At 39.8% G+C, this 529,717-nt stretch overlaps 46 protein-coding genes, 4 long non-coding RNA genes and 2 pseudogenes across 99 annotated transcripts; 30 read left to right on the forward strand and 22 right to left on the reverse strand.

The window, feature by feature from the left end:
• Window positions 1–12,703: 12,703 nt before the first annotated feature.
• On the forward strand, window positions 12,704–13,998 carry LOC136347802 (cuticle protein 65-like). Its single transcript, XM_066298106.1, has 4 exons — window positions 12,704–12,855; window positions 12,916–13,186; window positions 13,301–13,468; window positions 13,525–13,998. The coding sequence occupies exons 1-4, from the start codon at window positions 12,799–12,801 to the stop codon at window positions 13,698–13,700; spliced, it is 672 nt and encodes a 223-aa protein (XP_066154203.1). The 5' UTR covers window positions 12,704–12,798; the 3' UTR covers window positions 13,701–13,998.
• Window positions 13,999–15,016: 1,018 nt separating this feature from the next.
• Window positions 15,017–30,150, forward strand: Ptp10D (Protein tyrosine phosphatase 10D). Of its 12 annotated transcripts, none has more exons than XM_066298291.1 (32): window positions 15,017–15,317; window positions 20,334–20,577; window positions 20,629–20,760; window positions 20,933–20,968; window positions 21,244–21,390; window positions 21,444–21,650; window positions 21,702–21,870; window positions 21,929–22,116; window positions 22,175–22,485; window positions 22,543–22,765; window positions 22,816–22,954; window positions 23,013–23,144; window positions 23,202–23,300; window positions 23,570–23,751; window positions 23,807–24,011; window positions 24,059–24,132; window positions 24,183–24,423; window positions 24,478–24,646; window positions 24,702–24,812; window positions 25,730–25,885; window positions 25,941–26,128; window positions 26,185–26,303; window positions 26,368–26,391; window positions 26,462–26,699; window positions 26,829–26,852; window positions 26,937–27,123; window positions 27,181–27,296; window positions 27,427–27,568; window positions 27,625–27,773; window positions 27,831–28,066; window positions 28,463–28,632; window positions 28,948–30,150. In XM_066298291.1, the coding sequence occupies exons 1-31, from the start codon at window positions 15,261–15,263 to the stop codon at window positions 28,564–28,566; spliced, it is 4,749 nt and encodes a 1,582-aa protein (XP_066154388.1). In that variant the 5' UTR covers window positions 15,017–15,260; the 3' UTR covers window positions 28,567–28,632; window positions 28,948–30,150. The 12 variants fall into 12 exon arrangements, with proteins under 12 accessions (XP_066154388.1, XP_066154389.1, XP_066154396.1 ...); XM_066298292.1 differs by having other exon boundaries at window positions 26,371–26,391; XM_066298298.1 differs by lacking the exon at window positions 15,017–15,317 and adding an exon at window positions 18,862–18,882.
• Window positions 30,151–30,401: 251 nt separating this feature from the next.
• Window positions 30,402–35,008, forward strand: l(1)G0020 (RNA cytidine acetyltransferase l(1)G0020). Of its 2 annotated transcripts, none has more exons than XM_066298306.1 (14): window positions 30,402–30,550; window positions 30,721–31,107; window positions 31,224–31,382; window positions 31,440–31,627; window positions 31,688–31,819; window positions 31,870–32,103; window positions 32,151–32,304; window positions 32,364–32,486; window positions 32,637–32,844; window positions 32,900–33,610; window positions 33,679–34,180; window positions 34,243–34,404; window positions 34,458–34,721; window positions 34,772–35,008. In XM_066298306.1, exons 2-14 carry the CDS (start codon window positions 31,000–31,002, stop codon window positions 34,827–34,829), a joined length of 3,003 nt encoding a protein of 1,000 aa, XP_066154403.1. In that variant the 5' UTR covers window positions 30,402–30,550; window positions 30,721–30,999; the 3' UTR covers window positions 34,830–35,008. The 2 variants fall into 2 exon arrangements, with proteins under 2 accessions (XP_066154403.1, XP_066154401.1); XM_066298304.1 differs by having other exon boundaries at window positions 30,403–30,550; window positions 34,842–35,008.
• A 1,108-nt stretch (window positions 35,009–36,116) lies between these two features.
• crp (cropped) lies at window positions 36,117–63,101 on the reverse strand. 2 transcript variants are annotated; one of them, XM_066298326.1, is made up of 6 exons: window positions 62,656–63,101; window positions 58,175–58,343; window positions 41,026–41,212; window positions 40,387–40,971; window positions 39,964–40,145; window positions 36,117–39,732 (listed from the first exon to the last, which is right to left on the reverse strand). In XM_066298326.1, exons 1-6 carry the CDS (start codon window positions 62,736–62,738, stop codon window positions 39,724–39,726), a joined length of 1,215 nt encoding a protein of 404 aa, XP_066154423.1. In that variant the 5' UTR covers window positions 62,739–63,101; the 3' UTR covers window positions 36,117–39,723. The 2 variants fall into 2 exon arrangements, with proteins under 2 accessions (XP_066154423.1, XP_066154424.1); XM_066298327.1 differs by lacking the exon at window positions 62,656–63,101 and adding an exon at window positions 62,168–62,564.
• LOC136347921 (uncharacterized) lies at window positions 44,996–48,187 on the reverse strand. The gene is made up of 2 exons (XR_010733550.1): window positions 45,999–48,187; window positions 44,996–45,688 (listed from the first exon to the last, which is right to left on the reverse strand). It is a non-coding gene; the product is annotated as an uncharacterized lncRNA (long non-coding RNA).
• Window positions 63,102–63,245: 144 nt separating the features above from the next.
• On the reverse strand, window positions 63,246–73,199 carry Sfmbt (Scm-related gene containing four mbt domains). Its single transcript, XM_066298310.1, has 16 exons — window positions 73,010–73,199; window positions 71,868–72,073; window positions 71,566–71,809; window positions 71,291–71,510; window positions 70,885–71,080; window positions 70,502–70,833; window positions 70,257–70,443; window positions 70,045–70,174; window positions 69,854–69,988; window positions 69,699–69,802; window positions 69,296–69,641; window positions 68,985–69,085; window positions 68,789–68,918; window positions 68,599–68,735; window positions 68,380–68,547; window positions 63,246–65,621 (listed from the first exon to the last, which is right to left on the reverse strand). Exons 1-16 carry the CDS (start codon window positions 73,014–73,016, stop codon window positions 65,445–65,447), a joined length of 2,820 nt encoding a protein of 939 aa, XP_066154407.1. The 5' UTR covers window positions 73,017–73,199; the 3' UTR covers window positions 63,246–65,444.
• Window positions 66,515–68,005, forward strand: LOC136347913 (uncharacterized). The gene is made up of 3 exons (XM_066298332.1): window positions 66,515–66,619; window positions 66,705–67,002; window positions 67,092–68,005. Exons 1-3 carry the CDS (start codon window positions 66,569–66,571, stop codon window positions 67,544–67,546), a joined length of 804 nt encoding a protein of 267 aa, XP_066154429.1. The 5' UTR covers window positions 66,515–66,568; the 3' UTR covers window positions 67,547–68,005.
• A 609-nt stretch (window positions 73,200–73,808) lies between the features above and the next one.
• Window positions 73,809–77,981, reverse strand: put (activin A receptor type 2 punt). Its single transcript, XM_066298325.1, has 12 exons — window positions 77,730–77,981; window positions 77,612–77,675; window positions 77,193–77,395; window positions 76,983–77,142; window positions 76,783–76,925; window positions 76,141–76,299; window positions 75,817–76,039; window positions 75,560–75,761; window positions 75,392–75,506; window positions 75,194–75,340; window positions 74,904–75,091; window positions 73,809–74,515 (listed from the first exon to the last, which is right to left on the reverse strand). The coding sequence occupies exons 2-11, from the start codon at window positions 77,652–77,654 to the stop codon at window positions 74,912–74,914; spliced, it is 1,575 nt and encodes a 524-aa protein (XP_066154422.1). The 5' UTR covers window positions 77,655–77,675; window positions 77,730–77,981; the 3' UTR covers window positions 73,809–74,515; window positions 74,904–74,911.
• Window positions 77,982–78,112: 131 nt separating this feature from the next.
• SrpRalpha (signal recognition particle receptor alpha) lies at window positions 78,113–81,086 on the forward strand. The gene is made up of 12 exons (XM_066298315.1): window positions 78,113–78,307; window positions 78,365–78,764; window positions 78,905–79,028; window positions 79,081–79,237; window positions 79,290–79,434; window positions 79,495–79,635; window positions 79,689–79,837; window positions 79,896–79,993; window positions 80,040–80,143; window positions 80,194–80,294; window positions 80,345–80,554; window positions 80,607–81,086. The coding sequence occupies exons 1-12, from the start codon at window positions 78,191–78,193 to the stop codon at window positions 80,730–80,732; spliced, it is 1,872 nt and encodes a 623-aa protein (XP_066154412.1). The 5' UTR covers window positions 78,113–78,190; the 3' UTR covers window positions 80,733–81,086.
• A 346-nt stretch (window positions 81,087–81,432) lies between these two features.
• lva (lava lamp) lies at window positions 81,433–92,291 on the reverse strand. 2 transcript variants are annotated; one of them, XM_066298278.1, is made up of 15 exons: window positions 92,186–92,291; window positions 91,949–92,119; window positions 91,738–91,901; window positions 90,751–91,679; window positions 90,432–90,692; window positions 90,118–90,222; window positions 89,819–90,066; window positions 89,625–89,766; window positions 89,388–89,575; window positions 89,192–89,329; window positions 83,467–89,130; window positions 83,080–83,405; window positions 82,781–83,024; window positions 82,379–82,731; window positions 81,433–82,313 (listed from the first exon to the last, which is right to left on the reverse strand). In XM_066298278.1, exons 2-15 carry the CDS (start codon window positions 92,111–92,113, stop codon window positions 82,067–82,069), a joined length of 9,174 nt encoding a protein of 3,057 aa, XP_066154375.1. In that variant the 5' UTR covers window positions 92,114–92,119; window positions 92,186–92,291; the 3' UTR covers window positions 81,433–82,066. The 2 variants fall into 2 exon arrangements, with proteins under 2 accessions (XP_066154375.1, XP_066154374.1); XM_066298277.1 differs by having other exon boundaries at window positions 90,432–90,698.
• Window positions 92,292–92,661: 370 nt separating this feature from the next.
• On the forward strand, window positions 92,662–94,756 carry LOC136347832 (mitochondrial ornithine transporter 1). Its single transcript, XM_066298164.1, has 4 exons — window positions 92,662–93,240; window positions 93,370–93,606; window positions 93,901–94,200; window positions 94,250–94,756. Exons 1-4 carry the CDS (start codon window positions 93,150–93,152, stop codon window positions 94,561–94,563), a joined length of 942 nt encoding a protein of 313 aa, XP_066154261.1. The 5' UTR covers window positions 92,662–93,149; the 3' UTR covers window positions 94,564–94,756.
• A 259-nt stretch (window positions 94,757–95,015) lies between these two features.
• Window positions 95,016–101,992, forward strand: LOC136347771 (monocarboxylate transporter 12-like). Of its 4 annotated transcripts, XM_066298056.1 has the most exons (9): window positions 95,288–95,438; window positions 97,355–97,589; window positions 97,652–97,771; window positions 98,409–98,685; window positions 99,986–100,212; window positions 100,265–100,457; window positions 100,519–100,845; window positions 101,372–101,563; window positions 101,616–101,992. In XM_066298056.1, exons 2-9 carry the CDS (start codon window positions 97,554–97,556, stop codon window positions 101,774–101,776), a joined length of 1,533 nt encoding a protein of 510 aa, XP_066154153.1. In that variant the 5' UTR covers window positions 95,288–95,438; window positions 97,355–97,553; the 3' UTR covers window positions 101,777–101,992. The 4 variants fall into 4 exon arrangements, with proteins under 4 accessions (XP_066154155.1, XP_066154154.1, XP_066154153.1 ...); XM_066298058.1 differs by lacking the exons at window positions 95,288–95,438; window positions 97,355–97,589 and adding an exon at window positions 95,016–95,162; XM_066298057.1 differs by lacking the exon at window positions 97,355–97,589 and having other exon boundaries at window positions 95,278–95,438.
• Window positions 101,993–104,953: 2,961 nt separating this feature from the next.
• On the reverse strand, window positions 104,954–153,412 carry LOC136347948 (lachesin-like). Of its 4 annotated transcripts, XR_010733552.1 has the most exons (10): window positions 153,276–153,412; window positions 142,775–142,855; window positions 124,091–124,200; window positions 120,679–120,864; window positions 118,564–118,753; window positions 114,234–114,362; window positions 113,725–113,844; window positions 107,009–107,179; window positions 106,193–106,954; window positions 105,823–106,126 (listed from the first exon to the last, which is right to left on the reverse strand). XR_010733552.1 is itself a non-coding variant. In XM_066298388.1 (9 exons), exons 2-9 carry the CDS (start codon window positions 142,851–142,853, stop codon window positions 105,661–105,663), a joined length of 1,263 nt encoding a protein of 420 aa, XP_066154485.1. In that variant the 5' UTR covers window positions 142,854–142,855; window positions 153,276–153,412; the 3' UTR covers window positions 104,954–105,660. The 4 variants fall into 4 exon arrangements, 3 of the variants coding, with proteins under 3 accessions (XP_066154485.1, XP_066154486.1, XP_066154487.1); XM_066298388.1 differs by lacking the exon at window positions 106,193–106,954 and having other exon boundaries at window positions 104,954–105,938; XM_066298390.1 differs by having other exon boundaries at window positions 105,823–106,954.
• A 5,348-nt stretch (window positions 153,413–158,760) lies between these two features.
• Window positions 158,761–163,274, reverse strand: LOC136347759 (uncharacterized). The gene is made up of 5 exons (XM_066298032.1): window positions 163,083–163,274; window positions 161,022–161,162; window positions 160,229–160,395; window positions 159,919–160,125; window positions 158,761–159,344 (listed from the first exon to the last, which is right to left on the reverse strand). The coding sequence occupies exons 1-5, from the start codon at window positions 163,144–163,146 to the stop codon at window positions 158,994–158,996; spliced, it is 930 nt and encodes a 309-aa protein (XP_066154129.1). The 5' UTR covers window positions 163,147–163,274; the 3' UTR covers window positions 158,761–158,993.
• Window positions 163,275–164,875: 1,601 nt separating this feature from the next.
• Window positions 164,876–189,895, forward strand: LOC136347923 (signal-induced proliferation-associated 1-like protein 1). Of its 7 annotated transcripts, XM_066298345.1 has the most exons (24): window positions 178,357–178,420; window positions 178,481–178,558; window positions 180,382–180,494; window positions 180,553–180,791; window positions 181,340–181,555; window positions 181,618–181,878; window positions 182,399–182,596; window positions 182,650–182,757; window positions 183,081–183,201; window positions 183,491–183,719; window positions 183,770–183,926; window positions 184,198–184,352; window positions 184,403–184,615; window positions 184,667–184,802; window positions 184,849–184,992; window positions 185,050–185,293; window positions 185,348–185,628; window positions 185,680–185,882; window positions 185,935–186,105; window positions 186,160–186,396; window positions 186,499–186,637; window positions 186,693–186,963; window positions 187,022–187,381; window positions 187,434–189,895. In XM_066298345.1, exons 1-24 carry the CDS (start codon window positions 178,388–178,390, stop codon window positions 187,609–187,611), a joined length of 4,485 nt encoding a protein of 1,494 aa, XP_066154442.1. In that variant the 5' UTR covers window positions 178,357–178,387; the 3' UTR covers window positions 187,612–189,895. The 7 variants fall into 7 exon arrangements, with proteins under 7 accessions (XP_066154445.1, XP_066154441.1, XP_066154443.1 ...); XM_066298348.1 differs by lacking the exons at window positions 178,357–178,420; window positions 178,481–178,558 and adding an exon at window positions 164,876–165,222; XM_066298344.1 differs by lacking the exons at window positions 178,357–178,420; window positions 178,481–178,558 and adding an exon at window positions 174,937–175,185 and having other exon boundaries at window positions 187,037–187,381.
• Window positions 165,917–169,745, reverse strand: LOC136347991 (probable cytochrome P450 6a20). Its single transcript, XM_066298480.1, has 7 exons — window positions 169,268–169,745; window positions 168,610–168,898; window positions 168,440–168,557; window positions 168,161–168,387; window positions 167,543–167,813; window positions 167,235–167,485; window positions 165,917–167,097 (listed from the first exon to the last, which is right to left on the reverse strand). Exons 2-7 carry the CDS (start codon window positions 168,739–168,741, stop codon window positions 167,059–167,061), a joined length of 1,038 nt encoding a protein of 345 aa, XP_066154577.1. The 5' UTR covers window positions 168,742–168,898; window positions 169,268–169,745; the 3' UTR covers window positions 165,917–167,058.
• On the reverse strand, window positions 169,885–172,041 carry LOC136347943 (cytochrome P450 6a2-like). Its single transcript, XM_066298372.1, has 8 exons — window positions 171,770–172,041; window positions 171,511–171,708; window positions 171,324–171,458; window positions 171,087–171,270; window positions 170,890–171,035; window positions 170,617–170,841; window positions 170,313–170,564; window positions 169,885–170,123 (listed from the first exon to the last, which is right to left on the reverse strand). Exons 1-8 carry the CDS (start codon window positions 171,993–171,995, stop codon window positions 169,957–169,959), a joined length of 1,533 nt encoding a protein of 510 aa, XP_066154469.1. The 5' UTR covers window positions 171,996–172,041; the 3' UTR covers window positions 169,885–169,956.
• Window positions 189,896–190,277: 382 nt separating the features above from the next.
• LOC136347947 (galectin-8-like) lies at window positions 190,278–200,731 on the forward strand. Of its 9 annotated transcripts, none has more exons than XM_066298379.1 (8): window positions 190,278–190,554; window positions 197,042–197,145; window positions 198,681–198,758; window positions 198,810–199,012; window positions 199,072–199,131; window positions 199,222–199,361; window positions 199,904–200,069; window positions 200,126–200,731. In XM_066298379.1, the coding sequence occupies exons 1-8, from the start codon at window positions 190,441–190,443 to the stop codon at window positions 200,440–200,442; spliced, it is 1,182 nt and encodes a 393-aa protein (XP_066154476.1). In that variant the 5' UTR covers window positions 190,278–190,440; the 3' UTR covers window positions 200,443–200,731. The 9 variants fall into 9 exon arrangements, with proteins under 9 accessions (XP_066154476.1, XP_066154478.1, XP_066154479.1 ...); XM_066298381.1 differs by lacking the exon at window positions 190,278–190,554 and adding an exon at window positions 190,861–191,000; XM_066298382.1 differs by lacking the exon at window positions 190,278–190,554 and adding an exon at window positions 191,376–191,536.
• A 961-nt stretch (window positions 200,732–201,692) lies between these two features.
• On the forward strand, window positions 201,693–202,402 carry LOC136347992 (uncharacterized; annotated as a pseudogene).
• A 9,326-nt stretch (window positions 202,403–211,728) lies between these two features.
• On the reverse strand, window positions 211,729–218,037 carry LOC136347954 (uncharacterized). Of its 8 annotated transcripts, none has more exons than XR_010733558.1 (4): window positions 215,136–218,037; window positions 214,686–215,078; window positions 212,363–214,619; window positions 211,729–212,293 (listed from the first exon to the last, which is right to left on the reverse strand). It is a non-coding gene; the product is annotated as an uncharacterized lncRNA (long non-coding RNA). The 8 variants fall into 8 exon arrangements; XR_010733557.1 differs by having other exon boundaries at window positions 211,729–212,129; window positions 212,193–214,619; XR_010733554.1 differs by having other exon boundaries at window positions 211,729–214,373; window positions 214,423–214,619; window positions 215,136–218,036.
• Window positions 218,038–218,288: 251 nt separating this feature from the next.
• Window positions 218,289–220,952, forward strand: LOC136347941 (cytochrome P450 6a2-like). Its single transcript, XM_066298371.1, has 9 exons — window positions 218,289–218,527; window positions 218,588–219,012; window positions 219,237–219,429; window positions 219,487–219,614; window positions 219,667–219,801; window positions 219,854–220,087; window positions 220,146–220,397; window positions 220,451–220,646; window positions 220,695–220,952. Exons 2-8 carry the CDS (start codon window positions 218,589–218,591, stop codon window positions 220,627–220,629), a joined length of 1,545 nt encoding a protein of 514 aa, XP_066154468.1. The 5' UTR covers window positions 218,289–218,527; window position 218,588; the 3' UTR covers window positions 220,630–220,646; window positions 220,695–220,952.
• Window positions 220,953–230,175: 9,223 nt separating this feature from the next.
• LOC136347935 (UDP-glycosyltransferase UGT5-like) lies at window positions 230,176–232,869 on the reverse strand. Its single transcript, XM_066298361.1, has 7 exons — window positions 231,968–232,869; window positions 231,527–231,799; window positions 231,334–231,477; window positions 231,073–231,284; window positions 230,801–231,023; window positions 230,530–230,746; window positions 230,176–230,475 (listed from the first exon to the last, which is right to left on the reverse strand). The coding sequence occupies exons 1-7, from the start codon at window positions 232,281–232,283 to the stop codon at window positions 230,199–230,201; spliced, it is 1,662 nt and encodes a 553-aa protein (XP_066154458.1). The 5' UTR covers window positions 232,284–232,869; the 3' UTR covers window positions 230,176–230,198.
• A 1,844-nt stretch (window positions 232,870–234,713) lies between these two features.
• LOC136347940 (UDP-glycosyltransferase UGT5-like) lies at window positions 234,714–237,133 on the forward strand. Its single transcript, XM_066298370.1, has 7 exons — window positions 234,714–235,314; window positions 235,363–235,621; window positions 235,672–235,828; window positions 235,971–236,172; window positions 236,234–236,456; window positions 236,514–236,730; window positions 236,786–237,133. Exons 1-7 carry the CDS (start codon window positions 235,102–235,104, stop codon window positions 237,060–237,062), a joined length of 1,548 nt encoding a protein of 515 aa, XP_066154467.1. The 5' UTR covers window positions 234,714–235,101; the 3' UTR covers window positions 237,063–237,133.
• Window positions 237,134–263,548: 26,415 nt separating this feature from the next.
• LOC136347946 (probable cytochrome P450 313a2) lies at window positions 263,549–266,473 on the forward strand. Its single transcript, XM_066298376.1, has 8 exons — window positions 263,549–263,738; window positions 264,388–264,588; window positions 264,651–264,830; window positions 265,210–265,282; window positions 265,339–265,502; window positions 265,561–265,676; window positions 265,728–266,139; window positions 266,194–266,473. The coding sequence occupies exons 1-8, from the start codon at window positions 263,564–263,566 to the stop codon at window positions 266,367–266,369; spliced, it is 1,497 nt and encodes a 498-aa protein (XP_066154473.1). The 5' UTR covers window positions 263,549–263,563; the 3' UTR covers window positions 266,370–266,473.
• Window positions 266,474–272,079: 5,606 nt separating this feature from the next.
• LOC136347945 (cytochrome P450 4C1-like) lies at window positions 272,080–274,959 on the forward strand. The gene is made up of 8 exons (XM_066298374.1): window positions 272,080–272,319; window positions 272,914–273,114; window positions 273,177–273,356; window positions 273,693–273,765; window positions 273,826–273,989; window positions 274,039–274,154; window positions 274,210–274,621; window positions 274,676–274,959. Exons 1-8 carry the CDS (start codon window positions 272,136–272,138, stop codon window positions 274,849–274,851), a joined length of 1,506 nt encoding a protein of 501 aa, XP_066154471.1. The 5' UTR covers window positions 272,080–272,135; the 3' UTR covers window positions 274,852–274,959.
• A 4,839-nt stretch (window positions 274,960–279,798) lies between these two features.
• On the reverse strand, window positions 279,799–362,081 carry LOC136347927 (protein O-mannosyl-transferase Tmtc2-like). Its single transcript, XM_066298353.1, has 12 exons — window positions 361,642–362,081; window positions 354,661–354,998; window positions 354,178–354,602; window positions 343,527–343,896; window positions 342,321–342,758; window positions 341,057–341,171; window positions 313,058–313,143; window positions 300,520–300,764; window positions 293,259–293,399; window positions 288,404–288,488; window positions 282,557–282,735; window positions 279,799–282,488 (listed from the first exon to the last, which is right to left on the reverse strand). The coding sequence occupies exons 1-12, from the start codon at window positions 361,764–361,766 to the stop codon at window positions 282,336–282,338; spliced, it is 2,700 nt and encodes an 899-aa protein (XP_066154450.1). The 5' UTR covers window positions 361,767–362,081; the 3' UTR covers window positions 279,799–282,335.
• Window positions 362,082–367,846: 5,765 nt separating this feature from the next.
• On the reverse strand, window positions 367,847–375,296 carry LOC136347933 (glutaredoxin domain-containing cysteine-rich protein CG31559-like). Of its 2 annotated transcripts, none has more exons than XM_066298360.1 (8): window positions 374,954–375,296; window positions 372,106–372,522; window positions 370,096–370,323; window positions 369,637–369,843; window positions 369,159–369,490; window positions 368,872–369,105; window positions 368,187–368,252; window positions 367,847–368,130 (listed from the first exon to the last, which is right to left on the reverse strand). In XM_066298360.1, the coding sequence occupies exons 2-8, from the start codon at window positions 372,518–372,520 to the stop codon at window positions 367,951–367,953; spliced, it is 1,662 nt and encodes a 553-aa protein (XP_066154457.1). In that variant the 5' UTR covers window positions 372,521–372,522; window positions 374,954–375,296; the 3' UTR covers window positions 367,847–367,950. The 2 variants fall into 2 exon arrangements, with proteins under 2 accessions (XP_066154457.1, XP_066154456.1); XM_066298359.1 differs by having other exon boundaries at window positions 374,884–375,296.
• An 803-nt stretch (window positions 375,297–376,099) lies between these two features.
• Gycbeta100B (guanylate cyclase soluble subunit beta-1-like) lies at window positions 376,100–380,492 on the reverse strand. The gene is made up of 14 exons (XM_066298357.1): window positions 380,408–380,492; window positions 379,262–379,335; window positions 379,108–379,208; window positions 378,931–379,049; window positions 378,726–378,881; window positions 378,518–378,671; window positions 378,314–378,468; window positions 378,051–378,262; window positions 377,834–378,004; window positions 377,668–377,786; window positions 377,367–377,485; window positions 377,079–377,216; window positions 376,864–377,021; window positions 376,100–376,796 (listed from the first exon to the last, which is right to left on the reverse strand). The coding sequence occupies exons 1-14, from the start codon at window positions 380,408–380,410 to the stop codon at window positions 376,670–376,672; spliced, it is 1,806 nt and encodes a 601-aa protein (XP_066154454.1). The 5' UTR covers window positions 380,411–380,492; the 3' UTR covers window positions 376,100–376,669.
• A 339-nt stretch (window positions 380,493–380,831) lies between these two features.
• Window positions 380,832–389,750, forward strand: Gycalpha99B (guanylate cyclase 1 soluble subunit alpha 2). The gene is made up of 14 exons (XM_066298354.1): window positions 380,832–381,034; window positions 381,101–381,330; window positions 385,501–385,562; window positions 385,847–385,929; window positions 385,989–386,162; window positions 386,360–386,555; window positions 386,608–386,750; window positions 386,834–387,045; window positions 387,837–388,016; window positions 388,115–388,253; window positions 388,362–388,528; window positions 388,586–388,729; window positions 388,782–388,936; window positions 388,986–389,750. Exons 2-14 carry the CDS (start codon window positions 381,151–381,153, stop codon window positions 389,185–389,187), a joined length of 2,037 nt encoding a protein of 678 aa, XP_066154451.1. The 5' UTR covers window positions 380,832–381,034; window positions 381,101–381,150; the 3' UTR covers window positions 389,188–389,750.
• Window positions 389,751–389,896: 146 nt separating this feature from the next.
• Window positions 389,897–391,491, forward strand: LOC136347949 (RIB43A-like with coiled-coils protein 2). Its single transcript, XM_066298391.1, has 8 exons — window positions 389,897–390,078; window positions 390,131–390,271; window positions 390,326–390,489; window positions 390,548–390,684; window positions 390,737–390,840; window positions 390,891–391,118; window positions 391,168–391,274; window positions 391,324–391,491. The coding sequence occupies exons 1-8, from the start codon at window positions 389,956–389,958 to the stop codon at window positions 391,463–391,465; spliced, it is 1,146 nt and encodes a 381-aa protein (XP_066154488.1). The 5' UTR covers window positions 389,897–389,955; the 3' UTR covers window positions 391,466–391,491.
• Window positions 391,492–392,084: 593 nt separating this feature from the next.
• LOC136347953 (serine/threonine-protein phosphatase PP1-beta-like) lies at window positions 392,085–394,025 on the forward strand. Its single transcript, XM_066298396.1, has 6 exons — window positions 392,085–392,250; window positions 392,793–392,924; window positions 392,979–393,386; window positions 393,442–393,590; window positions 393,650–393,784; window positions 393,838–394,025. Exons 1-6 carry the CDS (start codon window positions 392,193–392,195, stop codon window positions 393,862–393,864), a joined length of 909 nt encoding a protein of 302 aa, XP_066154493.1. The 5' UTR covers window positions 392,085–392,192; the 3' UTR covers window positions 393,865–394,025.
• Window positions 394,026–394,123: 98 nt separating this feature from the next.
• Window positions 394,124–397,220, forward strand: HDAC11 (Histone deacetylase 11). 3 transcript variants are annotated; one of them, XM_066298393.1, is made up of 8 exons: window positions 394,124–394,270; window positions 394,998–395,143; window positions 395,193–395,303; window positions 395,362–395,453; window positions 395,509–395,680; window positions 395,733–395,938; window positions 395,990–396,098; window positions 396,155–397,220. In XM_066298393.1, the coding sequence occupies exons 2-8, from the start codon at window positions 395,012–395,014 to the stop codon at window positions 396,326–396,328; spliced, it is 996 nt and encodes a 331-aa protein (XP_066154490.1). In that variant the 5' UTR covers window positions 394,124–394,270; window positions 394,998–395,011; the 3' UTR covers window positions 396,329–397,220. The 3 variants fall into 3 exon arrangements, with proteins under 3 accessions (XP_066154490.1, XP_066154489.1, XP_066154491.1); XM_066298392.1 differs by having other exon boundaries at window positions 395,733–396,098; XM_066298394.1 differs by lacking the exon at window positions 394,124–394,270 and having other exon boundaries at window positions 394,999–395,143; window positions 395,236–395,303; window positions 395,733–396,098.
• A 677-nt stretch (window positions 397,221–397,897) lies between these two features.
• Window positions 397,898–403,684, reverse strand: LOC136347925 (polyamine-transporting ATPase 13A3-like). Its single transcript, XM_066298349.1, has 19 exons — window positions 403,546–403,684; window positions 402,258–402,497; window positions 401,965–402,199; window positions 401,710–401,914; window positions 401,330–401,655; window positions 401,074–401,275; window positions 400,744–400,932; window positions 400,443–400,652; window positions 400,261–400,389; window positions 400,092–400,203; window positions 399,871–400,040; window positions 399,694–399,811; window positions 399,454–399,638; window positions 399,203–399,397; window positions 398,943–399,149; window positions 398,803–398,887; window positions 398,483–398,750; window positions 398,216–398,423; window positions 397,898–398,158 (listed from the first exon to the last, which is right to left on the reverse strand). Exons 1-19 carry the CDS (start codon window positions 403,610–403,612, stop codon window positions 398,006–398,008), a joined length of 3,504 nt encoding a protein of 1,167 aa, XP_066154446.1. The 5' UTR covers window positions 403,613–403,684; the 3' UTR covers window positions 397,898–398,005.
• On the forward strand, window positions 403,573–408,604 carry LOC136347926 (transportin-3-like). Of its 2 annotated transcripts, none has more exons than XM_066298351.1 (16): window positions 403,573–403,700; window positions 404,026–404,408; window positions 404,949–405,126; window positions 405,178–405,358; window positions 405,411–405,672; window positions 405,722–406,181; window positions 406,232–406,427; window positions 406,478–406,665; window positions 406,720–406,863; window positions 407,036–407,239; window positions 407,294–407,436; window positions 407,490–407,639; window positions 407,692–407,774; window positions 407,832–408,126; window positions 408,179–408,333; window positions 408,385–408,604. In XM_066298351.1, exons 2-16 carry the CDS (start codon window positions 404,292–404,294, stop codon window positions 408,443–408,445), a joined length of 2,817 nt encoding a protein of 938 aa, XP_066154448.1. In that variant the 5' UTR covers window positions 403,573–403,700; window positions 404,026–404,291; the 3' UTR covers window positions 408,446–408,604. The 2 variants fall into 2 exon arrangements, with proteins under 2 accessions (XP_066154448.1, XP_066154447.1); XM_066298350.1 differs by lacking the exon at window positions 403,573–403,700 and having other exon boundaries at window positions 403,909–404,038; window positions 404,111–404,408.
• A 1,486-nt stretch (window positions 408,605–410,090) lies between these two features.
• Window positions 410,091–416,289, reverse strand: LOC136347929 (arylsulfatase B-like). The gene is made up of 6 exons (XM_066298355.1): window positions 415,993–416,289; window positions 414,736–414,895; window positions 412,074–412,300; window positions 411,606–412,019; window positions 411,415–411,550; window positions 410,091–411,363 (listed from the first exon to the last, which is right to left on the reverse strand). The coding sequence occupies exons 1-6, from the start codon at window positions 416,098–416,100 to the stop codon at window positions 410,468–410,470; spliced, it is 1,941 nt and encodes a 646-aa protein (XP_066154452.1). The 5' UTR covers window positions 416,101–416,289; the 3' UTR covers window positions 410,091–410,467.
• A 1,228-nt stretch (window positions 416,290–417,517) lies between these two features.
• Window positions 417,518–421,490, reverse strand: LOC136347932 (arylsulfatase B-like). Its single transcript, XM_066298358.1, has 10 exons — window positions 420,953–421,490; window positions 420,460–420,584; window positions 419,969–420,128; window positions 419,201–419,277; window positions 419,001–419,147; window positions 418,681–418,942; window positions 418,510–418,626; window positions 418,128–418,463; window positions 417,851–418,072; window positions 417,518–417,782 (listed from the first exon to the last, which is right to left on the reverse strand). Exons 2-10 carry the CDS (start codon window positions 420,568–420,570, stop codon window positions 417,550–417,552), a joined length of 1,665 nt encoding a protein of 554 aa, XP_066154455.1. The 5' UTR covers window positions 420,571–420,584; window positions 420,953–421,490; the 3' UTR covers window positions 417,518–417,549.
• Window positions 421,491–421,641: 151 nt separating this feature from the next.
• Window positions 421,642–422,767, forward strand: LOC136347989 (cytochrome P450 3A19-like). Its single transcript, XM_066298477.1, is given in 5 exon segments — window positions 421,642–421,823; window positions 421,958–422,073; window positions 422,131–422,309; window positions 422,364–422,574; window positions 422,577–422,767. Coding segments are annotated over 5 exon segments (879 nt in total).
• A 964-nt stretch (window positions 422,768–423,731) lies between these two features.
• On the forward strand, window positions 423,732–432,984 carry LOC136347937 (cytochrome P450 9e2-like). Of its 3 annotated transcripts, none has more exons than XM_066298366.1 (7): window positions 423,732–423,932; window positions 431,032–431,243; window positions 431,292–431,455; window positions 431,504–431,669; window positions 431,721–431,886; window positions 431,932–432,391; window positions 432,441–432,984. In XM_066298366.1, the coding sequence occupies exons 2-7, from the start codon at window positions 431,044–431,046 to the stop codon at window positions 432,884–432,886; spliced, it is 1,602 nt and encodes a 533-aa protein (XP_066154463.1). In that variant the 5' UTR covers window positions 423,732–423,932; window positions 431,032–431,043; the 3' UTR covers window positions 432,887–432,984. The 3 variants fall into 3 exon arrangements, with proteins under 3 accessions (XP_066154463.1, XP_066154462.1, XP_066154461.1); XM_066298365.1 differs by lacking the exon at window positions 423,732–423,932 and adding an exon at window positions 430,693–430,821; XM_066298364.1 differs by lacking the exon at window positions 423,732–423,932 and adding an exon at window positions 430,712–430,858.
• LOC136347993 (uncharacterized) lies at window positions 429,098–430,534 on the forward strand (annotated as a pseudogene).
• Window positions 432,985–434,289: 1,305 nt separating the features above from the next.
• LOC136347994 (uncharacterized) lies at window positions 434,290–435,183 on the forward strand. The gene is made up of 4 exons (XM_066298481.1): window positions 434,290–434,404; window positions 434,462–434,735; window positions 434,786–435,014; window positions 435,063–435,183. The coding sequence occupies exons 1-4, from the start codon at window positions 434,369–434,371 to the stop codon at window positions 435,181–435,183; spliced, it is 660 nt and encodes a 219-aa protein (XP_066154578.1). The 5' UTR covers window positions 434,290–434,368.
• Window positions 435,184–435,222: 39 nt separating this feature from the next.
• LOC136347955 (uncharacterized) lies at window positions 435,223–436,036 on the forward strand. The gene is made up of 3 exons (XR_010733562.1): window positions 435,223–435,466; window positions 435,517–435,648; window positions 435,703–436,036. It is a non-coding gene; the product is annotated as an uncharacterized lncRNA (long non-coding RNA).
• Window positions 436,037–442,864: 6,828 nt separating this feature from the next.
• On the reverse strand, window positions 442,865–445,716 carry LOC136347938 (cytochrome P450 9e2-like). 2 transcript variants are annotated; one of them, XM_066298368.1, is made up of 8 exons: window positions 445,578–445,716; window positions 444,834–445,045; window positions 444,621–444,784; window positions 444,243–444,408; window positions 444,024–444,189; window positions 443,771–443,975; window positions 443,460–443,708; window positions 442,865–443,407 (listed from the first exon to the last, which is right to left on the reverse strand). In XM_066298368.1, exons 2-8 carry the CDS (start codon window positions 445,031–445,033, stop codon window positions 442,971–442,973), a joined length of 1,587 nt encoding a protein of 528 aa, XP_066154465.1. In that variant the 5' UTR covers window positions 445,034–445,045; window positions 445,578–445,716; the 3' UTR covers window positions 442,865–442,970. The 2 variants fall into 2 exon arrangements, with proteins under 2 accessions (XP_066154465.1, XP_066154464.1); XM_066298367.1 differs by lacking the exon at window positions 445,578–445,716 and adding an exon at window positions 445,314–445,463.
• Window positions 445,717–449,047: 3,331 nt separating this feature from the next.
• Window positions 449,048–451,177, forward strand: LOC136347930 (heat shock 70 kDa protein cognate 4-like). Its single transcript, XM_066298356.1, has 2 exons — window positions 449,048–449,358; window positions 449,415–451,177. The coding sequence occupies exons 1-2, from the start codon at window positions 449,133–449,135 to the stop codon at window positions 451,061–451,063; spliced, it is 1,875 nt and encodes a 624-aa protein (XP_066154453.1). The 5' UTR covers window positions 449,048–449,132; the 3' UTR covers window positions 451,064–451,177.
• Window positions 451,178–452,242: 1,065 nt separating this feature from the next.
• Grd (Glycine receptor) lies at window positions 452,243–466,073 on the forward strand. The gene is made up of 11 exons (XM_066298369.1): window positions 452,243–452,358; window positions 460,462–460,649; window positions 460,699–460,766; window positions 461,453–461,676; window positions 463,179–463,261; window positions 463,842–464,021; window positions 464,388–464,540; window positions 464,597–464,730; window positions 464,783–464,905; window positions 465,207–465,447; window positions 465,624–466,073. Exons 2-11 carry the CDS (start codon window positions 460,472–460,474, stop codon window positions 465,791–465,793), a joined length of 1,554 nt encoding a protein of 517 aa, XP_066154466.1. The 5' UTR covers window positions 452,243–452,358; window positions 460,462–460,471; the 3' UTR covers window positions 465,794–466,073.
• A 255-nt stretch (window positions 466,074–466,328) lies between these two features.
• On the forward strand, window positions 466,329–468,701 carry Tfb1 (transcription factor B1). Its single transcript, XM_066298362.1, has 8 exons — window positions 466,329–466,658; window positions 466,706–467,044; window positions 467,096–467,297; window positions 467,349–467,580; window positions 467,783–467,977; window positions 468,033–468,261; window positions 468,309–468,484; window positions 468,544–468,701. Exons 1-8 carry the CDS (start codon window positions 466,505–466,507, stop codon window positions 468,658–468,660), a joined length of 1,644 nt encoding a protein of 547 aa, XP_066154459.1. The 5' UTR covers window positions 466,329–466,504; the 3' UTR covers window positions 468,661–468,701.
• A 654-nt stretch (window positions 468,702–469,355) lies between these two features.
• LOC136347952 (uncharacterized) lies at window positions 469,356–470,788 on the reverse strand. Its single transcript, XM_066298395.1, has 4 exons — window positions 470,379–470,788; window positions 470,075–470,316; window positions 469,777–470,017; window positions 469,356–469,726 (listed from the first exon to the last, which is right to left on the reverse strand). The coding sequence occupies exons 1-4, from the start codon at window positions 470,606–470,608 to the stop codon at window positions 469,492–469,494; spliced, it is 948 nt and encodes a 315-aa protein (XP_066154492.1). The 5' UTR covers window positions 470,609–470,788; the 3' UTR covers window positions 469,356–469,491.
• A 4,701-nt stretch (window positions 470,789–475,489) lies between these two features.
• Window positions 475,490–477,319, forward strand: LOC136347944 (probable cytochrome P450 6a13). Its single transcript, XM_066298373.1, has 5 exons — window positions 475,490–475,693; window positions 475,745–476,148; window positions 476,208–476,589; window positions 476,639–476,809; window positions 476,864–477,319. The coding sequence occupies exons 1-5, from the start codon at window positions 475,543–475,545 to the stop codon at window positions 477,277–477,279; spliced, it is 1,524 nt and encodes a 507-aa protein (XP_066154470.1). The 5' UTR covers window positions 475,490–475,542; the 3' UTR covers window positions 477,280–477,319.
• Window positions 477,320–485,092: 7,773 nt separating this feature from the next.
• On the forward strand, window positions 485,093–486,071 carry LOC136347754 (uncharacterized). The gene is made up of 2 exons (XR_010733535.1): window positions 485,093–485,251; window positions 485,351–486,071. It is a non-coding gene; the product is annotated as an uncharacterized lncRNA (long non-coding RNA).
• Window positions 486,072–495,473: 9,402 nt separating this feature from the next.
• On the forward strand, window positions 495,474–496,777 carry LOC136347831 (polygalacturonase-like). The gene is given in 3 exon segments (XM_066298163.1): window positions 495,474–495,880; window positions 495,937–496,127; window positions 496,181–496,777. Coding segments are annotated over 3 exon segments (1,158 nt in total). The 5' UTR covers window positions 495,474–495,489; the 3' UTR covers window positions 496,757–496,777.
• Window positions 496,778–501,750: 4,973 nt separating this feature from the next.
• LOC136347995 (odorant receptor Or2-like) lies at window positions 501,751–502,589 on the reverse strand. Its single transcript, XM_066298483.1, has 5 exons — window positions 502,450–502,589; window positions 502,298–502,397; window positions 502,146–502,244; window positions 501,940–502,095; window positions 501,751–501,874 (listed from the first exon to the last, which is right to left on the reverse strand). The coding sequence occupies exons 1-5, from the start codon at window positions 502,587–502,589 to the stop codon at window positions 501,830–501,832; spliced, it is 540 nt and encodes a 179-aa protein (XP_066154580.1). The 3' UTR covers window positions 501,751–501,829.
• An 8,912-nt stretch (window positions 502,590–511,501) lies between these two features.
• On the reverse strand, window positions 511,502–512,861 carry LOC136347753 (uncharacterized). The gene is made up of 2 exons (XM_066298025.1): window positions 512,034–512,861; window positions 511,502–511,981 (listed from the first exon to the last, which is right to left on the reverse strand). Exons 1-2 carry the CDS (start codon window positions 512,817–512,819, stop codon window positions 511,553–511,555), a joined length of 1,215 nt encoding a protein of 404 aa, XP_066154122.1. The 5' UTR covers window positions 512,820–512,861; the 3' UTR covers window positions 511,502–511,552.
• Window positions 512,862–513,740: 879 nt separating this feature from the next.
• On the reverse strand, window positions 513,741–515,545 carry LOC136347830 (uncharacterized). 2 transcript variants are annotated; one of them, XM_066298162.1, is made up of 3 exons: window positions 514,917–515,124; window positions 514,402–514,824; window positions 513,741–514,352 (listed from the first exon to the last, which is right to left on the reverse strand). In XM_066298162.1, the coding sequence occupies exons 1-3, from the start codon at window positions 514,989–514,991 to the stop codon at window positions 513,918–513,920; spliced, it is 933 nt and encodes a 310-aa protein (XP_066154259.1). In that variant the 5' UTR covers window positions 514,992–515,124; the 3' UTR covers window positions 513,741–513,917. The 2 variants fall into 2 exon arrangements, with proteins under 2 accessions (XP_066154259.1, XP_066154258.1); XM_066298161.1 differs by having other exon boundaries at window positions 514,402–515,545.
• Between the last annotated feature and the right edge of the window lie 14,172 nt (window positions 515,546–529,717).

The raw sequence follows: 529,717 nt of genomic DNA on the forward strand, positions 1-529,717 counted from the left end.
CACAGTAAAAGAACTATTAGGGAAATTTAGCATATATTTTGACTTCCTAAAAGAGAGGCGGTTAAAGTTTAATTGTTTTACAATACAGTGAGTCAAAGCCAAACTCGCTCACCAATGGAAAATACATTTTTTAAATGGACAAAGCGTATCAAATGATTTCGACCAAAACGAAAAGCAGCGGTTTTAAAAGCACAAGGATTGTGTTTTACAAGAACAAAACACCGGAAAACATTTATTTACCTAAATCATACAAACGAAAAACTAATAACTACTCAAATTTTGGGGCAAAAGCCGAACTCGCCCAGATAAAATATTTTTCAAACTTTCAATGGCTGTTATCTTTTTTTTTTTCAAACTTGTTTATGGCCATTCGTTGAATACAATTTGAAAATTTTTTATGGTGAAATAAGTCGAAATGGGCAAACATCAATTGATGAGAGAAAATTAATCATTAAACATTTTCAACGCGGAAAATCCCTACGAAAAATATCAGAAAGTGTGTTAAGAAGTTATTCCGCTCTTAGAGGTGTAATGCAAAGGTTCAAAACGGGATACTGAAATAGGAAACGAGTGCGAAAAGGCCGATAACAAAGCGTTTTCCACAGCTGAAGAACGTTATATCGTGCGAGAATAATAAAAAAAAAAAAACGTTTCTAAGTGCTTCCAAACTCGCGGAAAGGGTTCGAGAATATTTGAAAAAAACCGTGACGCACGAACTATCCCGTATGTCCTGCATGCAGCAAAGCTTAACGGTGGAAGAGCCAGAAACAAACCGCTTATTGGTAAGCAAAATCAGAAAAAGCGTTTGAAATTTGCACAGGAATGCCGACATAGAGATTTCGAATTTTGAAAAAATGTTTTATTTACGGACGAAAACGAGTATAACGCCTTTGACTCCGATGCCAAGGTTTCTGCATGAAGAGGAACCAATAGAGAGTTACAACTAAAAAATCTACGGCTGACAGCAACACACGGCGGAGGATCGATTGCGGTTTGGGCTAATTTTTCAGCAGCAGGATCAGGCAACTTTCGTTTTACAAAAGGCAAAATGAATCAAAACGTTTATTCCGACCTTACAAAAAAACTACTCACAAAAATTTCCAAAAATTGTGATTAACAGATAGGTGGCAATTTTATCAAGACAATTCCCCGAAGCATACCGCTTAAGGTACCCATACACGTACAGTTCGCCGGAGGATCGTTGCCGGAGAGACCAGAGCCGGCCCGCCGCCATCGACTGCACACGATCAGTCAGACGGCAGGTCAAGCCCTGCCGTCCGGCGATACGTGATGGAAACTGAACGTGTGTAGTCCCGTGTTTCAGGTCTTGGACTGCCGCTTAGTCCGTACCGAAATTTTTACCATAAATAAATACAAAAGGTACATTTTGCCACACCGTGGCAAATCAGCCGGACTTTATTAAAGAGTTTGTAAATATTTGTCAGAAGCATCAATGCTTATGGAAAGTTAAGGACGCGGTGTGCTCTAATGAAGTGCCTAAGACAAAAGCGTATGATGAATTATCGGAGATTTACAAAACTGCAGATCAACGAGCTACAATTGATTGTGTAAAAAACAAAATAAATAATATAAGAAGCGCCCTTGGAAAAGAACTATAACTTTTTAAGTCAGCGGTACTTGAGCAGCGAAGCTCCCGCGTCAATTCCATATGTGACAGGGTACTACGTTTTTCTAGCCGGTCCTTAACCCAAATTTTCTTCCTTTTTCTCTTTTGCCTTTTTTGCAATAGAACGATTATTGCAGCTGCACATCCTTCTTGCGACATTTTTTAGAATGAAAACTGTCCTCCTAAATCGATCGCGTGTAGCAAATTCTATAATGGTGAAGGTACACGTACAGTCGGCCGGCCGTCCATGATCGGATTGGTAGGTGCGGCCGGCCGTCCATGATCGGATTGATAGATGCGGCCGGCCACCATCGTCGGTTGATACACACGAGCAGTTTTACCAAGGATTATGGCCTTCAGTTTTGTACCGTTCACGGTACAGAACTGTCGCTATTAGTGCAGAAGAGAGACCGTTAGTAACTCTAAAGTACTTAGCGACAGGAGGAATTTGGAGCCAGAACCCCGTGATATTTTCAGATAATTCATTAATAGTCCTAGCATAGACGAGGAATGCTCACATGTACCTATGTATTCATTTATGGTAAAAATTTTGTTACGGACTAAAATTTGTGCCGGCAGTCCAGGAACTGGGACACGGGACTACACGCGCTGTTAGGGACTTTAAGTTATCGATTTTTTGTTGTTGTTAATTTTGTTAGTTATTTGTATTTTATCCCTTAAGCTACGCCCATGTGCTGCGATACTTGTTCTAAGAACACCATCCGGGTGCCAGACCACATGGCCCATCAGGCCAAAACCAAGGGTGCCTTTTGGCTGGGGAATACGCTACCAGTCAAAGGAAGCTTTCTCGGTTGGGACTATTGCCACGATGGGCAATTCGTCGGGCCTGCAATATTCCCAGAAGGGCGACTAGTATAGATATTCCCCAGATGGCCGCGATTTATGACACTGGTCTTAGCCATAGCTCGTGAGGGCTCTTGGTGGTGGTGCGCCCCTGGTTGGAATTCCTCGGATTTAGTACTTAAGGGATAATCGAAGTGATTTTTGTCTCTTTTTTCTTCTCTTCGTGTTGAAGCTGCGTCAGTGTCGGGTACGTGATCAAAATCACAGTGCGTAACCCGCCCAATTAAGCATTCTCACTCTTCATACTTGGACCAATAAACTCTGCGACTATTTAAAATAAGTGCAATTAAACACGGTCAATTTCTTGCAAACCAAATTGTCGTTTTCGTGGTTTCGTTTATCGAAGGAACCCCTTAACACACGTTCAGTTTCCTTCACGTATCGGACAGGGCCTGACTGATCGTCTGTAGTCGATGGCGGCGGGCCGGCTCTGGTCTCTCCGGCAACAATCGTCCGGCGAACTGCACGTGTGTGGGTACCTTTAAGCGAAACCGTTCGTGTGTATCGACCGACGTTGGCGGCCGGCCGTACCTATCGATCCGATCCTGGACGGCTGGCCGACTGTACGTGTTTACACGGTTAGGTCCCGGTTGTCGTACAATTGCCCTCACGTTGTAAATCCTCTATCGCAGAGTCCCGATATTAGCCCCATTGAAAACTAATGGGTGTACACGAACTGAAAAGTGCGACAACACAACACTTCAAATAAAACGGAACTAAAACGTGTGCTTGCAGATGAATGGAACAAAATTGATCCGGCATATTGGGAAAAATTGATCAAGTCAATGCATACCAAATATTAACTTGCCGCAAATTTGTATAAAAATGTGAATTTCACGTTGCGAGCGCATTTGGCTTTTACCACAAAATTTGAGTAGTTATTAGTTTTCCGTTTCTATGTTTTAGGCAAATGTATGTTTTCTGGTGTTTTGTCCTTTTTGCAAAGCACAATCCTTGTGCTCTTAAAGCCGCTGCTTTTCGTTTTGGTCGAAATCATTTGATACGCTTTGTCCCTTTAAAAAATGTATTTTTGCTTGGTGAGCGAGTTTGGCTTTGACTCACCGTATCGACCAATAGAAGCCCCGAACGTATCAGTCAGTTGGGGCTTTTCGAAACCCCTTTGGAAAACGAAGTAAACGCGAATCCCACAGAGGCTAGTAGGAATTTTGAAAGCCAAGACCGTTAAAGAAAGAAAGCTAGCATAATTCAGTCGAGAGCATTGCACCAAGGATAAGCGACATGCCTAAATTACCATTATCGACGATTTGCCGGGTTTGTGCAATGTACCGACCAACCCTATTTGTAGGTCCCATAAAGATTTGTTCATACCCTATACTAAGTTAACCTTCAGCCCAATGACCAAGCAATTAGCTAAGTCCGGAGTTCAACCGATTATGTAGCAGTTAATCGCCCTTCTTCCGATGAGATACGTACCAGGTGATCCACGGTCGATGGTAGGTTAGACGTTTCTGGAAGACTGAAATCGCGATCTTTCTGAAAATTTGCATAAGTAGATAAATGAACTTGCAACAAGTCATTGGTATGCAATGTAGAACCCAAAAATGAAGAAATATACAGGGTGTTCCATTTAAAATATCGGAGATGCTAGTACTTTCTGATAGAGCCGGCAACGCTGCACCACTGAAAATATTGTACGTCGATAGAGCAAGTTCATTTATCTACTTATGCAAATTTTCAGAAAGATCGCGATTTCAGTCTTCCAGAAACGTCTAACCTACCATCGACCGTGGATCACCCGGTATAAATACGGACTTAACTTAGAGAATGGGAGCGGTTATTATGAGGGAGCAGTCATTATAACAGAAGAACAGTAGAATACATCAGACCCAGTAGAACCTACGTGTTTCTTATAAAATAAGCGTTGTCTGTTATCCTGCATCGGGTTACGTTACATTAGTAAGGAAGAAAATGTTATAGACCGCGGCTTTGAAGGGAAAATGCGAAAGAACCGACGATGGCGACGGAGATCTTGTTATTCGAAATATTGCCCATAATTTCTTTTTCCAGAAAATACTAGAGATGATTCGAGAAACGCTTAAAGGTTGCTCACATTGTTATAATAATTGCTTGGCAACGTTGCGGGCCATTACGACGCTCCGCATCTTTAAATATAAAAAATTTGATAATGGAAAGGTGGTGATGGAGGCGCGACGAAGAGGTGGTTTAGCGCGAAAATATTTATTTAAACGTTTATCGACGGCCAGGAACGCGAATAGTTCATCCGGATGACGCGACGCTCATGACGTGATTAAATGCGGTTGTCGGCACCACCCCGAGCTTCCACCAAAACGACTTACGTCACACTTGAACGTTGCCGGACTTCGTCTAAATTCGGTACCTCCCTCGTGCGACCTCTTGGACGTACTGTAGGCCTCTCGCTCCGCCCTCGCGAGAAACTGAACTCGAATAACGTTTCTTATTGACTTTTGAACGTAAATTTTGAAGTTTCAAGGGGCAATACAAACGACGATGAGATACGTCCATTATCAGATCATACCGGAAATTTGATGGGTAGCAGGCCTTCCTTATCGGCTTGAAATTTGATTAAATGGATAGACGACTGGTTTATAAGAAACGAAGGGGTGTGCTCCTTCCGATGTAGGTCATCAATTTCTCACTAAACTGATGTTGATATTGAGTAAGGTTTATCAATCGAGAAGCAAATTGCGAAGCGAAAGCCTTTCTGAACGTGAAAGATTGTCCTTTTCGGCCCTAAATTATGCAACTGCTGAAATAATAAAAACGTTTGTCTTTGACGGTTCCAAGCTGGATTTCCATTGTCGGGAGAGCACTGTAGGAATGTAAAGAAAACGAATAAAAATTGAGGGAAAATATTCAATTCAGCAATTGGCTGCAGGCGAAAGACAAACGCTTTCGGAACATTTATTTCACGTGTCGCCGATGTCATCCACTCTCCGAAGGGCCCGATAATTTATATCTGGACCAGCGGAGGGCAGTCGGGGGCTTTCCGGATCTTATTTACACACACCGGAAAATGTTTTATTGCTTTCAGTCCTTTTATAACTTTTCCCATAAAAAAAAGCACGAAAGCCTTGTAGACGTGTTTGCTTCTGTGCACGACCCAAAGACCTTTTATGTCTTTAAATATGCATATTGAAAAATTGGTTGCTATATACCTACTCCCCTTTGTTTCATTTCGAAAAAAATGTCCTTTTTATTACCTTCAGCGCAGAAAGGCTCATCGGTTTTAACTTCGCTTCAAAAGGGATATTCATCCCTTATTAAAAAATCTGTCTTCGAGCCCTGCAATAAAATTCGCAAATCCCAACTCGGTCATCACTTCAGCCCGGAGGCTTTTGCAAGTCAAATTCTCATTAGCGCATCTCGCAAAATGGGAAAGTTTCCTTTTGATTTTCTCAAATTCTAGAGTCTTAAATTTCGTCAAAAGAAATCAGGTCGTTTAGACGGGGACTTATGCAAATATGCCCCCGAAGAGAAAGTCACCTGATACATTAAACATTTTAAATTGCACGTATACGCGTGTCTGTCTGCGCCTTTGATCTCGCATTTTTTCTAGAAAATAATGCGAGACACTTCGGAATCCGGGGGGCTACAAACAATGTACCTGACGGTAATTTGCTGAACGAGACCGGCTAAACTTTACGAGCTCCTAAGTAGCCCCCCAAATTTGTCGATTATCTCCCACTGTTAAACCCGCGTCTGTCTAAAGCACCCACGAAGAATAATAAAAATCCTTCTCAAATGTAAATAAAACTTAAATAGAGCCGAGAAGAAAGAGAAAAATAGCGCGTAAACTCCCGGAAAGCCTTAACGTACACGTTAAGTGAGTCGAAAGAGGCGAGGCGGGTCTTAAAAAGTCGATTTAAACTTCCGAACTCTAAAATATCTAATCTGGAAATCTTCGGAGAGTCGTTTAGTGGCTAGGGGCTCCTTTTTTTTTCGTTGGTGTATTACCCTGATCACATATTTTCACGCAAGCTGACCCGGTCCCCGTACAGAGCCGGCTTTTGTTAATAAAAAAAACCGGGCAACATTGCGGTTTGCCATCTTCATATGATAAAAAAAAAGTCGTTTCGGTGCTGGCGGTTTCAAAGATTTCAATATTTATGATGAAGTTTGGCAACACTGCGCTAATTTTACAAATGTCAGCATTTTCAATTAAGTGACACAGAGACAGGAGCAGGAAAATGAATATTCGGCTGCGTCGACAGCGTTGCCAATGTCGTTCGCCTAAGATTCCGCTGCGTTAGATAAAACGTGACAACGTGGGGCAAGTTTGACAGCTGCAACACATGCCATCTGACGGTCAAAGAATGTCGCAGGGTTGCCCACTTTTTTCGTTACAAAGTCATTACTCATCTGCACCTTCATCCGTGCAGTTTTGCTGATACAAGGGGCATTTAAACACTACACGGACGGAGATTCCATTATGCCCGACGATGGTCGATGGCCAGTCAGAGCAAATCAAAAACTTCCCGGAACTTTGATTAAATGTGAACCGAGAGAAAAGTCAATTTCCTATATATCACATCCGTCCTTATCAAATTTGCTAGAAGAACTGCCAAGCCACATATTAGTCAATTAAAGTTTTAGTGAATATGACACCCCCTGCTTCCGGGGAACTGGCTCTTACAAAAATTGAGTTCAGGATAAGTGGGTTTAGAAAAATCGAATTAGATCTTTATACAGAGTGAAGGTTTTTCCACATTGTGGGAGAGCACGGGGATCCCGATAAGTAGCAGAGTTGGAAAGTCATTGGAATTATACGCTCAGTATAATTTTAACGAAACGTCTTAGGAAATTCACCCTGGTGGGGTTATGCAAGAAAAACGTTCTATAGGTTCCTGACTTTAATATGCAAATTCAAAAATTTTCTACCTGCAAAGTATAGTCGACTTTCAAAGGTAAAACTGTGACTTGCCTTCTAATGAACCTTCTTATTAGCGAGTTTTTGCCATGATACAAAAAGTCTCTGAATCCAGCCATACGTCTCTCTCCCCACTCTAATCCGTTGGGAACTGTGGAGCTGTAAAGCTGGAAACTTTTTTCAGGTTTTCCTTGATACTTCCTTTGGTTTGCATATTATTTATAAAATTTTCATGACGATTTAGTATAAAAAGCGAACGTCTACGTTAAAAAACTCTCTTTCAGCCGAGTGTTCGAATAAAAGGAGGGAAACGAGCCGCTATTCGCTTTGATTTGCATACATTTGATCAAAGGTACGAGTTTCATGTTAAATCTTACATTAATATTTCAACTCTTTATGCCTTCACATTATCTAATTTGCATAATACGGGCCTGACTTTTTCACGTTGTTTTGGCGGAGGTGCGAGATACTTTTTTTTAATTGTCGCAAATTGTCGGCGGCAAGAAGTGAATTCAGTTCGAAGACCTTTCCAATTTTCCGAAATCTCGTCCGTGAATGTCCGCGATCATGGCAGGGTCCGCATAGCTTCAGCAAGCTGAGGAACTGCCAAATTTTTATGAAAATTTCCAAAATGTGAACGTATCCCCAATCCCTCAGTTTTCGGCAATCCCCGCGGCAATTACCATCTTCAAACAAATCGACCGCAACTAATCTGAACAACCAGAGTCGTAACGTCTAAATTTCGGAATTAGCGGGTCACGCCAGTGGTTTTTCGCGTCTCTTAACGAACTGTAAAATGAAGGTCCCAAAAACTGCTCCAGGACCTCCCGAGGAGGTGAGTTTCCGGCCTAAGGAGGGATGCCGTTACGGCTTTTTTTTATTTTAACGAGAAAAAAGAGGTGATGGGAATTTATTGACGGCATAAAAAAATGATAGTAATGCAATTTAAGGAATTCGGGTTAACACTCGAGACGAGGAGAGCTTTTAATTGAGCGTCTTTGTTAAATCTGGGAGGTAACAACTTGCAAAGAAGATACAATTAAAGAGCCAAGAGAGCTCTCGTAGGCGAAAAAATAAAAACAAACCTGGTTTTCGAACATAAAAAAATAAAAGGGAAACTTAAGAGATGTAGGCCCCTTTAATGGGGAATTAGGTTGAAGCTCAAGTTCGTCAAAGAGTTTAAAAATAAAACTTCACCATAAGCTCAGTAGATCGAAATCGATAGCGGAACAGTGAACGGCTGATCGGTCGTTTCGAAATGCGTACTGAACTCGCTCCGAGTTCACACCAAACTCACTCATCACAGCGATGTCTCTCGCCGCAGGCTTCATAGCCAAATTGGAAATGCACGTGGAAAATGCAAATAACCACCGATTGAGAAAATACCAAAATGTAAAAAAAAATACTTCGTTTATGCGCAGTATTGGCCTTACGGGGGAAGAGATTGGGGGCGGCGAACTTGCCGAGTCCGGCCCTGCTTATGCACTCAGCACTATTTCGGTAATTTTCTTACTTAGCCAAGAGACGACAAATCTAATCGCGCAGCTTAGGGGTTGTTTATATGCAAACAAACAAGCAAGCACAAAAGTGAGAAGGAATTCTATTAGACTCGCCCATTGCAACGAAATCCAGAGGCGTACTCCTTCTAAGCCTCTTTCAAGATCAAAACTGGAAACACTTCACTGTTGTAGTGGGACGTAATCGTTGAAGTCGAGCGGGCATCTTCAGGAGCTTCCGATTTCAGTTCGGTTCTAGAATTAAGAGGGGTCCGGCATTAGATTTTGAGGGTATCAGGAAGGTTTCGTCGTGGTGGGTGGCGTTGACCGCGCGAGGAAATGGAATTGCACATCAAGGACGGAGTTGCGTCCCCTAGGTATGCCACCCTCGGTGGATGGTGTCTGGATGGCAAAGTTGTGGCGCATCGAAGTTTCATGAAACTTAACTCGACCGAACTTTACGCCGTTGAGCGCACGATTAGTAGATACTTACGACAAAAGAAAAATTGGAGCTATTTATATCGTTGTCGAAGATGAACGAAGTGTAGGACGAGATTATGTGAAAATTTAGCAGAAATCTGCTCGCAAAGAGATTAAATTCAACTGTGCCTTGGGAAAGCACCCAGATGTCTGGCTTTGCGGCTTTAATAGGTATAAATTTACATTAGTTCGAGGGCCCACTATGCTTTTGCCAAAAGTCTGAAAAAATTTAACCAGCGAGGGAAATCACGTCCGCGGCAATTACGTGATTAATGAGGTACACGAATTAGAAGGAAAATGAAGTTTAGTTTTTCCAAGTTGGGGATATTGATAGTTACAATTTTTAACCGAGAGCGAAGGAACACATTTGTCTCTCCGACTAAAATCGAATTAGATGTACGGAAAAACGATTCGCAGGCATCTCGAGAGGCGGGAATTAAGGAGGATATAAATTTTAATTTCCTTTTTCTTAAAGGCAATTATGATGAGAGGCTATCCGCCGGTATCTGGTTAGACTTTTAAATGTGTAATTAGACTCGACATCTGACAGCTGGCGCCCAAGGAAAAGCATTAAACTTTTGAAATTATTATTCGTATTTCACTTTGCACTCGACGATGAAATACCGCCATAATATCTTCAAATCCAAATTTCTGGGCGGTAATTAATAAACACGTTTTACATCCCCGTTTAAAATGGTTTTCTTGTGGCACGTCAGTTATTGGCACGCACCCTCCCTTTTTATCATTTTTTTCCGGTATTTTTCCGGAGCGTCTTCGCATTAGGATAAAAAATGACAGAATTATTCAATTTCCGAGTTTCGCGCGTACCGCACCATACGAAACCGGACGGGCCCGGTTTCCCTTCTCCTTAAATATACTAATGGGTTATCCATGTAGCGGAAAACAGCCTCATTCAGGATTACGTATGGAGTTTTTTCGATTTCGAATTTATCGTGCAGCTTGTCTGTATCCCTCTTGAACGAGTAAATCGGGAACACGGTGGTTCCCCCGGGATCTGACCAAGCACTTTGCGCGGCCGTTTCGGTTCGAACAAAATTCGCCCACGGCCGCAGGCTACTTTTTCTTATTCGGAATCAAATATTTAATTTGTTTTATGGAAACCGAGAAGACCGGGAATGGTTTTTATCGGACGGTTATCGGTGAGAGGCCCCGCAAAAAGTCCGCTTCCGGATCACGCTCAACGTCCAAGAAAAATAGCCGAGATCCCTTGTGCGTTCGCTTTTTTTGCCTCTTTGTTTCCTTGTCGGAGGTAAATCTGCATTACTAATTAACGGAGGCATTAGTCGTGCTCTCTGCCACCATTCATCCGACCTCTGGCATAAACAGCCAGAAAACAAGGTTAAACGACACTAACGAGGTTCTCGAGCAAAGAGATACGACGGTGTAAGAGACAGATAGTGCCGAGCGAGTCGTTAGGGAAATTGAATGTCGCACGCACAGCTCCCGTGAACTGAGCCTCATTTTCGACTCAATTTTCCCATTCGCAATTTGTTTTCTCCGCTGATTCTCACTTAAGGCTCCTTGCGGAAATCAGCAGGCGCAGGTATATCGCGCGAAATTGGGAAAACTCGCCCGGGTTAAATGTCTTATTCACGACAAGATGGCGAATTAGAGTCTGGAACTGTGTAGAGATTCTGTTCAATATGTCTTTGAATATGAGAAATACGGGATGGAGGGCTAGCCTCTCCTAATCCGACCTCGGTGAGGCTCATCGAACCTCTGACGATAGATTTGTTTTTGATGTTCCAAATTTGTTTTTCTTTTAGTCTAATTGAGAATAATGCACCACACCCAAGCGAGGGTGGAATTGCACAATACTGTCAGTCGAAACCGAGAAAAACGTTCGCCCCTTGGCAAGGGTTTGGGCGAAAGCTTCTCATGACATTTTCGTGACGAAACACACCTTGGCAAAATTAGTGGTAGAAAAACGAACAATTACCTAAAATGGATGGACGGCGACTTCACTAATGTTCAGATGAAAAATCTAAGTTAAGCGAATACGGGTCCTCAACTTTTCATTTAGTCCGTAATGATAAACAGAGAATTTATTTACGTCTGATGGCGAACTTCCAACTTTGTTCCTAAACCCTCCAAAACCACTTCATTCCCATAAAACAAACGCACAATTAAAAGACCGTTATCCGTCTTCAATATGCTCCGAGTGCCTCTTACACAACTACAAATGCATCTCATTAAAAGCCGATTGTTCTGAGTGGCGCTGAGGATATTTGACAAACGACATAAAATTGCCTTCGTAAAGCTGAGGGCTAGCCCGGCACTGGCGTCCCTAGAGCCTGCTTCGGCTAAATTAAGCTAATGTCGATAGTGGCTTGTGATTGTTGAATAATAATAATATTAAACGTTAACGCCAATGGGAGGGTTGTCCAATTTGGCCCATTGGCAAATTATTGCTCTGTACGAGTCGCCGCGACACATGTTCCCAAACAATTATGCACGAGTTATATCATTTTTCACGGGCGAAAATCAACACTTCAACATACAGGGTGTCGAAAGTTCGACGTAGTTTCTTTACAATTTTGCCTATAGCTCCGGCGATTTTTCCGGTATTTTACTAATTCGAGATCGAGTAACGAGGCAACAGCATTAGATTATCATAAACGGGGATCAATTAACTCAGTAACGGAATAATCATTTAAATAATGTAAATATCACATGAAGAAAGTTGCGGGAAAAAATCTAGAAATATTTATAACATGTAGGTATTAGAGGTGCGGTTTCAGGAAATTGTGTTAAATGATCGAGAAACTGTGTATTCCGCCCAAGCTCAGACAGGCACCAAACAAAAAAAAAACTCCTAACTGCTCACTGTGGCGATTCTCATATGAACCTGAAAGTCGGTAAAGATATCTGAAACCGCACATGTTACGGTAAAAAAATATCACCATGCAATACCACACAGACGTATATGTATCAACCTTCAACTGCATTGATAAATATTCTTATAAACAGGCAGTCAAAGAAACAAAAAATCTATTGTAATGTGGAAACATGTGTGTGATACAGGCTAATGCAAGAGCGCCCGCTGTTAAATCATATCCGACGAGAATCAAGCAGTATGAAGATTTTCGTGAATTATTTCGCATCATATTTGCATATATGTCCATATAGCGATATATAGTGATAATATCGAGAATCCCAAACTCCTCAACAATTACGGCATTGTGGTCTTGAGAATCAAGGGTGGGAAAGCAAGAGACAGATTATTTCTTCTTTAGCTTTTTCCCAAAAAAATTGTTCCTATTTTTCCTCAAAAAAGAGTAAGAAAGAGAAAAATATTGGCCGACTTTGCCTCATCTGAACTTTTTTACTCCTACTGCACATTTCTTCAACCAATCTCCAGTTAACCGTATTATGATACACCTTGCAATAAAAAAATCCGAAGGTCGGTAAGAAATAAACCGATATATAAAGCGGGGTGGATGGTGATAAAAGTGCATTGTTCAGTGATCACAGCACTAGACGACATGAACGGATTGGTAAATATCCATGATAGTTATTTCCCTATTTGGATCTAGCAACGTTATTTTTAATTTTAGATCTTCCTTACTCTTTGCACTATCGCAGTGACCGTTGCCAGCCCCAGTGGCATTGGTCTGGGCGGTTTAGGCCTCGGCGGAGTAGGCTTGGGTGGAGTAGGCTTGGGTGGAGTAGGCTTGGGCGGAGTAGGCTTGGGTGGAGTAGGCCTAGGTTTGGGTGGGGCAGTGGTAGCTCAACACGCCGCCATTGCCGCCCCCGCAGTGGCCACTGGCGCAGTTCTAGCTCCAGCTGTCGCCACTGGTGCTGTTGTAGGACCAGCTGTTGCTACTGGTATGTATAATGAAATTTTGCAAAATGACATTTAAACTTCTTTGAAACATCACAAAATGTGCTTATTAAAGGAGCTGGCAAATCAATTTGTTTATGAATTTGGCTTGGTTGCAGGTGCTGTGGTAGCCGGCCCAACTGCTACTGGATCTATAGTAGAAGGTCCCAAAACTGCTGGATCCATTTTAACCGGAGCCACCACAACCGGAGTGGTTGCTGCCGCCCCGGCTGTCGTTTCCTCAGGAATCGCTACTGCTGGCGTTGTTGCCGCCCCTGCTGCTGCTGGTAGATATTTATTGACAAATGCTAATGGACGTTATTTCTTTATTTGTAATTTTTAGGCGTGATCACTAACGGAGGTGGTGTTATTGGCGTAAGCGGACACGGGGCTTCCGTTGTGGGCCCACCAACTGCCCCTGCAACTATCGTAGGACCTTCTGGAGCAGTCACTGCTAACGGTCTATGGGGTCCCACTCTTGCCAGTGGACATCTCACTCTTGGAGGTCTCCACCATTAATTGCTATATGCCTTTTTCCAAACGGACGTTACAGGAAACACACACCGAACTCAATAGATATGCAATGATAGCTCTTATCCTTCTCCGAAGTTATTTCAACTACTTGCTCACCTATTCTATATACTTTTTCTATATGTGCCAACCACAATACCTATTTTAGACTTCTTTTTGAGTGTGTTTTCAGGCTGATTCATAATAATTGCACTTTCTGCGCACTGCCTCATGAATATTATGCATGTAACCTGATTAGTTATAGTTGTATTTATGTGTATATGTTCAATAAAACAATTTATATATGTCTTGGCTATTTTAATTATTGACCTTCTGTAATAGTATGTTCCCCAATCATATTGGTATAAAAGAAGAAAAATCTTTAGACCCCGAATAACAAATGTCGATTTAAATAATATGCCGTCAGAAACGATATAGAGAATTGTAAAATATTAAAAATTTTGATTGGGCAGACCACTGAAATATCTTAATGTACATGCCTCAAAAGTTTCCAAAGTATTTTGGGATAACCTCAAGTATTTCCTAAGAACTTTGGGCTACAAAAATTCATCAGCCTACTACCCATACTCCCCAACAAATTTATTAATTTGTTTTTTGTAATTCAATTAGAAGGTAACTTTTCGTGTCATTTTAAGTTCCTCTTTAATTATGCGACAGTTGTACTGGAAGAATATTTAAAATGATGTAAAAGTAGTCCATTATTTACGTACGTCTTAAGGATTACACAGTGCGGTTTGGAAGAAAGAAAAATTAGTTTTTTGTGATAAATTTTAACACAAAATGAAAAGCACAGCAAGATAACCAATAAGTATTATTCTCATATTTAGTTTTTAAGATTTATTGGGTTTTACTTATTTTCTTTTCCCTGGAACGTCGATTAGAACGAATCTAACCAAATCGAGATGAAGATTGAGGTTAAATCTTTACAGGTGAAGCTCATAGACTTAGACACGACAATATATATGGCAACATAAGACATTACAATTAGGGAGCATTTTATCTTATATTTTCATTAAACTCTAATGGTCTCCTATATACATTTTTTATTTAAAAATTAATATCTTTAAGAAGTAACTTTGGTGATTACATTCGTGGCAAAAACTTTAACTAAATTGTTATTTAAAAGATTTTTTATTTCGCAAAATTTGGTCTCTAGGTTGCCGGATTTCGCGTTTACAATGGTATATCGCATTCTGTGTGATTAGAGGAGACTACAAATAAGAGCCTACAGATGTCGCCACATACTCGTTTTCTAAATAAACCACAATAAAAACCGATCGTAATCGTCATCATCTGTTTTTCTGTCACTGTCACGTTAGTTATTTTGTTAGCGCGATGGTGGTCGTGTGGGGTCTTGTCCGTAAAAAATAAAACAAAAATGAAAATAAATCGTTGCCAAAATCGAATAAAACCTAGTTTTGTAATTCAGCAAATTTCCCAGTAATGTGCTTTTTGTGTTAGGTCAAGCCTTGTACGTACCAGAATAGCTGGGTTTCTGTTTATTGTTGTGTCCGTCTTTACGTGTTGTTACCCGGAGTTTCCCCTACAATGACCGAATTTACCTGTATTTTATGTGTTGCAATAATTATTCCTGCTTTGGTGAAGGTATGTACAGCTTACGGTCAAACAATGGGGTTATAAGATGTATAGCTGTAGTCTCAAGATTGGCCACAGCAGTCTTTTTGAGTTGCACAAAAATTAGAGAATTTGTCCTTCTATGTCACCTTTCACCATTAATTTCTATTGTATATCGTGTATCTATAAAGAAGTGATAAAAAAACATTTGTTATTTATAAATATCCACAATTTTTCAATATTTTGGTGTACTAGAAGAGTAGATTACTGAGGTGTTTTGGTTCAAATGCTTGAAGTATTGCAAGATATTTCCAAACTTGATGTTCTGTGAAGTTTGTGAGGTATTTCCAAGTACTCATTTTATTTCTGAAAGGTTTCAAAGTATTTTGGTGTATGAAAAGTTTTTCATCAATCTACCCTCAGCAGAGTGTCATTTCAAAATCATCTCACTCTTTTTTGACATTTTAGTTCAATATATACAGAAAAGTATTGAACAACCGATAATGTAGAATGAGGCAGGTAAACATTTTGAAGAATCCTAGCATCGTAAGATATGCAGGTCCAATGTTTACTAAGAAAAGATTCAAAACTGCAAAACACATGCATTAGATTCTCTTTTGAGGTGTGCAATCTCAGAGTGGAAATGCAATTTATATTCATTAATATAGATCTTATATCACAGGGGATATCAAGGAAGGTCCCTACTCCAATACAAATATTTACCAATTTTAAGAGAAGAAAGATGATTGTATCACCAATAAGACATAGAACCTTTATGGACATTTCAATATTATCTCTATTGAAGGTGTTTTTCAAATTTGTGATGCTGAGATACATCAGCAGCAAATAGTGAGTAACCATTTGGTGGGTGCACTGAATTGCTGATCTGTAATTGGTACTGTGCATTGGGGATCCACCAAATGATTAAATTTGTTCTATAGGTTTGAGACGGATTCTCTTATATTTTAATTTTTGGTAGTAACGTGTCACACACAAGTAAGGGGTGGGATTGCACACTATTTATAGTTAAAACTTACTGAGAATAACATTCACCTTTTACTAAAGGTAGGAACTGGAAAGGTAGAGAATCGTCACCTCTGTTGAGGAAAAACCTGGTAAAGGTATTTTCGCTTCAGCCGGACTCTTAATCAAAGGCCCTTATTAATCCAGCTACCTTTAAATAATGTAAAATTGACTTGTAACATAAGACAAAAAAAATTAATTTGGCAATTATGTTGTTTTTGTATGAGAAAATCTTTAACTGAGGACGCAATATATAGTTAAAACGTCGGAGTTTTGAAATAATATGAAGTTTCATTTCTTGTCCCAAATTCACTGCTATGAATCTATAAATTTAGTGTAAGCCATTGGTCCTTGTTAATCAACATCAGTCCTAAATACGCGAGAAATGTACTTGGAAATATCATATTTATCGTAAACGTGTAGTAAAGATAGGGTCAGTTTATATCGTGATGAACATAACATTTCTCTCCCCTGTAGCAAGAAGATTTTTATAAAGTAATATCTTTAACGATTCAATAAAGTCAAAATCCCAAATCCACGGCCAATATTAAATTACATTAAATTAAATTCCAATGATGTCATTTTCGAAATTATCTCTACCTTGATACATTATTTCCCTCATCTTTTCTAACGCAACAATGATTTATTACAACTAATGTGAAAGCAGAGATTCTCCTATTAAGTGTTGGATTGGTGCCAATACAATACAGAGAGTAAATATTGCTTGTTTGCTATCATGCCTAACATTGTCTGCATGTTCAGAGTTTCGTTTTCACCTCTTGAATACAAATTAGCCGTAAGTGGGTGCCTGATGCTTCCTCTTTATTCTCACAAGATACCGAGCGTGAGTCTACAGATTTATTTCGGATATTTTTAGAAATCAAAATGTCCTCTGAATTTATAAACTAATTTTGGAAAGCAGATATATCAGTAATTCTCCCGAAAAACCTGGTAAATTCAAATGCATTGAAAATAAACTAATTAATTCGCTGTTAGTTAAAGTTTCGTCCGGCTTTACCTAAATGGAGAAGAGGGGATTTTATTTTTAGAGTTCGTTTTATGAATTCGTGTGTCATGAAATATAAACAGGAAAACATGTTAATAGAATTGTGCTACTAAAGATAGTCGAAAATTTGGGCCAGAATATCGGCGATTCCTATCTTCCAGAAGTAGCAAATACATTCGGAAAGACATTAATGAGGGGTGCGCCTCTCCCTGATTTTCCAGGAACGCATTAGCAGGCAGAGACACATATTAATAAAGTCTAGACAGAGAAGATCGATATGAAGGGAGGAGAAGTAATTACCTGGCAGGATTTAAGAGAGCGAAAGGCAAGGGTGAAGTGATTATTTAACTTTAATGGTTTCACCGAGATTTAGTGGGAATCGAGGAAATTTGCGCAAAACTTAATTTTTTGATTAATAATATATTAGTTTTCAATTGTGATTTCGACTTTCTCCTCTTGGAAGTAAAATTAATTCCTATGCAGGTAATTAAAATAGGTATACGCATAAGTCTACTTTTTATGCGAAATATTGAGAATAACGTTTTAGCTTGGTAATTGGAAATCACCTTATATGAATAATCATTATTTTATAATGAAGCAAACGTGATATTGCCTTGGTAATTAGACCACCTAGATCTGAACAAATGAGACCAGTCGGAGCTTACTGTATGGTCTTTTCTTCTATTTGCATAATGGTCGGCATAATTTGTATAATTCAGACTTACGAAATTTTATGTAAATAATAATACAGGCACTATGCTGTGTATGTAGGTATGTAACAATGGCTAGCTCCGTATTAACTGCCTCGGAAATAAAGGCGAAATTCGAGAATTAATTAATTAATTTTGTGTCCTGTTTATTAAACAATTTGACAGTAATTAGGGCTTACAACAATGCAATTAAATGAAAACCTTTTTTTACACTTTCACTCTTGCTAATATCGAAACAGACGTAATTACATCATCCGCAGCTACCTAATACCTTCATTGGTAATTGTATAGCGTTAGTTTTAGATGAAAAGAAATGGATGTGTGTGGGGGTTGGCAACTTTTTTAAATAACGAAATCTGAAGATGCCAAGGAATTTCTTGGATAATGGTATCCATGTTCAACTGAAAAGGGCTTAAATTCTGTTGAACTTTGAAAAATGGCATCGTCGCGTTCGGCTTTTGTTTCCATAACTTCTAGCAGGCTTTGGAAAAAGCTCAGGCACGTTTCTGCTGTGACGGATGGGCAGTGTTGCCGCATTAGTGAAGACAATATTCAAGGACCACCACGAACCCCCCAAATTCGATATGCAGTTTCAAAACTTAAACGCATTTCCGGATTGCTTTTCTACTCCTAACAGCATGTCGTAGTCTGTGCACGTGTGAAGAGCCACCACATGCCTCTTAGGAGCCCGGAAACGAAGGGACTTAGTCAGGACTTTTTCATTGATGCACCGCATAACACCAAGCAAAAAAAGCTGCCTGTGACTGGTAATTGACGTCAGAGCCCTCGTCTTGGGGTACCAACGAGATCTATATTTCTTGTTGCTTAAGTGGTGCTTCTGGCGTTAGAGATGCAGGTACACAGGAAAATTTAAATTTGTTTCCTCTCTTCACTCGGTCTATTGTTAATTAAATTTACAAATTGCAATAATCCCGGTGTTACGTAAGAGCTATTGTAGGTGCCTAGAGGCGGCGACCGTGTCGACTGCAAAATAACAGACGTTTAAACAACATGTAAACGGCGTTTACAGCACATCGTAATAGCAAAGTTTATGGCGTTAGTTTCGTTAAACGTTAGTTAACGATTAATGAAAAGTAACTATTGGTTGATTGGGCCATGTAGACTTTATGGGAAAAACCGGTTGTGTTCGCTCGTGGTCGATCACCCCTTGGCAAATGACCAAAAGATAACATTGTTGAAACCTCCGAATAATGACTAATTTTTGTATTTTGTATTGAATTGGGTTATCGCGTTTCAAGAAAACTTCAGAATTGTTTTGAACGAACAATCGACAGTTTTAGAATATTTTTAACGTTATAAAATACATATATTAAGCCTTAAGGAAAAACAATTTTTAATTAATTTGGCCGTGTGGTGTTACCAGGTCATTATCGAGGTTTTTATGATACTTTCTGTATCGTCACTCATGGAACGTATTGAAATTACCGTTACGCGACACGTTTCACGTTCTCAGCAAGTGTGGGCGACTCATGTCTTAATTCATCCTCAACACAAACTTAGACGATGCAGATGAATCATTGATAATTATAACGAGAAACATGAAGGCTTAAATAAATCTATGCTCGCCTTGCATTAAATGAAGACTTTTCAATGTGCCCCGCATAATGATTCATTTCCATTCAAGCAAAGAGGAGATGAGCCTTGGGGCTTAAATAACATATTTTTCTTTTGATTTGTTTTAAAATGTCCCTATCGATACACCAGAGGTTGTGTCAGTAATGGAATTACTCTAAATTAAGTAAAAACCCCACAGAAATGTTAAAGAGACGAATTTATTTCGAGATGACCTTAAAAAACGATAGTTGAACGACACCAAAATTACAGTTAAAATAGAAAATTTTATAGATCGAATATATGATGAGGGTCACCAAAACGTCAACAAAGAATTTGCGTTGAGCCCTTAGGATATCATTCATAATCAATTTTTAATGAGGATAGACCGCAATTGCACCCCAACTTATATATAGGGATATATTCTAAAATAGAACAAAAAAACAACAAGCAATCCGCCTCAAGGATATAGAAGATATTTGAATAATGTCTGAAAGTTCTTTGAACGTTTAGCAAAAGACCAATTTGTGTGCTCGCAGACCTTGAGGTAATCATTTTTGCATATTTGCTGATAGATTAACTTCAAACATGTAACCTTGTTTACGTCCTGTATCCTAAGTTTATTTAATAAATAAACAACATACAGGTTCTATGGTATAGAGGTTACAATTAAATATGCTTTTATTGTCAATCATTGCTTCGAATTACTCCCTTATCTCCGCTCTTATTTTACAGTTCGCTTCAGCTGCTGAACTAGTTATCCATATTCCTGGCAGTCTGGGCCAAGAAGGAGTGGTCTATCGCCTGGATTACTACCCTCCTTTTGGGTACCCTGCACCAAACACCACCATCGCTTCAAAAGACATCCGAGATGTCATTAAGTTCTCTCAAGCTCTACCAGGGACCAAATACGACTTTTGGCTGTACTACTCAAACGCAACTCACAATACTCTCACATGGACTGCGAATTTCACCACCGGTAGGCATTCGAATTGACCTCGCGAAAGGGATGTTTAGACCTTTCTTTTAGTGCCTGATCCACCTTCGGGCCTTTCAGTCTATGTGAAAGGGGGCAAACACGCCGTAGTATCCTGGTCGCCCCCGGCCCAAGGCAGCTATACAAGTTTCAAATTGAAAATTAATCCTTTAGTACATATTCCGGGTGAGTGCACAGCATTTTATTCCTCATTAAAATGAAGTGCGATATTAATGAGTAGACGAAAAAGGATTTCCTTACAGACCCAATCAGCGCCTAATTATCGTATGTTATTGATGAAACGTCGTCATAGATTTGCGTGAGCATAGAAAGCGTGTAATAAATGTTTTCTCTCTAGAATTAAAACCATATCAACGGTTCCGATTAAGGTGGGGTAAGTCAAAGGAGTTGAGGAGTGAGTTTTTGTGAGAGCGCTTTCCATGCCTTCGCCAGGTACGCACTGAGTGTGGCTAATTGTTTGTCTCGTAAGGCCAATGTTCACAGTCTGCAATTTCTCTTGAAAATCTGCTTAGTACACTGAGAAGAAAAATCCAGCTAAAATTGAGAAAATAATTTTTTCCGGCGCCTTTCTGTCATTTTTTTTAAGCTGTTTTATTTATTTAACGATTTCGATTGCATAAGTAAACTGTACGCAAAATTATTTTCCAGAAATCAAATCAATCACCATAGACAACATCGACAATACTCAATACGCCTTAAAAGATTTAGTCGCTGGCGCTACATATCAAGTGCAGGCGTTTACTGTTTTCGAAAATAAGGAAAGTGCGGCCTACACTTCGAGAAATTTCACAACCAGTAAGAAGCTTATTGATCGTAACGGAATTTTGCTCTGATAAACCACAATTTAGAGCCGAATACTCCGGGCAAATTCATAGTATGGTTCCGAAACGAGACGACTCTTCTAGTACTGTGGCAGCCCCCTTACCCTCCAGGCGTCTATAGCCATTATAAAGTCTCTATAGATCCTCCGGACGCCAATGATTCGACTTTGTACGTGGAGAAGGAAGGAGAACCTCCGGGTCCTGCTCAGGCAGCTTTTAAGGGTCTCATTCCAGGTATAAAGCGACTATAATTTATTTCTTAAATTAAATTTGCCTGGGGTTTAGGCCGCGCCTACAACATTTCCGTCCAGACCATGTCCGAAGACGAAATTTCCGCCCCTACTAGTGCCCTTTATCGCACTGTGCCTCTCAAACCTGGAAAAATCAGTTTCGACAAAGACAAGATCACTACGAATTCGTTTATGGTTCATTGGGAACCGCCAACAGGAAAAAGGTAAAAATTACGTCGCTTTTGGTAAACTTCTTACGTATTCGTAAATATTCGAATTCAGCGAGTTTGATAAATATCAAATATCTCTGGGAACCCTACGGAAGCCTCCACCAGTGCCAAGATCGAAAGATGAGCCCACTAATTGGGAGTTCCGGGACAATCTCGAACCGGGAAAAACTTATTCGGTTGTAGTAAAGACAGTTTCGGGAAAAGTCACTTCGTGGCCGGTAACAGGAGAAGTCACTCTTGGTAAGAAGGTCCTATTAAAAAGTTGCTGTAAGTTATTTAGAAATATCATCTTTTCCAGAGCCTCTCCCCGTGAGCCAACTTCATTCCACCTTAGACGACAAGTCTGGAATATTAACAATTTCTTGGAAACCTCATCCTGACAGTACTCAAGATAGTTTTCTGGTTTCTTACCACGAAGTGGAGAGCACTATAGGTGATAGCAACACAGTAACAACAAATCAAACTAAAATCGAGCTGGAAACCCTGTTGCCTGGAAGAAACTATTCGGTAACAGTTCAGGCAGTTTCAAAGGATATTCAATCGAAAGAAGAGGCTATTTACTTAGCCACTAAGCCTAGTGCTCCTATTATCGAGGACTTGAAGCCAATGGTTTGCATTATTGATTTATTAGGGTTTCAGTAGTATTGGGAGTAATGATGGTTTTAGGTGGATGGGTTGAACATTAGCTGGAAATCCGACGTAAATTCGAAACAGGACAAATACGAGATTTTGTGGATTAGGAACGACACGAATGAAATGGAAAGGAGGTCTTCGTATGATTCTAAAATTATTCTTAGCAATTTGTATCCGGGGGCCGGGTATTTGGTGAAGATTTATGCTATTTCTCATGGGTTAAAAAGCGAGCCACACGAATATTTCCAGCCAGTTTGTAAGTAAAAAGTCTAAGAAATTTAGCCATGTCTAAATAATTTATTTCAGTTCCGAAACCACCAAAAAACATGTCAATCGAGAAAACCACCACCAATTCAGTAATAGTTCAATGGCAATCTCCAGTTGATTCTTTGATAACCGAGTATTCCATCCGATATAAGACTGGATCAGACAATCAATGGGTCAGGTATATAGGATATTGCAACAAAGTTAATCTTATTTGGACCTTAATAGAATACTTTTAGATTGCCAGCGGTGCAAAATACCGAGGCCGAAGTAACCGATATGACCCCGGGGGAAAAATACACTATACAAGTAAACACGGTGAGCTACGGTTTAGAGAGTAATGAACCGCAACAACTCAATCATACAGTGAGGTAATGTAAGAGAGAAAATATATCATGTATGTAAATTGATGGGTTATTTTATTGTAGGCCCAATCCAGTATCCAATATTGCTCCTTTGGTTGATTCCAACAACGTAACTTTAGAGTGGCCGCGTCCTGAAGGGAGAGTCGAAACTTATATCGTCAGGTGAGGCCTAAATGACAAGGTTCCCAAAAACAAGTTTTAAACCTTAGATAGAAGAATATTAAACACGGTCCTAGATCTTAAAAACAGTGAAAACTGTGAAAAACGAGGCTATGTCCGCTTCTCCTAGATCGTGATTTCTGTTCATTGAAGTTTTCGTATCCCTGAACATCGGTATCTCTGGAAGGATTTAAGGCCTTTGTCTTTCGTGTTATAATTAGTTTAAATTAATTATCGATATTTCTTCCACTTTTCGCATATAATAATTTTAGATGGTGGTTAGCAACCAATCCCTCTGAGGTGAACAAAAGCATTGTCAGTCAAAGCCAAAATGGAACCGGTCCTGTTAGGCTGCTAGTAGGAGACCTAATGCCTGGAGAAGAGTATGTTTTCGACATCCAGGCCATATCCAACGATCTGGAAAGTGACATTACTATACTGAGAACTCGGACCAGTAAGGAACTATAATTCTGTTGATGCAATAACGAGACAAATTTGATCTTTCGCAGTGCCTCTTATCCAATCCGAAGTGGTTGTGGTCAACAATCAAGTTTCCACCGACTCAATTGGCTTGCGTTACACTCCTACTCCACAAACTTCTTCAAAATTTGATTTGTACAGATTCTCGTTGTCCGAACCGAACATCCCCGACCAAGAAAAAGCCGCAAACGACTCTGATAGATTAGTTACTTTTACCGATTTAATTCCTGGAAGGTGCGTATTTTTCAACTCATCCGCAATGTTTCTAATACATTTTTTAGGTTGTACAATATAACTGTGTGGACGGTATCCCAGACAGTCACCAGCCAACCATTGCAAAGGCAGGACAGATTATGTAGGTTTTTCCGGTTTTGTTACGATGAAATTGTAGTTGTGTTTATCTAGTTCCAGAACCAATAACTGGCATTAACGCCACCTATATCTCGGACACGGAGATAACCTTAACTTGGGCATTTCCCCGAGGCGAGTATAATGCGTTTGAAGTGCAATACATTAACGCCGAGGGGGGATTTATGCAGAATTTAACTCTACACAATTCCATCGTTATCAGCGATTTGAAGCCTCACAGAAACTACACCTTCACTGTAATTGTAAGGAGTGGTACTGAGTCGAGTATTTTAAGACGGTAAATTAAGTTTTATAAGCCAGATTTCTAGGGTTTGTTTTAATCAATTTTCAGGTCTTTACCGGTATCAGAAAGTTTTACCACGAAGGAGTCGGTGCCGGGCAAAGTTGAAAAATTTGAGCCTATAGACATTCAGCCCAGTGATGTCGTTTTTGAGTGGTCACTGCCGACTTCAGAGCAAAACGGCGTTATCAGAAAATTTACCATAACATATGGATTAGAGGTAAGGTCACACAGTTTTCTTTTTAATAATTGTAAATTATTTTTTTGCGATCTAGGGCTCTTCTCATGTGCTTTTTAAGGACTTCGCAGCGTACGAGTTCGGGGGAACCATTAAACAGCTGCAGCCAGGAAAGACTTACGTTTTCAAAATACAAGCGGAAACAAAGGTATTTACACAAATTTGTTTGCATATTATTGTTCCGGTTTCGCCGACACAATTGTGCAGACGTGGAAAATAGATGTTTAGGTATTTTTTTAAAAAGTTGTTGTTTTCAAATGAGTAACTGCGAACGGATTTTTCGATTTTGCATATTCGAATACGCAAAAACTTAGTTCATTTTACGTGTTTTCGTCTCCAAACTTGATTGTAGCGAATTCAATCGTAAACCTCTTCGTGTATTGTTGGTTGCCTAACAATTATTGAAGGCCGAATATAATCATCCTTGGATAGTAGATCGTCCTTGAGTTTCGAGATCAATTTCCTGATTGAGTGAACAAAATGTTAATCTGACGGAATCATCTGTGAATCCTTAATTGTTTACAAAGCAAATTGTGGTTAATATAAAAGTTATATATCTGATATTTTGCTAGTGTCAAGCGCAAGCTTAACATGCTTTAAAGTCGATATTTTAAGATTATTATTCCCAATTTTTAATCCTAATTTATAACTAAGATCAGCTAAGTCCCAAACCTGAGGAAAATTCAATTTAAGCCCTGAAAATTGATAAGTTGGCTTAATTTCGCGCAGTATTTGGCAATTTTTTCGAAAATTAATAGAGCATCAAATTGCGTGCATTTTCAATAATTGCACCACCTGGTGGCTGTTTTTTGTACCTTAACTATAAAATTAAGGTTCGGTAAATCTGCATGAATGTTTTCGAGGGTACAGACTGATTGCACTATTCGTTACTATAAATTGGAAAACTGAACCCAAAAATAAGAAATCATCAAAATTGTGTTGAGTTAGTGCAAGCTGGCTCCTGTAGGAGGAAATTACACCAAAAAAGTATTTTGAATTTGTTTCGCTTGTTCAGTTTGCATTAGATCGCTTTTGCCATATTTAAACATATCAAACACCATTTAGGTGGGTTTCGGTCCGGCATCAATATGGAAACAGCGCATGCCCATCCTGGCGCCTCCCAAACCGAGCATGCAAGTAGTTCCCACTGAGGTGTGCAAAAGCTCGACCACTATTCAAATCCGATTCAGAAAGAACTATTTCAGCGAAGCCAATGGACCGGTAAATTATTGTCTGTCCAACTACAACTGTTCCCTTACAATATTTTCTAAATCAGATTGTATTCTACGCAATTATCGTGGCGGAAGACGATTCGAAAAACGCTTCCGGTTTAGAAATGCCCAGTTGGCGTGATGTCCAGGCGTACTCTGTATGGCCCCCGTATCAAGTCATGGAGCCTTATTATCCGTTTTTCAATAATTCTGTGGAAGATTTTACCATCGGAAGTGAAACTTGCGATATACGGTATTTGATTCTGTTGATTTATCGTGAACAAGCTGTTAGTTTTTATTGTGTTTTAGACACGTGGGCTATTGCAATGGACCCTTGAAATCAGGCTCGACTTACAAGGTTAAGATCAGAGCCTTTACAGCCCCAGATAAGTTTACTGATACTAGCTACAGCTTCCCAATACAGACAGGTAAAAATTGTATTACAAGGTTATCGTTTATTGCACTGAGAATATTTATTATTAATGCACCCAGTAGTAGGACTACTCAGGGTTGAAGGTAAATCAAATAGTTTTAATAATGACCCATAAATATTGATGGGTTTTGTACTTATATTTTCACGTTAAAGATCAAGACAACACTCCTATCATACTGGGCGTAGTGATCCCGATAATCCTCATCTGTCTGCTGTTTGTGATGATAATTTTCATAAGAAGGAGACGATCGGCGGGACGAAAGGGGATGGTGGAGGCTCGGAACAATGACAACACGTCACTGAATGATTCTGTAGTTGAAACTAGTCGACCGGTCAGAATCGATAATTTCGCTAATCACTACAGAATCATGTCAGCCGATTCAGACTTCAGGTAATACTAGTGATGAAAAATTCATAAATATTAAGTCTTTAACATACAATTTTTCTTAACAATTTTCCTTGAAATATATTCATTTCAAAAGATTTTCTAATGATATTCCATTATTTCCATGCTTGTCAGGAAAGAATGGACAATGCTTACAAAGTAAGTTTTCTATGGAAAACTTCGGTTTTTAAATAATCGTCTTGTTTATATACTTAATAATCATGCCTTCCAACGTAAATGCAGGTTTAGTGAAGAATTCGAAGAGTTGAAGCACATAGGACGGGACCAACCTTGCACTGCAGCAGATTTACCTTGTAATCGTCCTAAAAATCGATTCACAAATATCTTGCCCTATGACCATTCAAGGTTTAAGTTGCAACCAGTAGACGATGAAGAAGGCTCGGATTATATCAATGCCAATTACGTGCCAGTAAGAACGTTTTAAGGAGGATAAAAATTGCAATGAAATGTTAAAAAAAAATTGTAGGGATTCAATTCGCCAAGAGAATTCTTAGTTACTCAGGGACCCTTACATTCCACAAGAGACGACTTTTGGAGAATGGTTTGGGAGTCGAATTCACGGGCCATTATAATGTTAACAAGGTAAGCGATATTTACTGTCACGAAACACCGCGTTGTCAACTTACCAAATTAACAAAAATCTTGATGATCAAATGATTCTCATTCTATTTGAAAACTCTATTTCAATCATTCAGCACACATTATTTTTCAGGTGTGTGGAAAAAGGAAGAGAAAAGTGCGACCATTACTGGCCTTATGACACCCTTCCCGTTTATTACGGCGATATTTCTGTCCAAATTTTGAACGAAACGCGCTATCCTGATTGGAATATCTCCGAATTTATGGTTTGCCGGGTGTGTTACCCCTGATAATTCAAATAAACCTTAACTAACGCATTAAATGTATTTAGGGCGAGCAACAAAGGGTAGTAAGACACTTCCACTTCAGCACATGGCCCGATTTTGGTGTCCCCAATCCACCCCACACGTTAGTTAGATTCGTGAGGGCGTTCAGGGAAAGAGTCCCTCCAGATCAACGACCTGTAGTCGTTCACTGCAGGTAAAGACTCCCGAGTTTCTATCAGAGTTCATAAGATTAATGTTAAATTATTTGCAGTGCGGGAGTTGGTAGATCCGGAACGTTAATCTGCCTGGACCGTATTTTGCAACAAATCCAAACTTCGGATTACGTTGACATCTTTGGAATCGTTTATCTCATGAGGAAGGAGCGAGTTTGGATGGTACAAACCGAGCAACAGTACATTTGCATTCATCAGTGCTTGCTTACGGTATTGGAAGGCAAGGAGCTGACAACTTCCCCTAGAGAAATACACGAGAATCAAGGATTCGAAGGTAAGGTGTTTAGGTGTGATTTACAGGTGTTAATGGGCTTTGTAGTTTATTTTACGTCACTTGGCAACTAAACAGTGTTTTATCTTCCCTGGAGCTCTGAAAGTAAGAAAAACACAGTTTTTATGAGAACCAAAAATCATAATAGTAAATTTTAAATTAGGAGATCAGTAAGACCATCACGTTGAAAACGTCTTAATTTATTGTTTTTCGAAAATGTTTAAATGTAAAAGGAAAGGCGGCCAGTGGATGCTAAGTCCAGAATATGAGAAGCCTTCTCTTTGACAACGTTAGATTGAACATTTAAACAAGATTTCGTGTTCCATTCAGATTCAAAAACAAAGTGTATACATACAAAGTTCCAAATCAACTAAGAGTTTCTGAAACCCTTTTCCGCAGACATGGTGTGGCACTTGTTTAGCCAATGTAAAAAGCTGGTAATCTGTGGTTCTGGCAAGGGTACCGCCGGTGTTGCACCTATTCCCGATGGGAAAGGCAGATAGCTTTGGAAACCGGATTCGACTAATCACCTTTTTCAACCCACGGGACGCTATTAGTTTGGTTTTTGGGTAATGGATATTATTCAGTGCTTGCTGTCCTGGCTAACCACTTCTCAGATAAAAACTGCTTATATTTATTTCAAGCAGTCCAGTTATGTTTTTATCTAAGATGTCGAAAGGTGCACGTTGTATTGCAAAAATAAGATTGAGAACCTTTTTATCGCGGTTGCAAATGCTTTGGATTAAAATAGGGTTACATTGGTAACTTATGTAGCTAATCAAAAGTAAAAAAACGCATGGCTTTTTATTTGTATGTTACCGATAAACTTGTACAAGAAAAAAATCGTCTAATAACAAAAGAAATTGCATTTTTCTCTTTTTTAGATGACGAAGGAATAGCGGAGTCAGGTATGTGACCAGTCCATTTGCCATAGGCAGGTAAACATAATTTATTTTATTAACGTGAGATTATATTTGGCGCATCGTAAATCATGAGACAGCTGAATAAGTGAAGAAATACTCGGAATTAACCAAATCTGTTTAATGTTATTTATTTTAAAAATGGCAAGCAAATTTCGCGTTTCTGTTGCTCTACGTATTTAAATTTGACCAAGAACAAACGTTGTATTATATTAGAATTAGTATTTTTTGTATAGTATTATATGCACTTCTATACACCCATTATTTAATATGGCAGCCGTAAGTGTTTAGTTTCTTCGCTCGATTATAAATAACGTTTCTGGGGAAGCAGCGATAGTGATATGTAATGAGATTTTTGTATTGGAAATTTTGGGTTTTTTAAGACCCAATGAAATGTCGAAAAGTACTCAAACGATTTTTCCCATTATAACAAACCTGAGTGCCAATAATATAGGTGAAAAATAGAATTTTATAGTTTAATGTAGCGTATTCTATGGTTTAATATTTAATAGACCTCACTTCACGTTCTTCTTTAATTGTTTCGAACATCGTCAATATGCTAAGGACGCTAGTCCATTTGACTGTTTCTCCATTATGTGCAATTTTTCTATTACTCGTTCAATGTTAATTATTGTTGTTATACTCAATATATTGAAATACCTGTCCCATTTTACACGGTTAGATTTTATACCATTTTTTAGACGTTGATGCTTTACATGTTATATAACTTTACTAAATTCGTTATAGGTACCATTTTTGTAAATTCACTGTGATAATTTAAGTTAGTTTGGTTGACAATTTACGGGAATATTTTCACCTTGTGCTATTGGTCTTATTTCAATTACAATGAAGGTGAGGCGTGCGAATTTGGAATTATTACGATTTCAGTATAAAATTTCAGACTGCAAAATTAGCGGTGTCAATTAAATCTAAAGATAACCCATTTATTTTCGAAAGTGAAGGAATAACGTTTAAGGGACTTGCTTTACTATGAAATAAGATCAACAAAAAATTATGTGAACTATTAAATTTTTAAGTTTTAGTTCAAGTATGCAAACTCAACTAACACCTTAAAATATAACCATCATTGTAACTAGCATAATGTACTTAAATATTTTTTATATACTATATCTACATATCTCAATTAAAATCATTTTAATCTAAAAATGTATGGTTATTTTGCATATTTAACGTGGCTCTGCGTTAAAATTCTGCGTTGCGCTAAAATTTGCAAAAGTTGCGACATCTATTGAATAGTAGCAATCCTCTAAAAAGTGCGTACCATTGATTACAGTTTTTTTCCTTCAAAGTTGCAGATTTCTTTTCCTGCCGTTTTTCATATGTGGTTACTTTAACCCTTCGCGAGTAGATGGCATCAGTAGGTATCATGTTGTAAGTTTTATAATATCAATAAAATTGAGAACAAATGTGTAAATCATCTATTATTTCTGTTTATTTCATGTTTTCTATGAAACGTGCGATTTCCCCGCGTCCAACAGTAAGACAGAGTAAATAAACATAAGGCACATATATGATGCAAGCGTGAATAACTAATGATTACTGAAAGGTGAATGAAAAAAACATATTATTTATTTCTTTTATTTTATATTATCGTTTACATGTATGAATCGTATTTTTTTGTAACACATTAACATATTATACCTATAATATTATATTAACTACTCATATCTTAATTTTTGGTGAGTTAAAATGATACGTTACCCTGTTTATTTTTAGCGAATTTCTTCACCGTGATTGTCAGTTCTCTATCCCCCGAATCTACCGTGAGTGATATCCTGTCCAACTTCAAATTTTTGTAAACATAACCTCAAATATGCACGTGTATTTTCTGCGTGTGTTTATACTTCCTCGTCATGCTTCCTCTTCAGTAACGTCCTAAAAGTTTATTTTAAAACTCAAATTCAATCTTACAAAGCATCTGTAAAGCTCCGTTTTGAATATATTACTTCCCAACTAAATTTGAGTCGAGCGAAACTGCTTTAAAGTGTTTCAAAAATGGTGCGAAAAAAGATCGACAATAGAATACGAGTTCTAATCGAAAACGGTGTTAAATTGGGCCACAGGACCCTTTTCGTTGTTGTGGGAGACAAGGGCAAAGACCAGGTAAGTGCAGTTTGCATTTCTTATTTAAAATCTGAGTGCCATAGAAGTCAATAGGTGTTTGTTAGAAAGTTAACTTGATCACCATATAAATTATAGGATTTTTCCTTTTTTTCTAGGTTGTAATTTTACATCACATGCTAACAAAAGCGGAAGTAAAAGCACGACCTTCAGTGTTGTGGTGCTACAAAAAAGAACTTGGCTTTAGCAGCAATCAAAAAAAGCGCATGAAGCACTTGCAGCACAAAATTAAAGCTGGGAAGTTAAGCATTAACGAGGTTCATAGTGCATAATTTTCTTATGTATTTTTCAATATTCTGAAAATTTTACTTTAGGATGACCCCTTTGAGCTGTTTTTATCTTCAACTAAAGTTCGATATTGTTACTATTCCGAGACACATAAAATATTAGGTAATACATATGGAATGTGTATTTTGCAAGATTTTGAAGCGTTAACACCAAATTTACTGGCAAGAACGGTTGAGACTGTGGAGGGTGGTGGATTGATTGTTTTATTGTTGAGGTATATAGGATGTATTATTTGAGACTTTTGTACTGTGTGTGATCTTGATTATTAAATTAGATCTATGACCTCCTTGAAGCAGCTCTACACCATAAGCATGGATGTTCATCAAAGATTTAGGACTGAGGCCCATCAGGACATTGTTCCTAGATTTAATGAGAGATTTCTGCTTTCTTTGTCTTCATGCAAAAGGTGGTAGAAGTGTTTTTATAGTAAATTTTTATTTATCCCATTTTTAATAGATGTTTGATAGTAGATGATCAACTTGCAGTCCTCCCTCTTTCTTCACACAATATCCATGTAAGCCCTGTAGATCCTTCACAGGAGCCTTCAGAAAATGAGACAGAACTCAAAGAGCTAAAAGAACAGTTACAGGACACACAGCCAGTTGGAAACTTAGTGAATTGCTGTAAAACTTTAGACCAGGCTAAAGCTGTTTTAAAGTTCATTGAAGCAATTTCAGAAAAAACTTTGAGGTAGTAATTTTGAGGGTAATTGTTGCGGGTGTTAAATTTTTTTATAGGTCTACAGTTTCTTTAACAGCGTCGAGGGGGCGCGGTAAATCTGCCGCACTAGGTTTGGCTGTATCAGCAGCTGTAGCTTTTGGGTACTCTAATATATTTGTCACCAGCCCCAGTCCAGAGAATTTAAACACGTTTTTTGAATTTGTTTTTAAGGTATTTTTAATAAATTATATTGTCAGGTTAGAATAACTATTTTCTTTTATGTATAACAGGGTTTTGATGCCCTAGAGTATCAGGAACACATTGATTATGGTCTGGTACAGAGCACCAACCCTGAATTCAATAAGGCAATAGTAAGGGTTAATATCTTTCTGAATCATCGGCAAACAATTCAAGTAAGTTAGATTGTTCTTTTTATTTAATTTGGGAAATTTCCCACATTTTTTCACAATATACATACTTTTCTTCACAATTTCTTGATAACCTTTAGAACAGCAAAAAATGGTCTACGATTTGTTGACTACGTTTTCGGTCTAATATTTTAGTACATACACCCGACAGATGCTAATAAGCTTTCCCAAGCGGAACTTCTCGTCATAGACGAGGCTGCCGCTATACCCATGCCATATGTAAAAGCAATGTTAGGGCCCTATTTAGTTTTCCTTGCCTCCACTATTAACGGTTATGAAGGAACTGGTAGGTCTTTTTCCCTGAAATTGTTGCAACAGCTCAGGATCCAAGCTGTACCTGTCGGTAAGTTTTGAACTTGTCAATTGAGCCCCATTTCCAATTTTAAACTCTGAGCTAGGCGCAAACACCAATGCGGCAACTAAGAAACAGTTTACGGCAGCTACTGGGAGGATTTTACATGAGGTGACTTTAAACGAGTCGATTCGTTATAAACCTGGAGATGATGTGGAAATTTGGTTAACTAAACTCTTGTGTTTGGATTCCACTTCAGTTTCCCCGATTCTATCGGGATGTCCAGCTCCAGATAGCTGTGACTTGTATTACATAAACAGAGACACCTTGTTCTGCTACCATAAAGCATCTGAAGAGTTTCTGCAAAGACTGGTGGCCTTATATGTAGCCTCCCATTACAAAAATAGTCCAAATGACTTGCAAATGATGTCAGATGCGCCAGCCCATCATTTGTTTTGCCTACTAGGGCCGGTGGATCCCAACAGAAAAACTTTACCAGAGGTTTTGGTATTTATTCAAGTGTGTCTAGAAGGAGAAATTTCAAAAGCTACAGTGAAAGATGGGTTTTCGAGGGGAAAGCGGGCATCGGGGGATTTGATTCCGTGGACTGTGGGACAGCAGTATCAAGACACGAATTTTCCTAAATTAGCCGGAGTTAGGATTGTAAGAATTGCTACTCATCCAGACTATCAAGGAATGGGATACGGGGCTAGGGCTCTTGATATACTGAAGCAGTATTATGAAATGAAAATTCCCAGCTTAGAAGAGGATAGCGAAGTGTGTCAGGAAATTAACAGTGTGGATGACGAGACAATTGGTAGGTATTATTTTTATTGCCATAAACATTAATTGAGACGTCATTTAGGATCATATACTCAATTTCAGGTCTTCTAGAGGAAACTGTTGAACCCAGAAAATCTTTGCCTCCTCTCTTATTAAAACTAAGCGAGAGACCTCCAGAGAAACTCGATTATATCGGCGTCTCTTTCGGTCTAACCGAGCAACTTTTAAAGTTTTGGAAACGCGCTTCTTTCGTACCGGTGTATCTACGTCAGACCACCAACGATTTAACCGGGGAGCATTCCTGCATAATGCTGCACGTCTTGAATTCAGAGGAAAATCCTGAAAACTCGCGCTGGTTGAATGCGTATTGGGCAGACTTTCGCAAGAGATTCATCAATCTATTAGGTTATCAATTTAGCAAGTTCACTCCGAGTTTAGCTTTAGGAGTTTTGACCAATAAAGGGGCAGATGTTTTGTGTAAGGAGTTGACGAGACTAGAGTTAGATATGCATGTGACCAATTACGATATAAAAAGATTAGAGATGTACAGCAAGAATTTGGTTGATTATCATTTGATAGTGGATCTTCTTCCTCCTTTAGCTAGGTAAAAGTCTCAATTCTTGAACGTTTTTTCTAGGTTATTTAATGATAATCTCTCTGTTTCAGGTTATTTTTTTTAAATCACATGGGAGACCTTCAAATATCCGCAGTCCAGTCAGTTATAATGTTAGGTCTAGGTTTACAACACAAAACAGTGGATCAACTGGCACAAGACCTAGATTTGCCTTCGTCACAGCTTTTGGGATTGTTCAATAGAACAATGAGAAAGTACTGAGTCGTTTCTTGCCTCAAATGGAATCAAAAAAGTGGTTATTTTGTAGGTTTGAGCAGTACTTGAATTCAATATTACAAAAAGACGTTGAGAGATTCCTGCAGCCACAAAAGGACATGGACTTGCAGCCTCTAGCAAAGGGCTTACATGAGGAATTGGAGGAGGCCGCCAAAGTGCTGCAGAAGAAACAGAAAAAGGAGTTGAATAAGTTGAAGAATGAAAATTTTGAGCAATTCGCGATTAAAGGTTCGGAGGATGAGTGGAGCAAGGCGTTGTCAAGCAAATGTAAAAAGAGCATCATATCGATCAAAAGGTAATTTCCTAAGGTACTTTTTATTCATTTTGTTACATGTTTTTTGCTAGGGAGGATGTCGGGGATTGCGCATCGTCCTTAGTTGGATTGGCAATCATTGATACTTAATGTCTTTTGCAGCGGAGAAAAGCGTATAAACAGTGCTTCCAATGCGGAAATCGATGGCCTATGTGAGAATCCCGCCAAAAAAAAGAAGACCAAATCTAAGAAGAAGGATTTGAACGACTAGATAAGGGACTTCTGTATATACGACATTGCACTATTTTATATTAAAATATTTTGTTTTACGTTTAGTGGTTTTTATGCCCCGTTCGAAATCGCCCCCCTTTCAACTATGTACCCAGAAAAATAACACTGGATTACCAAGAGAATAATGGTTTCTTCGTATTTCTGATACGAAACGTTTTCGAAGGCCTGTTCAAGTTAGCATTTAACAGAAAATTTGACCTTTTCTATCAGGAGAGCAGAAGTGCGAGGAGGTATATCTAGCTCCTGATTCGTTCTTGGACAAATCAATTTGCCGGCATCCGGGCATAACCTCAAAACTGATTCTATTCGACATTTCCGTGCTTTGCATGTGTGGGCGATCTCGTTCGAAACCTTCAGTCCAAATTTATTTATTTATAGCTAATAGAGCGGCCTTTTAACAATTTGTTGCCCTTTGTGTGTTTTTGAAATGGCTAAGTGATTATCTAACAAGAGCAAGGAACTAGCGACTACTGCAGTGACAGTTCACGAGATAATCATCGAGCTTTGGGTAGCACTTCCTCGGTCTCTAATTGCGAACGGGGTAAACCTGTCTCAAAAATGTAGAAAAATGTAAAAGTTAAAAAGAACCAACTAGTCGTACTTTAAAACTACACGGTCATAACACGTACGACGACCGTAATTAGAAAAACACCGTTTCATTTTTAAATGACTAATTAATTGAGTTCTGAAGCCAGCCTGTGTTACCATAAATAAGTAGTCTGAAACGATTTGTTTTAAATTTACTGAAAATCATCAGAAGTGTGACAACATCGCGCGACTGTGATTTTCTACAAGCCGTGTGACGTGCAACCAAAAGTAAACGAATAAACTATGGTATCGGCTGTTTCGTATTAATACTCCCCCTACAACAAATTAATTCACGACATGCCCAACTTGCCGCCTTTATACCCAGTTCAGTCCACATTTAAACGACACAGAATTATCCGTCCGTCTTTGTCTGACAAAGCAAAGGGGTGGAAGCAGCAACAGATAAATGTTTTATTTCAGCAGGACGTTTGACCAGCGGCTTTGGAATTCTCGAATGAACTACTACGCAATTAGCAAAGTTTTTTTGAAAATTTATCGGCGTCTGGAAGTAAGGATTGAAATAAAACATTGAAGCACATTGAAATAAAAGCCCTCATAGACATCATTAAGAATGTGTTATTATAATGCTTCGAATAATACAAGCAAACAAATATTATGTTTGAAACCGCACATTATAAAACACCTAATCTAATGTGCAATACGTAAAAAACATTTCCCTTTTTGACCAGAGTTGCTCATTTCTATCAGCGACATTCGGGAACGCAGCCATCATTTGCTTGATCAAAAAGGGTTTTAAAAGACACTTGTATAATAAAAAAAATAGCTAAGAACTAAAATAGAAAAAATGAGGTCCGAAATGCGCAATTTTCACAAAATTATTTCGAAATTTTCTTAAATTTAACGTTTACATCTTCCATAGTCTCCCTGGTTTCCCTACCTATACTCATAACGGAATTGCCTCGCTAGGGTGTTGACTTTTTAAAGTTTTCCCGTCTCGCATCTATAATAATAATAATATAGGAACATTTTTGTCGACACTAAAACTGAAAACCTTATTCGGGTAAACATTAATACTCTGCGCGGAAAACGTTTAAAAAATCCCCTCGGAGCACATTATGTACTACTAAAAACGAGTTTATTTTAATATAGTGGCAGCACACTGACTAAACTGTATTCATTATAGAAAAATAAGTAGTATTTGAAAAACTGAGACGATCGATTCTCGTAATATAATCATTAATTGTAACAATATAATTGCTTATATTAACCGGCAACATCCCCGCTCTGTCGTTTTTGTACTTTGCTTAGTCGAGCAGGGAAACGTTCGGAAAAAATCGCTAAAGATGGAGCTTAAAACACACAGATATACAAAAATCCAGTTAACGCTAACTATATGAATTTTGCCAACAACGAATCCTAAGACGCAGGTCAAGAGTATGGATGGTAATTAGGCTACGTGTCCAAAGAGCCGAACTACAACTACTAGATACTTTTTAGTAAAATATTAACTTTTCCCTAAATTTCTGCAGCGATTCTGGGGCGTCCAACAAGCCGCGACATTCTGAAAACTTCGAAAACAACCTTTCCTAATACCAGCTCAAACCGCGGCCCCAAACGCCGCCTGTGGAGTAAGATATTTCCTAATTTTATCATGCTAAACACCAAATGAAAAAATACGATGACCGCGTCTCTATCCAACTCTTCAAACCTTTCCTAAACCTTAGCTACTTATTACGACATATCGCAGAGATTTTTCGAAAAACATCAGACTTTCCAATCGAACTGACCGACTCCTCTCAAGAAGATGAATTATGCTGCAAATTTGTGTCGGTCAGCTGTAGATTCAGTTAAAAATAACGCGCGCGCTTCTCAATGATCCACAAAACTATAGTCCGAACCACAATAATAATTAATACCACACACGTATTATTCAATCGATTTTTTTGTGATCGTGGAGCTAAAGCTACAGTATTAATAATCCAAAATCCGTTGGGCACTACACTACACATATAACGAAAAACAACTTCTATATTTTCAAAACTTCATAGTTGACGTATACCAATTTTTGCTTTAAAGTTATGTACAAAAGATGTCTTGCAGGATAACCTTTCAGGCATTTATAAATGAAAGGGCCGGGGGTCTTTTATTTATCCAACAAATACCCCCAAGAAGATATTATAGGTGAATCGCAGCAGCTGAATAGTTGAAGTTTTTGTTTTTTTTTTTTCAATTGCCGACGTTTCGAACTTGTACTGTCATCCTCAAGGCTGTCAAAAAATAAAAGAGCATTAATAATGCAATCACCCGGTAATTGCTTTTCCGGCAATTTCGTTTCGGTAACATACACAGCTCTTTTATTTTTTCATAGAACCTGAAAGATCACACTGAGCAATACTACCGTCTTTTCTTTAATTTAAAGTTGGCAATCAGATTTCTACCAAGGTTGTGCGCAAGAACTCAGCAAATCTGTTTATCGAACACATCTTACCTCGCCAAAAACTTTAGCGTGACTAATTAAATGACCCTTCAAAAATTCGCTTTCCGCGCCACTGCCTTCAGTAGATGAAGACGTGACTTCTTTTTTTTTATGTTAAATTGCTGCAGTGGCGTACCAATAAAAAAATTTGCAGTTTCCTTTTACGGCCTCGATTATGTACTACCTGGAAGGTCACCGTCAGCATCGAAACATCAACATCGCAATATAATACAGACAAATATTAAAAAAAAAACAACAAATAAACAATAACTTGTACTGTGCCCCGGGGCAAATTTCGAATTTGGGAATACGTAATTCTCTCAACTGAAAACCGAAGGCGGAACGCTTAATGGAACGCAAAAGTTATCGGAAACCGTTAAAAAATCACAGGTTACATATTGTATGAAAAATTAACGAATTTGTGCTGGCTGTTCAGCTTCGCTTTTTGTCTCTCTCGACTGAAATAAAAATGTCGAAGAATATTTTCATTAAATCCCCCACGTTTCTTCCCGGTTTTCGGCCGAGATTCATCATGAAACAAATGGTAAACACATACAAACATGGAATGTGAGTGTTGGTATATCGCCAAAAAGGAGACAGTACAAGCCGCAATACCAAAATCAAACAATAATCAAACAATACACAAAGCTAGCACTAACTCTAACTAGGGAGATTCGTATGAGGTACGAGGATCTCCTAGACTAACCCTAGAAAAAATTACAAAGTAATGATTATATACAAAAGGAACAAAACAACTCACGAAAAACTCCTTACAGCGACGTTATGAAATATTATTAATATTAATTATGATAAACATATGTTTTTGGCGTTTCGTAAAAAAGAAACTTTCAATCGTTTTTCATTTTAAGTAACAAAAATAATAAAATAAAAAATCGTCATGTATTTTTTTTGTAACATGGGTTCACGTTACAGTGTTTTATGCTCGCGCGTACTAACAATTTTACACAATTTCCATTTTTACATAAAAAGAAAATATCTTTTTTGGTCCTCCAGTCTTTGGCTCGTGTCACTCAGCCTCACCGCCCGCAGTTGCTCTCAACAAGCATTAAAATACTATTTCGGTGGAATGTTTTCTTGACTTTTAGGAAGATATTTACACAATCAATTTCTTAAGGCGCGGGGATTACTGGTGTTGTTGTCTCACGACCCCTGATTTAACCTATTGGAGTGAGCGTTTCAAATCATTCGACTTACTTTCTAAATCGTAATAATTAATAATAATAATAGTTTGGTATGAATTTGATGGCACTATACGGCGGAAAAGACGCGTTTTCAACTAGCCAATTCCACCTGAAAGAAATTTCGCTTCTAAAATTTATTGTTCATTGGAATTAACTTAAACTTATTGCTGCACCACTCAATTGAGCGACGCCTCAAATGAATCATACACTCAACTTCTCCGCAATCTCATTCATGCTCAGACGGGAGATATCTCCATTGTTCGTCACGCCTTATCATCATCAGTCTTTTTCCTAGGCTCACTCTGTAGGTTAAATCGGAGGCCGCGGACGCGTGACACGGACAAAAATCCGGGATCTGAACTGAGACAACTTCAACGGGTGTTGGTGATGTGTCTCTTACGGAACTTGATGGGAACGACAATCAAAATAACGCACATTAATTTTTTACGAGTCCCCCTGACCCCACCGCCGACGGTTTTCTGCCGTGGCCGCAGTGGCGCATCTTAGCGAAGCGGATGATGTTCGATCACGAGGCCTGAAATGAGAGAAAAATAATCAAACGAAGTCCATATGGTACTTACGGCACTTAAACGCACAAAAATGCAAAATAGAGAGAGATAGAAAAAATCAATGAGAAGGAAATTTTAAGAAATAATTTTGATTGCTGCTTTGATTTGATTGGGGGTGATTCTTCACGCAATTTCAGTGGTGTAGGATAATTTCTCTGATTTGTAGGCGTGATGAAATTTTAAATTGCATAATGTACCTGTTTAACCACTATAACACCCGGCCGCGACTGTTGGTGCTGCTGAAGCGTGGCAGCTGTATATTCGATGTAGGAATCGGTGCGGGTGGTTAGCGCCAGAGGTATGTCTTGGGGATCGGGCGGTGACGTTGTTACCGTCACTGACGCACCCACGGTGGAGTCATCATTGAACATGTGATCACCTATTCAAACAAAGAAACGTTACATTCAGAGTCTTAATCCTTCGACTAAATGCGTTAATTCGACAATTGCACAATAAAACTGATAAAAATCACGCCAAAACAATTAACGATTAGACGTGTACACATATTACAAGGAAATTAACCACGTGTGCATTAATATCTAAAGTAATTGTTGACATTACAAAATTATTTTTACCATGACTTTTTTTCCCTTGTCCATTTAACCAACCACTGTTCTTACCTTCAAGATGCCGAATAGCCTCCACAATAGTTTCCAGATTCTGTCGCGATGTCTGGCTCACCGTGTAAATGGTGCCGGAATGAACGTCTTCCTGCGTATTATTTGGTGATGGTGCTGGCAACAGCTCCACCTCTACCTTGGGTTCGGCCTTGATGGCTGCCTTCAAAACACTAGGTATTCGCTCCTCCTCGACGACGTTTATGGTACCTACGATGGGTTCCGGGGTGGAACATCGCGATGCAGGAGCCGAACACACGACAGTCTGAGTATGCCCGACTGGCGGCAGGTTATCAGCCGTCACCAGCTGTAGATCGCTGATCTCCTCTGGTTCCTCGGTGACGAACTGAATCTGTGTTTGTTGCGGAACAGTCGGACACCTCTTGATCTTTTTAAGAGTAGCAGTTTCCTGTTGAGGAAGGTACTGCTGCTGCTGTTCCAACTGACGTACTTGGTCTTCAAGGAGCAACCGAAGGTTTTTCTCTCGTTCCAAGGCCAGCTTCAACTCGTTGGTGGAGGTCGTGGTGGAGTTGTTGCTGACGGTCACCGCGATTAGCTTCACAGGTTCCGGAGACATTGAACCAAGACCTAGAAAATCTCCAGTGGCGGGCGCTGCAAAACGTACAGATTCAAAAAACTTACCTTCGTCGGCGGACTCCGTGGAAACTGTGGGAAGAATCAATTCTGACTTCATTCGCTTTTTGGGCGGCAATTCACCCCCTTCATGCTGCCCCAACAGACGTTTCAGCTGACAATTCTGGCTGAGAAGCCTCGTTTTTTCCTGTTCTAAAGAGTAGATGTATTCCGCCGTCTGTTGAAGAATGGCCGCCTGCAACAAATCGATGAAACGTCTTAATATCATGTTCTTTACAAGAGAATGAGTACTCTTTACAGTACTTTAATTTAGCCGTTTAAATGGCCATGGCAGCGTGAGCAACATACGATGTAGGAATTTATTGCCGTAAAGTAACGATCCGCCGGTGCACTCCTGCTATTCACGATAATCGACATTCTTAGCATTCCTAACACCAGATGACTGTTGGATTTACTGTATTTTACGTAACTTTATTTTTATACACGATTTAAAAGTCATTCCGTTAACGTTTTGTAAACGTCTTCATGATCAAACTGCCGTTGTGAACGTCAAAGTTTGACAGCAAAAATCATGAAACACAACGTTGCCGTTTCTTTGTATTAACGAAGTAGTAACAGGAGAATCAAATTACGGGATTGACATTTTTTATCTATTGGGACGTAGATAATTACGGGCCGTGTTCTGATTATGGGAACCGAAACAGGTGTTCAAAATGTAAAGTAATACATTCTTGTTCTCTACTTAACAACGAATAGTTCCGGATTTTAAATGCATAAAAGAAAGATTTCTTAAAAAATATTACCCATCCAAATAGAAATTCTATATTACAGAATTTAGAAGGAAATTATCACCTTTATATGCAAATATAATGAAATTTCGACCATAAAAATACCATGTTAAATAAGGAAATACGGGGCTGTGAAAATAAACGATATCGCTTATTTTCCTACCTCAGAAATAAGGTCGACCTTATTCTGAGCGGAATTCTAACCATTTTAAAGCCCAGCGTAGGCTTCAAAATGATTCGGTTAATCGAACTCAGTTTTAATCAGGTTAATCCTGGTTTTATCATATATTTCGCTTTTGGTGGAGCTCAAAATATTTTTGCTAATAATACATGAGTTTTGCTCGAACGAAATCCACGAGGGAAAAAATGATGTTTTAAAATATAAGTTAGTAAAACCCCAACGGATTACGATTTCCAATTTTATAAATCACACCGGAAACTACAAAATTTAAATGCCCATCCAAGTGTGTCGCGAGACGGAAAAAAATCAAAAGCAGATACGGTCCTGCCGTTAGTTAAAAAAAGTTCTAAAAATAGAACGTAGTAACCTAGGCAACACAAGCCATCTTGTCTGGTGCTGCCACCCCACGCTGACAGTGGCGGAATCCGGAACTTCCGTCGGCGCGCGCTCGATTCTGAGAAAAACACAGGCTCTAGAGAGGGGAACGGGGTCCGCGGGACTTTTGTCACGTTGCCACGTCCTCGTCTTAAACCCTGAAAATGGGGACTTTCGCACATACGAGGGGGAGCCGCTACTACAATAAGGTCAGTAATAAGTCATAGAATTTCTCGATTGTTCGCTTGTTTTTTACATATTTCCGTAGGGTACAAAGAAACGTAGTTGCGTGCCATTGCATTTACGAACTATTACTGGTACTCGATGTAGAACATAATTTAATAACCTCTAGCAGCGGCAAAATGACTGACCTTGGCCTCTCAGCGAAATGGCGTCGCTCGGCGCCAAGTTGACGCGGTTTTCGCCAAATCAGCTGTTATAAATTTGTAATGTTATTACATATGTGGGTATATATAACCGAATTCGTGGAATCCACGCCCGGCCGCTTTATTTGGCTACGCGAAAAATACGTCTATAAACTGCGCGAAATCTGAACTGGACTTGGAAATATTGGATGCCACATATTACACCTATGCCCTTGAAAGGTACCATCGACCTGCCGCGCAGCTTTCACACCACGACTCCTTAACTTGAGCACCTGCTCAATTCCCGTGACAACAACGTCTTTACTGCCGTTTAATTCATTTGATTAAGTTCAAGGCCTCGCTAATTCCATATGTCTGGCAAGCAAATTAATATAATATGGAAACTCTCGAGCGAAGGAAACCATCATAGATCGAACAATGGAGCATTAAAATGCTGCAGGTGTAACGTAAATGAGCCGATTTTGGTATAGACAGGCCTCTTCCTGCTGACGAGTTCCCACAGCTTTAAAGACCTGCCTGGGACATTTAAAATTTAAAGGTCACGCGGATTCTTGGTTCTCTCGTCTACTTATGTAACTACGCAAACGCCAAGGTTAGTAACCACATTAATACCATTGACTTAATATGGGGAATTGGCGACACTGACAAAATTGCTATTCAAATGTCTGCTGGGTGAAACGTCACTCTATTCTCAGCGGTAATTTTTTCATTTTGACGCCATCTCGGTCGCTCAACGCAAATTCCATAACAAATTCTTTAAGCTCTTGCATTCTGTCTGTTGTTCTCAGACATCCGTCGGAAGTAACAACCTTTCTTCCCACCGTTAAAAACGGATGGTTGAACAACGTAATGACGTACTTAATATTCCAAATATTTTCACACATAATCGCCAGTCTAAATAATGCATCATTTCTCTTATTATAATAATACGCTTTCCGTTGCGAGCTCGCATCTAGACCAGTCAACCGGAAGCACTCGTCCGGTATCACGTCACTCGGTTACGAGTCCGGCTATCCTACAGGCCACATGACCAAGTTCAAAATCGCTTTTTTCAGCTATGACACAACAGATGGCTTAAGAAGCCGAACAAAGCCATTGTATCGATTGGAAGATAAAACTCTCCGTGTACCTGGGGCAAAAAGAACGAAGGAAGTGAACATCTGCCTGTTTTAAGCAGATGTTCTCAAACTTTAGGGTATATTTTTACCAATTGCTTCCTACAAAAACCCAACGAGGCAAATCTTACCTCACACCGATCACCTGATCGACGTTTCTCCTTTCATTTCGGCCGGTTCAAAGGCCCTGAATCGAGCTTAATAATAATAATTTTGTTTTGTTTATTCGACCCACTTTTTCTGGACAGACAACGCAACATCATACATGCTCGTTTGCTACTAATGAGCGATCGAATTCTGTACTCTCTCACACGCCAGGTCAAGAAACTTTAAAGGTTACAATTTACCAATCTCAATCCTGGGATTGGGCTCACTTAATTCAATTTTCATTTTTAAAATATATTAATAGTAATAACTTGAGTTGTGAACGCATCATGAAAGAAATCAACAGATGCGAGAAAATTTTTTTTGAAAGAAAATGAAAACATTAAAATTGTGGAAGGACGTCTAAATAGGATGAGCAGACTATTAAGCTACTGACAGATTTGAGATCTTAGAGTTATGTTACAGTCTTTTATTTCTTATCCTACTGCTCAATTCTGAGGAGTTCCTTCCTTCCCTCCAATACCCACGGTCATGACGCAATACATCACCAACCTAACATCGCGGTAGAACCGCGGATAAGTCATTCACTCGTGCTGTTATTAAAATAGTTGGCATTCCAAAGTCTAACATTCAGTAGTAGTGCCCCCAGCGTTCTATTAATAGAACTTGAACCGATGGAGAAAGGCGCTTTAAAATGGAAATTACTCCCATCTATACAGAACAACGTTGGTTTGATTACTGTTGAGCAAACACGCCGCTAAGTAGTAAGAATTTTCCTATCACCACGTGGAAATTTTTTGTTCCCCCTTCGAAGGATTTACGGCCTAAGTGCGCCACTAATCATCACCTCTTTCACTTTGTTTAACATATTATTCAAACACCTGCGTGTCAATGGGTTTACAGTGGATTTGTACCATTCCGACCGATTGAATAAACAACCAGGTCGTTGACACTACCATTTCCTTCAATAGGACATCGAAAGAATTTTGCATCTGTAAACGGTACCAGCGGTACTGTCTTATCTACTGCCGCTGTGTGCGCAATTGAGTTATTTAACATTATGAGACATTGTTTACATTGTACTGTATATTTAATATGTGCAGAGATTTCCATCACTTACAGCCTTGAGACAAATTCAAATTTAGAATCATATTTCCTTGATCTAAATGTACCAAAACAACAAGCGAACGTGCCGAAAATCAGGTGATTTTCGCTGATGTCCTGTTTCTATACTATCACCTTTATCTATTATTACACAAGATTATTTATAATTCAGTTGCAAAGTCCTCATCGTACCATCTTGCAAGTGGATTAGTTCGGCTTTTTATCAATCTATAATTAGAGCTATACATATGATGCAGACTTGTTTAGTTGCTCAGCTGATTTTTAGGTGATTTGCCTCTGTTTATCGAGCATTCGTCATGGTGTTTCCCAAGGTTTTTTTTGTAGTACCATGCCACCCAGGTCTGTTGGTACCAATCGGCTCATGTTTTCCACCATCTTCGAGATTCTTTGTTACAGCTGGTCGGCATGCGTCGTAGCCGGTAGATAGTGACTGTTTTGACCTTGATTCGTCTCCCGGGATGCCATTGACCCAGCTACTCCAGCTGAAATTCCAAGGCGTTCCGGTCGTACGGCGTCGGTCTCCTGACTCCATCTCGAGAACAATTTTTTGTTATTAGCGTCCGTTGTTAATCGGCGACGCTGAGAACTGGTCCTTCGTATTTTTGCAAAAGTTTCAGAAATTACTGTATTTTCGTCCTACGTAAAATGATGTCAATAGAAATCTCACAATCTGGCAACGTAAGTCGCGCTTTGACAGCAAGCGTCACGCATCAGCTGCGGCAAACGTTTTGAGACAAAAGAAAGACGTCTTGTTGCCATTTGTTGGAGTGTGCACTTTTACCTTGAAATCGTTTTGAACTTAGCTAAAACAACCGTTTAGAAATGAACAATGCCATGTTGCACCCCAAATCTTGCATGAAGAAGTATGACATTCAACACATCTTTGTGTTTTTCTCAAATGAGCTGTTTAACAAAATAATCGAAATTGTACGTTTTTCAGTCATACCTGTGAGTTCGTATTTTGTAAAAAATATATCAAATGAGTTATATTGATACTTGGGAACGCCCGACCCGGCACTGTACTGCCCGATCAGACGGCCGCCACTGACTTTTTGTCGTCTCACTACATACTTTTACTGAAAATCAATTTGAGCTCTACCCAGGGTGGCTGTTCGGTCGACATGCGACTTAGACCACCCGACCGTAAACGACACGATATTTTCAGTACTGTCAAACCAAATCGAATCATAGAAGTGCGACTTTTACTTGCTTTCAGATGGACACAATCTCATACGAACACTTATTACGTTTCTATTGAATTAACTTTCAACCTCGTACAATCTTCCAAGTTCTATCCACATTTTCACTCTAAAATTGATATTTTTTGCGAACGAAACGGGAGGAAACTCGAGGCTGCCATTAATACTGGGAATTGAAACGTTATTGTTTTGTTTACAAAGCCTCCTCGAGAAAAAGCGTCGCTTCCACGTGACGAATTATTGTAAAACCACGTGTCAATTTTTGTACTCAATTGAGAATTGTGTCTAGTTCTTTATAAATTTTCATATAGTAATCTGAACGGTTTCTCGAAACGCTTTGAAAATACCAAAAATCCCTGAGTGCCTTTTGCCTAACAATGTCATTTTACAAGCAGTTGTTAATTGAACTTTGTGAAAATTAAGGATTAAAATTTCCAACGTTCCAGCATAATACGCTTAAGTCAGCTTCCGAGAGAAATGCAGCCGTGCCAATAAAGACTACTGTTCCCTGAACGCGCCCAATTACGTGTTCCGAGGAAATTGTATATTTGGTTGTCTAGATATAGGAGTCAAGTTTATTAGATTTGGCTGCGTTTATTTGGCTACACTCATGATGTGTGAGTAACTTTCCAAGTAAAAGTCTTTTACATCATAACTTTTTGAGTGAATGGTAAAAATGTGACGTCTATTGCTACTGGTGTTTTCAATATAACTCGAACTGTAGGTAACTTTTTCGTCGGTGCTTTTGAATTAAACTTAATGGCCATGAAGTACTTGGAGCTATGAAGTAGACGTACAGAATGACTCACAGTCATCTGACTTTTTTACTCTATAAGCAAGTAATTACAATCCCATTCTTGAAGCAGGTAGTGAAGATGTCCAACCCTCATTAATTGTTACTATTACTCTACTCATTACTCGATGATGTGTAATCCTTGGCGCCGGCTCTTAACGTCCAATTTCCCGGGCTTGCGCCACGCCCAGCTGATGCTGCAGTGACGTCGGGTGTCGCGACGCCAGCCGTGGGGCGCCGCTGACGTCAGACGACGCCGGGGTCGACGGACCTGATCGACGGAGCCGCCTTTCGTGCTGAGGACGCCCCAATGCCCTGCCCTGGTTCGGTTTGATTGGTGCCCCCATCGGTTTCGGTCGAGGGTAGACAAGGTTTCTAGGTTCGGAAAACTGCGCCAGATCCGGTCCTGATCGATGCCGTTTCTATGCAATGCCCTCATAAATCAATGCAATGCCATTATAACTAATCCCGTCGCTTTATCGCGGGGATACCCAACCAGAATTGCACCAAGCACAAGTTTCTAATATACGCGCAAATGTACTGCTACGCAGTCACCAACGATCCAACATTTTTTGCAGGACTCAGGCCCCTTTTCGGCAGATGCGGCACTAATTTTTGGAGGCGAAATCTGTCGATAAAATACGTCATAGGAGTACTAATAGATGACAAGCATTCGGTTAAAAAATACCGCGTATCTAGAGGCTACAATTGGACTGGTACACCTAGTTCTCCTAGATTGTTGGTAGATTTGTAGAAATGTCACCTTTTAACCACCCACGTTGATTGCCACCTCTCAGAGGATCGCGGAATGCGATTTTTTTATTGGCGGATGTCGGCGACGGTTGTTCACCGCCACGGAGGCCCCACGTTGGGTAACTGGAATGTCGGCGGGTTCCCACGTCCGATTTCAATTCAAAGGCCATTTAATCGCGCATATAAGTGAGAGAAAATGCCACCAGTCCTTGTTTTTTCATGATCGAATTTAACACCTTTCATCAAGGATTCGCCATCAATCTAGCTACAGTAAGAAATGGGGCGTTGTCACTGTTCCTAGCTTGGATTGTTATTTTCGGCCAATCGCAACCTCAAGAGGTTCTTCGGCCTCGTGAGTAATTACATGACATACTTGCAAGATGACAAACAGTACCGTTAATGAGTTACATGATGTTTACTCGGGAAAGATGATGCACAACTTGAGAAAATTCCGTCACATTTACAAAAGATATAGAAGCCGAACAGGTCCTTAATTGGCGCAGTCAATGGGATAATAGTCATTATGCACCTTTTGCACATATACAGAATTTCGTAGAATTTACATTCCACCGCTTCATAATCCGCCCAATATGGTTTATTCTTTTCTAAGGTATTTTGCAATGAAGAACCCTCTTACACCACGAGGTATATGGAGCATAATTACCGAAGTCATTAGGACATAGGTTGAACCGTGTACGTGTCCAATGGATTTCACACTTCGCTCAATTTTCCAGAACCCAATAGGTTTTTTAATACCATCGGAATGCCCCCCTTGCAACGTGTTTCACCGTGTTAAACTTAACTCACAGAATTGCACAGTCAATCGAGGCAACTGCTGAGCTAAAGAAAATTTGTTTTTCCGGTTCATAATTCGAGAAAATTGTCCTGTCTAGGTTTCTTTCGGTTACTTCAGAATTTCTGTCCTACGAAAGCAATAGGAGTTTCTAAGATCCCAACGAGGGTAAATAACCCCATATTATTTTTCTGCATCAAATCTTCAAATCAGGATCGCAAATTTCGTTAATTCCAACTGCGTTGGCGTTTGCTGAACGCTGCACATAACCCAATTTCAATAGTGGGCAGTAGGGTCTCTCTCATTGACTAACAGTAAAACAATGGACCAATTAGAAAGTAAAATTGCGCAGCGCCCACGTGTTGAAAGTAGCCACGCCGGCACTGGCGAATGCAATAAAAGGCGAAATGTACAGTTAAGGTCGTCTAGATTTTGCTTGAAAATTATGCTGTTTTTTTCATAGAATTTATTATACTGCAAATAAAAGAGGTTACGCAATCCAGGCCGACATAACAACTCGTGCTGCATTGGGGAAATCGGTTGTAATTTCCGTTTTCCCAGCAGTCATTCATAAAACAGAATGAAACGGTTTGCATTGTTGTTTACAGACTGACGACTACTATAATGTCATTCATGGGATTCAACATTATTTTTATGCATTTTTGGGATCAGTCAGGCACAAAACCGAGGTTCCTTCCTTGGTTAAGCCGTCCAAAGACCAACCTAAGCCTTTGACGTAATCAGTGACGGACGATTCGTCTTAGTGCTTGTTATTGTGTTTGTTCCGAGGGAAAGTCTCCGTCTTAGGCTGTGCCAGCCGCAGCAGATATGGGCCCAAAAAGGAAGTAAATAATCTTGTCACTCTATAACCTTATTGTCGGTTCATTGTCTCTAAAATTGCTTGTTTGTGTTCGGCTTAACCATGCCACGCCGAAGCCGGGATTTCATTCAAATAATGGAAATTTGAGATTTACTCCAGACACTTTGTCCACATGGCAAGATTCTCCACGTGTAAAACATTCTGTACATGACAATCTGTTTTTCTCTAGATGGAGTCGGAAAAAAGTTTCTTCATCATCATTGACGAACATCTGAGACCCAACAAACTTCATTTCATTTAACATGATGCGTAGATATTTGTCTTCTATGTTATTCAGTTCCATTCCGTTTCTCAAGAAATTCGATCTCCTAGCAGCGATGTCGCCTGCTTCGCCTCTTTCCGCCGACTTGGCAACGTCGCTCATTTAAACATTGGTGTAAACAGTCTTCCAAGAAATTGAATCTCATAGCGGCAACACCGCCGGCGTCATTTCTATTTCTCCTAACTTGACAACGTCGCTCATTTAAACCTTGATGTAAACAGTATTTCGAGAAATTGGATCTTTCAGTAGCAACACCGCCTGCGTGTTCTATTGACTTGGCAACCCCGCTCTTTTAAACATTGATGTAAAAGTTTGTAATAATAAAACGGCAAAGCAGCAGGCCGATCGCAAGGATTTCTATTTATAGCCGACAATAGTATACAGTATATAGCAGGCCCGACAAATGAATGAAAATACACGGACTGGTAGGTTGCTGGTTACACGCTCAGCTGATGCGCCTAATATGATAAATAACACCAATCATTATTTTTACATTGCTGGGATAACGAGGAAAGTTCAAGTTCGCTCGATAAACATCAACAATCGCCTTGGATTTTTTCGATTCTTCACCGATACTAGAAAAAGCATCAGCTGGAAAAGTAGTATTTTTCAGAGCAATATCCAACGTAGGCGCCTCTTTCATTTCTTTCATTAATGACGGCTCATGCCTCAATGTGAGATTTCAAGTGTACGACAAAAAAGAGCTGCAGGAAAATACGAGAAATTGTACACCGGATAAGTGTGGAGGTCGCCGAGTGATCCACTTTCCAGCTTTTGATTAAACAAAAAAAAAACGAGTTTCCATCCATCAGGACCGGATTTAATCCTCTACCATTGAAATACTCCAAAGCTGCAACTGGGAAAGGTCAAAGTGCACTGGGTCATCCAGACTGCGCTTTATTGGACTAAAAATGTCGGTTTTGGCAGAAATTACTAACCTACAAACTAAATCGACAATATTGAATTTTATGGCAAAAGCATCAATCTGGTGACTAATTTATACGAAAAATTGGACCCATTTGGCAACACTGGATAGACGTCTTTATGGGGCGTCGCGACGAGGTGAAGAGACCCGAATGTTACGACGCCCCATTTCACCGAACATCTCGAATTTCCAGTTTCGGTTCCATCAAGTTTCGAATATATTTGAAGGAAATGGATCTGTTTTTTTTTTACATTATTCCTTCTATATGTGTACAAAATCATTCCAGGTACTTTGCATGTACGTGAACTTGTAACCAGGTAACCCAAATACCCTTTTGATCCTATTATTCACTTGGGTTTACTGCGTAATAACACGCTTATGAACAGGTAAGGGGGCACACTGGCAACGCCGCTTCCCGGGGGAAAGTAATGGAAAAACAACACAGGGAAGGATTGAAGTTTTTTCTCCAAATTAATTAATTTTCTTTTCTACTTTTCTGGTAACGAACATCAGCGCAAAAACTAAATTTATCCAACTTTCAGAAAAAATTCCGAACTATGTAAACTAAAAAAAAAAAGGTTTACGGTTTTTTTTATTATACTTCCAATCAATATATCAAATGCATGGAGCTCCAAAATAGATTTGAATTTATTGTATCCATTTTTACTCGTCTATAAGATGGAAATGTTCGTCTAAATTTCGATTCTTCCTGCGATCGTAAGACAAATTATAACGAAATATCCTTTTATGAGGTTTTGCTAATACAATCGACCTTTTGCTTATAGAGTAAGGTGACTTCAATGTAACGCACGGTAGCTACTCACTGACAACCGAAAATATTACGGCTTAATAAAAAAATTTAAGAAATAGGATTAAAAGAATTATATCAGGTTAATAAATATAAATTTTCATATTTCTTTGAATTGTGTGGAGTCTTATCTATAATAATACATACCCGTGGAGTGGCTCATAATCGGAATCTTACTAGTTCATAAATATTTTTGGTATTTGATAATTACATATTTCTAATGGCTCTAATGGCTTTTTTCTTTTTTTTACACACCAAGCCGCTCCTGTCTTCAACCCTCATCTCTCAAAACCCGCCAACGTCGCATAAAACTCCCTCCTCCCTCACACCCCCTTCCGCGGCGATGGTTTTGTTTTTCTAGCCAATTGTGCGTACTCCGCTCATGTTATTTCGCCATTGATCTCGTGACGTCAGCGGGACTTCGACGGTTGCCAAGACGACGGCAGCTAGATCGATCTGGCACTGCTGCCAAGGCGTCGGCGCGTTTCCCTTTTACCATGGGGAAGGGGGGCTTAATGCGATTTTTTCACGGCGCGTTCACGTTTTCGAATGGAGGACTTTCGTGGTCGAAACTGATGATTTCGTGGGTGCAAGATTAGTACCCACGTGGTGCACTTAATCATAAATGTTGACAAAAGCGTAGGTGATAGGAAGGATAACGTTACAGCTCGATGCGTGTGTGGGTGATGACTCTAATGCGAAACGCCCCACGCAATATAGATTGAGAAAATTTGAACGCAACGGTGACTAAATCGGGCATTTGATCATCCCTTGAATCTTCAATGAACTCGCCCTAGATTTACAGATTCCGCATATGTCTGGCTGCCAATCAGGGCTAGGGCAGGCTTACTACCGATCACGTTACTACGGCCCTGCGTGACATGTCACCTGTGTCCTCCACTGAAGGGTGGAGACCTCGCCCTGTCCTCCGCGCACTGTTGCCGCCTGTCTCTGACCTTATTCCTATATTATGAATAAATTACCAGGCCTTTTTTACATTTTACAATTTTCCGTTTTTGATGATTAATAAATGCAAGTTCAGGTGTTCGATAATTTTCCCTCACATAAAATCAACAGCCTGCCCAACCCTCCACCGATTGGAATCATGGACAAATTCGTCTAATAATAATAGGACTAATCAAGATACACTGCTTGCGTATTGCATTAATATGTGATCAGAACCGCAGCTCTGATATTGAAGACTAATCATTGTCAGTTTTATGCAAAAATGTCGCAGATTCCTACGCTATGATTCAAATAAGGAAATTAACTTCAAGACGAATTGGGCAACGTCCAGGGGAAAATTCTTCCTTTCCGGGCACCCCGAAGTCTGGCGTAAGGGCTGTGTCGGTTTCCATGACGATGCCACCACGGAAATCCCCCTGCTCCCCATGTCTGTCTCAGCCACCATCTCCCATATATACACACGAAGTTATTAAGCGAAAAAATGGAACGCATTCTATTATGAGTAGGTGCTTCAGGATATAGAAATACAGATTTGTCCACTGAAACCTGAACCAACTTATAGAACATATGTACGGTAATCATTATGACTCACGAAGGTTCATAGGCCGTAAAAGAACTTGCGCAGTCACCGTCCTGCGATCGAACCCAGACGTTGCCTGTACTACGTCGGGTACCGGCATGGCTTTAAAATTTAAAAGGCCGCGATCAGCACAACATAGATGGCCATCACGGAACCAACAGACCGAACAAGGTCTTCTCGTACGTTAAACCTGGCTGCCTTAATAATGGCACCGAGTGTCGGCTGAAGGAAGAAAGTACTCTTGGAAAATTTCCATGCGGAAACATGTTCCATTGACCCCGAGATGACATAAAAGTGCGTCAGCACATTGACGTAACCATCGATTTCGACCTAACTCCGGTTTCGTAATGGAACGTTCCACTTCGCAGTGGGGCTTTATTGGGGCCCAGGCCTCGAACAACCGTTCCTTTCTTGTTAGAAGGGCTTTAACCCCGAAACAGACAAAGATAGAGAGACTTGATTTATGCGACAGCCCCACGTCCGATTAGAGGGACTTAGATATACTACCGTCATTTCACTTTGCTTCATGGACAACCGTATTTTTTTTACCATAAACATTGCTGAAGAACTTAAAAGACAATGGGAAACAAAAACAGATGCAACGTGCTTATGAAACGCTATTACGTTGCTTTATTACAAGAATGTAAACACTACTTCAAGCTATTTCTAAACTTCTGACGAATTCGGTCTAGAAAGTTCTAGAACCCCAGCACGCCCTCTGAGATTCGAGAACGTGGCGTCTTTGTCAGAACGACCTCGCAAGCATAATGCAAACCTTCACAATATAATATTTACTTCGTCAAGCCTCAATTACATTTACAAGTTTCCGAAACCTCAAATTTTGTAGTGGCAAGAAATAGTGGCAACTGAAGTGATTCTCGGGCGCAGTTGGACAAAACAATTGGCCGATTGTGTATGCGGACAATAGAAAAATATGATCTGATACGTTCCAAAATGCGTTTATAACTCTACGTTTGACAAAATATGTATGATTTAGATCAAAGAAATTCGAGATCTTTAACTCGAAATTCTATGGATTTTCGTCAATGTGTGCCGTATTTTTATATTTTAACGGTATTTTTGTTTCGTATATTGCCAGACAACTGAAAATGCAACGGGAAATGAACACAGGTGCATCATGTGTATAAAATACTATTACGTTGCTCTATTACTGAAATTTATGTAAGAATAAGTAAGCGTAGGGACGCTAACAGAACCTCATCGCGAATTCTAGATTGTTCTAGAACGTCTTTGACAACTTTTCGATCTCCGCGATTTCTTTTCACGCTAATGCCAACTTTTCCCGTTTTATTGGCTGACTAATGACAGGAAAACGTTCTCATATTGAAACCTGTCAGCCCTTCACATTACAATATTATTTATTTTCATATTTCCTCCACAATCGCCCCCCGGAGCCTCGCTTTCTGATGCCGTATAAATGGCTGTCCCCCATTCCATTTTCACGCTAATGGATGCCATGACTAGGTAAATTTTTTGAATAGACCCATAATAATCCATAATGGAGGGAGGATAATCCGGGCCCAGGGTATACATTATGGGCTTCCGGATTTCGGTAAAAAAACATTCGGGATCGTAAACCAGGCAATTTTCTGGAAACTCGCAGCAAAGGGAATTACTGTCGGTACGGCTCTGGATTCTTGGATGGAAATTAGAACCATGTTTCCCCCTCTATGTTACGATAACGGTTTTAATAATCGATGTTAATTTTTTTTATTGCGGATGATTGATTGAGCGTGCGGAAATAACGCATGATATGGAAAAAGCTGATTAATCGCTTCACCGGATATTTATCATTTAATTTTTTTGGGACAGGGCGGGAGGGGAAAGGAGAAAGAAAATTCTCTAGTTCTACTACTAAATTTCAACTCCTGAGTTGCATTTACAAGTCTGCAAACCCTCAATTGAAGTACCCAACTTCAATATAGCATGCATATGAATCGAATAGAGTGAAACACAACATTTTCTGAAAGTTCTCAATACGTTCGTGAGAAACGAATGGTACGTCTCGAATTTGAAATACTCTGTAAAAATGAGTCATTTGTCGTCAAATAAATTAAAGCATATATTTAATACCTATGTACCTACCATATATAATAATATACATACATGTTTATTGCTGAAAAGGTGAAAAGACAATGGGAAAAGAACTAGATGCAACGTGCCTATAGCGCATTATTACGTTGCTCTAGTTCAAAAATCTCTGCACGGAAACAGAAGACTCCTACTTCTTTCTTAAACGTCTAATGAATTTTATCTAGAATGTTCTGAACACCATCGGGCGCGCACTCTAGAATCTTCGAGAAAATCGCGCCTTTGTCAGAAAATAGACCCTCGTAATCTTTCCCAATTCGCACCTTTTTTACTAAGTCAGCCCTTCACAATACAATCAGAACCAACTTTCATCATGTAGATTCTTCTCTACATAGATTGGACACGCTCAATTGGAAATATCAAATATTCGCATTTGACCAATTGAGGGGTTGTTGTAATTTGCACCACATTTATTGCTGAAATCCGGACAAGACAATGGAAAATGAAAATAGATGCAACGTGCTTATAAAACCATATTACGTTGCTCTAGTATAAAAATGCATGCAAAACTATGCTATGTATAATTCAATCACTTAATTCTTAAACTTCTGACAAATTCGGTCTGGAAACTTCTGTACTTCTGGAAACTCACAGCGCGCGCATTTTAGATTATTCGAGAACATCGCGCCGTCGCAACGAGGTGCTCGTGAAGTTCTTTCGATTCTCACCAATTTCAATGAGTCAGCTCTTCACAATGCGATATTTACTCCGATATTTAATCGAGCAGGTTACCGAACAGCTGAAAAGATAATGGAAAACGAAGATAGATGCAACGTGCCTGGAAAATGCTATTACGTTGCTCTAGTATAAAAAAAATGTACGCATGCAATACTGAAAGTACTACGTCCACAAACGTAATTTTACTTATTTCTAAACTTCGGGCATTATCGAACAATGGCTAGGCTACTTTAATTTATGAAATCTTCGGTTTTCTGCTCATTTTAAAGCGACGAATTCCCCTCAAAAAATTATTGCAAAACCCACTTCCTTGGGCAAAGTGAACACGTAAACGGCCAGACCGAAAGTCTGCCGATGCAATCAGCATATGAATGAACTCTATCTGGGTCACAAAAGTCACACAGTCGGCAGTCAGAGGTGCATTTTTTGTAGTATTTGCCACACGTGCGTGACGCTATAGAGCCATTAATTCTACCAGGGTCTATCTGCTTCCAAATATTAAACCACTTACCAAAGCACTCAATCAATAATTGATAACTATTCCTAGGAATTGGGTCAGGGCTATTTTTACACGGGGTTTAAAAAGGATTTATTTATACATCGACCCACGAACGGAAATCCTAAATTCCTGCGACTGGCCGATGGTTTGTCTGGCCGCTAATTGTCTCCGCCATGACCTAGTTTAGGCTCAATGTGACGTGTGAACACGTACACATTCATCCAAGGCTGTTTCCCATTGGAACAAACAATAACATACGGAGGAGATAAGGGAGCCTTTGAACTTCCCTTTATTCTATAAAGGAATCAAACAGCTGTTTTTGCCCGCACTCACGCTCGATTGCGTGGCTTTTTCATTTCCGAAGCCATTGAATAATTGAACCGAGCAATTGCGTCGTAGAAAATTGCGTTTCACCCTTTAAACGTAATTACAAGAGTAGTGTAAAGGAACTACCAAGGTCGGCTACTTTAAACTGAGGAAGCCTTGAAACTTCACCATCCAAAAACAAAGAATTCTACCTGACTGCGCGCGGATTAATTTTGATCACAGGAGATTTGCAAAATTCAATGAATCGATCCCAAGGTTCATTTAACAAGTTTTCGGCCCGATTGCCTTGCGCTTCAGATAAAAAACAAAGGCCCATAATTAGTAATCGCTAAGTAGTCTGGTGGTTCGTCCTCGAGATCAAACCTGCGATGTCTGGTTTAACTAGGGTTGTAAAACGACGTTGGTTCGATTTTACACGTTGACCGGCATCCTCTCGCAATATACATATGTCAAAAGTGTCGACAGTCATTGTCATATGAATCACTCATTCTCTCATTCATGAAATTGACGGTCAAATTCAAAAATATCCGAACAAATTCAATAAGACATGGTGACATGCGAGATTATGCATTTTAAGTGTTTATTTTAAACAAAACTAAACCTATAACAACAATATACCGTTTGTTATTAAATATCTGAATCGCTGCAAAAATCTACACTTTGCCCGTAAAAGTATTAAAAATTAATTAATCTAAAACGGTACGTCAAATGGGAATTCGAACGCAGCTAACGAAAACAATTGACAGAACTCCTATGGCGGCCGTGGAAAATTTCTGCCAACTACGTTCCAACATCCGCAAATTAATTTTGTGGTGTGTAAATTTTGAGTGCAACTTTCCCCCAACAGCCAAATTGTGTAGGATTAAACGGATTCATTGATCGGTCACGTTTATGAATGGCTTGACAAGGCTGCTTATCGCGGCTTCCTTTGTGTATTGTATTTCATCGGCGTTTATAGCAAAAATAAACTACGGCACCGCACCAAACCGGATCATGTCCGCTATCAACAACATGACATAATATTTGCACAGAGTTCGAAATATGTATTGTCCAGACAAGGTAATAATGGGTAAAGTAAAGCGAATGGGAATTTCCCTATAGACACCCGCTTTTCGTGATGTTTACAAGACTCATTTGAAGGAAAATTTTCGGAATTAAATGGGTTAAGGAAGGGGGAATAGATGCCGGGCATCCATTACTCACGTAAATAATTCCATAAAATGGTGCTTGTCAAGTATCTAGACTAAACAAAACTCATGTGGCGTGATCAAGAATATTTGATGTAGGCTGAATATTTATAACCGCGTTAATGTATGTAAATCCTGGATTCGGTAGAAAATCATATGATCCAAAGTGAGGCCAACGTCCCACTCGCGCATCAGCTGATTTTTCCACGTTATTTGAAGCAGCTGACTATAGGATGCGCAGACTGGCAAGTAAATGTTTGCATGATTGGCGCTAATTATCATTTCGTGTTAGGACTCGCGTTTTATAAACCAATCGCCACTTGTTTCAGTTTTTAAGTTTTCCAATTCGAATATTCCTACCTTGCTGAGTTTCTCGCCTTCGTGATGCGGCAACAGACTGCGCAGCGACTGGAACCCGTTGTTGATCGACTGCATGCGTCTGCGCTCGTTGCTGTTAGCGATTTCGCGACGCATTCTCTTTTCCTGGTCCATGGTGATCGTCGGGGGTTCGCCGCCCTTATTGATGCGGCTGCAAATGCAAAATGCAACCAGTTAATCATTTGAACAATAAGGCAGGTCAGCAATGCACGTAGCCTCTGCACCAAACAGATACAAACGAATTTGTTTTTACATGATGGCACGGTTTCACACGAACTACGAATTTAAACTAATTGTGAAGAGCGTCCACTTCCCATTTGGAAATTAAAAAAATAAAAATACCTTTCCAAAGGCACCACAGAAATTATTCAAACTACATTACAGTACCAAAACTCACAATCGAGGAAAAATATTAAATAAACGGTATGTCGTCATACTATATTTCCAGTCAATTATGAGCACCTAAATAGTATAATCTAATAACGATTAGGTGCGTTCTTGACATATTTTTTCATCTGCATCATCGAGTATATATTGCACTATGAGCACAGTTAAAATAACGTGTGTAAAGCATATATCATTGATTGGGAAAATCCACACACCCATAAAAATTGGCAACATGGCACCTTTCATTTTTCTCGCTAGTAACGTGACGCAAGTTGAACGATACCAGCTCTCAAAGGATGAGCAGCATTGTCAGTTCCTCCCGATTGTTGGCAGGGTTGAGAATTTTTCCACAAGCTTATCGTCACTACATGTCCTTGGTGGATTCATTCCACAACGAAAAGTTAACACAAGTGGAATGAGCATGCCCTATTAGCAAACACGAACATGAAGGTTATTTTCTTTCTTCTTTCATCTTTTGTGACCAACACCTGCGCACGTGTGTTAAAACCCAATCGGGCTTTCAAGGTGAATTCGACCCTTATTCATAGGAAGTCGGTTTGAAATGCGATACCCGAGCGACAGCTGGTTGAGGCGAATTCTGATGAATTTGGCAATTACTTGCGCAACGTGGAAAAAGTGCGTCCGCCTTAGCTGCGCGTTATTTATGTTTTCGTTCCATCCTTCTCTAATCTATGACACAATACTGCGCCGACCTTGTCGGCGGTATCTAATTATTGGTGCGGTGCGGCTTATACCTTCGTAATAGCAGGTAGTTCGTAACCAAATGCCTAGTCTATTTATGGGATATACAACCCACAGACTATAGATGGCAATCGATAATTTTCCCATTACGTTTCTAGTCCACGCACTAATTTTATTTTTTAAGATATGATCGCAGGAGCAAATCTTGCCTGCAGACATATACAAAAACAAATCCAATTACCCAATTACCCACTTGAATGGTAAATTCCAATCTCGTAATTTTCCCCCAGTGGCTAGACTGCTCCACACCCGTGGCGCCGTTGATGTTCTCCGTACGCAACCCCTTCAACCCCTTGGGGAAGCCCGTTCCATGGTCAGCTCAATCGATATATCGATGCGAGGGCGTCGTGTTAAAGCTGCACCCCGACGTTCATTTTGTAATTTTACTGACCATAGGGAGAATTTAATTCGTTCGCAAAAAAGACAGTTTTTACGGGAAACTGAAGGGTTCTTCTACTAAACACGCAAATGGAGCAAGGCCGAGACGGTTATAAAGGACGTCGCGACGCCAAGAAACCCCGCGTGTGCCGATGATGTATAGACGTCTAGACGCCGCTTATTGCAGTGCGAGGGCAATTTCTCTCTTGAAACGAAAAATCTTAAGACTGAAGATGATTAAATCCGGGGAAATATTACCGGGAATTGCGCATTAAAACGCTACTTTCAACTTTCCCTATTTGAGGGAACACCGGTGGATAATTGCTTCCATAACCGAAGCCCTAAAACGGCAGCGATCTTCCCTCGCAAAACCTATATATCAGCGGGAATTGGCCGCATTATGAAACTCATCCCGTTTTCCCGACTAAAAATTACCGCCATTTTCCGACCGCCATGTGGCTCTTAAAACGGCAAGTTATAACGCGCCGTCTGCGAACATCACGTATTTCCACTTTAAGTCTTAGTGTTTCTTTCCAATAATATCAAGTTTGATCTTTGTACTTCAATACATCGCCCTCAAATCTTGGCCAGAAAAATCACGAGGTATCAAAACGAACACCCCCATAGGACCCGCATTGAAATGAATTATTTTAAAACGAACTAAATATACGATTAATCAATACCACTAAATGCCCTTATAAAGCTACTTCCATAATCCTCCCACCTTATTAATTTTTCCTGACTGATTCTCATGGCAACTTCCTAAGAACGGCACGCAACATAATTATTTATTTATGCGCATTTATAAAATATCTTCTATAAATAACCGGCACTTGTTTATTATTAAATTATTCACTGTAAAATCAGTTAATATGTAAGAATGCGTTAATCATGGGGATGAAACTTAGGAGAACAACAGACAGATGCCGCTTGAATCTAGACGCGCTTGCGCATCTCTCGTTACGCACTCCCATCCCGTGGCAGTTGGCATATGCATGTAAATTTCAAAGTCCTGGTAATTTTAATTTGATACCGGTTTCGAATTCCGCGGAATGGCACAAGAAAAATATTGATGGCGGTACCTATGCACAGCCAACGTCCGCTGCTAAATTCCTCCGACCACATGAACCTAAACCGGTTCCGCTTTAGAATAAAATCCATCTTTGCGAGATATTTATTTACTTACGGTGCAGAATTCGCTTGAATGCACATTCCTTTGCGTTACGCGATCGTCCAATCGACTGCCAAGCTATGCGGCTGTATCCGATGTTGAAATTATCTGTAGAAACTCCAAAGCTCTTTTCTACACCAAATTTCTGCTTTGTTCGATCAAGCACGACAGAGTTTGGGTATCGTCAAGTCTCCGGTGAAAAGTTAGCGCTATCTTCACTACTACATCGAATACAAATTCAATGGAACCAGCCCATACGACACATTATAAAACAACATGTGAAGGATGAATCATCAACATCAAAATAGCAATTAGTTCGAACCAAAATAGCATGGTGTATTGCGCCGTAGGATTGAACGGAGAACCGATCACCTTTACGGTGGCCTTCAAAGGTTACATGTAACTCCACATGAATTGTAGTAAATAACGAGTTACACAAGAAGGATTTTAGTTTGAATTGCACATTTCACAACCTGCCTGTATTTGCTGGAAATGGTGAAAGTGCTCCTTTCCTTTAAAATAAGAAGGTAATGAAAGTCCTTTCAATACAAAAGTACATAGCGAAATTTCAAATATCAACGTTGGGACTACTAGAAAGACCCATCATTACGATATTTGTCTTTTTTAATAGGAAACGGCATGAGTTTTAAAGCCCCAGTTAAGAAAATGAATCAGACACTAAACAGACGTGAAAGTAGGGTTCAGTAGCCGGCCACCACGCCTTAAATAGAGCCCATTTCCTAAACATTTATTCCAATGTCGCCTACGGTTGCAGAATTGGAAAATATGAGCAAAAATTTATTCTTACTTGACGTGTAACAGCTGTGCTATAACAAAAAGCCAGTTGAGAATGTAACCCTCCATGCAACCATTAACAGCTGTCAGATCAGCAGTTACAGGATTTGATAGAAGGTACATTAATGGTCAGATGTAAACAAATATTCATGAGTCTTCACACTTGGGGCCACTCAATTAATAGATCATTTCGAAAGAAACCAAGAAACTGATTATTCTCTCTTGGATTTTGTGATGAAAAACAATTATTAAAGTGGACACTACATACCTATAGCCCTCTGTTTTAGGGCGGATGTGGAGTGTTACAAACTGGAGGCCTCCATAACAATAAAAATACTTCTAAAGTCAAACAGTGACATTGAGTAGTAGAATAAGAAAAAGGATTATGGGAAAAAATGAAGGTATTGCTTATTTTTATTATTAGTCGGTTGAAGCAAGATGACAACAAATATTCCTTCTGTTCTGATGACTCTGCAACTTACACTAGTAACATTTTTCAGGAACTTCCCTATATGTCAGCAACATAACTGCCTTTCTCTCTAATTACAAAACAGAAAACAAGACACGACCCTTTTTTTGTTAAATGACGTACAGGATTATTTTCACAAATTGCACATACCGTTAAGACCTTTTTCAACAAACAGTAATTAATTATTTAAACTATTTAATTACGAAATATTTTACAGCACTATCACCAGGTAAAAAACGTTGAACAACTCCTTGAAATGCTGCCAAGAAATGCATCATGCACCGAGTGCTTACTACACAACCACGGCGCGGGTTTATTACGGGCATGCACTTGGATTTCGCGAAGCAAAAAAAAAAACGATTTGCTGGAAATAACGCGCCGACATGCTGGTTCGAGATAAGTCTACAACTACAACAGTTTGTACTAAAACGGTGACGTATTTTGGATTGTCAAAATCATGTGGACGTCAAAAAAGCGGGTAAAATCATGTGGTGTACATACCTCGCAACGTTATCGATGATTTCCTGCTTTTCGTCGCCGGCCTCCTCGAAAATCACCCCTTCGGTATCGATGTACATTGCCATTGAAAATTCTGAATTTGCGAGCACACAGTTACCGGTAATTAAAAGAAAAAACCGCCTAAAACTGAATTACAGTACGGAGCGCGGGATAACGAAACACTAGGTAAGCCTCACAGAGGTTTTCTGAGAGCGCGGGAAACAGCTGAGAAACCGGTGGACGCCAACGTACGATTCATACGCACAAGCGGCGTCGTTTTCCAATATTGACGAAATTATCCGAATTTTTTGATTGCACGAGATGGAGACTGCGTCAAATTGACGTAAATGAGAAAAACTAACCAGTTTCGATAATTACCAACGAAATAATTAGCGAATAATTCTGGTACTATTTTCGACGCGGAGCAATCTATCGTCGAACGTAGCGTATTTCCAACGTATCGTCTACCAGCTGTAGCGGAAGCCCCGCCTACCGCTGCTCCGTCAGAATGCGACGTTGCCACGTTTTTAACCATTATTCTTGAACGGACCTCATATACCGGTGGGGACAAAAAGTTGAAAATCAAATGAAACTTCTTTAGATATAACTTTATTCTTATTCTTATTTGATTAACTTTAGTAATCTTCTCACTGCAAATTAACCAAACTCTCGAGTAAAAAACGTGGCAAAAATTATATAACTTCGTATTTCGCACACTTAGGTGGCTAGAAAAATATAATAAATTAATGGCTTTGTTATTGAAAAACTAAAATTATCAGAAATTTAGCTATTAATATATACTTTAATAAGGGGATACATAAGCTCATGCCTTCAATTCCTTATTATCGACTTTTTATACCTCACATCTGCTTTGCGTTAATCTTTTGGAGACGTTTTAAGTTACGATCAAGATCGCTATAAGGTTTAATTAAGATGTTTTAACGTCTCGAGAAACCTGCAAAAGGCCAAGACATGTTCTCCCTGTAACTGAAAATACAATATCATCTAAACTACAAGTAGGTATCAATAAAGTAGCAAAAATTCTCGAATCGAAATAATATTATATAAAACGCTTTACCTTGCAATACACGCTCGTATAAATCTAATATGTACAAAGGTACTTATATACAAATACCTAATTGTGACTATTCCGTTCATCCAACTGGACCTTTTAAAAAAAGTGTTAAAGCAAACTGAAACTTGAAATGGCTAAGAAAAGAAACCCGCCATTTCTGAAGACGAGTTTTATTTATGGGATTTAGTATAAATTTAACACTAAAGGCTAGCTGCAATTCTATTGCTTTAAAATCTATGTGTCCGAAAAGTTGCGGCTTCTTTATACGTGGACAATATAGTTTCAATCCTAATGAGAGGAAGAAAATATTTTGCTGCTGTAAAAATTCCTGCTCGAATTAGTTAAGCACAAAATTTGAATGATGTAAAAGTCGTAATAGACCACAATTTTCTCCGTGTTTTCCCATGAATACTCGAATTCATCTCCATCGTTCTTGTCTATAAGTCGTGTGGATTAAGCCTTGCTGCTCACACTCGAAAGTTTACTTGAGATGCAGTAAAAAAAGGCACAGCAGATGGCGCTGGTAGAATATGCTACTGCAAGCCCAACATATTTGTTGTTTACATTTCGAATTTCCGATTGCGTTTGATCCGATAGAAACAGACAGATCAAATAAAATTGGAAAAAGAAACTGGCTCATGGGGAGCTAGAGCCAAGCAAATGTAAAGTTGGAATGACGCATAAACCCGTAGTAGGCTTTAATGTATCAGGTCGATTACTTATTTTATACTCATTATACCCTCTTCCGACTACATGTAAAACATTCAAAAACTTCCCAAATTTTCTTGTTTCCACTTATACACTTAGAGAAGATTACTTTTAGAGGAGAAAATCAAAAGATTCCACTCAAAATTTGGTAATTTACAGGAACACAACTTTGCGATGTTGCCGCAAACATGTACATGCAGGGTTAGGTAAAAGCATGTATAAAATCAACCGACGCGCTAATTGGGTAGCTATTACCACTGGTGCTTGGGAATCAGGTTCGAACCCTGGTAAAGGCTGAGTAAATTGAACTTCCGAGATCATCAACGGTGCCTTTCCTATTTGACATTCATTTCCATGGCAACCGTAAATAAAACAATAAAATGATGATGACAACGTGGGCGATTAGCTCGGTAGGTAAATAATACTATATACGTGTATACGTGGTTATATACATATCATTATTAACTGTTATCAAAATGTTTTATAAAAAAGGCGAGAAAATGTGCATCACTATCATTCAACACACCCAATAATGGTGGCATTAAATCCTAGTAGGAAAAAATGATATTTAATACATAGGCGTTATTATATTTCTCCTCCCTATGTCTGTCTTCATCAAAATGGCACCCAACACCCAAAAGTGAATGCACACTTCTTATTGACAAAATCACGAACATTAAATACCTATCAGACTGACGCCGATATAGTCAGACGGGTCACTTTGTCACGCAAATTTTTATACTCAAAATAAAAAAAGGCACTGTGTTATCAGTAATGACCAATTCTGGTCTGTTTGCGTCTCCATTTCCAACATGTTGTCTTCAATACAAACTCTACAAAACCGAATACCACCCCTCTATCTGAATCGATTCCTCGGTTAAATTTATTACTAAATCCCTTCACTCAAACCTGCAATAAGTGCACTATACTCAAGGCCAGTTTTCATAAACTTTCATCCAAACAAAGCCCCGCATTGCCAGGACTTCAAATTACTCTATAATTTGAGGCACTATAACGCTTTTTTGATATTGGCTTTTATGCTTCGGTGGCGCAGATGGGCGGGTTTCACCTTCATCTTCAGCTGCTGAATCAAGTCGAAGATTTTCAGGCTGGGACCCACTTTCCCACCTGTGTACTCTAGAATGTCTTCTTTGTTGAGGTTCAGCAGAGTTTTGCCGGTAATTTTCTACAAAAAAGAAATGCAGGTAAATTCCTGGCAAATAGCACAACTGCATGGCAGGATGAAGCAGCGAGATAAAGGCCGACTGCAGTGATAACCATGTATCTACTCTCTTGCATGTCTAGCCAATATTTCATTGGAATATGCCGGTCTACATTTGTCCTATTTCAGTGACGCCGTACTGGCGAATCGGAGCACGGCGATTTAAAATCTCGTAAAAAAGAATAATAAAATGGTGGAAAATAAGTTTTAAGAGTTGTGTTTTCTAGAACTACGTGCATTTTTAAAGTTAATAAATATGATATGTTTTTAATGCACTTTACGATCCAATAATAACCTTATTGTCTTATGTTTACCAATAGATAACACTCAAAAGCAACAAGTACAAATGCACTTAAATTCGCATTATTACAAAATATTTCATATGTAACTTTTAATCTTCAGATAAGTTTTGCCGCTTTGAGTACTGCCGGCGCAAAAATTCTCATAGGTCATAAATGCCTTAGCTCAGTTACATTACCGTTACATATTATTAAGTATTCCCTTAGGGTGGGCTTAAATGGTCCCTTTTTTTACTTGAAATAAAGAGACTGGTAAAGTTACCAGAAACTGGTAGTTTGAAAAATTCGTTAAATGCGACTGATCATCATTCAATGTGATTGCAAATGCATCATAAATAAACTTTCAAACCCTCTCAGACGTTTTCTATTTGCAATAGGCATCACATTGTACTTTGGCGTAAAAATTCTGCTACGACATACACTTCACCATCTCGTCACGAATTAAAGTGGGCACTTAATATATCAGCTTTGTGCAAAAATACCTCTTCAGTCTTAAAAAAAAAATGAAAGACAAACAGCCGGTACTTTTTGAGTACACAAGTTCTTAGGCCTATAATAATGAGAACATTTTAGAAGCACCCACATTCATCGACACACCGCGATTGATATAAAATGTGTATCAAAACGTTTTTTCTATTGTGTGCAGTAGTTTATGCCACGAAGGTAAGCGCTGATTACAACTTTGACACAATTTATTAACCATAATTTCTAGAAAGAACTCATAACTGACAAATATAATATTTTTCAGGCTTTCCCAAATTACATCCTCGGAATGGACAATGCTTCAGCAAATGTCCTCACCCGCCTAGGATTGTCTTTTAGGGATGATATCGACTATAATGCATATATTCTTAATTTGGAAGATGTGATTGAGGACGTGCAGCAAGTAGTTTTGAAAGTTATTCAGAATGCCGTGGCACTTGGAACGGAGTTCGTCAACGCAGCAGCCATATACTTGTCGCAGCAAAGTGTGTGGAAAATTACAAATTTGCAGAGCAGCATGTTTAAGGACTTCGAGAGTGAACGTCATAATGCATTCACACAAGGTAAATATATATAAAGTTAATTTGTACAGAATAAGCATAAAAAAACTATCAAAAAACTATAAAAATTTTACAGTTTTCTCTAATTGCAGATATTGATATCAGCTCCTGCGTCTCGGAAGCGATCACTCTTGTCTATAACGCATCCCAAGATTCCATCGCCAAATTACAGGAGAAATTGGATAATATTACCACAAATTTCAATGATTTTACCTCGGAGACGTACACCGCACCAGCTGATACCACGCTGACAAAAAGCTACACTATTCGAGATAGAATTTACAAGTGCCCTTTTAATTCCACCGATTTCGTCCCCTTCTACCTTTGTCTCACCGTCCAAGCGGTATTGGAGGACATTGTGAGCCTTAACGAATTCGCTGAAAAATTCAACGACACATCAGCTCAAATTACTGAACTAGTGGCAGAGTTCAAAGAATCCGCTTCACTTTATGGTGACTTGTATGTAGACAACTTCAACGTTACGTCGCAGAAGATTTTCGAAGATGTTTTTTTGCCTTGTGCGAAAGACATAGGGTACACTCCCTAGAGCTGGGAGGGAAAGAGGGGAAGATGAATAAAGAGAGAGAGAGAAAGAGAGAGACTTTGTTAATTTTAATTAGATTATACCAAATATTGTTGCTTCGTTTTAGAAGAGGTAATTATTTTGATACTAAATAAAGTTATGCGTAGCGTTTCCTGATGTTCCACTTCAAATCAAAACAATTTAATGCAAATTAGATAGCATCGGTTATTTAGAGATAGCACGAACAATGCGAAAACACTTAGACATTGGAAAAACCAAAACTTTCTAATATTTTGCTTGGTGACAATAAACGCACTAATAAACATAAATACCGCTCTAGTTAAAGATGAATCACACAATGTGAAGTGAAAATAAATTTTTGCAGATTGGTTTAGGATAGTTCAGAAGGCTTGCTTATTGATTTTAGAAACCGAGATAAAATATGAAGTTATAATCGACTGAAATAATAATTCTTACAATACACGTGTTTTATTTTTGTTTTAATTTTGAAGTTGGATTGCTACTGTTGATTCATTAAATTGACTGTTCCGTCAAGCGGCAAAAAAAATCCACCGATTCCAGAACCATATTTCTCAATGTTTTTCCCTAAAAGTGCTTAAATTTTTACGAATTTCCAGAAACAAGAACTTAATTTTCCAAAGTTTTTCGGAAAAATCGCTGAGCGATTTACGATTTTTCAAGGTAAGTTTTTCTGTAAAAAATTTCGAATAAAGTAACTAGACTTCTCAAACCTAAAACAACTTGCCACGATTTGGTAACACACAGAACTTATAAAACCTGATTTAAAAATCAACAACCCTTCAAATTATCCATACCAACACATCCTTAGAGCTCACCTGTTTACTGAACGCATCACAATAATTGGCGCAATCGTTAACTCTCAAAAACTGGGCCACATCAAACACGTTCCACTCTTCCGGACACAATTCTCCCGCTGATTCCAGGACGAAATTGGCATTATCTATTAACCTAGGTATTAATTTCGGATTGGAGTTGCTTGACACCTAAAATTCTTTCTTAGGATCACACTAACATATTCAGTTAGTAGTACTGACATGCATGGGAGGTTTACGCTCAGGAGGCGGCTCTGGAGGCTCTACTGTTGGCTTTAAGTCCACGTTATTGACTACCATTAATGAAGATTCATTGCTGGCAATTGGGAGGCTTTGATCAGGCCCTGCTGGTTCTTCACCTAAAAACCAAACTATAAAAAAAACAAATTTTTAATATATTTGGACAGCTGACCAGTTTCAGGTCCGTGATTTTCCTCGCTGATTTCGCTCTTTATATCAGCGCTCATGGACTGATCGTCTTCTTCATGACCCAAATCGTCAGTTTCCTGCTGCTCTACCTCTGATATTTCCTGAGATTCAGTCTAAATATTTGCATTAAGAACATTTAATGATTATTAATACTGTTTTGTAAGAGGATTCGGACCGACCTTAAGTGCTTTGCTAGATAAAGAAGCCAAAGAGTTATTGCTCCCGAAAGAACTCGTTTTGGAGCTCTCTTTGTTTTTCTTTTTGCGGCTCTTCTTCTTTACTGAAATAAAAATTTCAGGTTTTCCAAAAGATTAATCCATTGAACACACACAGAACGAATAACAGTAATAACCAAATATGTCAAAGAAATACAAAAATACCTCAATGAATATCTACAGTAATATCACATCCCATGTCGTTTCTATATTTGTGGATTTTCACTATTCAGTTCAACTGTCATTTTACAAAGATATTTCAAATGGAAATTCACCTTTAGGACTTTTGGCCACAGGCGCAGTTGATTTGTGTTGAGGGGGTGGTGGCCCCTCCAGTTTATGTCCCACACTTTGACACCACCCTACTGGGTAAATATCTGAGCATTCGCAGTCTAGCCATTGGTCGTATTCTTCCTCCCATCCATCGAAATGGACCTTAAGTAAGCGGCCCACAACTTTTCCTACTGTGGCAATACAAACCAGCCGTGGATCCATTAAATCCGCAGCTTCAATCTTCATCCCTGGGACAAACCCGTGTAGGGGCACGTATGTGTTAAACAGCGACGGATCGGCAGGGATGTTTCCTGTCTCTATGAGGTAGTTGTTCCAATCAAATGCCGCCTACATTTTAAACTTAGTAATAAAATAGACAATTTTAAATATAAGAATGTTTATCACCTGATCGTAGCCTTTGGGTGGGGTTAGGGGGATGTTATGTTTGTGGCAAAAACCCACTGGAAATATACAGGGAGATTTCACGTGGTAACAGAACCAGTCACCCCCTAAAAGTCGAAAATAAGGTTGTTTTCATAGGAAAATAACAGTGGATTTACCAGTGAAATCTGTATCATAAGTATCTATCCTAATCATAACGTAACCATAGTTCAAAACGTCCATCACGGTAGCCACACATATGGAGGATAAATTGAGTGGATCTATGGCTTCCAGTTTCACGCCAATCGAAAACCCTTTAAAAATACAATTATTTGTCGTTTTTTTCACTAGGATAAAAATAATTAATTACCGCTACTGGTGTGATCTAAAGAACCGACTTGAATGGGATTAAAAAGTTCTTCAGTAGCGTCCTCTTCTTCAAATATCCCTTGGTTTACTCTTTCAATGTAGTTAATTGGCGCCACCAAATGATGACCCACCTTAAAGTTTTATTACTTACGCTCAAACACGTGACGATGATAACTGATTTCCTCCACTCAATAGGGAGAATTTACAACATACCTTTTTGGCCCACCCGACAGGATGCAATAGCGGTGAATCTTCGTGACACCAAAAACCCCCATCATCAGAAACCATGTCAAAATATTTCACATTAAGCCTTTTACCTACTATTTTGTTAACAAAGGCCACTTTTACTTGACTTATGTGGTTCTTATCGACGACTTCCAAACAAAGACCCACTTCGAATCTAAAAACCATCTCCATTCATTTTCCTTCTACAAAAATTATCAAGGTTTAAAACCCACCTAGATTTAAGGCTTTCGATCGCTTTATTGCTATAGTTTGAAGGCAGTGTTCTAGCACCTGTTAAGCGTTTACGTAAAAAATCCTTCCAATCACTATATTTGTTTTCAATGGTTTTGGGAGGTATTAGCGGTTTACCCCTCGTCGCGCACCACCCCACTGGATGCACTTGATTTGAACATAAACTAACCCAGAAATCTTTAGTATCATTCGCTCCGAATCCCTCGTATCTTAACTGCGCCTTGTACCCCACAATACGCATCACCGTAGCTACCCAAAAGGAGTCGGGAAATGCGTCAGAAACATTATCGCAATCGGTATTTTCAACCTCCACCTTAAGAAGCCTCACTTTATAAAATGTCCTAGTTAGAAGGTTAAAAACTACCTTCATTCCAACCATAATATTTTCCCAAATATCGGCCATTGGTGCGTGTTTGAAACAAGTGACCGGAGCAGCTACAAAATATCTATCATTCAGCTGCGAATCCCAATTGAATGAATGGGCCAATTCTGAGGGTTTTCTTCTTACTAGAGGCACTGAATCGTCTGCTGCAGGAGGCAATTTTTCTATTTGTGGTAATCTATATTGAAAAAATGTATTTTATATGGAATTTATGACATTAAATCATTAAAATCACACTAATAGAACATTTTCTAAATGGTTATACGTTTTGTAAAAATAAATAACTAAATTCAAAGATTCTATAATCAAGACCAGCAAAGCTTACAAATCCTACTCATCTTCTTAAAAACAATAAACAATATTCAACCATCAGTTATTATACCCTCACCTAGGATCAATGTAACAATCATTAAAATCATCATTATATTTCATGGCGAACTTATACTTGGCATAGTGATGTTTCGAGTCGGGTATATCCGGATTGGCCTGGGGCAGCGGTTCTGGAATAAGCCCGCTATATCCTCTCGCACATGCCATAGAGCAAAATCTTCTCTCTCTTGTATAAAATGCATGTTTAACTCCAATAGCGCCGCATTTCTCACATACAGCTGCACAAAATATTTTCATATAGCCTTTAAGGAATCTTCTTACCTAATACCTTACCTATTCCATCCTTCTGGATTGGAATTACTGAAGGATCTGTGTTTCCTTGATAAGCTATTGGTGTCTTTAAAACTAAGCCTGGGTGTTTAATAGGTTTAATTTTCCTGGTGGGGCATGGTATTGTTTGGGTAGAGGTGGTTATCATATAAACTGGAGATGAGGTCCCATCATCTAAATAACTAGAGTCATTGCTCTCATTTTTCAAGTCAATAAAATGCATCATATCATAGCTTTCACCAGTGTCCTATAAACCATTCAATTATTAATAATTTATTATTAATAATATTGTTTGATTGACATACCATATGGGAGCCTTGCATGGCCATATCATCCATAGACTGACTGGACATGCTGTGATGTGAGGGGGTGTAATACATATTTTCATGATGATCCAGGAGCATATCATTGGGATCTGGAGGAATGAGTCCTAAGGGCACATCACCAGCACTTGGTTGGGACCCCATCCATACCATTTCCATTTCTGCCATTCCAGGCATAGGATTATACACTGTAATATAAAGTATAATGTTGGTATTTATCAGGATAATGGTGAAATTATGAAAATAGCAGCAGAGTATGAAAGAAACTACCAAGATGAAGAATATTACCAGTAAAAATGCATAAATAATGAAAGAAGTTAAAGACATTTGCCAGTTTGGCTTGGTTTATTCTGCAGTTGGATAGGGTTAAATGTCATATTTGGAATTCATGATATGATCTTTCAGGACTCATAATTTTTGTATTTAATATTTTGATAGTAAGCAGTTAGTTCAAATTATATATTTAGGGTGAACAATTTGACACATTTAAAATAAACTTGCACCATACTCTGAATTTTACATGAACAGTTACTTGAAATAAATTAACACTTTGCCAGTTGGTGCTAACAAAACTGCATGCCAGTAAAGGTGTGAATTTTGAATGAGCATGGGCGATAGTCTGAATATGCCAATGGAGGATAATCTTAGCAACAACTTTAATTGTTGGCTCATTTAAATTCACTTCGATTATTAAATAATGTTTATAAGTCCTGATGGATAAAGATGTGTTTGGAAATAGATTAAGTCGAGTTGAGTGTGAGTGAATGCATAAGACTGTTTCTCATATCTAACCTTAACTTATTAAATATAAGGATGTGCAAAAACTATTACAGCAAGCAATGCTTGAGTTATTAATTACAAGCAGTATTTCGTATAAATTTTACGGCATTACTGGTAATCTATATGTAGTGTAATAATTGGTCTTGTAGATATTCACGAGGGCATTGTTAAGAGAAATTGAAAGTGTTAAAGAATAACAATAAAAAAATATACTCCTCGGCAGCCCAGCATATTACAAATAATATTTAGTTCCAAATAAAATGGTACAAAACAAGAGAAACGGCAAAACCTAAACTGCAAACAAAAGCCCCGTTTCCCTTTGACTTTACAATGTGATTACTTACCGTTCATATCGTCTATTTGTCAGCAATTAAGCGATTAAAATTAAAGCGACTTTTAATACATGTTTTTAGTCATTTTAAGCTATTGAAAACTTTAAAAACAATCTGTTTTGAACAATAACAAATTTGTTGAAAATTTTGCATTACCTCACGAAGCTCGCGGTTTTCGATCGAAGAGCTTTTTAGACAGATGCTTGTCAATGTCACGTCATTCTAACTATCAGTGTAACGACCAAAGTGGAGTGACTACTAGAGTTGTGAAGGTGGCGGGATGCATTATATGTAAACAATCATCATAAAATATTATTTCTAAAAAAAATTCACACTGGGAGTAAATAAAACAAAATAAACATCTGTAGAACTCTTTTATACACATATTTGATATGCCGAACCTGAACATAAAAAAAGCCTTACTTAACTTTTGTCTATAAATGTAGGAATACGAAATATTGTTAAGAAGAAAAACGTTTCACACCCTATATATATATACAGAGTGCCGATTTTATTGTTCTTCATTTGAGTCAGATTGTATGGAAATGTATCAACCCAAAGTAAAACAAACTGGTACCTATGGAAAACACGTAAATTTGACTACATTTTAGATAAAAGGGCAATAGACTATATTGAATATATTTAACAAAATATATACTATATTTCAATCTAAGAGAATTATTACTGTTAAATTGGCAAGAATATATACGTATGTAAATATATTGCGGCAGAAAGAGGTTACTCTTTTCTCGTATTTTTGATAACTAGATTACACGTTTTTAACGTGAAATGGGTGAACAAAAAAAAAAAGAAAAATTCATAGGAATTTTATTGACTAAATTCGCGTAATTAGGGAATTCGAAATTAATTTCAACTGAAAAAATTAGAAATTTAAAAGAAATAAAAATAATGTTTTCTTGAAAATGGGCGAATGAGCCGATTCGTCCACGAACCTCTCTGGAAAAAATTTAATTACCTTAGTAGATAACACTTGAAGGTGCTTCACGTTTCAACATCGTTTCTAAAATGTCTACAGTAATAATTATCCCTATTATAATATGATACACATACAATTCTCTATGTACAAAGTACCTGAATAAATAACAAAAATACTCTTGTCTTAATACAGTAACATTACTCTTCTGTCAAAAACGTTTGAAAAAATCCCCTAAAATACACGTTAAAATCTTAAACCTACGGAAATTCGTCGTCACAAAACTCAAAAGAGATATGTGTCATGTAAAATCGTCGAGTCAATTGATATTTGCATGTCTGAAACACACAATTCAGACTACTGGCACATCGATCTACTAAAAATGGTAATTCGGTAATAAATTGGTTTCCTGTTGTGTAGTTGTTGTGTGTTCGAGTGTGGAAGCATATAGGGTTTGTTTGTACAGAACCTTGTCGTATAGGAATGACGCGAAATAGGCCCGCGTTGAGAAGAGAAGAGAATTAACAGCCAGGTACTATTGTGGTGATGCAGGTACGGAGTTGCCGCAATCATAGGGTTTGTTCCTGAAATTATACACAGTGCCCTCAAGTTGCATATTATTGCATTGGACTGGCTATGAAGGCTAGTTTATTTCAAGGTAAGAATAATGACTGATTAGTTGCATGTATGTATAACTAAAATATTTATTAACCATTAGAGGCATTCCCTAAATGACAACGTCGCGCACTACTATTACTGTAGTCTTACAGCCACAATGGGCAGAGTAGCACATCATATGATCAACTGCGCAACACACGCAGTTGCCACTGTTAACACTTTTTTCTCAATTTAAAGTATAAATGCAAAAATTTAGCCAGCAAAAAGACATGAACGTACATAAATAATTCCTAATGGATATATACAGAATATTGAACGATCTTGAAGCTTAAATCACAAAATTTTAGTACTTACATACTTATCTAAGCTTTGCCGATCATCGGCTGCTCCGCATCAGAATTGTCTATCCTTCCGATGTTAATAGACGTATGTTGAAACCTGCTTTGTACTGAAATGCGTTCCACGACACAGGAAGCAGATAATCTTGCTTCTGGATCGTGATCCCAACACTCCTCCATTGTGTCACATAACACAGCGAGACCCTATTATTTATGAAGAAATTGCACTCATATCTTAAGCATGTCATAGAAACCTCTTATACGATATACGATAAGAGACTGTTATTGGCCATTTTGCCAGCTTACCGGGTGTGTTCGCCAATGTGGCTGAATCGTGGGTCTGACTTTTTTCTGTACAACTTGCTCCTGCATATCTTCGAGAGAGGGATGCAAACCCACTTCTTTCTCTTCCTCAAATGGCAGACGATACTCCGGAATTGGCCCGTCTTGAGCCTAAAAAATTAACTTTTACCACAAAAAACACGCGTAGAAGCCTTTAATTACGTTGCATCTGGAGACCAGTTCCCACAACACAAGACCACAGGCGTACATGTCTATTCTCAAAAAAGAATCTGAGGTGAAGTTGATGGCTCCTTCCAATACCTCCGGAGCCATGTATCTGAATAAAAATATTTTTGGGCCCCATTCCCCTTTCCGACAGAAAATCATTACCGTCTAGTTCCCACTTGGCCATGTGTATCTCCACACGACTTTCCTGATTCGAAAGTGATGGCGAGACCAAAATCCGCGATGCAAGCAGTCAAATCGCTCTTCAGTAGAACGTTCTTGCTCTTGAAATCTCGATGGGCAATACACGGTTTTGCCGTTTCCCCGGGAGTCTTGCCAGAAATAGGTTCATGTAGATGGGCCAAACCTAAAAAGTCCCCCTTCTTCGTTTCAAGTTGATTTGATATTAAAATAATTTTTACCTCTTCCCATAGACTCGGCAATTTTGCACAGATCTTGCCAAGTTAAAGTGTAGGCTTTCAAATAGTCGCACAAAGATCCTTTTTCATGGTACGCGGTAATCAACCAGAACTCAGAAGTAAGATTATCTCCCCGTTTTTCTGCGCCAATGTACTCTAGTACATTGGGATGGACCATGAAAGGAAGCATGAAAATGTCTTTTTCCGTTTGCCAAGACTGCTTATCCTAAAAGAATGTCAAGTATTACAAGCCATTGTTAGACTCCAAACACCAATCTTTTTGTCTCAATTTAGCTGACTATGAAACCTAATAACATGAGAACTTACCTGAATAGGAAATATCTTAACTGCCACTTCCTCAGTTTTGAACTGAGCTCTCCAAACAGCACCGAACCGTCCTCGAGCTTTGATTTCAAGTAGTTGAATGGGTCGGCACTCCAGTTGTGGCGACGGTGGCGGGATTGGGTGGGGATCTGATGTGGGTAACTTGAAAAGTATCACACAGTATGTTATAACATGTTTCAATGATTATTAGGTGGAATGGTTGATTTGTCACGTTTTTTTAAATTGAAACTAGATCTGACTTCAATAAAAATCTTGTCGATTAACGACAATTAATACTGTTGGTTAAGACAATGATGATTGTAACAATAACTTCTTATAGTTTGACTCACTGAATAAGCAATAGGAAATAAATGTTACAATGTTTGACCTGACTGATAACATGCAACATCCTTTAGCTGGCAAAAAGTTTTATTTTCACATAATTAAGCGTTCTGAAATAAATTGTCTTTTGTTGTCAAAAAGCAATAGTTTAATGGCATAGTTCTTAATACCTTGAAAAGATTGTAGTCACCCCACTGTTTGCATGAAACAAATAAGTTTTTATATTTCACATAAAAAAATTAAAAGTAATAACATGAATTTCAGAAGGAAGTTTGTTGATTCTTGTGAACATTTGCTACTTACCCCCCTGAAATAAGGCTTGTGCCTTCGGGTCCACAGAAGCATACCAGTGATCAACACTATGATCATAAGACCCAATATGCCAATTAGTGTTAAAAATATGGGCAAACTCTGATCATCTTCATCCATTACAGTAGGAATGGCAGCTGAAAGATACCTCCAACTTTTAGTAATTCAATTCCCCTAAAATCTATTTTACTCACTGCTGGGGGACGAAGGCTCAGGAGGAGCAGGTTCCCATACGAAATCTTGATTACACATATCTCCTTCACAGCAACAAAACAGGACATTGTTTTTGGGGGTGTGAGCTCGTTCCACACATAAAGCTTGATCGTGGCAAACTTCATTATTCAATAAACAACCCTTAAAAAAATGTTTATAAAGCACCCTTAAATCCAGATTTAATATTCTACCTTTAAGGATATATTTTTAGACCCATCAGGCAGGGTTGACCATACAACAAAGCAATGACTTCTTTTATATTCCCCTGGTGGTTCACAGATTTCAACCGAGCAAGAACTATTTGACTGATCAGAACATGTGGTGTTATTTCCAAAATATTCACACTTTGCTGTTACTGGTGAAGTGAGCACTGCGGGTTCGCTTTGGGTCACTGCTGGTTTATAAAGAGATTTTTTAGGTGTTAAGAATAGTAAAATAATATAAAGTAACGATGGATGTTTAAGGGATTTATTTTATGATTATACAGCTAGATTAGTGTACTTTCAGGATTAATTCAAATAGCAAAAAGCCCTTAAATACCACTTGTGACTAATAGGTCCCATTGAAGGGCATGTGTTACTAAATATTACTTTGTAAGAATAGCACTCACCTTTTAATAGTAATATTAATGCAAGTGTGATAAAGGCCTTCATTTTCTCAGAATTGCTTACGTCCTAAAATTGAAGTAATAACTAGTAAATTAGATGAGGCACACATTATTTTTTTACTTATAACTTGTTCCTAGGTCGGGGTGGTTAAAATCCAAATAAACAAGCTCATAATTTGTTGCTGGCTCCTTTTCTGAGTAGTAAGGGATCTACTTTTTATTAAACGGTCAATTTTTTTATTTTTTCTGGCCTCTTTAAAGCACAATATCTGCAAAATCACGCCAAATTTCGGCACAAATTGAAGAGGAACGAAAATGCGTCTATTCGACAAAAAGGACCGTATCCGCCATTTAGGATTTTACCTAGCAAGAGACAGTGACAGTGACACGAGGGGAATAGAACGTCACGATAACATGATTTTCTTTCTATCTTATAAAAATTAGAGAGTAATAGCAGTTCTCTGCTTACTCTCAACGCTCAAGACTTCTGACATGATGCACCATGCTAATAAGTGACGTGTACTAGTGGAGTTTTCGCATTCTTCAGCAGACTTTTAGTGCTAGTTGTATAAATTTAAAAACATGTTAGATTTATTTACCATCTTCACCAAAGGGGGCATAGTACTGTGGTACTTCCAAAGTACCAGCCAGCTGTTTACCTCCTCGGTAAACACACTAATCCAGAGTGTCATTTTGCAGGTAAATCCATTCAATATGCTCATATCCTCTTTTGCAAATAGCCCCCTTTCTTGCTAGGAGAGGCCTACAAGCACCTTCGAGGCTAATGGCCTTCTCCTCCAATACAAACTGGACAACGAATTTGATTTGGTGTTTGTAGTGGCTTATCAAAAAATTCTCCAATTAAGTTATGTGGACAAATTCTTAAATGATGTCCATTTGGAGTTTCGGGACAAATACAAGAACGAGCTTTCGAACAAGAGGTTTTTCCAGGAGTTTCAGTTTTCAGACAGCTTCAATGCCGCCCTTCAGAAAGCAGTGGAATGGGGAAAGATACAGTCAAAAATTCCCAAACAGATGCGAACCTTCGATGAGTCTGGGAAATCTAAAAAGACTATAAGTTCAATGATTGAGAGGAAAGGTGAAGAGAAATCTGCCAAGAGAGATAAGAAGAAAGAAGTTAATTTTGCTAAAGAGAGTAAGTCATTATGAGATCCAATTTTAAATGAAATTGAGTCAAAAGAGAAGGGAAAACTTAAAAAGTTAGTTTGACTGTGTTTTTCTATCCATCTTTTGTTTTGACTCCATAAATTGCTTCTTAAACCAATTTTTCTTTAGATACAACTGTTGAATCTCTGCCCTCTTTAATCCCACAAAATGGTACTTCTGGTGAAGACACTTTGGCAATGAATAGGGCTAAATTCGCGCAAAAAATGGCCAATAAAAAGAAAACTGACAGCAAGTAAAAACATCTTTATTGTGCTTTTCATCTTATACATTCTCTTCTCCTGTAGGAAAAGCCCTAAAGTGACTAAGAGTCCTACCCAAGAAAAAGCAGGTAAGAAACCAAGGGTCTGGGATTTGGGTGGCACCAACAAAGATTTAGGCAATCTTGAGAGGACTTCTGACCGTCCTGAAGATGCTAAAAGCCATTTTACCCCTGATACTGAAGTAAGATGCTTTTTATTGGGTAGTTCTTCCATTTATCTTAATCTGCATGCAGATCGTTGGTCAAATGCAAGGCCGCATAAAAGACCTTGAAGTAGAATCTTCTGATGATGAATATGATTCTGATCAAGAAGTACAAAAAGACAAATCAAAGAAGTCTTTTAAGGGGGGGATGTTTTCCATATTCAAGGGACTTGTAGGTAGGATCTTTTAATTATCTCTATAAGAAGAATTTTAGTTAATATATTTCAAATCATTAGGCTCAAAAAGTCTTACCACTTCCGACATGCAACCGGCCCTCGAAAAAATGCGCGATCACCTTATTGCCAAAAACGTAGCTTCCGATATATCAATTAAATTGTGCGATTCTGTGGCTACGAAACTAGAGGGGAAAGTTTTAGGTAAATTTAGGTGATGGGTTTTTATAACTAAACAAAAATGTTGAAATTTGTAGGAACTTTCGATTCAGTCGCCACTATTGTCAAGAATACTCTTACCGATTCTTTGATACAAATCCTAAGTCCGAATAGGAGAGTTGATATTTTAAGAGACTGCTTAGAAGCGAAGAGAAATGGAAGACCCTTTGTTATGAGTTTTTGTGGCGTACGTAGTAATGAACACATTTTAGGGAGATTCTTCAATTTCCTGTGATGTTTAATAGGTTAACGGCGTTGGAAAGTCTACTAATTTATCAAAAATTTGTTTTTGGTTGATTGAAAATGATCTACAAGTACTTATAGCGGCCTGCGATACTTTTAGGTAATTAGATAAGAATGTTTAAACTGAAATTAAAAATAATTTTTAGAGCTGGGGCTGTAGAGCAACTCAGAACTCATATGCGTCACTTAAACGCTTTGCATCCACCAGAGAGACATGGGGGGAAACAAATGGTGCAGTTGTATGAGAAAGGTTTGTTTAAAAATACGTCTTACGAGCCTAAGTAAATGTGTTGGTTCAAGGGTATGGCAAAGATGCAGCTGGAATTGCAATGGAGGCAATTAAATTCGCTAGAGATTCAAAATTCGACGTAGTTCTCATTGATACCGCTGGTAGAATGCAAGTTAGTGTGGCGTCATTGCCTGTGACTTTGCCTCATTTCTATTGCTTTAGGATAATGAGCCTCTAATGAGAGCTTTGACTAAATTAATCAAAGTAAACGAACCTGATTTGGTGCTTTTTGTGGGGGAAGCTTTAGTCGGGAACGAAGCCGTGGACCAATTAGTTAAATTTAATCAGGCCTTGGCCGACTACTCTTCTACATCTACTCCACATTTGATCGATGGAATTGTCTTGACCAAATTCGACACCATCGACGATAAGGTAAACGAATCTATTTTCTGATATAAAAAGATGTTCTTATATATTCTTTCAGGTTGGAGCGGCGATTTCCATGACTTATATCACAGGCCAACCGATTGTCTTTGTGGGCACTGGTCAAACGTACACAGACCTTAAAGCTTTAAACGTAAGAGCAGTCGTGCATTCTTTGATGAAATAATTTGGACTAAAATTTCTCGTTTTTCTACGCAATAAAAATAATTCGATTCTGTGCCTCAGAAATTTTAATTTAATTTCTACTAGAACAATATACAGGGTGGCCTTAGAATAACTGTACAAGTACCATTTTTTGGTTAAGCATTGTACAGTCATTTCAGGGGTATCCTGTATGTTGTGACAATGGTTTTTATTTGGTGTGGATATAATATTTCAATTGATCAGTTCAACTCAACAAGGTAAATATGTATAGTTATTTTTACAAGGTGATTGTTTTGGTTTATAGTAATTTTATATTTTTCATTCCTTTGTAATTTTGTTAAGTATCAATATTGTTAATATACAGTTATTATAAGTTTCTGGTTTCTCTTATTTGAGGTGTGCCAAAGGTTCAAATTCAGAGCATTTTAATGCTGAAATGGAAAAATAGAGTGAGTTTTTTGGATACCTAAAGGGTACACCGTAGTTTTCATATTACTTCACGATTTTTCTTTGTATTTTAAAAATTGTAAATAACAATAAACGTAGACTAATTACTTTCAGTAGCTTTATTGAACATTTAGCGAAAGTAATGTTGTTAAAGTTCTACATTACTTAATTAAAATTTCTCATAAATTTCACAGATAACATTAAATTAATTCGATTTATCGAAATTTGGCCTAAAATAGTTCCTGCATTGCAGTCGACAATAAAAATCCATTAACTGTGGTTAAAATTTCAGAATATATTTGAAACATATTACAACAGAAATTTTTTTTTTTCTTATATTCTATTTGACAGTCTTACTTCGTACATAAGAACGGAGTGTAACGATGGAATTGTACACTTTTCTTAGATAAAACGAACTGAGAATTACAGTCCTTATTTACATAGGACTTGGAAAACTGTAAAATAGCAAATGTTAACGATAAACTAAAAATATATGGACGGTGAATGCCCAAATGTGTGCAATACTCTGAAATTCCTACCCCTAATTCAGGTGTGAGAGCCCGTTCCTAAATACAATATAAGAAAAAAGGAACAATCTGTCTCAAACATATAGAACACATTTTGAAAAGTTTAAATAAAAATATACAAGGAACAACAATTATAATTTTCGCACCTAACTGTACCATAAAAAATTGTTAAGACCCTAATTATCACACCATTTAAACGCTCAACAACAAACTCAAAAAGTTTGGCTTTAACGTGAAGCATTTCCCACTTTAGTATCCTTTTGTGGCCAAACCTGGTTTTAGTCCATTACGAGAGGAATGTGGAGGATTGGCGCAATTTTTTTATTTTTCGTACCGACTTTTTCATCTTTAAACTTATAACTCTGGGAGTGGCGAATTTGTGCTATGAATCGTTAGCCTTTGGGGGGTTTTTGCCCCACAGCCAGTTGAGGAGCACTTTGGAAGGACTCTGAACGTCACGAGAAAGAGTGTAAGTCGCATCTACCAGCTTTGCAGCTGCTTCGGGAGGTAACTTTGACGCCTCATTTATGTGTTGTTGCATTATCGCCAATTGCTGCAATCGCCTTGTTTCCTGTTCGTCCACAAAAGTCTTATCTTTTTTATAGCCGATATTCCTCAATTCCGACAATCTGCAAATAAAACAAAATTCATTCTCAATCACTGCTTTTGTCTCCTCACAGAATTTGGTACATACTTTGTGGCTAAGTTTTTCTCACTTTCTATTGAATCTTTGGCTGCTTCTGTTGTATTGGTTGATAAATGCGTCGAGGTAGATTGGATTTGGCTGCTATCTCTTGGCTGCAAACCAAATGTATTATCATTGCTACCCGCAAGTCTCCTCAATTCCTCTTTCTCTCTTATGGCATTAGAGAGTCTTAACTGCAGAGTATCTCTCTCCTCCAATAACTGAGTCAATTCCACAGTCAGTTCTTCACATCTTACGTCCCTTTGATGCAACATATACAAGGCGAGATCCAACTCTGCTCTGCTCACAAGTTCAGTAAGATCATCGTCCGTATAAGGTCGTGTATTCGGAGTGATATCCTGCTTCAGAAAATTTAAAAAATAAATTCAGAATTAACGTTAAAACACTCACATTGGGAGAAGCTGGAGTAGGTTGTCTAACGACCGGAATTCTTCCGACATCCATTTCCGCTATTAAGCCATCATACTGTAAACTTTTATCGAACAAATCTTTCTTCAATTGCTCAATCTTGACAACTTGATCCTCGATCAGCAATTTAAGCTCTTCCAGCTGTTTGGTGTCTTCATCTACCAATTGAGTGCGTTCCTTCAGTTCCAGCACAACCTGCTCTTTTGCTGCAATCTCTTGATTCAACCTATAACACTCAACTTTTCCTAAAACCTACATATACTTCTTTCTTCATCACAAACCTTTCTGCATAGCTCTGATTCGTAATGGCAAGCTCTTGAATCTGACCCCTTAAAGTGGCCACATCGATGTCCTTGTTTGACAAGAGCTCCTCATAATGCCTTTGAAGCTCAGAGAGTTGATTATTTTGTAGCCTTTCCACGGAACTATGGTACTCGCTCTCCCTTTGATCGATCAGATCCTTTAATCTGGAGTTTTCTTGCTCGTAATAGGCACGAGCTTGTTGGTGTTGCAAAATGGTTTCGTTGGCTGATTGGAGAGTCTGAGATTGCTGCGATAAGTCATCTTTCGTCTTTGCAAGGTCGGTTTGGGTCTGAGACAAGGAGGTCTAGAACCAGAAACTCTATTATGGGATTTATAACAAAAAATAATAACTGTAAGCGACTTACCTCTATTTTAAAGTATTCTTCCTTTAGTCTGGCAAATGCATCACTAATTTCCTTCACCATTTTATCATGATTTTCACCTTGCAAACGTGAAATTTCCTTTTTCACGCTCTCAATTTCTTCATCTTTCTGGTAAAGACTCTGCTGTAGTGATTGTTGCAAATTTTCAAATTCCTGTACCATTCGATTACTATCTTCTATGGTGATCACACAATTTGAATGTTCCTGCCTCAGTTTCTCTAGCTCTAACTGGGTGGTTTCAACCGTCTTTTGCAGGTTCATTAATTCTGAGTTTAAATGCACTATTTCCGCCTCCTTTTCATGAACAACACTCAATTCTTTCTCTAAATCCTCAATTACTTGATTGAGCCCTGTAATTTCCCTGCTTTTTTCTCCTGCCAGGCGGTTTAGTTTCTCCTCCCACTCTTGAATGTTATGAGTTAATGTTAGAATTTCTCTTTCTAATTCTTTATTCAATCCCAATTGACGTTGGAACTCTTGAAGAATATCTAGCTTTTCATAGGAAATCGGAGATGACGTATTCTTCTCTAAAATCGAGACTATTTCTTCAACTACTTCTCGTTTCTCATCGAATTGTTTTTGAGTAGTCTCAATAACTACGTTAATGGCAGAGAGTTTCTTTTCCTTCTCTGCATTGTCAAGTCTCAGCGCGTCCAGCTCCTGATCCAAGGATGAATAGTGGGAGAGATTGTTTTGAACTTCCTCAATTTGCCTATTTTTCTCTTCTAAGGATTGATTTAGAGCAATAATAGTATGTTGTAAGCTACCGATTTGCTGTTGCAGCGCCGACATTTTGTCCACTTCATTCTTGATTTCCTGGTCGACATTCTTCCTCAACGCGTTGTTCTCATTCACTAGGACGTTGCACTTTTCTTCCAATTCTTGCATGTCTTGCCTCAGCTTTTCTTGGGCAGAGACGTAGTCCTTTTCTACGGCTTCCAAATGCATTTTCCAACTTTCTGCTACATCAAATCCACGTTGATCTACTTGAACTTGCCAATTTTCATTTAGCTCATTCATAAGAGCATTAACTCTGTCTTGGAATTCTTGTTCCTTGTTCTGGCTCTCCATTAAAAATCTCTGGATTTCCACATCTTTGCTTAGCTTCTCCTTTTTTAATTGCTCAATTTCCTGAGTAATTAATGCTAATGATTCCTTGTTTAATTCCAGTTCTCCTGCAATTACATTCTTTTCCTCAATTCTCTGCTGCAGTTGGGCATGTAGTATCTGTTTTTCTTGCTCCAGAGCGTTCTTTTGTACAGCAAACCCTTCCAACTCTTTGATTCTTTCTTGAAGTTCGTTAATTATCTCTTGACTTTGTTGTATTTGCTCTATTTTAACCTGCAATGCTGCTTCAAAGTCATTATTCTTCTCTGAGGCAATAGAATGAAGCTGATTTTGCAGTACTTCCAACTCACCATTTTGTCTAGAAATAATCTCATCTTTCTCGTGTAGCAACATATTTAAATGATCAATTTGCGACCTCAATTCGGAGGTCTCAAACCGACTGCCGAAAGCTTGATTTAATTGTGAATTCATTATTTGGTTTTCTTCAATTTTCAAGGTGAGTTCATCATGAGTCTGAGCTAGTAACTTTTGTAAGTCTGATTTCTCCTTTATAGACATGTCCAGTTTACTTTGCAACTCAATGATTTGTTTTTGTTGAATTTCTAAGTCAAATGTCTGTTTTTCTTCCAGATCTGTTTGGGATTTCGCCATGTGTCTCTCTAGTTCAAACACCGCAGCTTGAGTGTTTCGAAGAGTCTTCTCCATTTGCGCTTTCTCTTCTACTAAAATTCTCTTTTCTCCTTGAAGCTCTTTGATTTTTTGTTTAACCTCCTCAAGCTCCTTGTGTAAGTTTTGATTCATATTTCTAAGTTCTTTCAACTCTTCCTCGTTTCCACTGGACTTGTTTTTCTCAGATTCAAGCCTTTTGGCAGTTTGCTCCTCCAGCAACGTCTGCAGTTCCTCGTTGTCCAGACTCAAGTCCTTTATCGTCTCCTCTAGTTCCTTAATTCTGCCTGCTTGATCGAGATTCGACGTTGTCGGTTCTTGTGGATTTACAGAACTTTCATGCGTCCATTCGAACTCTTTCAACTTCTCAGTCGTATCTTCGCATTTCCTTTGCAATCTGTGCACCTCTGCGTCTTGGATTTCCTTCATTTCTGTTAATCTATCATTAGCGGTTGTTAATACATCAACCCTCTTTAGTAAACTGCTTTTCTCGGTTTTCTCCTTTTCGTTTTCAGAACTAAGCTCCTTGACTCGCTTTTCCAGCTGGTGTACTTGTCCTTTAAGCTCTTCCTGAATGGTTTCGTTTAGGTCAAAAAAGCCCCCATCATCAGGTTTCTTCGCCTTCAGTTCCTTGCACTTCTTGATCAATTTTCCCGATTTTACTTGCAACTGCTTGATTTCCTCTAAATGATTTTCTCTCTCAATTTGCAGTATTTTAATGCTTTCTTTTAACTGCTGCACTTCCAATAGCAGGTTCTTTACCTGAGGAATGTTTTCCTGGGAGCTCAAATGCTCTGCTTCAAGACGGGCCTCCTCAGGTCCCCAGGCCCAACCGTCATCATTCTCTTCAAAAGCTTCGAGACTTTGTGGTTTATCTTCTTTGTTGTAGCAGAGATATGCGTGTTTGGACTGCACTTGGGGCTCTACTGCCAGCCCTTTCTGTTCGTTGATCCCTTGATCTGTAGCTTCAAACTCCAATTTTTGCATTTCACGTTTATTCATTTTTTGCTCGGCAACTACTACTTCAGACATTATTTGAGACTCAACTTCCTTGGAAGATGAGGGTTTGGGATCCTTATCATCAAAGCAGATATACGCCTTTTTGGCCTGCACAATTTCCTCTATAGGAGCTGAATGAGTACCAAATGATTCGTAAGTAGGAGTGAATTCCAAGGCTTGCAGAGCTTGTTTATCAGGTTCTAAAGACTCTGGAGCTAATATTTGAGACTCCAAATCCGACTTAGGACGATCGTAAATCATTTCTGTTAAAGTATTAACCATCTCCGTGCACTGATCCAATGCAATCTCCTTCTCTTTATCCACGCTATATAACAGAAATTCTAGGGCTTTAATTTTCTGCAATAGTGCTTCGCGCCCCTCTTCGATGACTGGGGTCGTTCGGGCAGCTCTGGAAATTTCAATATTCGGAGGGCGATTCACTGCTTGACTAGATTGTTGCTCAAACCAATTTTCTGCTGCCTCCAGCGGTTGTTGTCCGAATTCACTGAAAACCGGTATTTCCTGCTGCGATTCTGCAACCACGTTCCGAGCCTCCAAATTCACATTCACGGGCTTTTGCGTGGACTCATACGAAGCTTCCAACGAGGAGTTTGCGAAGAGTAGAGCGTGATTTTCTTGTTGCAGCCTCGTAAGTTCCGCTCTCAATAATTTAATTTCAGTTAAATTATGATCTTCTTCAACATTCGTCACCACAGTTAATTTAAGTCCTTCCGTAGAAGTGAGTGCCTCAGGAGCTTGGAAATACTCAAGTTTTTGAGAGGACTTACACGAAGCTTCTAGAGTATCTTTGGCGAATTCTAAGGCTTGAATTTCAAATCTTAGATCGCCAGATTCTTGCTGAGACCCCTGCAATTCTCTTCGCTGTTCCTCTAGCTTTTTCTGCGATTCCTCTAGAGATTTTTGAAGACTTACTTTTTCCGCAACTACCTCTTCTAGTTGCGTTTCCAGTGTTGCAAAACTTTGTCTTGCAAGCTCAACTTCCTGGGAGAGCTCCTCGATTTTCCTATAACATTCTTGGAGATTCAAATTTAACTCATTATTGCGTTCTTTTGCAGTTTGTAGATCTTCTAAGAGAGCCCGCACTTCTTCCATTTTAACTTCTTCAGTTTCCTCCATTTTTTTTCTAACATCAGCAATTTCAAGCCCAAGCTCCTGTTCTCTTTCTTCCAACTCCTTAACCCTTTCTTGCAGTTTCTCGTTATCTACTGTAAGATCGTTTTTAGCCTTAATCAATGCTTCCAGCTGTACCTGATAATCATACTCAAATTTCTCATAATCAGACACATTTCTGCGTTGTAAGGCCTCGTTTTCGCTTTGAATGTGTCTTTGATTTTCTTCAAGAGAAGTTACATGGTTTTTCAACGCTTCATTGACAGATTCCAGCTCCTGTAAACTTTCCTGAGCTCCTTTTAATTCGCTGACGCGATCATGGGACTTCTTGAGTTTATATTTCAACTTTTTAACGAGCTCCTCTTGCTCGTTGTTCTTTTTTCTAATCTCCGATAACTCTTCTAGTGTTTTTTGCCATTTTTTCTGCAAAGCTTCGTTGTACGAAGTAATTTCAGACAAACGCATTTCCAACTCATCTTGAAGTAGAGTTTTCTCTTTAAAATCATTCGAGGTTAGGTCCAGTTTCTCGTTTAACTGAGAATTGACCGCTTCAAGCTCGACTTTGACCTCCTGGATCTTCCTCACGTCTTTCTCAAGCCGAGAAACTCTCTCCTTGTAATGCATAATTTCTCCTTCATTGGTTTCAACCAGAAGCTCCAATTCTCGGATTTTGTCGTCAGGATTGCTCTGCAAAAACCCGGGGGGATTTTCATGGAGACTCGCGGACATTTCCTGCTGCAAGTTGGTCTCTAGTAATTTCTCTTCTTTGTGCTTTAGTTCTTGAATGTATTGCTGTTGTTCTGCGTTGATTTGTTGTAAAGTCTCTATTTCTTCTCGTAAAACTCTTAGCTCGTCGCTAAGGCTTGCGCGTTCCTCAGTTTTCCATTCAATAATTTGCATCTTTTTCCTATCCTCACTTTCCCACCTTTCTTTTTCGGCTTTAAAAGCTTCTTCCAATTCCTGATAAGCCTGAGTCTTTTTCTTTAAGTTTGCTGCAATTTTCTTCATTTTCTCCAGCTGCTCTTTATTCCTGTTACTCAATTCCAACGCCAGCTTCTTATCGTCATTGTCGAGTTTCTGCTGCAACTGCAAATACTTTTCTTTCATGTCCTCGCTGACGGTTTTAAACGAACGATCCTTCTCCTCAATATCACCCTGAAGGCCTTTGATTGTAGCATCCTTATTATTGATTTCTTTAGCCAGTTTTTCCAGTTCCCCTTCCTTCAATTCCAGCTGATTATCCAGCTCAAATATTCGTCTATTTACTGCCAAAATTTCCTCATTTAACCTTTGGATTGTTTGGTTATTATTAGCGAGTTCCTCTTCGTATTCATTTGTCCGTTCAATTTGGGTTTTTAGTATTAATTTCAATTCGTCAAGTTCTGACCCGATAGTTTCAAATTTGCCCTCTTTATTCTGCAGCTCATCAATCACACTATTCAGCTCACTAATGTTAATATGGAGCTCTTGAATGTCTCGTTCGCGCTCCTCTAACCGAGTCTGGAGTCGGTTAATTTCATCTGCCGATTTAATCAGTTCAGTCTTGTTTTCTTCGATTATTAGTTGGTAGTTATTGATCTCGTCTAAGTCTGAGTTTAATTTAGAGTCCAAATTCGTATTGTTTTCCACTACTTCTCCGAGTTTTGTTTCCAGATCGTATTTCTCTTGAATAACTGAGTTGAAGTCTTTAAGTGTTTGCTTAAGTCGATCATTTTCCTGGATTAAGATTTGAAATTTGGCCTGCAGCTCTTTTAGCTCTAGAGTTAAATGGGCAGACTCTCCCTGAGACCACATAAAAAAATTAATATCAATAAAAAACACTCAAATTATAACAATTTCGCACCTCTTCAAGTTTATTCTTTTCCAACGCCGTTAATTTCGCAGACAACTCTTCCTTCTCATGTTCAAGTTGCTCTTTCTCGTTCTGCAATTGTTCATAAGTCTCTTCTAATATATCCCTGTTGTTCTCAATTTCCTGCAGCTGTTTAACGAAAATATTTAACGCCCTGAATCTGAACTAACACTTTCTAAAAATGTACCTTAACATTTAAGGTACAATTCTCCTCTTTCAAAGCCTCCATTTTCTGCATCACCTCTTTTCTCTCCTGTGTAAACATATCGATCTTTTGCAGCAATTCCGCGGTGTCCTCATTGAGTTGCAGCACCGTTTCGTTGAGTTCTGCTGGTGGGTCGTCCTCAGGAGACTTCAGATGAGGTTCTGATATATCTAAAACAGGTTTTGAGTACAAAATTAAGAGTTTAATTTAAAATTTTACCTTCGGGGTTTAAGTGCTTTTGATACGCTGCAAGTTCCAGTTTCTCTTGCTGCGTTAAGCCTTCCACGATTTCAATACTTTCGGCGGAAGAAACTTTCTCTGCACTTAATTTCTCCAGTTTGTCGATTAGGTCCATGTTTTCCTAATTAATACATTATTTTATAATTTTGTATTCCTTATCAAGAAATAACAACCTGAATGTAAATTTCCAATTTGGAATTCAATTCCTGCTTTTCTTTTTTAGCGTTTTCCAGTTCCTGCAAAATCCCTTCTTTCTCTACTTTCAAGAGATTTATTTGTTCATTTAGTTTACTCTCTTCATGCTCCAGCTCTTCTATTTGTTCCTCATAATAAATGGAAGACATTTCTGAGGACACCTGACTGCTTACTTTCACTTCTTCTTCAGCTTTCAACTTCAAATCATCCTTCAACGATAAAACTTCTGCAAATTTCAATTAATAAGACATTTTGCAATCATTTTAATACTGCCTACCTTTCTCAAGAATTTGAATTACTTTGTCCTTTTCATCCAATTGCTGCTCAGCAATATCTAGTTTGTCCTTGAGGTGTTTCAGTTCTGTTTCAGTGTCTGATTGGTCTGAATAATGTATATGAATTTAGTAAGTTTAATTTAATACTAAATGATAAATAATATACCAATTTTAAAGGTAATATTTAAATGTTTGACAACACAGCTTGGGCCATGAAGTCACAACTTAGAACATACTTGCACTGCTTCATTTAAAACAAAAAACTGGCGCGACGTTGCCATTTATGGAAAAGTTAGGGAATTTCAATATAACTTACCTTCTTTGGAGCTAGTGGTAGAATCAACCATTTTTAGTTGCAAATTACCCTTTTCATCCTCGAGTTCGGCCACTTTCTCATTTAATTTACTAATCTCATTCTGTAGCTGTGTTATTAAAGCATTAGAATCATTCATTTTCTTAAATTGATCTAGTTTTTTGTTTAGTTCTTTAACCTTTCCCTTTTGAACTGCCCTCATTTTAATCATACTCTTGTTGCTTTCATCCAATTGTTTTTTTAATTTAGAAATCTCTTCATTTTCTATAACTAATGAACAATAAATCAAATGTGAATTAAATGGAAGCAGCTTTACACTTACCATCTTTCAAAGTCACAGTAGAACTATTTTCCTTGAAAATAGCACTGACTTTTGCAGCTTCCTCTAATAGTCCAATCTTTACTAAATGTTCAGAGTTCTCCTCAATTAATTTCTTGTTTGCAGTTAAGATTTGCTCATTTTCTTCAGTTTTAGTCTTTAAATTTAACTTTGTTTCTTCTAGTTTTAGTTTCAAGGCATTCAATTCATCATGAAATTTAGAGCTTTGACAAACAGGGTCATTTTCTAATTGTGACATTTTTAGAAGTTCTTTGGAATTTTCATTGATAACTTCCTCTAATTTTATTGCCAGATGTTGTTTTTCTAACTGAATATTTTCAATTTCTTTGTGTAAGGCCTCAGTAATATCTGACCCTTCTTCTGAAGAAATTTTTACCATATTTTCAACTCTCTCTAGTTCCAGCTTTTTATTTGTATCTTGCAGTTCAGTAATTTCAAAATTCTTCACCTTCAAATCGTTAAGTAAACTTAACTGTCTAGCTTTCATTTCAGCCTCTAAAGTGACAAAATTCTCTTGCATCTGCCTCATTTGTTCTTTTGTTTCTTCCAAAGCATCCAAAGTTCTTTTTCCTTTTTTACTCAAACTGTCCGACATTAGAGTTATAGCTTTTGTTCGGGCATCAATAACTGAGTCTTTTTCTTTCAAATTATCCTGTAAATCAATCACTATTCCTTCAAGTTTTTGACTTTTACTCAAAAGCTCTGCAATTTTCCTTTCTTTTATTAGCAAAATATTATATACTTCTTTCTGTGGAGTGTTCTCATTGTATTCTAAATTTTTCACATCAAAAAATGAGCTGTTATGGGAACTAGAACCAGCTAAAACTTGAGAATCTTTTAATTGAGCTTGCATCTGAGAAACCATTTCTTCAATGCCTTTCTGACTTTTTCCCCTTTCAGCTAATTTGGCCCTGAAAACAATTAAATTATTATTATAAGTACATGAGCTTTTAAGTAATAAATACTAACTTGTTTTCTTCTAGTTGCTGCCTCAGCAAATTCATTCTTTCTTTCTTATTTGCATCAATATTGGCGCTACTTGTAGATATGTTGGGACTAGAACTAGCTTCGCCCTTTTTCTGTTTAAACCTCTTGGCTCTGGCCTTATTTAGGGTATTAACATATTCTTCCACCTGTAAGGAAAACTGAAGATTTCCAGGAATAATGGCAACAAACAGACCTTATCATGGGAAACACTACTCTGTTCCTTTCTCAGCATTTCCTTTAACTGCGCTATAAGCACCAGTTGCTGCTCGTTCTGATCCTTGAGCTCAGTAAGGGCTTGTTCCTGAGAGGGCTCTTTAAATTCAGTCCCCCCAGGATCAGGATTCTGATCCCCCCACATTGTGAGCTAAATTTTAAGTTTATTAATGAATCTTGTTTATATTGTGTTAAGGATTTAGGGCGGTGTGCTCACCTAATTTTAAGTGGTATTTTAGGGCTTGTAACAGGAATTTAGAGCTCTTTTAGGCGGAAAAACAAACTTTAAGGAAACTAGAAAAACCTCCACGTACACACAAGATATAAACATATGTTTTTGACGTTGTCAATACGCCGTTAAACATATGTTCGTATTATTTACTGGAAGATTTATCACAAGTTGGCAACGATGTAATGTCGCCTTTCTGTTAAAACTTCATAATTTCCTATTACTAATTTCTATCGGATATTGAAATTTGTACTACTTCGGAGTTTCCATATATTAAAATTGAAATGATTAGTGCTCACACTATGGCACATATTCCTTTAATATCGCAAGAATGTACAAAATCTTTTCGATTAAGAGTTAGGTTAACATGTAATGCAGCATTGCCAAATCATCGATCGTAGATAGGTATTTCTGTATTTTAAATTATCTTGACATTTTACATAACCTTCAGAAAAATTTGAATTCAAAGGAAATTCTGTTTGATGTGTGAAAATGCATTATTAAAATTTTATATTAATTATTGTTAAAAAGACACTAAAATTATAAATGTGTGATACCTGGGATATTAATTAAACAAATTTTGCAAGTTCCAACATGCTAAACCCACTATTTTAAATGTTAACATGAATACAAAGTTAAAAAGATACAAAATATAAACATTTAAAACGTATAAACTTCCACAAAAAAGACATTTAAATATATAAAAATAACACGTATCATTGGTTTTATTCAATTTCAGCCATACTTCAATATTTCCCGTTATAAATAACAAACCTTCGTGTTCAGAAACTAAGATGTCACAATTACACATTCTTATCTCCCAAGTGCTTTCCTGATAAGCCAACAATTGAAAACGCATCTGTTATAACCTCATAGCAATTCACTACTTATGAATCTTATGAATGAACTATGAGTTCATGTGGTGCTATGTTTTGTTAGTAAAGTAAGTAAAATGATCCTTGAAGAATTTGAAAACTGTCCTTCCAGCAAGAACCAGAATCATGTTAAGGAAGGAATAATAGATTTTACTGCAGGATGTTTAGGTAGGATTTCAGTTGGTATACCATATTGAAACATTTATCAATTTTAACTTTCTTCACTATTAATTCATTGGCCCTGGAGCTTTAAAATTCCAACTTCCCTTTGATGCCCAACTATTCATACGTCTTTAGGTGGTATAGCTTTGGTATACGTAGGACAACCCCTTGACACTGTCAAAGTGAAAATGCAGACTTTTCCTTTATTATATACAAACATGGTTGAATGCTTTCGAAAAACATATGTGCAGGATGGTATCATAAGAGGGCTGTATGCAGGAACAGTACCTGCACTGGCAACTAATATAGTCGAAAATTCAGTGCTCTTTCTGTGCTATGGGTTTTGCCAGAAACTCATTATGAGAGCTACAGGTGAGAAAAATTAGAATTTAATGTAATTGTGGCAAAGAATTAAAAGTAACTTTGATGAAAACTGGCAACCATGTCTTCTTCATTTGTCACATTTTTACTGTAGAGTTATATGGAAGTAACCCCAATTGGAAACCCATTTGCAGGAAGATGCAATGTTGCCAAGATGTCAAATAATTCCCAGTTGTATTTTATATTTATACGAAAGTTTTTTTTTATTCGAAGGTTGATTGATGCGCTTTCTTAATAACAAACAAAAATTTCAGCATTTAAACTAATTTTTGGGTGCTTTCGCAGGTGCCACAAACGCAGAAGACCTTTCTGTATTCTCAAACGCATCTGCCGGTTTTCTTGCATCGTTTTTCTCGTCAGTCGCAATTACCCCAACGGAATTAATCAAGTGCAAGCTGCAAGCAATGCATGAGGTTAACAGCCAGTTGCTGGCCAATGGAGCTGCCCATGTAAAATATATCGGGCCCTTGGCGTTAACGCAGGAAATTTGCAGGGCTGAAGGGCTAAAGGGGATGTTCCGGGGATTAGTGCCGACTTTAGCTAGGGAAATGCCAGGGTATTTCTTCTTTTTTGGAGGATATGAAGGTTTGATTTTCATTTCTTGGATAGACATATTTTTAAACAATTTTTACAGGTACGCGGGAGTTTTTGAGGAAATCGAATGAAAGAAAAGAGGATATAGGGCTTTGGCGAACGATGCTCGCAGGCGGGGTCGGCGGGGGGGTTTTCTGGACCACAACATTCCCGTTTGACGTCGCTAAATCACGCATTCAAGTGAACAATCTAAACGAAAATTTAGTCACTACAATTTCGAAAATTGCCCGAAATGAAGGAATTGGCGCTTTGTACAAGGGCTTGACGCCCACGTTATTGCGCGCCATCCCCGCTACGGCCACCCTCTTCGTCACCGTGGAATATTGCAAGAAGTTTTTGAATTATTTATTCTAGTGTTAATAAAACATTGAGAGGGTTACTTTTACTTTTCTAGTCCTACTTTAAGCCATAGTTTTGCTCTCTAATCGTCATAAGAGAATTGATACATGGAGAATTTTTTTATAAAAAATGTAAAGATTTTTCTTTTATATAGGCGAATTTATATACATGTATAGATTAAATAGCTAATATTTGCACATAAATTTTATGATCTCTTTATTTATCCATAAACTATCCCCAAGAATCCATTTTGATTTGGCAGTGCGGTGATTGATAACTCGTGAAAGAAAATCAGATAGGTTCACTTGCGGATTCGCATCTTGCGGAAAACTCCCATGATTTCAGCTTTAAATTGAAAGTATTCTAGCATTTAAACACCCGATGAGAGAGTTCACGAGCTGATTAATTCCTTGATAGCTTATACAATTTAGTTGTTCCACTGCAGTAATTAAAATACTGCCGCCAATTAATGCATTTGTAGACAGACATTTGTAGAGTGACCATCACGTGTAAACGTTTTTTAACGGAACTTTCAGACAAGTTTTGATATAACAGCGCTTTAATCAACGTTTGTGTACCCATGAGCTGAAATCCGCTTATCTGCCGTGATTTCGGTAAGTGTTTTTTAACGTTTACGATTGCCCCCGGTGCAATTACATAGACTCGCATGGTACGCCACTGCTAAGACTTTACATTTATGTAGATAGTCGCTTATCTGTAGAAGATTTAATTGTTCACATCAATATTAATTCCCTCGAGTTTACAATTCTAAATCTTTTGTTTGTTGGTCTTGGTGCGGCTGCGGTCGAAGAGCTTGAATCCTTTTTTGGAATTTCGAATTCAGTGCTTTTTCCTTGTGGTTAGAATTCAAGTGAAGCTTTCACTAGAAGGTGAGAGAATTATTGTAGTTTTAATGAGCCTTAGATGTAATTTTAGTCTATTTGAGCGTTCAATTGAAGTAAATGAGTTGAGCTCTCATAGGCAAGTTCGCCATAGGCGGAGGAGCCGAGCAAGCTGAGGCTCTTTGTCGCAGTCGAAAAATTATTTTTAGATTCAACTTCATTATTTTTGCCTCCCGTGCCGCTTGTGCTATTCCATCATCACGAATGTGTTTGTTCTAGCTGAAGTCACAAGGCGGGCAAATAAACCATTATTTGGCGCGAGAATTTCTAGTGATTCATTTAAATGTAATAAATTAAGCTGTAACTAAACGTTCAAATGAGGCCGCTTTAGAGTTTTCATAGTATCAAGTCACGAAACGGCTCGTTTAATTAGACCCATATTAGTAAATAGATGTATGTTAGTGTCCTCAATACGATCACGTTTTACAATATTCCTCCATTCTTAAGCCATTTGAATTTCCTAGAAGTGCTCGTGGAGTTGTTGAAATTTGACATTTCTTATTTGCGTTCTCCGTGCTTCTACGCCTTCGAGATATCTGTAGGTTGAGTAATCTTGTGCAGTCCTAAGGGTATTACGGTTGGAAAGTGATTGCGAAGATTCGAAGGGCGCTATTTTTGCTCGTCTAAGACTATAAAATTGTTATCGTCTCAGATGGCCAAATTGAGATATTTCCTCGTGTTTTTATCCGTTCTCCGATGGTTTTGGAGATCGACTTCGAGCGACCTTAGCCCTACGGGTACATTGTACCGTTCAAACGAACGCGCACAAGCTCCTCTGCAATGGGAAAAATGTTTTTCTTTTTTAGGTGCCTTTTAGAGTTTCTGGAAAGCCCTTGAATTTCTGGCCATCTTTGTGAAATTATTATTGATTAGATATTCATTTTTCATGTCCCTTGAGCGCATTTATACACTTTAAGTTCAGCTTTGACAATGGTTAAAGTTTTGTTTTCTATCGGTAAGGTTTAGAGCCTCTAAATGCTTGTTGAGTTGTTACTTTAGTTTGAGCAAAGGATTTTGATGCATTTCAGCGCGGTTAGGCGCCTCGAACTATCCTTCAAAAATTGTAAAATATTTTCGTTCTTAGGCATCATTTGGAGCTTCACAGAGGCCCTCGATACCACACGCAGAGATACTGAAAAACCACACATTTCTTGCATTGTTTAACAAATCTCTTATCTCTCAATTATTGAGGCAGAGATAACGAACATAACGTGTAAAACAGAGAGGGATATACTGATTGATTTATCGGCATTTGTGTTAGGTCAACGTTTGTTTCAAACAAATCCAAAACGATTTGAGATATGGAAAAAAGCGAGAGACAAAAAAAACTTGATGTTCAATTTTATGACTCCAAACTAGATTTGGCACGCGTCTGAAATCAATTTAAGGTGGTAAAATAGGGCCTAAATCCAGAAATAATAGAATTTACCATCTCAAGCTGCGGTGTGGCGGTGGTGGGAGGAGGGGAGTAAAGAGGGGCCTAAGAGTGGGATTAATATTTTTGAGAAAATAAATTATATACAAAGAGGGTTAAAAAACACATGAGGATTCCACATATACAGGAAGCCTTCAAATATACAAAATGGATTAAAATATACAGAGTGATTAAAAAAACATTTGCTCATATTGGTTGCTAAACCTTCCTGATCTTGACTGAACACTTGAAGCAATTATTATAAAGATATCTTCGTTTCAACAGCCAGTAATGCCTTGATCGCTAACATATCTCCTTGGCGAGTTTTACCTCACATTGTGAGTCATATTGAAAGTGTAATCCACGTAACACATGAGTGTTGCATTAACGCAAAGCCATGGAGATAGTCACTTCTTGACGCAATTAAAGCAATTGTTGACCTTCTCCAACCGAGCACGAGCTCATCGTGTGACTTTTCCTATTATTATAGTCTGACTGGCAATATACCTTCAATTGCCTGGATACCAGGACTGAAAACGACGCACTATGGCAGGGAATTAATAAGCTCTTAATTTAGACACTACTTGACGATTCTTGTGAGGGATGGATGATCGATATTTGCATTCGCAATTAGCACTAACTGATTAGACCGACAAGTTTCAGGAGCACTTATTAATAAGTTATACTTCATGAAATCAGGGGGGAAACACCTTGAGTACATTACGGTAGATTTATATTGAGTTTGGGTCTTATAGGGTTTTTTACTCGGCAAACTGGCTTGTTCCAGACTGACAGGATCATGACGAGCAGAGCGCCTCAGAAAGCCTCGGAGCTCAGCAAAACCCCCGAGGAGCCTCCAGATGGGGGCTGGGGATGGATGGTGGTTCTGGGAGCTGCTATAATCAATGTAAGTTTTTTTTTTAATTCTTGGAATCCGTATAAGATCGCGACTGGCGCAAACTAGGTCGTACGAAACCGCACTTCAAGTGCATGTGTATAAACCATCATTCTCGTCAATCAATAATAGTTGTAAGGCTACCGAACAATGTCAACGATAATTTGAGTGCAAACACACGATTTTGTCCTTTATGTTTACGGTTTAAGCATTGGGACGAGTTAATTAGTTAACATACTATCCCTTCCTTGTTCTAAAATTAGATTTGTTTTCATCTAAGATCTTGCGACTTTGTTGTTTCTAATAAAGTGGGGCTTTTGCTTGAATTTTTGAACACATTATCAACAACGAATGGATCAATATATTTTCAAAAACATCTGTCTTAAATAAACCAATAAATCGTCGCATTTCTGATAGGAAGTCATGTGCTCTGCGGAGCTCCCCGCCAGATAAAACCGCTGAGTCTCGTGATTATGAATTCAATAAGAGTAATTAATCATGTCAAATGTTGCACACTATCACTAGAATATTTATGTTTACTTGCATATTTTTAGTTCAAATTTATATACAAAACAGGAGTTTTTTCCGACCCCTTCACCCATTCAAAAACGATTTCGATCAGGAGTTCAATCAAGATTTACTCTTTTAGACCGTAAATCAAGCCCTTTTCTCGGTCTTCGGACTGATTTTCGGGGAAACCCTCAAAGATATGGCTGGTGGACACGCCACAGGTATTACCCTGGTGATGGCGGTTAGTGTGTGCGTCACTAACTTCTCAGGGTTGCTTGTCGGGCCTCTGATGAAGCGGGGCATTAGTGTCAGGACTATCACCATATTCGGGGTGGTTTGCGTAGGAGTTGGTATGATTCTATCCAGCTTTGCCACTGAGATATGGCACATTATTATCAGTTATGGATTTTTCACTGGTGAGTATGAGGAAAGCTGGAAAGTTATTAAAACTCTCTTCAAGGGCTTCAAAAGTCATGATAAATAATAGATAAAAAGAGAAATTTAATTTTGGAACGCAGTTGCGCGATATTTTTTATTGCGGTTAGATGCGAGCTGTCAATTGCTGTTGCCGGTCTCGTTCGAAAATTCACATTTAGGTCGCTTTTTGAGTTACTCGACAATAACGTGGAAAATTCCTTTTGATGCCAGGTATCACACTGAGCAATTTTGGATGCTCCGAATGTACGAAAGCTATTATTTTTCAAGTTCCTGTGAACTAGTAAAAACTAATGATATCAGCAAAACATGTTTTATTATACATAAAAGTTGCTTATGCATCCAAACTACTTTTCGACATAGTCACCGAGAACATTAAGAACATTGTGGTATGGGGGAACAAGTTTTTCTATACCAAGTTGCTGGCTGTGCACTAAGCCAACATTGTACACGTCACTTCAATTTCTCGTTTGTGTCCAATGGCTATTTTCTCAATTTCACAGTTTCGTCGTAGCGACGATGTGAAAGTCATTTGGTGTCAGATCAGGCCTATACGGCGAATTGTCAAACACTCCTCATACGACGCTTGATATGATCTGGCAGAGATGAATAATTGATACTAAGCGAAAACCGCATCTTTGTGGCAACTGAGTATCCACAGCCGATTGAACGAAACTTGAAAAAACAGCCCTCGTATATAGGAGGTAACCTACCATCATGGAGATAGTTCAAGGGGCGGTAGTATTCTGTAGAATAATGAAAAAGTGCTGGTAGACCCATGGCTAAAAATGTATCATTTTCGATGGTTCATTTATCGATTCACGACCACGGGTCTATCACCGTTTTATTATTTTCCAGAGGATTATCGCCCCCTGAAACGTAGCCATGGTGATATGATATATTCCGGACAAAAGTCAGTGGTGCATCATCATCTTTCATGGAACTTTGAAAAATTGTTCCTTTTTTCTCCTACGCTCTCCTATTCTCCTCATCTGTAAATACATAATAAAATTAATGGATTGGTAAGTTTCGCAATTTCGTAGTAGAAAATAACCTATTTCAGTAACATTATTAACTTGTTTACAAGTCGTTAACTCATCCAATAAAATAATAGATATGAATTTAAGAATAATCAACTATCTTCACGTGATACCGCTATGTGCACACTCGTGAGACTGATAATGACTTTTTTAATAGTGCTCTAGAACATTTTTACTAATTTATCTGCAACATTTAGATAGAATTTGAATACAACAATTTTTTTCTCTCCACTTTCCCTAGGCCTTGGCTTAGGAGTAATTGCCTCATCCACATTCCTGGCAATCAGCGAATACTTCACCAAGAGGAAGAGCACTGCTGTGGGTCTGTCCATGGCAGGAACCAGTACTGGTCAAATGATAATGCCCATTTTTGTTGGGTTGCTCCTCAAAAATTACGAATTTCATGGAACCTCGTTCATATTGGGGTGCATCAGTTTAACTGGAGTCGTCGGGGCCTTCCTATTCAAGGTACCGAGGACCGTAACCTTAATTTTTAAGTATTTAAGAAAGTCCATTGCAGCCCGTGCTCTGCTGTAAAAAACCCGAAGAACTGAACGTTGAGGAAGGAAAGTACGACTTAAACAGCAATTCTGAGTGTGAAGAGACGAAGACCGACTTAAATAAGAGCGAATCTCAGTCTCTTCTGCAAAAAGAGGTGAAGTCGGTAATTCAAGACCCCAAGAAAAAAGATCCAATTGGAATAGTCTCCAAAGGTTCCAAAGTCTCCACGGAAGCTTCAGTTACATACCGTCTTCATTATAAAAATAATTTCAGAAAGCATGTTTCAAAAGCGCACCTCTTGCTTGAAGCAGGTGATCAATACCTGGGACCTTCACCTCATGAAGGATTTTAGATTCGTGCACATGTCGTTGGGATTGGGGCTCTGCTACGTGAGTTCCATCAGCTTCAGCACCTTTTTCCCCATGTTCCTGCAAGACGAAGTCAAGTTCGATATGTGGCAAACCACCACGTGCATGACTGCTTTATCTGCGGCAGACATCGCGGGAAGGATGACCATGCCGGAAATATTCAGGAAACTGGACATGGGAAATAGGTCGCAGTTTATGGTGGGGGCGGTACTTTTGGGGATCTCGAGATCAGGTAGTTAGTTTTGTTAATGATTTTGAACGAAGCGGGAAATCAGTCGACACAACTTATGTCGGACACGTTGTGTGTGAGGAAGATAGATGAATTTATTTGTATTTTTTTGAAAAACCATTTTTCTCCTCGATATTCGAATTCTCGATTGCGTAGTGTCGAAACGTTTCTGCAAATTGCTGCAAACCAGAACAAAACCAGTTTGTTCAAATTTATTTTTTTCCAAACTTAATCGTCGATATCTCAGGAACTTGAGGATAAATGGCTCTCAAAATTCCTAAATCGTTTCTTTTTCGGTTTCATATTCATGATATTCAATTTTCAACAGTTCCCCCAGTGAGACTTGAAGTAAATCAAATACTTATAATTCATTTATGCTATTAAGCAGCTGGTTTTCCATTCATATTATTCACGCAGCATTATCTGAGCATTAATGCTACCTCGCATGTGCTTCCTGAATGCATAATGACTCAAATTAAAATTCTTCTTATGGCTTTTAGTGAGGTCTTGACGGTACGTTTCTTTCTAGTGCTGGTTTACCTGACATCCTACCAAGGCGTCTTGGTGGTCTCGGTGATCGTGGGTTATATAAGGAGCATAACCATCATCAATCAAAACTTGGTCATATCAGAGTACATTCCGAAGAACGAACTGCCCTCCGCAGTAGGTCTTAACATGGTGGTTAAAGGGTTTTTCGTTATGTCAGTAGGGGAACCTTTAGGTGGGGACTATGACTGAAAAAGGTTTTTTTTACGGGTTTTTTGCGCTTTTAGGTATGCTGAAGGACGCTTTTGACTACGACACGTGCATTCATCTCCTGGACATTATAATCCTTTCTGTGGTTATTTTCTGGCTTACTGAAATTGTGCTTTATAAGAGGTGCTGCAAAGCAGGAAACGCCCAGGACTCCGTGGTGACCACTCCAGCTGCTTGAGCCCAGGGAGTTCTGGTTGTTAAGACATAAAATATTTACTTAATAGATTAACGAAGTATGAAAGTTTCCCATAGGATTTGAACGAATGTGCCTTTTTAGGGCGTTTTTGAGCAGACTTTGCGATTTTTTACTTAAGTACGTACCTAAAATGTATTGTGATATTTAGTTTTTTAGCCAGATTTATGAAGGAAAAATAAACGATTTTAGTTTTGTAAATTTCCGGACACTGTGTGTCTTTTAATATTAAAATGCATAAGACTCTTTCATAAAATTATGCCCTCTGCTTTGCTAATTTAATAGGAAATACTTTTCCCTTTTTGCCTTTCAGTTCGAAATATTACTTTAACAAAGTTATTCAGTTAATAATTTACAATATTGTCGCGCAAAGGTAAAACTGAAAGCAAACTTTTAGGGTTATTGAGAGCTCAGGGTAGGTAACCATACAAAGCCGTTTAGCTTTTACTTTGAATATTATTTTATTAATTTAAAACGTTAATTTTCCTAGTTTAAATTCAGGTCCATGGCTCAGAGAGGTTTTCTTACGAGGAGCTACAGGGAACCACCTTGAAGTTGAATCAAGTGGGGACCGGTGAAAACGCAATTGCTGCATAATAGATCTTTTGATCACCGACAAGATCAAACTGGCTAAATGCCGCTTCAGGAGGAGCGCGGAGTTTGGAGGCGAGCTCAGCTACTGCGTTTCTTTTTTGTTCGCAAATCAGCGGCGCCCTTGAATTTTTTTCAGTGGTTTAAGTGCGCTCTCTGAATTATTATCAGAAACCAGTAATTTTGTGGTTTCATCGAGTACTATGGCCGCTTAATTACCAAAACAAAGAACACCCCTGTTATATGTAAAAAAAAAAATGCCACCCCGCACAACCGCTACGTGGAGAGTGCAAAGCTGGATTCAACGTCATCATCAAGTTTATTAACGAGCCCTTGTGTGGTGTCCCTTATGTTCCTCTATCAATGAAGATTGATTGATCATCCTCGCCATATTAATTTGTCATGGATGCAAAAAATTGTATTACAATACGCCTTCTATTTTTGGCGGCTTATACCTGCTGCCACTGCTGCTGCGACGAGGGTCATAATGGGGTCACCTCCGATTTGAGTACATGCATAAGGCGGAGAGAATTGTTAAGTTAGTGTGGATCATAAAATTTCAAATCCGGATCTGATATGTATTTGGAAATATTGTGGCAATTAAAAGGGATGTAAAGTGGTGCCCAACAACGTCGCGTTTTGCTGAAGGGAATTTTGATTTATTCGAATGCTTTTTGATGCTCTTTAATTGTTTCACTCCTTCCTGATTTATTCAAAAGATCCATGAATTTTAAGCAGAACTGACGATAAAACGTGTGATATTAGTATAAAAACTGTGTAATTTTTGGAGAGTTAAGAGCTTGCTCCAGAGCCGTTACCCTAACTGGCTGCCATTTAGCAAATTAGCCGCAGTAAGTCTTTTTAAATACATAGTCTGAACTGAAACGGGTCAACATTCCTGTGCTGACAAAAACGTGCAAATGGCAACCACTTATTAAGGCCATTTTAACCAGAGAAGATTCAGCTGGGAAATTTGTCAAATTTGCCCACATTTTCGGCAGGATCGCGCCACTTCGGGCTTCAGGAAATTTACTCAGTATCAGTATCGCTCTGAATCTAAACGACGTTTGGTAAATAATGAATCCCGTGGCTTTTTAAAACATTAATCGTTAATCGGAAGCGGCGTCGGATCCGGAAAAGAGCAGGAGGACAATAGCTCGATGATCTATTAAGATGGGTCATTCTTCACCGATTTCTCAGCTACATTTACCCCGAAAATGTGTGCTGAATAGGCGGCATGGAAGCGAGTTTATCCAGCCGCAAGAAGCCAATGCCGTCGCTCTTTTACAACATGAAGCTCTTGGCTGGTATCCAGATTTGACACCATTGTTTGATAACACCTGGATCACGCAAAAACTCAACATTTAATTTTCAGGAGAATCAGATTAACCGGATGACAAAAACTCTACGTCTTTTTCACTTAAACGACCTTTTAATGTCACTTAGCAGTCTATTAATACTCTCGATGCGAAAACAAAAGACAGATAATATTTCAGGAAAACCTGAGGAAACTTTTTGCATTCTGTAACACAGTTGAGCGATGTTTCTCGTTGCCCGCATAGGGGATCTGTCAATTGTTCTCGCCGCCTGCGTTCGGAAACTCCACATTTGAGCCACCTGACGCCGTCACTGGGCTGCCTACAGGTTTGTTAAAACTGGTGTAGCGTTTACGTTTCTCCCGAGTAAGTCACGATTTGCTCCATATCTGGTTACTAACTGAAGAACCCCTTCACTATACCATGATTTTGGTATAAAATTTAAGATGGCCTCGGCGAGCAAGAGTTCATCATACTGAAAGAAACTGGTGCAGGTTCGTGAGAGCTCTGAAAGTTGCTCACTAAATAAAACAACTCCTAGACGAGTTTTGGTGTCATCGAGGAACCTCCTCGCCAAATCACGATTTCGACATATAATTTAAGGTAGTCTTGGCGGCCAAGAATTCACAAATTGAAAGTAAATGGCGGAGTTTCGCGGGAGGGTTGGAACGTCCTCACTATATCAAAATTTTCCTGATTAGTTGACTGATGACTGACTAGTTTTGATGTCATCGAGAAGGTGATTTTCAAGTAAAACCGGTGAATTAATGAGTAACTTTCAGCCTCTGTTGCGAAGTTTTTATGTGAGATTTTGTGGTGTGCATACCGAGTGCCACGACAAGTCCATCCACGAACGGTCTTCCCTTTCCGCTCACTTAGCGCCAGTTGTTCTTAACTGAATTTTCTTTCCATCCCCAAGATAAAACCGCTACATAACTCTTAATGGCCCGTGGAATAATTTGACTAATTCCCGTAATGCCTCGATCCTGTTGTAACAAAACCCTTTTTCAAATTTCATAAAGGTTTTAATTGCCCGAAGAGAATGGGCCCGCTTTTAAATGCATTCGCGGAGACGAATGGCTAACTCAGCCATCTGGCGAGTTTAGTAATGGATATAGTAAATTCCGGCAAAAAATGGCCCAGATTTTAAAGGGTTCCTTAATCCCCTTTTTCTAAGATGGCGTTTAATATAGGGAAAACTATGGCTAATTACTTCCGGGGTAATTACGGGCAGAGGAATTAAAACCCTGGCGTGTACTTGTAATAGTTTTATATAAACAAATATGCTGCGAAATAACTGATGTCAGGAGTAGCCTTATAAGTCTACGAATAAATCAATAACGTCTATATAAAATCTACAATTTCATCATATTTACATATTAAGCCAGTCTGTGAGCCTTCGGGGTGTGGAAAACTTTAATTAATTCCGAATTTCTGATAATTCCGAATTTTGTTTGCAGGAATCAATATAAAATGCACACATGTTTATTGTAATTTGGGAGAGCCTCACGCCAAGTTGATCACCAGTATTATATCCGAACTATAATTTCCGCATCATTCTACAGCGTTATTCAAAACCGCTAATAAATTTCAGCTAAAGGACCATGCTTCGGTAAATCTATTTTGATTAATCAAAGGGAAACAAACATTATATTATTCATTTAAAACGTTCGCAACTGGAATGTTTTTTAATAGGAAAAAATGCATTGTTATACGGACTCAAATTAATCACGCGAAAGTCTGGAAAACAAACAAACCGTCAACTAAAAACAAAATCCCTTCTCCATGAATTTTATAATGGGCCTTCAAATCTATATGAAACAGAACATTTACTCATTACACTTAACTCATCTCTAGTACGTGCTTAACAAGTATAGGGAACACAGCTCTTAAGAACATTAAACGCTGCCGATATTACTCTTTAAATATCTCTTATTGTCAAACTATCATAAAAAAATTAGATCACATCTGCTGCTTGATCCACCACGCCCAAGCTACAAGGAACAGTCTTACGTATGCTCTCTGGCAGATAGCCCCGGAATCCGCCACGTGATTGCTTCTTTCCAGGGAGTTCAGCTTCCCCAGGGACTCCTGGGTGGACAGGCCCGAGGGCTTGTCCTTATCCAGAACGTTGTTTCCGAAGTCGTCTTCTTGGTCGCGTTCTGCAGAACCGAGTTGGTCGTTGTAGTCTTCTTCGTCCATCGGGACGGTGTAGGTGGTTTTGGTCGGGCCGGGGATTTCTGGAAGGAAGGCGGCATGAGATTAAGAGGAGAGAGATGTCGCAAGGATCCTTTGAGGGGCTTCAAAGAGGGGTAGATGAGTGATGCGCGAGACGTCTGCTAACTCTAGGCAAAATTCGAAAAGATGTTCCTTGGCCCAATACAATCTCCTTTCATCCGTTTCTGAGATACAGAGCGTCAAAATTGATCTGTAATTTTCCGATTCGTACTTTATAGTTTCTGAACTATAATCAGTGTGAAAAACGAAAATTTACTTATTTTTTCGCCTGGGTAAAATCGCTAGACCTTTTCGGTAGGTACCTTTCCTGCCTTCATTGCATCAGCCTGGTTCCTGCAGACGCAGCGTCAACCCCCGGCGGCATATTATCAAAAGAATTTCTGACTTTCAAATCGGTCGCTTTGACACGAAGTCCCAGAATATAACATCGAATCATTGGAGTTCCCTCACTTTTGGCAAACCAAATTTTGGAACATTCAGGGAAATTTCGCCACAATTTTCCTGTGGAAACTAGTTGGCGTTCAGAGACCTTTCAAATTTTATCCATGAAGGAGAGCCTAAAAACTTCTTCTCCCTAAGTGCGATTCGCACATAGAGAAAATTTGATATTTTTCATTCGGAAACTCCATCATGGAAAATTATTTTCATCGTTGATTTGCGCGCTAATCCAGTAGTTGATCCTCGCAACACAAATGTATTTCTTGACTGACTTAACATCAAGGAAATACCTCAATTTCCTTTGGGTAATGTGGAATTTAGTCCGGAATCAGCCAACCTAAATCCTGACCCATCAGGCGCCTCTTCCAAAAACAAAATCATCGAATTCGCATCCATAAGTTTCCCCCAGTCTCGACATTACGTATAAGTGATATCAATGGAAGGGTTATAACGCTATTTTATTCAGGAACTAGGACGGTTCTGCTAATGCCATCTTTGCAGTTTACCGCCTTTTTATTACGTGTTTAGATCCAGATTGGATGGGTACCTTGAGGGATCAAACTCCTATAAAATGCCAAAACTTCGAGGGGAATTTAGGGCATATTGGTGAGTGAGTAAAGTGAATTAGGCTTACTATACAAGCGGATACTGCTTTCCACCTCGCCCAGGGAGTTCTTCGCTATGCAGCGATAGGTCCCCGCATCATCTTGTTGCAGGTTTTTAATTGCCACCGACATTTTCACCTCGAAAGGGGATCTGCTGTCGGATTGAACGTCGTATTTGTTGCTGGAGATCACCATTTCGCCTGGAAGGAAATGACAGTTAGTTCAGACGAGTTCAGGTTAGTTGAGATGAGGAACCAGCTGGAGAGAGTTGATAGAAGGCTGGCTTTGTCAATCAGTGCTGTGTACAAAACGGCGACAATAACGGCATTAGCAGGAATGTCTCCAATAGACGTATTGGTGGAAGAAAAAAGGGAGGTATGGTTCATGTTGCGTAACTTGTTATGCACCTCACAGGTTTTGTATCAGCGGTGATGCCACATCTTTTCAACATTAATGTGTAGCAAGAACGGTACAAGCTCCATACACACTGTTTGAGAAGTTGGGCACTACGTTAACAGCAATAATAACGCTGATAATAAATAATAATCAGGAGCACTATTTTAATTCTTGAAATAACCAATTTTTACCGCCAAAAATTAAATCAAAACGCCAAAAAATTAAGCGGCAACCGTGCGAAACAATAGGATGATGTTTAGACATTCGAATACACATATCTTTATCCTTTTTTAGCATATTAAATTTATATGACTTGTCATTTTACGTAATGCGACGTTCAATTGTTAGATTCTGTGACGTGAATAAAAAGTTACGTGATTTGAACCATATATAAAAAAGGACCGCAGTTCGTAAGGGAGCCAATCGAGCACATATACAGGAGTTGCTAGGAGAAGTGGAACAAGGACTTTTTTAATTAGTTAAACGGTGGTCCGAGAGGAGGTTTGCAAGTTATTTAAAGAGATTATGAAAGATGGAGTAAGATACCTGTTGAATTTGTGCTGACAAGTCTACAATGGAACATACCTTATTCCCCTGTATAGAATTTCTGCGTAGAAATTTTTGAGAATAGAGAAGAAATAGAAAAGGGGTGTGAAGGTTGTGACTGGGAACATAGACCGGATCATGATTACAAGTAGAGAACACTGGAGTGTAGTGGCGGGAATATCGAGGTAAAAAAAGGAGTGAAAGGAGGAGTGGCGAAGAGAGGAGGGAAAGCAGGATATGCGGGGGGGGGGGGGGCATCATCGAGGGATACTGGATGGTAAGGATGTAGCCTTGAAGAAATACTCGAAATGGTTGATGGGAGTGGTTCCAGGAAGAGGAAAAAGGGAAAGTTTAAGTCAAGTACCACACTACCTGGTTGGCCAAACATCATAGCCGGGTGTGCGTAAATATGTTTTTCTTCGCCAACAAAAAAAAAGGTTAGTTCGGGTTAGTTTAGGTCGGACTGAACGTCGTGTTCGTTGCCGGAGATCTCCATTTCGCCTGGAATGAAGGGAGAGTTAGTCGATTAGGAGCGTCAGAAAATTGTTGTTTGCTCTGGAAAGGCAGCCAAATCCAGAAAAACAAAAAAGTACTCGTTGAAAAATCCCAGTTGAGGTTCCACGCAACTCCTCATTGTCATCAATACCAATTATGGTAATTTATAACTTGTTGGTGCGTGAAAGAAAGCGTGCATTTTGATATTTGACTGATGGTGATGGATCATCAGAATCTGACTTTTTATCGGAGTTAAAATCCTCCCCACTCGTAATCTCTGGGGTTATCGAATGTAGGCTTCAAGCACCCATTTATATAATTGATACTCCATTTGTAATTTGCATGGAAGATTTATAAATTTCTCTTAAGCAGTCATTTATCAAAACGTTAAACGAACTGATATTGAGACGTGTATTGATAGTCTTGCGGGGCGCGATGAATTTTTCAGATCGCTGATAAAAGTCAAATAAAAAATTATCAATTATTATACGGACCTCGTCGGCCCTAATTTCGGTGCTGACTGCTGTCAGCCACATCCGTAGCTGACTTAGCGACAGCAATTTGTTTGTAGCTATAACTGGGCAAACAAAAAGGGACAAGCAAAAAACACATGACATTAAAAATGGAGTTGCATGTCGAGACATTTAACTTTTGATAAATGGATCAGGGCAAGAAATTTGTAATTTTCGTGAGTTTGCTGCAAGAGAGGCTTTTCCATCTCGATATGAAAAGTTTCGACTTCTGTTAAGAGTTTTTAACCGCCCCTGATTAAATAACCACCAGCAGCAGTTACTTCTGCGAGTCTTCATTCTTCATTACGAGTTTACACAATGAACATTCAACGTTCACTTCGTTTCCGAAAAAGCTCGGTTTTGGCAAATACGAAGTTAAGCCCCATTTAATACAGCACGGAAATTTTAGATACTGCTACAATTCTGCGCAGACTGCAGAAAGAACTATAGACTACAACGTATTAGCTGCTATTGGGGTAATTCCCATTCCGATCCCTTTGTGGGGGAATCCATTATGTTCGTGTAATGCCTTCATATTAAATTTCTCCAAGTTCGTTAAAGCGGTCAGTGTTTAAGGCTGATTTTGTAGGTTTGCAAAGAATTCCCAGAGATGTTAATGCCAATTTTTGGCGCAGCCAAACTGCCCCAATAAGCTCAAAGAAAATGCGTGGATCGTCCACAAAACTAAAAAAAAATTATTCTGATTTGAAGCACTATCAGCAGTACCACTGGAGGATGGGGCTCGGATTGACTGAAGCTCGAAGAGTTGAGCGCAGTGAGCATTTTCAATAGAGAAGAAATTACGATGGAACTTCTTCAATCGCTATGATCAGTTTGGACTTTTTAGGCAAAAGTCAGTTTTGTTACACTGACGCATCCAGACCGATAAATCATCATCCGGAGCCGGAAAATACTAGTTTTCGGATTTTTAACCCGCGATATTTCGGAAACTCCGAGAGTGATTGCCACTTGTATTTTTTTTTCATCAATATGTCAAGAATTGGCCAATTTAAAAAATTTATTCATTAAACTGCTTTGGTTCAAGTCCAGAAAGGGGGACGCTCAAAATTCATTCAAATTTGTTTATTGTTCTCTGTTTAGGATCTAGAAATGACCGCGGGAGGGTCACAATCACATATCCTTAAGAGGGTGATATAAATGAAGATTGTCATTAGCAACCAATAACTATCGCGCCATTATTCATTTCCCAAGTGTTCAATTTGCAATAAAAACCATCCTCCATTCAATCAAGGAAAGCATAATATTTTTATTGACTATAGGAAACAATTTCTATGCGGAAATAATATCCTTTATGTCCATCGTATATCGCCCTTTCTTTTATATTATTTAGAAACAAGCATGTTATGATTTTCAATGCATTCGTTTCCATATTTCGCCATAAAAGCAAATTTCCTAAGCATTTCTTTTTTTGGGCAAAGCCGCAATCGTTAAATCTTAATCTAGTTATAATGGAAAAACACGGTATTACACTTTATCTTCTTTAGTTTGCCAGAACTTAAACGTGCCCTCGAACAAGGTATCCAACTTTAATCACACTTATTGTTTGAGGAAATTCCCATATCTTTACGATTATGAAGTGCAGGTAGGCATCACATAAGTTTTAGGCAAACTTGGGCCAACTCCTCTTTGTTTGAAACTAAGTTAATTACCCGAATATGTCAGTTATACTGAGTGGATGAATTTACCATTCCATCATACCTTTATGTAATTAGTAATTTTCATTCAGCAAAAATCGAGTTTGGTTCCAAGGCGGAGTTTTGTCCTTAATGCAGCAACTATGGAAATTAATCAGCTCTCAAGAGCATAGCTGAGGTTAACTTCAATACAAAGTATCTCCAGAGCTTACACTGCCAGGCTTTTGATTCATTATATTCGGATTTTAGCTAGAATAATGAAGGAATCTTCCCAGTGCTTTGTGGTATTGCAAATATCACAATCGTTTGCAAATGCGTGCTTTTCAAAGTTTTATCTTTATCTGTCTTCGTTGACGATCATGCCGTACTTTAAATGTTCCCCAGTGTCGAGTTCAGCAAGAACTTCCAAGCAAATGTCTTGCTTAACCCAATTTCGGTCAGAATTAGATTTAATTTTCCTATTTGCTGAATGCACTGATAATGCGTCGAGATTAAAACACAAACTGAATAGCTAAATTTGCAGTAGAACTTTAAAGTTAAGTAGATGGTAAACTTCTCGGTAATAAAAGACCTTTATCGGGAACCAGTAACTGACAATATAGTGGGAATACCATAGTTATTTCCAGAACGGTCTATAACCAGTCGATATAGCAATTTATGATCGACCCTTTGCAGCCAAGCAGAAGTTCTAATGGCTCGACTTCGGCCACATGCAGGCCAAGACATGATTCGTGATCGTTGGTTTGTATATTGGGCGCGCCTTTGGACATAGACAGGTATGGAACTTGCTTGGAGAACTTTAATATATCCAGAATTAGCCCGAACTTCATGGATGTTTGTTCGATTTTGGTCCCTTTTCACTCTGATATAACCTTGACTTTTGACCCATCAACAGACTCCAAAACAGACGATAAACCTGCGGATAAAATATGCAACCCGAGAAAGATCGAAGATGTTCCCGTTAGACAGTTTGGGAACGTAGATTCAAGCTTAAATGGGTTCCTTTCCCTACATAAATTGAAAGCCTGGATTTTTGACAAAACATCGTCATTGTTGCTGTATTAAGTGCAACGATGAAGATCAGGAATTCTGGACTAATATGGGAACAAAATATCTGCAGATTCTAGAGCCCGCTTGCGCGACTTTAGTTGAGTTGTCTAGGAGACAGTTGGAATGGAATAAACTGATTAAACTTTCAATTTTCTGCAAATGTGAAAGATATCGTGATGATTATGATGATAAATCATCGGACCCAGGACAGATCAAGTGCGTTAAGAAATAAACGATTTCGGACAAGATATGATTGAGAAAATCGGGAACGTGGGAGATAAACTGGCAAGGGAAATGAAAGATATTGTCATCAGACAGTCAGGTTACGCTGATACAAACTACAAGGATTGGGTGGGGTCTCATCGATAAGTAAACAAAGTAATCATCGCTTCATTAAGTACGGCGATGAAGGCTGGGAATTCTGAAATAATACGAAAGCAACAAATCTGTTGATCTTAGAGCTTGCTTATGCGACTTTAGTTAAGTTATCTGAGAGCTAGTTGGCGTGGAATAAACTAATTAAACTTGAGGACTTCCAATTTTCAGAAGATATGAGCGGTGAATGGAATAATTTTCCTATTTGCTGAATGCGCTGATAATGCATCGGAAGCAAAACAGAAACGGAGTAGCTAAATTGGTAGTAGAACTATAAAGTTAAGTAGACGGTAAATTTACCGGTAATAAACAACTCCAATGGAAAACCAGTAACTGATGATACCCCGGGAATACTATACTTAATTACAGAGCGGTCTGGTATGTATTGTGTGAATGTGCACCCAACCACTCAATATAGCTGGCATATATTTGAATAATTAGCTTAGTTTTCGAACTGAGAGCTGTTAGGTAAAGTTTGCTTAAAAGATATCCCCCGTACATTACTCCAAAGTCGCAGGAAGTCCTTGATATATACAAAACGAGGGTGAAATTAAGTTTGAACCCCTCATACAATTTGGGATTTTGTAAGAAAGTGCTTAATCGAATTTGCCTAATAGAAAGGGCATTTCATGACCTTTCGATAATGTAAAGAGGCGCAGCCAGTGTCAGACATCAACCTTCATCTATTCCCAATATTAACCGCATAGGCCTTTAATTTGCTTTTATCTTTCAATTCTATATTTAATGGTATTAGTTGGAGGAAGTGACGCGTTAGGAATTAAAAGGACGAAATCGGAATAAAGTGCTGGCGCCATTAATCATGTACAGGAACTCCTAAAATATAAAGTTTTGATTATCCGCCATTATCAGTTTAGTTCCAGCCACTCCTTTTCTGGCCGGCGGAATCTATTACGCCCGTATATTCCCTTCTTTATTTTAGATTAGATCTTACGGTTACCACGAACCCTATACCTACCTACATCCTGTACGTAACACTGCAGCTTTACTGAGCTTCAGGTTTTTAAATAATGAAAATTTAGTGCTGAACGTTCAAATCCCCCGAATGAAGCCGACTAATAGGGTGGTTGGACCGGAAAATAAAGTTCGAGCTTTGATGGGAGGGATATAGTTTTCGAAACCAAGGATAGCGAAGCAACTCAAATCAAAGAAAAATTTGAAGGAAGAAAGAGAGTAATGTAAAATTGAACCAGAAACCGGCAATGAAAGCTGAGAATTAGGAGACGTCTACGAAGAGGGAACTCGCTATCATTCTGTTGTTAAAGCTTCGGGACTACTTTCGAGGTAACGCTCCTGGAGCTACATCCAAAATTTCATATAGAATTCACTGGTATAAAAATATACCGCGCTTAATGTGAAAAGATTCAGATGTGAGGAATTTGAAACTGTAACATAATACCGGGATCGGAGGAAGCTTCAGCTCTTTTTTGGAAGTAGAAAGTGTTTGTAGCTTATGAATGATGCTTTGTATATAGAATATTCAGAATTACACGCAGAATTTCATTTATGAAATTGCCCCAGATTTTGATTCAAAATTATACAGTTTTACGGTTTCTGCATGCGTAATTTTCTAGAAATTCACTAAACGTAATTTAAAAAAATAGAATTTTGAAGCTTCAGGGGTGAGTATCGGGACTAGGAAAAACTTTGGGAAATCGCTGCCTGCTCAGAAGCACTTAAAGACATCATTGCAGTTACCTGTATCTCGCACCCAATAATTGATAGACTTAGGAAAGGCCTCCACGTAGCACTCCAACGTAACGTCAGTCCCCAAGGGCGCCCCAACTAGTTGATTTGGCACGCTAATTACGGGATGAACTGGAAGGAAGTGCAATTTTGCAAACAAAATTTTGCTTAAAAGTAGATAAAATTCGCCAGGTTTGCCTCCTAGATGTACCGGAGGAGGTTCCAGTGCTACCAAGGGGGTTTAAAAATTTAGTTTTTGACCTCAGACGTTCGTTTGAATATCAAAAACGGTCTGGCAATCATGGTTCGCATTAAACCCAATTCTATCACGCTTTAATGTTGTTGAAATGTACATCTTGGAACCAGATGGCTGAAGCTGCATGCGCATATCGTAAAGTTCAAGCATGTGCTAGCTTTAATTGTGGAAGCAAAGAACCGTAAAACGTCTTGTAAAACAAAGGCCGCATTTTGTTATTACGGCCCTTGAGTGGCACATGAATAAATAAAAATGAAAATCTTACAGTGAACGTTAACCATGACCCTTTTACTGACTGTCGGGGGAACGCCATTGGATGCGATGCACATATAAGCGCCCATTTCCGTCCTGGATATCTTCCACAGTTGCAGCGTCTCACCTTGATACGACGTTACTGGAAAGATAAAAATACGGTTTACGAACCTTTCTGTTATTAGCTAGAAGGAGAGGAAATGCAGCGTTTTCCAACAGAGATTTCCCCTGTAAATAAATTCTGAATTAATTAGATACACGTTTATAAATAATAAATTAGGCAAACTCGAGCTACTGCAAATCCACGAACTCCAAAATGCACTATTGTTTAAGTTATGCACCAGCAAGCTGAAATATGATGTGGTAAGTGAGATAAAGGAGGGACGGTTATGTTGGACCTTAATGCCTATCTTTGGTCGACCCTTTGCAGCTAAGTTTTCAAGCAGATGATATAATGGTTTGACCCCTGCCAAACTTAGTTTAATTCGCAACTGTTTGTATTAGATAGGATTCGCGATCTTTCATTTGTCTATTGGCTGCTCTTTTGGAGGTGGACAGGCACGGAATTTGCCTGAACAACTTTGATGAATCCAGAAACTTTAGCAGGACAGAAACTGGCAGGGAGTCAGGAAGAGACACTAGGAGAGAGGTATCTTGAGAACGTCAGATGGACCTAATTGATGGTGATTTCCACACACGATGCAGTACCTGTTTCGCTGCACATGCAGCTTCAGTGAGTGCAACCAGGAGGCAATTAGGCGGTTGACAAGTGCGAGAGAGACAGGCAGTCGTTTCTCCTTTCGCTGTCAATGATCGGCTAGCGTCGTTGACTCGCGGGCAGTACGCCTTAATCTGGGGACGGGTGTAGTTCTACGTCATTTCGGAGGACGCAAATTACGCACATGCATGCGAAGTTGAATGCGTTCTTCGATAACAAATTCCATGATATATTTTAATATCGACTTGTCTCTACAAACATCATAGCAAAAATGCTATTTTTAAAACGGATCAATTGAAAAACAAGCCCTTTTTGTGCCTGTCCCTCTCGCACTTATCAATCGTCTAATTGCCCTTTGCCCGCGCTCACTAAAACTCCATGTGCACAGCAGCGAAAGAGGTACTGTATATTTCGCGGTCGAAAGAGACTTTAAAATTTTGAAACAGACCTGTATCCATTTCCCCTCTCAAAGCGACCATTCGGCTAGTTCCGGTTAGCGTGGATGCAGCTTAGTTCACGACTATCCCTGCATTGTTAAGATGCAGTTTGATACATTGCGGATTGATGGATAACCGGAATTAACCTGATGCCAGTCAACGCTTTTCATTTGCCGTCAAGCGTTTCTCATATTCCATTTTCTGCCACATTGGTCACGTAACACACACAAAATAATCTGATATAAATAATGCAATGCACTTTATTGCCCTCGGCACCGAGAACCTACATAAGTATATTGGGTAAAATTTGAATGGAAAGATAGCTCCTCCGCCCTTATCTGGAACTCGAAGAGCGAGGTTGACGAGTTTCTTTCAACGCTTACGACGGTCATCCCTATTTACATGTTTCAGGGATGTGTTATCAGTCCCTTCAACGTGTATTTTATCACCGAAAAGTAGCATTTTATTGATTTTTCGGTTTTATGTCTCATCCTGTTCACGCCTCTTATCGAGCTGAATTATTGCGTTTTTTAAAGGACATCTGCATGGTTTTCGGGGCAAATTGTTAGAAACTCAATAATCCTTCTGATAAATTCGAGGAAAGTCACATAAGCATCTTAAAGTGTTATTATAGCCAGGGAGAACTGCTCCTCAGGGACTATTCTAGGTCGTTTCCAACTTCTACAATATATTTCTCACTTTCTTTACATCGTGTATTGGCGGATATCAATGGCCTGAACAGTCGTTATCTAAATAGGTTTCGAAAGGTGATGTTAGTTCGCCTTTTGTTCAGCTTAGTGCGAACAGGCTTATCGCATCGTTATGAAACGCAATTAATGCATAGGTAACCCTCCTAACCATGCGTTCTTCCAGGTTTCGAACACGTATTTATTGCTGGAAAATTTAAACGCGAACAGCCCGTTATTTGAATAAATGGGGAAAATATGTCTTCAACTCTTTTCATAAATTATGCTTTTTAAGTATCGCCAGATCAAATGCGACCTAAATATCCGGACCAGTTCGATATAATTCTCATCACTACCCGAATGCAATATTGTTTTAATGGAAAAATAAATGCCCGCAGAGGAGAGGAGCAAAAAAATCCTTGTTTTTAGAGGGGAATTTATCCTCAACTGCATGATCTGTTAATGGTCAGTTGGCTTAATTAATAACGCAACAAGTTTTTTTATCCGAAACATCGTTTTTAGCGAAGATACAAGCCATTGTTAGAAATAAAAGAATTTTCCTGATTTAATACCTCCATAAAATCCCCAAGCAACCTTCCACTTCCATGGAATGGTAATTCTTTTTATGACCTTCCACTCACATATAATTTGAGACAGACATAAAATCGGTGCCAAATGCAACATTATACCTTTGAAGTATCTCATTCGTTTTTTTTGGCGAATGTTTGGAATATGTGTTCGTTGCGAAACAAGAATTGAATGGCGCCATGGAAACTACAGTTATTTTAATTAAAACCTCGTCGAGTTTCTCATTTGTCGAAACTGCATTAGCCGAGGGAATCATTCCGTTCAACTTGGAAAACGTGGTCTTTTTATTTCGCCTCATTAAACTATGTAATTGATCCTTCAGAGTTTGAAGCTCGTTTATGTTCCTTAAATCTAGTTATTACTGTAATTGCTGATAATTCAGGTGTAAAGACCTATTGAAAACAAGCAGCAAATTCCCCTTTTTCTGGGAACACAGTATCAACTTGCAATAGCGGCAACGTCGCCGCAGGCGTTTGTCATCGGTACTTGAAGCTAATAGGCCAGCGGGTGCTGTCAACCAAGGCACAGTGTTGCCGTTTACTTTATAGCCTACTTCAAGTTTCTCACAGGTTTCACCTCATTGAAGTTGCATTAAAGTTTTTCCAGCTTCGGGGATTATTCGAAGGTATTGGAATCTCGTCACAATTTCCCAGGAGGATAATTGAAGGCAAATCTGATTTTCCAGGAACCTAAACTTAACATTAAATTTGATTTTCAGCACTCTAAATTATCTCAAGTTTGGTCGTGTTTTTCCTGTCACCTGAATTGTTTTGGATTGGATTTTTTAGGTTTCAATTTTGTCAGAATTGACCCCAAATGAGTCGAATTGCGTATGGGTTTTCCCCGCAACCAGAAGAGCCTGAATTGACCTGAGTTTCGACGTAATTTGCTTGCAACCCTTAACTTTTCCTTAAAGATCACATGCAAATATTTATTTAATTAATATTTATTTATATATTCATCATCTCTCCAGTTAATGAAGCAATGAATAACGATTTTTCAGATCCGTTCTACAAGCATGCCTTAAACCGAAACTCTCCATAATCTGTCTCTAATTAAGAAAATTTTGTAGTATCACCGATTTCATAAATATTCAAACTCCTCCCTTAATAACCCTCTAAAAAAGTATTTGCCAAAGGCAAACACGACTCGGCTACGCCACAACGATCTTCCAAAAGAACTACTAAATATATGCCATACACATTTCTCATGAAACCCTTAGCTTTCGGCGTATCGTATATTTCTATTGAGTGTTAAATCAATATGATCTTGTTTGATCTGGGACGATAATAAAAATATTGGGAGATGAAAGGTTTATCATCGCTGAGGGATGAGATTTGAAGGGGAAGAGTGAAAAAGAGATCTTGATTTTTCGGTATAATTAAGGTGGTTTTAAGGTCATAGCTCCTTCCAATAATATGTTTTATTGTAGCACGCGAGAACAGCTCCTGAGGGAATCTGCGAGATCGGTTTTGAATCTTTCGAAGCCCTTTATTGCTTTTCTGTATGTCGAAAGCTAAGTATATTGGTTGCGAGATCAGTGGAAAAACGACTGAAAGCCATTCAGGCCTTAACGGCCACGTAAAAAGATTGAACCTGAAGATGGACTAAAAGTCTAGAATTTCTAGAGCAGCGGTAATTAAAACTGTAATAATATACTCCAGCCACAAATTAGGGCAATCTAAAAACGGAGGAAGGGCCCCAATTTATAGAATTACCAACTACAACACCCAGACGAGCTGTATAAGAGTTGTTATTGCTGGGGAGAGCGAGGCTCTAGTAAAATGCTATGGCCAATATGACGCCTCTAATTAAATTTATTCCTCTCCGAATAGTTTTGATTAAAATTGCGAAAGCTACATCCTAATTCACACATTTATCACCCCCCAAAGCAAAAACCAACCAGATTTATACCTTTAGTTTTAGTCCCTGCAGGTTCCCTTATAATAATGTCTTTTCCGTCCTCCCTTCTCCACTGCACGTAGGGCACTGGATGTCCTTTGGCCCTACAAGTCAGCTTAACGGTACCCCCCTCAGGAACTCCCAGATCACCTGAGGTTTCTTCAGTGAAGTCCGGTGGAACCGAAACGTCCAAAGATCCCACCTGAAAAATAAATTCGGCTTTTAACCCATCGAACATTTGGTTCATAACAGACGCCGGTGTCTGCTAGGTAGGTGAAGCCGCAATGACTCGTGTTGGAAATGAAGCTCGCGGTGTCCGCCTGAAATCTTTTCACGCTCGTCAATTTTTCTCCATAAATTCTAGCTGATCTGGCCCTCTGATTGAAAATTCTGCTATGTGACCACGGCAGACACTGGTGTCTGATAGCCACTCTTTAAGGTGGTCCTTTAGAACTCCCAATTTTGGGTCCGACGCTTAATGCGTTAAGCCGGGAATTGGAGGGAGCAATTTGCCAAATAAAATCGGTTTTCCAAAACTAAAGCACCTGGCAAATGACAGTCCCTTCAATGTGTTTCCTTAATAATGGATGTCGGTAGTAAGCTAATTTATAGTCGGGCGTAGTTTATCGAAGTTTAGTGGTCAACGTTGACCCGTTTAATCTGGACTGTGTTGAGTTTCCATCTGATCTGGCCCTTTATTAGCGCGAGACTCGAAGGAGCTAAAGGACGTAGTATTTAATTTCAAAAAGGTTTCGTTGCGGCGTTCGTTGTTTCAGTTCGACGAGGAAATTCGAAAGAAACTACCGAAGAACTTTCTCCGAAAAAAATTGGATGAGCGATAGAACGTAGGAGACGCTGCTGGTGCGTTTCTCTACAGAATGGCGAATGCAGTATTCCAGTTCCTTATTATCGATATTTTTTTTTTGTTTGGAATCATCTCTGTACATTCGCTTCAAATTGTAATTTTTTTCTTGACACAATGAAGCGTAAAAGTTTCTTTAGCTTCTTGAAGATGAAAAAACCTGTTACATGCAAATATTCTAGAGCCCTACAAAATGATCTTTCGAGGTAACAAATAGGTTTGAAAACTTAAACTATTTCTACTTTTTCTATTTTTTAACCATAAAATTTACCGTTGCATTCAAGTTTTTCCATTCAATTACTGTAGGCACATTTGGATAGCAAACACCGAATAAAAATAGCGAATATGACTGTTATTATATCGAGCTCGTCGATATTTTCCATTCCATTCAACGCGCAATAGGTGGAACGAATTCAAAGCACCAGCTAATTCACCAAATTAGCCTGGCCAGGACGGTTTTTGATTCGATATATTGTTTAAAACTTAAAAAAAAATGAAAAAGGTGTGTTTTTTTATTGATTTGCTGCCCTAAGCATGGTGTTATTCAAAAAAAGAACTAAGGCCTGAGAAATTTCACCTGCAAACCCTGATTTAATTTACAGTTATTTTAGCGTTTCCCACTCGATCGTGCGGACAAAAATCGAGGGTTGGTATTCAGGAATTTTTGTTTCATGCTTAAGAAAATAAGGACGCATGGGAAAATATTCGGGGCAGCAGGAACCAAAATCAATAAAATCACTGCAATAATAATACATCATAGAAGCTCGGAATTTAAAATAAACTGCGAGAAAGGAAGGTTCATTTTCAGACTCAATAAGTGGCAACACCGTAAGAGATTTCAGCCAGTCAGCTTTTGAGTTACAGAGACAAAAGACTATTGCAGCGTTGTCACGTTTAGAAATGCATTACTAAATTCAACTACCATGTTTTTGATTTTCTAATAAGACCGAAATTAGAACAATACGTATTTTTACTTTATTCCGAAAAAACAAGCAGAAAGAATGCTAAAGCAAGCAACGTTTCCCAAATAAGATTTTTAATATTTTATGTAAATGCAATTTCGTGAAAACTTATGTTCACGGAAAGGTAATTTGTATTTTAAATTAAAAATTGTGTGCCTAATTTACGTTCCATTTAAAACTCGGTTGTTCGATTTGTCTTTTTAAAATTGTTATTCCAAAGTTTAGAGAAAACGTCGAAATTAGAGAAATTTATCAAGGCTCCCGGCTGGGAACTCATAGATTTGATGTTTAAATGACACTTACTTGGCTCTTCATGGGATCGGTGTTGATTTGGCACATGTACTGCCCCCTGTCCTCTTCTTGGACGCTTTTGATATGTAAGTTCCAAGTTGAATGGTCGTTATGAGATACGGATATGCGAGGATTGTGGGTGATCACGTGGTCGTGGATCGCTTGTATTGCTTTAGTGTCGGCTTTTACCCATCCAACCTAGAAGAGAAAAGGTAAAAAGTCACTTTAGATGGTTAAAATAGTGATTTAAAAGCACAGGGTCGTTTCTCGACAGAATGGCGAACGTGACCTTTTGGGCCCATTCTTATCGATCATACTTTCGGCGCCATCTCTGAGTATTCACTTGAGCTAGAAATTTTTCCTTAACACAAAGGCGCATAACCATCTTAAAAGCGGCTTTTGCGGTTTTAAAAACTTGTGATGCGGCCAAAAATGAGTGTAAATTTACATGGTTTATCATTTGAAGCAATCAACTTTACGAAAACAATACATATGTACAGGGCAACCCTTCCTCAACGAAATATCAGTTCGAATAAAATCAATATAGTGTACCCCCCTGCACGCGATGGCATCAAATATTATAACCAGAAAAAGATGTTAGCACCATATGATTTACGGCAGGTATTTTATCAACATAAAGTAAGTAACATCGAGAAGAACATGAAATATAGGGTCTTTTGAGAACTTTCAATATGCTACAGTGCCGCTGATGGCTTCACCTAAATAATGGCAAAAGCATAACCCGGTTTATGGAAAAAGAAGATTGATGTGTCGTTCCATACTCGAAATGCATATTCCTTGTATCCTTTTGTTTCAAATTTTCACCCATTATTCGTAATTTTACCGCCATGATTTACCGATACGAATGGGCTCATCCTTCAAGAATTCCCCAGAAGGTGGTAATTACTCTTTCAAGGCCGTTTTTATCGCTTAATTCAATAATAATTCCCTTGTGTCCATGTAAGTGGCAGTAAATGCAATTAGGATTAGGAACAGGTGGGTGAAATCGTTGGTTGTTGTCTGGAAAATTGGACGTTACAGGAATTAATGCCGCAAAAGTGACAGGAAATGGGTAGTACACATAATATAAAATTCATCTCGATTCCATACTTTAGATGTATGGGAGCCAGGACTTCAAATAATCCCATATTGAGCTAAAATTCTCTCTGGTGTATTAGTGATATATCTCCTCTCTTCGGAAGACAAATTGGGGCTACTGTGTAGTTGATAAAGCTGTGAGAATTACAAAGCTGCAATATAAACTCCATCATAAGTTTCTGAAACAGGGCCAAGTAAAACACATCTGGGCTTTCCGCAGCTCATACACACATCGGGAAAAACAAGCAGAAACAGGACAAAAAGGCGTCTTAACACGAATATATAATATTTCTTATTTCTTTCGTATTATACTTAGTTCGCTTGCTAATACAAAAGTGACAGATGCACAAACATGTTTCAGTAGACGCTTCCCGAATAACAAATTCGTTCGTGGAAATGTTCTTAAAAAGTGCTTTGTATGACGTCCCTTGAATCTCGGATTATTCGAATTTGAATTTTAGCTTCGGATAAGTTTAACGAGAGAATGTTACCGTGAAACGACAAATGCAAGAATTTCGGCCGCATTTGGTTTGAATTATCATTGAGCCCCTCTGGTAGAGCATACTAAAAAGAGTACTGATGGTACAACTAGCAGGGATTTAATATTTCTATAGGGCCAAAAAAGGCACGGAATTAAATAACTTTTATCGAGTTTCTAATCTACTTTCCAACTTTTTAATTAACTTTAATATTTTACTTCCATCGTATACCTCGATTGATTTAAATTATGTATCTGAGTTCGGGATTTTCTTGTTTTCAAAACCTTTATTAAGAACTAATACAAACTCATCAGAATAATATTACTATTTCATTATTGCAACGCAGATATTTGAAGTTTTAGGTCTCTTGGCAAGTGCTTTGGGACATTCATTTTCAATAACATCAAAAAGCCAGAAACCTGAAGATTTGTGTAATTTGCTCCTTAAAAAAATTTAAAACGTTTTAATCTCGTTTCACGGTTTCATTTTTTAACATTAGATCTACAATGAAACATGCCCATTCCCATTTGCCCCCAACCTAAACATAAATTTCGTCAAGCAGCAACACTGCAACAGTCTTTTGTCTTCATAATTCTAAGCTCATAAGTTAGGATTTGCTGTCAAGTCGTCGGCAGTGTTGCCATTTATTGACTATATTCTAAATATTTATAGCTTTTTAGTGAACTTCCTGTGTTCTCATTCACTACGGAATTTTCTTCAAATTCGCCTCATAAGCATACATTGTGTGACGATTTGGTCGAAAATTCAAATTTCTGATCCTATTCGGAATTTTTGATAGAAGCACCAACGTGTTTTTCAACAGTTTATAGGAACCTGACTTGAAGAATCTCTTTAGAACTTTTCAACATTTTTTTCGTCAATCTTGCAGGTAGTTCCGTTGATCTCCGTGTGATAAAAATTTTTCAGAAAACTACCAGAATTTCCTTTGATGCTGCAAATTGAACGTTTCTAGGTCTTCCAGACGTTCTCCGAGATTCTTCGCGGTTCTTACAGAAAAACGCGTGATTCAACCATATCGATTTCGTTTTAATCAAAAATAATCCTGTTTATCTGCTCATTGTCTGCACATCGCAAATATCTATTTCTGAATCCCCAAATATCATATCTTGCTTAGAGAACATATTCAATGCGAGTACCAATGTGATAATATTTGCGTGTTGTCGGCTAAATTAAACAGTGTTAAGGGAATCTGACTTACTAATGTAATATTGTCTGTAAGCAAGGTGGGCAAAATGGGAATTCGTTGGTGAAATTATAGTTTCGGACATGTCGAGGCACATTATGATTAAATTTCGTATTGTAAATATGGAAAAGCTGCATGTGCAGGTCGGTGGCCGGAAAATTATAATTGAAAGTGCAGTTTGAATTGTTCAAATTAATATAGGAAGAAGAGGGCAGGTTCCAGGGTAAAATCTGGATAAATTTTGGACCTTTCCAGAGCTTTAATAGACTGAACAGAAATAGCAAAGGTCTCCAAAGGCAGTCACGATCTGCTCCCGATTATAACTCGAGCAGCTGCGTGTTATAAATGATCTGGAGTTTGCGGCGCCTTTCAGCGATTTGTCATATCTCCACCGTTATTACAACACCGCGCCTGTTTAGTATCTTGACCAGCTTTTGGATGCTTTAAAATTTGTTTTCGGAAAGGTTATTTGTAACCCTTACAACAGAAGAGCACGTGTGTGATTTCAGATTTGTCAACGGCGTTGCTCCATCAGCAAAAGCTCCACGCTTGGCTGACGGGTCCAAAAATGGATTTCTCTCCTGGTCTAACTTCAGTGCATTCTTTAGCATTTTTTTTTAAACGGAATTAAAGATCTACTTACCCTGTATCCTCCCAAGTGATGGACTACGCATTGGAATGTTGCATCCCTCCCTATAGGAATCGACATATTCTTAATAGGTTCAGCGAACTCCGGCTGAAATGCAGTGTAACCTAAAACAATAGAAACTTATTAGAGGCAGTTTCAGATTAGAATGGGGGAATGGTGGTGATTACAGTTTTGTGAAAGGTCCTTTAGGATAAATTGCTTGAAATATGGACCTTTCGAATTAATAAATTCTGCATGAGTAATATTTTGCTTCAAGGGAGCAGTTAGAAACTATCTTAGGGTCATCCGAGGTAATATATATTCATAAATAAAGAGATATTATGCAAATTTTCACTATTAGCTTCACTTTTTTACGTTTCTCCAGCTTCGTACTCAGGACATTCCAGCAATCTATTCAAGTCATCTAACTTGTTGGGAATTTATTTTAAGATTTGCTAAGGATTCGTATTCCACACAGTATTTTGTAATCTGTTTTACATTGAGGTGATAACAGAAATGATGACGAAGATTGCAAAAGAGAAAGAAGAAGATAAAAGCCTCGCACTCAGAGGTCTTCCAACACCTTTAACATGAAGGGTCATATCCTGTCCGCGCGTAAACAGCATTAATCTAATCTACGTTAGTGGAAAACAAAGAGAGGTCTCTTGAATTCCATTTCTAATTCCATAGTGAAACCGTCAAAACCCCGACCAACTAGCTGATTAAGGGGAAGAGTTTCTAGAATTGATATTTTCTATGCTGAGGAGACGGGGTCGTCAAGAGACATTTGGGTCATTTGAATCAACATTTTTACACGTGATTTGTTTCCTCGATTCGGGAAAAAAAACATGAAAAATGTGCTTCTGCACTAGATACGCGCGAAACTCCAAGTAACAGACCGATCGAGGGGAAGAGTTTTGAAATTCTGTCGATTTTTCTAATTCGGGTGTTTGAAGGGTTAAAACTGGAGTTCTAATTCCTATGCATTTTGGTGTTCGATTCAATCAGGAAGTTTTAAAATTTTATTCTATAGAAAATTCCAGAACTCTCCAAGTAAACTTCAAAAATTGAAAAATATGCGGGTTTCCTTTAGGGGTACTTACACTGCGTATTTATTATTCAACAACATAGTTTTTCATATACATTTTCTTGTTCTACTGAGTTAAAAGTCCATTATGTCGGTCATCCGCATTAATTATGAATTTTTGTGACCTCCCGTCTCTTGCTGTTGTACAAGTTCCATATGCATATATGTATAATATAAAATGCGGAAACAAAAACAGATGATAAATTATTCAAAAGTTAATTAGGGATGGAGTTTTCCTTTTGAAACCTGTTGCAAAAATGCTCCCTTCTAATTTTTATTCAAGTAATAGCAAGAGGTAATATATATAACACTGTCGTATGTTTTTGCCCCTGTCCCGTTGTATATTTGGGAACAAAAACCTCGTTTCCAGGCGTAGTTTTTGTCGTCTGTTGCTCCCTTCATTCCGAGCCATTTTTCGGGTGTAAATGCGAAAATGTACACTGGAATTGTGTTTTGCGACTTAATGAAATATGATATAATGCCTTTATTATAAGGTCAGAAATGAAGACGGTCACAAAAGGGTCCGTGGCTCGAAGCTAAATTAGAAATACCATAGAGTGCTCTTAATGACTTAATTTTTTTAGCGATTTCCACATCTAAATTAAGAATCGAATTAAGAAGAACTTAAATTGCACTTTCAAAAATTCGATCCGACCACCGAATTTAAACGATCCAGTGATAATAGAACTTACCACCGGATTAAGGCGGGGGCAATATAAATTGGGGGATAATTAATTTTTAACTTGAACCGCAGCCCCTGGAGAAAGAGGCGAATCAAAATTATAATATGGCCGGCAATAATTCAGCCGAGAAGGTTTTGTGGATTTAATTACATTATTGAAGTGTCATGGGCTCGGTTTTTGATAAATGCAGACGGTCGGAATCTCTGGAACGGGGTGAGAGGCGAATAATTATTTCTAAGGCATCTTGAATTTACCGCATAGATCATTCTTTTAGTTGGGGGTGATGTGGAAGATGTCTGAAAGCTCGGAAAAGCCGGTTTTTATCTCTTGAAGCCACAATGAAGTGAGTTAAATTACCATGACTTCACAGAATTTTTTCTCGCATTCAATTATCAATTGGCGGATCTCAACTCTACAAACTCGGACATTATCTGGATATCCCGGATGCCACTAGACTTAACTGATTCCTCATGCGCGTCAGATAACTACCAACTGAGTCCGTTATTGCTTGCATACTGCGGAAATTACACCGTCCATACTATTTCAGTCCTTGTGTTAAACCCTCATGTTATAGCGATCTAGTTTAAAACTGCCTAAAACTTTTTCTTTCGCTACCTCATTTGTATTTTTTCTCCTTCTCATTAGTTCTTCTCTCTTTTCCACTAAAACTTATACTAGATAATCTATTGGTGGTGAACCATCTATCACCAATACTAATTCTATAGAAACTGTCTCCTATGCTGTAAAATACAATGACAGCCAAACGCTATTTCAGAATCAAGTAAGGTCCATGTCTTCAAGCATCCAGATAATTCTATCGAGTGCCCTGCTCGCAATATTCATCACTGGCTCCCTGGTCTTAGCCCTCACCGCTACTGAGAGACCATCAGCATATACAACGAGAATTGGTGCCATGAATGCCCAAATAAATCTCCGACTAAAATCCAGCTCTAAAACTCCATCTTCTTAATTTATATATAAAGTTTGAAAACTCTCTGCCTTGATCGGTTTGTTAGTAAAGGCATAGTAACTCTTATTATACAGTGAAGTTTTGAAGATTTTTGCCTGAATACTGAGCGAAAATGTATAGTAATTGTGTGACACAAGACACATAAATCCTTAAAGACCCCATCGTCTCGATATGCAAAACAGGAAGTTTAAAAACTTTTCCCCTTGATCAGTCTGTTAATTTAGTTTGACGCAACCTCTTATTGTACAATTGGATTTTGGAATGTTTCGTCCAAATTACGGACAACAAAGATGTCTAAAGGTTATAAGTCCAAAGGGTTTGATCCAACTTGACGACTCCATCCCCTCAATAAAAAATCTCCAAGTTTGAAAACTCCTCTCCCTAATTAATCTGGTAGTTCGGGCGATGGTATAAATGTAGCAGTGGAACTTCACTACCATGGAAGGGGGCGACTGTTCCATCTCCATTACCTTTCATTTATGTAAATAAAACTTAATTTGAAATTTAAAAATCCATTCACGAGGTGATAACACTGTTTCATAATGATCTCACATGATTCCCTGTATTAGAAAATCAAGATTCAATACGGCCGATTTCAAAAAATATTACGCCTAAATAAACAGGCCGTTTCGAGATTTTAATTAAAGTAAATTTCGGGGAATTGTAGAAAAGAACGAAATTCTTTAAAACTTTTGTTTAACTTTTAATAAGCTGTCCCTGTACTTGTTGAAGATGTAGGAGGAAAGAATAGCATTCCTCTAAAAGAATGTTTTCTTTCGTTTTTCATAATTAAATTGTATTTTGAGTTCTCTATGTAAGTCGCCTTAATTATCTCCATGCTAAAATGAAAACATTTTTCCGGAAGCGAATCTAGAGATTCCTCAAATTACGAGATTCCTCAGGCTACGAACTTACGGTTCTCCCAATTTGTAGTTTCGTTTTTTCCAGCGAAAATGAATGCCATGCATTTTAACAAACGTTGCAATGCTATCTAATAACGACATCTCAGAAGTTTTGAGCTAAACTCAGATGGAGACTTGGAAATTCCCTTAAACATTCAAGAGCCATTACAACGTCCTGCGATGTTTCATTATAGCTGACGTTAGCACTTTGGGCAATTATCCAATCAAATCAATTATAAATCTGGTAATCTTGGATAAGAAGCTCCATCCAGGAGTGAGTTTCCATGCACAATGCAGCTCGACTGATCATTATAACCAAGCGGCAGCCTGATCGATACACAATATAAGGTTAATCCAGTCAAGCTGACTGATTAAACCTAGTAGTTATGAAAGGGTCAATTGGCATTGCCGAAACTAAAGTGAATTAGTCAGGTACAGAATTAATTTTCTGTAATAGTGAGGTTTAAATGTGATCCGAATTGGTAATGGAGTTAGTTGACAAACATGATGGGTTTATTAGTTCATTCACCTCCTCCCGGATTTCGTCTTTTAATCGTGACTTTTTTTCTCAAAAGTCTCTAAAGTAATCGGCTTTTTTCACAGGGAACATAATTATTATAAATTAGGTTTGAGACGAATATGCATGCCCCTGGGAGATAAAGACATAATGTTGAAACTTGAAAGCCCGCAACAAGACCTCGAAAAGGAAAAAAGACGCTCTAGCTGAAAATTGAATTATCAGTGAAACTTTATGAAAAGTACTCCGGGGGCGATATATTTTAAAAAGGAATGATCCAATCTCCTGCAATTCGTGGGAAATATTATATTTTGTCTTTTGAAGATAAAGGAGTGGGTTTCGTAATATAATTTGTATTTTCTTGTTACGTTATTGGATTCTGAGTGTGGTGATGATTGATGACGCTGCCTGTATTATTCCGAGGGGCCAGGAGTAATTTTCAAAGGAATTTAAATCTCAATTTTCAGCAACAACGATGTAGGTAGAAGCACAAGCACTCGTACATATCGGCGCGATCAAGGGTGGGAGTTTTGAAATTTCAATTATTCCGATTCGAATAATTCGACGATATTTCCCACATATAGGTGTGACAAACGATGAAAAAAAGGTGTAAAAATGTAGCATAAATTGAAGATGTTGGTGGTAGCACCTGGTATGCGGCACAGCAGTGCCGTAGCAACATCATTACCGCATCCGGCACTGTACGTGTTTCGCGTTCCGCATGGAAATATTCCATTAAGCAACCGACTGGCCGACACCAGCCAGTTTCCCTATTTACAGCGTCACCTTATGGCTGCCTGTCTGTTCTGAACAATAAATAATCTCATATTTCCGGGATACACGCCAAACTGAGCCCAAAATGAGACGACCGCAAAGAAGACGTTCTGTTCCCTGTTCTCTTTATTCGTTACGGATTATTAATGTGTACCTCGGTTAATTGTATTTTTAAACTATCTACTAATAATTCATTTTTTCCAAGACATGAAAATACGGAGGGCGCTCCATGAATCTGGGAACTATAACGATCAGTTTCCATTAGCGCGATTTTCGGAAACTTGCAACTAATTCTAATATGCTTCGACCGCCTGAAGACCTTTGAAAAGCTCCACAAGGCGAAGCTTCAATATGTGGTTTACAGGAGCTACAGCGATGGAAAATGTAAAATTCTGCAAGTGGAGGCCAAATAAATCCGAAAAATCGCGGTTTTTGGACTGTTCTGCTGCGTCTCTAAGTAACTCGGTATATGTAACCATTTAAGCATTTTAATCCAATTACACACGACCATGCGGGAAAGTAGCATTTACCCCACTGATGAGTGTGAAGTGAAGTGAATAGTGAGAGTGATAAAGAACTGGAATCATGTTTGCAAAAAGGAACGTGATTTCCAATAGAGATAAAATCAGTTTCGCTGAGTCTCATATGCGGCACTCTTGCAACAACCCTTAACGACTCCACCTTCAGCATTTATTCTGTACTTTCGCTACCTGAAAATTACCTCGAAAACACTGAAAGTGGAACTAAATCCTCTAATTTGTAATGAGATGATATTCAAAACCCTGCAAATGGAGAAAAAATCAATTCTTCTAAGCTCCGTATTTAGAAAATTTTATAATTATCCTACGAGCTTCTATATTTCGCTTAATATTCTGTGTTTTAAGTGCCTGAGAATTGCTTCAAGATACTTGAAAACCGAACATGATTCGGTGAACTACATCTGACGTAGGAGAAAGAGAATCGCAGAGGTAAAATCAGCTTTCCTGGCTCCATATTTGGCAATTTGTATAAACCCTAAGAGGATCTATATTCCGGATATAATCCTGTGTTTTAAGTGCCTGGAAAATTTGCACGTTTGACGAGTCAACGAAAAGTTCACAATTTTTAATAAATTCGTTGCATATCTTGCGGAATAAACGTAGTCAACAGCCACGCAGCACTATTTTCATATCGCCTAAGCTAAGAGGCCGAGGGGTTAAACGTTTACGCTGACGATGATTTTCCTTCGTCAAACCCGACAACTTCTTATTTTCTTGAAGTAAAAAGGAATCAAATAAGCATTCCCACAAACAAAAACAACTCGTCTAAATCGCATCTGCCACACAGAAAGCCCTTAAAGTGACATAATTAAGTTTTAAGATTGAAGTGAGCTCAACTTTCCAGCCGAAGATTTACTGTGTTCGAGCTAAGAAGTTTTCATTGAATTTTAATAAAAATTTGCATGATTTGTTAATCCTTGAAAGAGGGAGAAGTCTGGAGAGATAAAAATATGGAGAATGGGTAACGGCTTGCCTGGCGGAGCGGCCAACTTATAATGAGGAATTTGCGGGGTATTGAGCACATTCTGCCTTTCGAAAAGTCTTATAGCTAGTTAAAGTAACAAACTCAAAGTAGGACTCGCTCTATGCCTGCGGCAAATTAACACACTTCATTTAGCGTAATTTATAAATTTTGTTCAGTAACCTCCGCCTGCTAGGGGAAAATTTAACGTTTTCATATATCTTCGGAACACAGCGAAGCAACCTTATTTGGAAATACAAATTGCGCGCATATTATGTGCACATAAAGCTAAAATTTATTCTTTCTTCTAGGGAGATGCCTAGATACTTAGTTTCATGTGGATGACATGGAGGTGCATTCCTTGAGACGACGGCAATTTATTCTTGAATTATGCGATATTGTTTCATTGTGAGAAATGGGAGGAATCTAAAGAAGTCGATTTTCTTTTTTAGAAAAAAACTCCACGTGCGGTTATGGAAATCGGAACAAAATTTATTCCACGGCAAAAATGTACACAGTTTTTACTTTTCAGATATTCGAAAATCGCTTCATTACACCTCATGTAATTCGCAGAATCAGCTTCTACTTCCGGGATTTGCAGAGTCGTTTTAATGTAGTTGAAACACCGAACAGTTGACGGAGCACAGAGCCTCTCAGGCAAACTACAAGTTTGCCAAAAATCGACCTTACAGGAACTGAACGGAGCTGCGGAAATCGCTTCATTGCATCTCTTCTAATAGGCAGATCCAGGCTCAATGTTTGGCATTTGTAAAGTCATTATCAGGCCATTAAAACACAAACGACAATTAGTAGACTATGAAGCGGTTAATGCGGGCTGCCAAATTGCCAAAAATCGAGTTTTCTAAACTAATTTTGTCTCATAAAAACTTAGAGGGTCCGACTCAGGCCAGCGGGCACTGGACACCGGCCATTAGCATAATCCTTCCCGAAGATCACACCGAGGAAAAGTCACGTCTCTACACATTTGCCTGCTTGAAATGTCGTTCAATTAATCTCTTAACTAAACACACGTAATGTGTTACACAATCCTGGCAACATCCCCCGTTTCTCCATGTAATGCAGACTGAGCACTGTCGATGGTAGCAGCAGGTGTTATTATTGTCATTCGTGAGTTATAGCTGAAACTTTACCTGAACATAAAGTGCTATAGGTGCTTAGAAATTGGGAGAAGACTAACTGCCGGCAAAGATGTAGGCGCCTAATTAGGTCCAAGGTGTTTCGCAGTAAGATCCAGTGATATATGGCGAAATTGCGTGAGCAATATTGGCCAATTATTTCCATTTAATTAATTAATTAAGTGGATCTTGAATGGAAGTGAATTCTCTAGAATTTTTACAGAAATTTAGAGTGTTTGCTTCTCTATAATGACCTTAGCAGAATCATTAAAAAACTTCACGCCATGCTCTCCATTAATTTTTCGCAAGGATTTATCTGGGAGAAATAAAACAGCATGGTGCTATGAAATTACAGCTATTTCCCGGGTATAACTGTATTTATTTTTCCCATCCCGAGCTGACTTTAAATTCTTAAGGGAATTTATTAACTGCCCACAAAACACAAGAATTAATAAGACGCTGTGTAGGTTTTACGGTACTACTTCCATGTGGAGCGTAAATATTCTATCAAAGGGGGGTATTTACTACATTCCCACCACTACCTCGCTGCGCTATACTCTTTTAAATTCCGGAACGTATTCGCACCCGAAAATGCATAAAGAATAAATTTAAATTTACCGTGCCTCGGGTTGCAAACACCCTTTCGCAAAAACTTTGTCGGAATGTACGAATAATTAATGTTTACGATGAATAAGGAAAGGTAGCGCCAACATAAATATTTATTCAGGAATGCTATTTTGATTGATGCTCCTCTTAAGGCTTTACAACAATGTCGCAGGTTGATGTTACAAAGGATCAAACATCTGCCGCGAATCGCCATGGAAGTTAAGAGTATTATATGGGGTTTTAGTTACGGAAACGGGTTCCTTTGCAAACGGGAATGTGAGTCAGCGGGAAGAAATGTTCAGTTACATGCAGTCTCGAGCGTAAAGTACGCGCCATGTGTGGAATTTTTTGCTTATGCATAAAAAATGTATTTCTGCATTAGCCGGGATATTCCAAACGGCTACGACCTGCGATAATTCTATTATGTGAAAGCGATTTTTTCGATCAATATTTATTGGTTAATCCTCTAATAAATAAATCTTCTTAAGGAAAATGCGGGGCGCATTAAAGAGGCCACGCACGCCTTAAAGCAAAATTGATCTAGATTATAGAGCAGCCACTCAGATTGGCCCATTGCGATATTTTTCTAAAGCTAATTGACACAGGAATAAATTTATGCACAAATATCTGCGCAAAATGGCTATATCATGTATTAAATAGCTATTATGAATCCAAGCAGATACTAATTGCACGTCATAACATTAATAAAGCTGGGAGGGAAAGCATTATAATTATTGTTGCAATAGGAAGGTCCAAAAAAACGAACACCTATTTCTAGAACATGTATTTCTATGGAAATTTAATACGTAATACCGTTTTGCCTCAAAAACCTCCATAAAAAATTCCAGCGAGGTGAAATCAGGTGCGTCAGGAGGGCGGAGTTGCCCCATGCTACGACCAATCATGAATAGAAATTTTATCAATATGAACCGAATTATTGTTACAGGATTTCTGACAAATTCGAATTTCTCCGATGTACAAAAATAGTTTAACAGTTGAAATTGCCACGCGAAATTTTAAACTTGGCATGTGCCGTTTTTGTCTGGGTGTCATTTCTTACGATTTCTGAAGTAGAATTGCGAGGCAAAGCCAAGATTTACATACATCGGGGGGGGGGGGGGGGGGGGGGTTATTTGCCACACGGTACGTACTTTATGTGTGGCACTCGATAACCATAAATATTAGTTGAGAGAAAATTTGATTATACGTATTTTCGTGCCGAAATAAATCAGAATTTTTTGCCCACTGGCGTGAACAAGCATTTTAGTCGATTGCGCGCTTTCACTTTCCGTTCTATAAAACATAACAGAATAACACTGAAGTCAATATTTCTGCCAAAACTTAATTCAATTGAGTTGGCAACACCGCAAGGCACAGTCAAGTCCGTTCATATGTACGTTTGAGAGTTGCGGAGACTTTAAAAATGTCCCAAAAAACGCAGTTGCCGGAGTAGAATCACGAGCGTTGATAAACAGTTTGCTCAGTTTGATTTTATCATTTTATTTAGTATTTTTTATTATAGATATTGAAGCCTGCACGGGGACATGAACGTGCAAAAGAAACTGGACCAAATTTTTAAAGCAGTCAGCCGATACCGCAAAATCGTCACGTGATTATGTGAAAATGTGTCGTCATCCGAGATCGACGGTTTTTTCGAGAAAGCTTTGGAAAGGAAACAACGACGCTTCGGTTGTCAGTATTAATGGCGTCTTCAAGGTTTATGTCGTTTCGCTTGTGAAAAGTAACCCATTCAAGTGAAACTATGGAAATAATTTCGAATATTTTGTGTGGAGACGAGGGTCAATTCCACGGAAACGCAACGAGTGCTCGTGCAACGGTCGTGCCCAGCTGAAAACAGGTAAAAATCGCACTTTTAAAATTCGATTTGGCTTAACGGTACGGCGGATATCGTGTCGTTTGCGCTCGGGTTCCCGAGGCCGCACGATCACTCGGCGGCAAACCTCGATGCAGCTCAAATTGAATTTAAGGAAAAGTTTCGCCCGTTGAGCGGGAAAAGTCATAGGTGGACACGAGACCGGACAGTTACCTGTCGAGCGCTGACAAATACCCATTATTAGTTAAACGTTATTTTTACGTTAATGCTGACATCACTTAGTAATACATGATAACGCCTTATAACATAAATAATTTGGCTTTCGTCTCCGGTATCTCCATTTAGTTCTATTACTTTATTCATAACACTGCATATTTTATGCCGCTGTCTAGTGAGCATAAATTAAAATATGATTTTTTAATATGCTTTCCTTATTACTATTTTACTAACTTTTTTTTTTAAATCGACAAAATCCTTTTTTTCCAAACATCGAGTCAGTCATTAACATTTCACAGTACGGATTGGGTCGAATTGACTCCTGAAAAGTGCAAATTTCTGCCCAATTAATCGATACCCCGCATAAATACTTCGCGGCATGACACGAAAGATAACACATTGACGTACGGCCTAAATTCTAAGATAAGAAAACATTTTATTGAATATAAGATTTGCTTTCTTTGGGGACTAGTTGAAATTTGAAATATTTAGCGCTTACGAAGAAGTAAGTGCAATCAATTTGATATGTGTAACATTTGATATACGAATAAACCTTCCATTTTCCGATATTATATTCGCCTCGTATCCATTATTTGTTATTATTCATTATTATGCCCAAACGCTAAAAATTGCAAACTTAAAAGATAAATTGGTTGACGATTAAATTTGTTAAAATCACTGCTCAATGACAAAAAACATTAGTTTTTCCCATAAAAGATCCGTTTCACATTTATCCATGAAAATACTTAACAACTTCAATTATTTTTTATTAAGTTAGTTAAGTCATAAGTAAATTTTATTTATCCGAAAAAAAACTTTATTACTATTAAAAAATTCCAATAAACAGAACCTCATCCTCCCGCATTCCTCTACAGTTTCCCTCGATCTTCCTCTCATCTTTCGTCCAGCGCAAAAAAACTAACAGGCAAATTTACAAGGATGCAAAGGACACAAACACATTTATTAGATTTAGTTTTTCAGCGTCCCAGGTGGTTTGTTGCATTTTTCAAACTTCACTGTGTGAGTTGACCTGAATTCGAGCGGACCTGAATAACCTAATTGCTGCTCCACTAGAAGAAGAACTGACGTTCTCCCTTCTGATTGGAGGAAAAACAACGATATTAATCAAGATATTCATTAAAGCACAACGAAACTGTCAGTTTATTCCACAGACATTTCCTGGCTGTACAGATTGGCCAAATATAATACAATAATTTAATTAGGACCCAATGATAATTCATTCCTCATTTAAATACAAAATACAATTTAAGGGAAAACGAAACAAAGAAATTCCGTCTCTCGGTTTGTTTACGTAATGAAGTCTTATTTACGGTCCTTTGTTTGATATAAATCAATTTGTTTGTAGGACTTTATCGCTGAAATAAGATATTTTTCGCAGCAAAATTTGCTGAAAAAAATTTAATATTCGAGACGCATAACATTATCTCTTTAAAATTCCTCAGAATTAAAGTTTCTCTAGCGAAATACGATAAGACTTCACAACGACCTCCATACAATTGTGACAAAAAGCCACTTTTAGTTAAATTTGATAGCAAATTTGTATTCCCGGCCACACACAGTATACTATAGTACATGCTTAAAATATGCAATGCGATAAAAGGACATTTTCTTAATGTGGGCCCCAAAAGCGAGTGCTAAAGACGCAAATTTCGAAATAGAAAAAGTGATATGGTTCCTTTGTTCTTGGATGTGACCGAAATAATAGAGTCGTTCCAAATATCCATATATCACTGGCGAGGAACATAATATAAAATTCAGACACAATTTTCCAGGCAAAACATTGTTAGGTGTCTTTTAAGTTTCGATACGAGGCGCTGAAGAGGCACACCGGAAATAAGGCATCCGCCTCTGTATGGCAATTTACTATTTACATTTTGGAAAGTCATTCTCTTTTTGTGGAACGTTCACTTTGTGCAAAAGATTTCGGTATAATATGGAATCAAGGGACGTACAAAAAGCCTCAAACCCAAGAAGATGGATGTGGAAGAAAGCATAATGTAGAATTTGTAGTAGAAGCAAATTGCTCTATAACGTGACAAACGCAGCCAATTTTGTTGTCTAAGTTTCGTTGACAACTCAGTACCTTTCTTCAGCTACAATAAAGCTATTTTTAGTCCTTTTTGCTTACCAAAAATAATAAACTCGATTTCGCCCAACGAGGCAGAAACAACTCCCATCCATGTCTTTCTTTACTCCCTTGTGTTCAACTTCGAAAAACTTAACAAAGTAAAACATTTTCTTTTTCATGTCAAAGGACTCGATGAGAGGACATGTTTCACCTTGAAATTTCCCCAAATGTAGCTTTCAATTAAACGTATTTATTAAGTTTTTAAGTGCACATATCCTCGGACTTGCAAATTGCCAATTTAAGCAAATAATGCCCTTAAAGAGCTCCGATATTCCGAACATGAGCAATACTTGAATTTAAAGTTATTTCGAATACACAGCTTGTTGACTGACTCCACCAAGTTATAAGTACGAGAGAGGATTGTTGCGTTCGTGTTCCTGAATTCATTATATTAAAAGTTATATCAGATCGACCTTAACATCCGCCATGTCAGGAGCTTTCAAGTTTAGTTGGGATTATAAATTTCGCGTAACAATTACTTATTGAACTATGTCTGAGAGGTTTCTCTTTCTGCGAATAAAAGTGCATCAGCAGGATTGAACATTTTACTCCCTGCACGAGTTGTTGCGGTCCAAATCTTCGAAAACTAGAATCGTTTAATTTAATTTGCTACGCAAATGGCGGAATCTCCTAATTTCGAAAGTTTAAAAGGGGAAGTGTATCCGAGTTCCAATCAAGATGTTCAAATTAGCTTTTAACGACTTGTGTCGTAGATATCAACCCCGAGTGAAAAAATGTCTGGCCTGAGTCCATGGCGTTTCGCAGCGCAATCTGCTCGGATAAGTACTCAGATCGGTGGTACGTTGGCTGGTCAGAACGATCGGGCCAGGAGGCTTCCGACGGGTACCCCGAAAAGACGCTATGCAGAGATAGATAAAAATAAACGTAAATAAATTTCTGAAATTCTATTATAACGCCCAGAAAAAGACAAATGAAAAGCAAAGAAAAAGAGTTACCCCTTTAGAGATGCTTCAAGCCTTAAAACACCCCTCGACAAAATTGAGCCGAACTGATGTCTAATTAAAAAAATATTGAAATCCCCCGAGTCAGGCAATAATAGTTTTCAATTAGTGAGGATTTTATAATTCCGGAAATGGAGCTTTTTCCTTCGGCGAAACATTCTTCGTCAGCATGTCAGCCGGCGCTATAATCAGTTGTCGGCTTTGCTATAATGAACGCTGATTCAAGCACTTTACCAAATATCTCCAGGATAATCATTTGTGACTGATGACTGAATTGATTTAAGCTATTCGCCATTCTCATGACTGCAGTTCGCTCGCGAAATAATTGAACGAGACTAGCTGATGTTGGCCCAGCAAACAAAATAATGTCAAGACGCGATTTCGGTTTAGGGGACTCTATGAAAAATTCACAATGTCAGAATCGGTTTAGAGAACTAGGAATTAGAGCGAAAAAAAGCTACGATAAAGAACAAATATTGGGCGTTGAGAGGTTGATATTGCCGAAAGAGAACCAGGTTAATGTCGCAATAATTCTCTTGAACTGATATATTTTACATAAAAATGGCATCAGCTCGGGATATAATGTACTGTATAAAAAATATTTCCCTAGAGTTCTTTTCATTTCGGATACCTGTGAAACGGCAAAAAGTCATCCCTGCTTTGCATTTTACCCGCGTTATTATCCCTTTACCTTTTTCAAAAGTACTTCTATATGATCTCATTTTTTACGCTCGGCTTTGGCCTAACTTTAATATATTTTCTTTCCTCACTCATTTGGGGTGGTGTAAAGCTGTCTGGAGACAGTTAAAAAATGCGAATATCTCGCTGCTGTGCAACCTTTTAACATACCCATCTTCATTACGGGATTTCTGCGAGGAAATCATGAGGAAGGAATCGCGAGATATATGGAAGATTTTGGAGATATCTGGAAGATTTTGGAGAAATCTGGAAGATTTTGGAGAAATCTTCGAGTGGTCCTGACGAAACTGGGGCGAACCGGGCAACGAGGAATCGAGGAGATCTGGCGCCTCTTGACAAAATCACGGCGAATTTTGAGAAACTTCGTTTTCTGCGGTCCAACTCGATATGAAAACCTCGAGAAAGTCGCAAGGAAACTGACATCAACTCTAAGGTATTTTCTCGGGTTTTCTCGTTATCCGGAGTTCCAGGGGGCTTCACCGACTAAAAAATTTTATAATTTTTTACGACTTGATAATCTAACCTGAACTAACCTGTACCAAGTTTGGGTTACTTTCTCAAGTTTCTTTTCTCCGCGGCCCGTTTTTGTGAAGCGAAAACTGTAGGAAATCTCGTGGAAGGAGTTTCCTAGAAGGATCTCTCAATTTGGTCAAGATAGCCGTCGCTTCGGACAGGTCGTTAAAATATTTCTAACCGTCGCGTTGGCTAAAAATGAGAAAAACTGCCGTTATGGAATGCCGGAAATTTACGAAACAACCGGAGAATCTCCAAAATTGTTCTATATAGATAATAATAGATTCTGTTGTCGTTAAGGTTAGTTCGGACGAGTTCAGGTTAATTCAGGTTCAAGTTCGCCGCTCCTCGGCCGCATCAAAGCCCATATGGGCCCGATTCAATTTAAATACTCGCTCTAATTGAAAACTAATTAAACCAGCCGGGTTCTATTATTTTATCAACATCAATTACAATCATGCACGTTGCAATACAAGCAGAAAATTTAATTGCCTCCATTCCAAACGGACCTACAAATTTACTCAAATGGCTGCAGCCCTAGGGCTAATGACTCACTACAACCCGATGGTTTCGTTTAAATATTTCAGAACGAGAGGAAACATGATCGTTGTGAAACTAAATGTTTTCCTTCGCGATCCGAATCTGCTTAATTTCAAGCTAAATCCTCTTTGCGAATAAAAATCTTGTTGATCGGCAGTTTCGTTTTTCGATATGTTTGCATCAACCTTGCAGCCTAATAGGACGCTTATAAGAATAAATATGCTCACTTATCCTTGGAACGGTAGGAGAAATAGAGGATTACAAAATACACTGCGAAAGGGCTTACCTCCGTAAGCGCCCTTTTGTCAAGATTGTAACTAATACTTCGCTTTGATATTCGAAACTGCTTTATGGCCTCTATTGACGTAAAATGATAAAGGCCATTTTCAGTAAAAAGAGAATCTATATTTGCCTAAAAAAATACTTATTCGTCAAGTTCCGTTCGAATAGTTCTATTTAAAGTTTTATCTCATTGCCCAGAAAACAACGAAAGCAAATTCGGAACTGAGAATCCATTTAATTCGGGAACATCCCTGGGCAATTCATTGACCAGAATGTAAAAACTTTTGCTCTTAGGCCAGAACTAACTGGGAAAGAGTAGTAAACCTGTTAGACCCAAAATTACCTTAGGCTATGTGCCAGTATAGAATTTCTTTCCTGGCTAATGATTTACACAAATTATCTATATTAAATTGAGTACAAGCCCTAACAAATGGCATTAGAGCCGGAACTGTAGAACGTCGTTTGCTCGGTTTAAGCACCCTCCAGACTGTGCACTCATAACTGAAGAAATTACCTTCTTGCCATCTATAAAATTGGAGACAGATGTTAAGCTCTCCTTACTCTACATAAGATCCAAACTGGGCCGAGTAACGACCGATAAGGGGAAATGTCTGTTGCATCTTTAAGATTATCCCCGAAGCCAGTAAAAAGGGGAGGATTTTGAGTTTCAAATTCCACTCATTGTTTCAGAATCGTCTCAAGTGTTACTCAAGTTGTAATTAAAGATTTGCGCCCTCCCCTGCCGCCCCCGAAAGAATTTCTCAGATCATTCAAATTCAGTGGAAAAGATTGTTGAAAGTTTTATATTTATAAAGCATTTTAATATTGTATTTTATACAGAAGAAACTTTTGCATTACAAAGTTTATGTCTTAGCTCAGTCCTTCGGTGAAAAGTTCGGATCAAAATTTTAGCATAAGCTTTCATTTCGGGAAGGAAAAATTATATGAATTTCGAAGGGATTTTGTTTTAAATTTCCTAGATTTGTCACAGCGTTCAAAGGCCGAAAAGAAAGCGGGAAAAAATAGGGAAAAGGGCTGATTAATTCGGCAAATTGAGTTCCTGAAGATCTGACGAATCCATGACAGCGATATTCTTTCTTTTCTCTAAAATTCCCAACGTTTTGTTGTCTCGATGTTTTTTTATTTTTGGGACAACCTTAAGCTTTCCAAGAGTATTTCCATAATTGGAGCTCTGAGGATAATCTGGAACGCGACTGAGACAACTGTCCATTTTCCCTCTTCTTAGTGAATCAGCCTTTCCTCGAGCCGCTGGTTGGATTTATAAGTGTTTCAAAAACTCAGGTACTTCCGCATTTTCCAGAGTTTCCTTTTCCACGTATTGCAACCTCCTCAGACGTTTTTAATTAAAAACTTGGGCACGGACCGATAAAATTTCATTATTGTGGAGCGATCCACAATCAGATGAATCCCAACCTGACCACATTGAAAAGCCCTTGAGGTGGCGTGTTCCAGGGCCGTTCAAAGTTAAAATTTCAACGCTCCCCACTCTATGACAAATACTATGAAAAAATCTATAATAAACTAGAACCCACGAAGAGATCCAATACCCATCTGGACGGCCCGCAACGCAATTTATCTCATTGCAAGGACCCCAATGACCCTAGAAATTGAGATAAATGTTAGAGAAGCTCTAATGTTTTGCTTATCACTTATAACACTCCCTCAAGATTTGACAGTGCAAGCCGAAATTGTATCTTAGAGCTCGCAATAGCGGTCGTTTGCGGGCTATTGGATCTGCGAAACTGCTTCACTTATTTTGTTCCGATGAACTTTTCCAGGTTTAGTAAGCATCGAAAATGAAGACATGCTCAACATAACCGAAGAACATTAGGGTACGTGTTTTAGGAATCTCCTTGGAAGGCGACAGGGAAAAACTATCATCACTCTCTCACGGCTTGTACAGACGTGACTTCGCAACTTTAGCAATCACCCCATCACATTAATCTTGCGCCGCCTAAGGGTTGTGGAGCTTTATTCTCGAGTCGCTTCATTAAAAATGCCCTTTATGGATTTATAGAGTTAATGTGTACATGCATTTTCCGAGCCTCGTTTAGGCGAAATTAAGGAACATTGGGAATTCGATGCAGTAATTACTACATCAGAATTAATAATAGAAATTTATATCTATTCTTGGAGGAACCTGGATTCAACGCAGAGAAATCACAGGAGATAGAGTCGTCTTGCCTGTTGTGGTCCGGCTTATTTCCTGACTTCCGACAATGGCAATATGCCGTGAAGGAAAAAGTTCTTAGTAGGAAGCTAAAAGTGATCTGGAACAGGATTTACGTAATTTGCGGAAAATTCAGAGAGTGAAGTAAATTATTTTGTTCGCGCTTGAGTGAGTTTAATTCACCTGGAGGAATTCATTAAAATTGTTCTTTGAGAGTCATGACCCTGAAAGTAAGAGAAAAGAAAAATGGAACTTCCACGTTCGGTCGTACTTGCATAAGTCTCTGCGCCCGTCGGAACCCACCTTCACGTTCTCTTCGGTACACCCTAGGCCAGGCAAGGCAATCTTAAAACTCAGTGGCGTACCGTGTCGGTTAAAAATACGTAAAATGGTCGTCCTTCCGGTTGGTCTCGCTACCACTTTAACACCTCAACTGTGGAATTTCGTCGCAACACAGTCAACATGAATACGTAAAAATTTCACTCCCTCCAATGCTAATATCCCAGAAATAACACCGTTCCATTATCAATAATTGTCGTTCCCAATCACAAAGTTTAAAACAAACAGCGGAATATTGCATTTAAATATTTCATGTTTGAGTCAAGTTAAATTCGACTTCGTATAAATATTTTGGCAGGAAATTTGGTGTATTTGGTTTCGTTGTTTATTTGGAAATAGCGAGAAGACGTTAATATGAAGTAAAATGAAAATGTCATAGATGTTATTCCCCTCGAACCAAAGTTGAAAACGCCGTGTCAGATAAAGCTCACCCGAGAGAAAAAACTGAAAAGGGAAATGGAAAAAATGTAATAACAGCCTGTTTGCTTAGTTGACGTTTGCTATTTTTCTATAAAGCTTTCAGTGTTTCACATAAAGGAGAAAGGTTTACCCATTAACCTATTGTCTCATACGAAAATCAATAATTTAAAATCCTCTTTTCGACTGAATATTTCACATGATCCTATAAGAGGTATTTGTATCGGGCATTCAATAGAAACTGTCCACATTTTATTGCCCAACCTGAGTATTGCATTCTTTGTCAGATTTATCGGACAAATTGGCAATATCTGAGGCACAAGGGACGTTTTTTGAAGAAGCTCATAGGCGTTCTAATTGCGACTTGAAAAGTATTGCTCACCACTAAAATAACAGCTCATCAACATCAATTGCAGAATGCTCCAGGGACACGCTCTGTGCGTCTGGAAACGGGCACCCATTCCTGGAAAATAAATACCCTGGTTAGGTCAGGATTTCTGGCAGTATTGACCTTAATGTGAGGGTTAATATATTATAAACATCAGCCCGAGAGCCCCAAATATATTATCCCTGCATCTCCACTACTATGGCTAAAGAGGCATAGGCTTTAGGAACTGTCATTACGAGGAACCCACATTCCCTTGCCCTAACGAGACCCACAGACTGCCATCAAATTACACCCTAAAAGGGCATAAAACGAACAAGTCCGTGCCTGGTGGATGTGCCCAAAGAATGAACAGCGAATTCCCATATTGTTCTGTTCCGTTAGAGTCGCCATTTAAATATTGAAGCTTTCTTTGGAGCGATGGCGGAAAGGAGTTTTTAAATATTCATAAATTATCTTTTCCGTTTAAATATTGACGCTGTCTTGAGACAGATGTAGGGAAGGAGTTCTCAAATAATATGGACAAATGATCTCCCTCATAGTCTTATCTGCTTTGTCACAGCTCCAAATATTTCTTTAAAGGATTAAACCCCGAAAGTCATATATCCCGCGGGATTTACGGGATTTACCATACAAATGAATTTCGTTTTTGCGAACTCATTGTAGGTATTTTATTCGTCAGCAGCAGTAATCTACGGTCGTTTATGTGTGTCCGGATAACCGCACCCATTGCGCTCCTCACTCCCCAAATTGCTGCTTGTTCGAACTTACTAACTACCTGAACTAATAATGGCATAATTCTTACTTGTCGAAGCCTTAATTAATGCTAGATAATTTGGCAAATTGATGGTTTCGGGTGAATCGTGTGTGCATACGTAGGCGTTATGTTAGGGTGTTAATTGGTGGGCTTCTTGAGAAATTGCAGGATTTAACAGGAATTTCTAATTTCGAAGAAAACATTTCGAACACATGGGAATTACACGAGCGTGGGCAAACCAGTTTCAGGAGGAAGTTCACAAGTACACATTTTTCTCCGCGTACTATGAGCTCAAGGGTCAAATGTACATAGCACTGAATAACGGATGATTAGAGAATTGTGGAATTTGATGGAAATTTAACGGAACTCTTATTCCCGCATCGATCAAAAACTGACAAAATTCCCTTTTCCAGGTATTCTGCCGATTCAAACTAGCCAAGACGAAGAGGTATGAGGGTCACGGAGCAGAGAAAAATTTAATATGCCCAAACCTTGATACTTGGGTTAAGTCGTTCCCAATTTATGAAGTGCTGGCCTCAAGACGATGTCAATGGGGATAAGTAGATTGAGAAGATCTGCTGCGGGACGCGGGAGGATGTAGCGACAAATTAGCTGGCATCACTAGGGATAGCGCCTTGTCCTTTGCACTATTTATTATTGTACTTTTATATTAACCCATACAAGTAACGGCGAGCTGTACGAACTGCGAAGACTACGAAATATCACGAGTAAATTGGTGGGAGGACGAAAGGACGTTAACGACGCTAACGATGAAGACCACCGACGACGACCCCTAAAACCTCTCTATGCTATTACTCTCATCTTGCTGTTTCTTTGAGTTAATCTCTAAGTTCAGTTAGTAATTTTGCAGTTTTATAAAGGTTCGCATCAATAGAGACATGTATCATGTGCGTTTATGCCGATTTGCGGATCGGCTCAAAGTAAAATTCGCAGTATAAGGCTATTTGGAGGGGACATTTAGGGGGGCAGGGAGTCATGAAGGAAGAAACGTTTAAAGAGCAATTTACGAAAAAGTGCCTTAAATTGCCCGCACCAAAATTCGATTCAAATCGAGGGTGTCCAACGAGAGCCGTCTCACAACCTGCAAAGCTTTCGTCAGAGTCGAGGCTCTTTCCCAAAATTCGTCCTCCCCATATTTCCACTTACGAATAGTCCCCGTTTCCCAGTTGAAAGTAGAGGACAATTATAAACTAAAATGATGACGTTTTCGCCGAAATTGATGATATCGTCATTTTACGATGCGATCCGTGGATCGTGCCCAATAGCGCACCTTCAATTTTAAAATTTACACGTTCGCTACGAGCCCAGATTTCTGCTGGGTATTCGCTGACTTGGGCACACACAGATCATGCCATTGGACCATTTCACCAGCAACCAAACGTTAATTACGTCTTGTTTAAGGTTTGACCTTTTCAGCATATTCCACAATTAAACTGCAGCTTAGCATAAATAAACAAACTTCAATCCTGCGGTGGTTTTGAAACAAATTATGCATCCAAACTTAATCGTAACGTCCGTTTTCGTTTCACATTTTCAAATAAAATTAATTATAACTGGAACAGTCCGTGCAGAGTTAACAGAAAATAAATTTTGTTTTGCTTATCCGTTTGTTTATGTTTCGGTTGCAAATAAGCGAAGATATATACTTGAAATAGAAATTATTTAGGGCGATTGTAAAGGAAAAATATCCCTGCTAACAAGCAAAAACATGTGCGAAAAAGATTAGCCAAACCCATACATCTTCCCCGACTCGGGGTTTACGAACAGCAAGGAAATCCATACAAAACCTAAAAGATCTTGAGTGATATCTGAGAGTAAAGGTGTAAATAGGCATTAAACTGACAAATATCCCCGGCAAAAGCGAATTGAGGGATTCAGGGTAAATAATATATATGCTTTTTGATGTCGTTTTCCTCCATACATTTGTCACGGAATACTGACATACAGTCCATTACAAATCTGCAACGACAAATCTCCTTTTACGAGGGATTTCTTCCACCCTTATGACCCCGAATAAAAGTTTAATGTGTTGCATGGTTTGCGATGAAAGAAATATGCACCCTTCAAGGGCTCTAAGTGATTTAATTAGGGGTTGAATTGGACTTAACGACAATAGCCCTTTTCGATGCCATTAGAGCTAAACCCTGAAAGTTTGGGTGTTCGCTCACACCGTGCGCCCACAAGAATACTCGTTTTAACGGGTTAAATTTATTCGCCAGCTAAAAACCCCTATGAAAATAACTCTTACATAGTTCTATATGGTGATGAGGTCGATACCTTTTATAGGGGAACTTTTTAGAGTTCTGTGCTATATATCATAATAAAAGAAGCTCTTAAGGCAGTCTTCCCGATATCTGCTCAATACCATCCGGCGGTCTTCGAACTTTTTAATTCTTTCACCTGTCAAGCCGCGTTTTCCTGATTCCTCCTTTCTATTTGCTTCCGGATAACCCTCTATTTAGTTTAACAAATGGAATTATGATGAATAGTGACAGACCCCGATAATAATTCGATCTCATTACTTCGGGAGAAACGTAGCAACCATCGCATAATGGGGCAAATAAATAATGAATTACATTCTCAAATTCACCTATCCAGCAAGATTTTCGCCAAGATGCTAAACCTAAGTAATTAGGAAGCGAAACTGCAAACCGCAGTTCCCTTCATTTACATTTCGCCAGTGCGGATCACGATGCTTTGTGCCTCACAGGGAGGAGTGCAAAATATTGCTTGAACATTTTGCAAACGCTTTGGAAGTTTTTCAATCGTCCATCTAGAAAATTTGAGGTTAAATGGCAAGAGAGTCAGGTCCTGAAAAGGATTTTTTTTTAATTACTTTTTTCTCCGAGAATTTTTGAATAAAATAGAAACCGCAGCGCTTAAGAGATCAGTCCAAATCAACGATCTACAAGAGCCGGCTCAGCGTCGCCCCTCTTTTTGGCAAATCAGACACTAAGCCGTGGCGGCACAATCGCAGGAAGTAGTGCTACCAATTTCGATTTGAAGAAACCTTTTTGGAAAGAGTTGCTTCACGATGGCCGAAGTCCCAACATGTTTCCTTGCCTTCGAGCTCATCTATGCCCCCCCGAGAGTCTTGACGGGCCTTGGAGAAGCTCCCTTTCAGTGACTTGTAAAAGCAGAAACTTGGTTCAAATCCCTGAGAGTATTGCAGGATGTGATCGATATCGTGGTGTCATACTCCGATGTTCCTAAGATGGGTCGATAATAATCGCTTTCTCCGACTGCTCGTCTCAGCCTGATCCAGGCACTTTTATCCCTAAAGGAAAATATAATATAAAAGTTTTCATATTCCCTCAATGGCATGACCACCACTCGGTAATCGATCTTAATATTAAAGAACTTCCCATCACTTGAATTCTCAATTTCGGTATCTGTTCAGCGCCAAGCGGCGGTCTCCCAACTTTTTAATTCCTTAACCTGTCAACTTCCGACCCCTCCCTTATTCCTTTCTTTCTATTTGTCTTTCAGCGACAAGACCCTCTATTTAGTTTGATAATTGGAATTATGATGAATAGTGACAGACCCTGATAATTTTTCCTTATTGTTTTATGGGCCATTCACTTCTTTAAATATTCCTGCTTTGTGCTTACTCCGAAAACTTCCTCTAGGCATAATCCGAGGAGAAGTGGGAGAAGTGATTTGGATTTAGTTGGATTAACGACGTTTTCTGTCCACCAAGTCAAAATTCCGATGTCTGTGTCAGTTTCTCCTGAGAGCTTACTGTTACGCCATAATATCCTAGATAAATGTATTCGCATACAACAAGGAATCCGATCTAAAATGCCAATATGTTATTCCCCTTGAATCTCTCAATTTGCATCTGCGGGTGATATTTCTTCGCCTAATGCCAATTTACACCTTTGCTCACAGAGCTGGTACTCAGCATCTTTTATGCTTTGTATGGATTTGCCATGAATGTCGCGAAAATTGACTTCATCGGGAAAATATTGCTATTTGTCCTCAAGTTTTATTCGAATACAATTTTCAATATGCAGTAAATCTTGTTTTAGAGGCTTTCTCACGTAGAGTCTCGTAAAAACGGCCTATTTTAATAATTTCCAATAAGTAGCTGATTCATCACGACAAGGTGCGAGTTGTAGACCACTATGCCCTTTACTAGGTCCCACGATTCGTCATATTAAACACCAGATTTTTTCGAGCTTAGACTAGTTTAATGAACGCTTATGCAGTACGTTTTTCGCTGTTGTACACATGAGAGTTTTAGTGAGTGCGAGCAAAAAGCAATTAGGCGATTGGTAAGTACGCGGGAGACAGGCACAAAAAGGGTTTATTTTTCAACTTATGAGTTCTAAAAACAGCATTTTTACTGTGATGCTTCTAGTGGTAAGACTACATTAAAATTTATCAAGGAATTTGTGCTCGAAGAACGCATTCAAATTTGCATCTTCCATTTTGGCGGTAATTCCTTAGCGGGTGCTCAACGGGAATTTGCTTTAAAATTTCCTGATCAGCCCGTCCCTTCGGCGAACGCTATGCCAAGTTTTCAAAAATATGAATGTGTCAATTATTCTCATCTGATTAAAATGAATTCGCACAACCATAATCCAGAAGCTCTCAAGCTACAGTTTTTGATTTTAAAAATTAAAATTTATTATATAACCGAACGTACGCGCGTAATTTGTGTCATCCAAAATGACGTAGAACTACACCCACCCATGGATTAAGGCGTACTGCTTGCGAGTCAACGGTGCTAGCCGAAAGTTAACGAAAGAAGGGGAAACTGCAGCCCGTCTCTCTCACCCTTGTCAGTCGCCTAATTGCCTCCTGCTTGCACTCACTAAATCTCCACGTGCGCAGCAGAGCAAAAGGTACGGTACATCGCAAGTTATCATCTTGTCAATTGCCCAAATTTCATTAAAATATTAATGACATTGATTGCTTAATTTTTGACTGGAACCCTAGAAAAACCAAAATGATCTTGAAGTTATCTCTCTTTCCGGACTAACGAGGCCAATGGACCCTCAAAACTCACATATCCACCTTTTTATGTAAAAACTTCTATGTAGCTCAAAATAAGTTAAAGGCATACCTTTGAGACTCCTGGATCGTGCAGCGTTGCGGGCTGTCTTATTAGACCCAAGTCAACATGGCAACTGCGCCATTCGCCGTGAAGCGTTGGTTTGGTTTATGTACGACGCGAAGCATCCTTTCTTAGGTGCTCAGCTGGTATTTGTATCGTGTATTGACTCATTACCTGCCTTAACAGATTTTTGCCACCCCCATTTGTAGATACAGCTTAGCACGTAAACTTGTAGTTTTATACCAATAAACCTTACTCGAAGTTCGGAAGATTATTTTTGCGCGAATCAGTGTGTGCCTCCGAGACTGCGAACGGGGGCGGTTATGTTGTGGTTATCCAGTCCATAACTACCTTGGCCTTTAACATACATTTTTAACCCTTTACACCGGATCAATTCTGCTAAAGCCACGCAGAATTAATGAAATTTTCATTGCGATTTTTGAACTTTTATGTAAATTTAACAAGTAGCTCGAGGAAAAGTCAATTATACAGGTGAAACGTAAATGCAGAGTTGTGCCATATGTGCTCCCGATCATCCTCAGAATTCCGGAATCACTCCTGGATAGGCAGGAGCTGAGACGAAAATGAAAATTTTTTGAAAAATGATATATTGTTGTTTTGAAAATCGGCATACAGTGAAACATTTGGGAAAATAAACAATGAAAAAGAAATAAGCAATCTTAATAGACCTAAAGAAGGTTCTAAAACCTTGAGAAATTTTCTCCATTCGTAAAATTTTGTTCTCTTCAGTTTCTGCTGAACACAGAGTCTTTTCATAGAACTTTTAGTACGCTCAATACAAAATCCCTCCCTGGCGTTTTAACTTTCATGAAAATCAGTGGCGTATCCGGCTTTGCGGAGCATCCGCAAATTTAGAAATTTAAGAGTGTCAAATAAAGCTCGCATTTAAAGGGATAGTAAAATTTCAAATAAGCGGTTTAAACAGCGCATAATCTTGCCGAAAAAAAAACAGTAGTAAAATGTAACAACGGCGGAATATGCATGAAAAGGGCACAAAAAGGTCCCGTGTAGTCGACAAACATGAAACAAGCACGCGTGAAAATGAATGATTTTTTTCTCTCGGCAAATTCATGGAGTCGGTATTTCTTGTGGTTGTAACCCTGCCGCTCGTCAGCCAAACCATTTTTGAAGTCTTAGACCTCGGAAAAAATAAAAACTAAATGAGAAAATAATGGTTTTTCACAACCGCACGAATAGGGGCGGATCTAGGGGTGAGTGGGGCGGCAAACACGGCACCGATCCGCCCGTTTATGTGTCCGCCACAGCATTTCCCCGGAGTTCTCTTATCGAAAGTTGTGATTTGAGCGAAGAGCGGCAAATTCGAGCCTCGAAAGATAAATAATCAGCCTCAACAGCGTGAAGTGTTGGTCGTATATTGCTTTTTGAAAGAACAACATTTCTATCTCGCTCAGGTTTCGATTGCGTGTATAAACGTGTCTATACACGTTCACTCGAGCAAATGAAGCTCAATTGACCTGGCACGAAACTGATGTGACATTTTGCATTTTACGATCGCTCTGTCAGACAATTATTGTACCCTGGATAGTTGCCGGATAAAAGTTTAATGTTCCTGCTCCCCTGCTGAGCGCTGCATTGGCTTTAATGCGGTATGACATATTTCTTCTTCTAGTTTTATGTCCTGCTAATGCAACTCCCCAAACATTTGTGTGAATTTCGCTGGAATTTAATGAGTGTACTAAAGCTATTGTCTCACGATTCTCTTCAGAAACCTTCGATTTCGTTTGCAGTAAATTTATATGTTGGCTCGAATTCCCCGCTCGTACAGACCAGAAAAATTGTTCTAGATTGGGCATTACGGTTCTAATAGAAAACAAATGCCTTCCTGCTATGTTTTCTCTTATTTCGTTCGATCTAATTCGAGATGGTATTTTTGTGTCTGGCGTTTTAAGCGGCGATGGGGATGTGTGAGGGCAGCTACCAGTGGAGGTGGTGTGATGAATGGTTTCCTCGAATAATGGAGGTTTCAAAGAAAATTTCCCGTTTATCCCCAAAACGTAATTAAGAATTCATTTCGGGGTTGTTAATTTTACAGCAGAGCAAGTCGAAAACACCGCACACAGCGCTCCACGTCATTTGTCATGGAAATTGTGGGCTTTTTTCAAAGAGAAACTGTGAGACTGTATAAAAGTTGCTTAAATATTCCGTTTTGGATGCATATATTCACTGCTGCATTATAATACAGATGATTTAATAGCATTTTCCAGGGTTTTGTTCAGCTTTCCCTGAGAGAACTATTTTCTCTCTTAGCCCGGCAATAACGAAAAACGAACTGATGGGGATACTGTGTATAGGCGAAATAACGAGATAAACTAGAGGCCCGGTATCATATTTCATGCTTACTGGCAAAATGTACATCTAACAATGCCCGAAAACACAATGGACTAATAACAATCTGCCCTTGAATGAGTAATCTGATGATGCTCAAAATATTTTATGTGCTGCTACCGGTGTCAACTAATAATGAAGATCCTATCATCATCGTTATAAAGTGCTCGGGATGTATGACCAATTATTGCTAATGCCTGGATGAGATAACAGCATAACTCAGGTACTCCTTTTTAAGGCTGTCAAACAACTTTCTAAATTAATTAACGAACTCAAGACAGATTTCCTCCCCTCGCCCATATTTTTACCCTACAAAAGGGACGAATCCGTATAACCAAGCGCAGAGTTCCTTTAAATAAATCCATATAAAAGGTAATATTATCCAAAAAGGGAATGATCCCGTGTGGTGTTTTCATGAGGTATGGGTATCCTAAAATAAAATCCAGTTAGACAAAAGATAACACGAGTATGCTTTTATAAACCCCCATGTTTAAAGGGAACTTCATTCTCAGCTCACTGATGGATTCCATATTTTATAGTTTCCGGATTATGTGGAGTTTTAATAATGCTGGTCTAGAAAGGTATATAAGAGGAGCACTTTTCTTGCATGCTGAAAGCTTGAGACGGAAAGCTGTGGACTTACTAAATAGGGAAGTTAACTACTTGAGACGGTTTTCGAGGGAAACTCCGTTTCGCCGGGAAAAACCATCTTCAGGCGCGCGATTTATGTCTGCTCTCTGGGAATTCCAGGAGTGCGTTTTGCACTAAAGCTACCAATATTCACTAGTTTCCAATTTCAAAGCTAAATAATCCCTTTGATCGGAATTTCCAATAGTTTTTGCGGTCTCTAACTGATATCCAGCGGCCTCTCCACAAATCAAGCACTATCCAAGCGCACCTCCAAGCGATTATGCCTGCCCCGTTTTCCTGAACGAATTAGAAAGACTTGTCTCTAAGAGAAAATCTCCAAATGATTGATTTTCATCTGATTCTTCAAAGGCAATAAAAATTTGAGGGAACAATGGGCTATTTAGCAGAATTGGAATAGAGCTTAGATCTGATTTGATGGAGCAAAACGAGTTTCGATGAAACCTGCACGTGAGGACCATCAAATCGAAATATCACAATGTAGTAATACGAAGATTGATGAACTCTCCGAAAAGAGTTGTCCTCACTGGAGACCGCGGTGGATGCAAGTCCCCTGGATGGCAACAATGATTCTTCCCGTAGGGGAAATGATTGAAGTCGAAGTTGATGATGGTGTTGGTTTGGTGAAGAAAAGAATACGCTGGATCAGATAATGGTCTCCTACCGCATGATTAACTGAGATGATTTTCATTCCTCAGGACATCTAAAGACGCAGAACCTCAAAAAAGTCTATGAAAATGGCCAATGCTACTGGAGATATCGATCTACTCCTTTTCGATGCCTCTACTTCAAACAATATAAACGTGCCCAAAAGCAGCATTATTTTAACCGTAGCTTAGGCAACCAGCAATAATGAACCATTTGTCTTGCTGCCATATTGGCAATTGAGTGGATTTACCACGGCGATGGTTCGTCGTTTTTTATTGACAAATGATTATGCGATAGTTGTTTTGAGTGTATTTTCGAGTCGCCTTTAATCAAAAAATTGCCATTGATTTTTGGGAAGTTTTATTTATGGAATTTTTCAGAGAAGGTACTTATATGATTCTTTGGCGTCTTCGAGTATGAAATCTGCCTCAACGTATCGACGGACCTTCTTAATGGAAATGAGAACCTCAAAGTTTTATCTTTTAATGTAGTGTCTATTTTCATGATGATTCAACATTTCACTACACAAGTGGCATGAAGTAAATGTAGAGAAGACCTCTGAGAAATCTAGAGATTTGGAGGTGCCTTCAGAAGCACAGCAGGAGGCTCAAAATTTTAAGAACTTCATTAATGCTTGATGAGAGAAAAATATTTAAGATTTTTAATTAAGAGTCTAAAGAACTCTTAAAAAACTTAATTATTCAAGGGTCCATTCTGCTTTCTTTATTTGTAATTGTTTCGGGGGCTTCGCGGGGCGTTAAAATAATTAGAAATTGCGCTAGTGGAATATAACTTCTCTGAGCAATTGCAGTGCATTTCACCGGTTCAACAAACACCAACTCACTCATCTCACTCTCAACAAGCTTTCAATTAAATTCACTACAACTCAGTAACAAAATCAACCAGTTGCTACAGGAACAATCCCAACCCAGCATCCAATTAGCTAACTTATTCCAATTTACCCTTGGCCATTCTTCGATTCGTAATTAACTAACCTGAAGTCAAAATTGAGAAACCACATGAAAATTTGATCAAAGTTCAGTCACGCGAATCATACGGATATTTCGTGGAACGCACGTGAGCGTACACGTGAGCGTCGGTGCGGCGTCGAGACGGTCCGAGGAGGCGTCGCGTTTCGCGGCAACTGGATGCTGGAAGACCTCCCTTGGTATGTTGCCGAAGAAGTTGGATGCGCATGATTCGCAAAGTTTTCTGTTGTCTCGAATAGTGATATTTTCAAGATTTGATTGGTGTCAGATTACACTAGAGTTTGCCGGAATTTCACTGGATTTCATGCACTATTTACAGGCAAAAACCAGATTTAGGAATGGAGGGAATTAATGTACTTGGGCTCCGCGTAATTTCCGGAACTATCAATCTTCCGCAGCCAAGATACACCAGGCCAAGAAATTAAGAAAATTAATGTTGAAATAATTATAATTTAGTCAGCGTGTTAATTACGGAGTCCGCTAATTGCAACCCTGAAAGGAAAAATAATTAATATCGACTAGGAAATTGCTCTCTGATTTCGTAGCTGGAGTGTCGTGGTAAAAAATCCCAACGTTGTTCTTCCTTGCCGAACGCCATATTCGACCATAAAAGTGGGGATAAGCATGGAAACTCCATTATCAGAGGCTGCGCTCGTAAACTGGGCACAAAACAAGGGCAAAAAAACCTGTATTTCTTCCCTCTATCTAACCACCTTTTAACCCTGGGATTTCTTTACGCGCCGCAAAAACACGCTCAAAGAAGCAGGTAGTGTGTAATGTAGTAATTTCGAATATTAAAACCGAAAAATGGAAAATCGATTCGTCCGTGTAATTGCCCTGGATACTGTTGTTGCAGCATGTCCGGTACACTTCCAATTAAAGTGGTCCTTTGGGAAATTATCCAAAGTCCCATTGGTCCAATCTGCTTCAGATTCCTATTACGTAACACCGGAAATTCTAATTATTGCTTTGGTTTGAATAGGCTTCGATACAGGGCTGCAGCATTTCTGGATGATGGAGAAAATGAATCAATCATAATGGACGCCGTCATATCAAATATCGAATTTCCGACGTGAATGTGAGATCGTAGGGGAATTGAAATACGTTTTAATCGTGGAAAAATATGCCATCATTCGACTTTTGAGGAATTTGCAAATGAAGCTGAAATCGCTTCACGGAATACCTGCGGGGTTATCTTCAATGCCTCAACGCGGCAGAATTACACAGTACCTTTTCCGTTGCCATTCACACACGGAGTTCAGTGAGTACCAGCAAAAGGCAGTTCGGCGATTGATAAGTGTAACGGAGACAAACTACCGTCGCTGACTTGCGAGCAGTATGCCTTAATCCCAGAATGGATCACAAAAGGGGCTCGTTTTTCAATTGATGCGCCCTAAAGACGTCATTTCTCTCGTGGTGTTCGTAGGGGTAAAGCTGTATTAAAATTTTGTCATGGAATTTGTTCTCGAAGAACGCATTCAAATTTGCATCTTGTATTTTGGGGGTAATTTCTTAGCGGGTGCTCAACGTTAATTTGCTTTAAAATTTCCCGATCGTCCCGGCCCTTCGGTGGGCACTAATAGGAACATTATGCCAAGTTTTAAAACGTATGAATATGTCAATTATTCCTGCTGGATGAAAATAAATCAACACGACCATAATCCAGAAGCTCTCAAGCTGCGGTTTTTAATCACAATAATTTTAATTTATTACAAAACTGAATGTATGTACGAAACTTGCGCCCTCCAAAATCACGTAGAACTACACCCCTCCTTGGATTAAGACGTACTGTTTACGAGTCAGCGGTGCTAGCCAAATGTTGACGAAGGAAGGGGAAACAATAGTCTCTCTCCCTCGCACCTATCAATCGCCTAATTGCCTCTTGCTTGCACTCGCTAAAACTTCATGTGCATAGCTGCGAAAAAGGTACCGTAAATTCATCCACAGGGCTAACCCGTATGACCCAACCATCCATCTACGACTTTGCCAAGACCACTTGAAGAACGGGCGTGGCTGAAGAACTAAACTCAACAGGGAACACTCGCTGTGCTCTTGGTTGAATTTGCTCTCCGGCAACCACTAAATCCTCGCAATCGCTGCCAGATCAGCACTACGAGTAAAAATTCTGGTTATGTCCAAAATTTGGTAATTTTGCTACTTCGAACCCACGAGAATCCTTCGAAATTTTCTTCGGAATAGAACCAAATCTGATTGAAATCACAGGCGTACTGGCATTGATTCCATGTTAAAAATATAACCAAAGAAAATTGATTCTCAGAACTTATTATTAAAACATTTTCTCAGTGCAATAAAATTCGTCCTCCGCCTTACAGTTTTAGCACGACGTGGCCCCTGACTCTCGTGAATAATTTACAAAATTACCAAGTTAATCTGCTTAAGTTCAGTGGCGTACGCGTCTTGTAGAAAATAAGAAGGGAATTCATGTGATTTTCAAAATTACCGATTTAGAAATTTTTGAGATAAAAAGCAAAACGTCCCATGTCACTAAGGTTTTTCGCGAAACGCCTCTTGATTATTCAAAACATATAAAACAATTATCCATTTATTTGGGTTAAAACCAGAGGCGACCTGGCCTTGACTGCATGTTGGTAAATTGCAAGAGAAAAAGGACTGTCCAAGTAAGCCAATAACGTGAAGTTGAAAAGAAACTCGGTCTACGCCACTGAGTGTTTTCAAGCCACACTTCCTAATCGTTCCGGATAGTGCCATTATTAATAATGTTATATGGATAAAGCCAGGGGCGTGCCGTCCAACTGCTAGTCGTAAAGTGAAATTGGCTTTTATTGAATGTTATTAAACCTTGCGGAATCCAGTGTTTTGACCCAGGAATTCTCAGATATGGTTCGTCTGAGTCTCAAAAACTCTCAAGCGAGTTATGCGGTTTTCTTTATGCGATAGTATTGCTGCTACTGACACTACAATCTACTAACGCTGTTTCTGAGGTGTTCACTACTTCTATGTGAGGAACAGGAACAACAGCTCGCAATGTGAGTAGCCAAGTGGACCCGTTGTGATGCTCAACCCCTTTACAAGGTTCAACCAAATCTCTCACGAGTCCAGGAAATTCTCTTTTTTGAATTAGTTCATCTGCTCTGAAAAACGGGCAAGCACTCCGGCACACTCTGAGTATTTCCTTGGAAACAAGTGGGACATATCGATTCTCACCTTTAGCTAGAACATTTTCTGATTGGTAAACGAATGTGAATAATTAGTAAATTGATCTGCAAAATCCGAATAGGAATAAGTCCAGGATAAGCTGAACTGGGTGTAGCAATCTGCCTGCAAAAGAACTTTCATTGCTTCTCAATTATAACGATTTTGTTATCATTATAGTGTTTATCATCTTTTGCAGTCTGAATTGCACTCTGAATCGCACCAAAATATTTTATATTCGAAAAATTAAGTTCGTGTGGCGTATTCACTGAGACGCACCCTGCATGCAGGATTCGCTTATTGTGTTTATAAATTATTCATTTTGAGGCGTATCTGGAAGTCTCCATGTGGCGACTTCCATCCGGAGGACGTCCAGACACCGCCGGCCTGCGGTCTTTACATAAATCTGCCAAATGCATTCGCGATATGGTTCAGTGCCATCTCCAACATCCGGGGCAGGCTTATATTGAGAGAAAATTTAGCAGGAAGAGGAATTTGCCTTTATCTTGGCAAATAAATATATTAATTTCAAGTTCAAGACGTGATTGCGCACATTTTCTCTGCCTGACAAAACCACGTTTCGGCAATAATTTGACTAGAAAATGAGGTCCTGCACGATGGCCGATCGGGCATATGATTTAAAGGCGGAATGCAGATGTTTAAAGGGAAACGTATAGTACTCGCCAATGTGTTCTACTCCTGACCCTTTCCATAACAATAACAATAATCCTCCACCTGTGTGATAACCCTTAATCCACTAAAACATCTTTATCGGGAACGAAAAGGGACGGTAGATTAAATAGTCGTAAACTATCGATAGTAAATCAAGTGTGTGTTGGGCAAAGGGCCCGATAAAAATGGGGCGATCGTGTGTGCTGTACTTTGGCCGCTTCACTTCTTCACATGTGTCGAAGCTGCGCCTTCTGTTCTCTAAAACCCGGAATTCGACATTACAGCAGCTAATCGAATCGATGCTTGGGGTCTTTCGGGAATGTATTTTTGGACCATCCAAGAAGTCATCAGCATAACAACGTTCCTCAATCCAAATATAACTTTAAATGAAATTTGATGTCCTCGCGAGGAAAAAAGCATCCCCCAAAGAAGCATTACGAGGGGCATGTCACATCCACTTGTCTGCAGATGTTCTAGCACTTCAGGGGGCCCGAATCCATTTCTCAAATCTTGACTCTATAAAAGTGGCAGTAAAATGTGAATTTTAAAGCTCATATTTTATAATTTAGGCAGAGTGGTGTCCCTTTACCTTACGCAGACCGAAAAAATAATTTAGTTAACTGGTATAAACGACACGACCGAGCAACGGAAATGAGGAAAATAAGCATTAAAAAATGGAACATTCGGGCTTTTATACTTAATTCCTCGGTGGCTTTTCATAACATTTTTATTCAAATTATTTGCTATTAGAATTCAGTACAAGACTCCTAAACTTTGCCATTGTTAGTCCCTCACTTACGACGTCTTTGTGCTGAGAGCTCAGATTTGCAGCAATTCCGATTATTATATGATTTACTGTAAATCTGATTACCTCTCTTTTCTCTCCAGAGTTTATTCAGACTAGAATTGTCTGATTTTTTTATTCAGCTGTACGAGACAAAGTTTGCAAAAAGCGGAATGAACATTTTGGTCCGAAAAAGCCGCGAGTACGAAATTTAAGAATTGAAAGAGAATTTTAGATTTAAATCTCAGATTCGGACGGAAAGAACCCCAGCCGATAGGGACTGGCAAAACTTCTTTATCCAAAAACTCAAGCTTACCGCGTCCAGTTACGAGGGACATCTTTTCTCGTTTTTACCTACTAGGAGCTTCCAATTTTCAATAAAAGACTCTGTAACATTTTGATAAGACCAAAAAGGAGCAGGTATCGGTCCATTAGAATTTTTAAGAATTAATCCAGGCTTAAAAGCTGAATAATAAACGAAAATTCCATAAAAAATAAGATAATATTAAGGGAAGTAGTGAAGGTATCACTAATAGGCAACCAGACTTGCGCTGAGCTTATATTTTTCAAATAAATGCGTTAGCTAACGCCATCTAGAAATAGGAAGGTAAACCTTTTATCGATCCAGCAGGAAATCTGGACAATATGGCGAAGAACTTTTGCTTAGAACTCAAACTTCTAATAATGGCCCTAAATCATCCTGAAGTGAACCAGAAAATTGAAAAATCTCACTTCGTGATGCTTGAAACGAGAGCTCCTGCTTCTGCAGGAAAAATTCAAATTAAACGAAGTAAAATCACATCTTAGAAGTGTTTCAGAAACTTTCAGTGCTAAAGTGGGATAAAAGTGAACAGAGTAAAATTAACATGTACATCGTTTTATTGAAAAAAAATCTCCAAAATATATATATTATATATATATATATGTATATATATAATAGTGGCAAATACATGGCGAGAATTGCAAGAAATACAGACCTCTTTGGCACATTGACAATAATTTTACACACAAAACTTCGTTGCTCGTTCGTAATAAATAAATAAATAAAAATCAGTCTAGATCAACGAAAAGCACAATTTTCCCTCACAAACAAATTACCTGGAAGGATTCGGGTTCTGGATATTTTCCACTACAAAAACCTCAGCATCCGGGTTAGTTGGTGCACTCTCCTTGGCCAAAATTTCATTCACATAAGTATCCCTGTTCAAATCAAAGGTACTCTGCTCCTCTTTTTCAATGTCGTTGGAGTCCACAGTGTCCATACCTTCAACAAAACTCCATTCTGGAGTGTCTTCATTAGGAGTTGCGGAAGATCGATTTTCGTACTCGAAACTCGAAGGATTATTGGACGGTTCGAACGAAGTTACTTCGTCGAAGGTTTCAAGATTGGCAAATTGGTCGTTTGAGGAGTTTTGAAAGACGTTGGCGGTTTCCTCAGCCTCAGCCTAATTAGAAAAAAGTGCATAGATGAAGAGTGCGGAGACATATATAAGAGTAGATCAGTGCAATGTGAGGTAGAACAGAAGCTTGGAGGAGGCATTATGTGAAGTGAAGAGCGGTTAGTGGAGTTTTAATTAGGCAATGAGAATGTATTGTTTTAATTACGAATTGTTAGTAAAAGCTCACTTTCGCTTAGGAAAAATAAAAAGATCTGTATTTACAGTCAATCTTTATTTAAAGAAGACTCAGTATAAAATATATAACTTACGTAAAACTGTTCCTATTTAAAACGGTTATTAAAATTTTAAAAATATAATAACTATAATATCTTACATTTGCCACACCTTAAGCCACTGCGGGTTAAAATTATAGGGGTAGTTATATAGGGTGTTTGTTACCTGTAATTTACCAGCAACCCTAAATTAGATCATGGCTTAGTGAATGTTGTCATTAGACTTGAAGCTCCCTAACAACTAATCATCACTTAGTAGCTAAAATCTCATGCGAAGCATTAATATTTAAAAAAATTATTTAAGCTGCAGTTTTTAGTTTTTGCGGGAAATTATCCGAGGTACGCACCTCTTTGGATTTCACAATCTCGTTCTCCATGCTGTTGGCCACTTCTTCTCTGTCCTTCACTGTAGCTGATTCAGCTTCCTTCTCAGTCGTAGTTTCACTGGAACCCGGCTTTACGTCAATGATTCGCACTTTAAAGAAGGTTCCCCCAAAGTCATCCTCGTTTTTATACTCGGTTTCGTTGATGACCACGGTGCGACCGTCGATGACCTAAGATTGACGATAATGAGTGATTCACATATTTATTTGCTTCGAGGAATTAATATTTTATTATTCTACTTGTGTGATTAATGAATGAAAAGGTTTGCCGCACCTTGGTCACGGAAGAGCTGTTGCCTTTGGAAAGGTCAATTCCGGCTATTCCTGAGAACACTGGGTTCTCCAGTCCTGCGGGGAAAAGGGAGATGTCCTCTGTAGAGTTATTTGCGGGGAATAAGTTCAGAAGTGAAGCTATTTGCTGCCTCATTCGATCCAGGACACCTTGAAGATAACACAGGGAGTATGTGAAGTGAAATAAAGTGAATTATGAGAGATTTTGTTCTTAACCTGCGCAAAATTGGCACTCATCGTCTCTGTTCATGATTTTTTTGCACTAATATATTAGTAATAAACTCAAACTATAGGCTAGAACTAAGAGTTTTGTAGAATTACGAGAGATATGTAGAGACAAGACACCCACTAAAATGCACATAAGTCTTGCCTACGTGAATAATATACATAATGACCATTATCCAAATGCCTATGCAAAGTACCTAAAGAGCGATTAAATTACCCAAATTAACATTTTTTTTCAGCCGTTCTCCATGTAATTGTCTTTTTTTCTCCACAACTGGCCAACTCGGGCGTAATACGGCAGTGCCCTTTTTCATATTATAGCATTAGCTGAGTCTGCTCTGCTATTTATCTAATTCACTCACCGATAAATCACGAATCTTTCAAGAACCGTAAACTTATATGAATATATGAAAACCAAATTTGCCAATAACATATCACCTATATCACCCGAACGGAATGTCAATCATCACATGCCTACCAGACTTCGTTAGTTATAACCGAACTGAGTGTCGGTCCAGTTTGACTCATGAATCAAACCGCAGGCATTTTACCTTCCAAATTGCTGGAGAGGCTCCCAAAGGGGTTATCTCCGAAGGGATTTTCCCATCCCCCAAAAAATCCGGTGTCGACGATGGGCTTATCCCCATAAACACTCGTCGTGGTCACCGTCTCTACGTCCTCTTTAACGTTTGCTGAAACAAGAAAAAACGTTAATCTAATAATATTCATCATATAATACAACGTATATATGCCAATAAAACATGGCATGTGTGCAGGGCCGGCTTTAGCATCCCTAGCGCGCTGTGCGAAATTTTTAATCACCGCCCCGAAGTCAAACCGCGGACTAGAAAAGTTCGCCGCCCCTATTGGTCAGCCGCCCTGGACTTTCGCCCAACCTTGCTCCCTCATAAGGCCGGTACTGCATATATGCTAATGGAAGCGAAAGGATGAGTAAGCAAATCGATCTCGGCAACATCAATGTAAACAATTATTCGGTTTAAAATTCAAGGTGAACGAGACAAAATCATTATTGTTTAATCAAGTCCTTCCTGTGATCGGGATTTTGATCACGAACTATTTGAATGTAAATTTTTCCAAATCAGATGGGGGTAATGTGAGCTACATAAATGATTAAAGCGAATTGAGGTGGTCGATATGAGAGGTTTACTGAGGGCGGAGACCTTTGAAAAGCGAAGAGTGAGGTGTTGGATGTTAACTTCAATATTAGTGGATCAACATATGGGAATGCCAAAGTCGAATTGGTATTGTTGGATCGTGCTTCCAGTTGGAGGAAATTGTTTGAAATTCTCCTAAATTAATTGGAACGAAACTGGAAGAATAGTTTTTCTAAATGTTAATTACTGCGCGTTACCTTCAAATCTTTGAACAATGTAAATTTCAGCTTAATGGAGAAGCATGGCGCATTATGGGTCAGTGCGACCAATTTCCTTTGATGTTGAAATATGCGCATGGATGGGTAAATTGTCCGACCTTTGGCCTAAATAATTCAAATGCAGCGATGTTTGTTTGGTGCGTGTTAATTGTTGATAATAATTATAAGTAGACTGAGACATTGTTTTCTTTATTGTACGTATGCAAGAAAATAAAACCTGTACATAAAAATAAGCTTGTTTAATTGTTGCATTGTGAGTTTGGAACACAGCTCAAGGATGTTTTCCGTTGCGGCTATAGCAAGCCGTCAATTGTTTTGATAGGTGTGTTCGAAAATTACCTTTTTAAATCGCTTTTTGCGTCACAAAAATGAGCTGTTAAATTTTTCGTTTCACAATGCAATTTACAGATTTTTTTTTTACTGTTGCTATGGGACGCTGTTATGTATTGCTGAAAGCTCTATTCAAAAAATATACTTGTGAGTCACTTTTGCGCCACAAAAAGTGACCCGATAAATTTAAATTTATATGTATAACGTGTATAATAGATCAAATAAAGTACCGTGAAACATTTTTATTATTGTAAACACTTAAACTGTCAAGGTTGGTTAGTTTTTCCCATATATATTGATAATTAGACAGTTTCGAAGACAACCGCACAAATTTATGCAATTTTTAGCTAGTTTTGCAATGACTAATAACACATCGCAATTAAAATGAGTTTTACCTACATCAGCATATAACAACTATTTGCTTGCAGAAAATTATCCACAACCGGATATATAACATTGGAACATATATTTACAGCCCAAACTAATAAATCGTGTTTGCCGAACACACTCAATGTTATTAACAACATATTGTTTGCGAGTTAATGATTGACCATTATGATGAGGAAGGTTTCACTTGGAAAGTACGTTGAAAAAACTGCTTGAATTGCTGGAAATTTAAGGGATTCAGACACCTAAAAAGTGTTGAAATTTCAGGTAAAAAAACGGTGATTGGTGGGGATGGCGGGACGAAAAGTTGGAACGAAGGAGTTGGAACGTACTGGATAAAATTTATTAAAAAATTACGAACCCAACAAATTATTAGCGTAAATCTGCATTTTCTAGAGAAATCCTGAAAATTCTGAGGATTGAGGCAACTTTTCTTCTCAGACCAACTTCTTATCATTAACGAAGATACACATTTCCAAGTCTACAAAGTGGTCCCACTTACCCGGTAGTCCTGCACAAACCGCCACCATAAATCCAATCAAAACTATCACAGATTTGTACCACATTTTTCTGTTTCTTCAGTTTAAAATTCTAAATGAATTTTAAAGTTTGCGGTAATGGTAAACAAATTCTCTGGTGGCTCGTTCGTATTCTCTGCTTTGCAGTCGATTTCAATGTTCTGCTCGTCCTCCTGCTAAAAATATATAGCTAAACCTGCTTCTACTATGCGATTCTCGTGATCGTGCGCACCTTGGATCCCGATTTGATATTGAACTTACAACAGCAGCCTGTTTGGTCCTTGTTGGGAAAGGATGATTATTGTGGTTGGTCTGGATTCTGGAATTTTAACAGATTTTCCAAGAATAACGTGTTTCAAAAGCACCGTCAAATTGTAGATTCTAAATTCTGTCAATACTGACTGAAATTGGAAATCTCTGAATTTCGAACTGCACATTCTGTCAAGGAACATTTGACACGGATTGTCTTTGTTGGGACATTGACAAATGTTCGTTACGTAGTGGTTACTGGAGAATTCAAGTTCTCAGAAGTGTGACCCTAAATTAAATCTTCGAGAGCTCAAAAAAATCCCTTTGGATTTGGAGAAGTCACTCCAGACACAGCACAAACTTCCCTTCACGTCTTTTTTCTCGAGATAGAAATTCCCTCGATGGTTCTGAACAAAATCATGTAGGATTGAATTATTGCGATGGTTGGAAAATTCTGAACAGAATGGTGAAGGAAGAGGTTTTTGTGATAAGTTTCTGAACAAAATGGTGAAAGGAAACAATTCATTTTTTTTTCTGAGAAATTTCTCGTTTATCTGTATAAAATTTAGGACCAATTCCTTCTACTTTTTGTTCGGCTTCAAGAAATATATTTGCCCAGAAATAAGAGAGCTTTGTGCTCTTGAAAAAGCTCCGAATTGCGAGCTACCACCTTTAAAAAATTTAATACTCTAATTTAGCATTTTTTGGCAATGAAAGTGAATCAAACTCAGTACGATTTTTCTTTCACTGCCAAATTTCTCATTCATACTTCAGTAGAAGAAACTGCCATTAATACCCACTTCTCTGGTCGCCCAAAAAAAAACTTTTTAGGGTTTTTTCCGTGGATACCCAGTATTCTCCTTTCATCTAAAAAATAACGTATGTTTCTATCCCATCAACCAGCAACCTTTATTCTAACAAAAGGGCCCCAAACTTGACAAGTAACAAAGCATCCTTGGCTTTTAAAACAAGCGTGGTTTACTAAAAGGTATTACTAAAACCGGCCTTATAGCACATAGAACTTAGGCCTAAAATCGCAGGTGATGGAATGTACAGTACTGAGTTAAAACTCTTAGTTTATGGAGGGGACTCTTAGCTCACGGTTGTTATTAAAAGTACAATTGTACTAAGTTTAGTACACATTTGTACGCTCAGTTATTTTTTCTTGAAAATTAGATATCTATTACACTGTCTTGAATTGCGTAATTTTTTCTGGGAACGACGTTAAAGTGACATTGCACTACAGTCTAGCAATATGCAGTGCCAACAATAATAACCGTGAAATCAGCATGATTCTCCATGTTGAAAACTTCTAAAGTGTGACGTCAATGTGACGTGCACCTATTCTAATATTGCTCGACTATATTGAGACGCGATTTAGACTGAAATTTTCGAGAGGACTCTGAAATTCAGAAATCAGCGCCTAAAGTTCATCGCGCTGCGTAACGAGTTTAGTACAACTCGTAGTACAACTTTTGCCCGTCCCTGGAGTCTCTCCATTATGAAGCGTAACATGCCGACACAAGAGCGAACTGAAACGAACCGACTCCAGTTCACTATAGGATTTCCTACTACGTCGCGTTAAATTTGTTTTTTCTCACACCAAAATCTCATATTTTTGTACTATTTTTAAGTACATTATCCCTTTTCGTCCTAACCCGAGGTTATCGCAACGCCATCGGTAACCGCGGCGAACGTTCCGTTGGACGCCGTACATTTAGTGCCTTATTAAACTATTGTGATTGTGTACTGTGAAGATACAGTACATTTGTACTCAGTGCCTTATTGGATTTGTTGCTCATTGGATATAGAAAAGGCCGTACAGTGACGCTGTTTTGCGTGCCTCGACAGAAAAAGTCTTCGAAGACCGAAAGCGTAAGTGGGATAATTGTACCTAAACAGGATAAGGATTGCATATTTTGTACTACTTCCTCGGAAGTCGATTGTACAGATTTAGTAAATGCCTGTCCAGCAGTACAACCCTAATTGGGGAGAATTTTCTTTTCTCTGATCTACAGGGGTGCGAGTTACACACACTTGCTTTCAAAATTGGACTCGCACCAATCTTAGGAGTCGCTTCGTCGAGGATTAAACCTCTTTACAGTTCTTTTCGCATATTTTGTACCACTTCTGTAGAGTCAATTCTACAAATTTAATAGAAATCCGTGCAGTAGCACAACCCTAAGTAGGACAAATTTTCTTTTTTTTATCAACAGGGTCCGTAAGTTACAGATATTCACATTCTAATTTGAGCTCGCACTAATCTAAGGGGTCCATTTATCCCCTTACACTTATTCACAGTTTACCTAATTTGGAATTTATTGTCTCCAAATCACTATTTCATGTTTATGGCCATGTCATAAACGGTCGCCTATAGGTACCATAATGAGGCTTACTGAGGGCGAACCACCCTCGGGCACGGTTGCCAGTTCTTTATTTCAGAGTTATGAAACCCTACGAAGGCTTTTTTGGTGGTTTTGTGGTTGTAGCTGGCAACATTGGGTCTTGTCGTTGATTCGGCAAGGCGCGAGAAAAGGAAAAATGGAAGAAAACCACAAACATCTTCGGAAGTCTCTTTATTACAGCATTTAGACGTTCTGTTGTTCCAGGCCTAGTCTACAATTTCACTTTACTATCATCGATAAACCTGTTTATTCTTAACCCCTTTTCCAGGGTCGCGCAGAATCCGAAAATATTGTACTATTTGAGGTATTTCCTATCCAGCTAGCCAAATTTCCCCCTCCGCGCTCAAAATTGCGACCCCGGGGGATGAATTTTGGGGGATAGCTACACTTCGCGTTTAACGTAAGGTGGAATATGTTGATTAGGGTGACCAGTCCAGCTTTGGTTTGCATGACGTGAAACCGCAAGCCCATTGAAAGTGACTTTACGCAGTAAACCAAATCGAAAAATCCAGATTTTGATTCATCATTCACTTCATCACGGCATCGAACAACGACATGTCGGAGTTAAAATTAATTATATTAAATTTTAACGAATAATTAAATTACTTCGTCGAATTTAAACCACAAATTTAACAAACCACTAGATACTTAGATTTAATTAAACGAAAGACAAATTTATTAAACTGCATCGTTGAATTTAATACGATTTACTCAGAGATACGAGATAAACTGAAGGCGACCAGTAGTACTAATTTCATCAAGATTATTCACAATTATACCATTAATTAAGTCCGCGATGCTCTAAACCCTAAAGCCAATTTGAGCAAATCTTAATGAAGAGGCAAATTTAAGAGGATTTCCCTATATGAAGTGGATATATACTTATTTTACACCAGTACAGATACAGCTAGCGAGACATAGGCTAATTTAAGCCGATTTATTACTGATTTAAACTTGATTTAATGAATTGAATCTGAGGTTAAATCACGATTTAAAATTACAACTGAATAAGTCACTGCTATAAGGTATAGATTAGGGTGATTTAATGCTGCTTCCATTTGATTTACTGAGTTTAATCTTGATTTAAGGTCATGACTAAAGGAATAAAGAATTGAAGCATCCAAGTCTTTTGAATTTACGATTCGGGAAGTGAAAATATTAATTAATTAATTTATTAAACACTGCGCAAATTTATTAAATTTATCCAGTGGCGGGTTTATAGCTAAGGGCGCTTCGGCGCAAAGTAAATCCATGCGAACGCGGACCTGCCTGCAGCTACAGTTCGTAATTAAATTAAGTAATAAAATTAAGTAATTAAATCCTCGACGAAAGCGGCATTCGAGTTCTAAAAGGGAAGGCAATAATATTAATACCGTTTAGTTAAGTTACTTTTAAGTTAGTCATGTTAGTTTAGTTATCTGATATTACTGACTTCAAGTCAGTTTGGATGATTAAAAGTTAATTTGAATTACTTATGCTTACATGAATTATCTCACTTAAACTTTGCCGGGGCCCTTCCCTGAAGGGCATGTACGTGTATTCCACAATCTTGCTCTTAGTTTCATTGTCAAATTTCTCTGGATTGAACGGGTCTGGATTAGAGACATATCCTGGATCGTTCTGCAGGATCCGAATTGGAATATTCACTATAGTCCCTTTTTTAATGGTAGCGTCACTCTCAGGAATTTTATAATCTTTGGTTCGCACCCTGGGATGGTACTTTCTGAGCGTTTCTAAAAAGATTTAGTCTATGACATTTTACACGATAATGAGCGAAAGTTTTGGGGTACCCTGCACGACATTCTCACAACAGCTCATTTCCTGTAATGCGCCGTGAGGTAAGACTCCATCGTGTTTCTTCAGAACTTCTCTGAGCTTTGCCTCGATGTCCTGGTTTTGGGCTAATTCCAAAACGGCAAAAGACATGGTAGTTGAGGATTTTTTAAAAAGCTGCAGTGAAGAAGAGGCGGCATTAGCTTGCATCTTCTTCCATGGAAAGTCCCCCCTCGAAAACTCGATTGTACTTGAAAGTCGTTTTGATTCTAGAAGGTGCCTGTTTGGCCATTATCCTGAAAAACATCCTTTTCATTCTTGATGTCGCTGATAGTCCCCTTTATTTTTAGATGGATCATCATATATGGAAATTCCCTCCTAACAATCTTATTCTTTTCTTTATAGTCCACAGTTTGTTTAACTGAGTGCCTGCGGCAATAGGAATGTGGATATTCAATTAATGAGCCATCAAGGCTGTTGTAAACCTAAAGTGGTTTTCTACATGAGTCAGTTGAAAAGTGAGCTTTTTCCCAGGCCGAAAGCGTTCAGGAACGTTCTAAGCAAACTTGGGGATGTAACCACCCTTTTAACTAAATCCTGGCCCTTGTGGAAAAATTCAAATTTTTTCTGGTTTAAAGAGTCATGCTCGATATTAAAACCAGAAATAACTGGTGAAATGAGAATGAGAATTCCTCCTCTGAGAACTTCCGAAGTTCGCTTGTGTAGTTTTTACCTGGAACGTCACTAGCAAATCTAACCAAAACCGCTTTCATCTCGTGATTTTCCCCATTCTTGGTGGCATTTCCGGTCAACTCGCTGAGGCCCTGGGTTTTCACTAGAAGCAAAATCATCTGCATTTTTCCTGAATAATAATGCGATATTAAGAGGTTGACTTAAGTATAAGGGGAGGGCACCCGAGGTGAAAGTAGGGGAAGGCTTCCTGCGAATGTTTTTCCAGGGTTCTCCATCCGGGGGAAATATATTGTTGAACGGGAGACTGTCTGAGATTTTGGGGTGGTGAGTTGAGAAGGGCTGGAAATCTTTGGTTATCATCAGTCGTATCGTGAATGGACTTACTCGCAACCATTGTGGGCGGATATTCGTGTAACGTCCTGATTAATGAAGTCGAGAATGTGGCTAAGCTATTATGGATAAATGCTCTACTTATCTCCATGTTTAACCCCCCTTTTCTTAAACTCGTAATAAAACTTTTCATGAATCTCTCCACTGGCCTTCAGGCCAGTACGGATTTCCTTTATGTCTTCGTAAAGCAAGTGCGGATCGTCCAAATGGAGCGCCCCTCGCTCTTTCCAGTAGTTGAAGTTTTTCCTCCTGATCTTGATTTCATAGTAAACAGTTGCACCGAATGTTAGCTAGAAAACAACGAAAATTGTGTTTTCACTATCACTTGCATTTCTGATGTGCACTATATTCTTGCAAAAATCGCTTATTTGTCTCATTATCATGACCTGATAACTTTTAGTTATGTTGTGCGTTACGCTATGAATTGGGAAAATGTAACACAGGAAATTGTTGATTTAGTTAGCCGGTCTAATGCAATTTTAGCATTTAGAGACCGGTTTGCACTGAGCACCACTATAATTTGACGGTGGGTACTCAAAGTAATTTATTCATCGAGACATATGGTTACGTTGAATTTTGATAAGAACAAGGTTTTTACAAGTGTTAACAAATTATCTTTTTTTTTTTCATTGATATTGCAAGTTATGAGAAGTTTTTACCTAACGAGTGTGGAAAGCGACGCCTTAGTGCACGCTCAAGGCAGCTGAACTTGCAGGTCAGCAATGAGACCTTGGGAGGTGTTGCGACCGCGTTTCGTCCGCACGAAAATCGAAGGAGTTGGGCATTTCTTGTTTCGAGATCCAGAGCGAAAAACTCACTGACGTCAAAGACTGCAAGAAGAGCGGAGAAGAAGAAAAATCGAATATTCGATTAGAAAAAATGTATTTCAAGCTTTCTGGAAATTTCGAATACGGGCTCGTATCCTCAGAACCTAAAGAGATATTACAACCCCACTCGCATAGGTTCGTAAAACTGATCGAAACGGCTAATTTCCCATGTTTCCGAAATGGACTGCTCCACAGGTTCCCGAGATAAAGACGATCGATTTTAGGTCATCTATATCTCCAGAACTTGCAGAGGTATCTGTCCCAAAAATATGTCAAGTTAATTTTCTCGTCCAGCTCTATCAGCCTGTTTGTCTAGTGATGAGGTACCGACAATTCGGAACACGGCAAAACTCCCTGAGATCCAGCTGTTTTCGAGGTTTCGGAACGATTCCGAAATCTAGACGTGCAAGAGGGCAATTTCCAAAATCTTTTTGGAATAATTTGTGGCATATTTTTCCCGTGTTTTATTTAATTTTAATGCAAATAAATGATACAACGCTACTAACAGCATTTTATTTCCATTACGGCACTTCTTTAGTGTCCAGCCAGATGCCCCCGTCAACGCTCAAAATGGGGGAAGAGGGGTCGAATTTCGGCGGATATGGACACTTTCCGTTCAATGTAAAGTTGAATCGGTTGATGAGAGTGGCAAGTCCAGCTTTAGTTTGCATAACACCAAATCGCAATCCTACGAAGGGGTGACAGTTAATAAAACACAAAAGTTCATCCTTTCGGCGCTAAAATATCTGGATACTGGCAAATCCAAATTTCCATTCCCTTGAGGGAGTTATCTAGAGAATCGAGGCTTCGCCAGGACGAAATCACCTCCCAGATAAAGTTGACAGATTTTTTCTCCATAAATCCTATAATTATTTACCTAAACACTGCCTGGGTCCCTCTCCAAATGGCATGTACGTATACTCAGTAATCTGACTTTTATTCTGAGCGTTAAACCTTTCAGGCATAAATTTCTGTGGATTTGGGAAATACTCTGGATCATTCTGGAGGGCTAGAATAGGTATGGTAACGTTCGTCCCTTTATCAATTACAATGTCCGTGTCGGGGATTCTGTAGTCCTTTGTACAGAGCCTTGTAAGATTTGTTAAGGGTGGGTATTTTCTGAGAGTCTCTGAAACATTTCTTGCAGAAAATTCTGTTGTTTACTAAGGTCTTTTAGTTACCTTGCATTACATTCTCGCAATAAGTCATCTCCTGTAGAGCTTCATACGTTAAATTCCCATTGTGTCTTTTGAGAACCTCGCGAGTTTCCTCTCTGAGCTTCGCTTGAACGTCTTGGTTCTGAGCTAGCTCCAAAAGAGCGAAAGACATCGTGGTCGATGAAGTTTCAAAGCCTGCAGTGAAGAATAGGAGGCATTGGCCTGCCACTTCCTCCATGGACATTCCTCCTAGGGTTCGTGATGAGAACGCGAGAATTTTCTATGTGATTTTAATACCTTCACCACTGGTTTGAAAAACGTCCTTCTCATTGATGATATCAGTGATAGATCCTTTGTTCTTCAGCTGAATCATCAGGTGAAGGAAATCCTTCTTGACAACTTTATTTTTTTCCCTGTAGTCCACAGTTTTGTTCACTATCTGCCTGTAAGGGTCAAGATCAGTTTGAGGGAGTTGTGGTGCAAATAGGGCTTACCTGAAGAAATCTTCAATATCGGAAACATCGAACCTGAACGGGCTCACCAGTCCAAGCACCATTAAAATGCCCGTAAAGAATTTGGGACGTTTCATGAAGCGTTTGAACAATTCCTGGCCCTGTTGGAAGAACTGCGAGCTCTCGTTGTTCAAGGAATCACATTCAATCCCAAAACCGCAGGTGCCTGCAACAAATCTCCCCTTTACCTCCTCAGGAGCACGAAAATCTTCAGTTTACCAATAACGTCTGTGGTGAACCGGGCTAAAAGTGCCTTTATTTCGGAAGTTTTTCCATCTTTAGTGGCGTTTGCCATTAAGTCAGACAAGCCGTGGGTTTTTTCCAGCAACATATCAAACATCATCTTCATTTTTCCTGTAACACATTTCGCATTGGTGTGAAAAGTTACGGGGTGTTCGAAGCCCACCTGAGGTGAAAGTAGGGGAGAGCTTCCTGCGAATGTCCTTCCATGGTTCTCCATCCATGTGGAAAATGTTGTTGAATAGGAGGGAGTCGGATAATTTGGGGTTGTGGGCGGAGAAGTGTTGGAAGTCTTTAGTCATGATTAGTCTGATGATTGAAGGATGGATGAGCAACCACTGAGGACGTGACATCATGTAGTAACCTGCGGAAAATTGGTGTTGAGAAATGCTAGTAATTCTCTTGACGCTTCGAGAGACATTTACCTCCATACTGAACTCCCATTTTCTTAAATTTATAGTAAATCTCTTCAGCTAGTTCTCCAGGTTGCTTCTTACGCGTAAATAACCCCTTCAAGTCCCCGTAGAATAGGTGCTGACCATCCTGTTGGACGATTCCCTTCCTCCTCCAATAACTGAACTTCTTCTTTCTGGAACTGAAGCCATAGTAAACAATACCGGTTAAAACCAGAAGTAATGCTAGCAAAAACATGTCACTTGTTCACAGTCACTACCTATTTCATCGCATCAGTCGTAATGCTCGGATATTTATTTTTATCACTATCTCATGTTGTTTTGTTACGCTATGAATTAGGAGAAATTGTAGCAATTATTGATGTTGTTGATTAATCGTCGACTACTCGGCTTTTTTCACAATGACTATGAAATTTGCTGGCCATAATACACTGAGTACCACTGGTTTCAGGTGCCCTCTAATCATACTTAGAATGAAGTCGATGAGGATCTGACGATGACTGGAATGTTTTTCAAGGTATTTGTGAATCAGTTGCGCTTTTAAAACGATGTAAATATTGTATAAGATAATTTTTGGATTCTGTACCACGAACACTTTTATGAGTCATCACTGGTTCCAGACAGCAACTCCCTGAAAACTCCCAAAAGGAACGTATTCTCTCTGCATGTCTAATGCCCCCCTCCAAGGGCACTCAAATTCTCAGCTGGTCGCCTCCAATACTCTTCAAGTCGAGCATTGCACCAGTGAATTTCCTGACGGGCGAGGAGCATTTCAGGAGGAGTTTTCTCTAGCAAGTCACAATCTGAATGGATTCTTGTGATCGCTGAAGGAGTTTGCGCATTCTTTCGATGAATGGGTTTCAGAGGACTGTGGCGGGGGTTCACGTGCAGATGGAGAAGATTCACTTAGAATCTAGCAGATGATCATCGAGGATGACTGAGCTCGGGTTCGGTTGGTTCATCGAAGGTTTTTCCGTAGTTTGAAATATTGACCAGTGATTTGGTTAAAATAACAAAAGTTGCGTGCGCCTCTAGGAGGGACAACTCCTGCCAGTCTTGCGCCTGGGCCTTTGTTGCAATTCAGGCTGCAAAAACTGGCAAATTCGGGCTTTTCCATTTCAGCGTAAATACCGCAAGGTACTCCCCTTGAGGAGGTGTGGTTTGGTCAAACATCGACGATCTTATCCGAGAGTTTCTTGGTAGGCCTCCGCGATCGTCTGGTCTAACATCTCTTGATTTTTTTCTTTGGAGTTGTTTTTGCGTACGTTTTTGCCAACCAACCGAAGACTACCTAAGGGTTAGAGGTCGAAATCGGACGCCGTATCAAAGGGCACATTTATACAAACCAGTGGGTCAAAATTTGGTCAGAAGAGTGCGTTTGTCTCGTCGAAGCCGCGGCGACCGTTCGTCGTATGGGTCATTTCATTTTTAATTCTCAAATGTCGATATTCTAAATCAATGAAGGTTTCAGTATTTTCCTACGGTAAACCGTGTTTTAATTGAATCCTACAATTTCCGCTAACACTCCGCAGCTTTGCTCGAGGGCGAGGCATGATAGGGGGATTGTTCGAGCACGAGGCTGCGTTTGGCACCTCGCAATGAGCAACTGCGGCTAATCGAGATCAAAATTCCTATAGGAAGGATGTCCCGATCCTTGGTACCGCCTAATGAAAGATCCTCTGATATTTCCGCCCATTGTTCCCCCATCTACGAAATTCTATTGTTAAGGTATTTTTCTTGCTTGCATAACCTTTACTCCATTTGCAGCCAATTTACTTACCTTTACTTCACATTATTGTATCATATCGTTGGAAAAAAAACGCATTTTGTGGTTTAATAACCCGAATATGACCAACATTGCTACGGCTAATTAAAGATATTTTATGCAACCTGAGGGCAGTCGTAACTAGGTGAGATTTTGGTGGAAACCTCCATGTCGATACTGCGTAAAATCACGCTTTGTGTGGGTACCATGGTGAGCCATCATTAGACGAATTTGCCAGGCACAACGGAACCGATCACAGAATAAACTGTTGATTCGGTTGGTAGTTTACTTAATGATCACAATTTTATAGTTTTAATGCTGATTATGCTATGGGTATGCCGGCTCTGGTCGTTCAGCCTCGTTCTATCGCTGCTCGGCCCGCTGTCAAGGCTGGATCGAAGTGAAACTTCTGAATTACCCACTCTGCAAATTTCAACGAAAACCCCCAAGAATGCCAATTAATATTCTAATTATGACTTTTATGTCCAACTAGGTCACCTCATCGTAGCATAAAATTTAACGCATTTCCACGAGCACCGTTAAATAGGTTTTTTTAATAAGACGGTAACCTCTCCACGAGGACAGCTATTGGAGTTAATGGCAATAATAACTAAATTGGCCGCAGTAACTGACCACTGCTCACTTCAGTTAGGACTTAATTGGCTCTAATGAGCCTAAATAGAGCTGAAATGAATTTATGGCTGGAGCGCAACATTGTCGACTAAATTCGAGCAATTTTTAATCGCTCTTGCGGTTTTTGAGATGTCGCACTCAGCAGATCGCCAATCGAGAAATGCGCCAAGCTCTCGTTTCCCGTGTCTGAGAACAAGGAAATTTAATACAGTGTGTGTTACGCGAGCCGGTTAATAAAATACAGTTAAACAACCAATATCGAGGACTATTTTTGCCAGGCAAACACAAATGTGAAATAAGGCAGATGGTGGTAAACCTGATCCGCAAACACGACTTGGTATCTTGTGGCAGATGGTCCACGTATGTTGCATGCAGTTTTACAATTCACAAGTGTCTCATTTTCTATCAGCGCCGCGATTGAATCAAAGAGTTGGTTTTTCGACGATGTGACTGTGCCGCAGCTATGGATTTGCAAAATTGTCGTTAATTTTGTTTATTGATTTATTTTCGCTTCGGACAAATAAACGAGCGCGTCAATTACGGTTTTTCTGTGCGCTGCCGAGCATCCCATTACAAAGCCATGTGTGCGCGTTCGAAAGCCGCAATGAACACGAGGTTAACAATAAATGTAAACATTGATATACTGCGCGATTTCATAAGTAACACAACTACGTTCTGTGCGTTTCAGACGGATTCGGCATTATTTCCTTTATTTTTCGGCGAATGATCGCCACCAGGAACCTCCCTCCGCCGCCGCCGCCGCCGCCGCCACGCGACCGACCAGTTTACCGCTTGCGGTTTTCGGGGCTCCGTGCGCCCTTCCCAGCGATCAAGTTGAGAATCCTACTGTTTATTCTCAGTTTGTTCAACAATAAAACCATTGGCGTGCCTAACGACAATGCCAACAGATTGCTGCAGTGTTTTTCATGTTGCGGTGCCACGACTTCGGATCACTGCACGCCGCTGGCACACGACCGATCAAGTCATCAAATGCGGCACTTATTCAGAACCATTAGGGCATCATTTCCAGGTAAACTCATTGGCGTGGGAGGTCTATCTTGCGCGTCAAAAGTTCTTGTTTTTTTCTCATGTCGCGACGTAAGGAGATGTAAGGAGGGACAAAGCGCATTCGCGAATTTCCCTGGTTTGCCAAAACGATCTCACTCTTGTTCTCGACGAACAAAACTAAACAAATGTCTCTGATAACTGTTAATTGAACGAATCTAGAACGAGCAGAATTCAGAACTGCGATACCAATATGGGTCAGCATGGTCGTGTGGGCGCTGCGTCTGATATGAACCAAGCAGTACGGACATGGTACCGTTCCAACAACGGTTACTAATTGCTGGCGATATTCTTAATTATTGTTTTTGTCAAAAACGGGTTCTTCATTGGCTAATATGAGAGAGAATCAATATTGGCGGCCTCAGATTATCTTATCAACCACTTATCTCGCATAGATTATGCGCACCCATCGTCGGCTTATTTCCACCCGAAAGCTGCAACACCTTTCAGTGGAAACTATTGTTGGAACTTCCGTAATAAAATTCCTTTGATGATCATAAACTGATGCCAAATTTTCAGTTATTTTTATCCTCACGTATAAACATCCTCCATTCATTAACCCTGGTTCGGATTAGACATATTTCGTTTGATTTAACGAGGATTCTAAGAACCGGTATCACCATTATTGAATTGCGCATTACTTCGGCAAGAGAGATTACTGACCCAAAACCAGTTTTTGATCGGAAGAAGAGATGACTCACCCCATGAGGCCCGAAGAACAATAATTCCTTGTGTCGCGTACTCACATTCCTCCGCTTCATTCTTGGGGCTCTTCGGTGCTTATTCACCAAGGAATTCGGTTGCAGGTAAACGGTCCCATAATGCCCATAACTCGACGTGGGCTCGGGCAGACATATGGGTTTTAACGGGCGAGATAACGGGGCGAGCTTCCTGGAAAAAAGGGCTGATAAGCCTTCGGCCGAGCTGAAACAGGAGCCGAGATAATAAACCAGAAGAGGTATTTTGAATATGACTTTAGCAATGGAATAATCAGGCCTCGAAACGGCATTTTGCAATCAATCGCTTTTCGTCAAAACTTTCAAAATCACTGTCGAAACCAAAAGTTTTCAATACTCTCGAGCCCACGCAAAGCGATAATTTTATTTTCTGTAGACGCTGGTTCTTATTGACGATGGTCTTTGATGGTGCATTGACTCCACGACAAAGAAACCTCGTAATACCATGGCACAAATAACCCATGAGTGCGCCATGGTCGTATTTGCGCTGCTCCCGACTGGGGTCACCTTTGTTGCATGGCTCACACTCGTAGATTGAATTGGTCCTTTTTAATGGTTAAGAATAATTGGGTTTCTAGGCTAAGTTGCATTGAAGAGAAGGGAAATTGCGGCATATGGCACAGTCTGAGAGGCAGCCATTTTCTGATCGGTAAACACAAGGAAACTTGAGGAAGTTTGAGAAGTTGAGAATTGTAAAGTGATCGACGTTGCCCGAATTCATCGCAGGGAACTTTCTTTATATCTATTTTACTTCATTGTTCGCATCCTCTTGGGCCTTTTTTGAGTCTCGTTGGAAAGAACATTCTATCCACTCAACCCAATTTTTGATAGTTTTCCTTCGAAGATCGTCAAAGGACCTTCCAGACCTTGAAAGAGACATATGGAGATGGTATACAGGCTATAACGCTTTAGGGAGCGATGGTACTCTCGAAAATAATAAAAAAACGCCGACAGACTCCTTGCCAAAAACGCCCTACTTTCGACGTACAGGGTGACAAAATTTTGAGCAGGCACCAATTCTTTGCAGAACCCGGATGCGGTTCGTGCACGATGGCGCAACAGGCCACGTCAGTACGGAGCTGAGGGAGTTGCTGAAGCAACGTTTGAACAACCGTTGGATAGGTCAAGGGGTCCTCCTCAGTCGTGACCCCCAAAGTCTCCCGGTATGGATTCTTTTCAAGGGGAGGAGGGTACACTTGAAATCGTTGGTGCGTCAGACCCCAGTTGAAACAGAAGAGGATTGGCAAACTAGAATAGCGGATCTATGAGACATCGTCCGCAATGTTCCTGGAATATTCGAGAATCCATTGGTTAATGAGGCAAAGAGTGGCGCCTCAGCAGGCGGATATTTTCCACAGTTTCGTAATTCGATTAGATAGTCTAGATGAGATGTAGGCTCCCTCCCGTTAGATCCTCCCTAAGGTCTCCCTCGTCCCGCGAACAACTGAACCCACAGCCCTTCGTCTATAGGACTTATTCGTCTCAATTAAGTCCGTTAACGTCGGTTCTTACTCAAACCCGGTCCGTTGCCCTCACCGGAGCAATTTCGGTGCACTCTCACTTCGGACTCATTTAAATAATAACGACGGATCTTGCTTTGATGAAAGTAAAACAGTAAACAAAGGAATTCATTAAAATGAAAATTTCTTTTGCTCGCCCCGCATTTAACATCGTTTAAGTGTGGGTCAACAGCATACATAATGTAGTGGTTACTGTGAGGAAAGTCGCATTATTGCGTGCTAGAAACGAGTTAGAACCGCGTTTATTGCAGTTTTTAATTGATTGAATTAAAAGAAAATATGATGGAGCACGAATGCGAAAAGTAATAACGGAAATCCTGAGATTACGGGCAATTAGCGTATACCTTGAAAAGAGTCGTTTTCGAGATATTTCGCATCAGCGACTAAGGCATCGGTAACAATGAAATTGTCTCGATTCGTTGAACCGATTTAAATCAAGTGCATCCTGCAATTGCTGGAACTTAAGTCAGAACTTGAATCAAGGTAGAATTTGAGCGAAGTTGCAGGGGATCGCCAGTGGGTTAACGACTGTGACCAACAAACGGATAGTTTTTCCTACGCGTTATCGGTAGGGTTTCCACGTGAACATTGGGTCAAACCAATTAAATTCTGGGATGGTTTTGATATAGCATTATTACCAACGAACAAGGTTCGAGCATTAATTAATTAAAAATGACACATATTCCTGTGGATTATGTAGGCATACACGTTTGTCTCTCCTTGACACTCCTAGATAAAGCTTATTAACCTTTCAGCTAATGCGTTTTAATTTCCATTCATATACAGTTAGAGTTCTAATCTTCAAAAGACACTTATCAGATATCAATACGTATTGAACGGTATCTGCTTCCAGTATTGTTTGATTGGCGGAATTATTAACGCGAATACGAGGACTCGTGTGAAAGCTTGGATGAAGATGGTTTTGTGTCTCTCGACGCATCCGGTAAGTGCCGGTATACCGGGCGAGTGTCGAAGAGGTTTCACTAAAAAAAATTGCTCATAGGCAGACACACCTAACGTCGGTTATTCAAATGGAGCCATGATTGTGCATATGAATGAGTTAATCTGGAATTCCCCTCATGTAAGCATTGCGACCAAGGTTATGTGCATTCGATCGTCTTGACGAACGCTTTTATTTGACTAAAATGTTTCGGATGTTCCCATGGGGAATCGGGAGGAACGTCTTTGGAACTCATTTATTTTATTCATTAATTTAAAATTTTGTACGGTTCGAGCGGTTTCACGGGCAATTTCAACGCAATAAGCGTAGTCACACACGGGGTGTTATTTAAGTACGTGGCCGAGCTGCAAGGGGTGGCTCCTTGAGCGATTCTAAGGCGAGCAGCCTTAGGTCCGGCAGCGCTTCGTTCGCAAGGTACACGGGGTAAAATTATTTCAATCGTTTTTTCGTATAGATCTTAATGGTCATTTAGGCGATTTTGTATGAATTCGACAGCGTTGTTTATGGTCAATGCGGTTGTTTATGCGCCGGCGACTTTTTAAAAACTTAATATTTTTTTCGCATTAAGCCCAGTCATAGCCACCCACGTTACCGGATTTAAGTCCGTTAGATTTTTTCCCGTGGAGGCACGCAAAGTCCTTCGTTTATAGAACTGCGGTCAATATTGGAGAGGAATGAATCCAACGAATGCGAGATTCATATAATCAGATAAGATATACGACCGAGATATTTCAACGTGTTTGGCAATCGACGTTTAGACGAGCTAATGCTCCCATTGAAGTTGAAGGAGAACTTTTCATCAGCTATTGCAATTTCGCCTTACTTATTGTTAAACGTTTTTCTACTAAAATAAATTGCGGGCCGTTCGTTTACGTGTTGTTTTAATAAACCGTTTTTTTTTTGTTTGATTTTTCTCAAATTTCCGGCGTTACCTTTGTGCAGGCCTCTTCTAGCAAGAGGAGACAAACAATTTCGAGCTTGAAAGATTCCTTTGTACCACGTTAAAAACGGTCACCAAGTTTCGACATCATATTAATTTCCGTCTTTTCGTTATTTAAGAATGTTTTTAATGTGTCGCGATAAAAAAAAGTTTGACGCCCTGTATGTTGGAAACGGGGCCTCACAGGACCTATGTTGGTATAAGATCTTCATAGAATCACTCAAAGAATCACCCCTCGAGGGTTGGTTACATATTTATGTAACCCATTGTACAATGCAAAATGGACGTAAATTTGGACAGCTCTTAATACACCTCTTTTCTGAGCTTCGGTAGTTATTTTCATCCACCGGGAAACACCGCAGCTGGGCCGAGCCCCACCGGCTTTAAGGTTTTTTCTTAAATTTCCACAAATTTTCCCCATTTGCAGCTTCTTCAGTTGACGCATGCGATCGACACACACCACTTTATTATAAAGTTCTTTCCCCAATAACTCCCGTCGATGCACTCCTTTACGCCACTAATGGATCTAATCTAAATCTACTTGGATATCGCGACATGACATAACGGATACACGTCCAAATCCCAATAAGGAAGAATGTTTGGTCAATGTCCTCAGTGTGTCATCGTATCGGACATCGCAATGCATTTATAGATTAGATTGCTTTGTGTTTGTTTTAATAGAGCGAAAATAAACCGGAAGCCGAAGCCACAGGATATAATACAACCGAGCATATCTCCACCTACATTATGGGCCTGTGTAAATTTGCCTTAAGGAAATGCCTTCCACACCCTTATAAAATTAAAATCTTTTGTTCGCTACAGTGAGACAAATGAGTCATTATTCACGGATAACCTAAAAGCAAAAATATGTCACAGATAGGGGGAATCTCATAATTCAGTCATTGACGGGGATAACAAGGTACATTACTCCTCTTCACTCGTGTGTAATGACTCATTTCACTTACGGGAGATATAATTTACTCTCACGTTTCATTTGTTTTAGCGTGATGGGATGATCGGATTGCAAGAGTGCGGACCTGCGCCGCCGAGGGCGCCTGTTACCACCCGAGAAAGAACTGCCCAAGCTGTGGAGTATTACAACACCCATGTGCACAGGTACCTCCGCTCACCCTTTATTTTGTCCCTTATGCGAGCCTCAAAATGTTTCTTCAAGGGCTTGGGCAAACGCAGGTCTCTCAGCCTCCAGATCCTCCTTCAACGACAGGCACCACCACTATTCAGCTCCAAGGAGAGCGCACCAGCCCTCTTCGGACGCCCTTTGTCGCAGCAATTCGAGTTTAGAGTTGCTGGATCAGAACGGAAGACCCTTCAAGTCCAGCAGTCCTCCCCTCAGAAGGGAGTACGGCAGTCACGGGTCTATTGATGTCATTGACAGGCCTACAGGTGTTCAAGGTAGGCTAATATGGTGGAAATTGTAGTGTGAAGTAAAATTTCAGTGGCGTAGAATGTTTTTTAGTAATATATTTTTTCTTGAAAGTGTTCTTTATGTCAGTCGTTTGTTAATCTTGTACGCCACACTTTTCTATTAAATGAGGTTGAAAATTTTTCTTGAAGTGAAAATGCAGTGGCGTGGAATATTCTTTCGAATATACGTTTTTTTGAAGGGGCTTTGAGTACCTCTTTTTCTGTGTACATAAATACTTTTAAAACATAACAATTTGCCCTGCTCTTACTACCAATAATCCCCACACGTTCTGTGGCAAATTCGCCATAAACAAACACTGTGTGGTAACAACTATTTATTAGAACTGAGTCATCAATTAAGCGCTCACCAATCATTGTTACTGAGTAAAACCCACAAAAGTTGACTAAACCCGCCAATGAAAAGAGTTTAAGGTCACAGCTCGAATTAGCTAGTACAACAATGTTATAATCACTTTTGTTATTTTTTAAATCCTAATTGTTGTGGTTTAGTCACCAATTTACGTGATCTATTGCAGTCAAAAATGAATTTTTCGAAATGCTACAAGACTACCGACCTGCAGTGTTAGCAGGAACAGACCAGAGAAGTCCTGGGCCCTTTGAATATTTGGCAGGAAAAGTCGATTCTGAGGAACAACAGGACGGCAATGCTCATGGGGGGAGCTATCCCCAAAGCCCGAAACTGAGGTCCAAATTGGGAAGGTTTTGGAATAATAATGGGAATATTTCTGGGGGTACGAGCAACATAATATTTTCCTTCCTCTACCTTCACTTCTAGGCCCATCTTTTCCCTTAGGTGCTAATAGCAGTATGGTGAAATCCCAACGTCAAACCATGGATGACAGTATTGTCAGCACCTCCTCAAGCAGTGTCATCTTCTCCCAGGAGGCGGAGGAAATCTCCAGGAGGAGGGCTTTCGCCCATTACGACTGTCAGTCCTTGACCACCACACTGAACTATGCAGTTAGGTTAAGGAGGAATCATTTGGCAAAGAGAAGAAATACCACCACCGGTGCTTCTGCTGCTTCTATGATTATTAGATCATCAACACCGGATGGTAAGAACAGGCTTTGTGTCTTAAGAGTTGCATACATTAAAATCAGGGTTAAGTGCACAAAGGATCGTTATAACGTTGGCTGATTTGAATTTGCATCATGTGTCTGGTTGTCCTGTAGACCAGGAAATTTCCACGAAATGGCGCGGTTTGAAAAAATGGGCCCGCCACTGGCTATTAATTCAAGTAATTGGACACTTTTTGAATTCCTAAAAACGCACTTTTTGCGGAAAATTATAATTTTAGCATCAGGGAAATTCGCATGAAATTAAGGACGCGTCGCGCTTGGTCAACAGGCGTCGGACAGGAATGAGAGAGAAAACTACATTTGAACAGATTGATCCATCACTGATTATTGTCGGATTTGGGTGCTCAGCGGTTTCAAAATATCGAAATGTCGTTTTTGGAAAATTTTGAAAATTCATAAATTTTACGTCTTTCAGCCCGATCAGGCGTCTGTGGTGGACTTTTGCACTTTCCTCCTTAAGAAAAATCTAACTAATGCTCATTTTTTACCTTGAAGATGATGGTGGAGATGACAATGGCGACGGCCAATCGAACGACCTGGTGAAAAATTGCCGGTACTTCAGGAACGAAGTAGGAGGCGAAGAGGAGAGGATAGTGAGCCTATCCAGGCTTCAAAACGGCCACAAAAGCCATGGGAGGCCGCTGCATAAACCTCAATTAGCATACGGAGTTGCAATTCTGGAGTTTCCTCCAGGTGAGCTCGCCTATTTAATTACCCCAGATTCCTCATAGATTCTCATTCATCAGGTGAAACCCACTGGAGGCACTCCACATGCCCCTATCAAAGATTCCCTAGACCCATAGAAAACGTGGACCAGGGGGCTTTGTATTACAGAAAGTACTTTGCCGGTCAAGGTAAGTAGCCATTCATTCAAAAACCAGTTTAATCGATTTACCATTACCGCAATAAGAGATAAACAAATCCGAAGAGATGCTGTAACGAGTTTGTGTAATGAAGACATTGACATTGATACTTGAACTTGCTATTTTCGTAAAACGAAAGTTGCTTGTAAACGCCTGCGATGACACCTTGGAGATGAAACACTTTGAACTTGGAACACCCACTGAAAGCTTTAAATAGTTTATTGGCAAACGACTTAAGTCGCGATTTTCTCTACTTCGTGCATCTGAATGAACGCTCTTCCTGTATTTTTTCAACCCAATAGTTTCCTTTGCAGATCACCAGAACTGGTTTGGAACGGATGAGCAACTGGGGCCTGTGGCTATTTCGATTAAGCGCGAAAAAGTGATACATCCTGAGAACCAATTGACGACCACTTTGACGCAGTACCAGTACAGGTAATGAACTCTTCATTTCTTAGAACCACCTCATTCGACTAGGGAAATTTCTAAGTCAACCTACTCCTATTCGCTTAATTCGCGAACAGGTGGACGCACGTTTCTACTTTAGCTTTCCTGGTGCTTACGCCACCGCTCCTGCCCACAGGTCAGTTAATCGGCAGCGATTTATGCTGCTGTTTTGTCTGTTGAATTAACAATGGCAGGAAGCAGACCCGACGTAGTATTGTTTCCTCGAAACCAGAAATTATTTATAAGACAGTAAAATTAGTTCTAAAATTAATTATAGATTGGTGATTCGCACCTCTGAGCTGCAAACTCTCCGTGGAGCAGTGTTGGAAGATGCCATTCCTAATATTAAAGCCTCCAACCACCCCAAAACCCTGAATACCAAAGAAGTGCTCGAATATGTAGCCCCGGAAATTCAGCTCACGTCCCTCCGATTAGGGGTGCAAAGCCAGACTATTGTCGATCAGTTACTTAAGTTGGATGAGCAGGGGTTAACTAACCACTACAAGGTTCGAACTCCCTTCACTACCATGATTTTTTTACTTGAATTGGCTCGTAGGTTGGGATAATGTACTGCAAGGCGGGGCAAAGTACTGAGGAGGAAATGTATAACAATCAGGAGGCAGGACCGGCTTTTACAGAGTTTCTAGAGACGATTGGGAAGAAGGTCAAGCTGCAAGGTTTCGAGAAATATAAGGCAGGACTGGATACCAAAGGTGAGAAATTAACGATTTTGAACCAAAACTGGCCAAAATCCGTGATTATAATTCAGAGGGGCAGCGGGCGACATTTCAGTATGTTATTTAGAGCGCATTTCAATGCACGCCCCACCTCTGTATCACTTTCAATTTACAAAAAAAGGTTTTTAATAACTCCTTGACCTGAAAGTCTAAAGTAGCAGAGGCGTGTCACGAGGGTTTTCGAGCTGAAGCTGAAAGGAGTGCAAAATCAGAAGTTTAATTAATAAAGTCTCCTTCTATGTTTCAGCTGACTCCACAGGTTTTTACTCGGTGTACGCCCAGTATCAGGACTGCGAAATCATGTTCCATGTCTCCACAATGCTCCCATTCACCCCCAACAACCGGCAACAACTTTTGAGGAAAAGGCACATTGGGAACGACATTGTCACCATAGTCTTTCAGGTACTTATATTAGTCAAACTTTCCGCTCGAGACTAAACCAAACTCTTCAGGAACCTGGGGCGCAGCCTTTCACCCCTCAAGGCATTAGGTCGCAGTTCCAGCACGTATTTGTGGTGGTCAATGCGATCAATCCTTGCACAGAAAATACCCATTATAAGGTGGCAGTGTCCAGGTCCAAAGATGTGGAGGTCTTTGGGCCCCCAATCAAAGAGGGGGCAGTTTTTCCTAAGGGAAAAGCATTTGCCGAGTTTCTTCTGGCTAAAGTACGTAGAATTTTTTTTTTTATCTGGCAATTGATGGAGTTGATGTTGCAGGTGGTTAATGGGGAGAATGCTGCTCACAGGTCGGAGAAATTTGTCACCATGGCCACCAGGACAAGGCAGGAGTATCTGAAGGATTTGGTCGCGCATTATTCCACCAACACTCCGGTCGATACGGGGCAGAAATTTTGTAGGGGTTTTAGTAGGGGTTCTGGAGAAAACAAAATTCAAATCAGGTTCTGTTTCAGCCATATTCAGTAGTAAGAAAAAGGAGAAAGGACGTCCTAGATTCATACCAGACTTATGCCAAAGAGGAGCCATTTTATGGCAAGTATTGCTGGACGATAGTGGACAAGGGCAGCAGATCGAATGTTTTTTGGGTAAACGAAATTACAGTATTCAAGAAAAAGTCCTCTACGAAATTCGTTTTTCTCCAGGCATCTCATCAGACTCGTTCGTTTTAATAGAGGAACAAACGAGACAAATAGTTTTTGTAACCCCCTGTAAGAGCATATTGGGGTGGTCACCCCAAACTAACAGTCTTAGGATTTACCACCACCAAGGGGAATGCATGACGATTCACATGAGGGACACTCATGGTGATACTGATGAGCTGGTGGAGGTAACGAAGAGATTGGAAGCTGTTACAATTGGACTTAAAGCCAAAGAATTTTCTATTAGGTATCAATTGATTAATTGACTAATCATTTAGAAAATACAAATTGATTATTTTAGTCGTAATATTATGGGTCAGTTGGGCTTCCACGTGCAGCCTGATGGCATTGTTACTTTAGTTGAAAATCAAGGGCAGGCCTGGCAGGCTGGTTTAAGGCAAAATTCTAGATTGGTAGAAATTTGCAAGGTTGCTGTGGCCACTTTGACCTACGACCAAATGGTCGACCTTCTCAAAACCTCGTTGACTGTAACTTTAACTGTGATACCTCCCCTTCCCGATGGGTCCCCAAGGAAGGGCTGCACTCTACAGAATTGTAAATATAATGAAAGTCACTTTGAAGGTAAAGAATCTCAAAAAATCCTAAAGCAATTGCAATCACCCTGCTGGATAGGTGATTACGACAGTGTCACCAATGAAGAGGGAAAAGCTAGAAGAGCTCCGCAAATGCAACAGGCAGTTTCAGGGCATCATCGCAGGGTTTATGAGAGGAGCTTTTCACCTCCTAGGAGCAGCAACAGTTCTGGATATGGGACTGGAAGCAGCAGCAAATCCTTTCACGGCCAAGAGAATCGATATCATAACAATGCCGTAGAGGTAGGAATTCACGGTTCAAATTTGTTTTCTGTGATTATTTCGAGAATTTCAGGGGACAATGACTAGTTCTTCTAGCGGGCATTCCAATGACGATAAATGGTACGAAATTATACAGGACTTGGAGCCTCCTCCAGTACCCACGAAATCTAGCAGTTCTCGCAGCACTCCTCAGCACACAAACAACACTTTTCCATGCTCACCAAAGAGGATCAACCATCACCAGGTTTGTTGTTTTATGTGTTACAAGAACTATTACTAGAGATATCACTGTTTTTAGAATATTCAAGTGGCCCCTACTTCACATAATCATTACACCGTGCAGCACAACAAAATTCACTTCAGTAACAGTTTACCTATTCAGCATGTGAATTACCAGCAACCTTTGAGTGCTGCCCTGCACGGCAACACTAGTGATCTGGATCTGACCCGTGACGTGTATCACTCTGAGAAGAATAATATAGTGAAACAGCATAATGAGAGGATGAGGCAACAGGACAATCATGACTATTTACAGGTACTAAATTAGTGAACAAAGTGGACAGAGTTCATGGCTCCCCATTGGAATCTCAGAAATTAAAAGAGGTAAAATTTTGGTTTTATTTTGGGAAAATTTAAGGTGACGAGGCCTCCGAAAGTGGCGGAATTCCCAGTTCCAGGAGACTACAACAGGCTTAACTTGAACGATAACATCTCGAATGATAGCTCTATTAGTGATCGAATTAACCTAATTGGGAGCGAAGATGAACTTTCAACTGGTACGAGTAATTCGAGAGAGTTTGCCCTTTACAAATATCTCTTAACATACTGTAGGAAGCGGAAATTCACCCAGAACTCATCGATCTGGCAAGCAGGTGAACATGGCTAACTCCACGAACTGTCATCAAAGAAACCAAAGTCCCAGATCACTGAACGGCGAGGCTAAATTGAGGCCTGGCGTGACCTCGCGCTCTGCAAACAGAAATAGCGCTAATTTGTCCTCGAGTACTCTACAAGAGGAGCTTCTGAGGCTCATAAACCCTGACAATATTGAGCCTTCAGAACCCGCAAAGGTTCTTAAAGACACTTCCAAATCTCACTCAAGGTACTTGAATCATCGTTTCAAGCGTACAGCATTTTTACCAAAGTTCTTTTTGCTACAGAGAAAACCTCAACAGTTCTCTCTCCATCCATAAACCGAGCCAACAAGAAGTGATCCTAACAACAGCCAGACCTGCCACGGTTATTTCAAACGCCAGCACCACCTCAAGCCCTTTGCCCAGTGAATTTAGGGTGACCAAAGATGAAACTTTACCATCTCCCAGCAAAAACAAGGTGGGCCTGCCCTTCCCCGATTCATTCCCTTTAAGTGAGGACTCCGACTGGCCCAGTTTGATGGACACAGCCACCAAAGTAATGATGCAAGTAGGAAACTTGCCTGAAGAGGACAAGAATCCCAGGCATTGGGACGAGGACATGATTGGTATTAGCAGGATCGATCAGCAGCTTTCCAGCTCATTTTCGTGAGTTTCGCGTGCTATTTTTTTAATTAAATTTTTGACGCCGTTGCTCCAGGAGTATTCCAGATCAGACGAAGCACGTGGCAGAATTGAGCCGCAAGGTCCAGACTCTGGAACGGGAGAATCGTCGTTTGAGGGATGAGAACAGGAAGGTTAAAGAGCAGGCTCAGGCTGCAGTTCAGCAGTTGAGGAAGTTCACTGAATGGTTTTTTAAAAACGTGAAACGGCAGTGAGGGGTCATGTGCCAATGATTATGGGAAAGATATTTTCACAGTCTTCCTTATTTGTATAATACATCACAGAACAAAAACACCAACGATCACGTATTTTTATAATGTATATTGCTTCTATTAGCTTTAACACATTTTACAACGTTTTAAAGTTTATACTGTAGGTTTAAAACTAAGGTATTTTGAACTATTTACCTCGATTTAGCTGGAAAATTATCTAGAGTAGTACAAAATCGATTTATTTATATTTTTAATTTATAAAGAAACGTTCTCATAAGTATTACGCAACACGTTACCAAATACCTTTATTTTTATCGTAGCAGTGCCAGTATTTATGATTATGGAACGTGGCAGTTCTGTGCCGCAATGAAAAGAAAAGTGTGGATGAGAGACTCCGTTTAATTTAAATATTCAGAATTCAGCAGTAATTTCAACCTTGACAAAATCCTTTTAGAGAAATCTAGCCAAACTCCTGTCGACGTGCATGACTGGTTATCTTTGCTCAGGACTAGTTTAATGCAGCAGCGAGCTATATACAAGTGTCGCCAGGTTAAGGAGAAACATAGGGATTTTGCAAGTGGGAGAAGGATCGTATAAGGTTTAACGTGTCTCTAACAAAGACCAACGAAGTGGGTTGCGAGGCTAGCGATGACGTGAACTGAGTCAGTGCCTCCGACGTGCCCATTCGGTGTTTAGATTAGAAGGTATCTACTTTAAGGTGGTAGGAGTCAAACCACCAACAACCTTCGTTACGTGTTCCTATAGTTGTGTTGAAGAATAAATCAGTTCCACTGAACCATATAATTCCACAACTGAGTATTAAATAGACCTTATTCAATTAAGACAAATAATTTATAGTAATTATTAGAAGTATAAGTCAATCACAAAAATATGACGAACAATGTTAATTAATGATAAAGAGGAAGTGCTCGGTATTTTAAATTTATAATTAATTTATAGCAATGAGCAAAAAGCAGTAATGTAAATAAATGACAAAAAACCCATTAATGCATCAGTGGAGCTTATATTACTAAAAATTCTGAGACGGTGAGAGATCTGGCAACACTTGACTGACTCCGCCCACATCTAGCCCGCTAACCTCGTAACTCACTTCGTTGCTCCTTGTCAGAGGCGTGTTAGACCTCGTGAGGTCCTTTTCTCACTTGCACAATCCTTCATGTTCCCATTCGCACTCCTGGTACTTGTAAGCACACGCTATAACGCGCACGATTCTCTAAGATGTGCAGAAAACGAAACGACCTATTTCAGTGTAATGAAAACTTTTGACTACGTCTACTCCGCAAATTTTGAGTAAAAATTTTGCTGGATCTAACCAAATTCAAATATTTTAGCGAACCTAAAATCAAACGTGTTAAAAATAAGAAGGCTATTAACGAATCCAAGATTGAGAAAGTCGTCTGGGGTAAACGTACCTGGCCAAATTGCGATATTAGGGCTCTTACCCTCTTATCGCTGTGTGTGTGTGTGTAGTGGCTACCTGCATAAAATCAGGAGTCTCGCATCCGCATTATGTGCTTCTGCCTGTTAATCTTACTTTACAGGGTGTCCCCAAAATCGACTTCAAGCACCCCATGGATATGCACATTTTTTGCGTGTATACATATAATGTGTTCTATACTCGATGGGAACTTGAAGGAAATCTGAAGATACAACAGTATACGGGGTGTGTCATTTAAAATTTTAAAGTCAGCGCCGCTTTGTCGCAGAAGTGGTATCGTTGGAAAATTTTAGAAATGTGGATCACTTTGACTTTCCGGTTCGGATAACCAGATTCCGCTGCGACTCCCTCAATCGCACTCGAAAAACCCTTTACGGACCGTGGGACGCCCTGTTTCTATTTAGGTTTTCGGGCACTTTTTCCCCTTTTGGGGTTTTCCTGCCAAGAGAAAAACTTCTTCCAATACGAAAGGCGTTGTTATCTTAAATACTTCCACAGTTATCTCCCTCAAATCTATACCTCTTGTATGTAATATCATGTATTACGTTATATGTTATATTTAAGTTATATACATATTACGGTTTCGGCTTTAATAAGGTTCTTTGTCCTAGGGGACAAACACACGTAACTGTTTAGCACTGATTTAGCTGTAGCTTATTCGATTAATAAAACTTAACATTTGATTGTTATCGGTTTTCAATGTTATTAGAGTTATTTGTCTGTGACCTGTTTAAATTGCCTTTAAAGCGATTATATTTTATGAAGTATTATATAACGTACTTTTTTATAAAAATATATTTGTTGTAAATAAAATAAAATGACACATTACACGGAAGATTTTCATTGAGGACTCAAAAGAGGAAAACTCGCGTGGAATAGTTCGAATGTTGCCGCATGGGGGAGGGCGGCGGCCTCTAAGGCCGGGTCTGGCTTCTACCTCTATAGTTTGGGCTCCTCAATCGTTCCCAAATCTCCAGAGTTTGTTCTAGGAAAATGTCCCATATAAACGCGCGTTATTTTGCCATTTGCATAAACAATCAAATTATATTTACGTTGCAAGGTCAATAATTATAGCCGTGTCACTCCATAAGTTCAAGCACTAGCAAGCAATTGCCAATTAAAATTCATTAACTTTACTATGAGTCAATGAGGCGTGTTATCTGAATGTTTACAAGACCACAATACGCTGCAAACATCGATTTTTGCGAGAGCTTGTAACCTCTATAAATAAGTTTTCATCCAACAAGTTGCATGTAGTGTTTTCCTTGGATGATATTTTTAAAGTGACCAGTGAATCTGGCCAAGTCGACTAATTCTATAATAGTTGGTTTTAGCGTTGTGGACTGAAAAGGTGGTTTTCGAGGAAAGTGATAATGCCCGAACCAGTGGAGACCAAGAAAAAGAGGAGTAAGTGCTGTTGCTGCGACTGCTGCTTCCCTAAAGTGAAGAGATTCTCTCGTGAGGAAATGAAGACTGATTTGCCGCAGGTAAAATCAAAGCCCCATTAGAATAATTTTCAGGAGACCTCAAGGTTTGCTTCAATTACCAGATCAATAATATACATATTCTGTGTTTTGCCCTGGTAACCACGGCGATCCTTTTGAAAACGCATGCTTATATTTATTATCTCATATACTCCGTGCACCAAAGAAGCATTAAAAACAATTGGGGAAGCAAAAGAGGGCGCGGGAGCCCCCCTCCTCATAATGGGAGGTTCCGCTCGCGTCATAGCTTTGCTGCTGGTTGATTCCTGTCCATGTGACAGACACGAAGGTAGGGTTAAGAGAGTTATTTCCTCGATGAGGCGCGGAAAGTGGACTCCTCCTTGGAGGGTGTATCTATAACTACCATGGAGGCCCTAATCTCGCATTTAATGTTGAAGTGTTGTGGTATTCTCCTGGACTGGATTAGACGACGACTGTCTTGGCCTCAGGTAAGGGCGATTGAACTGGGGCTGTTTTTCAGGTATGGAGTAAATGGGCCGTTCGGCTGGCGCAATTGTTGGGGGATTCACCAAAACGCGAGAAAAATGCGGTTTTTCTTGTTAGATTTAAAATATCGGTCCAACGACTTCGAAAGAACTCTCTAGTGAGTCTCTCTTCGGGAAAAATAATTGTGTTTGTTCAGATCTGGTCCCCCTTTCAAGACTTTCAACCTTTTCTTTCACACGCAATTTACATGTGCAAACGATCACGTTTACTTCATGCCAAAGGCTTCCTTGTGCATTTAATAGTGCCGAACCTGAATTTACAGTTGATAGATCTGATCCGGTGCTATCAAGTTCAGCTTCGGTCCTGATTGGAAGGCTCAATAGTGAACAGATTCGAGTTACTGTGAGATTATGTGTTGATAAAATGTTGTTTTTATCATTAAATTTTCTAATTTTAAACGGCGAATTTTGCCAGTATGCAGAGATTAAGCGTGTCGTCCGTATGCTCTAGAATTGGGATTTCGGGAAAAATTGGCTGGGTAAGATGTTTTTTCTTTATGTCTGAGCATTCGTAGAGACACGAGAACCTCTAAACTCGCAATCTGTTGGTTTATTGTTGCCCGAAATAACATCAAAATTTGACCATTTTTATCTGCACTTTTTTTTTCCCGAGACCAAGGCCTTGTGCGAACCCAGACCAGCAAGCTGCCACGAAAGAACCTCATTGCTTGACGAGGTTTCATTCGAGTGCGTGATTTTCAAATTTTCGAAAATGGTGCGAGAAGAAGACAGGGCCATAATTGCTCTATTTTGTTTATGCCTGTTCGTGGGGTGGTCCGTGATCGTCGTTATATTTTTCAGGTGCAGACATCAACCTTCTCAACTTGGTGATGTTTTCTTCCTGTACACGTCGCTCGGGGTGTATTTCTTTGTTGTGTTTCATTTATTTTCGTATTTAACGGGGGTGTGCTAAGCAACATAAATGGTAAGAAATTGCGGAAGGAGGCGTGCCAGTGTTTCGGGTCGTGTCCCCAAATATTCTCGTTTAGATGTTTGGAGACGGTGAAATGGCCTCGATCGCGCTCAAGCTTTCGGGATTTGCGGCTTTTAATATTAATAAATTGAGAAAAAAAATGAAAAATTACTCGCGCAAGATCCTCCGCTGTAAGACGGGATCCTCCTTGGAAAAAGAGGGTCTTCACAACTTTTTTTTTTCGAATATTCAGGTTTTGCTCAAAACACATCATGTTTGGACAATTTTACCTTAAACTATATATATATTTTTTTAATCAAAAACCTTTTGCATTCCGACAGCAGACTATTCGCCGCGGAGGGAGTTTACTCCTCGGCGACAGGTCTGGTTGAAGCACCCGAAATTTGCAAAAATGTTGAACGTAGTGAAGGAAATTCCTACCTTGAGGAGTCTAATTTTTGATTTCATATATTCAGCAATTCCTGGGCGCATAGTAATAGTGTTTATAAAATGCCGAATCCAACGCCGCCGTGCAGTAATTGAGGCCGTCTATGCGCTAAGCATGAGCCTGCTATTCTGCTCTTTTATTGCATTCTCGCCTTTGAAGGGTGCAAATTTTAGCCGATTGGCACTTTACAGTGCATGACAAAAATGTGCTTCATCCAGTGTTTAAATGGTAGGAAAATCCGAAAATTTCCTGTGTACCTGGAAGCGCCAGTAAACGCCACCTTCAGGTTTGCTCGGTCGTGAGTTTCCTCAAAAATTCCCAATTTCAGGTCATTTTGAAAAAAATCGTAAATTGTGTTCGATGTGTCTTTGCCACCTCAAATTTAGAAGCTCTGCAACTTCCGAATTAATCGCACTAAATTTTCAGTAATAAAGTGGCTTCAATGAGGGTGAATGTCTCGGGATACACTTCTCTTGAACCCGTCGCTAAGTTTACTTCGCAGTTTTCAGGATTTGAGCATTCTTTGAAACCGGAAATAAGCAAAGAGACAGTCGCAAACGGTAATTTTACGTAAGAACGTTTTATGGAGAAACCGACGTTTTACCACCTAAATTTTTACGGTAATTTTTGCATCTGTCCACAGCACATCTCATTTTGCCAATTTTTTTCTTTCCGTTCTTTTTTATCTCACATTCCTAACACAATCAAATTGGCCACTCAGGAAATTTACTTGTTGACGAGATTTTATCGAAGCGCGTGATATCGAAATTTTGCGAAAATGATTAGAATGAAAGAAGAAAAATTCTATATATTGAGAGAATTTTTCTATCTCCTATTTTCAGGATGGACATTCTTAATTTTGCTAAATTGCCGAGTCCAGAACGGCCAACTAGTGGTTCCTAATCGCGGTAAACTGGTCGTTGGCCTGGTATTTCATACCATATTTAGTGTTGTCGTTCTTATAGAGCGCGTCAGCCCATTGCGAAGATAGGCAGTCTGCACTTTAGTGCAAACCGAACTGTGCTTCACCGACATTTCAAATGGTAAGGAAAGTTTTATAAAACCCGCAAAATGCCTGTAATTACCACGAAACTTTGTCACTTCTAAAATCCCTGGAATTTCTCCAGAATGGCTGGTTCCTGGTCATCTTGAAAATGCCAATCTCTTACATCTAGATTGAACATTGAGGCACCCTGTATACCTCATTCTTTTAAAAGAAATCACCTATTTTTTACGCATCCCATTTGAAAATCGAAAGTTACGGTCAAGTGCGGTCAAACTAGGAGCTTAAGAACGTTCGATTAGATTGCACTGCGATTATTCCTTTGACGTGAGGCCGGAAAGTTTCGAAATACCGGGCGTCCCAAAAACATTATCTGATGGCAGCAAATGCCACTTGTTTTTCGCGAACTGCCACGAAACGACCATTTACCAATCACGCGATTTGCCGCACTTGCCTGCGGCGCCTGCGCAAATGTCATGTTCCTGGTCGCAATGAGTAGCATTCCGTGCTCGTACGATACAGGGACTATTCTCGACGAGGCTCCATTTGAATGCGTGATAACCCGGATTTCAAAAAATGGTGCCATTAAAAAAGGAGACAAAGCCAAAACTGGTTCTCGGATTCTTCCTTATCGGGTGTTTTGGAATCGTGCAGAGCCACTGCAGATTGCAAAATGGACGGTTAATTATCGTGGATAAATTTGTAATGATCGTTAAGCTTTTGATGCACTTTTTGATTTACGTCTCCATTTTCGGGTGGGCTGGCATATTCTAAAAAACATACCCGTATGTGACTGCTCTTCATCGGAGATTTAATTGGTAAGAAAATTTATCCGCAATGTAGTTTTTCTGAGGTTTTCCTTGGAAAAATGTTATAAACTCGTTTTAAAATGGCGATTTCAGGTAGAATTAGTGTCCTCCATGTTTACTCTCTAAAGATCCGCACTACCCAAAACAGACATTCCGGCACTCTTATCATACATTTTTTTGCCAATTTTCAAGGTTTTTTGAATTTCTTCAGCAACATGTTTTTCACAAAGAGGTGATTTGGTATCGCTCAGAAAGAAGTTAGTTCTTGACGACAAAAGAAGTGATTTTTGACGAAGTTTGCCTAAAGTGCTCAAAAACTGATAATAATTTCGAACAATGTTCGAAGACCCGCTGCAAAATCGGGGGATCCAGTTCATGGTAGGCTTAATTGGAGGATGGATCGCCATTGCGATTCTCCTCAGCAGATGGCACCGAGGGCGGTTCGATGGTATAGATGGTCTGCGACTAATCATGGCCGCTTGTATGTATTTATTCTGCGTCATCATCCTTTTCGGGTGGTGGCTAGCCTAAAGCCTGACCTGGCCCAATTGCACATTTAAGTGCATCATCAAATGCGCTTCATCCGTAATGTAAGAGGTAAGGAAAGTCCGTCATTTTACATGCGCGCAGGTGTAGTTCAACCACCTCTAGAAAGCGGGGAAAAGTCGTTAGAACCTGAGAAAAAAATGCAACTTTTTGCCTAAATTTAGGGCTCACCTGCAGAGAAAAGTGGCTTAAAAAAAGTTACATTTTTAATAAAGTTTTGCCTTCTTTTGAGTTCAACAGATTGAAACATTTACGATTTTTGCCTTGAAACAACTCCGACTTCCCATGGACAACTTTTATCTCGCCCAAATTTCCAGGATTTGAGCCTATACATTCTCTTTCTATATATTCTCTATAAAATGAGGAGAAAAGCCCCCTTTTACGGTTCAAGTCAAAGCTTTTCGAGCTTGGCAATGTAACTTGCAGTATCATAACATATCTGCTTAAAAGTTTTCAGTTTTGGAAGCGCTGTATCTCCCTTCCAACAATTTTAACGCAACTTTCTAGCTTTAAATTGAAATTTTTAGTTTATTAGCGAAAATAGTTTCCAGAAATGCAAAATTCCAACGAAATTATTGAAATATATCGCCGTAATGCCCTCCTGGCGTCCTCAATGGCACTCAAATTTTCACAATCTGTATCTTGAAATATGGTTCGTAGATTGAAAGAAAAAGCAAAAGTTCTTGCTGCCCAGAAACCCAAATTTTTAAGTGCAATTTTTTTCATTTTTGTATTCCTATATCAAATAATTCCACTCATTTCTCGGTGAAGTCTCGCTCAAGTGGGTGATAACTCGAATTTTAAAAAATGACATTAAAACATGAAATTATAAGATTAATCATATTTCTTGCATTCCTCCTGATCGGTTGGGCTATAATCCTGTATAATCATTGCCAACGGAATCAATACGGAAGACTCGTTATTGTGGAGAGATATCATATGTTTGCAAGATATGTGTTGCACTTCTGGCTTTGCATGTATCTTTATATTTTAATGTAAAAAACATGCCCCTGTGGTCGTGCACCTTCATAGATAATTCAAATGGTAAGAAAATTGATCCGCAATGTAATATTTCCGGGTCCCTCTTCAGATAAAATAATTACCTTCCATACTTGATATCAGATGTTTACCAAAACCGAAGATTCGCACTGCCCAGAAAACACATTCCATCGATCTTATCTTGATTTTTTGGCAGTTTTCAAGGCATTTTTTTGCCACTCCTTCAATAACATATCTCTCACAAAGGAACTAGTTCTCGACGACCTTTTATTCAAATACGTGATAGCCGATAATTATTTCTAAAAATGGTTGGAAATCCAGAAAATGCCTTAGTGAACGAGTTCCTGGTAGTCCTGCTTGCAGGATGGATAATCATAGCAGGATTTTCTTGCCAGTGGGACCGGGGGCGCATCATAGCCGTAGATGGCAACGCAATGATCCTCTGTCTCACCATGTACTTCTTTTGCTGCGCTATCGTTTACGGGTGGCGCACTTAAGGCGAAATTCCAATTGAACACGCACCCCTGACTGTATTTCAACGATTATTTCAACGGTAAGAAAACCTGTACATTCTTTGAAAATTGGGCCAATTGACTGGGGTCCTTCCGGCAATACTGCCGCTCCATTGGCCAAGGTAGCGGTTTGACACAGGGGGGATGGGAAGTTTATGAACTCGCCTGGTAATTTTTTTAAATTAAATTTTTTCAGGTAAAAACAATCAGTTCGAAACCTGATTAGTGAAATTTTTTTCAACTTATTGACAAGAAACTCATATCCCCCCGACGCTTGCTTTTTCTCTGGCTTATTTACCCGCGTATGAGCGAAAGTGCCTTTGAACTGCGCATTCCCGACAAGAAACGAATCCAATCAATAAAACTTAACATGATCAGCTATATTACCTCCAAGTGGCACAACTCGTTATTCCTGATTTTAAAAATAAATTACCATCATATTTTCAACAGTGTAATCCAATGTGACGAACTGTCCATTCTAATTATTGTCCTATTATTAAACAGTTGCATTCTACGCAAGCTCACACACTCCCAGGTAGGCAATTCACAATGAGTCAGACAGAGATACCTTTAGTGAAGTGTTTCCCATGTAAAACATAAAACCCAGCTGGTAGATATTGTTTTACTTGCAATGCTGTTAGCTGATTATCAACTATTATTATTTGTTTAATAATGTACCAAAGTGTTTATTGTGACTGCTATGGAGCTCGCAGCCGATGCCTTGGAGTTTGATTTTGTTGTTTTTGATCCTCAGGTTAACAAGGCAGCTGATGCAGTTTACGTTAAGGACATAAATGAACCGTTGAAGCCGGGATCTTGTATTGTTATAAGAGGAACCGTCAAACCACACTGCAAAAGGTAAGCAGAATACGCTCTTTAGTCGTTCATGGTGGACGTGCAATGGCACATACATAAATATTTATTTAGAGGTTTAATTTGGTCTGAAATAAATGATATATGGTGTTTGTCGACTTATTATCGCATTTTGTTTTGAACCACGCTTGATAACCATTTTAGAAGTTTAAATATATTTAAAATTTTTTTAAACGTAATTTATATGAAAAATTTCAATATTCGCAACTTGAGTTACACATTTTCACACACAACTTATTATCGTGTAGCAGTTCATTAATAACCAAACCACCGAAAAGTGCTTTGCAAGCGCCATGTCTACGGTAAACAATAATATCGTCAGCTTGTGATTTAGCAAATCGTCATGGAAATTCCACAAATCTACAGCTGTGACGAGTAGGTGGCGACATGGTGTGATTGGTTTAACCAATAATCCACATATTTTATTACCTCTTTTCTATTTGTTTTTCACATTTTTCCACACGCTTATGTTTCGCATTAATTAGGTCTTCCACGATTTCGGAACAATTCGGAAAAAATTGTGACGTTCCAACATGTGCTCTTATCTGAAAGCCAATGCTTGTCCAGTTACGATCTCGAATTCCACGTGTTTCCATGCTCTTTAAAGCGGCCTGGGGCTTAAAGGAAACCAGCAGAATCCTGCAGGAAGAATATACAGGGCCTTGAAGAAATCAATAATCATAGCTTTAAGCGTCACCGCCTGAGGGCGTCGATTCTTACTTTTGTAATTCTGTAGCTCAGAACATTTTTGTGCGAGAGCGCTTTTGAAAGACGTTTTTGCACATTTTGCAGAATTAAAATGTTTATTTCGAGGCTCAGAAATTGTTATTCGAACACAGGAAATTTCGATTTTCTGAGGTTGGCGTTCCAATCGCCGTTTTGCCCATAGAACATCGTTGATATTTGGGAGACGTCAACAAGCGATTAGAAGCGGACCTCCGTGAAAAAAGTTGGTTTCATTGAAAATATGGAAATAATCGGTTGGGAATTGATTAGAGCTGTAGTACAAACTACATTGAGAAAGAGGCATTATCGTCTGCTCTTCTCTTCGATTTGTTCTCGGGATCATAATTTCTCCTTAATTTCCTTGAAATTTTCCCTTTTTAATACCTTCATGCCTGCAACAATTCGCCGGCAAGGCTCGTTAAATTTAATTTTTATGCTTACACACAACCAAGAAGGTGGTTTTACTGTTATTAACTTTAGTATTAAATTCGGATGTAAAAAGTTACATGGGGCTGGATATAATATTCCCACTGAGCTTTTAGCCGAGACCATCTCCTTTTAATGAAATCATAAAGTAAATGCATTCCTCCTCGTGCTTTTAATACTCTATTTACTTTTTCCCGGAGAATGTTCTTTATGTCCCGGGAAGATATAGGAGTTTACGAACGCCATAATACGTTTTTGTCTCCCTAAATACGTTATTTGTTGCGAAGCTCCGGAGAAAAGCTTTTAACCGAATTATAATCGATCTTGGGTGGATTTTTCCTAATGGAAGTTTCTGCTAATTATTGCAGGTTCGCAATAAACCTACTCCATGTGCGAGGACCTAAACTTGACATAGTCTTCCATTTTAATCCTAGGCTAGCATTAAGGTAACTACAGGACTGTTATTACCAGCGTAAGTCTAAACGGTTATTTCACAGATGGATAGTAAGGAACTCGCTGTTGAACAGCTCGTGGGGGGAGGAAGAAATAACCACAGTTGAAAAATTTCATTTGGATCGCAACAAAACCTTTGAACTGCAGATTGTAGCTTCAGAACATGAGTTTTTGGTAGCTTTGGACGGACGTCATATTTGTGCCTACACTTACAGGACATCTTTAGAAAAAGTCAATAAGATCGAAGGTAAGCTTCCAGGGCAGCCACCCTTAATTAACAAGTTAAAGTCAATTTCTGTCTTCTAGTGGATGGTTTTGAGGTAGAAGGGGTAGAGATAATGAGGCAAATAAAAACATATCCGTCAGGTTAGAGTGTGGTTTGATTGCTGTTTGTCTTTTGATCGTTCTCTTTCTGAGAAATAATATCTGATAATAAATCTGATAAAAATGTTTCAGTGGAAGGAGCCATTGATGTAGAGAGCCTAAACACCACCTCGGTGGATGTCTATCCATCAGCAACATCGGCGGCGAATGTTCCATTCACAATTCCATTGGGAAATGTGTCAAATGGAGACGATTCACCTGAACAGAATCTGGTAAGATGAAGCTTTTTCCATTATTTCACGGCGTTATCCATAAAGCTTAAAAAGTTGAGAAGTCTGGGAATATAGTACACTCTCGCGTTTGCTCCAAGATATAGGTAATGCCATCCAGGTTTATATCAGTAATAAAATCGGTTCGGAAAAGTTTAAAAGCGTAAGTAGCTATAACCAACCGATGATGTTACACAGTCTATTTTCGACTGTTCCCTCAGGAACTATATAAAGAGGATTAAAATTTCTCTCCAGTCTATAACTTTGCGTTGAAATACTTTTCACGTACCAAGAACGGCAGTTTCAAGCTATTTCTTGCAAAAATGTAAAAATTGCAAGCTCTCATCAACGTCTTCGATCCGCCTTTCAGGGGCTTTAAAAATTTCCGTTATGCACTGGGGACAACGATTTTCATGCGAAAAGCAATCCTTTAGTCTTAGCACGCCACTGTACTACTCGGCCTTGAGGTTAAAAATGATTAGTTTTTTTTTTTTAACTAAATAACTCCTTGACGCAACTAAAATTGCAAAGTGTGCTTTTTCCAGGTTGTTCCCGTTACAGCTAAATTTCCCTGTAACTTCAAAGTTGGCTGGCAACTTGAGGTCGTCGGCAAAGTAAAAATCCTTCCGTCCGCCTTTTACATCAACTTACAACAAGGCGATAAATTGTGGCCTCATCCTGTGATACCACTACACCTCAATCCAAGATTCTGTAAGTGAAAATGAAATTTTCGAACGTTTCAATTTCCCGTTTTCCTCCCTGTTCAGACACGGCCTATGGCAACCATCTCTTCGTGCGAAACTCCTGGATAAACGGTCAATGGGATACAGAAGAACGCACCCCTGGTTTCCAATTTACACCTGGAAAGCTCTTCCATTTGGCTGTAAGGATGAATCCAGATAACTTCGGAGTATGGATTGATGGCACCTTAGCTGGTGAATTTCGATTCAGAACTCCTGTGGACAATATCGACACCGTTTACATACACGGAGACCTTCACGTGAAGAGTGTTCACCTCAAAGACTATATTGACGACAAATATTTTAGTCAAAGCAGAGAGAAGTTAAGCAATTATAGTCTGTAAAACTTTGTAATAAATGTATTGTTGTTGTTTGTTGCCTGTTTATTGCAGGTTTTGTGATGCTATTCCTATTTAATTATCTACTTCTTCAGACTGCATTTTACTTAATAATAATGGCAATTTTAATCTGTTTTCATTTCCTTTGTTTGACGTATTTGATAGTTCCCATTTAATTTTATTTAATTGCATGTTTTTATTATTGTCTATCTTTTTTTGTATTTTAACTCACGCGTTTGTTACGAATTCAGCTGTCTTTTAACCAATTATAATGATGAAGCCATTGAATCAACAAGAGCTCGTTTTATTCGTCCCGATTTCCTAGATCATTCTTTACGTCAAATTTTTAAGTTGGGGTGTTAACCAAACACAATTTAACCCCTTCTGGCAACTTTGAAAAGGGACAGGTCGGTGAGGATTTGCTTAGACGTAATAGGGGCGAAATCTCAGGTAATTCTGTCAGATTTTGATTCATCGAAACAGGGGTTTAATGGCTGAAAAATGTTGTAATTTGATGTATTTAGGGGGTGATTTAGGAATGCGTAATATCCAGATTATTTTGGAGTTGCTAATTGCATGCCACGGGAATTGATCTGATTATCGAGGGGTATTTTCTAGCTCAGAGAGCACAGATTCCTCTATGAGTACTCTATAGGTATATATCGCGTTACTCCTGCCCAACCCCCCTTTTCGCCCCCACTCTCCTTTTTTTACATACAAATTTTCTTCTTGAAGATGCTCAAGATGTACTGAGCCCCTCCAGCCTTACTTTATTTTTTCCCCTATTTCCCACTTCAAAATTTTCTTCTAATAATGTTCAAAGCATTCCTCATCACTTATGACTCTATCGACCCAACAGCTTAACCATGATCACCATAAATTTTCCTGTAAAACTCTATAGAAACAAAATTGGCCCAAACGTGGCAATACGTCACGTTAACGAATAGCCCCTTTGTTTTACAGCTTTTAGCCAAATTAGAAATTATTGGATTGTAGTTTATCATACATGTTTATCGCACTCGATTATAAATTAAAATTACTCGCCAGGAAAAATGTGTTTCATGGGTGTTTTATGCTTTGAGTGCTGGGCTTACCGGTTGAGTAAAGATATTGAGTTTCATCAGAAAAACTTTCATTTCACTGCAACTTTTGTGTAGCACTAAAGCCCCCAACAATTCAAGGTCATTATTGAAATTGGGGTTTTTCGGAAAATTGGGTTTTAGTGCTAACTGCACCTTTTTCTTTCGTCACTTTTGATGTCACCGATAATCGGCAATTTGGCTCTGATTTTGAACAACAATTTGCCAGATATAAACGAAATCCTGGAGACATACGAGGGAACGATTAAAACTAGAGCTGAAGGCATTGACCTCAAAACTGACCCTGCATTAAAAAATTTCGTATCTAAGACGGGCGGGCATCTACATTGATCCTGCACAGAGGCGAGTGGATACATTCAACGACCTCCGTGGTCTTCAGTCCTTTTGCTCCCGTCAAATTTTGCAATGGAACGTAGCTCTACCCTACTGTTTGCTCGGAAGTAATGCTTAGCAACCTAGCAATTATTCTGGGCTAGCTGTCGGGATCGCTCATATGGCGCTTAAGCTGGTATGCGGACACTGAAAGGAATTCCAGGTTTAGGTAATCATCTGTTTTTAGGTTTGGTTGGGGGTCGTCGTGATCTGCTGCGCCATGGCGGCAGTAGAATCTGCGGAAGTAATCGGCATTTGCTACAGGATCCAGTTGAACGACCCGGCGATTCATCAAGGCCCGAAGAATTCGCTTCGACAACTCAAGGATGGCCTTCACTGCCATGGATTCCTACGAGATTAACCGATCCACAATGTTCGACGTAATAGGGACTACCGCTACATATTTTGTAGTCCTCGTTCAGTTTTACGATACATGCAAAGGCGCTCCCGAAGGAACTATCATCGCGAATGCTTCAGATGTTCCTTCGAAATAAACTCTTTTATACGAAGATGCGTTATTATATCCATCTGTATGCAAAATAAGCAGTTTACCAATCCGCATTTTGCTTCTTGGAGATGAGATGGAAACCAATCAAGGCCACGCCAAGGCTCCCAATCGAAAAAGCACAAAGTAAAATATACGGGCTTACCAGGGGATATATTTTAGTCTTCCACGAGAAAATCGAAATAGAGGTCGGAATCTTTCCTGGGAAATTTATTTACCATACATTCAGAAGTAATTGAAATCGATATCCATTATTCCTGGATATATATGGAAGTGCACTGATTTTAATACATCAGGATCGGAAAACTCTGGCATTTGGTCCTCGTTTTTATATCTCGAAAACTTTCCAAATTGCTCGATATTTGGCGAGCACATCGATGATAATTTCCAGAACGACCACATTGTTGTTACAGATTGCGTTACTATTTATTATTATTACACTAAACCCATATTGGTCTGTTCGATTTCCGGCCAAACGTCGCTGTTCTAATGAAATATTGTAAATAAATGCGAGTGGTCTACCAACAATGGATATTGTCAAATAATGTTTTCGGCCAGAAGAGGAACATTGAATTGAATCCCGACGAAACAATTCGATTAGGAGTAAATGCAAAATTTAATTTCGTTACCTCATGATAAGATTTTTTTTAGCAACGAACTGAAATTCATATCACACAACGCAGAAGCAACTGCTCATTGCCGTAGGCAGTTAATTTGATTATTCTGCTTCGGCACGCCGCTGTTTCTCGCCCGAACCAGTTGCGGATTTGACGGTTTTTCACCAACGCCCACGTATTGTTGTTAGATTATTAATAAATTATTATTGTTACTCACGTATCGTTCAAATCGCGTATATTTTTATTTGCAACACAGAATGCCACGATTGAGGGTCGCGCCACGTAAAATGGCGAATGACGTCACGCGCTACGAAAACATTTCTACCGAGGAGGCTTCGAAACGATTTGACACCGGACCCGTATGTCGTTGACGCGTTCGTCTGCGCAATCTCGAGTTGGAGCAAACGAACCTAACCTCACTTAAATACGCTTCTGTTTAGCTTCGCTATTACATGAATTTTACAAAAATAATTCTTTTCAAGACTCCATGGACTCGTGCGTTTGCCAGTTAAAGGTTTCTGAGTGCTAAAAAAGGTGTTTACATTCGGGCAGAAGGGCTCTATGATCGAGTCTTGCTGGAATCGCATTTTCGCGACACTACCAGTTACGTCGTGAAATTGATTTTGAAAAGTGGGGCGTTCAAAGGAATATTGGGAAGTGGTAGGCTAACCGAACGCACCTTAGAACTTGTTGAAAATGTGAGGCGAGTAGTCGATGAAAATCCCAGTACACGTTTAAGAAAACTTCCTCAACAAGTGGGCCTATCGGCACTCATTTACCACTCGTTTAATTATTTTAAGACAATCTGGGATTAGATTGCTACAAGGTGCAAGAGCACCAGGAACTGCAGCCGCCGGGCTACGGGAAGGGACTGAGATATTGCCATTGGTTGAAAGTTTAAGTCTCGAAAAAGACCATTTCTGAAACAAAATCAAACCACAATAAAGGCGAACGGAGTCGTATTTAAGTGGGGTTAGGTCCATTTCTTATGCTCGAGATTATGTTGGAGAACCTATCAAAGACATACGGGCTCGGCGTCAAATAATTCCAAAGCCTACTTCGAAGTTCCTTTTAAAACGCACGGTATAAATTGAATATGCTAAAAAAGGATAAAGATATATTTCGACGTCTAGACATAACCCTACTTTTTGCGCGGTTGCCGCTTAATTCGTTGATGTTTCGATTTAATTTTTGGCGGCAAAAATTTATTCTTGACTAGAACTGAAACGGCGCTTCTGCTCATTATCGGTGTTGTTATTGTTGTTTACGTAATGCCCGAATCCTTAAACGGTCGGCGTAAGCGGCTTATAGTGTTCCTTATTAACTATTTTGAAAGACAGTTGGAAAATAATCCTCGTTGGTAGCGTCTTTCGAATGCATTGAATTTGAATTTGCCCATCATAAGTGAAATATCAGAGGCAATTTTCCCCCAAGAAGAATCGAAGGAGAAAGGAACCAGTGACTGACGTACCATTATTAGGTTTTAGCGCTACCCGTAACGGAACTTTTAATATGTATAAAAATCGTAAACGTTTAATGGACGTTTTTGTTCGTTGGCATGATAATTTGCTCTGGATCCGACAACACTGCTGAATACCAACAGTGCTGCTCCAACACCTGACAAATTCCCGCTCCACATTCATTTTGAGAAGATGTGGCATCGGTGCTGGTGTGAAGCCTGTGACGTGCCTAAAAAGTTGCGTCGTTCGAACCATGGGTGATTATTCACTGTGAAATGTGGTGACGTAGGAGGTTGCGTTTGCACCTGGAATCAAAATTTTTCCTGCTGTTCACGAAGGGCCCCCTCGCTGCGCCACTGCTTCTCAACAAATCGAGTTGCAAATTTGACGGTTGATTCAAATCGTTTCGGGCGATTATTTATTGTGAAGTTCATCGCCGAGACGGTTAATTTAAGTGTTTTTTTATCGCACATCTCGTCAGAGATGGGGTAGAAAAACGATCTTCTTACCGGTCGAGAGCTTTGAGCTTCCTCCATAATTGTCAGCTAAAACATGATAATGCGACGTGGAGAGGCATGAAACCGAATCGGGTGAAAACGTGACTTCAGACACAGAAAAAAAACACAATTCTCGTTAGCGATGGGGTATTGCAGCGATTTTCCTGGGTAGATGTGTCTGGATCCTCTGGAAAATCACAGATTTCACGTGGAATTTATGGAGCAACATGGAGAGAGCTTAGACAACGAAACTTGAGCTGGTGCAGGTTTGAAAGTAGAACGCGGAGATATGTTAAAGCGACGAAGTGTTGATGGCTCGATAGCCCTCAGTCTTTCCAGCAAATCGCAATATTTTTCATCCTAATTTACAGAGCGGTGCAGAGGAGCACAGACAGAGAATCCGCCGAAGAACGTTGGGTTCATTGCTTTTTATTAAGGGACAAAAATAGGTACTTGCTTTAAGGGGGGTCCTTTTCGCACCGAAACCGGGCAAATTTGGCCCAGCCAAGCTCCTCATCCCGATCACTTCCAGGACGTTTAAAAAATAATTACCGCCAATTTCCTAATTAACGTTTTTTGGACGTTTTTCTGGAATAGCCAAACTTTATTAATCAAACTTAACTAACAAGTAGCAGCTTTTACAAGTTTCCTCGTAACTTACAAAACCAAATTAGAAAATTTACCCTTCCCTTGCCATTGGATTTACTAGAGCGATAAAAATAACAAATGAGCACGTAAATAAAGACTTTATCTAATTTACCAGTAACCATCTTCGAATTTAGTTAGCTTAGAAATTTATTGTGATCAAGATTGAGCCAGTTCCAGCAAGAAAGTTTCCTGTGGTGCCCTCAGGATAAGTATTACGATGATGTAGTGTTTCGATAATGTGGACCATTGTCTTCGATTGCGCCCTTAAAGAGCCTTATCAAGGGGTCATTTTGCTAATTGGTCTATAATGCTTTACGAACTTTTCCAGTACCTCGGATATCAAACTTTTGAAGCCTCTTAAACAAGTTTCGCGTGCAAAGTTTATGCTGATATTATCAGGAAAGAACTCTGGATTAAAACGTCACTTGGTATTCCGCAACTGTTTCTTATACGTTATTAAATTGTCAACTTTTGGCTGTAATCCCTTGACGCCGGAACTTTTTAATCTCGAGAGCGGTGTTTTCATGAACTCGTCCCAAATCCTAAATTAAATCTGGAGAGCCGTGACATCTTGCTCAAACTTATTACATTGCCAGATTGGATATACCACGAAGGAGGAAAATTATATTGAGATCACCAGAGCCTCCGTCTGAGGCTGCTCTCCGAAAAAATCTCAGAGATCAGACTAATGCCGGCTCAAAATTCAATTTAACCCCTAAAAGCTTAACAAAGGGGCCGCTCCTAACATTGTTATGATTAATATTGCGAGCACGTCTGTGCCAAAAATAACGATGAAAAAGTATGATTAAAATGTGTTTCCCTCTAATCGTTAAAAGTTGACGGCATAATAAGAAACAAGGAGCAAGTGCTGAATACGAAGAGCCGGGAAATGCGTAAAACGGGGCTAACAGAAAATTAAATTTCGCCACAGATTACAAAGCAAGTCCAAAGCCCTGGGGAGCGAAATCTTTCGAGGATGGAATACGTATTAGAAATCTCGAGATGTAAATGTAATTTGTCGGGTTACATGTTACCTCAGCCCTCGCTTCTTCTGCTCGACTCAGGAAAAAATCCTGGAAACTCCGATTTACTTGGTTTTAAGAAACTCCCCTTAGATCCGATTACATCAATAAATAAATTCACTTCAAAACTCATCATTTTACGGTAAATTCCGTATATATTCCTATTCCGGAAACCAAATCTCATTTCTGAGCTACATGTGACTGAAACTCAATTTTCGCTCAATTATTGTGTGCTCTTGAAGTTCCCTAATTTCTTACCTGGAGTCGGAAAATTACGTTCAAAATAAATAGAGAAGAGTTTGGTTAGAGCGGCGGCAAAAAACCGGCAGTTCAGCTCAAGTGCAGCAGGAATTGTGATTTTTAGTAGTTTGCGCTCGCCGCGTATACTCAGATTCGCACTCAATGTTCTATCTTGCCTTAGGCGCCACTGCTGCGGAGGCGCTTAAGGGTCAGTGCTAAACACGTGGAAGATCTCCGAGAGAAGTTGTCATTTTGCAGAAAACTCAAAAATACGAAGGTGATGCTCCCACGAGGACCCGACCAACCGTACAGAGCGCCGTCGCAGAATGTGTGGTTGGTGCCGAAGGAGATCCAGCAATGTTGGCAAACGTTGCGCTGGAAAGATCTTAGCAGCTTTGCTTGGTAGTTTTTCGCTTCTTCTTAAAGGAAGAAGTCAAGAGGTGTTAGGTCGGGAGGTTCGGCGGGCCACTTGATCGGGAAAAGTTTCCAACCTTGCGCTAGTGGGGCCCCATATTTTAACGTTAACAGTAGCGTTGGGTCTCGCAGGCCCTGAAATGAAATTAATGGCCATGTGAACTTCCGACTTTTTTTTTATGACTTTAGGCGTTAACTGCAACTTTACTAAGACGCATATAGTTTATAAAAAATATTTTAGTTTAATTATCTTTCATACTTGCAGGTCTACTATGATTTCACCTTATCCGCTGTATTGCATTACAAACAACAATTAAACTCAAAAGTTCGTAGCGGCACACAAACGGAATCAAGCACCAAAGCTAAAAACATGAAGTTAAATAACAAAATATATTATTTAAGTCGCTTCTGGAATGTTTCCAAACAGTTTTGGCAGATAATTTAGGCGTGAGTTGGACACAAGAATTTTGTACTTGTCCTATGATAGTATTTCGTCTTGCTGTCCTTCTGACATTTTCAACATCTTTTTCTGGTCCCAGAAGGAATCTTTTGTTATTTTGTATGAACGGCAGAAGTCCCGGCTGCTTCTTGACGTCTTTCCTGAACTTCGGTCGGAATATTTTTTAGCAAAGATCGACGCTTATTGTGATCATTCGCTAACGATAACGCTAAGCCCCTCGAGAACTTTCGTCTGGGTAGTTTCGAATCTTGATTATTTGCTGTATGTATTACGTGGGCATTAATCCCAGCCACTTTCATCAGTCTGTAAAATATTACCCTGGGCCAACGTCTTGTCTTACGTGCAACATCACAGTTAGATGATAAAAGGTCTACTGCATCAACTCCACCTTTTGTTGAGATATAAAAAGTAACAATTTCCGGCTTATTTTTATCTCCTGAAGTAGAGTTTATGCAGTCGTCGTGATGGGGGCTAGAGGCAAGGAGGACGATTTTGTTTTTATTTTTAGAATATAAGAAACCTGAGTGACCCTTTCTTGATAGCCGAACACGCTAAGGGCGACCGGTCTGTTTTTCCCATTTAAAAGCCCTATCGGAATTTCCCTCTTTTTCTTCCGAATCGCGCCTACGTTCGTTAATTTGCAATTTTGCAATAAAAATTCAATCAAATTGAAACTGGGAAACTAGTCGCGACTCGTTCCTGATATGGGTGCTGCCAATCATCGAACTACACTTGCGGAATCGTTTTTGACACGAAATGGTCCTGCTGGTTGCTGTCCAAGGTATATTTCTAGATGTATGATAATTTTTGCGTCCTCCAAAGCGGACATTTTAAGGCCATGTTTAATTGGTTTGCTAGGCGTACAGGGTGTAACTTAAGCGATGTCACTAATTTTAAGGGGTGATGCCTTGTCATATTTTGTGAAAAGATGTTCCTATAAACATGTGTCGTAACTTGCATCATTTTCGAGATACAGGGTGTCAAAGTTTTATTAAAAAACTCGAGTTTTTATTAATTATTCAAACTTGTCTTCATCTTAAATCTTAAAAATATTAAAAATTAAGCGAGTTACAAATAAAAGGACAAGGAAGTTGCATTTTTAATTGTATAGTCTGATACAAATATTAAATTTAGAAAAAAACGGTGGCGTACAATAGTCACCCCATAAACATCAATCAGGTAACTATTTGCGACGCCACTGGAATTATTATTGAAAATGCAATAACAACAAAAGTAGGCCCGTATCAGTGCTAACGAACGTGCCAAGTTTCATCAAAATCAGCGCAAAGCTTTTCGAATATTTAATAAAAACTCGTTTTTTTTTAAATAAAACTTTGACAGTATCTTGAAAACGATGCAAGTTACGACACATGTTTATAGGAATATCTGTTCATAAAATATGATGAGGGATCACCCCTTAAAATTAATGACATCACGTAAGTTGTACCCTGTATATTGCCTAAATCCACAATTACCTCTAAAACCCAACAGCATCTCATCAATCGTTGTAAACTCACTTAGACTATTAGATTTTTGGCAATTATTCACGAAATTTTCAAAAAGAGGCCTTATCGGAGCTAATTTGTCAGTGGCTTTCCGAAAATCTCCAGATTCAAGATCATAATATCGAATAGATTTCATCAAGAACATGAGCCTTTGTTTTGACATTGTGAGCCAAAATATTTCCACCCTACATCCCTTCCGATCCCATAAGTCTTCCAAACTGGGGCGACTGCTTTTCCAACACCCGGCCATAGGCAAAAGTCCAAGAAGAGCTATAATTTCCGTTTTGTCCGTAGAACACGCTGATTTTTCCGTTGAAAATTTGCCGATATACAGTGGTGGAAAAAAGTATGAAATACTTTTCAAATTGTTATTATACTGGGTGTTTCAGAATAGCATGTCATAAATTTAAGGGGTGATTCTATGAGCGATTTTGAGAAAAAACGTTTATATGAACATAGGTCCGTTTTCGCTTCCTGTCTCAAATACAGGGTGTTAAAATTAGCTATATTTTTTGTTTTTTAATAAGTCCGGACCTGCATTAAACATTTTTAGCAAACTTGGTGGGAGTAAGTTAGGTGGAGAAACATATCTTCTAAGAGAAAAACGAATTTTTTAATGCAAGCAGTGGCGCCCCCGAGGCTATGACCATGATTATTTTTTGTGAGAAATATGTTACGCCGCTGCTTCTTCAAAAAATAAAAATGATTTTCTTAACGGAGGACATTTTCAGCAACTTATTTAATTTTTGTTCGTCTAAACGGTCGTTATAAATTGCTACAAATTAAGTATTTTATAACTAATTTTGTCTTTATTGTAACATGGAACGTTAACTAATTAGTTTACTGTTTGAAAACTTTTGATTTTACGAAAAAAATTTAAGAGACTATTTGTTTAACAGAAACAACAACTAGAATTAAGAAAACGATTTTGATTTTTTGAAAAAGCAGCGGCGTAACATATTTTTCACCAAAAATAATCAGGGTCATGGCCTTGGGGGCGCCACTGCTTGCATTTAAATATTCGTTTCTCTCTTCAAAGGTGTGTATCGACGCCTAACTTACGCCCATCCAGTTTGATAAAAATATTTCCCCGGTCCGGACCTATAAAAAAAAGCCAAAAAAATATAGCAAATTTCAACACCCTGTATTTCAGACAGAAAGCGAAAACGGACCTAAGTTCATTTAAACTTTTCTTTTCAAAATCACCCATAGAATCACCCCTTAAATTTATGACTTACTATTCTAAAACACCCTGTATATCTATATTAATGTTTAATTTTCTTGATATATTGTAGTTTTTTGCTATAATTTAAGTGCATCTAGAATACAATTATGGCTAACCACTTTATTTTTCAATTCACTTTAGAGAAAAGGTTGTTGAGCTTTATCACAGTGGTCGAACTCAATGCGATTTGGTGGAAAATATAAATATTACCAGTAGTGACGTGTCTAAGATTTTAAGTACATTTCGCAGTCACGGTGGCGCTCGAAACTGCAGTAAGTCAGGACGTCCCAGAATAATCGCAATCAAAATAGACAAAGCTATTAGACGAATCTCTCTCAAAGATCCCCGAAAGACATCAAGACAAATCCGAAATGAAATCACCACACAATTTAATTTTGAACTTACTAGTACAAATGTAAGAAATCGTCTAATGGCTGCAGAACTTTACGGTAGAATTGCTGTTAAAAAACCACTGTTCTCGAAGAAAAATGAGATGGTCCGTTTCAAATTTGCAGTCTCACTCGTCATGGAGTACGGCAACGTGGAATAACGTCCTTTGGAGTGACGAAAGCAAGTTTAACTTGCCCGGTTCTGATGGTAGAGTTTACGTGAGACGCCCACTGGGGGAAAAGTTCAATATCAAATACCAAATTCCTACCACGAAACACGATGGCGGAACTATAATGGTCTGGGGATGTTTGTCTCGATGCCAGACCGGACCGTTGGTTCTGGTAGAAGGAAAAATGGATCGTTATCAATACCGGCACACCTTTAAGAATAATACGTTACCATTTGCTGAAGAAGAGACGTTGCTTCGCTGGATCTTTCAACAGCACAAAGACCCGAAGCACACGTTAAAATTGACAAAGGACGGTTTTTTGACAAAAAGTATGACTGTAGTTGAGCGGACCTCCCGCCCGCCCGATTTTAATCCTATTGAGCATTTGTGGGAAGTACTGGGTCGACGAATTGGATTAAAACCAAAACGGGACTTCTTCAAACCATCCAGAAAGAGTGACAGAAAATTCTCGTGGATACTTTACAAACGCTTGTCGGTTCTATGCCGGGGAGATGTCAAGACGTCATAGAGGCCGAAGGCTTTGTCACAAAATATTGAATTTCCGTAAGTATTTAATATTTTTTTATAAATTAAATGAAATAGTATTCCATACTTTTTACCGGGAAAATTCGTTTTTGTCATTGAAAAATTTATAATGGTTATCCATCTAGGAAATAACTTGTTTTTAATTGATTACCTAATCATAAAATAAATATTTTTCATATTTTGTTTAAATTACGCACTCATTTAACATTAATTATTTATAAGAGATATAATATTCCATAATTTTTCCACTACTTTACGTAGATTGAATGAATTTGTTCGTTTTATTCGCAGTAATTTCTGATACGTCGTCAGAAGAAAATAGTTTCCAGCGCTGGATCGGAGTTTTAGCTAACTTGGCTGATTGTTTTACTCCAGGAAGATGAAGAACTTGATTTTCAGATCGGATAGGAACAGTTCTTGCTGGTGTGCATTTCTTCCAGACAGTTGCACCATCTTTGCCGATAAAGGTCGGCTCTCTCCTAGGTCTGGACACAGATCCACCTTTTGCTTCATCTTTTGAATCCTGTTCGGGGTCAGTATTTTCCTCCAATGACATCTTCTTCGTTATCCGATTCACTATTATTACCTTCTCCTTGATCCGTGTTATCTTCGGGATGTCCAATTCCTTCCAGTTCGCACGGAAGTCTCTTCGGCTCCTTTTCCTCGGATCGGTGTGACGTGTTAATGCTGTAATTTCGGAACTAAACACCCGGCAACAAATTGTCCTAATTTTCTCATGAATTTTATTAAAACTACCTTTGAGCCTGTTGAAATAATTACACAAAAATAACTTCTTTGTTTCAAAAAGTCACACAAATGGTGGCGATGGGTCCGTCAGACTTTAATAAGAATTTTTATCATTTTCCGATACGGGCAACGCGTTCAACGCTGTATCATTCGTCGCTATGCGGAAATCGAGGAAGGTACTGATAAACTCGAATTAAATTCTCGAATCGCAAAAAATACACGCAAAAACAGGACTTCTTGGGTCTCGTAGGCCCTGTGGCACTAGTGCAAGGTTCAAACTGCACCCGGCGTGGCTTTGTATACAGGGTGTTCCAAATCATGCTGTCATTGCTATTTCTTAAGCGGCAAGAGTTGCGGGGTCGGTTAAATTAGAAAAAATGTGCCGAATTTCATACTCTTCTAAGAACCGTCGACAATGTTGCCAAATGGTTTTAAGTTTGTGAGTTATTATGAAAAAACGAAAATTCGGTCGAGTTTAATTTTCCAAATAAATCGAAAACTAAAGGTTTTTCATCAAAACGTTTGATACGAGAACCTCATAGTTTCCTTATGTCTCCGAACCGGTGAATTTCAAAATTTTAGATGTCGCCTAGTTTTTGAGATAACGAGAACAACTTGAGTTTTTCAAATGCGGGCCTGTGCATTTTTTGGTCATTTTTAAAAGTCCTTAGTGACCCCCTTAGAATGATGTGTCACAAGATAGAATTTTTTTATGTTTTAGTTAAAAAAAAAATTATTTTTATCTCAGTAAGCTAGACCGGTCCTGGAGTTATAAGTAAAAAATGCAATCGTTATGCCTCAAAAACGTTATGCAGGCAAATAAATTATCAATCGAGCTATGGGTTTATAAATTTCTGAACGGCAACAAAAGTAATAATTCAACTTTTAATTCAAAATGAAACTGAAAATCTCTTAATAAACAAATGGGGAACTAATATGACACAATAAACAGTAATTATCATTATAACTTTTACTAATTACCAGTGTTCAAAGCGACCTCCGTTATTACGAAAACAGAGTCGGGCATTTTTAATAACTTTTTTAAAAAATATTTTCCACATACCAGGGGTTAGTTTTTGACAAGCAGTTTGAATTTTTTGTGTAAGTTCCTCCACATTCCGAGGTGTTGCTTGACGGACTTGATCTTTGATATGGCCCCACATGGAGAAATCCATAGGGGCATTGCGTATTATTTTGACGAACCACCTAACGCCATAGCAACATTAATAACGTTCCGCTGATTGCGAAGCCTACTAAACAAAAATAAAGTTAAATTTTTTTTAATTTAAAACTCCAGGACCGGCCTAGCTTATTGAAATAAAAATACAATTTTTTTTTTTTTAACTAAAAAATCAAAGAGTTCTCTCTTGTGATACGTCGTTGCAACTAAGGATTTTTAAAAAGTGCAGAGGTGAAGAAACTCAAGTCGTTCTAGTTATGTCAAAAACTAAGCAACATCTAAAATTTTGAAATCCACTGGTTTGTAGACACAAGGAAACTGTGAGGTTTCCGTATCAAACGTTTTGATGAAAGACCTTCGGTTCCCGATTTATTAAGAAAATGAAATTTGACCGAATTTCATTTTTTCCACGGTAACTCACAAACTAAAAATCATCAGGCAGCGTCGTCTGCGGTTCTCGGAAGAGTGTGAAATTCGGCAGGTTTTTTCTAATTTAACCGACCCCGCGCCTCTCACCGTTTAAGAAGCAGCGATGACGGCACGTCGCACTTGGAACGCCCTGTATATCCGAGTTAAACGGGACTAACGTCCAAGCGAACTTTTTCGAGTTCGTCCGCTGTCCGAAAGAAGTTAACGTAGAAATGAGAGAGCGATCTCCGCGTGGGTGTGTGCGAGACATTTTCGAAATATCCAAGAGAATTTGCGCGAGTTCGGCCATTCTGGAAATTAAGCGAACGTAAAAATTCCAAAATTCCGAAATTAAATTTTGAAACACGTTGCAATTTCCTTGAATCGGCCAAACTGAACCAATTACTGGATCCTGCGATGCAATCGCCGCACCTAGAAGGGTCGTGTTATATGCAGCAGCCCGTAAATTCATATAGCAGACCTCTTTCCTGTTGAAATTATATTTTCACATCACGGTAACTGGCCATTGAGGAACGCGTGAATTGCCCCACAGAACGTAAATTGGAATTTTCCACTGTGCTGGATTTAATTTAAGTAGTTGGTTTTTATTGCATCGCTGCGATATCAAATTGTGAACTCGTCAGTTTTGCCTGCGCCCTGGAAAATCCGGTTCTATGCCTGTTTTCATGGGTAAAAAACAGCCATACAAGATGTTTCGGAGAGATAAAAAGAAAATGGTCTTACATCAAATTTCAATAAAACTGGCAGTAACCATCAAATCCCCACACACGTCATATTTATGACATTGGAAGACGAAACCTCATCTATATAAATTGCACTGGCGGACGGGAAAAACCGGGCTCTTAGGTTCTCCCTTTTTCCTAAAAAAAAGATGAATGAGTGTCAATGGAAAATTGAATTTCCGCGGTTCATCGCTTCAATCTCGCTTTTCGCAGTCATTTTTTAGAGAAATTTCTCTATAAAAGCTGATGACAGCCGGCTCTGCATACATAACTTCTTATCTTGCTAGTCACCAGACACCTTTTCCCCATGTAAAAGCTAGAAAACTCTTTTTGTATGATCCCTTTCAAGGGAAAAGTGTCACTCTGAAGAAAAGAGCTCGCATTATTCCAGGAGCTAAAATGACTTTTTTTGATTAATAGAAAGTGCAGATCATTGAAGGCGATAAGTTACCTCCCACCGTCTCCGGCAATTGCAAGTTTCCAAATAAAGCCAAAACAATATGCAGTTTACATTCCGCAAGTTCCTCACTTGTGCATATTTGAACTTGTTCGTCGCCTTTGAGAATGTTAAAATGCAAGCTTAGTCTGGCTTTACTACCCCAGCAAGGTCCTCCATGAAATTTTAACGAGTTGGTTTGAATATCAAAGGATTCCTCAGTCAATATGGGTCCTAAGATGTATAAATAATCGATGTCCTTTGTAATACCGTCATTAGAGCAGGACGTCGACGGCATACAAAATCATTTCACTTTTTTGCATTACGTATTCCACGGCATTAAGAGCACGCTCCTGCGACATTATTTATTCCGAAAGGAGCCTTATTTTGAGTTAGTCTTAATGATAAAGTTGCTACGAGACGTAGTTACGTTACATAAGTTTTTAAGCTTCGGTTTTATATAATCTAACTTGGGTCTATAAAATACCAAAGAACTAATGAATACCTAAGGAACTCTGCGGCTTGATAAGCTGGAGGCGCAAAGTCTCCAGTCAGAGATTAATAGAGAGCAAAGCTGGATGCTTAACTTGCAGTTTGCGAGCAGATTTGTTAATTAAAAACATGTCCGGCGGAAGTTGGTGCTGCTCATGTTTCAGTCCATTCGAGACACTTTTGGATACTTGCGAACACGACGAATTTGAAAAATTCGTAACTTGTGCCAGAGACCCATTAGAGCGCTGATTTTTTACTGCTTAATTCCCGTGAATCGCCTCAATAATTTCAGTTTTTTGAACGTGGATTTATAGGTGCTCGAACGAATAGACTTAAACGGGGAAAATTGTGCGCGTCCAGGGCCTGCGAATTTTCAAAAATGCACGTCCTAATAGAGGCGATACTGTAATAAACCTTTTACAGTTTGATGGCTCGAAATCTTCTCTATAAATTTTCCTTTTTTGGGAAGTACTTATGGAGCTGCAAAACAGGCGCGCAGACGGGGAGGCTCGATATTGAGCAAATATGGGCTGAAAGTCCTGGCAAAAACTTGACTCCTTCTAGTAACGAGCCAAAAAACGAATTTTTCACAGAACCTTCCATACAATGTGCCATTTTCCATCGTTAACTTTCATAAAGCAACAAAAACGCACTTAGAGCTGGGAATTCAAAAGTGTAAAAAATATGAATAGAGAGACTGGAAATTAAAAAAATCGAGCTCATTCTAGAGACGAGTTAGAGCGAGGAATTTTTACAGCTGGATAGCTCTGAATCTCATCTATAATGCGTATTTTTTCAACATCAATTTATGTGCAACAAAGAGGTGCTTGCTCGAACAATCTTGGAAGCGTGCAAATAGCTGAAAAAAAAATCTCGTTTTTTCAAACGGCCTAGTGGGAACTCGGACAACGGGGTATTGGTTACGGGTTAAAAGCCCTGCGGGTTCTCTATAATTTGGGAATTTTTAATCACCAATTTAAACAGCAAAACCAAGTCAGAAAACTGAAACAATGCACCGAGCAGCTCACGGCAGAGAAGAGCCAGAGCGATGATTTTCCCGCAACTTAGCAGTTTAGAATTTCCGATATAAGATGCATGTTTCTGCATCAATTAAAGCGGCACGAAAGCACATAGATGAGGGATGCAAAGATGGATCCGAAAATTATTTAATTTCCTTCGATCGTCGGTGAACAAGATTGCTCTCGAACAGTCTAATGTCCATATTCCCAAAATCACCCCAGGTCTGCTCGCATGAATTGACATCAAAAGCATTGGAAAAATTCGGCAAACGGGCAATATCAAGTGCATCTGAATAGGAAAAGTGATCTTTTTTCAAGCGATCGGGAACTGATTTGTTGCAATTTTTGGTTATTTACACATTGCCAGAGCTTTTTCGTGATTCGGTTTACGTTATTTTCAGTATTTCCATAACGGAGCTTGTACATCCGATCAATCCTGCAACCTCGAGCTTTACCCCGATACTTGGAAACGCTGTAAATTTATAACGACGCTGGTCCTTTGACGTTCTGAGTTCGGCTAATCTGATGGGTTCTGGGCTACATCCAGGTGGGCAGCTTCCCCTCCTTCCTGCAGTCTCTGGGACAAACGGGGCTTGACCCCGATAAATAATTGATTAAAGTTGATCAAAAAATGCATCAATCTGTTACACCCTCGCTCAGGAAATCCCGGTCTGCCTCGACAAAATAGTTACATGGTCTGGATACTCGGCCATTTCGGAATTTTACGCTCCTTTTAAATATACCCCAATTGAGGACACCCATTAAGGGATTCACTGGATGCAAATAGGAATTTTTCGATTCACTCTATCGCGAGCACCAGCAACATAGATAAGAGACCTTTTAGATTAGGGGCGCTTGATATACGCAAACCCCAATTTCGAGGTAGATAATGACGCAAAATCGAATTAAATAATTAAGTAAATATGGCAAAATCTATTTACATAGGGAATTAAAACAATTATTTAACGAATCGCTGTCAAAGTACTAAATTACGTTTACCTTTATGGGCATATATTTACATTGCATAAATCTAAAGATTTATGGCGCATTACAGATAATGCGTCTGTGTATATTCATGCAAATTCAGTAAGAGGGGATGTGTTTTAACAGCTTACCAATTTGTACAGGGCTAAAATATGATGGAGGAATTGCGGCTGCCAGGATATCGATTGGCAAATGCAGTTTATCCAGATTTTTCCTGGCTATCTCAAAAAAGTGATATGATCTAGGTGGATAGTTACGCGCACACCTATTTCCAGTAGTACCTCTGCGACAACAAAACTTGGCTTATCGTCTAAAGTAAAGAAAGCTATAAAATTCCTTTTAATAAACACATGTGAGGACTTTCATGAGTTAGCACGTTTGAAATTAAGTGCATGTCCCCATTACTATGTCGATACTAATGAGTCATTGTTATAACATTCGGATGCTTCAATCTACGCATCGGAGCATTATAACATGATATTAAATCGGTGACTATGCGACTTACTTCAGAGTGCTTCCACTCTACACAGGGAGCCAAAAATCGTTTTCTTATCTTTCGGACGGCGTCGAACCGTAAGCTATCTCACCCGGTATATTGTAATATTTTGTCGCAGGTCATGGCTCCTTATTATTCTAAAAATAATAAGCTCTCAGTCCTGAAGTACTCTAAGGTTTACACAATTTACACGAGTTGTGAATAGTTGTTTGTTCTTCAGAAACGCACTACTGAAATTCTCAAGGCGAATCTTTGTATACGGAACACGAGTAGATTTCTCAACGAGCCGTCCCTGTCCCGCAATTAGCCGCAATTCCGTTCTGAACTGCTATATAATTAGGAAATCAAAAGTCGTCCTCACATTATTGGTCTTCGGCAAATAATTAACTTTGCTCACTCAGTACACGAGTCAACAGGTATGTCATCTACCACCTTAAATATCCTTTCTCAATCTAAGTCAACTTCTCGGTGAATAGAATGTCCGCTCTAACCGCACTTCTGCTTTTTGGAATTGCAATCTCCCTGCTCTATTTGTGGGCAAAATGGGCCCAAACCTATTGGACTAGACGAGGAGTTCCTCAGTTTAAACCCAACATCATTTTCGGCACCCTTGGCCCGTTGATAAGGGGCGAAAAGGCCTTTAAGGACGTGTTTTACAATCTCTACCTGGACGCAAATTCCAAAGGTTACAAGTACCTGGGACTCTACGCTGGAACCAAACCGAATTTTATGCCAGTTGACCTGAAACTGATTAAGAGAATGCTGACCAAGGATTTCGACAGTTTTGGATCTCACGGAACGTTTCATCACCACAGCATGAAGCTATCCACCCATTTGTTCAGCATGGAGGGGCAGGACTGGAAGAACAGGAGGATTAAGCTTACACCTGTGTTTACATCTAGTAGGTATTTTTATGGCATCCGTGTGCAGGTTAGTGCAGATTTTCAGCATCGCCTTTAGGTAGCAAATGGTGTGTTTGTTGCTGGAACATCCAGGAATATTTCTCTTGAAACGTTAATTGTGCCTAGGTCCCGATAAAGGCAGGAATTTGTTGCATTCCACCGTGGGATTCTAGCTTAGGAAGCCTTGACAATTTCTTCTCATCAAAAATTTATGTATTTTAAGGTAAAATGAAGATGATGTTCGAGACTGTTGTTGCTACAGCTGCTGAGCTGACTAACGTTGTAGCTGACAAGGCGACAGCGAACGAACCATTCAACATAAAAGAGACCTTATCTCGGTTCACTACAGACGTAATTGCCAGTGTGGCGTTTGGTCTGGAAACAAGCAGTCTGAAGAATTCTGACGACTTGTTTAGGTAAGAGTCGCTCTGCTCGTAATTATTGAGGATATACATCGCATCTCTTTGTTACAGGCGAATTGGGAAACAAGCACTAAAGCCTTCCAGATTGAACATATTCATGAAGCATTTCGTGCCTGATTCAATTTTAGTTGCTCTCAATGTTCAGATGTTCTCTCGTGAGGTTATTAATTACTTTTCTGGTAAATAATAATAATATGCCACATGAAAAAAAAATCAAAAATCCCTTTCCAGAGATCGTCCAAAACGTTATAAATCACAGAGAAAAAAATAACGTCGAGAGGAAAGATTTCATGCAGTTGATGCTTCAGCTGAAGAAGCTGGGAACTCTGAATTCGATTAACGATGACGAAAGTGTTGCGGCGGAAAGTATGAGATCATAAAGGTCACTTCTAAAATCACAGCAAAATATCCCTTTCAGAGCAGAAATTTTTCGTCACAGACCAAGAAATCCTGAATGAAAGTTTCCTCTTTTTCTTGGCAGGATTTGAGACCTCCTCAAGTACCATGACTTTCACTTTCCTTGAACTCGCCCAGAATTCTCAAGTGCAACAAACTCTACGCAGTGAAATATTGGAAGTTCTGCACAAACACGATGGGAAATTAACTTTTGAGTCTCTCGGTGAAATGACATACTTGGATAAGGTCGTTAAAGGTGTTAAATTGCTCAATGGAGACAAGCAAAAGCTCATTAGTTGCATTTGTTTGAACAGAAACTCTTAGGAAGTATCCAGTCCTTCCAGTCCTCCCTAGGAGATGTACCAAATCCTACAAAATCCCAGATACTGATATTATCATAGAAAAAGGTACAATGGTCCACATTCCAGTAATAGGCATCCAGTGGGACCCCAATTATTATCCCAATCCGGAGGAATACAACCCCGAAAACTTTTCTCCGGAAAAAATAGCAAGCAGGCCGGATTTCACTTGGATGCCCTTTGGGGAGGGCCCTAGGCAATGTATAGGTAAGTGCTGATCTTATACGAGTTTCCCCATTATTATCGCGAAACAAATTTAGGAATGAGATTCGGGCTGATGCAGGCAAAAATCGGAATTGTAGCACTGCTGAGCAAGTTCAAGTTCACGTTGCATCCTTCGGTGAAACCGCCCTTTGAGGCGGATCAAGGGCTCAGGCTATACGCTTTAAAGAAAGATATTATTGTTTATGCTGCGGCAGTCGAAAAAGAAATTATCTAGATATACAGAACTTAATAGTGAGGACACCCGTGCTTCTATTATGTTTTCTCACCCATACTTTTCAGGATATTAACAGGTGACTTCAAAGGAAATCTCAGGTTTCAAAGGGCTCGAGTTCCCTTAAGTAAAAAGATTCTTTTTACACCGATTTTTAAATGAGTTTTTGCAGACTCCCAGGATAGGTGACACCATCGTCATTGTAGTTTGCTTTTCCCCGGTAAGATTCGCTCTAACAAATCTCAGATAATTGATATTTTCCTGGATATGTTGCAACAATATTTGTAGCATATATTTTAAATTAGAATATAATCTTGTTATAAAAATGTTTAGTTTTGATGGCTGTATGTATTTTCTTGGGGTAGGAGGTTTTACCCGGGATTAGCCATCGTATTGAATAATATCTCTGTAGTGGTTAAAGAAAGTAGGGGCTTCGCAAGCCAAAACATACTCGAAGGACAAGTAAAATAAAAAAATTATTGCTTGTGGAAAAGGCCCAATGTCGGAGTAATCTTGGGCGTGGGTGAAGGTACCACCCTGACATATCTGGTAAAAGATCAGCCCCTCAATTGGTACTTGGCGACCCTGCGGGACTCTTAACTTCCACGGTTCTATACAGTCTGGGACAACGTCGGTCGATATTCCGTAAAAATAATTACGCTTGGGAAAATCGAAGAATCAAGACATGGAAAAAATCATGAGGCACCCAGGGAACAATGCGCTGAATTGAGAATCAGCAGCGGAAAAATAATGAAATATTCAAAAATTGAAAATTCCTAACATTCATGTCTATATAGAGGATCTATGTTCTGAGTTAAAATATTCTTTTTGCGCAAAAGGATGACGATTTAGAGGGGGAAATTCCTGGAAGCGGCCAAAGAATAGCGTGTGGTATCCATAATCAGAGGCAAAATATTCAATAAGCAGTGTAAGGAATTATTTAAAAATGCAGACGTTTTTAACCTCCGTCGCTCCGCGGAGTTTTGAATAATTTCTTTAAATTAGGTTAATCATTAGGAAATCAGGATAGGGAAAATTGAAGAAGCGACCAAAGGGGAGTGCGCTTCATCCGCATTCCAGTAATAAGCAGAGCCACTTAAAAAGTGGCAAAGTGCTCACCTCCATCTCTCCACCGGAGCTTACCTTTTTGCTTGCAAAGATCAATTTCGGAAAATATCTGAGAATTTGCAAACGAACCATCCTTGAAGTGGTCACGGAGCGGAACACCAAGATGAATCGCAAATTAGTTGGAAGTTGAGCCGAAAACTTCCAACCTTCATCGCTTTATAGGACGTCGCATTCTCGTCCAGCCTTTAACGAAAATTATCATGTTTTCTCGAATTTGAAGAGGTTTACTCTAGTAATGAATCCCACTCTGTGACCAATAAATAATCCTTTCAATTTGGTAGAAGCGGGATGCTACTGTGAATAATGAGAGTAGCAATCAATTATCATTAAATTATGACTATCTTCGAAGATTTATGTTGCGAAACGGCTATTAAACCTAACGGGGAAATTGGAAAGCGGAACCATGCCACTTTGTGCTCAAAACAACTTGAGGGGTATGCATAAAATATTAGATTTTCTTCGGCATTTATTGGCACATATTCTCGTCATATCGTAACGTTTAATGTCATTTGAAGGAGCGTTCTCACTGGGACCTCGTTCCTAAACATTTGTTGATAAAATTGAATTACTCTCCGGTATTATCTCTTTTTCTTAAAAGTGTACCAATTTAACGGACATTAAAACTTTCCTGTTAAAAACATAAATTGGAAAGCAGCTTGGAAGTTTTGTAATTAAAATCGAAGCTCGGAAAGTTACAGGTCATTATTTAATAGGCGAGTGTCATTTTACGTACTTCCGCACTCTCATAACTTGTTTACGTAGAATATAATTCTGAGACCTCACACCTTCAAATGCAAATTTCCGAAATTACTTTTTCTAACGAATCCAAAATAAGTTCCAGGTCTCCAATTAGCGAGTGAAGCTTAACATTTTCCTGCTAGGAATTTAATTGCAAAAGTTTTCGCATATTCTCCAATTTATTTTAAAGTTAAAACTTTCACATAGCTGACCGTAGGTTAAATTAGAAAACTTTTTCCATAAAAGTGTCAATCGATTTTTAAAAATTGGCAGCGCAATTAGTAATTTGTGTCTACCTGAAACTCGGGGGGAATTAAGAGATTTTCGCAAGATCAGTACGTTGTTAAACGAATAAAATCCCAATTCCCAATACCACAAAAAATCCCATTTCATATTTGCTTTGTGGCTTCACTTTATACCTGAATTATTCCCGAAGATAACAAAAGCAATTTCGTGGGGACGGCCATATCCGAATGCTGATATATAGACAAGTACGAATGTAGGTACATAGAATCATATTTCCTTCGTTTTGTGCCAAATTACGGAGAAACTGAATTCCGGTTTGGAATGGAATATGTATACATATAACTCATAGATCGGAAATATGAGCTCTGCAGGTTCTGGCAATGGTTTTGATATTTTGATGCAAATATCGCTGCATTTAAAATTTCGAAACTCATCAACTTCATCGCCCCACGGCAGACCCCATAAATCCAAGCGAAGTTGCATTGTGTTTCTCTTTAGGAATTGATCTTATAAGCTCGAAAAAGAAACCTTTATCAATCCCAGTAATCGCCCCACTTATCCTCATGGCCAATCCTGACATTTAAGAATTTGAGACGTATTATAGAAATTACATTTCGCTAATAGTTGGGAAAGCGAGAGAAATTTTCGAGATGATATGCAATGAGCCGTTAAATGACAACCCCAGATTCAATCGGGCGTGCTGTCGACGTTATGAAAATTGAATTCCATTAAACCTATTGCCGTTTGCTGCTGTATTGAATTCTGTCCTTTCCATCCCTGAATTTACATGTTCTTGGATTATTAAAACTGTATCTGTTGAATGGTAAATTGTTTCATCATGTGGCAGTATAGAGTTAAGTGTCATCCACATCTCGACGTGCTTTGTCAGAATTCAATGGGCCGATATTAGCTGGAACGTGTTCCCATCGAAGTCCATGTTTTTTTTTAATCAAATACTCTAGCACTAGTTGCAGCTAATATTGGATAAATATTTGTTAAATTTGATTATTATTGGAATGTTTTAACCGGAAAATTACCAAAATGGCATCGGTTTTTAGAGTATTGTGGGTGAAATTTTTTAAATAAATCTCTTTGCTGCTGCCGGTGCTTGATTACATTTTTTTTTGCTACTTTATGAAGCCGTTTTGTCTACATTCTCCGATTTTTGCGGAAATAAATACTTTATTAAAAATACACTAAAATCGCTGGACTATATGGAGCGATGAAGGCCAGGAGTTTTCAAATTTTTTTCATTTTTCCGTAATTGTTGTTTTGATGCAAATTTTCGATCATCCATTGTTGTCATTGGTCAAGTCAATAATTTTTCCTTCCGATGTGCCCTCATTTTTGTCGAAATACATTGTTTTTATCCCAAACAATGCGTAATGCTGGTCTCTATTACGCAATGACACACAGGAGTGTTTGAATTTTTCAGCGCAACACTGGACTTCTGGTCAGTTGTTCTGTTACTGGCAATCGATGCAAAAAGCTTTTCTTTGATCACTTCCGCAGCGACTTTCTACTGTATTTCTCGAGCATATCGGGAATTGCAACTTAGGGGGCTTAAGAAATATCACGATTTTTTCTTAAAGGCGTGAAAAATCACTTTTGAATTCAACGTATCGGTAAATGTAATAGCGCAGCATTTAAGGCAAACAACAAACTCTCCTGGGCTCAGTGTTTCTGCCCGATGAAAACCAATTTACTGGCGAACTAGCCCTAGGACTTGCTCTCTATTGCTCCACGCTACAGTTGCTAACTTAACAGAACTGCTGCACATTCATAATAGCTCCAATTTCTATTAAAGCACACGACTAGGAACGATAAATTCTGCTTGTTTACACTGAGGGGATATGCATATGCCACCCCCTTTTCAATATGTTTGTATCTATTTCATTGAACCTGTAACGATTACGAGGTTGATTCTCGTACGGTTATTGGTGCTTTTAGGGGTATTACATTGACTTAGCCAGTGTGTCCATTGCGGAAAGTCTTGAGAGCGAAACGGAAAATTTCCGAGTTAATGAATGTTTCTTTATCCCAAGTCCAAAAGGCAATATGTTGCTCCAATCCCCCCACGATTTCGGTTAAAACTGACATTCGAATTTGCCTCGATTGAATTGCTTTAATTAACCGGTGTTATTATAGGCTAAACGGATTTAGCCCTGTTATTTTAAACTCGTTAGCAAAAACCTCGTGTGCGCTAGACCTCGTCCTTTAATTTCCTAAACAAATCGGCTCTTATTTTCACAAAATGTGACAAAAACGACTTGGAAACTTGCTAATTGAGTGCCACCATGTTTGATAATTAGGTTAATTAATAATTTGCACCGAAATGTAACACAAATGCAAGTGCAAGTAAGTCAATTACAGCGAATGCAGCTTTTCTGGAGAGCAGACATGATAATTAATAAAACGAGGCAACGTTGTCAAGCCTGAATAAGTGTTGACTTTGCTTAATTGATGACGTAAAAATCTGCCTAGAAATCAAATTATACGAAATCGCGGGATTTGCATTCTAAATCACCACACTTTTCCAGGCTTAGACACCAGAACTGAATTATTTCACACAGTTGAATGTAACAAGACGTCCGTAAATTCTAGCAGTCAGCTCTAACTTTAATCCGACTAAACCGTTGCCACGACTAAGTGTCGCTAGCAGTATTGTGCTCTGCTAATATATCGCCTTACTATTTATAAGGCCCTCATAACTCTTTTGCAGATATGCCACTTGTTCAACAGTTTCTTTGGGGACGCCACTTCCGAATTATGACATAAATTTCAAGCCCTTTGTAATTTTCAATCTGCCCTCTTTTGTGAGCACACACACACACACACCCAAGTGCGTTAATTCAGTTTTGTCACACTGATCAAGCGAGTGTTGCGGGAGCGGAATTTTGAGACCTCAAATTGACGGAAAGTTCCTGAAAGTTTCGATTTGATTTCTTTGGGTTCCAGGAACATCGTCGAAAACTTGGTCAGTTTACGTGACAAATAGAATCTGGATAAGCAAACATATATTTGCGACAAAAGGCTGCTTTGAAATTGCCAATTTTCCACCTATTTCAATGGCACGAAGGCTCGATTATCTAGCAAGGTTCACGCCGTCAAAAAGGACTTAAAAGCATGTTAAATTTTGACTTCAGTTTTCAATATCCCTGCGGTGGCTTTGATATTTTACAATGTGATATTTATTACGTTATTTATGCTGTCAGGACGAGATGAATAAAAGTTTCAAGCCATAAAAGCGATACGACTCGAAAAGCTTTTAGCACATTGGATTTAATGGATTTGCCGCGTTGCGTTTAGCTATGTGGGAACTATCTTTCATCTTTAAAAGTCGATCATAATAGAAAAAAGCTTTATTTGCATTGCTGATGACGTTTAAATATCTCTCTTTTCAGCTTAAAACGGAATTCATTTGAGATACTTACAAGGAGATAAGCAGCGTTGTCCCGAACTGCAATATAAAGACATCAGATTCTATTTGATTTTTACATAAATTTAAAGCTGGCTCGAACCGACAGTGATCGCCTGAAATGTGTGGATGCTCCATCTGGATGGAGACCTGAGGCTTGGGATCAAGCTTCGCGAAACTCAACGATCGTCTGCGCGGTTATGAGTCTAAGCCAGCTCGTGATGCCGCCAAATCGAACTTAATTTGTTTTAACTTACAAACAAAGCAACAATTAAGTTGATTTGTGGGTAAAACAGGCACCGATGCGTGTCGTTTTCTCAGCGAAAGCTTCAAGTGATTCAGACGATTTTTCTCTACCAATGAGGGGGGGGGGGGGGGCAGAAACGCCTGGAGCAGAGCTCATGCACCTGCCGAAGAGTGAATTGAAATAATAGATTTTTGACATTTGCAGATGGACGAATTCGGTAGGCCGATCTCTCGGTATACCAAGGATCAAACGTGTGCGTTCTTGACCAGGCAAGTTTTAGTAGGATCATTTGTATCGGAGCACGGGCTTTGGAACGCGAATGAAATTTCACAAACTCATAAAGAATGCAATAAAACCAACAAGTTTTTAAACGTAAATGGGATGATTTAGAGCGGGGGTGTAATGATCGCTTATGTGGTGCTTTACGAGCGTCGAAAATTTAGAGAAAGCAGAATTGATTTCGAAGCATTGCCCGGTGGGACTTTGAGTCAAAGGTCACGGACGGGATTAAAATCGAACTAAATGTGATCGTTCGCAGCTTCGATGTGAAAGCGTCCTGGGATTCGTTTTCTGGTGCGTGAAGTACCCGTGAATGGTTTCCCAGGGCCGGAGATTTAAAGTCTGTCACCTTAATTTCGAGACAGTTCTAGGCGGAAATAAGGGGGGGTTGCGTGAGAAGCTGAAAACTCACTTAAAATTAAGTCAAATCTAAAAATCTGCAGCTGACAAATGGAAACTAGCAGAGTGGTGATTTGTAAAAAAACTTTGAGTGATTGCGATTCCTTATGTGGAAATTCTAGGCCGGAAGGGCCGGAGTTGATGATAGGAGAGCTTCCAAATTTGTTCATTGATGGGCGAGCAAATGCTCCGGGCATATCTTCGTAGATTATGGCTATGCACGTACTAAACATCTCTAATTACAATAATCCCAAATGCACGTCTCTAAACTAAATAAGCATGCTCCTGACAAATCTCACGTAGTATATCCATTTAGGCTCCACTCCAATCGAAGGAGATTGTCGTATAATAGTTTCAAATTAGTATGATTATCAGCACTTTGGGACTTTGGAAACTGTATCCAAGTTACATTCCCGGTATAACTATTCGAAGTGAATACACAGATACGGAGCATCGAAGGAATCAGGTTTTAGTTCAATTGGGTTCGCGACTTTATAGTTAATTCCCCTCAAGTTTGAACTAAATGTAATCAGAGCTCTGGCACTTATTCATCTTTGGCTGTTTTGGAGATCTATAGTTAAAATTCCTCCCCTCAGAAGTATGTTCTTTGAATTCCGAATTGAACTGTGGTTATCAAACCCCGTACAGAGTTTCGAGGTAAGTGCTTAACTCGTCTAACCGCGGGAACAGAATGGAATCTTACACAATAGTTTCAGCTCTAATTAGTATAATTGTCACTTTAGAATTTCTAGCACATTGTAATAATCACTTTCTGGCAGTAGTTTAGGGAAAATGGAAATTAGCAGGATGGAGGGCAATGAAGCGTCGAATGACTGAATCAAAATTAATTGGGTACGTTGTCGTCTCGGTCATGAAAATTAAATTTTATTACCCCCACTAATGTGACTGTTCTATCTGGATTTGTTATAACACCGTGCAATTTAAACGCTAATTATGGTACGTAGCTGGGTAATGACAATGCTGCCAGGAGATTTAAGTCGCTAATGGGAACATTCCGAAAACAGCGATAAGGTTATTTCAAAGCAACACTTTTTGGGTAACGGTTACGGTAATTATTACCTTGAATCGCTACCGTGCAGTCGCGGCGACTTGGCGGTAATATCGACCCCTTCGAATGTCTCGGGAAGGGGGGGGGGGAGGATTTTTGCCGGTCCTGGATAATTGTGAAAGGTCTGAATGGTTTAACCGCTAATTCATTCATGGCGACCTTCGAGGCTCTTGACACAAATTGACCGTGCAAAAACTTGCTCTCGACGACTGTCAGTTAAGCCTTCGGAAATGGGACTCAATTATAAGTTGAACTTTCTTGGCATAGTTTCGCCAAATTAGACTGTCAGGCACAGGGAGACCCCGCTTTTTCGATTAATTTAATTCATCCTTGACTGCCGGTTGACTTTTATCCTTAAACTTTGTTGTGGAGTTCGATACGGATTTCTTTTCATCGGCCATATGTTATGGGGCCGTCTACGTTTGCTTCGAACTCGACGGCTATTTTTAGCTAACCAAGTAATCATAAAAATAGAATAAGCTGGATATGCATTTAGCCTAGCATATTGTTCCATCTACTTTGCATAATAACACGACGCAAACGGCAGGAATAACAAAAACGAGGCGCTCGTAAAGGTTTAGCTCCAATAACTCGTTGCCGCCTTGGCTGTTTCCATTGTTATTTATTGCGTTGTTTATGTTGTTGCGAAAAAGATAAGTAATATCTCGGGATATTTTCGCCAAGTACTTGAACCTGGAGTCCTATTTCTCCCCATTATTTCCGGGCAAATACGAGAATTTTGGTCCTCCGTTGCATGGCAAGTGTAAGGATCGTTTACTCGCGTTTTAGAACCTCTGGGAGCTTAATAACGAGCTCTCATTTGAGAATTTAGGTCGAGCACCTATGCATGCTTTTATGACTCCGGAAATTCAAAATGAATTAGATCATTTGCGGTGTAGCTAAAGTGAGCGGGAGCTCAGCGGAGACCTACAAACCCCCTAAAATTCGACCAAATATAAATATTTATGACTCGAAAATGGAAGATCCTAGACGTTTGGTACCTGGGCATGCCAAGCACCTACAAACACTTGTTAGACCCCGAAAAGTTAAACTCGGCCAGATTATTTACGTGGGACTTCCGGGCAAGAGTACCAGGACTTGCACGAAAACCCACGAATCTGCGTAAAATTGAACCACATGCCAAAATTTGTGCCGCGAAAGGACCCCGGAAGCTTGATGTGCGGGTAATATCTCAAGGAGTTCCAATGCAGATTCCATTTTGGCGCCCCAAATGCAGAGGGGGAAAGGCCGGAAACTCCCCCTTGCATAAGTTAAACAAGGACAGGCACATGATCAAATTCAATTAGATATGTCTGAACATTTCCACATGGAGCTAAAACGTCAAGTTTTAGCAACTTTTGCTTGCTGCAAGCTCGGCAAAAATTAAATTACTTACTCAAAACACTAGCGAATCTTAAGCGAAAGAGAGTAAGACACGTATAGAGAAAATAACACTAGCAGTAGAACAGACTCTCATAAGTGACACAAGGACAGACATATGATCTAGATCAATTAAATCACTCTCAAGGCGTTCCAGAGGAGAAACGAAATTGCAGATTTTCATTTCGCCTAACGCGGTCTCATACCGTATTAAACCATCCGCTCTCATCCTGATGAGAGTGATGAGGAGCGGTCAGCTCTAGAGAATGGGTGTTTGAAATCCGGTGATGTTGCCACAAGTTAGTCTCCATGAAAAGTGCAAACTTTCGATTTAAACTTTAAGTTTTAACGTGAAATCCTAGGTGGCGCCAGCAGGTCTCGGGGCAAAGTATGCAACCACACAAATATGTATTTCGATCAGCGTTCCCATCCCAGCTCTGACTGAATTGTTTGGCAAATAATGACAAAATTGCAAATTTTCGTATATAACTACGTTCCGATACGAAATTTAATAAGGCGTTCTCAGGTTCCGACTTAAGTCTACTGATGGCGCGCTAGCAATTTTTCGGAGCTGAAGTATGCAACCAGATATCCGCGCATTTAATTTATCTCCAGGATTCCTTAAGAGAAATTAAACATGAAAAATTTTATTGAGTGTTTAATTATCCCTAGGAAGTCTTTTCTTTTCGCCTTCTCACGCACAAACTCACCGCTTTTGTGCATGTCCTATGGACAACAAAAACGAAAACAAATACTATCAGCAAATAAAACAATATAACGTCCAACAGGAAATACTGATAAAACGGCATGCCTATAGCCGCAGATCTCATGTGCTGTCCTCCTTTATTCCTGGCAATGTGCTCTATCCAGTAAACAGCTGTCTGGATAGGCGGGACTTCCCTATCTCTGAACCTTTCAGAAAGTTTCCTGGCGTTTTGTGTCGTTCTGGAAGAGCGATAATGAGAAACACGCAAACTAATATTACAGTCCTCTTTTAACCGTTTGCTTAAAGCGACATCTAAGGCCTGCGATATTTTTTCCTCAGTGGCCTCTCTGAGGGCCAAAATCACTCCTGCCTCGTGAGATTTAACAGCTTGAGCATTTAAAGTTTGGTCCCCAAATTGCGGCATTACCAACATGGGAACTCCGCAATGCACAGCTTCAGTCGTGCCCAACAGGCCTCCATGGGAGATGAAAAGTTTCGTATTGGGGTGACCTGGGACATAGTTCGTTGAAGAGAAATTTTACGGCGCACTATCGATTAAGATACATAAGATGTCAAATTGTGGGGCCCACTTGGTTAGCATGACATTATCGGGTTTGTCTTTCATCGAGTCGATTTCCCATTTCCACAGTACCCTCTCGGGACGTTTGGAGAGTACCTTCAGGAACGATGTTAATTGGGGTTGTGGGAAGGTGTGCCCTTTCGCTAGAGATCCCAGGCTGAAGTAGATTAGTCCGGAAGTCGACTCGTTTGCCCATTTCTCCAGTTCCTGAAAGCTTCCATTAAAAGATACTTAAGGAAAAATCGGGGAAAAGTGCCTTTGGCAGACGCTTAGGCTTCTTAGAAGCCACGTGAATGCCTCCCACTTCCACTATAGAAGGGGTTAAGGGCCTGGCTCCGTGCAGGGAATAATGAGTGTTCAAAAGCAGAAGACTGGCATTGTATGGATCTGCGGGCTCGTATCCAGTATACTTCAAAGACAATTCTCTTCCTGGCCGTTCCATGAATAATTTATACCACATAATGCCGACTGAAAAAAAATTGGGAATAGAGTGAATAGCTCATTCGGTGCATGGTACCCAGATGCATAAGTGTGTTTTCTGCCCTGTGCAGGAAAGTCATTGGGACTGGATGTGCCATGTAAATTGATGGAATATACGACGGGTTAACCGGAGACCCAAACCAGTCGGCGTGCCAGGTCATCATGGAGCATGAGCTAAGGCCTAAAACATTAATTCCAGATTATCGTTTAATCGAGAATGTGACACTGACCGATGAACGGTGCTTTGTACTTGGTAATTAGCCCATAAAAGCAGTTTGTATTGAAGAATTCCGTTAATATCACATCGAAGTTGTGGTCTTCAAGGAGGAAGCGCTGCAATTCGGCGCTTTGCAGGGAGGAGGGACACGTGATGCTGCCAAAATGGGCAATTAAGTGAGTTTCCGCGTACTTTTGAAGACGATTGCCGGGGAACATGTTTAAATCGAGGAAATTGGTGAGGGGCTGCTTGCTTAGAAGCACATCTCTTCCATTTTTTATGTCACCTGCAAAATTACAGTGATCGAATCACTAGAAGTCCACGTGCAGAGGATCGTTATTACGTCCTCAGCCGAATGAAGTTAAGTGATGGGACGACCTTCGCTATTTGACACTGAACTGATTCGCAGTTGTGCCAAATCTACTTAAGTAAATATTATTGAGTAAAAGTGTACCTTCTGTTTCTACGTGGCTGATTATCGTTATGTTATGCCCACGTTCCCCCAGCTCCTGAAACAGCGGCTTAAACACGTCATAGTGGCTTTTCCCAGGATGTCCGAATATCACTAAAATTTTATAGCACGTGGCGGCCCGCACTAGCACTAGTGACACGAATATTATCGTGGCATTTGTTAGCTTGAACATCATTTCGCACTGGTTTATCTCTATATTGTGGCGCACAATTATACCTTCTATTAATAACATCGACTGTGATTGGGTCTGACCCATAGATAATTTGGCCGGCAGTTCATGCACGTGACTGAAGATCATCGAGTTGATTGCCGGTCAATCCACGATGGAGAAATTATCTTCGGTCTGAGGAGTATCTTTGAAATGTGTCTAGTCATGGCCTTGTTAATACTAATAGGAGGAATTATACATTTGTGAATTTCCTGCTCCTTTGTTCCTTCTGATGGATTTGATCATACTTCTGATTGCAGCCTCGGCGGGCGGGGGACTATCCAAAATGCGGGGAGCCACGCGTGCGCGGGGCAGCTGTGAGAAAAGGCTAAAATGGATCACTGTGCAAACTCGCACTTACTTCGGAAAGAGTTAGAGGGAGGTCGGGGGAGAGGTATCCCTTAATTAGTAATCCTTTGACTGTAGGCTCTCGGCGCTCTCTGTGATTCTGCAATTCTTGCGCAGATTTATAAAGTTGTCTTAAAGTGTTATATTAAAAGAAGTCAAGTTTTTCGTGGCAAAACAACTCTCCCGTGCATGAGTGTCTTCGGGTCTCTGTAGCTCGAAAACCATAAGGGTTTGGATTATAGACACTCGCGTTAGTATGCACGTCCCTTCACTGCAGATTCGTAAAATCCATAAATGTACTGGGGGATGTATTAAGAAAGTTGAGCTTCTGGTGTCGGACCGGCGAGGGCGTCGAGCCGACTTGTTGCACAAGTCCTTTTTGTCCACATTCGGTTTTGACGCTTCGCAGCACGGAAACTATAAGGGCCCGGTATACGGACGCCCACGCCAGAAGTCACCTCCTTACTGCACCTCACAACATCCGTAAATATACTGGGAGACCCGCTAAGAAAGACGAGTTCCTGGTGTAGGAACGGCGAGGCCGATTTTTGTGCAAATCCTTTCTGTCCATGTCAGTTTTCCAGGCTCCGTAACTCGGAAACGGGAAGAGACAAGGGGAGGGACAGTTACGTCAAAGCTCACCTACCTTGCTCACCGATTTGTAACGTCGGCGGATATACAGGATGCGGCATTAAAAGGTGAAATTATCAGGGTGCCGTCGGGTTAAACGGCGAGCTGAAGAACTTGACTAACATGTACTAATGATTTTGCTGGTAAAATTGACAGCACGTTAATAATCTGGCCGTCGCGTGCGTTTTCCTATTTAGGACATTTTCCTCCGTCGATCCGGTAGTCGAACGGTCGTATCACTCAAAAGCAAAATTCGTAATGGGTTAACTTGTTGTTGAGTCCATTAAACTTAGAACATAAATACTTGTCTGCATGCACAAATCAACTAATTCAGACCGCAATTTTCAGTTATAGAAACTAACAATGACTCTTGTCACTAGCAGGGCAGCGCGGTTGTCTGGAACTTCTCTCTATCGTGCAAAATCGCATGGCTGGGAAGCCCTAAATAATTTAATAAAACTGATAATTTATTACGTTCCCAAATGGCGGACATCCTTTCAATCGAAAGACAGAGCTAGTCCTTCGTCATATTTTATATTGCGCGGTACGTCAATTTTGCTTTCAAGACCGTGAGTTATTGATGGCGACACATATTAAGCTCGGCCCGTTTTGCGCCGATTATTTTTCATCATTTCATTTAGAGAATAATCTGTATCTTTACACAGCAAGTCTAAAGGCAACATACCGAAAAAATAACAAGGTCTGTTATATACCGCGCTGACTTCTGCCCATTTCGAATGATAAATCTCGCTTGACAAAAGCAATTGGATGAGGGCAGCTGATAGCACTAAACTGGACCATACAAACCGCTTTGTTAACACTAACATATGAGGCAACAAGTCATAAATAACCCACTATGAAAAAATATATTTTGTTGGTTATAATATATTAAATCGAGGGTTTGAAAAATGATTGCCATTTTTTCCCTTGGAAGGAAATTGCGGGAGGCGCGAGCGGGAGGGGTCTAGGGAGTTTCCTCTCGCTTCTAGCGGTCTTAATAAGAAACGTTCATGTGCCAATAACCGATTTATCGTATCTTCCGATAGTCCAGTTTTCTGCCCAATACCAACGTTTGCTTTTACATGGGGACATTCCTCGTGCTTCGGGCACTTAACTTTACTTCCAAATTTGGGGCTTATCAGGTGACTGTTTCAGTCGGACTGCGATGGCCCAAACATGACTTTCCGAAGCCACTGATGCAATTAAGGCCAGTTTAGACAATTAATTAGGGCTTTTGCTACCCGTTTGATGACCTCTTGACATTGCTTAGTAATGGCGGAGAGCCTTCGAAAGACAGCTCTAAGGTTTTCGTTTCAGACGCTGTATTTTCCTATCCACTCGACTGGTAAATAAACAACCTTGAGGTCCCTTATCATGATGACGCCCTTAGTACCTCAGATTGCAGTTTGAATTCCGGCAACTTCAATGCCAATTAGGCAGAATGTGCTTAAATGCGTATCCTTGCGGGCGTGTGTGGATGTACGGAGATCGCGTCGATGTCAAGATATCATGCCTTTTTCATCCTTCAATCAGCCTTTCTGGCTATATCCATCCTGGTTGGGGTTTGAGTGTCGCAATTCGTCGAAATCATTATTGCTTAAAAATTCATTGACGTTGAATAACGTAACACGTGTACACAATAAACAGTCCGTTACACTCCTCAGCAACTAAATCATCATCACTATCATGTTTAACATTCCTTTAAACGCTAATGATTTAGAAAGCATCCATTTTGATAAGATAATAACAATAACGATCTTTTCCCTTCTTAAACCACTTCCTGACCAATTTCTTCTTAGTATTGTGGCAGCGATTGTCTGAAGCTTACGCAGTGCTTGCAAGACGGTCCGAAATACAAGTAGATGAACAAGAACTTTCTTAAAGCTTCAACGTATCAAAGTAACGTGAAACGTAGTCGAGCAGCAGCAACATGGGGCCAAGAGGCGGTCAGGCGGTGTTAGCTCTGCTGTGGCTGTTGGCTCACATTGAACCCAGACAGTGCCTTAATGTCTTGGTAATAATGGGCCACCCGGGCAAAAGCCATTTCGACGCTTTTGCAGCCCTGTTCAACGAGCTCGCAGACCAAGGCCATAATTTGACGATATTGAGTCATGTGAAACCTAGGAATTCTAGAAATATTAGGGTGAGTCGTGGTGTTAATCTGTTACAACCCCTAAAAGTTGCTTTCCAGAGTGTCCCGTTGAGGGAGAGTCAGCCGATGTTGCATGCAATCGATCTCACCAAAGTAGGCGATAGAGGGGTGGCCTTCCCTTACAAACAACTAAAGCTCTTAAGACAGTTCGCTTTTGATAATTGTCCCGTGGACCTGCAAAGGCCGCAGTTGAGGGCATTCCTGGAAGAAAAAAACCACTATGACGTAATTCTTGGGGAAATGTTTAATACTCTCTGCTACGATGGGATGATTAGGAAGTTTGAGGCTCCATTTATCGGTAAAGGGTTCACGTAAATTCTGCAGTTTAAAGAAATAATCGACTTGTAGGTTTGTCTTCCTGCTCGTTGTTGCCATGGCAGTATGGCTGGTATGGAATTCCGTACAATCCTGCGTATCTCCAGACCCTGTTGGGAGGCTTCAGAGCTCCCATGTCGTTTATGGATAGGGTTAGTAATGCTTTAACGCACTATGTTACCGTTTTCTGGTAAGTAATTTAAGGCGCACAAATAAGTTCTAGAGACTTGACTAGACGTCTCTGATTTCTCAGCTCCGAGTGTACTTTTCATTCTCTCAAAAACCACTAGAGGTCTTTTTGAAAAATTAGCCCGTTTTACTGGCACTTTTAGGTACTATCTGACAATGGATGGAGCTGCAAAGGACTACTCAAGATATTATCTCGGTCTTGAACCTGCGGATCCTAGAAATGTCAGCTTAGTCTTGGTGAACAGCCATTACGTCATTGACGGGATTATGCCCCTGCCTCCCAACGTAATCGAGGTCGGAGGTTTACATCTCGGGAAAAACAGAAAGCCACAACCTTTACCCATGGTGAAAAATAACGTCAATTACGTAATAATTCAGATACCCTAACAAGTTCCCCGCCTTTCAGGATATAGAGGACTGGATAAATAATTCAGATGCAGGAGTAATCTATTTCAGCCTTGGATCCATGATCAAAAGCGACACGTTTCCTGAGGAGCAGCTAAGGGCGTTTATAAGGGCGTTTGCCAAACTGCCTCAAAGGGTTTTGTGGAAATGGGAAAACGACACCATGCTCGACAAGCCGGACAATGTAATGATTAGGAAATGGATGCCGCAGTTCGATATTCTGTGTTAGTTTACATTGAGGATATCCATGCGAACATGAGAATTAAAATAATTCACATTAGGCCACTCAAATGTGAAACTTTTCATATCTCACGGGGGCTCATTAGGAACCATGGAAGCAGTGCACTGTGGGGTGCCCATTGTTGCAATGCCGCAGTTCGGGGACCAGCTTCACAATTCCCACGCAATTCAGAACAGCAAAGCGGGGCTGGTCCTCCACTTGCAGAGCGCAACCGAGGAGGCCATCACCGAGACTCTTCAGAGAGCATTGAGTGTTGAGTGAGCTCTTTTCAGAAGATTTCAATGAGCGTTTAGCTACTTTGGAGTGATCTAGGTCAAGGAATGAAGCAAAACTTGTCTCGAAGAAGTTCACAAGCCGCCCGCTACATCCCTTGGACACAGCGATATTCTGGATCGAACATATCGCCAAATTTAAGGGCGCTGAGCATATGAGGTCTCCAGGGATAGATTTGCCTTTTTACCAATATTACTTGCTCGATGTTTTGGCTTTTATTGCCCTTGTTGCTGTGGCGCTTATTTTTGTCATATACAAAGTTGCAAAGGGCGTGTTATGTAGGCCAAACCAGGCAGTGAAGTATAAACCTTTGTAAGTTAGGAATGAAACTTCGTTCCTCGATTAAACCGCTCTCGCTGAGTAAGACGAAATAAAACTTCCTCTTCATTTGACTTTGATTTCGACAAATCCAAACACAATAGAACAAAAGAGGTCCTGAGCAGTTCAATCACGTTTTACAGCACATTTTCGGGGCTGGAGATTCCGAGTTTCGGAAACTAGTTGTTAAGTGCTTCGGCCGGCCGGAGGCGTCCTGGATTTAGTTTTATTTAGAACCTCTGTCGATATTTGTGGCCCGCAGTTAATGAAGTTAAGGACGAACAAAGTACTTTTCCCTGTTTTCTGTGTTTCCTGACAGGACGCTGTCGGAAACCCTTAATTTAATCACCTCACTGACTCAACGAACTTGTGTTACTCCAGTTGATTTGATTCGAGTAATTGGTACATCTACAACTGGAAATTGGTCCAAAACAAAGCTATGAGGAATCTGAGGCAAGGAAATGCGGGAGTCTGGACCAACCAGATTTCAGAAAAAACCCAAATAAAATCCAGCAATTCCAGATAGCGCCACTAAATAATAAAACACACAAAGAGGCTTAGAGCTTGAATAATAGGTTTTCCATTCTCTATTAAAGGAATTTTCGAAACGGCACCGTGTCGGCTATTCTTTCAGGTTTCCCTGACTTGGGGCTCACTGGTAATTATGTTCTTAAATCTTGATTTAGTGGTTTCGTTGCTATGCCGTTATAAATCAAGCGATATTAAAACAACCGCTTGCCGGGATTTTTCCTAAATTTTAGTGGAAAGCCCCGTTTTGTTTCATGTGGAGTTGCGGAACCATAAATTTTTCCCCATAGCGAAGGAAAGGTCTAAATTAAAGCACTAATTTTAAATTGAAATGTGTGGGGAGCGTTTAGGGAGGTTTGTCACGAATTCACCTCTAATGGCCCTAAAAACATCCCGGATTCTTTAGGAATAAACCTTCTGCGGGAACATCGAAAAATGATCCAGAGAAACTAATCGTATTTACGAAATCCCGCATGGAGATTTCTTCGAATAATTCAGCTTGAGACTTCTGGAAAACCGTTGAAGCAAAAATGTCTTCATCGATAGTAGTATCATAAAATGGTTGACGTATTGCTAGAAAAATCCGAATTGAAAGGCCCAGGCTTCAGTTAACTTTAATATCCAGGAAAACTCCATTCCCATTCAGCTCGCGATATCTCGAAAACTATTAAAAATTGCCAAAAATTCTTCTCGTAGATAGTATATCCTAATAATGCCCTAAGATGTGCCGTTTAAAAGTACGAATTGAGGACCAGCAGCTCTGGAAAATGCATTTCCTTACATCAGGCATAGGTATAAAACACCAAGAAGCGGGTTCGCACACGATTTATTGAATTAATAAGTCTTATAGGGCCTTCGGACATATTTCTCAAACGCCTCACTCCATCCAATGGAAAATTTCCTTTTAAGGTTCAGCTCCACACTCAAAGATGCGTTAATGTTTGAGAAGGAACGTGACGAATTTCGGACGTGCTCTCACGTGACCCTCCGAAGAAGGGCATCTTCGTTCGGAGTAGCATTTCTGTGGAAAAGTAAAACTCTCATCAGGTAAAGAAGTTAGGCTAAACCGTCCATTAGAAACATTCACGAAATTGGTCCGCGACCTCATCATCGAGTTGTAAGCGAGCAGATCAGCCTCATCGAGTTCTCCTGGGGGTTTTGGTGCACCAACTGTGTTTCTGCGTGAGCAACTCTATCGACGTCTGAAGTTTTATTTAATAAATTTAAGCTTAAGGTCCACAAAGTCGACCTGGAAATTAGAGATTCGTCCATCCAGCCGCACCTCCGCAGGAAAATATACAGTAAAAGAGGTTTCAACTGTTGCAGCCGCATATTTCTTCAGAGCCCCTACATCTGCAGACAAAAATAATGATAAAATAGGAAAATAAGTGAAGACGAGCATTTTTGCCTAATTTTAGTAGATCTAGATCTAAAACACCTGCAGCCGAAGTAATTTTTTTCTCTGAGTTCATTCTAATAATGATGGAATCTCGAGAGTAGTTTCCAGACTGGAACGTTTCATACATAAGTTGATGAAGGCATCTGGATGTCGAAGCCCGATGAATGGCAGGAGCAATTCCTAGGATCAAATTCATGCAGAATATGAGGCAAATGAGGGTATTACGGAGAGTCCTGTTCTGGCCTTATCGATGGCTTCCGGGCCTCAGCCTTGGAAATATGACACAAGTCCTGCTGTTGATGAATCGTCGAAGGAGTCGCTTACTTTCCGAGCCTGACTCAGATCATAATTGGAAGGATTGTTGTTGAAGTCCCAGGAGAGCCACTCTCGACTATGGCGGCCCTAAGCAATCTTGAAATAAGCAATTAAAAAGTGGCAGTTTCTGGAATAAGCCGGAATTGCAGCACCGCAATGTCTTCATCGATCCAGTATTAAGGCTACCAGTCTGTGCAGCCGTTCATCGAGCGTCCACTATAGATCCAGAATACTACTGGCAGTTGAGATGAATTTGTTTTCCGTAAAAGGAATATTGGGGCATTTTTGAATATGCTGGCGACTGTACCATACTCCATCCAGAATAGGAGCGAGCACGTTCAAATGCAAGCAATCTTCAGGCTTTCTTGCCAAATCCAGAGTCACTGTCTAGTAGCACGACTTCAGTTTTGTCCTTTCCAGGTCTTCATCCCATTTTTCTTCTAAAAGTTTAGCCTAAAATTAAGTATTTCTGGAAACATTTACTGCATCTTTACTGGTGCTCTTGTTATTCGTATAGAGGGAAATGTTTGAGACATAAATTCTTGTTTGAGAAAGAGGGTCAAATCCATTTTAGTAACTACGTGACAGTATTAGGGATGCAATAAGGAAATTCTGGACGCCTCAAATAATAAAGTCTATACCTGAAATCGCAAGGCCCTGAAGGGGGCTTGGCAAAGGGAATACCTCCAAAGGCGTGATACAGTTTGTTAGTGAAACTCAACAATTCATGTCCTTTTATCTGCCGTTTTGGTGGCTCCACCACCAGCTGAGAGGTCTCAAAGGCAATGTGAAACTTAAGCGAGGATTAAATGCTCGATCTCAAGGAACGTTTGGACGATAAGCGATAATCATCACCATGGAGGGGGATCACATGACTTCAGGATGGGGAAGTTTTAATTTAAACTCCGTTTGAAAGTGCTTTTGTTTTTAATTTCGAGGTGGGACAATATTATTGATTAACGTGCTGTTCACGGGCCCCAATTTCGATTGAACCCGCATCGCTGTTACCTTTGTATGCAACTTCAAAAATGCCTAGTCAAACACAATTTCGTGATGACAAATTATCCCTCCACAAAGCAACGAAAACTGTCCAGCATCGAAAACCCGCTTCCAGATCAAAGCTGACACAGAGTGTTTGCAATTCTCTTGGGGTTATATAGTCTAATTTGCAATTGCAAAGCGCATCCAGAATGTAATTACCGACTACACTTAATAACAACATGCATGCTCTTGGGCTATTTCATGAGTTGATATCATTTTAATTCGAATTCTATAATTTTCGCTCGAAAAGATGTATTCCAGAGAATCCAGGAATTTTTCGCCTTTCCTTTGTATTTTCGGTCCAAACACCACGTTCCCGTGCAAATCTAATTACGGGCTAACTTCGTGCCCTTTTCAAAATGAAGGTAGCTGCTAAGTGCTTCAGCTTCAACCGTCATTAGATTAGATGTTTTAGTTCGACTTGAATTGTAGCTGGTCAGAAACTATGGATTGCTCTATAAACATCGAAAGCCAGGGAGAGTTTTACCGACAAAAGGTGATCTGAAAATACTAGGGAAGATGCCAGTTCATGTTATGTGGCTGCATGATTTTTGTTTGAGAAATAGACGCTATCGAGACAGGAATATATCGTAAATGTGGAATATAGGGCCTTGTTCTGGGGTACTTTCGCAATAAACTTTAAAGCCGTAATATTGAATTCGTCTAATACTGCACCCTGTATATGTACGTTAGGTCCAACGGTCCATAGGGAGAGTTTTTGCTATTAATGTTCCTATAGAAATCTTTAGTAGTTTTCGGGATGTCTAGAGCCGAACTACAAGGGAGACTTTTTGCCGGTTTGAAAATTTGCTGAAGCTCGGTAGTTTCGCATCGGAATTACTAGATTCCATTATACAGAGGAAGGAAGAGTTATATTTATAATTGGTAGGTACCTGGATATTTTCAAAACCCATATTTCGCACAATTTAGTACCTGCCCGTGGTTCTCCGCACCTTCTAAAGACCAAAGCAATGCAAAAACGTTCCCATTGCAGAACGGTCTTTGACGTCAAGATGTGTCGAAAAATATAGTCTAGGGAGCAAAAGAACGATTTTAGAGGAAGATTGAAGGGAGAGTCGAGCTGCAGTCGACAGTTTTATGGAGCGACCTTTGGGCGAAACGACTCAGAAGTCCATTTAATAAGTTTTGTTCCCCTGGTCCTGGTTCTCCAGGGTCTCAATTGATCGTTCTTCTGGATCTGAAATAGTGCTGAAGTTGAACCCATTAAGTAAACCTAATCACGTGGATACTACATCTTGCAATAAAGCTCTGCTTTTGCTGGTGGCCTGCTCTTAATGGATCGTCGGCTATTATATTGATTGCGTTCAAGAGTCACCTGTAACTCAGTGATTGATAGCTTCCTGAGCTCTAAACATGATTACTCTTAAAAGGGCGCGCTGTTTCTTACAAAGGCGGAATGGGGCGATCCGAGTTATATTTATGTTGTCCTTTTGTGTGAGCTCGACTTTGCCTGCCATAAATATAACTCAAATTGCACAAAAACCTTTTCCATATTAACGCGAGTATCTCAGGTTTAAATCTTCAAACGAACTGGATCGGGATTGAAAATAGGTTTTTCTTAAACTCCTTGCTGTGGGTCTAAGATCGTAAGACGAATTCAAAGAATACGACAATTCCAACAAAGAGGATTCCGTTAAGCCTATTTTAAGGGTATTTACGATGTACCCTCCCTGAAATCGATATCGGAAGACAGCAGGGATTCAATTAAAGTTGGATATTCTCTAAAGCTCTTTACAGGCAGTAGAAGTTTCCTCTTTTTTTTTGGAGGCAATCGCGTTTAGCGCCCAGGAAGTCATCAATCACGGGCCTACAGGTGACTGAGAAATGCAATCAGTATAATGGTGACAAGTTTTCGAAGCGCAAAAAGGAGTCGTCTATTTGAGCCGCTCTCTTTTAGAGCTGATGGATATGAGGAGGGCCTTTATTACGCCGGTTTTATGTATTTTAAAGTTTCGGCCCTGAAGGCAAGCAATTCTTTTGAGAAATAAAAAATTTATTAATCTAGTACTTCAGCTCTTTCATCAATCACTCGGCTACAGGTGTCTCTGAAGGCAATCTGGTGTGTATTAAGGAAATCGATTGGACAAAAATCTGCCTTATACAGAGCACATTTTTCAAGAGTTTGAGCCGTTCTCGAACTTATTTACTTTGGAACGTTTTCCATGTGTTTTTATCGCGCCGCAATAAAACATGCAATAATTCAGCGGCAAAACAAGTAAACATGTTCTTATCACGACCGCCTTATTTGGCAAAGTTGGCTTTATGGTCCTAAAAACTGAGTGGACGTCGTGGCAATTCAAACTTCCTAAACTTAATCTATCGCCACTTGGGGAAACCGTGTAAATATTCACTAGTTGTATTTGAGCAGCAGCAGCAATCTCCCGAATAAAAATATATAAGCTTGAAGCATTTCTTTTTGCGTCTAAAAATGTTTAAAACATGTTCGGATATTTAATGTACAGTTTGTGCTGAGGGAGTTTCGAAAAGCACCCTTTTTTTTATTGAGAGACAGGAAATTTGACCTTCTTCACTTGGGTACCCAGTATATCATTACGCTTTTGAACGTCGCTAAGGCTAAAGGAGATATTGTTCGTGCGTAGTTCTATGTCGGCCTCGAGCAGTTCTCGAAAAATTGATAATGAGCATGCACGAAGGAGGCTTCAAATCGGTGTATTTCCACTTACAGACGGGAAACTCGTTCGGTCTGGTTGCATTACAAATCTCGTTGTACAAAACAAACGTTGCCCATTCGGAGACACAAGTAGCTTTTAATTTTTATTCAAACTCACGACTTTTCCCACGGCTAATCCATCTCCAGTTAAGAATCCCGTGTAATATTCACCAGTTTCATTTGAGGCGCACCACTCTGCCGCACCAAAGACATTTTAGCTTGAAAGATTTTTCTCCAACCCACCAAAGAACGATATTACAGTATTTTTTTATCCCTTTGAAACTGAGTGGTCTATCTCAAGTTACAGCATTAACCGGCACAAAGCTGTGTAATATTTCACGCGTCAGGTGTCATCGAATGAACGAGCAGACGTTTGCGTAAAGTGTTATTTATGGAAACTCTAATGTTCAAAGCCTCATATTCGTCATTTTAACATAATGCTTTATCTCTGTTACAATGTTTTTGCTCGCTTAAGGGAAGGCGTAAAGTGAACCTGACAAATGTGGGTCGCCTTTACATTTCACAACATTTTGATTAATAAAGAACGAATGTTTAAATATACGGAGTATTGATTTAATGCCCCACTTGATCTGTGTGTTTGCTCTATGAGCTGATTCGTCTTATCTGGGATCAAAGGACGGAGCTTCCCGTTAATTTAGCTGTCATAAATATTTCATGCCTGCACGGCCAACTTCATTAGTTGGAATTCAAACTTAGTTGAAGGTACATCAGTCCCAACGTTGAGTTCAAGTTAAAATGTTCTTTTGATACGACGTAATTAAAATATTATATTTGCCTTCGGTGTGTGCGGCAGGAATCAGCAGGTCACGCATCGATAGATCGGGGGAAAATGTATACACACAATCGAGTGGTAATAATTAAATTTTAATAAATAATTTTATCTGCCAATCGAGTCGCAGTTATGCAACTCGCCACTTCCGCCGCAAGTTAGTGCGAAAACGTTTACAGCGATGAGGGGCGGGAGTTTTCAAATCGCGATGTTCAAGGAGCTCCCCATGACCTTCGACGAGGTCCAAATTCGAAGTTCTATAAAGCAGAATATCATTTCTTGAGCTAAATAGAAGCGTCCCTTGCAGTCCACCTCCATTCCCCCTTGAAATGCTCCCCGTTTGCCCGGAGAAATCACGTCTTAGGGCTGAAATCAATCAATCCTCATTTAAGTTTCGCTGGTTTAAAATTCATATTTAATTCCCACACTCCATACGCAGCCCTGGAGAAGTTTCCCAAGTTGAGAAAGTTCTCTAATGTTTTATGTCAATTTCTGCATCTTCGATTGCCTTCTTGAAGTATGGGGAAATGTGACGTCGAGCGGTTAGTATTTTCGTGAAACCTTTTAGGGACACCCTGTATATCATTATTGCGACTTTAAGGCCTATAGGTAGGAAAAAATAGTGTGTCAACGGTAGTTTGATATTAATGTCGAGCGGTTTCGGCGATATAACTAGCTTTGTGTTTGGAAGCAAAAAACATGTTGAGTGAGTCACTGCATGCGATATTGTGTTTTTGGGCTTTATTGAGTTTTCAAAACAGATAATCCCACAGGGATCTCTAGCGGCTTCCGAGATATTCTAGAGTTTGTGGCTTTTGATGAACGCGATTCAGAGCGGTGAGGCTATCGAGTTTTCGAATTTTGTACATGGAGCTTCGCGCATTTTATCGAAATTTAGGTCATTCAGGAAACTTCCTGTTCGAAAACATTCCTGTGTGGTAAAAATATCGAGATCACTGTCCATTCCTACCCCGTCTTTCCCCAAAAACTCGCCTTATCCATCGATCTTGTTTCATGTATTCTACGGGAATCCGCAAGTACTTTCCATATTAAATATAAATCTCGGAGCAAGCATAAAATATTAACTGCCAATCTTGTGCTGAACTGCTTGCCTAACTACCAAAGTTTTGTAATCGGGAAACAAGGGAAGTTTAGAATTCCCCAGTCGTCTCCTTTGTGTTGAATAAGTAAATCATGTATTTTTCTGCAGCGAAGCGAATGACACGTCAAGTTAGATTGGATATAAATCAATAAATAAAGTATTTGCTTGTGTGCATTGGATATTTTTAGATGTAATGAGGCATTCAAAATCGACAAGCTATGGCTTTCCCGGCTGATGGCTCAGTAAACCTCTTCCGTTGTCTTAAGCTTGGAATGCTGCTTCAGGGTTGTTAGTTGATCCTTTTCCCATTTCCGTATTTCTCTTTTTAAATGGGTTTCCGCTCATGTGCCCGGGGAAAAATTCTAAGTATCGATTAAACAAAGATCAAGCTTTTTGCACCTCAGAAAGCAAAATCCTGGGAATAATTATTGTAAAGTTAAGTTGAAGCCCACTCAAAGAAGTTGCGTAACTGGAGTTTCTTCCACTTTTTGTTTCCCGTGCTGCACACTCCAATGTTAAGCCCTTTTGTCGAGTGTTGCGCCCTTAAAAATCCACGAGTACTCTCGAAAGAACTAGAAATGTTACCTTGATGCCAACTTCGAATGGCACTTAACCTTGTCATGTCAGCATTTTTTCCTTGGTCAAGCGCGATACAATTTAATGAAAAAGGGCTTTAAAACAATATGAAACATTAACGTATATTAAAAGCATTGTTTTCTCGGAACTTTGGCCACGTTTCTCCATTAACATTTCGCCCTCCACGAAACTAATTATTATTGTTGTTTCGGTGTAGTTTGGGCGCAGTTTCTCTTCTTTACAAATTAAACTGTAATTTTAGCATAGCCCGGGGGTGGTTTTAAGCATTTTAAAGTTAATTTTATTCATGAATTTCCTCAGTATTGTCTCTGAAACGTTAAATATCAAAGAAGGAATACTTTACGTCCGCTTTTGCCTGCTGCTTCGCTAATAGCTCCCATTCAGCATGCGTAGCGAGTCGCGTTTAAATATGTATACTGAGCGTTGACAAATAAGGTTACTGTCTTAAGGAACCCATTTAAATATTAATGCGTAAATGTGAATGACGACACGAAAGCAGAAAGTTACTTTCGGAAAATTAAATTTGCTTATTCGGGTCGGAAATTTGTAATTTAAGTTTCTTCGTCTGAGCCCCTCTGTGTAGCTCCATAATTACTGGAAATGTGCTGGATACGGCGGAGATTCGGGACTATGGAGCAGTAAATAATCATCGCTGTTTTGTCCGCAGCAGGAGTTTTCAAAAATTTCAGTTTCTGCCTTGGACCTGCACTCGTTCACCTTCGTCGCCCGAGTCCCTCTATGTAGCGCTCTAAAACAGGAACTCCGTTATTGAGAAATTGAATTATATATGTGTCACATTGATGAAAATGTCCCTTCCGTAGTGACGTAGTCTTGTTTTTGGTCCAGAGTCTTCTCGCCGGGGCTTTTTTGCCGAATGCAGAGCTGTAGAAGGAAGCTGAATTTGTAAGACCTCTGCAAAAGATATCGGGCGCTTTCCAATACAGTAAAAGCTCATAATTTAGGGGTCTAAAACATTACTGGCCACTAACTTCGACAAAAATAAGGTTAGCGCTTCGAGTTGCTGGTTTCCGCCGATAAGGTGAAAATAGACTTTTTATCGCCCTAATTCCTCTAGAATGTTTATGGCTCTTAGTGTAATAGCTTCTAAATTTGTTTCAGCATTTATCTCCTCCTAAGGGTGATGTATTGAATCAATTTGTATTTATTGGAAGGCTCAGACATCCTAAAATCTTACTCATTTATAAACACAACCGCAATGAAAGCTCTCATTCCGGGACTAAATAAAACATGTGCAAAAATGAAATTGAGAAAGTTACAGAAAGCATCGTGACGGAATGAACATCTCAAGTCAAGTTGGTGACTTTTTATTTAATATTGCACAGCCTGTTCTGTCGATGGGCTACGTGCTCTTCGTATTCCCTACTCTAATTTATTTGGCCTCGTATGTTGACGTCAAATTTCAGAGAGTGTTAGGGAATTGCCCAAATCCCACGGTATGTTTTCTGATGTGCTGCTTGGCTTCACATTGCGCCTCTATCTCCCATATAAGACGATTTTCGATAGCACCAACATTCTCACATTATTTGAGACTCGAGTAAGTAGATTGAAAATGTTTGAGTATTGAAGGTGAAGCGCGATAAGTGCTATGTAAATCTATGAAAATTTAAATTGTCTGAATAGCGGGAGAGCGCATGTTTTAGGCAGAGGCTCCATTTAATGTTGCGAGTATTTTAAATGTGACTAACAAACTTTTCCAATAATGATCTGCAATACGTCTTCTCTTCCTTTTTTTTTTTTTCTTCGTCCGGACCACGCTATGTTGGTCCATAATTTCTTATTGGAAATCTAGAGTTTATAGAGCGTATTCAGAGCTATCGAGCCGGAAAGTACATATCGGCTGTTTTGCACTTGTTTGAGTTTCTTTGCCTGCCTGCCTTTATGTTCCTCCATAATTTCTTATCTGTTTCTCTCTCTGTCTCTCTCTCTCTCTCTCTCTCTCTCTCTGGAAACGTGACGGTTATAGAGAAGATTCACGGCTATCCACTGGAAAACATATCGCTCTCACTCGGTCCCAGCGGAAGTTGCGATTTTTCAAAAATTTTGGGTTCCCGTTTATGGATTGACACCCGTTTGGATTTTTTCCCGAGTTTCTTCACGTCGGTTCGTATTTTTTTCTGGAAAGGGGACAATTATAAAGGAGATCGAGCGTTAGCACTTTCGAGCTGAACCCCCGGCAAAAATTGGGTGCTTCTCGCTCAGGCGTTTTTTGAAAAAAATTCGAAAATTTCGATATGTCCTTTATCGGTCTAACGAACTCGTGTGGGTCGTACCCTGACTGCGGACACCTCGGTTGGGGTCGCAAATCCTTGGAGAGGCACTTTTTTCGAACTGTCATTTTCGGTATCAAAATTCGCAAAGTTCAGGACCAAAATGGTACTGCACCTCGGAATCTTTAGGGGATATCGACAAGCAGTTCGCGGCCTCTTATGTAGTCCGCTGACACGATTGATTCAGCAGCGGTAGTTCCGATTTTTCGACATTTGTACCTCCCGATTTCCGCTAGTTGCCGAGTTCCTTCCTTGGAGCCCCTTAAGTTGTTCCACAATTTTTCCTAAAAACCCGACATCCGCAGATGGATATCCGTAGACGTTTTTCCGGCCAGCCTGTATATACCTGCTCTTCCAACCTTCTCAGGAAGTTTAATCGAACTCTTCAGGTTTGAGATCGCAAAATTCGGAAGGAATAGTAGCTTTTGTTTTGTTGGGAACTTGGAATTTCGGATGCAGAATTTTGTCCAGAAGGTGTGAATCATTAATGTAATAGATTCCCGTCGCGACGAAACAGTGTGCCACTGGAGCCCTGTTGCCAATTTGCGGCGAAAACCTTAGACGACTGGAATTCCAACGGAGGGTGATCAACATGTTTTAATTATCCATTATTGATCTACTATGTTTCAGAAGTTACATCGCAAAGGGAGCAATGTAAATTCTATTCGAGTCCAAGCAAAGACATGCATTTTTAAAACAAAATATCGGTTACTTTCCGGGAAGCACACATTGCGGAGAGATATAACAAACGAATACGAATACGTGAGAATTTTATTGCAAAATTTTATTTTGTGTTTCGAGATCAGGGACTCGAGACTGCACATATAAATAATGTGCATCTTGCAGTTATTGAATAAGGCTCTATGTGTATTTCGATCAAATCTCATCGCTCGTATTGAGATCATAGACAAAGAAAACTACTTACAGAGCAATGAATGAAGCCCATGTTTTCCTGCTGTGTCCCAAGAGAGTCGTTGCTCCGTTCTTTTATTTCAATTAAACGGGAGCCCTGGGGCGATGCCACGGACGTGACTCAAAATACAAATTGAAACTCCATTGTTTTGGGGAAATAATTGGATAAAACTTTTTGGGCCATTTTGGAACTTCGACAGATGTACTGCATATGTGATCTCTAAACTGCCGTCAATTGGGGCTGTTTTGCCGTTTCTCAACTATAAAGGACTGTGGAAAAAATCCCCTTTGTTCCCGTTCGGAATGGTCCTCCTGCTTAAAAAATAATGAGCGAATATTAAGTTAAGAAACAGATCCGTCATTATATTTAAATATTCTCTTAAGGGGGAACTTTTTCCTCGAGCAAGAATAATAAAGAACCAAAAATTACGTCGGATATCATTTTCATTCCGTTATTTTGACTGCCGTCGGGATTATACTGAAGATTGCGAAATACAAAGCTTAGGCTAATCAGATATTCAGCAGCGTTTTTCTCATTTTGTCCCGTTTTATAAAGATAACAAAATCCCATTATATTCTTATTAAACTGCACCTAATACCTACATCTGCCCGCTGTAATGAATCACATTCGGTGTATTTAGGGGAAGCATCTGGATTTCCTCAAAGTTGGAGAGTGATTTCGAAGGTAAATTTCCCTTTTGTGAGAGTTATTTGACACACGTGTTACTCGGGGCTTTTCAGGATTATGAGATTTGGAAATGATACCGGCTTTGCCACCCACGTCAAAATTTATTCCAGGAAATGGGGTTTTTAAACTATCTGGTATTTTTCGTCTATCTCGAAATATGGAGTGAACATCCGTAAGGATCCGAATCTCTTCATTTCCTATCACCGGTGCAAACTACATATAAAACCGATATTTAGCAAATAACATATCTTCCCCGCAAAGCTTAAAACACGAACTAGCTCGGCGAAGACTTACGATCGGGCTGCTAGGTGTTTGCCGATTTTGGAGATTATAATGAGGAGGTAATTTAGAGGAGAAACGTGGGGGACGGAAAATTCCAGAGATCTGGCAGAAAATGTGTACACTGCTGAATAAAATAATAAGACAGAAGTGGATGCGCGGAGTTTGAAATCGGGCCAGAGACCGAAGGAGGGGGAGAGGGGCGGGGGAATGCACATAGTTTTTGCTGCATATCGAGATATCAAATCTTGATCTTTAAAGGAAAAATCGGTTGCTCGCGTCGCTTATTCCCGCATAAACAGCCTCGACTATCCTCGTTACAGTAGTGGAAAAACGAAATCTCTGTTTGGATATTTCTAAGTAATTCTCAGGGATAAAAGGATTACAAATGCCCTTAAAATTTCTTCACTGTCCGATGTAGTCGTAAAGCTATTATATCGACTATATCCGGTAAAAATGATGATCCAACAAATATGGGACTTCCCGCCTTTATAGATTGGTTACGTGAGAGGAAAACGTACCCTATTATTTATTGACTTTGGCGCAAACCTTAAAAGATAACAGAAAAATGGGTGGTTCGGCATCCCCGTTTATATTCCGATCTTTCACTTGATGACGTATAAATTGTATTGTAGCCAAACACGCGCAAAGGTAAAGTACTTCCGTATACCTATTCATTTCAATCAAAACTTGATGGACCTCAGAGAGAGATCCCCTGGGAATGAAAATTCCCCGCTTTAAATTTAATAAATGAAAAGCTCTCTCTGAGTTCGTCAGATATAAAAGGACTTGTTTGTTTCCATATTTTTACGTTAAAGCAAGTTTGTGTGTTTTCCCAACATGCTCCGGTTTTATTTCATTACTTTCAGAGTTTTCACGCTACACGGTTTCATAAAAATATTCCTTTGAGACGGATTTTCGGAATATGTGATTTTATAGGAAATATCTTGACTAATTCCTGCAGCACTAAACCCCGCAGGACACCGAGCGGAAATGGCGACAAAATTAAAAATAATATCTCAAGGCGGAGACAGGAAATTGCTCTATATCAGTGATGCTGGGATAAAATTCCATTAGGATAACATGGCCGGAAAATCTGTGTTTAATATAAAAATAATAAGGTGTGCGGAAATTTCGTCATGGATGGATTTTAAAATGACTGTAATGGAAAAGCGAAGAAAGAAGGTCGATAAATCGGGGCTGCCATCGACGTGTAAGTAGAAGAGAGAAAAATTGTTTTTCATTAAAGGAGAAAAAAACCGTTTTATTTATAAGTTTATTAAGTCTAAACTGCACTAGACTGATGCGCGACAAAAACTCAGGAGCAACGAGATCAAGCAGAAAATTGGACGAGATGCGACTTTTTGTTCGCACACTAAAAACCGAAATTTCTTCCACGTCTCCTGCCACCATGGTCCTTAATTCAAATTTTCGAGCAAACTTCGAAAGAACCAATTCGAAGCTGCAGGAACGCGGATCTGCAAGGCGGCGTGGTGGAAGTGGGAAATACTCCTACGCGGCAATTAAAATAATTCTATAATCAAACCGGAAGCAAAGAAGTTGAAGACCACAAAATTCTCTATTTTCCACCTCCTGCGACTCGCTCGGTTCGAACTTTTGATTAAACAGCTGAAGAGGGAATTTAAAGCAGAAACGTGGGGTTGCAGAATAAAGTAGAGAACCTCGGAGTAAATTGCAGAGGGTAGAAACATAAATGTGTATGGGAACGGAGAGTAAAAAGTACGAAAAGATGAAATTTCTCCCTCTTCCCCCCCCCCCCCCCCCCTCCCCTCTAACGTTCCAGTTTGCTGAGTAATCGGCATTTTTGTCACGAATTCCGTTTGACAATTCATTAAAACGTATTTATTAATGAGTTTATTAAACCCAAACTGTACTAGACTGATACGCGATCAAATTCCGGAGTAGTGAAATCAAGCAGAAAATTGGATCCCGTTCGACTTTTTTGTTCAAACACTAAAAACTACAATTTCTTATATTGCAATATGTTCACGGGGCCGTAAAAATTGTATCTCGCTTTTGGGAGATACGTGATATGACAGAGGGAAGTTATATTGGGGTTTGATATTAAATAAACCATTTCGAGGGTTATATCCGACGTCAATTCGAGTAAAACTGTACAAGACGGTCCATTTCACAATAAAATTTTATATTAAACTTTTTATGTTCGTTTCAATACGTTCTCAGGAGTCCGTTACAGCCTCGTTAAAATTTCGGCCTAATTATTCCGAAGGTAAAAACCTTGTAAACAAGTCGCTTTCTTCAAAACACATTTTATAAAGAAATAATGTTTACAGAAATTTCGCCAAGTAAACACTATACGTTTATTTAGCAAACAGAATGGTTTGCGCCCAGAAATGTTTATTCCAATTGCCTGTTGAGCTATCCACCCCGAAACGCGTTCGAATTGGAAAACTCAGTTTCCATTACAGTTTCCGATATTAAAAAAGTTGATCGTTCCACGCTGAAAAGTTTGTATTATCGAATATTGACTTTTATTGCATATTGATCAGTTGTTTTCCAAAAACTTGCAGGCAATAACGCAAAATTAAAAAAGTTTATTAATATTTGCGTGTTTAGGCAGATCTTTGAATTGCATTAATCCCAGTCCGACTCAGATTAATTTATTAGAAACTTGATTTACCTGTCGAACAAATAATCTGGAACCGAAGTTTTCAAATAAATAACTTGTTAACTGTTGTAACTGTTCAACTTTCTCCAGAATTAATCGTTAACGGATCATAAACTACGATGGATTGTAGCCGGATTTTAGCTTCGAAATGGCATCGTTTACCTTTTCTTCAATTATTTAGGTAGAGATGTTTCCTGCGAAATTTGACAAACGATCCAAATTCGGCATAAAAACTCATGAAGTGTGAGCTTTTATTGTTCGCCAGCGATGGAAGTGCGGATTCTTTACCAAGTTTGTTCAGGAGAGTGCATTTTATAGCGATTGTATCTATTTCGATTAAAAGTGCTTCATGTCCCACGTTTAAGTGCTTGCCATTATTTGATAATGTGCGAAATGACAATATTGTTTACTCGAGTGCACATACGATACTCTGGGGTTTATTAACGTCGAATCCAGGCTCTCCGCAAAACCTGGAAGGCAAAAAAACATTGGCTCCAGACCACCATCCTGGATCGTCGGGAGCGCAGCAAAAGGGGCCATAAGAGGCAAACGAGGTAGTTATCATAACTTTGGAAGAGTTTAGAGATGCCGTTAGCAGTCTGAGTACGGAGTTACGCAGTTGGGGAAGATAAGAGAACTAATGAGTGCAAAAATATGCGTGGGAGGATATTCTGATGGGATGTGCGGCAACTACTGAGAGCTGGATCACTTCCGTAAAGTTTGAAATGAAACATTTCCTGAGGGACAAGAAGGTGAAGAACGATAACGTTCAAGTCGAAATGGGGTGTGGTTAGCTGGGGGCCATCGTGAATCAGCTGCGATCACAGTCTGTGGCAGCAGTCGTATCCACAGATCGCCTACTGCTCTGTCTAGCGCAATTCTGGCGACTCGGTCCAGCGGTGACACGAGTTCCTACCAGACCCAAACGAGCGGTATACAGGGTGAGTCGGGAGGATCGTGCCAAACTTCAGGAGCGTTGAAAAATAAACGTAAAAAAACTCAAATGTTGTTATCCGATTTTCGTTTCTTTACAAGTTATAGCGTAAATAAAATTAAAACATAAAATTTAAAAAAATTATAAATTTCATAAGAAATTCCATAAATTAACGTCTGGATATCATAGTAAATGTTCAAAAATATTGCCATTAACTTCTAAACATTTTCGGCTTCGTCTATGAAGAGCATTCGTTGCGCTCCTGATTGTTTCATGTCTTTCTTTAATAGCAGCTGCAGCATTTCTAATGCGTTGAATTAGTGCATCTTGAGTGTCCACTTTTACTCTGTACACTTCAGCTTTAAACCAACCCCACAAACAATAGTCTAGTGGTGTCAGGTCTGGAGACCTTGGAGGCCAACTAATAGCGCCACCACGACCAATCCAACGTCCAGGAAACGTTTCGTCTAAATGTTGCTTAACCTTTATGTTTTAATTTTATTTACGCTATAACTTGTAAAGAAACGAAAATCGGATAACAACATTTGAGTTTTTTTACATTTATTTTTCACGTACAACACGCTCCTGAAGTTTGGCGCGATCCTCCCGACTCACCCTGTATTTTAATGGGTCGCCTCTTAATCGACACATTTGGCAAAATTACAACGTTTGGTCATCGCACATTTACATGACTTAGACGCATATTTATTTAATTAACAGTATCACACACCTGACGATTTGTTTTTTAAGTTGCTTTTAAGGCTTGTACGTCTTCGGGATCTGTCTTGATCAGGACCGAGCTAATACTTTACCCTCAAATATAAAGTGCCTGCTCCCTGCACTTTTCTGAAGCATTCGAAGCTAACATGTAATGAAATTTAGGTCCTCGAACTACATTTACCCCTTGAGAATTCCCCTGATTGGAAAATCTCTAACGCTTCACCGCTAGACTCTTTTTTATGCGTTTTGCGAACTTAGGCGATGGTTAATGTTCTTAAGGTCTCTCGTAGCTTCTTACAATTTATTGCCGTTTCGACGTACAAACATGTAGATCTTTGCCCGCTTTGACGAAAGCTGATGTTTGTTCGATCTTTAATTGAATTTTTCTCTCTTCGCGGAGATGGAAATGGTGGAGTCGCGATTTTCTTGACGTAAATTTTTTCGAATTTTTCGGTAATGCTTAGTGTGGAACCAGTAAACCCACGTGGGAACACGAAAATGCATACGGAACAAGACTCAATTCGGTACAAAGGAATCGACACGTGGTTTTGCAAAAATTCGGCACTCGGGAGCGACGCCTTTTGTCAAGGAGGCTTTGGGAACAAAACAATAACGCTTCGGTTGTCACTATTAATGGGGTCTCGGCGCTTCCTCGCGTTGCGCTCGCGAAAAACATCAAATTTCGAGTGAAAATGTGAAAAGAATTTGGAAAACTTTGTGCAGACTTAAAGATTGATTTCATGGAAACGTAATGAGCGCTCGTACGAGATTGTGCCTTGCTGGGAACAGGTAAAAATTGCACTTTTAAAACTCAGTCCGGTTTGACAGTAGAGGGAGTGTCGCGTCGTTGACGTTCGGATCTCCGAAATCGCCCGAAGTCCGACTAGCGAATTCGGAAGGCGCTCAAATTCAACGTTGCACGCCGCGACAAAATGTCAGTGGGGGACGTGCGACCGGCCAGTGAAGTGCCGAGTCGAGCCGTTCTAAACTTGTGAGTCCTCAACTCGAAGTGATTTTTTTCAAGCTTCTACTTCGATGCCCGCTGTAGATTTACCATCTGCAAACATGAACTGTATGCCGATTTCGTTATTTAACGGACAAATATCAGACGTAATAAAATTTTTTTTATGCGTAAGCTTTAGTAATTAATTAGATGTTCATGGCCACTTTCTTCAATCGGGCACGACATATTGTGAAAAGTAAAGTTATTACTGTTGCTTTAATGAGGGTCGGCATTTTCATAACAAAACACCTTCATTACTTAAAAGTTGGAAACATTTGTTAACGTATTTGTTTACGTTGTTTCGTGTCCAATAATTTAATATTTTTAGATAAGTAGCGACAACCGTTAGTATCGTTTCATCGTGCGTAATGAGCGGGAATTACTTAACAGTTCGTATGCGCATCTGGGAGGTTAAGGCAACGACTGCGTTAACAAAGATTTCCGCTGTATCTTATTTCATACATTAGGACTATACGGCAGCCAATAATCTGTCCTCAGAAAAATGAAAGAATAACGAAATCGGATTTAAAGTTTATCTAATGTGACAGAGACACATAGGTCGTCGTGTTCCTAAAGCACTCCAGTTTTCCGCGGGGAAATAAAAGTGCTCTCCTAACTTTTTGGGCTTAACTTTGAAAAATTGACAGCCCTGCTGAGCGCTTTGCCATTTGGGATCAAATCAAATGAACTCGTAGGCTGAAAAAGTTTGAGGCTTACTTTTCGATGGGATAAAAATTGACAGAATCAGATTCAGGATGGGAACTTACCGCCCGTCTAAAAGACAACAAAGATTTATGCCTGCTGTTGCAAAACGCTTCTCATCTCGAAGGTTTTTATTAAAATATAGGGCGCTAAAGGGCGCTTTCTCCCATAAACGACAACAGGCGAGTCTAGGAAAGAACCGGGTGGAGAAATTAAAAAGTGATGAGAATTTAATATCCTCCCCAAGGAAAACCATATTGTGTTGCAGAGCAGTTACCCCGTAATAAATTAAAATGAGTATTTTATGTCCTACGTCACTCAAATGTTATTATTTATTACAATACATTATGTAAATTTGTTTTTTTTTTTGATAATTCAAACCTTTTTCCCTCGTTGGTTGCAATTTTTCTACGAGGAGCTTTTAGCAGAAATTGAAGGAAAAGATGGAAATATCTCCTCCATTGGCGGCAAAACTACAACGGTAAGCGTGATGAAAATTTTAAAATTTTCATTAACTTCTGCGCTTGCGCTAAGATTGGTACTCAAATGTGTGCAAGTAAGAACCTCCTCATTACTGTCAAATTTTGCGTATTCAATCTACACATTGTTCTCAATTAGTTCCCGGGTTGTTGGATGTAAAGAACGTCACGATTTGTATCGTTTGCTCGTTACAGACAATTTTCATTCATTTTGTCTCAAAACTACTACATTTAAACAATCGTAAGTAACTTTTTTTTATTCCTTCCCAATTCCTAGTGGAGAACTATATAATAAATCTCTATCGGCTCACATGGTCATGCAGGTAATACAAGTCGAGTCACGAATGTAATATTGCATCATGGAAGTAACAAAGGGAATATCCAGGTGAAGTCCTTAGGGGAATTTTGAAGCACAATATAATACATTTTGGCAAAAATACTTGATACCAAAATAAGGCATTTTGAACGAGTTAAAAAAACGTTTAAGATAATCCAGATCGAAGATAATTTTTAGTTAGAAGTGATCTTTGATCAAACTAGTTTAGACTAGTTTCTTACGCAGGCATTACCAGCTTTTCCTCGGGGTTTTTCTTATAAATTCCTTTAAAAATTACTTTCCCAACAAACTGATGATCTAACGTTTAACTCACGGTAAAAGTTGCTGACGTTGTCTCTGTCGAAAAACTTTTTTAATTACAACTTCTCAGCAAAGTGGGAGCAAAGCTTTTGTCGCCAAGACACTGATGATGTTTCTTAGGAACAAAGTAAATTATAGCAGGTCAAATTAACGTTTTCTTACGGCTTCTAATTTAATGGGGAAATTATTATGATATCTTGAGCTTATCTTACAAAATACAGACCCAATGATAGTCGGGAATTTCCTAGAATTACCAGGATTCCTAATTGATTTTATGACAACAAGGCATTTTCTCTCTTTTAAAGTTTTTTCGGTTATACCAACTTTAGCCGCAAAGAATGTCACTTTTCCGAAACTTTTTTAATTATAACTTCTTGAAGCAAGTGCAAATAAAGCGTTTCTGTAGGACGACTGATGATGGCTCTTTTCTTCGGAAATAAAATCCCTTTAATCACTTGAATTTTGCTGAATACGTACCAGGAACGAAACACCCTTCAGTCAGTTTTTACTGCACGTTATTTGCTTACGGAAACACCTGATGCTGAGACACGAAACGAGGCTGCAATAAAAGTTTCACGTATTTCCAGGGTAACATTACGCTCACCTCAAGATGTGTTTTCGGGAAACTTTATATTTTTGTCCTAAAAATGTACATGCGACAATGAATAATTGATGACCGCACTTACACTGAATTTTGTTGAATTTCCTTTGAATACTCCATTGTGATCGTAAAGCCACGTTCCATTTACCTAAAGTATAAATTACAGGAATTCTTGCACATTGGATACAGCCGTGGCCCTCATTCGATATTCCATTCTTTTAGTGCGGAATACATTTTTGATATTGCCCGATGTGTTTTGCCTGCCATTCCCTTTATCACCACGAAAAAGAAAGGCCTCGAGAACAATTGCTCCCAAAGGAGAAAGGCTACGGTGTAAAAAGCGGACATTTCGAATTTATGTTCTGCGTCTGGTAAATAATAAGTCCACGTCTTGATCCAGGTTCTTGAAGCCGAATGACAACAAGCTCGGAAGCGGGAATTTATTTATTAAGAGTTAGGGAAGATTACCTATGTTGTTCTTCCCAACAACAGCAGCAGCAGATCCGGGGCACTGTCTAGGGGGGTTGAAGTGTGATCCCAAACCAGCTCTTCAAGGTGTTATCTCAACTTTAACCAAAAGAAACCTTTCCAAAATCCAGAAGTTGGATGTCGAGTGCCTGGGCAAACAAACACCCTGGATGTTCCTCGATTTTCCATATTTTCGATTTACCTCGAATCTGATTCTCCGGATATTTATATACTTCGACTGGATCACCTGTCATACATGCATTGCGCTCGATATCAAAAACCTCAACTTCGGGATCGCGTAAAAGGCAAGGGGTACAAACCCGGTTAAATGGGAGAAAAGCTGCGCTTTCGAATGAACGGAAGAAAGGTGTCTTTGCGTAGGGAAGCAGCTCTCCCGAAGGCGCAACTTCTTTCCCGTTCATGCCTGCACCTATCACCGACCCCCAGGTTGGATCTGGAAGACCCTGTATACACTTACGCGATTAGATTTCCCAGTGGTCTAGTTGCATTGATTTGTTTGAGGATCGATATGGGGGTATAAATTAGCCAAGAAAACGAGGAGATAATAGCCGTTTGAGGTATTTACCCAAACGTATCTTCAATCGGCAATAAAGCAAGTGGGCGTGGCTTCCTTAAGGGTGTTGGTATTCAAAGCCCCGCAATCACATGCTAATTCGTCCGAATGCGTTCTGATTTATTTATAAGCCCCAGTCGAATTTCCCACGTTTGCATATCAAGTCCGAACCATTTGAAAGGCAGATATGCCGATTTTGAGCCCTTTCCTCCGATTTCCATAAGAGAAAGGCGTTTTGTCTTTTTCCGAAGGGTCTTGCAGACACATCAAACCAAGCAAATATCTTCGATATACAAGTGAATAAGCCAATTTCCCGGGAACTGGCTTCGCCTTTATTGAAATTAGTTTAGGTTTAAAACGGAGGACGTTCCATCTATCTGTTTACTTTAGACTTCGAGGCTCCGAGAGCGCACCATATGGTTGCTCTTTGCTAATGTAATTGGATTTCTCATTACGTAAAAAGCCGACGAAAAGCTTTGACAAAGAGGGAGCAGGTAAACTTGTTCCAGACGACATACGTCTTCGCTAACAAGGGGTTTTGCATAAAAAACTGTGTCAAACCGAATTGGGTTCAAGTTCCATTAGGCCACGATACAAATTGTTTCCTGAAGGAGCGACGAAGGCGAAAACAAAATGGTAGAAATGCTTTAAAATGATGCATGATGCCCCCAAGCTTTTGCCTAGAATTAAAACCATTCGTCACGAGGAAACGTCAGCATTGTTACAGTCTGAATTACATTGCTGATATAGTGATATATTACATTTCTGGGGAATTTTACAAGTCTACTTAAAATGCGAATAATCCCTAAACAGTCGTATTATTCTATAAACATATATCTGACCCCGTTGCTACGATTAGAACTACTTATGCAATCAGCTATTTTTAACCGAAAAATAGTGACTAAAAATACGTCCATGCAAGGTTACGACGGCTGTAAAAAAGAAAATATTTCTCATTCGAAGTAATTATCAATTTTTGTGACGATATTAAAAGGTTTTAGACTGGTGATAATTTAAAACACCGGAGGACACCCGTGTTGCACCTTATTGGCAAAGTCTATGTGACTTTTGTTGCCAATACCTGCTTAAGTAATTAGGTGTTTTGCCGCTCATATGATGTGTGCCGCACCGTCATATCTCCTCCGAATTCGCCCCTACGTTCGGCCGCTGTATTGAAGCACTGCGGCGCTGCCCTTCTCTCAATGCGCCTAATTACACTGACCTTCGAAAAAACCGCAACACCGAGAAGAACGCACTGTATGTATTCGAAATTTTGGCATGATTTTAGACTTGTAAAGAGAAAAAAATGATAAAAATTTCAAGTTCGTATTTTAATGCGATACGAAGTTTTTCTTTACTTCTTTATCTGTGACGATCGTTCTTTTAGCAAATTTTTTTACAGGCGGATAGCGATAAAGGCGTTATTGTTAGTACCATATTGAATGTGTGGTAGTGCAAAATGCCTCGTGTACGCCAAAATGAAGTTCATCGGCAGTTAACTCCCTTTGAAAGGGGAAGAATTGTTGGTGTGCATGAGGCAGGTTTGCCTTTCCGCGAAATTGCACGTAGATTGGATCGAAACGCATCAACAGTGCTAAGAGCTCGGAGAGATTGGTCTAACGAAGGGCCAGTAAGTCGTCATCGTGGTAGTGGCCGTCCAAGAATGACGAACCGACGCGAAGACCGGCGACTTCGTCGTCCAGCGACAGACGCCCCGTTTGAAACAATTCCGTCTCTTGGTGCTAACTGGGTAGCCACCCTAAATCGAAGGTTCTCCCTTAGGACGATGTATCGCAGAATTCGAAATTTTGGACTAAATTCATATCGTCCTATGCCTCGGCTTCCATTATCACGAAACCACAGGGTGGCCCGACTGGAGTGGTGTCGTCTGAGAGTGCAATGGGTGGATGAGTGGAGAAGAATCGTTTTCAGCCGATTTTGTTTATGGCGATCTGATGTACGGTTACGTGTTAAAACGCTCAGAGGAGAGCGATTAAATTTGGACTTTTTGGAAAGACGTCATTCTGGTTTAACACCAGGTGTCGTGGTTTGGGGTGCCACCCAGCATGGTAGTCGGTCTCCTCTTGTTTTCATTTATGATAGATTAAATGCTCAGAGGTACGTTAATAGTGTCTTAGAACCGGTTCTTTTACCATACATACACGACCATCCTCGAAGCACATTTCAACAGGATAATGCGCGACCACATGTAGCCAACGATACTTTGAGGTATTTGGGAGCTGAAAATTTGGATACTTTGCCTTGGCCAGCTCGGTCTCCAGGTTTGTCCCCAATAGAGCATGAATGGGATATAATGGGTCGGAGACTTCAACGTTTAGCTCGCCCTCCAGAGACCATAGATGAACTCCGTGAGCAGGTGCAGATTGCCTGGGATACAATACCACACAGGGAGATGTTGACAATTTAATTTTAAGCATGCCACGTAGCTTACAGGAATGTATTAATTTAAGAGGAGATACCACCCATTATTAAATTATTATTAAATTTTTTCACTTATTCACAATAATCTTCTTTTGATATTTTGATCGTTTTTATCCATTACCCGACCCAACGTAATGCCAGAATTTCAAACGTGTACGATGTGTTATTTTTGGTGTTGCGGTTTTTTTGAAAGTCAGTGTATTTTATACATACAGAAGTTTGATGTTTTCATACGATATTTTGTCCTTTCGGCAAACATATTCTGTACCGTTCTCTGGACAGATCGGTATTTTTGTTTGCCGCTCAATTTCCTGCGTGCCAACTGGTATCGCAAGTTTAACTGAGGTGCCGAAGACGCTGCGATAGTCCTCGATGGAGCCGGGTGTTACGGTGACGTCTAGTGTGTCTCAAAAATTTCTATCTTAAAAGAGAGCGATACCAATCGCTCACCTCAAGTAAATCTTGATTTAATGACGATACGATTCATGTTACAACAATTGCCATTACCCGAAGACTAAAGGTTCCAATAGTGTTACTTCCATATGGAATATATCACGATATTGGTAGGAGTTTCCGTCTCGTCTGATTAAGATGAAAAATTTTCTGATTTAATTTCGATTTTGATTTACTGCTGTGACGAATATTTCTACAGGTCTCGAATCGGGTAGTTGGCATTTTACGCAGGCGTTAACGCATTGCTGAAGCATTGGATTTAATTATAGTCAGTCAAAAAACATTATACCACTAGGAAAATGAGATACGTTGAATGACAATATGTAGGCCTTTTTCCTTCTATTGCCTAGGGTTTTATGTCTGAATGGTTATAATTAAGGGCTTACTTGATAACTTAACTAAGAGGACACTCGCGTTCCTACTTCGCCGCTCCGTCATCTCGGATCAAAAGACAGCGATCCCAGTTTCTAGAATGCCTTAAGTGCCGTTTTCTGTGGCAATAAAACAGCGGCGTACCCCGAGAAGAGACCTATTACCGATCCGCCATGTGGCCAGCTACATCTGGACATGATAAACCATCTTTTGTCAGAACCGTTGTCCACTGTCCTTCGACCCTCTTTCCTGGTTCTAACGAAGAGAGGCTCGACTTTCTGTTACTTCATGCAGCGCTCAACCAAGGATAATTACTGGGAAAATTCCGGTAATGCTGCGAACCACACGAACTCAGTGACCATACACATGGGCGTACCATCAGGGTACCTCACTCTTTATTCCCCTAACCCAGCCTAAATTATAGCTACTTTACGATTTACATCCCCCTATTTGCAGTTCGATTTGGTCAGAAGAATACAAAATATTGCAGCGATTTGGCAAACGAATCCTATAAATATAATAGTGTCACTGATGTGCTGCTGGTTTTTTCAATACCTACATACAGGGTCCTGCAATAGTCTCTTAGGCTTCCTTATCATCTGTACCAACGAAAGTAATCATTTTTTTCTCCTGCAGAATTACCCAGCACGTAAAAGCGGATTTTCAGTAATTATTTTTTAAAGTTTGACCCCGAAAACTGTGACGATATACGACTTCGTTGCTTTGAATGAAAACCCACAATTTTTTTGTTAACTTCAGATTTCTCGTAAAATGCTATGGTCGGTTTATGTAGGGGGCCCCATCTTTGAAATTCACCGTTTCAGAGATTCGTAAAAATTTTGGAAAATTGGCCGCCGCAAAGTTCCACCGAAATCGATATCGTGTGCTCATCGGTGCGGATGCCGAAATCCGCTTTTTGGTACTCAACGAGGACCTAATAACCTCCGTTTTGACGTGATTTAATTAAGAAATAGTTCTCCACAATTGCCGAAATAGACATCCGAAATTTCATGACTTCAAAACTCAATAACTTGCTTATTTCATATGGACGGCCTCGACTTTCTCGACGACGTCGTGTTCAGAATTCAAAAGTCTATAACTCCTGTTAACGTTATCCTATCTCTAAGCCCAATCATATTGGAGTTAGCGAAGATTTACCCTTTTGGCCTTTAAATCTTTTGAAAATCATAAAAATCCGCGGTTCCCGCCAGAAAATTATTTTCGAAAATTCGAGCGTTACGGGCACAATTTGGCACATTTGTAGACTCCCCCCGATTCTGAGACATTTCTCCAGATATTTCTGAGGCCAGCATTTTCCAGTATTTACTTCAAATTCTTTTTCGTGGATCTTTCTGAGTAGTTTCTTGGCGATTGCAGTACTTTGATATTCGCATATTTTCCGGGGGTTCGCTAAGATTTTCGCAAATTTTTCCAGAGATTTTTCAGAAGACGTCTTTGCGTCACGATTCATTTTAGAGATTTATTTATTTCTTCGTTCGTTTTTCTGAAATTTCTCATCGCCCAGCAAGAAGGAACGTACGGATCGTTAGAAACAATCATTATGTAAAAAGTTGTACACGAATGCGTATGATCGTGATGAATTATGCCAGTAGATCGGATTCATAACGATCATAATTCAGCCCGATTGACGTCTCGTACTTGAAAAATAACAGAAACATATATTGAGTAAAAAAGTAATCTACCATTAATCGATGACGTATTAGCTAGCTTAAGTGGAGGGATTAATTGACTGTAATGTAATAAAACAGCTAATATTAATTTAAAAACTTAACGTTTAACAATCTCTTCGGTCGATATACAAAAACCTTAAGGATGGTATTGTCTTTAGTAGGAAAATATCTGCTATATGTGCTACTCGGTATTATTTTGTATAACACTTGGATACTATGCACCAAATATAGGATCGTCCGGTTCTCTTGGTCGCAAAATGGATGGTGGTTGCCTTTGTTGCCTTTTATAGGCAACTGCTACTTAACCATATTGAAGGGTGAGTAAATGAAAGCAAAATCAGAATAGTTTAAATAGTTTTATGTAGACGCATTATCTTGAAAAAGATAACATAGGTCTGGCAAATTCCAGAGTTCATTACCTAATTTCTTAAGCCAAAACATCGACCCCATTTTCACCCAATATCTCCTTGGTAAAATTGTACAGAAACATCTCGCACACATCGATCATAACGCAGCTTCAATTAATAATAGCACGTACTTCAACGAATTGTCCACCATTTTTTCTTATCTCCATTAAATAATCATGATTATGGACAAAGCGGCGTTCTGAATGTTGTATGACCCGGTTTATCTCCTCGACGATGAGTTCCACTTACACGTAATTCCAATCCTTTGTGTTGGTTACTTTTAAAGGGTTATTAAGTAAGCAATTTGGCGTGTTGTGTGTTCCTCAAAAACAATCCTCAATTATTCAGTTGGGGGTAGTCAACAAATCGTTTTCATTTGCTGAATGCATCCAGTGTGATTGAGTCGGTATAGGTCCCCGAGCAGTTTCAACAAACCTAATTACATGCCACCGTAACAATAGAGCTTTTCAGCGCTGCCTCTCTCTGAATGCGCCCCCTTATTTTATAAATCCTGAATTAGTTTCATTTTTATTAGGTAGTATATAGCTTCTTTCCTCAGGAAACGTCATCAACGCAGGTTTATGGTGTGACCGATATTTGGGACTACCAATCAACATATGGTATGGCAATAAATACCATTACATAAGCAACAATCTCGACGATGCCAGAATACTGCTCAACCATCCAAAGTGTCTGGATAAAGCTCAGTTTTACGATCATATTAAGCGTATCCTTAGCAATTCAATTCTATTAATCTCTGGTGAGTATACGTATGGAAAAATGATTGCTGTGTTATGACTATAAACAAAATTCGTTATTTAGGGGAGAAGTGGAAGGGCAGACGTAGGTACTTGAGGAGCGCCTTCAATACCAATATGATAAATACATATATACCGACTTTCTATCGGCAGTGTTGCAATCTCGTTGAGTTGATCAAGGAGAAGAAGCCTGAGGATGATCACTATAAATTTTTTAATACTCACACGTTCCTTTGTTTTTTCTGTAAGCAAATCACTTGAGGAGAAAAACTTAAAACTGACGATTTGCGTAGTGGCGATGCGGCAATAAGCTATAAAGCAATAATAATATTATTTAAAGATTAATGTTCTGAAAAAACATTCAGCTCCTTTTCTGTGAAATTGGGTTACGTATCTTCTTCCTCCAGGTGTTTCAATTAATATTTTATGAAGTAGCTAGCTGTCTATCACCAATTCCACTCAAATGCCAGTTTATAACGGTTTGCCTTAACTCACCCTCATTGCGAACCATCTTTTTATGTAGACAAATAGTTGGGAAATTTCAAAAGCTTCGATTTCATTCTGTTTTTTAAGATTACACCCGAATACGTCAGCCAGATCTGTAATTATTTTGTACATTCCAGTGACGTCACTTGGCGATGGTGCCGAAGACGATTTGGATAGTAAAATAATTAAGTTTGCGCATCGCATGGATACGTAAGTTGATCGTCATTAATCCATAGGAATAATATAAGAAATTCTTCTTTTTTCAGAGCCCAAGATGGTCTTATCAAGCTATTAATGAATCCCCTAATCCCAACTTGGATCTGGTCTCAAACTTCTCTGGGGACGAAATTGAATCTTCATAAAAGAAAGGCGAACAACCTGTTGACTAACATTTTAACGAAAAAGAAAGCGAAAATGGCTAAAAACTCGGGTAAATACCTTTCCACTAAGCAGAATGCAGTACCAATCACTATTATACTATTATGCAGAGTATGTGGAAAACACCTCCGAGCTACCACTTTTAGAATTGCTGTTGAACGATGAGTATGGATACAAAGCTGGTGAGTTCGATATGTTAGAGGAGTTTTTCCTGTTTGCTACAGCTGTAAGTTGTCATGTAATAAACCAATGTCACACTCAATACCTCAATGTCTAGGCGACAGACACAACCGGACATACCTTCACTTTTATCTTTACCTTGCTGGGAATGTTCCCAGACATCCAACAAAAAGCGTACGAAGAAGTGATGAGTGTAGCAGGAGATGAGGAAATCGACAATGTAATGTTGTCAAAGTTGGAATACACTGAGGCAGTTATTAACGAGACCATGAGAATTTTCCCTGCAATCCCTGTAGTGGGCAGATATTGCTCTGAGGATATTCAACTGCAAAATCAAATATTGCCTGAAGGGGCGAATATGGGAATCAGTATTTTCCATATTCAGAGAAACCCTGAGTATTGGGATGACCCTCTGAAGTTCGACCCTTCTAGGTTCCTGCCTGAGAACTCTGAAAAAATCAAACCGGGGTCTTTTCTTCCTTTCTCCAGTGGGCCGAGGAATTGCATTGGTGGGGCGTTTGGTTCCGGATTTGTGTAAAAATAGTTCATTATGGGAATTTTAGGGATGAGAATGGCAATCGTTTTGCTCAAAATAACAGTTGCTACTGTGCTGAGACGTTTCAAAATAACCTCCAATCATAAAGATATAAAGGAGTTTAAGCTGACTTCTTGCATATCCATGAGAACCACAAATCACTTGGATTTGCACTTTACTCCCAGGAATGAAAACGAACTTTGAACAGCGACGTTTTTATTATTTATATATTCGTGCGTAATTGATAGTTTTAACACATTTTTTATGATTTATTGTGTTGTCCAGAGTATTCAATAAAATTCAACGAAGGTGCCACTTTTGTCCTTTTACTTTATGCGTTGCGATAGCGCTATTTCGCGCCAAAAAATTTGATCATATTAAATTCAAACGAGGGGAGAATTATTCCTGCTCATGTGTCAGGTGCGAGTTGAGCAATGTCTCTTTGCATCACAAATGATCCTAGAAACTTGCCTATTTGTTTGTGTTTCTGATACTTCTGGTCATCCACCAAGAAAAAATATAAAGATTGTCTCGTCAAATTTAACGTGTTACACGTGTAAAAAAAACGATTTGTGCGAACGCAGTTGCCCATGAATACATATGATCATGATAAACGATAATAGTACGGTGCATTTATACGGTTCATAATTTAGCTGAATTCACGTATTGTACGTGGAAAACATCAGAGAAATATTTTAAGTAGAAAATAAGTTTACCTTTAATCGTTAATGTATTAGCTAGCCCAACTGGGGGACTAATTAAATGTAATTTAAGAATTTAAAGTCTAACAATCCCGACGGTCGATACGTAAGCACCTTAAGGATGATCTTGACTTTCGTAGTAGAATGTCTGCTACGCATACTGTTCAGCATAGTATCGTGTGATATTTCGTTGGTTGGTGGGCACCAACACAGGATCGTGCGGTTCTGGCGGTCGCAAAATGGGCGGTGGAAGCCTTTGCCGCCCCCTGCGGGCACCGCCCAATTGACAATGTTGACCGCATTGATCGGCGACCAAAACGAAAAGAAAAAACGAGATTGTTTTAAGTCGTTTTGCGTGAAAGCGATATCTTGAAAACAGATAACACACGTCTGGCAAATTTCAGAAAAAAAAATTCTGATATCTTCTAGAATCCGGTGTCACATTCTTCAAGCCAAAACCTCGATCACGATTTTCGCACCGCATTAAGCCTGCACAGAAACATCTTGCACATGTCAATTTTAACGTAGCTTTAATTAATGATAGCATATGTATTTTAACAAATTGGTCGCAATTGTCTCTTAGATCCATTAAATAATCATAATTGGGGACGGAGTGACGTACAGAATGTTCCATGACTCGGTTTCTTTCCTTAGCGACAGGTTCCACTAACATATGCTCTAATCCTTTAAATTAGTTACTTTTAAAGCGTTGGTAATTAAGTAATTTAACGTGTCGTGTGTCCTTCAAAAACAATCACCATTTATTTAGTTGTGAACATTCAACAAATTGCTTGTGTTTGCTGAATGCACTCAATGTGATTGTACGAGGATTGGTTCCCGAGCAGTCCCAACAAACCTAAGTGTATGCAACCGTTACAATAGAGCTTTGCAGCGCAGCCTTTCCCTGAATGCGCCCCCTTATTCCATGAATCCTGAACTTGTTTTATTTTTATACAATATATGACTGCTCTTCTCAGTAAACTTGATCGACACCGTTCAATGGATAGATCGGAATTTGGGACAGCCAGTAAATTTCTGGTATGGCAATAAGTGCCGTTACGCAAGCAAAAATGTTGTTGGTGCCAGAATAGTGCTCAATCATCTGAAGTGTCTGGATAAAGCTGAGCTTAGCGGTGATATTCGATGTATCTTTAGCAATTCAATTCTATTCATTCCTGGTGAGTATGCGTATAAAACTATTATTTGAACGATCTAACCATAAAGAGAATCCTTTTTTTTAGGCGAGAAATAGCAATAGGAGACGTAGGTTCTTAAGGGGCGCTTTTAACGCTAACGTAATAAACGCATATACATGTAGGGTCATTCACGGAGAGTGTCCCGTTAAAAGTTTACGGGGTTCTGATATAGCCAGAGATCTGAAATTTTGGATACTGATGGAATGGAGTTTGATCTGTTGAATTAAAATATCGGTATAGTTGCGACGTTGGCAGATCTACGTGTAACCGACAGCAACTTTGTTATTTTAAATGGCGCACCCTGTATTTTATTGCAATTTAGAATTTCCCGGAAGATTTTAACCCCAGTTTATCTGTCATATGCCATAGCTATGATGAACTGTTTTCGAAATAAATATTGGAATCTTTGAGAGTAAAAGGCACCACTTGTTAGCTGATTCGGTTAGGAGGACGCTCCGTTTAACAACGTAAAATAAACGAAATTGTAACATCCGTTATAATAAACTAGATCTACGTAATATAAACAAAATTAGAGATTTTGCCGAAAATGTTTATAAAAAATTTATAAAAAACATTTGCCAATATCTCAAAAACAACTGGAAACAATTATATTAATGTATAATACTTTTCCATAGAGAATTTATTGGTCTTTCAGATGCCATCCAAAAATATAGGGTGTTCTATTTAAGATTCTCATTTAACGCTCATATTTGCAGCCTTCTGATATCGCAGTAATTTTTCCACGCCCTGTATGTAAATCCAAGAAATTTATAATATTAAAAGATACGGATAACTAATGAGGGTCTGTAGCCCAAATTTCAACTCTCTAGCCGTGATAGCTGAAAAGATGTGCGCTTTTCAATTTAGAGCTTTTTGTTGCCGAATCAGTCAAAAAAAAATCATTTATTTCCAAAACGGTTCATGATAGCTGTGGCATTTGATAGATAAACTGGGGTTTAAATCTTCCGGGAAATTCGAAAATGTAATAAAATACGGGGTGCGCCATTTAAAATAACAAAGTTGCTGGCGGTTACACGGAGATCTGCCAACGTCGCAACGATACCGATATTTTAATTCAACAGATCAAACTCCATTTCATCAGTATCCAAAATTTCAGATCTGTAGCTATATGAGAACTCCGTAAACTTTTAATAAGACACTCGCCGTGAACGACCCTGTATGTGTCTGTATGCCGATTATCCGTCAGCAATGTCGTGGTCTGATTGATCGAAGGGGCTAATGTTGGGATCAGTATCTTCCATATTCAGAGATGTCCTGAGTATTGGAGTACTTTGCAGTTCGATCCTTCTAGCTGCCTGCCAGAGCGCTCTGGAAAAATGAAGCCAGGACCTTTCTTCCTCCGCCTCTATCGGGCCCGAAATTGCATTAGTGGGGTGTCTGGATTTTAATTTCGAGACTTTGAGAGCTGAGAATGGCGTCAGTTTTGACTAAAATCACAGTGACCACTGTGCTGAGGCATTTCGAAATTACCTCGAAGCATAAAAATATAAAGGAGTTCGAGCTGACTCCTTGCGTTTACATGAAAACAAGGAAGGACTTGGATTTACGCTATGCTCCCAGGAATTAAAATGAACAGTGAGTAGTGCAGCTTTTGTTATTTTTGTGTTCGTGTAAAATTGTTAGTTTTTATAAATTTTTTATAATGTAACGTGTAGCTCAGGGTATTTAGCGGAGCCAAGCAGAAGTTTCGTTATTCGGGGAATTCCCCATTGGGCAATGCGCTGTTTGTTTTTTCCCCATTTTCGCCGTTGCCTGATGTGTTGTGGTACCGTTAATATGGTGCCATAAATTTTACCGGGTTCGAGTCAAACGAGGGGAGGGTTGTCGCTGTTGATGTGTCAGATGTAAGTTCACGTTTTCAAACGACAGGGGATGGGCAAAAACGGCAGAGGGCCCCACATTAAAAGGGGTACACAAATTAACAAATTGCGCCGCAAAGTCGACGCATAATTTTTTAAACTGAACAATTTCCTTTTCGACTTTCGAAAATATTTATAAAGTGCGTTAGTGATTCGAAATGATCGCGCTTTCGAAACTTTTTCATAATTTTTTCAAGTGTTTACACATATAAAATAGCGACGATTATCTATAAAATATTCAAAATCGTTACACTCAGATTCGTACGAAACGCACCGTGCAGTTATAATAGTAATTAAATCTCGAAATTTTGGCAAAATAACGCTTCACATCACAGGGCGTGAAGCGATCAGAGTTTCACTAAAAAAATAACGAACGCCACTGGTTTTTTCGTCATCGACCCCATGGATTCTCATCCAATTCCTAATAAATAAAATAATATTTCACATGGAAGTGTACAGGGTGTTTCCTAACTACGTGTAAAAAATTTAAAGGCGTAATCCTCGACTGATTTTGAGTCAAAAATGTCTAATAAACATGTGTCCGCAAATGCCTTGTTTCCAAGATACAGGGTGTTGACTGAAAGACGTTGAAAGAGGTTTTCAAAGGTTTGGTGGTTGGGAGCTTGGTGGTTTGGAAACCTTTCCACGTAAATGCGCCTCGCTGCCAAACACTTACCATCAGCAAGGCCGTAAACAAAAACCATATTGGCCATTTCTTGATTAGTGTAATTAGACATTTGAAAAATTTTCAAAACTGAGGTATAATCTGATTTTTGGGACCCAGAACTGAATTCTTTCACTTTAAAGAGTAAAACACCAAAATAACACTGACTATCTTGTTTATAGCAGTGGAAGTAGCAAAAAAAACTAACAATAAACAAATTAGCAAATACCACCAAACCTTTAGAAACCTTTAAAACCTTTTTCAACGTCTTTCAGTCAACACCCTGTATCTTGGAAACAAGGCATTTGCGGACATATGTTTATTAGACATTTTTGACTCAAAATCAGTCGAGGATTACGATTTTAAATTTTTTACACGTAGTTAGGAAACACCCTGTATAGTTGAGACGTAAAAATTACGTAATGTTTTGGTGTGCCGTAAATTCGCCCAACTATGCCCCTTATTGGTCGCATCAAATCAAATTGGGAATTACGGTTATCCCTCCTTAACAAACGTAAACACCTTTCCTCAAAATATGAAGGGCAAACATGCGTAAATATTGAAAATGTGCGTTAATTTTGCGGTGCAGTGTATTAACACGGTCTTTCATCGAATTTTCCTCAAAGAGATCTGTTAGTCGAACGATTTTCAGTGAAGTTTCACTTAACTTCTCGTGTATTTGAAATTTTCCCCGTTCGCAATCTTTACTTATATGAACTTTTATTACGGACCTAGGCAGTTATTACGCGCATTACCACTGCCATAACCGTTATAGTTACCTATAGATGCAATTTATCATTCCCTAAGTGCCAAAAAAGAAACGACTAGATTATACATTGTTGTCAACGGGAAATTGCTAGTCATGCAAACGATGGCAAGATTGTGACAAAGAAACTATATGTATGATTTGCTTATAAAAGGCTCTTTATGTTACAGCTCTGAGGCCATAAAGTGATCCATAATGATACTGGTACTAAAAAGCAGATGGATTTATAATCTACATAACATATCGACTTACGGACATAAATTTCCCTCAACTGGTGATCGAGGTGTTTCGAATGGATTTTGATTTCGGCCTAAAAGTTGAATTCTTAAAGGGGACGTGTAATATCGGATTTAAAATATTTGATGCAATGGGTGCGTAATATGATTTTATTCGACTGGTCTTCAATGGTGGCTCGACCATGAACTGATGGTATCAGAACATTTAACACGTGGCAAACGTATTGTGCAAAAGAAGTCTTTTATACATCTTACCATGATGTAATGAACGTAGCTTCATATTTCACTAGCTGATTGTAGGTAAAATTTGGTTGTGCGGTATTGGAATCTGATTTAACTGACGTCTTATAGCAAGAAAATTGAACTAAAACAAATTACGTAGAAATTACTTTTACCTTTAATCGATGATGTATTGGCCAGCTCAAATGGAGGGATTAATTGCCCCCGTAACTTAATAAAACAGCTAAATATAATTTAAGAACTTAAAGTACGACAAGCGCTTCGGTCGACACACAAGTACCATAAAAATGGTTTTGTCATTTGTGGTAAAATGTATTTTAACTTTGGTATTCAGTTCGGTGTTATATTACCTTTACTTGATAATTTCCAATTATAAGGTGTTCCGGTTTTCGTTTTCACAAAATGGGCGGTGGGTACCTTTGTTTCCCTTCTTGGGTAACGCTTATGTAGCTTTATTAACTGGATTGAGAGGTGAGCAATCGAAGAAAAATCCATAACTACTCTAAATCGCTGTGTAGACAAGAAAGATTTTAAGCGAAAGCAACGAACATGTGGCTAATTTCCGAAAAAGTTCTCACAAGATCCAGATCTTATTCACACATTTTTAAAGCTTAGATTATTGACTTGATTTTCATCCAAATTTTCTTTAATAAAACTGCACAGGAACATCTCGGACACATCAAGGACGATGCAGTATTGAGTACGAATGAGACGTTTCGTAAATAGCTGTTGGCATTTTTTTCTTGGCCCATCAATTAATTGTAATTGAGGACATATTTAGGTACTGAATATTGCATTACTTGGTATATTTCCTTAATAATGGATCGCAATAATACGTGATTGAAAAGTTTTGTGTTAGTTATCTCTAAAGAGCAATTGCTTCAGTAATTAACCTCTCCATGTGTCTATCAAAAACAATTCTCGTTCATTCAGTTGGGGACATTCACCCCTTGCGCGCAACGGTTAAAATATAGCTCTGCAGCGCTACCTTTTTCTGCATGCGCCCCTTTACGTCACGAATCCTTAATTTGATTTTTTCATACAATCCATGACTACTATTCACAGTAAATATACTCTCCACTGTTCTATGGGGGGAGAAGTATATAGGACTGCCACTGGGTTATTGGAATGGCAGACAATATAACTACGTAATTAAAAGTGCTGAGGATGCAAAAACAGTGTTGAACCATCCAAAGTGTATGGATAAAGCTGAGATGTACAGTAATATTCATTATTTATTTAGCAATTCAATCTTACTAATTCCTGGTGAGTATACGTATTGAAAAACAATTGCGGTGTTATAACCATAAAGGAAATTCGTTATTTAGGAGAGCAATGGAAGGGCAGACGTAGGTACTTGAGGAGCGCCTTCAATACCAATATGATAAATACGTTCATACCGACTTTGTATCAGCAGAGCTGTAGTCTCATTCATTTGATCAAGAAGAAGAAACCCGAAGATGATAACTATAAGTTTTTTAATAATCACGCTTTTATGAGTTTTTTTTGTAAGTAAAACCACTGAGGATGATTACTTTAAATTCATGATTTGAGTAGTGGAGAAGCTGTAATAATGCAATCAGAAAATGTATGCGATGAAACAATATTCCATGCTTTTTCTGTAAGAATTAGTTCCATAGCTTGTTTTATGTGACTCACCCTTCCATGTGAAGAAATACGTCCAATTTATTAAAAGAAATCTGACAGCTACTTCGTAGCTTATTAAAATTATCTAACTGTGATTTCATCCCACCATAAGCTTACCCTTTAAAGGGCGGCAAGCCGCCAATATACATCGAAGAATACTGCGTCATCTAAACCAGTAATTATTTTGTAAATTGCAGTGACGTCAATTGGCTGGTTGGCCGACGATATTAAAGATAGTGAAGTAAGTAAATTTGGGCATTTAGTGGACAAGTAAGTTGATTGTCATTAATACGTAAGTGTAATGTAAAAAAATTATCTGTATATTTGCAGATTCCAAGATGAATTTGTGAAGCTGTTGCTCACTCCTTCAATCCCCATGTGGCTCTGGATTCGAAGCCCTTTGAGCATAAAATTGAATGTTTACAAAAAGCAAATAATGCAGGTTTTAAATAATATTTTAAAGAAGAAAATCGGGCAAATGGCTAAACACTCAGGTAATCCTTTTACATAAAATAGCATTCAGTGGGAAACAATATTTTCCAGAGTATGTGACGAACACGACAGACTTACCACTTTTGGAATTGCTCCTAAATGACGGATATGACAGCGTAGACAATGAAACTAAACTTTATCAGGAATTTGCCCTATTTGCTACAGCTGTAAGTAGTCGCGTAATAGTCCAAGAAGTTACATACTAGGTTTTTCCATATCAAGGCTACAGATACAACCGGACATACCTTGACTTTCACCTTTACTTTGCTGGGAATGTTCCAAGATATTCAACAAAAAGTATACGAAGAAGTGATGAACGTAGTAGAAGGTAGAGAAATTGATAGCCAAATGTTGTCAAAATTGGTATATACTGAGGCAGTTATAAATGAAGCCCTACGAATTTTCCCTGTAGTCCCTCTATATGGGAGGTATTGCCTTAAGGATATTGAATTGGAAAATACAACTGTGCCTGAAGGGGCCAGTGTCATCATAAGTGTCCTTCACATTCACAGAAATCCTGAATATTGGGATAACCCCCTTGAGTTCGATCCTTCCAGGTTCTTGCCAGAGAACTGTGGAAAAATCAAACCAGGATCTTTCTTGCCTTTTTCTATTGGACCCAGGAATTGCATTGGTGGGATATCAGGTTTTACTTTGAAGTAAAATTTGATCATTTTTAGGCTTTTAGGTCAAAGAATGGCGATAACTTTGATCAAAATGACGGTAGCTATTGTAGTGAGCCACTTCAGAATAACCTCCAAGTATAAGAGCATAAAAGAGTTTAAGCTGATTTCTTGCATTTCCATGAAAACCAGACATGATTTGGATTTACACTTTATTCCCAGGTCTCAAAATGGACATTGAAGAAACAGAGATGTTTTCACACACTTTAACAAAAATTTTGAGCTTTTGTATATTTTCATGGTGTGAAGTGCGAATATATTGCCGTGTGTTCAAGGCAAACAGGCAAAAGTTTCATCATTAGGTAAATTTCCCATGAGGCACAAAAATGTTTGTGTTATCCCCTTTTCCGCATTTATCTCATGTGTTATAATACCTCTATTTGAGGCCCAAAAATATGATCATATTAGATTGAAATGAGGGGAGAATTATTGTTGTTGATAGGGTGACAAGGAAAAACCGAAAATACAAAGCGGAAGGACAAAAAAGATACACACATTAACGCTGGAGTGCGTTTACGAGCTGCCTCGCAATGTCGCTTGGGAAATTCCACTAATGTACTCCCCTTTTAATACCCAGCTCAGGCAGGAAGAAAATGAGAGTCCTGTTTATTCCATAGGGGGCAATTGGGCGCTAAGTAGGAAACCTGGCATTTATAGGATATTTAAAACCTTGATAATGATTATTTGCATCTCAATCAGAGCGAGCAAATTGGGTTAGAAATACTTGATGCTCTCAACGGGACGACTCTCCTAGGTCATAAATTTTAAGCGAAATTTGAATTGTTCATGGAGAGATATACCAGAATGGTCACAATCAGCTAGCGCTGCTGAAATATGGATAAATTTGGGACGCGGTGTAGGTATATTCCTTTTCCTTCCTTGTAAAGTTGGAAATTCCGTTTAACCTTAATACAAAACATTTTTTATTACTTTCTAGTAAGTTTTCTCTTTACACGCAGTTTGCATTTACTCTGAAAGTTTTCGAACTCTCGTCTAATCATGTATTGCCAGACTACCAGACCTACTTCCAGATTTTCAGTAATAATGTGACGTAAAAAGGATGCTTATTACTTACATTTCTATTTTAAGACAAAGGGGAATGATATCGAGGGCATTGAGGGTAGATGTCTCTAGCTTCAGGCCATCATCTTAAAACCGAAACCTGTTATTACGACCAAATTAGCTGCTGAGAAGCTCTCGGTAAATACCTCAGTTCAGTGCGCACTACTGCTCTGCTTTCAGAGCAACGAATGTGAATAATCTCGAGGTGATCGAAAGCAGTTGGAGCAAGAACCCGGCCAGGGTGCAGAGCCCGTTGAGACTGGTTGAATTTTTTAAATCATTTTTTGTGAATTCCTCTTGATTCTGGCTATATCTCTCTTGCATTTCGACCTGAACCTGGTGGATATTATTAACGTCGTTGAGGGTTTACCGTTTGCTGCTGAGAGCAGATGTACATGCGGACACATTTAGAATCGACATTCATTCGGATCTAAGACCGGCGGCGGCAGGTATAATTTCGAAAAAAGCTCTAAAAAAATCGCGAAACTCTCTAAACCGATTAACGACACTGACTTCGGTTGGGTTTTTAATGGAACAGCGGCGTTTGAGAGCAGGGCGTGTCACGTTTGTTTCCTTAAAAAGGCAGTGTCGCACTGACGAATTTTAAACGTGGTGGAAACCGCGTAAAAATGAGATTTTAACGTAAAAACTTCGTAAAACTCTCTGAGGCGATCACCTCGAGAAGCACAAGCTTTCGAGTCTATCTCCATACAAAGATACTGATACAGAGAATTTTCTAGTTTATGACTTTAAAAGACAGGTCGTAAATTGTATTCGGAATTTGAATGGTTAGCTCATTGCGAAACGTGCCACTTTGATAACAATTGCTCACTGCCGCTTGAATATGCATGAATTTGGGATAAAATGGAAAAATACAAATATTTCCTTTCCTCCCCCCAAAAAGGGAAATTTACTATATCTGTCGCATTGGGTTCTCCATAGACTCTAAAACCCATTTTGTCTAGATTTACTTCAATCAAAATCCGGAAAGTTTTATGCCCCCGAGGCGTCAGTTCGACACACACCCCGAAAGTGAAAAATGATGTTCGCCAGTTCCTTGTGCCAAATAAAGTTTCATTTTTAAAACTACTTTTAAGTTTATGTTTAGCACATTTTACTTGTGAGAAGTGGAGACGATGCGAAACGACACGGTCTCGGTTTGGCAATTTATATCACACTCTTGTTTTTGGCAATCTTTAAATCGAAAAGCTTCTTTTTGGGGGCCAAAAAGCTCAGTCGATGCCCATCTTACTTCGCAAAACGTGTACATGGCCTCCCCCTACCTCCCTCCCCCCCACCCCCCTCCTCTCTTTAAATTAAATTAAGAAACTTTTTTGCCACTTCCCACGACGTTTGAGAGTGCAACTCGGTAAGAACTTCATAAACTTCATAATTCCAAAACTTTCAGCTAACCCAAGTGGAGTTCAGAGTGTATAATAATACGCAAGACTGCAAACATGGACGGGGAATACTGATGTTTAAACACTTTATTATATACCAACTTTCCTTGATAGTAATTACTTCGGAAGTCTCTTTGTCCTTGTGAGCCAAAGGTAAGTTAAACTGTGAGGTGTGCGGAAATGGGGGCCGTTGAGGGGGAAGCTTTAAACAGGAACGCCAATGGATATTAATCATAATGCAGAACAGTTGTAAAATTTTGTTTTGTAATGTTAGAAACATCGCTTAAGTTGGAGAGTTTAGTTTTGAACCACTTTCGCAGGAACAGACCTTACCGCCTCGGATGAAGTTTTGCTGAATTTGGAAACCGAAATTTTAAGTAGTTGAAAGGGAATTTTCGTCTTAAGCCTACAGAGAAAGGTTCGTTTCGATTTAAGGAACGAGAAATAATACCGACGGTGAAACGTTCCCAAAATGTGGTGCAGGTATCGTTATTTCACACTTGCGACCTGCAAAAATTATAAAATATTATCGGCTACGGCTCTGTAAGGATTTTGCACATATTTAGAAGTACATGACAAGGCCATGGACATGTCATTCCTTGCAGAGTCGGTCATTCACGCTCGATTGCGCCTGTTTCTTAGAAAATTCAAATCTAAATCCTTTAGTCCCTATTATCACTAGACCTCCGTTGTAAATACCAAATTTTCCAAATGAAGTCAAAATGTCTCATCACTACAACGACCGAAGAAGTTTATGTCGAAATTTTCTTCTATGCAAATAGCTATTTGGGAATATTCCTAAGACACAACCGCAACTCTGACTTTTTCAATTAAATCTTTCCTTAGCTCACATTTTTCCTTCTTATTTTTCTATGAAGATTCTTCTCAGCTCAATTTCCCTCGAACTTTTCTTTCGGCCCCTTTTTAATTTGCATCCGCTTCTTCTAGGCTATAAACCCCAAGCGTTTTGCATCTTTACTAACTTCGCTCGTCACTTGGAGCTTAACCTGCAGTTATTGATTCAGCCAGCAGTTACCTTACACCACTTTCAAAACTTGATTCTCGATATCTCAGAGATCGGACGAGCAGTTCGGGGGTTTTAAGCCTGCGCAAACCTGGTTGGGAAACTTCTATTTATAAATAAATGCGAGTGAGCAGGGAACTTCGAGAGGTAAAAATTCGAAAAAGTGTTTGAAGTTCGGAGACACGAAGCGCTCAGGTGAAAGAAACCTAATGAGAATAAGAAGTAAAGCATTATGAGGCTCCAAGGAAGTGTGAAAGGTCTTTGAGAGCAAAAAGGTTTAGAAAGTGGAAAGCTTTGAGAGAAGTAGGAAGAGCTTTTGAAATCCAATAGAGGGAAATGCTGAAGGTGATAGTAAGAAATCAGGTACTTTTGGGATTTGGAGTGAGGGAGGACTGGGAGTCAAGACGGTTACTAGCCTCGAGAAATATTCTCAGAGATCTCCAGATTTCCACAAGAGCTTCTTATAAAAATAGTTCGTTTACGACTCTTCACTCCGAATCCCTAAACAGGTTTCCCGCATTTTCCACTCTTCATTTCATACCTCCCAAAAATTCTTCTCTCCTTCGTCCATCAAATTAGATAAGATTTCTTCTCATATTATACTTTGAGTGCCGAGTGCTGTCTCCTGTCGTGAATGGTGAAATTTTAAAGTTGCAGGACAATTCCGGACTGTTTTAAATTTAATGACACCGCCCGCAACTCTATAGGTTCGTCTCACCTGATCTGGACGGGAGAGATTTTATTTAAATTTCCACCCAATTTGACGCTTAAGGCTCAATTTCCTCACCCCTGCTCTGTATAAAATCCTGGAAACTTCCAGTATATCCAAAGCAATTCTTCAGCAATTCCGAGGATTCCAGCCTGCAGGCAATTCTCAAAAATAACACTCACTCTCGGCACGGCGAAAATTTAAGTAATTGCGTCCATTATTTTCTTGTCCGCAGTTTAATTAAATACACCCCCGTGCAAGTAGATGGATGCGTTTAATCTATTTTAATATACTGAGCTTGCTTTTCTAATTTAAAATAATTTCACCTGGTTTCCGCAACGACCTTCATCCACTAATTCCGCACTCCCGATTCTGTCCTGAGGGAAACGTACCCATTTATAATTATGGTTATACTGTTCCCGATATACGACACGCCATATATCAACTTGAACCACATATAGTCAGCATGGGATTTCCAACGAATAACGTAATATAGGGAGCCGGGAAATATAGTTGAAGGCCTTTATGTGTGATGGAATTAAAATATTACCCCTCTACGTGCTACAATGGGGTTGAATAAAGAAGAGCTAATTTCGTAATTAATATTGCTACAGGGGTTGTCAAAATGTTTCTTAAAGCTCGGGAAGGGGATAAAATTGAGTCCTAAAGCTTCAACATGGTGCAGTGATTTAAACCCCTTCGATCCGGGACTTAAAGGACATTTTCTTCAGATATCGCCGGCTTAAATTTACTTGCAAAGTCCCGAAATACATTCTGGAGCCAATCCAATAAAGATTTGTGGTCGCCGTTAAGACCCGCAATTATTTTTATATCAAAGTTGTGTTTTATAGTCGGACTTTATTTTATGTTTCCTGAGATTTACAGCGATCGAGAGATTTGTGTCTTCTTCTTAGGGAAATAAAACACTGGAAATACACAAAATAGGATAAGCTTTATTTTACACTTAAAGTCAATGCACGTGTTATAATATCTCCCATAGAAAGCTAATAATGGAATAAATTACTGATTCGAAGCTCCTATCCGAAAAATCCCAAAACTGTTGTAAAAACGCCCTAATAATTACACGCTACGTTATTGACAAAAGTTGAAAGTTTCACAAGTTTTTACAAGAATTTCGAATGATCATAATTTATGAAAAAGCTCTTTATTAAATGTGTCAAGCTGGACCAGATCCAACCCGAAACGCACGATATATTATAATTTATAAAACATTATTATTATACACCTATCAATCGATATGTGACAATTTTCAATGCAATCAAATAATCTCTCATCTGTTATGTATTTACATAGTTTATCACCAATTCCAGATCGATAATCTACACGTTATAAAACCGTAATGACGCCCTTGAAGTTACTAAAGAAGATGCTCAAGAAACCGAACTAACTGAAGGAAGACGTTAACGTTGTAACTTCAAGAACGCTTATCAACCGAAAATTTTACATTGTTATCACCATAGATCGTTCTTAATATTGTCTTTGTTGACCATTGCTATAACACGGTCGCATTTGGTATTTTTTGAGAAATGCTTTAAAAACCTATTTTAAGACTAGTCTAGCAGGCTTTCGTCCTCAGTGCCGTTAGAGCCAGAATTAACGATTCGTTAGCTTTTCCGACATCTTCAGTGTGGGGAAGAATAAAAGGCAGTACTCAAGGGGAAAATTTTAGAAACTCTGTCAAATAACCGGCGAATCCCCGCTTGACCGTTAAAGAGAGCTTTAGTAATCTGTACGTACTTTATTCGGAAATTGCGGATTAGAACGCTGGAAAAGAAGTGGTGCGAGGTGCTTGAGAACTCGGAATTGAGAAACCGCGAAGAAGACCGACGAAGAAGTGAAGGAAACATAAAAATTTCATCCTTAAAGTTTCCCCCAAAGTGCCTCCTCGCTGCTTTTCTTCCATTCTCTCTTCTAATATTCTCTTGCAATTGCAACTTTTCCATCTTTGATCGTTTCTTTTTCTTTCCTCCAAGGTAAAAAGTCTCATAACGAGGGAAAAATGCGAAAATTCCTAGCGTGACGTCCAAAAACATTACAATTCGCCATAGAAAACTCATAAAATTGGTACCCCCAAGACCTGGTTACGGATTGCCTGTCGCGATGTTTTCGAAACGTATAAACTAACCTCAGGAAGCACCTTGGAAGCTCCTTATAGATTCGCTTTAGTCTTCGTGTTGAATTTTTAGTCTTAAAACCAGATCAAGTGCCTTAGAAATGTCCCGAAAAGTCATTGAAACGATTTATGGTTTCTAAAGAAGTTATTACGCGTCCAGTCTCCTTGGAATATCGAAGACGAGACATCGATGAAATTAAGTCTCCAGAAAAAAATCAGCAATTCGATCGCTAAAAGTCCCTTAAGAGTATCCAGAAGCTCCAATAACTTCGTTCATTAAACGAAGCTCAATTTTTCTTGAAATTATTACAGATCCTGTTAGATTCAGGCTTTTTTCCTCTTAGAGCGATCGATTTCATCTGAGTTATTTCTACTTCTGGATACGTTCGAAAAAACCTTGTCTCCAGCTTTTACGAGCTCAGGAATACCATGATGGGCACGACCAGAACCAAGAAATCTTTCGTTCTGTGCTCCAACTTCATTTTTAAATTGCAACTCACGGTAATCTGTCTGTACACGATAACGAAACCACGAACCACAGTGATTGTTTTCAAAAATAGATTTAAAGGCATTTTTCCTCCTGGATTCGAATTTTCGCCCTTTCAACACTTTATGGTTAAAAGGTGGATTAACATGGAATCAGCATTAGTTTTCCCCTGTATGCCCCGTTGATGGTCAGTTTATGTCACGTTCTGAATGCCGCTCAATGCTCTTTTAGGCTCAAATTTTGACGTACTTACCTTTAACCAACAGTAAAAAATTTTATGAGATTTTCCGAATAAAGCACTTACCTGAGAAAATGTCTAAACTGAACGTTGTTCTCATAGGCCAAATCAAATTTGCAATATCAACAATCTACTTCTAAAAATTAGAAAAATCTTCATATAGAGGGCGCAACTTTAGAAAAATGCCTTAAACAACAGTCTTACGTCACTATATTATTCATTTATAAAAAATATTTGAAGTTAATTTTCCTAGCTACTTGGGTGTGGCAGCAAAGTTTTGAAGCTGCAGTCAATGTGCACCTGCGCATCAAGTCATTTTGGCACAAGCGCAGGTACATTATCACTGTCAGATTTGATTTCTTCTCTCTCTCTCTCTCTCTTTCGCTCTTTCTCTCTCTCTCTCTCTCTCTCTCTCTCTCTCTCTCTCTCTCTCTCCCTCTCCCTTTCTTTCCTTATTTCCTTTAAATGAACTGCGGCAAAGTTGTTTTACTACTGAGTCTACTTTGCTCGTCATTGCTGCTGTAGCCATCTAAGATAACATATTCGGCCGACACCCGTTCGCCTGTACTTTCGTTTATCACATAACCCCGACGGTTAACTATCCCCTAGGGTCAAGTCATAATTCCGTACAACCTGTGCAGATTTGTTAATGTCGTCTCGTCGTCCGGTTGCAGCCTTAGCGCCTTTCTGTAGCTACGCTCAGCCTCCTTGTACTTTCCGTTCAGATGCAGCATTGCTCCAAGGTTTGTGTGCCCTCGAGGGTCCTAAAAATGAAAAAAAAAAAACAAAAAAAAATTGCAGAACCAGTGGGGCAACCGCTTCGGAATCTTACCGAAGGTCTCATCTTCACGGATTTGCGGTACCATCTTTCTGCGGCCTCCTGCCTTCCGGCTTTCCGCATGGCGGTAGCCGCAGCCACAGCCAGTTCGAAGTCTTCGGGAAGAAGTTCAGCCGCCCTTTCGTACATGTTGGACGCTTCGTTGTAGCGTTGGTTGATTACGAGGAAAGCTCCTGAAAGTGAAAGAAGGGGGGTTGTTGTGGTTCCAAGTGACTCCAATTTAAGCCGTATCGATTTCTTTAAATAATGTGGTAATACAAATTTCTGGATTCAAATTCTCCCATCTCAGAACTTTCTGAGCCAGCGTCTGGGGAATTCAGTTTACATCAGAGTTTCTCCACGAAAACTCCAATTATAAGCTTATTTGAAGGAGCTGAGTCACAAACTTTCCAAAGATATTCCCCCTGGAAGTCAGCTGCAATTTGGAGAGACATAGCCTTGTGGCTTTGACTCAGTTCCTTTGGAACTCGGCCGACACTAAGCTCGGCGCTTTTCCTCCAAAATAAGCTACATTGGCCTATAAGAGCTAAGCCTGAGGAAGAAGGTGTCGCTTGTTCAGTCGAGTTCTGATTAACTTCTTCTTCTCATAGACAAGAAGAAGTCAATATCTCGGTCCAATATTAGACGTTCTATAAATTCGAGAAGTTTCAGTAGGTAAATCACAATTCCAACATTTCACCCGCTTGTCACATTAGTTTGAAATATTGCCCCAGTATTATTTAACCTATGTTCCATGTCGGTTTCGAAGCCGTACGTAGAATACGTAATTTTATTCCAAGTGAAAAGCTCGATCATTCTCGAGACAGAAATTTGTCGTCTGTCGAACCAGCGGTGCAATATCAGTATATCACGTCGCCTTCCCTTATGTAGATTTGATATTTCGATGATGGCAAATGAAATTTTACGGCACAGCTTTCGCCACCAGTGCCTCATTTTCCCACTTTCCGCACACATCTCCTCTCCACCCTATAACTCTTCATAACGGTAGCCAGAAGTCGGAAAATATATCTTGTATTAGCCTAATGAAAACGTATTTTGCCGCATCTCTTTATCAAATTTTATAGAGGCAGCTTATTGTTTTATGAGGTTTTCTACTGTAGGAAACATTTTTGGGGACTCTAATTGAAGTTCGTGTAGCAGGACCCCTTCTGGCCTGAAAACCTTTTGTTATTAAATTACTTCCAGGCACCTTAAACTAGCCGCAATTTGCCTAAATTTATTATTTATTGGGGGTATGGAGGAATTAAATCAGGGGCTTGATACCCCTATAAAGTCTCCTTACATGTATGGGCGGTTTTAACTTTATTCTGCCACTCCCTCAGTTCAGATAAAACCTGCATGTTCCCGCTAATATTTACGAGTGGAATTGTGGGTCTAAAATGTAGTAATAAAATCTAATAAAGGTCCTTTCGTTCTCGATAAGGAACTCGAAAATCTACTAACTTTCCCCCCCGAATACGAGTTGATGACGTTAATTGCGAAGGACCGACATTGGGCTTAAATCAATAACAGGACCCCGATGGTGGAAATCCTTTATTATTAAATTATTCCGAGACACCTTAGCCTGGGTCCAATTTACCTAAATTTAGCATGAAACCGGATCCCAGAAAATTAAGCAAGCAACACGATACTGACTACGAATTGTCTTCGCACGCAATCGACAATTTGTCCTTCGCATCCAGAATTCTGGATGGAAGTGCCACAAAATTGCGACTCTTGCAGAATTTCGCTGCATATAGGAATTTGCAGCACGCTGCAACTGAGACATTGCACAGAAGATTTGCGCTATTATTATTATCGTTCTTTTTAGATTTTGTTCCTCTTCAATGTATTATAAATTAGTCTGAAACCAATTTCGAAAATTTAAGTGCCATCGAGGTCCTCTAAATGGAAGTTATAGGACTTCAAATCCTCGAAAATTGACTCATTTTGTTCTTTGCTCCATTTGAGAAAATTTTCATTGCGCTGTATCTTTCAGGATTAAATCGCATTACTGTCTCTCTTTCCCCGTTTGCAAAGAATATCTACAAGTGCAGGTCCTCATCTCTAAATGGAAGCTCTAAATGGGGGATACGAGGCCTTAGAGTCTGGACACATTCTCGATTCCTTTTTGCCTTATTTCAAACAATCGTTTTGCCCACACTGTATCTTTCAGGATTAAATCGCGAATTTGCATTTTTTTCCTGGCTTCTAGACCACGTAAATCCTCAAAATTTCAATTAAGTTGAAGTCCTAAAAATAAAATACAGGACCCGAAATATTCGAATTTTCTCATTTGCCTCACTTCCTATTTGAGACAGTTATTTCGCTCGTACTGTATCTTTCGGGATTAAATCGTATAAATGAGTTTTTTCCCAGTTTCTTTGGAGTTTTAAGAAAATATCTATTTCCTGTTACTGCATATTTCGGCATTGGGAACTATTCATCCGTAACTAGTCTCAACTGAAAGTATTAAAACACTCGACTTAAAACCCAATTCTGCCCTCACTAAACTCCCCTCTTGAGCCTCAACAGTTTAATTGCATCGTTTCCAAAATCAATACTTGAAGTAGTGTTATTAAATTACAAGGAGACAACTTAGACTTTATTGCATTTATCCAAATTCGACATGAAAGCAGTTTCAGGTAATTAAATATAGAACACGATATGGTTTCAAATTCGCTTTGAACACGCGAGCTAAATTTTCATATTGCTTTCAACGGAGTAAACACACAAATTGTGTAAGTGGAAAGATTAATCATTCGACCTGGAATTCGAGGAAAATTAAATACGCGAAAGAGATATTTCTAAAGTCAATTAACTTCTTTGGAATTTCCTCTTTTGACGACTTCACCATTATGTCAATAAAATTTCTTTCGTATACTGCCCTGGCAAATTGGGCGCCAACATCGAGAAACAATCCATATTTCACTGCCACCGTTCCAGTAATTATTTATTCATTAGTTGCTGACTAGGGGTTCCTATTAATTTCGAGCTAATGCTTCGATATACTAAACATTGTCAAAGTAAATAATGGTGCGTGTGTCTTGGCACTTTGCTGGGCCGTAATGACACGCAATTGCCCAGTTGACTGATTACGAAACAGCGTGGTAACAAATAATATAACACCAAAAAGGTGAAAGTGACAAAATAATAACGATTACGTTCTTTTATGTACAAGAACTGCGAACATAATAATATGGCACCTTTTTATTTATTGTTGTGTCCAATTAGTTCCAGACTGATGTCGGCCAGGAGTTTTCGAACAAAATTCAAGCTTTTATGGTGCCATTCCGGAGGCCAAATATAAAAATCTCTATAGTTGAACTGATATGGCAATACGTGCGGAGAGATGTCATCCCCTTTATTGCCCTTGGAATGGAGGCGGAAGTGACCTGAATAAGATTGCAGAAAAATTCCTTCACACGTTTTAGCAAGTCATTTCTGAACACTAACGAGAGAAAAACACTTGTAAGTTAATGATGTTCTTCAAGAGCGTTATCTCTTACGATTCATAATCAAACTGTTTTAAAGCGAATATTAATAATTAAGGGCGCCATAATGAATTCGTCGACTCACGAGAGAGCACAATAAACATAATTAAAAGGGAATATCAAACAAAACTTAAACAAGTAATTATTTGTTGCACGAGTTTCAGCTAGGGCTTTGTGTTATTTTTAGTAGGTAATCAATCAAGCAGGTAATAATTTGGCTTAATTGAACAAACACCATTTCGGGCACGAAGCTTTGTTTATTCTACTCCGGTATTAATACGAAATAATTTTAATTAAAAGAAAATGCCCGATAACTTCGGAGATTCGCTCTGTGTAAGTGCCGAAGAAGTGAGTTGAATTTGCACATTCTCAACAATTTCTTAATCCCACTTTAATATAGGCATTAACGTGTATTAAAAAATTAATTAAACGAGAGACAGAAAATCCTTTTTTAATAAAATCCCTTAACGGCCTTTTAAAGTGGGTTTTGCGGCGCTGGGTCTCCCTTATAAAACCTAATAAACCTCATCAACTCGTACCTTTCCTAATGAAATATTTTTCAGATTTCCCCAGGCGAGTCCATTACGTTTAAAATCGTCTCTCTCTGTCTTCCTGTCCTGTGCAATCGCTCATCAGAATAATTTCAGCACGTTGTCACGAACTGCTCTCGTTTTGTTCTTGTCTTTTTCCAACGGATATTATATTAGAGAAACATTTATATTTCGCATAAAGTGAAATAAAACACCCTTTGCTTTGCGTCTAATGCCAAACGAGCCACCAAACGCTGAGCCAACATACGAGAACCAAAGGCCTGCCCTGTACTAATTTACATAACTTGAGTCTGGTATTTGTAAAGGGCTAGAGGAAAGGTTTTCCCTTCTGCCTCGGCATGTCTCTAGTTTGCTAGAATGACTGCCGCAGCATCCTTTCATGTTGCAGCTATTTAACGGGAATGCGTTTAATCCATCCAGGATTTGTTTCACTGGATTACTCGAGTTTCAATGCCTTTCCAGGGGTGTTCGAGGAGGTGAACGTATCAACATGTCAGCCTGGTTTTCGAATAATAAATGTTTGTGTACCTCCTTACTAATAGAAAGCTCTTAGTCTGATTTGGGATACGAGTTCATCGCGAGAGTTCACGCAGTTGCTCAATGCGAGAGCGATAACTGGATGAAAACTGACTGAGTACGTCCAAGTGTATTTTACCATGAAATTTCTCAATGTTTCTTTCGCCACGAATGACGTGAGGAATTTTCGAATTACTGCCAGACGAGAATCTGTTTATTCATCTGCAAAGCGGGTGATAACTCTGGGGCAGCTACAGATAGAGCTGCGTGAAATTATTATGTCAAATGGGTTGACAGCACTGCACGGAAGAATTTTTAAAAACTTTTTCCATCTAAAAACGAATGGAACTTGTCCTCCTACCTAGAGCGAGGGCGGCGACTCCGCAACGAGGACAAATAGAGGTGCGCGGTTAACGACAATCGACAGAGTGGGGCCAAGTCGACTTCACCCTAAAATATGACAATATTTCTTTGACAGCACCCTCACATGAGAAACTAGCCAATTCTTGTAATGCAAAAGCGAATGAAATTTCCTATCAAGATTGAGAACGACAGCACTAGAAAAATGGTGGATGGAGATAAGCTGTAAATGCGACTTGGCAGGCTCTCTCCTAGTTTATATAGGGAAAACACTCGGCACATCAAATAAGTGTTGAATGTCAAAATACCCATAATCCGCCCCTGCGAGAAGTTTTCAGAGTGTTTAACTTTTTAAGTTCTCAACGTGCCGAACTCTTGAATTACGACCCTAAAAAAGCAATGAAACTCGTACATTATTAACGCACTCAAAATTCCGAAAATTTCAACTTGATGTCGCCCAGACCGCTCAAAACTTCCCAATTAATTATGAAAACGATACACCAAACATTTTTAACTTTCAAGTTTTTTGCGTGGCAGGTTCGCGTGTTAGAGCGGATGAAATAATTTAAACATGAACAAGAGGGTTGATTACATGACGATTATAAGTTGATTATTGTATTAGGAGCCCTGGCGGTGTTATATTTTTCCTTTTACGGCCTCCATCAATTTTAATTAAGCCCGTAACTTCGCCCATGATATGTTAACCGGCAAAAAAAAGGAGAGCCCAAGCAAAATTAGATTGTTGTGAATCATTAGAGGATGATAGAATCGAGCGAAGATTCATTACCTAGCAAGGGGTGTTATCTACCACCTGGGGATAAAGAAAAAGGAAACCGCACCATGGGGTTGTAAAGTACAACAAAGATTAATGGCCTTGATGCACATTAAACTATGAAATATCACGATAGTCGAAAAACCTTTATGATTTACTAGATACGTACCATAATGGTGGTAGACGCTCGGGTCGTTCGGGGCCAGCCTCTGGGCCCTGCGGAACCACTGCTCCGCTTCGACGGACCGACTAACCTGGAAAAGACAACTTCTTTAACGAATGATTTTTTTTCTCGTTTCGACTATAATCATTATCATCAGCGTCGTAAAACTTGAAACTCGTCGAATAACGTTCATGACAGTTTTAGGTTTCGTTTCGAGCTTAATTGACCCGGAAAAAAGAGCCAAAAGGCCGAAATTGTGATTATTTTATGTCTATTTTCATAGGACAATTTTGGAGGATTAATTCGGCACCGGAAACGGTGCTGAAAGCGTACTGTTAGGCAGGGCCCGTGAGCGATGTATGTACATACGCGAGGGACGAGGGAGGATCCGCGTCACGTGACCCCAGCCCTACCACATGAAATGTTGAGTCGTTTTTTGCGTTGGAAATGGAAAAAAGCAACGTCCGACGTTTCCGGCTTGGGCAAAGGGATTTTTTTCGCGAACTAATTAGGGCCTAATTGGGAATTAGCAGGTATTCAGTAGTAAACAATGAATTGCGGACAATTAGGTTGAACCGTGAAGGAAGCGTAGCAAACGCCAAAAACTGGAAAACTGAAGTTTGCTATTTGCAAACATAAAATGCGTTTTTCCTAGTAAATACACGGTAGCTAATATTTATTAATACTTAATTAATGAATGCTTTCATAACTCGCATATCGCCCGAAACAAATTTTTTACAAATGTTTGGTCAAACAAATAATAATTGGAATGTATGTACATTAAATTTAATATCCATATATTTCAATATCCCGATTTCAAGCTCGATAATGTTTGTTTTGTCGAATTTTATGATGATTTCGCTAAAGCCCTCTATATTAGTTAAGTGCTCATTCCATTTGAGAGTTAATTATATTGAATACGAATTATGAGACTGCATTATTAATATAAAACTTCATGAGTTAATGTTTTGCAATCTCAAATTCCAACGAGTTCGAAATTAATTTGCAACAATGGAAATAAAAATAAATTCTCTATGTGAGGAAAACTAATTTTGTTGTTGTGTTTTTGGCGACCGAAACAGGGCCGAGATGCCATTTCCCGTTATCGCAAGACAAATAATAAAATTTCCCCAGTAAATGGACCTCGAACGAGAATTTTCTTTTGATTCGCTCAACAAGAAAACAAGCGACTACTAATTTAATTATAATGCTATTTTTTTCCGCTGTTTTCATTAGTTCGTTTTTGTTCTAAATTCGTTATTAATTTGAAGCTGCGCCAGCTCCTGTCTCATTAATCATTGTGTATTTTTCTCTATTATGCCCTTGATTGATGCATTTGTATTAGGATAATATATTGCTGAAGATACAGACCTTTCGGATATAAAGAGGAAATAAAATGGCTGGAATATATTGTGTAATATTTCATCTTGATTGAAACGTTTATGTATTCAGCAAAATATTTTTCTTGGCCGGAGCTTTCGTTTGTTTTCCTATTTCGAGGTATCTTTAAAATAATCCCCATTAGGAACACCGAACTAAATCCCTTCAAATCTGCAAAAAGGGCCGAAAGAGATAAAGGGCTTTACGTGTACATTTTAACCTCTACAGCCTAACCTGACGGCATTAAGCCTAATGGGCTCTCGCATTCTAGTTTGCATAAAGTAAAGACCTAATTACAAAAATGAAAGAAGCCCTAATGCCAACAAACAGCAAAAATCCCTCTTTTAGGACGTGGTTCATGCTGCATCATACCGCCTTGGATACTCATGAATATTCACAACGGAAAATGAGAAAGGGTACACAATACAAAGCTTTTCGTAAATTTAACGCATTTTTAATAGCCTCCTTTTCCTAATTGAGGTGCTAATTTATTTGGATTAGAGGATCTTATTTGCATGGGCTTGGCCTTATTTATGAGAGCCTCGAGTTTTTACGCAAAATTATTTAAGACGGGTAAGTGAGCAAGACAAAAGCCTTTTAGGCCTCGATTTCATTGAGATAAGAGTTTTAACCTAAAGCTCGGGCTTATAAAAGCTCCGCATTTTTTCTCGCGATTTTGACGATATCGGCTGTTTCTCGGCGCTCCCCCGTGCATTTACTCGGCGTTCAAAGATTTACCCCTACAAGAGTCTCCACAGCATTGTTTCGGGAAGATCCGTGAATTTGCCTCATACAAAAAACGCGGATTTGCTCTGCAAGGGGGGGGGGGGAGGGGGGGTTCAAAATTAATGCTTTTATTCCGAGACCCAAGAGCTGTCTAGAGTGCGTTTGGTTAACTAGAATATACCGAATGTAAATGCGCTGAAAGACAATTTAATTTCGTTTAAAACGATGCATCATGTTGCCATACCTAAACCGTTTTATTTCGCGAATAAATGCAGTTTTGCGCGTACGGTCTGCTCGCACGGGAATGTTTTGAGGTTTTTGCCGAAGGCGCAAGTGGATCGCGTTAATGCCGAAGAAAAACTCAGCACTTTTATGGCTTTCCAGGAATTGTGACGTACGTAGCTTCTAGTGTGGATCCTTGCACGTGCGTCGTACGTACGGATCATATGCATCAAATCAATTCAAGGTCAACATAAAATGCGACCAGTGGCGTCTCGAAAACGTTAGGTTTTACGGACTCGAAGCTGCGAAGCTGGTATAACGAAGGCAGGCGCAGAATCGGAAGACGAAGAACGATTACTTTACGCACTGAGAGCCGGAAAAATAAAACTGAAATCACGAAAACTGTTTATTTTTACACGGTACTCGGTGAAATCATTAACATGTATTGTCGCGCCTTTGATCGCGTTAGGATTGTAATAAATAGCCAACTCAAGACGCACGTCCATACCATCGTTTTTATTCAGCCCTTATAGACTCCCGTATCAATTTTCACCCCTTAGTCCGGTCTGTAGAAGACGTGCATATCATATCTCTGCTCTTGTTGTTTGAATATTACGTTCCCCCCCACACACACACACTGGACATGTACGTGCTACCGAATTCGATACGCACGCAAAGATCCAAACTGCAAGCTATACTTTGAGGTACCGTGTGTACCCGCGGGGCGTTCCAAAAATGTTAATCGTGCCAAATTGTAATACAGCAGACGTTCGATAATGTAAACTAATTCAAACCAAATGTGGTTCACATTATCGAAGTGTTTACATCAGCGAACGTGATTTAAATAATAAACGATTTATTGAAGAAACGTTTAATACGTACATTGTAATTTATGGAGATTGTAACAAAATTAATTCAAAAACTTATGGAACATTTACTCCTAGATATGCTGCTACTATAAAGATACGCCTATCATATTCGCATTATAGTTTATTATTAGGGGATGCACCATCCCCGCAGCAACTTATAAAACGAAATTACTCGAGACTTACGCAACTTTACTAAAGGTGATTAAGTGAGTATATTTCTGTGTTGATGTAGCTTGAAAATGCATCAAAATAATAGCAGGGTCCCTTTTGAAACCTTTAAGATTTGACCATTCTTTGATGTTCGACTCGGCTCTATTTTTGCAGATTAATGTAGAGAATGTTCCATTTAAAACGAGCAGGGAAGTATCAACTTTCGGTACAACGGGAAGCGCGGCGCCATTGAAAATATTTCAGATGCGGGTGCCCCAGGGCCGTTACCGAACCACTAAATTTTCGGAACTTTGCCATTCATAGTTTTCAACTTCAGATTTGTAAATGACCGCGGATCTTTTGCTTCTCCAGTTATCACTGGCCTCAAGCACCATCAAGGTCTTTGGGTCAAACTGAAAATGTTGATCGAGCCGAGATTTTCGTATTTACCAGAAGCGCTCAGTGGCTCGCATTCAGGGCACTGGCGAGGATAACAAATTAAGTTTTCTCACGATTTTGTAGAACAAATGTGTTATCCAGCATTGTCATGCAGCAGTCTGCTTCTTTGTTTTATTTTGTTTGGCTGTAGGGCCACACACAGGAGTGGGAGTGGAATTGCACACTATTCTCGGTTAAAATTAGCTGGCAATTGCGTCCTTAACTATACAGATTTCTATAAACAAATTGTCGTTAATAAGTAGTAGGTTTGCTGTCTAGCACCCCGCACTGGGTTATATCTGTGCTTTGGTGACACCCTGCCTAAAAAAGGAGTACCACCCCCGACATGTTACACGGAAGTTAACTTCCCGGATGCGGCAGGACCGTTTTCAAAAAAATATATTTGATTGGTGCGGAAATATATTAAGAATAGCTACATCGCATAGCTATTTGCCCAATAATGCCCCGATCTCGTCATGTAAAACAGTTTTATTCAAGTAAACGCCCAGTCAGCGTTTGCCTGGGTGGGCAGAACTCGTGCGGGGCTGTGACTGAACTTGGGGCACCCCGCTCGCTATTTTCTTCAGATGATTTTGGCTTAACGCTTTCTGTATCTCTCTCTAGCAGTTTCGGAGATACGAATACACTTCCTTTGTTGTCCGAAACGGGGCCCGCGGACGACGCGTCTTGCAGCGGGTTTACACTCTCAAAAAGCAGACGTTTTGGGAGTTATTTCGGAAAGATCCCCAATAATTTGAAATATTAATTTATCGCGCCCGAATCCCCCCGTGGGGAATTTTGAGGCAGTAAACAAAAAATTGTGGAATATATTCCCAATTTACAAGATAAAACAATCTGAAACGTTCCGTAGAATGAAGTGGGAAATTTTATGAGGCACATTGGGCCGAATCGCTCTGCTCTGTAATCCGCCAGCGGCCCCGCTCGGGCAGTCCCCTCTTACAGGGCCGCCCTGTAAAATTTGGCGAAAACTCCCTCTCATTTCGCCTATCCTACGTCGTCTTCCTAACCCCTGGAATAACTAATTTATGACTCTCACTAACGAAATCGTTACTTACGTTCTTAGCAAGCAACTTTCCATAGGTAATGTGGGCTGGGACGTGGTCTGGCTCAGCTTCAAGGGCGGCTCTATACCATTTCTCAGCCTCCTCATCCTGCTGCAATTTGGCGAGGGTCTCTCCGAGGATGTTGTAAATCTTCTGCAATAAAATGGGCGTTTTTTGATGGTGAATTTTACCGCGAAATTAGTACATACAACACCCTAGCCGCTTTCAGTTTGAAATAACTTCAAAAATAGAGCGAAACTGTTTATTTAGTCCAACGAAACTGCCTCATTTTTCTCAAATCCAATTTGCACTTAATTTCAATTCAATTGCAATGCCATTCACCGCTATCCCAATCTATGTCTGTAGCTTAGATCGAAAAATTTGGTTTGAATCGACACTGAAATTTTATTGAAATTTATCCACGGTCTCTAAATTTGTGTTAATCTCGGAACTTTAGTGGTAAGATGATATCGAGGCTTCGAAGTAGTTAGCACACTTTCCAAAACAACAAAAAGTAATAGAGGTCCTTATCGGGGAAATTGGCTGGGATATCTTCCTCTCCCCGTTAGTTTTCTGCCTGGATAGCAAGCTTCCATGTCCGCCAGAGAGTCCCATAAACCGAAAGTTGATTAGCCTCAGATAAAACTTTATTTAGCGAAAAGGATGCCTATCGTGGTGGCACAAATAAACGAAATATGTTTTCCGACATGTTGAACGCTACTAGAAAACAAAGGGGCTGAAGTACGATAAATCATACGTTACTGACGTACAAAATAGAATGCCACTGTGCCTCTCTGACAATGAAGTCGGCGGCAGCAGAGATTTTTATTGTTTCTCCGTAAATATATGCACTGCGGATGTTATTTTGGACAAAAAATAACTGCCCTACATTCATGTTCCCAACGGGGAATGGCTGATGTTTAAAATGATACGTCTGCTTTTATAGGCAGGGTGATGAGGGTCGGAGGTTACGAAACTTTCATTCGGGACGCAGCTTGGAAGCCCGACGATTACGGTTTAAAAAAACCGTTACCGTCACGTCACTTGAGGCGCGATGAGCTTTCTCAACGCGAATAATTAACACGTTCGTATGAGTAAACTTGGAAATATGAATTCGAAATTAAAAGCAACAAGGTTTGCTGAGCTGCGAGGCCAACGAGAAAAGGAACACCCCAGGGATCTAATTAGTAAAGTTTCACGTTCGTTAACAGAATAGAAGGGACACACTGTTAGTGTGAACAGCACGGCGGAAACCGGCTCTTATTATCAAACTTTCGGAACTCGGAGCGTTTGCATTTAATTCAGATGTGGAGTACAAATGGTTTCATAACAAAGTGAATTGCAATTCAGACTTATAAAATAATGAGTACATTGTACTGTTTGCCATCTTTTCATTTAGCAGGTATTGTGCGCACCAAGCTGTTGTTTGGGAGTTTGCTCTGCTTGTGTGTGAACAATGGTGTCTCAGTAATGTCCTTAGCGAAGCTTTGTGGAAGCGGGTGCTTTAGCAGAGACCCTGGAAAATCATTTGTTGAGCTTTTACAACTGAAGTTCTGATGCTGCTCTCATCTATCCGAGAATTTCGCTCTCTCTCTCTCTCTCTCTCTCTCCCTCCTCTCATATGAGTAACTTCCAAAAGTTTCGGAATTCTTCCTCTGAAACCCCCCTCTGCGACCGCGTCGATGCGACAAATCCACACGAAGAAACCTGAGACGATTACGGCCGGCACTTAGGCTTTGGCTTCAACTGTGTCGAGCGTCCCGAAGGCCCGTTGCCATGAAATCTCTTCAGTTCGCTTCACTTTCAGTCAATCAAACGCGAACGGGAATCGACAGTGTCAACTGCAAGTTTGTCGGACCTGCGGGAAAATATCCCGCCAGCGCCATCTGCAGTGTCCTTTTTGCTGCGCCTCGACCGGTCTTCGGGACGTTCGAGTTAATTAAACGTAGAGTTGGATGAGGCATAAAGTCGCAATTGACCTTAATCTTCTCAGATTTTTCCTACGACTATTTGCAGCGATCCTCATGAATTTATGTAGACACTCGGTGTATCTCGTTTTTGCAATGGTCGAATATTTATGGTTTTTGTTGTACGAATTTGTCAAACATTGCCTCTCATCTTGTTCTTTTCACCGTCCATAGTTAAAACTCTGGAGGTTTCCCCTGGAGTTGTATTTGATGGACCGCTGCATTATATAGGAGTTAAGTTTGGAAGAACTTTGGAAGTTGATCCATGTTCTTTTTTTTTGTGTTTTATAGGCGAAATTCCTGGCTGTCTGAAGGCATAAATCGCGATAAAATATCTAGTTCTTTAAGAAATTCCAGTCTAGACGCGCTCCCGGAGGATCTCTGATCGCAAGCGAACAATAGAATTTTGTTAATGAGGAGGGAGGGGACGCAAATTGGTTTAGCTCCATATTTAATCCTCCATTGCAAAGGCATTCGGCTCTCCGTAGCGTCTGAGGCGTAATCCCACGCAACCCTATGGTTTTTTCAATGCGTTTGAAAATTTTTCAAAATGATCAAAAAAAACCTTTTTACCTTAATGGCAGTAGTGCTGCCAATTTGTCGCACAAAGTGCAAAATACATTCATTCGTTCCCGATATATAGACCTCCAGTAATGGAAACCACAGATCGCAATTCACTAACTATAACAATGTGCCCTTTCTGTCAGTGGCCTATGAAACTTTCATAATTAGTTCGCCAGAGTATTCCTCGTTAAGGGAATTAACGAGTAGAACAAATCTCGTGTTAGCAATGTTACAGTTTATTTAGACCGAAATGGATAGCGAACACTAATTGATTTACCAGTCATTGTTTTACATTAATTTGATTGATGTGGAACTAAAAGATAAATCCGGAGGTTGTTGAAATATTAACGTAAGCGGAAACTGGTGCTAACTTCGTCCATTATCCATTACCCTTATATTCATATTTCAGGTAACCCCGCTGAAATCTGTAAAAATTACGCGGGTTTTCCCTCGCGCTCTACAAACCCTTAAAGTTTAAAATTTATTGACCATTTTTGGGCTGACACAGCCACTTTAGATCCACTTTGACCCCATTATCTGCCTAATGCTCACCCTTACTTTCATTAGCGCATCCTATTTTCACGCCCCATTCTCAAGTTTAAAAGGGTTCGAGCCATGCTCATAGGTAGCTTGAATACATTAAAGTGATTTTCAGTAGATTCTGTTGCGATTTTTCCCTCATGAGTTAGATTTGCACTTTCCAGGGATTCTCATATTCATTCTCTACCTGCCCTAAATAAATCTGAGCTCTGTAAATTTGAAGTTGCCCCAGTTGGCGGCCCAAAAGAGAAAAGGACTACTTCAGGGAACAAATTAGTAAAGTTTCGAGCCCGCGAACAGAAGGGACACACTGTTAGTGTTACTGCATCACGAAGCGGCACTGTTATTGTGAAACTTGGAGAACTTTCCCAACATAATGCCGTATTTAACTTAATGGTAGCGTGTTCGAATGGATTCATACTAAGTGATTTCTAACTAATCTTTTATTGAACATAGAAGGCTTTCGAGTTGGAACTTGGTCCTTCAGCCGAGAATTGAGAGAGCAGAGCCTTTTATATTTATCATTAAAAAACCTACACGTCAAACTCCTCTTTAGCGGAATTAAATTGTTTCAGCATCAACTACTCATGTGAAAGGTGTCCACTTCTGAGGCTGAACTGTGAGGATCTCCTGTTGGGAAAATCCCTGCTTCTGTCTGAACCCCTAGAATAACGTTTAATTCCAACGAAATAGTACCCGATCACTGAACGCTACGAGACTTACTAGTTCTCTGCCATTCCAAATAATGGAGACACGCGTTGGCCGGCGCGTTCACCAGATCTTACCCCGCTAGATTATTTTTTACGGAGAACTATTGAAGTCCTCGCCAGAACTTTTTCCACCTAAAAGGCTTTTGAAATGCAACCCGCACGTGGCATTTTCCAAGAACCGAAGAGGGAGGAATGCTTCGTTTTCTTGTATACAAGGTAACGACGGTGTTTTTTCGTGGATGGGATCGTAGGTACGCCATCCGAACTTCGTGTTCAAAGCTCCGATGATGCGACTTTACCGACTTTACTCACATTAAACTTCGCTGAAATTTATAATGAGGAGGGGGAAACCGATAAAAGTAATAAAGAATATAAATCTCGAAGGAACTAATTACCGAAGTTTAGGGCAGTCAAGAAGCGCGGCATGTTAGCGTAACACTGAACATCGGCGATATTACGGAACCTTGAAACTTCGAGAACACAATATCCGTATCTAACCTAGGACTACTTTGTATGGAAGATTTATGGCGAATAACGACGGAAGTCGTGTTTCACAAGGTCTCCCCGAACTTGTTACAAGTGTCTTTAAAGTGCCATATTTCCAGGGGAGGAGAGGTAATTGGGCATAATATTATAATGTTAATTTAACAAAGAGATCCCCTTTGAAATTCGGATTTAATAGAATTTACCTTGATTGTAGCGACAACTGAACAAAATTATATCGAATTTTCTGTTTGCAAATACGAACGAAAAATTTGAATTGACGAAGGGATTTATTTGATGCAGACATTTAAATCGTTAATTCCCATTCATGTAAATTACGGTTTAATCAGGATACAACGACAGTTTCAGATACAACGACAGATGAAAATATTATTTAAATGGGGATCTGCGGTTTAAACTGTAGAGTCGAAGCCACGATTATTTAATCAATGCAAGCTTCGGATGGGGTTTTATACCGTTAGCGAAAATGTGAAAATATAAAATGTGAGCCACACTTTTTCAGTTATGAAGAAAAAGGACGCGACCAACCCTTGTGATTGGTCGGCGATAAACAGCTGCTGGATTCGAAATACGTCTCAAAGTAGAGGGTGTTCTGTGGAGAAAGTTGGGATTTCACGACCCGAAGAAGAGAACAATGTCAAAAGCTCGCTTTGAGAAGCGTTGGAAGTGGTACGTGAATATCTCCTACACCTTCGAAGATAAAATTACTGGGACTGAAGGTTACATAACAGCAAGTTATTATCTCTCCAGCCCAAGGGGGATGGTGGACCAGCGGTGGACCAGACGTTTTCGATCACTAAAAGTTCATTTGGCAGTAAAGCTGTCCCCTTCGAATTTTTCCCTTAATAATGGCTTAATCCCAATGACCATTGTATGTACTTCTGCGTAGCAGAAATTAAGTACGAACGTAAGTTAGCAAACACTTCTTTTGTATTCTGTATGGGACAGGGACGCTTTTTCACATACAGGTTCTGCAAAAGTGAAGTCCAGGCCGTAACTATGTTTCGGGTAACTTTTTCAACACGTAAACGTGGTGGTTTTGCGCGTGAGGCCCTTATCAGCTCATTCCAATCGTTTGGAGTCACAATTTTTGTTTTTAAATTAGTGTTACCCACATTTCGGCCACATTCAAAGTACCAGCGACCTCTTTGTGAGAAAAGTACTTTTTGTACAAACACAAGTCCTTTCTTCAGTCCTCGTATTTTCAAAGTACTTGAGCCGTTTACATTTGCCGAAATCACCCAGCTCGTGCACCTAGAGTGTCGGTTCTTCCATGACGTCCGTCACTCGTCCTGTTACCTTCCTCCCATTACCCCAGTAGCTATCAGTGAGAGCATTCAATCTCATCCTTCCTAGCCCCGCTTGTCCCGATAATAAAGCTTCTGATTGGCGGCACCGTCACTTCAAGTTAATGTCACTACTTATATCGCTACGACTCAGTACGAGGAAACAACACTGTCACGCAAAGACTCGACGCGTCCTTTTGCGCGGAAGCGTCAACTGCGCAGGTCAGCAATAAAGGTTTCCACCGTTAAACAAATTTAATTAATCCACGCTGATTTTCCGAGGTGGCCGTGATCCCATTTGCCGCCAATGGCGTTCGATTTTCGGCATCGGTGACATTCACTTGTTCCATCATGGCGGACTTCCAGCTGCAAATGAATCGAAAACCTTTTTACAAGTTTTCGCCTTGGAAATGAACGCCAAAAACTCCAAAAAAAAAAAAAAGTTTCTCTAAATGAACTCATATCGATTCCGTTTTCCAAGTTTGAGGTGCATATTTTACGTATTTTGACAGGTGAACTTGAGTTTATTCACGAAGGGCGGAGGGAAAAGGAGGGGAATGTCACCCGTTTCGATGGAATCGGATAACATTAATTATTACAAATGTTAACGTTTTGCTGCCACCGGCGGCGTGGACATTCCCCGCGTTTCCCCACGCGGCAGGGCGCTCCCCGTCCTTTTCCCATCTTCCGATTTGAATTCGTAGTAATGACTCGGCACGTTCTTCCCTTCTTCCGCCGACACCTTGCACGCGTATCAACTCGATTGTTTTCTATGAGATGGCGCCAACGGTCCGAAAACCAGCAAAACGTCACAACACTTGTTTTCCCCACACCTTTCATTTGTTAAATGCCTCGACTGCCGCAGTCGCTGGCACGACCGAAATCGGCCGACGCTATGAAATAAAGAGGAGGAAGGCGACCCTCTCTCGACTGGGAGTTGAGGATGGCGCTTCGAGGCTCCAACGCGAATTCTTCGATTCGAACTCGGCCCTGCTTCCCGGCCCCTCAAGTTCAATTTATAACAGCAAGCGGCCGCTGTAACAAGATTGGAGGTACCGGCGAGCAACTTCGCGTAACAACCGTTCAACAGGGCACGAACTATCAAACTGAATTGCACAGTTTAAGCCTGAAATATGGCCCTCGACGTCCGGCTACAGATGGATGTTTTCCAATCAGAATTAATATTTGAGAAGGCCCTAATTTGTCATCCTTAACCCCCGGGAATATAATATTCCAGTCTGGCAAATTCAGAATTAGCATGTGTAAGTGACGAGTGACGAGTGGTGAGGTATGGAGTGTCTTTAAATGGGGGTTCTATTATTGAGTGAGTGATGGAATATCTGACTGTCAATGCGTGTCAATCCATGAAATTTTTTTAAACATAACAACCGCATTTGTCGAATGCGGCATTTTAATCTGGGAACAAAAGAGTGGATTTTCACTGACCGATTTTCGTTTTCAACCGGAGTCATCATTTCCGACAGAAACAATTGACGCGTGAAGTGCAAATTGCGTCGGCTAAAATAGAATCGTCTGCTAATGTTCTGGGATTGATTTAATTGATGCAGGGGATTTATTGTTCCACGGTTTTATTTGCTTAGTTTCGAGCACTTCAAATCCCTCATAGCTCCGCTCAAGCACGTATCAATAATTCTCAATATTTATCTTTCGCATAACTCATTTTGCGACGGTTACATCTTACCTGAGGAGGATAGTGCGCGGGTAAATTATCAACGGCCTCCCTGTATATGGCCAAAGCACTGTGCAATCTCCCCTGATCGCTGTACAGCGCCCCCAGCTGCAGCAGAGCGGAGATTTTGGCGTTTTCGTGCTCTTTCCTGTCTCTGAGTCCGGTGCCGTCCAGTTTTGACGCTTGGCGAAGGATGGCGGCGGCCTCCTCGCATCTCCCTGAGGCTATGAGGGCCGTTCCCAAGTTCACGTATGCCACTGAAACGAACGAAAACATGCCATTAGGTGAGGACGTCGAGGAAACGTCGCTGCGAAGCAATTGTAAATTCGTCTTAGACGTACGAACCCCGGATATTTTCAGCTGACAAACATGCCGACACATAACGAATTTGGAAGCTTTTGACATGCGCACGGTAGACCGTGAGATACTCGTCTTTTGCCGTTTTGGGCGTCCGCGAGGGCTGTTCGAGTGTCAAAGACGTGTGGCCAATTTTTAACTTGTGCTGGACATAGAAACGCGCGAGGCCGCGTGTTAAAACTATTCTAAAAACCTAAGAGAATTCGAATCCCCCCAATGGAAGGACTCCTGGAGGCTTCTTTGAGCTGACAATAACGCCAAATTAGAAAACCCCTTCCTCTGTGCGCGAACTTCTGCAGTCCGGCGAAACTGCTCACTCGTGCATTGCGACTCCAGTATTTCGAGGGGACTGAGGCAGAGGACCGCGTTGACTCGGGAGAGAAGCTGAGAGCCTGAGAATCCCCTCCATCCCCTTTCTGGCTTTCGGAGAAACTGAACATTTGAGAACCATGGCCGAAGAAAGACCCTCCTGAAAGGCTTGCGCCCCTACGAGCTCTTTCAAGCTTCAAAATGTCAATCCCCAAACTAAATCCACTGCGTCAAATCCTGGAGTAGCAATAAGCAAGATTCCGCTAATTTCCTCTGGAGCAAAACAACTCACTATCGGCCCTATCGCTTAAACACATCCAGGAGTACATGAGGGCGATTAAGGCATAAACCCATACCATAATTTAATAATCCGGATTTGAAGGGCTGAAACTTTGAAGCGATAAATGATGAGTTAAAAGTTCGCTCGCTTGGAGGCTGATTTTCTAACTTTCAAGGGATGAAATATTCATCAGTCCGCAATTTCTCAAATGTAATTTTCCTTTAAATGATTTCCCGTACCTATGATGTATTAGATCGTTTACGAGCCGAAAGGATGGGACAATGCCAAAAGGTCGGCTACAGCATTTAAAGGATAATGACAAGGGCCAAATTCGCTTCCTCGATCCTGTTTCGAAGAATAATTTTAAAGTTTAACCAGATTATGCTTGACAAATATGGCGAAGACTGCGAGAAGTCGTTACGGCGTTATTATCGGGGGAAATCTACCTTTTAAAATTTCTGGTACATTAATCAGGGAGTGTGCCCGTGAAGTCTATCTACGAAATTTGAACCGCTAATTTGCCGCACTCTCAAATGAATAACCGCAGTCGCTGCCACCGTCTGTAGGGATTCACTGCCTCGCCACCTTCAAACTAGGAAGGAAAAAGGTATCGATTTGTCCTGGAATTAGACCTTTTACTGGGAGCAATCAAAAAATCCTTTTCTCAAATAGGGCACGGACTCAGTTTACTCCTGACCATCGTGTTTAACTGTACTCTTTTTATCTGCCGGTTTGGGACCATATCGAGTTTCCACAAATCTCGACTCGAAACCAGCATTATCCCCGTCCGCCATGGCGCGTGGACCCGTAACGAATCTCATTTATCAACGTTGTCAGCTTTTCATGGGCGTGCTTAAATGAGCCCTTAAATTTCGTAGCTTTTTGCTAAGATAAATTCGTAAAATTTCGCTGAGGATGTTATGAATTAAAAACTATAAGAAAAAGGTCCTTAATTGATCGTTATCACGCAAATATGTTGCAAAAGTCTGCAGCCTCGTCCTTTCGGCAGTCACAAATCCTGTGAACTCATTACGTTTTTGGGATGTTTCTTAACATGAAAACTTAACGTCTTGGATTTCTCCCCTCTAAGGGCTCGGGCCTTGCCAAGGTACCGGTCAAAAATAAACCGAAAATTATCAAACTGCACCCTTAAATTGTTGGTAGAAGGCTGTCTCGAATTCCCCGAGAAAATCCTCTCGATATCTCACATATGCAGCTCCCTTATAAATTAAGGGTAACCGCACACAACCCCCCATAAAACTGTTTTAATACGCAGCAGCTAAATTAAATATGTATGAGCTTGCAGAGATTCGCTTTTAATTCGGCAAATGGCGACAGGGGCGGCCATAGCACCGTCCAAACGACAATTATGGCACTCCGAAGTCTAGTTTTGGAACTATCCATAGATTCGTTATTAATTTGGTCCGTCCCTACGTTTATAAATTGAATATAAGGGCGGTAGCACATTGGGCTGTCATTTTCCATTAAATGTCTTGAAAAGATGGTTGTTCAAATAAATCTAGATTTAAACTTTTAAGCATATCGCGGCCACTTGGAACGGTCAGCAATTCGAGGGCTTTTTAGTCTATATAATCAATTTCTATACTTCTACAGAAAGCGAAGCTAAGAGATTCCCGACAAAGAATTGATTCCTGCAATTATACATTTTTTAATTGCGGGAAGAAATGTGCATTTCACGGCCATCAGGAAGGCTGGACTGAAGCCCATTAGGTTCGTTATTCGACTTGTTTCCACTTATCGCCACCTCCCAGCTGGCTTGAAACGTATATTTTTGGTGAATTTGTCGTACCCAAAATCTTTCCCAGAACCAATTTTAAATCCATAGCTGTAGACAGCGACAAGAAATAATGTGGAGGTTCTGAATCTTTGGAGACAATCACTCTAGTGCGATTCGCCTTCCTTTAACGGTTCGCTGAATTTTAAATTAAAATCATTTTTTTCTCGTAACGTGTCAGTACAAGTTTTTATGGCTCGACGTTGTCGCAGCGTGAGAGGTAAATTCGCTTGTTTATTCTCCATGAGATCTCCTGTCATGCTCTCCTCGACCCTTCTTTCAGCAAGACTCTAATCATTGACTAATTCAATGTAATTCACCTTCCTCCGTTTTTGTTCTTCTGGGTAATGAAATTCTTAAGTTTGCAATATAATTCTCAATGATTTTACCAGAGCCTTGAAGGTAGTAATTGCCTGAAAAATACGAAGGGCATTTTTCGAATTTCGCGGGCTTGGAGGCATTAATGAAATTCCAGATTATTCGAAGGGTACTTGCGAGGGCTGATAATTCGAGGTTATTACAGTCTTATTACGTGTTTTCTAGGATGTTCCTCAATTAACTTCGGTGCATGGCAAATGGGCTTCTGTGATTTTCATTCATCTTCGAGTGCTTGGAGACGATTCATTTGAGGTACCTTTTAAGGGAACTGGTCCAGGCGGTCGCGAGGTGTGGGCGATTGAAGATTGAAAAGTGGCGAAAAACTCCCCAGTTTGGTAATTTTCGGAAGAACGGACGGAAACGTTCGACGTGTCGGTTTTCTCGGTATCTCGGAAGCCAGAAGAGTTGTCGCAACTCTAGAACATTCCAGCCTAGAGGTCGATTTATGCGTGTCCAATCTAAACACTTCTATGCGATCATCTGCATAGCAGCGAATCCCAATACCGCACCCATAACAAAAAGTCCTGCTATATGCAAAATCGGCAAATTTATATTCAAGCCACAGGCCTCACTCACTTTCGACAAAGCCGAATTTTGTACGGGCCATTTTTGGCTAATTCTCTCCATTTGAATTCGTCATCATTGGCGGCGGGTATCATTATTGTTTTCCGACCAAAACATGTATCAACGCGGAGCTTCCTAACGTATTGTTTTCAGATATAAAAAGATTTGGTTTGAAATTTGCTTTTATATTGTGCCTTTTTGGTCCCGCCAATGTGGGCATAGGTCCTTTTATTTGAAGTTGTTCTAACCCAGCTGGCTACATTGGACCCAAACTGTAAGGGTCCAGGCTATTTTCCCGGAATTTTAGCATAGGCATCCAGACAATGTCTCTCGCACGAAAAAAATGACAAAAGAGAGTTTCTCTCGGCAGGGGAATAAATTTGCAGGAGCTTTCCAGCGAAATCCATGGGAATTCGCATAAAGCGACGTACATAACTCTGGAGTGTATTTTGCAGACTTTATGACAATATTTTGTAAAGGATAAACATGTTTTGAATGAGAGAGTGTTTCAATAGCGGCTCTATAAGTTGGCCAATTCGCGTTAAATAATAATTGGGCTTGAAGCTGCGAGGCGGTATGAAATTTTCATTGCAAATTAGTCTTATTCGGAGAAATGCCCATTTTCTGCCTCGAGGGACTCTTCCCATTTAAAGATTTTTCGCATTAAAAGTGCTAATTACAAGAAGTTCTATTCTTCAACAAATTACGTATTCATAAGTTTTGCCTTTGTGAGATAAGGTTGCGCTCACTCGGCGGTAAATTCAGAGAAATTTAGTATTCTCTGTGTGATGTAAAATAGGAGTGTTCCTTAGTCGGTTCTTGTTTCATTAAGGAAACGATGTTCGCAGGACTACTTTTTGCTATATTTGCTATACAAGCCGGGAAGATTTCGGAGTTTTAGCAAATTTATTCAAATTAGTTTATTCAGGTAGTTTGCAAGAAGCGAGGAAAACTGGCAATGTTCCACCAATAACAGCAGTTGGAACAAATGTCGCACGTGTAGTGGGATTATACGTGCTGCTGCTGTCGTTTTTGCTGTTCCGGGCACTTTTATCCTAAATCAAAAAATACTGCTTCGGCATTACTGCAAACTCTGCCTTTTACGATATTACGATTAAACTGAAATAGAACAAATTTCGGTTATTGCTTTTTGATATCGCAATTTATGGTAATCGTAACATAGACTCGACTTTCATTGCTGTTTTGGGGAGGTCTGGAGCCCTACTTTAATATCTTTATGTATTGCATGTCTGATGACAATGGTCTACGTGGAACACCACAGAGTTCAATTTCGGGGACCCTCTTCGGGTCTACGGGAGACGTGATAAATTGAAGGCAGTACGACTGGGTCGGATTCCTTTGAAACAGTCAGCTCGATTTGGATAATCCAAACTGCTCAAACCCACTCGATACAAGTTATTTGTACGCATAAACACGCCAGAAACGAAACTTCCAGATTCTCCCAGATGGGAGGGCTATTGGTAATGCCTCGAGGTTCGCGTGCGGTACTCCACGTGGAAGTTAAGGAGTAAGTTCGAAGTTTCGACGGTTGTAAAGCACTTGTAGGTGCATAAATATGCATGCCGGAAATCGACCTTCCGGATTCTCCAATCTCTCAGATCCAAATTTGTTAAACGCTTAAGAGATTTCGGGTCTGTTAGCATTCGCTCGTCCCCGGTACCTCCAGCAAAGTCGAAGAATTGCGTTCGTAACTTCGGCCGTTGAAAAGCATTTATAGACGCATAAATCCTGCCCCTTCCGCATCTGATTTTTATCGTAAACCCGAGGAGATGATTCAACTGATTTAGGCAGGTACTTTTGGGCACCGCTCTTAGCATTCAGTCATCGTATTTAAAAGGCAATTGTGACGCCTGAAAGGCCGTAATATATATTTCAGCCCTAATTGCAGTTTGAAAAGCCAGTAATTGTCATTTGGCGTTTGCATACCGGCCACATATGTTGCTATTTGCCGAATTAAAAGCAAATCTCCGTAAGCTCATGCATATTTATTGTAATTGCCCTGCATTAGGACCGTTTTTGCGGTGCGCCATGGAGGATTAAGATAATATTTAGGCCCCCAGCTCGAATCTCTACAAAGACCATCCGAAGAAAGCGGTTTTTCTTAAACATCTAGAAATTTTCCGCTTTACATTTAGATCATTTTAGATAAAAGGCTGAAGGCTTAGTGTCAGGAGACACAAAAAAGGGCTTTTATCTTGGAAATCCCCCCGAAAAGCAGCATGATTTGATTCTTATTAAACGTCGACGTAAGCCGTGCATTCGCCCCAGATTTCCCATAATATTGCCTCGAGATCTTATAAAACATCAATATTTAACGGCTTAGGGTTTCAGACGTCTTTCACTTGCCAGTTAAGCTTTTATTACTTCCTCGGCTTTTCGGGAGACGGGTTTTGTTAATAACTTAATACATTTTATTTAGATTTATAAACTTTCCTCAGATTGCGAAACTTTTGCCGTTAATACACTGAGGAATTAGAGCGCAATGATCCCGCACTGTTTATTGACCAAAAATCTTCAGTTAAACTCGGATCTTCTTCCCTCCGCTAGCAGAGATTCACGACCTTCAACCCGAATTCCAGAGCACGTTGCTGAACTCGTGACATGTCGATTGTAACCCCCAACCGACACATCTGGCTAGAATAAACAATCTAAACTTCTGGATAATCGCGCTAAACAGGAAGAATAAGGGTAGCGATGCCAATCAAATGTTTTGTCGCTAATTTCAACGGAACCGACCACTTTTCCGGCTCAATATCATATAAATTCACTGGCGCAGTATGTCCCTAAAACCGGTAAATTCTTGAATTCGCGAATTTGGTCGTTGCAAATTGCAAATCGCTAATTTCTTATCAACGAATGCGTCGGTCGCAATGGAAAGAGGTTCTTTTCTGCTTTAATATCATGTAAAATCGGTGGCACAGTATGTCCCTAAAAACAGTTAAAAATTATTGAAAATCGATGTGGCATGCTGTTTCGCAAATTTATTTCTCGCAAATTGAAATGACGCAATTACAGTGAAAAAGAGAATCAGTGGCGTAGCATGGACCTAAAAACGGTTGAAAATTTTTGAAAATCCCGCCGCTACAGGATTTAATTCTTCAAAAAAGTGACGACGCCTCTAATTTTTTAAACAAACGTCCCAACACCTGCGAGAGCGGACATGTTTACAAATGCAATTTCGCTCCGTAATATTCGAACTGCCCAAGGCTGATTCGTGTGGTTTGTCCCAAACGGCCTTCCTGAATCTTGAAAACGTATCACGGCCTGAATTGCTTAATTTTGGCTCTATTTTAAGAGGAGCAGCACCCAATAAAAGTGATATTAATCAGCAAGCAAGAGCCAGCAGAAAATCTTTGTTTTGATGCGCGATGTTCGTAGAACAAAATAGGCGTACGTGGCCTCAAACAGCCGGGAAGGCTTTCCTATCTAGATTTCTCTGAACTATCGTTCGAGTCTCCATAGAGCCGATTCGAGACGAGCTCAAAGACACCACCAGGAAGGACAAACAGAGGCGCGACTGTACGGACTTCAATCCGGTGCCGTGTTGAACGATGTATGGTTCAATTCACGTAACTTTTATCACGTCACAAAATCTAACGATTGAGAATCGCCCTACGTAAAATGACGAGTCATATAACTTTAATATGCCAAAAAGGAATAAAGATATATTTGAATGGCTCAACATAACCCTGGAATTTTGCACAGTTGCCGCTTAATTTTTTGACGTTTCGGTTTAATTTTTGGCGGTAAAAATTTGCGATTTTGAGAACTAAATTATTCATCACCCTGATTATTCATCGTCGATGTCGTTAATCGTCATTGTCGATATAATGCCCAAGTTCTTAAACAGTCGGTGTAGGGAGCTTGAGGCGTCCCTGCTACGCATTAATTTTGAAAGTATGTGGCATCACTGCCGATGCGAGCCTATCAAGTGCATAAAAAGTCACTGATTTGGACTATAGATTCTAAGCTACGTGATGGGAAATTCCATTGAATCGGTTATAATTGGAGCATTTGAGATGCAGAGTTGGCACTATTTCTGATCTTGAGTCCAAATGCTATTGACCTATAGATTTGCCCGGCTCATCAAGCAAACAACTGCAGTATTAAACTTTCATTACGGCCCAACTCACTATGTAGAGGTTCACATTACGTGCCGTATTTAATAACGAATGTTCAGTTAATTTCACGTATTGTTCTCCTACTATACGAATTACTTCCTGAATATGGTGAAATGAATATAAAACAGATTATTATCTGGTGAAATGCATATCGAACAATAAAGCAGGCTGCATGCAAAGCTGCGACCATAATCAAGTTTATATTATAGGGTTAATGAAGAATCTAGTTAACGAATATATTGTCGATGACTGAGTATGGAAATAGGGGATTACCGTACTGGCATAAATGCGTCATAGCTCTGTAATTGCTAGTTAGGCCCTGTAATTATCGGAAATAATTGATGTGGGCTGCATTGAGGGATTAAGTGCACCCCCCTGTGCGTGCATACTGAATAAGATACCAGAGGTGTTGTGTATTCAAATGCAAATGATGTCACCTTACAACTTCCATCAGTGGTTCAATGGAAAGCTAATTTCTCGGACAATAGAACCACCATTTTGGGGGGCGCTTATTCTAATGGAAAGGAAATGAGACGCAAAAGCCCTATTAACAATGTTATCGGAAAAATTGGGTTGCGCATCAAAGAGCTTCCGCCACAAGGGAAATTCGTTTGTTTTGTTTGCTGCTTTATTGGGTATAATTAATGATTAGAATATTCCACTTTAGGCAATCTAATTAGGTTTAAAGTGCAATCCTACAAAATCCCGAAATATTAAGCTTTACGACTGGCTCGGTCGTGAAAGTAAATTACACCGGAGAAATCCTGACCCGGTTTTCTAACGAGATTCCCGCGGACTGCTTACGATGTGTACTAAATTGAAAGTAATAAAAATATGCATACAAAGTGATACTACTGTAAAACCCCAAAAGGAGGATAAACTGGGATATAAAGGGAGACGAATAACGCGTAAAATATTCGTCGCGAAACCATCAATAAAAGCAGGTCTCAACTCATGAGAGTGCCGTTGGAATTGAGATATTCGGATTTCTTAATAACGCCAATTCATATCTCCGGACTGCTCGAATTTCGTCTTTCGGTTGCTCCAACATATTTTTATGCAAAACCCGTTCCGGTGCCAGCGTTTTATTGCCGACATGGCAAAATGGAGACGGGATCCACATTATAGTCTTGCCTTATACAGTGGCGTAACCTCCGCATTTCGTTCGAGAATAACATGTACAAAGCTCTCAGAATGTATCATAAAAGCACATAGTATCACGGTGTAAACGTACTCAATTCTAAACTGCCTTGCTCCTAAATGGGGGCAACCCACCATACAGAGGCTTTTTATGTTTATATTTAGGTCCGCGGTCGCGTTCCCCAGAACGATGACAAACTTTTTTTGAGATATGTCCGAAACAAGTTCGGTGAACTGTAACCATAATTGTCCCGATTTCTTCATCATCACGACACGCGCGTACTCAATTATAAACTGAATTCCTCCTGAATGGGGGCAACCCACCGCATGAGCGCTCTTTTTTAACAAAAACATTCCTCGATTTCTCATTGTGGGGACCTCAAACACCTATTTCATCATCGACATTGTCACATCTTTTCAACCACAAAAACGAGATGACAAAAAAATTTGATAGTTTGGACGGAGCTGTTGATATTGCGGGTTACAAAGCAGTTCGCAATGAGGAAGGACCTATGGACGAGGTCAAAGGGGCACTTTATGTCCCCTCTACAATCAAACGTGCCGCTACTCACGCAGGAATTATCCGGCCGATCGACGATGTGCGACTTGACAGTCGCGAAAAGTTTTTTTTCTGTTAAAAAAACAAAAAGTTGCAAATCGAAAACGCGCAGTCCAAATGTTAGAACTCGCTGATCGATACTTTTAACGTAAAGCAAATCATTAACAGACCAATGCGAATAACTAGGGATTGTGATGGTCTGATTGATGTAATTTACATAGATAAGCAATTGGAAGGTAATAAACAGCAACCATAGAGATGTATATAATCTATCAGTCCATAAATTTGTTTGCGCAAATTTACAATTAAATAGTCCTAAGGCCGTTGCAAAATTGATCACCTTTCGCGATTTCAAAAACTCTAATAGGAATCAATTTCCCCGTGATGTGTTGGGCGTGGTCTTCCAGCATTACGCCAAGGGACCCCAGATGAGATTCTCGACAATTCAAATTCAGTTTTCACGGTAGAATATGCACTAATTGGACGAGAGCGCAGCGAAAAAAGGTCGCAACAGATAGATATATGAGATCTACGAATTTAAGAAAAATATTGTTACTATCAATAATATTACTCGCTAAACGATATTAATAACCATTGCATGTATTGTTTCCACTATCGCAAAATTGTATATATCTATGTTTGCAATGTGATGAGTTTCCACTAATTTGAAAAATTTCATACACACCGCCTCTACCTAAAACCCCCAAAATTGAAACTATTAATGAATTATGGCCAATAAATAAACTCCGATTTGAACAAAAATGTTGGAAATTGCTATGTGTGCGTCTATCAACCCTCATAATCCCTATAACAACATTTGTGGCGTTAATCCGATCGGGCTTTTAGAGGTAACCAAGACACCGTAACACTTCTCACAAAGATATGTACGGACATTCATGCGACATTGGTCAATCCCGTGGCCTTACTTGGTTGCTCTAAAGTTTTGATATAGGAGTGCACTAACTGCTGATGACTGAAGCAATTATAATGCATCATGTGAACAAGGATGCGCTTAAGAGGTTTGATAGCTACCTTAGAGGCAGAACTCAAGGGGCCGAGGTGGATGGCGCAAGGTCAGAGTTAGTAACGGCAGCAGAGGAAGGGGGGCATGGCTGATCCATTGATGTTTAATCGGAATATTGCTGATCGGGCCCGGTACAGCACGCCGCTTTGATTTTGATGTTTCGGAAGTGCATAAATACCAAAAAAAAAAAAAAAAATGAAGTCTGCCAAAAACCTCGAAAATAGGCATATTTGTAGAAAGAACGAAAGTAGGAAAAAAATTGGGTTTTTTTTTACGTGTTTCTCTTCCACTCGGTACAACACAACTGGGAAACATTAAACTTAAAGCTCAATATTTCAGCAGAAATTTAATTAAATGGGCTTCACAACACCGTACGGCGTAGTAAAATCCGTTTATACGTTTTGAAATTACGAGACTTTGAAAATGACCCAAAAAGTGCCCTTTGACTCGTTTGGGACTACAAGAAGTTCATAAACCGCTCGGTCTAAGATTAATTTCGTGATTTCATTTTCAGTTTTTTTTTTATTGTGGAATTTTAAACCTCCACAGGAATATGAAAATGAAAACGAAACTGGACTTAATTTTCAATTCGGTACAAACGGATCGGGACGTGATTCTGCGAAAATTCGTCATACGAAAGAGACGCCTTTTGTTAAGAAGGCTTTGGAAACAAAACAATAACGCTTCGGTTGTCACTATTAATGGCGTCTCCGCCTCTCCTCCCGGTTTGCTCGCGAATATCAAATTTCAAGTGGACAAAATTTCGAAAAGTTTATTATGCGGATTTGAAAGTTAATTTCATAAAAACACAACCAGCGTTCGCACGAGACGGGCTTGCTGAAGGCTGAAAAAGCTGAAAGCTGAAAGCTGAAAACGGGTGAAAAGTGCACCTTCAAACCCCCGTGTAATTCGATGGTACCGAGGGTGTCGCCTCGTTGCCACGGCCACCGAGCAAAACACATACAACAAACTCGAAGCGCGCTCAAATTGAATTGCGCTGAAAATTGTTTACAACGCGAAAAAATGTCAGGGGCGGACGTGACACCGGCCAGTGCAGTACTGTGACAAGCGCTACCACACATCAGTTATTCATTAACCTTTATTTTCGTGTTAGTCTTGATGTTGATACTTTCAAGTTTTGGTTGAAATTCGCTGATCGTCTCACTGGATTTTTGACAGCGCACATTTGTACAGGGCGTTTTTTTTTTTTTTTTTTTTAACAGAAAACGTATTACGCGTTAAATTTTGATTGAGCCAAACACTGAACTCTCTTCTATTAAAATTGCAGCTGTGAAAGTTGGATAACTAAGATTTACGGCCGCTACCCTACTACGTTTCGTCAATAAGGTGAACAAAGCTTGTGACAAGCCCTGAAATGCGCATTGATTTTTTGAAAATTAGTATGTGGAGAGACCTTTTCCAGGTGTTATTTTCAGTTTTTGCATAATTTTACTCCGGTTCCCGTGACCAACAGTGCATGCCAAAATGGGCGCAAATGCTCCTGGGATAATAATTTAGTACCAAATGTAAATAAATGTGAATATGTTATTATTATTATTTAGTTTATGATCTGGTCTGTTTCAAATAATTTTAATTTCCCCATTGCATTATACATGTAAATTTCCGCTCGAAACGAACAAAAACTAACTTCTGCTTAGAAAAAGGCAAGTTATTATTCATGCAATTCACCTTCCGCATCACCTCTACATTCTTGCATATTACCGATCTGCAAGTTCAATTATTAATGGATTTTTCGCACCTCGAGGATAATTGTTTTGATACAGCGGAACTAACCCGAACTAACTATGCTTGTAATATCCCCGTGAGTGCTTATTAATTAAACTTAGACATGGTACTCGTAATGCTGCACGCATAATGCCAAATACACAAACCGACAAGAATCTAATTATGCGAACATGTTTGGACGCTACCCCCGCTAACAACCCCCGCAAACATATCTAAATTAAATCTTGCCTACTTAACCAACAGAACGTGTACTTACGTGCCAGTGACGGTCGGAAATGGATAGCTCTCTGGTAGCTTTGGATAGCTTCGTCCAGCTTTTGTTTGCTCTGCAACAGGATGGCCCTGAAACAATGGTGCATTGTAGTTGATTGTTCGCATTGCATGTCCGATTGGCGTTAAGGGGTGTGATATTTGCGATAAACACTTTAGTTAACAATGGAGTTCCTACGGCTGAAGCAGTCGATGTTATTGCAACTGATCGAACCGGTATAATCAAGAACAAGACAAAGACACCGAAGAAAAACACGCAGTATTTAGCCATGCAGATTCGCTTGCGTCGTAATTAGAAGACGGATTTCCAGCACGCATGCCATGCGCCATTTTTTATGGCGAAGTTATCGCGAATATACAGGGTGTGCGATTTTATTTAAAGGGTGACCAGCTGTCTGAAAAGGAGCTGATTAAACCTAAAACGTAATAATAAAAGTGGCATAGTAAAAAATATATGATTTTTCAAACAATTTGTCCATTAATATTTGTTAATAAATTTACAGAGCCAGTTTAAAAGCAGGAAGTTTTAATCCGGCCGTAAATCTGAAACAGAGATCAAAATTATATTTTCGAGATTAACTACGCGAAAAAGTGCAATATAATTCAGAATATTAAAACTGCAGTTCTCCAACAAAATTTGGAGAGAATGGAAAGTGGAACACATAAACACCAAACTCTGTTGAAATCAATGGCTGGTTTATCTACACAAAATCGAACCAAAAATTATTTTGTTTGGACATTATTCGGCGTTTATTGCAAAATTTCACTTGCTGAACTAAATAATAACATGTTGAGGTTGTTTCCTAAAAATTAGAGAGGAAGTCAGGTCGGATAGGACGGGAAAGAAAGCTCTTTTAAAAGCTCCTTTTAAGCGTTCAAATATTGCGACATGTTGCCAGGTGTACCACTTCCTCCTGTACTCCCTTCCTCTCTCCCACACGCTATAGATCGACTCGCGTGTGGTAATGATCGACAGACGATTTATTTTTCAAATTATTAACGACATTGCGAGTTTCTACATATCCGACCTTTTCGAAACGAAATTCTGGAACATTTAAAGGAGCCTTATTAGGAAAGTTCCCAAACGAAGAAAGTTTATTTAGAATCTTATCAGCAATCTCAACAAAAGTCATTTAGACCGTTAGGGTTCAGTGGGCTGCATCATTATTTATAATATTCCAGAAATCTTTGGGGTTTCTGCCATTTTGCAGACTGATATCCTTATGGTTTCGTGTTTCTGCTCGGGCAAGTTTCCCCGATAGCACCTTCTAATTCTATTTCTATGTTCCCTCAATGACGGATTATCAGACTTATGCAGCACTTCAGACAACAAATTGACTCGTTCGCGGATTCCCCGGAGTTCATCATTAAACCAGCAAACAGTCTTATCACCACTTCCAACTGAGGTCCTCCTAGGAAAGGCAACTTAGATACATTCTCTTGGCTCAATTACTAATTTACCGGATTTGTTGTTTGAATCGGCTGATTCGGTGTTAAGAGGGGAAATAATTGAAACTCATCGCCATTTGTCATGTAGGATTTCATTCTTCCTATAAAAACAAAGGGCCGCCTTTGTCCCGGTGACCCCCTGAGGGTCGCATTGTTTACCCCAAATATCTTAGCCCGGATCTAAAAACTGCCATTAAAGTTAAAGCCGCTTTTGGTAATGCGCTCCCGTGGATATTGTTTGTGGGCGGCGGTGATAAGGATTAAAAGCGCATTAGTATGTAAAGTGAGCATCTTGCTTCAACTTTTTAACGAGCACCAAAGTTTGGGCCCAATGTTGCATAATTTAGAAATTTTCGCCTTTGCCTGGAGGCCTTGAGGGCAAGATATTCCGCGAACAACCAGCGTCATTTTCCTGCATAGGAATACATAATAAAAAGAATATCTTAAAAGCGTTATTATGATGACTTGCAACCTACTCGATCGAAGGCGTAAAAATAAGTCCCGAACAAAAACACGCTTTGATATTTCCCTTTCGTGAAAGAGAAGAATAGCTTTTGAAACTTATCAATAAATTATCAAAGGAAATTGTATGTATAAAACATCAACCATCTTTTATATGAGCTTTTATATATGCCGGTTTCCTTTAAAAGCAGAATAGCAAATTACTTCCTTTTTTTGGCTAGCAGAAATGGGAATTTAATGGGAGGTGAAAGGGGCTTTGCTTGTAGTCTCCAATCCTTCTTCAAAGTATCTCCAAGGCATGTGTGAGGCTCGCTGGGCACTCATTTGCATAACATCAGAATTCCCTTTTGTCAAATTTTAGGTCACTCAAGGGCCGCAGAATTTCAAAGGAATAAGCGACTGAATTGAGGTGTCTCGAACGACCGTGGAAATCAGGAGCGTGAGCGTAACACGGAGCTGTAGCAAAGACAAACAGAGTAAAGCAACAGTAGGAGCTCGCAGAACGTCGAAAGACCTTTTTTTTTGCCATTCACCAACAAAAACCCAACTTTACTCCTTCGGGTGATGAATAAAAAAAAAAGGTTAATAATGGTTTTTTCAAATAAAACGTCGAAACATGCCATCGTGTGATAGATCATTTTATTCGAGATAAACATGCGGCCAAAGAGACAGGTCCGTGTTCGCCCAGTGGGCCGCGCGCTGCTCGTGGTTCTCGAGCGGCCTCAATGGCGCGGTGTCATCGACCAATGAAATTTTCCTAACTTGGTCTTATGTGCAGGTACATTTCGTGGGCCCTCGATCCCGAAACGAGGGGCTTTATTTCGAAAAAGACCGCAAGTTTAAATCGAATGAATGAGGTTGCGTCACGTTCAGAGTTCAGAGGTGAATTTATTTTGGTTTCGCATACGTGGCGAAACGCGCTCCCCTCTCTAATTGGCAATAAACATGGCGGAATCCTTTGTGCCGGCAATTCCATATAAAAGCGACATTTCCATGTAAAACAAATAACGGTTATGGTTGCGTTGAAATTTTGTTAAAATTCGCGTCCTGCACTCGGGTTACTAAAATTAATGGTCTCTGACCCTTTTTTTTTCATAATTAGCCCCTGATATCTGGGAAAAAGTCGTATTACAAACATAAGCACACGAATTCTCTTACACTTACATTTTAGTAAATTAAATATATTGTCTCGAGGCGTCATTCGAGTTCCGCTTGTAAATTACTGTTTTCACTAAGCGTTCCATTTCGAGACTCTTCTCGTGCGGTTTGAATGGGACTAAAATAACAGCAAATTATATACAACGTTAATTGAATTAAATTCTCCCACGAAACCAAATCGATTTCGGGGACAAAAAGCTCTCGTTTACAGACAAGTCAAAAACACGTTATCTATTATGCCGCGAATGATTTATATGTACTTATTGTCTTGTATAACCTCCATTATTATTATTCGAGTTAATTAACAAAGTTGGGTTAGTGTTATATCTCCCTAAATAGGAGTTGGGTAGTAAAATGGTTGTCAGAGAGAGAATTAGGCCTACAAGGCAGCTCTCGTAATCCGAAGATATTGGGAACTTCCATATTCAAATTCGGCTCCGGAATTTGTTATTACAGAAACTTGAATAAAATCAGATCTTAGGTTTTCCGAATCGATCATATCATCCAGCGGACTTGCTGATTGATAACCGACTTCATGGAAATTCGGACTACTTTCCATATAAAACATCAAATACCCTTCGTAATTCATCTATCGCAAAAAATGCGAATAGCAAATTACTTCCTTTATCGTTCAATTCAGTAAATAACAATGGTAGCTGATGGCTCAAAGGAAAATTTAAATTACATTTTTGCGAGATAATGGCGTCGGCCTGAATAATATGAATTATGGAATAGCGCTTCGGTAGGCGTTATTTAAAAGAACCGTTGTTATTATCTTTGTAATCAACATTTTAAAGTTCCAGAGAAACACGCTTTTACCTCCACCGTGGATTCTTTTGAAAGGGGATACGTTGTTTCGCCTTTTGTTTTGGGAACATTATGGAACAATGCATTAGCTCGAGATAATAGTATTGCACAGAAATTAGTTTAGAACTGCCACAAATACATCGCATAAGGATTTAAGTATTACGAGGCGTACAGGGTGTTGTCGAATAGTGTCCGCCATTTTACGGGGCCGCTTTCCGAGTAGCTTCAAGGCGCAGGATTTTAATAAACGTGCGTCTTAGCTCGGCTACTCGCCAAGACACGGAGCATCGACGCTGAGAAATGAGCCATACATTCTCTAATATCTTTCGACTTCTTCCTGTCAATTCGACCAAATTTCGTATTCGACGGTTTTTTTCGGACGAGAAATTCAAATTAATCGTCGATTTAGTTGTATCCTCGAGAGGGCGCCACAAGCGGCCGTTACGACACTTCACCGACAGAAAATAAGTAGGCCGCGACAAAAAAAAACAAAGAAAAGTCGAAGTGAGCTGACACTTACAAACTTAACCTACAAATTTAAAGAAAATCATTGCAATTTTCCGTTATTCTCTGTGCATGAAAAGTAAGGAAGTGAGTGATTTTAGCACTTTTGGATTGTTAGCATGCCCGATCAGCTTTAAACGTGTGTTCATCGAGTATACAGTGGTGGTCATAATCATCGCAACTCTTAAAAACTTTAAATGAAATGTATCTATTCGGCTAAACCCAACCAATCTTCCACCACTATTGATGTTTACAACGCATCCAAGTAAATTATCAACAATTCCTATAAGAAGCTATCAAAACGTATTTTTTCAATACCGGAAAAAAATATGGCAACTCTTAAAATTTTAAAATTTCGCTTGATTTACGGACTTGTGTGTTTAAAGACGTTTTATATTATGGTTTCATCATGGGTCGAGGTAAAACAATCTCATTAGAGATCGGGAAAATTACCATTGAGCGGTGTAAAAGCGGCGAACGGCTAAGTGAAATTGTAAAGAGTTTGGGGGCGCACAAGTCAATTGTATCTCGAATTATTTACAAATTCAGAAAAACAGGAAGCGAAGCGACTGCAAAAGATTCAGGACCCACAAGGAAAACTACAACAAGAACTGGTCAATGGATAATTCGAATGTGTCAAAAAAATCAACTTCTATCATCCACTCATATAAAATCACATTTAGAGGAAACGGGCGTGGCTCATATCAGTTCCCAGACCATAAGAAGAAGATTAGTGGAAAATGGATTATTTGGTAAGCGACCAGCGAGAAAACCATTGCTGTCTAAGAAGAACGTGAAAGCCCGAGTGCAGTTTGCGCAAAATTACCAACACTCGATATCTGAGCAGTGGAAACTGGTAGTTTTCAGCGATGAGTCCAAATTTAACTTATTTAAAAGTGATGGCCCATCATACGTCAGACGACCCAAAGGCGCGAGGTTGCAAAAACGTTTGTTTTACCAACCGTAAAACGTGGAGGAGGTTCGATTATGGGGTTGTTTCTCTGGTTTTGGTGTGGGTCCACTTCACAAAATGGAAGGTCGCATGGATCGGTTCACGTACCGAGATATCCTCAGGAATCATTTACAACCATATCTTGAAGAAACCATGCCACTAAGAAGCATTTTCCAACAAGATAATGACCCCAAACATAAATCGAAACTTGTTTCAGAATAGTTCAGAGAGGAAAGGGTGGAAATTCTCGCTTGGCCGTCGCGATCTCCCGATCTCAATCTCATTGAAAATTTGTGCGAACATGTGGATAATAAAATTTGGAATAATACATATTCCCTTATTTATTTCGGGCACTTCAAGAAGCCTGGAGGAGTATTGATAACAATTATATCGACAATTTAATAAGTTCAGTGCCACGAAGATGAGCAGAAGTTATTCAGCAGCGAGGGCGTCATACAAGATATTAATTATTGAAAAATTCTTTTGTAATTTGTTGAAGCTTTATGACTCTTTATAATTATTTTGGAAAAGTTGCTATATTGTTGTCCAGGTCGAAATGAATATATTTTTTTATTTTTGTATACAAATTATTATTTTTTTATTGTCATATACTTCTGTCATCAACAGTTATTGTAGCATCGCATTTTCAATTTTAAATTTAGGCCGTTAAGCCTAAGTTATTTGAAATTTTAAAATGTTGCTATAATTTCGACCACTACTGTAGCTGCCTCTAGCGACGTTAATAAGGTACACCTTTCGCAACAGACAAGGTAGAGAAGAAGATTTTTCTGTTCGAAAGTGACACACAACGTGGCACGGAAAAAGTCGCAGCTGCCCACAAGCGTCCTGACGAGATACAGCTAAATCGTTGGCAAAATTTGAATTTTTCATCCCGAATGGTCCCCGGACACGAAATTTCGTAAAATTAGCCGCGAGGGATCGAAAGATGTCAAAGAATAGGTGATTTATTTTTTCAACTTTGATACCCCGTATCTCGAAAAGTGAACGAGCAAGGACACATGTTTATAAGAAATTTCCGTCTTAAAACCACTTGAAAAATCGCCCCGTAAAATATCTGACACTTATTCAATGACACCCTCTATTTGCTTTGAGGGAAACAGTAATGTGAATATATGGTTCAAATCATGTAACTTTTTATTCACGTCACAAAATGTAACGATTGAGATTCGCCTTACGTAAAACGACAAGTCATGTAAATTTAAAACGCTAAAGAAGGATAAAGATACATTTGAATCTCTAAATATAACACAATTTCCTAGCACTGTTGCTGTTTAATTTCTTGACGTTTTGATTTAATTTGGTCTCGGTGGTCTAAACCGTCAAGTTCTTCGTTTATTAACTTTGGCCCTTACTATTATTAATATCATTATTATTACTTTTTTGCGCATTAGTATGATAATCATTCGCCTTAGATTTAACGTTAGCGTTAGAAACCGATAACGTTTCACCGATGCCTGACGAATTCCTGCTGCATATCAATTTCGACAAGATGTGGCACCACTGCCGATACGAAACCCGCATAAGAAGTTACGTCATTTGAACGACGGATCTACGTGCGTGAACGCGTTGAAACGCGAATTCGAACTCACGAACTCCCCCTCTGCGGAGGTAGGACAGCGCTCCTCCTTTACTGAAATTGAACAATTGGTACAGTGAACGTGCGATCTTCGACAATCTAACGGAGGCCGACTGGACAACTCAGTAGTTTTCGGCAACCTGTCCTCCCAGCTTGATCACTAGTCGAGTCGGATGTGAGGGGGCAACGGTGAGGGACGGCGATCTTCAGCAGGAACGTTTCAGCGGTTGTGTCCAAGGCTACCATTTAAGAAGCAGACTCTTCCAGCGAGTCATTCTTTGGAGTCACATCAGCGGGACGAGGGAGAAATTTTATGATATCAAAAGCGCTAAAACTGGGTTAAGCCGCCTTACCGGAACTTTTCCAGATTGGTTAAATAGTGCTGAACCAACTTGAATATCGAGCACCGCATTTCCGATTAGTTTAATGAGCCCGTTATTAATACCTATACCATTTCAAAGTTTCACTTACAGCTCGTTTATCACATCAAAATGACGAGCTCTTGTTCCTTCAATAATGTCGAACTGTTGCTTCGGGGCTAATTAAGATTGGGTATGTCGAAAATCCAATGTGGGTCTAAAAGCATCAAAAGGAGTGCATGTGTGGCGTCCAATGAATATTTGAGCCGGCGAATTGTAATCCAATTAACAGGGTAATGTGTAGTTGCACGTGGGGATGATGGAATTCAGATTGTTTCAGGTTTCCATCTATGAGTTCTGAGTGCAGGGGACAAATAAATCCTGTCGATCTCTGGGGGAAGAGCTCGACATAACGATAAAGAACGTAGATCAAGACAGACTTTTAAAATTCTGAAAGGCACTTCGGAACCACGTGCTGGTGGTCTGAAGCGATGTGTGGAACCAAATGAGAGGTCGACACGTTCAAAAATGGAGAAAAGGGGAATAAGGAGAAACTCCGTAGCGTTACAAGAAGCGATATTTGAGTACTGATTTGAAATATGGGAATCAAGAATTAATCATGACGCACAGGCTAAGTGTATCGAAATTGAAAGCTGCAAACACACGGCGCACAGCGGATATTTAATCAATGAATGTGAATTAGCAGCATCGATAAAGAGAGCACATAACTGGAAATGTACAGGACCCGATGGCATTCATAGCTTCTGGTATCAACAATTTATGACCTCTCATAAATACCTAACGTGCGAGATAAATCAAATATTACAGAAGGACGCACATTTATAAGATCGAAGAATGGGAAGACTTAAAAGCCTGCGAGTTAAAGACCGAGCCAACACTATGCCAAGTAATGACGTCCATTGAGGGGACAATAATACGAAAAATCCTAATGTGAAGGAACAAAGCACTCGTGCCGGTTATTTTGATTATCCGAAAGCATTCGACACGACCCCCGTCGCTGGTTGAAGAAGATGTTGGACATTTATAACATAAATCCTCGCACACGGGACTTCCTCTCTCGACCAATGGCGAAATGGAGCAGAAAATTCACCTAAAAACTAGCAATAACATTATATAGAAAAGGAATCAATTAATATCAATAGAGGAATATCTCGGGGTGATGCGCTGAGTGCGCTATGGGTTTTCATGGCATTAAATCCACTCTCTAAAGCCCCAAATCCTCTTCCAGATCAGCATAAATTGAAAGGTGGAATATTGTTACATGGAATATACTACCTCATGTATATGGATGACATGAAGCTGTATGGATCAACTCAGGCCCAATTACAAAAAAACTATTTAAAAACAATGTAGGCCAAAGGAGATCATCAGATTTTGGGTATTGACAAACAAACAAAGAAAATTCATATAGACAAAATCAGACAACATATGCATGCATGCTGTATCCAGCCCATTTCAGCAATTTGGCATTAAATTGAAACAATAAACGAACATAATATTTAAATGGTAAATGATTAGCAAATGTGTTTAGGATATTGGGACATTACCAAAGCATTTGACTGCATTTGGCACAGTGGTCCAATATACAAATGATGTCGACTTGTGATGTACAGCCTTTCATCGGGAAGAAAAACACTACCAAGCTGCGAACGCTCACAGCTGCCTCGACGTGAAGCCGTGAATTTTTCTCTTTGACTCAAATTATCCTCAAAGGGCCTGAATCCTCCCTCTCCGCTCTATGCCGCTTATTAGAGGGGACCCACGGTCAGAGTATCAAGCTGTGAATCATTTTCCGATACAACAACAATGACTTTATTTTCAACAATGATTTGTAAAATGACACGTGTGGAAAGCGTCAAAAAGACGGACGATAGACGGAAATTAGGTATTAACCACGGCCCCAGGTCACCAACAGTGGAAGGTGTGACCACTTACAAGAGGGCATACAACACCGCGCAACGTTGAATTCCGATGTGAAATTAGGCAAAATTGCGTTATTGAATATTTGAGAATGAAGAAAGGAAAATTAGTCGCATGCCTAACTGCAGATGAAGACTTTACACACGGTGGACAAATACATTGTCCGTGTGTGCTAAAATTTGATTTATCCTTAAATGTGTATGTAAATTCTGAGTTTTCAGATCGGAATGCGTTTAAAAGTTCAAGAAGAGAATGTTGAAAAGGGGATCTAAAGGAATCTGTTTGCTTAGCACTTCCAAGGATGTCGCAAAATTCTGTCCTGAATCCGGAGAGAACGCCAGGGGATGAGATTCGCTACTGATATTTTGTAATTGAATAGTTTTTTTTTCATCACTAAATATTAAAATATTCATAATTAGATTTGATGATTTCAACTTTTGCTCCATTTTTCGGCTTGTGCGAAACTCTAACTGTATAATTTTATTATCTTCAGTTAATTTGGTTAGCGGCCTAAGTAAGGTTCCTTGCCGAAGGCTTCTTCCTGGGGAAACATAGGAGCGGTACCTCCTTTGCCAACCATCCGTGCAGTCCACTTTTCCCGCATGATTCACTTGCATTCTTCGTTCATCACGTCACCCATCAGTGAAGTAAAAGTCATTCGTAGTTTCAAGAACTCACTCGCCCACTTTTAACACCGAAACCTTTAATAGCACCAAGTGAATAGCAATTCGTCATTGTTTGCCTTTTTGCGTAACTCTCAGACCTTCATTTTCCGCCTTAATAACTATGAACTGGAAAAGAGCTCCAACTCATACCTTTGGGAGATTTCTGATTTATCTGCCAAAATCAGTGGTGCTTAACCCACCCCATTTTCCAAGCATATCGAGCGGGGCATTATTTTTCATTTTTGTCCTTTCCAGGGAGCAATCTATTTGGATTTATCATTGTTGCTTCTTTACGATTTAAGTTAGTTTAATATCTTTAAATCCACCAAGTGCGTGGGAGGGACCAGGCGAAGGTCAACAGAAGTACGCGCCACAAGTAAGAACGGTCCTCTGTTAGGAAATACTTGATATTCCTCACGAGGTGACAGGATGAGTCTAATTCGGTTCCATGTATCGCTCTGAACTTCGGACGTTTTTTTCCTTCCACTTTGTCTCGAAGGCACCGATGTGTGCGTGTGTCTTGGGATGTGTGCGTGTGTCTTGGGATGTGTGCGTGTGTCTTGGGATATGTGCGTGTGTCTTGGGATATGTGCGTGTGTCTTGGGATATGTGCGTGTGTCTTGGGACGTGTGCGTGTGTCTTGTGATATGTGCGTGTGTCTTGGGATATGTGCGTGTGTCTTGGGATGTGTGCGTGTGTCTTGCGATGTGTGCAGCATGGCATGTGTGTACCTTTTTCATACGCACATATGCTAAAAAAATAAAACCGAATCTTTCAAAGGGAAAAGCAAACCCAGTTGTCAAACTCCACCTACGTGGGTGCAGCGTCTCGGAACGAATTTGTATGACTCTGGAATGCGTTTCTTTGCAATAAAATTTCTGTAATTTTTAATGCTGATTTTCACTATAAATCTTCCATGGGATTACTTCCAGTCCAGCATTCAATACTCGATTTTAACGGTTCAGTATAAATAGCACAAAAGCCCAATAGCTGATTTATTGCCCATCTTGAATAACTTCTTGCATCCGGTTCCACACGCAATGCAGGGAGAATTGATTTTTTGACGAAGTGGAGGCAACACTTGGGTGGTCCTCGGCCCCAAAACCACTTTTTTAACGTTATGTTATTCCAGGATGTAAATTCAACGATGTCGGCGTATCAAAACATGGAAAATGTGCAATCCCTACATCAAAGAAATCTCTATTATTTTTTACCAAAAGCTGTTCCCTTCCTAAAAGGAAATTCAAACGGATCTACGGCATCGAAAAACATTCGTTGACAGAGCAAACTGTTTAAAATTTGATTTTACCTTGCCAGCATCTGTAATGAAATCTCCGAGATGGGAAGATATTTGCGGTGGGGAATAACGTACATTTGAACAGTGAATCACTAGAAGAGGCAGACGTTTCTTAATTAATAATGGCAATTCAACAAGCCGAATTCCATTCTGCTTACTTGATGGTATTCACTTAAATCTAAATAAGCCGGCCATTCATTTTCAGAAAAAGATATTAAACGCAGACCACAGAAAATAAAAAATAAAGCTTAATTTTAATGGAGGTGTACTTCATTTAATGGCGAAATTTCCATTTTTAAGTGGCCACGATTAGATCCTCTGACTTTAAAAGAAAAGAGGCACTTATTGAATTTATGATAATTTGAAGGCACGCAGGGACCTAATTGTCAGGAAAGATATTATGAAAAACAAAGCGATAATTCACGTTAATTAAAATTCAGAGGTATAATTTGATTTATGGAAATAAACGAGACGGTTTTCGAAAAGAAATTTCAGCAACAAAAAATGGGACTCTCTGGAAATATCAGAAGCTATTTGATTCGTCATTGATCCACTAACAGGCAATTAAAACTTTCTAGGGAAGCGTATCATTAATAATTAGGATCTTAAATAAATTAGTCACTTCGAAAGATGGGCTCCAGGGCCGCAGAGTCGCTCTCTACTGAGCCAGAATTCTTCTAAAAATAATCGAAACCATATGAAAGAGACACGTCTCGAATTTATTTACGACCCCATAACTCGGTACAATGGAAAGGACAACAAAAATTTCTTAAGTCGGGCGCTACAAAGCTCCAGAGGACGAAACCCTGCCATAAACCGCTATTACTGCTGATTAGATTTTAATAAGTAATGACGGTCGCTTTGTTTGTTGCTATACGAAATCTTCAATAGAATTTCAAGATTTATAAGGAAAATTGCAGTATTTTACTGGAAGTCTTCGTGAGCCGGTACACCAATTACCAGACGCTAACCTTTGTGATATTTTTCGTAATGCCCGACACCGAGGTCTAAGTGAAAGAACTTGACGTATCGTACGCAGCAAGACGGCGAATTCTGCACTTTGCAAAAGGACGAGACCTCGGACCGATACAAAATAAACCGAATCGGAGCAAGGTTCGCCAGCTGGGGTTCCCCGGTTCGAACCGAGGACCGCCTACGTCACTGATCTCGCAATCGGTTATCGGTAAAGTCTAGTCGGAATAACGCGGAGAGATCCCTGGCAATTCCCCCCTGGGCACATCTTTCTTCCGTAAAATGCGCTGCGCAATGTTTTTTAATTTGAAGAGCTGAAGCTGGGAAAGGAACGAACGCAAAACCACCAGAGGGGTAGCGAATTTTCTCTCTCATATACGGGTGAACTTGGGATTAAAACCACTCTCCTTCCAGATATTGCAGACCACAGTTGTGCTCCCCGAAACAAACCCCGAGAACTGCCGAGGCCACACTAAAACACAATAAATAATACCACACACCCCCTTGTCTTATTGTAAAATTCGAAAATTGGGTCCGTAAATTCAAAAGAGAGTTCGAGCGCAAATTTGGCCGGCTTTAATACAAAACGTTCCCTTTCCAAAAATTGCCCTGAAAGGATTGGGAGGGTCTTTTAAAATGGCTGATAATGGCATTGCCTTCAGTCCTAATTAAACGATGCGTTAAAGAGTTAACGACTTCTTGGAGCGTACAAATTATAAGCTCCCTAATTATAAACCTGAAAATGCTAAAACTCACCAGGGTCGAATTCGGTTTAATTTCGAGAAGTTGCGTAGTACGTTAAGCAACAGAAAAACAGATTTGTTTAATTACTTTCTGCAAATGCTTCGACATCGTGGAGCAACAATAACAACTCTGGAAGGAGCCGAGAGGCGGAAGTATTGAAACTGTCCATCGGATTGTTTGCCCTTCTTATCCGGCTAAATAATGATTTAGTGGCTTTTGCGAACGCCACAGACATCTAAGACCTCCTATTGATTATATATGAGGTTCGCACGTCTCAAGGGAGTGGTAAATTCATACATCTTCGCCTCGGAGGCAGCCCTCTCTGATAAATGTGAACGAAGAGCGCGAAAAGATGATACTAATGCCCGACGTCGACGCTTTTATTAGAAAGGGATATTGATTTAGGGTTCCTCAGATGCCAATTGTAAATAGATTATCTTTGACGATATCATTTCTTTGCACAGGTTTGCTTTCGATAATTAAATTTTCCAGGCCAACGTTCCATGAAAAACGACTCAACGGGAATTTAAATTAGATTGGCAGAGGTGAGGAAAGGAACGTGTTTATTGATTCCAAGGGGGGGATGTGCAATGAATTGCCACTGCAATGGTTTTTTTGTGCGGTTTGATTGGTAAAAACGCGGATTAATGCACGCAGACGGACATATGTTTTGATCGGAGTTTTATCTTATTCTGTACAGTAACCAGGGAACGGAGTATTCTAACAATTTCGCAATCGACTCGTTTCTCCATTTCAAGTTTGTATTAGTGATTTTCCTACAATTTCGGGCTCGACTCGCTCTCCCTGTTTAAGTTCACGTTACTTGATCCTGTGTTTCGATTAGAACTACTTCAGGTAGATAACGAAGAGAATCTCCCTCTCTCAAAGGGAAGGTTCATGAGCATTTCCGACTAAATTCGTTTTTGTTTTAGGACGTAGTTTTAGTAATGTGTTTCACATTGAACGGCTGCACAAGCAGGGAAACCCAAAAGCTCCAAGCCTCCATTGTCTACTTAAACATTGCTCAGCCCATCGCTTACGTCACAAAAAATTAACTGGGCCATTAACTTATTGTCAATATGTTCCGTTGCCGTAAGCCGCTGCCATTAATTTTTAAAGTGGCATACGGAAAACTCATAATAGCCATCATTCAGGCCAACAGAGAAGTCAATAGTAATGACTGAGGGCAAACAATAAAAGTTAGTTGCGAGTACTATTACGAGGAACGAAGCAATAGGCCTTTATGAACTGGACTTAACGATAATGTGTTTGCTAGAAATGGCTATTTAGGAATTATACAATTAAAGTTTATGATGAATATTGCCTAGAATTTGCTGTCTCTCTCGAAGCTTAATAGAACTTTATTTAATATTACCTTTATTACCAGCGCTCATTATTTATGAAATATAATGAAAACCGTTGGAAATCCATGGAGTTTCGGTTGATTAAATGAGAAAGGTGCCTTCAGGGAATGGTCCTCTAACATAGTGCGCTATGTAAAGCGATTGCGGAAGAGAAGTTTTTAATAATTCAAATCCTGCCCATGTATAGCAATACAGCATGTATAAGAATTATCTCGCTCCACTGAAAACATTCCCAAACTCCCATCGGCAAGGCGAAATTCAATTCTCAACTTCGACGGGCTTCCCATATTCCATCTAATTGCTTTGTTTAACTTTTCGTAAATAATAAATGATTAAATTTAAAACCGGTAGGGTTGAGCATATCCAGCTGACCCAGAACGGAAGCAATAAGTTGCCGGGTCAAATGGGTATTTGCGAAGTTATAGTAGGCATTAAATTATTTCAACGAGGAAAAAATCTCGCAGAGCAAAGGTCCTCGAAGAAAATGCATAGAATTTCCAATTATCCGAAATCTCCAAAGCCAGGCCCTTTATAAATCTCGCTTCAAACAAACAGTTCTTAATTGTAACAAAGATTTTCATTTAGAGCCTGAATCGCTATCGGCAAAATCCTAAATCAATATCTCGTTCTAATAGAAGTTGGACGACTTCGTCGAACGAACACAGAGTGATAATATCTTCATTCTGCTATTTCCCTCGAGAAAATTATTTTAGTTTCAGACAATGGGGTAACTTATTAATAGCGAGAGACTGTAATAATCATCTCTACCATTAGATTTATTTGCATAATTGATAATAATTAGGTTTAGAAAATTCCCAACCCGCATCGCTCTGACTAGCTACGTTGAATCCTGACTTATATTGTGTAATACAATAAATTTGCATTCCCATGTGCAATAATCCTGGAAATCGACATTAGTAAATCTCTTGTGTAGCGGATCCGAATTAATGTGATGTCGCCAATTTGCTGCAGGTGCAACGCGTGAAAACAATTACACGGTCGGTTTTAATTCGATTGAACTGCCGTTTACAGGAGTATTCCGGGGTTTATTAAACACAACGGACCCATCTGGGTGACATAAATTTTACTTATGCATCGAGACATTCGAAACATCGAATCTGTCTCGTACATGTTACATACACGCCATAGGGAATTTACTGGCGCATCATTATTTGGGCCACAAGTGCGCCTGGTTGTCGGGATGAGATGTCAGAATGGGACATTAGCGCAATTGAAAATGCGGATGTGTTATTTCCATGTGTAATTGGTGAGTAACGATGCTTTGGGTAGGGCGAAAGTGGCGTAAAAATACCTAAAAGTTTCAATGTCAGATGTAGCGCTCCGAAGGGCGTGTTTTTCCAGCCAGAAGAGCCGAACCGGCACTGGGACATTGAGCATTTCGAAGTTTCAAGACTCCCTTACTACAGTGCTCAATTATTCTCGCCATTTGAGAAAATTTAATTTGGGAAATTTGAGTCGCTCCACTTTCCCCAGAGTCATTTAATTTTAAACGAATTTGCAGGATTCCTTTCAAGACAAATATCAGGAGACAGTTTAATGAAGAAGCAGGATACTTGACCTGTTAGAGGGATGTTGCTTCAAAGAAGACGTCTCAGCTACAGCGATTCTATTGACATTCTGGGAAGCTACATCTGACCAGAGGGAACCACCTCCGAACCGCGAGGAGGCAACGCCCGGTGTTTCCCCGGCCCCTGTCCGCCTTGCTAAACCAGTGGAAGGTGCGGCACGTCCCAATTCGAGTAGATACCGAATCTGTTTCGGATCGAACTTTCGAAATTTCACAACGCTCAGTGAATCCCAAATTAAATTTACACAAACAAAAGTGAACTTATTATTCGAAATTTATCGAGTGTCGACTGCTCCGCGAAAGCAGTTTAACTCAATCCCCAATTAATTTATCATGCTTTCCCCATATGGATGAAGGCAATTTACTCGGCAACACTCGTGTTTTTGTCAGTTTTGTCTGCCGTACTATAATAAAACTACACGGGTTTGTTTGTTAAATTCAATTTAGAAGCTGTTCCCCGAGATATCACAGATCGCCCGATTAACTGAACGACACTCACTAGATTCCGTATTCATTTCTGACAACAGTCTTTGACTGTGCCGCTAAAGCAGCTTCATTTACTCACAAATCGCACACTAAATCCAACGATCCTCACTAAATTCGGATCAACATTGCACTATATGCCTCATAACAGAAAATTAACTTTACACCATTCGAAGCTTTTCCGACTTGTACGTCCCGATTTCTTCCTCGGTTGTTTTGAGCCTTATTAAATCGGAATAACTTGACCTCACGCGTCAATTGAACTTACGGCCCCTAATACGTTTACGTTTCGGATGCAGCAGCAGAATGTATCCGGCTTTTTCAAACATCAAGTCTAATTTAGGGGTTTTTAATTCTAAATGAAAAATTCTATTGTTCAACTATACACGGAAATGCAATTATCTATTCAATTTAGTGCAGGTGCGACTTGGTCGATTTAATTTCGTATTCCATTCTTACCGAGACCAATTGCAGGGAATATATTTTTATCGGAATTAAATAAATTATTTTTGTTACATTTAGTGGCGTTTTGCCCTAGATGTTGATGGTTGGTCGGAAGTGAGGGACCGGGCGAGTGTATGATCCCTCGCGCAGGGCCGAAGTGAGGTGCTTCCACAAAGCGGCCGCTGATATATCTATAGGTTTGGGCTGGAGAGCCCCGTTCAGAGCCTCCGACTTCACGGTCTCGGAGGTGCGGTTTCGTGAGAAACACAACCTTTCCACCTATAGCTGAGGGTTATTGGTTAGACTACTGATTTACGTGCTAAACGGGATGGAAAGGTGCGAGAAAACGTGCGCAAAGCCGGCAACGGAACGTCACACGACGCAAGTGGTACCGGCTGAGTGACCACAAAATGGTGGCTGATGTCGCACAGAAGCCAACGCAATGCTCCACGGCGCGTGGCGCGGTTGCCACGTCGACTTCAATATAACGAGACAGAGGTCGTGATCGCAGAAGTGCAGGGGGATTTACGGACGGAACCCCATCGCGAGTGCTTTCGAGTAAATAAAGACGCGAAAATTTCTTGATTTGCAAAATTCCATTACTAAAAGCCAAATCGGTGTTTTCGGTGACATTTGCCATCCCCCCTTCGCCGAAGCAACTATTCACTCGGATGCTATAATTTAATCACACTGTGCGGTTTAATTATCTTGTATACATCTGATAAATTGCAAATTGATTATACGGGAAACGTTCAACTCTGCGTAGGGGCAAAGACGCACCCTCGAACCTTCAAATTCGCATAAACAAAATAAAAGATAAAAAACGTGCATTTAAATATCTATATTTTGCCAAACAATATTTAAATGTTATTCGAAAGCGTCCCTTTATCTGATATTGCCTATTTATTTAAGCAAAAAAGTAGCTATTATCTTTTCCATTTTATTGTATTGTTTAAATTTATGGAAATGTCAACAAATTTATTTCGCATAATCCGGGAACATTGCACTGAGAACTTCTAGCTGATTTACAATATGCATTTTAAATTACAGTCATTCCGGTTTTTAATTTTAATATGTAATTCCGCTGAATTAATGGCCTTGTGAGTGTCTCCCATTTCAAACACAATGCCGTACCTGACAAACGGGGTGAATAATACTTATATTATCGGGTTTTGCCTAAACTTTATTATCCAACCTGCTCATTCTGACAAGGTTTCGCAGAGTGAAGTTCCAAGTCAGTTATTTGATATAAGCGAGGTCTCTCGCTTGCCTTCATTCCCCGTTCTAAATTCAAATTAAACCGGATTGTTTAATTAATTTCTACACATTAACGATGAAGTAAATTAAGCATGGAATGGGTAATGCCTGTTCAACGCCTCCTGGAATGTGAAATTTCGAGATATGTTCCACGCTTCGAATGAAGATAATTGCTTCAAATAACACCATTCAGTGTTTCAGCGCTTCCACCTGAGCCCCAAAAGTTTTTCAAGCAAACTGATTTCCCCCGATATCAAAAATTCAAATTACCAGTTTGCATATTACCACGAGTTTTTTTACATAGATTTGATATTAGTTTAACATTATTTAAATTGAAATGTTTAAAATCTAACATGCGGAAACCGCTGAGCTAAATGAAAACAGAGTGTTTATTTTATAGCTGGTTGATCAGGATAAACAAAATATAAATTCGATGAAAAAAAAATGTAAAACGTACACGTGCAGTGGTCTCAATGGATAAATATTGTTCTAATCGAATTGGGGCTGTGGAGATGCCACGTCCTTTGCAACGGGGGGCCGCGTGAGGCGCAAGGAAACGCTTCCTTGCGTTGAGAATTTTATAATTCCATTTAATCGATAAACCTTAATCGGCAGTGATTTAACGACAATAATAGAAGTGAAGCGTACGAAAATTTACAACAAAAATATGCAAAAATAGAAATAAAGCGACAATAATTACGCAGGGGCGATACAGTTTGTCCAACCGTTGAGCGCCGACTCCAGGTTACAATCGAGAACGAAAAACTGGGGGGTAAACACGAGAAAAATCTGATTTTCAAGTCCCGAAATTCATCAAAGAAACAAAAAAGTAATTTTTATAATGAGTATTAAAATTGAAAAGAAAATAATTTCCACAGTTCAAATTGAGCTGGAACTGGAACTCCTTCGGAGCACCTTTCGCACAGGCCCAGTACCAAATTTTCCCAACCTAAACTGGGAAAGGATTCGCAGGCTTCACCGACTCGACATATTCATGAAAGAACTGAACGATGATTTTATAAGTAGGAAGAAGAGTCTTGGTTTGATGGGATGTGAACTAATTTTCTTTAAATCCCGAATCAATACGGAAGTTCGTGGATAGAGTGAGGGATTTTAATCAAGAAATTTCACATTTTAATTGTAAATAAAAATGTCTCGTCGGATATGAGGCAAAATTCGAGTATTAACCCAGCAATTTCCGGTGCTCGTTTTCCTCAAGAGAGACGTCCTAGTTGTCTCATATTATACGGGCATGATTCAGTTAATTGCAAAGGCCAAAGAGTCCAATTAGTCAACATCCTAATTAACATGAATATAGGAGCAATTTATTATCATTTAAGTAAATTTCGGTGGCAGATATGGGGCATTTCTTTACTTGGCTGGTTGGCTCAGTTGGTCATCCGCAAAATTGGCCGTTCTCTATCTCCTCTAGTTTTGCGCTAAATTGTCGCTATTTAAAAATATTGATCCTCGACCTCCACGTCTGTTTAGTTGAACGTCTATTTGAAGAAAGTGCAACTAGGGGCACTCAGGGCAATATGGGTAACGAGTCTGATACATTTGCTGCGAAATAAGACGTCAACGTTTGCCTTATTCTCCCTATTTCATGGAGTGACGAACAATATGAGAAAACGACATAAATAACTGAGTATTGCAAATAGCGTAATGAGATTTTTGTCGACGACCGTGAGATGGTGACATACACTCACTTTCACATGAAATGCACCACCCAGTAACACTAATAATTAAATCTTGTAACTTTGGCAAAATAATGCTTCATAATGGAGCATCAAATGATCAGACTTTCAATAGGAAGATACAACATTTGTTAATTAAAAAATTAATAATGAGTGACATCGCCTCGTACGGCAATGCGAGCACGTACTCTTCGCGGCATGCTTTGCAACAAATGATCAATATCCTCCTGAGGTATTTCATTCCATGCTACCTCTAGATGATGTCGTAGGTCATCTACATTGCTTGGAGGCCTCGGTAAATTTCGAAGACGGCGACTCATCACGTCCCAAAGATGTTCGATGGGCGATAGGTCCGGCGGCCGTGCAGGCCAAGGCAGCACTTCCAATTGTGCTTCTTCCAAGTGTTGTCGAGTAACGTTCGCACTATGTGGTCTTGCATTATCCTGTTGGAAAATGCCATTTGGTAAAGTTTGCATGAAGGGTACTGATACTGGCCTCAGAACATTGTTAATGTAGCGACGTGCGTTTAGGGTGCTTGGAATGAACACGAGAGAAGATCTTCGACCAACACATATCGCACCCAAGACCATAACACCAGGTGTTAAAGCTGTGTGGCGTCTATTCACAAAATTGCAAATTTCTTCTTTCACCTCGGTATCGTTTGACTCTTCTACGACCATCGTTGATCCATAAACAAAATCGAGACTCGTCACTGAAGACGATATTGTTCCACTCATGACTCCGATCAACTCGTTCTTGACACCGGGCCAATCTGGAAGCTTGGTGTTGGGCGGTTAGCGGCAGTCGTAGATTTGGGCGGTACAAATGCAGGCCAAGAGACGAAATTCTTCTGTAAACTGTTGCCATCGACACACCCGACGATTTAGATTTCCCATCCGTCTAAGAAGTCGATCTTCACGTGCATTGCTGCTACGGGGAGGACGTCCAGCTGGACGATGTTGCTGAACCCTTTCTTCGGGCCATGAAGACCGTATTCTCGCAATCGTGGTGTGGTGTTCCGGTTCATGCTTCAGGCAATCTCACGAAGAGAAAGTCCATCCTCCTTCATGCCGATAATTCGCCCTCTATGGAAACCCGAAACGTGGGAAAATTTCGACGCTGTCTCACTGGGGGCATTTTGAGATGTCTCGTTCACAGTTCAACACAAAATAAACTGATATTTTCACGTAAATATTATTTTGTTTATTTACAATTGAATAAAAAATCTAAAAGGTCAATGACAAAAAAACCACTAGCGGCACTTCTTTCTTTTTTGCTGAGTCTGACCATTTGATACTCCATTGTGAAGCATTATTTTGCCAAAATTGCAAGACTTAATTATTAGTATCGCTGGGTGGTGCATTTCACGTGATAGTGAGTGTACTTTTAAAGGGTTTTTAGCAAAATTCGACTGAAATTGTCTGTTCCGGCAACGTTTCCAGAAAAAAGCAGCGCAACTGGCGATGGCGCGCAATAGACAGCGAAGGGGTGTTTGTTGAGAAATTCATAAAAATGTAATCAGTTTATTATAGTGTTCACGATGCACCTCAAGTATATCATTTCTCCACTGACAATAACCAGAAACTGTAGATTAGACTAAGGGTTCTGGAATAAAAAGGAGATCGCAGCCGGTCAGGAATCTTAGGAAGTCCTTAAGGGGATTAAGGCACTTTGCCAGGTTTCTGCTACCAGGGGCCAACGGAGCTTATTGTTAGGAACTTCGATGATATTCAGTTTTTTTTAACAAATTACATTATGCTGGGAGAGCGTTTGGAACGGCAACTGCTTCGAAGGTGTCATAAATGACCGCAAAATGGAGAAAATAAAATGAGTTGCTAAAGCTCAGTGTTTATGCACTTAAATTGGTCGATCGGGCACTAGGAATGTTGTTTTTCCTTGATTTTTTTTCATATCAGATGGACCATTATCTTTTTGCAGACTTCAAGTTTCGTCCTAGAGCTAAGAATCCGAAAATGCTTTTAGCGAAGTAAAAACTAAACAGAGGACAGGGTTTTTACAACCATCAAAAGATAGGAGCTAGCCTTGTGGAAATACCGGAAAATCGACGGACTTTATTATCGAATCCAGTCGGCCGTTCATTAAGCTCTCTGGTGTTCCAAGATAAAAGGGTCAACGAATTCAGCCCATTTTGATCCTTTTAAAAGGGAGTTATTCCATTTACAGAATTGTCCGTAAAGGGAGCGGCTTTTTGCTTTCCATGGTTTAAATGGTACGGCATTAGTCCACCGCTTAATGAACATTTTTCTAGTAGGAAGAAGAATTAAAACGGGGGCCCAACGCGGCTACTCCAATTCAATGTCTGGGAAGTCCGTTTGAGGCATGTTAAGTCAAATTAGCTGGCCCTTTGATTTCAGGAAGGTTAAACTTCATATGAGAATTAATCGCCTGTAAATAACGGACCTAGTTGGCGCTTGCTATTAAACCCAAACCATAATTTAGCCCCAAAATATTCAAGGATAGTTTGCCTTTGCAAACATTCTAGGGTAGAGGTATTTCAGCACCTTGGCCATTAAGTTTGCTCGTGTTATGTAGCTGGGAGTTTGTGTAAATGTCTGCCATAATTTTAGTTTAATTTCTTTCTATAAATCCATCATCAAGCCGGAGCAATTTAATTCTGGAATCTTTCTATGTGCTGCCTAAATCTTCCTGCCAAAATACACTGAAAGCAGTAGCGTAAACTGGAACAAGGACACCGACGTCATTAATCAATTTCGGATGTAAACTCTATGAATTATCTATCATCTCCACATTACTTCCAGTCTCATTGCTATATTCAAATGAATAATTGTTTGCAATAGCTCACTCAACTAGAAGTTTTAAGGGTGTTTAGACACGAGATACGATATGTTTTACTTCACAATTTATTTCTTTCGTAGGGCAATTTGCCCGTCCAGATAATCAAACCTTCGTGACTACGAAATAGCTTCAGCTATTACGTATTATTTAACTTAACTAGGCCCAAATATTTTAATGATCACTATCTTAAATGGAATGTTCCTAACTAAATTTCCTGCTTCGACGACCAAAACAGTCACGATCACATTGAATTTAAATAATACCAATCAACCGCTGTGGTACTCAAACTAGACCGATTGCAAACGAAATTAATCACGTATTTGAGCATCAATTATGAACTAGCTCGAATATTCATTTATTGCAATGAGTCTTTGTTCATTAAAATATAAATTATTAAACGCTTTAAATGCAGTTTTAAAGCGTTTCTAATGCACAATGTCCCTATTTGCTATTTAAATATTAATTAAGTTTCAACTAACTATAAATGCCGCTTGTTGAAAATTTTTTTAAAGCGCATTTACCATTTCGTCAAATTATAATGCTCCGAGTGAACTTTCCACTCAAGCCGTAATATTAACATCGACTGGCACCACATTGAACATTCAAAAATATTCCGCATAGATTTCGAGAGTTTCACTCGACAGTTTCCATTCTACTAAACGTGCCGGTGATCCCCCGAATTCTCGATCTTGACGGGGGAAACTGGCCTCGGCTCGTCCTTCCTCACTAAACCCGCAGCAAGTAATTTCGCACGTGAAACACGTCCCTACCTGAACCTGGCCGGTAACGGCCCCAACATCTCTCATCCCTCTTCGTTTCACTCAGCCAGCGCAATATACCCTCAAGCGCACTGATCGCCCACTAAACTGGACATCCCTCACTAAACTCGGGATAAACCTCGACTTGAGTCACACCAATGACTTCCCTATGCCAGGATCGGCGGCTTTCCGAATCCTGAGGAAAAAAATCGGCGATTTCAGCCGGCAGTAGAATATCGATTTCTTTCCTTTCTGTCGCTGCATTAGTCCACATGCGTTCAATTCAGCTTTCAATGCGCCCATTGAAAATCCAACAAAGCCAAACTCTGGATAATCTAATTCATGCGTCCATCAGAGGATGCTCCATCAAAGTTTTTGGGATTAACAAGAATTTAATTGGACGAACTTTACCAAGCAACAACAATAATAAAACCATAAAATACATCGGCAAGAGGGAAGTTGGGCTTCTCCGGTAATCCAGAGTTGCTGCCCATCAAGTTTCCAGTATAGGAATTACAGTTCGGCAAACTCACGCCACTAATTGATGGAAACTTCTAGGGATTAATCAGACTTGATAACAGTTTGTTGCTTTATCAGAAAATGGCAATCAACGCCTCGTTTATTCCAGAGGTGTATTAATGTCATGGTTCCAACTTGTTTGATGATTTGATGGATTTTTTACTCTGGGAAATTGTGATTCCTCCAGAGAGTCGCAAGTCAAGGCTTCATATCGATTTTAGTTTGTAAACAGTAGCGTCTCCTGCTGCATGAATTTTAAACATGTAGATACAGTGCAGGCAGACTTGATTATATTGCCCTTTTCCAGAGGGCTCTACTAGATCCATGTTTGCTTTATATGCTCTGTTTTGAGGCTCGTTTTCAAGGGATGCAAGTTCGACACCCTGTATTTAGCCCCTCTCGCTGTAATATCCGCTTTCATGGCTCAAATCTTGTTGATATTCAGATAGCAAACGCCTCTGGCTTCGACGACGAGCTGACGATCATCAGAACATTTTGTATCAGCGTGGGGATGTCGAATTCGCGAGTCGTAAACACGAAATTGCTCGGTATTTTCAAGATTGAACAGGGATATCGTGGCAATACTTTTTCATGCCCTGGATATACTGCTAAACGGTTCGTCTCAAAGGCAAAGAACGTGTTGTGAACAGGAATCTCATCTTTCCGACGGTTTATCGGGGGTATGCTGCCAATTAAAAATAATGGAAGCTTTTCGGGAAAGTTATGGCATATGGAAATTATCGTCGACACTTTTCACCCTTTGCCTACCATGCCCGACCATAAATCCACAATAAAGAACGAAAAGAGCGGCAAGAAATGCTCAGTCCTCAAAATAGCAGTTATAAACACTTGACCCAGATTTCATTTATTGCCTCAGGAAAGTTAAAGCCGCGCCCTGTTTAATGTAGATTAAAAGATTGATTAAAACTCGTTAACACCTTGATTCGCTCAGTAAACTTTCCGCGGAAGTTGAAGTAAGCGAAAGAAAAGACTAGAGTGATGTGAATAGGAATTAATGACTAAGGCAAACGCGGACACTAATAACTTGCTAAGTGCTTTTAGAACTGACGTTTTTGGATATCCAGAATTTCACCCCAGCGGATAAATACGTGGATCTATTAATTTTTCAAAGTGCTCCTTCAATGTCTTCCACACATCCGGAGAATCTTATCCGAACGCCCTGCAAGCAGAGATTTCTCCTTCTATCCAGCCGTCCGTTACACCAAGCTGGGCTTGGATCCATTGGAGCTCGACAGTCCCATTCTTTAAGACTCCAACGGAGAGTAACCGCGTAGGACTGCGAATTAGTGCCGAGGATGGATAATGGGAGGAAGGAGTTCGACGGGGGTCTCCCGAAAGCCCGTGAATCGCCTAGATACCTCCGCAGATCTTTCAAATTTCAAATCCCTGAAATTATCTAATTTCTTCTGCGACCTCGAGAATTTCCTCACGTCGCTTCAAGAATTCCAGTATCTGTGATATTCTCAAGTTTTATGACTCGTAAACGCTTACGTTACGAGTCTGCTCTGCAACTATCGTCCGCGGGCCAAAAATTTGCAAACTTCTGGATTTTCTGACGAAAAACGACCAGAATCGACGAGCTTTTGCAGAGCTGCAACAATCAAAATCACAGTTTTCACTAACAAAAAAAAAAAAAAAAAACGTTTTTAACCTCTTTTAACAATCCACGATGGAAATTCAAATGACTGCTTTAACGTGGCATTTTCTCTCCCTTGTGAAAGTCCCTTCGGTTACCTGTTACATCTAACATCTACCAGGGTCTATGTCAAAAAGGGCAAAACACGTCGGCCCGTTTGCCACTTTATCTGCTGAAAGCCGGGAAGTTAATGAAGGGTCCCTGCTCGACTGCACTCTGATAATAAAGAGGTGGTGCTCAAAAAGGGCTCGGCTCTATTTTAATTACTGAAACAACGATTTAATCATTTTCGTAATCGAATAAATAATATTTCACAGTCCGGTGAATGAGATCGATCTCCCTACGACAAGATGCCCACTTCACCCAAGCGAATCTCCATTAAACCTTTCTGGTTTTCGGAGATAAAAAGGGCATTTCGGCTCTTATAAGGGATCATCCAAAGTTTATACAAAAACTTCGAGATTTTCCGATTACAGATTTCCAATACCCATAATAAGAAGTTTCGCTCCCCTATATTTAGATTTTCAAGTGGGCCTTTTTCGCAGGACTCCGTTCTTGACCGGCCTTAAGTTTCAGCAATTAAGGGTCCCATCCCCTCGTGCAAAACGAGAAACTCTGATCTTAAAGGCAACTTTCCAGTAATTAGCAACGTGAGGTTCGAGTGCGATAATTCCGATATTCTGGATTAGTGAAGGGGGGCTCAGTGGTAAATCTGGAGTAGATTATCGAAGTTTGACCGCTGGATTTAGTCTGCTACTTGATTGGGGTTAGCGTTTATTGGTCCGGAAACAATTCTATTAACAAGGGGTTTTTCTCTCGTATCGATTTAGTGTTTAAGGGAATTTGAATAAGATCAATGATAATCCCCGTATCTCCGTTCAAACACCGTCTCGAAGTTAGTGGCAGCTTAGTTTGTCGCCGGGGCGTACACCTACAGTGCTCGTAGTTAAAATTGAAAATTCATCTATTATTTGCTTTAGTTTGAAATATGGCTCTATCCCCCTTCCCGATTTCATCGACTCCGATGTTTACAGAGCTATAAAAGAAGGAAATTACGAAACAATTCGCCTCAAATATGGTATGCCGTTCACGTAAATCTAATTTATTGTCTTCCGAGCTCTAGCAGAAAATGATATATTACCCCATCGAAAAGTAAGCTGCCGTCAAAAAATAACATCAATACGATGAAATATGGCGTAAGATAAAAAAAAGTAATTTCATTTCTTTATCTCTCTCTCCCGATTTCCCGCAAATATTGAATTTAAAACTTTTCATTAAATATGATGCCATTCTTTTTCAATTTCACTGATTTGACGTTTAATCGATAAGTTTCTTTCGCTCTCCATCTCGCCTCGTTAAATTTTAATTGAGTACCCGGATTACAACGGTTTACTGTGGAGGCAAATTTACCGGTTAAGTCACCGAGTTTGAGTGCATTGGATGCTGAATGATTTATTGCGAATCTTAGAAAAACCGCCAGTCTCCGCGAATTAACAATTTCGACTTTTCCGCCAGCGGTCCCCGGCCGAGCACACCTTCCGGCCTCCTCGAGTCCCCAGATCGTCCCCGCGCTCGGTGGATCGTCTCCGTCAACTTCCGAGACAAGACAATCCAGCTCCAAACGGATATCGAGATGCCGGTTCCGGTCCGCCCAACTTGCGGGTACTCGAGCGTCCTCGCACCACTGTCTGTCCGCGAGTTGTCCCGAATAATCCACACTTCGCTGGTGTTTTTCCCTTCGATCTTCAATTTCCCCCCTCCGCAAATTAGCCCTGCGGCTCTGTATGTTTCATTCGACGATTTCCGGAATATATCGAGATTGATACTGTTTGTTCGGCGCTCCTCCGGGGCCCTTCGTGGCGCTTCGAACTTAAGTCGGGTTTCCACGTGGCCGAAAGTTGCTTCGAATTTTCCGAAACGCCCGTCTGCTCGTCCTCAGAGTCGAAGACCCGTTTTCAAAAGTGAACGCACCGGAAAATTCTCTTAAGCAAGCCATGCTCGATCCCGACAAAAACGGCAAACAATGCCTGCAGACCCCGACTTACCCCGAGAGGGTCCTTTCCCATCCCCTTTGATGCTGGACAGCTCGAACTTATTAGGAAATATTTCTCTCAGTTTTTCTTGATCTGCAACAATTGGGACGAACCCGCAGAACTTTAATTTGATTATCAAGACAAAAACCTAATTTTCCTTTATTTTCCCGGTCCCATGTTAACTGGGCCCTTTATTGTCGAGATAAAAAGAAGTGGGAAAAAGTCTAATAAATTTCAATGGGCCGAGCATCTGCTGATTTACGAGATTCTATAGAAATTAAGTAAAAAAGAGAAGTCGTCTTTATTATAAGCTTTGAGGAAAAATTCGCAAATTAGCGACGAGCGAAAGAGGTAGGAAAGCATTCTAATTATCTCAAGGAATGCGTTTAATTAAAATCGGAGATAAAATAGGAAATATTAGGGAAAATTGCAAGATCATCTAAGGACGATTTTCTACTTACAGATTGTAGTGAACGTCCGCCATATTAGGGCGAAACGCCAGGGCCTTCCTGAAGGAGTCTTCGGCCTCCTCAGATCTTCCTTTGGCACTCAAAATGCTCCCCAGATTCCCATAAGCTAGAACGAGATCCACAGCATTTAGTTACTCCTAGCCCAGCACTTCAGGCCTAACTTCAATATTACATTATAGGTAGGCACTTTTTTCTTTTAAATTAGATCCTGAGCCGCATTAAGCCCAAGTTAGTACTTTTTTCCTACTTAGGCTCTTGCGAATTAATCGCAATTCTGCCGTAATACACAAAGTTATGCACAAACTTCCATTCCCGCCAGCTTACAGAGAATATTTCAGGAATAAACTTTATCGAAAAGTTTCCATGAAAAATTGAAAAACTTTCTGTATTGTCGTTTTCGTCTCGCTTACCGAGTTACTTTAAATTATATGGCTAATGCTTTCCGAAGCGCTAGGAAGCTAATAATAATAGTTTGGTAATTGTTATTGACATTCTTAGAATCTCACAGAATTTCCGAATATTCCAGAAGATAATACCGAACAGATAATCCGTATAAGACTTAACTACCATTCAAAGCTCGCCGGCGAAATTAGCGGATTTCCTACAGTTCGTAACGTAAAAAGTATAAAATTCACCGAGAACTTCTTGAACAAAGAAAGCGAAATTATCGAAATTTGTAGATCTCAGGAGGCGCCATTCTTCATAGACAGAGTGTCGCAAATAAAATTTTTAGAAAATTGCTATAAACATACCCAAACAATTCCCCAAATGAAATTAAAAAAATATATGTTACATTATTTTTATCGCCGTGTACAGTTTTTCCCAAGTTTCTGCCCCAAACTACCTCTGCAGGAATCCAGTCAAGTACGAGATCCTTGTCCCGTTCTTTCGCGGTTTGGGAGAGCCCGCGCCTCAGGCGCAGAATTAACTGAAACGTATTGAATCGTCGGCAATCTTTCCATTTTCAATTCGAGACAAGCATTTCCTATAAATATCAAACTATCCCAGTATGCCCTTAATGCTGATAAAACACTATAAATGAGGCAAAGACACGAAATATACTATAGACTTATATACGTCTGAAAACAACTTGCGGTCTACTTCGCGAATGGCAGCAATAAATAAGAGAGAAGTTGGAATAATAAATAGGTGGAGAAAAGCGAACTGAAAAACTTTTTCAATTTTTCATGATAAAACGTCTTTATAGGCTGAAAGTGCTTTATTTAAGCCTTGAGTTGGTTTGGCAAAAACTCACCCTTGGGTGGATTGAAGGGGATGGCGCTCCTGTACAGTTCTTCCTCGTTTCTCCAGTCCCGGTTCCTGAGCACCGTTTTAGCACTAAACCCTATCAACACCAAAACAAATCCCGCACAAAAATACCCTCTAGTTGTTTTATTTTTCCACAATTTCGCACTGGCGATCCCGACCAACAAACAAAATCCCGCACTCGGTATATACAAGACACGCTCGGCAACCACGAAACCCACATAGAAAAACAAGTTCGAGGCGGGCAAAAATGGAAGAATTATTAACGATAGAGAGAACAATGTTGCTTCTCTGGAAGAGATCTTCTCGGGTTTCCTTTTCTCGGTTGAACAGAGACAGAGCTGGATTTGGGTCGTGTTGTTGTTGTTGGCCATTCGGCAGTTGTGAGTGTGGCTGTCTGAGTTACGTCTGTGGCACACTAAGCAGCCTGAAATAAAAAAAAAAAAAAATCGTGAAACTCAACACGCTCCAAAAGTTTTGGGCAGTTCTCTTCGTTAAAACCTCAAAAAGCCTTCACGACACCTTAAAATGTCAACTACTTAGTCGAATAACCTGAGGAGCATCCAGATGTGGAGGTAAACGCAGTCAGTTCTGATACGAACGACTCCCAGAATCAGGCAACCAACCGTGCCGACGTATTGTCTGCTAATACCCAGCGATACTCGAATCGAAAGAGTTTGTTACGCATGTTTTCTTCTGTTGCTTGGAGCTATGACCGAGTCACCTTCTTTCAGATTTCCTCAATGTTTTCTTTAAATAAGTTCACGATCTTGTCAACGGCTTCTCCATGTCAGAACACCAAAAGTACATCCAGGTTATGAAGGTAACCGAAATCAATTGTAACGCAGCTCATTCCAAAATGCAGGCAACCAACCAGACAAGCGCATATATTTGTATGGACTTGCCTGCGGTGGGAGGGTTTGTCCCGCATGTTGCTTTCCCGAATATGAGGAATTACGCCTCCTTTTTGTACTTCAGGTTTCTCATGGTTTCCAGACGAAGATCTGGATAATACTTAGATGTTTACGAATGAGGGAAAACGGTCATTTCCTTATGTGTTTTCAGAGCTGGGTTAGTCTTTGTAGGGCGGTTCTTCGAATAACGCTTTGACTTTCTACCGCCTATCATTTACCTCTACCATTAAATTGTTACTTGTGAAAGGCGCGTTTTTTTCCAAAGTTCTACCCCTACTCACCTTGTTTTATTGTCACTTTATAGCTCCCCCCTAACCACCCTCGCTTCTCCAACACTGAATATCCACACTTCCCCACTACTACACTAATGAGAAGGTAAAAGCAGAGAGTGAAAAACACCCTTGGGTCTCTGACGCTTTGGATTCTGGGCACTGCATCCATCCCCCAATCAAAGCTAAGGGCACTGGGGTGCAGTAACATCATAAAATTCATCAGGGGTAGGTAGGACAAGGTCATCAGCCTTATCGACCAATTTGGTTCTTTTGCGGAGGGGTTGTCGGCGGTGGAGAATTCTGGGACTCTGGCCTGAAGACGGGCGATCAGGATGAGAAGAACCGCGACACAGAGCAGGAGGAAACTCTTCTTTTGCCTCTGAAATCAATGAAAATTTGTCGTTTAATTTCAACAAAAATTTGTAGATATTACGTAATAGTAGGACAACAAATAAAATTTAATTAAACGTTTAATAAACATTATTTCATCACATATTTTGGGTGTTTAATGAAGCACATCCTGAAATTTAATTTCGTTTTGTTTAACCTGAAATTTTGCATTTTAGTCAAGTTTCTATGGAAAAACGAAGTCTAGCGGTTGCTAGCCCGGCAAAAACTGAAATTACAGGAAAAAGCCGTTGGTGAACCAGCAATTCAGGATCTTGTTAGTTTTGAATTATGTATTTCGGAAAACACATTAGGTGACGTAAATATTTACACTGCGGGTTATAAAAATGAGTTTTTCCAGCATAAACAATTTCATTGCTCGTTCATGCAGAAGCGACGCTTGTGTGTTTTCATCGGGCGATTGCACCAAAAACAAAATTTTGCCTAGAGAAAAATCGTTTTTACGACTTTTTCAGGCATCTCTGGAAAGAAGAATAAAATCCCAATTTCCAGAGTTTCCAGTCATCATAAAAGCGACATAAACACTGCTGGGAGATGACCTTAATGCAGACCGTATAATTTTAGTGGAATAATTTTCAGCGCTCGATTTGTGACAATATCAGATGCTCATAAGTTATAGCCCATTTATATCCGCGCTTTCTGATATCTAACTTCTCCCTCGCTCTCCACTTTTCTCCCTTCCTCCATCCGTTCTTGGGCAATATTAACTCGTCGGGGGTCAACACGTAAAATCAATTTATGGTGAAACGCCGCCGAGTTCGAGATACGATCGTGGAGTTGCACATTAACACAGCCGAGTTTTCCGAGGTGAAAATCGTTTTATTTTTATTTATTCATGCGGGTTTATGGACCCTATTTTGTATCTGTCAGTCCAATGTCTTAATTTTACTCGCTGGGATATGGTTTGGGGTATTTATGATGCCGTGTTCATTGGTAAATTGCTCCAGAGGGATGAAGTGGAGAAGCTCGTATCATCAACGGGGAAAAATTGCTTTCAATATGATATAGGGACGAGATTAATGTTAAAGCTAAGGGAACACTAGCAATTTGAGTGTTAAGACGAGTGGAGGTGGTAGTAGGCGGTTTGTACTGATTTTTGACCCGACTCCTTTCTGTAGAAATGCGCACCCATCTTCCTGAAATATCCGTAATTTTCTTCTCTTATTCCCTCCTACTTTCTCTCCGGTCTCGCATTGGACAAAAAATAAGAGAGACGAATTAACTAACAAAACAGGAAATTACGACGAAAAATATCCAGAGAAAACGAAAATTCGGAGAGTGAGAAGGGGAGTGGCAGGGGTATTGGGTGAGAAAAGCGGAAATAATTGTAGGAGAGTCGAAAAGGGCGCACTGAGTAACTAAATTTGAGTGACCAAAAAGGCTGTGAAGCAGGTAACTGGAAAAAAGCACTAGATATAAAAACCGGAATAAATGTTGAAAATCAAGTATATCAAGGGAGTGAAATATTAAATTCACCGTTTAAGAATTTTTTTTTTGAAAATCGGTTATTCGGTCTGGTCTGACAACCTGGATGTCGCAGACTGACACCAGCAACGTCCCTGTCATGCTAATGGCATTGCGTCAGTCTATCATCAACGGTGCCCGAACAAAAGACGGCCGCCACGTTGCCGTTTCCCAGGCGTAGAAGAATATTTGAAAGATCATTTCTCTCATTATTTGTACACGAAGGTCGTCTAAATTCCCAACTTCTGCCCAATTAAACCATTAACCCATTTATTTCCAGAAGGACTTGATGTCGTTCTGCGACAAAAATAAACTTCGGGAAAAAAAGAGGGAAATGGGAAATCCTTCAGTATACACCAAGGCAATTTGTATTTCCAGAACAGAAGACAGAAGCTGCCTTGGCAGGGACCGTATTTACCCAATAACAAAAACAATTTTGCTCGACACCAATTAAAAATAAATAATGACTTTTCAGGTTCCAGGCTAAAAAGAATTTGCAAAGACTGGAAATTTATTCCGCCATTCCGCGATCGTTATTTGTGAAGAAAAAGCGACAAAAGACAGAAGAAACGTTTGTGTTTAATTGGTCGTGTAGGACAAAAAGTATGTCGCTCCCTGTTTTTGAAGCACGAACAAAGGAGACAGCATCATTAAGAGGGAATTGTGAGTATAAAACCATTTTCAGTCTTTTTTATTTCCTCAGTCTCCCTTGTGGAAAATTTCAAAGACCATGACCCTCATGGAGCGATTTGTAAAATGCGGCTTCGCCCCTAATTTATTAGCTGCGAATTTAAGTGTCATTGGAGCGAACAATTAACAAGCCCGACGAGTAATATCCATCCAGAGTTGCTTGGCACTAATTAAAAACAATCGATCTTAAAGTCTGAATCTGCAACTCCCGCAATGTATCCAGTTTTTAGCCTTCTTCAGAGACGTTTCTCAGAATGCCGTCTGGAATTAAAATATGTTTAGTGCTTCACCTCTGATTTGCTCGAATTCTAATTAAGACAAATAGCATTCTATGGCAGTCTGCAAATGGACGATAAAGCCTCTTAATTAAAAGAGTTCTCAGAATTTCTAAAGCAAAGGATGCAGAGAACAAAACGAAAAACAGATCCCTTTAATTGTCTGTGTTTATCAGGTAGTACAAAGAGCGTTAATTGCAATTCGCTAGTTTTTTAATTATCCACGTAGATTGTATCCACCTTTGTTAGAACTAATTAGAAGTACGCAGAATAGGAGATAAAAGCAGCAATTAGTTTCGACAACACTGCATTTTCCATGTTTTTCTCAAAGATTTTTCTAGTAGATTCAGAAGATCATGACCCATAGCTTTTAATTAAAACCAATCGATCTCTCTTCGGGGGGAATTTACAAGCTGATGCGCGGTCCCAATTTCAGATCTTCAGCGAAAATAAGACATATTGAACGAGAGACATAAAATAGAGAAAGCAATCCAGACGGTCGGGATCCCAGTTTTAGAATTGATTTCGGAAGACTGGTGTATTCGGGAAATGATCGCCCTGCCGGTCACAAGAGCCCAAATGACGCCGTATATTTGCCGGAAAGATTTTGCACTAACTCCATTTTGTAAGGCTGCTCGTAAAGGGTAAATTGGACCCTCCATTCAATGGAGCCAAATTAGGATTCAAGCCTGTAGCTGCGGAGTATCATTCCAGGGGATTCTTCCTATTATTTGTACATGCCCAGTTAGGGGTCGCTGAGAACTACCCTCATTCCCCTCGAAAGAGAAATTTATTTGCCTCACCAAATACCACAAGAAATGAAGCCGTAACAACTTTAATCTAGGAGTATCGCCCCTGATTTAAGCACATGGCAACAGCGCGTCGATCTCTTGTCACGACCGCACGAGAGTAGACAGCGGGTGCGCGAAAGGGACCGTCGCGGTGCTGTCACTGTGCGTATCCAGGGTTGCCAAACGTAATTTCGTTGTTGATGATTTTGGGCAAAATGGCAAAACACTCGTCCGTAGTACTCCGTGTGGCTACGAAATGTGGGGACTGGATTGGAAACGGTCCCTTTTGGCACCTTAGAGAGGACCTTCGGTGCTATTTTCTGCAATAAAACAGCAGCAAAATCGTGGCTTTGTCAAGTACCGAAAACACTCAAAAATCAACATAAACATTAAACCGCATTATCTTGTTTTTAATTGTTTCAGATTTAAGCCACGTGTGCCCCTTAATCCGGTGGAATGAAAGTGCCGACTGGAGAGCTTTACGGGGACACAACGAGTAATTTTTGTCAGAAAACGAACGAGCAAATTTTGATTTTCCGGGTCGTGCACCTCCCCAAAGATTAGATAGATTTAACCTAATTTTCGAACTTTCCAGTACTTTTCATGTTTAGGTTTCCTGGGCCCGGCGTTCGTATCGAACCAAAGGGCCTGTTTGGCGGCTGAAACACACCGTTGAGACGAATTTTTGGGTATACAAGAATTTTTGTCCCCTCTGAGTCGATCCGAGTGCCAAACATTTAGGCCTCCCTCCGAATTAAAATTGCTCATGTTCCCGTAAAAAGTGCCTTCTTAGCCCCACAGCTGGCAGTTCGAAACTATCCCTAATTGGAAATACCCGTTATCAACATAAAGTTGAAATCAAGAAAACGGGGTGCCGAGCCCCATAATCGACTTCACAAAGGGGATTCATTTTCTAACATTCAAGAACTGATCATCAGGTTCGGGCCTGAATGTGCGTAATGAATGTGAAAGGGGTGTGATTGTATGGCTTAACGGACTCGAAAGAAACCCCACGACCGTGAAAAGTCCTGATTTATTTCGTCAAGAAACTTCCTCAACGTATTTTAGGCTCTAATGCAATTTGAAAAGTAACAGTTTTGCTAGGGAACAAACACTCTCGAAATGTGAATTTTTAGCTAGCGATAAATCGCATTAGGCCGAACGACCTGGCTGAAAGCCTGATGTGGTAACCATTAAAATGAGGCAATGTCCATTAAAGTTCTACATTGCGGCAGGTTGGCTAAAAGCAGTTTTAATGCTTGTCAGTGAATTTAATTACCTCTAATTGAATATACATTGCCAGAGTTAAATGGAACTTTGAAACCGATAGCGACTCAGCAAGGGCTGAGGCTGTCATTCTAATTATTTCGTTAGTAGTTATCGTTATCCTGTCGAAAACTCCCCGAGACCTCCCTCGTGTTGAATCAACGGAGAGAAGAAAAATATAAGGGAAATGTAGCCTGCAGCCCTTTGTTTATATACTCAAGGGCCTCGTCATCAGCCCGCCCTTTTCCTCGTTAAAAATACGTATGACTTCATTGATTTAAAATATGTTCCTTGACGAAAAAAAGCGACGATTTCCTATTGTTCTGAGGTCGTGGCGAAGTGCAAATTCCAGACATGTTTAGAGTCTAATATCCCCCACGGAAAACCCCTCGTATATTATTCTTTCCCCCTGAAACAAAGAAACACCTGTTATGGCAATGCACCGGGAATCCCCCCTATTTTTTTTTTTTTTAATAAATGTTCGTGCCAGATGTGGACCCCATCAATGTTCCTGAGCCCCATATCAACTCTCCCCTAAATGTCGACTGCTTTGCATAATTGCCACTCCCCCCAAGACATATTACTTCAGTTGCTTATAAGCGAGTTCCCGATATTAGTTGAGGTCAAAAAGAGGTCCTGAGGCGGCTAAGTCATAAATCACATTCGCGGTGAATATCCCCAGTGAAGTCTTTTATTGGAGATAAGCTCGCCCCATCCCCGACTAAAAGCTCAGATATCAAATTCACAAAAGCGCTTATTCCGCGCTGTTGAATTCCGCAGACACAATTGAGCGTACATTTATTTCTAGTGCATGTATTCGATCTTTACCTCTACAAATGTATCAAATATCTTATCTCTCGCAAAAGCGCGAAATATCTTTTCTCTGTAAACACGCCGGCGAAATTGTCTCCCTCGAGATAAACTTTGCCAGACTTTACCTTAGGTTTGCCATGCATTGGGATAAAGTCGGATAAGCTCAAGGTCTCGCAAATAGGAACAACATAAAATTTACACAAGAGCATCGAGATACTAAATTTTATTTCAAATGAAAACACGTTTCTTTGCCCATTATACAGGGCGTCCTCGAAGCGGTGGCGCGGGTAAGTGTTCGATGCTTAAGAGGACAAATTTAGGGTGGTTTGGCCAAACTTGCCTCATACAAAACTCGCTTGTTTCCGTTCTACAGGACGTGAAAGTGGTTTTCTCGTTTTGTCAATCCTCGGGATTTACGGGCTTCAAATGGCCAACAGGAAAGTTTTTTTTTTGCATTTTTTTGCAGCAGCTCAAGTCTACTTTGAACATTTTTACGTTATAAATTTTTATTCTTTTAAATTTTCCTTCACTCTATGTTCCCTTTCTACCTCTATTCCACTGTCTGAATCGTTTCCCTCCGTATCTTATTCAGCCTGAGTTCAGGTATCCGGGGATTCCGTCGTCTAGCATGAGATCCATCAAGGAAATTCCTCGAAATTGACAATAATAATCAAATAAAAGGAGGGAAAAGTTATAAAACGATTTTCAAAATTGTAGTAAAACATATGTAATAGATAGAGAAGAAAAATAAAACACAAACATCTTTAGATTCCAAGAGTTCATCGTCATGATAAGCTCTTCAAAGAGGTTTTCCTCAAAGAACAAATGTCCTTCCTCCCTCTTGCTTTAGCTATCGATTTTCCCGGCATGTCCTATTTTCAAAGCTTATCAGTCTTTATCCTGTTGCATGGCGGAACTAAGGTAAAGCTTATCATCTCAGACAATTCCATTCGCATGTATACAGAGGAAGCAGAGATATTTGCTAGTCGAGATAGCATTTTTTATTACCAAGCAGACACGACTTTTATTTCTTTAGATTGAGCAGAGAATAAGAGAAAAGATGCCTTATCACTAGGTTTGTAAGCAGAAACTTTCATTAGAAACGCGGGCTTTGACCTTATTTTCCTACGGGAAATTTGAACAGATATTGCAGTATTTTCAAGACGATATGTCGAGTAAGGAAAGGAGGTTCTGAAGCTGATTACGTTCTAATCAAATAGGGGATGCCGATACAAAAGAGAAATCCTCGAGAAATCGACTCCTGGTAACAGGCTTTTAGAAGTGAGTTTTAAATTCAGGGTGTCGCAGAAATAACTGCCGTAAAGGCCGATGGCGGAAATAAAAGAATTTTTGCTTGAAAAATGTACGACTAAATTCTCATACCCAAGCACCCGACATCGAAATTATCTTGTTTTCTTTTCTTTTTTTTTTCGTTTGTCTAACCGTTATTTATGTAGTCTTTCACTGATGTAGCCTTCCATTTATGTAGCAGATGATTTATGTAGCTCATGACTTATGTAGCCAATGATTTATGTAGAGGTCGTCGTCTACTCGAAACCAAATTTTACTCCTTTAGCAGAGACTGGTCCCCTAATCCTTCCCATTTGCCATTAAAATACCCCTGGTTCACTACCAACAAACCGATTTCCAGTAGCACCATTCAGGCGGAATTACGACCTGGAATATAACTCCTAACGAAGCAATATAAATGTAAAAAGGTACCTATTATTTCGATCCGGTTCGATAACTTTCGGCATATCACATTTCCTATGCCCTATTAGAAAATTTAATATCTCGTTCATTTTTATACCAAAGCCAGATGGTCCGTGCACCCTATTATCACATTGTTCAGCCCCCTTGTTAAGCTAGAAATAAATTGGACTAGAGAGTTTTCGCGGTTTTTCGTATTATTCGCTGGAAGTCAGCACGAGGAGGGACTTCATTAGATCGTTATTGAGTGGGCAAAAGTCAGTGTAAATTCTGGAGATCTTTCCAAAACCCTAAATGTGATTTTTTCACGGAGATTTCCTGCGAATCCTGAATTAATTTATTCTATACGAGTGCAGCAGATTTTCCTACTTTTTTCATTTTCGTCAATTAAATCCGGATTTCGTTGTTCGAGACTGCAATTTTGTAGGCTTTCGAAGCCCCGGCACTATTTGCCTTCGCAACTTACACGGAAAAATGTGTTTTAAATGCGACGACTCTGGAAATATTGACACGGGAAAATCATTTGGCCGTCGATGTTATCTGAAAGTCGAGTGCATGGATTAATTAAACGCTTTTCCATATTGAACCTCAAACAAGGTATTCATTTAATCACAAAAAGGTTTTTTTTTCAACATGGCAACGTGGCCCAACGTGAAATTGACAGTTGCACCGTCTTCTCTCATCCTCGTCGCGCGCGCGGCGTTGTTGCCGCCCGACGTCGGTCACCGCTTGACAAATGAGTGATGCCGCATTGCCCGTTTTCTCGATTCGGCAGGAATTCCGGGAATCACTTGCAAGCAGAGTTGATTTTAATGTCATTTCGCGTATTGTGCGGCTCGTACTGAACACCCCATCAACTCCCTCGATATCAGTTGACATGGCCCAACATTTTAAACAAAACCCCTGACATGCATTAGCAAATTGCTTTTAAATGACAATATAATTTCCTGGCTACATTCGGCTCGTTTATTTTATGTTAGCAAATTTATATCGAAAGTTAGACACATAAAAAAGGGAGCTTTTAACGGATTAAATGCACGTTACACCTGCTATCGTGTTTAGTTTATGCTAATTCATCATCATGTCAAATTTTTGCTCCACTCATTTTATACTTCTGAAGCTTTTAGGATAATGGAATAATTATAGAGAAATTTGCAAGTAATTCGTAACGTGACCCGCAGTTATCTATCTTGCCTAATCACCATTAAAGGGTTTTTCTTCTGATGTGTCTTCATAAATTTCGGCTGCGAAATTAGAGGCGCTGATTTGTGGCTCTGAGTAATTAAATCATCGCACTCCATTCCATTAAGCTCAATTAAATCGTCGATGTAGTTGGGGGCGATCGAGAATGTCCGACGGAATCAGGGTGTTTTTGCGTTTTTTCGAAAGCCGGTAAGGGGTGTATTAGCATGTCCCAACTTGATACCAATAAGTGTATGCAAATCAAACAGAGGGCGCACTGTAAGCGCTAACGCGATTTTCAACAAGAAGGTGTCTGAATAATGTATTCGTTTCAGGAAAGCTCTGAACTGGGAGCGTGAGGGTGCAGTAAAGTTCAGTTAAAATTTACTTTATGTACGAGAAAATCTGGGCATTCATGTGTCTTTGGCAGAAACGCTTAATCAAACAATAAGAATTTCCACTTGTGTTAAAGGTGGGCTAAAGAATTGTTGTCGGGGATATTAATAACTTGGCTATTTCTACGAGGCCTGATAAAACTCATGCTTTATTATCCAATAATCCCAGATAAATCAGCGCGGCTCTGCAGCCAGATACATTTGAGGAAATATGTTTTCTTTCCTTTTATATAACATAGAGAATTGAATCGTTTATTATTCTGTCTTTCTTCCTACTATTATTGCCCCTTTCCCAGGAGTTATTAGAATAATTGCTCAGCAACGTACAAAATGTGAGAAATATTTCCTAATCCCAGAATAAAGAATGGGGAAATAAACGAGGCCTTTTATTGCATCTGCAAACAAGGAGATCAAGGGAATTCCGTGAGCGAAATAGTAAAAAAATTCAGCCCCAAATATTCCTGGCACAGACTCCTGTAATATCGACTATTATCGTCATGTGCTGAAGGAATAGGAATATTACAATTCTTTAGGAGAATTTTCGTTTTCAACAAATTACTCCATATTTCCAGTTGCCAGCACTCCATGAGCAAACCTGTTGAAGTTAGTTGGTAAAACTCAGCGAGCAGCGCATATTCACCAATTAGCAAGTTTCACAACTTTCGCCACAATTGCTACGCAACTGTACATACATTCACGAACCAGAAGTATGCACATCCGCCTGTTAAACGCTCTATATCTAAACTTCATCATATTACCGAATCAAGCCCGCACGTACAATTTAAACTTTTGGCCTTTGATGACAAAAGTTTGCGTACTTAAAAGTTTTTAATGGAACATGCAGCTATTAGTGGAGTGCGCGAAACACGCCAGTTTTAACTTGTAATAAGCGATTATGACATGGTTTGAATATTCGGAAGAAACCACGCCTGCGGGGAGAGCAATGGATACTGTCCGAACCACGCTCCCTTCACCATAAAAAACGGCTGATGGGTTCGAGGTTGTATGGTGATAAAGAGACCACGCCCACACCACTTTAAACTTATACTTGATACGTCAAGAAGGAGCGCAAAGGGCAGGCAGATCAACATAGAGTGATCCGACTGATAGCACGTACAAACCGGAAATACATATATAGTTAGATGTATAAACAGAACATGTGAAAGAGACGTGCCTAAAGCGGGAAATGCTGCAAATTGCAAGAGTTCGAAGAGTGTACAGTATGATGGGGAAGTGATCTCTGTGTTCCTTTTTGAAAAATACGCATTAATCCCTTTCTCTTCTTCTTAACGTGACCCTAATTAGTTAAACCTCCTAAACGAAATCGTCACCACGCCCCAATTTCCTGTGGACGAAGAGGCGTGGTTTCATCTCATTGGGGCGATATAAATTTGCCCCTCATTCGTAACAAAAAAATCCATGTCTCGTTTCGTCTCTCCCACGATCCTATTTGGGCTGTTTTTCAAAAAAATAAACCACGCCTCCTTGCGAACCCGCCCCGATTCAGGTTGGGCAGTAACGTGATGAGAGATGGGATCAAATTGCAAACCACGCCTCCCTCCTTCTTTGCAGATTTTTGTCGAACGTTTTTTCAGATGAAAAATTTATTTGTACAATTTCGAAGTTTAAACTTAACACTCGATAAGTTCCCCTTACTACAACTTACCTTTTTTCTGTTCGTCGAGTAGACCAAATCGTACACAAAACTAACTCCCAGCACCGTAATTCCAGTCTCTTTAGACAACATGGCGGCAATTGCCAGAAGGACAAACACTAAAATATACCACCACATTTTGACAATAGTCCACCAGCAGCACCATTTCGAAGGCGGCAAATTGATGTTATTGCAGCTATCACTATTTTGAGGTGTCACTTCCCGATAGTGCATCTTATTCTTAGTCCAATTGCAGCTGGTCACGCTCTTCTGCAAAGTGGTAGCGATCTTCTCGTACCTCTTTTGACTGCTCTTTTGGACCGCCGGCTTGTGGTCGCAGGACTTCGAGCAACAATTTGAGTCGCGATGGGTCATGTGAGAGGAGTAGGCCAAGAGGGAGATCAGGAAGAAGTTGCAAGCGAGCAGATCTGCTCGACCTGGAATGACATCGCGGATAAGTTCATCACTCAAAAAAGCTAAATTCCAGAAGCTTACCGACAACGTTCGCTACAGCCTCAGTATGTACAGGGTGGGTAGCAAAGAGGGCCCCTGTTACCACACATCCAATGTTTCTTCTGCTTTTCGGCAGCACAATGTTGGCAATTTTCATGAGCAAATAGGTTGCTGAGCAATGCAGGATTACATTGACCAAATGATAACCCCAGGAGACGAACTCTCCGATCAGATAGTTCAAGCGGAACGTGAGGACAGTGAGAGGTCTGTAGGAACCGTGAGTGCCGCTGTCTGTGAGAGAGGTGCCCCAGTAGTCGTTTTCCAACAATTTGGGCCAGGGGGTTTTTGGCTGGACGTCGGGGTTTGTCAGAATTGCCCGTCTGAAAAGAAAAGGAAATTTCATGAGTTAAATGGAAAGATACCCAAGTGCCTGTGATTAATATCTTTAGTTCCTTCTTTCGTTTTGCCATCTCTACCTGTGTCGATGTCCAACTTTGGCATTGAAATTACGTGATTTTGCTCCGAAATTCAGGCCTATCTGAAACAATCAAAGCACGACAAAGAGCACCGTTCTGAGCCAAAGTAGAGACGAAATTAGACTGGACTCGCAAGTTGCAATTCCATTTTTACCTCTAAATTATTCTCGTTTAATCTGGTAATCTAAAATATATTGACAATATCGATGCTGACCACGGGGGATATGGGATTTATGCTCGTGTGAGAGCGATATTGGAACATTTATATGCATTATAGTGACATTTAATTCTCTGATACAGGCGTATGATGTTTTGCTGGTAATCGGTTATGTGAGCGAATTTTAAAACTCAAATCCGAATTTAAAATCACTGCGGGCGAAACAAGAATTTAAGCTAATCGAGACAAGGGCGAAAATAACAAAATAATCTATTTCCACTAAGTTGAGGAGTACTCCATCTCCATCTTCTCCCTCTGCCAGGGGTATTGCGGCCTGTGGTAATGTGGGTCTGGATAGTCTCAAATTCACGATTTTCTTTGAGGCAGCTAAATGAAAAGCACTCAGATTTTGAACGCATTTGGAAGTGAGTTAAATTAGTTTTAGACCCGTTTTCATCGTGTTATTCCGAGCTTAAAAATAACCGACTCTGGTTCATACACAGCGGCAAGATTTTGCTTGTTTAAGACGCTGTTTTTTCCATTGGGGAAGCCTTGTTTATTTTAGTCGTTTGTCTGGAAGCAAATTTAAATGCAAATGTGGAAACTGTAAATAAGATTTGTTGGGATCATTTTTTGCAGCAAAGGGATGAGAATCTTAAGATGCCGCGCACGTTCCTACGAAACACAGTCAAGAGGGAACGAACAAATTTTTACTAAGGAGGTGTAAATTACATTTGCAAATTCGTCTTGACAACAATATTCTCTACAGAGCAGCATTTCAATTACGCCTTCCATTATGGTTTCAATCAATATTTACGCTCCATCCATTAAACTGCCTGCGGTTAAAAATGTTGTGGATCTGCGGTTAGGTAATAACCTGGATGCATCATTGGTAAATGGGGCTGGGAATACGTTTGTGTGCCTGACATTTGTGTAGGTTGAGGCCCCAATATCCAAAGTAATAAAAATTGCTAGTGGCAACTTCAAACCGTCCTTTTTTGAGTGCTCGAGCCCTCAATGGATTATCGTTTGGAGAAAAGATAATAAACTGGATGGAATTTAGCTCAAGATCCTTTACAGTACAACTGATACGAGAGAAACCGAGGGGATTTGTTTTAATCATGAGAAACAAAATAAATGTTATTTCGTGGCTTTGCCATTGTTCCGAGGGACGGTGTGTTTAAAATTTATGCTTAGGAGAGCTGCGGTGTTGAATGCCAGACAGAGTTGCTCAGTTCGGTGTAATAATATCCTGAATAATTTAAACTAGGTTATTTGGGTGGTCGAATCGGAGAGCAAGATCCTCACCTCTAGGACAAGCTGAAACAATATGACAACTCTCCTCTGGGGTGAAACGAGACGAAAACAATTGGCCGAGAAAGTTTGCTCAAATCAAACTTTTTAAATTAAGAGTCTAAAACAGGAGGTAACAGAACCAAATCTAGCTGAGGTGATTATTATCGTTTCAAAGTTATATTAGAACTTTACTTTGAGGCTCGTTTCTTGACTTAAGTTTCTGTTTTCCCTGAGAAAGGAATTTTCTTAAACTTGGAGCTTTCTACGTCATACGTACGCGCCCAATAAAGCTGAGTCTGAGCGTTTAAAAAAAAAATTCGTATTTTCGAGCGCACTCCGGCATCCCCAGGACCTCTTGTCCGGACCAGCAGCAGAGGATATCAAATATCGAAGCACAATGCTCAGCTGTTGCTGTAGACGGGAAATTCCACGATACGCCCATGATCGCGTTTTCCGCACGTTTATGGCCCCGGGGGTCGAATTCCTCCCCGTTCCCCCCGCCTCGTGAAAAAGACAGTGCAGTTCAGTATTTTGTTTCGTGGGCGGCGCATTTGAACGACTGCGTCCGAAAACCGAACGGCGCGCCTATGAGTTTACACATCACCGCGAGCTGGACATGCATCTGTCTTATGCGGAGGCGGAGGCAGTAAAGAGCAGAGGCGTGTTGGACGCGGTTTTGAGGACAAGCCGGAATCGCGAACGAGGCTGCTGATGCCGATAAATCAGGGGCGTACCGGACGCGGATTTCGTTCGAATCGAAGGTTACTGTTGGAACTACGTTACCGGATTCGATCACATCTCACGCTAATGAATTCGCAGCGTTTTCAAAACCGACGTGTGGTCGTCCGAGTGCGCAGAATCCTCGTACATCTCGAAGAAAGAAGCGACGAAAATTGCGAATTGGCAATATTTCGCTCAGGACTGGAAGATTATCCAGATTTCGTCGCTGATGGGTTGTTTGAGAAAAAAAAAAGCCGATTTCTTAAAAAACAATAAATATTTGAATTGCAAAGGACCTTTCAGAAGGAACTAACCCAAAAAGAAAGTGAGATGATTCTCATGCAGAGGATCAAATGTAAAGGAATGTTTGTTTATATCGAAAGAACGTGATCGTTTTGAAGCAACGTTGGATTACAGCAAGGCACAACTGAGGCTTGTATATATGTATACAAAGCTTAATTTAAATCTACTCATAAAAGTACATTTCAAATGGAAATATTTTATCCTCAGAATTTCCTAAGTCGAGAGTCTTTTTAGAATTCAAATGGGGTTCTCTTTGGGGTTTTATAGTTGCATTCTGGTGATAAACACAAAGCTCATTATTTGACCCTCTTGAATGTCGGTTCTAAAAGGATTGCCCTCGGGAACATTGTCTCCTAATTTTGCGACAAAATCGGCCTTACGAAGAGTAACAAGATAATGAAATTAGGCAATCTTACACGCTGTTTTCGACCTGATTATATCAAATTTACTTCTTACACGCATCTGCGCGATCCTCCTTTAGGTTAATGATGTGAAAGTTGCCGCCGAAATTTCGTTTAACTTTTATCCCCCTATCGGGGGTATTCACGGGGTAAGTACCTCGTTAGCATGATCTCGATTCGATATTCTAAGAGGATAATTTTAAATAGGGTTAAAGGCGGATTAAAATCATGAAGAGCGATAACGAGAGGTGCTGGAGAAACCTACATTTTGACACTTTCCGAAGGTCTAAGGAAATTCGTTTGTATCATAATCAGGATCAGTTTACGCTTTACACTGTTTCAAGCACTGAACAATAAGGGAATATAAGAAGGAAGGAAATGTATGCTTTCCAGCAGGGTTTAAATCAAATTTAAAGCGGAGTTGGGGAGCAAGAAATGTCACACTTTTCTGAAAGGCGCGATATGTGACACGAAGAAGCGCCTTAATACGCCGACATATAAAGTAGTTCGCTTTTATACTATTTTGGGGGCGAAAAAACGTACTTTTCGATGTAGAAAGTATATCTTTTATGCAAAAGGGTGGGAATTGGAACAAGCGTCGCGACAATTTCTACACGCAAAGTCAGGAAAGGCATTAAGGAAAATTTCAATTCCCTAGGGCAGATATGACGCTCCTCTGACCCTACGGTTTTCACCTGCATTGGGAAAAACTGCATTAATTAGCGGTCGTTTTCCAGTATCGGAATATGCGAATTTAATGCGCGGCATGAATTTTCTCAACAGTTAATTTATTAAGCGACCTCAATCGCGTGCTGGACTATTTTAGATTGGACATGGCTGAGGCAAACTTCCACGGCATGCATTTACAAATTTCACCCCACAGTCCAGAAAAACACATTAAGTGTGACTGTGACCGAATCAAATTGTACGACGCAGGTTTTCCTCTATGTTTTCCCCTGCAGGTGGAAAGCAATTATCACCAACTCGGTTTCGAGAAGTTTCCGAATCTGGTCGTATGGAAAGCGAGGATTATTTTCCCTTTGAGTTTCTCGCCCGAGTTCACTAGTCAACTGCGGACACGATCGAATTTTTAATGATGTCCCTCGAAGGCCAAACGCGCCACTGATCTTTCGCGGTTCGCGACCCTCGTGGCTTCTCCATTAATTAATCCCGATATATGCGGGATTTCAGATGGGACGCAGAGTCTTAACTTCCATTCGACTTGCAGTATGGTGAAATCTTTCAAATGGCGAAAACGTTTGCTGGTTCGATGTGCTCAGTTCGGCTCCTCCAGTTAGAGCTCCCCCGACGTCCCAGATGGTTCAGTTCTTCGTAATTCGCGCCCTAAGAGCGTGCATGCCGTTCGAAACAGGTCCGGCCTCACATCGCCCCCATTAGAGAAATTCCCCACCTTGGAAATGCGGGACTTCTGAGCATTGAGCAGTTGAGTTTCCTAACGAGCGATTTGATGATAAGAAGAGATTACTCGGGCGACAATAGCAATGCTCTCTAATTCGCTCCAATGCTTAGTTCTGGAAAGCGGGGCTGCATTGTGTTTCGAGCATTGTGTTCTAGTCAACTAATCATCGGCCATTTCCAAAGAGCCTTCAATACTATAATTTCTTCGCCATTAAAATCGAGGGAACGAATCTCCTCCTCATTCAAACTGAAGACAGGCAATTTGTGCTTTCCTTGACCCGAAATATATAAAAATCTAGGACGTCCAATTATTTGAATAGCTCTTGAACTCGTGTCTAGCAATGAATGCATCAGAAAGCAAAAAGATCTCTCTCGGCGTTTTCCTTCCTTCATGTACAAAAGGGGACCAGTCGAATGAGAATTAAACAAAGGGCTTTATCTTGAGAAGCAGGAGAACACAAACAAACAATGAATGTTTAATTAACAAGAGTGTCGACAAGAAAATGGCCTAAAGGAGTCGCATTGTGGCCCAAAAGTTTTTATCCATGATTCTGAATGTTATTGGATGCAAATTAGTTACATTCTAGATTATTCCTGCCTCAGCGCCTCTAGATGAGCATCAATTAGTCAATATTGTTCCAGACCAATAACTTATGTGTGGCGAGCGAAGGGGGCGGAGGAGAGACTTTCCAGAGATACAAAAAAGGTAAGTTTTGGTACTTAGGGAGACCGATCCTGCGGCATCTAATCAATCAATCAATCATATTCGATTTGTTAAAAAGCGATTCAGTTTGTCAACGGAAGCGAGATGCAATTAGTTCGTCCTTGTGGCCAGCAGGGCGCTAAACTATAATGAAATGTTGTTGGGGTACTAAATACCTCTTGACATGCGAGGGTAATTACCCTGTCTGAATTTTATAAGCCGGCTCATTTCGTGTCTTATCAGATATCGATAAAAGGCTTACTGGGCGTGCTCATGTTTAAAAGAGTCTTTGGAATCATTGTTTGGAGGGTTGTCGACACATGGGCAAGTCTGAGCTCTGAAGCTCGTGGAAAAGCTCAGTTTTCTAACCAGGATTCTCTACCCGTTTTCGCCCATTCGGCGATGGCTTTCGCGGGAACCTCGTTTCCCGTGAAAAATTCCCGGTAAAGTACCGTGTGCGTTACGAATTTTCATGAAAAGTTCCGATATATTCAAGGTTTACAACAAAAACTTTTAAGGTTTTTCACTGTAAAAATGCAGGGCTATTATCAGTTTCAACAGGAAATTTTTAGTCCTTAAATTATGGGGCATTTAGACCTGTTTGCGTTACGAGTCCAATTCCCCATGGAAAATCCTGAAATTGTCAGGATTTAGGGCCAAAAATGCAGTGGCGTATAGCGTTTTAACAGGCAGAGGAAGGCTCATTTATGCTCGGTTTTTTAAATTGGTTGCGCTACATTTCCAGTTTATCCAAATTTCAGCGATCACAGGGAAATCTAAGCGCTATTGAACTGTCAAAGGCAGTGGCGTAACTCGCCCTTAAACCCAATTTTATGCCTCAACAACAAAAGCTTCTGAAGCTGTGCTTGTTTGCTCATTTGTACACTTTAGAAGCTGCCCATGTGGCGGCCCTGACTTCCCAAAGAATCTCCTGGAAATATCAGGGTTTACAGCGAATTCTATAGCTTTTCGAGTTTGAAAATTCAGCGTCGTTTTTTTTCTTCGTTACCACCAACAACCTCGCATCCCGCCACATTATGCCTGCGATGTTCTTCGTGGAGGGTGACGGGTTTCAGCCGTAGAAGCGAAAATCACAAGAGGTTTCTCTGAAATCCCTAAAATCCAGGAAATATGCTCATTCCAGGGCATACCTAATGGCTTTCGGTTCGCTGCTACGCCTAAATCCGGCAACACTAGATAAAATTCCCCCCAGCTTCCTGCATTTAAAATTACAACGAGAACGAGCAAGTCCTGCCAACCAATTGTTGAATGAGCCTCCAATTTCCAGAGAATATTAAACATTCAGTAAAACTTGTTATTGTCGAAAGCCTTAGCCAGATCAAGGGAAACTCGACACCTCCTAGTGATATAACGGGGCATAATTTGTTGATGCTGCTAAAGTTGGCGTGTTTTTAGTCGCTAGATCGTATTAGAGGATAATTTCCTGGATCGAGTTTCATTTCTGGAAATCTCGCAATCCGTGCAACGACAAAACTTGAAACCTGATAAATTTCGAATCGCAGCAGCGACTGCCCTAATGGAACTCACCGATCATCATAGACGAATTCCGAATCCAGCGTGTTGCAGTAAAGCAGGAAGGCCAAAGTGCAGCAGGCCAGACTGCCGTAATCCATTTTCGGTATCCAGTCCAGCCACTTCACATGAACCACCATTATAAATTACAGAACAAAGGGAAAAAGTAAACTTGTTGCTGCTGATCGGCAGAAGTGGAAGGACGTGGAGCTCTTGTTGTCCAGAGGCATTTTCCTGGAAAAGTTGCAGTTATTGCTAGCGCTCTTGACGAGGGATGGCCGAGCAGGAGTTAGTTTGAGGAGTTACTGCGGATTACGAGCTGCGTATAATCGTCTGGATGAGACATCCAGGAAAGCCCGCATTAACACAACAGTAAACTGACGATCGTAGGCCTCAAACGGTCGGTTTTATACCCGCGACTTCGTTAAATGCGCGGCCGAAACTGACTGGAAGGACACAATCGACCCCTCTACACGCGAAATCCCCCGCCCCCAGGTCGCGCGCAACTGAATCGAGGGGGTTAAACAGCCCCCCAATTCTTCTCCGACACTACAGGTGGTGGTACAGAATACAATGCCGTCAAGTCAACTTTTCCTCCTCTTCTGTGACCGCTCCTCGTGGATTTCCGGATGCGACAAATGCATTTCCAGGTGCATCGGATGAAGTCTGGATATGGAAGAATGGGCAGATGAGAGTTGCCTGGATTAGCTTGAAATAAGAGCAGGGGGTATGGAACTTATGCATTGTTATGGAAGAATTGAAAAAGTCTTCAATTTCGAAATGAACTGTTTGTACGGAGATAACTGGAAAGCAGCTGGGTGTAGAGGCGTATAATAAGAGATTATTCCCACTTGACAGTGGTTTTTAAAAATTCGGCGCCACGCTACGAGTCGCTTTTAAGATAATCGGAAACGTACAGCAAATTTCCGACAGATCGTGGAAAAACATCCAATTGTGACGCAGTTAATAACGTAATTAATAGCTCGAAAACCAATAGAGGTGGGTAAAGGGCCATGTAACAAGGAATTATTGCCCTTTAATAAACACCTTCAGACACTCAATGATATACAGGGCGATCAATCTGAATTAACCGAGACACCGACAGCCGGCCCCAAAACATTGAAAAAAGCCCTTCAGTTCTGACGCAATTCTAATTTCTGTTGGTATCTCGAAAACTGCTAGAGCCGGATACGGGGACACGTATCAGGAAATGTTTCAACATTCGTGACGATTTCCACGTAGGTAATTGTAAACTTGGGGTGGATGTATTTTAGATACCCATGGGGCAGGGGTGAGTTATTCAAACTAGCCCGCATCGGATTGCTTTCACCGTCAGGAAGGCAGGAACAAAAGAAATATAGATTAAACTCAGCCCTAAGGCGGAATTGAGCCAGGAAACTACTTGCTCTAGTTAATTTTGCGACAAGATGTGTTCATTCTCATTACTCTACGTTGCACCCTTGTCCTTTATTTCCTTATGTAATTTATAACAAAGTCAGAGGCGGAGAAGTGCGGACATGTGGCATAGGTGGAACGTCTTTTTTTAGTCCAGATCTATGGAAAAAGGTCGCAAATTCCGGTGCCCATGGGAGGAATTTGTTTCCCCTCTGGGCCGAATTACGCGTCGATTTCACGCTGACCTGAAACTGTAAAACTAGGAAATTTACTCGCCTTTAGAGAATTTCGGTGATTTATTTATCGGGCGTCCGAATTAAGTTGTCTCTGCAAAAAAGTCGTCCCTGGACAGCCCATTTAATGCCGGTAAATCTGGAAATGCCATAGATGCTTCGATTGGGTCGGACTCATCACTTTTTGGCTCGTACATCTTACTTTTCCTATTTGTTTCACATTGATATATTGGGCTAAATCTTAATATGATGCTCGAGTATTGCGAGTAACCACAAGCGACCCGTCTACACAAGCTACTTCAAAACTTCTGTCCAAGTTTCCATTTGAGCCAGTTTAAGTTAGGTTTTATTAGTGTCAATAACATTACTTCAAAACTTCTACGTTACTTATCAATTACTGAGCCTTTCTGGTCGGATTACTTCATGTTACTTTAAGATGCTGACCGTCCGGCCCGCTTTGCCTGATGTTACTTCGAGATTAACGAGACTTCATCTTTGGATCAGATTGTTTTTGTTTTTTTTTTTCCGGAAGTTACTCACCTCTCAAGACATATTCAGATTGTTTCAAATCTCCTGAGTAGTTCCGTTCAGGTTCAGGTTGGCTTAAAAACACTTTCTATAAGGGGAACGCAGGTTACTTTGAAGTTAGCGAGGGTTCGGTTCGGGTCAGTTTAAGTGTTCTCAATTTTCACTCGGTGCTTTTGACTGGCCACTGGACAAATCGTCGGGGAGTGTTGGAGCAACAATGGCGGGCGTTTTGAGAATGCGGAGACGTGTCGTGAAGACTAAGACCCGGGAGGAGGACACGGGTTAAGGGGGAGGGGGGTGAAGCCAAGACAAGGGGTGTTAACACTTCGATGATCGGCGAATCCATGGTTGCCCGTTAAGTTCTTGTGTGCAATTAATTTGGGCGCATTTGAGGTGAGCCCGGGCCCTTAAAGAGGACCCGCGTCGCGGCAGTCGTTTCTTAAACTCATGACTCAAGTTTAACCTGTCGATTTAATCGAGACCTTAATCTCACACCGTTTTTTAATTTAGGTAGCGTGCAAAAAGTTACTTTTTCCCATGGTCAGTTCGAGCTTAAATAGTCAGTATCAGATTTCTTTGAGAGAGTCGGTAACATCTTGAACTCGGGCACGTTTTGATACGCGCTTACGCTCGAACGTAAACGTGCTCACGTGATCTCTCGAAATTAACGCATCACGAAGGCAATAAGCCTTAATTAAAACAGTGAAGGTTACTGGTCAATTTGGCACGAAACAGTGCCTCTGAGAGTGCAAAGTCGGGACGGTCCGAACGTGACATCAGCAAGGATCAAAGTGGTGCTCCGCAGAAGCTTAGTACGCGACCTCAGCTCACGTTTGGTCCTTCCAATCGGACCTCGCCAATGGAATTTCGTACCGTGCCGATTTTCGAAGGGTCTCCCCCTCCACATGCGTTTCTGGATCGGATTTCAATTTGAAAGCACACCTGAACGGAGCTTTTCTAACTCCCGAACTTCGTGTTTCTTCGCATATACTCACTCGAAATAAAAAATAAAAAAATCATTCAAGTCGTCAGATTTGTGCTCTTAGGGTAAATAGGAAAATTAAACATTTATTTGCTTTTACTCGATCGACTTTTAATGAGTCTCCTACTGTAATCAAATAACAGTTGTACTGATTTCCATTTTAACTATTTATTGATGATTACTTCGAAATACAATAAACCTTTAAAGCATAGTCCTGAAGCTTCTGAGACTCAATCCGATACTTCGCTCACCAATATCACGTAACAAAATCTCGGCTCATGAATATGCTAATGCCCAATTTAGATAATTGCAAAACCACTGTCGTTCTTGAAATAGTTAGAGGAAAAATTAAACTATTTCCATTTTCCCTGGGAAAAAAGCGCTAATACGTGTCAAGCGGCCATTGTGCAGACCATCGGTAATTGTCCCTCCATTCCACATAAACTTTTATATAACCGACACGCGAATTACATAATTGTTAAGAAAGCCTGCATGAAAAATAACAGTAAATTACATGCGGGCTATAGACACACTGTAAAATAAACAATAGTTAGACGTAGATAGCATCTTCCTTTATGTAGAGCTAGAACAGTTATTAATGCTGGTTTCCTCTATAAATCCTATGGTGGGAGGGCTCCAGAAAGCCATTTGTATGGTCTGACTTTTCGCCGGTTTCTTATTCCGAAAAATGTTATCGATCTGGAATTTGTTACATTCAGAACTATTATTTTCGCATTAAGCGAATAATGAGATTAGAGGACCTTCCTGCATGGCTTCTCTTTAATATAAAGCTCCCTTTTAATTTTTAAAGTATATAACTCGATATCGCTCCGCAAATTGTTCGTCGTAGGTCGTCTTCCAATTTATTCCTTAATGGTAACCCTATCCACCTTTCTTCTCTGGCTTCCTTATTTTCGCAAGAAACCCGATATCAGGGATCAGTTTTACATCTTCGGAGGACTTGTTTAACAAATTGCCATCTTTCGCACGTTAATTTTCCTCATCTAAACAAGACCCCGTTTCGATGAAATTGCCTCGGCCGGATCCGAAGTTATATTTATTCCCCTCATGTCTGACCGATTTATCTTCCGACATCTCTAATCAGCCGGTTATCCCACAATTGGACTTAATTGGGGAATTGCGGCTACTGTCTTGCTTAATGAAACCGAATGGTGTTTATTGGGAAAGCCAGCTGGCGGCACCTTAGCTAAGCTGAACAAAAATTATGGGCCGAGGGCAGGAGGATTGCCCTTAATGAACATATATGGCCCAAGGTTTCGCTAAAAGAAATCCTTTTTAACTGGGGGAATATCGCACGGAGTTTGTTAGAGCTCGCATCAATCCTGTAGAGGCTGCGAGCCTACGTGGGAGGGGGACCGATTGGTAACTGCCAATACTAATTAGAAATTGCTCAGGTCACTGATTTCTAAGCAAATTACAGGGCTGCAACTCGTCGCCCTGTAACTGTTGCTCGTAAGCCTTCAATGCTCTGCGAGGGGATCGTTCCTGATCGAGTGACAGTTTTTCATCCAGAACTGGTTAAATTATGGCTATTTTTTTGCCCAAAATGGACTCGTATGAGTGGCTTAAAAGCCAGGCAGGGTCGCGAGGCTACACCGGCGTTTTCTCAATTTCTCCGTCCCAAAGTGCCTTTCGCCTCGATTGAGGAATAGTTTGCCATAAGATCCTCGTGTCAGTCGATTAGACCGCAACACTACGCTTCAAAACTTTTAAAAAACATTTGGGGCAAGCAATTTCGGGTCAATATCTCGGAAATCAGCGGAGCAAATATAGTGAAGATCGCTCACAGTAGCGGCCTTAATGAGCTCTGTAAACCTGCAACGGGGCGAGTTGCAGTGTCTTCGCTTGTCTCGAAGGGATGGAGTCGCCGATTGCCCCAGGTGCGAAATCATCCAATTTGAGCCGAAAAAAGCACCTCAAAACTCACATCTGAGGACAAAGTAATTTTCACTGTGAAAGCCCTCATTACGGTCGCATTACGGGCATTTAATGTCATAAAGTAGCATACGTTCGACCCAGTCCACTATCGTTTGAAATCTAACTGGCACTTTTCGTATAATGTCCATATCCCATTAGCTGATAAGATAAAGTAATTAACTTGATTAGAACCTCATCTGAAATCCACAGGGTATTTTTCTAGACTAAATGGATATTATCTGCCAACTCCATTTACTAATAAGCTACATGTGCCACTAATTACTTTGGGGTGTTTGGATGTCTGGAATTGTGTTTTGACGTTCCGTAGAGAGCTTCATTGGGAATTAAATGAGAATATGTGCCAGAAAATTCTTGTTAGAGAGAGAAACTTAATCTGTGGCCGAATGTGCAAGAAGGCGGCAATTTAGGGACCTTAAGGTGTTCTCGCTACATCGGGGTGTATTTATCACCGCCCTTCCGGCAAGGGTGCTGAGGTTTACATAATTCAGTCCTCGGGGCTGCGGTAATGTCGCTTACCTAAATCTTCGGCTAGCACGACAAAGATTTGTTTGTTGGATGTTATATACTAATTTGTAAGGGACGAATTGCCCAAAAGAAAATTCGACTCATCCATGAACAATATTAAAAGTGACTAAATGAGTTCACGATAGCAGCAGTAGTGATAGCAGGACATTTACGATCCTGATATGCAAGGATATTTAAATTTACGCCGCGTTTGATAATTTCACTCGTATATGGGCTGACAAAGCTTAAAAATTCACGAACAGGGTTTATCTCGAAAAATTCATGTGCTGGAACGAATTTCAGGCCGCAGCAAAATAATGCGAAATTATATCTAGTCAATTCAGTACGTGACGTGTGGTGTTGCCCTTCGAATTTCGCTGGCACGCCACTGTGAATAACCTTCAATAAAACACAAACTCCCGACAAAGGGTGAAGTGTAGAGTAATGAGAGTGAATATGTCAAGTTGTAAAATTAACCGGAGGAAGTAAATAGCTGTTCTCAGGATTCAAGCGAGCTCCCATTTCTCCCTTGTTTCAGTTTACATAGGCCCAAAACGCTACGGCAGTTCCCTGTTTGGGCCAGGTAAAATTTATAATTGTGGACGGCCAGTGAAGCTCATTAAAACATAAGGGTTTCGCATCTATTATTGCACAAAATACAGCTTTTTTACATTCTACATAAGATACCGTAGGCATTTAAAATATTATCCTTAAGTAAGTAATTCATATTGAGCACGCGCTGCATTTCACTAGTCCATTATCATCACAGTTCATGCACTTGAGGGCTACAAATTCCGCAGTGAAGTGGTTCCTATGGACCGATTTTTTGCTTCCATTGCAAACTCCGCATGGCAGCACCCGGTACCCTCCGCAGAATTCGCAGGTAATACAACAATCTGGGTTCTAGAGTCAAATGGATCGCGTTGGCAACCTATGAAAGGAACGTTTGTATAGCTCACCTTATAGGGTTTTAATATTTTCCTCAATTCTCCTGATTCGTTGAGCCTTTCGATCGTCTCAGCGTCCTGCAACATGCCATAAAAATTGTTAGGATGTGCTACCCGCGAGAAACGTGAAGATTTATTCGCTAGTGGGGATTTTCAATTAGCAGTGGCAACGTCGCAACTCTGAACCTTGATTATGTAACGCACAATGTGCCCAATCGCAGCCCTCCCGGTGCTGTGGTACTGTTATGCGGTGATGCCACTGCAGAAAAACTCGCTGATTTTGCCCCAAACTATCCCCCCCCCCCTCCCACTCTTAATTTCTCACCGAAAGTTTTTAATTCTGATATTTCTATTGATAACCCGAAAACTATTAAAACTGGATGTTCAGTGGACACATTAAAAATTTTAATAATATACAGGACGATCGATTCAGACGGGTCGAGACACAGGAACTTGAACCCCGACCACCCTTACAAAAGGCTTCAGCCCTAGGATAATTTATATTTCTACTGATAACTCGATAAACATTGAACAAAGAAAACAAATGTTTATCGTCAAATGATTTCCCCTTAGTGCAGATGTTCAACGGTTCATTTATCTACATCGTGCTCCATCAAGATACTAAAATTAATTTAATAAAAATTACGAAGTTTTACATTTTTTCTAATGATTTTGAACCATCAGGATTAGAACTTACTCCGCAATGTTGCCCATCAACATAGACCTGCGGCACTAAAATCTGATCGCACCTCATCCTCTGCCTAATTTCATTCTGATACTCAGTACTCATAAACACATCTCTCTCTTCGAATTTCACTAAAAGCGTCCTGAGAATCTGTTTCACTTTCATGCAGGCCTGATAAGTCTCCCTGATGATACCCATTGAGGTTGTGTAAACCACCACCTTCCCTCCATCCTTCTCTTTGTAGCTCTACAAATTCCATTAAATAACTAGTTATACTATGAAAAATGCTTCAAAAAAACCTTTTCAGTTGAGTTTATATGCAGGAAAGTGGCGATTCCCGCCCTCACTCGATTTCTCACCCCTCGTACAGTACCCTTAGCACTTCGGATAGTGTTGTTGTCGCACTCTAAAAGGTTCTTATAACCAGCGAAGGTTTCTTCTTCTATCAATGTGTTCAAGGAGGGTTCTTTGTCAATGTCTTTCTCGTTTAAGTGGAAGTTGAAAAACATGTCTGAGTTGAGATCTGAGGGTTGATTGAAAACTTCGGAGTGGAGGTTTTTTCGATTTTCATCGATTTGGAGGTTCTCCTTTTGTCGATCTTCGTAGGCTTTTTCATCAACTAGCTCAGGACCTAATTTTTGGTACAGTAAAGTTTTTTGGTAAGTAATGTTCAACTAATGGTCTTATTAAATGTATAATCAGTAGATTAGATTATAAGATAATTGAGATAGCCTCATAAGTAGGCAGAAGATATTAATTGATTTCTAATTGCAGTACCTTTTCTTTGTCTAATTTCTCTCAGTAAAGTCAAAGGAAGGCTAGATTCGCTGCTTTTGGATAATTTGAATTCTCCATTCCGCGTTGGGAATGATTTTCCATTATTGAGCGAATCGCAACTGATATTACTGGCACCACTATTACTGTCATTATCATCACTATCTACTTCTGCTCCGCTGCTCAAACTTGACGAATTTTTAAGCGATTCTGAAACCAAACCATTTTAACTATTTATAAGTACATGATATAATACACAATCTAATCGTCTACCTGAAGTACTATCATTGATTGAAAAATTACAATATGGGACATTTTGAAGCATTCCAAATACATACATTCGTGCATACACATCTTAAACAAAATCTACTAAAAGCCGTATATTACTATCATCTTGATATTAAAGAAACTGTATTTCACATAAGATAAAAAGATACTCCGTGGATTAAGCGTTTTACTCACCGATCAACGTAACCGACACCCCATTCCCATTCTTCTTCTTCTCGATGAATGACGAAGGGGTGCCATCCAAGTCGCTACAGGTGCCAGAGTCGAGGGTGTCATTGGGGCTGATTTGACCACTAGACATGACTTCAGTGAATTGGTTGAAATAGTACTGCGAAGGGCTCGATCTTCCTACGGCCTCAAACATCGTTTTGTTGGCTTGGTAGCTCTCCGAAGAATTGTTTACTAAAAGAAACGCAATTAGGAGAAGCACTGATGTCTAATCGGAAGTTAAGACTAGACGCGGTTTTCCATAAGAATCTTAATGGATATCACGGTGGTTGACTAAGATTGATGTGAGGGAACAAAACACAGAGAGAAGATGCAATTTTAAGCAGAATTTTAACTGGAGCAAATGCTAATGAACAGTCGCTAATTAGTTTGTGAATGAAAACCTTAATCTTACCAAATACACTTTAATGTAAGAATTTTCTTTGCCATTTCCCCACGTTACTTTCCAGATTCTTGATGTTATGGCGAAGGAAGATTTCCGTGCCCTATTGATTTCTCTACCTCGACGAGGTTTCGAGAGATGGCGCCACATAAAGCAATGATCAGTTTGACCGTAAAAGTAAAATGTTGCTAAAAGTCCAAATTTGAACTCTTCTGGTTCTCAAATGATGAGTTTCTTATGTCGGAACCAAAATTATCGATTTAAGGAAAAACCGTTCTTACGTATAACAATTACTTAAAAAAAAACTTCAATAAATATGAGGATGCGGAAGAAACGCCGTTGATTTTATAAATTTTCGTGTAAACGACGTTGGGGTATTTGGAAATGTACTTTAATCAATTAATTCCAATTTATCACTGCTTGAAGAGACGCCACTGATTTTTCACTTTCAACCCAAATCCATTTTTTGAAATTCCAAAGAGTTTTGCAACATGGAATTCGCGATTTCCCGTGGGGTACTCATAGAGCTATTCTTTCTCAAGGCATTTGTCACCGCTATAAGAGTCGTTACTAGTTTCTAACTCCCAAATTTATACGATTTTTGGACATCTAAGCATTAAGAGTGTCCAAAAGAACTACCTGGCCATTTCTCAGCGCGAAATTGAGATCTCTAGCCGTGTATAATATAACAAAACCAAAATGTTAAATAAAGATGATTTTTCACCACATTATGACACGCTACTTGCTTCTTTGGAGTTTTCGTGCAATATTGATTTTCTAGATCGAAAAGTAATAGCTGTATTGTTTTTCTTATCAAGCTTCCCGTGACCGCGCCTATCTTTTTATTATTTATTCATGTATTACCAACAAAATTTGTTCATATCTTATGACCCGTGAAAGATAAACGTCCATGTCATTGGAGTTTGTGGCATATGAGATCTTGTAGGCATGCTTGAAGAGTGTATTGATCCCCTTACTAGGCTTCAAGTGGCGCGACCAATATTTCTAATAGCAGTTCCTTCAGATCGGATTGCTTCAAAAAGTGCTCTAAACTGCATTTTCAAGCGCTTAGGACCTGCATTAATGCATTCGAGTAGAACACACGAACCACGTTAGCTGGCTCGACCGGAAAAAAACACAAATTCGCATATAGGAAGTTTTTGAGGAAATACTCCAAACAGGGTGTAAAGAGTGTTTGCCAATTTTAAAATTTTAATAGTCGATATCTCGGGGAGTTTTCAACGAATCCCCCCCAAAAAATTTCTCAAAGATTACTCTACTAGAGAACCTCTGCATGCCCAAACGCAACATCTCTTTTGTTACTGAAATTTGGGGACATCCTTACACGATGCGTCCAGGCTGATTGAAATCAGTGGATCTATGCGAGGAACAGTTGATCAAAATAATTCGGAACTTTTCCTGATCGATTAAAGCGAATAATTTCAGATTCATCTGCTTGTCCCCATCTTTACACTGTTCAATCGGCCCAACTGGGCCGGAAACTCCGGGCCCACAACTGAGATATTAGCCCAAAAACTATACCGTATGTTACGCCAAACCACGACAATACTAACCTGAAATTCTAATACAGGTCTCTGCTTGCGACACTTCACCACCACTCGGTTTCTCACTAGATCCGCGATCACCACCATTCTCCCCGTCGCTGATGAAGCGCGTGTCGTCCGGGTTAATAAAAATCTTCACGATATGACCTTTACCACTGTTTTTGCATGAATACGTCAACTCTTGAAAACCATCCGGAATGCTAAAATCAACGGTGTTCAGGTTTACCGTTGCCGTAGCGGAAGACCTCTTGTCCTGGTGAGTGGGATAAGATGCACTGATCAATATTCCATCTCTTTTGCTCTCTTGGTGGCCCAGATACCATCGATCTTTGTCGTTCTCTTCGAGATTTCCGCCTCCAGATCGTTGTGCTTTGGTCTTGGGCGGCAACGGTGGCGGCAGGCAGGTGACTGGCTGCTCGGACATAGCTGAAAGCAATTTTAGATTAAGTAATTTGCTTGAATAGTGGTTTGCCTTATTATTAAGTCCTAGTTTTGCTTAGTAAAAAATTCACACGATTGCATTGAATAATACTCGATGACGCAAGAGAATAAGTGTCAATACTGCGCACCTCTTCCTCTGCAAATAACAATCTCTTTCGCGAAAACACGGGAACTTTCCCCTAATTCCTTGTCAGCTTTAAGGATCATGTCTTAATTGGTTTTTAATTTTAAGGAAACATGCCCATGGTATCACAATAACAATTATTATTGAATTAACCACTTGACTTGATCAATAGAAAGTGTAGCGTGTATTCAAAGCTTTTTACAGGCATTTTCCACTGATGGAATGATATTATGTGAGAGCTTTTGAAGCTCATTGAACTGCGTGTAATAATTAAAAACTGCAGTAATTTAATTGTGGATTTAATACGTTTTTTTTTCTCGGGCTTTATGGGATGAATCGGTTGCATCATCGCTGATTTGCATTAGAAGAATGAGCCGTTTCAACACTCCGACGAATGCTGCAAGTGCTCTCGTCCAGAGCAGAGGCAAAATTCATGAAAATCGGCAGTTTTTACGGAATTTCGTCGAATTTGAAAGTTTGTCAACACGCTGTTTCGTATTCTCCATGTTACGTTGAAGGCGAGTGACTTTCAAATGCTACAACCAATGCTAATTATGTGCTAAAATTGGAGCATACAATACTAGCTTTAAACTGGCAATTTTAACAACAAAACCCAGGCAATTAGTTGGGACTTAATGAGTGTATAATGAGAACAAATTGAAGTAAATGCCGTTCAAATCTGTTTGGTCATCGAGCAGCTTTAGGCGAATTGTAAACAGCGATAAAAAGTGCGCTACATGGGATTTTTTGGAAAGGTTTAGAACGTATCGAATTAACCCCACAGAGAGATTTTCCAATACACTGAGCTTTGCTCAATGGGACCTTCCAAGCTCATGGTAATCCTGGTTGCCCCAACCTGTCCTCCGCTTGCTCTCACTGAGGACCCGTGCTTCCCACAGATTTTCCACTAAATCACTCGCACTCAGTCTTAGGCCCATTAAGGTCAATGATAATGTCTTCGATTATTTTAATTAAAATGTTTATAAGAGTGTTAAATCGATCGTTTTCGATTGCCAATCTCCCATTGAACGGCGGACCACACGCATATCAGTAAAGGAGCTTTCGAATTTTACTCATTCGGAAAATGTTATACTCCGGTGGCGAAAACCTCCCTATGCGAAGCTTCTTCATTTATCTTCAAATTTATCTAAAGTTCCTTGATGTGCCTGGCGATACTCCGCCGCAGGTTCAAGGAACCTTAATTAATCATCAAAGACGAGGGGCGTGATGGTCTTTGGCCATGCTTCAAAAGACCAAATGAAAAAGGAGAGAGAAGCGAGAAAAGCCGCTGATTTTTTCCAAAGGAAGAGAGCAGCTGACACATTTTCCACTAGAATTTGCTCACTTAATTTTTAAGCTAAGGGCCCTGCCGCTTTTTATCAAAGCAGCAACTTAAGCCGTCCGAGCTTCAGTCAAAACGCGAACAGAACTTAAGCCAGTTTTGCGCGAAGCAAGGAAACAGCTTCGCGCATTTTTTTTCCTGAATTCGAATCATTTCGTTTTGAAGAATTTTTCGCGTTTCGCACCTTAAACCTCCACTGAAGGTGAATCTAATAAAGTAAAGTCATTTAATGCCACATTTTTATTTGGTGTTTCGGCCACATTACCGTTGAGCTGCTCATCGAGAGCACCGAAATAATTTGATAATTTGAAGAAAGCTGAGGATTGAAGCAGCCCGAATTAAACGGTGATTTTTCCCAGTTATGAGTTGAAGAGCAAATTTGGATTTCAAGGCCGAAACAGCAATGAAGACAATACGAAACCTACATTTGGAGTTGTTTTTCAGTTTATGTTTGGTGAAAGCTGCGATGTAGTTTAATTTTACAAATAGAGAAACACAAAGTAGGTTCACATGCGGAGGTGCCGTTTTTCCCCATTTTCCACGCCATCCGAGAAAAATCGCAAACGATCTTAACTGTTTTAGTTGTTGCAATTTGATATGGAGAATACTCGATATTAATAAATCCTGGTGCGGCATGAATTATTTATTATTAAGTGTGTCCCGTTAGCCCATTAGTTCAATCTGTATAATGACACATAATGCAAATAATTGTTGTACACGAGACTGGGTATGTAAAGTGGGTTAATATTAATGGCGCTGTTTTGGTGCATGATCACAAATTAACGATCAGTTTTATGTATCAAAATGTAACTAAAATAAATTTAAAAAAAAAAAACCAACAAGATTCCACCAGCAGATGCTTAGCGTGTAACCGACTTACCTGCAGAAACGCTCAATCCTTTCCCAAACCGAAACACATTTGGCAATCACTGAAAGTCTTCTTCACTTACCCAGACAACAACAACAAAGGTCAGATGAGCATTATTGAAATGACCATTGCCGAATGGATGAAACATATGCACTAACTGTACTCGCCACGCTTGATGGTCAAGTTGGTACTATCGGCTTAAGAAATCGTATGGTGTGCCACTTGCTGGTATTCTTGGACGCTTTCACGATGACATTGAGGTGTCTCGCACTCTCACCGTTACGTCTCTGATTTATGGGCCGAATTTACAGGTGTTTATTACACTTTTTCTGTGTTTCAAAACGTCATAGAAACACCACTTATGCAACACTAAAGGCAACAAAAATCTCTCAAGTTAGGCGCAGTCGAAGTGTGATCTTTTCGATTGGACCTTGAAGGACATTGCTGCGACCGGTTTGGGTGCCAGTACCACTCGTCAAACAAGCTTAGAACATTCCAAAAGAAGCACGAAATGCGGAATTTTATTTTTCTCGAGGGCAAGAAATATCGTGAGATTCAGGTCTATTGGATTGGAATACGAATTTATTTCAGTCAGAAATTTATGTTAATTTTCTATTGAAATCAGTCTCGACCTCCGTTTTTCTATTTTCATAATTTTACCAGCCGCTCTAGGACTCCAACGTTTTCCTTTGGGGACTACTCAGAACGGCACGAGCAGTTCTCAGAAAGTGCGCAGCTAATGGCTTACGTCGGAATTTGCGGGCCGACGAGGGGGGCTCAGTCCAGGTTAGTTCAAGATCGCTGGTCAGCGTTACTTCAATAGGAGTTGAGTTTCTGCTCAGGCACTTACGATCGCTTCTAAAATTTCTTGCTGCTCCCGTTGGGCTAAACAATCGATTTTCCTGTTGAGGGAAGTACCGGCCACAAATCTCCGGACTCCGATCTGTCATAATTTACCCGTCCGACGTCATTATTTGCGTTGGGGTCACCCCAGAGTTGTTTATGAGGCACAGGGTTAGTGCAAAATTGCGGATTTCGGCTGTTGACGTCATTTTTATACTGCTGAAGACTAACAGGTTGCTCTCTTAAGGCTAATTTGGGTTAATCCACTGGTCACCAACAGCGATTAATCCAAAGATTACTATTCAAGTGGCAAACAAAAAGCAGGTGCTCCAGCCTAAGGCTGCCCTCAGAGGGGGGAGGGGGGTGAATTTTAGGAAGAAACTAGTTATTTGACAAACCAAATATTTTATTTTCGATAGATTCTTTAACGCTTAGAGACCTCAAAGTCGGTTTTCATCGAGCATTTTTACCCATTTTTTACTCATAAAACACTAACGTCGTTCCCAGCCCAAAACAAAGAAACGTTACGTAAAACCCAATTGAGTAAGACCGCAAAATCTCCGCAGTTCTTTGATTATATTGCTTTCACTTCGGCCAATGGTTTTTTAATCAATGCTATTGACTTTTGTCTTCACTTCGTTTAATGGTTCATTAGACTTCCAAAAATGACCGTAAAATGGGAAAATTGTTTGATTTAGCGCAGTGAGTGAGCATTTTTCGTAACGCCACATAATCGCTAAATTAATTAATGGGACCGAAGTCTTGTTCTCACACGATCTCACATTCATTCCCTCAGATCGAACGCTCTTTTATTAACGTTTAAAAGAGAGCAATTCTAAGGCCTAAAGCTTAAATCATAATCCACCGCCACCGCTTGTCAATATCTCGAAAACATACAGAAAATATATTATCTCTCTTGAGTGATTCACACTAAAATGTTCAAATTCGACGATATTCATTTCCCTTTATTACTCCTGGAAAGAAGGTAGACGTGCATCGGTTCCGATTTTCCCTTCATCTGAACAGGCCCCCTGTAATCAAACCTGAACTGCTCATCGAAGTTGTCTTCTTCGAGCAAAACACTGAAATCGATTATTTTCAGCACTATTCCCTCTTCACCAGCGCATGCAGATCTGCTTCTATACATACTTATACGCGTCTTGCGACACATTGATTTTTCCCGGCTGCCCGGTAGTCTCAGTCCTGCTGGTTAGGTTTACAGTATTTCCATATAAGCAGTACCTGGGCATTCTTTGTCCAATAACACCAGTCACCACCTCACCAGTATGGATCCCTATGGTCACCTTCTGTTATTGAGGAAGCAAGGTTTAAATCTGGTACTAAATGAATTGTGAAATACTCACCACTGGGTCTCCATCAAAGATAACAGAACTCCCCAAATCCATCATATCCAGTGCCAATTTAGCGATATTTCTGGCATGAGAAGTGCATGGTTCTGGCAATCCACTGACGGCCATGTATTTATCCCCCACAGTTTCCACCTGGAACGAACCAAAAACAGCTATTTACTCTCTAAGAGTCGAACTACTGAACCTCCAAACAACTATACTCCCCGATTTAGATTCGGGAATAGCTATCACAAACGTATAGCATAACCTCGGGTCTTATGTACCGAACACAACTTTGCTCACCTTGTATATATTCGGATTGTGCCTCGGGTCCATGAGATCGTCGAATTTAGTGTACAGGATGTTTAGCATTTTTACGATTTTCATTGCCCCATTGGAGTCTGCATTTGCAGCACAATAAGCTGAAAAGAGGTAAACATACTGAAAATAGTTGATTTATTCAAAGTTAGAAAGTTGGTATCGAGAAGCTCCCATTTGGAGCGCTTTTTTTCCAGAAATCCTCTGATTGCCTGTGCAAACCTGCTATCATCAAACCTCCCTTTGTGGAAGGAATACGCTTCTAACCAGGAGAGAGGAGTCTTACCTGAAAATCCGTATATTCCAGAAAATAGCAAAGTGACAGAATCATATCTTCTCGCAGGAACTGGTCTCCTATGCCTCAATTCATTGGCAACACTGATTGGTAAAACCGAATACAAAAGCCTGAAAAACTTCATTAGCTCAGACCCTCAAAATTTAGAAGTCTTAACTGGTCCGTCTTTTTTTTCTCACTATCCAACTCCCTGTAAGTCTGCTGTAATTTGTCAGTGAGAATTTCCAAGTTCCTTGTAAGCTTGTAATCTGCCTCAAATTGCTCGGACATTAAAACCAAGTCCCTGGTGGCGTCATGAAGAGGGATGTCGCTGATGTACAGCCCCCTCCTAAAGCGTTCAAATTAGTGAGGAGAAAAACGATTGATTTCACTACCTGGTGAGGTCGTCTAAGTTGACAACACTAGGGTACCCCAAGAAGGCCACCAAATCGCTTTCAGGCACATAGAGCATTTGGCCTTTGAGGCGAAGGAATCGGTACTCAGGAGGAGCTTCAACGTGCATTGCTCCATGCTTGGTTTTAAGGACGTAAATGGTGTTGATGTGAGAGAGAATGTTCTCAAAGGTTAGCTCCAAGTGAGGGCGAATCTAAATATTTACTGCTTAAAACATGGAAATGTTCCATAGAGGAATTTTTACTGGATCTAGAATATCGGTAATCAGAGAATCCTCTTCTGTGACTTTGGGGATTACTCTGGCAATTGTAGACCCAGTTTGGACTATTCTGAGATCTCTATCAAACATTATATGGAAAGGAAAAACTCTGCAGAAAGTTGACGCCGAGACCTTCGGCTCTAAGACGAATTTCTATTACCATCAGAAGTTTTGCAGCGTGATAATTACCCAGAGAAAGAGTTTCAATTTCATCAATTTGAGGAGGAAGTTGCCTGTTGGGCCCGGCCTTCTCTGTAATCAAAAACTGCACGTGATCGCACTCCTCTTTCGTCTTCAAGATCTCGATTTCCACCTCAGTGTCGTGCAACTTACTCGCCACAGTCTGCAACGCCCTAAAATAGCTCTAAATGATTTTCATAAAATGCAATTCCTCCACCTTCACAATCCCTATAACAATATGCTCCAATCCGGGCCTATCAGAGTAATAGTGAAGCACCAGTGCTCCATCTTCAGGCCTCTCAGTGCAGCGAAAAGAGGGAGCTTTCATGCCTGGATACAGGGTTCCCAGGTGGTCATGCAATGCATCCAGATTCTGCAATTTGCAATTTGGGATCATAAATAGAGATGCTGGAGGTGGTTACTTGTAAGAAGTCCCTTGGAGTCGCTCCTAGAACTTGCAGGATTTTGTCGTATCCAGAATCCTGACAGAATTCAAAGAAGGTTTTCCCAAAAAGCTCCAATATTGTGTTGGCAGGGATATCTGCGATTGTTCGAAGATTTTATGGTTTCCGGGGACACTTTTCCTTATTTCAACTTACTCAATATTTCTACTGCCGCAAATATCAAATTGTATGTGAGTTCATCCTCGTAGATCTGTCTCACAAGAAACTGCCCCTCCATTTGGACTTCCGCATTTTTCCTTAAGGAAAATAACGACTGTAGATTCGTCCATGGAGGACTAGAAATGCTTACTTTATGGTCTCCCAAGTCTCTTCTCCAAATGTTTTGATCACTAACAGCTCCAAGGCGTAATTAACAAATCCGTACTAAAACAAACGTAATTTTTATTTTGATCACTTGCTCTCAAATTTGCTATAAAATACCATAGTTAAAGCAGGTAAAGTACGTGTAAGACTCTCCCATTGAATTAGTGTAATGACAAGGAAGATTTCGTAGATAAAACCCACTGCCATGCACTATATTTGTTATGCTAATAGCGATATATTTACTAATAATAACAATACTTAAGTTTGAACATGGAAGCATGTTAGTGTGCTTAAATAAGGCGAAGGTATTACATGCGAGTATTGGAAATATTGCTGTAACCCGCAAAGGCCATCAAAAGTGACCTGAAGGCTGTAAGGTGAATAAAGGTCAGTTCACGTTAATTGGTACAGTTTTTGAAAATTCACTAATTTATCTCCTACACCACTGTATGGATAGTGATGCTGGTATTGTTTTTAGTGAGAGAAACCACATTGGCGTGGGTAAGTTTTCTGAAAAGTGCTGTTATGTGTTTCGAAAGTTGATTGCAACCCGGATGGTTTTACCGTCATCTGATACGCCACTGAAATAATTTTAGTCGTGTCAGCCACGTGTTTATACGATTATTAATGAAATTTTTAACAAATATAAGAAAAAGAGATCGAAATCTGTTCGATTTAATAATGGGTAAAATCGCATTTACTTTCTTGTAGGAGACGCCACTGATAAATAAGAAAATTTACGAGAAATTAGAAAAAAGCGTGTTGGTTTTAGTGGACAAAATTCCATTGACGTAGGTGAGCCCTGTGTGGACTAATGAAATTTCACCGATCAGTATACATTTTTGGAGAACTGAGTGCAGGGAATACTGGTTTTAATAGAGTAAATTGCAATGGCGCAGTAGTTCGCTGGGATATTCATTCAAAGCTTTAACAGTGCCTTATTAAATGCCAATTCTAAATACCAATATGAAAGGCCACTGACACTTATAGGGTATTTTGCTAATTTTCCAAAAAAATGTGTTTGCAATGAACGTAATAAGAATTTCCATATTTGCTGTCGGTTGCTTGGCAACCCCTGACGAGGAAGCTTATAGGATCAGCTAAGCTTAAATCAATCTAGACACAGACTTACCATCCCTAAGATATTTTACCAGGAATGCACAACCAAACCAGCACAAAAATGGATCTATACTGAACGTGGAAACCCAAAGTTTACAATGCAAATCGATTGAAACAAGGGCGCAAGCGCCGAAAGCTTTATTTGAAAATATTTCCGGAATGCTTAATAAATGCTGTCTTTCGACCAATGCTTCATCAAATTTCTTAATGAGGCGTATATTTGCCAACGACCCTTCGAAAACGTTTTATAATTTTTGATTATTTTGCAGCCCTCGAATTAAGCTGCCTTCAATATACCTCAGCCTATGCTGCCATCGGCACTCATGAGGCCAAAATCAATACATATCCCGACATATAAGCATCCGAACATTAATGTGGAATGATCTTTGTCATTTACACGGTCCTTCCCTCAAACAATTATTGAGGAGATAGTTGATGTTCCATAGCGCCTGCGTTAGATCCAAGACATCGCAGCAGGAAAACCGTTTTAGTCAGTTGTTTTGGTGTAGCTGAGCAGGAACCGTGCCGTCACTGACTTTTAGCCACGTACGGGCGCGATTTAAGAACAATCAATTAAATTCCTTATGTTTTAGTTGCTGGTGATAGGTTCGCAGTTCCGGGAGCTCTGATAGTTTCATAGGTAAATAAAGACCCAATTACTCTACATTTGAAATTTATTGAGGCTGATGCATAATTTTCGTTCCAGTATGAATATCACGAACTTCATCACTAGAGTTATGTGAAGAAAATTGCAAAATGGCTTGCTCATTCCCTCGTTCCAGGACTGACAAAACTGGAGCAAAATCCCATCTGAAGAGAGCTTTAACCACCAGGCAAGGCTCTGTGCAAATAGCCTTGGAAGAAGAGGAGGAAGTGAAGAACACCCTCAATTTAAAACATCTTAGTTCAGCAATACTAGTTTTAACCAATCCTCCGGTAAGCGATTTTAGTTTCGCTTTAGTTAAGTAATATGTCGAGTAAAATTTGAACAATCTCTTTTCCTCGTAAAGTTTCTAAAGAAAATCTTGATTTAGTGAAAAGGTTCCTCGGGTTTGTCCTGAAGTTTCCGAAGTTTAGAGCATCGTTTAAAATCTTTAATTTCGAGCATCACATTATCTAATAAATACTTCAAGCATAAGTCACTTTGCAAAACTGATTTAGTAAGAGGGTGACCTAATAATGCCGGAATTTGTCTAGAGTCTCGACTTAATAAAATTTGTCAGTGGAACTAACGGGGCGATAAAGGCTGCGAGTTTTCGAATTGCGCCAACATTTTTCTTCAACGAATATCCCCCTCGGCGAGCCTCAAAATGATGGTTTCTCTAAGCAAATTTGTATTTCCCCAAACGGCCCATAAGGTCTTCTAAACCCGTTTTTAGCAATGCTTAACGCCACTTCCAAAGGACAATTTTTCAGGCCTCGAAAAACTCCTACAAGATTGATGAACCGTTAATTGTTGGGGTAACTTTGCTTTAGGGACATCATTGCCCCATTAGCCTCCCCTGTGTCTAACTCAAAAGCTCCGCAAGGATTTTATGAAATGTTAAATTTATCCTGTTAATTTCGGAATAATTGCTTTTGAGCATTTTTAATTTGTAATTAATTAGAATGTGTAGAAAGAGACTTGTGCAAATAAAATTATTTATGCCAATTAAATTCTCCTTTTCAAAATCTAGACGGAGACAGTGAAAATGCATAATTAACCGTTAGGCCCCGAGACGAAAAAGGTTCTGACGGAGCCCTGAATTTAGTATTTGGACCTTCGAGTAAACATACATTTAAACCTATGTGTGTTTAACAAACAAAGAGAGAAAAGAGTAAAAGACGTGGTTCGCTCCATTTAGTTGAGGTCAAGCAAGCTAGAGGAGGAAAGAGAAAATAAATTCGAGGAATTTTCATTGAAAAATTTCATTGGATATTCAGGAGTAGTTAGGAGTAACCAAAAGGTTTCATTCATTCGGATAAGACTGTAACCTCTGTCCCTTTCTCCCCGGCAGACTATGCGACAATTTTCTCGGACTCCGAAAACAAGCAAAACATGGGCGTTTCTTCACATTTCCATCGATGATCCTTTCTCTGTGAAATCGAAATCCATCGGCTTGTCCTTTCCCGAAGACTCAACGGCTTTCATAAATGGTCAGGAATCATTGCTTAATAGGCCCAACAAATGACCTCATTTCAGGTCCCAATTTCTCAGAGGAAAATCCACCTTACTGATGCCCGAAAGCCTGCTTGAAAACGGTTTCAATGGAGGAAAATTTGGAAAATAGTTACTACTAATACTCGGCTCGAATTAATTTCGAGGAGAAAGGCATCTTTTCATGCGTCCAGGAAATACGCTTGAAAACGGCTTGAAGGAAGTCATATTTTACCAAATCTCTAAAGCTCTAATAGGTCTTTTGAAGCACTCAGTTCCTTAGGAAAAGACGGCCCTGGAAATGCCCATTTAGCTTTAAGGAAGGAAAGTTTTAAAAAAACTATTACTTCCCGAATTGGTCCTTCGCAGCAATTAATCGCTGAACGGATGATTCAGACCGGGCCAAGAAATGCACTTGAAAATGGCTTCAAAGAAGGAAAATATTTTACCGATTGTTGGTTAATCTGCCTTTTACCGAAGGCAATTTAAACCGAAGTGCCCCGCACCTCGAGATGTTACAAAAACTGCTTAAACTTGGTCGAAAACCGGCAAAATTCTGGAAAATTCCTTTCAAACTTCCCCTTTTCTCGCTTAATCCAGAAATGTTTACCTTCGGCGTCGTAAGCGTGCGGCATAACAATCTTTTGAAAAGAAGCTATTACGGAAAGATGAGGTTACTTAAAAGAATATTTTGCCCCACAATATCGAGTCTCCGGAACATCCCAGTAATTTTAATCAGCTTTTGGATTAGGCCTGCTATTCCGTGGAATTCCCCCATCAAGATCGGTCCTCAAGCTTGACAAATAACTGGGCACTAAAAATGTATCGAAAATGAAATTCAAACAGGAATTTACGAGGCCTCCATTGCGTGCTTAGCTGCGGTGTAAATTTAATATCGGTTCGATTTTCTGGCTCTGGCCAAGAGTATTATAAATGTCATAAACTGCCATAAAACCGAATTTATGTGGTTTGTTTTAATCGCCTATTGGTTGATATACGCCTCATCGCACTGGCCATTAATTGACGTCAAGAAATACGGTTTAAATTGCCTACAGAAACTGCTTTTTTTCAATCCAATTAGAGTGGGAGTGGGAGCCTCCCAATGCCCCTATTCGGAGCTCGGAATGAAAATAAATATGCCGCTTTATTTCGACTCTTCTTTTGCGCCGCATAGAAAATTCCTGAGAAATATACGAAATGACTTTTGCCTTTTTCCCTTATTTTTCCATCTCCGCCGTTGTCGTAAACATGTAATCCTAAAGGAAATAACACCAAATGCCACGAAACAAAGGCCGAAGGATATTGTGAGCCTCTCAATCACCCTTCTAATAACCAGGCCTGAGAACTTCCAGTTTCCATTCAAATCCATCCAGCTGTCTCAAATTCGTATCTCCGAACACTGTATTAATTAATAACGGATTATTGCCTACAGAACCCACAACATGTTTTTCTACCATAATGGAAATCTGACTAGACAATTTGTCAGAAGGCTCGGCACACCGTACGCATCAGATTAATTGGACCCCTCGCTCAAAGGGGTGGGTAATTCCGAAGTGAGGGGCCTATTTGGTGAAAATAGCTTAGATTTACTTTAAGATCAGGAGAAGTGTGGCGTTCTCTGAGTCGAATAAAGAAGGAGTTCTCGAAGTTCAATTGCAGCCAAAAAATTGAATCGTGCTCTAGATGCTATTCGATTATGTGCTCCAGTCAATTGCATGCAACAAGTGCAGGCAACACCCTTTAACAGCAACCTCATGGTTGAAATCTTTATTGATAAACTCAGTCTTATTCGAACGTCTGAATTGAATTAGCAGCGCATCAGGACGACACTAAATTTGCAATCGAGCTCTCTGATCTGGGATTGGAATTTTCACTTTTCCTCCCCTTGAAACAATTTTTTACCCCGATTTATTTGAGAAATATGCCGTAACTTTAGTATTCTGCATAAACCAACATTCGAGTTGTTTCACTTGAGGTACTTTCCCCTGTCCATAGTCGTTTCACGCTCAAGTCGCCCTCTAAATTATTTAAATTTAGAGAGGGGTGTAGGGACTTGTCATCCCTGGAGCGTTCAAGAAGATTCGGCAGAGTGATACCGCCCATGGCAAATGTTGGACGTGTACGAGAAATCAATGCTAAAACGCTGATTTTTTTATGACTAAGTAGAAAGCCTGCGGATCTTCGGAATCGGAAGAGGTGAGGAGCGTCGCATATAGAGGACCAGGAGGGAGTCCGGGAAAATATTCGGCTGCTTCGGAAAACTTCGTTGGCTCTTGCAGTTTTTCGCAACCTCGATTTTTGGAGATCTTACATCGACACAATGTAATAATCAATAACACCGGAAAATACCGCCTACGCCACTGGAATTTGACGTCACATATAGAGCAACTATGCGGAAGGATAGGAAAAAATATTCGACTGTCTGAGGAAGTTCCAGTAGCGCTGCTAAATAGCTTGAACGGGGTCACTCCGACGTTTAGCGTGGAATGAAGCTGAAATCTGATGAGGACTTAATTGGACAGATTTTCGACAAAATTGCAGTGGCGTGGAACGTTGTTTCCGGAAGATGTTTTGCGCAATTAATGCGACACATCGCGTCTTTAATCTTTCTGGATCGAAATTTTCCGGATTGGTGGGGCACCAGCAACCCGTGAAAACCGTACAAGTGGAGCATCTGAATATCGCCCACTTTTTCACTTATAATTACGAAATCTAAACTCATAAAATGGCAAAAAAGCCCTGAAGGGTGAAGCTTTTAGATGCTGGCATATTTTACACCCTCGTAAAAGACTCTGCCTTACCATTCCTTCGGATATCTAAAAGGCTTTTCACCGGATGACAGGCTCTTAAGCCACCCTTACGTCGTCGTTTTTTATATGAGAAATCTACATTTTTCCGAGCAGGTGTTGTAATATTAAAGCTTCAAGACTGTACCATAAAATCAACTATTCATAAAGTGTTTGTTGCAGAACGAGATTGTCCAGGAAGCTGTGAAATCTCTGACTCAAAAGGAGGATAAATACGACTGCTTGTAAGTATTTTATTAAATTAGTATACTGGAGAAAAATCGCAGCTGCCAGCCCTTAATTGGAAATATGCCTGAAATATAAGCCCTTTGCTGCACCCACCACTAAAACGGCGATGAAAAATTGTCTTTCCCAACTTCTGTTGTGTGCGGCAAGGAGGTATAATAAATAATAAGGATTCGGTGATATTTTTCAGAAGAATAAATCGTTTCCCTTCAAATTATGAGGAAACCTAATTAAGGGAAACCTTCCTGAAATTAATGATTTGCTAGAGCTACTTCCCTTTCAGAAATAAACTGCCCCACGACGTTTCCAGCTGCAAGCATTATGCTTATCTCGAGGACATCTATGATATCCTAAGATGGGATAAAGGTGCGGTTCCGTGGTACTAAATGGCACCTCGATCATGTGGGAATTTCCTAATTTTCCAGAAACAGACGAAACAGACGAGTTTTTCGATAAACTAGGCCAGGAGTTGATAAACACTTGCTGTTCAAATCCATTGGAGCGTGCTTTCAAATGCCTCGGGGGGGATCTGAAGGAGTTTTTGACCACCCTCGATGGGGTCCATGACGTGCTTAAATACCAGCAAAATACTAACGATGGTAAGTCGGTCGGGCGATGACCGGTTCCAGTTGCTGATTGCGCAAGATCTGAGCAATAAAGCACCTTACAATGAGCACCTCGTGAACTTACAGAGCCAGCACGAATTCGAGTCAAATAGTTTCGTGTTGCGCTGAAATTAGTTTTTTGGAGAATTTCCTGTAAATTTCCCCTCGTTTAAAGTTTCCCATTATTTCAGGGGACCATCCTGAAACCGAAGCTGCCTTCGTATGCAATGCTGTGGATGATTTCAATCTCCATTTGGATTTTACTACCGAAAGACCGCCCGTGGCGTATCTTTTAGCCGGAAGTTTGAAAGCTTTAGCCAAGAAATTGTATTCCACTGAGGTGGAAATTACGATGACGCAAAACTTCGACGATAAAAGACATTTTAGGTTCGTATCCATGTGGGAATTGAGAAATATTGCTATAGAAAATTCCGTTTAGGTATCACATTCACAAGTTACACTTAAGCTTAGGAAATGGAACCCTTCACAGGGAGGGATCGAGGAAGTTCTCTGGGGAAATTGACAGCCTCCCTGTGGGGATCCAAACCTTTTGTAGGGCGTTTCCTTGGCACTTCGTTATAGGTACTCCTTCGCCAATTTCAGTGTTTTAATTTTTAATTATTAAAATTTTGATAATTAAATTTAACAACATCTCCCATTCTTAGATAGAAAACTAGAACTGGTCCAGTTGGGAAGTGGCTTTATGCGACTTTTCGGCCGTCTTCTGAGAACGAACGGCACTTCTGTCTCCTCTTATTTCGAATTTAACCGACCAAGAAGCTTAACACTCTCCTTTAAGGAAATTGTGAAAAGGGCAAATACGCCCTTCGTGTTGGCCCTCAAGCAACATCCGGACGATCCGTTCTTTCGAGCGAATGTAAGTAATTTTTATTGGGAAATTTAGCAGCAAATTGTTGGAAAAAAGTATATGCACCCAACACAAATTTCACTGATGGCCCATGCAAAAAGGAAATAAATCTACAAGCAGCTGGACATGTTGCCCCAGCAAGCCGGCGCAGTTTTATTATGCCCTTGGGTCAGGTCTTTACTAGGGATCGGAGATTTATGGTCAACGGGCCATCTCAATTTAAAAGGCCGGATAGAGATTTATTTCTTGGATTTTTCGAAAAATATAAAGTGCAGAAAAGTCCAATTATCATCGGCTGTTTCTTAGTCGGGAGACCTCTCTAAACAGCCGAATTGGCTTTCGAAATTTCGAGTTTCCTCTGGAGGGTCCAAAATGATTAAAAACTCGGGATATTTGGAAAAGCCCAGAATCGGAAATTGTCAGAATTTGAAGCTCCATTTAATATTGCAGGCGACTCTAAATTCCCACTAAAACTAGCTAAATTGGACTTGGTATCTCACCTGAATCTGGAATTGAAGTCTCCAGATTCAGATCTCAATTTAACCTGGCAGATAGCTCTAAATTCCGTCTATATCCAGCTAGTTTAGCGTTTTAATTGGATTGAAATCGGTGGCGATTCCATTTTGAATGTGAAAGTCACCCACCGCAGGAAGTTGGTTCTCTCGAATTTGTAAATAAAAAACCCCGACCGTCGACTCATTCCCAAATTTTAGCTCAATTAGCATTCATTTTAATGGAGATTTATCCTAAGTAATATAATTTTGTCCGCACGAATTTTACCCAACATCTGTCTTTCCCAGAATCTGGAACTTAAAGGGCAAATGGTGCATTGTCCCGAGTCCGATTCTCTCCTATTTATCGGTTCGCCTTTCATCGACGGTTTGGAGGGATTGACTGGAAGTGGCCTGTTTATTTCCGACATCCCTTTACACGATGCAACAAGGGATGTAATCTTGGTTGGCGAACAAGCAAGGGCACAGGTAGGTTTTTGTGCCAACCCTTTCACCCAAAAAACTACCTCTCGACCTTCAGAATTCAAGTCCCCCGGACAATTAATTTTTCATATTTGCTCTTCCAGGACGGCTTGCGAAGACGAATGGACAAACTTAAAAGCTCCATAGAAGAGGGAAATCGTGCAGTTGATAAAGAGAGGGAGAAAAACGTCAGCTTACTACACCTCATTTTTCCACCTGACATAGCAAAACGTCTGTGGCTAGGTAAACTATTCTTTGGGTGAATATAATTCATGGCAAAATCTAGCAATAATTCACATGGATAGTGGAAAAACCCCGAGACATAAATAATTGATTGTCATCGTATTATAGGGGAGACGATAGAGGCCAAGACCCATGAGGATGTGACAATGCTTTTCAGCGACATCGTGGGATTCACGTCGATTTGTTCAACGGCGACCCCAATGATGGTGATAAATATGCTCCAAAATCTCTACAATCGCTTCGATATCTACTGCGGACAGATTGATGTATATAAAGTGAGTTCTTGTCGCCCCCCAATCACCCCCGGAACTTAAACCACCCTTAACATTAAGGTTGAAACCATTGGGGATGCATATTGCGTAGCTGGAGGGCTGCATAAGGATACCAGAACTCACGCCCAACAGATTGCCTGGATGGCAATGAGGATGATTGAAACTTGCTCGTTTCACCAAACCCATGATGGGCAGCCGATTCGAGTATACCATCAGAACTGTATTAAAATAATTTGCAGTAGCTTATGTATTTTAGATGAGGATTGGTCTTCATACTGGATCGGTATTAGCGGGGGTTGTAGGGGTGAAAATGCCCAGATACTGCATGTTCGGTCACAATGTCACCATTGCCAATAAATTCGAGTCCGGGAGTGAACCGTTGAAGATCAATATTAGCCCTACCACCTACGAGTAGGTATAACTCAATCTAATGTACTGTGAGTGAACTTCTTCCTCACAGGAGGCTCCTCCTCACTGCCGGATTTTCCTTTGAGGCCAGAGACCGCTCTTGTCTCCCCAAAGACTTTCCTCCAAGTATTCCTGGAACATGCCATTTCCTCAGTGGATATAAACACTCAAATGTGGATGACTCGGCTGCTTTAGCTGACCACATTGAAGCAGGGTTGAAGGATATTGGCTTGACCATCGACAGCGCTCAGTAGCAGGAGAACTAAAGCAATTATCGTACACTATAACCATTATAACAGTATTAAGTTCCGTGTAGGCAATAACGTTGTGTGTTAATTAAGATCTCTAGAAAATTGTGGGGAGTTTTGGGAAATTTGCCTAGGACTGAGATTAGTGTTGTTTGTGGGCAAAGGGCTTCAAGTTGTAGAGTAACAACAAACCCAAGCTCGCCAAGATTTCTATGATTTTTTATGGCTGTACAAAAGTACGATTCATCTAAATTACTATTGAGAGAACTTCCTAAAAGCTTTAAACAGAATTTCATTTCAATTTCAAAGCAATAAATTCGGACTATATTAGGGTAGTCTTCATCAGAGGGAGTAAATGCAACAAAGACCGTCTTAAGTCCAGTTGCACGAGTAACCTGAATGTATGATATATTCGCTTGGAAAATTGGGAAATCACTATTCTAAAGCAGAATTCACTATTTTCTTTATACTTCTGCAATAACTTGCACCTGTTAAGATTTTCATTGTGAGGTATCAAAGTAAGTTTTGAATAAAATGTAACTTAAGAAAATCGCTTAAAACCTTTATAGTTTTATTGCAATTACCCTTCCCTACGTCCGAATTTACCCTTCAGTCCAGCCCTTATTAATTGCCACCCCTGTATTAAGTATCCCTTGATCAAAAGGCCTGCGGATATCGATCCAATAACACAAGTCGCTATAGAAACCTTGATATGAAAAGCACTAGGAGTTCATGAAACGTATTATTCTCTTTGTGTTCAATTTCAGTTAAACAATGTTAAAATTCCAACTTATGACTGAAAAAGACCGCCGAGAGGCTGCTTATATCGAAAGGCGAAGAATTCAAGAGGAAGAACGGAAGAAACGACTGTTTAACCCGAAACTGCGGCTAATAGGGGTGAGTAGGAATAATCTAACAACACAACTCCCCAAGCTGCAAAAATCCACAGATTGACACGGAAGCCTTGAACTCCCAAGTTGACCAGCGAAAAAGGTTAAATTTGGAAGAAAAACGTATTGACCGAATTTTCGAAGAACAGTCAAAGAAAGCTGATCAAATAGCTGTAGCATTAGACCATAAGGAAAAAGAGGTCTGTGGCCAATCCCGAGAAAAAGTATCTATTTTTTAAAAGTTAACGCTCCAGGAACGGAAAAAATTGCAAAAAGAAGTCGACGACTTCAGAAAAAACTTCCAAAAGCCTGAAGACCGAAGAGAGTTCGACCTAAATGATCCTCACTACTTGAAGAAGCAGCTGCCTTGCAGGTTGAATGATGAGGATCCCAGATTGGGTTTATCATCAGCCCAAAAGTATGCGCTCTCTAAATATTCAAATAAATTTTTATTAAAGAAGAATATTTAACCGTAGATTTGAAGGCGAAGACCTAGTGAGCGACCAAAGACAAAAACTGCAGAAGGAACAGTTCAGAACTTGGTTGGATCAGCAATTGTTGGAGAAAGAACAGGCCGAAAATGAGAGGAAAATGGCCGAACATGCTTACAAAGGTAGCTATACACGACTTCTTTTTTACATTCATTAAGATCGGTGCAACAACAGCAGCAGTAATAGCTCAGGATCAAAGAGCATTGGAACTGGACAATTTAGAGAAAGTCTGCAGAAAGAAACTAGATGAAGCAGCAACAAGATATAACTTAGCTTTGGTAAAAACCAATTTTCCAGAATTTATTATCATAATTTTCCCAAACTCTAGGCGGAAGAAAAATACAAAATCAACTCTAACAAAAAGCGACAAACTGCTGAAGATAACTGTGCAGAAATTTACAATGCCCTGACAAGCGATCTTCTAACAGAAAACCCTGAAGTAAGTCAAAGTAATATAGGTCCATGGAAGAAAATTGCTTCCCTCTACAAAGGGATGAGTGATGACGAGAAGGTGCAAATTAGACAGGAACAGTTGCTTCAAGTACAAGAGCTTATGGTACTTATCTCTTCAAGTTATTCAAACAATATAAAAGTTTTTTTCTCAGAAAAAGAAGGAGTATGAAAAAAGGATGAACAGGGAGTTTGAGGACTTTCTGGATGGCATTCATAAGAGCATACACTTAATGGATTTGGAGAATCAGCAGAAAGAAAGGTGAGCTAAAAAAAGAGAGATTTGATTGGGAGTTTTTATTCAATTTTAGGGAGAAGAGACGAAAAATTGCAGAAGAAAACATGAGATTGGCAGAAGAGCAAAGATCTCGCAACAACTTCCTGAACAGGGTCGTATATGCCAATAAGGCCACTGAGGAATACTTTGAACAGTTTAACAAAACTGCCAGATGAATAGATATTTACAAACACTATTTGAACCATGAGTTTTATTTAAATTTGATAGTCATTTTCTTCAAAACAAAAATGAGGATCGCAATATACATGGTGTAAAGGAATGTTTTAAAACGTGAGAATTCTGTCTTCACAATGGTGAATGAACATTGCAAAATCAAATTATTGAACATTTAAGGTAGTGTCACCTATCGGACAATAGCTGAACTCTTGCAGTAGACACAAACTCAGCTTTACGCAGTGAATGCATGCTGGCGTCATCTATCGGAATGCGCGTGTCACTTACATTAATTATTATCCTACTTGTTCCCTAATTAAAAATAAATAAAACTCTGACGATATATCATTCGGTTGAGACACCAGAATAAGCTTTTGGATAATAAATTATTACATGACACCACTAGTGACTTAATCCCGTATAAGCAATGGTGCTTATGCGGTTGAATTATGTTGCGGAAGATATCTGAAAACTTTGCTAATTCCAGGTTAGACAGACTCTCCCTCTGAACGCTATAATAGGGGCTCAAGATCTCATATCAATTTCCATCTTATCACAATAATTAATTAACAACAGATATAATTAACACATTAATTCTTATCTAATCTACAATTACTTGTTGTGTTCCTAACCGATTTAGTTTGTTGTAGCTCTATGTTTGTTATATGGTGCTTTTTGTAAATAGTGGCGGATTTACGTGCCCTTCTAGTGAAACCCAGAGTCACCAAAATGGCTCACCCTAAACTTGACATTGACGCAATTATCAAGAAACTTACTGGACCTGAAGGTAAGTGTTTGGTTGATCAAAAAATGAAAAGCACGTGATTAGTGTGTCTTTGTATGAATTTTGATTTCTTGGCCATATAGTTAAAACAAACGTCTAAGTGCCTTTTTAATTCTTAAAATAGTGGCACTAAAGGTGGGTTTATAGCTCTTGATTGCAGTAAAAAATCTAACATTAATCACTGAGATTCTTTGTTGAATCAGCTCCGGAGTATCATAGTCCCATATTTCAAAGTAAACCAATAAAATAATCTGCCGCAAGGATAATTCAGATATCTTATCACCTATTAGGTTTGTTTGAAATGCAACTTATAAATTGTCATTAATAGAGATTTTATTAGATTTTATTAAGGTAATGACAATTGGTTTAAAAATATCTAGATGGGTAGTTTCCTACAGATTCCATGTAGGAAAATTTTCCAAATAGATTGTGAGAAAAAATTGTCATCTACCAGGACGCGTTTTAACTAACTCCCCCAGAAATTCTTTTACTAGCTTTTAAGATCTTAAACTGAGCTTTGTCGATTAAAAACTTATATGTTTTAGTACGAGATGTAAAGAAAACTAAAATGATCAATTTACCAGAAGGAGATATTAAGAATTTATGCCAAAAGGCACATCAAATATTCATGAGTCAACCCATGCTTTTAGAACTGGAAGCACCCATTAAAGTCGGTGGTAAGTGCTCTTACTCCTTTCAAGCTCATCGTCTAAATACATTCATATATACAGGAGATATCCATGGTCAATACAACGACCTGCTCAAACTCTTTCAGTTTGGTGGGTTCCCTCCAGACTCAAATTATTTGTTTCTTGGAGATTATGTCGATAGGGGAAAGCAATCTCTCGAAACCATGTGTCTCCTGTTAGCTTATAAGATTAAATATCCAGAAAATTTCTTCTTGTTAAGAGGAAATCACGAAGCAGCTCAGGTTTGTAAATTATATGGATTTTTCGACGAATGTAAACGAAGATACAACACGAAGTTGTTCAAAACCTTTACGGATGTTTTTAACGTTCTACCAGTAGCAGCTATCATTGATGATAAGATCTTTTGCTGCCATGGTGGCTTGAGTCCTGATCTTTTACACATAGGGCAAATCAGAACTATTCCTAGGCCTATTGATGTTCCAGCTCAAGGTAAGTATTCCTGTTACATTGCTACATCGTCTTTAAACGACCACACTTATTTTAGGCTTACTTTGTGACCTTTTATGGTCAGATCCAAGCAAACAATTCGGCTGGACAGAAAATGATAGAGGAGTGTCATTTTCTTTTGGTCCAGATGTGGTCAATAAATTCTTGCAAAAGCACGATTTTGACTTAATTTGTAGAGGTCACCAGGTTGGTAATGCATATTAGGTTAATCATATTTTTGTATGGTTTTGTATGGCAACATTTAGGTGGTAGAGGATGGTTACGAATTCTTTGCACAAAGAAAATTGATAACGATATTTTCGGCGCCTAATTATTGTGGCACTTTCGACAATGCTGGAGCTTTGATGTCCATCAACGAAGAGCTTTTGTGCTCATTTCAGGTATAGCATTTGAATCAAACCTCAGAAAAAAATGCAAATTTTCTGATTTGCAGATTCTGACTCCAAGGAAAAGAAAATGAGGATTACTGAAAATGCCATGAACGTGCTCTGCTGCCCCATTGTTAGATCATTAGAATAGTAAATAGGTATGTTAAAACATTTGGTTAATTCTATCACATAATATCTCAAAAGTAGTGTGTATTAATGTAAATGCATTTTAATAATAAAAATGTCAAGATTTCGAGGTTTAAAGCTAAATATTTTTGATCCTCTCGCTCCTATGATCCTGCGCGATTTCATCACAGTTTTCCTTATAACCTATACTCCGCATGCAATGAGCATTTGCTTTTGCGTTCCCCGTAGTGGAAAATATGTTTAGCGAAAGCGCATAAAAATAAAATTGCAAAGTAGAATTGACAGTAATAATTTTGCTGTAAGTGATTCGAGGTTGTCTAAAGTTTAAGTACATGGGGAAAATTGCATGAGGTAAGAAGAAATCAATAAATAGCAAGAATATAATATGGAATTGGCACAGGCTATATAGTCAGAAAATTTCTAGTTACTGATATAAGTCGTAAAGATACTAATCAATTTATACTCGGCTTAAAAAAAATCTACTTTAAAAGGGCGTAGTTACTATGGAAAGATCCTACCTATCCCTATGTCGGTATCCATATTGATCTTACCTCACCTTGTCACCACACAAGATGCTACAAATTTTTTCACATATTCTGCATCTGCACATCAAAATATTTAGGCATTAAAGTGATTCTTAATTTCAGACAGGTATCTTGATAATATGGTGAATTCAAACTTTTGCTAGACTTCATGTTATTGTGGCTTAATTACGATCTTTACTACATGAGAAAAAAATCTAGTTTATAAGGGCTCCTTACATATTCTTATATCATTTTTCATTTATATCTTACTTTACCTTGTTATCATACAAATTACAATACAATTTGTCATTTATTTATCATGGATAAATTGAAACAGACAGACGTGAAAGTATTATTTAAATCCCAGATAAGTTTCTTGATAATTTGGTGAATCAATAAATAGTAGCGTTCATGATATTGTGGTTTGATTATGATTTTTAATGCATTTGCTTAGCTAAAAACCATCAATCATCTATTGAGTAACAATTACTTGAGTGATTGTGCTATTTATACAAAAAAACTTATGAAACTGATTCTAATTTTTTTTATATTAGAGACGACTTTCAAAATGCATACCTTATACTTAAACATTACCAAAGAGCAACTGCCTATAATCTACAGGAAGGAATATAATGTTAAATTCTGTGGACTAGAAAGACTTCATCCTTTTGATACGAGGAAATGGGGGAATATATTCAAGGTAATTTTTATCTGCCCACATTTCGATATCTTGGTAATCTTTGATACAGATATTAACAGAAAGCGGAATTTTATCAAAAAACACTGTCGTAGTGCCCAACGAAGCAACTAACGAGCATCTTTCGATGGTTCACAAGAAAAAATACCTTAAAAGCCTTAAGGTGCGCTTTGTCTTTATCACAAAAAGTTTGTATGATCGCTCTTGTTGTTTATTTATAGTGCAGCTTCAAAGTTGCCCAGATTGCAGAAGTGGCTCCTTTAATTCTGGTTCCAAATTGTCTAATTCAAAAGGCGTATTTAAGACCCATGAGGTAAAAACGAATTAAATCTGCTTTCGTATAATCAATGTATTTATTCTTTTAATAGATTTCAGACCGGAGGTTCAATTCTTGCAGGTAAATTAGCACTAGAGCGAGGCTGGGCCATTAATATAGGAGGAGGATTTCACCACTGCTCCTCATCCAAAGGTGGCGGATTTTGCGTCTATGCGGACATAACTCTGCTTATTCATTTTCTATTTTACCACTTCCCAAAGCAGGTTCTTTTACGTTCATAACTCAAGGACTAAAAGAAATAAATTTGTTTTGCAGGTGCAGAAAGTTATGATAGTAGATTTAGATGCCCATCAAGGTAATGGCTACCAAAACGACTTCAAAGACAACGATACTGTTTATATTATGGACGTTTATAATAAATGGATTTACCCTAAGGATATTAGGGCCAAAGAGGCTATCAACAAAAATGTCCCTTTGGATTATTACACTGATGACGAATTGTACTTAAGAACAGTAAAAAGGCACTTGAAGCCTAAAAAAATCGATAAAAGCATTTTAATCATTTATTTCAGAAATTTCCTTGAAGCTCTATGTGAATTTACCCCTCACATTATAGTGTATAACGCTGGAACTGATGTACTTGCCGGGGATAAATTAGGTGGATTATCAATATCTGAACAGGTATGCCAAAGCTTTAATCAAATTAATATTTGAATGCATAGGATTTTTTTCTTTAGGGAATAATCTCAAGAGATGAATTTGTCTTCCAACAAGCCCTTTCGAGGAAAATTCCAATTGTGATGCTCACCAGTGGTGGATATCAGAAGAAGACTGCTAGAGTTATAGCTAACTCGATATTGAATTTGTACGAACTAGGACTTATCAATAATTCGCAAGAATATTATTTTTAGGCGGTATAATTTGCAAAGTACTGAGCACCCGTAAAATAAGTTTTATACCTATATACACGGTGTCCCTGAAATGACTTTATCTTGACCAAAAATTCATGTACCAAAAATAAGGCATTCTAGGCAAACTTACCTACATATATTCAATGTTGCTTCGGTAAAATTGTCAAATTAATATCTTTTTTCGAAATAATTATTAAACGCTTTTATCGATTTTCACCAATTTTGGAATTAAAAATTACTACATAAATTGAGCTATTTTGACATGAACAGAATATTTTTTGTACGTGGATATGTTAAGAATGGTGCTGAGTTCGTAAATTCAAATTTACATTTTTCTTACCCTTCTGTGCGAATGACTAATTTTTCTTCTGCCAAAAACTGACTTTATTTTGAAAATTGTTTGTTACTTGCAAAATTTTAGTCGGGCATAAAATTTCTCTACAAGAAATCATTTACGATACCTTGCAAGTCATCATTGTTGTAAAAACAATGTTAACAAAAATGTGTTTCAGTTTCCATGCAACTATAAAATAAACATCCCGTACTTCTGACATGTCAATAGTTTTTACTGTAATTGTCGATTGAAGTTGAGTTCCTAATAATTCCCAACATAAAAATAATTGGTAAAAATGCTTTCATGAGTTCCATCTAGAGGGAGAATTATGTTTATATATTTGTTGCAAATATTTAAATAATTGCCCGTATAAATCAGAAACGTAAATTCCAAATTCTGGACATTTTCGTGAAGGAAATTTTTCCTACAGAATCATCACATGGTACTAATCGCTATTGTTTATTAGATCTCAAGTATTATACAACTCTCAAAGGCCTAATAAATGGTAAACAAAAGATGTCAGAAAAAGAAGGTAACTTATAAAAAAACTATAATAAATTGAGTGTTTTATTTATCCTATTTGTGAATAATCCTATTAAAAAATAAACAGAATATATACATAAGCAAAATGAATACCTCCCCCCCTCAAGAAAATTTTCTAAAAATCTTCGAAAACTTAGATGTGCTACTTATCGGTTCAGTGGACTCACATCGGGCCGATATTGAGCGTGGATATCTTGGTTAGAGTCGCAGAGCCTTGAAAAGGCACTTTTTTCGAATAGTTATTTTTGGCATCAAAAATTCGCAAAAATTGACGACAAAGATGATGCTATATCTCGAAAACTTTACAAGTTTGTTAGTTATTTATAATAACATTTATTTGTAATTGACAAGAGGAAGTAAAAACAATATTAATTTGAAAATTTTGGCATTCTATAGCGACAACACGAAGCAACATTGTATATAGGTAAGTTTGTCTAAAACGCCTTATTTTTGGTTCAGGAATTTTCGGTAAAGCATTGTACAGTTATTTCAGGAACACCCTATATATTGGAGTAGACTGATTGAGTGAATCAGTATCCAATGTAAGTATATACATGGATTAGTTTATGAAGCCTTTACTGATGTTTTTTCTCGATTATATCGTTAGGAGATTGGCAATAAGTAAAGATTATTCGAGGTTTATTAATACATATACTGTAGATATAGGATATCAGCAACTAAAAGTCCAGACAAACATACAAAAATATCTTTATTGGCTCCTCACCTTTTACAAGAATGAACACTGTGTGTGCTAATACAATGTTTAAATTCATACAAATTACGAAATTATATAAAATATGTCACCGAGAGCTAATAGTAAAGCTCTGCAATGACTGCAAATACTGATGGAAATCCTGCTTCTGTAGCAGTTGCTTATATTTGTTTTTTGGTTTATTTTTACAAAAAATACATTGGAATGTTCGTTTTATCCAACTTTTCTCAAACACCAGAACCTAAAATTTGCATTTTCGTACTACTTGGAAATTATCAAAAGCCAAAAAAGAAAATACCTCTATAACACCGGCGATAATGAAATGAACTGCTGGAAATGCCAGGAGTGTGAGCTTAAAATGAACTTTATCAACTTCGTTGGGTTCTACGTAAATTAGCTCCATAATTTCTGCGAATTTCTTAGAAGGATTGAGCATCATCCATGTGATGAAGGCAGTTAAAACTAATACATTCCACACAAACCAAAAGTTTTTGAACACAACCTGCCTGGAATACACAGTTCTCTTTGTTGTATCACCTTTTATTCCAAAACCTTAACCTCATACCTGTAAGGCTTTCCTTTGGATAGATGCCAGGCCAAAATCACATACTGATAACAAGAAATCGTGAATAAAACGGTATTTTCCCATGATTCGATAACCTCTTCATGAGTGTCCTCCTTGATAGGTTGGAACCAATTTTGCTGGTACAAATAATACAAAGCCCCCAATTGAAAAGCTACGCATGTTATAATTTGAAGTATCAAGGGGAATAAGTTCTTTGCGGACATCAGGGAAGACATTGGTCGTTTTGAGTGTAACGTCCTCGAAGGTCCTGCATTAAATAAAATTTAAAAAATTAAGTTTTATGAATAAACTTAACTTACCTTCACGGCCCATTGTTACTGCCAAACTGGTAGTGATAACTAAATCGATAAAGAGGAACTGAAAGTTTCCTAAAATGGAGTGACACTAAAAAGATATATTTTTGAGATCTGCAAGCTATGAAACCCTGTTTTACCCTCACTGTGTATAAAATAAGTATTGTAGTGAACTGAATCAAACTGTAAAGGGCCATGTACTTGAATATGGAAAAACTAGTCACTAATGCGCATCTGCCCTCTAAAATCAGCCAAATTAAACAAGATATATTGGGAATTCCTGAGGTAAATGGGGCTGCAACACTTGCTTCTGCGGGTGAGAGAGAGACTCCCACATGGGCAGCTTTGAGAGCCTTAAATGTAATCCAAGTTATTATAAATTGATTTATATGGATATGGAACCTACTCCACAATCATTTGCCCCGTCTCCCACCATAGAAACTACATAATCCAAGTCCTGAAAAGACGTCACAAGTCGGGTTTTTTGGTCCGGTTGAAAGCGTGCAAAGATTGTGGTTCGGACCAACAAATCCGCAATCAAATTCTCGTAATGAGTCCTTAATTTCGACCACGTTTTTCCGTCAATGGCAAAATGGCAGTTCTATGGAATGTTCTTGAAATACTTCCTAAGCTAATAATTATGAAAACTTAGCTAACCAAGTTATTATAAATATCGACTATTGCAACATCGGGCTGCACTCCACTTCCAGCTTTCTCAATTACAATACTAGGAATTTCGTTGATATTTTCCTGTTCGGTCACGCTTAAAATATAAATATCGGCGGTGGGATCCACCATGCCACAATCTCGAGCCACGGAAATTGCTGTCATAATGTTGTCTCCTATAGAACAAGATTTAAAGAATGAAAAAATGCTTTAAAAGTAATTTTATTCAACCTGTAATCATCACAGTCCTAATAAGAGCTCTATGCAAGTCTCTAATCACGGGAATTGTCTCGGATTTCAGTGGATTTTGCAGAATGAGAAACCCTAGGAAATTTAATTCGCATTCAATCTGCAGATTAAATAAATTATTTGTTAATAGTATTTTGAATTATTAATCAATATTTTTACCATATCCCTCTTGGCCTTTTGCGCATCTTTCCATTTAAATCTAATCGGTAATTCTTTATAAGCCAAAGCTATGACTCTATAGCCTTGCGCTGTATAATGCCCAAGTCTATATTGGAAATCTATCGGGAGGGATTGAGGAAGGCAGAGATTATAAAGCTTTTCTGGAGCTCCTGAAATATATTCCCAATAAAACCTCCAACTTAAAGATTTTCTCTATATACCTTTAGTGAAACAAAACATATTGGGGTTCTCTAAATCTTTGCAAATTACTGACATGCATTGGACTGTAGAAGAAAATGAGAATTCTCGTATCAGTCCAATTTGGAACGAATCCTGAAGGATTAATAAACGTTATTCTTCTTCAAAGTCGGAAAAAAAACATTCATTTACTTGGTCATTATAAATGTCTACATCCCCATGTTCTATTTTAAAGCGAATCTGCTTTTTCGGTGGTTTCACCACTGTGGGAGCCAACATGTCGAATCTAGTGTTTTCATTCATGCCTGGCTCCTCTAATTCCTGTAAAGTTTCGCTTCTAAACATGAGAATTTCATATGGAGAATAGAATTTACCCATTTTGTGAACTGAAACATGTTCAAATCCAACGGATCCCCATTTAATTTACCCCCAATTCTTGTGAGAGAATGACAACACGCCATGCCCTGCACAAATTTGCTCTTCATTTCTAAATTATAAACGCTAGTTACTGGGTCAAAAAATGAGGCGTTTTCGCTTTGAACCACAGAGCTCATAGTTAAACCGTCATGCGTTAGAGTACCAGTCTGCAATAAAAGAGATTTACTTATTTCAGAGAATATAAAGAAATTATGGCGGCTCTAAGCAACGGTATAATTTTAAAAGTGGCTATGTCACCTTATCGAAACAAGCTAATTTAATTTTGCCGCAAACATTAATGCGCAGAGGGCTAATGCAGTAAATCTTCAATTTTTTAAGCCGATTGTGGCTGTAAACTGTTCCAATGGTCATTGCGGCTGGCAAAGCTGGAGGAACTACAATTGTCACAATATCTAAAGAACGGATAATAATGTCTTCCACAGAGGCCTGAAAATAAACACCTCTATTATTATCAAACAACAGGATAAAAAAGGACATTGACATGATCTCCATTAATGCCTTTATGTCCTAAATTATAATCTGTGTTAATAAAGTCTTAAAGTAGGGATTAAACTAGATTATACTTACATGACGTCTAATGTAAAGATATATGCAATAAGCCATTCCCGAAAAAGCCCAAATAAAAAGCACAAAAACAAACTTAAATGCGTCTTTTTGGAACTGCAAGCTCACAGGAGTGGGAAATAGGATGCTTTTTACTAGGTTTCCTTTAGTGGTATCAAAACCAGTGCGAACTACTCTGGCCAAAACATTTTTCCCTCCATAATACCTAATGAGTCAAGACACATTCACCAAATATCCTCACACTAGAAGAAAAAAGTACCTGGTTTGCAAAACGCTGGTTCCAGAGAAAAGTGTATGCCGCTTATGAACATCTGTAGAATATATTTCTGAGCTCGGGACTAAGGCAGTTTTAGTCTCAGGAACACTCTCCCCAGTTAAAACACTTTCGTTCACTATACTTTGCCCCGTGAGCAAAACTGCATCACAAGGCATAATATAATCAGCAGCAGGCATTACAATTAAATCCCCAGGCACTAATTTCTCAGGATCTATTCTGACGCATTCGTCAGATCCCCCAACACGTCTCAGCACCGTCACCTCATGACACTTTGATGACTCTACAGTGTCATGAAGGTTTTGGCTTTGCTAATAATAGAAATACCTTCAAAATTGCTTAAAAACATGTTCTAAAAAGAATACCTTGCGAGTTTGAATTAACGAAGTAATACTGGAGAATAGTGTTAGGACGACTACGCACCCTGCGTACAATAAATAATCGTCTAAGCACCACAAGATTACTGAGAAAACTTGGAAAACATAGAAAGGGTTGAAGATTTCTTCGACGAATAGTTTCCAATACGATTTTATTTCTATTTCGATTTTGTTGAGGCCATAAAGATTTAACCTGTAAAAGCACCAGTACTTTCTCATGTCAATTAAAAAGAAATTCATTACATTTCTGTGTGATCCCCCTCAGCCAATCCATCTAAATTATCGACAAAATCATCGCAAGTTTTACGACTCCACAAGAGCTGGGATAATGTTCCAAAGGCACCTCTATCAGGGATCCAAACAAATCGAGTGTGTTGATGGAAAAAATATTTAAGATCACCTCGAATTCCCACATGGGCCAAGTTCACATAAATTTTGCATACCTGTTGAACGGTGAAGGTTTTATCTTTGTCTTTAACTAAAATATCATAAACATTGCTGGGTTAAAAATAATTTCCAACTAATAATGTATTTACCAAGGAAAAGTTCTGCTTCTCTAATATCACATCTAGTATACTTCAAATAGCACTTGATTTGTGGATAACTATTGAAGACAAAGTATGGCACTGTGGCAAATAATATGCTAAAGAAGTGATAGAAAAAGGATTTTAAATGAGGCTCTTTATAGCTGTATATTCTACATAAAAGTTCTTGATCTTTTTCATCATAGATATCTTGGTAGGTTGTTGCATTGGTGAGTGAGGAGTATTCAGATCCTGGAAAAGTTAATTCAACAGGTAAACACTTTTTGGTTGCTTCCTTTAAGGGCTAATGATTTACAAGGCAGGCCTGTACAGCAAACAATTATAAAAATGTGTTATATTATTTCTATGTTTTTATAAATCTGGAGAAATTCCCACACATTCCAAGATACTCTGTTCATAGATTCTTTTCTCATTGGAGGTGAGTAATATCTCTGTGAGTCATAATACCATGATAAGTTTGGTAGTTTACCCAAGTGAATAATACCATCATAATTTGGTTGTCACCTTTGTTACCTTTGTTCTTTACAGAGTTAACCTCAATTTGAACTGATAATATTGCAATTTTCAATCACCATTTGGATTTAGATATCACAAAATGGTAATTAAATAGAACTTTTTATTAATTGGAATGTCTTTTAAGAAACAATGGAACTTTTAATTTAATTTATTAGTTCTAAGAAGGGTCTTAAGGGCTCCATTATTGAGGCCTTGCTATGTTGACTAGGGAGACAAAATGCTTGTTATCTTGACGATAAAATCATGAAAGTTATATTCAAGTAGAGTGGTCCACAATTTGGCTTATAATAGTAAAAAAAATCCAAGTCCAGATATCTTTGTGAGGATGATAATTTCCACTGAATTGATTAATGAGGGACAAGTAAGGCATTTAAGGTATTCCTTACCTCCAGGGAAATTAAGACACTAAGGGCTAAACGTCTGAAGCACTGGCAAGGTCTTATTAAGTTTTAAACAAAAGCTTATGATTATGGTAATCAGTTGAGTAGATGGGTACTACTAGGTAGTATTAATACTGAGCAATAGTGGAATAATTACAATACTTACTTGGATATGTAGCAAAGCTCATATTAACACAGTTTCAAAGAGACACAACAGGCGACTAAATGACTAGTAAATAAATTATTAAACTTGGAGAAACATTCTTTTCATGAAGTGAAACCTTGATAAAATCTGGGCTGATATATCTCTAAAGTGATTTTACTTATCTAATCGCTAGTTTTCTAATGTGAACCTACTATAATGACTCCCACAATAAAATTACCAATTGCAGAATCAGCAAAGTTTTTGGTTATCAACTTTCCTTTGAAGAAATGTACAGAACAATGCATTGTCCGCTATTATTTTCAGTTTCCAATGAGAGTTTTATCTGTATTTAAGTGAATTCGGTCCTACTTCAATCCCTGTTCTTCTTCAAAAGTAATTAAAAATTAATTATTAATTAATAAATAAATATATGAAAAATTGAAAACAAAACAAACTTGCAGAATGTGCTATGTTGCTCAAAATTCTTGTTGCGAATTTCAAGAGTTCTATGGGTCGATTCGATGGTCTCCCCTCCTTTTATAAACCAATCAGACAACAAAAGATAACAATATTTATCCTGCCCATGATCAGCTACTACAATGTTGTCAAGTTGTGAAAATTACTTTGACACATTTGACGGATAAATTATTTATTAACGTCGAAAAAAAGGTAGTTTTTCTTCGGAATTCCCGATTTTAAAGATTTTTATATTTTACAGTTTAAAGACAATTGTGAGTACTAAAAATACCAAACAAACCTGGAACAACACCCGGTTATCACTGCAAAACGCTTTTGAAACATAGGTCCTTTAGGAGAGCACCCAAAGACAAGAAGAGGAACCTAACCCCACTTTTTCACACATACAAAAGTGTCTCAAGAAGCCAAACTTAATTAAGGGTTTTCCACTCTTATCACATAAGCTTCTTCCGCAATGAATCTGGACCAACAGCTCCTGTGAAAAATCCACCTACATGAGCTCTAATTATGGACACCAAACCAAGCGTAGATGTGGTGATTCTAGCTGTTTCGACACTGTACAAGAACCCAGACAAAAAGGAAAAAGACAAAGCGTCTGAATGGCTTTTGCATTTGCAAAGCTCGGTAAGAGAGTTATTGAGTTTATTTGCTGTTGTATAGTGTTCAGCATATGAAGTGTATGTTCAGTATAAAGAGTATGTTCATTACTAAGACAGAAGAGCTAACCAAGCAAAAGCACCAATAGAATTTTATATTTAGCAACAGTTGTCAAAGGATAGACCCCTTAATGTAAAAATGATCAGGATGTGATGTTCCATGTATTTATCAAATCCTTGGCTGAAATAACTATGTTTTTATAGGGTTTAAGAGCTGTTCACCCTAGAAGTGCAGCCATATCAAATATGTTTAAATGTTTCTGATGTGAAAAGGTTAAAAACTTAAAAGTAATTTAAATTTGATATTTAGTAAAATGGATTTAACTGCATTGTGCATGTGTTTCAGTATTAACAACTAAGTAATAGAAGAACTATATTTTTTATTAATATATCACAAAGTTTTGCTATAAACATCTGTAACTTTCCTAGGGTTACTTTGAGATCTTCAATTGTCTTTAGTCCTTCCACAAAATTCTTTAAGTATAACTATTCCTCATAATAATTTTAGGTTCATGCATGGTCAATTTCCGATGAAATACTACACAAAAAGCCTGATTTAGAGTCATGTTATTTTGCGGCCCAAACTATGAGGACGAAAATCCAAAAATCTTTCCATGAGTTACCCCTTGAGGTCCATGCACCACTCCGGGATTCTCTTCTGGAATATATTAGTCAAATAAATGAAGGTCACTTTCCCTTATCAAACTTAGCATTTTCTTGACTTTCTAGTGTTTCAGGCACTAGCACTATAATTACAACCCAACTATGCATTGCCTTATCAGATTTAATACTGCAAATGCAGTCTTGGTCCAGAGCTCCTCTGGATTTGATAAATCGCTTCTCAAATCACTCATATTTGTGGCCATTGGTGGAAGTTTTAACAGTTCTACCTGAGGAATTGGAAAATAAAGCTGTTAGGTATATTTCTTTATAATAGAAAAATAAAACAAAGTCATATGATTTAATTTAGATTGGGTGAAAATAGACGGTTGGAAGTTTTGGACGACTTAAAACAGTGCTCTCCTATGGTCCTTGAGTTCCTTACACATTGTTGCTCCACTCATGCTAACAACTTAAATGAAAACACCCATATTGTAGCGCGGACATTAAGGTGTTTCACCTCGTGGGTGTCAGTAGGAGCCATTTCTTTGTTGGATCTCTCAGATTCTGATAATGTAGTTATAAATTTAGCTTTTCAAATTTTGGATTTTAAACCGCATGAAGGCAAACAAGTAGGTATTTCCCCTAATAAAGTTTCGTGAATTAATCAGAAACTTCCAGAGCACGGGAGCTTTATGTGATGCAGCCACTGAGTGCATTTGCACTCTTCTGCAATGCCTGGAAGACAATAACAATCAGCAAGAGCTAGAGCATTACCTTTTCAGTAATATCATGAAACTTGAAGAGTCTTATCACATCTCTGTAGCCAATGAAGATCAAAGTAGGTCTATAGACTATTGTAGGTTATTCACGGAATTAGCAGAATCGTTTTTGGAGAAAATCGTGTCTAACAGTTCTCCGAATCAGACACATTACGCCATTAAAGTGCTAGATATGGCATTAATGTGTGTGGGGCATCATGATTACGAAGTTGCCGAAATTACCTTCCATTTGTGGTACGTTCTAAGTGAGGAATTGTACCAAAAAAACAGCAAAGAATTGACAGAAATGTTCAAGCCTTATATCGAGAGGTTAATCACAGCCCTTTGTAGGCATTGTCAAATGGAGCCTGATTGTGAAGGTTTGCAATATAAAAGTCGAGTTTTTTCGACTTTAATTGTGGATATTTAGGGCTTTTATTCGAAGGGGACGAGTTCAAGGATTTCAGATTGAAAGTCTCGGGACTAATCAAAGATGTAGTGTTCATAGTCGGCAGCAGCAGCTGCTTCAAGCAAATGTTTATAAATCTACAAATCGAAGGAGTCACGTGGGACCAGAGCGAAGCCGCCTTGTTTGTTATGCAGGCGGTGGCAAAAAATGTTATCCCGTAATTCCATAAAATTTTTCAATGTGACATTCCTTAAACGGTGTTTTTAGTACTGAAGGAGAAGTAGTTCCCAAAGTAACAGAGGCTATCTTGAACATTCCTTCTTCCACTCACATAGCTGTAAGATACACTTCAGTGTTGTTGTTAGGAGAGTTGAGTGAATGGATTGAGAAACATCCACAAGTGCTTGATCCAGTTCTCAATTTCCTCGTGCAAGGACTATCAGTAGAGGGATTAGGTGAGAATTTTTTGTAAGTTTGGGTTTTTTAACAGCAGCAATTTTGTAATTTAGCCGGAGCAGCTGCTACTGCTTTGCAAAATATATGTGTTACATGCAACAAGTGGATGTCCAGGCATGTGTCGGTGATGATGCAATTGTTGCGTCAAGTGGATACATTGCCCGTTAGCAGTAATGCAGTTATTGGGTTATTAAAAGGTTAGTACTACAAGTAATCGTAATTTTACCAAATTACAATGCATGATGTGCCACTGATTTTTTAAAGATTCCAATCTTAAAAGGTCTTTTATTCTATGTTTCAAAAAACTGTTTCATCTGAAATGCATTATATTACTTGTCATTTGCGTCATATCGCTACTTCTTCCCCAAGGGGTAGCTACCATTTTTTCAGGGATCCCCCATTCGGAAATCACCCCCCTCCTTCGCGAATTGTGCGAAATGCAATTGACTCCCCTAGCAAAACTGATAGAGTACAACATTCAACCCGTTAAAGGATCCCCCAACGATCCGGTTTTGTGGCTCGACCGATTGAGCGCTGTTCTCAGGAACGTTTCTATACACAACGTGGCTGTCGGTAAGCTTCTATAAAAATAAATTAATAAGGGAACTTGAGAATATTGTCTAATAGGTGAGGTTCATCCGTGCAAAGCAGTGGTTCTACATATTTGGCCTATAATTGCCGCAACATTCGACCGGTACCAAGGTGATGTGAGGATAATGGAGCGCTGTTGTCGTAGCGTGAGATACATGCTTCGAAGTGCTAGTCAAGAGGTAGAATAATTGCTAAAATTGAGCATTTTTAAAGAGCTTTAATTAAATATTAGGTCCCGGAGATTTTAAGCAGTTTAGTAGTACCCATGGTGAGAATTTATAAGGAACACAAGCATTCCTGTTTGCTTTATGTGGGGAGTATTTTGGTAGATGAATACGCGACTGATCCTCAATGTGTGGGGGGTTTATTGGAAATGCTTCAGGTTATTTTCTTGATTGTTCTTATTTTAACGATTATTAAATAATTCGTTGTAGGAATTTTTGGAGCCCACATTTCAAATGTTGCAGGAGGAAAATGGTCTTCGAAACTACCCCGATACAGTGGACGATTTCTTTCGGTAATTGTTTACTTGCCATATTCAATAATCGAAGTTTTCATTGATCATATTTTGAAGCTTGTGTGCCAGGTTTATACAACGTTCCCCAGTTCGTTTCCTTAAGTTCTCTGCCCTCGTCGCGATCTTTCAATGCGCCCTACTGGGAGCTTGTCTTGACCACAAAGAAGCCAACATGTCGGTGATGAAATTTTTTCACGACTTAATCAATCAGGGCATGAGTGGACAAGGTAGTCCAGATTTCGCTGAAAGAAATCGGCTCGTTAAAGAGCTTTTAGAACAATATGGGCAGATGCTCGTTACAGGGCTCCTCCAGGCCTGCGTGTTTCACCTACATTCTTATATGCTCTCTGAGGTATTGCATAATTCTTTTTTGTTGGCAAAAACAATAGTTTTTTGGTCCTTAGGTAGCAGATGTTTTCTTACAATTGCTGGATTTCAGCAGGGAAACCACTAGTAAATGGATAGCCGATGGACTCGATTCTCTACCTAAACGACATGGGGTCGGTTTGGTTATTGCCACCCCGGCGCAGCTAAATGAAGTACTTTTGGCGCTTATAAGGTGGAATTTTTAAGTCTAATCAGATTGTTTTATTAAAAGTATGCGTTTCAGGTCCCATACAGCAAAATCTATAACTTACGCCCTGAAAGAACTAATACAGTTGTACCGATAATTTTCGGTATTTTAGAGTCGGATATTACAATTCTTACCGTAAGTTTTATATGGATTTATTTAAATTCGTCAGTTCATTTTTCATTGTATTGTGCATATTTTATTTTTAGAACTGAGAGATTGTATATTTGTGATGAAGAATAAAAGTTTATGACGAGAAGTTTTTTTAGTATTATTAATGGAACTCGACTATCTTTCACGTTCATTGTAAGAAATTTAATGCCGCGTTTTCTTTGACCTCTAACGCTGAATTTCAAACAAGTTAAAATTAGATGGGGAGACGTGAGTAACCCAAGAAGATTATACTCAGGCTCATGTCATACTGTAAATGTAACCACACAGGATGATGATAGACGCCCTAGTGAGGTCTTTTTTTAGGACATATTCTTGATGATGGGCGTCCCATTTCATTTATTTTCAAGTGGATTTTTTGTAGTTTAATAGTCAATATTTCAAAACTTGAAAAACAAGGTTATACCTTGTACCCTGGATAGCGATACTGTATAATCCTATCGCTACATTTAATGTCAACAGTACTATCAAGGTTATTTTCCAGTGGAGTACGGTCTTCCATACATACATTATGTATCTTACTACGCAGTAACGCTCAATTGCATGCAAGGAATCCTGAAATATGGAACATAATTAACAATAAAGTAAAGACTTAACAATCGTTTATGCCTTAATATTTATACAAAGTTCAATAAAAGTATTGCAAACCCAAGTAAAATATATCATAACCTTACTGATATTGTTTATTTTAAGGGATTTATATAGTTTATTTACTTCGATGCTAATTTATGAATGATAAATTCCTTTCGTGTGTAAATTATGTAACGTTTAATCGGAAAAACGTAAGTATAAACGACCATCGAAAGTAGGCGGATCCTATGCATTTGAAGTGGTAGGAAAAGTTCTGTCTTTGTTCGTTGCATAGGAGCGTGATGGTTTAAAGGTTTTCACCCTTCATTGTTATGACAATTGTCTTTCGGATAAAGTTATCTGAAGGACTTCAATTTTCATAAAACATTGACAAAATATTTGAACTTTTTCAAGATTTAATCTTTCGACCGTTAGGTACCTGAAAAACTAAGGGCGGAATTACTAATGTGTTGTTGAAGTTAACATTGACCTACAGTTTTAGTGAAGAGAACAACGTTCGCCATTGAAGTTGACTGCGCATTAATAATTTAGCTCCGAAGTAAATTGGATTATTGTCAAGTAATTAGTATAAACCTGGCTAACTACAGATATTGGCCATTAGAAATTTGCCTTGCTATATTTGTCGTTGCCTGTTTGGCTGTACCTCTAACTGTAATTTTGTTTGCTTTGTTGTCGAGAAATTACTTTCTTCTCGAATCAATTAATTTTTTGATAATGGTGAAAGTACTCTTTCTAAATAGCGCACTTTCATGCCGGTGCCATCTATTTACAGCATCGAGAATTAACATTAATAACTTTCATTCCCGACAGCTCCATCTGTCGGAACGCGCCCCATACTGATTTTCTAAGCAACTGGTTTTGAATATTTCACATTATTTTTCCCGTTTTCAGCATTCGAATTTCTGAAAGTTACAAAAAATAATTATACGAAAATGATAATTAATAAATTTTTAATTGGGGAGTAGTTTTATCGTGGAGTACGCTCAATTTAAAGAAATCTATTTATGCTCAATTTATACCACACTTTTATATTCCATACATACAACGAAATGTAGATTAGTAAGTAAGCACATGACTATCACAACAAATGAATTTTTCTGATGAAAATATCCAGAATTTCTTTGCATAATCTCTTTGGGGCAGTTTTCGAGGAAATATTAGTTCTAATTGTGATGTATTTGTAAAGTTCACTCATATATCGTTTCTTAACCGCACAGTGCCACACGCTCCATCAAGACCTCTGAAACTTTGCCTTTATAATAAGTTTTTATTCAGATTTCTTTACGAGTAATAACGAAAATAAATTAACTTAAAATTGACTACTTAGAGACTACTGGAAGCCACAAAATTTAACTTTCTTCTATACGTCTCTAAATTCATCCTTCAAACACGTTCTCATCTGCTTTTCTCTCTCCTCAAAAACATTGTGCTCTTTAGGTTCGATGCTACATTGCTTTGTCTGCTCATAAATGGGGCTACTACTTCTTTTAGGCGACTTTCTACAGGTTAGCGTTAGCAAAATCGCAATTATGATTAAAATGGCAACACACCCTCCTGAGATCAGACTCACAGTAAGTTGAGATAGGGTCCTGAAGCGGATTTTCTGAGTTATTACTTCGGCGTCTTGCCAGTTGGTCCAGACCCCATTGTACTTCGCTGGGTCTGCATTGGGGTCCCTTGGAACATTTATTGGTGCCCTAGCGGAGCTTCTGTACCTCCTGAATTTTTCTTCTAGATGTGCCAATATAGAAAGCTTCTGCGAAGCCAAGTTAACCTTTTCACAAGGGTCTTCTAGGATATTAAACAGACAAGGGGCTTCTATAGGATTGCAATCATTGCTCTCTAATTGATTTTCAGGTTCTGTGCACTTAATTGTGGCATCATTCCTCAGTCTTATCACGTCAGTAATGTTCAAAATGTTGATAGAGAAATTATTAGTTTTGAGCTCGTTTTTCTCCTTGATTTGTTGATACGTGACCAAACCGGAAATCGCAGTACCAGCAGGACTGTTGATGACTGATTTAGGGTCGTAAATGTACGAAGGATCTTGGCCATTGCTTCCATACCATAGATCTTTCATTCCCTTGGACATAGACCCGTAAAGGTACTTCCAGTGGCCTTGTCTCAAGGCTCCAGTCTTAAAAATGTCATCTATGTTGTGTAGGATTTCGGAGCGAGGAGATTCAGCACTCTCAGAGATTGATTTCCATTGATCTTTTCCATCCAGAGAGGGAGATAGTTGGTTCTGGTCAATTCCTGAAATGATTGATTTTAGGGTGAATTTTCTGTGTGTTTTATTATGGTTACCTGCAGCGCTCAATAACGTGGGCAACCAATCAGAGATATGCATTAAATTGTTGGAAACCCTCCTTGGATACTTGATAAGAGGACTCCAGACAGCCGCAATGTTTCTCATGGCCCCCTCCCAAACGCTTGATTTCATCTAAACTCAAATACAGTCACAACCTGCTTATTGAAAAATCAGAAACTCTACCTACCCCTCTAAATGGAAAATTTGACCCATGATTGGCATGAATCCCATTTGATGCAGCTCCATTATCGGACATAAAGATAATAACCGAATTTTCCAACATTCGCTTCTCCCTCAAAGCTGTGACTACAGCTCCAACACTCTTGTCGAGCAGCGAGACCATCGCAGCATAAACCCTTCTTTCTGGATCCTGGATGTGGGCAAACTTGGCAATTTCCTCATCGGGAGCCTGCAGGGGGTTCCAGTCGTTTCCTGCGTGAGGAGCCAAGTGGGCCAAATACATGAACATTGGGTGTTCAGTATTGTGTTCGTGGATCACTTTTACTGCCTCTTCAGTGAACAGGGTGGTGGAATATTTGCCTTTCGCATCCCAAGCGACAGTCATGTTGCGACGGAAATCGTAGCCGTACTCGTTTGTGTACTGTAAAATTGAGATAAATAACTTACTAGAAAAAAAGGTGAAGTGGTTTATTACAGTCGCATGAATGGTATGATCGTAATAGTCGTGGAACCCCTGCCAGTACCCGTAGTGACTATCAAATCCCCTGAAAGTGGGGGTGTACTCTTTCTTAAAGAAGCCCAAATGCCACTTGCCAATTGCCCTGGTGATGTAGCCGTTTCTTCTGAGGTACTCTGGGAGTAGAGTTTCGTTTAATGGTACTCCCCACGGTTCTGGCTCCAAGATGACCAAGTGCTGCATGCCTAAAAGCATTCGGGATTCAGTGGCGTGAAATTTGCTTAAAAGGATGTAATCGACGATTAAATGAAACGTAAATTATCCACCTGCCTCGTTTAATAATCATTCACCAGTAGATTTCTCGATTAGAGTAGGTGTACACCATTCTCTTTTTAAGAAGCTAAAAATAACAATTAGTTATTGATTTGATATAATATTTTTTACATTCTGTGGCTGTCCTATTATACATGTATCTATATTATGATTAGCATTATATGCCTGTCTTCTAGATTACATAATCAATCAATCAACTTTAACTGTTAATTGGCGTTGGTCTCAGACAGGTATATTAATCTAAACTTTATGTATTGGTGTACTTGGTTCTTGTTACGCCACTGAGGAGCTTTCCCAATGACGCTGATTAAAATAATCCTAAAAACCATAGTGGTTTGATTCGTGATTAAATGATGAGTTCCCAGGTGTGAACACCAAACCGGAAATAATTGAGGAGGCATTATTAAAGGTTGAAATCGATTTTTGGGACTCTCACAAAACCCATAGTGGTTTTTAAGGTAAAATTCAAGGATGTTTTTAATTTGCTGCTGTTCCAGGAAATGGAGGTTTTATTCGCCTAAAAATCTAAAACTGAGAAAAAATTCATCAACATTCTTAAAATTGGGAACGTTCCTGTTGAAATTACACAACCGCGATATTGACGCCACATATTGAGTGCTTCAAGAGTTACTGCTCCACCACCGCCCTCCAGCGGAACGCGTCTCCAGTTACCTGGAAGGGCCTTTGAAGCTTCTTGGAGCCGTTCTTGAGTCTATTTCTTGCGTTTTAACTGTGACTTTCGTGTTAAATATAGATTTCTTTCGTGTGTAAACTTAGACCGCAGCTCTCGTCAGATTACTACATTAATATTACATAAACATAAACAATAATGTAAAAAACGCAAAATATGGAAAAAAATTATGTAAAATTTTTGAATAAAACAGTAAATTATTGGCATGATTTCCATTTTTACTATTTCATAGGCAAGCCTTAATTAGAAGAGAAAAAAGGTATTGGAATTTACTATACTAATTAAGGATACTTTATGGCTGGTGATATGTTTTTACGTGTTCCCCATGTAGGTGATAAGTTTAACTAATGTCAAGTACAAGGTTTGCCCTCATTATTTACAACTTATTGCGTGCCTAGTTGTAAAGGTCTAAAACCACTTTTCCGAGCCTCAACTAACTTACCAATTTGCGCGCTTACGCGACCAAGCAAAAACCAATGAGATAACGGATTAATACAAGAAACAATAATTAATATTAATACACAATAACAGAATTTTAAAACAACTCTCATGGTTTAAACGGCATATAAATCCGATTATCTTAAGCCGTCAAGAAATTACCTAACAGCCAATTACCGATATCTTAGCTAACTCCAATAATTACAAATCGATCAAGTTCATGGTTTGTAAACTTGACTTTTTTCAAAGTTTATGCCATTGAGGATTTATGATTACGAGTCTTGAGTGCTTCAGTGTCGCATGTGACCTTGTGCAGAAAATCGAAATCATAGAATTGTAATGAAAGGAAATTTTCCTGTTATTGTATCAGTGCGTTTAGTTCAACTAGGGCAGGTGATAATTGGTCTTAAAGTTCGTAAACTTGACCTCAAGGTTCTTATTATGTGGCCTAGATTTAAGTTTCCGTGCATATTGTCTCTCAAGGCGAGCAATGATACGTATCATGTGGTTTTGAGAAGGACATTGGATCTAGATTGCTTTTGCATCCTATTCGTGCGGTGAAACGTATCCTGGTAGAAGATTAGGATTTGCTTCAATTAGGGCTAAATAAGGCGCCTTTGTTTCGTGGAAATTACCTTCGACGTAAAGATGCAAATTGGAAACTTTATAGTAATAATATGGTAATGGTACGCCTCTGGCATTTGAAGAATCAAAGCGGAAATTTTCTTGAATTTGAAGCATGCGCGGAGCCCATGCATCCTCATCTAAGCAGTAGCGTAGAATATTTTCTTGGGGATTTCAAGAATGCAAATATTTCCTTTCAAAAGTTCGCGAATCGGTCCGGTACACCTTTGATTTGGCGAATATCACACTGAAAATCTTCCTAAATTTGCCACATACTTGAAGCCAACATGTAGCTCTGAAAGCAGTGGCGTCGAATATTTCGATAGACCGTGATGGTTTTAAGAAACTCTAGTAGCTTGAAGAACTTTTTGGAACTATTTCCAAATCAGTCACCCATGACTATGATTTTCAAGCATAATACTGAAAATTTACCCAAATCTTTCCGTTGCGCCTATACGTTTTTCGCTATAAAATCGAAAACTTCCATAAATCTTTAATATACCTAGAACCCCCACATCCTAATACAATCAGTGGCGCCTCACGTTTTCGCGATAGAGTTAAAATTGTATAAAGCCACAACCGGATTTTTCTCACCTAAGTGGATGGGGTACTTCCCAGTCAAAAACGAGGCCCTCGAAGGGGTGCAAAGGGCCTGCGTGTAGTGGCTGTTTAGAATTACTCCATTATAGGCTAAAGCGTCAATATTCGGAGTAGGAATCTCGTTGCTTCCGTGAAAGCTTACATCGTTGAACCCCTAGAGCGAAAACAAAGAATATTAGTTTCTTATGAAGACCAGGATATATCTTCGTCTACATCTCAGCCCGGATCCTACTGCAAGGATGGAAATTCTTAACGAGCTCATTAAGAAGATCTTGATGAGGGTTTGATAATTACATGGTGGTAGTCTAATATTTTTCGAATGGCCTAGAAAGACTGTTGCCCCAAGTTTCTGTTTGCATAAAAACCACTTACATTCCCTTTAAATTAGTGAAGAGACTGCCCATCTGGTTACATAAATTTTTATTTTAGCCCAAGCCCATGTGTGTGAAGACTTAATTGGCAAATCAACACTTGTGAAGCGTGTACATAAGGATGTGTATATCAGTGTGTTTACGTTTCCTATACGATGTCGCTTTAATAAGGAAAAAATGCTAATTACTTAATAGGTGATCTGTATTTACATTCATGTATAATGGTATATGGGGTTTTTATGTGTTATGACATGCATTTTTAGCTCGCTAAGTAAGTAATAAATCAGAAAAAAACTTCTTAATTGATGCATTCCTGTCGATGGGCGTGCTGGTGGTGCAAATATTGAAGATAAGAAAGATACTTTAACTTTACGGTAACGAAGAAAAAAGCCACAGGCTTGTTAACGAGATTAGGGAATTATGACTACATTCCCGATGACGTCAGAGGGAGTACACCCGATCTTCGATGACGTCATCACGTGTGCGGTAGCCAGACTTTCGGTTAATTGCCACATTAATCATGCTTATATTTAAGGTATTTCCATGCATTTGTTATCAACCATCTTTGAATAGTTTGCCGACTAAACACACCCACTACACCATGTAGGTTAGGCTCTCTATTATATTTATCTATCTCATGGTTGGGTGGTACTAATATATGAGCATGCATTAGATTGTTAAATCAAAGGTCAAAAAAGAGAAAAATTTCCCATAAATTTATGTATTTCTGAAGATTAATTAAACTTTAAATTAGGCAATTTAATTACGTGCTATAATTAATTCGGCTTTGCTGTCTGTTAAAATTTGTGAATTTACGCCACATCCACTCTACGCTCTATTAACTCTACATACGATCCTATCTGAGCCCCAAAATACGTACCATATCGTCAGCAACAATAACTACAATGTTCGGTTTCGTACTTTTCTTATTGTCAGCCGCCAGATTTGCAGCCACCAAGCACCCAAAAACCATCAAGCACTTCTTCATTTCTCGCACTAGTAGACGTACTTTGAAGAAATCTTCACCAAAAATGGTTTTGGCGCGATTCCCAAGTCAACCAAAAACCCCAGGGCCTATGGTGCTGACTGGTCGAGGAAGGAGACTGTCTTGGACTCAGCAGCAGGAATGATTTCAATCCTTATAAGGTTTACTATCCACTGGGGGGAGGGTCAGTATCGCTAGTGTAACCGCGAGTGACGTCATTGGAATCACCGCAACACTTGGTTTCCTTTGGTTCGCAGTTGCTACTTCAAGTTACGTTTTGGGTGGTAGTAAACTCGACTTGCTGGGCCGGTGTTGCCAGAGAATATTCGAGAAAAAGGACTAGGAACTGTCGATCTTGGTCTGCGAGGGGAATTTTTGAATGCGGAAAAGATCAGTGAACGATCGAAGGTAAGAAAAGATCTTCGGGCCTTCATTTCAGTTTCAAAGTCCTCTTTGAGTCTTGATTGCCTCTCTTTGTCCTTTCTTTCCACTTTATCACCATTTTCTTCATTCTTGTGTTTTCCTGGTCACACCACAACCAGCACACTGCAAAACTTGCATATTTTTGAGGCTATTCCAATCAGAGCTTCGTCCTGTTCTTCGCCCAGGGTCAGCTTCATCTTCTTGTTTACTCTTGCGCTACATTCTTCCTTTCTGAATCTGCTCTATGATCCGTTATCATGTTCGAAAACTGTTATGGCTAGATTGTTAGATGATCTAGAATATGTCTTTAGCGCCTTAAGAAACAATCTTCTGAGAAACATGCTATTTCCTCCTTGTTTTCTATCAATTCTTCTGTTGGTTCTTCTACAGCAAGGATAATTGACTTCTGTCCTTATTAAACTTGATCTTGAACCTGAATAATTATTTCGTACTGTACCATCTGCTTTTATCTATTAATCGACAAACTGCTACGTGCTAAAAAGACCTCAAAGGAGGAGAATAATGGATAGTTTGGGTGTTTCTATATAAAGCGGGCACATGTAAATGTTTGCGTTACTCAAATTACTACCTATATTAATAAGCTAAGTATCCTAATTTATTTAGTCAATAAATTAATAATTCACGTTTTAAACAAATTATTATAAGTCTGAATTTTATTATTTTATTATAAATAAAGAACATCTAGTTCTACAGGAACTACTGAGGACAATCAAAGATATTTTAGTTTCAGGGTCATTTCAGTAGAATGGTAAATCCCCCCGGTAGTATGAAGTAGGATTTACTTCTTTTGAAATCCAATTTTCACTCACATACTCCAAGACCATGAAGAGAGTCGAACACTTGAATGCGACCAATGGCGAAATCTTTCATCAGCCAGAAAGCCTAAAATCACTTCCAATATGGAAACTAGTTTGCAGAGCTGCTTCGGTTCCGATTTTCTAAGGAGGGAAAAGGATTGTGAATAATAATACCAAGATGTTCTCACTTTGCTGTTTATTCTATTCTAAATTAGGCGATCTGGCACGTGGCATCAATGCAGTCTACCCAAGGATTCCATGTATGCTTAAACAGCTTAGGATCGGCTCCCTCAATATCCAATTCCCCCTCGCTTTGAGGCACCAGTTCCTTCCTATAATCGACCAACGCGCGCTTCATCTGCCTTACCACATTGGGGAAAAATTTAGCCAGGTCATTTTCCTCGCAAGGGTCACTGGGGATATCATAGAGACACACAGACCCACCTAAAACCAAAATCTTCTGTGATGGATTTAAACAACATTTTTCTTATGGAAGATATTTCAACCCTTACTTGCAGGGTCACAAGGGTTCTTCTTAACTGCAGAACATTTCATCGTAGATTGCTTCCTGAGAATCTCGTATTCGCCCTCAGTTGGAGGTGTATAATTGATTTTTCTGGTTATTTTTCCCGCGGAGCTTTCGTATATGGCTGAAGTATTGTACTGCTGCTCTTCAACATCTTCCATCACAATGTGGCCGTAGTAGTCGTTGTAAGTGCCATTTTGGCTGGTACCTTGGTAGTCACCTTAATAGTAATTTTTTCCTATCAAATTTTCTCTTTCCATTACCAACGATCAGCTTCCAGTTATAAAGCCTTAAACCAGCGCTCCTGGTCTTCTCGTCAATATTGAGTAATATGTCGTTTCTTGCCGAGGGTAACTCGTACACTAAAGTCGACCACAGGTCAATTCCGTCTATTTCAGGATCCAAGGCCCCAATATCACCCCCTGCAGCGGTGAAGAGGGTGGGTAACCAGTCAGTGACGTGCACTAAATCTGTAGATACTCTTGCAGTTTGGACTAATAAAGGGCTCCATATAAACGCGACACTGCGGATTCCTCCCTCAAACAGGGTGTCCTTCATCCCCCGAAGGGGGAAGTTGCTACCATAATTGGGGTTGTCCCCTTTTAAATGTTATAAATGCCTCTTAGGTTAAAACAGGCGACATACCTACTGTGGCTGCCCCATTATCACTTATGAACGCAACTATAGTATTAGCTAACATGTCCTTCTTCTCCAATGCTTCCATGATTTCTCCCAGGCTATCATCCAGTTTCGATACCATGGCTTCAAAAGGATACCTACTAGAATCTTCTGCAATATCCTGTATAGAATTCTTACCTGCATAAGTGCGCCTGCCAGAATCAACTACATGCCTAAATTTATTAATTGCTTCTTGGGGGGCCTCCAAGGGTTTTCCTTTATTGGCTGTATGCACCCCTAAGTGGGATAACATCAGAAATAAAGGTTTAGCAGTATCGTGGTTGGAGATAACGTTTATGCTGTGTTCGGTGAACAAGTCCGTGGCATATTTGCCCCCTTCTTCGAACGCTGGAATTCCGTCTTTCCTGAGGTCAAATCCGGTGTAGTCGTGGTCGTTATACTTTAATAATTGGAACGGATTAATTAATTAAGGGATGAACTAGAGCAGAACATCATACCGTCCATGTAGACAGGTAGTCGTAGTAGCTGGTATATGAGTTGTAGAAGCCAAAGTGATGGTCAAAGCCTCTGAAGGTGGGGGTTTCGTTCCATCTGCTGTAGCCCAAGTGCCATTTTCCTATTAAATAGGTTTCGTAACCAACGTCCTGGAATTTTGAACGGGTAATTTGCAAATATAAGGTGGTAATTACAGAGTTACCTTTAGGTATGCTGGTAAAAGCTTTTGGTCCGGGAGGGCCTTTTTTTCTGCAGCGACAAGGCTTGGTCCTTGCATACCTGGAATTTTCACATGGTGCAAAAATTATGCTAAATTGAGATGATCAGCAGACGATTTCCGTTGATTAAGAAGTGTGGATGAAGTGAGGAACAATCTTAAAGGGAAAATTGATTTGTGAATTCAAAGAATTTTAGTCAATTATAAAAATTATAGCGTCCATGGCGAACGTTTTTACGTCAAATGCGAACAATATAAAAAGTTTCATGAATAAAAATAAATTTTGAAATATGAAATTATTTAAAAAAATAAACTAAAAGTTTCTTATCTATTGACGCAGAATTTTTTCTTGAGAATTTGGCGAAGGAAATTTCTCTCAAACTAAATATTTAAATTTTTCAAAATTTCCGTCCCGGTACAGTTTAGTTTGATAAACATTTAATATCCCTAGAATAACTCATCACATCAACGCAATTACGAGTGCCTCAAAGGGGCATTAATCCCACTCGCAGTTGTGACGTCTATCACTTCTCCAGTGCTCAACCTCCTCTTCCCAAAGAGTAAGAGAAGACTCATAGAAATCTCAAATTATGTTCTCATCTGTCTCAGTTTTCTCAAAAGTTAGATTTGTGACACCAACGTTATTTTTATGGAGTACTTTTTTGGGCGAAAACCTCAATAATGCGTTCGCATTATTTAAACCGCCCTTCATCCTCATTCCTTAATAACCTTGTCATAACTTATTATCAATACCTAATCTCATAGGAAATTTGCCGGTAAGTAGGGCGGCTCTGGTAGGGGTGCTGTACGATTGGACATAATGGCTGTTCATAATGATGCCATTATAAGCCAAGGCGTCAATGTTGGGGGTGGAAATTTGATTGCTGCCATGGAAGCCTACGTCGTTCCAACCCTTAAAAATCAATTTTTCGGTTTAGTTAATCCTCGAACACTGTTCTCTCACTCTTATGAAGAGATCCTGGAAGGATGACAATTTGCATTCATTAATTAAGAGTAATTAATTGTTATTAAATAAATGTGATATAGACATGCGATGGGAAATCCGACAGGAGCCTTGACCATGAAATTCGCCGGCCAAACAATATTTTAATTTAATTAGCGCCGAATAGATTAATTTGCTTGAAGGATTTGTCAGAGCTTGATGATGTTTTAAGCTGGAAACTGAAGAATTTTGTAGCACCAGATAATCCAGTCTAGACGTTTTTGTGAAGAAAAGTTCTTACCAAATCATCTGCTATTATGAAGATTATGTGCGGGGGCTGCTGGGCTGCAGTCCGCCGGAAAAGCAGCAGCAGCAGCATCGGCAGGAAAAGCTCTTCGAACTGTGGGTGCATGTCTCGAAAATTCCCTGAAAAAGTAGTCCTTAGTTAATAGTACTGTGGCATACACGTTCAAATGAGGAGAGAGAGGAAATGGCGAAGTGAAAATTGTGAAAATTCGATTCACGCGAAGCAGCTGGCAGGAAAAGAGGGAGACGCAAGTTTTGACCGTTGGTCAATGGTAGCAGCCTCAATTTCTCACAATGCTCGTCGGCAGAGCTTGGATAGAGCTCAAAAGAGGGCTTGACTGGGGAGGGGCCGCTCCACGGAGGAAAATTGCTGCTTCTTGCAACGAGCAAAGCAGTGAATCTCGTATGTTACATTTGCATTAACCCTGATATATAGGCACTTATTATAAAACACTCATGTAGGTCACTCACATGTACATGTAATTTACCTGTTATTATTCAACTTCTGAACCATAAATTAGCTTCTTCGACAATTAAAACGTGTACCATTCACTTGGTTGCTGTTTTCGCGCTAATGTATGCATCGAAATCGCGCTTCGAGCAAAATCTTGACCGTCTACTAGAAGAATTTTTTAAGTGTGGGTTGTTTTATAGTTTTATCGGATCATCAACAATAATTAAAACCCGCAGAAGTGAGCTTTGCAGCCACGGCCACCGTTTATCCGACTCAGCTAAGTGTGAAGTTCCCTTGCTTGATTTGGAATATAATAATGGACATGATCACACGGAATTAACTGGGTTGAGGAAGACATAAATTTGAGATGCATTCACTATTGTAGTAACGAAATGCACCTCATTAGTGAACAGGCTTTCCGGCATAAATCTCCCAAAAACAGGAGTCGAAATGCGGATTAAATTAAATCGGGAACGAAGCCACCAAGGCGGATGAAACTTAATATGTCCAAATCAAACTTTGTTGAGCTTTTAACAATGGTCAAAGCGCGAGTGGGACCGCACCCGGGTTTCGTCTTTTTAATTAAAACCCTGAGGTGGGGCTCGCATTTGCATTTTATAATAAAGCTCTGATTAAATGGACTTTAGTCCGATGATGGACCAAGAGGTTTCCAAAAGTCCATTGTTGGTTTGGAAAATATTTCCCTTTCAATTCCCTCCCCTAATGTATGCTCAGAATCCGGTTTTTATTCGACTGCCAATAATTCGGGTTAATTGCCCCTGCTGGTATGCCCATGTTGCCGAGGAATGTCCTCAAATTTACTTTGGTAATTTAGTGGAAACTGCATATGGGGACTTGAGCAGAATTGGAGCTAGAGAGCATGGCCATCACCTCGAGAACGCTATGTACAGGGCGATCAAGACGCGCTTCTTTTCAAACCACCCTTCAAGTCCGTGCTAATTTCATTTTCAAAACATTTAGATTCTGATCTAGATCATTATCTTCTGCAGATCTGAATCGTCGACTTCGAGTTCTGCAGTGGAACCTCAAAATTGCGCGATTTCGATCAAACGTTGGAAGGGAGAAAGGGACTAAACCGACCTCAGGAGGAAGCTGAACGGGAAACTGGCCTTGCCATCCCAAAGGAATCTGCCCGTAAAAGCAAATTTAGTCGTTTAAAGAACTTAACCAACCATAGCATCGCAGCCTAAGCTTTGCTGTTCCTTTTTGCTGGTTTGAATGCCATTTCCACAACTATTTGCTTCGGCTCTTATGAGCTGGCAGTCGACAAAGACGTGCAAGCAAAGCTTAGGGAAAAGATTCTTGAGGCTTTTGAGGCCATCAATGGCGAGTTCACGTATGAATCTTTAGTCGAAATAAAGCAAGTGGATGTAAACGTTTGTGGGTTAATTTTTTAGCTTCCACCAGTGGTAGTTTTTCAAAAGGGTGTCAGAAGTGTCAAGGAAGTGGCTCTCAGCGGAGGCACCCACAGAGTAACAATCCCAATTGGTTTATCCCCAGATAAATCCTCTGTACAGTTAAAACTTGAAGATTATCTGCTTTGCTCATATATAGGCCGCGAGAGGGACCCGGCCTTCAGCCCAGACCCAACCAAATTTGACCCTGAAAGATTTTCAGGCCAAAATACAGCCTCCATCAACTCTTTTGAGCCCCCTTCGGAGCTAGCCCTAGGAACGCCATGGGCTCCAGGTGCGCTTTATTGGAGTTTAAAGCAATGTTCTATTACTTGCTTTTCAACTGCGAAGTTATGTCCACAGGGATCACAAAGGTCCCTCCGAAATTGAGCTCCGCGACCCTTCAGCAGAAGGAGGATTTTTGTTCGACTTAAAGAGAGCTTCAGGGCACTAAATGAAATAAACGACGGCTTTCGGTGCTTGTGTAGTCAATTATTTCCCCACTAAAAATTTACGAAAATGCCTCCGAACGAGCCCTTGATAATGTGCTGATCCGGGATATTAAAATTGCCTTTGAACTTGAATATTCAGGTAGTAAAATTATAATGGGAAATGCTGCAATTCACAGCCTAAAGGGCTTCTGCTAAGGCCCTTGAGATGAAGAGTTTAAGACGTAAAAAGTGTCTTTCCTTGATTTCGTTTGAGAGCAACCATTGTTGCGATTAAGACTTGCAATGAAATTTGTGGCTGCTCAGTGAGTAACGATTTCGATTGGCGATGCCGTAACGACGCGAGCAAGCAATGGAAAAATGATTTTTTAACATATTTTTTCGAATAATTATTGGATTAATTAACGCTTTTCAAGTAATTAGATTTCTACGTCCCTGGGTCGATACAGGAAAAACCGAAAATTTTCACACGAGGCATCTACGTAACAAGGGGCGAGAGTAAAACTTAACGCACCAGCGCGATACGTTGCGCAAGCGCCTCAGGCGAGGCGGTAATCACGTGAGTAAATTAAAAAACGTTCTTGCGAGTTATGAATTTTTTTCAGGTCCATGGTCCATCAAAAAAAAAAAAAAACAAAATTTGCCCGAGGCGGAGTGGAACCCGGATAAGCTGAACGCGGAATCTGCCGACATTAATTCATCATTGCAGATCTTCGATTGATCACTTTCACAAAGCGGCGTTGCTTCTGACACCTGTTGCCTAACCCTTGTCGTGACATTTCTTTGACCGGTACTACCCGAACGTACACTTGCGCATGCGTTTCCGCACTTAGTCGTTCGTTAGTTTTGACCACAACAGTAACGAACGCATGCGTATATTCGCTGTAGAACTCGTTTGGGCTGCTGGTACACATTGTTGCCCCTTAGTTCGCTTTTGTTTGTTTCGGACGTAAATTGCTTTTTAAATTCAATCGCCGTCGTCCGCACTCCTGCCGAGACGATATAAATTTGCTCCAAACTGGTTTCGTATCTTCATATGGTCGCATTCAGCGAGAGTCACAACCGCTGGTGCAAATTGCCAACAGCATACCACTGAGTACCTGCCGAATCGCTAACGAGTATTTCAGGATTCCCGCCGACCCGAAATAAGGTACAGCACCGGACATATAACATATTTATCATAGAACAATGATTGTCCTTGATTACTCGTCTGTCCCTACTTTTTGTGTCTTCTTGTGAATGCAGCAGCTTTATTTGCTGTAGCGAGCTGTGGCGTTGTAAGCGCGAGCAAAAGCAAGTGAGGGAATTGTGGGGTTTGTCAGGTTCTGTCGGCGTTGCTTTGATTTGAAGAGATCAAAGAATCGCGGCTGATTCAACTATCTGTAATAAATATACAGGGTGTTAAAAAAAATATTGTAAAATATTTGAAGAGGTGGTAGTATGAACCAAAATGAGCAAAAGAGTCTTAGCAAACATGGGTCCGCAAAGTAACGGTTACGGAGATGTGGAAGGTTATTCTTTTTTGAAAGATTTATTTATTTATGAATAAACAATAATTATTCTGTTTTTACTCAATTTTTTAACATTGCAAAAGAAGAAATTTTAGCACGGACAGAGCATAATCCAGGAGGGAGTGTACGAAGAATATCAGCTGCGGTAGGAATTAGCGCTCCTCTAGTTTGGAAAACCCTCTACGAGGAGCTCCTTTATTCATACCATGTGCAACGAGTACAGGCCTTAAATGCGCTTGATCACCAAGCACTTATGGTTTTTGCCGCTGGTTCCTACGCAGTGGTGCCGAAAACCCCCGTTTTCTTGCCAACATTCGTTTTACCGATGAGGCCGGATTCACACGAAACGGGGTTGTTAATTTTCACAATACACATATTTGGGCCGACGAAAATGCCCATGCTCCAATGGAAACTGGACATCAGACACATTTTTCATTAAACACTTGGATGGGTATTGTAGGCGACAGGTTTCTAGGTCCTGTTTTACCAAACCGATTAACAGGCGCTGCTCACTTAAACTTTCTGCAAAACACCATGGGTGACCTTTTCGACGACATTCCTTTGGGCCAAAGGCAACAAACGTGGTTTCAGCACGATGGTGCTCCAGCTCAATTTCCGATTGCCGTTAGAGAGCGTTTAAACCAAACTTTTGCACGTAGACGGGTAGGAAGGGGCGGACCTGCATTACGGCCCGCAAGATCGCCTGATTTCAACCCCCCAGATTTCTTTTTTTGGGGATTTTTGAAAACATTGGCCCATGGTACTCCTATAAATAGCCTCGAGGAGCTGCGGCTACGGATTAATCAAAAATGCCAACAAATCCGAGCCAACGAGGGGGTTTTAGAGAGGGTTCGAATATCCTTCAGACAAAGGTGTCGGGCCTGCTTGGAAATGGAAGGAGGGCACTTTGAACACCTTATGTAACTGAATTTTTGTTTTTTTTTGTTAGAGGCTTTTTTTGTTATTTGTAGACAGTAAATACGTGATAGGTGATTGGAAATGAGTCTTTCAAAAAAGAATAACCTTCCCTACCTCCGAAACGGTTACTTTACGGACTCACGTTTGCCAAGACTCTTTTGCTTATTTTGGTCCATACTTTTACCTCTTCAAACGTTTCACAGTCTTTTTTTAACACCCTGTACGTTCGGTGGCAAATTCTACTTGGAGGTTTTTAAGGGAATTAGCCTGCAATTGAAATCGATAGTAGATTTGCCGTGGATTTACTTATTGCGTCACCTCAGGAGTACATTTGTATCATCCAGTACAAGACATTTATCACCGGATAAGTCACAAGAGCGCTTAACCGGACCTCCCTTCGGCTTCGTGTACTATTTGACCCGGTTCAGTTCGACCTCGTATGGTTACATTATTTATCAGTTAAGCCGAGATGTGTGTTTGAATTATCCGGCAGATAAGAATAAGCTCTGAACGAGTCGATTCAGCTTCCTTGTTCAGCTATTAATTACCGATTATTTGAAAACTGTATCCCATTTACAATTTGTTCTCCCCCTCCCCCCTTTCACGATATCCATTGTGGATCGTGAAGAGTTGCGCATCCATTAAATTCGATTTGCACTTTTTTAGTCAGCGAAATGGTCGAGACCTTTGATGGTGACCACCCTGACCAAATCTGTTGCTATCGGAAATTCCAAAAAGCCTTGAACAACGGAAACGACGAAAGGTCGAGGTCGTGTTTATTTGGTTTCTATTCCAATGGGTCCTATGTATGAATTTACACATAGCAAATTGACCAAATCGTCTTTCGGACAATCACCGGTCGCGCGCTACTGCAATATTGACTATTGAAGGACACGAACGAGGCTATACTGATTATGGTTTATACCAGTTATGATTCATATCAATTATCATCGTTTGTTCAACAATTGGGTGTTTATTTAATACGTAATATTTAGCATGTAGACAGTAGTACACGTATAGTTCGGTATCGATTCTACAGTTACGTTTTATCCCCTAAATAAAGAGCTTCCGAAGTATTTTCCGTTTGAACATGCCGACAGGTTCAACACTGTACATTAACGCTAAATTGATAATAAATTATCTTTTTTGGGTTCTTTGTGTTCCGTGTTGGGTGTCGCTACCCGATCATTATTTTAATTAAAAGCTGTTCGAATAGAGCATAAATCGTTAAAAAAATTATAACTAAATTCATGGAAAGCCACCTTTTTTTACATGAATTACCTGCCACCGGCTGTAATTGCTGTACTTCAATGGAAATAACGAAAATTGAAATTTAATAGATTTTAACTGTGAACCGCTCGCCAACGCTTTTCTTTCGAATTTCATCTGCCCCCCCCCCTCCCCCCCTCCCCCCCTCCCCCCGAACTTCTTAAGTTTTTCCCAGATTAGTTTCGTGAAAGTCGTCGCAAGGTCCTCTTCAGTGTATACATGGGAAGTCATGTACAAACTGTTCAATGTCATCACTGGATTGTGCAGAAGCACAATAGCTTTAGTCAAAAGCGTGAAGAGCATCTCACAGCGATGGAATTCCGAAAGTGCCTAAGCGCCATTCCAATACCAAAAAATTTTGGTAAATACCGAAATAATTATCATTTGGCTTCATATTAAACCATTTTAATTATGTTTCTTCAACGAGAGTCGTCCTAGCTCCTATTTTGCGTTATTTTCAATCAATACCAAAGTCCGTGTAGATTCCCAGTTGAACTAGCCATACACCTCAGCCATTTTGGCAGTTCTAGCGGAGCCGCCGTGTCTTTCCCGGGGTACACGATCGAAGACATAGAGAGAGTAATTGCACGTATTGATGGCAGGAAGATGATGAAAGACGATATTGAAAGATTGGCAGGTACTGGTGAAGAATACGTTAGTTTGGTATTCGGTGTGGACATCTTAATTGAAGATAGAGTAGGAAGGTGTGACATTGCCAAGCAGTGGCCAAGCGCTTACCTCTTGGTATTATATCAGTAATATCGCCATGAGGAATGAGGTTAAGTTTCATCCCGAGCTGCTGGCATTGCCGAATGTACTTTACTAGAAAATGTTAAATCGTTGCCGATTACTGCCCCAAATGTTTAAGCTCCAGACTCAGTTTAGATCTTAAGAAAACTGAGCCTGACTCAGAAGCAGTTTTGCTAGTACGAAGTCTTCTTGCGTAGGGTGAGAAATAACACATTTTCCACTTATCAATCATGATGGGTCTGACACCTCTTTGAGCTACAACATCGAAGACGGACACGGAGGCTTCGATTTAGAGACAGCTAAAGCGATTCCAAAAGCCCTCGGATGAAATCCCCGTAGCAGTCAAGTTCAAAAATCCAAAATTCTTTGAAAAGATCAAGGCAATGCCGGACCGTGCCGCCTTCCCAAAACTTCTTAAGGGCGGGCCTGGTGGCTCTCCTGGGGATGCACCACCCGCTGCAGATCGGCTAAAAGGGCTAAAACAACATACAACAATATCGGCGAACACGGTTAAAACTTCGGGTTGCGAATCGTATTTGCGGAACATGAAGAAACCGCAGGAGAGTTCGCCTCCGAGGGAGGAGTGATTTGGCGGAGGAGGAAAAGAGCCTTGGAGTTCGACAACCTATAGCGATATTTGGGCCTACAACATACACACAGATCACACTTTAAGGAAAAGATCCGTTAATATTTCTGGTTAAATCGATGGATTTCCACATGCGCTTTCATTCTTCTTACGCTAAGGATTAAGTATTCGTTTTCCTAATCACTGTAAGAGATGAAGTCGTTTCCCTTGATTATCAGAGAGATGAAGAGAAGAGAAGAAAAATACTTCAGCGATCAAATGAGGTTTTCAATTAAAGCCGTAAGAGCTTTGAGAACGGAAACATTTCCAGGCACTATCGTGATGAGTTGATTGCACTTATAAGTTCCAGACTAGAAATTTTCTTATGAACAATATTTGGAGAAGGAGAAGAGAGTTTTTCCCTCGCTGAACATTGCGATCAGGGTGTCAACACTCCTTCAAAATTTAGTAAATTTTTTGTCTTTAGCAACTGATAGAAATTCCTCCTAGAAATCCTTGCGGGATATCACCGGTTCGAGTCGCACAATCTAGAAATTGTCAGCGTATATAGATGACCCTCAGCCCCTGAAGCGAAGCCAGTGACGTGCACATGTTCGAGGCCAGTTTCCGAATGGCGAAGCTACGGATACTTTTGCGCACTACGTTAAAATTAGCCCTAAATCCAGATAAATGGCTACCGATCCAGTAATTTGAAAAATAGGCACGTGATTACTGGTTTCAGTTTAAATCTTAGGAAAAGGCCCCTTCGAAGGCGCCACAACCTGCCAAAATATATGATCCCAATCAAATGTAGATTGATTACGAGTTCCCCCCCTTACCCTCGACATAAATATCCCTCGATACCTGAAGTTTGATCGCCAAATCACCCGAATCGAGGCTATTTTTGAGAATCCTTGATTTCTCATCGCGTTGAAGAGGTGTGTTGTTGTGTATTAAGAGGATACAAAATGAACATTTTTAGGTGACTATAGATACCAAACCGATTTATCGGCCTCAGGTTCCGTACATTAATGTTGCAACTGGAATTTTATCATCAATTGCATATAATTATATTGTAGCCAGGGTCAAGACCATGTGATACGGCTCCCGATGATAAGTTTTTAAATGTTTAAAGTCGATTTTTAAGAGAAATATCGCACTAAACACTCATATTGGGGATCATTGTTTAGATAAGTCATGCTGACACGCATCTTATATTATCTTATATGAGTAATGTAAGACACATTTCAGCTTGAATTATCCATGAGACTCAGATATTGTTTTAGTTTACTTGCACCCGCAATGTCGCCTGAGAACTACATGATAAAAGACATCAAGTAATTACAGACACAGATGGCAGGAAAGTTGCTAAGGTCGATATTGAAAGATCGTCGACCCCTGGAGGGAACTACCTAAGTTTGGTATTCATTGGAAATATCTTAGTTGAAGATGAAGCAGGAAGACGCGAAACCGTCAAAGCAGTGACCAAGCGACTGCCTCTTGCCGAGTTGAAGGCCAACGCGAATGGTATGATGATGACGAACGAGATTCGATTTTATTCCAAGCTGGAACGTCTGTTCAGCGAATACGTCAAAGAATTTACCCGAAGTATTTGGGCCCAAAACTGGGCCTGGATCTTAAGCAAACCGAACCTGACGCAAAGACAATTTTACTTGTAGAGAATCGGCTTCCTGAAGGTCAGAAATTGTAAATCTTGAAGGCCTTTTTCCACTTAATTTTTTAATTAAAAAAATCACACAGGGTGTCGCAACAATACTCAGAGCTTAAATGGCACCTTCATCAACTCATCACGTTTGAGTGATCGATCTCTGCACGTTTTCACATTAACGCCATCGTCACCGCCGCTTCACTGGAATCTCTTCACGAGGGTGGGAAAACACTAAAATGCCAATAACTGAGCTAAATTATGATGACGATGTTGCTGTCGCCTTAGGTTATGTCAGTGAAGACAGGCACATAGGCTTCGACTTGGAAATAGCAAAAGCGATATTGAAAACTCCTGCTCAGTTCTACGATCCCTTGGCAACGAAGATCAAAAATCCGGAACTATTTGGAGCCCTCAAGAAAGCCCTGGAACATCAAAACTGCTCCAGGCCTCCTAAGGATGGCCTCCCTGAAGACGTAGTTAATCCAGATGGTTTAATGTGGGAGAACACGGCGAAAACCCCCACCTGCCAACCATATGTCAAGAACTTAAGGGAGAATTTTCCGCCAATACCCGGCCGACTAATTGGAGAAGGGAAGGAGCCCTGGAACAGTCTGCCGTGATTTTTGGGTCAGCCACGTGCTAGTCAAGGACTCACTCGTATTCCTCTTCTGCCCGCGACTTGGTGTTGTTTCTGCTGACCAGTGTGAGAGATGGAACTCAGTAGACTCACTTTGGTGACCGGATTAGAAAGAGGCGATTTTAAATAAAAATCGTTGAAGTTTGACCAATCGCCACAGGTTTTAGATATGATTGTGACGAAGTAACCGCAGCTTCGGCCAAAATCGACGTCCCAGAGCTGTAAGTTCCCCACGAGGACTACTTGGGGGAGGTCAACGGGGTGGCAGCCAAGTTCGCTGTCGATCACCTCCCGCAACGTGATCTTCGCCTCCAAGAGGGCTCGGAAGAACCACTTGGCAGGAGACGCTGACGGGTTTGAGAAAACGAAGAAGACGACGAGCTACATGGGGGACAGTCAAAGTCAGAAACTTGGACTTGGGGTCGAGTCGTGTGTGGGAAGGGGGTAGCCGCGGAAGATGAAACGTGTCACTCGAAATAAACATTTAAATTTGTTTTTCTATTTTGAGACTTGTTGCGCAAGCGCTTTTTCTCCGTGTAGCGCTATTTGCTATACAAGCTAAAATATATACTGTGTGAATAAGCAGTCCTCCTTCAAATCTACTAGATAAAGGATCTCTCACTCGACTGAAACCAATAAAAGTTGTTGATGGTTTCAACGAATTTAGCGTTTCAATAACATCAGTGAAGTACGCAGATCTCCGACGATACGTTGTTGTGGGTGAGTGTTTATACCTATTTAGTGCGTGCTAGTGAAGGTTAGTACGGGTTATTACCTTAATAATTCGAATCGAATATTCTCTTCGTTAATCGCGTATAAGTACCATGCTACGAAATCTGTTATATTTATGGTTTTTGAATTGCGCCATGTGGTGCAATACTTGAACTAAACCGTCTCAGACGTTCTATTTCATTTTAATTCCGCATACAGGTGGGCCGAAAAATGATTTGGCTAATACTGGTAACTGTATTAGCGTTCCTTTTGTGGTATGTGGGAGTTAGGCCCATGAACTACTTCGCCAACATGGGCGTCAAGCAGCACCGGCCTTGGCCGTTTTTCGGGAACCAACTGAAGGTCATTTTACGCCAGCAGAGCTTCGTTGATTTCCTGGAGGAGACATATAATTATTTTCCAGGATCCAGGTAAAGATCAAATAATGTTTTTGCCATGGGTTCCATGCCTCCCTTTAGGTATGGTGGAGTCTACCAATTCTCCATCCCACTTCTGTACATCAGAGACCCAGATTTAGTCAGGCAAATTGCCATAAAAGACTTTGACCATTTCACCGATCACAGGACCCTATTCGACATTGAAAGCGATCCTCTGATAGGAGGAAATTTATTTTCTCTGAAAGGTTATTATTAATTAGCACTGAAAATCTGAAACTAAAAACAGGACGTAGGTCAAAAATGGAGGGAAATGAGAGCCACGTTGAGCGGCTCATTTACCAGCAGCAAAATGAAGAATATGTTCTATTTAATAAACGAAGCAGCTGAGAATTTCGTCGATTATTTCATTGACAAAAAAGAGGATGTAGTCGAGGTTGAGCTCAAGGACTCCTTCACTAGGTAATCTTATAATTAACCATGCACAAATACCCAAAAAAAAACTATTTGAAGATACACAAATGACGTAATTGCAACCACAGCTTTTGGCATTAAAGTGGACTCAATTAAAGACCCAGAGAATGAATTTTATATGATGGGAAAGAAGATTACCAATGTTACCGGAATTATACCTACTTTGAAGTTTTTTGGAATTTTAATAATGCCCAAATTGTTCAAGGTATTTTCCGTTTTCGTTATTTCCTTAATTACCTTCATGTTTCAGCTGCTAAAAATCAGATTCTTCTCCAAAGAAATTTTGAAGTTCTTCGTAAACATCATTGACCAGACAATAAAACTCAGGGAGGAGGGGGGCATCGTGAGGACTGATATGATCAATCAAATGTTGGAAGCGAGAAAAGGACCCACACACGATGCAAAGCCTCAAGAGGAAATCATGCTGGACTCAGGCTTCGCCACTGTGAAAGAATCTGCCCATTTGAGCAAATTTAAGCAGCTAAAAAATTTTACCAATGACGACATGACAGCCCAAGCTCTAGTGTTCTTTTTTGCTGGTTTTGACTCAGTTTCCACGGCCCTTTGTTTCGGCACGTACGAGCTTGCAGTCAATAAAGATGTTCAAGATAAACTTAGGGAGGAAATAAGGGAGGTTCACGAGCTCAATAACGGGAAATTAACATACGAATCTTTGCTAAAAATGAAGTATATGGATATGGTGGTCTCAGGTAGGTAATTCTGGATCAGATTTTTAGTGTTTCAAAAATTATTTTTCAGAGGCGTTAAGAAAGTGGCCTCCAGCAGGAGGATCCGACAGAGTGGTCACCCAACCGTACACCATCGAACCTGTAAACCCAGATGAATCTCCAGTCCATTTGAAAGTTGGAGATTCCTTGTTTTTCTCCACAATAGGGTTCCATAGGGACCCCGCTTACTACCCCAACCCACTGAAATTCGACCCAGAAAGATTTTCAGATGAAAACAAGGGATCAATCATCCCTTACACTTATCTACCATTCGGAGTCGGCCCTAGAAACTGCATCGGTTCCAGATTTGCTTTATTGGAGATTAAGGCTATATTCTACCATTTGCTCCTTAATTTCGAAATCGTACCAACGAAAGCCAGTAAAATTCCTTTGAAGTTGAGCGTTCACTCCTTGAACCCTGCAGCTGAAGGAGGGTTTTGGTTTGGATTGAAGAGAATTTCAAATGATGTAAAATGATCGTCATTCCGAAATGGTCTGCTACTTAAATGTACAATTTATGTGAAATCATCTTCCATATTTCGTTATATTAAACTGTGTTAGTTTTTACCCAAAAATGATTTAATGATTTCCCAAATCCCCCACCTTCTCCGTCTTCGACGCTTAAACCTCCCTACGAATCCATTCCGGAATCTGAATCAATCTGGATTTTTCCGAATTTGTTTTTTGGCATTTTCGGACATGTTTATGTGGAACTCGGATGGCAGACTTAATCCAGGATGGCCACCTGTTTTTTTCCATGATGGAAAATTTTCGACGTCCCTAAAACCAGCTAAACAAAAAGGGTAAAGCTTAAGCAAGAGCGTTTCGAGAAGTTGTTTCTAAAGTGTTTATGAGAAGCGTATTCAGACTTCACTCCGCAATATCGCGAAAATGCAGGAATTCCTAAAGGAAGATATAAGGACGAGAAAATTAGAATTCCCCCACTTGAAACCTTGTAATTCGCTTGATTCAAACTTTTGAATATCCCCTGAAGCTTTAGTTTCCCGCATGAACTCTTAGACTGCAAAATCACATAAAGAAATATAGTCAAAAATCAGGCAGAGTGAGAACAGAAGGAAAGCGAGCGCCTCAAACTGACTTAACATAACAATCGCTTAAGTGCATGTTACACAAACTTGTCGGATTAGGTTCTTTTTTTAATTAAACAAAGATAAGTCTCCGGAGCGCCCCTTCACGTGCTGGAAACAAGACGAGAACTTAGTCCCGACAAAAAGCCATGTGCCCGCTCCTGAGCGCCTGTGTTTCCATTAAGGGTATTAATAGGCAAGACTCCATCGTTTTTTCCACAATTACAGGGCCTTCGTCATTTTCCTCACGTTCGCGTTAGGACGAGTCGCTAAACACAGCCTCTACCATTTTCTCCGTGGAAGCTCACTTCTACATCCTGAAGAGGATTGTACATTGAGGGGCAGCCCCGGCCGCTCGGTGCTTCCCCGGGGTGCGTGCTCGGAGATCCTCGCGACTGCGGCATCTCCCGGCCGCCCAGGTCCGACCAGGGAGACAAAATTCCAGCCGTTCCATTGCCAACCAGGAGAGAGTAATTAATTTATTTTATCTATCGATTAATACATTAGGTAGACAATGAATCGTTAATATAACTCAAACGGACATCATTATTAAATAATGGACGAGTTTTGCTAACAAAATAGTCATTAATTAATCTTTTGTTTTTTTACTTAATTCGCATTCAATTATTAGTAAACCTCATTTCTCATGGTGGTTTCAGAAAAAAATGATTTCGAAACACGATTTCGGTGAGTAAAAATGCAAAAACCAATCGTACCTGCAAAACCTATTTTAGTGCCTCGCGTCATGTATATGAGCTTCAGTATTTATACCTACATAAGGGGCTTCATATTCGTCACAATAGTCCTTTCGTCACTTTTGGTGATAGTCCAAACTTATCACCTTCTCAGGAGCTTTTCTTTGAAGGACGAAATGCAATATATCAAATTTTATCTATTTTGCGCCTTCGTAAGTAGCAACGCATTCCGAATTTAACACGCTCAAGATAATGTGAAATTTACCAAGATCCTTAACATAAACATAATGTACGTGATTTCGAGCGAGAAATTCATCGTGGACCATGCGAAGTTCAACTCATTCTATTCTTCGACCAGCGCCGACGTCGGGGAATCTACAAGAAAAAAAATTGATAATGTAGCTAAGTTGCTTCGAAGATGTGTCAGAGTTTCCATTCTCGTATCCATTACGGCCACCACGTCGGTCTGCTTCACTTGGATTCCGCTCACAAGCCGCGATCTGGAAATGGTAACGAAATGGATAAAACGGTGGATCACTGAAGGTAGTTTTTGTCTCGAACCCAGGAAGATCTCTAGTAATTTTCTCCCAAAGATTCAATAGTGGAGCAACTACTTTTCTGGTGGATAGTCATTTCCACTGCCTCCACAATTATTCCCAGCATAACCATGCTCTTCTACTACTTATATGTGATAGTTATCACCATAGTCAAGACTCTAGTTTTAACTGATAAACTCGAATCGTTTAAACTTGATCACGGCAACGAGAGGATTATAATGGAGCATATTAGAGACTTCACCCAGACCAATTTGCAAATAAAAACGTAATCTGAACCTGCGGGATAATAGCTCTTTGAAAGGAATCGTTTCAGGTTTGCTACCCAGATCGCTGTGAACAACCAACAGGCTTTCATCGGTTACATGATCACTGGACTTTCAGTGGCCGTATATTCTCTATATTGCATTTATTCTGTGAGGATCGCAGATCTCTGAGAATAATCATGTAAATTAAATAAGCTTTTAGCCCACGTTCGAGTCAAGAGATGGAATACTGCTACTCATTACCTACTCGGCGTATGTCTACTATGGCTGCACTTTTGGTCAACTCTACATCGACTCATTCGCAGACTTGGGCCGTGCCCTGTACGACCTGGAGTGGTACTCATGGAGTGTAGCTTGCCAGAGAAGTTTCCTGTTTTTGTTCATGAATGTTTTACAGGGGGACTGTCTCAATTTCTTTCTGTTCATCGATATCAGTTATGATTTGCTCAAGAAGGTCAATTGAGGTACGTTGTGAGCTTCAAAGGGTATCTGGATATTTTTCAGTTTGCCCGGTTGACGTATAACGTTGGCAACTGCTTTTATACTATAAAAATCAGGAATTATTAGAGTCATGCGCAAATGAACGGGCTAAAGTCCAAGCTTACTCTGGAGAAACTTGACTGAGATTAATCTGCGGTGAGGGAGTTGAAAAGGGAGCAAGTTCGTTACCAACTCTTCCCCTCTTTTTAGGTTTTAAAACGGTACTACTCACTACGTGCAAGTTTTCCAGAGGTTTTCTCACGCGACTTCGCACCCCTAGTTTTCTCCTTTAAAACAACTTAAGCTGCCTTTTCAGACTATTGCGTCCCGCAAGCTGCAGGGGGTCCGAGAGGAAGAACCCGAAATCTTCTTCGGTTTAAAATGATCCTCAATATTATCGTGCTCGCACTGTCTAACTTTTTGTCAATAAAAGGATTCAACTCATCGCTTTTCCTTTGAAATTCCGATCGTCGGGACAACTTGAACACCCGCACGGGTCCACCGGGCTCGGCCGAAGTCCGCCCCTTCATGGTGCCTTAATTTTCACGTAACTGGGCGCGTCACCAAGGAAAATGATTACCGCCGCCCGGCGAAGTGCAAAACGAAGTGTTTGTTAAAATAAAATTTAAAAAATAACAAAAAAAAAACAAAATCGTTGGTGAAATCAATAAATATTAAACCAGGATCGTGTATATTTTTGCTCTCAGCCCCACGTCAGCTGCGGCATGGGAACCCAAACAGTTTACTAATTTTGGAATTGAGATAAAAATAGCAAATAACTAGTTCCTGCAACTCGATATTTAATTGCTCAATAATGTCCTGCGACGTGCTCTAAACAAGTTTAATTGCGTTCTTATTTACTCGCTGCTTTAATCAGCAGGAATTTCACGAGCACAGTCTTATGAATCCAGCTGCACGAGACCTTCTAATTCTGCTAGCAGTATTTTTTATTCAATTATCATTCGCAGCAGAAACTCCAGACTAGAAAATGACATAGTCACGTATCGTAAAAACTTGCACAGAGTGGGATCAGAATAACCAACACATGAGCCGAGCCATACCTGGAATAAATTAGACACAGTGGGATCGCAATTATAAAAGTAAGTCTCCATTAGTGGGTCAAAATAGCAAATATACCGGGCGTTCGGTTTACCGGCACACGTCCGAAAGGGGGTGGTAGGTGAGGGACGTATTTGACCACACGCGCGGTGTCCATTAAACATAGGTAACAAGTTCAGGGGGTTATTCCCTGGATTGTTCTGAGAATGTTTGGTCTTTTGACGATTTTTGAAAAGCTTCTTCGTTGCGAAGATACAGGGCGAGAAAAATGTTCGACAATATCGGCACTTTTTTTTATTAAATAGTACGCGTAAAGCGTCCTAATCTGCAAGAACTGTTAAAGATTACTACCTCCAGCTTTTTTTTTTTTTTTTTTTTATAGAGGAGGGAAACCTTCATAGGTACCCGGTCTGATGTTCGTGCGACCGGGTTATGTGGGATTCGTCCCTAAGTGGGACGCCTACCCACTAAAACCCTCCTCTCTTCACCCTGAGTCCCCCCCGGAACCACCGTTAAGTATTACTTCAGGGGGGGGTGGTATTTATTTACGCTACACTCCTCCGGTTTCCACCGGGGGTGGTGTAGCCCTTCCTCCCTTCATTTCACCCATCCTGGCTCTACTGAGAGCCTTTTTAAATTCTCCACACCTTCCCGTACCGGTCCTATGTCCCTTCATTTCACATATTACACACCGTTCCTCCCCTTTACACGCATCACTCCTGTGTCCCTCTTCTCCGCAAACAAAACAGCATCCCCTTCTGTCATAACCTGTGCAGTCCCTAGCCAAATGCTCCAAACCCCAACATTTATAACACCTCATCACTTCTACCCTTCTCTCCATCCTACATCGAACAAATCCCACCCTAATATACTGCTCGACCATCAGTTTATCCGCCCAAACTTTATTTGTTGTCAGAGTTACCGCCTGCGTGTCTCCCACATTTCCTCTCATATTGCCCAGCGTGAAATCCTCCTCGCCAAGACCCTCCACTCTATCCATAACTGCCTTCTTCACTTCTTCCCTCGTTGTCGTGATTTCCATTCCCTTAACATTAATCATCACCTTTTTTTCATTTGGTCCTGTCACCGTCACTTTTGTCACCACTCCTTTTTGGATTGCCTCTTTTATTTCTCTAACACTTTTTTCATCTTTTCCCATAGTCATCAAAATTTTTCCCTTTTTTGTTGTTCTTACATTATTTATGTCTTTCACTCCCTCTTTTCTATCAATTGACCCTTTAATTTTCCCCACTGTTTCCTCTAATTTTTCACCAGGTATCCTGTCTACAATCAGTGCATAAGTTTGTCTTTTATTTCTTACTCCGCTCACCGGTCTCTTTTTGTCCATGTATATATTAACCTTTGTTTCCGTCGTCCAAAACACCGCTTGAATGATTTTCCTCACTCTCTCCATATCTTCCCATTCTAAACCATACATAGACACGCAATTCTCCAACTCCGTTTCCCTTCTGAGCCTCACCAGATTACACCATAAGTCTTCATCCCTTGTTGTACTGTCCATTTTCACTATTTTACTATTTTTTTGTTTGTGTCCCGTCCCATATTTAAATCTTAACATTTGTTCCATCACCTCAAATCCTTCAGTACATTCCTCTAGATCCGGGTACCTATCCTTAATCCTTTTATGTATTCCCCTTGCCTTATCAATTATCACAACTTTTATTCTTTCTGTTTTTGTTTCAAAAAAGTCCTCCCCAATTACAATATTTGTTCTCGTAAATGCCGAATCATGCCACTCCCTTTTTTGTATCTCTTTAAATTCCATATAATTTTTAATCCCCGTAACCTCCGTAATGACCTCCTCCATTCCTGTCTGTGTTCCCTGTTCTTTAGTTCCTATTTGTCCGTCTGTTTGTACATCCGCGTCGAAAGTCATCTTTTCGGCCTTCTCATACCTATTCTTCATCAACCATTTTTTCACAATATCTCTATTTAACGCATCCCCTGTTTTTTTTAATTTTCTTGTTAATTCTTTAATGTCCCGTTGTGTATTTTTTTCTATTTTTCCCTCTAATTCCTTTATTAACCCTGTAATCCTCTCAATCGCTTCCATCAATATAAAGACTTCCGAACTTTCCCTTTTTTTGTATAATTCTTCTTCATAATTTTTCCCTATAGATGTATCCGAAACTTTTCTTTTCTTTGATCCCCCCTCTCTGTCATATGTTGTCCTGTCTTGTGTTGTCCTATCATCTGTCCCTTCCCATCGTACGTCAAAGACCCCCATGGAGGGTTCCGACACACGCCTCTCTAAATGCACTCCCCTAAACAGCCTTGAGTAACCTTGGCCCCCCCCAGAATCCGTGGAGCCAGCGCCGGCCACCGGGGCTTCCACCCGGTCGGAGTCGGCGGCGGGATTTTTACCCGCCTGGGGTACTTTTCCTTTTAGTTCACTCATTGCATCGTTATTGTGTCTCTCTTAGTCTTTATCCTCTCCCTCCGCCCGTCCAGCAAGGTTAGACCCACCGGTAGCTAAGCTACCACCGGCATGGCCTTCGGGATCCTCGGATAAGTACAAGCCCCCCCACCACGACAAGGTGGAGACACCACGGGGGGGTACTACCTCCAGCTAGGACGCAAGAATCTAACTTCCTCCTCACTGACTGCCGGTTCTGATCCCGATCAGCCGACGCTGACTTCAGAAGCGGCGATTCGCATTTCGAGCATGATGCCTGATCATAAGTAAATCGTATAACTAATTCATAAACAATAATTAATTATTAAACTCGTTTTCAACTTGTTAAATCGCCGTGTGGATTTTTTAAAATCGAATGTCTTGTGCAGCACCAAGTCTGCGTCTTTCAATACATCACTCGAAAGAGCAATGGTCAAAGGAGTTTGTGCAGATATTTGAACGACTTTTCCATTTGCGTTCCCCTTTTCATTCGCCTACGAAGTTGACGTTTCGTAATCAAGAAAATCATTTATTTAATCTTAAAGGGCCACAACTTCTTTTCCATGTGTAGATCCCATCAAATGTTGTAAAAAATATATGTTCAAATTTATACAAAAAAAAAAACAGAGTCAGGTTAGTTCGGGTTAATTCAGGTTAAACGTTCGGAGGGGGACACAGTGGAACATACCGTGTTTCACTGTAAACAGTTTTCGGAGCTCAGAGGGGAAGCAGAGAGGGAGTGCGGAGTGAGGCTTGTGATTGGAAACACAGGGGAGAAGATCTTGAAGAGTGAAAAGCACTGGGACGAAGTGGCAGAATGCTGAGGGAATTGATGAGGAGGAAGGAGGAGGAGGAATTGCGAAGAAGGAGGATGTCGGGAGGGGAGAGCGAAGCGAGCCAGACGGAGTGAGGGGAAGGAGAGAAAGAGAAAAGATGGTAACCTGATGCAATACTGCACTGGAGATGCGGCTAACTTTCAAAATCAAATATCTCAAGAAAGAGTGCTGGTAGAAATTTCTACCAAGAGACCTATTTTCCTAAAACACGTAAAAGAACACAAATTTAGTGCCAAATAAATTTTATACCGGGTCATAAAAAAGTTATGTGATTTCAAAGAGGGTTCGTCGAGCGCTGGCAACGCCCTATACATAGTGCATCGAAAACGTAAACGGATTCTGATTTCTCACCCCTAAAAACCCCCCGATACGGCAGTTTACCTAGATAGCAGCATTACCAACTAAGTAATTTTTTTTTCGATTCTTTAACCTTAACTTTGACGCCCCGTATTCCGAAAACCGTCCACTTCTGGACTAGGCGAATTAGGTTAAATCATCACGTTCTCGCCCCAAGAGTATGTGGTAGGATTTTGTACAGACCTTTTACAGACACCCTGTAGTATAATGTGTCTTGTAGAATATGTTTAAAATGACCTTACTTCCCTCTCGCGAACGCGTATCGGCCAGCCATACGCCCCGCGGACATCTGCAATATCGAATGGGCTCCGAGTGGAATTCTACATTACCGCACGGCTCCGGCCTTTTGGGGGTTCCCCGCGATACCGGTCTCGCTGGGTTCAGAGGACTAAAACCTAGTCGATCCGTTGGTAATAATAAGAAAGTACTTAAATACATTTTATAAATCGATTAATACATCCCGCTGATGATGAATTATTAATATAACTTAAATAGGTATCGACACTGAAAAATTAAAGAATTTTGTTATCAAAAGGATCGCTTATGGCTTTAATGCATCTTTTGTGTACCTTCCAAATTTCTATTCAGTAATTAATAAATTTCCCTGTTCATTGTCACGCCAGGAAAAAATGATTTCTGACCGCAGTTTTGGTAAGTGAAAAGGGAGAATTAACTGTAGCAACAGAAAATATTTCAGTGCCTCAGGTTCTTTACATCAGTATCAAAGTTTATTCCTACATAAGAAGCCTCATATTCTTTACAATAGTCTCTTCAGCTCTTTTGACGATAGTCCAAACTTATCAAATAATCCAGAACTTCACTCTGGACTTTGCAATGCGTTATGTAAAGTTTTACGGCGTTTGCATCTTCGTAAGTAACGACGCGTTCCCGATTTAACGAACTCAAAAAAGTATACAACACACCAAGGTCTTCAACATGAACACATTATACGTGGCTTCGACCAAGATCTTCATGGGTATACAGACAGACACCGACTTGTTCTGTTTTGCAAATGACACCAAGGTCGGAGACCTCACAAGAAAAAAGATCGATAAAATTGGTAGAGCATTCAGAAGATACGCCAAAATCTGCATTTTCATACCTCTGATGACTAACGTGTCAATCTGCTACTCTTGGATTCAAGCTAAAGACCGCCAGCTGGAAATAGTAACGGGTTTAATGAAGCGGTGGATGTCGGAAGGTACTTTTGGCCTTAAACCAAGTGAAGCCCCTAGTAACTTCCCCTCGCAAGATTTAATTGCAGAACCACTACTCCTCGGGTGGGTAGTTGTTTCCATTCTCGGCGACACCATTCCCACCGTAATCATCTTCTTCTACTACTTGTATGTGATAAGCATTCTCAAAGTCAAGACTCTAATTTTAATCGACAAAATGGAATCGCTCGAGGTTGGACAGGACAAGAAGGAAGTCCTAATGGACCATATTAGGGGCATCACGAAGGCCCATTTAAAAATAAAAAGGTAATCTAGAGCTTCAGGACGTCAGCCCTTTAAGGGGGATTCTTTTAGGTTAACCGCCCGGATAACTAAGTGTACCCAAAAAGCTTTCCTCAACTATATGCTCATGGGAATCACCGTGGCCATAGGTGGCCTATATTGCATTTATTCTGTGAGGCTCGAAGATCTCTGAGAGTAATCGTACAAATTGAATAAGCTTTTAGCCCGCGCTTGAATCAAGAGATGGAATACTGTTATTCATCAGCTCCTCGGCATATGTCTACTATGGCTGCACTCTTGGTCAGCACTACATCGACTCATTCACAGACTTGAGCAATGTCCTGTACAACCTGGAGTGGTACTCTTGGAATGCGGCTTGTCAGAAGAGTTTCCTGATTTTATACGCGAACGTTTTACAGGGGGATCGTTTCAATCTTCTCCTATTGTTTGATGTCGGGAATGATTTGTTTAAGAAGGTTAACTGAGGCACGTTTTTTGGTTCAAAGGGTAACTGATTTTTTCTTCCAGATTGCCCGGATCGTGTACACGGCCGGTAACTGCTTTTATACCATAAAAGTAAAGAATTCTTAGAGTTGGGGGCAACTAAATGGGTTGAAGAAAGAGAACTTCTTCCTAAAAAAAAATTATCTTGCCCACTGTGTATAAATTTTCCAAAAATTTCCCCACACACCTTTGTGGCCCTTCTTTCCGCCACAATTAGTGCATTATCGACTGTTTTTTTAATGCTGTTATCGATCTATCTGAAGATTTTCCTGTGTGATTAGCGAGATACCATAGATATGAGTGGTTGATAAAAATGAGTAGTTCACACTGTATACAGGAGGTTGATGTGCATTTCGTTGGGCACATAAATTAACCCACTAAATTTGAGGAAGTTATGGTCGCATTAAATCTTCCTATGGAGAATGGAGCTTGCAAAGGAACTCTTACTTACACGTCTCAGTAGAGCTTCCACCTTCGTTCTCTAAGAGAATACCCAAAAAAATGCGCCACGGGTCGTTTATCATTAGTATTATTCAATCGAAGAGGGATAAAACTAACATTTAACCAACAATATCACGAGGGGTATCAGATCTTAGATTGCAGGTGCTGGATCTTGCCAGAATCGATGTATCCAAGAGGGTTCGTAAAGTAAGAGAGGCCATTCCAATTTCTTAAAGCATGAAATGGTCAAAAACGAGTGAACTTGTTCATGTAAACAAGAACCTTAGGAATGAGAAAGTATCGACATTTTCTGATGTTTATTAATATGATGCTGCATAGTTAGGTAATATTATCAATATAAGTAACACCTCATCAAACGCTTAGACTACTTATGTGGAAAATCCCGTATTACTGCCTTATGCGTTTCAACCCCACCCAATAACCTCCTTCAGCTGTATGTTGCATACTTGATTTGCTCAATCTCAACGGTATGATGGTTTTCTTAGTAGGAACTATTTCGAAATGCAAGAGCAGGTGATACAAAAGAACTTTAGCCTCCAAGATGGCGAATCTGGATCCAATGCAGTTCCTCGGCCCGGACCCGAAGGGAATGTAGGAATACGGGACAATTTTGTCTTTTTCTTCATCTGAAAATCTTTCTGGATCGAACTTCTCTGGATTGGGGAAGTATTTGGGGTCCCTGTGCAGGCCATACATTGGAAGTATAAACGTGTCTCCCACCTTCAGAACAAACGGTTTTTCATCTGGGTATTTTGCATTGATGGTGTAGGGTTTGGTGCAGACTCTATCCATCATCACTACTGGAGGCCATTTTCTTAGTATTTCTGGAGAAAATCCGTAATAGAATCGTCATTAAACTGCCGAGAAAAAGCTCACCTGAAAACACGTTGTCTAAGTATTTCATTTTGAATAGCGACTCATATGAGACAACTCCATTGTTTTCCTTATGCGTCTGAAGGATTTCTTCTCTTAGCTTGGCTTGAATGTCTCTGTTTACGGCCAGCTCATACGATCCAAAGCAGAGCGCTGTTGAAATTGTCTCGAAACCCGCGAAGAAAAAGATCAGAGCTTGGGAGGTGATGTCGTCGTCTGTCAGGAACTTCAGCTGCTTAAATTTGGGTTTATCTTTAAAAAAAAACGAAGAGAGATGAAGAGGAGCTTTAGACAAATTTCTTTACTTAAATTACCGAGGTATGTAGATTCCTTCACAGTGGCATATCCAGTCTCCGTAACATTCTCCTCCTCGTGGAAAATCCCTTTCCTAGTCTCCAGAAGCAGATTGATCATATCCTTCCTGACAATCCCTTTTTCCAGCCTCGTATGAACCGTCTCGTGAATGATGCTTCTGAAGTACGCCACCAGGGATTGGTCGAAGATACTTATTTTAAAGAACTGAAACTGAATTGCAAGAATTTGCCCTTACCAGGCGCCGTTACTGACCTTATATATGGCGGGCATTATGAACAACAAAGACATCTTAATTTTTATTAAAAATCCGCTAAAAATGGTGAAGCGTTTGCCCATGCTGTAGAATATATTGTCGGGTTCGCTCATGGAGTCCACCTTTATTCCAAAAGCTACGCTGGCGATCACATCATTAGTGTATCTACGTTTTCGAGAAAAATCACGCATGAAAGAGAATCAGTTAATTTCGAGTACTTTGTAAAGGCGTCCTTCAGTTCCACTTCGAAACTGTCCTTGTCTTGGTCGACGAAGTACTGCACAAAGTTTGAAGCTGTGTCGTTGATCGTATGGAACATGTGTTTCATTTTGCTGCTTGTGAAGGTTCCGCTCAGGGTGGATCTCATCTCCTTCCATCTTTCACCTAAACTTGAAGTGCAGCTAATTAGAATTTGAATTTAGACAAACGCAATAAATCAACAATGACAATATCAAAAAAGAGTTCTGCCCCTGGATTCGGGGGATACTTAACTCAAGGTCGTACCAAAGTCACTTTCGAAGGGATTAGGAAACGCAGGGAATTATCGGAGGTTGGCCCCAAAAGGATTCCCGAAAGCCTATTTAAATCTAGAGTACCTTTCAGTGACAACAGGTTCCCCGCCCAAATGGGATCAGCATCCGGATCCACGAACGCCCTATGATCGGTGAAGTGATCGAAATCCTTGACTGTGAGCTGCTTAATCAGCTCTGGGTCTTTCAGGATCAGCGCCGGCGTGGTGAATTGATAGAACCCGACGTATCTTAAAACACGAAATTTTTCACGGAAAACTAAACCTCACTCCTATTTACCTGCATTTATCGGCCAAGTTATAAATCTTCAAGGCCATGTCACCGACGCTCATCCATCTGAACATCATAGGCCATTGGTCCCCGAAGAAGGGCCATGGTTTGGACTGTGGCACTCCGAGCCTGGTGAAGTGGTTCAAAGGGCGTATGAACTTGACCCATATGAATAAGGCCAAAGCTACCGTTACCAGCAACCAGATCATGATACGTTAAAGCTGCAATTGTAACAGAACTAATCTAGCTTAATCGGGCGATTGTTATTAGCGTGCAAAGTGTGAAACAAAGTTCAAATAAACAACGTGATAGTAATAATCGGCAACAAAGTCATAAATAAACACAAAATAATGTTTTGGTTTCGACCCCAAATAGGTTTGTTTGGGAGGAAGTTGGGTTTTCGTGGAGAGGTCGAAATCGCACCGTTGAAGGACCCTTCTAGTTGAACCACAGCGCTCACTTACGACCTACTTACTACGACTTACTTACCTTTACTAATAACTTCACCTGTATTTTGCTATGAATAAAGCGGTACGAACGTTTCTCGAGGTACCCGAGTGGTACTTGTTATGTTTGTCCGGTCAGAGCTATGAATTGCATTAATCTCAAAACAAATAATGGTAATAGTGGGATGATATAAACAACGTTCAATGCTATTCATTGACTATGATGCAATCTGTAATTGACATAATTGACCAGAATTGATGTTTATTATGCAGTTGTATGCGGAGATGTGTGTTACTCAGAACTTACCTTTCTAGAAGCACGTATATAGTTTGCAAGCTTGTATTGAGGAGCTGTAATGATGATGGTTAGTTGAGATATGAGCGAATGCGTTATATACAAAATTTGATTTCTAATCCGTTAAGTAGGAGATAAGAGTGAGCAATTTTCACAAAAATTGAGTAAATTCTCAAGTTGATAAGCGGAAAATACTGTGGAAGGTTTTGGGACTTGGTGCTGGTACCGAAGGTGCCTACCAAGGACCCCTTCAGATCGGACACCAATCGACACCAAAAATTTGAATTCTGATTTTATCAGTAAAATCGCATAACATTGCGTGTGCCTGGGTAGGGATGTGGAAAATTCCACGGTGCAGCCGTATTCCCATCATCGACAGTACCGAGAGTGCAAAACACCAGGTGCTATTTACGTACATGGAAATTGAATACGATTGTCCTGTGCGTTCGGCATAAGTGCCGAATCTGAGCGTACTGCTGTCCCTCATTCCAGATCTGACTACCACGACAATTTCGCCTCGACTTTCCTAGCTAAAGTTAGAGCAGCGAGCGAAGGCCCATGTCAGTACCATCCTGCATATTGGTACAAAGAAGCAGTTTCATCTGCCGAGGCTCGTATATAAACATAAACACTGGGCAGATGGTCGTTCGATCAGTTCTGCCGTTTCGACCTAAAGCCCTGCTGAATTCGAAATTTTTGAGGTGTTTCAGAAAACACGATATTTCAGAGATTCCACTATGATTCTCATTTAAACCTTTCTTGCCTGCATGAGAATTTTTTTGTCATCATCGCCCTTTGTTATTTATTTGCTGAAGACGAGTGGCACGATAACTGCGAAATTATTAAAAGCATATCTGATACTTGTATATTTTTATCGATTTCTAAAATAGAAAATCCTTCAGTTTCTCTAAATAGCGCGCAACTTATGAAACATTTTGAAATTTTGAAAATTCCTACGATCCAGAATTGTACTAGGAACCGGCGGAGAACGCCTGAGTTACTTGGTTAATACCTGATTTTTCCGATCACGCTTTTCTGGATAATTACAGGAAGAATGCTTCCAGAAAACCTAGTGAAATACATGGAAACAATCCCTCTCGGACGTCCCCAAAACCCTTGAAACAGCAGTGAAAAATTTGTGAATTGGGACACTTCCATTCCTGGATGCCTCGAAATTCCGCCTCTTAGTTGAGCATCAAATCCGAAGAAATTCATTAAATTTTGGGTAGTTCTAAGCAATTTAATCGTACTAAAAAAAATTAAAATTGACCTTTAAAGCGCTCCTCTTTACTATAAATTCATTATTTATTATTTGTAGATTATCTTAAATTATCTTTGTTACAAAACACAAATATCATAATTCTAGGAATGCTTTCATGGATCCATCAGATAGTGCGTCTCGGTTACTGAGTAAAAAGTACTATTTATATTATCGAACTTATCGTCAAGTTTTCTCTGTACATAAACCACTTTAATCTGCAACAATATACAGGGCGGTCTAGAAAACCGACATCGACGATCAGGTGCCCTAATCGTCTTGCCGCATTACGGTATTCATTCACGATATACAGGGTGTAACTTAAGTGATGTCATCAATTTGAAGGGGCGATTCCTTGTCATATTTTATGACAAAATGTTCGTATAAACATGTGTCCTAACTTGCGTCATTTTCGAGATACAGGGTGTCAAAGTATTATTAAAGACTCGAGTTTTTATTAATAGCAATAATTTTATCATCCATCATTTCATCAAGTTTATAAACAATTTGCTGGTGACATCGTTACAATTATCATTGCGCGATACTGTCCAACTTCAGTGACTTTTTCAAGAATCATGATATGGCTCCTGATAACTGGCGCTGGTACTGTGGGCCAAGTACATTCACCCTTTGGGCCATTTTTCTTTTAGAAACATTAAGAAAATGACCTCCAGTAGTAATGATGGACAGAGTCTGCACCTAAGTCCTACACAACCGATCCAAAATACCCAGATGAGAAGCCTGTACCTTTGAAGGTGGGTGAGCTCGTGATTTTTCCAATAAAGGGCTTACACAGAGATCCCAAATACTTCCCCAATCCAGAGAAATTCGATCCGGATAGATTCTCTGATAAAAACAAGGACAAAATCGTCCCACACTCTTATATACCCTTCGGATCTGGACCGAGGAATTGCATTGGATACAGATTCGCTATGTTGGAAGCTAAGGTTTGTTTGTATTATTTACTCTTAAGTTTCCAAATAGTTTCCATTAAAAAGACAAAAATTCCATTGAAAATAAGCAAAGCGGCCTTGCAACATACGGCTGAATGAGGTTTCTGGTTGGGATTCAAACGTATAAGGCTATAGGGATACAGAACATGCTGTGTATTCCAAATTGAGTTCAATGTATACTTTATCAAGTAAACGATGTTTCAGTATGCTCTTGTGAAACATTGATTTCCTCGAAGCAGCCGACTTAAAGTTGTCTAAAAGCTGGACTTGAGATCCAGGACTGAGGTTCCATGAAAATCCGAACTGATCGTGAATAAGCTCTTTCAGAATCACTGGATAAATCGGCCCACCGGAGTTTTTGAGCGACCAGAACTGACCTTAATTAGGGATGCGAGTTGACCCGTATTTGTAAAATATTTATGAAGTTTTAATTAGAAGACCTTAAGGCCGTGGGGCTAAGATTCAGTTTCTGTCATCTTATTAGGGACAGTATAGCGGGGTTTTCAATCAGCATGATCATCTATGTTCTACATCTGTGGTTTGTTACAATTTCATAAGAAATTTTGGGAGATATTAAACAGTATTTTAATAGTTAGTTTCCTGGGGAAGCAGTGGCGTAGATGACTTCATTTAGGGATAAATAGATTGTCAAAACTTCAAAGTATGTGTGTGAGGCATTTATCCAACCGCGGGAAAAAGCCATGAGATCCATTTTCTCGTTTTCCAGGCATCGAATTCAACTTGGAACTGGCCCAGGTAACTGCCAAACTTCTGGATTGGCTTTGCTGAAAGTCGCGGGGGTTTCATCTAGATCGTTGATGAATTTTAGTGTTAGTTATGGTAAAAAAATCTTTGGCACCAGTGAAAATCGGTAGTTAAAGAGCGGACTTCGGGCGGGGATTGGTATTGATCCATAGAAACTGCAAAAGTACTAACTGATGTTTGAGATTAAACTTGAAATACAAGGAAATGAGATTATTGACGTCGGAAGGTTTTAGGTATCGTCTTCGCCCATAAAGCCTTTGCGTCTTCGTCCTGAAACCAATTACTCGTCTCTTCTTGTACTTTTCAGAGGCAGAGGATCCGTTTTTAGCTTCCTAAGTCCCTGAAAGTATCTAAAAAGTCAATAAAACGCTTCTTAGAGTATTCATACGTGTTTTAGTGAAATAAAGTCTCAAAGTACACAACAAAGCTCCCTTGAAAAATTATAAACTAATCAACATCTATTAATAAACTTACCTTATCAGTAAACTAAGTAATCTTATCAACTTGATTCTATGTATTCGCAAATTTTCAAAAACACGAGCAGAAGCACAATTTCTTTGTTAAAATTTAGACATTTTTTCCGAATTCTCCATGGGCAAATCTTTGAATAGCATAATACCAGCGGTTGGTATAGACTTGGGTACAACCTTTTCAGGGGTTGCAGTGTACCGCAACGGACATTGCTTTATGATCCCCAACGACCTGGGAGATATCCTGACTCCATCGTCCGTTTTCTATCAGCCAGAAAATGATAAAGTGTTGATTGGGGATATAGCTAATGATTTGGGTGTGGCTAGAGTTACTAACTTAATTTTCGGTAAGTAAATTCGACGATTTAAAGTTACTTAATTTCAAGTCACTGCTGGAATTTAGATAACAAAAGGATTATCGGACGGAAATATGAAGACGTCTATGTACAGGAAGTAAAAAATTCCTCTAAGTACGCATTTCAAATTAGAAAAGGAGAAAATGACGGCGTAGAAATAGAGCTGAGACACAATCAAGCAACTATACGAAAAACGCCTGAAGAAGTTAGCTCTGAGGTGCTCAAATATCTGAAAAACTCTGCCTCAATATTTCTTAGAGGTGAAGTCACCGAGGCAGTAATTTCAGTTCCTGCCTACTTCAGCAATGCTCAGAGGAAAGCTACAAGGAGAGCCGCAGAGCTGGCAGGTTTGAGAGTGTTGAAACTGATTACTGAGCCTGTAGCTGCAGCTGTTCACTACGCGCAAGACCGAATCGATACAGCAGCCACACTTCTTGTCTTCGATTTCGGAGGAGGAACTCTGGATGTTTCCATAATTGATATAGATGAGAGGAAATTTTGTGTAAAAAGCGTGGAAGGGAACACTTATTTGGGAGGTCAAGATATCGATGATGTGGTTTTCGATCATTTTCAGTCTAGCGTTCTGAAAGAGCTCAAGACTACAACCATTAATGAGGGATATTTAAGGAGAATCAGGAAGTTGAGCACAAAGATGAAAAAAAGGTTATCTTTTCTCCAAGAATTTTCTTTTGGTTTGGATTACATTGCAGGTCCTTCAACTCCAGATGTGATCCTATCGATGACTCGAGACCAATTGGAACATGCCACCAGGCACTTCCTATTGCAAGCTCAAAAACTCATAGAAAAATGCCTTGAAGGTGCTGGACTTACCAAAGACGACATCACTGATGTACTCCTCGTAGGAGGCTCCTCGAGAATCCCTAAAGTGCAGGAAATGATAAGAACCTTCTTCGATACAAGCCGGATACGTACTGATGTCAAACTGGATGAAGCTGTGACCCTAGGAGCAGCCCTGCAGGCAGCACTACTGAAAAGTAAGCACGAGGAACTGGAAAAATATCAAATTTCCGAAGTAACCCCATTGGATCTTGGTGTTGCCCAGGATATGGATTTGATGTTACCTCTGATAAAGAAAAACTCACCAATTCCTATAACTTCAGAACCATATTTATTCACTACCAATGGGAACAATCAGCATTCGGCAGTTATTGAAATTTACGAAGGGCAGAGGAAAAACTGCAAATTCAATAATTTGTTAGGAACTTTCGAGCTCCACAATCTGCCCCTTGCTACTGCTGGTAGTGTTGTTTGTGACATCAGGTTTAAAATGAATGAAGACGGAATTTTGGAAGTTGAAGCGAGGGAAATTTCAGGGGAGACAACGAGCAGATTAGTGCTCACTTTGGGCGAGTTCCGGCTCTGCGACAGAAAGATCAGAGATGCTGAAGAACAGGCTGAAGCATATAAAAAAGACGATGAATTATTCGAGAAGTTTGTTCATTATCTTTGGAGAGTCAGGGACATTTGCCTGCACATAGATTATAATTTGTCCATGATATATTGTTTATCCGACAAGGCCTTCGTGTCCTCGGAGTGTGATAGCTTCATGCATGCCTTGTATCAGTTCAAATTCCAGGACCTGGAAAAGCTCAAAGCACGGTATCAGGCATTCAAAAAGTCAGTGGAGCCTACTATTAAGATATTTTTTGAAATCGACATGTCAGACGACTTGTGATATTGTGATAGCTAATACTATTGACTAAATAAGGAAAGTTGTATAAGATTAAGTTTATTTGTTTGTTGTAAAAGATATAGAATAAAATAATAAAAAGAATTATAGAATAAAGGAGATGGCCCAGACAAACAAAAAAATTTGCCTTTTGAGAGTAGATTTTCTCTGTCTTTCAGGCGTTAAAAAATCATATTTTTCAGTGATATTTGAATATTTTCAAAATTCACATGAAATTTTAGTGAGTGTAAGCAAGAGGCAATTACGCGAAGGATCAGTGCGAGGGAGACAGGCTATCGTTTCCCCTTCCATTGTCAACGATCAGCTAGCGTCGTTGACTCGCACGCAGTACACCTTCATCCGTGGAGGGGTGTAGTTCTACTTGATTTTGGAGGATAAAAATTACGCGAGCACATTCAAATTTTAATGAGTTTTTCGAGAATAAACACCACGATAAATTTTAATATAGCTTTACTCCCACAAACGCCACAGTACAAATGGCATTTTTAGAACGCATCAATTGGAAAACAAGCCCTTTTTGACATGCCTCCCTCGCCGTTATCAATCACCCAATTGCTTCTTAGTTGCACTCATTAAAAGTCCATGTACGCAGCAGGTACTCTAAATCGACTTCTATTAATTTACGAGATACAGAGAACATGAGAAAGCAGCTGGTTAAGCCATTCCTCCGATGGACAGAAATCCGACGCTAGATTTTTCCAAATGGGAAATCCTGTATATTTAGACATTTGTGGATTACGCTGTTCCGAAGAAGCAACTTTCCAATAGTCCGGCTTCCTGCTTCTATATGTTTTTGCGATATTCAAGGCTTTATGGATAGAAGCGCTTAAAAACTAGTTTTCGGGTATTTACTGCCATTTTTCACATGAAAAGCGCCTCATATTTGGAATCTCCAATTTTTTCATCATTTACACAACCCATCCAGAGCGCTCTGCAATCAATCCTCAGTATCAAAGCAATTATTGTCCAATAAAACTTATCATTCCGGGATACAATTATCCAGCCATGAAATCAGACACGATGCACAAGAGTTTCATAATTCATCCAGGAAAATTCTCCTGATTGCGACCGCCCACCGTTTTCCAGAAGTGCCATCCACTCTGGATGCGCGCAAATACCGCAACTCTTCTTCGGCTCTCCATCATTCCACCATTTAGTCGCGACTCGAACTCTGGATTTTCCATCGCTTCCATCGGGAACAAGTTTCAAGTGGCGAAAGTTGGCGGCGCGACTTGATTAAACCAACGAAAGTCCCCTAATGACTTTCTAAACTTACATAGGTAAGTAAGAAAGCTTATTCACTGGTGAGGTAGAGTTTGGAATTTTTCTGGAAAAATTCGATGTCGCGGGAACTCGAAAGGTTCCTCAAACATCCAGAATGCTTTAACGGGAAGTTATCGGACGAGCTATCGACAGGAGTTTCAAGGGAAATAAAATTGTTTGATTTCTGGAGGAAAAACTCTGAAATTCGATTGTCAAGGAATTCAATGAAACGTGTGGCTTTTTACTCTCAATTCCGAGACAGTCAATTTCGAGCCGATAATGTACGTGCTTCACAAAAACACTACGTAATGTGGAGCTTCTTCAAGGGAATTTACAGGGAATAAGTTGAACGTTAAATTTTATTCTGTTAACAAGTCATTCGACGTATTCGGATCAAGGACAGCAATTAAGAAAGGGGGAAAAACGAGCCTAATTACTGTTGCTAATAATGACGAAAAAGTCTAATCTTGGACTGTGCAAATCATAAAAGTGCCTGGACTCCTCGCAAATTGTCTCTAAGGGTAATGGACATAAAACTGGAAATACATAAATAAAAACTGGATGATGGAGGCTGGAGAAAAAGACAATCTGGAGCAATTCAATTTAACTGGAAGAATGCAAGAATTGGCTGATGGATATCTCTAACTTCGACTTGAACGCTTACAAGCTCCCATAAATGCCAAATATTCGCTTTTAGGGGAAAAAATTTGACCTATCGATCAACTGTTTCAGAACTTTAACGTTTTCTATTATTTGTATTTCGCAGTCTTTGCTCGGGGTAAACTTTGAACTACAGCTATTAACCCAGTTTTCGTGTGTACCAACAATTTTAAAAACAAATAGAAAGATTTTTGCACAGCTGGAAGCAAATTTGCGCCCACTTTTTCATATGAAATCAAGCGAAATTTGTTAAATTTCCACGTAAACGGGCACGCGAACTTGAGAAAGGGGATTTATAGGTAGTTTTCTTGCGCTCGCTTTTTTTTCCGGTCTGCGAATTCTTTAAGTTTGTCAAATTATGTCATTTGTCTCATTAAAGATTCTTGAGACTTCCACGAAATATTCTCGAATTTCGTTTTTACCGAAAAATGCCTCAGTTCTCAAAGAAGTTTCTTAATAACCACCACGTAGGCCGAGTGCCCCATAAGGGTACGTCAAAAATTCTGGTGAATCTGTGGATGATTTTAAGAAAAAATGTTCATATCAACGCGGGTCTGTTCCGCTTCCTGTCTAAAATTTAGGGCCATAAAAAATTATTGTTTTTTTACTTTTTCCCTTAATAAGTCCGTTTTGACATTAAATATTTTTATGGAAATTGGGGAGTGTAAAATAGCTGTAGAGACACATTTTTTAAGGGCGAAACAACGTTTTTAACTTCACCAGCGGCGTCCCCATTGACGCGCCCCTGGACGTTTTAAACGGAAGATATAGTACGCCATTGGTTAAAGAAAAAAGAAAAATCCGAATGCCTCATGTTTCTGCAAAAAAGGGCCTCTTGGATATTTTTCAATAACGCTAATCGCTTTCATGGAAATCAAGAGAATTGCTACTGCAATGGTAAATTCAAAGACTCACCGAAAAAAATCGAAAAGATTTTCTCAGGTTAGTTTTAAAATTACTCAACATATCCATACCCAAATCTCAAGGTCTTTGGGATTGCTGTGTTGCCCATCCTTCTGGGTCTGGAAATATCTCCCGATTGTCTCGGAAATTTCTCAAATTGCGGACGAGTTCTCTAGTCGGTTTTCAACCTGCGCTAAAGTTTCCAAGAGCTTTCCGACATCACTCCCAGCTTTTTTTTTAACAAATCCTTAACTTATTTTCAAATTAATTAACATCGCAATTTGTATTTACATTTGTCTCTCAGCTGCTGCTTAAATTTCTCAAATAATGCCCAATTTCTTAAAGATTCCTATGAATTCCCACGAACGTGGCTCAAGTTGCACATTGCGTGCTACCTTGCCCACTTTCGCACACCAACCAGGAAGCTGTGAGGAAGACAAATTTATTAATTAAAATATCTTTATCTCGCTTTCGAAGTGGCCTCTTCATACAATCCGCTTCTTAGTGAGTGTTCACAAGCTTAGGGGTACTGTAAGTGTTGTTCCTGTAATTAGACCAACGCCTCACGCACATTCCCCGTTTAACTTAAGCAGAAAACCTTATTACATTTTCTTTTTTTTTTTTTTTATTTAGAATGTTGTCAGACGCCGTGGAAATGCAACAATTAACCACGAGGAAATTTACCACTTTTATGCTTTTTCTTAGGGCATGTCTGAAGATGGTGAGAGGGAATTGAATATTCTTTGGCTTAAAAGGCCTTTTATCTCTGTGCATTTTATCCTAGAAATATTTATGGCTGAAAAGTTATAAGCTTTAAGCCTTCGCTGTAAACTTAATATAATTTCAGATATTGAAATGTATTGAATCCCAGAAAATTCCCATTTTAGCGCTATTTTCCTTGCTACAATTGCTTTCGCTTCAATCGCCTTCAACGCGGCACTATTTCTGGATCTCAAGAACTGTCCATTCATAAAAAACAGTGTCATTCCTCTTACACGGGTTAAGCTTAATAATCCGTCATTATTTTATTATTTATTTTATATTATATGTTATTTTTATTTCGTTATATTATCATTTTCATTGAGCTATAATGCGTAAATACCAATGGTCTGATTACCATTACCTTCTATTTCTAAAATCGTATTTTCCGTATAAAAATGTTTATTATCCAATACCATAAACTAGTGTTATGGCCGTATTTAATAACATAAAGAATATACGAAATGTCCATAAACCCCAGTTCGCTGGGGTTTGTCTCTGGGCTTTTCATGATAATACAGCGGGATGCAATTATGTTAATTATTGCCTTTATGGAATGATTTTCAGCCCTATTTAACTGTTTTCGCCAGGAAGATCTTCTCTTTGGATGCGGGACCCGTAAGCCAGTATGAGGACGTTGACTGTTTGATCTGCTTATCACTAAAGTTTGAACCACTTGCCGGAATTTCCAGGGAGTTTCTTCAGCAAAAACCAGCGACGGCAGACTACTCAGTGAAGTCCCTTTAGCACGGCTCGATACACACGTGGACCCTGACTTAAAATCAATTAAAAAATATCCTTGGAACTAGAGACGCGTCAGTGGCATCTCAGCAATGACTTCCTAAGACATGCGATTTTTGCAAAAACGTGGCAATTTTCAGCAAATTATCGACACACCATTGAAGGCCTACGCTAATGGCCTCTCGGGAGTAGCTTATGCCTGCAACTACTAAAAAATACCTTGGAAACGGGAGAAAATCCAGAGGCGTATCGCCCGGACTCAGTCGACTCAAAACGGGAACTTCCAGTTTTTTTTTAAGCAGAGATAAGCAATTATTTCCACGGAAAACTTCCCAATAATTCCTGCACGGATTGAAAATGATCTCAATATCAAAAAATAGTTCGTTCGATCAGGCATAAGATATTTGGCCGAACTGAAATTTTCAGCAATTTTTCGAAGCCTAAATCGATCAGCTACGCCAGTGATGCTCCGTGGAAGGGCTTGTTTTTTGAACCTTTATAAAAAAATTCCAACACACAAACGTGTAGGTACCCAGAAACTCTAATTTTCTTATCTAGGTCGACGGCACGTAACGAGCCCTTTGCACCGATTTCATCGTTGGTTCTCGTGAATACTCGAGAGAGAAACTTATTAAATAAACATTCGATGCTTTATATTTTATATGAAAATTGTTGCCAAATTCCAACAGTAACGAGAAAATCACGAAATTGGCGATAAGTGCCAAGCAGGATCTTACAATTAAAAATTTTAATCAGTATCTCTTAATGCCAGTTCATTTTCCCTAAAAATAAACGGTAATGAATATTCATGATCCAGAATAATAAAAATTACTCAATGAGATCCCCGTTTAATCCGATTGACCCATTAGGTACGAAAGACTTAATCGAAAATAGAATATGGTGAGACATCCTCCAAACATGTTCACGAGCGCTTTTCTGATTGATGCTCCCCAGAAAAACAGATAGAGGCTCTAATGGAAAAGCAAGAGCGGTTAAGAGAGGATACGTGTTATCGACTCCTTTTTTATTTGACATACTTAGGTATCGCAGGAAGTCCATTCTAAACAGGACAGATCCATTAAATCGGTTCTTAGAGCTACATTGAAACCGAGTTGTTTGCAAAGATTGAGACTGGATGGTTGACCAGAGTTTAAAGCTTATTTAGTTTCCGAAAAGTTTCTTTAAGGCTATGAGTTCGTCACAAAAACCTATGTCTTTGTCATGCTTAAGAGGAATGTTTCTTATATGAGTTCGTGACATTGCACTGCTCCATTTCCGCTCTAATTACAGGATAATCCTCTCCCTTAATTCCCTTTTTTAGGGATGAGAAATACGGACCTATCGATTCGAACTTTTCTTGCCCTACTGAGAATTCCTCGTTAGAAGTCTGTGGAAATTCTTTCCATTTGAAATTCAAACTTTCCTGGAAGCCCAAGTCCAACCAAATAATAAATGACTTTTGTATATGAATAATATAATATTTGCTTAATAGGGTTCTCACCCTCTAGCAGAATACACAAAACGTCCTCGATCCTCTCCTTCAATATAGCAATTGAATGGAAATTGAATTTAGAGAGTCCTCTATTATACAATAGTCTATTTCTTTCATTATTTGCACTTGGAAGTTTTCCAGTGGCATGCAAACATTCCAGGTTTTTGTCCAATTGATTTATTGTTTCCACGTTACTCTGATGATTTTCCAAAGTGAGATTCAGCATCGCTCTGCTCATTATCTCTACGTGCTCATCCTCATTACTCCAAATAATATTTGCGACGTGTTATTTCATTCGCGGAATTAATAATCCAGTCTAGCAGCGACGCATGCAATCAAATGCTTCCCTTTAATCATTACGACAAATGCTGTGTTGTATCCTGCAATTTATCTCTGATATACAGAAGTTTCTTGGAAATCCGTACAGTTCTTTCCGTGACTTAAACAGACACAAAACTTATATTGACTCAAACTTTGCAGGAATAAACTGAAGGCAGGATGAGATTTATAGCCTTCCATCCATAAGCTCACTCCATAAAAGCTCACACGTGCAAGAAGGAAGGTGAAGTGCCGTATTGGTTTTAGTGGTTGGCCATGTGCCACTCTTTGGCTTCCTGAGCAGTGTACATTCGTAATAACATTTATCTTTATGGGTTCAATATATATACATATATATATATATATATATATATATATATATTCTTTTATTGGGGCCATGGTACAAGACAAAACGTACACGATTTTAAATGTTGGTTTTTGCATAAACGATATTTAAAGGAATTTTTGGAAATTTTGTGATGTGTGATGTCTCCAAGTACGCGTAGGTACCGGGGCACAGACATTCAAGGATAAAAAATGTCGGAATTTCCCCCTCTCTCCCAAAAATGAGAGGCATTCCAGGGACCCCTTAATGGATTTGAGGGCTTCAAGTCCGGGGTGTGAGTAAACAAATTGGGAAACGGATTGGATGTTAACATAGATAGACGACAGTTTTTTTTAATTTTCGGTTTTCAAACTGTTAATGACACTGGAGGAAACCTTGGGGGAACTGAGGCTACTATCGTACAATACCAGCAAAAAAATAGTACTTCGACTGCTGCAACTTGTGAGCAGTACCAGAGTCCCAAGTCGTTGCGCACCTGCCTATATTGGTCAAGTAGCTCGCTGCTTCTAAGACTCGTGCAATTTTTTAATGAGGCCATGGCTGACCTGGAGGCACTACCTTAAGGCACCACCCAAAGAAGTGGTACCGCTTAAATCAGGAAAAGGGACAATAGCTGTGCTTCGATTGCCGCAAGTTCGCGGTGATACCGAGTGTTCGCCACGGAGTGGCGATTTACAGAGACAATTAGCAACTTTAGAAGAAATTTTAAAGGTTTCTGCATCCAACACGTGCCAATGTTCGGATAGATTTTCGACGGGTTTAAGGCGTGAACAAAACTACAAAATCGGCACAATGAGAAACGATACGGATATCCGAAATGCGGACCGCAAATTACGAATTTAAGTTAAATTAATGGAACATCAAACCCAAATAAATTCTAAAATGTATCCAGATTTTTTGCCTTTATTGGCACATAAATAATTACATGACATAACCATATTTTAATGGTTGTCTAGGCGAGAATTCGCATATTAAAACAGAAAATTTTAATATAAATGATTTCCATATACGTGCCAGAAGCGATAACATTATATATGCCCATTTCTGGAAAGGAAATATATTTATGCCACGTGGAAATATATCAAAGATTTTCTATCTATACCAATGGAAATTGGAAGGACTATTTGTCATTCTTTAGCGTTAACTTGTGGATTTTGATGCGAGCAACCGGGGAATAATCAACTCCCCAATTGATGGAAATCCCTCCGTGGAAACATTGCTCCCGCTAAACCAGTCCCTTGCTTCCAACCCTCACCTACACCACGTTCAAAAAGGAATAAAAACTTGCAATTTTGGACTTTTTTACAAAGTAAAATTTTCCTTTGGAAAGCTCCTGGAAAGGCGGAACCAACTCCCCTACGGGGTTTGATTGGTATCCAGGACCTGACAGCAGGCTACGACTAGGAACTTCGCTACTGCCAGAAAATTGCCTTCAGTGTTGGAGATTAACTTTACCATGAGAAATGGTGTTGAACTCATGGAAAGTGTCTTGTCCCGTGAAACACGCGTAGTGAAACGATATAGCGAGAATATTTCCAGGTTTTACTCCACCAACTCTTACAAGGCCTTCAAGGGCGCCCGGATAATTTGGCAATTAGAGTGATTATTAATTTCTATAACACGTATTGGGGAAATCCCATGGCAATTAGCCATGTTTTTACTGCTTTATTAGCGGATATCGATAACACAATATTCAGCAAAAAACGTGCGCCCTTATGAATTTTTAACGACACATTGAGGGAGTTTTCAACCATGCTTTTAATGGCCATATCATGTTCAAACACCGTGTTCACACAGGGCTTAAAAGAGTGATTAATGGCTGCTTTATAGGCGAATTAAGTGTTTGAATATAAACAATTTTAAGTGCCGTTTGCAACGATAAATCATGGAGACATGGAGAAAAAATTCAAATCACATCAACGGTTCGTGTTACGCAATCTTCCTTATAGATAACTATATTTCATAAGCTTAAGTTTGCCTCCAAGACAAATACATATATGAAATAACCCGATTTGCTCAAAATGAGGATATCAAGGGGAATTAGGATTGGGCCGTCTGAACAGCTGCTCTGGAATATGAGTGGTGAAGCTCAAAAACAGCTTTTGTTAAAAGGCATAATCAGTTGATATCAGCAACGGAACTACATCTGCAATTTACTTATCACCATAACTTTACTGATTTCCGAAAAGTTTTCATTTACACAAGTCAGGTTCAGACAAGTTTAATTGGTTCATTTCCCTATACTTAATTATCGTCTTTACTACTTCTGCCCCAATTAACAACGAAGAACTTTCAAATTGTCGAAAGCTTTTAATTCAGCTCTGGAGCATTTAATTGACGAGGTTTTGTGCCGGGCTGATTGTCTTTCAAACGATTCAATATACAGGGAAACATCGGTGAATAAAAATATTCGGTGCTTTCCTGAAAGATGGGAAAACGTGGCAACGTCGGGACATTCACACTCAGTGTACGCGGCGCTGGTTGTCTGGCTACTAAGCATTGATGTAGCTCGCGCTGTTGCCAGACTTTTTTATGATTTGCTGTAGAGCATGTAAAGTTTACGAACTTCTGGCTCTCACCATTCCAATTTAGAAATTACTCCTTCGTAATAAATACTTCCCTCGTGCTCCAATCGAACAGGGAAGAAAGTCGAAGGTTTTTTCTTTGGTTCAGACGGGGGATCTCTTAAGACTGAATATACGAAAATTGGAAAATTCTCTGAAAAAAGTCATGCTGACTGTGTAGTTCTATAGCAAGGGGACATTTGACAGTGTACTTTACCAGAATACTTTACCTACAGAAGCTGAATGAAAATTTATGCACTCCCAAACCTCATCGCCTTAATATGATTCTCCGGACTCAACAGAAATTTTGCTACTGACTGTCAAAACTCCTTTCCAGCTTTTCAAATATGCGCTCCAGAGCCCTTCTCGGCTTGCTATTATTCTTATTCCACTTGAAGGTCAGCTTCTTGGTATCCCTGAGAAAATCCTCAAGTTTGCCCCAGAAAAACAACCATCAAAATATATCCATTTTGCTGGACAGTTTGCTGAGAGGCTACGACAACAGCATTCGACCAAACTTTGGAGGTAAGCTGCTTAGTTCTGCCCAAAAAGCTGACGCTAACGTATGTTTCAGGACCTCCAGCTGTTATCGAAGTGGATATAATGGTGAGGAGCATGGGACCAATATCGGAAATGGACATGGTAAGTCGTTAAAATTGCAATAAATTTACCTTAACCAGTAAGGATCAAATGACTGGGAAAAACGAAACGATAAATACGCAAAATCGCAGTGAAAAGTTACTGAGCTGGATGATTGCTTCTGCATGTTTTAACCCGAATCAAGAACATTGAGCCTGAAAGATATTAATCTGGCACATTTGCTGGGTCTTTCTGCTTATCTTTAAGCTGAGATTTATTTGACACGGAGGATTATTACTTCCATTTCAAAATTTGGTGAAGAAACCAAGAAATTTTCCTTTTATCCTATTTGTATGTTTTCTGCAGAGCTAACATGTTGGATTTGAAGGAAGTTTAAGCGATTTCGCATCAGTGAGTTCATTACTATGATGAATAGGAAATTTCCTGTATTCATAGTTGAGATGCGGAAATTCCCATACGCCTTTCAACTAAAACGCACTTTCCTTATAATAAATTCAATATACATTCTGCACTTGAGGATTACAATGAACACCTCATCACCTGAAATTCGCGAAGGTATATTTGGCAACGGTGCAGTATTCCCGCTTAAACGAGTGTGCAGCTGAGCGGTGTCTGCGAGGCCACAAACAATGTCCCACTGTTGTCGGCTTTAATTTATTTTTTATTATCTGGTGCCCGCAATTTAAATGAAATTATGCAGCGATTCCGGCTTATCTGTGGCTTTCCAGACATACTCCATGGACTGCTATTTCCGGCAATCCTGGATCGACAGACGGCTGTCCTTTTCTGGACACGATAACGACACCCTCGCCTTGAGCATTACAATGCTGGAACGCATCTGGAAGCCCGACACATACTTCTATAATGGAAAACAGTCCTATCTACATACAATTACGACTCCTAATCAGTTCGTCAGATTGTATCATGATGGACGAGTGCTTTATTCCTCCAGGTAAGAACATTTCCAGAGACTCTTTGTTAAATGAATTTTCGTGGCAGCGTTCGATTCAACGAGCACGAGTCCTCTTAAGTCAGGGACTGTTCCAGCTGTTTAAAGGTGTCTTCCAGGACTTCTTTATGCAACAATTTCCACATAAAATTCGAGTCAATGATGGAATTAAAAGTCATGCCGTGGTGACATTGATTCAGCAATGTAAGCGATCTGAAATTAGTTTGCTGACTATGGAAGGGTCCACACGGACTGAAGATAAAGGGAGCCGGGAGGCTTATCCAACCTGTTTCTAACTTTAATTAAAGCTGTTTGACGTTTTACACTTCCATTTTAATCAACCCGCATAGTTCTTTCAAGTTATATTAAACTGAGGCCCGGAAAGAGAATCAAAGTTGTTGCTTTACTAGATTACCAAACATGTTCTACTACAGGAGCTTTTTCCCTGGATGCAAAGACTCTGCCTTTTTCGACTCTGGAATGGAACTTTATGGGGGAAATTAAATTATTATTGGCCGTATCCACTTACAACCCCAAGTTTGACACTAATATCGTAATCTAGGAAACCTGAATGAAATTTGTCAGGGCAAGTTTGCAGGAAATCTTGCAGGCAGGAAATATTTACAATCCGATTAGGGGCGATAGTATGATCTTTAATATGCGAAGTTGGATACTGGTAATTAACGTCGCTGACATGGGCTGCAAACATGCTTTAATCATCAGAACTGCAAGGCGTAAATAAGGGTGCTGAAAATGTTGGCAAAAGTCATGAAATAAGTTCCTAGAAATACATCAAATGAATTGCTTCACTAAATCAACATTTAATTAAACGAAATTTAATTTAATTAATATTTAATTAAACGCAGTTTAATTTAATTACAATTTAATTTATTTTTAAGTAAATTAGACAACATTAACGAAGGGAATTTATAGTATTCGTGAATTAATGAAGCTAGTACTAATAGAAGGGAAAACAACAACAGCGAGAGGAAAGATTTTGAACAGACCGAGAAAGTAAAAGGACGAAATTAAGGAGAATTATGCAGGGATGGGTCGGGAAGTACATTTTGAAAAATACATTCATTGATATATACAGAGAGCGAGCAAAATGGAGGGAAAATAAATTGAATGCAATCTCAGAGAAATAGAGTCGATGATGGTAAGAGATCCCTGAGCGAGAAAAAATAAAACACACTGTGCAAATGATTTAAAGAGCGAAAAACTCGAAGAAAAAAAGGCACAAGCTGAATAGCGGGAAAACTCAGAGAAAATCTCACCCAGCAATTCATGTTCCAGTTTATGAGATGCTGACGCCATTTGAAATTTTACTGTGACTTCTTGCAGGATCATACGATTTCAACTTAAAAATTTTTTTTTTTTTTTGGTGACCGCCCTTGACCAATGTCCCTCGAACGAGCTATGCAGGGTCAAAAAATGATGCGAGTTGGCCGAGCATAATAAGAAATTACATTGGAACGATTCAAACTTCAGCTCTAATGTTTCAGATTGACGATCAAAGCCGGCTGTCCGATGAACTTGGAAGATTTCCCGATGGATATTCAGAGATGTCCTTTGAAGTTCGGCTCATGTAAGTTGTAGAAACCGCAATTTTACGGGGTTGAATATATTATTTTCTCATTAAAAGTCGGTCAATACTAGATGGTAATAGATAAGCCTTGCATTAGGCTTGTCGCGACTAATTATCGCATCTGCTGGCTCTATACATCGAATGAATTAAAGATTGATTCAGTTCAAACATATGTGGATACATTAAATTCTATTCAGCTTTGTCCGGATCCCATGATATCTCAGTTTCGTTGATGTTAAAAAATCAAAGATGATTTGATGATTGATAATTAATTAACGATAAGCAATAACGGGAAAATTGATTTTCCTGTATTGTTTGAAACACCTTTTCAGCCCTAAAAAGCTCCTATAGAATGAATCCCTATTAAGGGCTTTGAAATCCGACGAGAAGAGAATATTCGTTTCATAACGAAGGTCGTTAGAGTTCCCTCCCCCTTTAAAAAGGGATCTGGCAATAATCCAATCTTAATAATTGTGTTAATCTTTGTAAATTGCACGCTCGGAAAGTTCTTGTCGTTTCCCGCTTTTTCAAGAGATGCAAATGAATTTCATATCTAAATACTAATTGAAAAATATCGCAGTTGGATATACGAAGAAGGACGTCCTGTACCGATGGAACTCGGCCCGACAAGTGGCCATTGCCGAGGACATGAAGTTGTCCCAATTCGACCTCATCGATACCCCCGCAGGAAACCAGACCTACACCAGCAGCCCCAAGGAGACCCTTCCTAAGCGATTGGAGGCTTTCAGCACACCTCTAGGTACCCAGCAATAACAATTTAATTCAATTCGGCTTTAATGTTAAACCTGGCACATCCTACAGTAACCCCCGGATTAGGCCTTTTCTTTGAGTGTCCCTAGTTAGTATGCAAATGAGGAGCGTTTTAGCTGATTGCCTCAGATTTTCCTCTCTATGAATATGATTGATGCTGCTATTTAATCACATACATGAAAACTTCCACTTGACCACTGTCCGTTAAATCGACAATCGAGTTAATGACGTCAGGAGGCGGTACAAATGCCCTTAATTCGCTTTAATTCGAATCGGGCCTGATAATTATTTGATCGGCTCACATCCGGAGATGTGCCCCAAAATTCGATTTATTTATTTTTTTATTTTTTGTAAGATGAGTACTCGATGCTGCTGGTCAGTTTCCATCTGCAAAGACACATGGGAAATTTCCTGATTCAAGTCTATGGGCCATGCGTGCTTCTGGTGGTTCTATCGTGGGTCTCTTTCTGGTTGAACCGAGAAGCTACTGCTGACAGGGTGTCTTTGGGTAACATGAAGGGCTATTAGAAGCTACTCCTGTATCCTTAATGATTGGATTTTCAGGTATCACCACCGTACTCACGATGACTTTCTTAGGTCTGGAAGCCAGGAAAGATCTCCCTAAAGTCTCCTATCCCACGGCACTGGATTACTTCGTCTTCCTGTCGTTCTCCTTCATATTCGCTACCATAATCCAGGTGAGAGTTCGAATATCTCTGTGATTTACTAAAGTCTATTCGTTACTTTCAGTTCGCAATAGTCCACTACTTCACAAAATATGGCTCTGGAGAGTGTTATTTTAGTGCAGATTTGAGTTCTGATGATGAATCAGATGTTGAGGAAGATGACTGGCGGACGTGCGAAAAGATCGTTGTAAGATATTGAAATTTGGATATTTACAAACGTCGATCGATCCATTTGTCGGCAGCTTTAATTTTTTTTTATGTTCATGAAAAATTCCTGGATCAAAACAAAAATTTAGACAATGTTTAAAATTTTAAAAGGCTCGAAATTCCTTTAGATCATAAGAAAATTTGCGTTGAAACAGCAATTTAAATGTTACGCCACCGCCTTTTTGCATTTGAATTTTTTGTTTTTACTGTCAATAAGCCTTGAAACTTCCATTATAGAAAACCAAAGCTCTCTCTATATGTTCCTCTTATTCCATTTGCAGCATTCAGGGGAAGGCGCCCTGCACATAACATCGTCCCCAGTCCATCACATCCATCCAACAAATCCCACTTTCATTGAAATCATCCCTTTAAATCCCTATGCAACTCTTCCTGTCAAAACCAGGAGACCTTCCACACCATGGGGCTCTTTCGCCAACCATTGTTTCAGACGGGACAGCTACCATCAGCAAGATGTTCATGTAAATAGCAGTGTAATACGCAGAAGATCCATTGCGATACCAAGTAAGGGAAGGAAGAAACTGGATGTTTTTAAAAATTCGCCATAAAGACGTAATTTACATATTTTCAGAGAAATTAAAAACAATTTTTTTGGAAAAAAAAACAGCAGAAAAATATAAATTTTTTCAAGTCTTTTCAGTCTCCGTGAAATTTTCTGATAATTTTAGTATTTTTTCCAGACAATGCCTGCCGAAAAAAAAAGAAAAGAACACCCAGATTCAACTCTGTATCCAAAATAGATCGAGCCTCAAGGGTGGTATTCCCAATGTTCTTCGTTACCATAAACTTGTTTTACTGGTACGCCTACCTCCTGAGGACACATAGAATAGAAAATGTTGGTTACTCATAGAATTTAACATTTTAATGATAGTAAGGGGTGATCGCGAAAATGCAGAAAATACGTCCAATGGGTTGAATTAAAAAAATGTCAAGAAATTGGGGGTTTTTAGTAAGATTCTGTTGTCTCTTAGACTAGCATTGAAACTGTGATAAGGTTCAGTTATGTTTTTTCTGATTTGTAATTTTTTTTTCTTTCTGAAATTTTAGGTCGTAGAAACCAGGAATATGAACAATTTAATTTAAGTAGAAGTAGGCACAAAGCACACTTAAATTCAATTTTAATGTGATACTAGGTACAAACGAAAATTCACAGGGTCTAATAAATTGTGTTTGAAATATGGTCTTGTAATTGCCTTTAGCTCCAAATCGATTTAAAGCGGTGGAATACTAATATGTATGTGGTGAAAATTTATAGGAATTAATTTTTTTCCCAAGTTTTTTATTGTTTACAAGAAAAGTTATCTTTCTACATTGTCTACATAATGTATTGAGCTACGACTATAATCGATATTGTATAAATTATCATATCGCTGAAGATCGCATCTCTACTGTTAAGTGAGGTTAGGTTGGACCTCTGTTTCCACAGTTTTCGTGTTGTTTTCCTGATTTTCAAAATTGTCTTAAAAATTCCTATTTGAAGCTCAAAAGTAGCCAGATATGAGTCTTTGCCCTAGAAAACTAGATATTTAAACTCTCCACCTCAGTCGTTGTCAATTACACCATGTCCACCTCCAGTGAGGACGTCCTGGTTCAAGTCTCAAGTGTCCGGTACAAAAAAGGTGATGGGACGCTTTTTCTCATGGACCAACGATTAATTTGGATGGTAGAGAATAGAGACACTGTAGCAGTCTCTCATGCTTATGCTGATATTAAGTGTAAGCCTCCATAAATAAATTTCTAGCTCTAGTTTGATGATCTGTAGCCCAAAAAATCTCCCCTGAGGGTAAAGCCAAAGTGCAGCTTCAAGTTGTTTTGCATAATGGTGTGTCCTCTACTTTCCACTTTTCAAACAAAAGTGGATTACCAGCACAACTATCTGATAGGGATCGCGTTAAGGACATGTTGCAGACTCTACTTCCTAAGTTTAAGCGAAAAGTAGATAAGGAGTTGGAAGAGAAAAACAAGATGTTGTCAAGCAATCCCACTTTGTTGCAGCTTTATAAGGATTTGGTAATGACTGAGGTGGTTTCGTCTGAAGAATTTTGGATGCAACATGCACAGCAATATACCCAGAAAAGAAAGCAGACAAACCAGGAGATTGGTAATTGTAATGAAGTAGAGGGAGTATAGTGAAAAACTTCTGTTGCATTAGGGGTATCTGGGGCCTTCTTGGCAGACATTAAACCGCAAACAGATGGTTGTAATGGTTTAAAATACAATATTACTCCAGATATAATTGAATGCATCTTTAAAACTTATCCAGCAGTTAAGAAAAAGTACATTGAAAATGTGCCAAATAAGCTAAGTGAAGCTCAATTTTGGACAAAATTTTTCCAGTCCCATTACTTTCATCGGTACATCTTTTGTAAGAATTTGAAATCCAAGGTAATAGCTTTTGATTTTAGTGATAGGAAGTATGCAGAAAATAAAGACCTCTTTACTGAATGTGGAAAGATTGATGATCAGGAAATGAAGAAAGATATTCAGGCAGGGGTTAAAGATCCTCTGGTAAATCTTACAGAATTTGAGGATAAAACTTTGGGTGAGGGGTATGGAACAGGTGCAGAAAAGCCACTCAGTACTGTTGGTACTGTTAGTCAAGCCATGATCAAAAGATTCAATCAGCATTCCATCATGGTATGTTTCAATATATTAGGCAATAATGATGCATTATTTCTAACTAAAACTATGAAAATATGGCTACATGGTTAATGGTATTTGGTAATCTTGAATTGTTATTCTTCTGTTGGTTTTATATGGCACGTATCAACCATCATAAATTAACATTTACAATTGAGTGTTATTATGTTACCTTTATTGTACCTATTATTGTCTTAAGGTAATGAAAGCTTCAAAGAACAAAGTAAATGAAAATATTGGAGATGTTCCTCAAACTTCGACAGAAAATTTAAAAAAAGAAACACCTGAAGAGCCTGTAAACAAAAAGAAAAAGATACTAGAAAAAATTACATACGACGATTTAGAGGACAACGAAAATGCCACAAACGGAAACGTTCATTTAAATCTGTCTAAGGTGGTCTTAATGTTGTCACTTTCGAAAATTTTCATAGACTTCTAATCATTCTTAGGTGGAGCGTTACTTGCATGGCCCTATGCCCGATTCGGTAACCGAGTACATAAGCCCTAGTGAAGCCTCGCAAATGATGCGAAACGTAATTGTTGAGGCCAGGCAATGGCAGGCCCGTCCTCACATGCCTAACTATGGCTTAGTACCCCCTTCGGCAGCCACTCAAGCCCTGGGAGACTTATCACCAGGCGGAGCTCTAATGAGGGGCTTTCAGGAGCAATCTTTGGCTCGTAAGTTTGCTACTAAATCATGAGCTTTATTGCATTGATTTGTTCAGAACTAGTGCCGCCACACATCGAAAAGGAAGTCCGTAATTTATACTTGGCTCTGTGTGAACTCTTGGGGCACTTTTGGAAGTGTTTTCCTCCTACTTCTGGTAATAGTGAGCAGAAGCTGGTGAAAATGAACGAGGCTTTGCAGCGATTTCAGACGGCCAAACTTAAACCCTTTGAGGTAAGACCGTTTTCATGATATTTATTACTGGTGTATGTTTATAGGATATTTAACTGCAGGATAAGCTGATCCGCGAACTTACTCCTCTATCGCAGCACCTTACCAAGCATTTAAACCAGCTCTTAAACGCCGCTTACCAGAAATATGCCAACTGGCAAAAAGTGAAGTCCAGATAGTAATTAAAAATAAAATGAAGCGTTTTTTGTGTATAAACAAATTTTGTTGTTTTGCTTTTGCGGACATAAAAACTAGTGGCGCTATCTGTGTGTAAGATCGTTAATATATTTTTTCAGGGCCTCTTCAGTCCCCTTACACCAGAGGGCGACATAGATTCTGCTTCGCAAGTTTATTGATTGAATTGATAAAGTTTAAAAATCCTGACAAAACTTGAAATTTATTTCATTAGTCTCAAATTTCCCTGCAAAATTATAAAAATATTGATAAAATAAATTCTAAAGTTTTCATTAATGCCTTAGAACCTAATTAAGATTTTTTCTTAATGTTTTTTGAACTTGGATCGACGGTATCTCGAGAACTAACGTCGAAGAATGCCTGTTATACTTATAAACCTCAATAAATCTTGAAAAGGAGGTCGTGATATTTCTCAGTTTTCAAGCATTGTGGATGACTTTATGCCAAATTCATGATTTTGAAAGTGCTTTTTCAGTGGTTTACGTTATGCCCTCTGTTCGCTGTAAAGCCGACTTTACCTTCGACGTGGTGTGTTAATCGATTTTTCAGCCTTCATCCCCAATAAAGGGCTCTCATCACATCGATATTTCTCGCTAGGCTAAGCGTTCTCATGCAGAGGCCCCCATTGTATATTTCCCATTTCTAGAAAAATACATCAAAAAACCCAAATCAAACGCAATTTTTTAAAAAATAGATTCTTATTTTATTTGGAAATCTTCAGAACTGCAAATGTCATCATACTAAATTATACGCAAAATTACATCACAACTTAATTAAATCTTAATAATTAAAAAAATAAATAAATTATCGCTACGTTAATCATAATAAAAATAATCAGGCTCATCATAATATCTAACTTTCTGCGTCCTCTGCAAAGGCCTCCTCACATCCAACTCCACGTAATCATCCACATGTCCATCTGATCTCCTATATCTAAGATCAGAATCCACATATCTTGGATCCTCGTAGATTGTTATGTGGTGCTTCGGCGGGGGGGGAGGTAATGGTCTGTAAGGCAAGGGGGGATAGTAAGGGGGCAATGGTGGCGGGCTGAAATTTAGGATTTTTAGTCAGGATTTTTGAGGTAGGTACGTACTTACTGCACGTAGTTGTCTTCGGCGTATCTATGCCCTCCCTCATAGGCGTTCCCCAGATTCCGCCTGGCCAACGCCTCTTTTCCATCATAATAGTTGTTTCTGTTGTAATTCCTGTTGTTTCCATGCCCCTTCTCGAACCTTCCAGCATTATCGTATAAACCATGTTTAGCCTGTTCATTTGCAAAATCTGAACTATCATATTTGCCCCCGCCTTGCCGGTGTTGGCCCACATCCCCATAAGATTCTGTTTTATGAATTTATCCTCAAATCAAAGTTTGGTTGTTTTGTGGTTGAAACTCACGTTTGTAATTTTTTTGTTCGATCTGATCCGCCTGATCGCTTCCATCGTCGAAAAAACTCGTGTTGCTGCCGCTTTCATCTTTGTGGTAACTGTTGGTAAACCCGGTTCGATGGTGGCCCTTGTGGTGGGCCACCTTAGAGGCCAGGTTTCCGGCTTGGTCCGCTCCGTTCTGATGAAAGTTTTCTTTCTGGTAGTTGTTGGAGTCTTCGAAGGCTTTTTTGTTTGATGCTAGTTCTCCAAATCTGGAATATTGCGGGTCGGTTTAACGCAGAGAATTTCGCTGGGCTTTACCATATGGACTTACTTGCCGAAATCCTGAGCTTCGATGAGCTTCTGTTCTTGGTCCTTATTGAATCCGTCTTCCTTCTCGTAGTTCGCTGTTCCCTTGTGGAACTTGACGTCCTCCAGGTTTTCATTTTGCGCCTCTCCTTGGCTTTTCGACACTCCGGCTTTAATAAGAATTCCACTGTCACTTGAATTTACACCCAGGACCAGAACGTGCGACACCAAGAAGAGGAGCGTTAGCAGACTCATATCCCAACCACCGCGGACGTTCAGGTGAAGAGTCGGCTTCAAAATACCAAAATAAATTTCGGATCTTCAGCTTTTATACTAGGTCATTGTTATTTCGGCCTTCTTCAAACAATTACGTTTAATATCCTGTAAAGTATAAGATTTTTACGGTCTAATCAGTCATGGAGTGTCGTGCTTCGCAGAATAAAGGTCCTTAAAATTGCAGAGTAATGTTTCCATTATCAGCTGGCGCTTTTTTCTTTGATAATCGCGCAGATTCGGTCCCAGGGAAATCCCCCTTCACGACTCTTCACCTTCACCGTTTGGAGTGCGGTCCTGCGTAATTATGTATTTGAACTAATCGAGGTACTAATGAATCTATAGAAAATCTAATTATGAAGCGCTTGGTAGACGCCTTTCTGCCCACCATTATAGACTTCTTTTGCCTTCTGCCTTCTCAATTTCTTTCCCGGATTTCCCAATTTGAGCCAACTTCAGCATAATTAACATTAAGTGGTTTACTGTTAAAGCGAATTAGGCACGGCAATTTAATCGGGCGTATGTTAGCAGGCATGTGAATGTCACGAACTCTTGGGCTTAAGGTCACTGGATGCAAGAAATATGTTAATCGCAATGAAAGGTCGAAATCTATAGTAAATCATCTGTGGCCCTGGATTTCTACTAGGAAGACCCTGCATATTTAGCGCAATATGTTCCCTACATTTGGATTATAAATGCGTTGAAATTTCCAGTCTGTGCTGGTGATTAATAAAGCCAGAGCATGTCAGTAACATTCGTGCTTCACCTCTGAGCTAAAGTTACATGAATTATCAAAAACTTATTACTGGAATAAAATTCCGTTGTCTGCATTATCGAGTCTCTCAGCGAGTAACCGCATGGAGACATTAAGGGTGTTCCACGCCATCCCTAATTTAATCATTTAGTCAAACACGTTCTGGAATCAAGCCACACAGGAGTCAACTTTCTGGAAAGGTGTCGGAAGATCCACGGTTATAATTAATCCACTTAAGATGTTTAGCGGAACGTCGCAAACAATGTCGTCTGAATATTCGTCGGGGTATCAAATTTAAGTCGGTTTCAGTTTGGATAGAGATGAACTTCATTTGCTTTGACGGTCTACAATCTGGGTTCGCACTTAGCCATGCATATGAAGCGATGGATAATGAGGAGGGGTGTGTTAATTAACAGCCCTGAAAACCGGGAAATATATGAATCTGTTCGGAAGGTTCGAGACAGCTTTGGTTTTTTCCAGCGGGGACAAGTCCGCGAAATTTGGCGGCTGATGGGAAATCTTCGGATCTCTTTGGCCATTGTCCATCGACTTTTCGCCATAAGAGCGAGAGTTTTAGTAATCTTACGCCATTCTGAAAAACGGAGAACCGAAATCTTTATTAACCATTTGAAAATTGCAATGTCAAGTGCATGGGAGTATGCACAGTTAGGAATTTTCAGACTTGCCTACAATGAGTCCGATCAAATGTTTCAATAAAAATACTTTCCACAAAAATTATTCAAAATCAACTTTGAATTATATACTGTGTAAACGCACTCAATAAACAACTTGCGGTGTTTAGCTTAAGCAAACAGGATTACACGCCTGACCTATCAATGCTGGCGCCTTCGCCATTTCGTGGTACGATCAAATGACTTGGTTTACTCAGTAGAAACGGAGTCGTTTTATTGGAAAATTCTTTTATTCTGTTGCAATCGGGACCGAGCAGATCTCTACAAAGTGCCATTCGCATTTCAATTCAAACGAACTCCTCTAAATTGAGATGTGCAAGAATAAAAGAACTAATTATCCAAAGAATCGTTATTCCCTGTTTACGCTTTGTTGACGCCAAATCAACCCGTTTGCCCCGGCAACCAAATAAGAAGTGCTTTTATCCCCTAAGCAATTAAATTTGACGGCTTTATTCCCATTCAAGTTAGTAAACTAAATTAAAATTAACAGAAACAACAGTGGCGACGAGGGAGAAACCGGGGATTTATCTCCCGAAGAAAATCTTAGTCACATAAATCTGGAGTTCGATTCGGGGCAACCTTAGTTAGCAGTTTCAGGGAGGATAATCACACTTTTGTTTTCGACTGTTCCTAACGATTATTAGCTTGTTATTCCCCTAATAGCACCACTGTATCTTCCCTGCGAGATTAAGGGCTTACAAATAAACGTATTCCGCTGGCGCGAATTCAGAAAGAACTTTCAAAGTGCTTAGATATGGAAAAAGTTTATGAGAAGTCTTGCAGGTAATGCCTTTTCGTTTGAAGATTAATGCGTAAATGTAGAGTTTCAGCCATTAGTGGCGGTTCCTCAAAAATCTCAAGAGATAAAACTGGAGATAATTGAAATATATGGAGTCGCTTCGAGATAATGAAAATACGAACGCTCATAAAAGAACAAACCACCCTCGGAGGAATCATGTATTACAGCAAGAAATGGCTAATGATAGTTATTTATAAAGGTGCATGGGAATATGACGGCTGAGGCACATTAGGCCCTATCTCTGCTCTTTTCTTGCCCTCATTTCATTCCTCCAGACGACGTCATCAACGCGGCAAAATGTCTTTATATTGCGGGACGTTTTTGATAAAGAATAATCAAAAATGCCTCTCGATAAATATCAAAAAGAATTTAATAACGGCAATATTACATGTGAATAAAATTGAAAAGTGTCCACACAAAGCGAGTTGGACCAAATATCGGATTTGTAATAGCAGGGGCAACCTTTTTATATTAAGGGCTAGTTCTTTTGCCTTTCTACACAATAAGCTCTTGAATATTACATTTTCAGGTTGGCAATAAATTTTAATTTCAATGGGATTTTTTGCTGCACACGGGGAAGGGTGCAGTATCAATAATTCCTCGGGGGTTAATATAAATTGACGACTCTTAAGATCGACAGCAAAGTTATCCCTCGATTATCTTACAAATGGCGTGCAATTTGTTCGAGATAAGGTCCTGGGAAGTTTCAGGTGTAATTCGGATAATTTACTGCATGACAGCTGAACATTAAACTTGGATTTTGTAGCTCGGTCAAATACTAATTAAAGATTTTTTTGTCGGCCCCGTGGGAGGCTGGCACTGAGGTCTCTTTCAAAGGAAGTTAATTCCGGTGGCAGAGCGACATGCAAAGCTAGATTAATTGCGCGTAGGATCATCTCAAGCAATCATTGTTTAGAGAAACTTTAATTTTCTGAGATTGTTTAACTTCGATTTTTTCTGATTTTTTCTCTAGTTAAAAAATGAAGATGAGGTACAAGCCATTAATATTCTCCTGTTTGGCTCACGATAATGTCAAAAAGGCCAATAAAACGAAACGAGAAAGGTCATATCATCGTCGAAAGTATTTGATTAAACTATAATAGCGCCGGCGAAAAAGGTTACCTCGAATTCATATCAATTGACAGTGCCTCCAGGTCCTCAGCAAAGGTTAATTTGTTTTCATAATAGTGTATTTTCCTGGAACAAACTTAATTAAATTCCGTAAATTGTTGTTTTTGGGGTAGGGTAAAATGTCACTTTGTATGTATAGTAAGGGGGTAGTTTTCTGATCCAAAAGAGCCTGTCGGCAAAAGTTAAAACCCTCCGACTTAATTCCGAATTTAAAGGGGGAAACGTTCACCTCAAATTACCATGCTAAAAACTAAACTTTAGCCTCCATCATTAATCTTACTTTATAGTCCCAGCAATTTTATGCAAAACTTAGCATTAGTTGCAGTAAGCGACGTCGGACTTATCTCGGAAGACCCTCTCGATTACCTCCCAAATCGCTTGTCATTTGTTAAAGTGAGGAGCGTTGGGAAAACGCAGGTGTGTCGGGTAATTTGGGCAGGATTTACTGTTTCCCGATGAACAGCGGGCATCTCACGCTTACTTTTTCTCTCCAACTAATAGCTTTAATTCGCTCGGTTTCCGTTTTCTTTTCTCTAGATTAAGATTTCACCGCTGAAAGATTTATGATCTTTAAAGAGAGATAATCCTCCTCCTAATTGTTATCTGAAGTGCAATTGCCTCCGGCTTTGTGCAAATGCACCTAAGAACGGCATACGGAAAAGTTAGGTAAATCCTTTAAAAAGGTAAATATGATTATCACGCGCCATTGTGTCAAGAAAATATAACGTAATGTCTGGTGAATGTTACGAGATGGCGCTTGCAGTTAAGACGCGCTAATTCAATTGAATGACGAGTAACATTCGCCATTCCGTGAAGAAAAGCTCGCTGAATTCGTGAAAGATTTTAATTTGGGTTTACATTTTCAATTACAAAAAAAAATTGTTTCCACACTAGAAACAATAGTTTTAAGTATCAATTAGAACTAAGTCTAAAAATCCCCTCAGAATCTGGTAAGCTAAAATGGAAAATTCATGGAAACTTCCAAGCGCAAAACATTGAGTTTTTCCTTAAGTGTTATATAACTCACAAGTTCGGATCGGAAAGCAAGTCGGATCGTCATTACGAGAACGTAAAACGTATACATAATATCGGTATGCTACTTTGGGGACCCGCTGCCGGGTGCCATCTGGTGTTGTCCGATTTGATACGTGCCCAACTTTTAAATCCTGGATATGGATTAAATTCGAAATGGGTTTTCTCCCTGTGCACATGTTTCCTGTCCATAATATCGCGAGGTCATATAATATTTTTACACTCAATTCCTTAGTTTTTATTGGGAATTTAATCCTTACGAGAAGAACGTGTTTGGAACTCTAAAAAGAGCACTATTCGAGATTCTCCTTTGTTTTCTGTCTTTAGATATTTTGGTCTTTTTGCTTTTGATAGAGCGTTTACGATGCTTCGACGACTGCGTGTACATTCTTCAACTATATACTTTCATAAGCCTTATCAGGGCTGATAACCGTTTCTCATATATAAAGCACATACTAATTTGAAATTACAAGTAAATAAGTATTATTAAGAGCAAATATTTTTGATTATGGAAATTTCTAACGCAGCTATCAACTTCGTGTTTTACATATTTGTCCTCTTTGTCCTAGGATTCCTGTACTTGTATTTGTACTTTCAGTTTTCCTACACTTATTGGAGGAGAAAGGGAATCCCGTACTTAAAACCACGATTTCCTTTAGGCAAGTATTATAAAATCCTTTTTAATCCCTGCTTTCTATACCGTTTTACAGGTAACAACGATTGCATAGGGTTCGAGGCATTCTCCTATGGTAAAGAAACAGTAGAGTGGTACAAGGAACTGAAGAGACGAGGACTGAAATACGGGGGTGTCTGGAGCTGGGCCAAGCCAGTTCTGCTCTTAACCGATCCGGAATATTACAAAGCCGTTTTGCTAAAGGATTTCAACAGCTTCGTGGACAGGGACTTCTATCACAACCCTAAATACCACCCGAAGGACGAGAATTTGTTCGTGGTGGAGAAGGAGAGATGGCGTCAATTGAGACAGAAGCTCAGTCCTGTGTTCACTTCTGCAAAAATGCGCATTATGCTGCCTTTAGTAGTAAAGTGTTCAGATCTGATGTGGCAACACTTCGAGAAGTATTCCCAAAGTCATGAAGATTTAGTTCTGAAAGAGGTATTGACCCTAGTGGTTTTAAGCCTATTTTTCCTGTAGACAATACGTTGTGGTTATAGACCTTGGCCTCATTCACTACAGATGTCATAGGAAGTGTGGCATTTGGCCTGGACTTCGGCAGTTTCACTAGCAAGGAGGCACAGTTCAGGAAAATGGGGCGAGAGATATTCAGGTCGACTCTTAGCTCAAAAGTACAACTAGTTTTGAGTAGAATGTGCCAGGATACAGCTCAAAACCTTGGCATTTCCAACATTCCTTTAGTAGTTACTGAGTTTTTCACCAAAGTTATTTCGGACAATATTAAGTACAGAAAAGAAAAAAACGTGGTCGTTCCCGATTTTTTGCAGCTCCTAATGGAGCTGTATGAGTCAGACAAGGAAAATAAGTACAATTTCACGATTGAGGATCTCATTGGAAATGTAATATTATTCTTCATTGCTGGTATGTTTGCAAAGCAGTAGCGTAAGTGTACCTTAAAGAAATCCTGCAGGATTTGACACCTCATCAACGACCATGCAGTTTGCCTTATATGAACTATGCAGGAATCCGGAACATCAGGAGAAAACTAGAAATGAAATTCTACGAGTTTTAGGGAATCATAATGGGGAGGTTACATACGAGGCTCTGCAAGAAATGACGTACCTTCGACAAGTTCTTGATGGTCAGCACTATTTAATAGAGAGCGAATGTATTGTGATACTGACGTTTATTTTAGAAACCTTGAGAATGTATCCGCCAGTACAAAACATTGCCAGAATTTGTGTAAAACCCTACAAATTCAAGGGAGAAAATGTCACAATTGCTCCAGGTACCTCAGTTCTAATTCCTGTCATCGCTATTGGTAGAGACCAGGATCACTATCCAAACCCAGAAAAGTTCGATCCAGATCGTTTTAGCCCTGAAAATAAAACCACGATTAACCCCTTTTTGTACTTGCCCTTCGGGGAAGGGCCGAGAAATTGCGTAGGGAAGAGATTTGGTATTATGCAGAGCTCAGTTGGACTAATCCGGATACTCAGCAAATTTAGAGTTAGTATTAGCCCGAGCACTCAAATGCCTTTAACGTTGAAGCGCGGTTTATTCCTGATGCAGCCCAATGAGACGCTATACTTGAAGGTGGAAAAATTGTGAGGGGTTTATTACTGAAATATAATGTTATGCAAATTGCGGAGATGTGTTTTTGAATGTTGACGGGACATAACCGTCAATATCTACCCCGAGTTCGATCTCTCGAATCCCCTCGCTGTTCCGCTCCTGCCTTAACATGTGTTTAGACCTCCACTACGGAAAAAAAGGTCTGGTAAAAATTATGAAGCTCAAAGACAATTTCCATTAGTTCGATGTAATTGGACGGTAGCTGAAGAGTCGTGTCTACAGATGCTACCTTTCACTGCGCTTGTTGACACAATGGTGACCAGAAAAACTTTTTGATGATTTTTTTCTTTTTTTGGTTTGAGCAGTCGTTGGATTCAACACAAAAAAAAATTTTAAAGCTGTAAAGGCAACATTTGTGACTATTTTTTCGTTTTATCGCATATCCCCTGCAATAAAGCTATTTTTTCGCACAGGCCGTTAATGGATAGTTCCGTCTCGTGGAACTTTTTTTTATCTATTACAACTTTCTCTCGTATCTCCACTCGAGCAATTTCCATCCCTGGTTTTATTACCGTACTTTCCGACAAATCCTTTAGAGTTCAGCCACAACAATGAGAATTTTATGCCCCTTTTTCAAAACACCATTCGCAAGATACCCAACTTTTCCCCACTAAACGTTTTCCAATCTTTAACAATAAAGATGATAGTATCAAAGGAGATGGTTGTGTGTATTCGAAATTTTACTAGACCGCGTCTTCGATTGACAATATTCGAATCCCCTTCAAGCCCTGATTTATCCTCTCATTTATCCACTAAAGCATAATATAAATTGTTGCGCTTAAAGAGGTACCTTTTGATAAATTTCGAGGGCATAGCTCGTATTTAATCAAAATTAAGCCCGAGGTCGCAATATTCATTAGGTTTAATTCAACATATTAAAGTATTCCTGGTGTTAAACCCTTTTCTGCTGTCATTTATCACCGCCAAATCTCAATTTAAATTTTAATTATTACATAAATCCCTTTGCGCTTCCTGATGCATTTTACGATTTATTTGCCAAAGGGTTGGCTTTAATTTCTTTTATGTCTCCTTCACGGCTATATTACCCCCAAACCCGTTTATGGTCTGATTCGAATTTTAATCGGGGGACCTTTTAACTTTTAATGGTGCCAGTTCAAATTTATACAATTGTTCTGCATAAATATTGATGAGTTTCGGTAATACGAATTTTGGCACAAGGTGCGTGAAACTTTACAAAATAAAAGCAAAAACAGAAAAAGAGGGACATTAATTTCGGATTTATCTTCGGCACCAGCGAAATAGAGGGAATTTATTAACGTCCGTTGTATGAACCAAACAAATGGGGGGTCTCCTTCTATTTGATTTAATACGTGGCACATCTAAGCTGGAAAAAATATACCCTGTGGCAGATGAAGATGTTATCGGGACTTGGGGATATATCCTTGTCCGTGCAGCAACTTTATTCGGGAAAAAATTGAAATGTTATTATAACAATTCTTTGCCAGGAATATCACCGCAATCCAGGCTAGCGGAAATCCCTCAATTAAGATCGCATAAGGTTAATGACGAACCATCAATTCGGATCTATTCCGCAGGTGGCTGAAAAACCTTCTGATTAAGTCACCAACGAGGTCAATTCAAGTTGCTAAGTAGGTCCCCTTGTGTCGATTCACTGCGGGTTGGTGATAAAAATGATTCTTAATCAGATTGGTCCACGAATTTAAGACTTTGAACTGAGGTCAATCTGTTACGGGATCATTCTCAATCGGGGTCCTAAAGGTAGTCTTCAATTCAAATCTATCCAGACGCCTCAATCATCGCTATTAACTAGATTTAACCACGTCCGTCTTCCATATTTTTCTCAAAACAAGTTGTTGCATATCGGAACTTTTATGTTCATGCAGCTTATCATTCTTTGTGTGCGACTCTCATTATTTCTTTAACATTTGTGTCTCCCTTATTTTCCTTCTTTAGGTCTTGGGTGAATAGTCGGTTCCTTCGTTTTTCTCCCATCATATTCCTCCTTCTTCCTCCCTGTTTCCTACCAGTATTAATATCGGTTAAAATCTTCCTGCTGCTGGTCCATATCTTTTTGTTTATTTGTCTAGAGCTTTTTCTCTCTACATTTCATTCTGCCCTAAAGATACAGACTAGTTACGGAGTGATTTAGGCCAAGAGTTTTATAACAAACGGTTTTATACAAGGTTGAAACGAGTGTTTTCCCTTAAGTCCTGTCCTTTTTTTGTCATAAGGAAAAAATAAAGCAAGCGAATATTTTCAATATTGTTTATTCATCAAAATAATCACCTTCGCCCTCCAATACCTTTTCCCCACGTGACTCAAGGCCCTTTCAGGAATTCCTTTTTTATAAAAAAAAAACGGCTTTGATGAGAAAAAATACTTCAAGGCTACTTCCAAGATGTTACAGCCCGAGAACGTTTTTTCTTTCATGCTATTTTCCAGAGCTTTAAACAGGCGATGGTCAGGAGGGGACAAATCAGGAGAATATGGAGGGTGCGATATAGTTTCCCAGCCAATCTTTAACAATTTTTCCCCCGTAAGAGAAGGTTGGAACTCATGCAATGTTTCGTGGGTTCTTCCAAGCATTGTAGAGTATGGACGTGTACATTCACATCAGATGTGTGATTCCAAGTATAGATGTGTGCATATATATTTATTGTAATGGATTCTTCTGAATTAAGCTCGAAATGAACGATACCTCTAAAAGCCCAAAAAACAATTAGGAAAACTTTCTTTGGGTGTAAATCTTTCTTAGGAAACTTTTTTGAAGGTACATACGAAGAGAGCCATTAGTGAGACCGTCTTGTATTATCATACAAAACCCATTTTTCATCACATGCGATGATCCGACTGAACAATCATTCAATTGTCTAGCTTGTGTGTCTAATCAATTTGACGAAGCTGGTTTCTGATACGTCCAGCCCTGTGGCTACACAAGTTCGGCGTGGATCAGCCTCAATGATTTCGGTCAGGACAACTTCCGGTCCTTCACTTCGAGGTTAATTCATGAGCGATTAATGCCAGTTACGAAATTTCTGAAACCAAACTTGCGTCTTTTACTGTGCGAGGGCAATCTCCCCTAACACGTGGCGCACTATGCGTGCTGCCTATGTGGCTCTCACGCCTGGAATTTGCGTTCCTAGGAGTGTCATCGTAATAATTATCCTTTGAAAAACGACCCTGGTCTTCATGGTTTCGGTTTACTCCTTCATCTCCACTCTCTCCTCTTAACTTGAAGCTTCCTTAAACCTTGTTAAATACAGGTTTAGTGGAGCATCGAAACAACTCGGTTTGAAAACGTTTGCAGGTAAATAATAGCATTCTTCGACAAATCTAAAACTCTCCCTAACTAAATCCCGGGATATTTTATTCATATACGTCCCTTAATTAAAACTCTCGTCAAACGAAAAACGTAGTTATTCAGTGAAACAATGCACGTTCCCTCAACATATTCCGACTACATGGAGTCCCATGTAAGGCTTATCTTTTGACAGCTCATATTTTGAGTTAATGGAATGTTTTATTCACATGGAGAGAGAGAGAGAGGGAGGGAGGGAGAGAGAGAGAGAGAGGGAGAGAGAGATAGAGAGAGAGAAGAAGAGGTTTGATAACGTCGCTTTCAATACACGGCTAGAAAACTTATGCAAACAAAGCCATTTTGCCGCAACTTGGAGCGTCATTATCTTGTGTGTATTGAATTGCAAAAGCGCTGCGTTTTATAAAGAAAACATGCTTTCAATTAATCAATTCAACTACAAGCTGCTTGTGACAAATTACCGAAGTTTACTAACAAGTATAAACCTTGTAACATCTGTAGGAGATTTGTCCAGAGAGGGTGGACTTGACGTAGTCGCCGCAAGCAATTACTTGTGTTCCGAAAACCGCTACCTTTGCTGCATTCACAACTACTGGCACTTAATAAACATGCAAAACTTTGGGCATAAGTTTTAACAACAGTTTCAGTGGTTTTAGTGGAGTTCCCATTGTCAGTTAAAAACCTTTAATAAATTCATGTTCAAACTTGACATTATTAGCGCCCGGGGCATACCTATTCATTTTGCATGTTATCTTTAGTGATTCAGGACCGTGTCCGTGTTGTGGATTTTGACGAGTAATATTTTAATAGCTCGCAATGTTTAGCCAACGACAGGAGAGATATTTCCGTAAATATTAAACACATTACTCACAAAAGCGTGATACGTGTGCTCGTGCATATTTTACACGTGTCGCTAGCTTGTTTAAAGGCCCATGATTTAACGAGTGACAAATGGCCGTTCTGGTATCAATGTTGGGACACAATTTTACATAATTTCTCTATGTATGAAATCACGGTCAAAGTATCTGATTAATGCTCATAAAGCTTGAGTTTCGATTGAGGGGAAAAAGCGGAAATTTATTGGTAGCAATCGAGGGCAGTGGTAAAATCGGGAAACTACGGATGTGGTCACTTAAACTCGGACAAGTGGCAATAATTCACTCACACTCCCAACTTAATACGGAGTAGAGGGATTGGGATTAATCTGTCCAGCCGATTCGATCTTCTTCCGATTAAAGCCGAATCATTTAACAAATGTTTTCTGTTGATGAGGTCTGGATCTTATCGTTTAGACCATCGTTTAATGACATATCCCGCAGGGAGCTGGTCATCACCTTACATATCTGCCTTAAGCACTAACCAACACATTTTACATGAACTTTCGATGGAAGTTCCGGCGTAAAGTTGCCTGAAAATCGCTCATAAAACCTGGAAAACGGCCACAATAACAATTAGTTAGCAGCGCATTCCGATGGATGGCGCTCGCGCCTATTTAACTCTACTAATAATCGATAGTTGGCGTTAACTGCAATAATTCAGGATTTACTGAAAAAATTGCGTTCGCCACATATCAAGGGAACTAAGCGAAACTCGGCAACACTCAGTATTTCGGTATTTCTGACGATTGATTATTATCCCAAGGTGGCTTTTTAACCGATTTTTGTAGTCTTCGATTAATAACACGACCCACAGAGACATTAAACATACCCTTAAAACTTTCTTTAAATAAGGACCTTTCAAACTTTACAAGGCTCAAACCGAGATTTCCACGATGATTCTCTTGAGCGTAGCGGAAAGTTGTAGCGGCAACTGCTTATCTGTGGCAGATAGCCGAAACTACATGAATTATGCACCGAATGGGAAAACTGTCTGGAACTTTAAGAAAATCAACCGCTTATGGGGATATGAAAAGTTTCCCTGCGAATAATTTTAAACAAAAAACACGCTCTTGGGGTACATAAATAACTGAAGAAACTTACTTGAGCCGTTTGAAAACGTGTTCTACCTACAGTGAATGGAAACTAATCAGTGTTCAAAATGCACGGCACATCCTAGCCTAGAAGAACAACAGCGAACTGTTTTGAAATAATCTCCTAAGATTGCCTCTCTATTATTCCTTCCTTCCGTGTATAAACATCCTTAAGGAAACTGTTATTACCTGAATATCTCTCATAACAGCCCTAATTCCAATTACAACCGCCAGGGAATGTTAAACCAACATAACCCAAGACTGGGGCTGGAAAATCTAAACTCTAAACAAAGACGTTATATAGTACATATCGTTGCAATGCAAATATCTCAATCCTTTGGCGAATTATGCGAAGGCTCTCGCCAACCTGAGATGAAGGGATAAGGCAGAGGTGGAGTATGGAATTCTGATAAGGGCTTACACAGCCCTATTTCACACAACATACTTCTGCATTGCCTTAAACAGATCAAACGCACTTCTCCGCAGTAAACTTGTCTGAAACTATCAGGCAATATTCCTGCCCTAAGGGTACGGAACATATTAGAATCCCGACTGATTATGACGCGAACTGTCATGCCCTTTAGCGACTGCGGGCTATTTAGCTGAGGTTTCGTCCAAAGCATTGTTGGAGGTAAACAGAGGCTGCGGCTTCTGTATGAGGAGCATGTAAAAAGGGCATAAGGGCCCGAGGGTTTACGATAAATCCAAGAGAACTTTAAACTTAAAACGTCAAGTGGACGGGCAATGGAACCGCATTTGTCAAAGGAAATTTGTTTTCGTTTGTTCTGGAAATGAAATTTCAGTGTCTTTTGTCGGACGAGGATTCGAGTTGAGTCTGTTTTTAACTGAATTATATGCCCCTCAGTGAAGAGTCTTTTTTGCAGTTTAACTATTTTTTTGCTCGAACAAAAAGGTCCGATTTGATTGTTAGCGAGAAGCTAAATCCCTGAATAGGTGCGAACCGAGTCTTGAAACTCTAAATCGAAACGATAAAAGTAAAGCTTGAATAAAACAATCCGGAAATGGAAAAGTTTAGATAAAAAGCACCCAATGGGGAAAGGGGAAATATAAACGACTATTTCCCTAAACGGCTGCGGACCCTGCTGAAGCAGAGAAATCTTTGAAAAGAATTTTAGTAAAACACTACAGGAACCAGTCAATTAATACTACAACTCTATTTTAAGATCTCTCAAAACCGCTTTCAAACCATTATTTACAACGAAGACCGGACACGTCCCATGACAATCCTCTATAACTTCCCATTTTTCCCAATTTTTTTCGCATTTAATAAATCACTCTCGTTGGTCTCTTTAGATTTATTTCATGTGTTTTTGCAGGACAATCGCTGACCGCAGCGTAAGCATTCCATTAAAGGCACATCCCCGCATGTATCAAGATCAGAGAGTCATTTGGGACACGTGGACAGAGCCGCAGGTATCGTCCAGGGAGCAGTTAGAGGCTCTAAGTTATAAATTTTCCCTATTCCGGACAAAAATCTTATTTTCAATGGTGTTACTGGAAATTTACTAAATTCCAAGCATGGCATTTGTTCGTAATTGTTGTAATATTTGTTTTGCTCTCATTAGCTAACCACACTAGATTTGCAGTAACTCGCTATTTGCGTTTCAAACTAACTATAATTAATTGAACAATTAATTTGATCTATGATGCAGCCCCGTTTTACGCCCTGAATTATTCGATATTTGCCTCATTATGCGAAATAACAGAATGCATGTTAATTAAACATTTCGAGCCGATTATCGAATATTGGAAACAATAAAAGCATGCGGCGAAGACCTGACCGCGTTTTTGCGAACGAATCTGAAGCGAGAGGATAAAATGGATTAAAAATCGGGTTTCAGTACCGCGTTACTGATTTTAAGTTCGGTTTACGAGCTTGAGAAGTGACATTAGAGAAAACTTCAGGTTCCCACCGCATGCTGACCAGAATTTGATAAAAAGTACCAAAGGAAAGATTCACTCATTTCCGAAAGGTCTTTTGTACGTGTTTTTATCCCGCCCTGTGCCACAGGACGACAAAAATGGTGAAGTTGTAGCTCAAAAAATCTAAATAAATGCTTGACAATAGCGTAAAACATGTTCAAATCCGTTTATCCGTTTCGGAATTACAAAATTTTGAAAATGACCCAAACACACCTTTTCCCCACGCAATGGTCAATTTGGCAGAGACGACGTGGTTTGAACCGCGCATCTATGGTTAGATACGTCATTTTGCAAAATACGTCACACGGCAGCGACGCTTTTCGTTAAGAAGGCTTCGGAAACAAAACAATAACGCTACAGCTGTCAGTGTTAGTTACGTCTTCGAACTTCTCCCCGTTTCGTTCCCGAAAAACGTAGGGAAAACCTGCAAAAGTTTGTTAAGTTAGATGTTAACTGTATGGAAATATAACGAGTGATCGTACGAGGTTGTACCCGAACGAAAACAGGTAAAATTCGACTAATATTCGATTCGGCGCGTCGGTACTGGGAAATTGCGTCGTTTAGGTTCGGGTCGGCGGCTGTCCGCACGAAGTCGCACGACCGCGGACCCGACCGGCACTGGAGACCAGAATAGAGTTCAAATTGATGGTAAACAAAAGTTTTTGTTGGAGAGAGGAAAAAAGCCAGCGGTGGACGTGAGACTGGGCAGTGCAGTACGTTATCGAGGGCTACCAAATGTAAGTTTCAATTCAACGTTAATTTTATGTGAATTTATAATTTTGTCATTTTCAAGTATCGGTTAAAGTCAATTTTCTACCACTGCGTATTTTTTGCAGCGCTATCGAACTGATCACGAGTACGACCCGCTGCAGAGTTTCTGCGTGTATCTCGGATAGGGCCTCCGCAGCCCTTCGATTCAAAACTGGTGCATTCCAAAAAACAAGACCCATAAGCTTGGAAATTAAGACGCATTGTCCGAGGACTATACAGATACCACCATATTTTTCGGTAACCATAAAGGGGATTTGAGGAAACACAGACAGATCGCTCGTCTTATTTATGTTTATCGTGTGCCGAGGCAATTTGTTTCCCAATCTCCGTAGCAATTGCCCATAAAACTTGTACATCTTTTTTAATAACGCAACTTTATAGAGCAGTGTTATTTATCATTCGCATAAATTTGCAGAAGTGTTATTTATGTACCGATACAAAATATCTCCGGCGGTAAATTATACGTCTATAAAAAATATTAACAGTTTGCGAGATCTTGAAACAAACAATGCATCTGCTAGTAGCGCGCAGAATATGGGCAATTGTTTATGACATAATCCTAATTGCCCCTGTCACTGGTGTGTAAAATCAAATTTAATTCAATTATGGCGACTGTCATTTCAAGGCTGTTAATTGAATTTTAACCTCGTGCAACTTTCTCTGCAGCGTTCGCACTCATACACATTAATTGGGGCTCTGAAACCTACTCCGGTCAAACCAAAGGGACTTATTCATGTAAATCAATTTTTAATCAGTAAAGCAGGCTTTTAAGTAGTTTCACAGAAACTTCGTTTTCCTCTTAAACAACTGAGTAATTAATTCGAGGCCTTAAGACCCCGAAAGCTGTTAGACGGGCACACATATATTATGTAGGAAGGAGGCAGTGAAAGGATTAGTGTGGCCGTCCTGAAGTGGATATGCTTGTTTTACTAATGCAGACATAGAAGTTCGATAAGTTGGGAACCTGTAAGACTTTCCAATTAGCCATTGGGAAGACTTATTGATTTAAGCGCCAAAACTAAGTTCGGATTAATCCTCCGCAGTTTAGGTACTATATTAGAAAATGAAGTGCTATAAACGAATAACAGGGGACAAATTTATAGCCCGAGATATAAGCAGCTGGGAGTCTATCTCGATTACTTTATTATAGTAGCCACCACAAAACTAAGCCTTGGAGCTATCATTTTCATCACCCTTAACCCTGTCATATAAGTTTCCGTTATCTACGAATGCCTCCCTCTTTAGCTCCCTTCAGCCCCCTCTAAATCTCAGCTCTAACCGTGAACCTAACTTCGGAGTCACAATAATACCACTCGAAGGGCTGCCTTTGTTTGACTAAATGCTACAATTTAGAAGTTGCCAACTTGTTTGCTTGCCGAGGTTTCCATTATTGTCCCTATTAAGTTCAAAGTTGCCATTTGCGCCCTCATTGTCTGGCGAAATCTTATAAACTATTGAATAATGGCTTATTTCATTGTGGGAAATTTGTTCAATCGCTGCTAAAATGTGTGCGGCTTCTAAACAAAGAAATTGTATTACGGAGAATAACAGTAAACTTTTGTTTGAATTTGATTAAACTGCTCGTGACGGAAACTTGAATAAAGAGAGGGCTAATACGCGGAATGGAAGGATTTCACGAGAAAGACCTTCGAATTTGGAGGGGGAATTGAGAAAGTTTAATAGAGAAGAGAGTACCGATGCAAGCACGAGCAACAAATTTTCATCTTCTCGGGTGGCAGAGAATAATATCGACGGTTTACGTTCGCCCAGCACTAAGAAAGAACTGCATGCAATTTTCCAAAAAAAAAAAAAATTGAATCTGAATTTCTCGATTGACTTCCAGAATTGGGCGGTGCATCTCTGTGATCCACCTCGAGTGATCTAGGCCGGTGCCAAAACGTCTGGAAGAGTCTCCTCAAGACAAGCCTTAAGTGGATATTATGCCGATGGCGACTGGAGCGACGTTTCAAATCGTGGAAAAGCGGGAAAACCTATCAAATCGCACTGTCCACAACGTGGACCTAAAACAGCAGCTGTAAAACTACCAACACTGCCGTCCCTTGACATATTCACAGAGGTGAATTAATTCTTCAAACATTAAAAGAAATTTTATCCCTCCCTGGAAAAAACAATCTGATTTAAGATCCTTGAGACTGCCACTGAACTTCGTGCCCTGTAAAATTTAATTATGATCCTCAATTAAAGATTAGAGTTGTTCCGACAGGTTTAATTATAACCGCAACAATTTATTCGAAGAATATCCGAAAATAAATTAGCTCCCATTGCGTTTTCACACTGGATAACTGTGAAGGGTTTCATTATCAATATTAAATATCTAGAGCCGTCTTGGCAGAGACAGTTGAGTGTTGTTTCGGAACGTTGCCCAACGCGATTCCAGAGAAACTTAATAAAGATAATGCCCCCGCACCGGAACAATGAGCAAATTGTAGTTAGTTTCTCCCTGAGTCGCTTTTAAGGGTGGGTGTGGGTAAAATGCCCTTTAAGCGAAAGAGACGGGGACATCTGAAGAAAGCTCAGTTTGAGACCAGCCACGTGCTCGACCATCTCAAGCGCTTTCAACTTGAATTTCGACAGTTTTTTTAAGCTTTTCTGCATCTTGATGCGGGTGAGGACATGCGGCGACTCCGTGCAGACCGTCCGGCCCGAAATATAGGAATGCTCACTATTAAGAAACCCTCTCGCTTTTCTTCGCGCTTCTTGAGCACTCCCTTGAGCACTTGATGTTTTACTAACTTTCCCAATTAATATTTTTAAACCTTGTACTTTATTATTCTTGGAGGAATCAAGATAATTGTTCCGGAAAGGGCGTTTTACGCCGAAAAGGATTATAAATCTGAAAAGTAATCTTAAGTAGGTTAAAATTTAATAGGTCAACTCAACTGCATGGTCAGAACAATAAGGAGGCAAAGAAACAAGAAACATTTTAAAACAACTTTGAACAAATTAAAAGCGACATAAAAGCGCAGCTAAATATGCAAATGAAGAGTTTAACAAAGCTCGCTTGCCAATGGGCCAGATAAAAATAAACTGGCAGCTTGAGAAAACATGCAGGAAAGTACGATCTTAAAAAGTTGGTAAAGAATTTTTGAAGTAATTAAACACGATAACTCGCCTGAATGCCTGAAAAGTTGCAAAGTTTTTGCCTCGGTTGGGGTTGTCATTAATTACAAGACATTATCTCAGCTTTTTTTTTGTGAAGTGGCTGTTCTTGGGGCCAGATATCAGTACTAATTTCAATAGAAGGGTTACAATCATCGGAGAAAGGGGCGCGACAAGTGAGGGATGATGAACTGCACATAATAAAACCGAATAAGAAAGATGTTGATGAAACGATGTACTACTGGCACGTGCCCGAAATATTTCGGGATGTTTGGAATATCGATGAGATTCAACGCGTTTTTCTTGGAGATACACTGCGAACGTAGAAGGCCCGCTCAAATATCCACAAAACTAACAAGTTTCTTGCGTGCTTCGAACACGTTTATCACTCCTTCATGCTTACTAGGGAAACCTCGATACGTACCAGGTCTACCGGTGTGAAATGAGCGCCATTTTGTGAAAATAAAACATCGATTTTAACGAGGAAGGAAAAAAAATTATTCAAAATATTGACCATTGCTTTCTACACGTTTTGACCACCTTTCTGGCAATTTACCGATGCCACGCCGATAGAAATGTGCCTCTTTGGCATCAAACCAATCAGACACCCAATTTTCTACTTCTTCGTAGGAATCGAAGTGTTGCTCAGCCAACGCGTGTCCCATCGATGAAAACAAATGGTAGTCCGAAGGAGCCAAGTCTGGTGAATACGGCGGATGGGGTAGCAACTCCCGGCCAAGTGTTCTGACGGTGCCCTGAACCGGTGTTGCTTTGTGTGCAGGTGCGTTGTCACGGAGCAAAATTACCTCCCCGTGTCTTCTGGCCCGTTCTGATCGTTTTTCGATCGATGCATTGTTTAAATTGATCAATTGTTGTCGGTAGCGAACAGTATTAACGGTTTCGCCAGGTTTGAAAAGCTCGCGGTGAACCACGCCTTTCTGATCCCACCAAACACACACCACTGCCTTCTGGCCAAATCGATCAGGTTCTGCAGTCGATGGTTGTCCCGAATCAACCCGTGATTTTTTCCGTTTAGGATTTTGAAAATAAATCCGTTTTTCATCTCCAGTAACAACTCGATGCGAAACTGATTTTCTTTCGTGTCTTCGAAGGAAAATTTCACAGGTGTTTTTTCGGTTCTCCATCTGTCTTTCATTCAGTTCATGCGGCACCCATTTTCCGCACTTTTGGGTCTTTCCCATAGCTTTTAAACGATCAGAAATTGTTCGTTGTGCAACACTTAACGTTTCTGCCATTTGCTTTCGACTTAAAGTGTCATCTTCGTCCAATATCGATTGCAGTTCGGCGTCTTCGAACTTTTTTGGTGGTCTGCCGCGTTCTTCATTTTGCACATCAAAATTGTTATTTCTGAATCGTTCAAAACCATCTTTTGCACGTTGCTTCTCGTAAAGCATAATCACCATATAGCCCCGACAAGCATTCGATGCGACTCTGTAGCACTTTTCTCCAAATGAAAGCAAAAAATTAATGCTTTCCGCAAATCACCATTTTGTGGTACAAAATTCGGCATTTTTAGCACGATGAAAAAATATACAAGGTGTTACAAATTAGTAGGCCAATCCGCTAACCACAGATTCTTTGAGCGAAAATAAGTCGACTTTCCCCTATGCGACTTTTTTCTTTGGCGTTTTATACTCGCTATACAGAGTGTTAAAGTTATTAAAAAATTAATTTATTTTGTTGAGAACTTCGGTACTTCTTATCGTATTTTAATGAAATTTTGTAGTGATGCACAGTTCGATGAGGCGCTCTTTTCCTATAATTTGGGTTAAAAAAATTTAAACCGGGGAAGGCAAATTGGGGGTCACAGACACGCCCTCCCCCCCAAACTTTTTTTTGCGCGCGCCAATGGTGAATGTGTTTAATTTTTTAAACTAAATATTCTTTTATTTAAATTTTTTCATTCTTTAAAATTTTGATTTACCGCTTTCTTTAGAAGATATTCCAGCATATTGGCTCTCAATACATGGTATGCGGTGGACTACCATCCAACTGAACCCACACATTTCGACGCACATTTAAGGGCAAATTATTTAGTAAATCTCTAAATGAATTTCTTAAAAAAAAATAGAAATTTTTCAACATTTAATCGCGGATGCATGAAAACCGGACCTAAGAGAGAATTGTCAACTATTCCTGCCCAGATATTTAAAGAAATATGTGGTTTCAGTGGGATGGTGCTCCACCACATTACCACGTATTGAGAGGCAATATGCTGGAATATCTTCTAAAGTAAGAGGTAAGTCAAAATTTTACAAGAATGAAAAAATTAAGATAAAAGAATATTTAGATTAAAAAATTAAATACGTTTACCATTGGCGCGCAAAAAAAAGTTTAGAGGGGGGGACGTGTCCAATTTCCTTTCTCCGGTAAAAATTTTTTTAACCTAAATTATAGGAAAAGAACGCCTTATCGAACTGTGCATCACTACAAAATTTCATTAAAATACGATAAGAAGTACCGAAGTTATTAACAAAATAAATTAATTTTTATAATAACTTTTACATTCTATACAAGGTGAGTCGGAAGGATCGTGCCAAACTTCAGTAGCGTGTTGTACATGAAAAATAAATGTAAAAAAACTCAAATGTTGTTATCCGATTTTCGTTTGTTTATAAGTTATAGCGCAAGTAAAATTAAAACATAAAATTACAAAAATTTATAAATTTCATAAATTAACGTTTGGATATCATAGTAAATGTTCAAAAACATTGCCATTAACTTTTAAACATTTTCGGCTTCGTCTATGAAGAGCATTCGTTGCGCTCCTGATTGTTTCATGTCTTTCTTTGATAGCAGCTGCAGCATTTCTATGCGTTGAATTAGTGCATCTTGAGTGTCCACTTTTACTCTGTACACTTCAGTTTTAAACCAACCTCACAAACAATAATCTAGTGGTGTCAGGTCTGGAGACCTTAGAGGCCAACTAATAGGGCCACCACGACCAATCCAACGTCCAGGAAAGGTACGTTTATGGTAAATAGAATCCTAGTTAAAAAAATTTATTTACGCTATAAATTGTAAACAAACGAAAATCGGGTAACAACATTTGAGTTTTTTTACATTTATTTTTCATGTACAACACGCTCCTGAAGTTTGGCACGATCCTCCCGACTCACCCTGTATAGTGAGTATAAAATGCCAAAGAAAAAAGTCGCATAAGGAAAGTCGGCTTATTTTCGCTCAAAGAATCTGTGGTTAGTGGATTGGCCTACTAATTTGTAACACCCTGTATTGTTATTTGTTCAAGGACTCGATTTGTACTAAATATGTTTGTCAGTTTGCGTACCAACAAAGCAAACAAAAAATAAGGTTTGTTTACAACAAACGCCCTATATGGAGACATTTATATCCTGACGCTCACCTCATTCCGGTATACCTGGTAGATCGGTTAAATTTTAATATCTGCTAGTTTGATCGAATTCCGAGTTCAGAGGCGCGCAAGGGCCCTCAAGATTTCAACACAGCCATGTTCCAAATTCCCTCCTCCCGTTTGATTGTTTTTGTTGATGTCACTATGAGGGGTAAATTGCATTACGTACGGCCCTGCCCTTGCTTCAAACGCATGTTTTTTAAATTGGCGAGAGAGAACCGTTGCAGGTGATTAATTAACAATATGTTATTGACGTTTCCCTTCCCATGGGAACCAGTGGCTATTTGGTTTTTCTGAATTTACATGAATGTTCGAAATTGAGATAAATAAACGGCAACTTTCTGCTCGTTGCTTTTTGAACCGCCTCGAGGCCCATGCAAAAGATGGGAAAAGTGACCTGGCAAATCTGGAGACTGAAACGCGCCTTTGACTGCAACGACTGAACTCGAGGGCCGCATTACCAAAGTGCCGCAACGTTCCTCGACTTCTTTGCAACGGCCAACCGAAAGGTCCATTAACTTCTCTTTTCTTTTTTCTTTTTTTTTCTTTTTTAGAAACAACACACATTCGCCCTTGTCGAATGCGGGTGTCGCCCGAATTAAAGCCTCCCAAATCGCTTCGGTGATTTTTCTTTCCTGGGAAAAAGGGCGCCCGCAGGCTACGCTGCAGGTCCAGCATGGTCGTCAATATTCTCAGAAAGTAATGGCTCCGAACTTAATCCGCAAATCCCCAAGGAATCCCCCGGATGACCGGGAGCCTCTCACAATAGCAGCCCGTTTGAGCCCGCTACATTATTTAACTAACGCTAACTACTAAATCGTGTGTGCCCAGGAGACTTGACCGGAAAGGGCTATTTAAGGTGGACTTTAAAGCTGATTTGTGCACAAGAACTCAGTTGTGTCCTGAAGGTTGCGAAAAAATTTCTGTGAAAGGTCAGTTAAAAGTCAGTTTTTCCGATCTGCGTTGGAAGTTATTTTCCGCAATTTTAACGGCGTGTACCGTGAGGGTAATTTCTGGTAACACGTTGCCGAAACCATCTCCATACGTTTCTGGGATATGGGGTATCGAAAAAAACCATAAAAAAATGGAATTTTCGTTTTCTCGCCCCGCCGCCAGTGCGAAGTCGACTCGGACGATCGTCCAATTTCAGTGATAGCGCATTTCAGCATCTTGAACGCTGTCGGGGAACTAAACTGGATAAATTCAATGTGAGGCTTGGTCCCTGTGTTGGATGTGAGCCCATCCACAGGGGGATTTCTACTTTGTGATTTTTTTTAGTGCCAGAACGTGATATTTAATCTCAAAAGCATTTCCGCTCCGTCCACCGGTTAACACATGAATTCCCACAAGTTTCGCCACAATGCATAGTTATGTGAAAAGTTCCCGTTTGGTGTAAATATTTAATGACGATTTTATTCACAAAAAGGGCGTTTATTTGGCAGGGTCCCGTTTTTCATATTGGCGAATATACGGAATGCAGAAAGCAAAGCTGGGGGCGGAATAATGGTATTCAACGTGCGCTTCCGATGTAACTTTTTATGATTTATGCCCGCAGTTCCGCAGGAAGTTTCTCTTATCAAAACCAGCTAGTTTCAACTACAATGACCATTTGATGCTTTTTCTTTTCAATTCCTCTTTTTGTCCCTGGATAAAATGCTTCTGCATCCAGAATGATAGCGCCTGATTTATGGCAAAGAATTATTTTGGACAAAAGATTCGCTTTTTCACCGAAAGATAAGCGGTTTGTGTTTGAGAGAGCTTTGAACTGATACAGCACGGGGGTGGGAGGTTCCGGGGAGGATTCAGACGAGAGTGCTTTATATATATATATATATCACGGTGTATAACTGGACCAAACGCCGTCGTTCTTAGAGCATTTACCATGAATGGAATCAATCAACCTTTCTCCATCAACCATAAATATTAATGGAAAGATAAGCTGGTTTTCCGCAATAAACCGACCCACCACGTATTATGGAGCTTCCCGCGTAACCGAACGGTGAAATATCAGGCCACATAAATGCTGATAGTCATTATGAAAACGTTCAAGCATCATTTATAAAGATAAGCCCTGAATGTCGGGCTGACAGCCACTATTGGTGATCGATTAGGAATCAATCCGACACAGAGAGCAGTCAATGGGCGTGTGACGTCATTTCCTTTGTGCCCTTATCGCACTTCTGGTTCATAACGCCTGAATAATGGCCAAAATGGAGCGGAGCAAACACACATACACGGTGGATATAAGGGATGATGTTGTGTATGTAGTCGTTTTGCGGGACAGAGGAAGGTGGCATCATCCTCGGAGACTCGAAGGCTCTTCCAATAGCAAACGGGTATTCAATCGGCAAACCTCTTGAGATTGTGTTGGTAAAATTAACTTTTTAGTCACATTGTTCACGGCGATAAATGGCAGTACTCGAGTCCTTAACCTGGAGAATTGAGAACGTGGAGATATTTTTAGGTGCGCTGAGTAATGCCTGGAAAAGGCTACAATAAGTAGACTACGAATGACGCTTATCTGACGGGGTTCCCCATGGTCGAAATACGGTGATGACTTATTTTGACACGATCTTCACGCTCGCAGATTCAAGAATCTAGTCCTTACTATTTTTTTTTTTTGTAAGGAAGACTGTCTGCGCTAGTATTTGCGGTGTAAAATACTCCCGTAAAATGATGTTAAAATGACCCGCATTTGTCGAATTTCCAGAATTGTTTTTGCTAGATCCAGCTGTCTGTACGTAATCAACACTTTGCCAGGCACGTAGTAGTACAATTTGAAAAACGCTCCAAGAAAAGCCGAAACCAGTTCCTCAACTCTAAACTTTATTTCAATTTGCGTTTGCCCTTCGAGCGCCTCTAATGAGGCGCCTATTATTATCGGAAAGGTGGTGCTTAGTCCGGACCTGATATAAACTTTTTTCTTCATTTCGTATATCTGAGTAAACCGTCTGCATGCAAAGTGAGTTCTTTGCTACCCCCTTTCCTAACCTCGTCCCTTCGTCACCCTTTGATAAAACTAGGCGGATGAATACATAACACAAAGGCTATTTAAAAAGGCTCCTTTCAGCTTTGTAGCCTTTTCTCGCGGTTCTTTATTGGATTAGAGCACAGTGGTTGACTTGGCCCGGCTCGAAGGGCTTATATGGCTTCCACTACATTAATCAAATGACACTTCATCCTTTTCCGGCGAAATTAACTCGTCGCTCCATTATGCCGAAAATACTAAAACGTACATATTTTTGAAAATGAGTTACGAAATGTGAGAAGGGAATTGTCTTTCCACATGCGGTTGGGAAATAGGCCTAGAAAGGTTTATTGGATGGGTGTGATAGATTGGAAACAATAATCATTTTACTTTATTTATTCACCAACATTCTGTTCACTGTTCAAAAGTAATGAGGCTGCTGGGTTAAAAAAACCCTTACCTGAGCATTGAAGATCATTAGTTGAGCCCAAACGAGAGAATACACGCTCTGCTTCAGTTCAAGCAATAGATGTGTCGCAATTACTCACTAAAATGCAACCGACGAAGAAGGAGAAAAATTATGATCAGCGCTCCAGGAGCTCTAGAAGACAGCACCTCGGAGGAAACTCTTTAAAAGATGCCGTAAGCTCATTACGACAAACAAAACATTAATTAACAAAATACTGACGTAAAAAAACAGATAAACAACCACATCAATAATAATGTTTGCAATTGAGATAGTGACACAAATACTTGAGAAACAAGTATATAAATCAGAACGAGCCCTAAGGAAAACATTCACTACCACGAACAGATTCGTGAAAGTTATCGCCCTCCTAGCTACAGCTGCAGCTGTGTCAGCTAACGCCTTGAAGGCCAGCTGCTCAGTGTCCCGCTATAATGACATCGCGGCTGCAGTGAAGCCCTGCACCACACTGACCTTGACCGACATTACCGTACCCGCCTAAACCACCTTGGAACTTAGTCTCCAAACTGGAACCAAACTTGCTGGAACCTGGAAGTGGGAGTACGCAGAGTGGGCCGGTCCTCTTATCGAAATCAAAGGCAGCAAAGTCACCGTTACAGGAAATAGCGTTACTCTCGATGGAAGAGGTAACAGATTCATTTGCAGATTTGATTTTACGATGAATTCGCACTTATCATTTTAGGCGCCCAATGGTGGGATGGTAAAGGGGACGACGGCGTCAAGAAACTCAAATTCATGAGGATCAAGACCACTGGAGGTTCTACCTTGTCAAACATCAAACTGTTGAATTGTCCCCGCCAGTGCGTTTCTATCAACAGTGCCAGTGACACCACAATCGACAACTTCAACCTTGAAGTTACGGCTGGAGATACTGTAAGTTTGGCGATTTGATCGTGGCAAAAATTGTTGAACAAAACGATATTCAGAGAGGCGGTCACAACACCGATGGCTTCGACGTCACCAGCTACACCAGAATCACCGTTCAAAACTCAGTCGTCAAAAACCAAGACGACTGCGTGGCGGTCAACCAGGGATCAAACATGCTCTTCCGCAACTTAACCTGCAGTGGTGGACACGGTCTCAGTTTGTCCGTTGGCCAAAGCGGTGAGAACGGGTCCCCGAACACCGTCTCCAATATCACCTTCTCTGACAGCACCGTCATGAACTCCGACAACGGCATCCATGTTAAGACTCACTCTGACGCCGTCAAGGATATTACCTACTCAAATATCAAATTTTCCGATATCAAGAAATACGGAATCAACGCCCAAGAAGACTACGAAGATGGTTTCTCCAGTGGAAAACCCAAAGGAAATATTCCCATCACCAACTTAAAAATTAGGGGAATTTCTGGAAGTATGACTGGAGATTCTAATAGCATGCCCGTCTACATCCTCTGCGCATCTGGTGGATGCAGCAGCTGGACCTGGTCTTCGATCTCCATCTCCAATGGAAAGAAGGCCAATTCTTGCAATCACAAACCTTCCAGTTTCACCTGTTAGTTTTACTCAATTTTTGACATTATCGGTTAAAGAAATTACTCGTTATATCGCTGACTTAACAGTTTTGGAGGGTATTGCCGAGTGACGAATGATGAGGACTTTCGTCAATTCGTCGTCGTATTTCCTCAACTATCCTCATTTCTTCCTTTCCTGCGGCGATATTCTGGCAGCATTCGAGTGCAGTCCGCGAATATGTTGGAGGTTGGCGATTCGTGAGAACTTACTCGAATGGAGGTTCTGCAGATGGGCCAATATTCCGTGTGATCCAGGATTTCGCCTCGGTATGGTTATTCCCTTAGCTTTCTTAGGGCCTGACACGTGACTCTCTCGCTTTATTTAAAAATTTTGAAATTTCGCAGCCGGTACGCACGCGCTCCCGAAGGTTTTCCGGCGAGTAACACTCTACTGAGTGTCACGTCTTGAGTGCATAGCTGGCGCGGCTCAGAAAAACAACAGTGATTTATACACGAATCGGCTCAATCCCATCCCAGTCCGAATGCAAATTGCCTCGTTCAAATGGGGCGAATACCGTAATTAGTTTATTGCTTTAGAGCCAGCTAAAAATACAAACGGTATCACGTGCTTTGATAAAAATCAGTAATTAGCAACAGTAATTATAGGAACTAACGAGCTTTTTTGGGGGCCCTCCGCCGATTTTAAGCCCCCAGGATGAGGGAAACGGCCCGAAAGCGGTTCGCCTCATTTGTTCTGGCTGATTTGTGTTTTTTTTCACCCAAATCCGTTTATAAATTGGTCCTGAGTTGGTTTTTATTTTAATGCGGCCCGCTATCATATCAGAAAAGCTGAGATTTTAATGCGTTGGATGTGAAATACAAAGCTTCTGGCTGCGAGCTTTTAATCCGAGGGCCAGTTGACGTGAATTTATTGTCCGGTTTTATTCGTGTCCGGGAATTATAATTTCGAATGCCTCCTTTAGGATTTTGTTAAATTGCTTTTTTTAAATGCCGTGCCGCGGATGGACGGTAATGATATGGAGATTCCCCATATCACGATCGGATTTTTAACACTAAATTGGAATTCAGAGCAGGATTTGACAATACACACATTTTTACAAAAAAAAAATATTAAAAAAAAAATACGTCGAATTGAAATTCTGATAATTTAACCAGCAAATCCTTAGGTTTACAGTTGCACGAATTTGCCTTCGGTCCATCGGTAATGGAACCCCGGACCGAGTCCAGGCACTGCAACCTCTGCTGCCGCACGTAATGGAAGCCTTCGCACCCCCGTCTATAGTTCCCGCGACCCTGGTTAACTTCAGATCGGCGACAGGGGTGTTCCCCGAGGAGTTACCACTAAACGATCCATTTTCGTAGTCCTCTCAAACGTTCACTCCATACCTTGTAATGCTTGCAAAAACATAACGAAATTGGAGTAATGCGTGTGGAATTTTCTGCGATATTTTTATCAGATAGTTCTGATACGTAACACCAGAAACCGACCCAGATCGATCATCAGAATAAGTTTTAATGTAAATTCCGTTTTGCGAGTCTGAAACGTGCTGTCAACGACCGTAACGTGGAACACAGTGTTTTTAGGTCCGTTTTCAGTGCTTTGGCCAACAGATAAGGCCAGGGCGTGGCCGCCACTGCAGGTCACGTTTTGGAAGATCATGTTAAAGTCCTTGTTAAGTGCTGCGCAGTTATCTTGCTTCTTCACAATACTATTCGTGACTGTAATGTATGTCGAGGTTGAAACATCGATACCATCAGTGTTGTGCCCATTTTCCTGAAACTTTTAACGAATTAACACAATTTCAGTTTTGCAGATCTCCCAAGAGATCGACGCAGGATCTGCAGCTGAGACGCCAATGAGGAAGTTATCGACGGAGGCTCCACCAGCAGAATAGATGGAAATTAACTGTGCTGGACAATTAGTAATAAGTGGAAAATTCATAATTCGTAATGTTTCGCAAAAGCGCTCCATCAGTAGCTTTGATTCGGAAGAATTTTGGTTGAGAAACGCCACTGTCTACCGTTCCATCCTACCACGATGCTCCTAGTCCATCGCGATTCATGTCGTCTTCTCGCACCACAACATTGCGGTCCTCAATTTAGGGCCGCGGCCTTTTCGACCCAGTGACGTCCAAGTACCAGCAAGGATCAGCTGAACACTAACATTAAAGTCAGCCTTCAAGGTGGTGTCTGCAGGCCCACTGGGATTCTCCAGAGACCGCAACTGGAGATTCCGTCGGCTATGCCATCGTAAGGAGTGACCATGCAGCCTTTAAGGGCTTAGCAGTAAGGCAAATCAGTCAGTAAAAGCAGCGCTGTTGGTAATAAAGTCATGTTGCGACTCGAAAAACGGCACAAGTTTTGCCGATACCCCCAAACTGATTTTGAACAATAAAAGTCATGTCTTTGAGGGGCACGTGTGAAAGTGCCCTTTATCTCCTGTTTGAAAAATTCCGCAATCCACTTGAGTTATTCCTGAGTATGAGTGATCTGATTAACGTCAGACTACAATGCCGATGCTTGAAGGATTCTCGGAGTGTGGGGCAAAAGTGCTTATACAGGGCGTCTCCCCTGAACGGTTAACTTCATGGAACATATTCGACATAGTTTTTTTCGCAGAAATACGGAGCTTTCTGAACGTGAATTTAATTTTTTTAAACCAGTGAGGTAGCACGTTCTTCGTTTAGGACGTTCGGGGCCGGGCACACGAGAACGCCGCTGGTGAAATTTGCAACATGGCCGTTCCCTGGAACACGTGTTTCTGGGCCGATTTTACGCCCCCCAATTTTCGTCAAAATATTTAACGCGGAAACGGACTTTTGAGGACAAACTTAAAGACGATAATAATTGTCCATCCCCCTGTATTTCAGGTGGGAAGCGAGGGCGGGCCCGTGCTGGCACGGACTGTTCTTCTTGTTTCAGCGACACGAGCTTACACTAAGCTGTCGGCCCTGGGACACCCCGTACGACCGGCCTGAACGCTCATAGGAAATTTCCATGGAAGTCTGATTGAAATTCGGCGAAAGCGGTCGCCGAGGCAATGGAAAAAAAGAGACGAGTCAACGAAAGCTTCCACGGGATATGGAGGCAGGAGCGGTTTCTCGCCGATACTCAGTCGCTGAGACCGAAGGAATTAAGCCTGCAGGGAATCCCCATGGGAACTCTCCTGCAAAACTTGACGAGACGAATTTGACATTTAAAGCAAAAACTAATTCCGAATTAACTTAATCCGGAATTAATATTTCATCGATAGGTTAGAATTCTAATGCACGGGCTTAAGTTAATTACTAATGAGTCGAAACGAGAATGCTGTGTAAATGTTTAACTTTAGCTTGGCTGCATAAGCCCTGCTATAAATTCAATGAAATATGTAGGCGGACCGTAAGTGGTTTGCAAGATATGGCCAAGTGTAGTCAAGTTTCACCAAGTTAGACACACATGAATTAGAGATAGTTTTGGCGATAAATAAATTCTTGACCCGATGGTCCTGCGGAGCTGTAATTTCGAGAGCGTAACGATAAAACCTTAGAGACAAGATTGCGAATTGACGGTTGATTCCGCTCTCATTTCCACCAGACTGAATTATAAATGTAACCGGAACAGAGGCAACGCAAAAAATTGATAAAAGTGCCCAGGAGCTTAAAAAGCTTGTCACAAAGGGGAAATGAAGTCACTAGTGCCACTGTCTCAGGCATAACACCTCTTAAATTATTAAATTCCTTCACTTCTTTTACTTGCCGTCGATCAGACGCTCATTTCCTGTTTTTATTTGCAGTGAGAATTAGCATTTTCATTCCGAACTTCAGTTTTTAATTTAAATCTACAACGTGAAAATAATTAAAATCATCCGCCATCCGAGGGAGTAATTTCGCAACGGCGACGGAGGACCCTCGCGAGGGCCCGAAGCGAACCCATCACGAAGCTCTAACGGACGTTTAAACAGCCAATTGAACTCCCGCAGCGAGGGCCGAGCAGGGACTCGCACGGCCGAGGGTCCTGCAGTCGTAGACCAAGTGGACTCGAGCCTCCGCCTCACCAAGCGATCCATGACATCTCCCTCTGGGATAGCTTTCAGCGTTCCTTACCGGCGCTGCCCAGTTCGGATTGGGGAGGGGTCGCGATGAGTCTTCTTCGAGTTTCTAACCCGGAGGGTTTTTTTCGCCTGAACGTCTCCAGGCGAGAATTCTGTTAATCGATTGTTGTGAATCCCCGTCGTATAATATAAACCTGGATAATTCGAATCCCTGCTTCTCTATCGGGTTTCTCGATGACGTTCCAGGCTTATCCCAAAAGTAATAGGTTATATTAGTGTGAGGCATGCAAATTAACTGAGAAAATGCCGGGAATTCGACTGTAATTCCCTAAGGTCTCTTGATCGAGAGCCACTTCTCAAATGTAATTATTTCAGTCTTTGATAGGATCACGATAATGTTGCGAATTGGATGGATCGGCTGAAGGGGTTTAGATTTTACCGATTAAATTATGTGTTCGAACATGAATGGAGTTTGCAGCCGTACAATTGGAAATAGGAGACTGTTGCGTAATTAACATCGAGGAATGTGGCGGATTTAGCTTTGAGGTACCCGTAGACCAAATAGTTCTGGATATACTCTAAAAGTGAGCTGTGCGACCGCTTATAGAGCTCACCTGGATGATTGATTCGAGACATTGTTCGACGCAGTCGCTCCGCTGATTCCGGAGATATCGGAGTCAACGGGTTAATTAAGTCCCCCCCCAATCTCCCCTCAAAAGCGAAACACTTGACGATAACCCCTTACGCCCCACACCTTTATTTCTTCTGCCATCAAGCAGATACGCTGCCCCGTGTAACTCGAAGAGGTTTCTTTCACCTTCCCGTTCTTCTACCTCGCGCATCCAGAAAACTTATTAGATACATATGTGTAATGACGTAATTTAGAGAAGAAGAATGGAGACTTCGAACGGCACCTAATGCCCCTTTCCAACAATAACGCCGTTTCGAGCCTCTAAAGCTGATGTATATTTAGTGCATTTTCAGATCATCTTAATTGAACTGTGCTCGAACATCGTGCGTCTATTCTACGGCATTCTACATCCAAAAGTGATTTCGCCCCAAGTGCTACTTGGTCATGATGCTGACATAGGAGTACGCAGCCTTGAACACCTGAAATAGTACTAGTTGTTATCGTTATTGGTGCCGCATTCAGTGCACTCATGAACTATACATACTGTGAGAGCCGAGCCATTTGTCATGGCACTAAAAGGGCCTATGGACAAGACCAGAGGGACCTTCGCCCTAGTGATGACGAACTGAGTGAGCACCAGGGCCTCTTTGTTCAAGAGGTACCATCTGCTCTGATATAATGCGTTCCCAATTTCTTCGCTCTGCGTTGTTACTAGTGAATTTATATCCGCGATCGCACCGTGCTACTTACCTGCACTTTAATTTCGTTACAAATCCAAGCTAGAAGGGAAATTTGCAACACCAAAAGCAGGAGGAAACAAGTCAGCCACATGAGTTCCGAAGCCTCCATCTGAAATCATCATTCAAATGATCCGCGTCCTGAACGTTAATTCAACTTAAAACCTTGATTAGATTCGCAGATACTGAGGCAATATCCATGGAGCTGAGAATGTACTCGATCATAAGGATATACTTGGTGCTCGCATTCAGAAATTTAATAAAACTACAATAAAAACCAACACATAGTATGTGCCCGTCTGTTTATAGCTTCATACTTAATGATGTACTGATGCTCTCTTATAAGCTCTTTGAGAATGTCAATTTTCTCTTGCACGTTGCGTTCATTGAAGTCTTCTTCAACGAAATATCTGAAGCGTATTTGAAGCATCTGCAGTTGGGTTGAAGCATACACCATCAACGTAATGTAGACTCCATAGGTCATTGTGTTACAGGTGCCACCGCTCCAAGACCATACAACTTGGGTCAGGAAGAGGGTTTTCACATTATCCACTTTGTTCAATGGAATTAGGGTTTGGTACATCAAGTGAGGTTCGATGGTTTCGTTGCCCGCATTCATCTTGCCCATTTGAACGATTAGGTAAGCACCTTTATTCGAAAATCATGGTTTATCGCACGCCACCAATGTAAGATTCTTACCATATAATTCTAGAAACGCAATTGTAGATAACGTCCCCGCAGCAATGGAAACCCCATAGACGCTGCAAATTACAATCTTCTTGCGATACATGGTGATGATCTCCTCATTCCCACTCTCCCAAATCAGCTTCTCCTTCTGAATAATCTCCCGAAACAGATCAAGAACGTTATATTTGGCATAAATGATCATCTTCACTGCGATTTTGGTGGCGTTGCAGAACACCCCGATATTGGCAATGATGATTGGTAGTTCATAGCGGTATATAATCAATCGTATGGTCTCGCCCAAAAGCATTAGAAAAAATATGGCGAAGGCAAATCTCATGAAAAGGCTGTAGATTTTGAACAAGGCCTGCACAATGGCATTTTTTGAGACGGGTAGGTCCCAAGTACCAGCGACTATCATGAACAATCTTGCCCATTTAATCAGCTGTTGGTTTTTGAAGTCGAAGGCGATCTCTTCGCTCATGATGAGTGAACCGTTTGGGCCGGAAAACGTCGATTGAATGAGAAAAATATAGAGCGTTAGTTTTGAGGTAACTTAAGGCGTTAAATATTTAAAAGACGTAGAAAAGAGTGGTGGGAAAAGATCTCTATTTTGCACTGCTGCTAAATGATTTAGTTAGTAATTCATAGGGCAATTGCCAAGTTTTCCTTTTGGATTTTGCGTTCCAGATTTTCATGTTTTGTCAATGCAAAAACTGGAATTGGGAGGAAACATTGTCACAATCGGAAAACATTAATTTATCTCCGGAAAACTCTCCTTTCGGGAAAAATAAGGTTTCGCGAAAAGAAAGTGTGTGCTTCGTTAAGTCTTGCTTGAATGAAATCGGTTTGCCGCACCTCATTTAGATGTTCCTGGGAGTTCCAGAAATGCCTGAGAAGTGGTAAATTTCTGAGGACAAAAGGCATCTTACTAATCGCTTAAGGATCTGGGACAAATCTTACTGAAAACAAAAGTTTACGGACTGATCAGTGAGCTTCCCCTCAGAACAGCATAAGAATCGCCGTTTTAGGACTCTTGATAGAAAGAATCTGCCCCCTCTAGTTCCCTCATTTAAGGTTGAATTTTTGGAATTTCTAGCAGAAGCGTTTCCAGACGCTGCTTTGACGTCTCTAAAGCACTTTAGAGAGTTAAAATTTCTAAAAACAAGAGACCACGTCATAGAATCCAGAAATCTTCCCTAATTTAGCGAGGTTTCAAAGGGTTACTGCCTGGACGAACGCCTCAAAAAAACAACGAAAAAAGATCGCGATGACCTGAGCTCAGTAGAGCCATCACACAGATGGACTTCATGCAAGTCAGGAACATTCTTGCGTGAAGAGCTTCTGCTTCCTGGAGCTTGGAAGCTTTGTTCTGTAGCCAAAATTCAGCTTTCAGATTGCGAAAAATCACTGAGATATTCCCCCAACAGCAGTTTTTCAGGAATCGAGGGGCCATTACTCATGTATCAAACGAAAAAATGCACAATTTGAGATGAGAACGTGAACTCTGTCGTATGTATCGCATATTTTGCATGCAGTCGCTTCTGAGAATCAAAAATTCAAAATCTAAATTAAAACATTCTCTCTAAATAATTCAGGCTGCGTCTCGGGGCGGGGAGCCGTTTCACCCATCTACCAACGACACAAACGAACTTATCTACGTCATCTGGTCAAACCCCCAGCTACATCCATCCAGTTCGTAGCCGGAGCGCGCTCTATTTCGCGTGAAAACGGAAAACGAAATCCAAAAGTGCTAAAACCGTCCTGACGCCCAGCCCCGGGACGCAGCGTCGTCGCAGCTGAACCACGTGGAGCGTCACGTGGTGCGGAGGCGCCGCGACGTCTTCCTCAAAGGACGCCCCATTGGCGGAGGCGTATTTCGAGGCGGTCGTTCTGGCACCAGACGGAGGACGAACCCTGGATCTGGCGCCCACTGGCGGAGGCTGCTAATGTTGCTAAAAAGGAAGAAAAATGTTTTAGATGCTTTAGGTGATAAAGTTTTATACGGATTTAAAGCGAGGGACCTGGGTATTGATTCGGTCTATTCTAATCTCCAATTTGCATAACTGGATGGTAGTTGGGAAACTGATATTTATGGGATTTTTATGCTGAATCTAAAACTTTACTTGTTAACTAGTTTTAGGAAAAGTCGCTGGGCGAGAAACAAATCTGTTTCAAATGTCACTTCAAATAGGAGTAATAGGGCCATTAGGACGTCCCTTAATAAGGGAGATAAACGTGTCTACATAAGGCCATCCCTCCTGCTTGTATATCGAATGATCCGAGGTAGTTGTGCCATAAATAACCCCGCTGGCGTAAATGTCGGCTTGTTAAACACAGGTAGCAGTTAGCTGCAGTTTTGGATCATAACGGGATTAAGCTAGGCCGGTTATTTATGGCCCTGATCAAACTTACGGCAGCTAAACAATCCTGCAGAAGGCCTACTATAAGGCCTGCAGCGAGGAATCGGTGCCGTCTTCTGTCGGTTGGGGTTCAAAGATCAAGAACCGAAGTACTGTTACGTGTATGGACGACACAAATGAGCGAATTTGGAAAAGATCCAACTTCCATACGTTTTCGAACTAAATTTACTAAATCAACAACTTTCCGCCATTTTTCAATTTTCGTCTCGAGCTTCCTGGAAATATACCTCGCTCGAACTCTTTTCCCAACTCTCCGGGCACAAAGAACCATTCTTATCCATAGAAAATTAATACATCTTCAAGTTTCGTCCGTTTTTTTCAAGTGTTGTGTTGAGACTGTCCCGTTAGCCACCAGCTTTAATCCCCGGCTTCCCGGAGGCCCTGATTTTTTCCAAATTGGATTTTTCAAATCAAAAACGTTCCGGACGGTTTGATGTCTCACTTCAGTGTTATTTTGCACTTATTCGTATATTTTCCTCCTTTTTAATCCGTTTTTTCAGAATTTTTAGATACCTTAATTATCAGTTTTTGTCCTCTACGAGTTGTTAGGGGTGTGGCTCGGTTAAAATCTTTGTTGGCCAAGCTCGAATAACTGTTAAATATTTTAATGTTTCATTTTCATCAATTTCCAAAACATCCTTATCGATATCTAGCGCATTTTTTCAGCTTCTTAGAGACCCAACTTCCTTTGAGATTCCCCCCATTTTGAGTGACTTTTCCGCTTTTCTCTTGTGGTTTCCGGGCAGCTCGTCGATTCTCAAGTATTCGTCTTCGGGCTCCTACAGATCTTGTTTGCTTCCAAGTTTATTCTGGAGATGTGCTGTTTTATTTCCTGCGCCTTCCAGAGGGGGCTCATTCGTCTGTACTTCTGTTTCGCACCTGCCAGCTCCCTACGAACCTCGCATCGTCTTGGACTTCTTGTCTGGTTTCCCCAATTTTGAAACTTTCCCAATTTTGGAAGTTTCCCAATTTTGAAAGTTCCCCAATTTTGAAAGTTTCCCAATTTTGGAAGTTTCCCAATTTTGGAAGTTCCCCAATTTTGAAAGTTTCCCAATTTTGGAAGTTTCCCAATTTTGGAAGTTCCCCAATTTTGGAAGTTTCCCAGTTTTGAAAGTTTGCTAATTTTGGAAGTTCCCCAATTTTGGAAGTTCCCCAATTTTGAAAGTTCCCCAATTTTGGAAGTTTCCCAATTTTGAAAGTTTGCCAATTTTGGAAGTTTCCCAATTTTGAAAGTTTCCCAATTTTGGAAGTTCCCCAATTTTGAAAGTTTCCCAATTTTGGAAGTTTCCCAATTTTGGAAGTTTCCCAGTTTTGAAAGTTTGCTAATTTTGGAAGTTCCCCAATTTTGGAAGTTCCCCAATTTTGAAAGTTCCCCAATTTTGAAAGTTTCCCAATTTTGGAAGTACGTGAATTTCTCACGACAACTTCTACAAAATTCGCGTTTTCCACCAGATTTCTGCTCTAAGTTCCTGGACGGATTGTCGCTGTCCAGTTTTACTCTCGAACCTTTTCAAATTCCTTTTTATGCGGTGGTCTGTTTTGTTTTCCTCTGCATCTTCCAAACGTTCAACGTACGGATGTCTAGCAACCTCGACCTCCTAGAGCATTCTTCTCCAAATTCCAAAATCACTTCGTGCTTCTCAATTTCGTTTTCCCTAATTCCACGAAACCAGATTCCGAGAAGCAGAACTCCGCGTTCCAGATTTTTGGACATGACCTGGGGGAAAATCGAATTCACAATTTTCGGTTCTATTTGAGGCAAGAGGAAGACTCCATCACCATTGTTCGTCCAAGAACGCCTACTTTCTCCAGTCGCCCTGTGTTCTCTTAGCTCTACATGAGCTTTAGGCACGCTTTTGCGAATTCAACCGTTCTAACGTTGTATCCAGACTGAGTCAAATGTCGCATGGAATTGTTATCATAATAGGCCCTCCTGCCGATGCAGGGGATATCAGTTTTAATCCACGCCGACTATCAATTGCAGGATTTCCACCTATGCTGTATAAAAGTTTTAGCATCTTTTTGTTTGTCCAAATCAAGCCCAGGTGGCCTCGTCTGGAAACTAAGCAGATTCCACTTGATTTACCTCTATTTTTTTACTCCACGTTTTTTTTTTTTTTTTTTAATTTTTTTTTTTTTTGAAGAACTCTAGAGACCCGAAAGGAAATTCCCGACAACGTTGTATTCTAATTTCTCCCTTATTGCAACCCAACTTCGTTAAATAATTAAAACGATATTCAGATTTATACAATCCAATCCAGATGACTCGTTTGAAGACAAAACTTATCAGCTACGTGCAGCTGAAGCGGTAACTGTTGCGTATAATTGGAACTAAACAAGTTCATGGCTGCGTACTAATTGACGTCTATATTGGCCAGAATGTTTCGGAATTGAGTCCTATTCCATTCTATTCAACGTTTAAAATTATTAATTAAACCGATTGCAGATTAGAGTTGTAACTTAGATAATTCGGAAAAATGGTAATTTACGTGTGTGCTTTTTATGGCATTTTCAGTGTGTTCCCTTGCGACGAAAATGGGAAAGAGGGCTGTAGAGTAATTTGAATTTCGGTTTAATTTCCAGGTAAGCTGGTTTCACCTAGGAGAGAGAAGGGTCGTATTTCCAGACTGTTTCGTCCGTTTGAAGAGCGTCGCATGCTCGGTTAAGTTTTTGTCGTGCAATGTTTTAATTAAGCACATATTTTACGACAAGGAGCCAGACTGGCTCAAAGCGAGCACACGCCAAGGGTCGCGAAACAGGCAACTATGCCGTTCCGACATCAAAAGGGGGGACAAATAAAAGAGATTTTACAGCAACAGTTTAGTTTGCTTAATGTTTTGAATTTCGCAGCCCTTTAAGCCCTTTGATTGCACAGATTAAATATAGGTCACCCCCCTTTTTTTTTTTTTTTTTTTTTTAATTCTTTTTTTTTTTAATTCGGGGCCTTATTTCTCCGACTTTTATTTCAAACATTCCGGTTTGATCTCGTATTTTTGCTGCTTTTTTTGCGACGGGCGAAACGCCACCACGTTTCGATAAAAACAGCTTTAACCGTAAATTCTAAAGGGCCCAAATGCCAAAACCCACCGCGATATTGAACAAAAACCTCCAGATAAAAACTAACCGTTTATAATTTTTTTTTTTTTTTTTTAATTCTTCGAATGAATCGCCTACAGAGGAGTACGTAATGTAACCGAACGTTAATGAACTAGCACACGGTTGGGGCATAAAAGCGAAACCGAAATTCCGTAAAAAAGTCCCAGTTATTTTAGAAGTTTAGCTCGAGAGGGTCTAACTCTATTTAACGTTACATTCAGAAAGATTGCAATAGTCCTGTTAACGCTTTAGTGTCCCTTGATTTAACATTTTATTCATGTGTCTCTTTTATTAATTTCCCTGTTAATTAATTAATTTTTTATTAATTTTTTTTAGTGGAATGGACTCTAGCATACCAATTTTCAGTTTAGCCGCACGAATTCGGCTTTGGCATTGGAGGTGCGAAATCTCGCGAGTTCGAAGGTATATCATGAATTTTTGCACTTTTAAAACTTTAACGGAGCCCCAAGGGGCACAATATTAATACACTTCTTCATCTTTACTAGCCCCGGATTATCATCGGTTATTCGTGCCCGAGAAGCTTACGATACGGCCATTTCGGTTGTTGTTATAAACTCATCAACGGACTTATGCAGATTTTTTAAATAATCTTTAAGCATGTGCGTCACCTAAAATGGATTATTGTGGAGCGGTCCTTTAATCATTCTCCCCATATCTTCTGGCGCCTACACGGGGGACTAAAGGTCCCGCATAAATTTATTAAAAATCGAAGGAAATGTTTTTCGTGGAAACGCCGGAAAATGTCAAAAATCGCTCGTAGCTGCGAGTTTTTTTTAACGTAACGAGCACGCGTACAGGGTTGCCCATGTAGCACATAGATGCACGCTATTATTTTTTTTCTTATGGGACTCCATATAATGTTTTTGATTTCTTTGAGAAGTCCATGGGGCCCAAGTCTGGCGAACCAGCAGGCCGCTCTAATTGCTGCATTGCGGAGACATTTCAATAACCGGTTAATTCAGATACGGGCAGGTTACGTGAAATGTGTTCGGAATTTTTCAAAAGAACTCGTAAACGTCGTGATATACATGGGGTTCCATAAGAAAGGGTGTATTTGCGTTCCGCATGGGTTGCCCCGCACACGTGCCCGTTACGTCAAACAACTAAAGGCCGTTCTTGAGGTGCTCCGGCATTTCCATAAAAAATATTTCCTCAGCTTTACACGAATTTATGCGGCACTTTTGGTCCTTTGTGTGTAACTTGCATTCGCGCTTGCGTCTTTGAATTTGCGCGAAATCCGGCTCGCGGAGGGGATGCGAGTGACCGTTGACCACGAATGTTTCTCTCCGTCCAGGTTTTTTCTCTTTCATCGTCGCGAGTAACTGGTGGCCGAACCAGGGCGAATGCGGCAGCACGTAGCGTCGGTCCGGGACGTACGGTCCACGGACCCTTCGTCGCACGTCAAAACTCGCACCGTCCGATTGCTCAGAATTCGCGAATTTCTGAGCGGGCACGCCGGCTGCGTGTACGACAATCGCTTGAGACGTCTCAGTTGGATTTTTAACTGACAAATTTCATTTGTCCCCCGCAATATTTACGTTTCCAATAAATTATAAACCGGATTCGGGCAATAATTCCGCACGATCGAAATTCGCTAAATTAACACCCGGTCATAATAAATTATGACCTGTTAGAGACGAGCGTGTATTTTATAACAAACCCCAACCTCAAAACGTAAATTAACAGATTTTACTGTTATTCTATCTACGTATCTAATTGCATTTGGCTGCCAATACCGTATACCATTTATGGACATAATTAAGGCCGCTGACAATAATGTAGCGAAATTTGCCATGGTAAATTAGGGATTCGAGGCAAACGGACCGTCACTATCCCGCATTATTTCAATATGCAGATTGTTAATTAAATCTGCTCAAAGGCATAGTTACATGACAGCAATCTGTCTAGAACATTGCTGAGCAGGCCGCCGCCATTTTAATTATGATGTGTAACCGTGCGTAATTTCATTAATATAAAACGCAAATACTCTTAAATGGTCGTATTGGAGAGGAGATGCAATGGACGTGACATATTGGATTCTGCAGGAATTTAATTAGTTTTCCCCTTCGTCTAGAAGTGGAGGTTTTTCTTTGATGGTGCAAAGGCTGCTTGGGCGCGGAGAAGACCCCGTGGACTAATTTGCTTAAACCAGCTATCGATTTGTAATTAGTTTCATGCAGGCGGACAGGTGGAAAATTTAAAAATAAACATTCGCGTAGCAGCATCGCTTGTGGAAATTAAGGCAATTAAGTACTCGTTGGCAGCCGCTGGTCAATATGGTGCCACCGTGATTGATTTCATAAAGCTCGACGTCCGGCGCTAATTTATCAACTAAAACTGAGTGCAGAATCCAATTTAATTACGCCGCATGGCATGCCATCTGATTCGCACAGTTAGTAGTTAATGCGATGCCTGCTTTGTTTGCAGTTACAGTGTCTGGACTGGGACAAACTTCGGGAGAAGGGTGCTGGAAATACCTTTTATCTATTCACGTTTGAATTAAAGTTTCAGAACTTGATTAATCGTAAGCGACATAATGTTTACCGAAGCTGATCAAATTTTGAGCAGGAACTGCTGCTCGACACGAATCTTGACGGAAGGACGTGAATGCCGATGGGAATCTTTGAAAAGTTGACGGCGACCAAACGGCAAAGTCGTTGGGCGCATTCGAGGCGCTTGCACCGCTCGCGCAGCGCTTGAACCTCGATAGGTTTTGCGCTGGCGGCTGGCCGGTAAAATTTCATTGAAATTCGCTTGTAGGAGTTTTTACTCGGCGCAAATCCCAGTCTCAGAATTAGTTCGATTCCCTAGGAATTTGCTAAACGCGCGATGAGTCGTTGCGATCTTCCTAAAGTTAAATTTCGATCAAGGAAACTTACGCTGGAGGCTCAGAACCTCAACGTTTCACTTTTCTGCGATATGTTTTGCCAATTTCTCCATTAAACGAATTCAAATTCAATTGCGTCAACAAAGGGTATACTTTAATGCATTAAATAATTTAAATACCGTGTTAGGGTCCACAATTGAATCACCTCATATCCTGTATTCATTAACTCCATTGTCCGAAAGTTCTCCAAATACGAGCACAATTCCGTGGAAAACGCGGCTTAAACAATCCGATTGTTTCATTGTTTGCAAATTTGTCATAATTCCATTCACATTTATTGTTAAAGTAATCATTATTATTTGATACATTTTAAAAATCGTTGAAATTTAGGAAATGCTTGACCGCAGCGGTCAGTCGCGGAAAGAGTCTGCTGTAGTTTTTGCGAACAATTTCTTCAATTTTTTCCTCAAATCCTTCGTTAAATGATCCAATGTCGAAGGTGTCTTCTTTGGCAGTGAGGATCGCTGGTAAAATCATTGAAGTCTTTTGAATCCCATATATGGAATATTTCTTCCATTGCTTGACAAGCTCTTCGTAGGGGAGCAATTCTCTTGCGTCACATCCCAGGGATTCTAAAGTCGACGACAAGGAGGAATAGTATATTTGCAGAAATTCTTTGGTGTGGTTAAATTCCTCTTCTGAACCGTTTACATATAAATGGTAAGTCAAGTCTAATACTGGAGAATTGAGTCTTGAGCACTGGAAGTCAAGAAACTTCACTGCCGTTGGTTTGTTCTCCTGGAAAAAATGCGAATTTGCCATCAGGATGTGTTTTGCGCGCTTTACTCACCTCATATTTGAACATGAAATTGTTGTTCCAGCTTTCTCCATGATGGAAAACCACGTATTTTTCTGTATCCTGGGCCTCATAAACCTCGAATAATTTCTGGTTATAGCCCTGGGGAAAGTGCCTTTGCAACCTTAGCACTATTTCCGTGTCTCCTTTTGAGGAAAGAATCTTATACAGGAGATTTTCGGCGAGTGTAACGCAGCTTTTAATTCTCCCGAGAAATTTCCTGTGCACGCACTCCATATTGGAAAACAACTTGGAAAACGCCTCCGACTGGTTTTTGCGCAGGGCCAAACTTAATGCGTGCCACTGCCCGTAGCCCTTAAAGGTTACTTTAAAATGGTCACAGTCCAGTGGTCGATACTTGTCGTGAATCTTATACCCCTGAGCTCTCAAATTCTGAAGCATCAAAACCTCATCGTTTTCATTAAGTAATGTTTTGAAGCATTCAGGCAGTAATTCTCCCACCAGGCTCACATCATGCTCCTGCTCAAGCTTTTGAAATACGGGTAACACCTTACCGTATACAAAAATCTCCCTCTCATAACAGAGTCTCAGGGGCATAACCTCTCGAAGCGATGGGCTTTGTTTGCCGTGTTTAAGTGCTATATCGAAACGGTTTCCGTCAGCAGTAACTACAAGAAAAGTGACATCACCTACGTAGCCATCACCATCTTCCGTGGTGCCAAGCACCGTAAAATCGATGCTTTTGAACCCCTGGAAAGCGTCTGAAATCCAACGTTTAAAATTTTTAGTTCTATCAGGGACGTTCATATGTTCATACATATCTATCTACTAGTCTATCAGATTATTTTCGTATGGTTCAAATGTAAATAAGTGGTTCAAGCAATATATATATATATATATATATATATTTATATACTCGCATATATAGCAAATTATTTTATTACACGATATACCGGGTATCGATCAGACGCATTACATTAAAGTCGCAATTTTTTCCCGAAATTTGAAATCCTTTGTGAATTCGTTTTTTTTTTTTAATATATATATCTCCTATAGTGAACCATTAGAAATCATCGCAGATCTACTAGTGATCCATAACTGGCAGTTCAATAATTGTGGACAACAATTTCTTAAAAAGTTAGGGGGGGGGGGGGTTGCACTAGAATTTAGAGCCGCGCGGTATATTGTTTTCTCACAGTCACAAGGGATTTGTATGTGGGTAAATACGTTCATTGTGCATTTATCATTCAATGTTGATAGAGCATATCATTACTGTTTACTTTTTCATGAATTATTAAGTATTACTTATTATTTATTCTGAATCAACTGCTTTGCGGGCCACAAATTTTCCTTACGGCGTCCATACAGGAGTTTCAGTGTCTTGTGATTGGTTTTCCCACCCAGCAACACCAGGAAAACCACCTTTCTGAGCCACCACCTTCACACAATAACAACGTCCGCGTGAGCCGGTTTGGCCCGAGGATGATCTTTCTTGACATCTTCTTTTGAATTTACCGATTTTTTATGTTCTGATCATCCCCTCAGAAGTTCTATTTATCCCGCGTCCAGAATTTGCAGGAACCATGCAACATTTGTTTTCACACATTAAAGAATATTTACAGAATATTCCAGCACTTAGTTCACAGAGTGGAAACATGCTGGATATGCGAGCTCTGACAGTCATTTGATACCTCAGGACAACTCTCTTCCGCACTTTTAATAATAACGATCACCATAACATTCTCGGTTTACCATTTTATTCGAAAAGTAACTAACAACATTCTCTAAGCCCTAACACCATACTAAACGGTATCACCATAGTGTAGTCTTCTATAATATTATGAACCGCCATGATACCCGCATATCACTGCTCTCTTAGCAAGTGAGCAACAATTCCTTAAAGTCTTAACGGCGCATCTAAAGGTTACCCAAGAAGTGTTTAACCACATTTATCATCCTGGAAGAGAGTCGGGTGAAATTTTTCTTCTTCAATTGCTCAAACATATTATTAATATTCTCATCAGTCATACTTTCAATATCGAATGTGTCCTCTTTCTCCGACAAAGCTACGGTCAAAATTAGCATAGCTAACAAACATCCAAACAACGAATACTCCTTCCATTGCCTGATTAATTCCTCATAGGGGAACAGTTTGTCCGGATCTGAACCCAGTTGCTTTATGGTAGATGAAAGACTATTGTGGTATATTCGGAGCAAAGTGTCGAAGTATTGGTGCTCAGATCCTGAGGCAGTAGAATAGAAATGGTAGCTCAGGTCTAAAACTGGGGACCCGATTTTGGAGACTTGGAAGTCCAGAAATATGACTTTTTGGGGAGTTGTCTTATCATCGTCCTAAAAGAAAATTGCTGCGGATTCGTTCACTGAATTATGGAAGACTCACCGTATATTTGAACATAAAGTTGTTATTCCAGCAATCTCCATGGAGGACGATGCAGTTTTCTTCCCGCTTACTATTGTAGTACAGTATAGATTCGTATATACTCCCTTTAAGTAGCCCTTTGAAACGTTTTTTCAAATCCAGCTCTCCCTGCTCGTCAAGCACCGCATATAAAGTCTGCTCACTATTGTCGATTACGCTTTTCAGTGTTGGAAGAAGGGCGATTATGACGCATTCCAAGTCTGAGAATCGCTTTCGGAATTCTTCTGGATGTTGGTCCCTGTAGGCGATGCCAAAAGCGTGCCATCGCCCATAGTTTTCGAACGTGAGCTTCAGATGGTTGAAATTTAAGGGCTGGAACCTGTCATGCAATTCGTACCCAATTGCCTTTGCGTTTTGGAGCACTAGAACCTCTTCGTTCTCGGTCTGCAAAGTTGCGAAGCATTTCACTAGGAAATTGTCCAGGATTTTCACGTTTCTCTCCTCCTCGAAATTTCGAAACAAGGGAATCAACGTACCGTAGATGAAAACCTCTCTTCTGAAGGCGACTTGCACTGGCAGCTTCTTACGTAGAGTCTCAGATAATTTCCCATACTTCAGGACTATGTCGAGCTCTTCGGCATTTCCATCTTTCTTCAGGCACTTCACTTTGAGGAAAGCAATGTCTCCGAGATATCCCTCGCCTTTTTCCGAAGACCCCAGAATTTCCGTTTCGGCACTGAGGTAGCCCTTGCTGAGAAAAGAGGTGGAAATCCACGAAGAAATCTTTTCACCGATGTCCAAAGCCATTTTTAACCAAACTATCGTGGGCAACTCTGCAGGTGTAACTGGTGTATCTTATCAAATATCGGGATTAAATACCAAATCCCTTAATTTTTAAAGAAAATAAATTAACATGACTATGCAACAAATTTGGTTGATTTGTCGGGCATAAACCATCTAATAAATAATTTTAATAACTAGGTCGAGATAATATCAAATTACTTTGTCCCAACGGTCCTTGAAGTGATTAAATATGAGGCCATGTGCGCACATCATTATTATTTAATTATAAACGTGAACTTTTCCCATTGCCTTCATAAAAGAAGTATTAGATGGCAATTCCTATTAGCTCGCCATTACACAGCACGTTTCGAAGGAAAATGCCCAAACTGAAATACTAAAATCTCTTTCAAGCTTGAAGCGGCTCTGCGCACCGTAATGCGCTTAACTCAAGCTATATTTGGATCATAGGGTATCATGGTGGTTCTCACAAGTTATCGTTAGGTTTATTACATATTTGTCTGCTGGCCAGAAATTAATTGGATTTCGACGAAAGAAATTTATCAGATGCCCGTAATGGTGGTAGGGGTACCATTAGCAGGAAGTACAGTTGGGCGCTTTACATTTTCCATCTAACATGCAGTAAATATTGTTGAAATTGCTAAGCTGAACGTAAACGACTTAAAGTAAACTAGAAATAAAGAAGAAATATTTGAGTGTGGTGGGGGACAATTATCACTCAAATCAACGGTGAAGTTTCATTTTCCTAAAATTTAGAGCAATTTCGCGACTTTTTCAGGGTTGTACCTAGGATGAATCGAATAAGGGATCCGTCAGGACGCTAAAATCTACTACGGACGTTGTAGATTAACCACTGCCGCATCTGCGTGGGATTCGGACACTGGAACCTCCGGACAGTGTCAGACTTATGGGGGAAAATATTTGAAAAAGTTCTCGGTAAAACACTTAAGAGGATTTTTCCTTCAACTTACCCCTTAAAACCTCTCCGCAATTTACAGTTTCGAGCATTTTCCGGGGGAAAAATCTTAGGCTTGAATTCCCATTAAATTTCAACCCATTTTCCCCGATTTTTCTCATTGTTTGAACAATCCAGTTTGAAAAACATAAATGTCTTTTCCTATTTTTTGCACATAAAACAATCCTAAGCAATATCGAAAAAATGTCACTGACCAAATCCCGCTCTAAATTACACGTGTTTCGGGCTACACATGCTTGTGAGCATTTCGTCTTAACGTACGACCTAATATATCAGGCTTTATGGACTTTTTATGTCCAGCCCCCGGTGTCGACAATAAATTTACTTAAACTGTAATGCTTTTTTAAACGTGCTGGCAGCGTGATAAAACACCTTGGGCTGGAACCCAACCAGGCAAAATTTGTCTTAAGTCCGCCAGGTCTTAACTACGAATTAACCTGATAATGCGATGAGAAATGTCTCGATGACCCTAAAACCCAATTTGGCGAAATTAGCAGATTCTTAGGGGTCAATCACCCAAAAGTTAGCCTTGCGAGTACTGCTACCGATGCCAGGGTAAGTCTTCGAACACAATCGATGAAACCAATAAATCAAAGACAGTAACCAGCAATACAAAGAAGGTAGGGTTGGGTTGGGGCATAAATTATGCACGTGTGGCACGAGTAATAGAGTTTGAATGGAATTAGAACTAATAAGTCCCTCGTATATATCAAAATGTGGCTGCGTGTAGCAACGAGCCGGTTATAAACACAGATATCGGAATCTGCGGCCCGGATAAATCACCGGACTCTCCGGTCATTAGTTCCAGCCGCACACATTATCTGGATACCACTGAATAGGTTTATATGTTCGAAGCGACTGTTGGAGTGGCTCATATCGTGCGAATTTATCATTTAAACGTTTCAGCCTGTTCGATTTCATGGGAGAGGAGTATGTGAGGAAGAAATTTGAACGGAGAGAAGGAGAGAAAAAACTGGAAATGGTGGAAAAAAATATTTACGGAAATCGCTGAGAAATTCCGCTGTTCGTCCAGAGGGAAATTTATTTCCAAGAGAGTAAGGTAGAGGATCGTTTACGGCACATGCAATTATTTATTTCGCCCCTCAACCAAGTTGGGACGTTGGTCTCTTCCAAGTGGAGAATTCTATGATCTGAGAAGACCATCTGCGTGTGCCCTTGAACTTCCGTAATTCTAAGCCCAATTCGTCGATTTTGCAGGGATCGCTCAGTCGTAGAAACTAAACATAATCAGCGATTGCACAATCTAAATCGGCACAATTACCTTTCCTTGACATTGGCAATGTCGCTTTTGCCGGAGCCAGTCACGAGGAGCGTCGCCTAGCCAATGGAGAGCCGGGACGGCTGACGTGCGTGCCAGGCGACGTTGCCACTTGCGTAAAGAGCCAGCTAAAAATCCCGAAGCGAAATCCTCGAATTACCGGATGTAGAGGGACATGGGGCCTTCTCGAATCGCTCTCCGTATCGCTGCCGAATTTTTCTAATACGAATATCCCGTTTCTTTTTTAGGTTGAATCTGTCTTCCACACCACGTGAGCTTAGAGGAAATTACAATGGCAAAAAATGGTTAGGACCGGGACAAAGGTGTGGACTGCGAATGACGGGAGGTGACAACAAATGTGAAAAATAAAGGAGTATTGAGCTAAAAACGGCCGTTAAAATTAATTCGATCACTACGCTCGAGACACCCGGCTTAAATTAACCCATTATAGGGTAAACTGGGAATATCATAAACTATGTTTGGCAGGACAGGTAGCAAAATGGAGCCAGCAATGTTATTAATTAGTTAATTAATTAAAGGCATCTTCACTGACGGGGGATCAACGTAAATTCGAGACAAGGTTATGCGGACCCGACCACATTTTCATAACATGTCTATTTGGAATTCCAGAGCAGCAATTCCTGAATACGAAATGTATGGTTCCTGGAATCATCAGTGTAGTGATTTTCCAGCGGGATTATTGCGGTTGTGGATCCATGGAGGAATGCAATTGGCAACTATGCATCAAGTTTTTTGATTTCCTCACTCCCGCTTAATTGGATCTCTTATATTATTCAAGTTTTAATTAGTTGGTGAATTAGCCATTGAGTAGAATGGCCGTACTCGGAGCGAAATTAAGTCATTAACACTTTTCCAATTTGGCCGGTCTCAGGTTCTATAATAACAAACCCACAGTGGTCCAATTAAAATGTGTGCGGCGTAAAAGAGAATTACTTTGACGTAAAATAATTAGCTGGAAGAGAAAAATCGGTGATTATATTTGATCCGGGACAAGGAGGAAGGGTGCAAATTGCCAATCTTGTTAGAAGTTGTTAATTGGCGAGCTTACGCCCTATTCAGTCTATTCGTATGCAATGCGGGCGCTCTTTCTACCCCTCAGACGACCCTCTATTGTAGGCCCAATATTACGCCACATATACAGAGAGCAACAAAAATCTGGGAAACTATCGCCAAGTTCTAATGGCTTTAAAGGAAGTGATATTTATTAGGGTGCAGGCATAAATAACGGCAACAAGGACCCTAATAATTGAGTTAGTTGGGAATTAAGGCTAATAAGGCCCTGGTATATATCAAAGGGTTGTAGCACCGCGCCAGTTAAACTGGAGAGATACCGGAATCTCTGGATAAATCACTGGACTCTACGGTCATTAGTTGCAGCCGGACCTTGAAACCATAATTAAATCTACAAAATGTACCTTTGAGGAGAATGGAAAACAAGCACATATGTCTGGACTAATAATTTGAAACCTACGCTAAACTATTAAACACACTCTCCCGTGTTTTGTCATTAGATCGCTTAAATCCAGGCCCTGTCGACCTTAATGGAGCCAATAGTAATTCCGAACGCGTTATATGGCAGTTTCTCGTTAAACAGACCACCACTCTATGGGGTTTACGTGTCGTTTGCGGCTCGACAGGAATTAAAACTTAGGATTTCAGCTTTATCCTTTATAGTCCTGATAGGACCTACAAGGGACGTTGAGGGCACGTATGAATTGGTGTGCAAGTCCCGGAATTTTGCTCCATCCGTTTGCGAGACGATCCATCGGCTGATATTGAAATGAGCACCTAAAAAAAAAAAACGTTATTTAAACGGGCCGCGCGCCGCTGGATTTGGTAAATGTCTGAGGCTCGAAGCGCCCTCTGGGAGGACTCGATTTGGTCTAATCCAAGAGAGGGGCGCACAGGTGGGGCATTATTCCCGGTCCGAAATCACTTGGAGCGGTCTACGCCGCTGACTCCGATACATATTTCCGGCCGAAGGCTCCTGTTTGAATTCTTCGATTTTCAGTTTACTTCTATTCGCCACATGAACGTCCTGGTGGGACCGGAAGCAAACGTACTCGGAAAAATTCTTACAAGTTGGTGTTCAATGCTCCGAAAGGTCCTACCCCATCCCCTCGCCGTCTCTCTTTGAAACCACAAAGAACTCACCCCTGAACTTTATATAACCCCTATGTTTATCGCCGTTGAAACTATTATAAATCCTCTCATGTTTGAATCGACTTCAACAGAGTTAAACCTAATAACGTCGAAGCCGCAACGTCCCCAGCTAACCATAAACGGATTAACCGAAGTTGTAAATCTTTGTTTGCAGATCTTAAGCAACACCCCGCTTGTAAAACTAAGTCGACCGACTATTCTCTGCTCATAAAAACATCAAACTCTCATTTCGAGAGTTGAGGGGCGACTATTTCCAGGCCAAGCTACTTCGGGAGGAGGAAATTTCGATTTCCGGGTAAGCAGCGTTATTCCGAATTTAAAAATTATTAATTTGTCCTATAAGCGAATATGGGGATTGGGCTACAGACTAACGAGCATGGTTTTACGATTTGGAACGCATTAATGCAAAACATTAGAAAGGCAAGAAACTAATAAAACAGTTATATAAAACTCCGAAATCGGTCTGAGACCGATTTAACGGGGAAACTGAAGTGAATCTGCGAGAGTAAACTTTCGAAATTAAAGCCATAAACATAATTTTATAACGACAATATTAATAACAATAATCTTTTGTTGCTGGAAACTTTTTCCGATATACGTTCTTCTTCGATTTCGAACCAAATATCTCCGTCTCGCTTCAACTCCCCCCTCATGCAATCAGCGTTTAAAGCCCATTCCCGTATTAAGGGAGAAAATCACAAAACATTAATACCTTCCTAATATGCAGTGGATGTGCCCCCCTAATAGCTATTATCTCATAACGGGGCCATTTAAGCGCTAAATTATCGAACACTAGATGGTGCATATGAATATTTCAGTCATTTGTCGCAGCGTCCATTGCTGGTCAGCTAATTAGGGCCATTCTTACAACAGTTTATAGCTGGACGGGGCATGTCTTTGGCCGGTTGCGATGGGCGAATTAAGCAGTGTTGGCAGAGCAAACACATGTTTCCCAATTAGTATCCTAATGTTTGTCAATTAGAGCTATATGTCTGGACCTTGCATGTAATGACGAGCAAATATCAGGAGTACTCTCTGTAATCAGCACGTGCACGGCATTAATAAAGCTTTAGGTTAGTTTCTGATACGTGAAAACAGTGTTCACAGAGATGAGTTTATCTTGAATCTCATTCTTGAAACTAACGAAAAATCAACACGTGTGTGCTGCAGTTTTGCAAAGGTTAATTTAAAATAAATAGCTTTAGGCGTTTTCCCGCTGTAAAGGCGAAGAATAACGCCTCATTAGTTCAACTTTTCAAGGTTAGAGCCGCGGGCTAGATCAAATATTAAAAGTCCCTTTTTCTCCTGCAATTTTATCTAAGTGAATCAGTGATTTAAGTTGCATACCACAGGCTCTGAATAAAAGGGAAATTTACATTGTTCGCTCTAATCTTAGGCAAGGAAAATCCCCCTAAAGAAACCCCCTAATGGACATTTAGGGAAATTTAAATTGCCACTTATCAAAATCCACTTAGAGGAAATTTTTTAAGATTAATTCTAGAAAGGAGACGGAAAACGAATAATCTCAGATTAAAAGGTTTTTTTCGCTTTTAAGACAGGGCCGAAATAAGCTTTCCGTCAGCGTGGGTTCCTGCGCAAATGCTCTGGGCGGTAGACGCGAGTCGTGTTCCAAAAGGCAGTCTTTCCTGAAATTTCCAGTTTTTTCCACAAACCCGTGTGCTTTTATCTCCAGCACACCGCTGGTGAATAAGGAAGAGCACGATTACTTTCCACAACTCTGCCGGAATCCATATCTCCACTGGTTTTGGGGGGGACACGCTTAATAACTGCGGAGTCATTGGCGCAGACGATGCTCAGAAATCTTTCCATGACTTTGCCAATGTTTCGAAATTAAAAATGTTTTGAGCAGGAATCATTTACAAAAATCTAAGTCCCTTCCTGTAAATTTAGCGAGATTATCAGCTATAGTAGGGATTCCCCGAAGAATAAAGGACTTGGCACATATTTTCCGCCTATTTTACCGTCGGCTGATCTCCTTAACGACTTTAGACACTTTTTAACTGTATCTGGGCTTTTTTAAGATCCCACTAACTACGTGAGCGACTTTATATTCCCCCAAAACATATCGTATTCTTAGAGGGAACACGATTTTAAAAAGTTGCCGGCCCACGGAAATGAAAAAAGCCGCACAGCCCGAGGAGAGTCCCAGAAGTACCCGGCCTGACATATAGATGGCGATGTTTTTGTTAAAAACGTCCCTATATTACAAAGACCTAACCTTAAAAAGCTTATGTATGGTTAAAGGCTGAGAGCGAGCTGAGAGCAACATTGCTTAGTGTTTGTTTTGGAACCGTTTTTAGTGAACGCCTTTAGAGATTTTGTAAACAACGCGTGATTCAATGCTTTCACTTGAAAAGCCTTAGCCCATCCAACATCAGATTGGAATTAGATTCCACACTGGGAGAATCTGGTCCTTCGTTAACAATTGTAGAATATCGGGTGGCGGAATTTAAACGCGGCGGTACAGGCCCCCCAAGGTGAACTCTGCAGTGGTCGGCCCAGCGACATTCCAGACCTGACCACCTCAGATATTGTGCTGAAAATTCCCAAGACTCTACTGGAAGGCCTTCGGCTACAATTGTAGACGTTTGAAAAAGTACTTTACATCGCATTTTTTAAAAGTTTTTAAAAATCATCAAAGCACAAAATAACCTGAGAAATCACCCCTTTGATATTGCCGCGTTTTTTCTCAAACACCCTGTATAATGTGTTCGTCAGGAATGCGTTTATTAGACTATAACATGAAACACAGTTGCATTAAAAAATCTGTTCAATTGTCCCCATGCTCTGGTTCTGGATTTTGGATGCCGCCATTGAGTACTAACGTCGCCATATGGCAACAGGCCAACACTAAGAAAATATCGAATTTATAGTATAATGCGTGACATAGGAAAGAGAACACCCCGTAAAAATGATTTAATTTAAATAATTTTTGATATGCATGTTTGTACATGGGAACACAACAAATATTTAAATTTTCAATCATATTTGTTATTCTATTTACGAGTTATCAGAAAATTTATGTTTTTTTTTTTTAGTATAAAAATTGCAATAAAATATCAACAATATAACTACAAAACATCATTTATTGGTGTACAGTGTGCCTTTGGATTAATCAAATATACCGAGTCTCAGAACGGAGCGAAATTTTCATCAATTGAGTGAGTTTGGGAGAGGTCGGGTGGTGGGTCTACGAGAGGCCGACCGGTCATTTAGGGGAATCGCCTGTAGATTGAACCGTAGTGTAAACACTATAGTGAGACGTCGTCAGACACGGCAAATAGGCAGAAGACAGCTACCGGACGATTTCGAAGAACTACAGAACGCTGAAATCGCCGCCTTCGAACTGTAGCCCCAAGAGATAGGTTCGTCTCGTCGATAACGCTGACGGATCAGTAATTTGCTGAGTACGGGAGGTCCATTGGGATTCGAACCATTTATTGCCGATTAAGGAGTTTTGGTCCGATTTCCTATCGTCCCCACCTTGTGTTACCCCGCACCTTAAATCATCGTCAAAATCGTCGGTGCAGAGAACGGACACATCGGAATCTGGAATAGGATAATATCGTGTTTAGTGAGGAATGCGGATTCTGCTTGGGTATGCACGATGGTCGGGCAAGAGTAAGACGAAGACGGGGTGAGAGAGAAGATCCTCAGTTTACAATACAGAGGCACGTCCATCAGCCTGTTAAGGCGCCATTACATACGGTAGCAGGTCACTTCTCCTTTCCATTGGAGGCAGTGTGACAGCCCAACGACACATGCCAGAAATTTTGGAACCGCATCTCGTTTCCTATCCGGAAATTCTTGTCAGTCCAGTTTTCCAGCAAGACCACGCACGACCACACGTGACTAGAGTGACTATGGCTTTCCTTCGCCAAAATGCAATCAATTTGCCTCCTTGACCACCTCGATCTCCAGACCTCTCTCACCGATTGAACTTGTATGAGATATTGCGGGTAGAAGGTCACATAACTCACCCTATCCCCGACAAACCCTAGCGGTGCTATGTTATGCTGTCCAGTTAGCCTGGAACGAGATCCCCCCAGAGGACATCAATCACCTCATTAGATCCGTGCCTAGACGTGTGGAGGAACGTATAAGACATCGCGGAGGACCGACGAGTTATTAACATTTTTCTTATTTCTAACAATTTAATTCGTTCAATTTTTCAACGAAGTGTTCGTTTCGGCGTGAGAAACCTGCAGACCGAAAATTATTTAAATAAAATCATTTCTACGGGGCGTTCTCCTTTCCGTGTCGCGCAGCAAATTTAATCGGTTGGTTTTAGCCGTAGTACGTCCGTTCGTCGCCGTTTGGTGTCCGAAAACGGCGTTATTTTGGATGACCAAAAACTCCGTCCGCGATGGGTTCAGCGTTGGGCCGGGTACCTCTTGGACTGTCCTCGTACAAGGACCGCAAAACTTATGTATCGCCTGCGGGTTGTGCCGCTTAAGGCAGAGTTACAGTGGGACTTATTTGCATGTGGGTCGATGAAATTTGCAACTTCGTGCTGCACAAAGATGTTTTTAATTGCTCCCCTGCGACAACGTGGGTGGGTGAAAAAGTGTGTGATAGACACGCGAGTGGAAACCGGTTCGTAGCGTTCTTCGAAGGTGAGATTTTTTGGTGATTTTGACGAGTCATGGAAGGAAACAAAAGGGGGGAATAAAGTAATATATTCATTCCAGAAATCATATTTCGGTCGTGGCGGTTTCCCCGCGTTTTCCAAACAGGAGTTGCGCCTCGAGCATCACGAGATGCGAGAGTAATCTGACGAGAAGTCTGTTAATGTTTCCCTCGGCGGTCGTTACGCGGTGCTCTTATCGTCTACTAAACCACTGATTGCTTCATTTCAGACAATTGCCTGTTTATATTTAGAAGGCCGCAACTGCCGTACTTACGTGCTGATAACACGCCCGTTTTCCGCTTCCCTTTCGGACGCTCCATTGTGACAGCTCGTCCTGCTTTATTGCGGTTGTCTTTTGATAGACATTTTCCAGCTGCCATTGCTGCAAGATATACACTCGCACAATACAGGGTGTCGATGAAATAAGTTTCGTCGATTCGACCAGTGATAAACCAAGGACGGCCCTCCGAACGAAAAAGTCCCGTGGAACGCCGAACGTGAATGTCCCTGTAAACCGGAAAGAAAAAACACCTTTTTGAGAATTGGCAACGTCGCGACGTGTCTATTTCACCGTAATAGCTCCCCTAGAAGCCGCACAAAGTACGCTGCGTGACAGAATGGAGAACGCTCCGTACAAATTTGTTTAAACAATTTTTGGTGTGCAGGTTCCCCGCCCTAAGGCGAAACTCAACTGAAAAATCGAACAAACTTAATTGTTAAAAACCCAAAAAAGTATTAATAATTCGTCGGTCCTCCGCGGTGTCTTATACGTTGCTATGCGGACACGGATCTAATGAGGTGATTGATGTCCTCTTGGGGGATCTCATTCCACGCTTACTGGACAGCGTGTCATAGCCCGGCCGGGGTTGTGGGGGATGGGGTAAATTATTCAACCTTCTACCTGCAATGTCTCGTACGCGTTCAGCTCTGGAGATCGAGGTCGCCAATTGATTGTATTTTGATGAAAGAAGTCCATAGTCGCTTTAGCCACGCGTGGTCGTGCATCGTCTCGCTGGAAAACTGGATCGGCAAGAGTTTTCAGATAAGGCACGAGATGCGGTTCCAGAATTTCTGGCATGTGTCGTTGGGCTGTCACACTGCCTCCAATGGAAAGGAGAAGTGACCTGCTACCGTATGCAATGGCGCCTTAACAGGCTGATGGACGTGCCTCTGTATTGTAAACTGAGGATCTCCTCTTTCACCCCGTCTTCGTCTTACTCTTGCCTGACCATCGTGCATACCCAAGCAGAATCCGCATTCCTCACTAAACACGATATTATCCTATTCCAGATTCCGATGTGTCCGTTCTCAGCACCGACGATTTTGACGATGATTTAAGGTGCGGGGTAACACAAGGTGGGGACGATAGGAAATCAGTCCAGAACTTCGTACCCAACCATTATTTATTATTTTGATTATTTTCCATTTTTCTGTTTTCCTCTTTCTGTTACTTTATCAGTTTCATCCGTTATATAGAAAGATCGGTCTTTTTACGCCCACAGCATCGTCTGCACTTAAATTCAGTTTCCTGTACCTACCGCGAACTGGTGTTCACGGAGGAAGAGAAAACATTTATGATTGAAGCCTATTTCCATGACGGACATCAAATTAATGGAGCATGGGTTTATGAAGTTCAGCCCCGTTTTCCAGAATTCCGCGAAAAATTCCCTGAAGTTGCAGCAGATGAACTGAACTTCGCAAATACACTGAAGTATGTTGTAAATTTATTCCGTGAAACCGGCCGCGTTCAGAAAGTTAGGCAACGGAAGACCAAAAAAACCAACTCCACGCATTGCGGAAATGTAAGGCAGATAATGCATGGAAACTGGAATACTTCCTTTAGGAGATCGTCACAGCAGATCAACTTATGATACCTGTCACAAAATTCTCAAAAAAAAATTAAATTCGTTCCACTTACAAAATGCAAGTGTTCCAGGACTTTCAGTCTTCAGACTATCAAACGAGGATAACTCATTGCACCTGGATCAATGAAAACGTGAATAATAATCTTATGGCCTTATCATTCTTCAATGGTGAAGCCTGGTTGGATTTGTCGAGATATATATACATGCGAACCCTCAAAATACGTTAACGTGGAGTGTAAATAATCCTCACATAGTGCAAGAACCTCCATTGCATCCGCACAAAATTCGAGTTTGAGTCGCTGCCTCCCGAAGACATTTACGTCGACCAATGTTCTTCAACGAAAGTGTTGCGGCAGAGCGTTATCGAAACATGTTGGATGAATTCATTAATCAACTACACCCTGACGAATTACAACAGGGTTATTTCCAACATGATGGAGCAACAGCTTATACAACCTCAAATTATCTAAGAGGATATTGTGTCAATCGTCTGATAAGTTCGCATACAGAGCATATCTACCCACCTCCGTCCCCGGATGTTACGCCACTGGCTTACGTCTTGTTCCCAACTTAAAACAACATTTTTGGGCAACCATTACACACAATCAAAGACCTTAAGGAGCGGATTGGAGCAGAGTGTGCAAAGGTCACGCCTGAAGTTTTCGGTAATGTCTTCAAGAGTATGAAGCGTCGTGTAAAGTGCACTGAAGCGAGTTGGCAAAATTTTCAGCGATTGTTGTGGATTTTTCCAGCAATTAGACTTTTTCCATTAAAATGTGTCGTTGAAAAATAGCCTTAATGTTTAATTGAAATCTGGAAAATTGAAGGTAAATAAAGCAACATTACGTCACTCCTTATCCCTCCGTCCTTTATCTAAAATTAATTTCAGTGTCTTTTCGCGGCATATAACCAAGCTGCGACCTACTTTTCACCTCCTATTTCTCTTGTGTATAATCCCACATCTGGCTAGATACGAAATTCACCTTATCTCACTGTATTTACTACATTCAATGTTCGATATGTCCGCCATTTGAATCCATGCATGCTCAAGAGTGTTTTAACCAATTTTCCCGTACGCGATGAATCGTTTCCGCCCCATCCCTTGCCTGAGCGCCTGTAGTAAAAATGCGTTGTCCTAACTGGTTTTCATCCCTTATTTCAGCAGCGAGGGCCAAATTTTTCGTGAAACCCGAATAGAAAAAATTCAAAGTGCTAAGATCCCGAAATCCGACAGGTCAATGATCGGGTCCCTTTTCCTCATATCCATCTGTCTTTAAAATTACGATTTAAGTGCTTGACAATTAGACGGCTTATGTATGCAGAAGCTCCATCGTGTAAATACCATATTACGGCACGCGATTGAAGAAGTACATTTTCTAACAAATTAACTTTGCGGGTGAGGTGTTGCGCACAATGACGCAAGAAGCATGCGAAGGAAGAACGAGATCGCACTGAAATATTAAAAGTGTGGAACGACGTACAGTCCATGACAAATGTGAAAACTAAGGGCAGTTTCATCTCATCCCTTCTGCTGGTCCTTAATGGACTCCACTTGTCTATAGCGCCAGGCGTTTTGCACAGGATGATGCATGTATCAGACAAGATGGGATAACATGCAGATGACCACCGAGTGATGCAACGCAGATTGCTACATGTCTCAGGTATTGACGCGGTAAACAGGCCTACCCGTTTACAGCGCATCCGGCACTTTGCCGTTTCACCCGCAAAGTTAACGTGGACGACCCTTTAAAGGGTCAGGTTTTCAGGATTCAGTGCGGCGTTGCTGGTTATGTTTACTTTTACCGCTTACATTATGTTATTAGTTATTAATTAAATTTTAAATTGCTTTTAGCTATGTTATTTCCGAACGATTATAACTCTTTTTGTTACACGTCAAACAATCAAAATCTGTTTAAATACGTTTTTCCTTATTTTATTAAAATGTTGAACTTATCATAAACTTTGCGGTTGCTAATTTTTTTTTACTGTTAGATTTTCTACCCCTGTTGTGAGGAGCTTCTTCGTTCGAAATGACGTTCTTAATCATTAGTTAAATTTGCCGAAAGTTGCACCCCTCAAACGCCGTGTGACCCCAATTGGGTTAAGCATTTCGAGCAGTTAGCTTTCACAGTTATCTTTTAGCCTGAGCTAGTATGAAAAATGTACATATTCGGTTATTCCCGTCAAATTTCATAGGTTCAAACGTTGAGTAGTATCAGTACCCGTTGCGCCGCTAAGCACGTGGAGTTTTAGCGAGTGCAAGCGAGAGGCAATTAGGCGATTGATATGTGCGAGAGAGACAGGCTGCCGGTTCCCCTTTCATCGGCAACGATCGGCTGGCGTCGGTGACTCGCGGGCAGTACGCCTTAGTCCGAGGGTGGGTGTAATTCCTCGTCATTTCGGAGGACAGAAACTGCGCGTGCACGCTCCGTTTTATAATAAATTATGTTATTTTTAATTCAAAAATTAAAATTTTTGATATTAAAAACCGCAGATACCAGAAAATTTACCATTTCTAAAAATAAAAGAAGTTTACTGAAGGTGCTCAAACCAACGCCCGTTGGTGCGAAACAACACCCGAGGCACTCATGGAATTCCCTGGGAACGTTTTAAAAGTTCTAGTAAACTGAAACTTACAACTTTACCCTACAAGTTTGAAGAAAATGATTGTAATTGTTCTGATTTTTTTTTATTACCGTAAATTTAACCCGTGACGAAGACGCCACTGTTTAAGGCAGTTGGTGCCGCTGAATAGTGGCAGACGAGTGGCAGCCACTGGAATAGTGGCAACTTTTGACTAATTCACACCTAGCCGACGTACATTTCAAGTGTGGACTTATCAATGGGAATGCGTGTGACGCGAAACAGAAAAGGTGCACCCGTTTAAACGTGTCCTCGTGGTAAGTTGTGGCGCCCTCTAGAAGATCGTTGATAAATTCGAATTTGTCATCCCGAAAAGCCCTCAGGTGCCGAATTTCGTGAAATTCGCAGGAATAGATCGGATCAAAGAATATGTGATTGATTTTTTCGACTGGGATACCCCATATATCGAAAACGGAACGAGCTAGGACACGTACGTGTCAGAACCTTCCCGTATTAAAACAACCGAAAAAATCATCCTGTGAAATATGGAACATTTGTTCAATAACGCCCTGTATTAATCTATAGACCTTGATGATCAAATGTCTGAAAAATATAGCACAACGTTGATTTTACAGGCAAAAAAGTGTACAAATGTTAACTTAATTTGTTGCAAATGCGACAATAAATAAAAACTAATATTTTGTTGTTCCGCCTTTGCTCTCTTACGTGGCAATTAATGTATTGAACATCGATTTTACCGCTTTTGAAAAATACTCTTCTTGGCATCTTGTTCCACTCTTCCAGCAGATTACTCTTCAACTCGTTCTCATTTCAGATTTTGAATTTCCGGACCCGGGGACCTACCCAATCCCTTAAATTCCGAATGGGGTTTCTGTCAGGTGATTGGGATGGAGAATTAAGTCGACGACGAACATGACACAGTAGCCATTCTCTAACAACTACATTGATGCTGTTAGGATCACGACGTAGCCGAAAAG

This window comes from Euwallacea fornicatus, chromosome 30, assembly GCF_040115645.1.
Source record: "Euwallacea fornicatus isolate EFF26 chromosome 30, ASM4011564v1, whole genome shotgun sequence".
NCBI classification, from domain to species: Eukaryota; Metazoa; Arthropoda; class Insecta; order Coleoptera; family Curculionidae; genus Euwallacea; species Euwallacea fornicatus.

Bases quoted from the DNA above. Each gene is read 5' to 3' on its own strand.
- LOC136347802 (XM_066298106.1), top strand. From the start codon at position 12,799: ATGGTGATAAAAGTGCATTGTTCAGTGATCACAGCACTAGACGACATG. The intron at 12,856-12,915 runs GTAAATATCCAT...TTTTAATTTTAG, and splicing joins TAGACGACATGAACGGATTG to ATCTTCCTTACTCTTTGCAC. The intron at 13,469-13,524 runs GTAGATATTTAT...TGTAATTTTTAG, and splicing joins TGCCGCCCCTGCTGCTGCTG to GCGTGATCACTAACGGAGGT.
- Ptp10D (XM_066298291.1), top strand. From the start codon at position 15,261: ATGACCGAATTTACCTGTATTTTATGTGTTGCAATAATTATTCCTGCT. The intron at 20,761-20,932 runs GTGAGTGCACAG...TTTTCTCTCTAG, and splicing joins TCCTTTAGTACATATTCCGG to AATTAAAACCATATCAACGG. The intron at 23,301-23,569 runs GTGAGGCCTAAA...TAATAATTTTAG, and splicing joins GTCGAAACTTATATCGTCAG to ATGGTGGTTAGCAACCAATC.
- crp (XM_066298326.1), bottom strand. From the start codon at position 62,738: ATGGCAATGTACATCGATACCGAAGGGGTGATTTTCGAGGAGGCCGGC. The intron at 58,344-62,655 runs GTATGTACACCA...TTGCATTTGCAG, and splicing joins ATCATCGATAACGTTGCGAG to CCGCATCAATAAGGGCGGCG. The intron at 40,972-41,025 runs GTAAGTTTTTTG...GAGATTTTCTAG, and splicing joins CACGGAGTCCGCCGACGAAG to GTCTTGGTTCAATGTCTCCG.
- LOC136347913 (XM_066298332.1), top strand. From the start codon at position 66,569: ATGTGTATCAAAACGTTTTTTCTATTGTGTGCAGTAGTTTATGCCACG. The intron at 66,620-66,704 runs GTAAGCGCTGAT...AATATTTTTCAG, and splicing joins CAGTAGTTTATGCCACGAAG to GCTTTCCCAAATTACATCCT. The intron at 67,003-67,091 runs GTAAATATATAT...CTCTAATTGCAG, and splicing joins TCATAATGCATTCACACAAG to ATATTGATATCAGCTCCTGC.
- Sfmbt (XM_066298310.1), bottom strand. The intron at 69,803-69,853 runs GTAAATCCACTG...TTCGACTTTTAG, and splicing joins TTATGATACAGATTTCACTG to GGGGTGACTGGTTCTGTTAC. The intron at 69,086-69,295 runs GTGAATTTCCAT...TTTTTATTTCAG, and splicing joins TGTGGCCAAAAGTCCTAAAG to TAAAGAAGAAGAGCCGCAAA.
- put (XM_066298325.1), bottom strand. From the start codon at position 77,654: ATGAAGGCCTTTATCACACTTGCATTAATATTACTATTAAAAG. The intron at 77,396-77,611 runs GTGAGTGCTATT...TTTATAAACCAG, and splicing joins ATTAATATTACTATTAAAAG to CAGTGACCCAAAGCGAACCC. The intron at 76,040-76,140 runs GTAAGTTCTCAT...ACATTCTTTTAG, and splicing joins TTAAGATATTTCCTATTCAG to GATAAGCAGTCTTGGCAAAC.
- SrpRalpha (XM_066298315.1), top strand. From the start codon at position 78,191: ATGTTAGATTTATTTACCATCTTCACCAAAGGGGGCATAGTACTGTGG. The intron at 79,029-79,080 runs GTAAAAACATCT...CTTCTCCTGTAG, and splicing joins AAAAAGAAAACTGACAGCAA to GAAAAGCCCTAAAGTGACTA. The intron at 79,636-79,688 runs GTAAATTTAGGT...TGAAATTTGTAG, and splicing joins ACTAGAGGGGAAAGTTTTAG to GAACTTTCGATTCAGTCGCC.
- lva (XM_066298277.1), bottom strand. From the start codon at position 92,113: ATGTGGGGGGATCAGAATCCTGATCCTGGGGGGACTGAATTTAAAGAG. The intron at 89,131-89,191 runs GTGCGAAATTGT...ATGTGGTCTCAG, and splicing joins AAAAGAATAAACTTGAAGAG to GGAGAGTCTGCCCATTTAAC. The intron at 82,732-82,780 runs GTGAGTGTTTTA...AATTTTCTGAAG, and splicing joins CTACTCCAGCTTCTCCCAAT to CAGGATATCACTCCGAATAC.
- LOC136347832 (XM_066298164.1), top strand. From the start codon at position 93,150: ATGATCCTTGAAGAATTTGAAAACTGTCCTTCCAGCAAGAACCAGAAT. The intron at 93,607-93,900 runs GTGAGAAAAATT...GTGCTTTCGCAG, and splicing joins ACTCATTATGAGAGCTACAG to GTGCCACAAACGCAGAAGAC. The intron at 94,201-94,249 runs GTTTGATTTTCA...CAATTTTTACAG, and splicing joins CTTTTTTGGAGGATATGAAG to GTACGCGGGAGTTTTTGAGG.
- LOC136347771 (XM_066298056.1), top strand. From the start codon at position 97,554: ATGAAATCAGGGGGGAAACACCTTGAGTACATTACG. The intron at 97,590-97,651 runs GTAGATTTATAT...GGCTTGTTCCAG, and splicing joins AACACCTTGAGTACATTACG to ACTGACAGGATCATGACGAG. The intron at 100,846-101,371 runs GTAGTTAGTTTT...GTTTCTTTCTAG, and splicing joins TTTGGGGATCTCGAGATCAG to TGCTGGTTTACCTGACATCC.
- LOC136347948 (XM_066298388.1), bottom strand. From the start codon at position 142,853: ATGGGTGCCCGTTTCCAGACGCACAGAGCGTGTCCCTGGAGCATTCTG. The intron at 120,865-124,090 runs GTAAGTAGATCT...TTTCTCTTCTAG, and splicing joins ATCACTTGGGAGGATACAGG to GTTGGATGGGTAAAAGCCGA. The intron at 114,363-118,563 runs GTATAAATCTGG...TTATCTTTCCAG, and splicing joins TGCAGGGACTAAAACTAAAG to TAACGTCGTATCAAGGTGAG.
- LOC136347759 (XM_066298032.1), bottom strand. From the start codon at position 163,146: ATGTGGTACAAATCTGTGATAGTTTTGATTGGATTTATGGTGGCGGTT. The intron at 161,163-163,082 runs GTAAGTGGGACC...TTCTTGTTTCAG, and splicing joins GGTTTGTGCAGGACTACCGG to CAAACGTTAAAGAGGACGTA. The intron at 160,126-160,228 runs GTGCGGCAAACC...CGTCAATCTTAG, and splicing joins ACAGCTCTTCCGTGACCAAG to GTCATCGACGGTCGCACCGT.
- LOC136347991 (XM_066298480.1), bottom strand. From the start codon at position 168,741: ATGAAAAGTTTTATTACGAGTTTAAGAAAAGGGGGGTTAAACATGGAG. The intron at 168,558-168,609 runs GTTGCGAGTAAG...AAAGATTTCCAG, and splicing joins ACGAATATCCGCCCACAATG to CCCTTCTCAACTCACCACCC. The intron at 167,486-167,542 runs GTACCCCAAAAC...AAATCTTTTTAG, and splicing joins TTGTGAGAATGTCGTGCAGG to AAACGCTCAGAAAGTACCAT.
- LOC136347943 (XM_066298372.1), bottom strand. From the start codon at position 171,995: ATGTTTTTGCTAGCATTACTTCTGGTTTTAACCGGTATTGTTTACTAT. The intron at 171,459-171,510 runs GTGGGCTTCGAA...AATGTGTTACAG, and splicing joins CTCCCCTACTTTCACCTCAG to GAAAAATGAAGATGATGTTT. The intron at 171,271-171,323 runs GTAAACTGAAGA...GATTTGTTGCAG, and splicing joins GTTCACCACAGACGTTATTG to GCACCTGCGGTTTTGGGATT.
- LOC136347923 (XM_066298342.1), top strand. From the start codon at position 175,054: ATGCCAACAGATTGCTGCAGTGTTTTTCATGTTGCGGTGCCACGACTT. The intron at 180,495-180,552 runs GTACCTCCGCTC...TGTTTCTTCAAG, and splicing joins TACAACACCCATGTGCACAG to GGCTTGGGCAAACGCAGGTC. The intron at 180,792-181,339 runs GTAGGCTAATAT...GATCTATTGCAG, and splicing joins CAGGCCTACAGGTGTTCAAG to TCAAAAATGAATTTTTCGAA.
- LOC136347947 (XM_066298377.1), top strand. From the start codon at position 196,592: ATGAGCGAAAGTGCCTTTGAACTGCGCATTCCCGACAAGAAACGAATC. The intron at 196,823-197,041 runs GTAGGCAATTCA...TTTGATCCTCAG, and splicing joins GCAAGCTCACACACTCCCAG to GTTAACAAGGCAGCTGATGC. The intron at 199,362-199,903 runs GTAAGATGAAGC...TGCTTTTTCCAG, and splicing joins ATTCACCTGAACAGAATCTG to GTTGTTCCCGTTACAGCTAA.
- LOC136347941 (XM_066298371.1), top strand. From the start codon at position 218,589: ATGTCCGCTCTAACCGCACTTCTGCTTTTTGGAATTGCAATCTCCCTG. The intron at 220,088-220,145 runs GTGTTAAATTGC...TTGTTTGAACAG, and splicing joins CTTGGATAAGGTCGTTAAAG to AAACTCTTAGGAAGTATCCA. The intron at 220,398-220,450 runs GTAAGTGCTGAT...AAACAAATTTAG, and splicing joins GGGCCCTAGGCAATGTATAG to GAATGAGATTCGGGCTGATG.
- LOC136347935 (XM_066298361.1), bottom strand. From the start codon at position 232,283: ATGATCTTCAGTCACGTGCATGAACTGCCGGCCAAATTATCTATGGGT. The intron at 231,800-231,967 runs GTACACTTTTAC...GTAATTTTGCAG, and splicing joins CAGCCACGTAGAAACAGAAG to GTGACATAAAAAATGGAAGA. The intron at 230,747-230,800 runs GTATCTTAATCG...ACTATGTCCCAG, and splicing joins CCCACAATTTGACATCTTAT to GTCACCCCAATACGAAACTT.
- LOC136347940 (XM_066298370.1), top strand. From the start codon at position 235,102: ATGGGGCCAAGAGGCGGTCAGGCGGTGTTAGCTCTGCTGTGGCTGTTG. The intron at 235,829-235,970 runs GTAAGTAATTTA...TGGCACTTTTAG, and splicing joins CACTATGTTACCGTTTTCTG to GTACTATCTGACAATGGATG. The intron at 236,173-236,233 runs GTGAAAAATAAC...CCCGCCTTTCAG, and splicing joins AGCCACAACCTTTACCCATG to GATATAGAGGACTGGATAAA.
- LOC136347946 (XM_066298376.1), top strand. From the start codon at position 263,564: ATGGTATTGTCTTTAGTAGGAAAATATCTGCTATATGTGCTACTCGGT. The intron at 265,283-265,338 runs GTAAGTTGATCG...TTCTTTTTTCAG, and splicing joins TTTGCGCATCGCATGGATAC to AGCCCAAGATGGTCTTATCA. The intron at 266,140-266,193 runs GTGGGGCGTTTG...TGGGAATTTTAG, and splicing joins TGGGCCGAGGAATTGCATTG to GGATGAGAATGGCAATCGTT.
- LOC136347945 (XM_066298374.1), top strand. From the start codon at position 272,136: ATGGTTTTGTCATTTGTGGTAAAATGTATTTTAACTTTGGTATTCAGT. The intron at 272,320-272,913 runs GTGAGCAATCGA...TACTATTCACAG, and splicing joins TTTATTAACTGGATTGAGAG to TAAATATACTCTCCACTGTT. The intron at 274,155-274,209 runs GTAAGTAGTCGC...TTCCATATCAAG, and splicing joins TTGCCCTATTTGCTACAGCT to GCTACAGATACAACCGGACA.
- LOC136347927 (XM_066298353.1), bottom strand. From the start codon at position 361,766: ATGGTGGTTCATGTGAAGTGGCTGGACTGGATACCGAAAATGGATTAC. The intron at 354,603-354,660 runs GTAAGCTTCTGG...ATGTCATTCCAG, and splicing joins GGCTGTAGCGAACGTTGTCG to GTCGAGCAGATCTGCTCGCT. The intron at 300,765-313,057 runs GTAAGTACACGT...CGTTCGTTTCAG, and splicing joins TTTCCGACCGTCACTGGCAC to TGGCATACGTGAACTTGGGA.
- LOC136347933 (XM_066298360.1), bottom strand. From the start codon at position 372,520: ATGTCCGAGCAGCCAGTCACCTGCCTGCCGCCACCGTTGCCGCCCAAG. The intron at 369,844-370,095 runs GTGAGTAAAACG...GTTTGGTTTCAG, and splicing joins GGTGTCGGTTACGTTGATCG to AATCGCTTAAAAATTCGTCA. The intron at 368,131-368,186 runs GTGAGCTATACA...ATTTGACTCTAG, and splicing joins AAATATTAAAACCCTATAAG to AACCCAGATTGTTGTATTAC.
- Gycbeta100B (XM_066298357.1), bottom strand. The intron at 379,209-379,261 runs GTAAGCATTTCT...ATTTTCCTTAAG, and splicing joins GAGACTTGGGAGACCATAAA to GAAAAATGCGGAAGTCCAAA. The intron at 378,882-378,930 runs GTAACCACCTCC...TGCAAATTGCAG, and splicing joins CTCCAAGGGACTTCTTACAA to AATCTGGATGCATTGCATGA.
- Gycalpha99B (XM_066298354.1), top strand. From the start codon at position 381,151: ATGGCTTGCTCATTCCCTCGTTCCAGGACTGACAAAACTGGAGCAAAA. The intron at 381,331-385,500 runs GTAAGCGATTTT...TGTTTGTTGCAG, and splicing joins TAGTTTTAACCAATCCTCCG to AACGAGATTGTCCAGGAAGC. The intron at 388,017-388,114 runs GTAGGTTTTTGT...TTGCTCTTCCAG, and splicing joins GCGAACAAGCAAGGGCACAG to GACGGCTTGCGAAGACGAAT.
- LOC136347949 (XM_066298391.1), top strand. From the start codon at position 389,956: ATGTTAAAATTCCAACTTATGACTGAAAAAGACCGCCGAGAGGCTGCT. The intron at 390,272-390,325 runs GTCTGTGGCCAA...TTAACGCTCCAG, and splicing joins TAGACCATAAGGAAAAAGAG to GAACGGAAAAAATTGCAAAA. The intron at 390,841-390,890 runs GTAAAAACCAAT...CCCAAACTCTAG, and splicing joins CAAGATATAACTTAGCTTTG to GCGGAAGAAAAATACAAAAT.
- LOC136347953 (XM_066298396.1), top strand. From the start codon at position 392,193: ATGGCTCACCCTAAACTTGACATTGACGCAATTATCAAGAAACTTACT. The intron at 392,925-392,978 runs GTAAGTGCTCTT...TCATATATACAG, and splicing joins AGCACCCATTAAAGTCGGTG to GAGATATCCATGGTCAATAC. The intron at 393,591-393,649 runs GTTGGTAATGCA...GGCAACATTTAG, and splicing joins TAATTTGTAGAGGTCACCAG to GTGGTAGAGGATGGTTACGA.
- HDAC11 (XM_066298392.1), top strand. From the start codon at position 395,012: ATGCATACCTTATACTTAAACATTACCAAAGAGCAACTGCCTATAATC. The intron at 395,304-395,361 runs GTGCGCTTTGTC...GTTTATTTATAG, and splicing joins AATACCTTAAAAGCCTTAAG to TGCAGCTTCAAAGTTGCCCA. The intron at 395,454-395,508 runs GTAAAAACGAAT...TTCTTTTAATAG, and splicing joins GCGTATTTAAGACCCATGAG to ATTTCAGACCGGAGGTTCAA.
- LOC136347925 (XM_066298349.1), bottom strand. From the start codon at position 403,612: ATGCATTGTTCTGTACATTTCTTCAAAGGAAAGTTGATAACCAAAAAC. The intron at 401,656-401,709 runs GTATTCTTTTTA...TTCTATTATTAG, and splicing joins CGTTAATTCAAACTCGCAAG to CAAAGCCAAAACCTTCATGA. The intron at 398,751-398,802 runs GTAAGTTAAGTT...TATTTAATGCAG, and splicing joins AGTAACAATGGGCCGTGAAG to GACCTTCGAGGACGTTACAC.
- LOC136347926 (XM_066298351.1), top strand. From the start codon at position 404,292: ATGGACACCAAACCAAGCGTAGATGTGGTGATTCTAGCTGTTTCGACA. The intron at 406,428-406,477 runs GTAATTCCATAA...CGGTGTTTTTAG, and splicing joins GTGGCAAAAAATGTTATCCC to TACTGAAGGAGAAGTAGTTC. The intron at 406,666-406,719 runs GTGAGAATTTTT...TTTGTAATTTAG, and splicing joins ACTATCAGTAGAGGGATTAG to CCGGAGCAGCTGCTACTGCT.
- LOC136347929 (XM_066298355.1), bottom strand. From the start codon at position 416,100: ATGAAGAAGTGCTTGATGGTTTTTGGGTGCTTGGTGGCTGCAAATCTG. The intron at 412,301-414,735 runs GTGAGAAAAATC...GAATGCTTTTAG, and splicing joins GAAGTACCCCATCCACTTAG to GCATGCAGCACTTGGTCATC. The intron at 412,020-412,073 runs GTAATAAACCAC...TCAATTTTACAG, and splicing joins ATCATACCATTCATGCGACT to TACACAAACGAGTACGGCTA.
- LOC136347932 (XM_066298358.1), bottom strand. From the start codon at position 420,570: ATGCACCCACAGTTCGAAGAGCTTTTCCTGCCGATGCTGCTGCTGCTG. The intron at 419,278-419,968 runs GTATTGATAATA...TGAAAATTCCAG, and splicing joins CAAATTTCCTATGAGATTAG to GTATGCAAGGACCAAGCCTT. The intron at 418,073-418,127 runs GTAATGGAAAGA...GTGACTACCAAG, and splicing joins TAACTGGAAGCTGATCGTTG to GTACCAGCCAAAATGGCACT.
- LOC136347937 (XM_066298366.1), top strand. From the start codon at position 431,044: ATGATTTGGCTAATACTGGTAACTGTATTAGCGTTCCTTTTGTGGTAT. The intron at 431,456-431,503 runs GTTATTATTAAT...AACAGGACGTAG, and splicing joins AAATTTATTTTCTCTGAAAG to GTCAAAAATGGAGGGAAATG. The intron at 432,392-432,440 runs GTAGGTAATTCT...ATTATTTTTCAG, and splicing joins TATGGATATGGTGGTCTCAG to AGGCGTTAAGAAAGTGGCCT.
- LOC136347994 (XM_066298481.1), top strand. From the start codon at position 434,369: ATGCAATATATCAAATTTTATCTATTTTGCGCCTTC. The intron at 434,405-434,461 runs GTAAGTAGCAAC...AAATTTACCAAG, and splicing joins TTTATCTATTTTGCGCCTTC to ATCCTTAACATAAACATAAT. The intron at 434,736-434,785 runs GTAGTTTTTGTC...TTTCTCCCAAAG, and splicing joins AAAACGGTGGATCACTGAAG to ATTCAATAGTGGAGCAACTA.
- LOC136347938 (XM_066298368.1), bottom strand. From the start codon at position 445,033: ATGATCTGGTTGCTGGTAACGGTAGCTTTGGCCTTATTCATATGGGTC. The intron at 443,976-444,023 runs GTCAGTAACGGC...ATTCAGTTTCAG, and splicing joins TAATGCCCGCCATATATAAG to TTCTTTAAAATAAGTATCTT. The intron at 443,408-443,459 runs GTGAGCTTTTTC...GATTTTCTCCAG, and splicing joins CTTAGACAACGTGTTTTCAG to AAATACTAAGAAAATGGCCT.
- LOC136347930 (XM_066298356.1), top strand. From the start codon at position 449,133: ATGGGCAAATCTTTGAATAGCATAATACCAGCGGTTGGTATAGACTTG. The intron at 449,359-449,414 runs GTAAGTAAATTC...GCTGGAATTTAG, and splicing joins AGTTACTAACTTAATTTTCG to ATAACAAAAGGATTATCGGA.
- Grd (XM_066298369.1), top strand. From the start codon at position 460,472: ATGCGCTCCAGAGCCCTTCTCGGCTTGCTATTATTCTTATTCCACTTG. The intron at 460,650-460,698 runs GTAAGCTGCTTA...CGTATGTTTCAG, and splicing joins CATTCGACCAAACTTTGGAG to GACCTCCAGCTGTTATCGAA. The intron at 460,767-461,452 runs GTAAGTCGTTAA...GTGGCTTTCCAG, and splicing joins CAATATCGGAAATGGACATG to ACATACTCCATGGACTGCTA.
- Tfb1 (XM_066298362.1), top strand. From the start codon at position 466,505: ATGTCCACCTCCAGTGAGGACGTCCTGGTTCAAGTCTCAAGTGTCCGG. The intron at 467,045-467,095 runs GTAATTGTAATG...CTGTTGCATTAG, and splicing joins GCAGACAAACCAGGAGATTG to GGGTATCTGGGGCCTTCTTG. The intron at 467,581-467,782 runs GTATGTTTCAAT...TATTGTCTTAAG, and splicing joins TCAATCAGCATTCCATCATG to GTAATGAAAGCTTCAAAGAA.
- LOC136347952 (XM_066298395.1), bottom strand. From the start codon at position 470,608: ATGAGTCTGCTAACGCTCCTCTTCTTGGTGTCGCACGTTCTGGTCCTG. The intron at 470,018-470,074 runs GTGAGTTTCAAC...TTCATAAAACAG, and splicing joins CGAACAAAAAAATTACAAAC to AATCTTATGGGGATGTGGGC. The intron at 469,727-469,776 runs GTAAGTACGTAC...CCTAAATTTCAG, and splicing joins GCCGAAGACAACTACGTGCA to CCCGCCACCATTGCCCCCTT.
- LOC136347944 (XM_066298373.1), top strand. From the start codon at position 475,543: ATGGAAATTTCTAACGCAGCTATCAACTTCGTGTTTTACATATTTGTC. The intron at 476,149-476,207 runs GTATTGACCCTA...TTGTGGTTATAG, and splicing joins AAGATTTAGTTCTGAAAGAG to ACCTTGGCCTCATTCACTAC. The intron at 476,590-476,638 runs GTATGTTTGCAA...GAAATCCTGCAG, and splicing joins AATATTATTCTTCATTGCTG to GATTTGACACCTCATCAACG.
- LOC136347995 (XM_066298483.1), bottom strand. From the start codon at position 502,589: ATGGTGTATGCTTCAACCCAACTGCAGATGCTTCAAATACGCTTCAGA. The intron at 502,245-502,297 runs GTTTTAAGTTGA...TGATGATTTCAG, and splicing joins TATCTGCGAATCTAATCAAG to ATGGAGGCTTCGGAACTCAT. The intron at 501,875-501,939 runs GTATGTATAGTT...GTACTATTTCAG, and splicing joins CAAATGGCTCGGCTCTCACA to GTGTTCAAGGCTGCGTACTC.
- LOC136347753 (XM_066298025.1), bottom strand. From the start codon at position 512,819: ATGTATGAACATATGAACGTCCCTGATAGAACTAAAAATTTTAAACGT. The intron at 511,982-512,033 runs GTGAGTAAAGCG...CATTTTTTCCAG, and splicing joins ATTTCATGTTCAAATATGAG to GAGAACAAACCAACGGCAGT.
- LOC136347830 (XM_066298161.1), bottom strand. From the start codon at position 515,187: ATGGCTTTGGACATCGGTGAAAAGATTTCTTCGTGGATTTCCACCTCT. The intron at 514,353-514,401 runs GTGAGTCTTCCA...ATTTTCTTTTAG, and splicing joins ACTTTATGTTCAAATATACG to GACGATGATAAGACAACTCC.